Here is a 542,354-nt window from a genome sequence, read left to right as displayed (position 1 = left end):
AAGAAAAAAGGTAATGCTCATACCCTATAGAAACTCAAAGTTAATGTGAAGATGGTTAGATAAGCAGAATATCAAATTCGTAAAGTATGTCGAATCATATTGTGAAATACAGTGAAGGTCTTTTTAGAATTTAGCCAAGAGAGCCTGGCACAATGGCTCAACTGATTAATCCTCCCCTGCAAGTGCTGGGATCCCACCGGGTTCCTGTCCTAGCTGCTGCACTTCCCATTTCAGCTCCCTGCTTGTGGTCTAGGAAAGCAACGAAAAATGCGCCCCCCCCCAAAAAAAAAAAAAAAAACCTAGGGATCCTACAACCATGTGGAAGACTGGAAGAAGCTCGACTGCTGACTTCAGATAGGCTCATCTCCAGCCATTGCAGCCATTTGGGGAGAGAACCAGAGGACTGAAGATCTATGGCTCTCTCCTGTCAATCAGCCTTTTCAATAAGGATAAGCAAATCTTTTTTTTTTTTATTATTATTATTTTTTATTGGAAAGGCGGATATACAGAGAGGAGAGAGAGAGAGGAAGATCTTCCATCCGATGATTCACTCCCCAAGTGAGCCGCAACGGGCCGATACTATGCCGATCCGAAGCCAGGAGCCTCTTCCGGGTCTCCCACGCGGGTGCAGGGTCCCAAAGCTTTGGGCCGTCCTCAACTGCTTTCCCAGGCCACAGGCAGGGAGCTGGAAGGGAAGCGGGGCTGCCGGGATTATAACCAGCGCCCATATGGGATCCCGGGCGTGCAAGGCGAGGACTTAACCACTTGCGCCACCGCGCCGGGCCCAGGATAAGCAAATCTTAAATAAATAAGTAAATAAATAAATAAGAAGGGAGAAGGAAAAAAGAGGAAGGCGGGAAAGGGAAATAAAGAAAACATCATGATGCAGTGAGTAGAACACTTTACCTGCGATTCCGTGATGCAGGTCAGAATCCCAGCTGCTCCTTTTTAGATCCAGCTCCCTGCTAATGAGCCTAGGAAAAGCAATGGAGAATGGCCCAGGTGACTGCACTGCCGCACTCATGTGGGAGAGCTGGAAGAAGTTCCTGGCTCCTTGTGGAGCGCTCTCTGACCCGCAGAGAAAGACTCTCCACCGTACGTGTCCTTTTCTGTGGTCTTTTATTCTTTTTCCCATAATCCGCACAAGCTTTACAATATATATACACTTCGTGACCCAATCGGCGAAAAGGTCAATTCAGCATGCGCAGAGCGCACCAATCATAATACAGATCACATGCCATGCACGGTGAGCATGCGCTAGGGACCAATCAGGATGAAATTCCTGGTTCTGCTGGGCTCCTCCTCCCTGGCACACAGCTTAGGCGCCATCTTTATGGCTGGGCAGCCAAAGCTCCCAACAGCTTCTGGCTCCAGCATAGTTGTTTCAGCAATTTGTAGAATAAACCAGAGGATGGAAGATCTGTCTCTTTCCCTTTCTTTTTCTGTTTGTCTTTCTGTGTAACTCTACCTTTCAAAGGAATAAAATAAATATTTGAAAAAAAAAAGAAAGTCTGAAGTAAAAGAAGGCAGAACTTGAACTAACAGGAAAGAGAAATAATTTCAAATGTGGAAAATTGAAAGAATAGGAAGATTATATATATATACATATATATATTCTTTATTTGGACTCACTAACATTGCATCTTTGTTTCATTCTTTGCCTTCTTCAATGGGATTGATAAAGATATTTTGCACCTTGTACTTCCACCCCTTATTTCTTGAATATCCTAAGAATAAGAACATTCTTTTACCTAAATATAATACATGGAATTAATAACAGCAGGCAATTTAATAGCAGGCAAGGTTATAATACTTTACCATTTGTTATGGATTGAATAGATTTTGGCTACCCAAATTCATAGAGACCCTTGCACTCCAAAGCCATTTGCATTAACGGTTAATGGATTAAACTAATGATTAGGGTGGAGGCGAGATACAATTATGGAGTCTGAAGGCAGGGCCGTGTGGAAGTAATCAAATTGGATTTGGTTGCTGGAGTGGAGCCTCATAACCAGACCATGATGTTGTTATAAGGAGAAACCCTCTGGGGGCAGAAGAAGAATGGAGTCCCGGTGTCTGCCTGCTCTAGCTGGCTATGTGATGGTTCCATTGCCATCCTTCAACCTGAATCAATGGACCCACCTGGTTTTGGACTGCAAACTCCCAAACTATATGCTGAAATAAACTTTCTCCTTCCCAAAAGGCTCCTCTCAGACATTTTATTCATATGTTCCAATTGTGTCCATCAAAAAGCGCTCCTCTTGGTATCTTTTTTTCTCTTCCAACTCAAGTATCAGGTTAAGCGCTCTAGCATTGTGGTGGAGTGGGTAAAGCTGCCTCTTGGTTCACTGGCATCACATAAGAGCACAGGTTTGTGCCCTGGCTATGAAGAACCTAAGTGTTTTCTGCTTTTGTGACTTCTGACTTACTTGCGTGGCTGGGGGCTGTGTGAACTCCAAGCCTGACAGCCTACGTGTCACCTAGCAGGACACCTGGCAGCTCATGTAGGCAGACCACTCCTCAGGAAGAAGGTCGCTGGTGTTAGATAAGACCCACTGCCCTCTAGCCTATCAGTTTGTGCTTCCTGAAAGTTGCTTGCTTCAAACCCACCAATAAATAGAAGCCTGCCAACTTGCTCTTTTTAAAAGTTAACAGTTAAACTGATCGATCATGACTATCTAATTGTATGGAATTGGCTGAAATGTATAAAAACCCTGTGCTGTTGAATCTCTCTTTCTCTTTTTGGACCTTCCTCTGCCCCTTCTGTTGCAGTTTTTCCTGCTTCGGCCACCTTGGCAGCGGCTACTGCTCCCGCATCCTGCTGGGCTGGGAGCCTAGGTTAGTTTTGAATAAACCACCTTTATGTGTTTGCATTGACTTCAGACTCCTGATGATTTTCTGGGGATCGCACAGCTATGCCACTTCCCATCCAGCTCCCTGCTAATGGCCTGGAGAAAGCAGCAGAAAATGGCTTAAGTACTCGAATCCCTGCTACTCATATGGGAGACCAGGAAGAAGCTTCTGGATGGCTCCATGCTTGGCTGTACAGCAGCTGTTGCAGCCATCTAGGGAGGGGATTGAACCAGCAGATGGAAGAGCTCTCTGTTTGTCTCTTTCTTCTCTTCCTCTCTGTAACTCACTTTCAAATAAATATATAAAGGGATCTTTATATGGACTTATTTTTTATAACAGGATTTTTCCTATTTTAAATTTATCATTTATGTTTATCTCATGTTTTATTCATTACATTCAAGTTACATTCCTGGCCAAGATACTACTACAGGAGTGATGTTATGTCCTTAAGATATTACACCCAGGGTCCAGCATTGTGGCCTAGTGGCCAAAGTCCTTGCCTTGTACATTCTGGGATCCTGTACGGTTGCCAATTCTAATCCCAAATCAGCCCTGCTTCCCATCCAACTCCTTGCTTGTGGCCTGGGAAAGCAGTCAAGGATGTCCCAAAGCCTTGGGACCCTGCACCCGCGTGAGAGACCTGGAATGGGCTCCTGGCTTCAGATCGGTGCAGCATCGGCCATTGTGATCACTTGGGGAGTGAATCATTGGACAGAAGATCTTCTCTGTCTCTCCTCCTCTCTGTATATCTGACTTTGCAATAAAAATAAACAAATCGGGCCTGGCGCGGTGGCGCAGTGGTTAAGGTCCTCGCCTTGCACGCCCTGGATCCCGGCACCGGTTCTAATCCCGGCAGCCCCACTTCCCTTTCAGCTCCCTGCTTGTGGCCCGGGAAAGCAGTCAAGGACAGCCCAAGGCTTTGGGAGCCTGCACCCCTGTGGGAGACCCGGAAGAGGCTCCTGGCTTCGGATTGGTGCAGCATCGGCCGTCGCACTCACTTGGGGAGTGAATCATCGGACGGAAGATCTTCCTCTCTGTCTCTCCTTTCTGTATATCCGCCTTTCCAATAAAAGTAAAATAAATCTTTTAAAATAAATAAATAAATAAATAAACAAATCCTTAAAATAAAAAGATAAGTCACAGGGTATCTCTGCCTTGTTGATGATGCTAATTTTGATCACCTGGTCAAGGTGTTTGGTTTCTCCATAGTATAATAAGCAATTTGCACGGTATTCTGTTTCTCCCTGAGCCTGTCTCCTGTTAGTCATTCTTGCCTGTGCCACCCCTCTGTTACTTCCTATTTACTTACTTAGTTATTTCTTAGTGACATAGACTAATGGATTACAATCTCTCAATAGTTTATAATTAGCTACTGTCCTTTACTATTTTAGTGTCAGAAGTTTCCAGATTTAGTACCCTTAAAAGTTGGTTTCTGTGTCGTGTTTAGCAAAATGAGCATCTTGTCCTTTTCTTTCCCTGGCCCTACAATCAGCTCATTCTCTGAGGAGCCTTGAGTTTAGTTTTGTGTGTGAGTATGTGTATGTGTTTAGTGGAGATTTATGTTAGAAAACAAAGTCTGGGCCAGGCAGCGTGGCCTAGCAGCTAAAGTCCTCACCTTGAACGCACCGGGATCCCATATGGGCGCTGGTTCTACTCCTGGCAGCTCCACTTCCCATCCAGCTCCCTGCTTGTGGCCTGGGAAAGCAATCAAGCACAGCCCAAAGCCTTGGGACCCTGCACCCACGTGGGAGACCCGGAAGAGGCTCCTGGTTCCTGGCTTTGGATCACAGCAGCACCGGCCATTGCGGTCACTTGGGGAGTGAATCATCGGACGGAAGATCTTCCTCTTTGTCTCTCCTCCTCTCTGTATATCTGACTTTGCAATAAAAATAAATACATCTTTAAAAAAAAGAAAAAGAAAAAGAAAATAAAGTCTGGGTAGTAGGTTTGTTGTGATATCCCATCAGATGCTTCAGGCCCCTGGTCACATGAGCAGGTTCTCATTCTTCCCCACAGGGTTGCAAGGTTGAGGCATATCCAGGATTTTTTCTTTCCAAGACTCTTTAGGGTATCTTTAGCAGAGAAAACTTGCAAGTGAGATGTGGCAGACATTGCTCATTGCTTACTCAATGAACAGTTAGGTTTGAGCCAACTCCAGTAACAACTCCCTTAGCACAACTCTTGTTGTTTGTTTCTATCATCAGTCAAGAGTGAGTGGTTAAGGGTGAGGGGTTTGCTCTGCTCCATGGGGTCATTCAGGGATTCAGACGGCTTGTGTCTAGAGTCTTGCGGCTTCATCACTCCTTGGAGTCTTGGATTTCTTTTCTGGACTCTTTGTGTCTGGCCAGGGGGAAAAAGTACAAGGGAAAACATAAATGATTATGTGGGGGAGTTTTGTTTTAGTTCAGGCCTACCAAAGCAAATCTATTCAGCACACATTACATTGATGGGAATCTGGAACGCGGAGTTCTTCGCCACTAGCCACAAGGAAAAGTTAGGAGATACAATCTTGCTCTGTGCAAGGAAGAATAGGTAATTATTAAAATAAAAACTAAACCAGATTCAGTCACACTCATCCAAATGCCATTCCATTTATTTCTTCTTCCTTATTGATAGAACTCCAGTTTTGTTCAAGTGGAAGGGATGATCTTTGATCTCTAGATAGTTAAGTTCCTCCCTCAAACTCAGAATAAATCAGCACTGTCTAAACCAAACCTGCTAATTTCATTTCTCTTAGCCATCACTAAGTATAGAGATGGGGTATGTAACTATACTAACAAGTGAAATGGGAAAGGAAATCTGCTGTGGGCAATCGCCTGCTACCTGCTGGGCTAGCTCCCTCCCCATGGCCTGAGGCACGACTCCCAGGTCTACAAGTGTAGTGTGACTTCCTACATGGCTAGAAGGTCAAGGGGAATACACATGGAACATGACCTGAAGGTCAAGCGAAATAGAAGTGTCATGCAGCCAACTGTAGTGTCTTTGGTGGGCAGGGAGGTGGGGGGGTGGGATGGGCAGGAAGGTTGCTTGCCCTTCCCTTCAGTAACCTTTATAACCCTGGGATCTGCACTGAACAAACAGACATTCCTTGTCGGTTTGTCTCTGGTGGTTCTTTGGCCGAAGAATGCTGGAGAACTGATGCCCATCTGCGGAAAGGTCCCTGGCAGGGAGGAACTCTGTATAGAAACAGCAACACTTCGGGAGAGAAAAGAAAGAATGTTTTGCTTCTGCTTCTATCTTCTTCCTGAGACAAGGCATGAAGACAGGAGGCCTGGAGCTAACATGACCATCTTGTGGCCACAAATATCAGTGAAGCCTTCTGTGGTTTGGAAATGGCTTGAGCGTGTCTTCTGAATTCCCGTGTGTTGGGAGCTTAGTCTCCAGTGTGACAGGGGTGGCAGGATGAGGAAGGGGAGAGTGGCTTTACAAGATGTGAACTATTTAGAGGATTTTAAATCATTGAGGACATTACCCTCAGAAGGGATTCAAATCATTCTCATGGCAACCTGGTTAGTTTTCAGGAAAGCACTGTTGTAAAAGTACGTACGAGCCTGGCCCCTCCCTGATCTTCTTAGCTCCCCGCCTCACCACGTAACCTCTCACATGAACGCTTGCCATGACGGGATGTAGCTACAGAGCCCCTCCTCAGAGCCAACACCAAGTGGTATGGATCTCCAAAGTGGCAAGCTAAATAAGCCTCCTTTCTTGTTCATTCACCCAGCCTCAAGTACTTTGTTATAGCAGTGGACAAACAACTGACAGAAACAGCATGCTAAGGAGGAAAGGAGAACCCCACAAACCAAGCAGGGAGCCAGGAACTCCATCTTGGTCTCCTATGTGGGGAGCAGGGACAGCGATGAGGGAGCCTGGGATTAAAAGCAGGCCAGACCCAGGCCATCTCACAGCTCCTTGCCAGCACACACACTGAGAAAAACGAGCGGGAAACCCCTTGTAACAAACATTTGACATTGATGACAAGATCTAGGTTTCAGTAGAAACAAGCTAGAAAGAACTCCATGAAAACTGTCCCACCCCAGGCTGGCATGATGGCTCAGTGGCTAAGATCCGATATGGTTCATGTTTGTGTCCTGGCTGCTCCACTTCCCATCCAGATCCCTGTGTGTGGCCTAGAAAAGCTATAGAGGATGGTCCAAAGCCTTGAGATCCTGCATCCATGTGGGAGACCTGAAAAGGCTCCTGGCTCCTGGCTTTGGATCGGCGCAGCTCCAGCCATTGTGGCCACTTTGAGAAGGAATCAGTGGACAGAAGATCTTTCTCTCTGTCTTGCCTCCTCTCTGTATATCTGACTTTCCAATAAAAATAAAAATAAATCTCCCATGTGGGAGACCTGGAGGAAGTTCCTGGTTCCTGGCATCAGACCGGCACAGCACTGGCCGTTGCGCTCACTTGGGGAGTGGATCATCAGACGGAAGATCTTCCTCTCAGTATATCTGACTTCGTAATAAAAATAAAATAAATCTTAAACAAACAAACAAAAAGAACCGGTGCCCATATGGGATCTTGGTGTGTTCAAGGCGAGGACCTTAACTGCTATGCTATCATGCCAGGCCCAAGACTCTTGAATTTTGTACTGCAGTACCTGGGTTGAATTTCAGCCTTCAGCTCTTGATTATGGCTTCCAGGAATGAAAAACCTGAAAGGCTGTGGTGATGGCTCTAGTGATTGGGTTCCTGACGCCATGGAATCAAGACTGTGTTTCTGTTAGCTTCAGCTCTGGCTGCTGTGGACATTTGGGGGAGTATATCAACAAATGGAAAATCTCCTTGTCTCTTCTTGTCTGTCACTCTGCTTTCAAATGAACAGATAAATCTTTACTGCTATGAATAATAATAATAATAAAATGAAATTAGCCTGACTGAATGATTTTTCCAACAACACCTCACTGCTCCAACATGAGCAAAGAGTAGATCCAGAATTAGAATTTTTCAAAGCAAGTACCTCTCAGATGGAACCAAGGAGGGATAGTCTACCAGCAAACCATAGGATACATCGAGTCATGTCAAGATGGGAAGTGATACCCAGGGGGCTTATGAACGGTAAGCCTTTGGCAGGGAAGACTATTGAGCAAAGCTGGGATTGAAGATCTCAGACAGAGATTTCAGGTGCAGGATAACTTCTGGTAATGGCAGGATGGTGAGGTACAGGAAGAACAACGTCTTTAGAGACAACAAGTCAAGGAAACTGAATGACCAGATTGTTGAAGTCATCCAACATGATGACAGAGTTATGAGGGAGGAGAAGGCCATGAGTCAGTGGTTCAAATCTGGATAAACAAGTAGGGGAGAAGACTGTGGCTAGACAGCACGCCCTTCTAAGGATGAGAGGCTGTCGCAGGAGGGAACTGGAATAATGGTCAGGAGAAGCTAGGAAAGCAAGGAGAACATCAGCTTCTGATGCGGGAGTAAAGGCCTCTGTCAGAGATGGCTGGACGGAAAGCAGTTGCTCAGAAGACAGCCAGTGCTCAGTTCAGGCAAGATGGGCAAAGGGATCTCCCAGAAAGATTTTGAGGACCCAAGTGTTGGTTACTCAGTGACGTGTTTTTTCATGGTGCTGTAATTTGTTGTTGTTGTTGTTGTTGAGGCTGTTCTAATTCATACCAGTTGTTGATCTTCTTTCATGGCTTCTCAATTATGGAAATGTATAATGATGGAGCACTGGGGTCTACCATATCCAGATATTGGGGTATAATGCAACATGCATCCCTGCTTCCAGATGAAAGATGGATTCCCATCAAAACTGTTGGACATGCGTAGACAATGGCAATGGGATGATGGACTGTCTGACTTTGTACCAGCAATGTTGGGGTACACTTAAATAAAAGACTAATGGAATTATGATTCCTCATGAAGGATTATACCACTGTAGTAAAATGGGGGAAATCTGTTGGGGGTCGCAGTTTGGGGGGAGAAATCCCAGTCTATACAAAATTGTACTACATAATTCAAAATTTAAAAAAAAGAATTTGAGGACATGGAAATTGCAGGCCACAGAAAAAGGAACCTAGGGACTTAATGAAAGAATCAGAGGGCAAGGTGATTAAGCACTTGGTTTCTTGGTGGTTACTAGGTTTAAACAGGGCTGCAAAATATTAGAGGGATTAATTTTGCCATCTCTGTGAAGAGGATGGGTAATCAGACCTGTTTCTGTGGTCCGGGGAAGCTGACTCAGGATACTGCAGGTCCAGACCCGTGGAGCCTAAAGGTGTCTTTTGATGGCTTCATATGTTGTAAGAGCTTGAGTCATAAAGGTTTGGAACATCACTGAAGTACACAAGGAGTGTACTTGTACACAGGAGTACACAAGTAGAGGAGAACGCAGATCAAGGACATGGGGAAAGGAGCAGCATCATGGACCCCAACAGAAGCCACACTTTGTAGTGATACCAGTTACTCCTTTTCCCAGTGGTTCTGCTTTCCTTAAATTGGACTCAACTGATTCAAGAGCTAATAGTTTAAAGAGCTAGTGTGGGGTAAGAACCTACAACTGGAGCAAGTGTAAGGTCAGCCCCTTTGTTTCCCTATGACATTCTGAAATGCTCAACTAAATCTAGTCTCTGCTCTGTACATACAATCACTCTCTGGGCCTCTCTTGTATCACTTGTTCTTCTGTTGTAATTTGTCCTTGTCTTTTTTTTTTTTAATTTATTCATTTTGAACTTATTTTTATTTGCTTGAAAGGCAGAGAGAGAGAGAGATCTCCCAATAAAAAAATAAAATATATCTTTTTTTAAAAAGATTTATTTATTTATTTTTATTGGAAAGTCAGATATACAGAGAAGAGGAGAAGCAGAGAGGAAAGGAAGATCTTCTGTGCAATGGTTCACTCCCCAAGTGGCCCCAATGGCTGGGAGCTCAGCCAATCCGAAGCCAGGATCCAGGAACTTCTTCCAGGTATCCCATGCAGGTGCAGGATCCCAAGGCTTTGGGCCGTCCTCAACTGCTTTCCCAGGCCACAAGCAGGGAGCTGGATGGGAAGTGGAGCTGCCGGGATTAGAACCGGCAACCATATGGGATCCTGACTCGTTCAAGGTGAGGACTTTAGCTGCTAGGCCACCAGGCCGGGCCCTCTTTTTAAGTCTCTTGATTTTTGTCTAACTAGATTATTTCACAAGTCTGGTTGGTCTGTTTTGCTCTTGACACTCTCAACTGCATGATTTCATTGAAGTTTTCCATGCCAACATTTCTGCTTGGTTCTTGTTTCTTTCTATTGAAGTTGTCCTTCATGTCCTCTATTATTTTCCTACATCTTTAAACTGTCTATCTGGATTGTCTTGCATCTAGTTGAGTTTCCTCAGGGTCACTATTTTGAGTCCTTCTTCAGTCATTTCATAGCATTCCCTTAGATCAAGATCTATTTCTGGAGGACCACTGTGTTCTTCAGGAGGTAGCATGAGTCTTTGCTTCTTCATGTATCCTGTGTCTTTACATTGCCATCTGCATATCTGACACAACAGTTCCTTTTTTGATGGAATAAGCTTTCCTGGAAAAACCTTTTTTTGTTTAGATGGCATGTGGGATGTCACTTAGGCTTGAGTTATAATCTCTGAGTGATTTTTTTCATGTGGTAACTGGTGTCTAGACAACCACAGTTGTCTATTCTGAAATAATTTGCATAGGTAGTTGTATTACTTTGAAGTGGATCTGAGCTTCCAAAAATGTATGTCTTTAATCCACAAAGAGATGTCAGTTACTCTAGAATTCTGATGGCTGTAACCAGGTTTCCGGTGGTATGGGACACAGAGGAGCTGTCCCCTTGTCCTAAGAAGAAAGCCTGAGTGATGCTTGTGCACTAATGGCTATGACCCTTGGACTAAAAGATGTATATAAAACCTTCTTCAGGTTCTGCTGTGTGGGTGTAACTAATGTTGGGGTTTATAGCACCAATAGCTCAAGCCCCAACCTCAGGAAATGTTAAGGAGACTTTGTCTCAGTCCTTCAGGGTGAATACAGGCTATTCCTAAGGTTACACATTGGCAAATGTGGGTCTGGAGAACTCAGTTGCAGGTAGGTTCTTCCCTAGGTCCCATAAGCTCTGTTCCAATGACCTGAAGCATACAATATTACTTCTCACAGTCCTGGAGCTGCCTGAAACAGTGGGGTCCTTACCCAGGTCTCACAAGATAAATGCCAGTTATTTCAGGGATTGTCTACAGAAAGTCACCACTCCAAGGCACAGGAATATAGGCAGGGCCCTCTAGATCCTAGTGGTCAGTGCAAGTTACTCTAGGGGTTCTAGTACCAGCTGTGACAGTCCCAGAGTTGCAGGGTACAGAGGGGACTGTACCCAATGCAAGGGTGAGGCTGGAGTTTGTGTTCTCAGCCCCCAGTATCCCATGGTAAAAAGCACTAAAGGGACTTCCTTCCAGTCTGGTCCTCTGGGTTGAGGAAGGGCTGCTGTTGGTGATAAATCTCAAGAAATCATAGGGAACTTCCCTAGATGGCCCAGAGCAAGCAAATATAGCTCCAGGGTTTGTGTCCAGAATGCCCATGGCTGCACAAATCACAGGGACCTGTTCTCTGCCCTGGAAAGTGCTGTGTTATCTAGGAGGGCTTCAGGTATCAAAAAAAAAAAAAAAAAAAGCCTACTTGCTTCCTCCTAAGACAGATGGAATTTAGCAACAGCTCAAGTCTGGTGCTTTAGCAGCAAAGGGAAGCAGTGTGGGTTCCTTCTTTGGAGCAAACTAACTGCTTGAACCCAAGTCAGACCTCAAGTCAGTGAGCACTGTGGAATTCTCCTGGAGTTAGGGCTGGCCATTTGCAGTAGAATGGGGGGTCATGACATTTTTCTGGTCACCTCCTTCTGGCAAGCAGATGCTCCCTGGCAGAGAGCTGGGGAAGAAAGGGTGGACTACATCAGCAGGCATTGTGTTTTGTTCCTCTCTTTTCAGTTCTAGTATTTTACATATAAAACCCTTTTCTCAGCAACCTGGTGTCCCCTGGCCAGGGTGCTGCAGCACAAGAGCAGCAGCAGTGGCAGGCCTTGTTTTTCTCACTCTGCTGGTTTTCAGTCTACACTGTTGGTAGCTCAGATTACTTCCTCAATCTTGTGCAAATGCACTTCTGACACCTTTTCCTGTGTGAGACAGATACAAACCCTCTCTATTCAGTCGTGTTCATCTCCTGCAGCTATGAATCCTGCTGTCTTTTGACATCTGGATAAATACATCCTTGGATACTTCAGGTAATAGTCCTTCCAGCTGGACTGAACTCCAGGAAACTGCCTACCAGGAAATACATCATCAGCCAATCTCCTGGTGTACTTCTGCAGGCCTGAAAGGTAGTATTAGCCAGGGTATTCACCCACAATGTCAGCCTTTGTGTGGTAAACAGAATTCAAGGTCTGGCAAAGAGAACAGGAAAAAAAAAATCTCTAAAATGGATAGAATGCTTTTCTAAACTTTGGTCACTTTTCTTCCATGTCATTCTCCCCTAAACCCGATGATGAGTTAGACATTGTTCCCTAACAAAAAAACCAAAAAGCTAAGTAACTGGCTATACAATATACACAAAGCTAGGAAGTCACAGGTTGTCTGTTCCTTAAATTCCCATGCCTTTCCTACTATGACATACTAATCTCACAGACAGGGAAATCCTGATCACATGGACCAAAATCACATGGATCAAAAATATTCCTGTACTAGTCTGAATTCTGAGTGAAGAATAAACATACTAGGGGCTGTCAACAGTAGTATAGCGGGCTAATCCTTCACGTTGTAGCACCAGCATCCCTATGGACACCTGTTCATGTCCTGGATGCTCCACTTCTGCTTATGGCCTGGGAAAGCAGCAGAGGCTGGACCGAATCCTTGGGATCCAGCATCCATAAAGGAGACTCAGGGGAAGCTTCTAGCCCCAGGTTAAGATTAGCTCAGCTCTAGCCCTTGCAGCTATTTGGGGACTAACTCAGCAGATGAAAGACTTTTCTTTCTGTAAAAATCTTCCTTTCAAATAAAAATAATTCTTTTTTAAAAAAAGATTTATTTATTTATTGCAAAGTCAGATATACAGAGAGGAGGAGAGACAGAGGGGAAGATCTTCCGTCCGATGATTCACTCCCCAAGTGAGGGCAACGGCCGATGCTACGCTGATCCGAAGCCAGGATCCAGGAGCCTCTTCCAGGTCCCCCACACAAGTGTAGGGTCCCAAAGCATTGGGCCGTCCTTGACTGCTTTCCCGGGCCACAAGCAGGGAGCAGCATGGGAAGCGGAGCTGCCAGGAGTAGAACCGGTGCCCATATGGGATCCCGGTGTGTTCAAGGTGAGGACTTTAGCTGCTAGGCCATGCTGCCGGGCCCAATAATTCTTCTTTTTAATAAGCATCTTCTTAGTAAAGTTGTTGTTGTTGTTTCCCAACATTGAATGGGAACTTAGGAAGTAGATACTCTGAACCTGGAAGATAGGCAGGAATTTGAAGGCATAGAGCTGACCAAGATTTTATTTTCCATCTGAAGGCAGGTTTTCTCCTAACTCTTTATCACTAATTCCTTAAATACCAGGTGTCTAATCCCATCCTGATGCTTTGTCTCTGCATAGGCTGATTAGCAGGGTAAATGAGCTTGACCCAATTTTCTTAGCTCCTCAGAAGCATATGTTGAAGTGAGTACACTGAGACTAGGCTTGTAACATTGAGGAAATATTTGACCTTCCAGCAGCCTAACCTGAAAATTGAAATGGGGATCCAAGACTACTAAGATAGCTATAATTCAAGCTTTTTAGAAAGATTTATTTATTGTTACTCGAAAGGCAGATTTTTTTTTTTTTAATAATCGTACATAGTTGAGTAGGGTACAAAGGGTCAAGGGCTACAGGAAAGTGGTAAGACCATTGTTTCCATACTAATATCATCACTTTTTTTCCTGTATCTGGGGTCAGGGGAGAAAGAGAGAAGCCCCACCCAGCCGCCAACCCATCCCAGGTTCCCAATGTGAGGCATGCTAAAGCAGTTTTGATAGTTCAACAGTTGTGAATTGCTGACAATCTCTTCATTCCTAGCACAATGAAATCTCTTCAGAATCCACTGCCTGAAATTCACTTCATAGTTGGGGCTTTGAGATCAGCAGTTCAATTGGATGGATCTCCAAAGAAACTTCGTCTGAGGTGATCCCAGATCTGATTCTTGAGCGTGCTTGCCAGTAGAGGGTATGGCATAGTCTGTCGCCCCAATCAGTTTATACACATGCTGGTGGTTGCAAAGGCTGGGTCATTTCTCTTTCCAGCCCTGACTTCCACATGAGCCAACGGGTGTGGCAGTCCAGTCTGATTCTGCCCAGCACACACTCAACCCTCATGCAAACCAGTGGGAGCTGCAGCCTAGTTGGGGCGACTCCCCATAACCCCCACCAGTCCGGCCCCCTACCTTGGTTTCCATGCTTGCCAGTATGTACCGCAGACTTGTTCCTTCTGTCCCACATCCCTTTTAGCTCTCATACATGTCAATGGGCATTGAAGCCCAGTTCAACCCAACCAGCTCTACTTTCTAGCCCACACACAACAGGCATGTGCTGTTCTGTCTAGCCACCTCTGCCCCGTCCCTGTCCTGGTTTTCATTGCTGTCCAGTGGGAGTAGTAACCCAAGAGGTAGGTGCCCACTTTTTCCCTTCTATGCCAATCCCACTCCCTGATTATGCATTCTCCAGGTGGTCCTGGAGTTTAACTTGACAGATTTAGCCCCCCTGTGCCAGCCTCTGCCAGCTGATGCTGTGGCAAAGCCCAACCAACCCTCACCCACACTAATTTTTTTTTAAAGATTTATTTATTTTTATTGCAAAGTCAGATATACAGAGAGGAGGAGAGACAGAAAGGAAGATCTTCGGTCCGATGATTCATTCCCCAAGTGAGCACAATGGCCAGTGCTGTCCCAAACCGAAGCCAGGATTCAGGAACATCCTTCAGGTCTCCCACATTGGGTGCTTCTTCCCAAGGCTTTGGGCTGTCCTCAACTGCTTCCACAGACCACAAGCAGGGAGTTGGATGGGAAGTGGAGCTGCCGGGACTAGAACCGGTGCCCATAAGTGATCCCGGTGATTTCAGGGTGAGGACTTCAGCTGCTAGATCATGCCTCCAGGCCCACCCACCCTAATTTTTGCTTGACCAGTGAGGTGAGTTAAACCTGGCTTTTCCCTGATGTAGCTCACATGAGGCCCACAGGTGTTGTACCCTGCCTGGTCTGATCTGCCCCCATCCCAACTCATGCTCTCCAGTGGGTGTGGGTACAGCAGGGGAGCCCACATTCCCCCTACTGGCTTTGCCACCTCCCACACTGGTTCTCATGTGTGCTAGCTGGGCACTGTGGCCACATTGTTACAGCTCCCTCACCTTGGCATTTTATAATGTGCACTGGTTTGTGTCACGACGAAACCTGGCCCAACCCACACTCTATTCTGGTGCTTGGATTCGCCAATGGGTGATTTGAACTGATTCAGCCTGGTCTGCCCCTGACCTATGTCAAATGTATGCTGCTGGGTATCTTTCTATGGTCTGGCCTGGGTTGCTCCTTCTCATGGTTCTTGCACTCACCTGCAGGGACTGTGGCCTGACAGAGGAATTTGCCAACCTGCTCCATCAGAGCCTTTCCCAGTGCCTAATCTTGCGCATATTGGAGGGTCCAAGGGCCAGCCCTCCTTGCTGGCCTGCGATTCATTCTGGTTCTTACTGTTGAATGTTTCAGCCCAGAAAAGGCTTGTCCATACCCACATTCTGCTCACACATGGCCTAGTCCATCTTATAACTACCCAGGTTTTCCAGAGCACCAGACGGTGTTGGTGTCTAGCCCAGCTAGGTGTAACCAACCCTTGTTGGTTGAACCTTGTTCACACTTGTGCCAAAGGAGATTGTAGACATATCCAGACCAGAACGCAGCCCCCACACCAGCCCTCGCACTCTCCTATGGGAACCCCAACCCAGCAAGGGTGTACTCTCACAGCTCCCCAACCAAACCTATTCCCAGCCCTGGATTACTCACATATCAGTGATTGCTCTGACCCAGGTTGGCTTAGCCTCTAACCTGCCTCAGACTTGGCTTTCAATGTTGTGTCCTAGTGTCCCTGGCTCATGCAGACCAGTCGGTATAAGAGCCTAGTTCAGCATGACCTGTGCTCCATCCTAAATTCTGTTCTGCCTTGTGAGTTGAGGTTTGCTTAGCCCTGCCTGGTCTGCCCCCTTCCAGTTACCCACCCCACATCCTATTTTTGAATGCAAATTCAGGTGCTGCTGCCTTGACCTGCTGACTGTTGTTGGTTCCTTTACCCGTAAGTGATGGCAGGTTCCATGGTCACACCTAGCTCAGCCCATCACCACCGCAGCACGTGAGCTAACCAGTGGGGCTTATATTTCCATCGAGTTGGGCCCACACTTCCCTCACAGAGTTTATCCCCTGACCTGGTTCTCTCACATTCTGGTCTGTGTCTTGACCCTGCCAAGTATGACCTGCCCACTATTCCACCACTCAGTCTGGTACTGGTACCTAGCCTTGCCAGACAGGTCCCTGTCCATAGCTTTCGCATGGACAGGTATGTGGCAATCAGTGATGCTCTACGCTAACAGCCCATCTCAGGATTCCCATTTGGGCTGGTGAATCAGTCTGGCCCAAATAGATCTTATGGACTCTTCTCTCCAAACTACCAGGTCTCTTTCCCCATGCTTGCCAAAAAGTTCTGTGACCCCATTGCTGGGAATCACCCAGAATTCATCCCTCACCTACACTCACACTGACTTTATCCATGGGTGTCCCTAGGCAGCAATTACATATCCTAAAATCCCCAGAGCTTGCTGCCGGGCAGCCAGCAGGCAGAGCCTCATGTCCAATAGGCGCTCTGGCCACCCAAAGCCTAGGGTTTGGTCACTGTCTTTCAGTAGTGACTTTGGCTTGATTCCCCAGCCTTGGGTCCATCCTGGCTGGGCCACCCCCCACAGCCGCCACACTGCAGGGAATTGCTTTTGCCCCAACCCCACAGTTAAATCAGAAAGGCAGATTTGTAGTGTGGTAGGCAGCTAGTTCAGGGTCGTGAGCTTGGAAGCCACTCCCCCTACCACCTAGGTTTTCCATCCTGCCCGCCTATGATTCTCACCCATTATCACCTGGAGTCTGAGAGGGGGCAATATTTGTATTGTTGTCTAACTACTTCCCTCATAAGCCCCTGTAAAAGTCCTTGAGAGAAGGAGCTCTCTCTCTTGATCATGTGCCTCCATTGCTCTAGCACCCCGACTCTTGGCCTCCCCAGTACCTTCTTGCTCTCTGGCTTCCCATGGTCATACTCTGAGGACAGGTAATCCCCTGAGCATGATCCTTGTGTGTCTGTATTCCTCACCCTCCTCTGTTCACTGCTTGGGTGGGACAGTGAAGATAGCAATGCTAAGATGCTCTATATTTCCAATTTGTGTACTATCAGGAGTTCCAGGAGAGGTGAGGCCTAGCAGTGGTGGAATGTGGGCAGAGAAACCAGGGAAAGCTGAATGTCCGCAGCTTTGTAAGCGTGTCCAGGTTATTCATCGTATGTCTCCTAGGATGACTTGTATTGTTGGGAAAGCTGGGACATAGGCCTTCAGCTTAATGGATGGACTTCAGGGTAATGATCATTTGTTTTTCTTGGGGTTTTGATTCAGATTGGATTGCCACATGGAGTACTTGTGATTTTCTATTTCTAGTGGGCCCCATTATCACCAAGCTTGGTTCATAAAGACTCCTTAATAAACCCTAGACTTGTCTGGCGTGGTCTTGCTTGCACATCCACCATAGATTTACAGAGAAAGGCAAGATAAAGCTCTTCCGTCTGCTGTTTCAGTCCCCAAATGGCTGTAATGACTAGAGCTGAACTGATCTGAAGTCAGTGGCATCTTCCAGGTCTCCCATGTGGGTGCAGGGTCCTAAGGCTTTGGGCCATCCTCTGCTGCTTTCCCAGGCCATAAGCAGGGAGTTGGATGGGAAGTGAAAAAGCTGGGATACAAACCAACAATGCAACAGATTTTTTAAAGTAATAAACAAAAAATAAATAAAGGGAAAAATATGTAAATATTAATACAGGAAAGGTTAACTTCAGTCTAGCCAAAAGTTCTGTGTGATTGGAAGACAGTTGAGTAAGCTATCTATCCAGAAAAGAATTATTTCCAAGATTCAAGGAAGTTTATGTGAGTCAATGGGTTAAAGATAAGTTCAAATAAGATAAACTTAACCATGAATGAGACAGTCATGGTGGTAGGATATGGCTAAACACACTGGTCAAAATACAAACAAGCATCAGCCTTCTTAGAATCCCTCACAGGCTGCTGCAGATTCAGGTGGTTGAGAGGGAGAACTGCATCTTCCTGCAGAGGAAAGTTGGGATGCCATGGGAAAGAGAGCAGAGAAAGTCAGCTGGTGCTGGAAGTGGCTGAAAAAGATGAATGGGGGAGGCAGTTAACAAACTGCCAATTATTCACTAGTGGTTGCACCAAATATCTGTGCAACTGAGCCTCCATACAGAATTCCTCCTGCTTCAAAGCCATCATAAGAGCACATGGGGTGTTTGCAGTGCGCTTGAGACAGGGAACCCAGGTCCAAATCCCCTGTCTTGAGTAAAGAACAAGTTGACACACTCATCTCCTATTTGCCCTCATAAATGGCAAGCTGGGTCAGGAATGAGAGATTCTCAAAGCCAGCTAAGCAGATTCTTTTCTATAAAGGGACTTCAGCCTCTGCCAGTCTCCTTTTGGAAAAATACAAGTTCTCTCACAGACCAAGGAACACGAACTAAAGGACCTTGAGGGAACTTCATCTCTGATAACATCTTCCAGCCTAATTGCAAGATCTTCTACGGATTCACCCTTAGATTCTAAAAATAGTGTTAATCAGCTACTTCTAGATATATTCCATGTAGTGTTAAAATTCTTTTTGGAAGGATCAGACACCAAAAGAGAGGGACAGACAGATACACAATGCGCCCACATGCCAATCCATTCACTTAAGGTCCACTACAACCAGAGCTGGATTGGTCTGAAGCTGTGAGCTGGAAACCCAATCAACAAATCAGTGGTAGGACCACAAATACTTTAAAAATCACAGGCTGTTTCCTACGGTTCTTAGCAGGAAGCTAGCATTTGAGAGCAGAAGCTGGGATTCTAACTGAGGGTTATGGAATGTGGGTGTCCTGGCCAGCATCTAACCCACCATTCAACATTTTTACTTGAAACAGCACTGAGAAACGAAATAAGGCAACTGGCAATCTTTGGTATTAGAAGTCACATTTTGGGCCTGATGCAGTATCCCAGAGCTAATGTTCTTGTCTTGTGTGTGCTGGGATCCCATATGGGCACCGGTTCTAATCCTAGTTGCTCCACTTCCTTTCCAGCTCCCTGCTTGTGGCCTGGGAAAGCAGTGGAGGACAGCCCAAAGCCTTGGAACCTTGCACATATGTGGGACACCTGGAGGAAGCTCCCAGCTTCAGATCAACTCAATTCTGGCTGTAGCAGCCACCTAGGGAGTGAACCAGCAGGCAAAGGATCTTTCTGTCTCCTTCTCTCTGTAAATCTACCTTTCCAATAAAAAGAAAGGAATCTTAAAAAAAAAAAAAGTCATGTTTTGCTTAGAACAGTATGGAATTTTCCCATTTACAAAATATGAACACGCCATGAGCAACTGAATTCCTCAAAGCCAGTTGTTTCTGTTCCCCTGGAGAATTGACATATATCCCTCTTGAAAGAACATGTGTGACACAGCACATCCCAAGAGTGAGCAAGCTCCCTTGTGGCCAGAAGATAACCCCAGCAGGGGCCCTTGTTCTGAGAAGTTCCTTATCTCTCCCAGCCAGCTTTGGGTGTCACAGAAGTTGGAGGTCCTGAGTGAGGTCAGGCTGAGCCTTCCCCACATAGTTCAGAAAATGTTTATTGATTTAACATAAGGTGACTTTCCACACATTAGCATGTACCATTCTAGTGGCATCATTTAAACTTGATGTCTTCAGGCTATCTTAATGGTATTTTTTATGCAGAAAAGATGGTAAGGAAACTTTTCTGAAAGGCAGTTTGGCACTATTTGTGTCAAGAACTCAAGTCCCATTTCTGGTCATCTTCTCTAAGGAAATAAAACTGTTAAGTTATATGCAGAAGTATGTTCATTGTGGTGTTTACAATTTTTAAAAACGGGTCACAAAATGTGGAATAATATGGGGATGAAACCATAGTATATCTATACAGCAGGAGATTGTTTAACTATTAAAAATGACACTTTGGGGCCCAGCACAGTAACCTAGCAACTAAAGCTCTCACCTTGCACTCATGGGGATCCCATATGGGTGCCAGTTCTAATCTCAGTGCTCCTACTTCCCATCCAGCTCCCTGCTTGTGGCCTGGGAAGGCAGTCAAGCATGGTCCAAAGACTTGAGACCCTGCACCTGCATTGGAGATCCAGAGGAGGCTTTGGGCTCCTGGCTTCGGATCAGCATACCTCTGGCCGTTGTGGCTGCTTGGAGAGTAGATCAGTGGACGGAGGATCTTCCTCTCTGTCTCTCCTCCTCTCTGTATATCTGCCTTTCCAATAAAAATACATACATCTTAAAAAAAAAAAAAAGAATGACACTGGGGGCCTGGTGCAATAGACTAGTGCCTAAAGTCCTCACCTTGCATGCGCCGAAATTCCATGAGTGTCAGTTCGTGTCCAGGATGCTCTAATTCCCACCCAAGCTTCCTGCTTGTGGCCTGGGAAGGCAGTTGAGGACGGCCCAAAGGTCGGAACCCTGTACCTGCATGGGAGACCCAGGAGAAACTCCTGTCTCCTGATCAGTTCAGTTCCAGCCATTGTGGCCACTTGGGGAGTAAGCCAGCAAATAGAAGACCTTTCTTTCTGTCTCTTTGTAAATCTGACTTTCCAAATAAATAAATAAATAAATAAATAAATACATCTTAAAAAAAATTGACACTGTTGGGGTGAGGAGTGATGCGATAATGTGACATAGCAGGTCCCCTATCAGCACTGTTTCATTTTGGATTCAGCTCCCTGTAAATGGCCTGGGGAAAACAGAGGAAGATGGTCCAAGCATTTGGGCCCGTCACAAACCTGGCAAGTTTCTAGCTCCTGACTTTGCTTTGGCCCAGTGCTAGTTACTGCAGCCAGCTGAGGAGTGAACCGGTAGATACAAGATCTCCCTCCCTCCGTTGCTGTAACTCTTTCAAGATAAAATAATCTTTTTTTTTTTTTTAAATGACATTTGGGGGCAAGCATTTAGTGTATCATTTAAGATGCAGTTGGCTTCAAGTCCTGGCCCTGCACCCAAATGGAGCTTTCTGCTGGTGTATACTATAGACAGCAGGCAATGGTTCAAGTTCTCAGGTCCCTGCCATTCATGGGAGACCAGGATCAAGTTCTAGCTCCTGCCTTCAGACTGTCCAGTCCCAGCTGTGCCATATAGGGGCTCGTCGTCTATCCCCATCTGACTTTCAAATAAAGTTTAAAAAATTTCAAAGACATTTTTAAGATTTAATGACATAAAATGATTCAGATATTAACAAAGAAAAGTTCAGGCTATAAAATTATTATCCAGATTTTGAAAATATATATATGATATATTATCATCACAGAAAGACTAAAACCATAGCAACTGATGTACATGAGGGAAATAAAATATATTTTTTTGCTTACACTTGTATATATTCCCAAAACTTCTTATTTCATATAAAGAACATTATAAATAATAATAAAAAGGTAAGAGAAAAACTGAGAAACCCATCATGTGGCACACACCAAACCAGAATTTTACTATTTATTGACGCTCCATAGCAATGATGAGAAGCAGGTATCTCGTTCCTGTTTAATAGCTGTGGGCCCAAGGCTCCACCAAGCAATTTCCAGAGGGGTGCCCTGGATTCAAGCACAGCCAGGGGCCAGCTCTCCTGCTGTACTGCATGCCTCCTGTGCCACAGTTCCTGGTGGGCCCTCGGGAGGCTCACGGTGAAGGTCACTGATAAAACAGCTTAGACAGCGTGTCCAAAAGCAAGCCCTTATTTTGCCTCCTAAACTCCTCATTGCTTTCTCCTAAAGTAACAACTTCCTTCCCCTGGCTAGGAAACTGAGCCTTCTACATGGCTAAGATGGGCAGTTTCCTTCGGAAGCAGTTTTATCTACCTGCGCAGCTCCATGGATCTGTGGCCTTTCTTAAAGCCCACTCTCTCATCCTGCTTATTGGCTTGGCACTTTGTCAGGTTGGGAACAGAAGGACAGGGCAGCACTGCACACCCCATCCCTTCCAGCCAGCTGGTTCGTGGTCTCTTCCCTGGATACTAAAACAGGCTGTGTGCTCTGGCTCCTTACTCAAACCAAGCGGGTGGGGGGAGCAACAAACATCCCAGCTATGTGAACAATCAGAGCAATATCTGGCAGCACATTTGATCTTTTGTAACTTTATTTCAGCCAAATAATCAGGGCCTCCACATGGCTGGGAGTCCTGTCACGGCTGTCACACCCTAGGCCTTAATGGTCACATGGATTCCCGGTACTGCTGCCTTGAGTGGTGCCCAGCCTCCCTGCCTTCCAGCTGGCTCTGTTCCAGAAGGTTCCCTCAGCTCACTAATTGCACACCCTGATGCGGGAGACAGAGGTGGAATTTTTCACCACTGTTCCAAGCAAGCCCTCTTCATGGCTTCCTGTTCCCTCCCAGAGGCAGAGGCAGGAAGTGACTTGGATGGGGTCACAGCAAGTTCGGAACACACAGGAGAGGAACCTGCTGCTGGGGCCACCGCTTTAGCCTCTAGCACCACAGTTCATGATTAATGATTATCCTCCAGCACCTCAGTTCTCAATTAAAAACTAGAACTCCTCCTTCACTGAAGGAGGAGGTGAGGGGGCATGCTATGTGCCACCGAGCACACAAAAGAACAGTGGGAATGATGTGCTCCTTTTAAAATCAGATTCATCTCTTTCTGTACCCACGCAAGAGGACTGCATGTTCGCAAAAGCTCGGGGAATACTGGGCTAAACAGATTAAGTTACTGCAGGACCTCTAAGAACTTTTAACATGCTTCTGCCCGCGCCAAAGAGTTTACAATGAAAAGCTTTTTTTAAACAGTCATCAACACAACTAGGGATCCCATAGGTGCCAACATTCCAATAAACAAGCTCAAGCTCTGGGGATTGCTGCTCCAGGGCAAACCCATAAGGATCCAGTAAAAATACACAGACAAGCCCCAAATAAACTCCACTGTCTTTGCAACTGCAGTGTGGGGTCGAAGAGCTCTGTTATGCTGTACTCTCCTGTGTATGTTTCTGTAAGAGCTGGTGGTATTTTTCCACTTGCTGGTCAAAACTCTTGGAAGAGAACTCTGTCTGGAAAAAGTTCACTGGAGTCAGGAGATACTTCAGAGCCAGTCCCCTGAACTTGGCAGCTAGAAGAGGGGCAGCCTTGCTATGACACAGGGAAGAGTCATGGCCCACCCAAGTGCTGAGGTTTCCTGAGGTTTCTGGGCTACAGTCTCCCCTGGGTACCAGGGGCCTTAAACTGATTTCCTCCCTGGTGTCTGGAGAGATGAACTCCTCATCCACAGACCTTAACTGCACTGAACATCCCAAAGGGGCAGTCAACTCCGTCACCACTTTCTGGGATGCACAGAGCGGGACTGACCCATCCCATTCTTTGCTGCAGACATCTGCAAACAACTGCTTCTGGACTAGCAAAGGACCGTGGGAAGGCTGCTTTTCAAGGTCCCCAGGCCAGGGAGAAAGGTTCTCTTTCTTGATTTTCTTTGGGTCTCTGTTAGCTTGAGATGGATCAGCATCTTCCTCGAGGGATTCAAACACAACACCCTGGGTCCTTGGCCTCTTCAGCCTCCTTTCCAACAGCCAGGAGAATCTTGGCTTTCTAGAGGAGGAACACATGTACTGCCGCACAGAGTCTGGGATCCGCACAGAGTCTGGGATCCGAGGCAAGGAGAGCCTGGGGCTCAGGCTGTCCTGAAAGTAGTTGCCCCAGGGCTGGTGCCTGATGATGGGGACCACCTGGCATGGCCTCAGGGCTGAGACAAAGGCATGAAGCTCAGAGTAGGATGAATGGTCAGAGTATGGGACGGTGTGGATATTGGGGTGGGAGGTGGGGATTCTCCGGCTGGTGGGAAGAATAGCAATGGTAGGGTGGATCTGGTTCCAACGCAGCATGGAGGAATGGCAAATCTCTGTGTGGTCCACGGCGTGGATGCGGCCTGCCTTCTCCTCCACTGTGAACACATCTGCCAGGCCCAGCATCCGCACCAGCTCCAGGCGCTGAGGAGTCAACACCACCCAGGTCCGCAACTCCAGGGCCAGATGCTCCAACAGGGATTCCTTTCCCAGGCGATAGAGTCCTGAATAGTGCGAATGGGGTTAGGGGAAGTAAGAGGAGAAAGCTATTGGAGAATCCTAAGACATCAACCAAGTGTGTAATAAAAATACACAGAATTCATGGGACCACCAGGAAGAGGTGGCACGTGAACTGAGAAAAAAGAATACGGAGGAGGGAGGCACACAGAATCCACCTAATCATTAGGTTTAACCAAAGAAAGCATCTACCAAGCGTTAAGCCCATGAAAAGTAACAAACCAACCGAAAGAGATCTGGGCTACAGGGAGACCCGGAAGCCGTGCAGTACAGGGCAATGCTGGAGACAGGCAGACAGCCCTAGGAAAGCACAGTATTGACCGATTAACGGAGTTAGACTTTCCCGACTCAAATTCCAACCACAGTGAAAGCCACAGGATCTGTGGTCTGACCGTGTAGTCCTTGGTTGCTGAGGTCAGTGCAAGAATGGCATGCCCAGATGTACATGGGGGACATGACAATCACTTCATTAAGGCCTACAGAGGATACTACAGAACAAACTGGACAGCTCTCCTAGCCAAGCTTTAACATCAAGCGTCTGGGCAAGTGGAGGGTGTAAAGTGGACTATGTCAGCCAATAGACCTCAGAAGGATTTCTTCAACCTCGGAACAATGAACTCAACAGCATCTCAGAACTATCCAAAACCACTTCAGCAGTACTCTGGGAACCTGCTCCACTTCCGGGACCCTGGGATAACATTGAGTGGCCGTCCCACATCCCCGGGCACTGATGCAGTTAGGCTGCTGGGAGCTGCTCTTTCCCCTTCTTTCTCCACTTCCCCCAGATGTAGGAAGAAGAAAAAGAAAATTGGAAACAATGGTCTCATCCACTTTCTCCTATTCCTCAACCCTTCCCACCGTAATCAGTGGTCCACATGGGCATGCATGCTTTTCAACTATGTAAACATCATTAAAAAGAAAATAAAATCCTTTTAAAATTTTAAAACATTTAAAAAAGGATCCTTGCAAAGAAAAAAGATAAAGAACTGACAAAAAAATAGCAGTAGAGTGGTAGGTAGGGAACGCCTGTTAGATGGCCTTGTGTATACTGCTGAAAGCCTTTCATTTAACTCTGGAAGTGAAGGAGAAGAGTTGCTGAAGTCTGAACAGAAAAGCAGCTAATTCTAATCCCAGGAATCACATGATCAGGGCTTTAGAAAAAAGCATAGCAGCAATGTTGTTCAAATGAGAACAAGCTGAAAGCAGAAGTTCCAGTCGGAAGGTCCCAACAGCAGTTACACAGAAATGGAGATGTGAACTTGGGTAACAGTTACAGTAACAGATACAGGAGCTATTAATAGCTGGTTCTCATATCTTTATTGAGTGCCTATTTCTAACCCACAGCCATATGGGAACTTTTTAAAGGAACATGTTTCTCTTACCTGCTTGTCTTTAAATCTGTAATTATTCCAAAAGCAGTGAGATAGAAAAAGGATTCTCATGTGCTGGTTCACTCCTAAGTGCCAGCGATGGCTCCGATGCTGGGCCAGGCTGCAGCCAGGAGTTAAGAACATAAAGCCATTCTCTCACATGACAATGACTCAACAATTTGAGCAACCCCCTGGCACCTCCCAGCGTGGGCATTAGCAGGATCCTGCTGATGTAGTCAGCAGCAGAGATAGGACAGGAATCCGGGTGCTCCAATAAGGAATGCACGTATCCAGATTAGTATCTTCATTGCTTGGTCAAATATCTGTGCTGTAGTTCTTCTTAATCTACATTGTTCTTGATTATGATCCAAAATCTCACCCTTTGGGTACGACTCTAGCCATATCTCCACTACACATATCCCATTTTATTTCCCTTTCTAGGTCCTGCCCTGCTACACTGTAAGCTCTCAAAACCTGAGCAATATTTTATTCATGTTTATATCTCCGCTGTCTATTGGATACTTGGCCCAATGTAGAGATTTTTATACTATTCAGTATATTAATCAAGCATTACCACAGCACCCTCCTAACCAGCTCTGCCTCTGGGAAATTTTTGCTTTGAAAACCATAACTGATATTTCTTCAAGAACAGTTAAGCAATCTAACATTTCTCAATTGGTTAGTTGCCTAGGGAAGTAAATCACCTTGTCAGTACCTTTTATTTAATCTCACTTTGAAACTCCTTTTAGAATTTGGACATGTCACTTCTAAAAACGTTTATTATTTTTATTGGAAAGGTAGATATACAGAGAGGAGGAGAGATGGAGAGGAAGATCTTCCGTCCGATGATTCACTCCCCAAGTGACAACAGCTGGTGCTGCACCAATCTGAAGCCAGGGGCCCAGATTCTTTTCCAGGTCCCCGACACAAGCACAGGGTCCCAAGGCTTTGGGCCATCCTTGACTGCTTCCCCAGGCCACAAGCAGGGAGCTGGATGGGAAGTGGAGCTGCTGGGATTAGAACTGGCGCCCATATGGGATCCCGGGGCGTTCAAGGTGAAGACTTTAGCCGCTAGGCCACGCCGCTAGGCCCAATGTCTCTAATTTAAAGTACAATGCCCAAACAGCAATGTTCGAATAATTTTCATTCAATCATACAACAATTTTTTCTTAAGATTTATTTATTTTAATTGGAAAGGCAAATATACAGAGAGGAGGAGAGACAGAGAGGAAGATCTTCCATCCGATGGTTCACTCCCCAAGTGAGTGCAATGGCTGGAGCTGAACCAATCTGAAACCAGGAGCCAGGAACTATTCCAGGTCTCCCATGTGGGTGCAGGGTCCCAAAGCTTTGGGCTGTCCTTGACTGCTTTCCCAGGCCACAAGTAGGTAGCTGGATGGGAAGCAGGGCCACCGGGATTAGAACCGGCACCCATATGGGATCCCGGAGCTTCCAAGGTTTGGACTTTAACTACTATGCTATTGTGCCAGGCCCACATGACAGAATTTTTAAAAGATTCATTCATTTATTTGTTCGAAAGGCAAAGTAAAGTAATGGAGACAAATCTTCCATTCAGTGATTCATTCCCCACATGGCTGTAATGGCCAAAACTGGGACAGGCCAAAGCCAGGAGACAGGAATGTCAACTGGTTCTCTGACGGGCGCCAGAGCCCCAAGTACTTGAGCCATCTTTTGCTGTTTTCCCATGCACGGTAGCAGGAAGCTAAACTGAAAGCAGAGCAATCAGGACTCAAACCGGCGTCTGACACAGGATGCCAGCATCACAAATTGCATCTTAACCTACCACTCCCTAACAGTAGTCCCAAAAAGTATTTACTGAAGGCCTCTGGATCAGGCATCAGTTAGGCATTCAGGATATAAATCTACAATAAAACAAAGACCCCCCAAGGCACATGTTCAGCCTTGCTGCCAAGGATGGTTGAATCCTTTATTGAAAGTTCCCAGGTTGGAATCCTGGGTCCTGATTCTTTCTGCTAATGCAGACCCTGGTTGCAATGGGGATGACTCAAGCAATTATATTCTTGGGTCTGCTGCAATGGCTCAACTGGCTAATCCTCCTCCCTGCGAATGCTGGGATCCCAAATGGGCACCAGTTCCTGTCCCAGCTGTTGCATTTCCCATCCAGCCCCCTGCCAGTGGCCTGGGAAAGCTGTCAAGGATGGCCTAAAGCCTTGGGACCCTACACTCACGTGGCAAAGTCAAAAGAAACTCCTGGCTCCCGGTTCCAGATTGGCTCAGCTCTGGCCATTGTAGCCATCTGGGAAGTAAACCAATGGATGGAAGATCTTTCTCTCAGTGTCCCTGCTTCTCTCTGTAAATCTGCCATTCCAATAAAAATAAACAGATTGGAAAAAAAAAATAGGTTCCTGTCATTCACATGGGACACATAGCTCAGGCTCCCGGCTGCTGGCCTTGACCCAGTCAGCTGCCGAGGGCACTTGAGCAGTGACCCATCACCCTCTCCTCCTCAAATAAATGGAAAAAAAAAATCCTTCCACAGCTCTTTGTTGAGTTTAGGATTAGCAGAGTTCCAGGCTGCTTGCCACCCCCCTAACTGCTCCTCTAGTCCCCAAAAGCCCGTGTGTGCGCGCACACACACACACACACACACACACAACTTCTCCCCACTTCTATCCATGTTCTCAAAGCATTTACCTCTGTGTGTGGCGGTGTGTGTACTGCACACCCAGAGTAGTGAAGGACAGATAATAGGTAGCAGGCAAGAGCATAACAATAAATGCACAGAGAATATTGGGAGGTGAAAAGTGATATAATAGTAAAAGTTAAATTGGTATAGAGGACCAGGAGCTGCGAATGTATTTTTTTTAAAAAGATTCACTCCCCAAGTGGCCACAACGGCTGGTACTGAGCCAATCTGAAGTCAAGAGCCTCCTCCAGGATTCCCACACGGGTGCAGTGTTCCAAGGCCCTGTGTCATCCTCCACTGCCCTCCCAGGCCACAAGCAGGGAGCTGAATGAGAAGCAGGGCTGCCAGGATTAGAATTGGTGCCCCTAGGGGATCCTGGCACGTGCGAGGACAGCTAGGCTACCATGCTGGGCCCTGGGAATGGCCAGGGTAACCTGTCATGGAGGAAGCAAGAGCTGGTACTGCCTTGAAAGATGTGAGAACCTCCAAAGAACATAGCTGTGGCTGAGCAACGGGAAGGAATTCACTCACCAATCTTTATCATATGTTGAGGATGCTGTCGAATGAGCTGGACAATCTGCTGGGCAGCTTCTTGTCGCGTAGGAAGGACCAGGGCTGGGTTGCAATTGGTGTTGTCTAAGTATAAAACATGGATCTCTTTCCCCCGTGTCAGAGCTGGCTCCTTCAGCATAGACGGTGTAAAGCGAAAATCACCTAGAAGAATGGATATATGGGACAGAGGGCAGACGCAAGATGGGAAGAGCCTCTTCTGCTGCATCCAGATGGGTGTTTTCTCACTATTCTGTATCCTATGCAACACAGCTTCTTCACAGGAGCATCTCCATTCCACCCCTGCTTTTTATTTACAAACTCTTCACAAGGTTTAGATTATTATAAGAGTGGTATTAGGGTCAGCACTGTAGCACAGCACACCAAGCCTCTGATAGCATCCCATATGGGCAGCTCTTCTTACCATCCAGCTCTCTGCTTAAGGCCTGGGAAGCCAGAGAGGATAACCCAAGTGCCTGGGCTCTGAACTCATGTGGGAGACCTGGAAGAAACTCCTGGCTCCTGATCAGCTCAGCTCTGGCCCTTGTGGCCATCTGGGGAGTGAACCGAAGCTCTGTCCCTTCTCTCTCGGTAATTCTGCCTTTCCAGTAAAGATAAATACTTTTTAAAAATTTATTTTTAAAAATATTTATTTATTTCTATTGCAGTTAGCTATATATACAGAGAAGAGGAAAGACAGAGGAAGATCTTCCGTCTGATGATTCACTCCCCAAGTTATTGCAATGGCTGGTACTGCGCCAATCCGAAGCCAGGAGCCAGGAACTTCCTCCAGGTCTCCCACACGGGTGCAGGGTTCCAAGGCTTTGGGCCATCCTCAACTGCTTTTCCAGGTCACAAGCAGGGAGTTGGATGGGAAGCAAAGCTGCCAGGATTAGAATTGGCGCCCATATGGGATCCTGGCGCATACAAGGCAAGGACTTTAGCCTCTAGGCCACGCTGCTGGGCCCATTTTTTTTTTTTTTCTTTTAAACAGTGGAAGAAAAAAAGCATCTTTTCTTTTAAATGGGTGTGAAGGTGATAACGCTAAAGGTGTCCGGATTGCTAGTCTCTGTGCAGGTTGCTCAAGAAAAGTAATCCCCAGGCTGGGAGGACGGGCGGGAACCCCGAGGAGGCCCACCTGTGTAGAGGATGGTTCCAAAATATCCTTCAAAGAGAAACATGACTGCACCAGGGCAGTGATTGGCATCCAGGAGGGTCACGGTCATGGTCTCTCGGCCAATTTCATCCAGCGGCAGCACATGGCTCTCACCCACCTCCAGGGCGTGAATCCACTCCTTGGACACCTGGAGAGATGGCAGGTCACACAAGTGACCACAGACATGACGGTCCCCCCCACAAGCACTGGACCAGAGACTGTCCTGTACACAAACCAATGAAGCCAACACAGCCCTGAGTCACGGGGAACAGATGCTGTGATGAGGTGCCCAAGCAGCCATCATCCTCCACACTGCCCTTCGTACAACTGGAAGGAAAATATGAGATGTTTGCTGGAACAGTCACCCATTCTCAGATTTTCTCCTGATCCCAATGATCTCTTGGAGCGACTGCTAAAAAAAAAAATCCAGCCAATTTTTCAAGAGCCACACCAACTACATCTATCAGATTTGAAGGGGTGGTGTGTGAGGGGCTGGACAATCTTGTTCATTTATCCAGCACCTTCGGTGGATTCTTGTTAAGGCAAGTTTAGGAAACAATGGCCTGGCTTCTTTGGAAAGGTGGGGGGGATCTTCAGGGGGGCGGATTTCCCAAGCTTCATAGCTAGAATATCTTAAGTCGGTGAGTTGAAAGCCACACCCCCAATGTCCTGGGTTCAAGCTGCTCCTGGGCGTCCTGAGTCACCGCGGCAGTGACAGAAGGCCCCTCCCAGACGCCAAGACCAGCTGTCAGGGGCCACCTCCAGTCCCCACCAGCACCCTCATACCTGTCGGTAGCGATGCAACAGGTGGGCAGTGATTGGGGAGCAGTAGAGGGGCCGGGCCCAGGTACTGGACAGGCCCACTGTGTGGTCCGAGTGCATGTGGGACAAGAAGAAGAGCCGCGCGGAACCAGCCCTGCGCAGGCTCCAGAAGTCCACGGCAATGGGCGTGTGAGGGATCAGAAGCCCGTTCATGGTGGCGGGGCTGCAGGGGCACCACAGGGGTCTTCATGGGCACAAGATGTCCCAGCGCCAGGCTTCCACAGCAGGGCCCCACCTCCCCCTACCCCAGGTCAGAGATCCCAGGGAGGCGGGAGTCAGCTCAGCGAGGCGGGAGGTGGAAGGAAGGAAGGAAGCGGCGGTGCGGGCGCGGGGACCGGGCACCACTCCCACCACCCGCGCGCGAGCGCAGGCAGCCCCGCACTCAAAGCGCGCGCGGCGGGCGGAGACAGGCCGAGGCAGCCGAGGGCCGAGGGCCCGGCGGAGAGAAGCGGGGGAAGGGCACCCCGCAGCGGGATCCAGGCCGCGCTCGGCGCTCGGCAGGGGCCTTCGGCGAGGGGGCGGGACTTCCGCCGGCAGCGTGCGCCTGCCTATCGGGTGTGGGCCAGGGCCGGACCTCGGAGAGGAAGGGGTTGGCCGACCGGCGGCGGCTGCGGGGTTGCCAATGGGACGCGGGTTGTAAGGCCGTGGCAGCCACCTTGTGGGGTGGGGCGGTGAGCGAGCAGGTGCGGGAACAGGTTAGGGCGTGAGTCCTCCCCCGGATTGGGGTTCCGGGGCCCGATCCCGCCCCTGGTCGGTCACTGACTTGACGTTTCCTCCCCTCAGGACCCGAAGGCGCCCGCGGTTTGCCGGGCCTCCGGGCCGAGATGCCGTACCTGGGCTCCGAGGACGTGGTGAAGGAGCTGAAGAAGGCTCTGTGTAACCCTCACATTCAGGCGGATAGACTGCGCTACCGGAATGTCATCCAGCGAGTGATTAGGTACCGCCTCTGAGTGTGCGGCCCCAGCCGGGCTCCTGGTCCTCTCGCGCCGGGGAGGAAGCCAAGGCTGTTGGCACGCGCTGCAGGGAGCCCCCTCTGCCCGGTGCCAGCTCAGTATCGCTGGAGGGGCATGGCTGCCTCTCTCTCCCTCAGGCCTGATGACTCCCTCGGTTTCCTGTCCTACCCGGCTGCCTGGCTGGTGTTTACTCCAGGGTAGTTGATCAAAGTTTTATCCCTAAAGAGCTCTGACATCCTTGCCTGCTCCCCAAACTTGCTCTTCTGCTTCTGTCCCTGTGGAAGGCTGGCAACAGCCAGCCTGCTTGTTTGTGAGTCAGCTGGGCACCGGGGCCTGCTAGTGGCGATGAATTCATAATTCTCAACGTCCATCCTCTCCCTTGTTTTAATTGGCACTTGGTGCTGTTCTGGTTCAGGTCTTCGGTACCAAAGCCACCTGTGGTAGCTATCTAGTAGCAGGTCACCTTGCCTCATTTCTGTTCCAACTTTTCTCTGTCTAAATCCTGAGTTTTTTTTTTTTTTTTTTAAGAATACATATATATATTTATCCAGTCCATTGATGGGTTCTGATTTCAAAAGAAGGGCTGGAAACCAGGAATCTGTATTAAAAATACAAATATCTCAGCTGATTCCAGAAGACCAGTGGGATAAAGTGGCATCTATGGAAGGAAATCTAAACTTACTGTGGCAGAGAACATCCTGCTAATTCTGCTGCTAGCACTCTTTCCCGGGACTGAATCATCCTTGCACACGTTGTCGCATGACGTGTCTGTCGCATCTGCCTTGAATAACAGTTTCTTCAGCAAAAGCGTCACTTCTCCCTGAGGAATACCTTCTGGCTTCCTAGCTCGGGATCCCTTCAGAGCCTTGCGCTTTGCTTGTTCCCATCACTTAGCTGTGGTGCTGTAGTTAGTGGTATTCTTGCCTCCCTCCTGAATAGATTTTGAACTCCTCAAGGTCTGAGGTCATGCCTTTTTCTTCAGGATTCCCTCCCTAGAGTATATTCTTGGAGTGAACTAGGCACTGAATAAGTTAATTGAATGAGAACGTTACAGGCCCAAGGTGTAAAATACTAGATGTAGACTTGCTGGAAGAAATCATACTGTGGTTGGGTCAGGAGTCAGTAAAAGCTATCTGCTGGGTTGGGCGTTTTGTGTCTCACTTGTGCCTGCTGTGTTGTGTTACTTTCAGGCACATGACGCAGGGTTTGGATATGTCTGGTGTTTTCATGGAGATGGTCAAGGCCAGTGCCACTGTAGACATTGTTCAGAAGAAGTTGGTCTATCTGTACATGTGCACGTACGCGCCCCTGAAACCAGATCTGGCACTCCTGGCCATCAACACCCTGTGCAAAGACTGCTCGGACCCCAACCCTATGGTGCGAGGGTTGGCGCTACGGAGCATGTGCAGCCTCAGGTGAGCTGCTCCTCCCTGCTTGGTCCAAAGCAGCTGGATCTTGAAAGGACTGGGGGGGGGGTTGGTGGGGATGGGGCGGGGATGAGCTTTTGGCCTTGTGGAGGAGATGCCCGAGTCTCATACAGGAATACCTGGCTCTGGTTCCCAATCCCAGCTTCCTATTAGAGCAGACTCTGGTGGGGGTTGGGATGTGGGGGGTTGGGACATCAGGTAATGATGGCTCCAGTAGCTGGCCCTGTTGCCCACGTGCAAGAGCTAGATTGAGTTCTCAACTCGCAGCTTTAGCATGACCTAGCTCCGGCCACTGCAGGCATATGGGACGTGAACCAATGGCTGGGAGCCCTCCCTGTGTCTTAGCTCTCTGCTCTGAGAAACCAAAAGAAGGTCAGGAAGCAGATTTTTAATCAGGATAATTTATTTAGAAACCTTAAACCTAGGGAAAACACTGTTAGACCCCAGTTGAGCTCGGATTTCCAGCCATTATCACACAGTTTTGTTAACAGGATTTTTCCATTTTCGTATCTGCAAAGTAGTCCTCTGCTTTGGTTGGAGATTTTAAGTGATCATATATCTGTCATTTTTGCTGCCTGTGCAGCGTTGGTTCAAGTGAAAAGCCTAGTGATAGCCTTCTAAGTTTGCTTACAGCTTTCTCTGTCTGTTTCATGATCTGATGAAACCATGTTCAAACAGCCACTAAACTTTCTGTTAGGTACACAGGGGTTTCATTTTATCCAAGCCAGTATTTCAGAATCCAGCTAACTCCAGAATGTCCTTGTCAGGATGCCTGGTGTGCGGGAGTATATCCAACAGCCAATTCTCAACGGACTAAGGGATAAGGCTTCCTATGTCAGGAGGGTGGCAGTCCTTGGCTGTGCCAAGATGCATAATCTTCATGGAGACTCTGAAGTAGGTAAGTTCAATGTCATCCATTGTGGTTCCTGTTCATTTGTGCCTCCAGTGGATATATGATATATATTTTCTTAAATGATCTATCTTTATAGAAATTAATGTGGTTCTACTTCTGTATATGTGGCCCTGTAGGATGGAATGTAGGCTTTGGTATTTGCTGAGAGGTCCTATCTTTGGAGACCAAGTCAGATCCTTTATAAAAGCTCCTTAGGGCAGTCTGGAGATGGCCAGATTTTTTGCCTTTGTCATTTTTATTTTTAAAGATTTATTTATTTTATTGGAAAGGCAGATATACAGGGAGGAGGAGAGACAGAGAGGAAGATCTTCCATACGATGGTTCACTCCCCAAGTGAGTGCAACGGCCGATGCTATGCCTATCCGAAGCCAGGATCCAGGAACTTCTTCCGGGTATCTCACACGGGTGCAGGGTCCCAAGGCTTTGGGCTGTCCTTGACTGCTTTCCCAGGCCACAAGCAGGGAGCAGCATGGGAAGCAGGGCTGCTGGGAATAGAACTGGTGGCCATATGGAATCCCAGCACATTCAAGACGAGGACCTTAACCATTACGCTATCGTGCCGGGCCCTCCTTTGTCATTTTTTAAGCAGAGAAGGTCAGTGGTCACTGCCAGAGGCCATTACTCTGGCTGTGTCTTTGTGTCTGTGATGCCTTTGTTCTCTTCTGAGATCCTCATTCTTTTTCCTAGATGGTGCCCTGGTAAATGAGTTATACAGTTTGCTGCGTGACCAGGATCCAATTGTGGTCGTCAACTGCCTGAGGTCCCTAGAGGAGATTCTGAAACAGGAAGGAGGTGTTGTCATCAACAAGCCCATCGCCCACCATCTCTTAAATCGGTTTGGATGCCTCCGTGCTCTTCTCCGTATTGTGAGATCTGCATCCTGGTGGGACCTTGTTGATGTATTGAGTTAAGGAGAAGTCTTGAGCCACTTCTATAGAATAGAAAAGAAAGTTGACAATAATTATTACTGGTATTTCACTGAGGAGTCTTCTTGTATTTGTCTTAATTTCTCACACTAACACAGAGAGATGGCAGAAACATCCTGCCTGAACTCTCCCCTTGTTGTGGTGAGCAGCTGACTAAGACACTAGTAGCATGGAGATTGTCCTAATTTTGTTACTAAAATAGCACTTTTGTTTTCGGACAGAATGTCAAAACTGGACCAGTGGGGCCAAGCTGAAGTATTGCACTTTCTGCTGCGCTACCAGCCCCGCAGTGAGGAAGAACTGTTTGACATTCTCAACCTGTTGGACAGCTATCTCAAGAGCAGCAGTCCAGGCGTGGTCATGGGAGCCACCAAACTCTTCCTGATCTTGGCCAAAAAGTTCCCTCACGTGCAGACCGACGTGCTGGTACGCATCAAGGGACCGCTGCTGGCTGCCTGTTCCTCCGAGAGCCGTGAGCTCTGTTTTGCTGCCCTGTGTCACGTGCGCCAGATCTTGCGCAGCTTGCCAGGGCACTTTAGCAGCCACTACAAAAAGTTCTTCTGCTCCTATTCGGAGCCTCACTATATTAAGCTGCAGAAGGTGGAGGTGCTGTGTGAGCTGGTGAATGACGAGAACGTGCAGCAGGTGCTGGAGGAGCTACGAGGCTACTGCACCGATGTGTCTGCTGATTTTGCGCAGGCTGCTATCTTTGCCATAGGTAAGTGTCTACTGTTTTTTGCCTCCTGAGAGCCCAGCTCCAGCCTTCCTGCATAGCTGTGGTCAGAGGACCTGTAGAAGGCAAAAGGGAATAAACCTTGTCTCAATGTGCCATGCACCCAAGAGTCAAATCTGTGATTATAGCCATGCAGGAAGACAGATTGTGATTGTGGTGTTTGGTCAAGACTGATATTGCTAATACTTTCCAGGATATAGAATACAATCCATAAAATTCACATTAGCTTTTGTTGTCTCCCATCTAAAATGCTTTCCTATACATCATCTCACAGGAAAAGCAGAAAAAGTGAACAAATGCTATTACTTTATATCATTTTTACAACATAGGTATATATTTATTTTGAAAGTCAGGGTTGCTGAGAAAGAAAGAGTAAGTCATCTATTGGCTAACTCCCCATATGGCCACAATAGACAGGGCTAGGCCAGGCTGAAGCCAGGAGCTTCTTCTGGATCGCCCACAAGAGTGGCAGGATCCGAAGCACCTGAACCATTCTACTGCTTTTGGCAGACCACTAACAGAGATCACAATGGAGCAGCTGGGTTATGACCCGGAGCCCATAGAGGATGCTCGCATTGCAGGCTACACCTTTGTTAAGACACAGTGTGACCCCCTTAGCTTCATTTTTAAAGATGAAGAAAACATTGCACAAGGAAAGGTTAATAAACTGCCAAAAAGGTAATATAATTCCTGCAGTCGGTCTGAAACCCAGCTTTGCTAACTCCGGGACCAATTACTACCAATTCATTCGTCATTTATTGAACTTTTGCTATGTCTTGTGTTCCGTGTAAACCTGCAGATTACTTCTTGACTGTTACAGACCTTTATACTATTGTATCTGGAGTTTAGAAGATCAGAGTGATTCAAAAATGAAAGCAGCTGGGGAGCTAAGTTTTGGAGTACTTCTAGTGAATGAGGAATTTTCCCACTCATGCTTAGGAAAATTATGCATCTCTCAAGGGGCCAAAAAGAAGGAACAGAGAGGAGAGTAGAAATCCTTGGAGTTAATTAACTGCTGTTAGCTGCCCCCTGCAGCTGTCATGTTCTGTACAGGTGTGCTGAAACCAGAAGGCTGCCTCCTGCCTGACTGCCATGTAAACACCTGTTTCTGCAAGTTTGTCTAATGGAAAATTCCTCAACATGAACACTTCTCTCATGAACTTCCCAATTTCTAGCTATTAAAAAAAGTTGATTATTTAAAAATATTTATTTATCTAAAAGGCAGAGTTACAGAGGAGGAGAGAGAGAGAATCCACTTATACATTCTCCAAATGGCTACCACATCCAGGCCTTGGCCAGGCCAGAGCCAGGACTCAGGAGCTTCTTCCAGGTCTCCCACATGGGTAGCAGGGGCCCAAGCACTTGAGCCATCCTTCGCTGCTTTTCAAGGCCATCAGCAGGCACCTGAATTGGAAGTAGAGCAGCTGGGACTTGAAATGGCACCCATATGGGATGCTGGCATAGTGCAGGTAGCAGCTTACCGCACCATACCACAACTGGCCCTCACCAGGATTTTCACTGAGGTTTCCTTTATAGCAAACTTAGATTCTTTGTATTTCATCAAGTAAGGGATAATTTTTTTTCCCCCCAAAAGGTACTTCTGGTCCTCCTTATCTTTTGTAGAAAGTGATCTTAGATAAGGTGCTAGTATTTGGCTTTGTCATTTCCTAATTTTCCTTCTTTGGTAGGTAGCATTGCCAGGACTTACACGGATCAGTGTGTACAGATTCTTACAGAACTGCTGGAGCTGCGACAAGAACACATTACTACAGGTAATAGCTGTCTTTCCAGGATTGTTTCGTTCACGTGCCTGGCCTGTGGCGGGTGCTGAACAAATATTTGCTGTTGAATGAATATTGACAGAAGGATCTTGTATCGTCATTTTGGAGAAGCACATGACCTGCAGAGCTCATAGAGAAGCTTTAGGATGACTCCGTCTCTTCTGTGGATATGAAGCCCATCAGGATGGCCTTGCCTGTTATGTTCGCCATCTTTACCCCTTCTTGCTTTAGGACATAATAGAGTAGGCAGTGGCTTCCAGGACTGGAACTGTGGTGAGGCAAGCAAAGTATATAGGATGCAAACCAGAAGAAGGCATTCATTAAGGGCTCACGCAAGCGCCAGCCATACATGTCTTGGGTTTTATGCCTGAAGCGCTCTTCTTGCCTCACCACAGGTCCAATCCTCGTGGCTCCATTAATACTGTCTTCAGCGTGATCTTTTACCGGCAACACCTTTCTACAATTTACAAGAACTGTACATGCTACGAAGTGCTTTCCCACATGTTACTATATCTGTCCTCAGCCCAGTCTATTACATCCATTCCAGGTGTTCTTGCCCATTTGCCAAGTCCTCAGTGCCTCCCCTGCAGAACTGATTTCACAGAAAGCCAACAGAAGTCTGATCTGAGTGCATGACTCCTGTGGTGACTTCTTCCCACGTGGAGTTCTAACCCTGTGCTCCTGTGCCCCGGCTGTGTTGTAGTGGTGGTGCAGACCTTCCGCGACCTGGTCTGGCTGTGTCCTCAGTGTACCGAAGCCGTGTGTCGAGCCCTGCCTGGCTGTGAGCAGTACATTCAGGACAGTGAGGTAGGATGCTAGCCTCTTATTTCTGGCCAGAAGGGGAATTCGTGGGAAGCCTGCCCTCTGAAATGGATTCAACTTCTTTTTATTTATGTATTTATTTTTTTTAAGATTTATTTATTTATTTATATTGGAAAGACAGATATACAGAGAAGAGGAGAGACAGAGGAAGATCTTCCGTCTGATGATTCACTCCCCAAGTAAGTGCAACGGCCGGTGCTGCGCCGATCCAAAGCCAGGAGACAGGAACTTTCCTCTGGGTCTCCCACGCGGGTGCAGGGTCCCAAAGCTTTGGGCCATCCTCTACTGCTGTCCCAGGCCACAAGCAGGGAGCTGGATGGGAAGCAGGGCTGCTGGGATTAGAACCAATGCCCATACGGGATCCCAGCTTATGCATGGCGGGGGCTTTAATCACTACGCCAACGCACTGGGCCCCTTATTTATTTATTTTTAATCTACTTATTTTGTCAGAAGTGGAAATTCCAAGAACTGACTGCCACTTCACATTCTCTTTAGGGTGTGGATGACATATAAATTATGCAAACAGAAATAATCTGATTATTATTAGAATTCTTTATACTGTCTTTGCTCTTTAAAAAAAAAGAGACAGATTTGGGCTTGGCACAATGGCTTAATTCGCTAATCCTCCTCCTTCCAGTGCCAGGATCCCCTATGGGTACTGGTTCATGTTTCAGCTGCCCCATTTCCCATCCAGCTCCCTGCTTATGGCCTGGGAAAGCAATAGAGGATGGCTAACGTCCTTGGGACCTGCACCCTCGTGGAAGACCCAAAAGAAGTTCCTGACTCTTGGCTTTGGATCGACTCAGCTCCAGCTGTTGCAGTCATTTATGGAGTGACCCAGCAGATGGAGGACTTCCTGTCTCTTCTTCTCTCTATAAATATGCCTTTTCAATCACAATAAAAACATTTTAAAAAATTATTTAAAAATTTTTAAGAAGGATTTGTTTGTGCATTTTAAAGGCAGAGTTACAGAGAAAGAGAGCTTTACTGCTGATTCACTCTCCAAGTGGATGCAATGGCTGGTGCTGAACCAGGCTGAAGCCAGGAGCCTGGGAATGCATCCAGGATTCCCACATGAGAGACAGGAGCCCAAGCGCTTGGGCCATGTTCTACTGCTTTTCCAGGTGCTTCAGCAAAGAGCTGAATCACAAGTGGAGCAGCCAGGACACAAACTGGCACTCGTATGGGGTGCCAGTTAACAGCTTAGCTCAGTGTGCCGCAACATCAGCCACCTTCCCCCAACCTCACATTGCTTTCTTGAACAGTTCTGAGCTAGAGATTGAAACCATGCAATTTACAGATAGAATCAGAAGCAGAATAATCTGTGAAAGTTTTACAAAGATTTGACTTCACCACAAGTTGGCAGATTTAAATATTATAGCAAAGTGGACATAAAGTGCTCTTTGAAAATTTAATCTTATTTATTTGAAAATGAGAGGCATGGAGGGAAGATGAGGAAGTAAAAAAAAAAAAAAAAAGAGGAGGTAGAGAGTAAAAGAGACACAAAAACAAAAGTCTTTATTTGCTGGGTCATTCCTCAAATGTACACAATAGCTGGGGCTCGGTCAGGTTGAAGCCAGGAGCCAGGAACTCACTTGTGGTTTCCCACATGGGCAGCAGTGACCCAAGAACTCGTACTATCACCTGCTGCTTCCCAGGGTGCACGTTAGCAGGAAGCTGCAGTAAGTACAGTAAGTACAGTGAGTAAAGCCACTGCCTGTGTGATGCCAGTATCCCATACAGGTGTCGGTTCATGTCTGACCTGCTCCACTTCCAAGCTCCCGTTAATGGCCTGCAATAAACAGGAGTAGACGGCCCAAGTATTTGGGCCCCTGCACTCACATGGGAGACCAGATGAAACTCCTGGCTCCTGGCTTCATCCTGGCTTAGTCCTGGCCATTGTGGCCAACTAGGGAATGAAACAGCAGATGAAAGATCTACTGAGAGGTAGCTCTGACTTCCTACTAAATTAATCTTCAAAAAAAATAAGAAGAAACAACAGCAAAGCCAGGATTCAAACCCAGCAACCTCACTGTGGGATGCATGCATTACAGGCAGCACACCAGATGCTGCCCCCTGGAGATTTTCTTTAAATATTTGCTTATTTTTATTGGAAAGCCAGATCCACAGAGAGGAGGTACACAGAGAAAGTTCTTCCATCTGCTGGTTCATTCCCCAAGTGGCCTCATTGACCGGAGCTGAGCTGATCCAAAACCAGGATCCCGGAGCTTCTTCTGACTCTCCCATGCAGGTGCAGGGTCTCAAGGCCTTGAGCCATCCTCTGCTGCTTTCCCAGGCCGTAAGCAGGGAGCTGGACGGGAAGTGGGGTGGCCTGGACATCCTGGCACATGCAAGGTGAGGATTTAGCCACTAGGCTGTTGTGCCGGGCCTTCAAGAGAGATTTTTCAAAAAGCTTCACAGATGATTCTCAGGTGCACTTAGGTTAATAAGCTTCCATGAAACACTGAGAGAAATTCTGTCAGGAGATTCTACTGAAACACTAAGCTCCAGAATGAGCCAGAGGCCCCAAAAGCAGAGGCAGCCTATTATTGTTTAATCAACCTAGGTTGTAGAACTGTGAAGCTCCCGCTTGTGCATGAGCATTTCAAGCCTGTTTGTTGTGTAGAATACAGAAGGGGACATCCATGCAGTGCAAGCTGAAGTAAGTTGAAAGATGACACCTTTTCTTGTGGTGCCAGGGGAAAAGCAATGCCATAATGCCTTCCTGTGTCCTGCGTTTAGACAGCCACCTCCTGAGCACCTGTTGTTACTCCTTCGTTCCCAGGGGAAGCAGGCTCTGATCTGGCTCCTCGGGGTCCACGGGGAAAGGATCCCCAATGCCCCGTATGTGTTAGAGGACTTTGTGGAGAATGTGAAGTCGGAGACGTTCGCAGCTGTGAAGATGGAGCTGCTCACGGCCCTGCTGCGCCTCTTCTTCTCTCGCCCTGCCGAGTGCCAGGACATGCTGGGCCGGTTGTTCCATTACTGCATAGGTAGGCTTTGCTTTCTGGAAGAAAGCAGGACTTGCCAAGATGCCTCGTGAAATTCTCATCTTTTTTTTTCGGTTGATGAGTCATCTCTTGGACCTGAAAAAATAATAATATTCATGCTTTCTAGACTTTTTTCACTTCTCCATTTTTTTCCTCCCAAATGATTGGTATGAGGCTAAGAGGAGACTGTCCTTGGTTTTTTATTAACTCCCTCTGTTGTTTTACCCCAGAGGAAGAAAAGGACATGGCCGTGCGTGACCGAGGTCTCTTCTGTTACCGGCTCCTCTTAGTCGGCGTTGAGGAAGCTAAGCGGATCCTGTGTAGCCCTAAATCTGACCCTTCCCTTCGACTTCTGGAGGATCAGGCCGAAAGACCTGTGAACAGCTGGGCCAAAGACTTCAACACATTGGTGCCAGTGTATGGCAAGGCCCGCTGGGCAGTGATCACTAAGTGCCAGGGGGCAGAGCGCTATGGCCCGGAGCTTCCCAGCACAGCCTCGCTTGTCACATCAGGTAAAAGTGGTCCCTCCTTTACTGCTTATCATGCTAAGTCTTCACCTGTTGCACTGACTGGTAGACCATCAGACTGTTGCTTGGATTTGAAGCAAAAAAAGTTTACCCTTGGTTATTTAAGCCATTTCTCCAAAGACCAATTCACATCTGACTCTTTGAGAATTTAGATGAAACATGTAACTCTTCTAGATGAAGAACACTTCTCACACGAGCTTTCTGTTTTTAGAACCCCTGATTCCAGAAGAAGACCAAGAGAGGGCACAGGATCTTCCTGACTCTGGAGCCCTCATGCTAGTCCCCGACCGACAGCTGACTGCTGAGTGTTTTGAGAAGACTTGGCTGAGCCTCCAAGTTGCCCATCGGCAGGTGTTGCCATGGCAGGGAGCAGTCCATCCTGATACCCTGCAGATGGCTCTGCAAGTTGTCAACATCCAGACCATCGCCATGAGCAGGGCTGGGGCCCGGCCCTGGAAAGCCTACCTCAGTGCTCAGGACGATACAGGCTGTGTGTTTCTAGCAGAGCTGCTCTTAGAGCCTGCGGACTCAGAACTGCAGCTCTCGGTGAAGCAGAGTGAGGCAAGGCCAGAGAAGCTCAGCAGCTTCGTGTCTGTGTTAGAAACCGTGGTTGGAACAATCGGAGACATGAAGTCATAACAGACGCGTGCTGTTCTTCCTGAAGGAGATGAGTAGCCATCAGAGTTCCTTATCTTTCTTGTCAGAGCTGCGGGAAGTCAGATACTATCAGGGACAAAGAATGGGAAGTCTAGGGACAAAGAATGGGAAGTCTAGGAATCAGGATAGGTACTTTATTTTTTTTTTTTGTCCAAAGACAAGTGACTTAACTCTTTCCATGGCTTTGGTGAATGACCCTGTTTTTTAATGGATGATCTTATAAAGGTGAATGTGGGTAAGGGAGTTGGAATGGTGTGAGATTGGGATTGGGATCTCTTCCACCCCATTCCGGTGTAACCTGTTTTACTAATTAAAGATGGTTGATATCGGAGGAAACTGGTGGGAGTCGTTATTGGTGGGGCTCATTTTTTCTCCCCTGGGTTATAAAATTAATGTCTTGGGCCCAGCGTCGTGGCCTAGTGGCTGAAGTCCTCACCTTACACGTGCTAGGATCCCATATGGGCACCAATTCTAATCCCAGCAGCCCCGCTTCCCATCCAGTTCCCTGCTTGTGGCCTGGGAAAGCAGTCGAGAATGGCCCAAAGCCTTGGGTTCCTGCACCCACATGGGAGAGCTAGAAGAGCTTCTGGCTCCTGGCTTTGGATCGGCGCAGCACTGGCCATTGCAGTCACTTAGGGAGTGAATCATTGGATAGAAGATATTTCTGTCTCTCCTCTTCCCTATATATCTGACTTTGCAATAAAAATAAATAAAATCTTAAAAAAATTTATTATTATTTTTTTAAGATTTGTCTTATTTTCTTTTTTTTTTTTTTTTTTTTTTTTTTTTTTATTATTGTTGCTTACATTGTATTGTGTAGTACAGTTTCATAGGCGCTGGGGATTCCCCCCACCCCTCCCATACCCCTCCCCCCATGGTGGATTCCTCCACCTTGTTGCATAACCATAGTTCAAGTTCGGTTGAGATTCATTGCTTGCAGACACATGCCTAGCATAAAGTTCAGCGTCTTATTGTCCAGATAAGTTCAGTGGCCTCTTGGGGAGACCTTCTATGGTCTGAAAATAGGTCTAACAGAGTAAAGATCCAGTCAGTTAAAAGCCCCAACGAGGCCACAGTATCAATATACAACATTATGGAATTAATTGACATAGTATTGGGTAAACAATATGTTAAAAATAATGCAAGTTCCCTTCTTCGAAACATCTGGGTTGAGACAGTATCAATGACAGGTTCAAAAAAAAAAAAAAAAAAATAACAAACAACCAAACAAAAAATTACAGGTTAAATCAAGGCAAACATGTGGTATCTAATCTTTTGGGATTCGCTCATTTCCCTTAGCATTATAGTTTCCAGTTGTACCCATTTAGCCACAAAGAACTGCATTTTGTTTTTTTTAATAGCTGAGTAGTATTCCATGGAGTAGATGAACCAAAGCTTTCTTATCCAATCTTCTGCTGATGGGCATTTCGGTTGCTTCCATGTTTTTGCAATTACTGATTGTGCTGCAATGAACATAGGGATGCATGTTGGTTTGTCGTAAAACAGGTGTTTTGGATATATTCCTAGGAGTGCTATTGCTGGGTCATATGGTATGCAGATTTTGAGTTGTTTGAGTGTTCTCCAGACTGATTTCCATAAAGGCTGTACCAATTTGCAGCTCCACCAGCAGTGGAGTAGGGTTCCCTTTTCCCCGCATCCTCGCCAGCAAGCGTCGTTGGTGTTCTTGTTTATGTGGGCCAATCTTACTGGTGTTAGGTGGTACCTCATCGATGTTTTAATTTGGATTTCCCTTATTGCTAGGGAGCTGGAACATTTTTTCATATGTTTGTTTGCCATTTGGACTTGTTCCTTTGTGAAATGTTTGCCCATTTCCCGTGCCCATTTCTTGAGTGGCTTGTTTGTTTTGGTTTTTTGGTTGTTTTGAAGTTCTTTATATATCCTGGAAATTAGCCCCCTATCGCCTATATCGTGTGCAAAGATCTTCTCCCACTCTGTGGGTTGCTTTTTTACTTTGTTGATTGTTTCCCTTGCTGTACAGAAGCTTCTTAGTTTGATGAGGTCCCATTTGTTTATTCTGTTCTCAACTGCTATTGCTTTTGGTGTCCTTCTTAGAAAGTCGGGACCTACTCCTAGGTCTTGCAGGGTATTTCCTACATTTTCTTGCAAGAGTTTGAAGGTTTCTGGATGTAGGTTTAGGTCTTTTATCCATGTAGATTGGATCTTAGTGTATGGTGATAGATGTGGGTCTATTTTTTTGTTTCTACAGGCTATCAGCCAGTTGTCCCAACAACATTTACCAAAGAGGCCTTCCCACTTGCTTGAGCTGTCATTGGTCTTTTTGTCAAAGATTAATTGGCTGTATTTGTGTGGGTTCCCTTTTGGTGCTTCTATTCTATTCCATTGATCTTCCTTTCTGTCTTTGTGCCAGTACCAGGCTGTTTTGATAACCACTGCTCTATAGTATGTCCAGAGGTCCGGGATTGTGATTCCCCCTGCTGACTTCTTATTTTTCAGGATGGTTCTAGCTATTCGTGGTTTTTTGTGCTTCCAGATGAACTTTTGAATCATTGTATCCAGTTCCGTGAAGAATGTTTTGGGCAATTTGATTGGAATTGCATTGAAAATGTATATTGCTTGTGGTAGTATAGACATTTTAATGATATTGATTTTGCCTATCCAGGAGCACGGGATGTTATTCCATCTTTTGAGGTTTTGTTCAATTTCCTTTTTAAATAGTTTGTAGTTTTCTTCGAATAGGTCTCCTACGCTTTTGGTTAGATTTATTCCCAAATACTTCATACTTCTCTCTGCTATTTTGAATGGTATCCTGTTGGTTAGATCTTCTTCCATCTTGGTGTTATTTGCGTACACTATGGCTGTTGATTTTCGTTCGTTAATTTTGTACCCCGCCACTCTGCCAAACTCTCGTATAAGTTCTAGCAGTTTCTGTATTGAGTCTCCTGGTTTTTCTATGTATAGGATTATGTCATCTGCATATAGTGAAAGCTTGACTTCTTCGTTTCCTATACGTATGCCTTTGATTTCTTTTTCTTGTCTTATGGCCTCTGCAAGTACCTCTAGGACTATGTTGAATAGCAGTGGTGATAGCGGGCACCCTTGTCTTGTTCCAGATCTCAGTGGGAAGGGTTCTAGCTTTTCTCCATTCAGTATGATACTGGCGTTGGGTTTTTCATAAATTGCTTTGATTATGTTGTGGATTTTCCCATCTATGCCTACTTTGGCTAGAGTTTTTAGCATGAAGAGGTGTTGGATTTTGTCGAAAGCTTTTTCTGCATCTATTGAAACTATTATGTGGTTCTTGTTTTGCTGTTTTTGGATATGGTTTATAACATTTATGGATTTCCGAATGTTGAACCATCCCTGCATCCCAGGGATGAATCCTACTTGATCCGGATGAATGATCTGTCTGATGATTTTTTGAATTCTATTGGCTAGGATTTTGTTGAGAATTTTAGCATCAATGTTCATCAGAGAAATAGGTCTGTAGTTTTCCTTCTCTGATGGTTCTCTGTCCGGTTTTGGGATTAAGGTGATGTTGGCTTCATAGAATGAGTTTGGGAGGGTTGCTTCCTCCTCTATTGTTTTGAAGAGCTTGTAGAGGATTGGGGTTAGTTCTGTTCGGAATGTTTTGTAGAATTCTGTAGTGAAGCCGTCTGGGCCTGGGCTTTTTTTCGTTGGGAGATCCTTGATGACTGTTTCAATCTCTACCTCGGTTATGGGTTTATTTAATTCTGCAGTTGCCTCCGGACTGAGTTTTGGTAAGTGGTGGGAGTCCAAGAACTTTTCTATTTCTTGGTGGTCCTCAAATTTGTGGGAGTACAGTTCTTTGTAGTAATTTCTAATTATTTTCTTAATGATTGCAGTGTCTGTTGTTATGTTGCCTTTTTCATCTTTAATGCTATTAATTCTCACTTTCTCTTGTTTTTTTTTGGTCAATCGGGCCAGTGGAGTGTCTATTTTGTTTATTTTCTCAAAAAACCAACTTTTTGATTTGTTGATTTTATGTATAGTTTTTTTGATTTCTATTTGGTTTATCTCCTCCCTTGTTTTGATGATTTCTTGTTTCCTATTGTGCGTGGGGCTCTTCTGCTGCTGTTTTTCCAGATCCTGGAGGTGTGAGGTTAGTTCCTGTATTTGGCGTCTTTCTTGGGCCTTGACATGCGCTCCGATTGCGATGAATCTACCTCGTAGCACTGCTTTGGCGGTGTCCCACAAGTTTTGGAATGTTGTATCAGAGTTTTCATTGGTTTCCATAAATTTTTTGATCTCATCTTTGATTTCTTCTCTGACCCAATGTTCGTTTAATAGCATATTGTTCAATTTCCAAGAGTGCGTATACTTCTTGGGGAGTTTTGAGTTGTTGATTTCCAGTTTCATCCCATGGTGGTCTGAGAGGGTACATGGTATGATACTAATGTTTTGGAAGTTGTTTAGATTCGCTTTATGTCCTATCATGTGGTCGATTCTGGAGAAGGTGCCATGCACCGCTGAGAAGAATGTATAGTCTGTGGCCTTAGGATAAAAAGTTCTATATATGTCTACTAAGTCCAGTTGTTCTATTGTTTGTGTGAGCTCTGTTGTTTCTTTGTTGAGTTTTTGTTTCGTAGACCGGTCCATTGTTGTTAGAGGTGTGTTGAGATCGCCTACAAGAATTGTGCGGGTGTCTATGTCTTCCCTTAAGTCTGTAAGTAATTGCTTTACGTAACTAGGTGCATTAAGATTCGGTGCATAAACATTAATGATGGTGATTGCTTCTTGATGGATCATTCCTTTCACCAGTATAAAATGGCCTTCCCTGTCTCTTTTGATGTTAGTTAGAATGAAATCTATCTCGTCTGAAATTAGGATAGCTACCCCAGCTTTTTTTTCTCGTCCATTAGCGTGAAATATCTTTTTCCATCCCTTCACTTTCAGTTTCTTTGCATCCTTTCTGGTTAGATGCGTTTCTTGTAGGCAACAGATGGTTGGGTCTTGTTTGATGATCCATTCTATTAATCTCTGTCTTTTGATTGGTGAATTTAGACCATTTGTGTTGAGAGTTAAAATTGAGAGGTTGCAATTTTGCCCTGCCATGTGTTTGTGTTGTGTATGTGTTGTTGCCTATGTAGTTGTCTTGTTTGTGCGGCCTTTAGTTTGGAGACCTTCTTATTTGCCAACTTTGTTTGTGATTTGCCTCCTTTTTGTCCGGGACTAGCGCATTTCTAAGGAGACTTTGCAGGGCTGGTTTTGTGTAGACATATTCTTCTAGTTTTTCTTTGCTATTGAAGTATCTGATTTCGTTCTCAAATACAAATGAGATCTTTGCTGGGTAGATTATTTTTGGTTGACAGTTGTTTTGTTTCAGGACTTGGAAGATCTTTGTCCATTCTCTCCTTGCTTGTAGGGTCTCTTCGGAGAAGTCAGCAGTAATTCTGATGGGTTTTCCCCTGTATGTGATCTTTTCTCTACTTCGTACTTGTCTCAGGATTCCTTCTTTGTCTTCATTGGAGTAGAACTTGAGCACCGTGTGTCTGGGTGAAGATCTCTTTGGATCATGTCTGTTGGGAGTTCTCTGTCCATCCTGTATGCGGGGTGGATTCGTGTTCCAAGTGTTTTGGAAGTTTTCCTGTATAATTTCATCAAGCACTGCTTGCATCCCAGATTCTCTTTCTACTCCCTCGGGGAGGCCGATGATCCGAATATTCAATTTTCTAAGGTAATCCTTCATCTCTTGCATCATTTTATTAGTTTTGCTGAGGTTTGTCTCTAGCTGTTTAATTCGCTGGGCACTTTCATTTTGTGTGTCTTCTGTTTCAGAGATCCTTTCCTCTGCCGCATTTATTCTGTTGATGAGGCTTTCAATTTTATTCTCTTGGGCATCCAGTTTGGTTTTGATTTGTTGTATTTCGGTGATTATGCGGTTCTGGTAGTCTTCCAGCTTTGTGTCCACGTCTCTGAGAAATTTTAGCATTATTTTCATCAATTCCTTTGCTGGTAACACGTCCATGTCTTCATCTCGCATCGCCGATATTGATAATGGCTTTTGGCCCATGTTTGGTGGGGTGCTGGCTCTTTCATCTGGAGCACAGCTCTTTCTAGTGGTTTTTCCCATTGCGTTGGTGTATTCTGGTAAGGCAAATGGACCCGTGTGTTGAGGGGCTGTCAGGTGCTTTCCTGTAGAGATTGGAGCCTGCAAGCGTGGTGTTGCCGGGCGTGGTAATTTTCAAGGCACCGTTGGTGCGTTCTCAGGGCCCGGGGCTGTAGAGCACCACCTTGGGGGCCCAGTGGATTCCAGGCACACTCTGGGCACCTCTTCTACAGGTGTGCCACCGCAGGGCGTGGAGGGATGGAGGCGCTCTCTGGGCGCGCCCCCTGCACGGGAATCCACAGGACGTAGAAGGTTTTATGTGCTTTCTCCCTGCGTTCTCCTTGTCAGGGACTGCAGGGTTTTTCAGAGCCCGCCTGGTGTGTCTCCCACACACAAGACTGTGGTTGAGGCACTTTCTGGGCGTGGCTCTTGTGCAGTGATTCCACCACTCGTGGTGTGTGTGTGGCTCCTCCTCACAGGACCGTAGAGGAGGTGTGACCCAGGCGCCCTGTTAAAATAACTTCTCAGCGGGATCGCACAGTGCCAGTGTGGCACAGGAGATTTCAGAGCTCTCCCGGTGTGTCGCCTATACTCAGGACTGCGGGGTGGGAGGCGAGGAATGGACAGTTCACACTATGGGAGTGGCATCTGCGTGTCAGGGACACACAGCGCTACACTTCCCAGTTCAGCACCCTCCTGACTCCTGCGCTACGGAGGCGGCTGCTGCAGGCGGGACCGCCTAGCCCAGCCCGGCGCGGCGCTCAGAGTCCTCCTGGTGCTGTCGCCCACCCACAGGGTTTCAGGGTGTCGGGGATTCCAGACTCCCACCAGCAGCCTCCGCGCGCTGAGATGCACTGGCCCACTTAGCGCAGGAAGATCTGAGGCGCTTTCCCGGGACCTTTTCAGCCACCAACACGCACCGCTGTTCCCAAGGCACAGACCTGACAGTTTCAGGTTGCGCCCCTTGTGTTCTCAGAGGCTGGAGCCTCAGCAGGGGGTGGGGAATGCGGAGGCTGCCACGTTAATCCCCAGCTCACCAAAGTCCGGCTGCTGCAGTCTGCTTCTGCTGTTGTTGAAGAATTCCGCCGGCGACGATCCCTCCGATTTCCCTGTCTCCAAGCTGGCCGCGTCTCCCGTCAGGCCGCTCTCAAAGGTGACTCAGCAGGTCTGGAGTGGGATGTCGGCTTCTCTACCTTTGCCCTGCTCCGTTCTCGTTGTTCTTCCGAGTTGTGTGGAACTTTTTGGCTCCACACTGTCCCAGGGAGTTTCACGGACCTCTCCCTACGGTTTCCTGCCGCTCCTCTTCGCTGCCTCTGCAGCACTCTAACCTTCTCTCACTGAACTCTCCCTCATAGCCTTTCTCCTACGTCGGCCATCTTCCGCCCCACGATTTGTCTTATTTTCATTGCAAAGTCAGATATAGAGAGAGGAGGAGAGATAGAGAGGAAGATCTTCTATCTGATGATTCACGCCCTAAGTGAGCGCAATGGCCGGTGCTATGCCGATTCAGAGCCAGGAAGCAGGGACTTTTTTTCCAGGTCTCCCACATGAGTGCAGGGTCCCAAGGCTTTGGGATGTCCTGACTGCTTTCCCAGGCCACAAGCAGGGAGCTGGATGGGAAGTGGAGCTGCTGGGATTAGAACCGGCACCCATATGGGATCCCGCTCATTCAGGGCAAGGACTTTAGCCACTAGGCCATGGTGCCAGGCCCCCCCAAAAAAGACTTAAAATAAATAAAACAAAATTAACATCTTTCTGTCCTCATGTTTTCAGTTTTATTTTTTTTTTAAAGATTTATTTTTATTATTTTTTTATTGGAAAGGCGGATATACAGAGAGGAGAGACAGAGAGGAAGATCTTCCGTCCGATGATTCACTCCCCAAGTGAGCGCAACGGCCAATGCTATGCCGATCCGGGCCCTTCAGTTTTATTCTTGAAGCCAAACTCCAAAGTCTGGTGGCAGCTAACGTGTCTCTTTGATCTCATATCTTGCTACTCCCTTAACACCCTGTCTTCTGGCAAAAGCAGGCAACTTGGCAGCTCCCTGAATGCACCTGGCTCTCTCCTACCTCTGCGTTTCTCCCCCCCCCCAACTCTTTTATTAAATTTTATTTTATTGGAAAAGCAGATTTACAGAGAAGGAGAGACAAAGATAAAGATCTTCCATCTGCTAGATCAGAAGTGGAACATCCAGTACTCAATCTGGCACCCATATGGGAGGCAGGAGTTGCAGGCAGAAGATTAGCTTGCTAAACACCATGTTGGCACCTCCAGTTCTTAATTTCTACAAGAAAATTACATCCTTCACCTAGCTGAGGGTGTGTGTGTGTGTGTGTGTATTTTATGTATATATTTTATATATATATAAAATCTCTGGGAAGCTGGTAAAGGGTTTATATATGACTCTTTGCTTTAAGACTTCTTTATTTGTTGAAAGGCAGAGTTAGAGGGAGAGAGAGTCTTTCATCCACTGGTTCATTCCCCAAATGACTGCAAAGGCTGGAGCTGGGCTACAAAAAAGCCAGGAGACAAGACTTTCTTCTGGGCTCTTAGACCTGAGTACAGGGGTTCAGAGACTTGAACCATCTTCCACTGCTTTCTCAAGCACATTAGCAGGGAGCTGGATCAGAGATGGTGCAGCTGGTACACAAACCGGTGCCCATATGGGATGCCTAGCACCACAGGTGGTGTTTTTACCACTATGCCACAGTGCTGTCTCTATGACTCATTCTGTCAGTATTCTTCAGTAAAAGCAGAGTCTAATTTTAGCATGAGGCATAAATAAGGCATTTCTCAAGGACTTGGGATCTAGCCTTCATCATCCAGTTTAATTCCAGAACTCTTATTACCCACGTACAGACTGCATAGCCTTCAGATCATGTCTCACCCAGCACTCTCAACTAGGCTCTTCACAGAGCAGGGAACAGGTGGGTAGTTTAGACTTTTCTAGTTTTCTTAAAGGTCTCCCCATGCTGGACAGCTACGAAGGATAGCGAAAGTATTTCTTTCCTGCTGTTTCCACAGTGCCTACCTAGTGACTGAGTGGCTACAAGTTAGGTTCTGGTGGTGGTTGGGGATTGGTGTTTTGAAGGTACAGAAAATAATGGAATCCCATCTAGACAGATTTTCTTAACAATGGCAGTGTTGACATTTGGGCTAGATGATTATGTACAGCATCTCTGGCTTCCACTTGCTGGATGCCTGTCAAAACCCCAAGCATGTCAACAGATCAACAGAAAAACATCTCCAGAAACTGCCAAAAAATCCCCCTGGGTGATGAGAGCCACAGTCTTGGCTGTGGAGCCCCAGCACCGGAAGGGAGAACCAGAACAGCTTCAGAGTTGCCTTTCTGTGTTTTCATTTGTTCAGTGAGGCCCATAAATATTTACATAAGTGTAAAGAGCTGCCAATTTAAAGTGTGACAAGGGGAAAGAATACAGGCGGTGGAGATCCAGTAAATGAGCTGGCTTTTGAAAATTAAAGACCAGACTGGGAGAGTGACACCATGGTGTAACAGGGAAAGGTGTAAAGGTGCCAGTTCAAGTCCCCACTGCTGCAGTTTCCATCCAGCTCCCTTCTGAGCCTGGGAAATCAGTAGAGGATGGCCCAAGTCCTTGGGTCTTTGCACTCATGTAGGAGACCTCATCACCCTTCCTGGCTCCTGGCTTAGGACCAGTTCAGTTCTGCCATTGCAGCCATTTGTGAAGTGAATCAGCAGGTGGAAGATCTCTGTCTCTTCCTCTTACTCTGTAACTCTGACTTTCAAATCTCAAGATTATGAATATAGGGCCTGGTGCAGTGGCCTAGCAGCTAAAGTCCTCGCCTTGAACGCGCCCGGGATCCCATATGGGTGCCGGTTCTAATCCCAGCAGCTCTACTTCCCATCCAGCTTTCTGCTTCTGGCCTGGGACAGCAGTTGAGGACAGCCCAAAGCCTTGGGACCCTGCACCCACCTACATGGGAGATCTGGAGGAAGTTTCCTGGCTCCTGGCTCCTGACTTTGGATCAATGAAGCATTGGCCGTTGCACTCACTTGGGGAGTGAATCATTGGATGGAGAATCTTCCTCACTGTCTCTCCTCCTCTCTCTATATATCTGACTTCCAAATAAAAATAAATAAATCTTTTTTTAAAAAAGACTATGAATATAATTAAGAAGCCAATTTGAATAAATAAGTTATCAAAGAAATCGCAACTATTAGAACCTCAAGGTTCAATTTGATGACAGCATTGTGGCTCAGAGGGTTAAGCTGTCACTTGCAAAGCTGTCAGAGTTCTGGTTTGCATGCTGGTGCTTTTGTTTCTGATCTAGTTCCCTGACGGTGTCTCTGGGAAAGCAGCAGAGGAGGACCGCGTGCTTGATCCATTGACAACTATGTGGGAGACCAGAATGGAGTTCTAGGCTTCTGGCTCAGTCCTGACTACTGATGACATTTGGAGAGTGAACCAGCAGATGGAAGCTTTCTCTACTTCTCCCTTTCTCTCTGTGTGGGATCTTCCTTTCAAACGGTTTTTAAAAACAGAAAATGAAGTTCTACTTAATTGCTTTTTTAGAAAGTAATAGGTGTACCCAGCGGGCCAGTGTGATAGCTCAATTGGCTAATCCTTCACCTGTAAGTACTGGATCCTGTGTGGACTCTGGTTCATGTCCTGGCTGCTCTACTTTCATCCAGCTCCCTGCTGATGGGCTGGGAAGGCAGTGAAGAATGACTCAACCCCTTGGAACTCTGCACCCATGTGGGAGACCTGGAAGAAGCTCCTGGCTTTGGAATGACTCAACTCTGGCCGTTTCAGGGCATGTGGGGAGTGAACCAATGGATGGCAGATCTTCCCCTCTGTCTCTAAATTTCTCTATAAATCTGTCTTTCCAATAGAAAACCAAATCTTGAAAGAAAAAAAACCCAGAATATGAAATTGTTGCTTTTGGAAACCATGGTTTTATTTATTTTTATTTGACAAGAAAAGCAGAGAGAGAGCTCTGTGCTTATGGCCTAGGAACAGTGGAGGATGGCTCAAGTCTTTGGGCTTCTGCACCCACATGGCAGACCCAGAAGAAGCTCCTTGCTCCTGGCTTTGGATTTGTTCAGCTTAGACCACTGTGGCCATTTAGGGAATGAATCAGCAAATGGAGAATCTCTCTCTGATTCCCCACTCTGTAAATCTTTCAAATAAATAATAAAATAAATAAAACCTTAATTAAAAACCACTGGAAAAACTGAAAATGCATTCATTTTGTTTATAGAAAAAATAGTGCTAGATAACAACAAAAGAAAATGACCTTTTATTTGTATTTGCTTTTTAAGTATTCTTTTATTTATTTATTTATTTGAAAGGTGGAGTTATAGAAAGATAGGGAGAGACAGATCTTCCATCTGCCAGTTCACTACTGAAATGGCTGCAGTGACCAGGGCTACACCAGGCCAAAGCCAGAAGCTTTATCTAGGTTTGCCATGTTGGTGTGGGAGCCCAAGCATGTGGACGGTTTTCCACTGCTCTCCCAGGTACATTAGCAGAAAGCTGGATGGGAAGTGGAGCAGCTGGGACCTAAACTGGCTCGTATGTGATACTGATGCTTCAGGTGGCAGCTAGAAGTATGATGCCACAATGCCAGTCCTAAAAATGAGCATTTAGAGCTTATGTACTAGGCCCAGTGCAGTGACTTAGTGGTTAAAGTCCTCACCTTGAATGCACCGGGATCCCATATGGGTGTCGGTTTTTATCCCGGCAGCCCCACTTCCCATCCTGCTCCCTGCTTGTGGCCTGGGACAGCAGTCGAGGACGGCCCAAAGCCTTGGGACCCTGCACCCACATGGAAGACCCGGAAAGAAGTTCCTGGCTCCTGGCTTTGGATCGGCATAGCATCGGCTGTTGTGCTCACTTGGAGAGGGGATCATCGGACAGAACTGCAGCTGCTACATTATCATGCTGGGCCTGCAAATCTCTTTATACATCAATGTTCATCTCGTATGTTTCTGCGTTAAGGAGGCCATCTCATACTCAAAATTTGTTTCCCTATTATACTCTCAATTCATCATATCACAATAGGCCAAATAACTGTGTGATTTGAAATTCAATAGCAATCATTTCTGCTGTATTGTAAGCTCTAGAACAGAGTAGTTGTGCTTGTATCATTTTTTTCTGTGTTTTTTTTTAGTGTGCCCAAGCTCTTTGCACATAGCTTTTTCACAAATTATCCTTTTTTAAAAGGATTTATTTATTTTAGGGGAAAGGCAGATATACAGAGAGGAGGAGAGACAGAGAGGAAGATCTTCCGTCCATTGATTCACTTCTCAAGTGACTGCAATGGCCGGAGCTGAGCCGATCCGAAGCCAGGAGCTAAAAACTTCTTTCCAGGTCTCTCATGTGGGTGCAGGGTCCCAAAGCTTTGGGACGTCCTGACTGTTGTCCCAGGCCACAAGCAGGGAGCTGGATGGGAAGTGGAGCTGCCGGGATTAGAATTGGCACCCGTGTTGAATCCTGGCTCGGTCAAGGAGAGGATTTAGCCACTAGGCCATGGTGCCAGGCCCCACAAATAATCCTTGTATGGATATGGCAAATAAATGCCATAATCTGAAGTTGAACAGTAGTCTACTGTGATTTTAAGGACATCCTATAAATTATACTATAGATGCAATCTAACAGGAAATATTTCTTAAAGATCTAAGCATTTAGTTGAAAAGTAGAGCAACAGAGGAAGAGAGAGAAAAAGAGAAAAAGAGAAAGAGATCTTGTGGTGGATCCAGTGGTTCACTCTGCAAATGGGTATAACAGCCACGGTTGGGCCAGGCTGAAGCCACGAGCCTGGGACTCCATCTGGATCTCCCTGTGGATTTCATGAACCCAAATACTTAGTCCATTTTGCATTGCTTTCTTGAGCATGTGAGCGTGGAGCTGGATAAGAAGTGGAATAGCTGGAACTCAAATTAGTGGTCTGATAAGGGATGCCTGTGTCGCAGACTGCGGCTTCACATGCTGTGCCACAACAGGATGTATTTCTTAATGATCTTTCCAAAGAACCTCTTTCTCAACTCTATTTCTGTTTTAGACAGGATTGCAATTGTGGCAGTTACTCATTAACTGGGCAGGGTGTGATTCTGAGAAGAGGAACTGAAAGTCTTCAAGTCTCTGTCTCTGTGAATTAGGTCTTTAGACAACGAGTCCCACCTCTCTTAGCAGCTGGTTTTGAAGAGGTTTTCAAGGCTACTTGTAAAAACAAAACAAAACAAAAAACAAAACTTACCAAGATATAGATTAGCAGGATTTCTAACTTCTTGCTGGACTGAAATTGCTCGTTGTATTGTTGAACTCACTCAACAGCAAGCATCTAAAGATGAAGACCCCCAAGACATTTGAGGAGCAAACGGAAATCATCGTGAATGGTCTTCTCATGGACATGTTGGACTCCAACTCGCAGGTTGCTAACCGAGTCCTCACTGCTGGCGAAGAACCGGATGCAGGTAAGCCTCCTGCCCTGAGGAGGAAGTTAAAGGGAAATAAGAATCTGAGCATTCTGTCTTCATTTCCTCTTACATTTTCTTTTTAAAAACCTGGATGGCATATATTTTTTTTTTATGACTTGTTTAGTTTGGGATCAGTATGGTAGCCTAGTGACTAAATCCTTACCTTGCACCCGCTAGGATCCAATATGGGCACTGATTTGTGATCCAGCTGCTCCACTTCCCATCCAGCTCCCTGATTGTGGCCTGGGAAAGCGGCAGAAGACGGCCCAAAGCCTTGGGTTCCTGCACCTGCGTGGGAGACCTGGGAGAAGTTCCTGGCTCCTGGCTTCCGATCGGCTCAGCTCTGGTCATTGCAGCCACTTGGGCAGTGAACCAACAGACAGAAGATCTTCCTCTCTGTCTGTTCTTCTCTCTCTAAACCTGAATTTCCAATAAAAATAAATAAATCTTTAAAAAAATTTTTTTGCTTGTTTTATTTGAATATCAGAATTACAGAGAATGAGAGAGAGAGTGATCTTCTGTTCTGCTGCTACTCCCCGCGGATGGCTACAATGGCCAGAGCTGAGCCAGTCTGAAGCTGGGAGTCTGCAGTTTCTTCCAGGTCTCCCACATGAAGGCAAGAGCCCAAGGACTTGAGCCATCCTCCACTGCTTTCTCAGGCTGTTATCAGGGAGCTAATGATTACTGGAGCATCCAAGACTCAAACCAGCATCCACATGCTATGCCAATGCCACAGGCAGAAGATTACCATCGTGCCAGGTAACTTAAATTTCTTTTTTTATTTATTATTTTAAAATTTATTTTATTTTTATTGGAAAGTCAGATATACAGAGGAGGAGAGACAGAGAGGAAGATCTTTTGTCCTATGGTTCACTGCCCAAGTGGCCACAGTAGCCGAAGCTAAACCAATCCAAAGCCAGGAGTCAGTAGCCTCTTCTGGGTCTCTCACGGGGTACAGGGTCCCAAGGCTTTGGGCCATCCTCTACTGCCCTCCCAGACCATAAGCAGGGAGCTGGATGGTTAAGTGGGGCCTCCTGGATTAGAACTGGCATCCATATGGGATCTTGCTGGGTTCAAGGTGAGGACTTTAGCTGTGAGGCCACTACATTGGGCCAAAAATTATTTTTAAAAAATTATTTTGGGCCTAGTACAGTGGCATATCAGGCTAACCCTCCAGCTATTGCACCAGCATCCCATATGAGCAACAACTGGATTCCCTGGAAGAAGCTCCTGGCTCCCAGCTTTAGATTGGTCCAGCTCTGGCCATTGTGGCCATCTGCGGAGTGTGCTACCAGATGGAAAATCTCTCTCTCTTTCTAAGCTTGACTTTTAAGTAAAATGAATCAATCTTTTTTTTTTTTTTAAGAGTGATTTAGTCACCATTTATTTATGAGAAAAAGGCAGAGTTGCAAAGACATCTTCCATTCTCTGATTCACTCCCCAAATGGCTATAATAGCCAGGGCTGGGCCAGGTTGAAGCTAGGAACCTGGAACTCCATCAGGGTCTTTCCCAGAAATTTGGGCCTTTTGCATTGCTTTCCCAGGCCCGTAAGCAAGGAGTTGGGTCGGAGGTGGAACAGCTGGGACTCCAACTAGCACCCATATGGGATGTAGCCACAATGGAGGCTTCTTTTTTTAAATTTCAAAAAATAAACTCTAAGCTTTTGGCATACCAGAAGAGAAACAGACTTTGTAAGAGAGAGATTTTCTGTTTGTAAAAACAGTTGTTTTTCCTATTTTCATTGTTTTGATTTGAAGGGCAAGCAGAAACCGAGAGCTTCCATCTGCTAGTTCACTCCCCAGATGCCTGCAATACCTAAAGCTGAGCCAGGCTGAGACGAAAGCCAGGAAATCAATCCAGGGGCCCAAGCACGTGACCTGTCCCCTGCAGCTTCACAGTGTGTGCATTAGCAGGGAGCTGGAATGGCGAGCAGAGCCAGGGTGGCACCTGGCATGCCAAGGGAACATATGCTTCCCAAGCAATATCGACCCGTAATTGCAGCTCTAAACACCTGCCCCCAAAGGAGATTTTCATGTGCTCTTGGGAAAGGACAATGCCGAGACCGGGAACTTTTCTCCATCGCCTAGGTTTTATCCCATCAAGTGTTGTGACAAGTGTGTTTTCTGTGTCTTAGGAGACACTGACTCTTTCGACGTGGCCATCATTGTTGGTCGCCTGCGGATGTTGGGGGACCAGTTCAATGGAGAGCTGGAGGCCTCTGCCAGGAATCTCATTGAAGACACCATTCGGGGGCAGGTCAGTTTTTACTTTTTGCTGTTGCTTGCTGATTTTTCCTATCTTGAGCTTTCTTTTCTTACTACTCCTATATACTACCACAAAGAATGGATTTAGGGTTCTAGTCATTCCAGGAGGCACAGCAGGAATTGTCCAATTGTCCAATTTTGGAAACCCTAGTGATATAAATATAGAAAATTCTTGGCAGAGGCCGGTCAACCTTCAGCTTGTCTCCACTTGGTTTTCATCAGAAATATGCTCAGTGTGCAGGGAGCGTGATTGGCAGTTTATTCTTGACCAAGTGTTTCTATGCATGTTTTTGTTAGGTTTACTGACCACCCATGAAAGAAAAACACGGGCTGAATATAAACAGGTCTTTATGAAGCAAAGAGAAGTCTGTTCCTGGGCCTTTCCCCGTGCAGCGGAGGAACAAACAGGAGAAGAGAGGACTGCAAGTGAGAAAGACAAGCTGGGTAGCACAGACAAAGGTTTTATATCACTTCTGACATGGGTGTTGGCATCGGCCCTGTTTGGGTCCTGATAGGGCAAGGAATGTTGGCCTTTGTCCATCATTGGCCCATACGTGGCCTTGGCTGCCTTTGGGGCGTGCCAGATCTCTGGCTGAGGTCACTGTGGTGCCCATACACTTTTTATAACCGCAGTAATCATCAGTTTTAATATTTATTTTATTGGGTGTTGGCAATTCTTCTTCCTCCTCCTGCTCCAAGGTCCAATAGTGAGGTCTGTACAGGAAGTATAAGCAGTTTACAGGCCTGATGTGGTGACAAAGCCTTATGGAAGCCCGGGGGCTTCTCATTGCAGCAGGGATTACTGGCAGGAGAACTTGTAGTGTGTATTAGATACAAAGTTCACATGCCGGTGTTCTAGAAGATATAGCTGGTTAATATCAACAGGGACAGCTAGTAGGAGCTCACCACTTAGCATGTGCCACTGTGGTCTCATCATTCTATCCCTCCACAAACTATCAAACTGGAACAACCTGTCCCCTTCTGCACACAGCACCAGGATAGTAAGCATCTGACATTTTTACTGCATTCACAAAAACTCGAACAGTGCTGGATGCCCAGTAGGCCCCATAATAGTAAGTATTGCCAGTTACTCATTTAAGCAAATAAAGAAACCAAGGCACAGAGAACTTCAGTAGCCTGTGCTGAAGCTAGGAATGGAATTCAGACTGATAGCGTTTCTGAACACAGGCTGAGTGATGGTCTGCACTCCACTTGGGCAAAACTGGACTTTTACCCTCAGTTGCTTACTCCTTCACTATCTTCAAGCTGCTCCTATTAATTGGCACAAAATTTCAGTTTGTCCCATTACTTGTAATTGTTAAGTTACTTGTAAAGCTTTTCCACTGTAAACTTTCTCTTTTAAAAAAAGATTTATTTGGGTCGGGCGGCGTGGCCTAGTGGCTAAAGTCCTTGCCTTAAACCCACCGGGATCCCATATGGGTGTCGGTTCTAATCCCGGCAACTCCACTTCCCATCCAGCTTCCTGCTTGTGGCCTGGGAAAGCAGTCGAGGACAGCCCAAAGCCTTGGGACCCTGCACCCACCTGTGTGGGAGACCCGGAAAGAAGTTCCTGGCTCCTGGCTTTGGATCGGCATAGCATCGGCCATTGCGCTCACTTGGGGAGCTCACTTCCTCTCTGCCTCTCCTCTCTGTATATCTGACTTTCCAATAAATAAATAAATCTTTTAAAAAAGAGATTTATTTGAAAGACAGAGTTATAGAAAGGAAGGAACAGACAGAAACAGAAGGGGAAGAGAATGCGTCCATCCACCGCTTCATGCCCAGATGACCGCAAAGGCCAGGACTGGACCAGGTCCATCCATGCCTCTCCTGTGAACCAAACACTTGGGCCATCTTTCACCTCTTTCCCATATGCATTAACATGGAACTGGGTTGGAAGTGGAGCAGCCAGGACTTGAACCAGTGTCCATAGGGGATACTGATGATACAGGCAGTGACTTAATCCTCTGTGCTATACCTGTGGCCACAAGTCACCTTTTTCCTCCTGGTAACTAGTGTTTCATGGAGAGGTACTTTGAAGTTATGTAAATATCCCCTACCTTATTAAAATTTCAATCCTTTTATTCCTATATCAACATGGACCTATGCAGTTCTATTTTTTGAAGTAAAACCTGTTACTGTCATTACTTAGTTGCTCAGATTGCCTCAGATTTAGGAAACAGCAGCCCTTTCTTTTAAAAATATATGCATATATATTTTTAAAGATTTATTTATTTTTATTAGAAAGTCAGATATACAGAGAGGAGGAGAGACAGAGAGGAAGATCTTCCATCCAATGATTCACTCCCCAAGTGACCACAATGGCTGAAGCTGAGCCATTCCAAAGTCAGGAGCTTCTTCCAGGTTCCCCACACAAGTGCAGGATCCCAAGGCTTTGGGCTGTCCTCGACTGCTTTCCCAGTCTACAAGCAGGGAGCAGGATGGGAAGTGGAGCTGCCGGGATTAGAACTGGCGCCCATATGGGATCCCAGTGCTTTCAAGTTTCAAGGTGAGGACTATAGCCACTAGGCCACCATACTGGGCCCAGCAGCCTTTCGATTTAGGCTGTGTCTTTTTGATGTGTCTCTATCCTTCTTTGAGTATTTCATTTTTTTTCTTAAGATTTATTTATTTCTATTGGAAAGACAGATTTACACAGAGAAAGATCTTCCATCTGCTAATTCACTCCCCAAATGGTCTCAATGGCTGGAACTGAGCCAATTTGAAGCCAGGAGCAGAGTTTCTTCTGGGTCTCCCATGAGGATGCAGGATCCCAAGCCTTGGGGATATCTCCACTGCTTTCCCAGGCCACAAGCAGGGAGCTGGATGGAAAGTGTAGAAGCCAGGGCACAAACTGGTGCTTATGGGATCCCCATGCTTTGCAGATGGAGGATTAGCCTGCTTTGCCACTGTGCCAGCCGCAACTTTCATTTCCTTCTTTTGTTTGTTTGATCATTCATTCTTTCTTTCTTAAATACTTATCTATTTTTTTAAAAAAGATTTATTTTTATTAGAAAGTCAAATTTATAGAGAGAAGGAAAGACAGAGTTCCTTCATCCACTGGTTCTCTCCAAGTGGCCACAATGGCCAGAGCTGAGCTGATCTGAAGGCAGGAGCCAAGAGTTTCTTCTGGGTCTCATGCAGGTGCAGGGTCCCAAGGCTTTGGGCCATAACGTACTGCTTTCCCAAACCACAAGCAGGGAGCTGGATGGGAAGTGGACTGAATCAATGCCTGTATAGGATCCCAGCGAATGCAAGGCAAACATTTAATTACTGAGCCATCAAACCAGGCCCTCTAACTTCCTTCATTTCTAACAGAAGGTCATACATTTTCCATTTCCCAACCTGGAATCAGCCATTCTCCATGGAGCTCTGGTTTCTTTTCATGGAAAATGACATTCTGAAACCAACGTCTAGGTCCACTGCCACATGGGTGCCTTTTCGGTTTGTTTGGGCTTGGACTCAGTACTCCGACTGACTACTGTTGTTCTCAGTCCCTCATGCTCTGGTAGATCTTGCTTGGCCCCAGCTGATGACTTTTGGGTCAAATCATTTGGGGAGGAAGGTGGAAGAAGAAAACCAAATCACTTCTCCACACTCCCCTACCCCTGGTAGCATTTCCTAGTCATTCAAGGAATACCTTGCTATGTGAGCAGCTGTATTATCATGTATTTAATATTCTACTTTCAATACTAAGCAACAATATCTGAAATAATGCATTTCATGGGTTATTTGTATATTTTATAATATGTCGAATATATTATATTTACTTACATATATCCCTTAAAATAACAAAATGTTAGGATGAGAAGTTTGTTCATCTACTCTTTAAGATGACCTCAGCTCTACCTGCACCTGCAGCCTCTTGCACTTCCTGAGCAATCCTTCCCTGATGTACCTGTCTCTTCTCTCAGGCAGGAGCTGTACTTCAGGGTGTGGTACAATCTCTGAGCCAGACCTGGTGTGCTCAGGATTCCAACTTAGCATATGAAAAAGCCTTCCTGGCAGTGTCAGTCAAACTGGTGGAGTGTGTGATCCGCTTGGCTCCTGGAATGGTGCAACAGATGCGCGATGCCATGACGGGTATGATCAACGGGAGCAGAAACATCCGGGAGTTTATTCAGGGTCAGGGAGGTTGGGTAAGTATGTCGAGGCCCCTGGATTTGCTAGACATCTGTGCTGTTTTTGTATTCATACCTACAAGTTATGACCCTTTTTTGTAAGGTGGAAATTAAGCATGAGAACAGGCCTCCTTACTTTGCTAACAATGCTGGGTTTGTCTTACAATGGAAAGGAGGGAGCAGATAGCCGTCCAGCCTATGGGCCTGGATCACAGGGTCATGCCATCTGAAACACTGACGCCGATTGTAAAGCTAATCATTTCCCAAGATATAGCCATTTTATAAAAGTTTATTGGTTGTGCATTAGCCTGGATTCACTCTGCACCCTGGAAAATGTCTAGGTCTTTAGATACATACTGAGGAAGTTCAGATGAGTACTGAAGTGGTCTTGGCTGTTCTACTTCCCATCTGTACTAAAGTTCAGAATCCTTTTTAAAATGTTTATTGATTATTTATTTATTTGAAAGTCAGTGCAAAGAGAAAGAGGGAGAGGGTGAGACATCTCATGGATTCACTTCCAAACGGCTGCAACAGGCCATTACTGGGCAAGCGCAGAGCCAGGAGGCGGCAGAAACTCCGTGTGGGTGGCAGGGATTCAAGCACTCAAGTCATCATCGACTGCCTCCCAGGCTCAGCAGAAGGAAGCTGCATCAGAAATGGAGGTAGCACTTAATTCCAGGCACTTGGTACAAGACGTGTGCCTTTCAAACAGTGACTTAACCCTCTGAGTCACAGTACCTGCCTGCCCCAGAACCATCTTAATATAATCTTATGAAAACCAATAAATCTCCAGTGTTCTTGTGCTAGCAGTTGTAATTATTAGAACCCCGGGTGAGAGAGCACTCTCTTTTGTTTTCAGAAGTCATAGTCCCTAGCTCGTTAGGAAGTTCTTAAAGACCATCCTTTTTGACTGTAGACTTTTCACTGTTCTTCCTAGGAAAACCTGGAGAGCTGAAGAGCTGGAGCTCTCTCCGACACTGAACAACACTGCCTTTTTGATCAGGTGTTTGATTTTTGTCAATGAAAATGAATACACAGAAAACTAAATAAGAGTTCTCTATTGATTTTTTTAAAATTTTATCGTAAAGTCAGATATATAGAGACAGAGGGGAGAAAGACAGAGAGGAAGATCTTCCATCTGAAGATTCACTTCCCAGGTGACCAAAACAGCTGGTGCTGAGGAGATCCAAAACCTGGAGCCAGGAGATCTTCCAGGTCTTCCATGCAGGTGCAGGGTCCCAAGGCTTTGGGCCGTCCTCGACTGCTTTCCCTACAAGCAGGGAGCTGGATGGGAAGCGGGGCTGCCGGGACTAGAACCGGCGGCCATATGGGATCCTGGCACTTTCAAATTTCAAGGCGACGACTTTAGCTGCTAGGACATGGTGCGGATGCCTCTCTATTGATTATCTTAATTTTAATTATTAATTTATTTTTAATATTCTTATATAGTTGATTAGGGTACAAAGGGTCAAGGGCTACAGGAAAGTGGGTAAGACCATTGTTTCCATATTAATGTTATCACTTTTCCCCCTGTATCTGGGGTAAGCCCCACACAGCCTCCCAACTATCCCAAGTTCCAGATGTGAGGCATGCTCTAAGGGTCCTGATCATGCAGTTTTGACAGTTCAACTATTTTGAATTGCTGACAATCTCGCCATTTCAAGTGCAATGAAATCTCTTCAGAATCCATTGGTTGACATAGTCTTTACATGACTAGGTTTCTGAGATCAGCAGTTCAGTTGGATGGATCTCCAAAGAAACTTCATCTGAGGTGATCCCGGACCTGATTCTTGAGCGTGCTTGCCAGTAGAGGGTACAGCACAGTCCGTCACCCCAGTCAGCTTATACACATGCTGGTGGTTGCAAAGGCTGGGTCATTTCTCTTTCCAGCCCTGACTTCCACATGTGCCAACGGTGTGGCAGTCCAGTCTGATTCTGCCCAGCACACACTCAACCCTCATGCAAACCAGTGGGAGCTGCAGCCTAGTTGGGGCGACTCCCCATAACCCCCACCAGTCCAGCCCCCTACCTTGGTTTCCATGCTTGCCAGTATGTACCGCAGACTTGTTCCTTCTGTCCCACATCCCTTTTAGCTCTCATACATGTCAATGGGCATTGAAGCCTGGTTCAACCCAACCAGCTCTACTTTCTAGCCCACACACAATAGGCATGTGCTGTTCTGTCTAGCCACCTCTGTCCCGTCCCTGTCCTGGTTTTCATTGCTGTCCAGTGGGAGTAGTAACCCAAGATGGAGGCGCCCACTATTTACCTCTTAGGCCACTCCCACTCTCTGATTATACACTCTCCATGTGGTTCTGGAGTTTAATTTGACAGATTTAGCCCCCCTGTGCCAGCCCCTGCCAGCTGATGCTGTGGCAAAGCCCAACCAACCCTCACCCAACCTAAATTTTGCTTGCATCAGTTGAAACAGTCAGCCCAGTTGGCTTTTCCCGGATCTAGCTCACATGAGGCCCACAGGAGTTGTAGCCTTGCCTGGTCTGATCTGCTGTGGGGAGCAGGATGCCCGAGCCACTCCCAGGAATAGGAAGGGCCACCGCAGCATGGTGGCTGGCCCAGGGCCAGGAGGTGGGATTGATCTCGCCAGTAGTAAACAGGAAGTCATGGGGATAGGCTGATGCCCTCGCTGCCATTATGTCATTGCTACTGGCCAGTCAGGTAGCACCAAGTTGACCCAAGGGAATAAGTGATTGGAGAGCGGTATAAAAGCAGCTGCTTTTGGCAATAAGACCTATGGGAACAAAAGCCGTGGAGGGAGGGAAAAGCAGTGGAGGGAGGGATATAAAAGCAGGGAGAAAAGCTAAGACCTACAGAGAGAAAAGCAGGGAGAAAAGCTGCAGAAAGAGGGGTATGAGACCTACAGAGAGAAAAGCAGGGAGAAAAGCAGAAAAGCAGTGGAGAAAGGGTATAAAAGCAGCCGAGTTTGGCAATAAGGGATCTGGTTGCAGTTCCTGTTTTCCCAGACTCTCAAGAGTGTGCCTTGTAGGTAGTGTCGCTGCAGGTTGGCGACAGTCTGCCCCCATCCCAACTCATGCTCTCCAGTGGGTGTGGGTACAGCAGGGGAGCCCACATTCTCCCTGCTGGCTTTGCTCCCTCCCACACTAGTTCTCACATGTGCTAGCTGGGCGCTGTGGCCACATCTGTTATGGCTCACCTCACCTTGACATTTTATAATGTGCACTGGTTTGTGTCACGACCGAACCTGGCCCAACCTACACTCTATTCTGGTGCTTGGATTCGCCAATGGGTGATGTGAACTGATTCGGCCTGGTCTGCCCCTGACCTATGCCAAATGTATGCCACTGGGTATCCTGGGTTGCTCCTTATCGTGGTTCATGAGCTCACTTGCAGGGACTGTGGCCTGACAGAGGAGTTTCGTAAGCTCCTCCATCAGAACCTCTCCCTATGCCAGATCTTGCACATACCTAAACTGTATCAAATCTGCTGGTTTGATATAGTTCAAATCTGCTGGTTCACTCCTTAAATGGCCACCATGGCCTGAGCTAAGCCAATCCAAGGGCCAGCCCTGCTTAATCCACCTCCAGTCCTGGTAGGAACAGTGGCCTTTCCTTGCTTACCTGCAATCCATTCTGGTTCTTACTGTTGGGATGTTTCAGCCCAGAAAAGTCTTGTCCATATCCACACTCTGCTCACACATGGTTCAGTAGGGGCAGAGATCTAGCCTAGTCCATCTTACATCTACCCAGGATAACCAGAGCACCAGATGTTGCTGGCATCTAGCCCAGCTAGGTGTAACCAACCCCAGTTCACACTTGTGCCAAGGGAGATTGTAGACATATCCAGACCGGAACGCAGCCTCATGCCCAATAGGCGCTCTGGCCACCCAAAGCCTAGGGTTTGGTCACTGTCTTTCAGTAGTGACTTTGGCTTGATTCCCCAGCCTTGGGTCCATCCTGGCTGGGCCACCCCCCACAGCCACCACACTGCAGGGAATTGCTTTTGCCCCAACCCCACAGTTAAATCAGAAAGGCAGATTTGTAGTGTGGTAGGCAGCTAGTTCAGGGTCGTGAGCTTGGAAGCCACTCCCCTTCACCACCTAGGTTTTCCATCCTGCCCGCCTATGATTCTTACCCATCATCACCTGGAGTCTGAGAGGGGGCAATATTTGTATTGTTGTCTAACTACTTCCCTCATAAGCCCCTGTAAAAGTCCTTGAGAGAAGGAGCTCTCTCTCTTGATCATGTGCCTCCATTGCTCTAGCACCCCAACTCTTGGCCTCCCCAGTACCTTCTTGCTCTCTGGCTTCCCATGGTCATACTCTGAGGACAGGTAATCCCCTGAGCATGACCCTTGTGTGTCTGTATCCCTCACCCTCCTCTGTTCACTGCTTGGGTGGGACAGTGAAGATAGCAATGCTAAGATGCTCTGTATTTCTAATTTGTGTACTATCAGGAGTTCCAGGAGAGGTGAGGCCTAGCAGTGGTGGAATGTGGGCAGAGAAACCAGGGAAAGGTGAATATCTGCAGCTTTGTAAGCGTGTCCAGGTTATTCATTGTATGCCTCTTAGGGTAACTTTTATTGTTGGGAAAGCTGGGACATAGGCCTTCAGCTTAATGGATGGACTTCATTTGTTTTTCTTGGGGTTTTGATTCAGATTGGATTGCCACATGGAGTACTTGTGATTTTGTATTTCTAGTGGGCCCCATTATCACCAAGCTTGGTTCATAAAGACTCCTTAATAAACCCTAGACTTGTCTGGCGTGATCTCGCTTGCACCCCACAACACATCCACAGGAGGCAAGAGAGTAAGCTAAGGCACACAACCAAGGCAGCCCACAGCTCTTATCCATAAAGGGCCTTCATGAGGGCTTGAGAAGGGAGTGCTTATGCAGCAACGCTACACTGCCCCCTTCAGGTTACAGATCATGACAGGTGAGCCAGAAATGATTAGAAAGGTGGAGATGTGGCTTCCAAACTATTGATTGAATAGCAGTCTACCTAAACTATATCAAATCTGCTGGTTCACTCCCTAAATGGCCACCTTGGCCTGAGCTAAGCCAATCCAAAGCCAGGAAACTGGAGCTTCCGAGTCTCCCATTCAGTTGCAGAGTCCCATGGACCTGGGCCACCCTCCACTGCTTTCCCAGGCCACAGCCGGGGAGCTGAATGGGAAATGGAGCAGCTGGGATGTGAACTGGTACTCATATGAGATGCAGGTACTTGAAGGTGGATTAGCCTGTTGAGCAATGGCACCAACCCCCACGTGTGTTAGATGTAGGAATCCAAACATGACTGTTTGTCCTTCTCCAAGAAAGGTCAAAAAAGATAAAACTGTTACTGTGTTTTTACTACTGTTGGTTATTTTAAAAAGTTAGAGTTCTAGTTGTTATGATATTATTACATGCACAGCTAATTCCCACAACCTGGTTCTTTACCGTGAGCCAAAAACACCAGACACAACGAAGTATCTTAGGAGGTTTATTCCAGCGGGGCAGGAATGGGATGGAGGTGGTGGGAGATCAGTGGGGAAAAAGGGAAGATGGAGGCACCTGAGACCCCTTATGTCAGGTGAGCCTGCTAGGTGTGGGGGGCGGTGGGATTGGGAGGGATTGAAGGCAGGCCCCAGGGGTTTGGTGCCTGCAGGTGAATGCCTAGGAATGATTGGTGAATGCGCAGGGTTGGGAGATTGGGGGTGGGATTTTCAGGTGAAATGCCGGGTGGATGGCTAGACCGGCTCAAATATGGTGAGCTGTGGGGAAGAAGGAATGGCATCAGGCAGGGTATCAGTCTCTGTGATAACCTTCAAATTGCTCCCCACACTCCTCCCTTTGCTATATATAAAAAGAGAAGGGACACAGTTTTCTTCTATAGCTTCTTCGAGCTAAGTTTGGGCATAGTATTCTCTAATCAGTGGTCTCCTGGTGTTCGGGGAAGGAATGGGAGACTGGGAGAGGCTTGTAACCCTGCAAAAGAAACTGGTTAGCAGTGTTAACAGTTTTTTCCATTTGAGTGAGAATAAATTTTTGAAGAAAATTGATGAAACAAGGGGTTATGGCGAGTCTTGCAACAAGTGTTTTCAGAGGGGCAAGAGGAGGGGCAAGCATAGACATTAGAGGAGACTGAGCCCAGAATACCAGGAATTGCTATTAGTTTCAGACTGTTGAAGATGATCCTTGATGCCTAACAGGTGTTTAACATTTCGCTCAACTATCCCTGATTTGTTAACGTAAAAACAACATTCCTCGTGGAGGAACGTGTGCAGGTGCTTCCCTTTTCTGCTGTAAAGCTCCAAGGCCCTTCCGTTCTGGAGAGTTAACTGAGCCGAGGAGGTGAGTTGGCGCTGAAGAGAGGCTTGGGAGAGAGCATTGTTATCTAGGGCTGATGTGAGCTCCTCTGATCTGCTGAATTGAGGTGATTGAGTATCCCAGGCTGCTAATCCAAGAGAAGACAAGGAAGCAACTATGGATGCCCCCACAAGTACTGGGAGAAAAACCGCACGCTTTTGACGCTCTGATGAAGAAAGCATCCGTGAGAGTTCTCCCTCGTAAGTAAAGAGAGCTAGGGCATGATTACTAACTGGGAGGCAGGGCCGGGGAGGTGGAATTGATAGTGTTATACATAGAGCCATTACACCACATGAACGAGCCTTTAGGAGAGGAAGTAGGCTTGGTTACCTGAACTATGGTAGAGCAGGGGACACGTTTATGATAGGTCCTGGATGTGTTATGGGCTAGTGGGTCAGGTTATGGGCTAGTGGGTCCCATAGGGGAACAACGCCTAAGGGAGTAGCTGATTGGAAAGGAGTCGGGGTTTGTCTGCTGCCTGCGTTGATAATGGGTACTGCAACCAGAATGGGTCGCTATAGTGAGGTACAAAGGAAGCACTCAGTGAGGTTGGGCAAGAGATGTGGAGTTGAGCATGTGTAAAGTCATAGTTAAGATTTTAAACCAGGAGGTTAGGGCATCTGAGTTGGTATCTGATTCAATGGAATTGGAATGGGAAATCTCAGAATTAAGAATGTGGGCAACTACTGTAGTAACTTTATCAGGATTGGGGTCTAGTTGCCTATATATATATATATAATTCTGGAGGGAGAAGTGACATAGCTATGAGGGTAAAGGCAGCCTTTTGAGGGGTAGTCCATGTGCCATTCCATGGGTGTCTTATTATATACACACCCATGGAGTTATGTAAAAAAGTATAACTGGTCTCATGGGGATAATGGATTGTACATGACCAATAGGGACTTCATAGAAGTCTCCATTGCAAGGGGGAGTCTGCCTTGCCATAGTCACGCGTCTGTTCACATAGCAGGCACAAGTATGGGTTGGAAGTGGCCCAAAACTTGATTGATTGAGGCTTAATGGGTATGAAGAAAGGAGTGGAGCATCCTGTTGGGGGATAATAACCAGTCCCAATAGTTTGGGTGTCATCCTGGTAAGTTTCTGTTACATAAAACTGCCATACCAAGGCAGCAGGGGGTTGGATTGGGGCTTGGCTAAGGCTAGCTATGGGAAGGGTGACAAGCAGCCAATAGCAGAGAAGCATCCTATAGCTGGGGAAGAAGAGTGATGGAGCAGAGACTGCCTGAGAAGTAGAGTAATGGACTGAGGTAGATTAGTGAGATTTACTTATGAGAATTCTTCCTAAAAAGCAGTCTAAGTCCCTCCAGAGGCTCGCAGGAATATGTGGTCTCCAAGGATTGGTCTTGATGGGAAGCTTCAATCTCCGCAGGTGTCTCCATGATAACAGGGAGATTAACGGATGTATCTGGAGGTGGGGTAAAAAGTTTTAAATGGGAGTCATGAATCCAATAGGGCAAACTTACAACTTTGGCAGCCATGGCAGTGGTCAGTATGACCTTAACAAGGCCCTGCCATTTGGGTATAAGTGGTGAAGGGGGTGTGGAGGGGGAACAGTAGAGAACTAAGTAGAGGACTTGGGGTGGTATGGGATGTGAAGGTGCCACGGGATGTTTAAGGCTTGGTGAATACATTGGGTTACTTGGGAGGTTAACTCCGGACCATTGTCAGATTAGATGGAAGAGGGCAGGCCAAAGCGAGGTATGATCTCGTTCAACAGAATGTTTGCCACTGTGTGTGCCCTCTTGTTAGTGGTGGGGAAGGCTGCTATCCATCCTGAGAAGTTGTCAACGAACACCAGGAGGTATTTAAACCTCTTGATAGTTGGCATGTGGGTGAAATCCACTTGCCAGTCGGTGACAGGAGTATGTCCCCTAGCCTGGTGTGTGGGGAAGACAGGGGGACGAAGGTTGGATGCGGGGTTTGTCTTTTGGCAAGTAGGACAAGTTGCTGAGAGAGATTTAAGAAAGGAAATGTCTTCAGATAAAAGTGGCATGAAAGTCTGAATATGGTGAATTAGGGTAGAGTTATGGGGATGGAAAAAATTGTATAAGTACCTGAGAATCTATTGGACAGTGGGGGAATCAGGGTTTGACACTAAAGGGTGAGGATTGGAGGGAGGACAGGAAGGATGAGACAGGAGGAGGCTAGGGGTGGGGTGGGTAATCTGCTGTAACTAAAACTATGATCCTCTCTAAGGCTGCTTCCCGAGCTGCTGTATCAGCCAAATTATTTCCCTTCAAGACTAGGGAGAAATCCATTTGGTGAGCCTTGCAATGAATAATGCCAATAACTTGGGGGAGGCAGGAGACCTGAATAAGGTCAGAAACAAAGGAGGCATTGGTGATTGAGGTCCCTCATGCAGTGAGAAAACCTCTCTCCTTCCATATGGCTGAATGAAAGAGCAAAACATGGAAGGCATATTTGGAGTCAGTGTAAACATTGAGGGTCTGTCCCTGGGCCAAGCGAAAGGTTCTAGCTAGGGCCATTAATTCAGCTTGCTGGTTTGTAGTGTTTATAGGGAGGGGCACAGCCTCAGTTATATAGTTATCTGCAGTAGTAATGGCGTAGCCAGCCCTTCGTGTGCCCTCATGAATGAAGGAGCTCTTATCTGTGAACGAGGTAAGGGTCACTCGTAGGAGGGGTCCCTCGTGGATATGGGATGGGTGGGGTATTAGTTCTTCCAAGGTTTCTATGCATGAGTGGGAGGGTTGGGTACTGGCCTGAGTGGGCAGGGAGAATAAGGTAAAGGGTTAAGGGGAGGACAGCTCTGAAAGGTTAAGGTTGGGTCCTCTAGCAGTGAGACCTGGAGAGTTAAGATACGTGATGGGGGGAGAGTTTGGAGACCCTTCTAGGTAAATAACTCAGAGAGGTGAAGGGGGATAGGATAGTGATTGGGGAGCCAAAGGTGAGTTTTTTGGATTCCTGTATAAGGAGCACTGCAGCTGCCAGGGCCCGAAAGCAAGGGGCCCATCCTAGGACTGTGGGGTCTAATTCCTTAGATAGGTAAGCTAATAGAGCAAAGGATGGTCCAAGCTGGTGCCCTAAGGTTCCTAAAGCAAAGCCTGACCTCTCAGGGACATCAAGTAGGAAGGGCCTAGTAAGGTCAGGTAGATGGAGTGCTGGGGCCTGAAGAACAGCTTGCTGGAGCTTTTTAAAAAATTATCATTTTATGATACAGTTCCATAGGCTCCTGGTATTTCCCTTATCCCAGCTCCAACCCCCACCCCCTAGTCCTTCTACATAATTACTAAAGTAGAGTTCTTCATACACAGTCATATGTCCATCATTGCGGGCATGGACAATGGCAGAGAATCCAGCATCCTTTTGTCAAGATAGAGTGAACAGTTTCATTGTAAGTCCATCTTTGTCTGGAAGTAGAAATGCATACTATATTGTATCCTCACATCTAGATATATTAGTCTCCATTTCACAGCTACTGTACATCCCCTCAAATGATAAGTCATAATACAAAATCAAAAATAGGAAGAAAAGTAGAAATTTACAATGCCATGAAGTTAAATAACATGTTACTGGATATGACTGTCTCCATTACACAGCTACTATACATCCCCTTAAATGAAAAGCCACAAAATAAAATCAATATCAGGAAGAAAAGAGAAATTAACAACACCATGAAGTTAAATAACATGCTACTAAATGACTAACGTGTAGCTGAAGGAATGAAAATAAGAACCTTCTTGCAGAAAGTGATGCTACTGTATGATCTATGAGTCATTGAAGAATTTAATCAGAAGAAAGTGTTTTGAAGAGAACACAGAGAAAACATCAAAACCCATGTGATATAGTTTCTGTTGCTTTTTGTTGGTGAAGTGTGTCTCTTCTAGACAACAAATAGATGGGTTTTGTTTTTTAATCCAGTCTATTAATCTATGACGTTTGATTGAGCTTAACCATTTACATTCAGGGTTAATATGTATGGGTGGTTCTTTGGTCCTGTCATTTTAAGAATGGGTTGTTCATTGGTTTAGTCTTCTGTTGTCATTTTATTGGGATGTTCTTCACATTTGCCTTTGGTTTTGTTTGGTAGGTGCTATTCCTCTTCTCTGTCAAGAGAAAATTTTGAAGTATCATTTGTAGGGCAGGTTTGCAAGAGGCAAATTCTTGTAACTTTTGTTTACTACGGAAGAATTTTATTTCATTTTCAAAGACAAAGGAAAGTTTTGCTGGATATGTTCTCCTAGGCCAACAATTTTTTTCTTTTAGAATCTGGAACATGTCACTCCATCCTATTCTTGCCTGTAGAGTTTCCTGTGAGAGGTCTCCTGTAGAGTTTAATTGGCATTCCTTTATATGTCAATTGCTTTTTTTTCCACATGCACATTTAAGGATCTTTTCCTTATGTTCAATTGAAGAAAACTTGATTATCATATGTCGTGGTGAAGATTGCTTTTGATCAGGTCTATTGGGAATTCTGTCCCCCCCCCCCCCGATCTTGTTTCCCAATTCTTTCTCTAGGGAAATTTTTCTTTATTATTTCATTAAATATATTTGTAAAACCAGTTTCTCTTTCTGTACCTTCTGGGACTCCCATAACTCTTATGTTAGGCCTCTTAATAGTGTCTTTCAATTCTTGAATACTTTTTTTTTGGCCTGATCCAGCTCTGCTTCCAACTTTTTGTTTGCTTCGCCCTGGTGACAGGAAATACCTCTCAATTCTGAGATTCTTCTGCTTGCTTCATTCTGTTTTGGAGACTCTCCACTGTACTTTTAATTTGCTCTACTGTGTTCTTAATTTCTGATGTATCAGCCTTGATTTGCTTTATTTCTGCTATTGCTTGTGTAAAATATTCCTTAAATTCTTTAAACTCTTGTATGTGCTTCTCATTGTTGATCAGAAACTTTAAAATGAGTTTTCTGAATTCTGTGTTCCCCATTTTCTCAATGTCTTCCTCAGTTAACTCTGAGGTTGGCATAGGGTTTTGCTCCTTTGCAGGGGAGTTTCAGTAATATTCATTGTGTCTTTGTCTCTTCTTTTGCTCTTGGTCATTATACTTCTCGTTAGCAGAGTCTTCTTCTTGGGGCAGATTTCTAAGCTGTGTGACCCCCAGGTCTACAGTGCGATTTTATTTATTGCAGTTGATACACAACTTTTTGCTTGCAGCCAATTGTCCCACAACCTCCAGCGAGTTCCAGGTCTGGGTTCTTATGTTAGATTTCCACAAAGAACTTCGAAGCCCCAAATCCTGGCTCACCAATCTCCACCTCCTGTGATACCATGCTGAGGCTGCACCATTGTCTCTGCAACCTTTCTCCCACTTCTGGTTGGAGCAGGTCCCAATATTAGGGAGATACCAGGTGTCCTATATAGCTAGGTTGTTGGTGGTGCTGATCTTGTCAGAACCTGTTGGATGTTAGGCCTGGGAGCCACACAGACCTATTTTGACCTGTACGATGCCACAGGTGGTATTATTTTCCTGCAGGACCAGTGCAATCCATCGGATTTAGTGAGTTCTTGTGAGCTCAGCACATGCACAGTTCACTGTTATGCCCTGCCATCATATAGCTTTTGCCACAATGTACAAGATGGCACCTGACGTACCATTACTAGAGTTTTTTTCTTTTTAAAGATTTATTTATTGGAAAGTCAGATATACAGAGAGGAGAGGCAGAGAGGAAGATCTTCCATCCAATGATTCACTCCCCAAGTGAGTGCAATGGCCGATGCTATGCCAGTCCGAAGCCAGGATCCAGGAACTTCTTCCGGGTATCCCACACAGGTGCAGGGTCCCAAGGCTTTGGGCCGTCCTCGACTGCTTTCCCAGGCCACAAGCAGGGAGCTGGATGGGAATTGGAGCAGCCGGGATCAGAACCGGCACCCATATAGGATCCCGGTGTGTTCAAGGCGAGGATTTTAGCCGCGAGGACTTTAGCCGCTAGGCCATGCCGCCAGGCCCTATTAGAGTTCTTGATCTGCTGGTCGTCAGGTCTGAGGGCTACCCTTACCTGTTTTTGGTGGAACCTGTAGAATGCCACGTTGCTGCAGTTCACTGAGTCAGAAATGAGTTCACTCCCAGTTCTGCATATGCTCAGTCCTTTCCCTTGCCTTTGCCTCCTTATGCAAAATGGTATCCAATTCAGCTCTAGGCCCCCAGGTGCGGCTCTCTCTCTCTCCTTCCAGCTTCTCCCCTCCACCTCTTCCTCCCCTTCCTCCCCTTCCTCCCCTTCCTCCTCACCTCCCCACCACTCTGTCCAATTCCTATCCCGTTGGAATAAATCTCCTAAGATACCTCGTTGCGTCTGGTGTTTTTGATTCACGGTGAAGAACCAGGTTGTGGGAATTAGCTGTGCATAATAATATCATAACAGCTAGAACTCTAACTTTTTAAAATAACTGACAACTACCATAGGGTGCAGGAAGTACTGGCCCACATCTTAGAGAATAGTACCACCCCAGCTTAGATGAAGTAGGCTGCATGCCACAAAATTTTGGAAATCACTTGTGGATCTTATTAAACTACTTGTTCCCAGGCCCCAGTCCTAGAGAATTTGATTCTGTAGAAGTGGACTTAGACCTGGGGACCTACCTTTTTCTTTCTTGACACATGGACCATGTTCAGGAATGGAGTGGGGTGAGAGGAATCTTTCTGCCTTCTATCCTGTGTCCATGGGAACAGAGAGACCCCCCCTCCCAGGTGCCAGTCTGTAAGATCTTGGGAGGCAGGTTGGCTTCACTGCACTGTCCTAAGTCCTTAGTGAAGGATTGGGAGGGGGGATGTGTCCTGGAGGAGGGGTCATTACATTGATAGGAGATGGTATTTACAAAGAACAGGGCGGATATTGCTTTTCAATGGCCTGCCTGTCCCATTTCATTTGTCCTCAGATCTCCAATTCTTAATCTAAGCATTGATAGAGAATACAGCTTCATGACATTTTCTGCAGTTACTTTGTGATGATTAGGGATGTAAAGCTTGTCCTTCTTGGGTTTAGAACTCTGTCTCATCTAATGAATTCCTCTTGTGGCCTGGAGAACTTTGATACGGTGCCAATACCTATGCCCCTGGTGTCTTCATCATTCCTGTGTGACGCTGGCTTCTCAGCAGTGTAGGTAGTCCAGTAATGCAACGCGTACTTTGAGACCAGACCCCACAGATTCTGGTCCCTGAAACTGGAAACCCTGACATGTCTGCAGTCAACCAGAAATGAAACAATCGGCTGCTTCCCAATACCAAAGGCCATTGTCTCTCCACCCTGCAGCAGGTATTGTAATCTGGCCCTGGGGGTCTTGGAGCATCCACTAACACTTTGAGCCTCCAGCCTGGCCTACCTCCAGCCTCAGCTCTTATCTATCTATCTATCTATCTATCTATCTATCTATCTATCTATCTATCTATCTATTTATCTATCTAGATTTTAGGTCCCAGTGCGGCCAAAGTCCTTGCTTTGAATGCCAGGATCCCGTATGGGCACCAGTTTTAATCCTGGCTGCCCCAATTCCCATCCAGCTCCTTGCTTGTGGCCTGGGAAAGCGGTCAAGGATGGCCCAAAGCTTTGGGACCCTGCATCCATGTAGGAGACCTGGAAGAGGCTCCTGACTCCTGGCTTTGGATTGGCACATTGCACAAGCAGTCATTGCTGCTGCTTGGGAAGTAATCATTGGACGAAAGATCTTCCTCTCTGTATATCTGATTTACAGGGAGAAGGAGATACAGAGAAAGATATTCTGTTTGCTGGTTCACTCCCAAAATGGCCACAACAACTGCAATTGAGACAATCTGAAGCCAGGAGCCAGGAGCTTCTTCTGGTTCTCCTATGTGGGTGCAGGGTCCCAAGGCTTTGTGCTGTCCTTTACTGTTTCTCAGACCATAAGCAGGGAGCTAGAAGGGAAGTGGAGCAGGCAGGATACAAACCAGCACCATATGGGGTCCTGGCACATGCAAGGCGAGGACTTTAGCCACTAGGCGACTGCACCACACCAGACAAGTGGCTATATACTGTTGTTTACACGTTGTTGTGGTTGTTGGAGTACTACAGTGGCAAGGTTGAATGGTTATGGCAGACATCATATGGCCCATCAGACTAGCTGAACTCTTATTGGGAAAGGCTTTCTGACTCCTGTCCTACAGTTAAATAAACATATCTTGTTTAATAATTGAAGCTCGGTTGTACCCCTAACAGTTCCCTTCGATATAGCTCTAGATAGGGTTTAGCGCAAAGAAACATAGCTGTTGTTTTAGAACTTAGCTTGAGAACGTTAGTGCTAACACAGCTCACCCTTTTGAATTCACCCTTTCAAGTCTTCACCCAAAGAAGTCATTGGCTCCTTCGGGATTGAGAAAGTGCAGCTTTCCTTGGCCCCACAAGTGGCAATGATTGGAAGTAAATTTTCTGATTTCTGTTATCTGTGTATCTCAAAATGTGCTTGACCACCTAATAGCTCAGTCCGCAAGTGCAGACTGCAGAAGTCAGGTTACCTACCTGAATGTCAGCAAGTGTGTTGCTGCATCTTTATTAAACCAGGTTTACCAAGAACAGTCACTTCCCTTCCCTCAGCCAGCTATTCGGCTCCCCTAATTGCAAAGAACTAAATACATGATGCTGTTAATATTTTTTTCAAGTTATGTTTATCTTTCCTGTCTTTTTATTTTTGCATAAATGACAATGGCTCAATAATTCAGCAATGAGGGTTATTGTTTCTTTAATAGAAATCAGCGCTTTTTTTTTTTTTTTTTTTTTTTTTTTTGGCTACCAACTAAGATATTTGACATTCTGACATTCTCCTTTGTCCCTTATGGTACCAAAAACTCAATTTCATGATATTTGATCTCTTAGGGAAAATATCACTACTTTCACTTTGACTAATGGTATTCTGTTTATGAAATAAAAATTTTCTGTCTAGCATTTTAGCCAAGTGTCAGCAAGTGCATTGTAAATTAACTGTTGAAGGTCAAAACCCAGCAGCTTCCCCCTTTCATTTTCTTTCCCCTTCCTACACCAGTTCCATATTATGTTCTATGCTTTCCATAAAACATGAAACTGTGAGTTTAGTCCCAGCCATACTGCAGTATCTCAAGATTTGAAGATAAGGTTCCCCTGGGGTCATAGCAGACAAACAAATAAAAGCAGCTATGGCCTGGGCATTGTATTTGCTGCCAGGCTACCCTTTTAGGAGAGCTAAAATGACTGGGCTACAGGAAGACATCATAGCCCAGAGATTAAGAGTACATTCAGAATGCCTAATAATGTGACATTGGCACGTCACCCAATTCCCTTGCACCTCAGTTTCCACATCTGTAAAACAGAAATGATTTAGTAGCTGTATCAGGGGATTGTTACGAGGGATGAGTGAAACAATGCATGCTACAAAGGGCTTAGCCCAGTGCCTGGGATCTTTTCAGCTCTGTGCCATCAGCAGTTTGGGATTCTGAGTTTCCCACATGGCTGCAGTTCACAAGGTCGCAACTTGATGGTCTCCCTCCCATTAACTCTGTCTTCCAGACACTCTCTGAACCTTGCACCTCCATGTGGCTGATTCCTAAGTAGCATTTCCTTCCCTTTCTTCTAAATCCAGATCCACAGACTCCAGGCCCTCGGTTCTGCCTGGCTCTTGTCTCATACGCCCCTGAAACGGCCATCCAGCTACCTCAAGGCCTCAGACCAGCTCCCTGAGCAGTCTGTGTCCCGCTGCTTTTGCCTCCATGATTCTTCCTGCTGGATTTTTTTTTAAAAAAAAAGATTTATTTGTTTTTATTGGAAAGTCAGATATACAGAGAGGAGGAGAGACAGAGAGGAAGATCTTTCATCTGATGATTCACTCCCCAAGTGGCTGCAACGGCTGGAGCTGTGCCAATCCAAAGCCAGGAGCCAGGAGTCTCCCACATGGGTGCAGAGTCCTAAGGCTTTAGGCCATCCTCAACTGCTTTCTCAGGCCACAAGCAGGGAGCTTGATGGGAAGCAGGGCTGCTGGGATTAGAACCAGTATCTCTATGGGATCCTGGCGCATTCAAGGCAAGGACTTTAGCCATTAGGCCACCACTCAGTGCCCTTCCGGCTGGATTTTCTTACCATTGGCCTGAGCTATTGGTAGAGCTTCCCACCCAGGCTTTCAATGTATCATCCTGTCTGGTCTACACTCTGCCACCAAGGTGACCAAAGCTATGACTTCTTTGTCTGTTGTTTTGATTTATTTTTAGGGTTGGGGTAATTTGCTTTAAACATTTAAGCAGATGATGGGACATTTGAATAGTTCGTCAGAAAGAGTGTTTATTTTTAAAAATATCAAGAAACATGTTTCGAAAACATTGCTTTGATGAATCATTCTGTTAGATCCCCTCAACGGGACATTTGAGGTTGACTGATTATGTGTATCACTTTGATGAGCATGGATTTATTACATATATATGAAGACTGTATGCTTTGAGATAAAGTATCAGTGAAAACAAATCCTAAGGGTTTTTTTTTTAAAGATTTATGTATTATTTTTTATTGTAAAGTCAGATATACAGAGAGGAGGAGAAACAGAGGGGAAGATCTTCCATCCGATGATTCACTTCCCAAGTGACCTCAATGGCCAGTGCCGCGCAGATCCGAAACCAGGAGCCAGGAAATTTCTTCCGGGTATCCCACACGGGTGCAGGGTCCCATGGCCCTGGGCCATCCTTGACTACTTTCTCAGGCCACAAAGTAGGGAGCTGGATAGGAAGCAGGGTTGCCAGGATTAGAGCCGGAGCACCTATAGGATCCCAGCTCATTTAAGGCAAGGACTTTAGCCATCAGGCCATGGTGCCATGCCCAATCCTAAGTTTTAAAAATATTTATTTTACTTTTATTTGAAAGGCATGTTAGGCAATGTAAAGCCTCTTAGTGTAAGAAGCTGCTGTTTTGCTAAGTCAAGGCCATTAGAAAATTCCACCTAAGTCAGGCTGAGTCAGGGTTACAAGCCTTAGCTATAGAATAAACCCAGTTGCAGAAGGGCAGGGGAGCAATTCTCCAGTCCCAGGAACTAGAGGAGCCATAAAGATAAGGGTGTGAGAATGGAATGAGCCGTAAAAGATAATTAGTGTGGGAACAACAGAGTAGACTGCTTGCACCTGGGATCCATAAAAAATCTGAAGTTGCTACTTTTAAGTTAACTTGGATGTATGTTACAGCCAAGGGGGGGCCTATATAATCTCCAGTTTTTTGCTAGTTCCCGGTCTACCCCTCCTTGGCTGGCCTGTGAGCCCCAAGAACCATGGCCCCAGCATGCTGGCTCAATAAACTCTGCTTGCTTTTTGCACTCTTTGTCATTTCTGGGGGAGGGCTCAAACCCCGACCCTAACAGGAAGAGTCATTGAGGAAAAGAGAGAGATCTTTCAGCCACCATTTCACTCTCCAAATGGCCACAATGGCTAGAGCTGAGCTAGTTTGAAAAAAGGAGCCAGGGACTTGCTCTGGGTCTCCCACAAAGGTGAAAGGACCCCAAGCACTTGGGCCATCCTCTGCTGCTTTGGCAGGCCACAAAGAGGGAGGTGATTGGGCAGTGGAGCTGTCAGGACTCAAACCTCACCCTTAAGGGTTGCTGGAGCCGCAGAAAGGGATTTAGCTCACTATATTATGGCGCTGACCCCAACAAATCCCAACTTTTCAGACTGGTATTCAAATTGCCTCAAGTTCTGGGCTGAATTCTTCCTTTCTAGTTTCATCAATTGCAGTTTTCTTTTACCAACCCACCCTTCTAATAAGACTGAACCACTCACTAAAACAATCTTTCTCCTACTGTTCTCTATATGGGGAATTCAAAAAGATCATGGAAAATGTTATTCAAGGATAAAATGTATTTTGCTGCAAAAAAAATTTAAGGTTGTATGTACATGGGATCTTTAAAAAAGTTTACAGGGTCCGGTGTGATAGAGTAATGGTTAAAGTCAATGCCTTGAACGTGCCGGGATCCCATATGGACGCCGGTTCTAATCCCGGCAGCCCTGCTTCCCATCCAGCTCCCTGCTTGTGGCCCAGGAAGGCAGTCGACGACGGCCCAAAGCCTTGGGACACTGCACCCGTGTGGGAGACCCAGAAAAGCTCCAGGCTCCTGGCTTTGGATTGGCTCAGCTCTAGCAGTTGTGGCTGCTGGAGGAGTGAACTATCGGACAGAAGACCTTCCTGTCTGTCTCTCCTCCTCTCTGTATATCTGCCTTCCCAATAAAAATAAATAAATCTTTTTAAAAAAGTTAACAGAAAATGCATATGATGAAGATACCATGCACTGCTTTCAAAAAATTTTTGTACCAAAATTAACATATTTTAATTCCACTTTTATTTATTTATTTATTGCAATTTTGTATAGGCTGGGATTTCCCCCCAAACTTCCACCCCCCGCCAGATTTTTCCCATTTTGTTACATAGTGTAGTCCTTTATAAGGAATCATAATTCTATCAGTCCGTTATTTAAGTGTACCCCAACATTGTTGGTGCAGACAACGTCAGACAGTCCAGCATCCCATCATCTACACACGTCCAACAGTTTCATTGGGAACCCATCTTTCATCTGGATGCAGGGATGCATGTTCCATTGTACCCCCATGTCTGTATATGATAGACCCCAGTACTCCATCACCATACATTACCACAAGTGAGAAGCCATGAAACAAGATCAACAACTGGTATGAGTCAGAACAGTGATTCCATTTTCCAATAAACTTTTTGAAGTCCTTTTTGTGTTTCACATTGCTTTTTCTCAGACAATTCCTACAGACATCCCCAACTGAGCCATCAGGTCCTCTGTGGAAGCTAGGCAGATAAGCTGCACAAGTATCTCACCTCCTCAAACTTGCTCTTGAATGGTTTTGCTGGTTCCCATCATGAATGGCCTTAAAACTAGTAACTTGTTCTCTCATCTTTCCCACTAGCAGAAAGGATCATTAAATGATGGAATTGGACTTCCGTACCACCCCCCATTCCTTTTCCCCGTGAAGTCAATGGGGACATGATGTCACCGAGGGACTGTACCTTGGGCTGTATTTTCAACGGGTTGCCGAGTCTCGCCCAGAGTCCCAATTCTGTTGACTAGGGGGAAAAAAAAAAAGTCAGTTGCAAGTTATCACTCAGTCTTTGCTTCTGGAGGATTCTGAAAGCAAAAGCAGAGGTTGGAGGGCACGTGTGGTACTGGGGAGGCTGGCTCTGAAGTCTGTGGCAGGTGGCCTGACGGTCTGCTGCCATGTCAGGGTGCTGCAGCAGCGACAAGCAGCGGACTGCAAGTTGGGGATTCTGCTGTGGACGATGCAGCAAGCCGGCAAACGAAGCCGCCTCCTCCAAGAGCTCTCCATCAGCCTCTTCCATGTCTGTTTAGGAGAGGAGAGGCAAGTCTATGGTGGAATCAACATAGGTCATTCCTGCCACTTGGCCAGTGACCTGCAGGGAAGTGCTCTTGCCGGGGACCCCCCTGGAGGGAAGGCCCATCTGTTCCTGGCCCTGTGGCAGTGCCCTAGCCAGAGAGGAGAATCAGGAGCGGCCTGGGGAAATGACAGCACAGGCACTGAATCTGAAAATGAGAGCAGGTTGCTCCCTGGAGCCTTGCCACATCACCACTGAGCGCAGAGCCACACAGGCATGCTTGCTACCTTGTTAAGCACCGTGATTATTCCGGTCAATGGCTAGGAGACCGTCAGCCTCTTCTGAATGTACTTTAAAAACATATCCATTATTATTTTATTATTATTATTGGAAAGTTGGGTATATAAAGAAGAGGAGAGACAGAGAAGGTCCTCCAGCTGCTGATTCACTCCCCAAGTGGCTGCGATGGTTGGAACTGAGCCTATCTGAAGCCAGGAGCCAGAAGTTTCTTCTGGGTCTCTGACATGGGTGCAGAGTTCCAATGCCTTGGGCTGTCCTCCACTGTCCTCCCAGGCCACAAGCAGGGAGCTAGGTGGGAAGCATGGCGCCGAGATTAGAACCGGTGCCAATATGGGATCCCGGTGCATTCAAGGTGAGGACTTTAGCCACTAGGCTACTGTGCGGGACCCTCTGAATACACTTTTTAAAAGACTGACGGGGTGCGGTGGGCAGGGGTGGGGTGGGGAATAGCACACATGCACAGGTCTTCCATCCACTCGTTCACCTCCCGCGTCAACTAAGCCAAAGTCAGGGGTCAGGGCTCCACTGTCTTCCCAGGAGCTGAGAAGCGAGCTGCATTACGGTTGGAGTAGCTGCCACTCAAGTTGGTGCTCTGATACAGGATGATATTGTTATAAGCTGGCGGTTTAACACAGCATCACTCCCTTGAATGGACTCCTTCCTTTCCTCCCTCCCTCCCTCCCTCCCTCAATTTCTTCCTCCCTCCCTCCCTCTCTCCCTCTCTTCCTTCCTTCCTTCCTTCTTTCCTTCTTTTTCTGAAGATTTTTAAATTTTGTTTTATTGGAAAGGCAGATTTATACAGAAGAGAGACAGAGAAAGATCTTCCATCGGCTTGTTCTCTCCACAAATGAACACGATAGCCTGAGCTAAGCCAGTCCAAAGCCAGGAACCAGGAGCGTCTTTCAGGTCTCCCATGCAGGTGCAGGGTCCCAAGGCCTCGGTCTGCCCTCCCCACTGTCTTCCCAGGCCACAAGCAGGAAACTGGATGGGAAATGGGACCACCGGGACACAAAGCAGTGCCCATATGAGATCCCAGTGCTTGTAGGTAGATTAGCCAACTGAGTCATCACATTAGCCAAAGTAAAATTGTTTTTAATTATCATTTTTTAGAGATTTATTTATTTTATTGGAAAGTCTAATTTACAGGGAGGAGAGATAGAAAGATCTTCCATTCACTGGTTCACTCCCCAAGCAGCCACAATAGCCAGAGCTAAGTTGATCCAAAGCCAGGAGCCAGCAGCCTCCTCTGGATCTCCCATGTGGGTACAGGGTCCCAAGGCTTTGGGCCATCCTCAACTGCTTTCCCAGGCCACAAACAGGGAACTGGATGGGAAGTGGAGCTGCCAGGATTAGAACTGGCGCCCACATGGGATCCCGGCACGTTCAAGGTGAGGACCTTAGCTGCTAGGCTACGGCACTGGGTCCATCCCCTCATATTTTACAGTAGTATAGTTGTGAAGTAAGTCACAAGATTAACATCCTACTATTTAAGTGCATCAAGGGCATTGTGGGTACGGACAAAGGCAGAAAACACCTCTACTGCTGACTGAAAGGACCCCAGTCAAATAGTTCAATATACCTTGGCAGTATGATACGTTTTTTGGGTGGTGGTGTTGTTCTTTTCAGATAGTTGGTTAGTCCTGACTGGCTGAATCTGTGGGAACTGCAGCTGTGGGGCACCAACTGCACCTGCCGTACGAGAGAAATCTTGAAGCATGTAGAAATTTCCCAACCAAGATTCCATGAACTGAGAGAACCTCATTCAGCAATCTGGGTGATTTATTCCATAACTGACATATGTATGATTGTGATTTGCATTCCAAGCATTTAGACTGACATATTCTTTATATTTTTAAAATTATTATTTTTTATTGTATTTTTGACCATCTTTACATAGTTAGGGTAAAAAGGTTCAAGGGCTACAGGAAAGTGGGTAAGATTATTATTTTTATATTGATTGTTTCCTTCAGGTATTTGAGGTAAAGGGGGTTTTAAGGGAGAAGCCCCACCCAGGCTCTCACCCTCCCCAGGTCCCGGATGTAGGGCATGCTCTGAGATTCTTGCTCAAGTGGTTTTGATAGTTCAACAGTTATGAATCGCTGCCAATCTCACCACTCCAAGCACGATGAGGTCCTCGAAGAATCCACTGAGTGACGTAGTCCATCATAGAGTCTCCGTTTGCTGCGAGTATTTTGCTGCCAACATATAGCTGAGACGGTTGATTGACTTGTTCTGTCTTCTGTCCTTTCTTGGTTAGGGTTCTGAGTCTGGCAGTTCGATTGGGGAAATCTCAAAAGCAACTTTGTCCGAGGTGTTCTCAGACCAGATTCTTGTATGTGCTAGCAGGCACAGGGCCCGGCACATGGACTGAGATAGCCTTGATCAGGCTGCAGGTACTGTGAGTCTTTGGAACACGGCTTCTCTGAACTGGTAAGTTCGCTTTCTCCAGACTTTGACGATTTTCCCACTTCTTCCATAATTCCTCAGTGCCCTCGCCATTTTTTGGTAAGTCATGGTCTTCCGGTTACCTTTTCTTTGTCTCCAGAGTTCATCCTCTTTGTTTTTTTGACACAAATTGGAAGGTGCCTTTGCTTTCATCCACCCACTGGATACAGGATGCCATCTCGGGATTACACAGGGACTCATGACGGTCTCCAGTCGGAGCTTCTTCCTGCCTTTTGCTCCTTTTCGTGGTTGTCCCGGCTGGTTTTCCGCTGCATGCTGCAGAGTCTGGTGAAGATTCCCTTCCGGGTGGAAGTGTGCAGCATTGTTCCTCATAGTGATAGCTGTAGCAGAGTCCAGCCGAGCAGGCGCTTGTGCAGGGTGGAGATGACTCTCCCTTCTTCTGAAACACGTACTTGTGCATCGCTCCTTTTTTTTTTTTTTTTAAAGAAATGACCCAAAGGAGGTCTTCCTCTCTCTCCCTCCCTCTTTCTCTCTCTCTTAAAAGATTTTTTTTATTTTTATTGGAATGTCAGATATACAGAGAGGAGGAGAGACAGACAGGAAGGTCTTCTGTCCGATGGTTCACTCCCCAAGTGACCACAACAGCAGGGGCTGAGCTGAGCTGAAGCCAGGAGCCAGGAACCTCTTCCAGGTCTCCCACATGGGTGCAGGGTCCCAAGGTTTTGGGCTGTCCTCGACTGCTTTCCCAGGCCACAAGCAGGGAGCTGGATGGGAAGCAGGGCTGCCGGGATTAGAACTGGCGCTCACATGGGATCCCAGTGTGTTCACAGCGAGGACTTTAGCATTAGGCTCCCGTGCTGGGACCCCACTCATTCTTTTTAGAATGGAGTTTTAAAAGCTTTCATTCAGTCTTTGTTACCAGAAGATAGCAGAATGACAGGGGATTTTCCGAGAAGCCCGAGTAGTTTTGCTGTTGGTCATCCTGATAATCTGAAGTTCTCTGTAAGAGATTTTCTCATCTAATTCCTAGTACACTGTTGTTGCCCCTTACGCTGGTAGACGGCTGAGCGCCTGGCACGCCTGCCTGTTGGCCCTTTTCCTAGGACGCCAGGGGGCAGCAGTGAGCTGCGGCGTCCTCCGCATTTCCCCTTCAGGTGCAACACGCAGCTTTACTAAGCCTTTCCGAGTGTTCACATGGAATTGTTGTGTTCACGGAGGGTTTCTGCTTCACTGGCTTAAACGTTTCGGTGTAAAGTCTCCGACTCTTGTAGGTATTTTCCAACCTTTGCTGCGTTTTGTTTCCCCTCCTGTGCTCTTCATCTTCCCACACGACACAAATGAGTCAACACAATGTTCATTAAAAACCAAGAAGCTCCTTGAAGGAAGTGTGAAGAATTAAGTAAGAGCTTGGGTTTGTTAAAAACAAAACTGGGGGGGGGGGGTGTGCGTTTTGTTTTGTTTTCTCCTGTAGTTTGTTGTTTGCTTGCCTGAGTGGTCTACTCAGGAAATGGCCCTGTAGCTGACTGGGTTTTACTTACTTATTTAGAGTGGGTTTTGAGGTTTGATAGCTTTGTGCTTCTAGACCTTTGGGTTTTACAGTGGAGCAGACACGTAAGACCCAGTGCATGCCTTAAACAGAATTTATTTATTTTTATTGGAAAGTCAGACTTACAGAGAAGGAAAACCAGAAAGACTTCCCATCTGCTAGTTCAAACTCCAAATGGCCCCAACAGCCAGAGCTGAGCTGATTCAGGAACCAGAGGTCTCCTCCAGGTCTCCCATAGGGACCCAGGGACCCAGGGGCCATCCTCCACTGCTTTCCCAGGCCACAAGCAGGAGCTGGTTAGGAAATGGAGAAGATGGGACAGGAACCATGCCCATATGGGATGCTGGCGCTTGAGGGAGGAGAGTTAGACTGTTGAGCCACTGTAAAGCTTTCTTTCTGTAACTTTTTCAAAATGCAAATACTTTTTAAAAATATTTATTTAGTTTTATTGGAAAGGCAGATACACAGAGAGGAGGAGAGACAGAAAAGAAGATCTTCCATCCACTGGTTCATTTTCCAAGCAGCTGCAATGGTTGTAGCTGAGCCAAACCGAAGCCAGTAGCCTCTTCCAGGTCTCCCACATGGTTGCAGGGTGCCAAGGCTTCAGGCTGTCCTCGATTGCTTTTCTAGGCCACAATTAGGGAGCTGGATGGGAAGCAGGGCTACCGGGGATTAGAACTAGTGCCCATAAGGGATCCCAGCGTATACAAGGTGAGGACTTTAGCTGCTATGCTATTGTGCTGGGCCCCAAAAGATAAATACTTTTAAATGGAAATTATTATTTTTTAAATATAAGGTTTTCCTAAATTTCTTGGTTTAGAATAGAGAAATTAAAAATTGTATTGGGGGCCCGGCGCGGTGGCGCAAGTGGTTAAGGTCCTTGCCTTGCACGTCCGGGATCCCATATGGGCGCTGGTTCTAATCCCGGCAGCCCCGCTTCCCTTCCAGCTCCCTGCCTGTGGCCCGGGAAAGCAGTCGAGGACGGCCCAAGGCTTTGGGACCCTGCACCCGTGTGGGAGACCCGGAAGAGGCTCCTGGCTTCGGATCGGCATAGTATCGGCCCGTTGCGCTCACTTGGGGAGTGAATCATCGGACGGAAGATCTTCCTCTCTGTCTCTCCTCTCTGTATATCCGCCTTTCCAATAAAAAAAATAATAATAAAAATAAATCTTTAAAAAAAATTGTATTGGGCCTGGTGCTGTAATCTAGTGGCTAAAGTCCTCGCCTTGCATGTGCCAGGATCCCATATGGGCCAGTTTGTGTCCTGGTTGCTCCTCTTGCCTTGTAGTTCCCTGCTTGTGGCCTGGGAAAGAAGTCAAGAATAGCCTGAACCTTGGGGCCCTGCATCCGTGCGGGAGACCTGGACGTGGCTCCTGGCTCCTGGCTTCAGATCGGCTCAGCTCTGGTCATTGTGCCTACTTGGGGAGTGAACCAGCAGGCAGAAGGTCTTGATTTCTGTCTGTCCTTCTCTCTATAAATCTGACTTCCCAATAAAAATAAATAAATCTTTAAAAGATTGCATCATTTAGAGTGCCAGAAACTCTCCTTGAAAGTTACACAAGGGAGAATTGGAGGAATATTAACCTATCCCCCCTCAAAATACTGCTGAAGATTCCCAGTTTCTTTCCATTTACATGGGCCGGCATTGCAATGCTTCATTGTGAACACTGACTTCACGCCGCCTGGAATCAGGCACCTCAGTGACCTTTCTCTGCTCAGGCAACTGAAGCACTTCAGGGCTTACAAGTAAGTTGAGAATAATGATTTCCTGAAAGGAATTGGAATAATAGTAAAGGCTAAAGGGGTTGCTAATACTTAGATACATTTCCCCTTTTTCTTTAAGATTACTTTTTTTTTTTAAGATTTATTTTTATTATTTTTTTTTTATTGGAAAGGCGGATATACAGAGAGGAAGATCTTCCATCCGATGATTCACTCCCCAAGTGAGCGCAACGGCCGATACTATGCCGATCCAAAGCCAGGAGCCTCTTCCGGGTCTCCCACACGGGCGCAGGGTCCCAAAGTTTTGGGCTGTCCTCGACTGCTTTCCTGGTCCACAGGCAGGGAGCTGGAAGGGAAGCGGGGCTGCCGGGATTAGAACCAGCGCCCATATGGGATCCCGGACGTGCAAGGCAAGGACCTTAACCACTGCGCCACCGCTCCGGGCCCTAAGATTACTTTTTAAAAGATATGTTTATTTTTATTGGAAAGGCAGATTTACAGAGAGATAGAAAAACAGAGAAAAAGATCTTCCATCCACTGTTTGCCTGCGCAAGTGGCTGCAACAGCCAGAGCTGAGCCAATTGGGAGCCAAGAATTTTTTCAGGGCTCCCATGTGGGTGTAGGGTCCCAAGGTCAGGGGCCACCCTTTACTGCTTTCCGAGACCATAAGCAGAGAGCTGGATGGGATACAAACTAGCACCCGTGTAAGATCCCAGTACTTGGAGGTGGAGGATTGGTCAGTTGAGTCATCACGCCAGGCCCTAGGATTACTCTGGATAAATTTTGTTCACTTCATATTTCTTGAACTTCTGTCCTCAGCCCAATATGATGTGCCAGTTTGAATGCTTTCATCCTGAATTTGGCACTGGGGGGGATTTCGTCCCCATTGGTGAGAGATGCAGAAACCCTCTCCACAGCAGCCCACTTGGCAAGGCCCCAGGCCCCCATGCAGAGGGGAGCTTTTCCAAGATGCTGAATGCGAGGTGCCTAGAACCAGAAGGAGACACAGTTCTCAGGCTGCACCCCAGAAATGACACCACCGGCTGTCGGAAGGTGCTTGTGGTTGATTTTACTTTCTTTTTTGTGCCTTTGCCGTTTCCCAGCATTGCATTCAGAGGCTCTTGTGCTAACGGCCTGTGGTCAGGGGCCGTTCGTGGGGGCTGCTTGTTCACCTGATCCTCGGTAGACCCACGCCCTCAGTCTTTCTATCGCAACCCAAGTACAGTTCCAGGAGGTACTGGGCTCAGCCAAGCTTTCTCAGCCGAAGGCAGAGAAACGCTGGAGAGACACTGACTGTCAGAAGCAGCTGACTTTGTTTCATCCACAGGAGAACTTGAGGTGTCTGTGTGGCAGCTGGAAAAGTTCTGAATAGAAACTGATGAACAGTTCACTGCTGATTGCAGTGATAAGAAATCCCGGGGTGGGGGGCTGTCTCCGTGAAGGATGCAACTCCGAACTGCGTCTTTCTCCTCTTCTGGGCGCAAGTGCATTTGGGGTTTCCTTTGGGGACGTGAGGAATAGAGGTGTGAGCAGGTGCCTTTGCGCTCATTGCAGACCCTGAGAGAGACTTTTCTGGGAAGCAGGCCCTTAGGTAGAATCGCTGCTTCCCAGTGCTGGAGCGGGAAGTCTCCAGCTTGGCCGACCACATTTGCGTTCTGGTTAGCCTCTTGTTTGCAAGCGGCTGTCTTGGTGCAGGAGGAAGGCACTAGGGCCCCGGGAGTTGAGAAGGCGGGTAGCTCCGTGACCACAGAAGCTGCTTGTGCACTAATTTCCTCTAGAGCTTGCGATGAAGTCAGTCAACCACAGCCTGCAGCGTGCTCCGCTCGGGCGGCAGCGGCGCTTCGCAGCACTGGTGGCGTCTCGGCCATGACACACATCTGACATGCCCTCCCCCAGGCAGGTCAGCCGCTGCTTCTCTGGCTCTACAGCATGGACCAAAGAGAAGTTCTGTGCAGGTTCCTGGAGGAGGCCCAAAGCAAGAACACCCGCAAAGAGGAGTTGGCCAACGAATTTCTGGTGAGTCCTGCCGAGGCCGTTCCCGGTGGCTCCTACATGGCTCAAAGGGATGAGGTTTCCCCAACTCTCCCAAACCAATCTAAGATGGGATCGAGGGAGTGTGTCAGATCTTCTAAAAGGAGAAGAAGGCCGCTTAGATGTTTAACTTTCCTCCGTGGTTTGCGTGTGTTTTTAGGTATTCTCTCAAAAATATTCGTTTTGGTACTTGGTCATTGATTGCTTGAAGTTTGACTAGGAACCCTGCCAAACACGTACAGAGCTAAGGTGTAAGCATGGTGCTGTTCACTGAGCATTCTGAATTTCCCAGGATCTGCATTGTGGTTTGTGCTGCAATGCGCTTGCTTTCATTAAAAAAATTTTTTTAATTGTTTTTTTTGGAAAAGCAGATTTACAGAGAGAAGGAGTGACAGAAAGATCTTCCATCTGCTGGTTCAGGTTCAGTCCCCAGATCACCACAATGGCTAAAGATGAGCTGATCCAAAGGAACTGCCTCCACATCTCCCATGCAAGTGCAGGGTCCCAAGGCTTTGGGCATCCTCCATGCCTTCCCAGGCCAGAGCCAGGGAGCTGGGTGGGAAGTGGAGCAGCTAAGACATGAAATCGTGTCCATGTGGGATACTGGCGCTTGTAGGTGGAGGACTAGCCTGACTAGCCATGGCACTGGCTCCCAGAATGCTCATTTTAACCCATACTAAGAGGGAAGTGACTTGTTCACAGAGCATTCCATTTTGACCCTCTCGAGGGGATTTCATTTGGCTGATAAAAGTTTTTGAAGAGCATTCAAATTACCCCGTGCCACATTTCCTTTCTTCTTGACTTTTCTCTATGCATACACACACACACACACACACACACACACACACACATATCTCTATCATCACAACACATGGTTTTGTAGTAGATTTCTCATAACTTTTTCTGGCTGGAGAGGTATATAGCCAGTGTGGGGAGTAGAGGCAAGCAGGGGATGTGGGGCGCCATGGGGGTGCAGACAGGCGGTCTTGGGTCGGGAGTGTTTGGTTGGCAGCCGGGCAGGGAGCACAGGGCATCTGCTAACCCAGAGATTCTGGAAGAGTTTCAACTGTGTTAAAAGAGGTAGAAGACACTGAAACCTTAGCTCGCTTCACCTGTGAAGAAGTGGGGGTGGGGAAGCACGAGAATTAAATGAATCTTGTTTCTGTTGCCAACCAGGTTATTATTAATTTTTAAAAAAAGATTTATTTATTTTTATTGCCAAGTCAGATATACATAGAGGAGGAGAGACAGAGAGGAAGATCTTCCGTCCAATGATTCACTCCACAAGTGACTGCAATGGCTGGTACTGTGCTGATCCAAAGCCAGGAACCAGAACCTCTTCCGGGTCTCCCATGTGGGTGCAGGGTCCTAAGGCTTTGGGCCATTCTCAACTGCTTTCCCAGGCCACAATTAGGGAGCTGGATGAGAAGTGGAGCTGCCGGGATTAGAACCGGCACCCCTTTGGGATCCTGGCATGTTTAGGGCAAGGACTGTAGCCGCTAGGCCATGGCACCAGGCCCAAGTTATTATTGATTTGATGTGTTCTTTATTTTCCCTGAGTACTACCATTGTCTAATTCACAGATTGAGGATAATCCCGTATGCCTTAGCTATCCTTACAGGTGATTAAATACAAATAATAATCGTACTTAAATGTGGTCATTCACTCAGTAGTATTTCTCAGATCCCGGCCATGTATTGGGTTGAGTTCTAGGCATTGGGGAGACAGCAGTGAAACACAGGGACAGAACCCTTGCCCTCATGGAGGTAGCATTCTGGTACCATGCAGTAGAGATACAACCATTCTGTGATGGCTCGGGTGACAAGGGATTATGCTTAAGTGTTGCTTTATGGTAGGAAGCCCTCTTGTCAGCTTAACTTGGAAACAGCACAGTCTGTCGCAAAATGCATTCTCACTACGGCTGACCAGCAGTCCAAATCCCTTTGGCCAGATGTCCCAGAGAGCTGAGATGGAGGAAGGCCTGGTCCATGTGTCTGCTTGGACACGTGTTTGCCCTTAGACTCTAACTCCTGAACTAAATGGCTCTAAGGCCTAAGAATCAAAAGGACACCGCGGGGTAGGTAGGCTCTGTGTGTTTAACAGCAGTGATCACACATCCTTCGGTGCTTGCATTTTCTTACTCTGGACATTATCATCTGTGAGCACGTTAGAGCAGACTCCCTGCCTCCAGCCTTGGTCCACACCCAAGTGAGCGTCTAATGTCCAGACTTGGGCTTTGCTTAAAAACTCGTGTGTTTGTGTGTGTGCGTGTGTGCTTGTAAAGTCACCCAAAGTTGTGGATCTAAACACTTAGAAAATGATGTCAATGTGTGAGTACGATTCCAAAGCAGCCATCAGCACTGCTAACCCCTGGGGCAAGAGACGGCAAGCTGTGAAACAGTCATGAACAATAAGAACAAACAGGAAAGAAAGAAAGAGAGAAAGGAAGAGAGAGAGAGAAAGAGAAAGAAAGAGAGAGAGAAAGGAAAGAAAGAAAGAAAGAAAGAAAGAAAGAAAGAAAGAAAGAAAGAAAGAAAGAAAGAAAGAAAGAAAGAAAGAAAGAAAAGGAGAGGGAAAAAAAGAAGAAAAGAAACCGCACAGAATGTTGTCAGACCCCCCACACCCTGGGTAATTCCTCTCCATCCCCCGCTCCTCCTCCTCTCCTGTCTGTTGTTCCCCAGTGAGAGTCACCATGCTGACTTCTACATTAATCACTTCCTTGCTTTTCGAGCTTCTCGTATTAAGACCCTTGTTTTGGGAAGATGATTAAGTGGAATCTCGCTCTTCACTGACTCATGGCCCCAGTGGAAAAACAGTTTTGTCTTCATGCAGCCCCACCTAAAGGTGCAGCTGAGACACCAGAGAGAGAAAGAGAGAGAGAGAGAGAGAGAGAGCAATTCCGCAGGTTAGGGGAGCATTAAAACAGTGGCTAGGGCCGGATTGTGTTCTGGGACGAGGTGGTCTCAGCCATCTGATTGGAGGTCTCTCCACCTGCTGCTGTACCACATCCCACCTAAGCTCAGAAGACCCTTGCCCAGGGTTTGATGGTTATGGAGGCTGGGGATTGATGCTGCGAGCCCAAGCCAATGGCTTAGCCTGATGGGCTGGCCTTGGTGATCATCCCCAGATGACATCTCCACGTTCAACCGTGTGCCCTGTGCAACTTACTCTGTTTTTTTTCTTCCCCAAGCCCATGGTTCGAATTTCAGTCTCTCCTTCTATTTGGCTTTTTTTTTCTTTGAAGAGAGACAGTGAGAAAGAGAGGGGGGGATTTTATTTATTTAAAAGGCAGAGTTACAGAGAGGGAGAGACAGAGAGAGCTTTCATGCACTGATTCACTCCCCACTGAGGCCGCTGGGGCCGAGCCAGGCAGAAGGCAGGAGTCCCAGGAGAATGCAGGAGTTTAGGAGAATATCTAAACACTTGGGCCATCCCTGCTGCTTTTCCCGCCACAGCGCTGGCCTCCCTAGTCCCTACTTCCGTCTTGGCCAGGTACCTTTGTATGGCGCACAATATTTGTAGCTGGATACAGCAGCCCAGCCGTGATAAACCGAAGCCCAGGCTAGTCTTTTCTCTGAACCAGGACTGAATGCAATGATCCTTCCGACATTGGAGTTGCCACAGACTACTCATCTAAGAATTTAATATCCATTCAAATATTTATTGAATGCTTACTGTATGCAAAACATTGTTCTGCATTCTGGGAATGCACCATGACGTGGTGGCGCTTAGTTTTCTAAGGCATTAGAGGATGTCTTAGAGAGGCAGGCATTAAACAACTAAGCACTCTATAAAACATTTAATTACAATTGTGATATTCTGAGGGGAGATGTCAAAGCAGCACCAACATTTATTATGTTATTTACTTTTCAATAATAATAATAAACCCTTGGGGCCAGCTTCGAGGCACAGCAGGTTTAACTGCTTTGTAGGTGCTTGCTTGAGTCCTGGCAGCTGCACTTTTGATCCAGCTCCCTGTTAAAGAACTGGGGAAAGAGTAGAAGATGGCCCAAGTGGTCGGGTCCTTGCGCCCCTGTGGGAGACCTGGATGACACTCTTAGATCCAGCTTCGGCCTGGATCTGAAGCTCTGATTGGCCTGCACTCTTCCAGTGTTCTGCTTTAGAGCGGAAATTTAAGCCCAGGATGTCTTATTGCAAAGGCTTGACAATTCATGCTGCTGCAGTAGTAGTTTGCTTTAGCCAGTAATGCCGATTTCCTCAAAGCACCCAGCCTGAGAGTATGTCTCCACTTAATTCTATTTTTAAATTTTATTTTAATTTTTTAAAAGATTTTTTAAAATTGCAAAGTCAGATATACTGAGAAGAAGAGATAGAGAGGAAGATCTTCCATTTGCTGGTTCACTTCCCAAGTGACCTCAACGGCCAGTGCTGTGCCGATCCAAAGCCAGGAGGCAGGAACTTTCTCCAGGTCTCCCATGTGGGTGCAGGGTCCCAAGGCTTTGGGCCATCCTCGACTGCTTTCCCAGGTCACAAGCAGGGGGCTGGATGGGAAGTGGGGTTGTCGGGATTAGAACCGGCGCCCATACATCCTGGCTTGTTCAAGGCAGGGATTTTAGGAGCTTGGTCACTGCATCGGGCCCAAATTTTATTTTAATTTTTAAAGATTGATATATTTGTTTGAAACTCAAAGTTATGGAGAGAGAGGGAGGGAGAGATGAGAGATCTTCCATCTATTGGCTCACGTTCTAACTGGCTGCAGTGGCCAGGGCTGAATCAGGCTGAAGCCAAGGGCAAGGAGCTTCTTCCAGGTCTCCTACTGGTTCAAGTTCTTGGGCCGCCTTCTGGTGCTTTCCAGGCACATTAAAAGGAAAATGGATCAGAAATGGAGTAGCCAATATCGAACTGACACCCATAGGAGATGCTGATGTCACATAGGGTGGCTTTACCTGCTACACCACAGCCCGGGCCCCTAGCAGAGTTTCCATGTAGCAGAAATAGCAGCGTGCAACCACACCATGGAAAACTTCTTAAAGGCACTTTCAGAAGCACTTACTATTGTGACTCTGCTAACACAGCATCATTGCAAGTTAGAAGAAAATAAGTTCACCAACATTCCAACAAATAAAACTTTCTATATGCATTTTTAAAAATTTGTCCATTTATGTAACATGTTATATATTTTTATATTTATCTATGTTATATTAATAGCATAGATAAAATTTTATATTCAGTTTCTACTTTGCATTATGCCAAGACTTTTAATCATGCTGATTAAAATGTATATAAGTTTTAATGACTGATGATGTAGGCTGATATAATGAAAGAATAACAATTGTCACACCAGCAAAGACTCCTCTCCCTCTTGTAGACGCTTTCTAAATGCTCATGTCATAAGTCATTTGCTCCACTGAGGGAGGTCCTGTTATTATTTCCATTTTATAGATGAGAAACCAGGCCCTTAGAAGTTAATTGACTGGCTCAGTGTCACGCACTAAGTGGGAGAATTGAATTTCTAGCTCGGGCATTCCAGCTTTGCCATATGTTAGCCATTCCTACTCTGGATTTACACATCTTGGTTTGAATTTACTTTCTGCCCATTATTCACCATATGACCTTGAAGAAGTCACCAAAAGCAGGAAACAAACATTTACTGCAGAATTGCTGAAAAAATAATGGAATAAGTTATATAAGTTCCTAGACACTTAAATTATTTGTACATTTTTAGAGGTAAATTATTCCTAGCCCTGGAAATGAAACAGTCTGGCCTTTCAGTTCCTCATGTATTAATCCTGAAGTATCCCCCAAGTATCACTGAGCAAAATAATTTGGAGGGGTACAGACTTTAAAATAAGTTTATTTTGCTGTAAAATAACTTCCTTTTTTCTCTTCTTGTCTTTTTTTTTCTCCCTTATTCAAGTATATTTATTATTTGCCACAATGTAGTTTTGTGGGTGTAGGGAGTCTTCCCTCCATGTCCCCATCCTCTCTCCTCTTTACCCGTGAATTATCACAGTAGTATAGTCCCTTAGTAACAGTTCTAAAGTTAATTTTTTTTTGCTATTTAAATATACCATGACATAGTAGATACAGGCAAAGATAGAAAATCTAGCATCATACTGTACAGGTTTATTTACATGTTTCATTGGGAGTCCTACTTTCATTTGGGAATAGAGACACATACTGCAACATTAATTTCAAGGGTGCTAGTCTTCATTACACAGTTCCTCTATGAGATATAAATATATACTTAATTACCTATATCTATTTATTTTGTAATTTGCATAGCAACTGATTTATATTAGAGAGAACATATTATATTTGTCCTTTTGGAATTGGCTTTTTTAAAAAATTTTTTAACTTTTGATGATTTTTACATAGTTGATTAGGATGATTAGGGTCAAGGGCTACAGGAAGGTGGGTGAGATCACTATTTCCATGTTTTATTTCTTTTCTTGCTGTATCTGGGGGAAGGAGGGAGACAAGGAGAGAGACAAGGAGAGAAGCCACAACCAGCCTCCGAAATGCCTCTGCACTCTGGGATGGAGTGCAGCCACCGACACCACCCCAGGGTCCCGACGTGGGGCATACTCTGAGGGCACACTGCTCATGAGGTTTCGATAGTTCAACAGTTCTGAATTACTGCCGATCTTGCCACTCTAAGCACAATGAAATCTCTCCAGAATCCACTGGCTGACATTTTAGAGTCACTGTGCCCAGATTTTCATTTCCACTGGCAACACATGGCTGGGGTAGTTGATTGATTTGTTCTGTTCTCCGTCCTCTGTTGTGGTACCAAGTGTTCTCTGCCAGTTCTGATGGATTGCCATATCCTCCATGTGCACCTGGGTATGCTGTCCACTACTCCATCTGAGCCACTGAGGAGGCTCAGCTCTGACCCATGCACTCAATGATCAGACCATGAAACATGAAATTCTCTCCATGGTTGGAGTTCTGAGTCCAGTGGTTCAGTTGGGGTGTCTTCATAGAAACTTCATCTGAGGTGATCTCAGACCTGGTTCTTGTGTGTGCTCACTAATACAGGATCCGGCACAGTCCATCACCCCAATCAGCTTATGCATATGCTGGTAGTTGCAATTGCTGGGTCAGTTCTGTCTCCAGCCCTATCTTCTACACAAACCAATGGGTATTGCAGCTCAGCCCAATCGTGCCCACCAAAAACTCAGCCTTCACATACACCAGTGGGAGCTGCAGCCTAGTTGGAGTGACCCACTGTAACCCCCACCAGGCCTGCCCCCTGCCATGATTCCCGTGTTTGCCAGTATATACAGCAGACTGGTCCAGTCTGTCCCATATCTCATTCAACTCTCATGCATATCAATGGGCATTAAAACCTAGTTCAACCCAACCATCCCCACTATCCAGCCCACACACCTGCCAGCGAGTGCCACTCCCTATCTGGCCATGCCTGGCCCAGTCCTGGTTCTTATGCTCACCAATCAGAGTGGCAACCCACGAGGGAGGTGCCCACTACTTCCCTACTGGGCCCACGCCCACTCCCAGATCTTGCTCTCTCCAGGTGATTTTGCAGTTTAACTTCACAGAATTTGCCCCCGCTCCCCCTTGCCCCATGCCAGCATTTGCCAGCTGATGCTGAGGCAAAATTCAACTAACCCACTCTCACTCTGGCTTAGGTTTGCACCAGTAGGAACAGTCAACCCAGTCTGGCTTTCCCCTGATCCAGCCCACATGAAGCCAACAGGTGTTGTAGCCCTTCCCTGTCTGGTCTGCCCCCATTTCAACTCATGCTCTCCAGTGGAAATGTGGTCCAGCAGGGGAGCCCTCCACATTCCCCCTACCAGCTTTGCTCCCTCCCCTCCTGGGTCTCACGTGTGCTGATTGGGGCTGTGGTCCAATTTGGCATGGCCTGCCTCTCCTCAACATTTGCCAGTAGGTACTGTAGCCTGGCCAGGCCCACTCCCAATTCCAACTCACAACTGTGGGGATGGTCTAACCCAGCCCAGCCAGCCCCCAGTCCTGGCCCTCATGTGAACTGGGTTGTGCTGTGACTCAACCCGGCCAGACCTACACTCCATTCTGGCACTTGGATTCATCAGCAGATGATATGAACTGGCTCAGCTTGGTTTGCCCCAGACCTGTGCCAAATGTATGCTGGTGGGTATAGTCCCCTGGCCAGGTCTGGACTGCTCTCTATCATGGTTCTTTACGCAGGGACTATGTCCCGACAGAGGAGTTGCCTGAGCTCCTCCATCACCTCTCACAATGCCAGATCTCGCGCATACTGGTGAGTCCATGGGCCACCTGGCTGGCTTTCACTCATTCTGGTTCTTACTGTTGGGTGTTTCAGCCCAGCCAAGGCTGATTGGAACTGGCTTATTTCAGCTGGGACTATTTTGTCGCAAAGAATAGGATTTCATTCTTTTTTTAATGGATGAGTGGTAGTCTACGGAGTAGATGTACCACAATTTCCTTATCAATTCCTCTGTTGACGGACATCTGAGTTGTATCCATTTCTTCACCATTGTGAATTGCACCACTATAAATATAGGGTTACAGGATGCTCTCTCTCACGCAGATTTCCTTTCCTTTGGATATATTCCCAGGAATTGAATAGCTTGAGTCACATGGTAGATCAATTTTCTGTTGTCTGAGCGGTCTCCATACTGACTTCCATAGAGGCTGCACTACTCTGTACTCCCACCAACAGTGGAGTAGGATGCCTTTTTAACCGCGTCCTCCCTAGGGGTTGTTGTTTAGTTGACTTCTGCATATAGGCGATTGTCACTGGAGTTAAGTGGCACCTCCTCATGGCTTTTATTTTGGGCCAAAGAATATTGCCAAATAGATGCAAACTATGGGAGCTGGGCTGGTCAGAAGCTGGGAGCTAGGAGCTTTAACTGGGTATCCCATGTGAGTTCAGTGGCCTAAGTACTTGGGCCGTTTCATTGCGTTCCCAGACATATAGCAGGGAGCTGGATCGGAAGTGGGGCAGCCAGGACTGGTTATTGTGTTCACAGGGGATTCTAGCATCGACTTCCTCAGTTCAACATTATAACAACCTCAAGAGGAAAGTATGATTCTCATTTTACCCACCAAATGAAAAGCCAGGATTTGCAACCCTGGGTAAAATCACAACATAATTTTTTATAGAACATTTTTTAACATTAATTTCTTTTAACTTCTGAATCTGAACATTTGTCATAATTACATTTTTTTTATAAAAAGATGTATTTATTTTTATTGGAAAGGTAGACTTATGAGAGAAGGAGAGATAGAGTGGGAGAAAGATCTTCCATTTATTGATTCACTCCCCAGATAGCTGTAATGGCAGGAGCTGAGCCGATTCAAAGCCAGGAACCAGCAGCTTCCTCCAGATGTCCTATATGTGTGCAGGGTCCCAAGGCTTTGAGCTGTCCTCAACTGCTTTCCCAGGCCATAAATAGAGAGCTGAATGGGAAGTGGAGCAGCCAGCACTCATGGAATGTTGGCACTGCAGGCAGAGGATTAGCTAATTGAGCCGTTGTACCAGCCTCCTCCCCGCCCCCCGCCCCCATTATTACTTTCAGTCTGTATTTCCTCCTGTGGATGTTCTGTTCAACTGCTTTCCAAAGTTGCAGTAGCTCACTCTGGAACTGTGTTGCAGACTCTGGGCATCTTAGGATATCATGGGGCAGCCGCTTCAGCCGCTGCCAGCCACTACTGCATCCTCATTTGGAGCACCAAGTTGAGTTTCGGCCACTCTTTTTCTTTTGCTGCTAATGCACCCTGGGAGGCAGCAGCTGATGAATCAGGTGCTTGGGCCCCCTGCCATCCACATGGGGACCTGGAGGCATTCTGGGTTTTTAGCTTCAACCTGGTCCAACCTTGATTTTTGTGGTCACTGGAGACTGACTGTGGGTGGCACATCTCTGTTTACCTCTGTCTCTGTTGCTCTATCTTTCAAGGAAGTGAAGATAAATTAATTGATAGTTTTTAAAAGTGAGTCATGAACAGAAACCTCATTTATTTCCAACACACTTTGGATCTACTAAAAACTAATTAAACATTAAACTTAAATCACGGGCCCGGCGTGGTAGCCTGCAGTTAAAGTCCTCACTTTGAACACACCATATGGGCGCTGGTTCTAATCCCAGCAGCTCCACTTCCCATCCAGTTCCCTGCTTGTGGCCTGGGAAAAGCAGTTGAGGACGGCCCAAAGTCTTGGAACCCTCACCCTCGTGGGAGACCTGGAAGAAGCACCTGGCTCCTGGCTTTGGATTGGCTCAGCTCTAGCCATTGCAGCTGCTTGGGGAGTGAACTATTGGATGGAAGATCTTCCTCTCTGTCTCCCCTCCTCTCTGTATATCTGACTTTGCAATAAATAAATAAATAAATCTTTAAAGAAAACACTTAAATCACAAGGGGTGAACGCTGTCTAGCCTTCCAGTGTGACGTGCCATGTGCAATGTCTTGTCCTTGCCCTGGTTCCTCCACTAAGGGTCTTTGCACACCTGCTCTTGCCTCTGTCTTGCACTTCTCTCACTCTTTATATAGCTGACATTTCATTTGTTCTTCAGATCTCGGCGTGGTGGTCAACCTCAGAGCAGTTTTTCTTGATTCCAATCTCTGTTGTAAATTCTTATTAGTTCCTTCTGTTTCCTGTGGCATTTATCACAATTTCAACTTTGCTTTTCTTTGTATGATGGATTGTTCCATGCTCCATCTGACCAAAGCTTCCCGAAGGCAAGGCTGTGACTCAGTTCTGCCCATTAGCCTCATACAAGCACACTGTGAGGAGGTAATGGTCAAGACTTTTTCCTAAGTTCCAGGATTTGAAATAAAACTCTAATGTTCTAATTGCTTCTTTAGCTTATATTTTAATTCTTTTCTACTCGTCTTTCCTTTTTCTTCCCTTTCTTTCTTTCGAAAAACAAAGACAGAGATTTTTCTATTTGCTGGTTCGTTCTCCGTATTTCTGCAACAGCTGGTGGTAGGCCAGGCTGAACTGTAATCTGGATCTTGCACATGGATGCTAGGGACCCACATACTCGAGCCATCACCTGCAGCCTTCCACAGTGCTTGTTAGCAGGAGGCTGGGGTTGAAACTGGAGCTGATACTTGAATTCAGCACTCTGATATGCCACGCAGCCATCTCAAGCAGTGTCATAACGGTGGCACCAACACTTGCTCCAAGGCATATAGCTTTTGAGCCTGTGGTCTTGATCCCTTCCATCTCTGTTCTACCAACCTCCAACTTGTCTACTGATTTTAATTTTTAAAAAAGCTTTACGGCCTGGCATGATGACCTAGTGGCTAAATCCTTTGCCTTACATGTACCAGCATCCCATATGGGGGCCAGTTTATGTCCCAGCTGCTCCACTTCCCTTCCAGCTCCCTGCTTGTGGTGTGGGGAAGGCAATAGAGGATGGCCCAAAGCCTTGGACTCTGCACCCATGTGGGATACCTGGAAAAGGCTCCTGCCTTGGGATTGGCTCTGCTCCAGCTGTTGTGACCATGTGGGGAGTGAATGGAAGATCTTTCTGTCTCTCCTTCTCTCTGTAAATCTGCCTTTTCAATAGAAATAAATAGCTTTTTAAATGACTGATTTGAAAGCCAGAGTTACAGAGAGAGAGAGAAGAGAGGAAGAGACAGGCAGAGAGATCTTCCATCCACTGGCTTTCTTTGCAAATGGGTGCAACGACCAGGGATGGTCCAGGCCAAAGCCAAGAGCCTGGAGCTTCTTCTGAGTCTCTCACGAGGATGCAGTGGTGCAAACACTTGGACCATCCTCCACTGCTATCCAGGGATGTGGATTATACATGGAACAACTGAAGGACCAGTGCAGTGGTGTAGCAGGTGAATCCTCCACTATGGTGCTGGCATCCCATATGGATTCTGGTTCAAGTCCCGATTGTTACACTTCTGATCTCTGTCTCTCCTTCTCTCTCTATAACTCTGACTTTCAAGTAAAAATATGGAGTTCTTTTTTTTTTTTAAGTAAGCTTGAAATTCTTTTATTAAAAAAAAGTGGTACAGCTGGACTTGAAACCGGTACTTGCATGGAATGTCAGAATGGCTTAATCTGCCACACCAGAGCACCATCCTCTAATTTTAATTTCTTAAATGTTTGAAAATTGCAATATATAATATGTGTTTGTTGCAAACTGCTTTAAACACAGATATACAGGTTAATGCTGAGTAATAAATCAGACACCCATGTAAGCGCCCTTCAGATCAAGTCAGCGCTCCTGAAGTCCTCTGGATGTCCTTTGAGATCACAACTCCTGACACCTGCTGCAAGGCAAGAGGGAAAGAGCATCCTGGTCCTTCGTGTTTGTTCTGGCATGGCTTGGACATACCTCCCCACCCCCCCCCCAGCCACTTAGCTATCTAAATCAGCAAACAGAGGGGTTTTTTTTTTCATTTTATTTATAATTTTTAATCTTAGGACGTGTTGATTCTGCCTAGCTATGATTCAAATCACACAGCTGTTGAAATTTACTGTATTCTTTAGAAATTGTGGCTTTAACAAAACTGCTCACTTGGTTAAGGCTACATAAACCGTTGGTAGTTTCGCAAGCAAGCTACCCCTTACTGAAAAATGATTCCCCAGGATCCTTATTTCAAAAGCGGAATAACACATCGATAGAAAAGTACTCATATTTGGTTGTCAGTCCTTTGTTCCTTGTTTAGATGGGGATGGAGGCTGCCAGGGAACATACGTAAATATCAGCAGCATTAGTTATTTTTTTACAGAGATTTTTTTAAAAATCCTCTTTGAACTACAAGTATATGGTAATGAAATCATATTAACTGTTTTCTGTTTTACTTTTTTCACTCTATATTTGTAAAATTCATCAATTTTGTTGCATGCAACTGGGTTTTAATTTTTTTCCTCATCATTTTTATGAATTCTGCCAAGGTCAGTGGCTATGATTGCTGCTATGATTGCTGCTGTGACTGCAGACTGCCCAGTGTCCACTCAGGGATGTAACTCATGCGGTCACCATTGTCTCGGGTCCAGGTTTTAGCATTGCTGCTCTCAGAATTCAGCTTCATTGGTTATGTCTGGAGTTTATCAGGGTCGAACAACTGTCTCACAGTAACAAAGCACATTAATAAGTTCACTAAATACCAGAAAAATACCAAGTTATCTATTTTTTAAATGATAAGAATAGGTGTTGTCATTGACCACCAGTACATTGTTGACTTCAGGAAGGTTGAGAAGCCGACTGCAATCAGACGGTGCTGGCAGAGGGTGGTGATGCTGTGGCTGGGGCCACGATGGTGTGAAGTCTCCATTTCCTCGTTGGAAACGGTGGTCAGCTCTGTTTTTCACACAGAGCTAGTGAAACTGCAGCGAGTGCTTGCTATCTTACTTTTCTTCTTCTACATTTAATGCACATATTTATGAAACTCACTCTTCCATTTCTCAGATAGATACAATTTACTGAAGAATATCTTTTTTTTTTTTTTGTCCAGTGCCTGCAGGTGATTGTGGTGTTCTGACATGTACTTAAAATTTTTTTATTTTATTTATTTGAAAGGTGAAGCTACAGAGATAGAATGTAAGAGAGCAAGAACGAGTCTTCCATCCATCAATTCACTCCCCAAAGGGCTGGGCCAGGCTGGAGCACAATCCAGAAGCTTCTTCCAGGTCTCCCAAGTGCATACAGGGGCCCCACTACTTGCCCATCCTATGCTGCTTTCCCAGGCACATTAGTAGGGACCTGGATTGTAAGTGGAGCACCTGAGATGCAAATCAGCACCCATATGGGGTGGCAGTGTTTCAGTAAGCAGCTGCTTAACTTGCTGTGTCACAAAGCTAGCCCTCAGGGATATTTGAAATTTATGCATAATTTTTTTTTCATAGTGCCCATTTTCCATGAACTTTGTGGAGAGCCTTCATACCTGGCTTAAGGCTTGTTTGTGTAGGTTGGTTTAGGATTCTTGGGTTTAGAACTCAGATTTTTTTCTACATTTGAAGCAGCTGGAGTATCTCCATTGAGAAAGCTTCTGTAAAAGTATAAGTTGTGTATAAGACGTGAGAACTTAGCAAATATTGGGTATTGGGTTAAATCTGCATGTGTTGGTTCATGTGATGTTGTTACATGTATCTGTATGATTACAGATATATGCAGATAGTGTAATTACCACTTGCAGTGCATTTTTTCCTTTAAAAGAATATTTTGAAGTAAAGAAATTACAAAAGTTCAAATAGACAAAACACTAATTTGCCTATTAAGTGGAACCATATTTAAACATTGTAATTCTAGTGTTGGTTATAATTCAAATACATGTGACCTTATTTATTATTAGTATAACACCTTTCTGGAGTTAAAACCTGTTTAACATTTCAAATTTGGCAATATGCATACATATGAAAACCTTTTAAAATGGGCATATTCTTTGATCACTCCTAAGAATTAAGGCAGGTTGGGCTAGGTTGCAGCACCCATCAGTTTGTGTGGGAGATGCAGCTGAAGGCTGAAACAACCAGGCAGCTGCATCTACCAGTATGTGTGTTGGCTGGTGGAGGTGACAGATTGAACCTGACCCTGCACTGGTTAGCACACACGAGTCAAGTCTGAGTTCATCCCAGGCAAGGTTTCTTGGGGGACGAGACAACTAGATGGCTGGACTCAAACCCCAACCCCAGGGGAAATCAAAAGATATGTGGTCCAACCTTGGGATGCATGTGTCTGGATTGGGCCTCCTCAGTTATTGATGCCTATACAGTGGACAGCATGACCAGATGCACACAGGGATGTGACAGCCAGCTCATCTAAACCAGCAGGGGATGGTGAGCAGCTCGCCAGAATATGGAAAGCAGAACAGGTTGGAGTACTCTCCCAGCCAAGCTTTGCAACATGTTCCTGGGCCTGTGGATACATTAAGATGGACTTGGTACACCAATAAATCTTGCGAAAAAATTTCTCAACCCTGATGCAACAAAGCTGATCAGAACTCAGAACCGCTTAAAGTAACGCCGTCAGAATTCTCTTCCTTACATCGGGTCTCTAAGGTGTCATCAAATGACTGTTACCCATCCTCAGATGCTGTTGTAGTTTGACAGCAAGGAGTAGTCCCTTCCCCTTCCCTGCTGTGGACACAGGAGAGAAAAAAAAAAGGGAAACATTTGTCCCAATCACCTTCCTCCATACCTGGACCTTCCCCACCCTAATTGGAGACCCACATGTGCATGCATCCCTCTCAACTATGTAAACAATGGTAAAAAACAAAAAACAAACAAACAAACAAAAAACCCTTAAACATGTTTCTTACTCTCTAAAAAAGAAAACTCATTTGGTCAAGTTGTTATCATTGAGTCGGTCCCCACCCACTTTTTTTAACCTCTTAAGTCTCCTTACATTGACTCCTACAGATAGATCGCTTCATCTTTAAACACTTCAAGGTCAGAGACCAGCAGGAAATCTGGGAAAGTCAGTGTAGGGTCCAACTAGGAAGAGTTGTGTTGAGCATGGGAGCGATGAAGAGAACAGCATTTTAGGAAATAGTACAGAATTATGCCCAAAGAATCTGAATGGAGAAAGACAGAAACAGGATAAGACAAGGAGTAATGTGATGGTTCAAGACTTACAGGAAAAAATCCATCAGAGGTGTCCGCGGTGACCCCCTTGGAAGGACAGCTAGCAGGCGGAGATTCAACATAGGCAGTACTGGTTGGGTGAATTTATTAACTGGAGATGGAACTTGTTGGAAGGGAGAACTAAAGTGACTCTGGGTTTTTAGCATGTAGTTGAAAGGGGAAAAGATAAGGTTCCCTGGGATGTAACGCAGACATGAAGGTTTTAGTTTTAAGTATGCTGAGACTGAGGCTCTGGGAAGATTCAAGGACCTAGTTAGGAATTTAGGACTGGGATTAAGGAGTTAATTAAGTAGAGATTCAACATTTCTGCAATAGGGGCTAGAAATAGGATTTTTGATTTAGTTAGGTGAGTCACCAAGTATTGGTATGTCTTCAGTAGGAGATACAATGGGAGAAGGGAAGGAAGTACAGGATTCAACTTTGGATGGAGCCTAAGGTAATTTTCAACTAGAAGGTAGAAAATAAGAAAAGGAAGGGAAGTGGGAAGGAGAAGTCAGAGGAGAACCAAGATAACGTAGACCAGTAAGGGCCAGGAAAAGAGGAAATGTCAAGAAGGAAGTCGGGGGCCATGGCTGATTAAGCCACCACTTGTGATAATGGAAGGCGGTATGGGATCCTCACTTCAAGACCCAGCCCCCGCACTGCTGGTCCAGCTCTCTGCTAGAGCACCTGAGAGGCAGTGGATGATAACCCAAGTCCTGGGCCCCTTCCACTCACGTTGGAGACTTGGTGGAGTTCAAGGCTCCTGGACCAGCAGATGGAAACTGCTCTCTCCATCCTTGTCACTTTGCCTTTCAAATAAAATCTTTAGTTTGGTGGCTGGGCACATAATTTTTGTGTGTGTGAAGATTTGCTTTTATTGGAAAGGCAGATTTACAGAGAGAAGGAGAGACAGAAAGATTTTCTAGCCACTGGTTCACTCCCCAAATGGCCACAACAGCTGAAGCTCAGCTGATCCAAAGCCGGGAACCAAGGAAACTCTTCTGGGTTTCCCACACGTGTACAGGGTCCCAAGGCTTTGGGTCACCCTCCACTGCTTTCCCAGACAAACAAAACAAAAAATTAAAAATAGGAGTTGGCGTCATGGCTTAAACCTCCATTTGTGGTCCCAGACACAAAGGAGCTGGATGCCTGCTCCCTGCTTGTGGCCTGGGAAAACAGTCGAGAACAGCCTAAAGCCTTGGCACGGGAGACCTGGAAGAGGATTTGGGCTCCTGGCTTCAGATTGGCACAGCACTGGCCGTTGCGGTTACTTGGGGAGTGAATCATCGGACAGAAGATATTTCTCTCTGTCTCTCCTCTTCTCTATGTATCTAACTTTGCAAAAAAAAAAAAAAAAAAAGGGTTGGGGTAGCTGGATGGATAAACTTGAACCAGCACCAATATGGGATGTTGATGCTTACAGGTAGAGGATTAGTCAATTGAACTGTTGTACTGCTTCCTGGATATATAATCCTAAAATAAACATTTTTCTTAAAAAAGAAAAAAAAAAAAGGAAAGGGCCTGGTGCAATGTTTCAACGGCTAAATCCTCGCCTAACAAACACTGGGATCCCATATGGGTGCTGGTTCATATCCAAGCTTTTGCATTTCCCTTCTAGCTCCCTGCTTGTGGCCTGGGAAAATATAGAGGATAGCCCAAAGCCTTGGGACCCTGCACCAATGTAGGAGACCACAAAAGAAGCTACTGGCTTCAGATCAGCTCAGCTCCAGCCATTGTGACCATTTGGGGAGTGAACCAATGGATGGAAGATCTTTCTATTTCTCCTCTCTAAATCTGATCTGCCTTTCCAATAAAATAAATAAATCCAAAAAAAATTTAAAAATTAAAGAAAATAAAGAACATGAAGACTGGGTTGAAGCTAAGGAATCTAGCCCATAAATGGGGGATTAATGCTCATTATGTGACTAATTCACTGCTGAGTCAATAGGAAAACAAGGACAATAATGTTCTTCAGTTCAACTGAACAAATGCTTCTACTGATCATCACAAGTGCCTCTCCTCTCCATATTTCAGAAATGTGGGTAAGTTGTCATGAATCAGAGCTAGTGCTTGTGGTGTCTTTCAATGAAAAGAAGATAAACTTTGAGATTACATTGATTGCTATCAGGAAGCCTCAGAGCAGCTATCATTTCCTCTGACCCCCCAGTTTTGGTCTACAGTATAATACACAAAAATAGGAATAATTCTCAAGACTTTGTTATCTTCAGAAATTTTGGTGTCACCATCATGGCTCCACCTCTAAGCATGGCATCCCATATGGGCACCAGTTTGTGTTCTGGCTGTTCCACTTCCCTTCCAGCTCCCTGCTTATGGCCTGGGAAAGTAGTCGAGGATGGCCCAAGGCCTTGGAACCCTGCACTCGCGTGGGAGATCCAGAAAGGAAGGAAGGAAGGAAGGAAGGAAGGAAGGAAGGAAGGAAGGAAGGAAGGAAGAAAGAAAAGAAAGAAAGAAAGAAAAGGAAAGAAAGAAAGAAAGAAAGAAAGAAAGAAAGAAAGAAAGAAAGAAAGAAAGAAAGAAAGAAAGAAAGAAAGAAAGAGAAGAAAGGAAACAGAAAAGAAAGAAGGGATGAGAAAAAAGAAAAAAAAGGAAGGAAGGAGGAAGGGAAGAACAGTAGTGGAACCTAATGACTTGACTGCTGGCCATTGAACTAAATGGTAGCTGCAAAGGAAGTGAACTTTTAAATGTTTTCCATTGGGTGGAGTGTTCAGTTGATCTTTGAAGTGTGTGAGTTTCACCTCAGCTTTAGCTCTCTGTGACTCAGCTGTCGTGCAGTCTTGTGCTTCTCTGACCTCAATGAACTCTGGGCCATCTCACCCCAAGGGCTCTGTCCTCAGGGGTGTTAGCCCACCTCAAATGCTCCGAGGAGTGAGCTGAAATGTTTGGACAGAGAAGGACTCTTGGGGGAGAGCTTATCATCTCCTCTTTCTCAGAAGTGTGATTATTCTTGATTTTTTTTTTTTTCAGAAGCTGAAAAGGCAATTGACCAAGTACAAGGCAGACAAAACCTATCCCACAACTGTGGCCGAGAGGCCCCAGAATCTCAAGAAAAACAGATACAAGGATATTTTGCCCTGTAAGTGCGATCCATGTTTCCTGGGAAATTTGCCTTCTTCCAAACTCCGTCATTGCTGTCTGATTTTACTTACTGTGCCCTGGTCCCAAATCTCAGAGTAGATTTATTCTCCAGTTGTCAAGAAAAAGAATCAGTTTGGACTCTTTTTTTACTACAAAAAAAAAAAAAAAAAAGAGTATCCATTCATCCATTCATGTACTCCCCCATCAAGCGCCAGCACCTGCTGCTCGCCGGCTCAGGCGCTGACTTCTGGCACACTCCCTGACACTGTATTTCTTGTGTGTTCTAGATGATCACAGCCGAGTAGAGCTATCCCTGATAACCTCTGATGAGGACTCCGATTACATCAATGCCAGCTTCATTAAGGTACAGAGAGAGGAAATCAGGAGCCTGCCAGCACCCTCCAGATCCCTAACAGGACTAAGGGCAGGCTCTGATTCACACTCACCACCTGCCATTTCCCTTCTCTTAGGGGGTTTATGGACCCAAGGCTTACATTGCCACACAGGGTCCATTACCGGCCACACTGCTGGACTTCTGGAGGATGATCTGGGAACACAGCGTGCTGGTGAGTGCAGGGACGCCTCTTACTTATTCCCGAGGAAGGGAAGAGAGATGGTCTCAAGAGGGTGTGGCTGAGGTCTCCTATCTCTGAAAAGCAGTGTTTTTTATTTATCTTTTCAGAAAATTTTTTTTTTTTAGATTTATTTTTATTATTTTTTATTGGAAAGGCGGATATACAAAGAGGAGATACAGAGAGGAAGATCTTCCGTCCAATGATTCACTCCCCAAGTGAGCGCAACAGGCCGATACTATGCCGGTCCAAAGCCAGGAGCCTCTTCCGGGTCTCCCACACGGGTGCAGGGTCCCAAAGCTTTGGGCTGTCCTCGACTGCTTTCCCAGGCCACAGGCAGGGAGCTGGAAGGGAAGCGGGGCTGCCGGGATTAGAACCGGCGCCCATATGGGATCCCGGGCGTGCAAGGCGAGGACTTAACCACTTGCGCCACCGCGCCGGGCCCCAGAAAATTTTTTAAATATTTATTTTACTATTATTATTGTTGTTGTTGGAAAGGGAAATTTACAGAGAGAAGGAAAAATAGAAAGATCTTTGATCTGCTGATTCACTCTCCAAGTGGCCCCAGTGTCTGGGGCTGCACCAATGCAAAGCCAGGAGCTTCTTCCAGGTCTCCCACACATTTGCAGGGTCCCAAGGCTTTGTGTCGTCCTGGACTGCTTTCCCAGGCCACAAGCAGGGAGCTGGGTGGGAAGCGGAGGAGCCAGGACACGAACAAGTGCCCATGTGGGGGATTCTGGCAGTTGCAAGGCAAGGATTTAGCAACTAGGGCTTTGCTCCTGGCCCAGTGCTTTTTGATTTTTAAGTTTTTAAAGATTGACTTCTGGAGTTACAGGATTGTGGGAGGGGGCATCATTCATCAAAATGACAATGTCACGATTGTTCAAGGAAATGAAAGTTCCCACATCGGACTGGCTCATTTGGTGACAAGACTTTGTCAATTTGAATAGAGAAAGGGGAAGTGAGGCTGGAAAGAAGAAGAGGGAGCGGCAACACGTTTTAGAACTTATCAGGATTTCTTTTTTGGTTAAAAAGCAAAGCAAATTAGAACAATGATTAACCCTCTCTGGCCCTGGGACCCTGTTATCTAATTGCTCTTCTAAATTGAGTTTCTCTTTGTTTCATCCCCCAGGTAATTGTCATGGCATGTATGGAGTTTGAGATGGGAAAGGTGAGTCCTTTCTAGGACCTGCTGATCTAAAGATCAAGGAAAGAAGAAAAAGAGAGAGAGATCACGAACAAACTTTTACTTAAGCGTTTGGGAATTCCACATGACTCTAGGGTTTGGTTTGCTGTTTTTCTTTTGTTTGTATTTCTTTTTTTAAAACCCAGGTTATCTATTTCCTCAGTAGTTTCTGTGTAGTTTTTTTTTTTAAAGATTTATTTATTTTTATTGCCAAGTCAGATATACAGAGAAGAGGAGAGACAGAAAGGAAGGTCTTCCATCTGACAATACACTCCCCAAGTGGCCACAATGGCTGGAGCTACGCTGACCCAAAGCCAGGAGTCAGCAGCCTCCAGGTCTCCCATGTGGGTGCAGGTTCCCAAGGGCCTGGGTCATCCTCGACTGCTTTCCCAGGCCACACGTAGCGAGCTGGATGGGAAACAAGGCCGGCAGGACTAGAACTGATGCCCATATTGGGATCCCATTGCATTCAAAGCGAGGACCTTAGCTGCTAGGCTACTACCCCAGGCCCAAGTAGTTTCTGTGTTTTAAAGTAGAAATAAGACATGCTTAAAAATGACAACTCACTTTCCCATTTCTCGTAATGAGATAATTCGTAATTGTTAGTAATAGCTTCCAGTCCTGTGCTGGCCAGCTCAGCCCAGCCCAGCATCCACCATCCACTTTTACATATTGGCACTTAGGGATCAGAGCAGTGGCATAGCAAGCTAATCCTCTGCCTGTGACACCAGTTTGTGTCCTCACTGCCCCACTTCCCATCCAGCTCCCTGCTTATGACCTTGGAAAGCAGTGGAGAATGGCCCAAGTCCGTGGGACCCTGCACCCATGTGAGAAACTCGGAAGAAGCTTCTGGCTCCTGGCTTTGGACTGGCCAGCTCTTGCTGTTGTGACCCTATGAAGAAGTGACCAGCAGAAGGACAATCTCTCTCTCATTCTGTAATACTGGCTTTCAAGTAAAATAAAATAAATCTTTTAAAAATGTTTTTAAGAACATAGATAAGAGTGACCCAGGAATGTGTTGTCATTTCAATTCTTAAAAATTGATAATCAATTCTGATATTAGAAAGCTTCAATTATTTTGAAACGACTGGGGCATGTGAAACTTCTTTTTAAGACTGTCCTTTTGAAAGGCAGTTATAAAGAGAGACAGGGAAAGGCAGAAGAGAAAGACCTTCCACTTGCTGCTTCATCTCCAAATGCCTGTCAACAGCTGGGGCTCCTCTAGGCCCAAGGCCGGGAGCTTCAATTCCAATCAAGTCTTCTATGTGGGTGGCAGATGCCCGTGACTGATGAGACCAGCTTGCATTGCCTTCCCAGGTACATCAGCTGCAAGTTGGACTGCAAGCAGAGCAGCTGAGGCTCCAGCTGGCGTGAGGATGATACAGGATACTAGAGTTGCAGGTGGAAGAATCACTCACTATCCAATACCAGCCTCTATGGGAAACATTTTCAGCCATGAATTTTATGAAATATTCAAATGGAAATTAAAACATTTTCAATGAAAATTTAATATGGGCCCCAGGGTGATGACTCAATGGCTAAATCCTTATTTTACAAATGTTGGGATCACATTTGGGTGTCGCTGCTTGTCCCAACTACTCCACTTCCCATCCAGCTCCTTGCTTATGGCCTGGGAAAGCAGAGGAGGATGGCCCAAAGCCTCAGGAAGCTGACCTACATGGGAAAACTGGAAGAAACTCCTGTCTCCTGAATTTGGAGAGGATCAGGTCTAGCTGTTGCAGCTTCTTAGGTAGTGAACCAGCAGACAGAAGACTTTTCTCTCTGTCTCTCCTGCTTATCTAGTAAAAATAAAATTAATCTTTATGAAAAATAAAATTTAACGTCTTTTGAGATGAACTGTAAACATAAGACACTAGACTTTTGAGATTTGGTTTGAAGAATGATAAAATGTATAATAAGTGGTTTATGTTGATTAAATATTGAAATTGTTTGATATTTGTATATGAAGCTAAATATACTATTAAAGTTCATTTCCCCTTTTTCATTTTTATGTGTGACTATTAGGTAACTTTAAATTACATATGTGGCACACATTCTATTTTTACAGAACATCAATGTTCTAACTAACCTGTTGTCACTCAAAGTTGACAATTTTAATCAACACCAAGGGAATTTGGTGTTTCACTTGTGCACCTGTTTTAGTAGATGCATTATTTCTGCTGGTCCTCCTGAAATATTGAAAATAAGTCAGGGATTTTGTCTCTTTAGACCTCTGGGAAGTCTTTGTCACTTCTCTATCTGTTGATTTTGCTTTCCCATCCTTGGTGCTTCCAGGCTGAGGGCACTGGCAATGCCTTACCTAAGGTGAAGGGCTAGGGCATTAGAGCTGTTTCTGCTTCTGAGAAAGGGAACCGGGTGATTTCCATGAAGCACCTAGAGCCGTTGCAGGAGGGAAGCAGAATCATAACTGCATTATGCTTTTTCGCCACAGAAAAAGTGTGAGCGCTACTGGGCTGAGCCAGAAGGGATGCAGCTGCAGGTCGGCCCCTTCTCCATTTCCTGTGTAAGTGCCATTTTTAAGGGATGGTGCAGCCAAGGTGCCAGGAGCCATCTTCTGGAGCGCTGATCTTTGAAATGACTAATACTGTCTTCTTCTGCTTAGGAAGCTGAAAAAAGCAAATCTGACTATATCATCAGGACTCTGAAAGCCAAGTTCAATAGCGTAAGTATGGAACAGGTGTGATAAACTCAGAAGCCTTAACCTAAAGGAGGCAGATAAAAACATCGTGTGTGACTCAGGCCGGCGGGGGGGCGGGGGGGGCTTTAACTCTTTATATTCTGAAGAAACCTTATAGTGTCATCTGTGCCCCCCATCTTTTCCACACCATGGCACACATATCCAGTAGGATCTGTAGGGTGAGCAGAGGGCCTCATTTTGTTGCACAGGGCCTGGGAATCAACTTGGTGAGCTCGGATTGCCCTGAGCTCCCCCATCCTCTCTCAAAGCAAAGGGACACAGTAGCAGCATGTCTGTGATTCATTTGAGGTGCACCAACTGGGAAGGCCTAGTTTAGACTGTTCTTCTATCTAGTCTCATCTTGTGAATGAGACAGATGGGGGACAAGCCAATAGCAAGTGACCTTAGGTTACTGCTTTTTTTTTTTTTTTTTTTAAGATTTGTTGTATTTGAAAGGCAGAGTTACACAGAGTGAGAGAATGAGAGAATGATATATACGGCATGTATGTGTATATACACACACACCATTTATATACACACATATGGAGAGAGAGAGAAATTCCATCCTCTGGTTCACTCACCACGTGGTTACAGCTAGTTAGGGCTGGACCAGGTGGAGGTCAGGAGTTTATTCCAGGTTTCTCACGTGGATGGTAGACCCTAGCACCTGAGCCATCTTCTGTTAACTTTCTCCAAGTGTTAACAGGGAGCTAGATCAGAAATGGAGCAGCCAGGACTCAAACCAGTCCCATATGGAATGCTGGTATATGCAAGAAGTGACTACCTGTTATTCCACAACACTGGCCCCAAACTGCTTTTAAAGTGTAATTAAAAGGCACTTGGTTATCTGAGACCTAAAGAGAAGGAATCAAAATAAGTTGCAAAAAGGATACAGATGCCTTCGAAGATGGCAGACTCATCTTTCATAGAAGCAGGTGGAGTCCTAACCTTGAATTCTCCCTTTGGTCTGGCTTCTTATCACAGGAAATCCGAACCGTCTATCAGTTTCATTACAAGAACTGGCCAGATCATGATGTGCCTTCATCAATAGACCCTATTCTTGAGCTCATCTGGGATGTGCGTTGCTACCAAGACAGTGACAGTGTTCCCATCTGCATCCACTGCAGGTACGATGCCTGGCATAAACCACACAGCAGAGTCTGGCCTGGACTCTGCCTGTCAATGGCAGAAACAAACTGGGCTGTTCCATGTGAGCCGTACAGCTTTAGCGACCCCTGCTGGAAGGAGTTGGCAAGGACCTGTCCCGAGGCTCCCTGTAACATGAACATGGGAATGATGGGACTTAAAGCAGTTGCGTTGCTGCCAGGCTGCTTCCTCTTGAGATCTGCTGCTGGAATTTTCCAGCTCCTGCCAATGACTCTTCCTCTACTAGTACACATACCCCTGTGCTCTTTCATTTCAGTGCTGGCTGTGGAAGGACTGGCGTTATTTGTGCTATCGATTATACATGGATGTTGCTAAAAGATGGGGTGAGTTTCTCTCAATGTGAGTTTGGACTTTTGTTTGGTTTTTCAAGATACCTTATCTTCGTGATTCGTCTTTTCCAGAATATTCACTCGGAGAACCCCTCTGACAGATGAGTAATTAGTTCCTAAATTGTTGGTTCCTAAACTGTGATCTCCAGGCAGGATGCATCAGCATCACCTGAGAGCTTGGTAGAAAGTGAATCATTGTGCTGGTCTGAATCCCAGTTCTGAGGATGGAAGGTGGGGGCGGAGTCCAGAAAGCTCTTCAGGTGATGCTGATGGGTACTAAGTTTGAGAGCCACTTCCCTAAACCACACTCATGAGTCCTTAAGTGAGTGTCTACTAAGACATGGAAAGTTGAACTATGAGCTTTCCACTTGTCTGCCAACTCCCTTTCTTCTCAGGAAACTCCCATACTTGGTCTCAACTGAGCTTTGTCCCTCTTCCTTTCTTTAACTGTTAAGACATTTGATCACGGGAAATAATTCTGAGGAGTTTCTTCCATCTTTTGCAGGGAAAACGCAAGGCTCTCAGTCATGGTGCATTACAAAGGCATTTCCCCCCCTACAATCCCATGCAAGGAGAGCTGATATAATGGAAGTACAAGATTATAAGGATGAGGTAATAAGCTACTAACAAAGCATCAAAATGAATATGTTTCCTTCTTATTTGATAGATTATTCCCGACAACTTCAGCATTTTCCATTTAATCCAGGAAATGAGAACTCAGAGGCCTTCGTTAGTTCAGACTCAGGTACGGAATACAGTGGTGGATCAAACTGTGTGTCTGCATCTTGTTCTGTCTTTATGTTGAATGGAAAGACATCAGATAGAACTGACTTCCCAGGTAACCAATATTATGTTTCTTATCCCCATAGGATGTTAAAAAGGTTCAGTGAGCCTGATTTCTTAGAAATCAGATACCTGGGTCATATTAACTTAAAATCTTGTGGTAGTAAATTCATCTCTGAAACCATAGAAATTCAGTGATTCATAGTTTCTGTATCAGGAGGCAGTGTTGGAATCAGGTAAATTCAGCTTATTTTAGGAAATATTAAGAAATGAACATAAAATCAGTCATTTTCCTACCATCTATATGGGCACTGTTACTACTTTCCTATAGCTTTACCTACTCCTGGTTATATGCATACTTCACAAAAAAATCACATTCTTACTATTTTATGTATCACAATTGTTGCACCTATTCCAGATTTCCTACATCCATCCATTTCATTAGGAATGCTCTTTTTCTCTTTTTCTAGCTCAAATCTCTGGCTGCCTAAAATATTGGTTTCAATCACATTTCTTTTTAGATTTGTTAATTTACTTGAAAGGTAGAGTTGTAGATATCCACTGAATCACACCCAAAAAGCCCTCAATGGCCACGGCTAGACCAGGTTGAAACCAGGAGCCAGTGGTTTTTTCTAGGTCTTCCACATGGATTCAGGGGCCTAAACTCTTGGGCTGTCTTGCAGTGTTTTCCCAGGGAGCTGGATTGGAAATAGAGCAGCCAGACAGTGTCACGGGCAGTGACTTTACCAGTCATGTCATGGCACTGGCCCTCAACTGTTTTTCCATGTCAATAATTTAAAACCCGTTTCAGGGTCAGAGCGGTGGCATATCAGGCTAATCTACCACCTATGTCTCCTACATTTCATATGGGAGCCTGTTTGAGTCTGGTTGCTCCACTTCTGAGCCAGCTCTCTGCTAATGGCTTGGGAAAGCAGTGGGGAATGGCCCAGGTCCTTGAGCCCCTGTGTAAATGTGGGAAACCTGGAAGAAGCTCCTGGCTCCCAGCTTTGGACTCACCCAGCTCTGGCCATTGTGGCCCTTTAAGAAGTGACCAGCACGGGCCCGGCGCGGTGGCGCAAGTGGTTAAGGTCCTCGCCTTGCACGCCTGGGATCCCATATGGGCGCCGGTTCTAATCCCGGCAGCCCCGGAAGAGGCTCCTGGCTTCGGATCGGCGTAGTATCGGCACGTTGTGCTCACTTGGGGAATGAATCATTGGACGGAAGATCTTCCTCTCTGTCTCTCCTCTTTATATATCCGCCTTTCCAATAAAAAAAAATAATAAAAATAAATCTTAAAAAAAAAAAAAGAAGTGACCAGCAGATAAGAGATCTCTCTCTCTCTCTCTCTCTGTGTCTTCGTGTCCCCCTCCCTCTCTGTAAATCTAGCTTTCAAGTAAAACAAATGTTTCTATTCTAAGTGGTTTACATCTATGGAATAGAATCTGGCTTTCACCCTTTTGTTCATTCCTCATGTAATTTATTGATATTTATTTTGTAACAGGCACTTCTGAAAATTTGAATTCCTTTTTACTGTTTGGATAGCAAACCCTAAAGCGTTTAAAGCACACAAATGATCTTACTCATAGGTTTAAAGCAGCAGAATTGACAGTGTGAGTTTAGATGTTTTACTTTGGAAGCCATGAATTAAAGGGGAAATATAAAGAGCTACTGTAATACAGACCTATGTCTTCAGCCCACACAGGTTTTCCACTTACGGATTATGATGGAAAAAAATACTTTTTAATGTGTTGGGTGTAGGTGTTTTCTATATTCAACCTGTGGGGGGAAAGTTTATTTGAAATGAAAGCATTAGCTGGTTTAGTGTTGTCAGACCCTTGTAAATGCATTTTTAAAAGGCTTCAGGAAGTATACAACCTAGTTATATATGTTGTAATTCTAAATGAATAAAATCATGCCTCATTTCTGAAACATTCCATCACAGGTCTACTCAGAGTTGGAGATGTTTGAAAAAGACTTCACATCTTGGCACTCTCAATGTGTGTCTGAGCAAAGATTTTAACAGTTGTAGCTGCTTTTTCTGATACTCCTTTAACCACAAAAGGGCACTGAACCACATGCTTCCTGTTTAACTTTTCTGTCTAGAGAATATTAAAGACTGATCAATGGTCATGTGGCGGGATACAGATGTGTTGTTCTACCAAAATTATCTGTAGAAAAAGTTGTCCTTTATCTGTATAGGACTGTGTCTATTGTCAGAGAAGATCCTGGATATACCTCTAGAGGGACACAGTGCCAAACCAAGTGCCAGAGCAGGTGTAGTGGCAAAGACTGAGTAGGGAAAATCCACGCAGCCTGTAGCAGCAGGTGTCTCATTCCTGGATAGGGAATCCTTTTACCATCACGTGTTCCCAAACCTTACTTAATGGTTTGCTTTTCTTTGGTATGTTTACTAGAAGAAAATTGTAGCAATTAGATCTAATGCACTAAGTGGAGAGTCACAAGGTTCCAATTTCTAAGCTAAGTCCTGGAAATTAGTTTTGATTGATCTTGGACAAACTAGAAATGGGCACACAGGCCTAGCTACTTCACAGAGCACTTGTGCAGAAAGGATGAAAGTGCTTTTCCCTAAAAAATGCATCTAGGATGAAATAAATTTAAAAAAATATGAGCAAGGAGATGACAGAAGAAGAAGACAGAATATGAGAAATAAGATGGCAGAGGGGGAAGAAAAGTAAGAAAACAGGTTAGGGTATAAAATAAACATGCCACATTTGTTGCACATTAGCTGGAATTGTAAGCATTGTTTAGCTATCTGCCAGCATAGTGGTGAAATCTGAACTGGGTTATATGAACATGGGATGCTGCTATTAAGTTTAATAATTTATACTGATGGTCCTTTCAGGTCTGCGGTGCTAGTGTTTGATTGGTGTTCTTGTTACTGAAATCTGGTTCTGCAGTTCACCCATATCTTGTTTTTTAACTGTCCCATTTCATGACAATCCTCAGGAACAGTATGAACTGGTCTACAGTGCTGTGTTGGAACTCTTCAAGAGACACATGGACGTTATCAGAGAGAAACACCCGCAAATGGAGGTAAAGTTTGAACTGGAATTCTGTTCCCCCAGCCCTGTTTTTAAATTTTTTTTCTATGCTTGTTTTTGATCAGCGATCTCAGATTTGTCATTAAGACTTCCCTACAGCTAACCTAGAGCGTCAGGTGTGCATAGGATTGTGTTGGGAAACTGTAGCAAAGGACAACTCGTTTGAGGGTATTTAAGTTAGAGCACTGACCTTTTGGTTCACCTATTATGTACAATTTCCAGCTAAATTTAGCAACAGTCTACGTACTGTGGGGGAAGAAAAGAGCAGTGTGTGCGTTGCTCCCAATTTTTGTGCTGCATTAGAAATGAGAGTAACAGGGCCAGGTGGCATGGCCTAGCGGCTAAAGTCCTCACCTTGAACGCACCAGGATCCCATATGGGCACTGGTTCTAATCCTGGCAGCTCCACTTCCCATCCAGCTCCCTGCCTGTGGCCTGGGAAAGCAGTCGAGAACAGCCCAAAGCTTTGGGACCCTGCGCCCGCGTGGGAGACCCGGAAGAGGCTCCTGGCTTCGGATCGGCATAGTATCGGCCATTGCACTCACCTGGGGAATGAATCATTGGACGGAAGATCTTCCTCTCTGTCTCTCCTCCTATCTGTATATCTGACTTTCCAATAAATAAATAAATCCTAAAAAAAAGAAGTGAGAGTAACAAATGCAAACTGAACTCACAGCTTGGTGACTTTTCAGGCTACACTAGTCTTAATGTCATGTCACAGTAATTTTTAAATTTTAGGTTTTAAGATATTCACAAATAAAAGTATGTATATTTATGGTATACAACATGATATGGCAGAATATGGATACATTGTGGGATAACAAATGAAGCTCATTAACATTTCATATCACGTGCTTATCATACTTTATAGTGAGACCATTTAAGATCCACTCTTTGGCATTTTTCAAGTATGCAACACATTGTTCTAAACTATGTTACCATGTTGTACAATGGATTTAAAATTTTTGTGAAGATTTCTTTTTACAGAATTTTATTTATTTAAAAAATATATGTGTTTATTTATGTGCCGAAGAGTGAAAGAAAGCAGAAAAAATAGATAAAGATATTCCAACTTGTGTCCATGTTCCAGATGACCGCAACAGCCACAGCTGGGCTAGGCCAAAGCTAGGAGCCTTCCAGGGTTCCCAAATGGGTGGCAGGGGCACAAGGATTTGGGGCCTCATCTACTTCTCTCCTAGGTGCATTTACAAAAAGTTGGATTGGAAGAGGAATAGCTAATACTTGAACTAGCACTCCTATATGGAATGTTGCTGTTTTATGTGACAGCTTAACCTACATACGGGCCCTAAATCCTTGTTTCTAATTCTTTGGTATAAAACCTGAAATGGAATTGATGTGATCATATGGGATTCTGTTTACTTTTTAAGCAGTCACCATATTATTTTCTATAATAGTTGTACCATTTTATATTACCAATGATAGTACACAATTTCCAATGTCAACATTCTAGCAAACACTTAAAAATATATTTTATTTATTTGAAAATCAAAGTTAGAGAGATATCTCCCATATGCTGATGCACTTCCCAGATGGGCACAATGGTCAGGCGGGGTTAGGCTGAAACCAGGAAATAGAAGCTTATTTCAACTCTCCCACATGGGTACTTGGGAGATCTGATGCTTTTCCCAAGCCATTAGCAGGGAGCTGGATTGGAAGTTAAGCAGCTGCATATGTCCAGTGCCAATAATGGGATGCCGGTATCAGAGGGGGCAGTGGCTTTATCTACGACACAACAATGACCCCTGTTTTGTTTCAGATGGTAGCTATCCAAAAGAGAGTGAAGTGGTATCTCATTTGGTTTCTTAAAAATATTTATTTAATGGAAAGGCAGAAGGAAAGAAGGCATCTTCCATTTGCTGGTTCATTTCCCAAATGCCCAAAGAGCCAGGGGTCGGCCAGGTGGAAGGCAGCGGCTTAGAATGCAGTATGATCTCTGGTATGGATGGTAGGGACCCAGATCCTTGAACCGTCACTTGCTACTTCCTAGGGTTGGATATTAGCTGTAAGCTGGAATCAGAAGCAGAGCCGTGACTTTCATCTGGGTCCCCCACATGGGTGGCAGGGGCACTGTTTTTCACTGCTCCCAGGGCACATTAGCAGGGAACACAATCAAAAGTGGAGCAGCTGGAAATCAAACAAGAACTTATATGGTATGCTACCATTATAGGTAGTGGCTTAATCCACTATGACATAGTGGCAGCCTCCCAAATTGTTTTTATTTTGATTTTATAACCAAAAAACATAATGCAAATTCAATGTTAAAGCTTTTCCCTTATGTTTTCTTCTAAGAGTTGTATAGTTTGAGTTTTAACTTTAGATCATTGATGCATACTGAATTAATTTGTTCTACTTCCTGAAAAAATTGATTTATTTTCTTTTATTTGAAAGGCAGAGAGAGAGAGAGAATCTTCAGTCTGCTTTTTCACACCTTAATGCCCATAATGGCCAGGACTGTTGAAGTCAGGTACCTAAAACTTTATCTAGGTCTCTCTCATGGGAAGCAGTGGATCAAGTATTTAAGCCATCATTTGCTGTCTCCAAGAGTGCACATTAGCAGGAAGCTAGATTGAAAGCGGAGAGGGTCCCATCCTAATTGGAGGCTCACATGAGTCTGCAACCCCTTTACCTTTGTAATAAACATTAAAATCGTTCATAATAATAATAAAAGAAAGCGGAGAGGGTCCAATATTGTGGTACATTGGGTTAAGCCAGCACCTGCGATGCTGGCATTCCATAAGGGGCACAGTGGTCGAGTGCTGGCCACTCCCCCTTCTTATCCAGTTTTCTGTTAATGCACCTGCTAAAGCAGTGAAAGATGACCGAAGTGTTTGGGTCCCTATACCCATGTGTGGGAGACATAAATGAAGCTCCAGGCTCCTGCCTTTGGTTTAGCCCAGCCCTAGTCATTGCAGTCACCTGGGGAGCTAACCAGAGAATCCAAGCTTTCTTGCTTTCTCTCTTTCCCTTTGTAACTTTTTCAAATAAACATTTGGTCTTAAAGAAGAAGAAAGTGGAGAAGCCAGAACTCAAACCAAGCATTTTTGTATGGGATGCAGGTGCCTCAAGAAACATTTCAACTGCTATGCCAAAAGCACATAACTTAATATTTGTGCTATATAAGGGACAGGTTTCATTTTTTGGCTTGTGGGTATCTAATTTTCTCAGCAACATCTATGAAAAGATTGTTCTAGTCTCATTAAATAATTTTGGTTGTTTTGTTAAAAGTCAATTGCCCTCCAGATGTGAGGATGCATTGCAGTGTGCATCCCTGCTTTCGAAACAAAGATGAACTCCCAGGGAAACTGTTAGACGTGTCTGCACAATGGGATGCTGGACTGTAACATTGTCTGAACCAGCAATGTTACACTTAAAGGACACTTTAAGGGCACACTTAAATAACAAACTGATGGAATTATAACTCCTTATGAGGGACTGTGTTGCTGTAGTAGTATGGGGGAAACCAGTCGGGGGTGGGAATTTGGGAGCGGAATCCCAGACTCCATGGAATTGTACCATAAAATTCAAAATTAAAAATAAAAATTAAAAAAAGGTCAATTGTGCATGAGGCCAATGCTGTGACACAGGAGGTTAAGCCTTCGCCTTGGGTGCTGGCATCCTTTACACTCACTAGTACAAGTGCTGGCTGCTTCACTTCCAATCCAGCTCCCTGCTAATGTACCTGGGAAAGCAGTGAAAGATATCCACAAGGGAGACCTGGAAGAGGTTCCTGGCTTCAGTCTGGCACAACTTGCTGTTGCAGCTATTTGGGAAGTGAACCACTGGACTGAAGAGCTCTGAATATGTCTTTCCTTTTCTGTCACTCAGCCTTTCTAATTAATTACATGCAACAGCATAAATGTATCATTTAGTTTCATTTCCATGAGCTTTTAAAATTTTCTTACATATGAACATTTATTTGTAATCTCTGTTCTGTTCCATTTGTCCATAGTCTACCCTATGCCACTACCACATACACATAGAGGTAGAAAGAGAGCTCCCATCCTCTGGTTCACTCCCCTAACTCCTGCAACAGCTGGGACTTGGCCAAGTCAAAGCCAGGAGCTGGAAACGCAATCTGGATAATAGGGACACAATTACTTGAAGTATAAACACTGCCTCTCAGGGTCTGCATTAACAGGAAACTAGACTCAGAAGCCAAAGTCAGATATCAAACCCAGGTACTTGGACACAGAATGTGGGCCTCTTAACTATTGTTTTAGTTATTAGGCTAAGCATGCACTCCTGTAGCAAAAAGAAATTTTAAAGATTTTAATTTTTATCAGAAAGGCAGACTTATAGAGAGAGGGAGAGACAGAAAGGTCTACTGTCTGTTGGTTCACTCCCCAAATTGCCACAACAACTGGAGCTGAGCCAATCTGAACCAGGAGCCAGGAGTTTCTTCCAGGTCTCCTATTTAGGTCCATGGTCCCAAGATTTTAGGTCATCTTAGACTGCTTTCCCAGGCCATAAGCAGGGAGCTTGATGGATGGTGGAGTAGCTGGGACATGAGCCGGTGCCCATATGGGATCCTGGCACATGCAAGGCAAGGATTTAGCCGCTGAGCCATTATGTCCATGTAGCAAATTTTGAAACTAGGAAGTATAAGTCTTTTAACTTTGCTGTTCTTTTTAAGGTTGTTATGTCTATTCAGTATTTCTTGAGTTTCTATATGAATTTTAGAATGAATTTTTCTCTTTCTGAAAAAGAACCATTGAGCTTTTCAGAGGGATTACATTGAAACTGTAGATCACTTTGAGTGGTATTGCGTTTTATGCTTCATAAACATGGTATCCACTTATTTATGTGTAATTTCTTTTAGCAACACTTTGTAGTTTTCAGTTTACAATTCCTTTGCCTCCTAAATTTATTTCTAAGAATTTTGTGCTTTGTGTTGTCACTGTAGATAGAATTGTTTTAATTATTTTTTCAAATTATTCACTGCTTGTGTTTAGGAATGCAGCTGGTTTCTGTGTGTTGATTTTATATCTAGAAGCGTGGCTAGATTTGTTTATTATTATTATTATTATTTATTGCATTTATTTCTAAATGCAAGTATAAGATCATGTCATTGGAAAATAGGATTTTATCTCTTCTCTCTGATGTGGAAGCCTTTTATGTTTTTCTTTCCTACTCAGGCTAGAATTTTATAACTACAGAAACTTCAACCTTATGTTGAACAGAAGTGACAAATTTGGCATCCTTTGCTATTCTTGATTATAGAGGGAAATTTTGAAGTCTTTTACGATTGAGTATGATGTTAGCTATTGGCTTTCACATATGACCTCCATATTTTGAACACATTTCTTTATACCCTTAGTTTGCTAAACATTTTTATCATGATTTTTTTCCTGTATCAATAGAGATTATATGGATTTTTTCTCCTTTATCTTACCAGTGTGAGTTACGTGAGTTTTGTGTGTTAGACTATTCCCATTTGCTCATGGTATACAAAAACTCGTATTTGTGACTGAGTTTGATTTGCTGCTATTTTGTTGAGAACTTGTACATCAATACTCACAAAAGATACTGGCCTGCAGTTTTCTTTTCTTTGTGCCCACGTCTGCCTTTGCTATCAAGCAAGTGCTAGTCTCACAGGAGGGGTGAGAGTGTTTTTTCCTACTCAGTGTATTTAAAGAGTTTGTGGAGGATTGGTGTTAATTCTTCATGTGTGGCAGAATTCGCCAGTGTATACTATAGCATTTTTTTTTTCTATTTCTGGATTGTTGTTGTGAGGTTTGTCTTTTTTTTTTTTTTTCCTTTAAGATTTACTTCTGGATTAGAAAGACAAAGCAACAGAGAGAGGAGGTGAGGGAGGTGAGAGAGATATTTCCATACACTGATTCACTTCCCAGACGACCACAAATAGGTATATTTAGGCCAGGCCAACGCCAAGAATCAGCAATTGTTTCCTTGTATTTTAAGATCTTTTACTTTTTAAAAAACATTTATTTTATTAGAAAGACAGACTTTCAGAGAGGAGAGATAGAAAGATCTTTCATCTGTTGGTTCACTCCCCAAATGGCTGCAGTGGCTGGAGCTAAGCTGATCCAAAGCCAGTAGCTTCTTTATAGGTCTCCCAAATGGGTACAGGATCCCAAGGCTTTGGACCATCCTCTACTGCTTTCCAAAGCCATATGCAAGGAACTGTATGGGAAGTGGAGAAGCTGGGACATGAATTGGCACCCACATGGGATGCTGGCACTTGCAGGCAGAAGATTAGCCAATTGAGTCATCACACCAGTCCCCAAGGATCAACAATTACATACTGGCCTCCCTTAAATGAGCCATCTTCTCCTGCTTTCTATTAGAAGGTTTTATTTACTGTCTTTTGTTAGACAGCTTTAGTTACTGACTTAATCTCTTTATGATTATAGATCTATTAAGACTTTATATTTCTTCCTGTCAGTCTTGGCACTTTGTTTATCTCTAGGAATTTGTCTATGTAATGCTAAGTTGGGAATTTGTAGGCACACAATTGCTCATGGTATTCTCTTATAATTCCTTTCATTTTTTTTTTTAATTACAAAGTCAGATATACAGAAAGGAGGAGATAGAGAGGAAGATCTTCCATCTGATGATTCACTTCCCAAGTGAGTGCAACGGCTGGTGCTGTGCTGATCTGGAGCCAGGATCCAGGAACTTCTTTCCGGGTCTCCCACACAGGTGCAGGATTCCAAGGACTTGGGCTGCCCTCGACTGCTTTCCCAGGCCACAAGCAGGAAGCTGGATGGGAAGTGGGGCTGCCAGGATTAGAACAGGTGCCCATGCCGGATTCAAGGCACATTCAAGGCAAGGACTTTAGCCACTAGGCCACATTGCCGGGCCCAATTCCTTTCATTTTTATAGGATTGTTAGTAATGTCAATATTTTGATTTGATTCATTTGAGTCTTTTTTATCCTTAATTTAGCTAAATTTGTAACAATTCTGTTACTTTTTTAAAGCACATATTTCTAGATTTCTTGAATTTGAATTTTTTTTCCTAGTCTTTATCTCATTTGTCTTCACTCTAATTGTAAACATGTCATTCTTTATTCTAGTTTGGGTACAATTTGCTCTTCTTTTTTGTGTTCCTTAAAGTGCAATGTGAAGTCAATTTAGGATCTTCTTCCAGGCACACATACATGACTATAGAATTCCCTCATGGCAATACCTTCACTATTCTGAAGTTTTGGCTTCTATTTTCATTTGTTTTGGGTATTTTCTAATTTCTCTTGTGATTCCTTTTTTGACTCATTGGTTGTTGAATTGTGATTTCAGATATTTGTGAATTTCCAAGTTTTCCTATTATGAGCATGAAAGATACTGCATATGATCTCAGTCCCTTTGTTTTATTGGCTGATTCAGTGAGACAGTAAGAGCTATCTTGTGGAATATTCCATGTGTACTTGGAAAGAATGTGTATAAGAGTACTTCTAACATTGGAAAATGGCATTGAAAGCTTATTTTTAGTGCAATACTTTTTGAAATTCTTACGTAGCTTTTTCTTGCACTCTCCATGAACCACATGCAGGACCCTCATGTGCTGCTGTTTGGTGGAGTATTCTAGTACGTTTGTCAGATATGGTTGGTTCCTGGCATTCTCCAGGTCCTTTATTTCCTTATTGATCTTTCCTTTTTATACTGGCTGTTGAAAGTGGGATATGGAAGTCATTAAGGTGGTCTGTTAGCACTTCTATAACATGCATTTCAAATGAACGACATTTACACATCAGCAACTTGTTTGCTCAAAATTCTGGAGCTGGAAGTCTGAAGTCCAGGCATTGGCAGAGCCATGCTCTCTCTAATAGCTCAAAGAGAAGAAGCTTTCTTGTTTCCCTCTTTTTTTCTTTTTTCAGCAACTCCTGCTATTTATTGGGTTTTCAGCATATTATGTCAGAATCTGCTTCCATCATCACATGGCCTCCCTGCGTGTTTGTTTTCTATTTTTGTAAAGAAGCAAGTGATTGAATCAGGATCCACCTTAATCCATTCTATCTCATCTTAACTAACTACACTTGCAAGGACTCTATTTCCAAATAAGATCAAAGTCTCAGATATCAAAGTTTAGATTTCAGCTTACCTTTGTGGGAGACACCATTAATCATCAATAACAGAAGATATCTTAAAACCATACTTCATTTATATCTGAATATGTTAACATCGCTGAAATCAAGGATGTATTTTACACTCAATGGTATCCACAAACCACACTGACAAATCACATGACCTGATAGTTGCTACACAGATGATGAAGATTAACAGTGGCTGGGCAGATGTGGGAGTTTGATTTCAGGTTGGGTGGTTGGAGGTTTCCTTATGCAGAGGATAATTATATGGCGACCCAATCATGTAGATAAATTCAGCAATATAAAATATGGTGCAAGAGAGTGTAAGTCAGAAGAACAGTAGCTGTGAGCCTTGAATCGGAAAAAAGTTTAGCTTGCTAAAAGAATGACATACTTGGAATGCAGTAAGGAGGAAGCTATTAACTTTAAGGTTAAGAAGCTAAAATTTCTGAAGGTAGAACATTATTTTTTATTTTATTTGGAAGGCAAAGGGAGAGAGAACACAAAACAGATGTTCCATTTCCTAGTTCACTTCCCAAATACCCACAGCAGCCTGGAGTGAGCCAGGCTGAAGCCAGCAAACCACAATTAACCCATGTTAGTGGCAGAAACTCAAGTAATTGATCTATCACTGCTGACCCCAGGGTGTGCCTTAGCAGGAAGCTGACATTAGAGTGAAGCCAGGACTTGAGTCAGGCATTCCAAAATGGTATATGGTTATCTCCAAAGGCTTTATCATTGATTGCATGTAATATCCACCTCTGTTGGGTGCTCTTCAGACTGAAGTAAGCCCCAAGAACATTTCACAATGCCCAATTTAAAAGGTTGTTATAAACAATCCCTTCTAGTTTCTGGAACACTGACAATTCTTTATTCTGACCCTTTTCTTGTAAGTAGATGAACAAGTTCTTGCTGGGTTCAATATTTCAGAAATCTTTTATTATTTCAATCTTCATACTTCCTGAGAAATTATTTCTCATCCTTTTGAGTATTAACATATCTCATTCACTAAAAACCAACCACTGTCTTTCCTCTCTTGAAGATTCAAACGAAGTATTCAATTCCTGAGCAACATCCCACTCTACAAGCAGGTACTCATTCTCCAACTTTACCCACAGAGTGAGTAATAATTTTCATATCTACATGTTGGCTAATTATGTCTTTGTCAGAGAAATGAACCTCACCATTGTATTTGTAATTCCAATGCTAGGAAGAGGTCTTTGAAATGGGTTGTCATTACTCTTCTTGTTTCAGCACCATAAAAGAAGTAAAAATGATGAACCAGCAGAGCGAACGGAGGACAAAGGCAGAAAATACTGAAGCTTCTTCCTTTGACTTTAGGACTTCCCAAATATGTGCAGAAGAGGGGTTAGATGTATACTCCAACAAACTGAACGCTTCCTTTGACTTCTTGGAATTAAATTATGATTGCAACAGAAATGCTGACGTGACCACGAAATGGCAACCAAAGGCTTTTCCAAGAGTTGGAGAACCTCTCCAGAAGCATCAAAGTTTGGACTTCAGCTCCATTTTGCTTGGGACATCATGTCCTAATTTCAAACCTGCAGATGCAACGGGAAAACATTTTAACTCAAAGGGACTAGTGGTACGGACCAAATCAACTCCCTTTGAACTGTTACAGCAGAAAGAAACCGACAAATCAGACATTCGAGAAGATCTTTCTTCCTTGGAATCTCGACGCCACAATTCTTGCCTGGGGCATATGCAGGATCCAAAAGTAATGCATGTTTCTTCAGCAGAACTAAATTCTTCACTGTCATATGATGCTAAGCACCAAAGTTGCAATGCTTCGCCTATAAGCCAGTGTGATTCTAACTCTTTTAACATATACTCTTACATGTCTCTAGTAGAAGATCCCTATTTTTCCTCATTGCCTCCAAGTTGTGCTGGCTCTAAGATGTCTCTTGATTTTCCTGAGAAAGAAGAGGAAACTAGTTATCCTTGTTCTCTGATGCCAACATCTTCTTCAACTCTCTTCTCTTACTACAATTCTCATGATTCTTTGGCACCAAATTCTCCAGCTGGTGTTTCCCTACCACCAAACCAACCGGCCACTGTTGGTGGTAAGTTATTTCTTGAAGTTTGTATAGCATTTTATTTATTTTGTATCTATAGAAGAATTTCTTCCTACCCTCCTCTTTCTACTCCTTTTCCTTCTCTTTTTTCTTCCCTCTCCTCAAATTAATAAATCCTGAAGTGTTTTTATGATGTGGTAAGTTGAAAACAGCAATAGCATGTAACAGTCTACTTAACAGGCAGGAGTGGAGGCAGTTAGATCTGGCATATCAAGTGTGTCAAGAAAACTTCTAAAGAAGGCAAGCCTTATTCCTAGAAATATGTTTTGAAGGCCACAATTTACCCTTACCATATAGAAGCAGCTTCCCCCTGCCTCCCAAAAATAGCAGAAAAATCTGACCAACAGCATCACATGGTCAACCCAGAATTTTTGTTTTATAATTGTATGCCTATAATGAGTTGATAATATTGCCAAGAATTGAGTCTTCTTCCTGTAGGAGTCAGAGGGGAAGAACATAATTTCCTACTCTTTTGTAGTAACTTTAGTAGATAAAACTATTGTATTTAACATTTGTATCCAACTTATATGTACTTAAATGTTTTCTGTCTGAATTACACATTACTTTACCTTACTGAGTAGTTGAAGAATAGAAGTGATATCCTGTTGGAGATAATTATAAGTTGATATAGGAGAAGGGAAAGCAAAGTGTAAGTTTAACATCTTGGGCATCATCAGATAATTTATAAAGAGCATTCTAGACAGGAAATAAACCCAGACAGGAAGCAAAATAACCTTTCGCTCTATCACATTTTTATTGTTTTCCTTTGTAAAATGTTTTTACTTTTCTTTTTTGAAGTTATCTTATTTTCATTTCTTTGAAAGGCAGAGACACAGAGAAAGAGAGACCTTCTATCTGTTGGTTCACTCATCAAATGCTTGCAATAGCTAAGGCTGGCCCAGGCTAAGCAGGGCATCTCAGATACTGGCAGCAGGGACTAGCCAATTGAGCCAACACCTGCTGCTACCCAGAGTGTTCGTTAGTTTGTAACTGAATGGGAGGTGGAGCCAGGACTTAAATCAAGTCTGACATGGGATATGGGTATCCCAAGAAGTGCCTTAACTGCAGAGCTAATATCCCCACCCTGACCCCTTTTTAGTTTCTTAAATAAACACATGTAAATACAGTTTGTAGCTTTGATCTAAATCTAAGAAATCCCTTCTGTTCAGATTATATGCTTGGATCTTGCTTTAAATTTTAAAGATTCTTTTTCCTAGATAGTAACAATACCTTAGGCTTCTCAGAGCATCAACATCACTAAAAAAACAATCCTTAGTTCCAATTTATTGTAGCAACATTGACATATGTGCCATCTGGTGGTAGTTTCTTATAATAGCATTGACAATTTTCTATACAAATTCTGTTTCTATGGAAATATTGAAAGTCATTTTATACTGATTTGAAAAAGAAATCCATAGTATTGGATTCAGTGAAGAATAAAAAAGAGATTCTAAAATCTTTAGGATTCTATTTAATGTGTAATTGAGTCTTTGACATATCAAAATGCTCTATAATGCTTTATTATGTGTTGCATATAAAACAAAAGGAAAGCGTATATTTAGAAAATAATTCAAAGCATCCAAGATTAATAGAGTTTTCATATTATGTTAATCGATGCTCAGTGACTCAATCAAAATACTTAGGTGGGGCGGCACTTTGGCACAGCTTAAGCTGCCACTTGGATTGTCAGTACTCCATACCAGGATTCTAGCTTAAGTCCTGGCTGCTCCACTTCTAATCAGCTCTCTTCTGATATACCTGGGAAAAAAGCAGAAAATAGCCAACATACTAAGGCCCCTGTCATCCATGTGGCAGACAGATATGGAGCTCCTGGCTCCTCGCTTTGTCTTGGCTCAGCCCTGGCTGTTGCAGGCATTTGGGGGAATGAACCAGCAGGTGGAAGATTCTCTCTCATTCTTAACATGAGATTGGAACGGGCCTGGCGCAATGGCGCAGTGGTTAAGGTCCTCGCCTTGCACATCCGGGATCCCATATTGGACGCCCGTTCTAATTCCAGTAGCCCCACTTCCCATCCAGCTCCCTGCCTGTGGCCCGGGAAAAGCAGTCGAGGACGGCCCAAGGCTTTGGGACCCTGCACCCGCATGGGAGGCCCAGAAGAGGCTCCTGGCTTCGGATTGGCTCAGCTCGAGCCGTTGTGGCCACTTGGGGAGTGAATCATCGGACGGAAGATCTTCCTTTCTGTCTCTCCTCTCTGTATATCCACCTTTCCAATAAAAAAATAAATCTTTTTTTAAAAAAAGATGAGATTGGAACATAAGCATTGCTGTTGGCTTGTTCTCATGTCAAATTGTCGTTGTATATTTGGATACCAGCTTCTCCAGTGGTTGATGATGAAATCCCTCCTCCCCTTCCTGAGCGGACACCCGAGTCCTTCATTGTGGAGGAGAAGCCTGGTGAGTGCATTTCAGGACATGGGAAACCAAGTGTGTGTTACCTGTGGTGCCTCTCAGGTGCTTTCAGGGGTCTGTGTGCTGCTGCTGAGTGACACTGGGTTTCTGGAAGAGCAACACTCTCCCTAAGAACTGGACTGTACTCACTTTCTTCCAGGAGAATTCTCACCTGGTATTCCAAAGTGTTCGTCTTCAGCTGGGCAGGTGAACACTGCAACAGCACAGGAATGGAGTGCAACATCGGAAGCCAAGGAATTTGATGGTTCTGTAAGACAGCGGCCACGTGGGGTCAGTGACTTTTTTTTCCTAACTCTATTCATTTCGATAGTTCCGTTCCCCATGTCTTAAACACCCGCTAATCATCATAAAGTAGATAGAAAATACAAAACAAGGTGCTAGAAGATGGATGTAGGGATTTGAAGGACATAGAAAAGATGCAATTCACGACCATCACTTGTAGATGAAATCAAGGATATGGACCCACGTCTTTATTTTTGTGTCTGTTTATGGAAACAAAGCAAAAGTGAAAAAAAACAGATTTAAAATGTATGAGATCCCTTTGGACTGGAAGTGGCAGAGGGAAATTCAGTTAAAGGGGAGATAGTTGAGCTGATTCTTAAAGGATTGATGAGGCAAAAAATGAATGGTCTGTAAGTAGATAGCTTGTTCACTCAAGCCACTTCATGGGCTGCTTCATGTTAGCTGTGAAAATGCATTAAAGATAGCCATTATTGAAATGTCATTTGTGCATATTATTTCAGATAAAATTTTTGGAATAACATTTCCTGCTACTGAAATGAGAACCTACACCTTTAACAAAAGTCATCAAACAGTTGAAAGTGCTTCCAAGGAAGGGCAGTGTTTGGTTTCAGATGCTGCTTGGGATGTTTGCATCCCGTAAGGAGCACCCGGCTTAGAGTTCCAGCTCCACTTCTGATTCCAGATTTCTGCTTAACACACATCCTGGGGGGCAGCAGGTGATGGCTGAAGTCCTGGAGTCCCTGTACCCACATAGGAAACAGATTCCATTCTAAGCATCCTGGCCCAGCCCTGAGTATTATGGCATCTACCAGCAGATGAAAGACTTCTCTTTCTGTGTCTCTCTACCCTTCAAATAAATGAATGAAAACAAGAATGCCTCTAGGGACAGTCAATATGCTTAGCAATTAAGACAACATATCGCATACTTGAATATGTGGGTTCAGTACTCAGCTCTTGCATTAGCTTACAGCTAATGCAGCCTGACAGGTGGAGGTGATGGCTTCAGTTCTCTCAAAGGGAAAAACTGGATTGGAACTTGGCCTAGCCCAGGCTGTTGTGAGCATTTAAAGGGTTGAACATGGGCCCAGCGTGATAGTGTAGTGGTTAAAGTCCTCGCCTTGCACGCACTGGGATCCCATATGGTTGCCTGTTCTAGTCCTGGCGGCCCCACTTCCCATCCAGCTCCCTGCTTGTGGCTTGGGAAAGCAGTTGAGGATGGCCCAAAGCCTTGGGACCCTGCACTCGCGTGAAAGACCTGGAAGAATTCCTGGCTCCTGCCTTCGGATTGGCTCAGCTCCAGCTGTTGTGGTCACTTGGGGAGTGAACCATCGGACAGAAGATCTCCCTCTCTGTCTCTCCTCTTCTATATATTTGCCTTTCCAATAAAAAATAAATCTTTAAAAAAAGTAAATAGAGGGTTGAACCAAAGAAAGGGAGATCTGCCTCTCAAATAATATATAAACATAGTGGCTGGCACCGTGGCTTAACAGGCTAATCCTCCATCTGCAAGCACTAGCATCACATAAGGGCACTGGTTCATGTCCCAAATGCTCCACTTCTCATCCAGCTCACTGCTTGTGGCCTGGAAAGGCAGCAGATTATGGCCTAAAGCTTTGGGTTCTTTACACTGGAGGAGGCTCCTTCTTTTGGCTTCAGATTGGCTCATCTCCAGCCAATGGGGCCATTTGGGGAGTGAACCAGCAGATGGAAGATCTTTCTGTTTCTCCTCACTGCCTTTCTAATAAAAATAAAAATTTTAAAGATTTATTTACTTTTTTGGAAAGTCAGATTTACAGAGAGAAGAGAAAGACAAATCTTTGATCCACTGGTTCACCCCCCAAATGCCCAACAGCTAGAGCTGAGCTGATCCAAAGACAGGAGCCAGGAGCTTCTTCTTGTTCTCCATATGGGTGTAGGGTCCCAAGGCTTTGACCCATTGTCCACTGCTTTCCCAGGCTGTAAGCAGGGAACTGGAAAGAAAGTAAAGCAGCCAGGACACAAATCAGTGCCCATATGAGATCCCGGCATGTGCAAGGCAAGGATTTAGCCACTGGGTCACCATGCCAGGAAAAATTCATAAACATTTTTTAAAAGAAGGAAAAAAGTGCCTATATTATAATGCTGATAGGCAAAGACTCTATCCCTCTAAAATATACAATAATTTTAATGTACTGATGATTGCTATCATTATTATTACATACACTGTAGTCGTCTTTATCTCAACTCCAGAGCAAAGCACAATCACTCCTCTTCCAATGTCATTAAATAGCTTCAACTTCAACAACTTACCTCAAACTAAAATGTCAGGGAAATGTTCAAGGTGAGAAAAAACAAAAACAAAAACAAAAAGGATCAATGTGGGACTATCTTCTCTGAGGTATAAAAATCACTGAAAGAGTTAAGGATCTTTTTTATAATTCAGCACACATATCAATTACAGACATCACATTCTGCATTGTATAACTGTAGCTCTAAGAAATGTAATTGTCAGAAAGGCATTTATTGCTTCAACTTGTATAACACATACACATATAATTCATTTTCCACTTTTATTTCTTTCTTTTAGAGAGTAAAACTTCGGAGTCCCAAATCAGGTAAAAACAAAATCTTTTTTTTTTTTTTTTGGCTTTTGATACTATTTTGGATTGTGTCCTGTTAAGAATGGTTCTTATTATAAATTCTATAAATTAATATAAATTATATTTAGATTAACTCCCCTTAGGAAGCTTCATGGTTCCCATAATAGCTTGCATCATTTATTGATTTATCTGTGGCTTTCCCAGACTAGGGATTTTGTTTTGTCATAGGCAAGGAACTTTCAGATAACACTTTTAGCATTTCCATTATATGGTTTTTATATTTGTCAATAGTGTGATCCTAAAAAAAATGATTTCCAGCCACTTAGTTCTTTTCTTTGCCATTGCTTCTTCAGTAACTTTCCTGAGCTTGTTTTACGTATTGAGTAACAACAATGACTAATACTGATTCCACACTTAGAGGTGTTTTGCAAACATTGTCACAAGTGCAGCTGTCCTTGATGCATGGATTCACATTATCATCTTCTGCACACACAGGAAGTGCTAATATAATATGGAGGTTTCAAAACATGTGCTCTGGGATTAGTGGGACTCTAATTCAAATCCCCTGTGTGTCAAGAACGATCAAAATGCATAACCGTGGCTAAATTACATAATTTCTCTGCCAAATTTTCTCATTTATAAAATGGAGATAATAGAACCCCTTGGGCATTTTGTGAAGATTGAGACAGTGGGTATGAAGCTTTTACTGCAGGGCTTGTCAAACAACAAATCTTCATTAAATGTTATCTATTATAACTTCTATAATATAATCATGAAATGATAATTTACTAAGCAAGTTCTGTGAACTTTACAGTGTTCTAGATTAGCTAGGATATGTAAGAAACTACTTCATGCTTATATTCAAACTGAGTAGATACAATGACTATTCACATGGGAGCATCAAGGGTGAAATGTGCACGATACTGATTATAACCATCAGGAGCCTGGAAAGGCAGGAGGAGAGCACCAGAATGGTTAGGAGAGGCTGCACTAAGAATCTGAGGATGAGGTGCCATGCCATAGTAACCTCTGCCAGCAGCACCAGCACCCCAAATGGGTGCCAGTTTATGTCCTGGCTATTCCGCTTCTGACCCACCTGTCTGCTTTTAGCCAGAGAAAATGGGCCAAAGTCTTGGGATCCTGAACCCACGTGGGAGACCCAGAAGAAGCTCTTGGTTCCTGGCTTTGGATCAGCTCAGTTCTGGCTGTCACAGCCATTTAGGAAGTGAACCAGTAGATGGAAGCTTGCTCGCTCGCTCGCTCTCTGTATCTCCTTTTTCTCTCTGTAACTGACTTTCAAGTACAAATACATCTTAAAAAACAAAATAAAAAAATTTGAAAATAAAAAATTTGAATAGAGAAAAGGGGGATTTCTAGGAACAAGGACAAGCCTAACGATGAGTCAAAGGAAGCCATCAGCATGAAGTGTACAGAGAAGCTGAGTTGGTTATGTTGTTTGTGGAATATTTAAAGTAAATTGGGGTGGTTAAGATGTGGCAGGGGCATGTGTTGCTGTGGGCCAAGCCATGGCCTGTGACACCAGCATCCCTATATAAACACTTCAGGGCCAGCTGCTACACTTAAAGTCTGATTCTCTTGCTAATGTACCTCGAAAAGCAACAGAAAATGGTCAGGGTGCTAGGGCACCTGCCTCCCAGGTGGGACACTCAGATGAAGTTTCAGGCTGCTGGTTGCAATATGGTCCAGCCCTGGCCATTGCAGCCATTTGCAGGGTGAATTAGCAGATGGAAGGTCTTTCTTGCTCTGTATGTGTCCCTCTGCCTTTCAAATAAATTAAAGTGTTTTTTTTAAATAATAATAAAAAAAACTAGATGTGGCAATATTCTGGTCTTAAAAGCTAGTCCAATGAATTATCTAGACGAGGCAACTCCTCAAACACAGAAAACAGATTAGTGGTTGGTGGAAAGGGGGAGTAGAGAGACACCTCGTGGGTGTGGAGTTTCCTTTTGGGGGTGGCAAAAACACTCAGGAACCAGACAGGTGATGACTGCACAACACTGTGAATGTACTAAATGTCACCAGTGACAAAACTGACGTGCATTTAACACACACACACACATACAACCACACACACACAGAGGTAGGCAGAACAATTTAGATTTAATGCACTAATATGTACTATGGATTATTCATCAGGATAATATTAAGAGGAAATAGTATTTAAGAAGATATCTATTAGGATATCATTAGCTGACAGCTCTTCTTTTCTTTTCTTTTCTTTTTTTTAAAGCAGAGTTAAGACAGTGAGAGATCCTTCAACCACCAGCTCAATCTCTAAATGGCCACAATGTCCAGGGCTGGGCCAGGAGCTTCTCCTGGGTCTCCTGTGTGGGTATAGGCAGCCCAGCATTTAGGCCATCTTCTGCTGCTTTCCCGGTACATTAGCAGGAAGCTGCCAGGTCTAGAACTGGTACTCAGAAGGGATGCTAGCACTGCATGTGACGGCTCAACCTTCTGCCCTACAGTGCAAGTCCCACAAAGGCAGTCTCAATTCTTAAATATTGCCTACCAGCAAAGTAGAAGAAGACAGACTGTTTGAGAGTAGTTATCAAACATTTATTAAGTTTCTATTGTAAATTAGTTACTGTATTAGATGCTTGCTGGGAAAGTCTTATATTTTTGCATGCTACCCAATGCATAAGAAATGAGCAAAACTTTCTTAATTCTAAGAGAATAAAACCACCAATTACAAGTGAAATTCAGTACTTCACTGAATTTTCATTTTGAAAAGGTATTATTAATGTAACACATCATAGCACTGTATAAGGAAAGCTTATGCCAACAGAATGCCATCTGTATCTTTAGAAGCTTACAGTGTGGGAAAATGGCTCCATGATTTGAAATGCTTTGTTATATTGTAAATTTTAAATTTACTACAATTACCTAGTATACCAATAAATTGACTAATTTCTTCTTATGCAATATCCAGATTGTATTCAATTTTTTAAAATTGTCTCAAAAATGTTTTGTAGTTGGCTTATTTCAATGTTTTTCTTTTTTTAAGAATATTTTTCTTTTTTAAGATTTATTTTCGTTGGAAAGGTAGATTTACAGAGAGAAGGAGAGACAGAGATGATCTTCCATCCACTGGTTCACTCTCCAAATGGCCTCAAAGGCTGGGGCAGAGCTGATCTGAAGCCAGGAGCTTCTTCCGGGTCTCCCACACGGATTTATAGTCCTCTGCTGTCTTCCTAGACCATAAGCAGGGAGCTGGATGGGAAGCAAAACAGCTGAGACATGAACCGGCATTCACATGGAATGTCAGCGTTTGGAGATGGAGAATTAGCCAGTTGAGGCATCCTGCGGGGTCCCAAAGGTTTTTGTTTTTTAAACTTGTAACAGTTCGGTTTAAAAAAATTATTTCATTTATTTGAAGGGCAGTTACAGAGAGAGAAGAGGAAAGAGAAAAAAAGTACTTCCATCTGTTGGTTTACTGTACAAATGGCTGCCAGGGCCAGAGTTGGGCTAGTCTGAAGTGAGGAGCCAGAACCTTCTGCCAAGTCTCCCATGTCAGTGAATGGCCCAAGCACCTCGGCCATCTTTGGTTGCCTTCCCAAGCACATTAACAGGGCTGGATCAAAAGTGGAGCAGTCAGGACTCAAACTGCCATTCACATGGGATACCAGTACCATAGGCAGGCAGAGGCCCTGGTTTTAACTAATTGCATCCTCAAGGTTTTATTTAACACATTCCTCTATCCCCAGGATTTCCTGCAAAACAGTAGTTAGACAATGATTTAATTCAATTCCTTTGGAAGAATATATCTGTGAGTAAGCTATGACTTCTTGGTAAATATGAACACTTCTTGGTAAATATGAACACTTCTTGGTAAATATGGCAAAAGAGGTATAAAGACAAAGTTCTTGAGGCTCTGGTCATTGGTAAGGTAGTTGTAGATTAAGAATGATTAGTTAGGAAAACTGTACAAGGCAGAAAGGGCTCTAAGACCTCTAACTGATGGGCCGCTTGGCTTTGTTGCTTGCTTCTCTCACAGCAGAGCTGCCCCGGGACAGCTCTTCCTCGCCACCACCTCCACTCCCAGAGCGAACTCTGGAGTCCTTCCTCCTTGCTGATGAAGACTGTAAGTGGCAGGAGCTTCACTCCAAAAGAATTATTTAAAAAAATTAGAATGTTAAAAAAGTTGCTAAAGAAAATCCTAAATGGAAAAGGCAAAGAGTAATTACATAGCACAGAAACATGTTTTCAATGCTTAGTATATATACATCAGATAATGCCTACAGAAGTCAAGCTAAGAATTATCCAATGTAACACAAAGGTTAAGAAATTATATCACAACTCTTTTCCTTCACTGAAGGTGTGCTGGCCCAACGTACAGAAACATACTCTAGTAGCTGTCCTGAAGCCGCGGAGAATTCAACCTCTTCAAGACAGACGCTGAAGACTCCTGGGAAAGGCTTTACACGGAGTAAGGTAAAGAAGACAGGAGTTTTCAAAAACATGCAAGAAGCCTACATTCTTTTTTGTTTTTTAAGATTTATTTCATTTTTATTGGAAAGTCAGATATACAGAAAGGAGAGACAGAGAGGAAGATCTGTCCAATGATTCACTCCCCAAGTGAGCGCAATGGCCGGTGCTGTGCCAATCTGAAGCCAGGAGCCTCTTCCGGGTCTCCCACGCGGGTGCAGGGTCCCAAAGCTTTGGGCCGTCCTCAACTACTTTCCCGGGCCACAGGCAGGGAGCTGGATGGGAAGTGGAGCTGCTGGGATTAAAACCGGTGCCCATATGGAATCCCAGCACGTTCAGGGTGAGGACTTTTGCCACTAGGCCACAGCACCGGCCCCCAAAATCAATAAATCTTTTTTTAAAAAAAGAAACTTATAAAACAGAATAACTCAAATTAAAATGGGCAAAAATGTATGACAGATAGTTTAAGGAAAGTGAGTAAGTGTGGTCTTCCCTTTAACATTTGATATGTTCCACATCATTCTTTTTTTTTTTTTTTTTTTTTTTAATAATCTTAGTTTATTAGGGTACAAAGGGTCATGGGCTACAGGGTGAAAGTGGGTAATATCATTGTTTCCACACTAATATAATCATTTTGCCCTGTATCTAGGGTTAGGGGAGTAACAAAGGGGAAAGCCCCACCCTACCTCCCACCCATCCCCCATCCCCAACATGAGGCGCGCTCCAAGGGTCCTGCTCATACAGTTTTGATAGTTCATCAGTTCTGGATTGCTGCCAATCTCTCCGTCCCAACCGTAATGAAACCTATTCAGAGTCCACTGGCTGACAGTCTCTTGATGGTTGGGGTTCCAAGATCAGCAGTTCAGTTGGAGAAATATCCAAAGAAACTTCATCTGAGTTGATCCCAGATCTGATTCTTGAGTGAGTTTGCTAGTACAGACTCCAACACTGTTCGTCACACCAATCAGCTTATGCATATGCTGGTCGTTGCGATTACTGGGTCCGTTCGGCTTCCAGCCCTGTCTTCCTTGTGAACCAATGGGTGTTGTAGTCCAGCTCGATTCTACCCACTTCATACTCGGTCTTCATGCAAATCCACATCATTCTTGATAAGAGAAATACAACACTAAAATGAGTGACACAGCTTTCCATCTATCAGAATAGCAAATTCCAAAGACTTATCCACAGCCTCTGTTTGAGAAGTAGCAGGGAATAAGCATTCTCCATTGTTGATGGGAATGCATACTCCTACAACTTCTGCAGAGAACAATTTTCCTACAGGAGAATTACAAATGCAAACATTCCTTGACCCACGAGTCCCTTCTAGCAAACATGCCTGCACATACATGAGATTACATATGTACCAAGTATTTACTGCAGTAACATTGTAAGAGTAGAAGACTAAAAGCACACAAATGTCACACATAAAGGAACCAATTCCATAAGTCATTTAGAATGTCCATACAATGGAATATCATGCAGCTAAAAAATGAATGAAGATTCTCTTAATGTACCTATAGTTTATTAACTTTTGTTTTAAAAAGGGGACAATATGGGCCTGGTGCAGTAGCCTAGCAGCTAATGTATTTACCTGCATGCTCCAGGATCCCATATAGGCACCGGCTCTAATCCCGGCGGCCCAACTTCCCATCCAGCTCCCTGCTTGTGGCCTGGGAAAGCAGTCAAGGATGGCCCAAAGCCTTGGGTTCCTGCACCCGTGTGGGAGACCTGGAAGCTGCTCCTGGTTTCGGATAGGCAGTTGTGGCCACTTGGGAAGTGAATCATAGGATGGAAGATCTTCCTCTCTGTCTCTTCTGTTTTCTGTATATCTGATGTTCCAATAAAAATAAATAAATCTTTAGAAGAAGGGGGGAGAACAATATGATCTATATGTATATTTACTTTGTTTCTTTTTTATTTTTGACAATCTTTTCATAGTTAATTATGCCACAGAGGTTCAAGGGCTACAGGAAAGTGTGTAAGACTGTCATTTCTACATTTTTTTTTTCTATATCTGAGGTAAAGGGAGAAGCCCCACCCAGTCTCCCGCCCATCCCAGGTCCCCGATGTGGGGCATGCTTCATAAGTAACTCTGGGAAGATGCATAAGAAATGAATAGTGTAACAATAAGAAGAGATGAATAGTGCTTATTTACATGAGAAGGGTTAGACACTAGGTAGATGGAAGACAAAGATGGCAGCATTTTTAATCTGGAGTAAAAATCTGGAGTTTTGTTTTTTTTTTTTTAAAACTTTTGTGTCCGGTCCAACCTGGAGTTTTTGAAGGATTAAATAAATTATTTTGTCTAAAAGTTTCCCTTAGGCAATCGTGGAGTGTCTATTACATGGAAGGACACATTTTTTATTCAGTTAGGGAAACAGAAACATCACAAAGGCATCTGCATACTTCTGAAAAGAGCATGTCGTTAGTCTGTTGGAACAGAATGCCACATGAAAAACATGAAAAGCATCTAGAATAAACTAATCTGGAGCAGATGAAACCACATCCTGAGGGAAATGTGGAGTAAAGTGAGTTTGGACAAGTTTCTGAAAGAGATAAGTGGGAGGCCTCCCCACAGGAGAGGCAGAGGCCATGGGTTAGCTGAAAGGAGGGCAGGAGCTGGCCTCGGGAAGCTGAGCACAGCATGTGCCTGGCAAATCTCAACTATCACGGGCATGGCTGTGGATCAGAGCTACATTCAGAAGCAGTTGTGGGTTCAGTATTTCTAAATATGTAGTGTCATACATGTAAGGGTAGAAAAAAATGCGTAAAATTGAATGGCAGTTTGGGGTTGGGGTTGTGGCATTGTGGTATAGTGGGCAAAACCACTGCCTGTGACACTGACTTTCCATATTGGAGCCAGTACGTGCTCCTGTCTCCTCCATTTCTGATCTACTTTCCTATTAATGGCCTAGGAAAAGCACTGGAGGATGGCCCTGCTACCCGTGCAGCAGAAGCAGCTCCTGGTTTCAGCCTGGCAGTTACAGAATACAGCCACCTGGGGAGTGAACCAGTGGATGGAAGATCTCTCCCTGTCTTTCCTTCTCTCTCTGTAACTCTTTCCAATAAATCTTGAAAACAGCACTTAGAAAGTAGCAATTTTGCAGTGAATTACAAATTAGCCAGATGGAAAAATAAGTCTGTGTTTCTTAAAAGATTTTTTTTTAAACTTGGAAGTATACAGGGTTCAGCAAAAAGGAGGGACACAGGGAGATCTTCCATCCACTGGTTCACTCCTGAAATGGCCACAATGGCCAGAGCTGGGCTGGTCTGAAGCTGGGAGCCAGGAACTTATTCCAGATCTTTTGCACTCATGCACATAGGGGCCCAAGACCTTGGGACATCCTCTGATGCTCTCCCAGGCCATTAGCAGGGACCTAGATTGGAAATAGAACAGCTGGGACACTTGAATTGGTGTCCCTATGGGATACCGGTGCCATAGACTAAGAACTGGCTTGCTACGCCACTGCGCTAGCCCTTAATTGTAGATTTTCACAGCTGTTTTTTTTTTTTTTTAAGGAATTTGATTTTTTAAAAAAGAATTATTTGTTTTTATTGGAAAGACAGATATACAGAGAGGAGGAGAGACAGAAGATCTTCTGTCCAATGGTTCACTCCCCAAGTGATCACAACAGCTGTAGCTGAACCAATCTGAAGCCAGGAGGCAGGAGCTTCTTCCGGTCTCCCACGCGGGTGCAGGGCCCAAAGCTTTGGGCTGTCCTTGATTGCTTTCCTAGGCCAAAAGCAGCAAGCTGGATGGGAAGTAAAGCTGCCAGGATTAGAACTGGTGCCCATATGGGATCCTGGCAAGCTCAAGGCAAGAACTTTAACCACTACGCTATCGTGCCAGGCCTGAATTTGATGTTTTTAACTTAAGTCGATACTTCCACTTGATTATTTTATGTGACACAGGGAAAACTGACTTTTTCCTTTACTTTTGCAGAGTTTGAAAATTTTGCGAAACATGAAAAAGAGTAAGTTTCTTTGTGCTTATTTTTTTTATATATATTTTCCTTTCATGATTATATTTTTCTTTGTGTGGCTATTCCTAAAGAGGGCCTTCCCTGGATCCAGTGGATCAGAACCACCGCTGCAAGCCTTGTGTTTAGCTCGGCTCCACCATGAAGAGGCCAGGTGGGGAGCAGCAGGGGTGGAAGGCTTTCTGTTTACACATGGGATGACAGTCAGTGCAGCGTTTGGTACTCTCTACCCATACAAGACTGTTACTTAGGGTTCTCAGCAGTTTAACCTCTGATAGAGTTCCTTTGAAAATAACCACAGCAAAAACAGATTGTGAAACAAATGTGCTGATTTAATGAAATAAGCAAAGCATTGACACATTTCCATTTTTACCAAGTATTATTAACAATGGTATTGCTGACCCTTTTTGGCTATACGGTCATAAAAATGAAACCCACAGACCGCTGGATGTATGGTAAACTGTCTTAGAAATCTTTATTTACAAATTCAAAGTGTATGAAACATAGTGATACACATTTTACAAACTGAGTCTGTTTGGTTAGTCATGAAGGACTATTATAATGGTGAAACAGGGAGGGACAAAGAGCACTGAGAAAACCTAAGCAGGAAGGTTTATATAGCATTGCTGCCCTCTATTTTTCTGGTTTTATACTCTACCCGCCTCCATTAACTCAAGATTTGTGCTGGTTTTCTATCATTGCCATTGTAACTGTGATATTTGAAGTCAACTGTTTCCTACCAATGATGGCTTAACTATGGTCAGAAAATATGCCTTTTCCTTTGAAGTAAATCAAAAGAGATTTTAACTATTCCAAAAAGAAATTATGGTAGGAAACAGAGGAACTAAAGCCAAAATTGTACAGCTAGCCAAAGATTGATCTGACTAGACCAACTTATGATACACCCAATTTCTTTCCGTAGCTCCAAACACTCATTTGGGGGATATCAAGCAAAAAAACCTAACACTCAGGCTGACTTCAACTGGCACAACATTAGGGTATGGCGGGATTCTCTTAGATATTGAGTCTTAAAGAGCTCCCAGGACATTTCTCTGGATCCTCACTGCTATATTTCTACCTCAGCTACCCTGATTCTCTGGTCTTTTGCCCTGAAATGAACAATGTCCTATCCCCAAAATTGACCCTCAAGTTCTAGACTTTTCTGTCTATAACTGCATACATATCTTCTATCCCTTCCAGATGGTTCATGCCTGCGGAATTCTATAAGTTCTCCCTACAGCCAGTATCTCTTACTGGTCTGGACTTAAAGTTGGTCCTGGTTTTAATGAAATCAGGCTTTCCTTGTCTGTCTAACCAAGCATATAAGCCCAGTGTCTTTCAGGCATCCAATTATCATTTACTGAGTGCCAGCTTTGTGTCAGATATTATGGAAGGCACTCTGTGTATAAGATAGTGAGCACAACAGGCACAGATTCTTGCCTTTGTGGCATTTAGGGCTGCTGAGGGGCTGACATTAAACAAGTAAATTCACAGAAACACACATAATAATACATTGTGATCAATGCTATAAAGGAAAACACAAGAAAAATTACAAGAGGGAATAACAACGGATGGTCCTGGAAGCCCTTTCTAGGGAAGTGACAACTGCACTCGAGACAGAAGAGGCAGCCAGTCAGGCTCAGTGTTGGGAGATCCCTCTATAGAGGAAGCAGCATATACAAACTCTTCAAGGGGTGAGAATCTGTTATGGAAGAACTGAAAGGGAAGCCATTCTAGCTGCAGGGTAGCAAGAAGGAGAAGACAGGTGAGGCTGAACAAAAGGATGGAGTAGGTTCTTATGTGTCATGTTAAGTAGAATTTATTCTGCATGCAATGGGAAGCCATAAAATGGTTTTGGGCAGAGATGTTACGTGACTTGTTTTTTAAAAAGATCATTTTGGCTGCTATATGGAGAATGAATTATAGGGTGACAAGCGTGGAGGCTCTCAACTACGATACCCGATGCCAACTCTGATTGGGAAGCTAATTGCTCAGGAATCCTTCAGCTGCAAGTTTCAAAAAAAAACCCAACTTGGGCTGACTTAAACCGAAAAGGGCCAGGCATTTGGCACATTTATTGGCTTGTAACCAATAGCTCGTATGATGTAATCAGGACCTAATCTCAATCCCTGTCGCCCAGCTTTGTTTTGCCCTGTATTAGCTCATGTCTAGGCAAGTTCTGCCATGTGGTTTTGGGCTTATGATGGGGGAAAGGGAACAGTCTTTCCTGGTTGCTCATTGATGACTAGTTTTAATTGGCCTAGCTCACTTGCTCATCCCTGAATCAATTACTGCCAGTATATTTGACATTGCATCATTCAGGAAAGTGTCATACCCAATGATTAACAATTTTTACATGTGGACACTGATCACTTAGAGTGTGTTCATGCCCATCTACCAACAATGAAACAATGAGTCTGCATGTGCTGCAGGACACTGCCATGATCATAAGGGAGAATCAGCTCCACTGGAAGCATGCAAGCTAAAAACTACGCAGGATTGGTGGGCCCAGCACAGTAGTCTAGTGGCTAAATTCTTGTTTGCATCTGCTGGGATCCCATATGGGTACTAGTTTGTGACCCAGCTGCTCCACTTGCCATCCAGCTCCCTGCTTGTGGCCTGGGAAAGCTGTCAAGGGCTGCCCAGAACCTTGGGACCTTGTGTCATGTGGGAGACCTGGAGGAAGTTCCTGGCTCCTGGCTTTAGATCAGCTCAGCTCCAGTCACTGCTGCCACTTAGGAGGTGAAGCAGCAGATAGATAATCTATCACCTTCTCTCTGTATATCTGCCCTTCCAATAGGAAAAAAATCCTTAAAGAAAAAATTGGGAAGGAATGGAAAGGAATACTAGTTTTCTTACCAGGAGCCGAGAGAATGAATGTTGGGGAGGCAGCATACAAATAACGAGAAGGCAATATGCAAAATAGCAATGTCTCCAGATACAGATACCTACAGAACTGCTGTCTTCTTTGTAAAGTATTTCCCTTTCTGAGACAGCTGAGGATGTATGCAGCTCTGTCACATGCAGTATAATTACTAACATCTCTCCACCTCCTCACCATCATTGCTTCCATATTCATGCCTCAGTCCTTGATGCCTAGCCCAATGCTCACTACATAGTGGGTATTCAATAAATATGCATGGGTATTTTAAAGATTATTTACCTAGAAAACAAACAAACAAAACCCAAAATAATTGGAACAGGGCGGGGGAGGGAGAGTGAGCAAGCTTTTCTACTTGCCAGCTCTCTTCCCCAATGTCCACTAGTTAGGGTTTGGTCAGGACCAAGTCAGGAGACTGGAACACAATCCGGGTCTCCCAGGAGCCCGAGCACTGTCTCCAAGAATGCACGTTAGCAGGAGATCCGGGATGGAAGTGGAGGAGCCGAGCCTTGTCCCAGGAGGGATCAGCATTTTGACTTCGTCATCTACTACATGTTAGTACAATAAAATTACTACTGATTCATACTGAACTACCTCCAGAAACAAAAAGTGTTTCTACAATTCTGTTGGGTAGCATGGACAAGCACCTGTGTGAATTTTCATGTTGCATTATGAAAATCTTAAAAGAGAGATATCTAATAATTTCTCCTCATTTATGTGTTTAGAAAGTATATACAAACTTGAAATTTATTTTTGTTGTACTAGCACACATCAAGGATGAGGACCAAGCTTGTATTGTTTTTAAACTGGGCAGAAAGTAACACAGGATAAGGAGCTAGAAAAATATTTTTAAACTATTAGAGGCAGATTGAGGGAGAAGAGAGATAGACATTAGAGCCTGGGTTTGCATCCTGCCTCCAACTCCAAGTTCAACTTCCTAAACCCTGTAAAACAACTAGTTGGGCCCCTACCACTCCTGCAGGACAGCTGGAGTGAGTCTCCAGCACCTGACCTGGGCCTGGCCCAGCCCTGGCTGCTCTGGCCACTTAGGGCATCAATCAGCAGATGGGGTGGCCGTGTTTCTCTCTCCCTCTTTCTCCTCTGTGCCTCTTTAATCAAAATAAAAATCTGTATAGAGTATTCAAAGTACCCAACAAAGTTAAGTCTAAAGCCAAAATACGAATCCCACAAAAAGTTGGTTCATGATATCATGGATCTTAATCTTGGCAACAATCTTTAGTGGTGGCCTTTACTATACAATCTATTTGCAAAGAAAATAAACTTGAAAAAAACAAATCCGTAAAACAGTGAAATTGCAGTGTCGAGTTGTAAGTATTTAGTTTTGTTAACATTTGATAATGATATGTTATTTGGAGGTATTAATCACTTTGGAGGGAAACATTTAAGTGTCAATAATTATGCAGTCTGATCAACAGCAATCTGAGCTGGTCATCATTCTTTTCCTGGTATTTTTTTCTTCTGATTTCAGGTATCTGTAATTCTCCACCACCAAGCAAGCCAGCAGAAGCTGTTCAGTCAAACAAGTGCAGTTCCTTTCTGAATTTTGGTATGTACAGTATTTTACAGCAGAGTTAAAAAACTGTTAGCTATTCATTTACAATGTAAGAGATACAACTTTAAATAAGGTTGTGAATACAGATCTTTGTTATTCTTTGCTATGTGGTTTATATTTTTATTTTAAAATATTCCTATGAGAGGCAAAGCTGGAGATAAGAGTGTACCTTGCACTGACTCACTCCCCAGATGCCTGCGGCAACAGCAGAGGCTGGGGCAGGCTGAAGCCTGGGCTCTGGAAGTCAATCCGGAGCTTCAATGTGGGTGGCAGCGACTCAAACAGTTGAGCTATCACCCGCTGCCTCCCAGGATGCACAGTAGCTAGAAGCCAGAAGCAGCAGAGACAGGGCTCCAACCGGGCACTTTGACAGGATCCAGGCATCTCAAGGGGCATCTTAAATGCTGTGCCAAATGCCCATCTTACTATTTTTAGCTTCAGGTAACTCTTACTATCTCATATGAGGAACTTTTTTTTTTTTTAAAGATTTTATTTTTATTGGAAAGTCAGATACACAGAGAGGAAGATCCTCCATCCATTTATTCAACCCCCAAGCAGCCACAATGGTTGTAGTGGAGCCGATCCGAAGCCAGGAGATTCTTCTGGGTCTCCCACACAGGTGCAGGGTTCCAAGGCTTCGGGTTGTCCTTGACTGCTTTCCCAAGCCATAAGGAAGGAGCTGGATGGGAAGTAGGGCTGCCGGGATTAGAACCAGCACCCATATGGGATGCCAGCGCATTCAAGGTGAGGACTTTAGCCGCTAGGCTACCATGCTGGGCCCTCATATGAGGAACTTTATGATACCATGGGTTAAACTGCCACTTGCCATGAGAACAGCCCATAATAAACACTGGTTTGCTTCCCAGTTGCTCTGATTATGATCCAGCAATTTGCTAATGTATCCAGGAAAACAGCAGATGATGGCCCAAGCAGATGGGAGAGAACCCGTGGGTAGAACAAGATGTCTGTCTCTCCCTCTCTGTCATTCTGCCTTTTGAATAAAAGCTTAAAAAAATATATATTTAAGGGGCTGGTGTGGTCGAGTAGCAAACACTGGCATCCTATACGGCTGCTGGTTTGTGTCTGGCCTGCTCCACTTCTAATCTTGCTCTGTGCCTATGGCCTGGGAAAGCAGAGGATGGCTTAAGTCCTTGGATCCTTGCACCCATGTAGGAGACGCAGAAGAAGCTCCTGGCTCTCAGCTATGGATCAGCTTAGCTCTGGCCACTGCAGCCTTTTGGGGAGTGAATCAGCGGATGGAAGATCTCTTCTATCCTCTGTAAATCTGACTTTCAAATAAAAAACAATGTTAAAAAGATTTTTAAAAACTCACTTAAAACTGATGTGTTTAGCATCTGTGGACGAATTATTAGGATGCATACAGTAAATAGATAACTAGTCAAAGAACTGACTTGCTATGATGATCTAGTACGTATTTAAAGCAAAGGTATAGAAATATACAAGTATGATAAAAATAGCAGTTATTGTTGTCAAATATATAACACATCTAACAATTGGAGAAAAATATTTTAATTAACTGCTCCACGCATAATTAACTTCATAATTTCATGCTATTGTTAGTAATATTGATATTCATGATACCATGATACTACTGCAACTAGTATCATGTTTGCTATAATTTTCTGATAAGTATAGCAATTTATACATGTAAGCAAACATATACATTTATGTCTAAATACATAATTACATGTATAGTTTATTTGAAAAAAAGTAACAAAGGGAAAAGTAAGAGGGGAGAAGGAGGAGAGAGAGAGAGAAAGGAAAGTTAAAAAAAAATTTGCTTCTTCAAAGGGCAGCTATAGATAAAAAGAAGGAGAAACACAGAGAGCTTCTACCTGCTGATTCACTCCCCAAATCCTCCAAAGGCTAGGGAATGAGCCAGGCTGAGGCCAGGAGCTAAGAGCTTCTTCTGGGTCTCCCTCAAGGCCCAAGTAGTTGGGCCATCTTCTGCTACTTTCCCAGACATGTTAGCAGGGAGACAGACTGAAAGTGGGGAGCCAGGACATGAACCGGCACCCACATGGGATGCTAGTGCCTCTGATATAGCATTTGTTGGCCCCAATCTCTGAGAGAGCAAAATTAATTTCCAACTGCTGGTTCCTTCCCCAAACAGCTGCAACAGCAAGTTTGGTCCAGAGTTCTGACCAAAAGACAGCAGGCAAACTCCATCCTGTCTCCCACTGGGGTGACAGGATCCCAAGTTTCTGAACCATCTCTGGTTGACTTCCCAGGAGCATTAGTTAGTAGGAAGCTAGTTCGGAAGCAGAGAGCAGCTGGCTCTCATGTAGGTCGCTGATAGTTCCAGTGGTGGGTTAATGTGCTGGGCCAAAACACAAATCCATAAACTATGGCAATTAAATGTAGGAGATACTATAAAAAAAGTACTGTGTAACAACAAAATTAGTGTGAACTCAAAGGCCGACTTCCTCCCCTCTCTCCTCCTTCCCCCTTCCCAGAAGGACTTGTGGGGACTCCCAGGGGTATCTCTGAGAACTGCTGCTCAACAGCCCAGTTCCTATATGTATGGTCAAAATTAGGTTGCTGCACATCCAGATTCCAGGTGGCACGGAGGTGTGGCTTCCCTTCCTTCTCTTCTGGTCCTAAGGGACTGAATGGAAGTGGTTAACATAACCTCAGCTCACGGTTACTTGAAGAGAACACAGACATGGACTATAGCTAAGTGTAAGAGACTGCTAGAGGTAACACTGGTAGACAGGCACACCCGGTTGCCTAGAGTCGATTCTATTCCTGAGGCTGCAGAGTCATTATGATGGCGTGGTAGTAGCTGCTCTCATACTTTGTTTATGATCTCTGTCTCACCTTGACAAATTGTTTTAACTAGAATCTCTTTAATCATAAAATTTTGTTTGGATTTCATGATTTTGAAGATTTAATTTTTTTTTAAAGTTATTTGAAAGGCAGAGTCACAGATTGACACATACACACAAACACATAACCATATATATATTAGCAGGGAGATGGACTGAAAGTGGGGCAGCCAGGACATGAACTGGCACCCACATGGGATGCTAGTGACATATATATATGTCTTCCATATGCTAGTTCACTCCCCAAATGACATCAACAGCTGGGGATGGGCCAGGCTGAATCCAAGATCCAGAAGCTTCCTCTGGGTCTCCTACATGAATATATGGGCCTAAACACCTTAGCTAACCTTTGTTGCTTTCCCAGGTGCATTAGCAAGGAGCTGGATGGAAAGTAGAGCCGCTGAGACTAGAACTGATGTCCTGATGGGATGCTGGCTCTGCAGGCAGTGGCTATACCCACCATGCCACACACAAGTCCTCTTATTAATATTTAAAATTTTAAATGCCAGGATTTAAAAAGAAGTCCTGATTTCATTAATTCATTTAGTTAAAACATTCATGCTGAATGTTGCATAAACTATGAAAACAAGAGAAACTATTCAATTTTGCCTGAAACACAAATGTCTGCTTCCTTTTTTGGAACCCAGTAATACCACCTGAACAACTCCTGGCCCACCCACCTTTACAACAGGCATTGATCTAATATCAGCAGCTGCCTTCATAGTGCTACTTCTCAAACATGCCTGGATTCAAACATTTCACCTACTAAGAAAAGAAGCAGTTATTACTTTTTCCACTTACTTCTTTTTGAAAAGAAGGCAACAGTAACTGTGTAAGTGTCATTCAAAAGAGTATTTCAGCATGAGACACTTGTGGATGAGGTTTATTGTTCCTGAATTGTCCCACATGCAAAGAAAAAGTAGATTATTATGGTTCTAAATAGTAGAAAACCGACCAGTAAGAGAGACTGAATATAGAAATTCCTCAAGTTTTTGATATTCAGTAGTCCATCCGTGTCACAATCAAGCCATCTATGCTGATGGGATAATTTTGACTACTATGCAAAACTGTTTGACCTGAAATACTTTTCTGTTGTTTTTACCACCAAGAGGAATAAAATGTGCCTGAACTATGCCATGTACTCCTCGTCAAGTTGCCCATTTTTATTAACACCTTTTTAGTGGTTTAAAAAAGTTTTTTTTAAAGATTTACTCATTTTTCATTAAAAAGTCAGATCTACAGAGAAAAGCAGAGACAGAAAGATCCTCCATTCACTGATTTACACCCAAGTGGCCGCAAAGGCTAGAACTGAGCTGCTCTGAAGACATGAGCCAGGAGCTTCCTTTGGGTCTCCCGCGTGGGTGCAGGATCCCAAGGCCCTGGGCTTTCCCAGGCCACAAGCAGGGAGCTGGATGGGAAGTGGAGCAGCCAGGACACATCGGATCCTGGTGCATGCAAGGCAAAGACTTCAGCCACTAGACTACTGTATCAGGCCCTAAAATTTTGTTTTAAAATTAAAAACATTTGAAAATTTTGCTCCGTTCTCTACCCTGCTACTGTTTACTTCTGGTATAGTCTGTAATTCAGTTTTGAGCAACATTTGAGAAGTTGCTTCATTCCAGGCATTTTTCTAGATATCTTCTAAACAAATACCTCATTTGACCCTTGCATTAGTGCTGTATGGTAAACACATTTCTAAGATGTAAGGTACATAGTACATTTCCCAAGATGATTAAATTAAAGGCTTAGGAAAATCTTGGCATCTCCCATTCTCCGTTCTTGCTCTGTTTCAAACATTTTATGTATCAATTTCAGTTCCTAAAGTTGCTAAGTGTAAGATACCTTGAAAATATATCACCATCAAAGAAAAAGAAAAAAGGGCCCGTTGCAGCTTTGGCTGTTGTGGGCATGGATGGGGATAGAACCAGGGGATAGAAGATCTCTCTTGCTCTCTTTCAGATGGACACAAGTGAATTCTTAAAACTAGACAGATGATATTATACACTGAATTATCAAACTAGAGTTCTTCATTCAATTACTGCCATCATTACATTTCTGAGTGTTTTAAAAACTTAAAATGTTACTGCTATTCTATTGTTAGCATTTAGCTGTAATTACAATAAATGCCTTTACAAATGTGCTCTCAAATTGATCAAAGATTCTAACCTTTTGAAAATAAGCCATGTATTTGCATATATTACAATACTCTGAAACGCAAGTGTTTGTTTATATATGAAAGAATCTTTCTTTTTTTTTTTTTTGTTCCCAGGCTTTGCAAAACGTTTTTCAAAACCCAAAGGACCAAGGAACCCACCGTCAACCTGGAATATTTAATATAACTCTGCAGTAAAAGAATAGAGATTGCAAGTACATCTGTAAATAAAACCACTAGAATACTGCTAAGTGCAATAAGTGCTCTCTATTCTAAACAGCAATAATAAAGATGTGCTAAAGTGTTAACAATATTCAATATGCAAACAAGTGTCAGCAGTTTTGCATTTTCATATCACTTACATTGGATTGGAATCTGCAAATAAAAGGCTGTTACTTGAGCTTATGTAAAGAATCCTGCTGGGGGTTTGGGGGGTTGGCACTGTGGTTAAGCTGCTGTTTGTCATGCTGGCATCTCACATCAGAGTGCCAGTTCAGACCACTCTACTGCCAATCCAGCTTCCTGCTCCCTGGGAAGGGAGCTCGAGAAGGTTCTCAGGTGCCAGGCCTCTTCTACCCACCTGGGAGATTTTGACGGCGTTCCTGGCTTCAGCCTGCTTTCAGACCTTGCTGCTGTGGGCATTTGGGGAGAGACAAGTTTTTCTCTCTCTACTGCTCTGCCTTTCAAATATATAAACATTTCCTTTAAAAAAATGTTGTATGAAACTCACTGTTTTAGAATGAATTTTTCATTTGTAGAAGTTACTTTTACTTTTCTATATTAATGCAAACTTCAAGAGCCTTGTTAAAGAACCGCATTGCTTTAGTAGTTTAAAAAGGGGGTCAATGTTGTGACACATCAGATTAAGCAGCTACTTGTAGTGCTGGCATCCTATTTGAAAACTCCGGGTCTGACCCAGTATAATAGCTCAGTGGCTAAATCCTTGCCTTAATAGCACTGAGATTCCCCTGGGCACTGATTTGTGTCCCAGCCACTCCACTTCCCATCCAGCTCCCTGCTTGTGGCTTGGGAAAGCAGCTGAGGACGGCCCAGGCCCTTGGGACCCTGCACCCACGCGGGAGACCCGAAGATGCCACTGACTTCAGATCAGCTCAGCTATGGCCATTTTGGCATAAGGGGAATGAACCAGCAGATTAAAGATTTTTCTGTCTTTCCTTTTCTCTGTAAATCTACCTTTCCAACAAAAATAAATAAATCTTTTTTTTTAAAGATTTATTTTTATTATTTTTTATTGGAAAGGCGGATATACAGAGAGGAGAGACAGAGAGGAAGATCTTCCGTCCGATGATTCACTCCCCAAGTGAGCGCAACGGCCGATGCTGTGCCTGTCCGAAGCCAGGAGACTCTTCCGGGTCTCCCACGCGGGCGCAGGGTCCCAAAGCTTTAGGTCGTCCTCGACTGCTCTCCCGGGCCACGGGCAGGAAGCTGGAAGGGAAGAGGGGCTGCCGGGATAGAACCAGCGCCCATATGGGATCCCGGGCGTGAAAGGTGAGGACCTTAACCACTTGTGCCACCGCGCCGGGCCCGTGGGAATTATTTACCCAAGTGGAGTCTTTCACATCTTCTCAAATATTGTGGCAAACTAGGAAGAAAAGCAGTTACATCAAACAGATGAAAGTGTGGCAACAATGACAATAGTCATTTTTGTTTTGGTATACTAACACTGAACACATCTGGGTAAGTGTTACTCATTCTTAGTGAATCATGAATTCTAGAAAGAGTCCATGACATTGGTATCCTATGGCAACCCATTCTTCTTTTAGAAGGTCCTGCCCAAACCTGTGCAGTTTCTACCTGATCTATCAGAGGTGCTGCTAATTTAAAACATATTTCTGTAAGAATATGGATTTGTCTTAAGAAAATCTTCCATTTCAAATCTAACTTTATGTAACAAGTTAATGAATAATTGTTACAATGGATTCACAGGACAGCCCTCATGATTTAACATCCTTTTAGCTCTAAAAAAAGTTAATAAATTTACAAAAAAAATGTACCACTTAGAGCACAGCACTGTGGCTTAGTGGCTGAAGTCCTCACCTTGAATGCACCAGCATCCCATATGGGCACTGGTTCTAATCCCAGCAGTCCCGCTACCCATCCAGCTCCCTGCTTGTGGCCTGGGAAAGCAGTCAAGGACAACTCAAAGCCTTGGGACCCTGCACCCACGTGGGAGACGTGGAAGAGGCTCCTGGCTCCTGGCTTCGGATCAGCTCAGCTTTGGCCATTGTGGCCGCTTTGGGGTTGAATAAATGGACGGAGGATCTTCCTCTCTGTATTTCTGACCTGAAATTAAAATAAATTAATAAAATTTTTAAACGTATGACTTAAATATTGTTCTTCAACGAGAGGGCAAATTGAATGGAAGAGTTATCAGGAACCCAATGGGTGGTCAGTATAAACTTTGCTCCTTGCAGTAGCGTCCATTTACTTAAGCAATTCTTCAGAACCAGTGGTATGAAACCAGTGACTTTATTTGTTGAGCCTGTTACTTCCAATTCTCCATATCAGTATTAAAAAGAATCCTTGGTAAGAGCGAAAGTGATAAACTTCCTAAGGATTTCTAAGCAGCAGCAAACTTGTGTGAACAGTAACGAGTTTCAAGTGTTCTGTGGCAGACACTTTCCAAATTTTGCAATTAAGAACTTAAAAAGAAATTTTTTTTAAGGCAATGGTTCCCCATCACCAAGCAAACAGGCTGTTAGCTACCCGTCCAGAGGTCGGGAAGGGATGCGGCTCGGCGGCGCCGCCCTCGCAGCACCTGCCTCGTGGAACGCCACCACGAGTGAACCGTGTGTTTCCAACCGAGTCGCCTTCATTTTCCATATGACTACATCATTTTTTCCCCCTCTCACCCCATCGCTTGTGAAAGGTGAAAAGGCTGGCGAATTCTTTTACCTCACAAAGCTTCAGAGGAGATCACGAAACTTCAAAAGTCACCATGGAAACCGCGACCTCCTCGGGTTAAACAAACACACACACACACACACACACCAAGGAAGCGGCACAGGAAGACGAGAGCGGGAGCGCGCCGCGCCGCCACACTCGGAGCGCCATTCACATTGTTTGGGCCGTTAGGGCGGTTGGCGGTAAATCGCCGCCCAGCGGCGGTTGCGTCGCAGCCCGAAGCGTGACTCGGCGCACGCTCCCTTTCCGCTGCTCGGCTCCTCCACTCAGAGCCGGGGACGCGGCGCTCCCAGGAGGCCTTGCGCGGCCCAGGGCGCTTTACAATAGAAGCTCGGTCGGCGAGGCCTGCGGAGGAGCGCTAGGGGAACCGCCGCTTCCGGCATGTTCAGCTCCGGCCGGAGAGCCGCCGACACATGGAGGGCGGGGGAGAGACTCCAATGCCCAGAGGGCCCTGCGCGGGCGGCGCTTGCGCGATGCGCGGACGGGGGGGCGGTCGGGCCATTTAAATGTGTGTTTGTGGGTGAAATGGCTGCGCAGGTCGGAGCGGTGCGCGTAGTACGGGCGGTGGCGGCGCAGGAGGAACCGGACAAAGAGGGAAAGGAGAAACCCCACGCTGGGGTCTCGCCGCGGGGCGTGAAGCGGCAGCGGCGGGCCAGCAGCGGGGGTTCTCAGGAGAAGCGGGGGCGGCCGAGCCAGGACCCCGCTCTCGCTCCCCCTCACCGGCGGCGTCGCAGCCGCCAACATCCCGGGCCGCTGCCGCCGACCAATGCAGCAGCCCCGGCCGTCCCGGGCCCTGTGGAGCCTCTGCTCCTGCCGCCTCCGCCGCCGCCTTCGCTGGCGCCCTCCGGGCCCGCTGTCGCTGCCCCGCTCCCGGCCCCGGGCACCTCGGCCCTCTTCACCTTCTCGCCCCTGACGGTGAGCGCGGCCGGGCCCAAGCATAAGGGCCACAAGGAGCGGCACAAGCACCATCACCACCGCGGCCCCGATGGTGACCCCAGCTCCTGCGTCCCGGGCGATCTCAAACACAAGGACAAGCAGGAAAACGGCGAGAGGACCGGAGGACTGCCTCTCATCAAGGCCCCCAAGAGAGGTGAGAGCGGACGAAGCGTTCGCCCGGGCTTGGGCTCTAGGTCTCCCTCGGTGCCGTTCCCCTCCCGGCCGCCGCCCCCCCAGCCTCCCAGCCTCCCCAGTCTCCCCGAGCCCACCGCGGTGGACCGTGGATTGCAGACGGTCGGCACAGAGTGACCTACTTGAGGCTCCCGGGGCCGAGCTGTCAGTAACCCACCCCCTTTCCCAGTTCCCCGGAGCCCTCGCGACGATTGTTTTCAAATTCGGCTGCGTTTCCGCGCTGCACGGAATTAGTAGGTGGGGTGCCCAAACTGCCTCTCTGCAAGTAGTAGCCACAATTCTCTTCTTCCTGTTTGCCTTGCTTGGAAGCTTTGGTGCTTCCCCCCCCCCCCTTTTGGTTCGAAATATTCAACAGGGAATGGGTTCAGGGCTTCAATGAGTTTGAATTCTCATAGTAGCTCCACTACTAATTGCTTGACTTGGCTGCTGCAAGGTAAACTACCAAATGCAGATATCCAGAGGTTAAATTTGTCTCTTCCTTTTTTTTTTTTATTACGTGAGCAATTTTTATCCTTACAGTAGGTCCTATTTCCCATGAAATAGTGAAGGTTGTGTACGACATATGGTAGAAGCAGGAGTTGTAGTTGCATTTTGTTCTAGGACCAAGACAGATTTTTTTTTTTGTCATTCCCATCACCCGTGAGAATTTTTTTAACATGTAAACAATGTGGCATTCTCTGACCAAGTGCGGCTCTGGAGGAATGGGTTGGCTGCAAATTGGTGCCTGCATTGGCCAGTACCTGTAGCATTGCTATGTGTTCTTTGTAGAAGAAATGGGATATGCTTTCGATTATGCCTCTTGTTGGTACTTTGTATATGACGTGATCTAATGTGTTAGTTGTATCTCCTCAGGAGCATTTTAAGATGCTTGATGTTTCTTAGTCCTGGGAGGTGCAAGTGCTTAGGTAATTACATTCTAGTAAGCCTGAATTTCAATCTATCAAGTTTTGGGAATTCTTTTTGCATAGTTGGGCTTAACTTAGGGCTAACCAGCATAACCAGCATTTCATCGTGCTGCTTGCGAATCGTGCAGTTAGTTGCAGATAATTGCTGGGTAAGTATTTATTAAAATAGAAGTCAGGCAGCCTGCCCTCGACAGGTTCTAGAGCTCAGGAATGAAATTTGTGGTGGTAAGCTGGCAGGACTGCCAGGTTCCATCAAGGTGTGTGGCGGTGATCTTGCCTTTTTTTTTTCTCCCCACGTTCTCATTTCTTTTGTGTGTGTCTCTGTGTAACCATATAGAGGTAGAGGGAATCGCAGTGATCATTTGGTTTCTGTTCCTCTTGTGGAAGGGGAATCGAGGCTCCAAGCAGTGTAGAGACTTGTCGAATCAAGTCACAGCTATTAATGTGTACTAACTACAACAACAACAAAAAAACCCTTCGATGTTAAGAGCATGAGTCATGGCATAATCGTAGAACTCAGGCTCTCAAATCCCAGTTCAAGCTCCCCTCCCCAACACTGCATGATGGGGCCTTCTCTCCTTGCTGCCGAGGCTTCCTGTCCCTTTGCTTACCTTTTTCCTATACCTTGACATTAGAGTGAAAGTAGCCAACTGTAAATCAAGCATTGCTGACCTAGTCCCCTTTTATGTGAGGATGGCATTGATAACATTGAATATTATTTCCTAGTGTGCTTCTCGAAAGATTGCACTGGCCCCGTGTATTTTTTTCTTCAAGTGTCTAATCCAGCGCTGATGGGCAGTGGTTTCTCAGGTGGCAGGAACATTCTCTTGCCTGCGCCATCCAGTATGATGGCTCTACCAGGCCTTGCAAATGAGGCTTGTGTTGACTGAGAAACTGAGGTTCTCATTCTATTTAATGCCAGTTAATTTATAATAACGTATGACTTACAGCTCCCCCCACTCCCGTTGGAAAGCACAGCTCAAAACATTTGTATTTTGCCAGTAAGTGAAGATGAGAAATGGGTTAAGATCAGGTTGTTTAAACATCTTGGCTAATTGTTTATTGGTTTATACGCCCCACCTATATAACCTGGGAGGAGGAGGGTTGTCTGGTTTGGTCGGATAGGTTCAGGAAAATCTGTGTACTATAGCCTTCTAGATGGGGGACATGCATTGGCATTTTAAAAGTTCCGAAAGCCCCATCCAAAGACTAGTTTTAACTTTTTTTGATCCAGCTTTTTGCATAGTTTGACCGGCACATTTTTTCCCCCCTTTCCGTCATCTTTTATATGTTACCATGCAGGACTCATGTCTCTGGCGTTATCATGAATTTTTTCTTTTATCCCCCTCCCTTAGATTTTGTTTATTTGATATTTCTAATTTGAGAGGCAGCGAGAGGAAGAGCCTCTCCTGTTTCACAGCCTGGTCTCTCTGGTGGGTGTAGAGGCCTTCATCACTGGAGCCGTCACTGCTGCCTTCCAGAAGTGTGTGTGAAGCTGGAAGCAGTGGGGAGCCGGAAGCAGGGGGCACCTTTGGCACTGTGATGGGGAAGACAGGTGTCTTACCTGCAAGGCTAAATGCCTCTCCCAAATCTGTGTTTATATTGTACTGCATCATGCCCGTGAATGCATTATTCCAGCTCTTAATCTGAGTTTTCCTGTCTGGGCTACTGTAGCTCATGTATAGGGGTGTTGTGTGACTGACGGTGTACAGAAAACAATTGAAAAACAGCCTCTGTGGGGTTGGTGATGTGATCTAGCTGGTAAGCTGCTGCCTGCCACTGCAGCATCCCCATCAGTGCTGCATTGGGTCCTGGCTGGTCCTTCTGACTTCCTGCTGTTGTGCCTAGAACCAGCAGCAAAGATGTTGTAAGTGCTTGGGCCCCTGCCCCCACAGTGGGATAGCTGAATTAAACTGCTGGCTTCTGCCTGGCCCAGTCCTGAGCTTTGAGGCCAAATATTTGGGGGTGATGAACCTGCAGATGAGTGATCTGTCTCCCTCTTTATCTTTCCTTCTGTCTGTAACTCTTTCAAATAAATAAATCTTAAAAAAAAAATAGTGCCTAATTCATGACTGGCACTTAGTTAAAAGTGGCTTTTAATTTTTATTATGCTTGGTCCTTGAATCAGCCTTTAAGATTTATAAGATGAGTCAGTAATCTTTGCTGTTTATAGAGCTATCTTCTTTTTGTTTGCCCTTAGATTTTCATGAACAATTTTAACCTCTTATTTCGAGATAAATGTTACAGAAAATTGTAGGGGCTGGTACTGTGGTGTAGCAGGCTAGATTTATGGTACGCCTGTGGCATTGGTGTCTCATACAGGCCTGGTGTGAGTCCTGGCTGCTCCAGTTCTGATCCAACTGCTTGCTTATGGCCTGGAAAAGCAGCAGATGATGGCTCCAATCTTAGGCCCTTGCACCTATGTTGAGACCTGGAGGAAGTTCCTGGCCGCTGGCTTCAGATCAGCTTAGTTGTGGCTATTGTGGCTATTGGAGTGAACCTGCGGTTGAAAGCTCTTTACTCTCTCTTTCTTGTCTTTGTAAAGTTTAAAAAAAAAAGAAAATAGAAAATTGTAGAAATAACAGAAGTACTTAGCCCTCACCAGATTTTCTTTAGTGGTTACATCTTACATAACTATATGATTCCAGTGCCAGGAAATTGATGCCGGTACAATGTGTGTGTGTATAGTTCTGTGCACGATTAGATCAGTGTATCTGTCACTGCAGCCAGAGGCAAAGCTGTTCCATCACCAGAAGGATCCCTCTCGTGTCAGCCCTTTACGTGGCTTTGAGTATTCCCTCTACTTCCCCACTCCCCCGTCTAATCCCGGCACCTGCTAATCTGTTGTAATTTTGAAAATATTATATATATGGAATCTATTTGAGATTAGCCTATTTTCATTGAGCCTAATGTCGGGGAGGTTCGTCCACGTTGCATTTGTATGGAGTATGGCTGTACGACAGCTCCCCTGTTGACCCAGTTATTTGTTAAAGGACATTTTGATTGTATCCAGGTTTTTCCTGTTATGAATGAAAGCTTTGTGAACATCCATGTTCAGATTTTTGTGTGGATATAAGTTTTAATTTATTTGTGGAATATATTTAATGAGTCAGAATAGTAAGTGCATGTTTAATTTTATTTTAGCATCTTGCCAGACTGACTTGTATATCATTTCTGTACCATTTTACATTCATAAGTAATGTATAAGAGATCTACTTTATGTGCATTCTTGACAGTATCTGTTATTTTCATTATTTTAAAATCATTTTACCAAACACACGCTATCTCTTAATAGCCTTCATTTGCATTTCCCTAATGGATAGCGACATTGAGAACTTTTCATGTTATCTTTTGCCATCTGTACATCCTCCTGAGTAAAATGTGCCTTGCCCATCAGATTTTTCTTCATTTTGTGTTTCATCAATTTTATATTGTAGGTACAAGTCCTTGCCAGCTGTATGATTTGCAGATATTTTCTTATGGTCTTTTGCTTGCCTTGCCATCATTTAAGCAAGATCTTGCACAGAGTAAAGATAAGAATGTACGCAGCAAAAGTTTTAAATTTTGCTGTTCAATTTATTGATTTTATTTTTTCTTTAGTGAAACTTGCTTTGTTGTCTAAGGTACCAAAAATTTTCTCCCATTTGTTTTGTACAAGTTTTAAATTTTTAAACTTTAATCTGTGATCCATTTTTGTTAATTTTGTATAGGAGTAAGTTTTAAATTGAGGTTTTTTGTTTTTGAATTATTAAAAAAATCTATGGCTAGCCAATTGCTCCAGCATTTTGTTGAAAGAACTGTTTTGCATTAATTAACTTTTCAAAAAGAAACACTTTGTAAATACAATCTATGAGGTAAGAATGGTTTTTATATTTAAAATATTTTTAAATTGTTTATGTGAGAAACAGTGAGAGTGCAGGTGCAGGTTCCCAGCCGCTGGTTCTCTTCCCCTAATGCAGTAGCAATGACCTTGGCCGGGGACCAAAGCAGGGAGCTGGGAGCTCAGTCCGGGCCTCCCGGGTCTGTGTTGCTGGAATTTACAGTCCTGAGATTGCTAGGGGATTGTGGCTTCTTAACTGCTCGGCCCTGTTTTTACATTTTAAGTGGCTGGGGGGAAGAATTCCTCATAATATATGACAATGTGGGAGATTCAGATTCTGTATCTGGAAATAAAGTTTATTGAACCACAGCTCCATTCATTCACATATATGGTTTCTGATAGTCCTTCCATTGCAGGAGTATTAGGCGAGACAGAAACCATATGGCCTGTGAAATCTTACTATTTGGTTCTTCACATTAAAAATGGTCGATCTCCAGGTTCCTCTCGGAGGCATGTTCCTGCACACCAGGCTGACAGTACTCAGTCCAAAATCATGTACAGGCTAATTATAGCTTGTTATGACCCTAGACATTTGGAGTTGCTCATAAATAGTTGAAATAAAAATTTAATGTGTAAATGGTAGGGTAAACTTGTTTCATCTGTAAAATGGGAAAAAAGTAATTTTTAAGGAGGTAAAGTGACATAAAACTTCCTAGTTTTACTGGTAGGACTTTTTTTTTTTTACTCACAGTCCTGTTTGTTGTCTTTTATTTGGTTGACTCTGCATATGGAAGTTAGTAAGTTAATGTATATTAAAATTATTTTAGTTCTTGTAAGCAATAAACTTAAATCTAACTAAACTGACAGTTATCTATATCTTCTGAAATTTTTTCTGTTTATAAAATGGTGGGATAAGCACACTTCCTTTAAAAACCATTTTAAGTTATTTCTTGTTAATAAACTTAGGATTTTAATAATATCTATATTTTGTAAAGATTTATTTACTTGAAAGTCAGCATTACAGAGAAGGAGAGACAGACTTAAGCCATCTTCTCTATATTCCCAGGCTGTATTCAGGGGACTGCATCAAAAGTGGAGCAGCTGGGACAAAAACTGGTGCCTGTATGAGATAGTACCACAAGCGAAGAATTACGTGCTGTGCCACCACACTGGCCTCTGATGTAAATAAGATTGTAGTGTATTTTTAGAAAGAAGAAAGGGGAATAACCCCACAGTTCTGTTCTCTGGTGTCGTCACGTGACTAGATTGCTCTTGTTGGTGTCCTTGTGAATCATACTTCCTTTTTCATATTGTGTACACACACATGATCTTATTTATGTATACTCACACACACACATAATCTTTGACCTAACTACCAGCACGGGGAAAGTGTACCTAAGGTAGACACTTGAAGGGAATTCTCTGTGAACAGAGAGCTGTTGGCAGGAATTTGAAATCTAGAAATGTTTGAATTTATTTGGTGATAGGAATAGTGAATAAGTAAGATTTTTAAAGATAATTGAAATAAACACAATTTTTTATAATAAAGTCTGCTTGATCCTTATACTTCTTTAAAAAGATTTATTTTTATTGCAAAGTCAGATATACAGAGAGGAAAGACAGATCTTCTGTCCAATGGTTCCCTCCCCATGCAGCCACAAAGGCCGGAGCTGTGCTGATCTGAAGCCAGGAGCCCCCTCCAGGCCTCCCATGTGGGTACTGGGTCCCAAGGCTTTGGGCTGTCCTCAGCTGCTTTTTCAGGCCACAAGCAGGAAGCTAGATGAGAAGCAGGGTTGCCGGGATACCAACTGGTGCCCACATGGGATTCCGGTGAGTGCAAGGTAAGGATTTAGCAACTAGGCTACTGTGCCAGGCCCAAAGAGATACTCTTTTATATAAAGGGATTTTTTTTCCTGCCTATCAAGAGAGAGGCAAAAGTGCCATTAAGAGCATAGAAAGTTAAGCATAGTGTTAATAATGCCATCTTTGTGATTATGTAGAATTATGTATTGGATTCCGAGTATTGGCTTAGAGTGACCCCTTAATTGAAGATTCTTTAAAAACTTTTCAAATTTGTTTTAATCTTAGTTGATTGTCTGGGAGAGTATTTCAGGAAGAGGTTGCTATAGGAAACAGGAAGAGAGTGTTGTATGGTGTATTAGAAAATTAGAGTTTGGAATCAGACAAGTAAGTGTGCATTTTGACTATGGCCTAACATAAATTACATAATCTTGCTTCAGATTCTAGTTTCTTCCTTGTAAAAAAAAAAAGGATTTGTATTTCACTGGTATTTGTTTTATTTAGAGTTAAAATGAGATAGTATTTTGTTTTGTTTTCAGCAGACATTTGGTGAATGTGTTTTCTTAATTCTTTCCGAGATTTTTAATTTTCTGTGTATACAACGTTGGTATACTGATATTGGTATACAACATATATACTGCTAACTTCTGCTTTTCAAGATTTACTTACTTATTTGAAAGACAGTAATGGCGAGAGAGAGAGAGAGAGAGAGAGAGAGAGTGAGCAAGTAAGCGAGAGTGGTCTTCTACCAAGTGGTTCACTCCCAGGTGGGTGCAACAGCCAGGACTGGGCCAAGAGCCAAGAACACAGCACCCCATCCTGGTCTCCCATGAGAATGGTAGGGGCCCCTGTACTTAGGCCATCTTCTGTTCTCTTGTCTCGTGCATTAGCAGAAAACTAGATTCAGCATCCTACTAATGTATACCCTGGGCGGTAAGAGTTGGTGGCGCAAGTATCTGGATCCTTACTATGTGGAAGACTTAGAGGGAGTTCTGGGCTCCTAGCTTCAACCTGACCCAGTAATAGCTATTGCAGGAAATAATGTAGCTGGGACTTAAAGCAACACTCTGATATAGAATGATGGCATGGCAATGCAGCTTAACATACTGTACCACAGTGCTGGCTCTTTTGTTTTTTGTTTTCAAAAAATTTTTTTAAAGATTTATTTTAATTTTTATTGGAAAGGTAGATGTACAGAGAGGAGGAGACACAGAAAGGAAGATCTTCCATCCATTGATTCACTCCCCAAGTGGCCACAACAGCCAGAGCTGAGCTGTTCTGAAACCAGGAGCTTCCTCTGAGTCTCCCACGCAGGTGCAGGGTCCCAAGGCTTTGACTGTCCTCGACTTCCCAGGCCACAAGTAAGGAGCTGGATGGGAAGCAGGGCTGCTGGGATATGAACTGGTGCCTATATGGATGTACAAGACAAGGACTTTAGCCACCAAGCTACCACACTGGGCCTAGTGCTGGCTCCTGACTTTAACAAATATTTATGTATATATATTATTTTATTTATAGGACAGAGTTAACAGAGCAAGAGTGCAAGCTAGTGAGCAGCTTATATCTTTTGGTTCACCCACTAAATCATCAGCAGCACAGGCTTTACCAGGCCAAAGGCAGGAAGAGCCAGGAACTTCTGCGAGGTCTCATACTTAAGGGCTTTGGGCCCAAGTACTTGGGCCATTTTCTGCTGCCTTACCTGGCACATTAACAGGGAGCTAGATTGGAAGTGGAGCAACCAGGACACGAATTGGCTCGGATTCCAACATTGTAGGCAATAGTTTAATTCACTGCCACAGACTGCAGTGGGGCATCCCCCACCCTGCCCCAGCCATTTTACTTTTTTTTTTTTAGATTTATTTTTATTATTATTATTTTTTTATTGGAAAGGCGGATATACAGAGAGGAGGAGAGACAGAAAGGAAGATCTTCCGTCCGATGATTCACTCCCCAAGTGAGCGCAACGGGCCGATACTATGCCCATCCGAAGCCAGGAGCCTCTTGCGGGTCTCCCACGCAGGTGCAGGTTCCCAAAGCTTTGGGCCGTCTTCGACTGCTTTCCCAGGCCACAGGCAGGGAGCTGGAAGGGAAGCGGGGCTGCCGGGATTAGAACCGGCGCCCATATGGGATCCCGGGCGTGCAAGGCGAGGACCTTTAACCACTTGCGCCACCACGCCGGGCCCCCAGCCATTTTACTTTTTTTAAAAAACAGATTTATTTATTTTTATTGGAAAGGCAGATTTTACAGAGAGAAGGAAGGACAGCTCTTCCATCTGCTGGTTCACTACTCAAGTGGCCACAAAGACCAGAGCTGAGCCGATCTGAAGCCAGGAACCAGGAGCTTCTTCCAGGTCTCCTGTGTTGGGGTGCAGGGTCCCAAGGTTTTGGGCCTCTCCTCTGCTGCTTTCCCAGGCTATAAGCACGTGGCAACAAGTGAAGTGGAGTAGCTGGGACACAAACTGATGCCCATATGGGATTCCAGCACTTGCAAGGGAGGATTAACCAATTGAGCCATCTTGCTAGGCCCCATTTTACTTTTGGTAATTTGAGATTTGTTTCCTATTTCTTCTTTTAGTTTTTCAGGCAGTTACAGATCTTCTATCTAGGAATTCTCTTCTGACACCTGCAATAGCAAGTACTGAGGGAAGTTGAAGACAGGAGCCCAGAACTCTTTTTGGATCTTCCTCATAGGTGGTAGGGATTCAGATACTTGAGCCATAACCATCTGCCTTCTAGAGTGTGCATTAGCAGGAAACTGGGATTGGAGGCAGAAATTGCAATGAAACCCAGGCACACAGATAGGATGTGTGGACTTATTTTTTTTTTTAAGATTTATTTCATTTTTATTGGAAAGTCAGATATACAGAGAGGAGAGACAGAGAGGAAGATCTTCTGTCCAATGATTCACTCCCCAAGTGAGTGCAACGGCCAATGCTATGCCGATCCGAAGCCAGGAGGCAGGAACTTCTTCCAGGTCTCCCATACGGGTGCAGAGTCCCAAAGCTTTGGGCCGTCCTCGACTGCTTTCCCGGGCCACAAGCAGGGAGCTGGATGGGAAGTGGAGCTGCCAGGATTAGAACCGGCGCCCATATGGGATCCTGGTGCGTTCAAGGCGAGGACTTTAGCCGCTAGGCCACACCGCTGGGCCCCGATGTGTGGACTTATTAAGTGTAATTGTAACCACTGTGCCACTTGCTTTCCCATGATTTGCTAATTTCAAGATATATTAGCAATATTTTTTTTGTGATTACGGTCATCAGAATGACAAGGACTTAGTGATGAATCAGATAGTATAACGAGGGCCTTATATTCATTTTCTCATTCAATCCCTACAGTGACTCTGTGACATAAACACTATCATTAATGACATTTTCTGATGAGAAAATTGACACTTAAAGAGGTTTTGAGTGTGACCGAAACCTTCATAAGCACTGATTGAATATGGGACATTAACCTCGGTCTGAGTCTGAAGCAACTTCTTTTAGCTTCAGTAGTTACATTCGTCTGTCTTTAGAATTCAGCTGTGTTGGGCTAATAGTAGTCGTAAATGTGGATTGAGTATTTCTTAATCCCAAAACTATTCTAAGTTCTTAACATGTATTTTTCCATTTACTTTGTACCCTAGCTTTATGAGGCAGTGCTGCTGTTTCTTTTCATTTTATCAATGAGAAACAAGTTACAAAGATAATGACTTAGAAAAACTATCCTTCATTTGTTAGTGGGAATGCAAAATGATACAGCCACTTAAAAAAAAAAGGTTATTTAATTGGTTACTTGAAAATCAGAGTTAGGGGTGGCAGGAGGGAGAGAGAGAAATTGATTTATTGATTGCTTTCCATGTGCTGGTTCTCTCCCTGCTGGGGCTGGACTGTTTTGAAGCCAGCAGCTTAATGCATGTCTCCCACATGGGTGCAGGGGCCCAAGCACTTGGGCCGTTCTTCACTGCCTTCCCGTTACGTTATCAGAGAACTGAATTGAAAGTGGAGCAGCTGGGACTCAAACCAGCATTGTTGCGGGAGAAGGCTTAACGTGCTGCACTACAGTGGTGCAGAAGACAGTCTGTCAGTTTAGTTGTATGGAGAATAGAAAAGTGATTATTTTGGCAGTTTTAGTAGGCTGACTACATGTGTATTTTGGTATATGATCTGTTTCATTATAAGTAATGTTTGCAGATGCAAGCTTCATTTTTTTTAAAAGACATGTGTATGAAAGGAAGAATAATGAGGGAACAGACAGTTCTTTGATCCACTGGTTTACTCCCTGAATTGTTTTAATGGCTGGGACTGTGCCAAGCTGTAGCCAGGAGCCAGGAACTTCATCTAGTTTTCCATATGGGCGCAGGGACCCAAACATTTGAGTTATTTTCTGTTTCTTTCCCCAGGTGCATTAGTAGGGAGCGTATTGGAGGTGGAACAGCTTGGATTCCAACTGGCTCCATATGGGGTACTGGCGGTACAGGTGTGGCTTTAACCTATTGTGCCACAGTGCCAGCCTTCCTTTGCTTCTTAAAAGCAAATATTTAAAGCACGATGAAAGTTCTATCTATATGCTTTGAAGTCTCTGCTTTGCAATTTAAAATATTTAAATGTCTTGTAACTATTATGGTATCTGGTGATATGGACAATTTCTAGATAAAATAATGCAACTATTACAAATGTGCTTATATACAAAAGATAGTTCAAACTGTTCATAGAAAATGGAATTTAAAGATTTTTATTTTGGTGCAAAAAATTGAAGTCCTTTTGGTTTTTCATAGTATGCATTTTCTGTGAACTTTATGAACACTTTTGCCTGGATTTCAGAACTTTTGTAATATAATTAACTTGCTTTTAAACTATTTTTCTTGAACTTACAAATAATGTCCATTGTTTATACCAGATATTCTTTATAATTTGTTGAATTTATTTTACTCAGACCTAGTATTAATATTACTTGAAGTATCTTAAAGTGAATTTTTTAAGTTTTTTTTTTTTTTATTGGAAAGGCAGATTTAAAGAGAGAAGGAAAGACAGAATGATTTTCCACTTACTGGTTTACTCCCGAAATGTCCACATTGGCCTAAATTGAGCCAATCTGGAGCAGGAACCAGGAGCCAGCAGCTTCTACTGGGTCTTCCACATGGGTGCAGGGCCCCGCCCAAGGCTTTGGACTATTTTCCACTGCCTCCCTAGGCCATAAGCAAGGAGCTGGATAAGAAGCAGAGAAGCCAGGACTTGAATCAGCACCCATACGGGGTGCCAGCCTTTGCAGGTAGAGGATTAACCAGTTGAACTATTGTGCCAGTCCCAAATGAATTAATCTTAAGGTGAATTACTTGAATTATTCCAGAAGTAGAATTGGTTGGATCATTTAATGCAAAACTAGACCAAACTTAACAGTTAGAATTTTATTTGATATTTAATTCTAGAGTTCTTACAAAGTGTAATTTCTAAGTAGAAATAAGAGACTGCATTCTATCTTGGTCTTGCTAATCCATGATAATGTTTTAGAGATTGAAAGTTTTAAATTATAGGACCTGGCACGGTAGCCTAGCGGCTGAAATCCTTGTTTTGCATGTACCAGGATCCCATTTGGGCGCCGATTCTAATCCTGGCAGCTCTGATTCCCATCCAGCTCTCTGTTTGTGGCCTGGGAAAGCAGTCAGGATGGCTCAAGGTCTTGGGACCCTGCACTCATGTGGGAGACCCGGAGGAAGAACCTGGCTCCAGGCCTTGGGATTGGCTCAGCTTTGACTGTCACAGGCGCTTGGGGAGTGAACCAGTGGATGGAAGATCTTCCTCTCTGTCTCTCTTCCTCTCTGTATATCTGCCTTTCCAATAAAAATAAATCTTTTTTTTAAAGTTTCAAATTATAAGTGGGGCTTTTTTTTTGTGAGAAAGTAAACAGGACAAATGAATGCTACTACCCATAGATGCTTGATATGTATTCCTAGATATCTTTCTATGTTACATAACCAAATTTAGATCAAGCAGACTCCTTCTCTCTGGTCTTTTGCTTCACTCTCGACTATTTTACCTTAGAGCTTCAGATGCATGGATAGCTTATATTTAGGACTGTCAGTAAGTACTTCCCAACCATTTTGAGCTGTGTGCTTATCACTGGGACTTGTCCAACTAGACCACAGTGTTCAACAGAGTAGGCTTTATGTCTATCTTAGTGTGCATACTTAATATTTGAATGAATAATAATATGAAAATAGATTCACAATATGTCTGGATTAAGTTCTCTGGAAACAAACGTAAGATGCACAGCTCTGGCCTTTAGTGGCTTACAGTCTAGAGGAAAAGTAGCCCATTAACAAAGGTAGGAACAGAGTATGGTAGAGGAGTCTACTGTTGGGAGCCTGCGGCACGAGGGGCTGTCCAGGTTGGAGACAGGGGAGAAGTTGTTAGAGAAGGGTTTTTAAAAGAGTAGCAGTGTTAAGTACTTGTAACCTGTAATTGTTTTGATCTATAAAATAATTTATAGTGGATGGGGTAATATTTTATAGTGTGCAACTACTAGAGTTTAGCCTTCTGCTATTACGCATTTATGGAATTCTAAGATTTTGTTTTAAATAGCAGTGATTGTGAGAACTTTATCCATCTTTGAATATTTTCTTAGGTAACTCTCACTTGGAAGTAGAATTTCTGGGTTCTTTTAACAATTTTCAAGGCTTTTGATGCATACCTCTGAATTGCTGTCTGTCCATGGAAATTGTATCTCTTTTTACTTTCAGCAGCAGTATATGAAAATGTCCAAAAGTCCAAATATCCATGATAGGCAAGGATAGCATTTTAGGGCTTATTTTGCCTTTGCTTAATCCATGTGTATGAACTATAACAGTTTATAGACTGGTAGCAAAATATGACTAGCTTCTTTAATATAAATTTACAGTGATTGCTAAGTGAATGTTTCAAATGTTATGGCCTATGTGGAATATCTTGGTTATTTCCTCTAATTTTTATTGTATGCCTTTTTTTGTGTGTGTGTTTACCCTTGAGTCATCTACTTTTAAACATAATCTTCTATCTAGAATGCTCTTGTATTAAGAATGCTCTTGTATACAGAATGATCTTGTATATGATCTTTGTGTCAGTTTCTAAAGATACAAGTTTTAATGGCAAGTTCTGAGAAATTAAAAATAGACTGTATAATTTGAGAACGAGAACCTTAAGAAGCTTGTATGTTGACCCTAGTCCTAGCAACTAACTTGTTTTTAATTATTGTGGCCAGAAACACCAGATGAAAATGGTAAAACCCAGAGAGCTGATGATTTTGTCTTGAAGAAAATAAAGAAGAAAAAGAAAAAGAAACACCGGGAAGACATGCGAGGAAGACGTCTTAAAATGTACAATAAGGAAGTACAAACAGTCTGTGCTGGCCTGACTCGCATCAGTAAGGAAGTTCTCTCCCAAGGACAACTCGGTAGCACTTCAGGAGTTAATAAGGAATCCTTCAGGTATCTGAAAGATGAACAGCTATGCCGATTAAATTTGGGCATGCAAGAATATCGGGTACCCCAGGGAGTACAAACACCTTTTGTGACTCACCAGGAACATTCTATTCGTAGGAATTTTTTAAAAACAGGTACTAAATTTAGCAACTTTATTCATGAGGAGCACCAGTCCAATGGTGGTGCTCTTGTCCTTCATGCTTACATGGATGAACTCTCATTTTTGTCTCCAATGGAGATGGAGAGATTTTCTGAGGAGTTTCTTGCTTTGACATTCAGCGAAAATGAGAAAAATGCTGCTTACTATGCTTTAGCAATAGTGCATGGAGCGGCCGCTTATCTCCCAGACTTCTTGGACTACTTTGCTTTTAATTTTCCCAACACTCCAGTGAAAATGGAAATTCTGGGCAAGAAAGATATTGAAACAACCACGATTTCAAATTTCCACACTCAGGTAAGGTTAAAATTGTTGTTTAACTATTTAGTAAACACAGTATCTGAACAGTATTGACCTCATTCTATTGCATAGTTCATACCAGCACACTGTGATCAAAATTCATGCTGCTAAAGATGCTGCAGATAGTTTGTGTATTTGTCCCATTGCAGTCGCGCAGTTCTTTGGAGTGGGGCTTTATACATGTTATGTATCATTTGCAAGTCTCTATTGGCAAACCAGCTTGAAAACTAATAGTCTTTCATGAGTCAGGTAATGGTAGTATGGAAGATGTGGTTTAGATCTGGTAACCTCAAGGTAACTTTAAGACTTCAGTTTATTGTCATAATAAAAACATGTGAGGGTGTTGGCCTGCGTATCTTCTGGGTTTTTGCTGTTCGTTGTTTCTCTTCTTTCAGCAATTCGTTGGCAGATCTGTCCTAGAAATATACCCCATTATGTTACACGGGAGTGTCCCTGGGAAGACTGCCACAGCTGTGCTCCTTGTGCCTGTGCACTGTTGTAGGTAAAGATACTTCTGAAGCCTCGCTTGGGCAGCTAGGCTTAAGTCAGCAGGGAACCGTCTCCTTCCTAACCAGTATTTAACCAGACTTTTTTTTTTTTTTTTCATTAAAGTTGTATTAGGGCATAAAAAGAGCATGATACTGTGTCCTAGTTTTCTTTCTTGCTTGCTTTTCTCGTAAGGATTGTGGTTACGGATGGTAGGCTCTAAGTTTCTACTGTATATGTTATAAATTTTTAGTGGAGACTATTTCACTTTTTAGCGATTTATGACCATGTGTCCTGTTTTTCAGATTATGTAGTAATTTGCTGCCATTCTTTTCCCTTAAGGTTTTTTCCCCCCTTTTTTTAGGATAGACTGTTGCATAATAAGACTCTCAGCTGCTTACATTAGAGTGGTTTTATGCCACTTGGATTTATTTGAAATCTCTGACTTGAATCTTTTTAGCGAGTCTTACCATCCTTGCCTCCGGTGAGGGGAGAAGCCAGTGTAGATTTACGAGCTTCAGAATTTCTCTAATTGAAGTTCTCTCTGCAGTAGAGAGAGCAGGAGCAGCCAATCTGGAGAGGTCGCAAGATGGGCCTGCCCAAGACGATGGAACACGATGTGCAATAAAGGGCTTCGTCTTGGATTTTGGCCTTGTTACCACAATCAGGTACTGAAGTGCTGACTTTTGTAGTAGATTTTCTTTTTTCCTTTTCTTTTTTTAAAAAAGGAGTTTTACCTTTGGAAGGTTAAGGAGTCCTATTTTTATAAATACTGCAAAAGAAACAAAACGATTTTCCTTTAATTCCCCTGTGTCCCTAGTTAACAAGGAAAGATACTGCTGAGAGCAGAGGTAACATACCTTGTCACTTTTTTAGTTTAAAAAAATGCAGCAAATTTCTCTTCTGATTTGGCAGACCAGCAAGTGGATCTGAGAAATAAACCAGAAATTTGTTGGGAGAAACGTCCTGGCTTTGTAAGAGTCACATTTTAACTTTCATGTTAATAGATAAAGTTAGTATGTCAATAGACATACATCTGAACAGTTTTTTTTAAAAATAGTTTTTAAAATATCTTGAATATTCCCTGCTGATTTTTGTCCTCCAACTAATTCTTTAAATGGAGCTGAAATTTTAATGGCTGTACCAACAACTTACCTTGAGATTTACTTTGAGATTTCTAAATACCACTTTGAAAGAAATCATCAGATTGTTACTAAATTAAATATTAAATAGGACAGTCACATAAAGATATTGAGGACTAGTGGACAAGTCTTATGGTCTGGTGGTCCTGGAACTTAATTTCAATTTAGATTTTCAGTATTGTATAGAAGTGTGGTATTGATGTAGGAGGTTAAATTAGCCCCATGAAACTTTAACTTAAATTTATACCTGTAAACTCTGGGGAAATGTTGATATCTCAACTAACAGTTACTTCATATTTACTTAGTACTTCATGGATTATGGAAATGCCTTCACATTCACATATAAATATTTTAGAACAGTTGGGGGATAGATAAGCAATTTTGTCTCTGTCATTGAAGAAGCGGAGAATTACAGATGTTCATTATCCAAGGTCACATTGCTAGTAAGTAGAAGAGTGACGATGCGAGCCTAGGCACCTGAGCATTATCAAATCATTTTGCTGTGCGTGTTCCCTGCTTTAGTCATTGGAGAAGAGGTTAGTGCTTTCATGTGTTGGTGGAATTAAACGATCTCCATTTAAAACAGTATACAAAAGGCTTTGTTTCTAATGTCTTTTAACAAATGCCTTTAGATTATTAGGAATTAAGTGAATGCCTAGTGTATTTTAGACTTTTTTGTCTTGTGAAGCCTTGTACAATTTGGTAGACCTAAATAAATTTTAGAGTTACAGTTATTAAAAGTTACTTATACTTTATTGTGGACAGGGAAGTTCCTGTAAGACTCATTGATGAGATCATTTTAGCAAGATAGATGAACAAACTAGCAGATCTAGTACAGTTTAAGGACTAGAAAGAGACAGCAGGAGTCTGGGAGGGGTTACCTCACACTCAGGATTAGAAGCAGCATTTTGTTTTCAAGATTAAAAAAATTTTAAAAGCATTTTTATTGGAAAGTCAGGTATACAGAGAGGAGGAGAGACAGAAAGGAAGATCTTCTGTCCGTTGATTCACTCCCCATGCAACCATAATGGCCAGAGCTGAACCAACCCAAAGCCAGGAGCCAGGAGTCTGGAGCCTCTTCCGGGTCTCCCATGTGGGTGCACGGTCCCAAGGCTTTGGGCTGTCTTCGACTGCTTTCCCAGGCCACAAGCAGGAAACTGTATGGGAAGCAGGACAGCCAGGATTAGAACCACTAGGCTACCACGCTGGGCCCAATTTTAATGATTATTTTGAAAGTATTACAGCGAAAGAGAGAGTCTTCTATCACTAGGTCAGGCTCCTCCTCTGCTCCACCCCTGTCAAGTTGGCTACAGTGTCCAGTGTTGGGCCAGGCTAGGAGCCTGGAACCAGGAGCTTCATCCAGGTCTCCTATGTAGGTGACAGAGGCCCAAACACTTGGAGGATCCTTAAATGTTTTTCCCAGGCCACCAATAGGGAACTAGATTGCACAAACTGATAACTCATGAAGGATGATGCTGGAGCTGTAAAGAGGGAGGAGAGGAAGATACACACCACCTCCCCCTTTCCTTCACTGGTTCACTTCGTAAATGGCTACAGTGCTGGGGCTGGACCACACCAAAGCCTGTAGAAGCCTGGAACTCTAGATCTTTTGCATTGTTGATAGCACTCAGGCTGTTCTCTCTGCTGCTTTCCCAGATGTGTTGGCAGTGGTGCAAACCAGGACTTGAGATGGCTCTCATAGTGGGTGCTGGTGTCAGAGCTGGTGACTTAACTTGCTGTGTTACAATACCAGCCACTTCAGTAGAATCTTGAAGGCAGATTAATACATAACTTGATAAGGGTATTTTAAGCACAGGAGAAATACAGCCTATGCAAATTTGAGGCATGTGAGAATATTCTGTTTTCAGGGAGCAGCAAATATGCTATCATGTCTGCCTGTGGCTCATTGTTAAGGATTTCAGAGAGAGAAGGGAGTTCAGAGAGAGATTCGGAGAGGGAATTCACAGAGAGAAGGAAAATCAAAATTGTGAAGAACTTCACATGTTATACTGCAAAAAATAATAATAAAATAAGTAAATAAAAATTAGTTTTTTTTTTCCAAGTAGTAGGGAGTTACTAGTGAATATTACCAGGTAAGTATTGAGCAATTTATATTTGCCAGTGTTGCATGGTGTTATGGAAAATGTAAGCAAGTTGGGTAGAAATGAAATGAGAATGTTGGTAAAGTTACTATAGTAAACAGATCAGTAGTGATCCGTGTCCAAATTGATATTCTCTTATTATTATTAATTTTTTTTTTTTTTGGAAAAGTTTGATTTACTTGTTTGTTTATTTGAAAGGCAAAGAGAGAAAGTGTGTACCATCAAGTAATGTTGTCTGTGTGCATGGCTGCCGCAGCTGGGGCTGAGCAGGAACCAGGAAGTCCTTGTGGGTCTTCTGTGTCGGTGGTTGGAGCCCAAACACTTGAGAGAGTGCTTTTTCAAGTCTCATTAGCAACAAGATGGATCCAAAGCAGAGCAGTGGAACTTAAGTTGTATGCTGGTGTCAGAAGCAATGGCTTCACCCACTCTGCCACAATGCCTGCTCTTCAAACTGGTATTGACACTAAGATAAGAGGAAAGAGGTAGTTGGGTGATGGAGAGTAACTGGACTTGGTGAAGGACAGGAATATCATCATCTTTTGTTTTTTTTAAGATTTATTTTATTTTTTTATTGGCAAAGCAGATATACAGAGAGAAAGCTCTTCCATTCACTGGCTCCTTCCCCATAGCTGGAACGGCCAGAGCTGAGCTTACCCAAAGCCAGGAGCCAGGAGATTCTTCCAGGTTTCCCATGTGAGTGCAGGATCCCAAGGCTTTGGGTCATCCTTGACTGCTTTTTCAGACCACACACAGGGAGCTTGAAGGGAAGTGGAGCAGCCAAGACAGGAACTGGCACCCATATGGAATCCTGGCGGATGAACGATGAGGATTTAGCCACTAGGCTATCACGCCCGGCTCAAGGATAGTCTTAGGAATCGTTCTAGACAGTGGGGCGGTGGTGGTGGTCAGGCAATACAGGCTTGGAAAAGCTGGTTTCTTGCAGGTGGAAGATGTTGATGAGTTCAGTTTATGGTTTTTGTTTGTTTAAGATTTATTTATTATTTTGAAAGGCAGAAAGAGTAATGGGAGGAGAGAGATTTTCCATTGGCTGATTCACTTTTCAAATAGTTGCAACAGCTGGGCCTGGCTGAATCCAGGAGCTAGAAGCTCTATCCATGTCTTCCAAATGGGGTCAGGGGCACAGGCACTTTAGCCATAAACTGCTGCTTTCCCATGAACATTATCAGGAAACTGGATTAGAAACAGCTGGCACTTGAACTGGTTGGCACTCTGATATGAAATGCTGGCACCACAGGCAGCAGCTTAACTAGCTGCACTACAGTGTGAGCCTCCAGTTGTTTTATTATTCCCAACTTTCATTTATTTTTTTAAATTAGATTTTAATATCATTTACACAGTTGAGAAGTATGCAAGACTATGTGAGTCTCTGCTTTGGGTGGAAAGGGTTGAGGTATGAGTGGTTTTGCTAGTCCTGAGACATTGTTGGCATCATTGCATCAGTATTGAGAAAACCTACCTGGGGTCCATTGGCTCACCAGGTCTGCCCTGGTATATCCCCAGGCCCAGAAACACATTGTAAAACTTGGCCAGGAGAGTTGTCCAACCTGTTCTGCTTTCTATGTTCTGATGAGGCAGTTGACGTCTCCTACTGGCCTAGATGAGCTGTGTGCATCTGGGCATGCTGTCCTCTGCGTGGGCATCGGCAACTGAGGATGCCCTGTCTGGACACAGGTGCTCCAAGGTCACCATACATATATTGTGATTTTTCCTGTGATGGAGATTTGAGCCCAGTGGTCTGGAAGGAAGGAACTAGTATAGTGAAATGCTAGCCCCCTAGTTTTCTAGATCAGGCGCGTTCAGGGTGGTTTGGCCATAGACGACAACCCCAAGTTTTCTAAATTTTAGGAATGATGGAGTGATTATTGTATCTGTATAAGGATCACAGATGATATAGTAGAAGAGTGTTGATTAATTAGGAATTTAATTAGACACATTACTAAGATCAGTGCTTTGTGCGTGCTTAAATGTTATAAATAACATCTTTTCCTTGAAACCTTTCTGCATAAAGTGTGCTATATTTAAGAATTCAGCGCTGCCTAGGATCTTGCCAGAAACGGACTCTCTTCACCCTTGCCCAGATCTTCTCAATCAGAATCTGCATTTTGCAAATTCCCCTGGTGCTTCATATCTAGTTTGAGGTTGGAGAGGTCCTACTCATGTCATCCAGCCAGAGGAAGTAAAATGCAGGGATTGTTTTGTGCAAGAAAAATTGCGGTTTCTGTCACTTAATATAATAGCTGGCTGTAGGATCCTTTTAGCTTTTTTTTTAACATTCTATAAATTCACATTCCTGTAGCCCTTTCTATTTTTAACATTTTATAAAGGAAGTTTGTATCAGTTCACAAAAACCAAACTGATTCTTAACTTGATTACTAACTCAGCAGTTAATACAGGATAATGTGACTTAGAGTTTCTAATCTAAAAGAGACTACATCTGAACTGACACAGTTTGATGTCTTTGTAATTCTGTAGCATTATTCAGTTCTGAATACATTTTAAATAACTGGCTAAGTACTAGTTTTGACCAAAAGGTCTGAGTGTTTGTGGAATCCTTAGGTCAGTTAATAAAGAAAAGCTGAAACACACCTACAAATGTTATTTCTCCCAAACAAAATCCATGCGTCTGTTTGCACATGCATGCTTTAAGAATAAATAAAATTTATGATATTTTAAAATTAGCATAGCAATAGACTAAACTCCTCCTACAGTGCTGGTATCCTATATGTTCTGGTCCAAGTAGGTCACTTCCAGTCTGGCTCCCTGTTAGTGGCCTGGAAAGGTGGCAGAGGATGGTCCAAGGCCTTGGCCTCCTGCACCCACATAGGAGATCCGGAGGTAGCTTCTGGCTCCCAGCTTTGAACTAACCCAGCTCTGGCCATTTGCGCCATTCGGGGAGTGAATCAGTGATGGAAGATCTCTGTCTTTGTAATTTCTTGACTTTAAGTTAAATTTTGTAAGAACTATTTATTTATTTGAAACTCGGGGTTAGAAAGAGTAAGAAAGATCTGCTGTGTGCTTGTTTACTCCCTAAATGGCAAAAATGGCCAGAACTGGCCTAGATTGAAGCCAGGAGCTTCTTTCCTGTCTCCCATGTGAGTGGCAGAGACCCACGTAGCTAGGTTGTGTTCCACGGCTTTTCCCAGGCTGTTAGCAAGGGAGTGGAGCAGCACCCATATGGGGTGCTGATGTTTCAGGCAGCAACTAAAGTACTGTGCCACAATACTAGCCACCAAAGCTTTCCAATTATTTTATTTTAAAGATTTATTTTTATTGGAAATGCAGATTTATGGAGAAAGGAGGAGAGAGAGATATTGATCCTCCATCCACTGGCTCACTCCCCAAGTGTCCGCAGTGGCTAAAGCCGAACCAATTTGAAGCTAGGATTCCAAGGCTTTGGACTATCGGCTGTGGAGCGGCTGGGACACAACTGGCACCCATATGGAATCGTAGTGCTTACAAGGGGAGGATTAGCAAATTGAGCCATCATGCTGGGCCCTTAAAAGGTTTTAAAACTTCAAATTATGATTGCTTAGCAGTGAGTATGTGGCCATTGGCTTCTTCTGGATTATAACAATCTTATGATGAGCAGTCAAGACACTTGGGGTAACTTCATCTCATTTTGGAGTCTGGGTTCTTGTACCATCTTCAATTTTTAATGCGTACCTTGGAGGTAACAGGTGGTGGTCCAGATACCTGGTTGCCATGTGGGAGACTCAGGTGGAGTTCCTAGCACTTGATTTAGCCTGACCAAAGTCCAGTTTTTAAGGACATTTTGGGGAGTGAACTAAAAAATGGATGATTTCTGTGAAATAATCTTAAAATTTATGGCAGCAGATAAACTAACAGTTCAGATTTTTCTATTAATCTCTTGTGTTAGCAGGGCTTTAGTAAAGAGGAGAGCACCATCTTTAAGCCCTTGTTAGTAGATAATGAGAGGCGTATTTGATGTGGCTAAAAGCAAAATGTCTTCAGCAACAAATTGTTTTTCCTTTTTATGGTATTATCCTATGAGTTATAGCTTAGCAAAGTACAATGTGCTTGTAATTTGTTAAAGAATCTTGGTTTTTGGGCTCTTGGCTTCAGACAGGAAGGCAGATATACAGAGAGGAAGAGAGACAGAGAGGAAGACTTTTCATCCAGTGATTCATTCCCCAGGTGGCTACAATGGTCAGAATGAGCCAGTCTGAAGCCGGGAGCCAGGAACTTCCTCCAGGTCACCCACGTGAGTGCAAGGTCCCAAGGCTTTGGGCCGTCCTTGACTGCTTTCCCAGGCCACAAACGGAGCTGGATGGGAAGCAGGGCTGCCAGGACGCAAACTGGCCATCCATATGGGATGCTGGTGTGTGCAAGGCAAGGACTTTAACTGCTAGGTTACTGTACTGGGCCCCAAAAACAAAATAAATCTTTAAAAAAATTTTTTTAAAGTCTTGGTTTTTGATTTGGAAGTTCTCTGTGGCTTTATAGGCTACATTTGTAACAAACTCCCAGGTAGTGTTACACTTCATGTTAACTGGTTGAAAGTGGTTACATGAAGGAAGGCACATGATAAATGTGCTGAGAAGAGGGGGAAATGGGTAAATATGCAATTAAAATTTTCACTTATGTAGAAGGCAGACACAGAGAGCTCCATCTGCCTGTTCCCTCCTCAAGTACATGCAGTGCTTGCGGTTGGGCCTGAGTAGGAACCGTGCCAGGATCTGGAAACTCAGGCCAAATCTCCCAAGTGAATGACACCACCCAAACAGCCAGGCCATCACCTACTGTCTCGTAGGGTCTGCAGTGATGGGGAAACTGTGATTGGGAGCCAGAGCTTGGATAGGAAGCCAGATACTCCTGCAATGGTGTGAGCCTAGGCCACATGCTTGGCCCCAGTTCCATTTATTTTACATTTGGCTGGGGCGTGAGGGGAGAGAGAAAATGAGCACTCATAAGCACTAGCTCACTGAATACCTGCAGGCCCCACCATCACCCAGCCCGGAGTTGGGAGTTCAGTTCCGTCTCCCAGGCAGGAGACAGAAACCCAACTACCTGAGATGTTCATGCTGCTCAGGGTCCACAGGAGCAGGGCTGGGAGCGGGAGCCAGTGCTGAGAACTGATCACAGCTATTCCCACGTGGAAACCACTGACTTAACCTCCAAGCCATACAGCCACTCAGGTTGCATATCTCAAGTTCTCTTTCCAGAAAAAAATCATACATTTAGCCGTTAGTTAGTTAGCAGTGTGTTTTATTTTTTTTAAAATGTATTTATTTTTATTGGAAAGTCAGATATACAGAGAGGAGGAGAGACAGAGAGGAAGATCTTCCGTCTGATGATTCACTCCCCAAGTGAGCACAATGGCCAGTGCTATGCTGATCCAAAGCCAGGAGCCAGGAACTTCATTCCAGGTCTCCCACGCAGGTGCAGGGACCCAAGGCTTTGGGCTGTCTTCGACTGCTTTCCCAGGCCACAAGCAGAGAGCTGGATGGGAAGCAGAGCTGCTGGGATTAGAACCGGCGCCCATAGATCCCGGGCGTTCAAGGCGAGGACTTTAGCCGCTAGGCCATGCTGCCGGGCCCAGCAGTGTGTTTTATAAATGTTACTTTAGTTACTCTGTCAAATGGTTGTGTTCTGTACGCATGTATGCAAAAATCTGCTGTTTTTGAAAAAAAAAAAAGTTATTTCTTTATTGCATGTTGGGACCAAGCCTTAAATGGTTTTATTATGTGCTTTTAGATCTTTGATTAATATAATTAGCTTTTTGCAATGAACTGATACTAGTAATAAAAGCAGAATGTGTATATTGATGCATGGTTTGGGAAATAAGCCCTTAAGGAATTGCATAAATCAGTGTGTTATGTGAAAGGAGAAATAAACATTTTAAGGAACTGGCTTTATAAAATGTAACTACATCAATTTAAGTGGTAGATTTGATTTCTTTTTTTGTCATTCTAAGTACAGCTTATAATGAATTCACTTTGACCCATTCATACTGTTTCTTGTCACTGCATGGTTATTGCAGGAAGTGGCAGGAAGGTAGCTACCCAATCCACTAAGCAGAGGAGAAGCCTCTTAAATGATCTCTGGCCTGCAGCCTAAGTGGCTTGACTATGATGGAAAACTGTAAACCTTATAAAGTTGACTGGGTCCTTCTGCTGGAATGAGAAAGTTAAACTTGTATTCAACAAGGATGCCCAGGCAGCATGCAATTATAATTCGCTACAGTATAAAGATAAAAACAGCATGAATATTTTTATGCTTTAAAACTTTATAAATAGTTTATAGCATATATTCTGCAGATTGTTGTGCAGGCTCAGCCTTATTTTTGAGGAATTTATTGAGACATATAATTACATTGTACATACAATGCCAGTTTGTACATTTTAACCGCTATATTTCATCTCGTGTGACTCCAGCAATATTTATTCTCCTATTCTTGAATACTTGGATTGTTTACAGTTTTGTGATTTTGTTAAAGTAAATATTTGTATAAATGTTAATCCGCATGTGTGTCCTTCCATTTCTATTTGGTTTTTCTTCTGTTCTGGGATTCCATGACTACTGTTTGGATTTGATGATTCACATAAGACCTCCATGTTTCTGGAGAGTCATGTTTAGTTGGTAGTTTAGATGTGAAATTCTAGGTTGGATGTGGTTTGGATTTAGGAAGGGATTACTCCCATGTCCCTGAATTTCCCCACTTGCTCTTGAGAAACGGGGTTAGTTGTGATTCCTGATCCTTTCTGGTTGTCCCTATTTTTCTCTCTTGGATAGTTTCAAGCCTCTTTACTGTAATATTTTTTAAGACCATGAAATTTTTTAGGTAGGTGTTTTTTTCTTTTTTTGGGGGGGTAGGTGTTTTTAAGTGAAATATTTCACACATATCAAGAGGTAGAAATAATAATGAACAAGGTTGAGTGTATGACAGAGTGTTTAAGCCATTGCTGTAGCACATCTCGCATGCCCTATTGCATTGCCTGGGTTTGAGGATCAGTTCTGCTCTTATTCCAGCTGTCTATTCATGCCACACACTTGAATTCATCAAGATCCTTGGCTTCTTACCAGAACTATTGAAAAAACTTGAGCAGAATCTCGGAGCATGCTCCACATTGGGGACCATGGGATAAAATTGGGCGGCTATTTCCTGTTCCTGGGTACTGAGGTAGTTGGGAGGCTGGGTGCAGAATCTCCCCTTATCTATCCACTTTCCCCCTATCTTCAACCCTTCTCATCCTAATCAACTAGGTAAGCATCATCAAAAATAAAAATAATAACAAAAGATCCTTGGCATCAATATGGCCCTCCCCTGGCTGTTGTAGGAATTTAATAAATGACCGAGCTATGCGAGATCAGTATGCCTACACTCTGTTTCTCTAACCATCAACTAAATAAAATACTTTTAAAAAAAGCAAAATAAATAGTGTTACTTTCACCTGGCTCAAGAAATAAAATGTCACAGTACAGTTGAACTTGCCTCACTTTTCATTATGGAAGCACCTTTCCTTCCATTTGAATGAAGTTTTCTTATATTATTTGTTTGTTAATTTTCTTCCCTCGGTTTTTATTCTGTCTGGAACTCTTATTAGTTCTATATTAAGCTTTCTAATTGAACCTTTAATTTTCTTATCTCTTATCTCTTTTAGTTCTTTTTGATGAGATCTTTTTTCTTACTGTTAATTACAGCTATGTTTTCAATTTGAGAACTTATCTGTTCCCAGTTTCATAACTTTTGTTGTTTCATGAACTATCTTTTATCTTTTTCTATCAGTTTGGTTTTATTTTCACTGGAAGGCAGGCAGAGACTGAAGATCTCTTTAGGAGTAACTGAGTGGTTCATTCTCCAGATGCCCAAGCAGCCAGAGCTGTGCCAGAACAGAGCCGAGAGGCTGGGACTCCGTCCAGGCCCGCCTGGTAGGCGGGTGGGCCATCCTCTGTTGGCTTCCCCAGGAGTGTATCAGTGGGAATCTGGATTGAACTGGGCATGTTGATAGGAAGTGGATGCGTTCCAAGTGGAAAGTACCAAACATTGTCCTAATACTTGTTTGAAGTATTTTTGTGTGCTCTATGTTGTATTAGTTTTTCAAGCTGTTTTAGTCTTCTGTTTGTATTCCATGTTTTCTTCATACTTCAGCTAAGCAAAGTGAAACTGTTGAGAAACTGTAAAACATGGCTAGGATTACCAGCTGATGACTAGAGAGGGAGTCTGGCCATATCATAGAGAAAAAATATCCAAATATTAGTGCTTAGAGATCTCTGTGATTTTTAATTTTTGTAGCAAAAAAAAAATTAGCTCTTTTTTTTTTCTGGGGATAGAGTAGGTTATTCTCTTTGTACTAGAATTTTTAGGACTGAACTATAGAAGGAGATAGGTGATTTCATTGTTAAAAATACAGAATTTTACTTAACTCTTTGTGCCTGGTATTTTTGTGTCTAGTAATTTTTTTGTTAACTTTCATCAAAAGTAGATAAAGCAAAAGAGTAAATGGAAAAATCTAATGGAAACTTAAACATCTTAAACCCTCTCACTTGTCTTTATGCTTTGTTCCCAGCCTTTTCTTTTCTTTCTTTCTTTCTTTTTTTTTTTAATATTTGGTAGAATTACAGAGAGTGTGATGGAATAAAAGAGAGTGCTCTGTCTCCCGGTCACTCCTCAAATGGCTGCAGTGGCTGAGGCTGGCCAGGCTGAAGCCAGGAGTCCAGAGCTGCTTTTGGTTGTCTGTCACATATGGGTGCTGAAGTCGTCTCACTGCCTGCCCGGCGCACTGTCAGGGAGCTAAATTGAAAGTAGAGCAGCAGCTGATACTTTGTGTGGTACGCCTATGGAGATGCTGGGACTGCAGGCTGCAGTTTAAACACCCCACCTTTATTTTCTGCAATCACTTAGTCTTTTTTAAGGTTTTGTAGCACCAAACTGGCTTTTTTGAGGTATCCTCTATAATGTTCCTCAGGTATTCAAGGTTCTCACTCTGTTCATTTCTCTGTATACTTTTCAACTTCCAAAAGTGTTTTGACAACTTGGTTTTGTAGTTTTCCCTTCTGTTCTGTTAATATAAGCTAGTTTTCCATATCCTTTGGTCATTAATCTCTTAATCTACCCACAATTCATTTTTCTGTTCTCTATTTTTTTTTTTTTAAGATTTATTGGAAAGTCAGATATACATAGAGGAGAAGAGATAAAAAGGAAAATCTTCCATCCACTGATTCACCCCCCGCCCAAGCTCCTGCAATGGCTGGAGGGGCAACAATCTGAAACCAGGAGCCTGGAAGCCTCTTCCAGGTCTCCCATGCGGGTGCAGGGTCCCAAGGCTTTGGGCTGTCCACAACTGCCTTCCCAGGCCAGAGCCGGGAGCTGGATGGGAAGCAGGCCCACCAGGATTAGAACCAGCAACCATATGGGATCCCAGCTCATACAAGTCAAGGACTTTAGCCACTAGGCTACCATACCAGGCCCTCTGTTCTCTATTTTTGTTTTCTTATTGTCATTAGCTTTCTTTTAGACTTGGATAGGACAGTGAAGAGATTTTTTTTCCAGGTCTTCATTTTCATTATTATTGTTATCATTTTATGATACAGTTTCATAGGCGTTGGGATTTCCCTTACCCCCACCCCTGGTTCCCCTGATCCTCTAAGTTCCCCTGTATTATTATAGTAGTATAGTTCTTCATAAACAGTCATATGTCCATCATTGCGGGCATGGACAATGGCAGAGAGTCCAGCATCCTATTGTCAAGATATAGTTAATAGTTTCATTGGTAGTCCATCTTTGATCTGGAAATAGAGATGCACACTGCATTTTATCCTCACATCTGGACATGATACTATCCATTACATGGTTACCATATATCCCTTAAATGAAAAGCCACATACAAAATCAACAACAGGATAGTTAAATTGCTGGTGATCCCGCCATTCCAATTGCAATGAAATCTCTCCAGAATCCACTTGCTGCTATGTCCACCTTAGTGTCTCTCTCTGCCCAGATCTTCACTGCCAACACTTGGCTGGGGTAGTTGATCAATTTGTTCTGTCCTCCGTCCTCTGCCACGGTACCAGACGTCCTCTGGAGGCTCTGATGTACTGCCATATCCTCCATTTGCTTTTGGATATGCTGTCCATTGCTCCATCTGAGCCACTGAGGAGGCTCAGTTCTAACACATGTACTCCAAGGTCAGACCATGGAACCTGCAGTTCTCTCCATGGTTGGGGTCTGAGTCCAGCGGTTCAGTTGGTGGAGAACTGTCAAAGAAACCTCATCTGATGCCATCTCAGACCTGACTCTTGTGTGTATTTGCCAATACAGGGTCCGGCACAGTCCATCACCCCAGGCAGCTTAAGCATATACTGGTGGTTGCAATTGCTGGGTCAGTTCTGTCTCCAGTTCCGTGTTTTATACACACTAGTGGGTTGGAGTCCAGCCCAGTCCTGCCCACCACATAATGGCTGAAGAGATTTTTATTTCCCTTTAAATGTATTGCTTGGTTTAATGCTGTCATGAGGAATATTTTATTTCTGGATCAAGATTTCATTTCTCTCATTGTCACATGAAGGGAATCTTCAGAAAGTTCATAGAAAATGTCTTATCTCAAAGCTTTTCGTGGATTTTGATTTTTATACCAAAATAAAATTAATTTCATTTCCATAAGTTGAAATATTTTCATATTTTCATTCTGAAGACATCATAATTTATAATGAAGTGCTTTAGTTAGTGTCTGCTGCTCCCCTCCCCGTTACACACTAAGCATCAAGGGGTCAGGAACAGTTCTCTGTCTTGCAAGCAGTGTCTGGAATATAATTTACAAGACGTTCGTATTGAGTAAATGAGGCCTGCTTTCTTGTAAATCTTATTTTCTGAGGTTATGTAAATTTACTTTTCTGTAAGGTACTTAGTTTATTTTCTGTTGCTATAACAAAATATCTGATGCTGGCCACTTCAGTTTGTTTAACTCATGGTTCTGCAGGTTCAAGAGTGTGGTGCCAGCATTTGCTTGTGCCTCTTGGAAGGCCTCATCACAGTGGCACAAACCTGGGTGACATGTTTAGGAGAGGGGATTCAGGAGACATGCAAGCTCTTAACAGATTCTGCAGAAACTGTATTGGTGCTGCAAGAATGGCCTCATGTCCCGGGGCGAGGCCTGCTTGGGTACTTGGCCCCACTTCCTAAAGGTTCCTATGTTGCTCAGCATCTGTGGGGCCATGCAGTCGCTAGTGCAGCTGTGTAATTCTGCTCTTCTAATGTTAATGAGTGGGCATGACCATTCCAGCGAAACTTTGGCAGCCTGGATTTGGCCTGTATGTCGTGGTTTGCCCACTTTGTTTATCTGTTAACTTGTCAGCTTTAACCTAGTTGGTTACTAGAAATGCCTTCTGTAGTAACTGAATTAGTACATTCCTAAGCAGCATCCACTCTTCTATTTAAAGGCAATCTGAACATCACTGATCACCTTTTGAGATGTCCTTATATGAGTTTAGTTGTCTTCTTGGTTCTTATCCTTTCTTAGTTTCTCTAACTCATCTGTCTCAAATATCCACCTTTTTTCTTCAGTGTAATTTTTGGTCCTATGGTTCACTATATTTTTTCTGTCAAATTCACTTTAAAAACAGTACTTTATAAGTCATTTCTACATCTATACCTTTATTCCTCAACTTTTTTTTTAAGAGTTATTTATATTTATTGGAAAGTCAGATTTCCAGAGAGAAGGAGAGACAAAGATCTTCCATCTGCTGTTTCACTTGCCAATAGCCACAACAGTCACAAACGCATCCATATGGGATCCCAGCACATGCAAGGTGAGGATTCAGCCACTAGGTTATTGCATCAGGCCCCATTCTTTAACTTTTTTGATAAGGTACAACTCCAAATCTGGGTGAAACCTGAAAAGTTTACATTTGTCATTTTTTGGAGCGTTGAAGTCTTATTTTGAGTCCTTTTTGATCTATGTAGTCACTTGTGGATGAATAGAAGTTATAAAGGTGGATAATAGCATGTAAAAAGCTGTGAAACAGCACAAATTGTTTAGGTTGTGGACAGTGTGGCAGTTCTTTTGGAATAATAGGTCAGGAAGGACTGTGCATCAGGAAAAAGATTCTGTTTGATGCTGTAGTTAACATAGAGCCACTTGGACTAAAGGATTTAGAGCAGGGAATGTGGGGCCAGCACGATTGCTGAATTGGCTAATTCTCTGCCAGCAAGTGCCAGGATCCATGCAGACACCAGTTCTTGTCCTAGATGCTCCATTTCCTGCCCAGCTCCTTGTTTATGGCCTGACTCTGCACCCATGTGGGAGACCTGGAAGAAGCTCCTGGTTCCTGGCTTTGTATCATCTCAGCTCTGTCCCTTGCAACCATTTGGGGAGTGAACCAGATCTTTTTCTGTAAATTTTGCCTTTCCAGTAAAAATAACTAGATCTTACAAACAAAAAACAAGCAAACTGGATGAGTGACTGTAAGATGTGTTTTCATAAAGAAATCATTTGTTAGTAGTATGTAGGATGATTCTTGACAGTACAAACCCCATTGCGAGGATGCTGATTCAGGTGCTTTGTAGTCAAGTCATTAGTGCTTATGGCAGTGGTACTACAGTCTTAGAAGGGCAGATTTTTTGTGTGTGTGTTAAAAGGGATAAGGAAGAACAATCTATATATTGGCAACTGGGGAAGCAAATAGAAAAGGCAGGGGAAAAGGTTTGATGGTGAAGGGACTCTTAAAAGAAAATTGATTTCACTTTATACTTATAGCGAAGTACAGGTGGAGGTTCATCAGTAGTAAATTTACCCACAGGTAATGTGGTTGAAATGTTAATAAGAAGTGAATCAACTCTGCAGTCAGCACATTTTGGAGAGGAGGAAGCTTGGAAGGGAAGTCAAAAAAATTCATGAGTGAAGAACACACCTTAAATTTGCTTGTGAGGAAGTCACTAGGGCTGTGTTTCAGGCGAGTGGTGTGGGCAGAAGTCTGCAGTGACGTAATAGTGAATAGAAAATGAAGTGAGATGGCAGAGACAAGAAAATGCAGATGTTAGATAAGTGGGATTCTGATGTGGAAAATATTGTAAGTGGCAGGATATCCAGTTTTAAAATAGGCTTAAATGATAAAGGGAATTTATTGCCTTATGAAGTAGAGAAGTCCAGAGGTAGTACTGAGGATTAGAACGTTTCAGGCTTAGAGTTGGCAGGCAGGACTGTTGGGAAGGACCAGGATGGAGTGTGAGAGAGGGTAGAAGGAACTAAAAGGAGGAGGCTGATACTGAGAAAAACAAACAAAGGTTAAATAAAGCCAGGGATCTCATTTAGTGTAAACAAAAGACTGAAAACAGTAAAGTTGTCTAAAAAACCCTTTTTCTAGGTAGCTTAATTCAATTGCAGTGTCCCAAATAGGCCTTAAACGTGGTAGTTTTTATGTTCTGGTCCTGTTATTTTTGTAGCACACTTGTTTATTTGATGGTTCTCCCATGACATAAAAGTTGAATCTTGCTAATTCCTTTATACTTACATGGATACAGTATTGGTTCTCCCATAAAGGTGTGAACCAAGAGATCATTATGGGAAGCTTTTCTTTATGTGTAGGTGACAATAAAACGAGCAATGACAAGTTTGTCTTAGCAAAATTATGTCTTCTTAAAGTTTGCTGCCTTTGTCTTACATTCACCTCTGTTCTGTTGTCCCTTCCTGCCCTTTTGCAGGTTTATGAATCATTTCCAAATAGGAAAGGATGCTTTATATTCTTCCACATTATATAGGAGCTAACCTGGATGTTTGCATTTTTAAGTTGTCTTTCAATTCAGCACTTTAACTAGTGTTTGAATTATAGTAGTGTGATAGAATAATTCAGTCTCAATTTGTATGTAAAATTTCAAGTAATATGGATTCCTTCAAATTAATAATGCATTAAGAGTTACATAATTTAAAAGCTAGCAGACCAACTAAATTGCAGACTGCCGTATAGCAGTGTACTTTCCAGAATTGGTCCTGAGTTTCAGTAGCTTTAAATTACAGATCTCTAAGGCATTTCTCCCATAGAGCACCAGTACCCTCAGGGCTGGTGTTGTGGTGCCGTGAGTTAAACTGCCGCCCTAATGCCAGCATCGCATATGACCCCCTCTTGGCTGCTCCATTTCTGGTCTGGCTCCCAGGTAATGTGCCAGGGAAAGCAGAGAAAGATACTTCAAGTGCTTGGGTTTCTGGGAACCCATGTGGGAGGCCTGGATGGGATTCCAGGCTCCTGGCTTCAGCCTAGCCTCGCTCCAGCTCTAGCTCTAATCCCAGCCATTACAGACATTTCGGTAATGAGCCAGTAGATGGAGGATGGAGGATCAATCTTTTTCTGTTTCTGTCACTCTGCCTACTAAATAAATAAATGAGCAAATCCTTTTTTTTTTTTTAAAGCCACTGTTTTGTATAGATTAGAAGTTGTTCTTGGTAAATGATTTTCTGAGAGTTGGGACTAGTTGGGAAGGTGTTGGGGAATAACTGATTTTTCTTACTGTCCCTGATAATGTGTGATTCTTAGAAGTAGTATTGAAGGTTAAATTTGCTTCTGTTGTTTTACGGCAGTTGGTTTAGAAAAGTTAGAATAATGATTAGAATAGCTTTCCTTCATCCTTTTCCTTATCCTGGTATCCCATAATGGTCCTCTTTTCTATGATGTCCACTTCGGCTTTTCTAGTATGAGGCTCGTACAAACCTGTGCAGGATAATGCATATAGATGTGGGCAAGTTAATTCTGACTTGAGTGGTAGCCAGGTAGGGATCTCCTAGAGTGATGGTGTGGTAACGATTTGTAAGAAAGTAGGAAATCTTTGCTATTGGAGAACAAGAACTAAAAGGCTGGAGTTGTGGTGCAGTGGTTAGTGGTTACTGATGCTTGTAATACCACATTCCATATCAGAGTCAAGCTTCCTGATCTTTTTTTAGGACTTAATTTTTCTTATTAGACAGATTTATAGAGAGAAGGAGAGGGAGAGAGAGATCCATGCAACTCCCCATATGTCTACAACAGCCAGAGCGGGGTTGATCTGGAGCCAGGAGTGTCTTACAGGTCTCCCTTGTGTGTGCAGGGTCCCAAGGCTTTGGGCCATCCTCTACTGCATTCCCAGTCTATATACAGAGAGCTGCATGGGAAATGGAACACTTGGAACATAAACTGGTGCCCATTATGTGATCCCAGCAATTAAAGATTAGAGGATAAGCCTGTTGAGCCATGACATCAGCTTTGCTTCTTGCTTTTACATGTGCCTGGCAAGGAAGCAGAGGATGGCTCTAGAACTTGCCCCTTATGGAAGCCAGGGCGGAGTTACTGGCTCCTGGCTTTGGCTTGATTCACACTGGACAGCTGTAGGCATTTGAGGAGTGAACCAGCAAATGAATGCATTCCCTCTGTCTCAGTCTCAGTGTTTCTTTCTCTGTCAGTCTGTTTTTCAAATAAATATTTTTTCAAAAATAATCTAACATTTTTTTTTCTGTATATTTTTGCTTTTGGGCGATGTTAAATTGACTAAAAACTAAGTTCTAAAAAATGCTACTTAAGAACTAGTGAAGAATTGTATAAGACTGTAAACAACTGTTTTCTATTAGACAAAATAGATGAGAAATAATAACAGTTGGCTCTTAAATTTTGTATGTATAATGTAAAATAGAGGCCTAGATTATAAAGCTACAGCTGTATGTTCAGCATTTCAGTTTAATTTGTGTTTAACTGATATATATTGCTCAGTAACTGTCCTGAAGTGAAAATTCTAAATAGGAGCCACCATGTTTTTAGTCTAGACCATATTATGCAAGATTTTGTTTTCCTTTCCTTGAGAAACATTCATTTAAAATTTAAAGTTAGGGTAAGGGCCCAGTGCAGTAACCTGGCAGCTAGAGTCCTCACCTTGAGCACACCCCAGGATCTTATATGGTCACTGGTTCTAATCCCAGCAGCCATACTTCCCATCCAGCTCCTTGCTTGTGCCCTGGGGAAGCAGTCCAGGATGGCCCAAAGCCTCAGGACACTGACTCGTGTTTGAGACTGGAAGAAGTTCCTGACTCCAGACTTCGGATTGGCTCAGCTTTGGCTATTGGCAGCTGCTTGAGGACTGAGTCAGCAAACAGAACATCTTCCTTTCTGTCTCTCCTCCTATCTGTATAGGATTTTCCAATTGAAAAAAATAGATCTTAAAAAAAAAGTTAGGGTAAAATGAGACCATACTTGAAGTGGCTGGAGGAATAATGTCAGATTTTTTGGAGTCAATTAGTAGATTCCATTTGAATGCTAAATAGGATGTACTGTACAGATTTGTATAGCATATTCCTTACATTCCTGATAGGGTTGAAACAGGTTGAGCAGCCCTAGTCCAGCACTTTAAAAAATTTCAGATTTTGGAGCATTTTGGATTTTTAGATCAGTGATACTCGGCAAATAAAGTATTCCAAAATCTGAAATACTTCTCGTCCCGCATGTAAGAGATAGTCAGCTTGTTTTAGTGTTTGTACACAATTTTAGACTTCAGGAAAGGAAATATTGTGGAGGGTATCTAGGAAGATTTGTGGGAGGGCCTGGAGTGATGGCTCAGGGACTAAATCCTTGCCTTACACATGCCAAGATCCCATATGGGTCCTGGTTCATGTCCTGGCTGCTCCACTTCCCATCCAGCCCCCTGCTTATGGCCTAGAGAGCAGTGGAGGATTGCCCAAAGCCTTGGAATCTAGCATCCACATGGGAGACCCAGAGGAGGATCCTGGCTTTGGATTGGCTCAGCTTTGGCTGTTGTGGTCACTTGGGTGAATTAGTGAATGAAAGATCTTTCTGTCTCTCCGTCTCGCTGTAAATCTTTCCAATAAAAATAAGTAAATCTTAAAAAGGGGGGTGGGAGAGAAGACTTGTGGGAAAAAGGTCTTTTTAACTGATCTTCAAAAGAAGGGTAAGATATGGGTTGGCAGGAAGAGGACATTTCAAGTTAGGTAAATTAAAGAGAGAAATCATGACAGGTAGAAATACATTGAGTGTTAAGTTGGGCAGAGTAAGCAGCAGCCTGAGAGGAGGCTGTTATAGGGAGGCTGGGTTTGGCATCAGTCAACCTGGCACATGACCTGATGTAAAAATATGGGAAGATCATTTGACCATGGTTTCTTTTTTTTCCTCCTTGCCCTATCATTTTCATTGTTGTTGCTTTTTCCCTAAAGCTCATATTTTAAAAAGTTTATAAAGCCCCAAAGCCATCATTCTTAGAGTTTATTTTAATGTGTTCAGTATTTCTTTGAGTTGTTAGAACCATAGGCTGAGTTTCACATTGGAATTTCCATTTGTGGTTAATACTGTATCGTATCTCAGAGCATTTGGATTTGCTACTGTGCTTGGATGCCTCTCTGTAACTGTTGATTTCTACTCATTGAGTGTTTAGAATGTAGAGGAAATAGCAACATTAGCAGCAGTTCCTTTTTCTGATCCATTACTTGTAGCAAATTTCAGTCCTTTTTTTGCCCTTTCCTTTTACCTCAGGTCAACAGGACATACTGCTGTGGCACCTACCGAGCAGGTCCTATGCGACAAATAAGTCTTGTTGGAGCAGTAGATGAAGAAGTTGGTGATTATTTCCCAGAGTTCCTTGATATGTTAGAAGAATCTCCATTTTTAAAAGTGAGTATTTAATTCAGATGATTAGAATTCTGTTCATTAGTGATTAAGTCAATTTTGCATATTAAAACTAAAATTTAGCTGATTTTTTAATAAAAGTGTTTAAAAAACAGTGGTTCAGAGTACTTCAGCTCTCTTTTATGTAACTTGTTTGTGTAGCATTTATGTTTTATATACATATATGAAGAATACTGTTGAGAATGTGTATTTGGAGTGGGGGATTATGCTGTGGGTAGTCCTGTAAAATGTTTTTTTAATGTGACTCATGCATCTGCTTCCAGATGACTTTGCCCTGGGGTACACTTTCCAGCCTCCGGCTGCAGTGTAGGTCCCAGAGTGATGATGGGCCTATCATGTGGGTGAGGCCAGGAGAGCAGATGATCCCAACAGCAGATATGCCAAAGTCACCCTTCAAACGACGACGGTAAACCTTTGTTTTCTCAAATAAGCCGGAATACTCCCTCTCCACCCTCCCCTGCAGTTGGTTGCTTATAAAAATGCTTGTGCCCTAAGCACTGTTTGAAAACCATTTGTCTGGGTTATTTGAAGAATTCCCTTAAGTAACTCTTCCAGCTTCAATTTATTCCAGATCACTCATTACACAGACATCAGGGTGACACATTATCTGTAGAAAGAAATACAACTTTTATTTCATTTCTTAAAACCTGGGTTCTAACTCCTGAAGTGTGGTCTAGAGTAACTCCAGCATCACTGGATTCAGTTTTCAAACCGTGCTCTTTCCTTTATCTCTGCTTCTGTACTGTTCTTTTTTTGAATGACATGCCCTCCTCCCCCATCTTCCTCTAGATGTCATCTCCTCTGTGAAGTTTTGTTTGCTTTGATAATTATTCTCTTCATTAATGATCTGTTTACTTGTTTTTGGTTCTTACTCAGTTTTTAGTTCCTTAAGGATAGACTGTTTAGGTCATCTGTTTCTTCTTGACATATAGTATGTAACCAGAATTTGCTGAATTAAACCAAGAATATGTTGCAGTGCAGAGATTTTAATAATTGATGTTAATTTTTACATAAATTTCTTTTATTTTGATGATGTTTACATAGTTGAGAAGTATGCATGCCTGTGTGGGCCACCTATTAATGTAGATGGTTGAAGCATGGGGAAAAGTAGATAGAACAACTGCTTCTAGTCTCCCTTTTTCTTCCTGTATCTGGGGAAAGTAGGAAAAGAAGAGGAGAGGGCTGCTCCCAGCAGCCCCAACTGCATCAGTACCCAGGGATGGGAGAGGTATACTCTAAAACATGGAAGCTTATTTCTGTAGCTCTGTTACTGATATTTGTAGACATACCATTTCTAAATGACTGCATAGTTTTACTGAATGTATCAAGACTTAGTTAACCAATTCTTTCTTAGTGTAAATTCTTTTCTGGTTTTTCAACATAAGCAGCATTTTATGAGCTGGACAGTGGTATGCTGGAGCCAGTTTGTGTCAGCTTAGAAAGGCCACCCCTGGGGCTCATGCGATGGCTCAGCTGACTAATCCTCCACCTTTGAGCACCTGAGTAACCCATATGGGCGCCACTTTGTGTCCTGGATATTATACTTCTGGTCCAGCTGCCTGCTTATGTCCTGGAAAAGCAGTGGAGGATGACTCAAAGCCTTGGGATCCTGCACCCATGTGGGAGACCCGGAAGACGCTCCTGGTTCCTGGTTTTGAATTGGCTTAGCTCCAATTGTTGTGGCTATTTTGGGTGTGAAGCAGCAGATGGATGATCTTTCTGTCTCTCCTCTCTTTTCCAGTAAAAATACATCTTTAAAAAAATAAAAAGAAGGGCCACTCCTAGCATCCTTTAATTTCCTCATTGAATTATCTCATATTAGTAGTTATCAGCCTTACATCAGCCAGTTTACCTCCCCACCACCAGACGCTGTATCTATGGGTGGGTGTCTGTTGGTAGAAATACAAGCTATCTTTGCAAATTCATGGAAAATGTGTTCTGTGGAAAAACTACACATGGATTTCAAAAAGAAAATTTTTGTACCAAAGTAAGATTGTCTTTGAATTGCATTTTCCCACCAACTTTTAATAATCTGCATATGAATGTTTATTTTCTCAATAGAAATCCCTGAATACTTACACTGTATGCAGTTATGCTAGATGTCTGGATATGCGCTAATGTATATGACTGCTCCTGCAGCAAGACATGTCCCCTTCCCCACGCTGTTAGCATCTGACAAAGTCGGCTCAGTTTCGTTTTCTTTGAGGAGTTTGTTATTCTTTGGTGATTCTCTTTTAATTTCCTTCACCTAAACTCTGTTGGGATATTTTTCAGTTGAAAAATTCTGAATATGTTTGTTTTAAAGTTCCATGTTTCTCTTTAGTTTGCTTTTAGCATTTTTTTTCCTCTTTACTCACAGAAGTTTATGTTTATATATAGTTAGGGGTTTTTTTTTGTATCTTTTTCTCCGTAGTTTTCTCCTTTGTGGTAGAGTTAGTTCTTCTGTCATCACACTATAAAATATTCAACTCCGTCTTCTTTGTATTTCTCTGGTTTCATATTTGCATATTTAATCTTCCTGTATTTGGTCAGTGTAGAGGAAGAGATTTAACTTTTTTTCTTTTTTTTCTAATTAGGTAGCTTTACTTGGTTTATTTAATAATTATTACTCTTCCAATTGTCTGAGTTGACATATAATTTTATTTTTGTTGGTATTAAATAGTCTCAACTTAGGCATTCAAAAGCACTTTGAATTACAGTGAATTCATCAGAACATAGACACTAAAGTCAACATTTTGTCTTAAAGAGAATTTCTTATTGTTAAATATGGTGGATTTAATGTGAACAGCTTTTCTAGTTATCAGGGGTATTACTAATGAAGATCGTACTTTTAAAAAATTTTAAATAGGGCTTGTGGCGAAGAAATCTTTCCATCTTTTTCTCCCAGAAGCAAACATGTTTTTGTTAAAGATGAAAACAACAGAGGCCTGGGTCCGTGACTCAGTGGGTCAGTGGCTGAACACTTGCCTTGCCAAATGCCAGTTTGGGTGACAACATATGTCCTGGCTGCTCCACTTCCCCTCCAGCTCCCTGCTAGTGGCCTGGGAAACAACAGAGCATGACCCAAAGCCTTGGGACCTAGCACTTGTGTGGGAGACCTGGAGGAAACTCCTGGCTCCTGGTTTGAATTGGCTCAGCACTGGTCATTGGAGTTACTTGGGGAGTGAACCAAGAGATTGAAGATCTCTCTCTTTCCTTCTCTCCACAAATTTGATCAGCCTTTCCAGTTAAAAACGAACAAACAGAAAAACTTGGGGGAAAAAACCCACTTTAAAAAAAATTTATTTTTATTGGCAAGGCAGATATACAGAGAGGAGGAGAGACAGAGAGAAAGAGCTTGTGTCAATGATTCACTCCCCAAGTGGCCGCAGCGGCTGGAGCTGAACCAGTCTGAAGCCAGGGGCCTCTTCCAGGTCTCCCACACGGGTGCAGGGTCCCAAAGCCTTGGGCCATCCTCGATTGCATTCCCAGGCCGAGCTGAATGGGAAGCAGGGACGCCAGGATTAGAACTGGCGCCCATATGGGATCCTGGCGTGTTCAAGGCGAGGACTTTAACTGCTATGCTACTGCGTTGCGCCCAAAAACTTTTTTTTTAAAGTAATACTTTTTAGTTTTTGGACCGAGGGCTTTGATAGGTATGCTGTGTAGGCATGCTCTCCACTTTGTTAAGTGGCTCCCGCTTTCTGTTTTCTTGTTTGTTTCTCAAGATCAAGTGTGCTTAAACAGTGTTGAAGTTAATCCATATTCTGCTTTAGTCTTACAGGCTTTGGTAATAGATAGGAGGTCTCCCACATGGGTACAGAAGCGCAAACACTTGGGCCATCTTCCACTGATTTTCTAGGCCATTAGCAGGGAGGTGGATCAGAATTAGAATGTCCAGCACATGAACTGGTGTTGCATGTGATGGCTTAACCTGCTGTGTCTGCTTTTTTTTTTTTTTTTTTTTTTTTTGAAATATAAGATTTATTTTATCTACTTGAATGCTTCGAATGGCCACAGCAGCTTCAGGTGGGCTAACCTAAAGCTTGGAAACTGAAGCTCCATCCAGGTCTCCCATAGATGTGGCAGCGGCCCAGGCACTGGATCATTCTCTGCTGCTTTCTGAGGCACATAAACAAGGCCCTGGATTAGAAGTAGAGCAGCCAGGACTTGAACCAGCTCTCTCTGAAGTAATATTCTAGGAAAGGATATTCCAAGTTGTATGTTTAAAAATTAAGTGTAACTGGTAGTTTAACTAGAATTCAGAGGGATTTTTCATGTTGATTCATTGGCTTCTGGCATGTGATACTATATACGAGAAGTGTTCACACTGAGTAGATGTGGATCCTTTGTAGGTAACTTGGGTTTTTTTCTTGTCTGAAAGGTTATAGCATCCTCTGTTGCTGGTAGTCTGACATTTCACAGCAATAATATATTTTGGTTTGAATCTTTCCTTCTTTGTAAAAATTTTAAAATTTGTCTTCATCTACTTAAAAGACAGAGCAGCAGAAATATGCACCCCGAGTCTTTTGTTCTTATTTTTACATCATTCTTTTTAGTGGTTGCACCCTGTGGTACAATGGGTTAAATTCTGGCCTGGCCATTGCAGACATTTGAAGCTTGGGCTATCCATCCCACTTATAAGATAAGTAGATGTTGAAATCATTCATTTTGTAGAATTCTATGGTAATTTCTCTTTTCTTTATTTTTTACTAAGATTATTATTGTCTGAATAATACAGGGGACCTCCAAATACTTGATGGAAAAATGGAATTTAAAGGTGAATGTATGTAGATACAAAACATTTTTAAAATCAGTGCATTTGAGAGGTCTTACAAGATCATGAAAATAGACATATTAAAAAAACCATACAGGAATTAAAAAAAATTGCACCAAAATAAACTTATTAATTAGTACCATTTATCCAACATTTTTTTGAAGTACCCTTCTAGAACTGGTTTGATCATCCTTATTTCTTCTGGACTTAACCTTTTGCTTTTGCTTTTGCTTCTGGTACATTACTTGCCTTTGTCCCTTTGTTTCTTTTGATCTTGACATGTTCAGATATCTGATGATTTTTTTTTCTTCATATTCTGGATTGTGATGCTGGACTTTAGTAGTAGTTCTGTTTATATTTGAGTGAGGCTTGTCAACAGATGGTTTCATTGTAGGGCTGGGCCAGAGCCTGAAACTCTATCTAGGCTTCCCATGTGGGTAGCAGGTACCCAAATTCTTGGGCCTTCCTCTGCTGATTTCCTAAGTGCATTATCTGGGAACTGAACCTGAAGTGGAGCAGCCAGGAATCCAACTGACCCTCGCATGGGATGCTAGCATCTCACACTGCAGCTCAGGCCACTATGCCACAATGCTGGCTTCTGTTCTTCTCTTGCAGGAGTTGGGAAACTTGCAGAAAAACTTCTTCAGATTTTCTTTCATACTGTTAGCAACAATCAGCTCAACTCCATTCCTAAATTAATCACTGACAAAAGGAATGAACTTACAAAATTTATCCTAATTAATCAGGATCTACCTCTGGAACTTGTGAATGAGGTCACACAGAAGTTATCATCAGATACCTAATGAAAACTAGGATTTCAAAGGGGGACGAAACATGCTGGGCGGGATAGCCACAATTCACCACATTGGAGTGGGTAATGCCTATCTATCTACACTTTTACCTGCAGCGGTAGTGGTGACTGGTTTATTTGCAGGATTTCGCCTTAATTCTTTCCTCACTTCATTTTTATCTTTTCATTATTATGCTAGGCCTTTTTTCTTTTATTTTTGTATTTGGGCTTCTCAAAGTCTGTTGGGCAGATTTGCTTTCTGGCGGCCAAGCCCTTATGTAGCCTAGACCTGTGGCTTTCTGCTCAGTTTGATTAGTATGAGGTACTGATCATTTTCCAACTTGCAGAAATTTGCTTGATATTACTCATTCTTCAGTTTTCTTTGTTACCTCATGGTCATTGCTATCACCTTTAGATTGTTATGTTTAGAAAATTTGAGCATTTAAATCAGACTATAATAAACTCCCATGTGTTCACTAACAGTGTTCAATTTATTGGATTTATTCTTATATCCATTGTACCACTGTCTTCCCCCACTTTTAATATGAGTTTGAAGTCTTTCCCTTTCATTTTACTGTGTGGAGATCATAGGAATGCTCATTTTGAATTAAGATCTAATAGGGTTAGGACAAGCAATGTAGTGCAGGCAGGTGAAGCTGCCACTTGGGATACTGCATCCCATTTCGGAGTGGCTGGGATCAAGTCCTGCCTCTGCTTCTAGTCTAGCTTCTTGCTAACATGGCCAAGTGGCAGTAGATGATGGCCCAAGTACTTGGGTTCTTGTAATGCAGGTGGGAGATCCAAGATGAAGTTCTGGCTCCTTACTTTGGAAAGGCCCAGACCTGACCTATTGTGAACACTCAAGGAATGATCACTTGATGGAAAATACTTCTTTCTCTACCCCTTTCACTCTACCTTTCAAATAAGCAAGTAAATACATATATACACATACATAGGTTTTTTTTTTAAGATTATTTTTTTATTTGAAAGAGTTGGGCTATTCTCTGCTGCTTTCCCAGGCACATTATTAGGGAGCTGGATCAGAAGTGGAACAATCAGATGTGAATCTGTGTCCGTATGGGATGGCAGCATCACCAGTCCTGATAAATAAATTTCTGTAGAAAAGTCTCATAAAATATTTTGAGGAAAATAAAGATGGGTAAGAGTAAAGACACACAAAGCCCTAGCCTTTTTCTTTTTTGTCACAGGATAATGAAGTTTACATGTCCAAATACTGTATTTGAGCCTAATCAAAGGTATAGCTTCTGCTTTATTATGGCCTTCAAGGGAGGAAGGGAGGTAATCATTGACATTACAATATAGCATGTTAAATGTTAGTGGTAAATATCACTGAACCTTCAGTTCCCACCTTAAATTAAATCTGGTGTCTAATAGGATTTTATTTTCACTGCTATTAATGTTTGTCTTTTTCCCCTTTCCTTGCAACATATCAACTCTAGATCAATGAATGAAATTAAAAATCTCCAGTACCTACCTCGGACCAGTGAGCCCCGTGAAGTTCTCTTTGAAGATAGGACAAGAGCTCATGCTGATCATGTAGGTCAGGGGTTTGACTGGCAGAGTACGGCTGCTGTTGGGGTTTTGAAAGCTGTACAGTTTGGTGAATGGTAAGTTAGTGGAACTCAACTACAAGGTTCATTAATCGTGTCTAAGAAAATGTGGGCTCCATTTAAAAGGTTGATGAACAGTTTTATAAATTTGGTAAGACACACATTATGTTTGCCTCTGAACATTTGAAAATACCTATTGTAGGAGTGAGTGTTGTGGTAACACAGGTTAAATTGGTTTGGGATAGCCACAGCCCCTGTCGAAGTGCCCTAGTTTCTCTGTGCTTCTGATTGGCCTTCCTGCTAATGCACTGGTCAGGCAATACACAACAACACAGTATTTGGGCCACTGTACCCATGGGGAGACCCAGATGTAGCTCCTGGTCTCTGTCTCCCTCTTCCCTTTTTTTCTATCACTTTTCAACAAATAATCTCTTTTGAAAATGTATATACTCTAGTGTTATAATTACATTGTTGTAAAGCAGATTTCCAGAATTTTTTCATTTTATAAAACTGAAGCCCTGTACTTCCTAATTAAACAGCTCCCCTGTGCTTTTTACTCCCTGGCTCTGGTAACTGTGATTTTACTGTTTGTATGAATTTGACTACTTTAGATCTCTCATATAAGGGATACCGTACAGTATTTGTCTTTATATAACTAGCAAAATATCCATGTAATTCATATTGGCAAGTCTCAGACTTTCTTTCCTTCTTAAGGCTGAATACAGTCCTTTTTATGATGCACCCCACATTTTTGAAATCCATTTATTCATTACTAGACACTTGAGTTGTTTATATCTTTAGACTATTTGGCAATGAACATGGGTATCAAATATCCTTTGTGTACCTTTTCCAACTAGGTCTTTGGGGTATATTATCTTTTATTTTTGATGATGTTTACATAGTTGAGATAGATGTATACCCTTGTGGATCACCAATCAGGGTGGGGAAGGTCGAGGATTGGCGAAAAGTGAATGAGACACTTGCTTCCAACTTTTTTTTTCTTCTTGTTTCTGAGAGAAGAGTAGCCAACAGTCTAACCACATCAATAAGGGTTGTGTTATACTCGGTGGAATTACTGCATCATTAGCAATCTAATTTGTTTAAAATTATTATTATTTGGCAGAGAGATAGAGCATTCCAGCCCTCTGGGTAACTGTCCAAATGTCTACCACAGTTGGTGCTGGGAAAGTTTGAAGCTGAGAGCCAGGAATTCAATTCAGGTCTCCAGTGTGGGTGGTTGGGACCATCTATTTGATCCATCACCTTGTACCTCCATGGTGTATCTGGACAGGAAGCTTGAATCAGGAGTGGTGCTAGGATGTGAACCGAGGTAATTTGATAAAGGATGTAGGCATCCCAACCTGACATCCTAACCAAGAGGCCAAATGCCTATGTGCTCTAGTATTAATTTTCTGATGAGCTACCAGACTAATGTTTTCCATAGTGGGTGTACCATTTTATATTTACTTTGTGGTATTTTAATAAGCCTAAGGAAATAGAATTGCAGACTGATAAGAAAACTGAAAAGGAAGTTGGCTTAAAAGAAAGCTATTCTTTTTAGTCATTGGTATTTTAAATTTGTAACATCTGAATTTTGTAGATTTTTGTTTTATTGGTCTTCATTTTTGAGAAAATGGATTAAAGAATTCAATGTATGCTTAGTCTTAGACAATTTGCATCTTTTTCTTTGCTCTTAGTGGCATTTGCAGTGACTAGAAAACTAGAATTTTTTGTGATATTTTATTTTGAGATACTTGTTGCTAAAACTTGATTTTATCAATATTAGGAGTGACCAGCCACGCATAACCAAAGATGTGATTTGTTTTCATGCTGAGGATTTTGCTGATGTTGTACAGAGACTTCAGTTAGACCTTCATGAACCTCCAGTTTCCCAGGTAACAACTACTGCATTAATCTTGGGGCGAGAGATACTAGACATAAGTTGTTATATTGTTTTATTTTACATTTTATAGCTGGATACATTGGGTGAATTAGATATTTTTATTAAATGTTATAGGAAAGAGAAGGAAGCAGCTTGTCTAGGATGCTTGAGAGCCTTCAGTCTTAAGGAGGTCAGGTGGTTGGGATGATTCACTTGTCCTTCCTGCTCTTTTCTGGCCATGAACACTAAGGGCCATTAACTAAGAAAGGCATGGAACAAGACAAAATTTTGTCCCTATGTGTGGCAATAAACAGTGATACTTAACTGTGTTTTGAAATACTTACTTGATTCTCTAGACCATCTAACTTTTTTGTACTTTGTTAATAGAAAGGTAGTAAAAAATGTGGCAAAATTTTTTTAAGCATTACAAGATATTTTAGCAATTTTTATATCACTTAGCGTTATTTAACTTTACGTACTGTTTCCCTCTGCTAAAAAGTTGTGAAATTTGTTTTCCTGAATTATTACATACACTAAAGTCTCATGTAATTTTTTCCTTTCCTTCAGTGTGTACAGTGGGTGGATGAAGCTAAACTAAACCAAATGAGACGGGAAGGCATTCGTTATGCTAGAATTCAACTCTGTGACAATGATATCTACTTCATCCCTAGAAATGTCATTCATCAGTTCAAAACAGTGTCAGCAGTGTGCAGCCTAGCCTGGCATATAAGGCTTAAACAGTACCACCCTGTTGTGGAAGCCACTCAAAACACAGAAAGCAATTCCAAGGACTGTAGTTTACCTGGAAAGCGAGAATTAGAGGTTGACCCTCAGTGTGTGAGAATAAAAACTGAATCTGAAGAAACATGCAAAGAGATGCAGCTTTTGACCACTGCTTCGTCGTCCTTCCCACCTTCCTCAGAACTTAATCTCCAGCAAGATCAGAAGACTCAGCCTATTCCAGTTTTCAAGGTGGAAAGTAGACTGGACTCTGACCAGCCACACAAGCTGCAGGAACATTCAAGCACTCCTGTGTGATATGTACATATTCAAACACATTTTTTAACTTTTTTAAATTTTGATGTGAAGTTATAGTTTTATAACTGGCTTAAGTTAAGTTTTATTGGAGAAATCTTGCCTATAATTCTATAAAGAGAAATGACATTCCACAAATGTCAAGCATATCTTTTTTACACAGATTATGCAAAGTTAAGAGTTGTATCTTATCCTGTTAGTACAGTATGTAATAGTGGGTCTGCTGCTACTTTCTGTTTTAAGGTGTGAGGTAACAATTCAATCTCTTCTTTAAATCAAAATGAGAATTCTCTGGAATAACAGATTCTTATTTGGTAAATTATTCACTTCCCCTTAATTTTTATCTTGCCTTGTCTCTTGCCATATTTTTATCATCACATTTATGATTTAGTACTTGTGTCTTTATGGCACAAAATTCAGTTTTCCATGGTAAAAATGGCATAGGTTGCAGGAAGAGTTCCTGCATCTGTTTCATGGGCAAGTTAAGTTATTCAGTTCTAACCACAAAGAATGACTCGTTTCTAAGGAAAATCCAGTGGCTCTCTGGTTTCTTAACAAAAGAGAAAGCACAGCACTTTCTTATCCAAACTTTTATTTTTGTATCTGTTACTTTAAAGCCCAGTGGGTATTTGGATATTTCAATTAAAAAAAAAAATCTAAAGATAAATAGTCCTTGGTCATTCATTACCCATGGTCCATTAATCTTTTCTAGAATATACGGTAGCAATGGAGGATTATTTCAGGTAAAAGAGATAATGTTGACATGACACACTGTTCTGCTTCCTAGCATCCTCACATTCCGTGTGGACACTTTTACTTCCTAAATGGATCACAAGTATCAGACATGGAGATTTCAAATGATATCAGCCTTTCTGATGAGGCTGCCAAACTTAGCATCAAACTTAGAAAAAACTATTTTGGTTACTTGGCATCAACCTCTTCAATATAAATATCTGCTGTCAAGAAACTTAAGTTCAGTTTTAACTGGTGAATGCCTAGGTTTATTTACTATGACTGTGTTGCTGTTTTCTAATGAAGAATATGGCACTAGATTTCATCAGTAGCATTTCCAGTAGCCTAATGGTTAGTGCCTGAGTATTAAATTTTTTAATTTTTCCAACAGGCACAATTCATATAGCTAGTATGGTCTTTCTATTATTTTAGAATGTGAATGTGATACACATCACGCTTTCTCTTAGTTAATCATACAATGATAGGCCTTTTGTTTATTAAAGGAAGAGTACTCCCCACACCTAAGACCAGATTCTTGTATCTACCTGGTTTCAGTGCAATTTGAAGATTTTTTTTCTTGGATGGTGAGATTTGAAATAGCTACATTAACATAGGCAAAAAAGAAAAAAAAAAGAAGATGCTGCTTTATAATGTCTGTCACCATGAAAACATAGCTGCATCTTTTGAAATATCAAATATGAATTTTCTCTAAAATATTCTGAAATAGTTTAAATCTTATATAAATATTACTTTGTGCAATATTGTTGTGTAGTTAAATGCATATTAGCAAAGTATAGCGGTCACTGTGTAAACCGATAGAAGAGTAACCATCAACAAATACTGCAGTGATTAGTTAGGACCTGTATTATTCCTTATATATATATATATATATGTACGTATGTATTCTCTGTTACAAAGGGTGAAGACAAATAGGGAAACATTTTAATGTAAACCATTTATGAATTGGAAGTGATGTTGCTTTTAGTTATCTCTGTAAATAAGGTAATTAGAATGATATGAACGATAATGTGATTATTGCAGGGGTGTTTTTAAATCTTGAGTATAAATTCTAGGGTAAATTCTAGTTTATCAAGACTAGTTTTTAAGGGACCTGCCTTTGAGGGTATATTTTGTTGTTGTTTTGTGGGGAAGGAGGTTAATCACAAAGTGTGTGAGTTTGAGTTACTTCTTGTTTTTATTTTTTTCTGTCCAGAAGAATTTCATAGAGCTTTACCAGGCTGTGCAAAGTAAAATTCTTCTCAGGCAACATTTGCTTTTTAAAATAATCATGAAGAGCAAGGTTGTTAAAGCAAAAAGTGTTTATTTTTATGTTACTTGTCTTCCAAGATCCAGTTTCCCCATCTCCCACTTGCCATCCAGCAGATGCCATCTGTCATCTAAGCTGGTCATTACTGATACACAAGGATACTGTCTCCTGAGAGCCAGCACTGTGTACAATCACTCAGGAACCAGCGGATCTGCAAAGACCTACAATCAAAAGTAAAGCCCTGTTTTCCTTTTACAAAACATTTACCCTCACCTCCAATATAAACACATTAAAGGAATACTAAAAATGTTTAAAATCATGTACTAATAAATTCATTGTATGTTAGAATTGCAATAGAAAGGAGAGAAACATTTAGCTAGTAATGTATCTGGAAACACTGAATGTCCTATGTGAGTGAGTAATAGATTTTAATAGCATGCTTTAAAGACTGATTACTATAAAAGCAGTTTTGAGTTTCTTACTGCTTTCAAAACTGTATCCTAGTTTATTGATACAAGTGACTGCAACTTTTCTAAATCATTAAATTATTTGGTTTGGTAGAGTGAGGCATGGAACAATCTGGCGTCTTCTAATTTGTAAAGTAGTGATGGCAGTGAAGTTGTTAACTGAAACTTAAGCTGATCTTCCTTTTTGGTATATTATCTGTTGTGCCAACTCTTGAGATTACTTGCAGAATGTGGGTATATGTTTTAGTATTTTGTGGAGCAGAGGGATATTTTTAAAATGTGCTTATGGAAAAGACCCAATACATGAATATTCCTACCTTAAATAAAAGAATGATTTTATGGTATCCATTAAGAAGGATAAATGTCTTCCCCTGCCCTGGAAGTCATTCTATAATTACCAAGATATGCTAGGAAGGATTATGATTCAAAGAAGGATCCCAAATTCATAAAGCAATAATAATAACCTACATATTAGTTTCCCCCTTCCAAAGTTTTTAACTCTAAAATTGAATCTGTAGGCCTAATTGTACTTTTAATTTGCTTCGTGAGTACTTACAATGTGTTTTAACTTGTACTTTATTATTTGTAATTAAAGACTTTTGGCAAGTGCCTTTTCCCCTTAGAGACAGTTGGAATATCAGTTGACTAATATTACAAGCTCTTGTAGGGGGAAAAAGGAGCTGATTAAATAAAATTCTTTACTAAATCTTAGAAAAAGATGTCTTGCATCAGTCTTAACAGACATAAAAGGTCATTTTAAAGACTGAAGAGACTTTTGCTTATTGCCTTTCCCTATATAAATACTATTATCTAGAATGAAAGCTAATATAGGAACAAGACTCCAAAATCCATGAAAATCCTTACTGAATATATTCTCAATCATTAGTATTAGCCCATTATATTTTCATCTGTATTTGCCATTGAAATTTTATTTTCATTTATACTTTAGGATAATTGAGTTTGTGTTAGTCAATCTGTTGGATCATTGCTACAGGTTTCCAGAGGAGGAAACTTTCACTAGCACATGCCAGAGGTTCACGTGTGGGCTAGATTATAATATTTTCAAAACAGGTTGTAGCTCTATTTATTGGTCATGCAAGTAGAGGAAATGCACAGAACAAATGTTTCCTGTAGCACATAAGGAACGTCTCCTCATCTTGAAAGTTTGTTGCTTTAAAAGCAAGTATCTCTCCATAAATATTATGGCCTTCCATTTTTCTTCATGACATTTTTTAGGATCCACTTGTGCATGTAGTTGAGACCACTGTCTCTCAAAAATATAGCACTTTTCAATTCTCTCTAAAGAAATACTTATGTACTACTATCACACGTTGTAAATTTTCATGTAATAGTGTTTTCTGTGACTAAACTCCATTTTGATTGGCAGCTAAGACTTTTTTTTTTCCTGTGGCTTTAATTTATCTAAGAGGTCTTTGCATATAGATGAAATGTATAATTTGCCTGGCGGACTATTTGCGTTGTGTGGCCTTAGTTTGTTTTTTGACATTAACGAGTGTTTTAAAAAGGTTTTTAATGAATAGTCTTAAATCTAAATTTGTGTGAATAATAATAATCCTTTTAACACAGTGCTTTTTTGTAGCTGTCTAAGTGTGTTAAATTGTTAAGCTATTTCTTTGTAAAATAGGACAATGGAATGCATAGAGATTTTTTTTTCCTGTAAAGTATTTTTTTAATAAACAAAGTCTGATTTGTCCTTTACTGATGATTTATCACAAAGTGAATAGCACATGTAAATTCTAGATATGTGGAATCTTTCTTAATCAGAACTAATCACCCCCTCATGTTATTTAAAAATGTTTTTTAGGAAAATCTCTAAAAAAGAGGTCAATCATGCTTGGAGAAAATTCCTTCCATATTGAAGTGCAGTTAACTTTTCAGAGAATAAAAAAATCCTACTTGACACTGGGGGCAGTTACGCCTCTTGCTAGTTATATTGGTTTATATCTGCTTGTAAGAGAACTGTTTTAATTTTTATCCTGGTCGAGGAGTATAGACTTTTTGGGTTTCACTGATGTATGTCATATGACACAACCCAGTGGATCCTTTTTTTCATCACTTTTTGTTGATATGACCTCTTTGAGGTACACCTGTGCTAATCAGATTGCCGTTGGTGCTGGAGAGGAAAAACAAGGGAAGTAACATTTACTGAACAAGCACCTGACTTCAGGCACGTGGTGTGAATGAGCGGGCATCCAGCTCCTGGCAGAAAGATTCATTCCTTCCCTAACACAAGAATGACATGTTAAGTTGGCTAAATTAAGTCCACATCGGGATATGGATGCAGTGCTGACTTCCAAGCTCCTAGCTTCCCGCTGTGTCCAAGCCAGGCAGAACTGTTGTTGAGCTGTGAGGCAGGGAGTAAGCTGTCCAGGAGCGGAGGAGGAAAGACTGCCCACGACTGTCCCCAGTACCTTAGAGTTAGTTCTGCCGACCCTTGATCCACATCGACTTTCCTCTTAATTGGCGGTGACTCCGATTCAGTAGCTTCGAAGAAATAATGTCTGGCATTCTCAAAGGGTAGACAGTGTCTCAATTAGCTTTTTACCCTACTCAAACGAGACAGAACAAGTACAAAGAGGAGGAAGCGCTTTTTGCATTATTCACACGAACTTGTCCATGAGTAAATTTAGAGCGCAAGTGTTCCTCCTGGTTTTTATCGGCCTGCTTGATCCTTCTACAGTTTTCTTAGGGGCCTATAATTGCCCTTGGTGGTGTGTGTGTGTTGGGGGTATACAGAGCTTGATTGACGTCGCGAAACCGTTCCCTTGCCACCTCCCTTTTACACATGGTAGACAGCTCCAGGCCTAAGCTTTGATGTCCCCCCTCCCTTACCATTGAGCATCAGAAAACTCCAGTCCCAGAGCCGCCAAGGAGTCGGTAAGCCTTGATCCGCTGGCCCTGCCAGGCCTGCAGTCCCAGGCCAGCGTGAATTCACAAACAGCACCTCCAAGCGAGCTGGCGGAGGGCAGGTTTTAAATCGGGAATCGGGGAAAATAAAATGACACCAACCCGGAACGGGCAGCCTAGCAGGGCCGACCTCCAAAGACCTTTTCCGAGGCAGTGACTCGGGCTGAGCACCTAGGGGTAACGAGAGGGGTGCAGCTCGCGGTCAGTGGCCTTCAGCGCCTGCATCCCCCTGCGGGGCCTGAGGCTCGGCGGAAAGGTCCGGGCCAGGGGCGGAGCCACCCGGGCTGCCCGAGCCGGAAAGCGGAAGCCAAGCCGAGCCCGGCCGCACGTCGTCGGTGGCCCAGCTGTCAGCCGGCGGAATCAGCCCGGCCCGGTCCCGGAGGACGAGCGCCGCCGCCCCGCCTTCCCCAGGGCCCTGGGGGACTTTGCACCTGAGCATTCCTACCCGGCACAGGGCGTCCTGTCGTTGCCGTGCGACTGGCGAGCTAGCGATTATCCCTTCGCTTTCCCTGTACCTCATGCCCCAGTTCATTCTTGGCTTATTTTTCTGGTCAGTCCGGTGACCCGGTGGGCAGGCCTCGAAGCGCGCCTGGTCGGTGGCCACAGACTTCCCCTCCCTCAGGATGCTGCCTGGCGGTCGGCTGCCAGCGAGCTCCCGGTGGCCGCCGCGGTCTCCATGGTAACGGCCCCGCCGGCGTCTCCGCCTCGGGAGGAAGATGCGGCCTGCAGGGCCGGTCGCCTCGCCCGGGGCCTCACGGCCGGCCGGGGGCCTCTGAGGAGGACGGTCCCGGCCACCGGCCGGCGGGTCGCGGGCGTCAGGTGAGAGAGCCGGACGCCGGGCGGCGGGGAGGCGGGGAGGCCTGCTCCCGCGACGGGTGCCCTCCCCCCCTCACAGATACTGCCGAGGCTTCGGCCGCCACTGCGCCAGTATTTTTGTATTTCTCCCTGGCAAACAGCCGCTCATGGCGAGGCTGAGAGGAGTCGGGAGAGTGATCTTCGGGGACCGGCCTCACCCACGGGTTTTTCTTCATTTTCAGTGAAATCCTCCTGGCTGGAGACACAGATGGCCTCAAATGAGAGAGATGCTATATCGTGGTACCAAAAGAAGGTAACATCAATATGTTTTGTTTAAGTGTGTTTTCTGGTACTCCCTCCCCTCCAGGAGAAAAAACAAAAAGGCTTCTTTGAAGAGTATCATGTTAGTTGGCTGAAGCCGGGTATTCCTCTGTGATGTGTCAGTATCAATGGGAAAATGGATGCTTGAGGTCGTTATGCCTTTGAAGGCCAGTTTCGGGTTCTAGGATAGGATTTTTCCACGACCCCCTTGCCCAGCTTACATGCACAGCCACCAGCACGCTGGCTTATGATGAAACTTAGTGGGCTTCCAAAGAACGGGCGACGGGGGGCTGCGCGGTGGGAGCCTGGTATAGTCAACAGTCTTGCTGACTTACCCTTTTGGGGGTTCGTTTTCCTCAAAGGGGGGAAATAGCCTTGACGTGAACGTTTCACTTGAGCTTTAGGTTTTTAAGCTTAATTTTGAAGCTAACTGATATAGGGTTTTGAAGGAATCAGCCTGTGCAAGGTATTATTTTAAATCTGAGAAGCACAAACATTACCCAGTCATCATCTGGATACTTACTGGCTCCGTGACCTTTCTGGAGGCTTGCCTTAGATAGGAGCGTTTCCTCTGCGCTGTATAAATGGCCTACTCCCTGTTGCAGATTGGAGCGTATGACCAGCAGATATGGGAAAAGTCCATCGAACAGACTCAGATTAAGGTAAATAGATTTCTTTGATTCTAGTTTTGTTTCGCTGCGTTCATATGAAGGGTGGGTTATGCTATTCAAAGATTCGTGTGTATCCACCAAGTGTGGCATTATCTGTTGGAGTTTATAACAATAGCATAAGTGCAAGTGTAATGATAGAAATGGCAGTTGGCTACGGTATCAGTAGCAAGGGTTGGACTATTAAATAAAGGGCAGGTGTCCCAAAGTGATGGGGCAATGGGTAATATAGCCCTGGGCAGTTTGTCATATGGTGAGAGTATTGGGCCTGGTGTTACCAGAGTTTCAGAATTTTCAATGAAAGCTGGAAATAAAGATGTGAAATTTCCAGACTGTTAAGAGGGTGGTTTTTGTCTCTTACTTCTCCTTCTACCTCTCTTGTTCCTCATCACCATACAATTCACATTAAATCCATTTGGGGCCTAAATCCAGCCTGTGACCTCCCACTTTTTTTTTTTTTTTAGTCTTGAGTTTAGAATAGGATCTTAATCTAAGTGTTTTTTTCAGATTTTAAACTTCTTTTCTACACTGCTGTTAGAACTAAGCAGATTCTTGGGTTCTTAACCGCTAGCGAAGCAACCAGAGACTGATGTGTAATTGAGAGTGGCAGCTGAAGAATTTATACTAGGAGAGGGGAGGTTTAAGTAACCCGCTACTCCAGTAGTCAGGGCTGAGAGGTCAAGATCTGTGAGCAAAGCAAATTACTGCGAGTGGTTGCTTGGTAGCAGACGTCATGGGTAATATAGAGAAGTGTAGAAAAGCCTACAGGCAGTAATGGCTCCCAAGAGGATGTTACCTCTGTCCTGATGTTGATACTTAGAGGCTACACAATACCACTTTTTTGGAAGAGCTGGGAAATTCTTGGTCTTGGACTTCTTTTTTTAAAAAAGAGTTACTTGTTTATTTGAAATAATTATAGAAGGAGAGAGTGAGAATCTTTAATCTAACCTTTTGCTTCTCAGACAGCTGCAACAGCCAGGGTTAGGCCAGGCAGAAACTAGGAGCCAGGAGCTTTATCTGGGTTTTTCTCGTGGCTGCAGAGTTCCAAGCTGTGGGGCCATCTGCTGCTGCTTTCCCAAGTGCATTACAGGGAGCTGATGGAAAGTGGAGCAGCTGGGACTTGAACTAGCACCTGTTGCAGATGGCAGCTTTACCCAGTATGTCAAAATGCCTGCTCCTGGGCTTCCTTTGAAAAAGATTTGTTGCAAGCCTCTGGTAATAATTTAAAATATATTGGTTAATACAGCTTTAGTAGTTTATTCTGTAAGTAAGTTAGTCACACTAGTTGGAATGGGACATTTGAATCTGTTAAAGAAATTAATTTGACCAGTACTTATGTTGCATAATTTTTATGCAGACCAACCAACCAGAAAGCTGCTTAAACAACATGGTACCTTTTTGCAATATTGTATAGTCCTTGATTATTTATGTTAATGGAAATAGGAAAGGATGCATTAATCTCCCAATTTTATTGTGCAGCTCTGAATCTTAACCTGTTATTCCCTTGTGAGCATTACTGATAGTGAGTGTGGTATAGTGGAACCAGCATAGAACTCATCTTGTTTTATGATCTCTAGTCTTGTGATCTTTTTAAAAAAATTTATTGTTATTATCATTATTTGAAAGACAGAGGTGAAGGTTGGGGAGAATCTTTCACTGTTGATTAATTCCCCAAATACTCTCACCAGCCAGGCTAATGGAGATAGGAAATTCATGCAGTCTCCCACATTGGTACAAGGGCCTAAACAATTGGGCCATCTTCTACTTTTCTGAGATGCACTAGCAGTGAGCTGAATAGGAAATAGAGCAGGCTGGATTCAAACCAGTGCCTTTAAGGGATGCTGGCATTGCAGGTGGCTTAACCCACTACAACACAGACCCCTATGTATTTTTATCTACTTGAAAGCCAAAATATCAGAGAGAGAGAGAGGTCAGACACAAATTTTCCATTTGCTGGCTTTCTCCTCCAATGCCAGGGCAGGGCTAGATCGGCAGCCAGGGGCCCAGAGCTCCCTCTGAGCGGGATTGAAAGTATGCAGAGCGCAGTCAGCACTGTGACAAGGGACGTGGGTATCCTACATAGCGTCACTGCTGTGCTGCCACGCCCTTCCCCCTGTCCCTGTGGCCTCAAAGAAGTTGCTGTGGTTTGTCTGGGTTTTGGTTTCCTTATCTTTATCTGCCTCCTGCCCCTAACCAATTTACCAATGTAAAGATTTCTCGGCCATTTAATGCATACTTGTAGTATACCTATTGAAGTTATGTGTTGAGTTGTGTGTGTTCATAGGCCTCAAAGATGGGACTTGTGTTTATATCTTTTAGAATGCCTTTATGTGTACCAGGAGCGCTGGCCTGTGGTATTTAATTGATCCTAACCATCGTGCATATTTTTACTCATTGTTCTCCCAAGGGTAATCTGCCTACCAACTCCTTAATGTGGGAATGCAGAGAAGGAAAGCCGTAAAAGGTGCCTGAGCTAATGCTCACACATGTACTAGACGCTAAGAATATTGGTTTAAGGTCAGAGAAGGTTCTTGCTTTCAGGGGTTTTATGGTGTGATGGTGTTGGGAGAAAACCTAGGCTATCTCTTTGAATGTGTATAGTTAGATTAAAAAAAAAATGACCAAAGTGTAGGATACAGAAAGTATTCAATGCAATTTAAAAGTCAGTTAACAAAAGTTTAAATAATATTTGAAAGCAAATAAAAAAAAATAAGGAAAGTGGCACATGTTTGGGGCTAGTGCTAAGATGCAGATTGGGACACCTGTATCCTATATCAGCCTCCCTAGTGGGAGTCCAGGCTCTGCATCTGAGCTAGCTCCCTGCTAACTGCCTGCAAGGCATCGGATCATGGCCTTGGTATAGGGGTCCCTGTTTGTGAAGAACCAAATTAAGTTCCTGTCTTCAGCCTGCCATGGCTACGCTGTTGTGGAGGTTTGGGAGTAAAGCAGTCTGTGGAAAAACTCTTTCTCTCCATCCATCTCTTTGTGTCTGTATCATTAAAATAAAATAACTTAAAAAAAAAACTTTAAAAATAAGAGAAGAAAAAAAGGAAAAAATAATTAAAATGTTACATCAGTCTAAGCATTGCTATCTAACAAAATACATAAAAAAGGAAAAAGATGATTAAAATATTAACATCAGTCTCAGTATTATCTAATTAAAATGCATAAAATAAAATTTGGAATTATGAAACAGATTTTTTAAATCTTAACTTGCATCATGAAAAGCAGTATAATCTCTTCCACAAACATCTACTGAGCTGGTATGGGGAAGGCGTTTTGTTAGGTGCTGAACACAAGAGAAAAAGTATGACGAAACAGAGGCGTAAGAGATAAGTAGCCTGGTGTGGTGGAACCAAAGATATGGACAGAGTGATAAGCCATCGGTAATCTGAGGAGTACTTTACTGCTTTACTAAGAATTTTAGATACAGTTTTGTCGAAAACAGGAAGATTCTGATGGAATCAGGCCTCATAATATCTGTGTTTTTGAAGGAGAGAAATTAAAATGTAGACATTATAGAAAGATTTATGGAGGGTTTCTAGAGTAATAATTAATGAAATTACGTAACTCTAAATCCATGGTAATAACAGATGTTCAGGGATGGGCATTTTGTCTAGTGGTTGAGACATTAACCAGAGCACCCATGACCCATATATGGGTGTGACTCCCAGTTCCAGCTTACTGTCAACATGTACCTTGGGAAACATCAGATGATGGCTCAAGTAGTTGACTCCTAGCCACTCATATGAGAGACTGGCCTGGCCAGTCTTGACTATTGCAGGCATTTGGAGTATAAACTAGCAGGTAGGAGATCTGCATCTGTCTCTTTTGCCTGTTAAGTTTTTTTAAAATGTAGATTGATAATGAAGAGTTAGAATAAATCAAATTAATATTGAAGACTACAGAGAAATAAAGTAGGGACCAGTGTGGTGGTTCAACTGGCCAATCTTCCACCTCCAAATGCTAGGATCCCACACAGGTGCCAGTTCGTGTCCTGGCTGCTTCACTTCCGATCCAGCTTTCTACTTATGGCCTGGAAAAGCAGTGGAGGATGATCCAAAGCCTTGAGACCCTACGCCCATGTGGGAGTCCCCAGGGAAAGCTCCTGGCTCCTGGCTTTGATTTGACATACCTCTAGCTGTTATGGCTGTTTGGGGAGTGAACCAGCAGGTGGAGGATTTTTCTCTTTATCTCTCCTTTACACTATAAATCTGCCTTTCCAATAAAAATAAATGAATCTTAAAAAAAAAAAATAGTAACAAGGCAAAGTAAAGCAGGGAAGGGAATATCAAAATGATAATAAAAGGGGCCATTATATTTTCTTTATTTAGCAAATGTTTGTTGAGAACCTACTTACCATGTGTCATGCAGAGGCTAAATCTTATCTGGTGGGGAACAAGAAATGCTTAACTTCTTCTTTTTTTTTTTATTGAGTTTATGGCAAAATGGGAGAGAAACACTAAAAATCCCAGTAATGTATGTAAATTACTTTATGGACTCCATCTGTATCTAAGATTGCGTCTGCAGGGACCCATGTATTTGAGTAATTTTCCTTCCAGAGTGTGCATTTGGCAGAAAACTGGAGTTGGAAGTAGAACCTAGACACAGACACAGGGACTGCAGTGCAGGACGTAGGCATCCCAGGCAGTACTAGGCCGAAAGCCCAGCCCCACCCACCCACTCCTTTTTTTCCTTTTTAAGATTTATATATGTATGTAGGGGCTGGTGCTGTGGTGTCATGGGCAAAGCTGCCACCAGCACTGCTGCCATCCCGTATGGACACCAGTTCGAGTCCCAGCTGTTCTGGTTCTGATCCAGCTTCCTGCTAATGAGCTTGGGAATGTAGTGGAGAGTATATATAGTATAATGTAGCTTGGGCCCCTGGACCCATGTGGGAGATTAGAATAAGCTCCTGCCTCAAGGCACTGGCTCATTCTTCAAATGCCTGCAATGGTTGGGGCTGGACGAGGCTGAAACCCTTCTTCTGGGTCTCCACTTGAGAACAGGGACCCAAACACCTGAGCCGTCTTTCGTTGCTTTCCCAGGCACGTTAGCAGAGACCTGGATCAGAAGTGAAGCAGCTGGGACTCCACCTGACCCCCATGTGGGACACTGTTACCAGAGCACCAGCCCCTCTCTCTCTAATCATTTTAATTGGACATCCTATAGGCTTCCATATGCCTACAGTAAGATATAATGGGTGTGTGTTTTCTACATTTTAGTTTTGATAATTTCCTAGTGCTTGCAGAAAAGGTTTGCAAATAATCTAAACCCACTTTAAAATTGTACTGGTTTTTGGATAGATCATGTATCTTATAATGGAATTTTTCTAATTCTTCCCTCCTACTCTCTATATAACTTTTCATTCCTTTTAGCTGATAGAAGGTGAAGCAGTCCTGTTCATTGTTGATATCATCATTTTGAATAAAAATTTATCTTTTAGGTCATACAGGAATAAGGAAAGTAAATATTTCATAAATTTAGAAAAAAAGGAAAGAGAAAGAAGAAATAGCTAGTTCATGGGAATCCAAAATAAAGAAGGGTGAGGTTGAAGTTACTTTTTACTAGCCCTTGTAATATGAATATTATTTTTAATAAAAATGAGGATTTTTTTTAAAGGTTTCCTGGATACACACACACACACACACACACACACACATATTTTCTATGAATGTCTGAAGTCAGGAATATTTCTTTATTTACATTTTGAATATTGACTTTTTTTTTAAGACTTATTTTTTATTGGAAAGTCGCATATCTAGAAAGAAGAGACAGAGAGGAAGATGTTCTATCCACTGGTTCACTCCCCAAATGGCTGCAACAACTGGAACTGAGCCCATCCAAAGCCAGGAGCCCGGAGCCTCTTCCTAGTCTCTTGTGTGGGTGCAGGGTCCCAAGGCTGTCCTCAACTGCTTTCCCAGGCCACAGCCAAGGAGCTGGATGGGAAGTGGGACAGCTGGGGTAAGAATCCGGCACCCATATGAGATCCTGGCATGTGCAAGGTGAGGACTTTAGCCACTAGACTATCACATCGGGTTTGAATATTGATTTATTTCAGAGTTATAGAGAGAAAAGAGAGAGAACGTGCCTATCTACTGCTTTGCTCCCCTAGTGCCCACAGGAGCAGGACCGGAGCAGGGGGTTGGGAATTTAGTTCAGCTCTCCAGAGTGCATGGTAGGGACTCAAGAACTTAAGCATGGTCAACTGCCTGCCGATGTGCACATTTTCAGGAGGCTGGCATTAGGAGTGGAGCCATGACTGAGCCTAGGCACTCTGATCCAGGATGTGGACATTCCAAGGGATGTGTTAACCACTAGGCCAGAGACCTATCCCAGTATGGGGCATCACCTTTACACTAGAAACACGCTTTTCGGTTACTGGTACTTCTGGATTCTGTCTACTAAGTACTTTTGAGTATGAGTGCTTTTTGTTATTCATGTTTCTAGTTACCTGATCTGAACTGTTGTCTGTTTTTATCTGGTTGGCAAACTACTGTTGGTGGGCAGGTGATTTACATCTTTATCATCAATGCCTGTGTCCTGATTGCAATGGAGATGGTATAATTTGGAAAGCCTCAAATATCCCCCTATGATCTGTGGTTTCACTCCCCAGATGCCCACATGCCTTTGCCTCCTCCCAGTGTGTGCTTTGGAAAAGCTAGAATCAGGAGCCTCAGGTGTCTATCCAACCTTGGTACCCAGCTATGGGATGTGGGGATCCTAACCTAACATCTGATCCACCAGGCCATGGGCCTGATTGCTGCAGTAGGCTTTTTAGCTAATGTTATCCATCATTTATTCTCCACAGTGCTCCAGGATTTTAAACATTTTTTTTTTAATTTTTGATGATGTTTATATAGTTGATCAGGATGAGAAGAGTTCAGGATTAGGGGAAATTGGAAAAGACCATTGTTTCTGAGTTTTCTTTTTCTTCTTTCTATGTCTTAGAAAAGTGGGGAGGTAAGGGGAGAAGCCGCATCCAGCCTCCCAAAGACCTTAGCACATGCGGATGGGGAACGGTCCACTTGATGTCATCCCAGGATCCCTGATGTGCAGCATGCTCTGAGGGTTTTGCTTCTCTGGTTTTGATAGTTCTGAAATGTTGTCAGTCTTGCCAATCCAAGGATGAGAAAATCCTTCCAAGATCTGTTGACTGACATAGTCCATCTTAGAGTCTCCATTTGCCCAGATATTTGCTGTCAAATCTTGACTGGGGTAGTTGATCAACTTTTTCTGCCCTCCTTCCTCTGCTGTGATACCGGATGTCATTTGTAGGCCCCAATGGACTGCCATATCCTCCATGTGCATCTAAGCATGCCATCTACTGCTCCATCTTAGCCATTGAGTAGGTCCAGTTCTGATACGTGCACTACATGGTCAGACCACAGATCCTGCGATTCTCCCCCTGGTTGGAGTTCAGAGTTTAACAGTTTACTTGGGGGGAAATCCCCAAAGAAATCTTGCCCGAGGTGATCCCAGACTGGACCTTTATTTTTGTTTTAATACAGATTCTAATATTTAAAACTGTCCTCTGCCTTCCTGGTATTCCTAATAAAATTGTACAAATAAAATTTTACTCCTAGAAGAATGAAAATGTTCATGATAGGACTTCTGTCTGCTTCTCCAGTTTACCTTTTCCACCATACCTCGAGCCCTTTTCATTAACAATCTGTGCTTTAGTCCTTCCCTTCTTTAGTTTCTTGCCATAGTGTCTCTTGTTTCTGGGTCTCCTCATCTGTGAGAGAAAAGGAGAGACAGAGGCAGAGCGTGAGGGAGTAAGAGATATCTTCCATTTGCTGGATCACACTCCAGGTGACTACCATGGCCAAGGTGGGCTGAGGAGACATCAGCAGCCAAGACCTTCATATGCACCTCATACATGGGTGTCAGGGGTCCACAGCTTGGGCCAGCCTTGACTGCTTCTGCTGGGTCTTAACAGGGAGCTGGAGGGGAAGTAGGGCAGCTGGTACATGAACTGGGACCTTTGTGGGATGCTGGCACTGCAGACAGTGGCTTGACCTGTGGTGCCACAATTCTGGCTCACAAGAGTTTTTCTTAAAATCTTTGTATATTTCATGCCCAACTTTGAAAAATCTTAAGATGTTATTAACCATTTTTTAAATTAGAATAGATTTAAATTATTTGAAAGACACAGTGAGAGAGATCGAGGTCTTTATTTTTAACTCCAGATGGCAATAACAGCCAAATCTGGGCCTGGTCAAACCCAGGAGCCAGGTACTAAGTCCTGGTCTCCCACATGGCTGGAAGAGGCCCAAGTGCTTAGACCACATTCTGCTTTCTCAGGCACATGAGCAAGAAGCTGAATTGGAAGTGGAGCAGCTGAGATTCCAACTGACCCTCTGTCCTGTTTATTAGTGAGAGAGGTTAAGATTGGTTGATTGTTTGCTGGTTCACAGCAAAGGCTGGGCCAGGCTCAATCCAAGAACTGGGAACTCTTTTTTTTTTTTTTTTAAAGATTTATTTATTTATTGGAAAGTCAGATATACAGAGAGGAGGAGAGACAGAGAGGAAGATCTTCCGTCCAATGATTCATTCCCCAAGTGAGTGCAATGGCCGATGCTATGCCAATCCAAAGCCAGGAACCAGTAACTTCTTCCGGGTGTCCCACACAGATGCAAGGTCCCAAGGCTTTGGGCTGTCCTCGACTGCTTTCCCAGGCCACAAGCAGGGAGCTGGATGGGAAGTGGAGGAGCCGGGATTAGAACTGTCGCCCATTTGGGATCCTGGCTCGTTCAAGGTGAGGACTTTAGCCTCTAGGCTACGCCGCCGTGCCCAAGAACTGGGAACTCATTCCAGGTCTCACATATAGATGGCAGAGGATCAGATTGATGCTTCCCAGAGTCATCAGCAGGAAACTGGCATTGTGCGTATAGCTTGGACTCAAATCCAAGCACTTAGATACATGGTACAGGTGTTTTCAAAGGGGTCTAAACTGTAGGCTCATCCTCCACCTGTAGCACCAGCATCTTGTGTGGGCACTGGTTCATGCCTCAGCTGCTCCACTTCCGATCCAGCTCCCTGCTTACAGCTTGGGAGAGCATGACCCAAATCTTTGGGACCCTGCTCCCACATGGGACACCTAGGAGAACTCCTCGTTCCTGGCTTTGGACTAGCTTAGCTCTGATCATTGTGGCCATTTGAGTGCACCCGAAGATGGAAATGCTTTCCTGCTGTCTGTCCTCTGTAAATCTGTGTTTCAAATACAAATAGGTAAATCTTTAAAAAAGAAAGTGGCGGGGGTGGGGGGGAGTTCCTAACTACAGGCAAGCTTACTCCTCTTGAAGCTTATTTAGTTGGGACAGTTGTATTTCAAATGTGCACAAGACCCAGGGAGCCACTGGTTCAGTTGGAATAGCAAAGAGAATTCTGAGAGGGGGACTTGTTGGTAATTTAAAAAATCCATTGTAAACATTGATTTATAGGGTACCATGTGATATTTCTTTTTAAATTTTTATTGGAAAGGCAGATTTACAGAGAGAATGAGAGACAGAAAGATCTTCCATCTGCTGGTTCACTCCTCAAGTGGCTGCAACAGCCACAGCTGGGCCAATCTGAAGCCAGAAGCCAGAAGCTTCTTCCAGGTCTCCCACGCAGGAGCTTGGTGTCAAGGCCTTGGGCCATCCTCTACTTTAGGCCAGGGAGCTGGATAGGAAGTGGAGCAATCAGGACTGAACTAGTGCTCATCTGGGATCCTGGTGCTTACAAAGTGAGGATTTAGCCACTGAGCCATCACTTCAGGCTCACCAAGTGGTATTTCTTCCGGGAATATCTTTAAAGCAAATTCTGGCATTTACTCAAATTTGAATAATTATATGTTATTTACTTAAGTTTAGATAATTATAAATATTGTGATTAATCTCCGGATAGGTAGAATATAAAATGTAGCTTACAAGGAGCAGTATTTCATAATGTTCATAGTATAAATACTGATACTTAGTATACAAAATCAGTGTAACTTTTGTGAAGATAAGTATTTTTGATGTGTAATTTAGATGTCTGGACAGGTCTGACATTGTTTCAGAGTGGGTAAAGCCACTGCCTGCAATGCTGTCAGCCCGCATGGGTTCTTGTTCCAGTCTCAGCTGCCCCATGCTAATGTGCCTGAGAAAGCAGAGGAGTATGGCCCAGGTACTTGAGCCCCTGCATCTATATAGGAGATCTGGATGAAGTTTCTCACTCAGAACCAGATGTTGTGGCCATTTGAAGAATGAACCAGTGGATGGAAGATCTCTTGTTCTTTCTTGTAACTCTGCCTTTCCAATAATAATAATAGTAACTGTTATTATTAAAAAAAAACTTAAGGAAAGTGATAAAGTATATGCATGCATTAATTAGTGAGCCTAAAAGTGAAAATAAAATAAATGTTAATGACCAGTTCCCTTAAGGAGCCTTAGGATTATATTATTTTATTTTATTTCTATTTATTTATTTATTATTTCTCCTGCTCCCTCCCCAAATCTCCTCCGCCCCCACCAATTCCGCTATATTCCTAAGGCATAGCTCTTCATAAACAGTCACATGTCCATCATTGCGGGCATGGACAATGGCAAAGAGTCCAGCCTCCCATTGTCAAGATATAGCTAATAGTTTCATTAGTAGTCCATCTTTGATCTGGAAGTAGAGATGCACACTGAATTGCATCCTCACATCTGGACATGATGGTCTCTATTACACAGTCACCTCACATCCCTCTTAAATGAAAAGCCACAATACAAAATCAACAACAGGAAGAAAAATTTACAATACCATGAATTTCTCAAGAGGTTTTGATAGTTCAGCAGTCCTGAATTGCTGGCGAACCCACCACTCCAATCACAATGAAATCTCCCAAATCCACTGGCTGTTATAGTCCACCTTAGTGTCTCTGTCTGCCCAGATCTTCACTGCCAGCACTTGGCTGGGGTAGCTGATCAATTTGTTCTGTCCTCCGTCCTCTGCCATGGTTACCAGGTAAGGAGCCTTAGGATTATTTTAAATTCCTAGTAAAAGGATGTCAAATGTGAATAAAAGAAATATAAGTTTATCTTTTATATGTTAAAAGATTTTTTCCCTCACTTACTTCTGGTTTTGTTTTTGTTCGACTTTGTTCTAGGGTTTCAAAAACAAACCAAAAAAGATGGGTCACATAAAACCAGACTTGATCGATGTTGATTTAATCAGAGGTAAGTTCTAAAACTGATTTGTTTTTTTAGGCAAACTATCATATTATTTCATTGTGCCTACTAAAGATCATTTTTAAGTAATATGCCTGTATTTTTGGTGCACTTTAATTTCCCAGCGTAACAGCATTTTTCCTTCATTGCTTGGGAGCTAGTGTTTTTCACCTCCGCTTGTGTGGTGACTCTGAGGGTGACATGACTTTCATGAAAGTGAAAGAGGGAGCAACTAGGAAGCTTGCCGTTGGGTAATTAGGAGAGATATATTGTTCAACATTCAAGTGGGCCTTGGATTAGCTCACTGTCTTAGGACTGGGGCAAGGAGTCCTTAAATTTACCTAACAGCTAAGCTTTCTTTGTAACCAAACAGGTTATATGTGTCGGTTTTTGTTGTCGTTTGTCTTTAATGTGATAAGGCAGTTGGATATGAGTAAAGTGTTATAAATGGTTAATATTTTGTCTTACTGTATTTTTAAAGGCTCCACTTTTGCCAAAGCCAAACCTGAGATTCCATGGACCTCTTTGACTCGGAAGGGGCTTGTTCGAGTTGTATTTTTCCCATTGTTCAGCAACTGGTGGATTCAGGTTACCTCTGTAAGAATTTTTGTTTGGCTGCTACTGCTTTACCTCATGCAAGGTAACTGGAAGAGCTGGAATAAGCTAAGACTGTGGGTTTTTGTCTGTTTCTGTTTTGGGAGTTAGATGATGGAGACCTACTGTTCTTAAATTGACTTATTCAATCATGGTTTAAAATACAAAGATTGAGGACATATCATTTGGGAATCATGTTAAAAATGTTTGCTTAAAGAGAACAAATGTGCTATGTAACTTCTCTCCTCACTTGAATTTCTTTGCACTTGCCTCTGGCTGTCTTCTCTTCTGCATCACCTCTCAATTTTAGATTACTTCCAAGTTGGATCCCGTGTTCTTGTCTGTCCTTTGGGTATTCTCATCAAGGTCCATTGCTTAAATATAATTGATGCACTGGTGATTGCGTAGTTTATACCTCTAGGCCAAATCTCCGCTCATCTCAGACTTAAGTCCAGCTGCCTTCTTGACATTTTTATATAGAGGGTTAATTGATTGTTTGGACTTAATCATGTTTTAAAAGTGGAACTCTTGTGTTTTCTTTCGGGTGTCGGGTTGTGGAATGGGTGTTAATCAATTTGTTCTTTACATTTTCAAATGATACCTTTAATCACCCAGTTTTCAAGTGAAAAGTTTTGTATTCCTAACCTATCCTACCACCAGTTCTCACATTTGATCTGTCAGTGAGTCTATAAGTTCTGACTCTAAGATCTGTCAGTCTTGGTTTCTGCTGCCCCCGTTGCAGTCTGTGGCACTAATATCCCTCTGCTGGACCACTACAAAATGTCTTCTCTGAGCCTTTTTTCCACTAAATGGTCTTTTCACAGCAATTAAGAAGCCTTTTGAAAACAAAAGCCATACCATGTCGTTTTCCTGCTATAAACTGATTTATAATCCCTTCAAAGTCTGTTCCCTGCCCTCTCAGACGTCATCTCCGGTCTGCACACAGAGCTTTGCTTTTCCTCTGATCGTTGTTAAAGGTTAAACTGATTGGCTTGTTCTCATCTTGAGGACCTCAGCTCAACTGTAGCTTTCCTGAAGCAGCTAAACACTCTAAATAGTACTGCACGGAGAGACTGTCTAACAGGAGTTGGTTTGAAAAATCTGCCTTGTACATTACTACTTGATATTGTTTTGTTTTGTTTTTTTCTTCTCACTATGTGTAGGGACCCAGAATATTCTCTTTACTGCTCTTTCATAATGTGGTTAGTGCATACTGTGGCAACACATGTGAAAGGAGACATGAAATGAGAAAAATAAGAAGGTTGGATTAAGATAAACAAATTCTCAGTGATTTTTTTTAAACTCTAGGCCAATTATTGTTGTTATTATTATTTGTTTAAAATTATGGGATCTGGCGCTGTAGGTAAAACAGCCACCTGCAGTACTGGCATTTTGCGAGTCCTGGCTGCTCCACTTCTACTCCAGCTCCCTGCTGACGTGTCTGGGAAAGCAGCAGCAGATGACTCAGATGCTTGGGCCTCTGCCATCCTGGTGGGAGACCTGATGACTCTCCAGGCTGTAGACTCCTGGCTTTGGCCTGGTCCCGGACATTATACCATTGGAGGGAGTGGGCGAACAGATAGATTTCTCTCTCTTTGCCTCTCCCTCTATATATAAAAAACTCTACCTTTCAAATAAATAGTATATTATAAATATTTTAATAACATCTTTATGGAAAAATAGAATTGAAAGAGGTTTATTGGGACCAGTGCCATAGTTCAACTGGCTAATGCTCAGCCTTCAAGTGTCGGCCTCCCGTATGCGCAGTGGTTCATGTCCTATCTAGCTCCTTGTTTATGTCCTAGGAAAGCAGTGGAGGGTAGCCCATGTCCTAGGGATCTTGTACCTGGGTGGGTGCTCTGAAAGAGGCGCTTAGCTCCTGGCTTCTGGCTTCGAATCAGTGCAGTCATTACAGCCATTTGCGGAGTGAGCCAGTGGATGGAGGTGTTGGCAACGCCCGCATCACCACGTACCCCGAGCCCTGAGTCGAGCAGAGGGACTAGGGTTATGAGACAGACAAGACAGACAACACACAGACACAGTGGGTCATTCTTGTGAGGAGAATGCCGTTTATTTGAAGTCAAGCTGCATCTTTTATCGTCTGCTTGGCCCCTCCCAGGATCCTCCCAATGGTTAAGCCACACCTAAGCTCCCCTAAGGACATGCAACAATGGGAAGCAGGAAGGAGGGAAATTGCAGTCGAGCCACAGGCTAAATGTATCAGGCCATGATTGCCCTTCCTGTTACACCCTTGAGAAACAAGCTGTGCTGTGGAGTTAATCCTTGGGAGACTGGGGCCTACAGTTAGGTTAACCCTTGGCCAGGCTGGAACTAGGAGCCGGGGGCTTCATCTGCATCTCCCATGTGAGTACAGATATTTAAGCCATTTGCTTCTGTTTTATCCTATCCCCATCAGGGATAGGATAGGAAGTGGAATAGCTGGAATGTGAACTAGTACCCATATGAGATGGATGCTGGTAGCTGCAATGCAGGCCTCCAAACTTTTTCTTTATAATTTATGCATCCTTAGGTATTTTGTTGTAGTAGTAGAAAGTGAACTAATGCAACTTTATTAATTAGTAATAGTTTTTTTTAGTGCTTAATTCTCATAAATTCTAGTAGTTTTTCAGTGCTTCTCTTAGATTTTAACTACTTCAGCCTCCTGTGTCTGTGCCAAATATTCTTCTCGATGCGGAGATAGATCTGCTTTTAAGGTATCTTTCAGTTTCTAGCATAAACCCTGTGTGACTGTGGGGCAGTGTTCTTTTGCTTTGTTGTGGAGTTCACTTTGGTAGCATTTCAGTCACTTATTCAACAATTACTCAGTGCCCACTGTGTGCCAGGTACCGATCTGGCTGTCGGGGCGAGTGAAACACAAAAACCCTGAGCGTTAGGATGTTTGCTTCCTAGTGGCATATGTGTATCCATGTGCACAAGTCAGCATGGTCTGTAAACTTGTTGTTTAAACTTTTTGGGATAATTTTGAACATTTGTGCATTTCTTTCATCATTTATTATTTTGAACACTTCATATACATATACAAATAGGCAGTTTAGCACAGTAGCTAAGTGGGAGGATCTGGAGCCTGATTCCTGGGTTCAGATTTCAGCTTTGCCAGTTGCTAGTTGGGCCTGGGAAAAAAACTGCTCTGAGTAGAACAACACTGGAAAGTGTTTATCTTAAACAGCATCCAGTGTTTTTGTGGTGGAATCCTTATAGAAAACCCAAATTGTCGTGTTATCAGGCTGATTCTTCTCTGTTGTTCTTTAAATAAATTAGTTTCACTTTTACTTGAAAGGCAGAGAGAGAGAGAGAATGAATGAATGAGAGAGAAGACAGAGGAGGAGAGGAAGAGAGAGAAAGAAATCTCACTGATTCACTCCCAAAATGCCTGCAGTGGTCAGAGCTGGATTAAGCTGAAGTCAGAAGATCAGAACCCAGTCTCCGTCTCCTGAGTAGCAGGAATCCGAGTTCTTGGACCATTACCTGCTGCCTGCCAGGGTCTGCATGGGTAAGAAGCTGGAGTCAGGATCTTGCACTTGGTTGAACTCAGGTCTAGCTGTCTAAGATAGTATGGGGGCAAGTTAGCTCCTATCTGAGCTGCAGGTCCAGATGTCTGCCTCATGTATTTTTCCCCCTAAATGACAGATTTTTATAGAAGCAATTTGTAGAGTTACTAGAATTAATTTTAAAGATGAACTCTCATGTGGTCCTTTTCAGTTATCGCGATTGTGTTGTATTTAATGATGCCTATTGTGAATGTAAGTGAAGTGCTTGGACCCTTGTGCCTTATGTTACTCATGGGAACTGTCCACTGTCAAATTGTGTCTACTCAGATAGCAAGGCCATCATCAAACAACGGAAATCGGAGAAGAAGGTAGGATGAACAATCACATGTTAGGTGTGTGTTTTCTGAAAGAAGTAATATAGAGCTCTATAAAATATTCGATTAAATGTTTTTAAATTTGGAACCTGCAGTTGCTGTCATCCATTCCATTTAGGCTATGGTTTGAGTCATGGCTGCTCTACTTCTCATCCGGTTCTCTGTTATTGCATGTGGGAAAGCTGCTGAAGATGGCCCAGTTGCTTTGTCCCCTGCCACCTATGTGGGCTACCTGGGTGTAACTTCTGTCTCTGTGCTTTGATTTGGCCCAACTCTGTTATGGCTATCTGGGGAGTGAACTGAAAGATTTTTTCTCTCTCCCTCTTCCTTTCCCTCCATTTATATAATTTGGCCTTTCAAAAATAGAGCTTTAAAATGTATTCAAATTTATCTTAAAACTATTTAAATATGCTTATTATTTACCATGATGCAGTTTTGTTGGTATAGGGGTTCTGCCCTCTCCTTCCCCATTCCCCACTCCTATTCTTATTCCCTGAATTATCACAATAATCAAGTCCTTTACTAACAGTTACAAGATTCACTTTCTGCTATTTTATCACTATTTTCTGTTTTAAAACTGAAAGCTTTATTTTTCACTTTTTTTCCAGATGCTCAGAGGCCTTATGAATTACCAGTCCCTGGTGGGATTTTGTCATTGGGTATAGTTGTTTATAAGACAAACTTGTGCAGCTGGCTCCTCTGCCTATAAGTGTCGGCATCTCATATGGGCGCCAATTCTAGTCTTAGGCATTCTGTTTGAAGTTCGGTATTAATGAAAATTTGGTTAAAAAATATAAACAAGAATCTTTGAGGTAGATTTAATTTAATGCTGTCAAAGATTTTACCAGTTTTCACAATTTTTTTTTTAAAGATTTATTTTTATTATTTTTTCATTGGAAAGGCGGATATACAGAGAGGAGAAACAGAGAGGAAGATCTTCCGTCTGATGATTCACTCCCCAAGTGAGCGCAACGGGCCGATACTATGCCGATCCGAAGCCAGGAGCCTCTTCCGGGTCTCCCACGCGGGTGCAGGTTCCCAAAGCTTTGGGCCGTCCTCGACTGCTTTCCCAGGCCACAGGCAGGGAGCTGGAAGGGAAGCGGGGCTGCCGGGATTAGAACCGGCGCCCATATGGGATCCTGGGCGTGCAAGGCGAGGACCTTTAACCACTTGCGCCACTGCGCCGGGCCCCAGTTTTCACAATTTTAAAAAATGTTTAAGAATTGATTTCTGAGGCTTGTTTGATGGCTCAGTTGGCTAATTCTCTACCTGCAAGTGCTGGAATTTCATATGGATGGTGGTTCTATTCCCAGCTGGCCACTTCCCATCCAGCTTTCTGCTAATGGCCTGGGAAAGCAGCAGAGGATGGCTCAGGTCCTTGGCCCCTGCACCCATGTGTGAGACCTGGAACAAGCTCTTGGCTTTGGATCAGCCCAGCTCTGACTATTGTGGCCATTTGGGGAATGAACCAGTGAGTGGAAGATCTTTCTATCTCTTCTTCTCTCTGTAAATCTGCATTTCCAATAAAAACAAATAAATCTTTAAAAAGAGAACTTATTTCTTAGTGATCTAAAATTTGTCTTTTTTACACATTGAGTTTATGATTATTGTATTTATATTCAAATGTATTATCTTTTTTAGGATTTTGTTCTACTAAGTAATTACTGATTTTGTTTGATGCAAAAAATGATAACATGCTTTTTTTATGTTTTCTTCACAACATTTTTTTCTCCAAGAAGAATGTAATGTTTTCTAGGGAATTCTTATATACCACACCATGTCTCTTTTTGATATTTGCAGGATATGACTTTTTAACAATGTAGGATTGAAAACAATCATCAGTTGCTTCTCATTTATGTTACTCTGATTAAGAAAGGCAAAGAAGTAGTCATCTGTATTTGAAGATTTATTTACTTATTTCTATCAGGAAAGCAGGTTTATGGAGAGGAAGAAGAACAGAGATCTTGCATACACTGGTTTACTTCCCAAATGACTGCAGTGTCCAGAACTAAGCAAATCTGAAACCAGGACCAGGAGCTAAGATTTTTTGTTCTGGGTCTCCTACATGGATGCATGGGTCTCAGGATTTGAACCGTCATCTGCTGTTTTTGCAGGACATAGCAGGTAGCTGCAAATAGCCAGCTGTGACTAGATCCAATGCCCTTATGGGATGCTGGCACTGGCAGATAGAGGGTTAACCGGTTGATCTATGGCTCTGAGCCCTAGACACCATATTTAAATAAATTGCTGCTTCTGCTAGTGTTATTGAGTGTGCTTAAAAAGACTTGGTTATATAAGGACAATTTTCCTTCAAGTAATGCTTGTAGACAGCAATTAGAGCAAATAAAATGATAGCAGAGTTCTGTGGTTTGGAATCTGTCTTGTTCCTTAGGTCAAAAGTATTTTTACATGATTTATTCTCAGTATATGAAGTTAACCATTATTGTCAATATTCTTTGCTGGAGGGACATTTTGGCAGAAACAGTTAAACAGTAGTGTGAAATTATTGAATTTTTTTTGCAGAAAATTACGAAAAACTATAAACGGTGATGGAAACCGAGAAAATGGAAACAATAACTCCTCTGAAAAAATCAGAGGACTAGAAACTGTGGAATGTGCACCTGTTATTGGTGGGTTTTGGCGGTCTCTCTTTGGCAGTAGGTGAGAGTCTTTCTTACATTGGAACTTCAACTTTGTTTTATGTTCCTGTGTTTATAATGCCATGTGTCTGCAAGAGTAAGTGGATCAGGAACGTTATCTCTAAGGGCTGGAAAGGATTTATTGTTGCAAACTTTTCTTTCTTGTCACATTACCTACAAATCCAATAATCTACCATAAAAGTTTCATTTTGTTTGATTTTTTTTGATGTTGGTGTTTTTTAAATTGTATAAATGTTATTTTTGATTATTTTTACATGTTTGATTAGGATGCAAATGGTCAAGGGCTAGAGGAAAGTGGATGAGACCAGTGTTTTCACATTCTCTTTTTTTTCTTCCTGTAACTGGGGAGAGAAAAGGGGAGAAGCCTCCCAACCATCCTAGGGTCCTCGATGCGGGGCATGCTCTGAGGGTCCTGCTCAAGTGGTTTTGATAGTTCAGCAGTTCTGTATTGCTGCTGATATTGCCATTCCAAGCACAATGGCAAAAATTCTCTCTAGAATCCACTGGTCAACGTAGTCCACCTTAGAGTCTCCGTTTGCCCACGTATTCACTGCCAACTCTTTGCTGGGGTTGTTCTGTCCTCTGTTATGGTACCAGGAGTCCTCTTCAAGCTCCAATGTTGCCATATTCTCCATGTGCATCCGGATATGCTGTCCATTGCTCCACTAAGCCACTGAGGAGACTCAGCTTTGACACATGCATTGCCCAGTCAGACCATGAAACCTGCAATTTTCTTCATGGTTGGAGTTCTGAGTCCAATGGTTCAGTTGGGGTGGTTCCCAAAGAAATTTCATCTGAGGTTATCCCAGACCTGGTTCTTGTGTGTGAATGCTAGTACAGGGTCCAGCACAGTCTGTTGCCCAAATTAACCTATGCACACACTGGTAGTTGCAATTGCTGGGTCAGTTGTCTCCAGCCTTGTCTTCTACATAAACCAATAGGTGTTGCAGTCCAGCCCAATACTGCCCACCACAATTCTGTCTTCATGCAAACCAGTGGGAACTATAGCCTCCAGGTACCCCCCAACCCCTTGCCCTGGTTCCTGTGCCTGCCAGTATATACAGCAGACTGATCCAGTCTGTCCCACATTCATTCAGCTCTCATACATGTCAATGGGCATTGAAGCCTAGTTCAACCCAATCAGTCCCACTATCCAGCCCAAACACATGCCAGCAGGTACCACTCCCTGTACAGCCATGCCTGTCCCAGTCCTAGTTCTCATGCTCACTAGTTGGAGTGACAGCCCAAGAGAGAGGTGCCTACTATTTCACTACTGGGCCCACTCCCACTCCTGGATACTGCACCCTCCAGGTAGTACTGCAGTTTGACTAGACAGAGTTTCCCTCCCCCATGCCAGCATCTTCCAGCTGATGCTGTGGCAAAGCCCAACCAACCCTCACCCCCTCTGGCTGATGCATATACCAATAAGTACAGTCTTCCCAAGTCCCTGATCCAGCTTACGTGCAGGCCAACAGGTGTTGTAGCCCTACCCAGCCTGGTCTGCCCCAGTCCCAGCCCTTACACTCACCAGTGGGAATAGTGGCTCAGCAGGGGAACTCCATGCAGCCCCCCTTCTGGGTTTGCCCACTCTCCCCTGGGTCTCACATGTGCTGATTGGGCACTACAGTCAAGTCTGGTATGGCCTGCCTCATCTCGGCATTTACCAGTTGGTGCTGTAGCCTGGCCCAGCCAGGCCCACCCCCAATTCCAACTCATGCTGGTGGGGACTACAGCCTAACCAGCAAAGCTGGTCCCCGGTCCCAGCCCTAATCTGATCTGGCTGCTATTGCGGCCTTACCTGGCATGACCCACACACCATTCTGGCTCTCTGATTTGCCAGCAGGTAATATGAACTGGCCCAACCTGACTTACCCCAGACCTGAGCCAAGGGTAAGTCCTTGGGTACCATAACCTGGTCTGAACTGAGCTGCTCCCTTTCTTGCTTCTTGTGCTCATCTGCAGGGACTCTGTCCTGACAGAGGAGTTGCCAAGCTCCTCCATCAGGACCTCTCCCAATACCAGATCTCACATACACCGATGAGTCCCTGTGCCAGCCTTACTTAGTCCACCTCTTGTCATAGCAGGAACAGTGGCCTTTCCTGACTGACCCTCACTCATTCCAGTTCTTGTTGGGTGTTTCAGCCCAGCCAAGCCTGGTCCACACCCAGACACAACTCACATAAGTCTCAGCAGGAGCACCATCCTACACATACCCTGGTTCTCATGAGCACCAGTGGGTGCTGGAGTCTAACCCAGTCTTGCACACCACAGACCCAGAAAACATTTGTGCTGAGGGAGATTGCATCCATGTCCAGACCAGACTGCAGCCTCTACTCCAGTCCACGCACTCATCACTGGGACCCACAACCCAGCCAGGGCGTCTCCTTAGCTCCCCAATCATGCCTGATCCCAGCCACAGATCCTTGCACGTGCCAGTGGTTGCTCTGACCCAGCTTGACACAGTGCCTCCCCTGTCTTAATCTTTGCTTTTTGGATGCTGCAGTCTGGCGTGGTCCAACCAGCCCTCAGTCCCAACTCTTGTTGGCAGGTGCTGCAATCTGGCCCTGCTCAGTTTGCTCTCATCCCTGGCTCATGCAAACCAGAAGGTATAACAGCCTAGCTTGACTTGTACTCCCTCCTGGTTTCTGCACTTGCCAATGGGCTGTGGTTTGCTTGGCCCTGTCTGATCTGTCCCTTTCCAAAACCAACTTGCACACTTGCTGATTACCCTGTCCAGCCTGCCCAATACCCAGGCCTGGACCATGTGCTCATCAGTGGGAACTATGACCCACTAGGAGAGTTTCCCAGTTCCCCTGCTTGGGTTATTCCCATACCCAGATATCACACATGCCAACAGGTGCTTGACCCTTACCCAACATGTCCTGCCCTATCCATCCCGTTCTTATGATCTGGCACTGCCCGGTCTGCCCCACACCTTGTTTTAGGATGCTCAAGTGGGTGCTGCAGCCTGGATCTGCTCCACTTGTTCCCAGCCCCAGTACTGGTGTGTTCCAGTATCAGTGAGTTTCATGGTCACACCCAGCCCATCACCATCCCAACTCTCAAGCTAATCAATGGAACTTGTAGTTCCATAGGGTTGGGCCCATACATCCCCCTACAGAATCCAGTCCTGCACCTGGTTCTTTTGCCTGCTGATTGTGTCATGGCCCAGTCTAATGTGATCCATCCCCTGATCTGATACTCATTGTCAGTTACTGGGATCTAGCCCTGCCAGACAGGGCCCCAGGCATAGCTTGGGTGTATGCTGGTGTGTGGTGGTTAGCCATGTTCTATGCTGACAAACCCAACCCAGGGCTCCTATGTGGGCTGGTGCATCAGTCTGATGCATAATACCTTCAGTTCTCTCCCTTCCAAACCACCAGATCTCAGTCCTGTTGCTTACCTGCTAGTACAAGTGGCCCTGTTATTGGGTGTCCCCCAGGATTCATTCTTCAGCTATGTGTACAGTGGCCTTATCCATGGATGTCCCTAGGCAGTAATTCCATAGTCCCAAGACTCCAGAGCTTGTTGCTGAGTGGCCAGTGGGCAAAGGCTGGTGCCAGTTGGCACTCTGGCTGCCTGCAAGCACAGGACTCTCCTTCCAACCTTGCAGCAGAGGATGGGGAGCTAGGATCCCCAACATGAAGTCTCGGCTGGCACAGGTACTCCCAGCAGCTACCGCGTGGCTAGGGGATCCAGATACCCACGCTGCCACTCAGACTTATCTGGACTCCCGTTCTGTTTGATTTTTACTTTTTTTTTAGACCATGTATTAGACATACATACCTGTTCTGAAAGGGTGAATGTTTACATCACATCAGATAACAGGGAGAAAGAGGCTGTCTAAAGAATTTGTGTCCTTCAGTGTGAGACTGATAACTCCTTGAGAATTGGGGTGTGACATGGGAACTTGGGGTTGGTTGGCTTTGGGGGAGCTAGGAGATGGCTCATAGGCAAATCTCCCCTTATTTGGAGTTTTGCAGGTCCTGACAGCACTATTATGACTCCATGAAGTTATTTTGTCCTGTATTGATAATTCTGTCTTAGATTGTTTGAAGATGAAGAATGTGCATGCTTTTCTGAAGTTAACCTCAGCCCCCTTAGTTGACATGTTTGAGCTCTTTGTCCTGGGCATGGCGCACCCCTGTTCTCAGTGATTTTTCCATTTGGGAAGATGAGATAGCAGGGATGGTGCAGTCACAGCAATGGGAGAACCATCGACTGTGTGCTGCCTGCAGGTCCTGCAGCTCAGCACTTGAAGTGACTTTTCTGGAACAATCAGCAAGTCAGAAGGAGGTTGCTGGGCTTTGAAGGAAGGGGGAATAGTTATGGAGTTGGACAGGAGAGGGGAAGATAGTCTAAATGGTGTCAGCAGCTGGCAGTGTGTGGAAGGAGAAGTGGAGCGCATGGTGCCCTGCATACAGCATATGTTGCAGCACTGAGAGGCACACATTTCTGCTTCATGAGCTGACCAGAGTGTTTGGAGAACGGATACATGTTCTCTGTGTGTGTCTCTACGAACAGATACTGTTTCTGTCTACACCTTTAGCAAGCCAAACGCCTGAAAAATGTGATTACTGGATTTTCTTAATTTCAGAATACTATTTTGTCCTCAGCAGGAGAAAGTGATTTCATGAAACAAATTTTTTTTTAAAAAAATCCAGTTATTAATTTTTTCCCCTTTTCTAAAACTAGGATTAGAAGAGTAAGATTAATATCTAATAAAGGAACTGAAACTGACAATGACTCGAGTTGTCTCTGTCCCATGATTAAGAAGAGACAGTGTCGAACAGAGCTTAGAATGTGGCAAACCAGAGAGAAAGCAAAGTCTTCAGATGGAGAAAAGTGCCGTAAGGTGAGCATCAGAAGGGCCATCTTTCCCAAGTAAGATAATCCTGTTTTTACTTAGACTCTGCTTAGAAATATGAATGAATACTGGCAGATTTGTAAACAGATCTTGACGACTGAGCAAAACTCAGGATACGAGAAAGCAAATGCCACATGAACACTGGAGCATATTGAAATTTCTTGGTTATTGATTCTGCCTTAGCAGGGGGCTGGCAGTCAGTGTGGGCTGCTGTGGGGGTTCACAGGAAGCAGTGACAGTGGAGTCAGGACTTGCGGGGCCATTTCTTAGCTTTAGGCGGAGACGGTCTGCTCTATGATTCAAGCTGACAGTGTACTTTCACCATATAGTTTTGAAATCTTATTTGCCAGACCAGCAGTAGCTCAGTACCTGTTGAGCCATTGCTGTAACCTGGTGTCTGTGTATTGCTGATTTCTTTGTCTTTAACAACCTTCTGAGATAGGTGCTTTTACTCTTAGTTTCTATTCAGATAAGGAAACTGAGCCCCAGGGAAATTTAGTAAGCTTCCCAAGGTCACAGAGCTAGTAAGTAGACAAGCTGTGATCCGTGCTTAGAGTCTGACTTATGCCTAAACTTTTTTAACTACTGTGTCTCACTGCTTCGTCATTTATGCTGTTAATATTTTTTCTTACTGAGGTCAAGTACTCTTTAGGCTTGTCTAGTTTTGATTTCTTTTCCTGCTTGGTAGCTTTGACACGGTTTTTGTTTTTAGCTAGCAGTTCACTGAGCATTTTGGGCTGTCTGGTGTTTTCCCTGCAGGAGGCTTTCCGGCGTTTGGGTAATGGCGTTTCAGATGATCTGTCCAGTGAGGAAGATGTGGAAGCACAGACACAGATGATCCTGCTGCGTCGGAGCGTGGAAGGGGCCTCCAGTGACAATGGGTGTGAAGTTAAGAATAGAAAATCAATACTTGCAAAGCACCTCAACTCTCAGGTAATTTTTGTTTAAGTTTATGGAACGACAGGAATTAATTCCTAAGCCATTGAAGAATAAAAAGGCATTTGACAATGTTTTCCTGTTATTTGGTGGTTTCATTTTGGCAGGTAAAGAAAACCAGTACACGGTGGTGTCACATGGTGCGGGATTCAGATAGTCTCGCTGAATCAGAATTTGAGTCAGCAGCCTTCAGCCAGGTAGTGTATTCAAGGCGTATTCTCGACTGTGATAACTTCAGCCATTCATTTTGTAACAGGTTGCCCTAAAGTAGTGTTTATACTTGCCAATGCTTCCCCTGCCTCCATGATCTGTCTCTTTGTGCTGCTCCTTTTAGATGGTTATTCACCCCGAGAGAGAGAAAAAATTCTTTTTTGCTTTGACCTTAATTTTAAAAGTATCACAGGTGATGCTCAGAAAAGAGATTACTAAGTGTGGTAATTGGGATTCACAGTGAATCCCACTTAACTGGGATTAACATGAGTGGAGTCGGACAGGGTTTTGAGACAGGACCTCTTACAGATGTGAACAGTAAATCTCATTATAAAAGCTAATGAGAATATTCGTATCATTCAAGGATGAACAGTAGAGGTGGCAGTGTGGGTTTGAACACCTTAGGTGAGCAATCCTATGACTTAACAGTAAATTCTCAGAAGGAGGTTTTCTTTTTTATATGACTTATCCATTATTTGAAGAGCTATACATTTATGTGTGTGTGTATATATATTTATATATGGAGAGAGAGCGAGAAAGCGGGAGGAGCTGTCTGTGTGTATATGCTGTTGTAGATTTCTGTGGCATGAACCAGTAGTTAGCAGCTCTTTCAGCTTCCCTGCCTTTCTCTCCCTCTGCCTTTCAAGTAAATATAAATAAAAATAAATGTATTATTATATGAAACCTTATGGTGATGTGACTATGCAGTGATCAACTTATAAAAGTTCACCAGAGTTGTCATAAATAACCTGCTGTCATTTTATTTTACATATGTTATTATTTTTAAAGATGAATGAAAGATGGTTGTATTTTCCTTCCAAGGGTTCTAGATCCGGTGTGAATGGCTGTTCCCGAAGCCTCAACATGTCACGAAGAGACTCAGAAAGCACCCGCCATGACTCAGAGACGGAAGACATGCTGTGGGACGACTTGCTGCACGGCCCAGAGTGCCGCTCCTCTGTCACCAGTGACAGTGAGGGCGTCCACGGGAACACTCTCCACTTAGGGACAAAACGTGACCCGAAAGAGGATGTTTTTCAGCAGGTGTGTGAAAGTTGTTATCCCAGTAGGTAATATCTGTTGTCTACTTACAATATGTCAGGCACAATGTCTGTCACTTGAATTTACAATCATCCTATAGGGTGAATATTATTCTCCTCAATTTTGAGGGAAGCAGATTAAATAGGGTTTGGAAGTCAAGCATTTGGGATTAGAACTCTGGGAGAAATACTTTTGAGTTTCTCTAACCTGATTTTTCTTCCTAATACCTTTTCTCACTATTATTTTTTCCTAAAGACTTATTTTTAGCTACTTGAAAGGCAGAGTTACAAAGAGAGGGAGAGAGAGATACAGAAGTTCACCTGCAGGTTCTTCCCCCAAATAGCTGCACTGGCCAGGGCCGGGTCAAGGAAACCGGGAGGCAGAGGCTTCCCTGCGTCTCCCATGTGTGCACGGGCCCACGCACTTGGGTCATCTGTCACTTTCTGAGGAGATTAGCAGGAAGCTGGGTCAGAAATGGAGTACCTGAGACTCAAACTAGTGCCCATATGGATGCAGGCAGCAATTTAAACCACTATTCCACAATGCTGGCCCCTCTTGTTAGTTAGTGTGATTCTCAGTGTTCATTTTTTATGAGTAAGGTTGTTGGATTTGTACATTCATTTCATATTACATTTTTATAACCACAGTGTTACTGAATTATCAGGAAATGACAGTTTGTATAAAAATGTAAAAATCAAGCTGTGTTTTTTAACTTTAGGTTTATATTATTGTAAAATTGCAAAGCCAGGAATTAGTGATTTCTTGGAAGGATATTTGAACCTTGTAGGCAATGCAGGAATTCATTTGACATCTATAGAAATTACCATCTGTCTTGGGGTAATAGTTCCTGCTTCTCAGGTTTATTGTGAGACAGCCAATAAGGTCGCTGCAGGAATGTGTACTATACTGCAGTAATTGTGCTTCCTGAGAAAGATTATTCCATTGCTGGTGACACTGATTTAGAAATGGTTCTTTCTACTGTATTTCTACATCACCTTGTAAATAGTAGTAGATAATGGGTATACTTTTGTCTGCTTAATGACTTTTCCTGATTCTAAAACATCATTTAATTTATAATTTTATGGAAAAAAATCATTACGTATATGCAGAGTTAAAACAGCTAATCAGGAACAACATATTCACTTTTTTCAGTTTTATGTTACTATCTTCAATTTTCGTGTCAGGTTAGAATTTAATGCTCTTTAAAAAATATTTTATTTGGAAATCAAAGTTAATGGGATGGGAGATAGAAAGAGAGAGATCTTCTGTCTGCTGGTTTACTCCCTGTGGTTGCAATGGCCTTGATTGAACCAAGCCAAATCAAGGGGTCAGAAGTTTCCTCCTGCTGTCTTGCATAGGTGCAGGGGCCCAAGCACTTGGACTCGTGCTGCTTTCCCAGGAGCATATGAGATTGGAGCAGCAGGGACTCCAGCCAGTGCCCGTATGACATGCTGGCAGTGCAGGTGGTGATTAAACTTGTGTTGCAGTGCTGGCCTCTAAGGTTCTTTATATTTAGTCTGAAGATTCCACAGTTTATGTATAGCATCATGGTAATCTTGGCCTCCTTAGCACTTTGGGGATGCCCAGTGTAATTGTAAGTTACAGGTAGGAACAACTGAGTCGGGTCAACTCGAATAGTCAGATGGCAGTCCATTTTCCCAGCTTTATTCCCTATGTGTCTGAGCATATTGCTAGCACCAAGCAAGGACCTTGGAGTTCCTGTTGACCCTGCTCCCTGTACCCATCAGAAGCCCTCGTACTGTCTTACGTTCACCGCCTGGGTATTGACATCTGTCCCCCGTGTCTCCCTTTTAGGGTGGAGGCCATCGTCAGCTCTCATCCAAAACATGACAGTGGCTTCTTGAGGCTTGCCCTCCTTCCTCTCACTGAAGCCAGAGTGGTATATCTAAAATACAAACAGAAGCATGCCACTCCCTTTAAGTCCTTATTCTTCCTTCTGGATTATCTGCGTCTGTTTCTTCTTTGGCTCTAATGTGAGGTCTCGGCTTCCCTCTCCTAACTGCACACACACATGCTGGTTCCTTTGCCCGGGTGGACTTTTTCTTCTGAATTCCTTTGTATTTTTCAGACAGGTCTTGTCTTGGATAATACTTCATGCAAGAAACATTTCCTATTTTAGAATACTTCGAAAAGTTAATGAAAATGTGATTAAAGATTTATTTATTTTTATTGGAAATCCAGATACACAGAGAGGAGAGATAGAGGTGGGTCTTCCATTCGATGATTCACTCCCCAAATGACCCCAGTGGCTGGAACTGAGCTGATTTGAAATCAGGAGCCTGGACCCCTTTCCTGTCTTCCATATGGGTGCAGGATCCCAGGAGATTTTTGGACCATCCTCTACAGCTTTCCCAGGCCACAAGCAGGGAGCTGGATGGGAAGTGGAGCTGGGATACGAACCAGCACCCATATGGGATCCTGGTGTGTGCAAGGCAAGGACTTTAGCCACTAGGCTATTGTGCTTGGCCCAGAATTAACTTTTTGAAATCCATGCATTTTCTTTTCTTTTTTTTTTCCCACAATGCATGTTTTCCTTGAGCCATTTGAAGGCCACTGGTATCTTATAAAGCAGTCTTTTTTTCCTCATCACTGAGTGTATTGTAGCTTTAGTTGTAAGGAAATCTGGAAGCTGCTAGATAGCAAGGACACCTTGTTCTTTAATTGTATTCAAAGTGCCATTACACAATAGGTGCTTAATCAATATGTGTTAGATAAACCAATGAATCAATAAAGAAAATCAATAAATGCTCATAAACATTATGCTAAGCATGGCGGTAGGAAGGGATGAGCTGCTCCATTTGGTGCTTTGGTAGAAACTTGTATTTGGAGGCGTGGACAAGATTATAGAGGACATAAATGTGACATAAAAGCACCGTGTAATGACTAATTTGCCAGATACAGATTTATCAGGGTTTTCATTTCAAAGGGCAAACTTGGTGTGATTTGTGGTTGTCAAAGACCATTCGGATGGGGATCTGAGCCGAAAGGCTGCCACATGATGTGACAGCAGTCGGGTGGCTGGTGCTGCCTGTCCCCGCGTGACTCTGCTGTGCTGCCTGTGTCCTCGTCAGGGGAGAGGAGTAACCCTGCAGTTCCGTGAGTTGCGAGGCCTCCCAGCGCCTCTCCGTTGACTTCCTGCTGCCCCTGCTGTTGGCAGCCTGCTGCAGTAATCCTCCCTCCTAGCCCATCAGTGCTGGCCTTGTTCCCTTCCATACCTTCACAGAGGGGTGCAACCTTAGAATTATGGGTCTGTCCCTCCTCCTAGAAGATATTTAGCCTCTTCCAGGTAAGAAAATTGCACGGTGCAGCAAGGACAAAAGGCCTAGAAATCAGCATATCCTACGGCTTTGATGAGCCCTGTGAGGGAAAATAGATTGGTGAACTGAGAGCTGGTGAATGTGGCCTAGGAGCTTGACTAAGGGCAAGGAAACAAATGAAGGCAAGACAAAGTGGATGTAACACTGTGTTTCTCCTCAGAACCACTTATTCTGGCTTCAGAATTCAAGTCCTGCCTCTGACCGAGTCAGTGCAATAATCTGGGAAGGGAATGAGTGTAAAAAGATGGATATGTCTGTGTTGGAGATAAGTGGCATCATCATGAGCAGGGTAAGGTTAAATAAATTGTGACTGCTTAGTGATTAAGGACTATTGTATGAGAACCTATGTAGTGATTAAAACAACATGAATGCCTTTAAGAACAAATATATGTGTATATATATTTTACTACTGTGATTTTTAAAAATCTATATTTGAAAGGCAGAGTTTCAGAGAAATGTGGGGACAGAAGAAGATAGAGAAATCTTCGGTCTGCTGGTTCTCCTGCTGTCTAACTGCAAGTGCTGGGATTGGACGAGGCTGAAGGCCGGAGCCTGGCACTCCAGCCTGATCTTCCATGTGTGGCAGGAGCATTAGCAGGAAGCTGGATTGGAAATGGGGCAGCTGGAACACAAACCAGCACTTACTTGCAATGTTGACACTTAGGGCTGCTTTTATTACAGATGGCAGCTTGGATCCTGGAGCCACAGTGCCAGCCCATAATTTTGTAGTTAGAATCTTGTGGTATATCATTTTTGTTACAGATGGTCTCTGTAAGAATGATCAGTTGTTCAATTATATCCTACAAATATTATTTATCTGATCTAAACTCAGATTTTACTAAGTCATAAATTTGTATGCCCTTTTTATTTTCTTTTAAAATGTGCTTTTAGTTGGAGTTACAAAAATGCTCTTTTGTAACTCCACTTAGCTCTGCAGTAATGCTGGAACTTGTGCCTTCCCAGGTTAATGCATATCAACAAGGAGTAGGGTATCAGATGCTGGGAAACGTGGTCACCGTCGGGCTGGCATTTTTTCCTTTTGTGCATCGGCTTTTTCATGAGAAGAGCTTTGATCAACTGAAATCCATCTCAGCTGAAGAGGTCTTGACTCTGTTCTGTGGGGCACCGCCTGTTACGCCTGTCATCATTTTGTCTATAATTAATTTTTTTGAAAGATTGTGTCTGACATGGATGTTTTTTTTCATGATGTGTGTTGCAGAGAGAACATATAAACAGGTCAGTAGAAAAATAAGTATAATTTCTGGTGTCTGTTTTTGTATATGATACACAAGCTGCATTTATTCTCTTGGTTGAATATGTTCCCAAAAGCTTATATGGACAGTAAAAGATTAGTTAGTGGAACTGGTAATGGGCATTTGTTGACTCCGTGTCATTGACTAGTTATGGCTTACATGCTGTGACGTAAGACTGTGTTGTGGCCTGTGTGTAGAAGCAAGCAGCCAGTGCGTGAGCCTGGGTGACTGGGCAGCCTCTGGACCTCAGTGTGACTCTGCCACTGCTGATCCCATTGCAAATGTGCCAACTCTGTAAGTGATGCTGCTTTTGAGAAAGGTGGACACGTGAGAAATGTGTCTTTTTTTGAAATTTCGTGGAGAGTTCTTGAAAGCTGCTTGAGGACTTAGTGTTTTGCTGCTGTCATGAGAAGGGTGATTTGAACGGCAGTGTAATTTGGGGGTAGGCGTTTTCTGCTGCATACATCAGCACTTTAGCCTGTGTGTCTGGGGAGTCACAGCGCTGCTCACTCATGTGCTTTGGGAGCAACGAGGTGATGAGAGGTTCAAATCTCTTCCACTGCCAATCTTGGTGGTCGATGATGAGAATCTCATGCTTTTTATGTTTTTATATAGTTCAAATATTAGTTACATGAATACTCACCCGGAGGAACATACATACATTTCATTTTAATTTCTCTCTCTTTTAAATCTCCTCTAGAGATTTTTATTTGCAAAACTCTTCAGCCATATTACTTCTGCCAGGAAAGCTAGGAAATATGAAATACCTCATTTTAGACTTAAAAAGGTGGAGAACATTAAAATATGGCTGTCACTGCGTTCTTACCTCAAGGTGAGTTTTATTTGATTGATAGTTGAGTATATGCACAAGTGTACAGGAAACTTGTCCGCCTGAGTGAGCAGCAGTTACTCTGAGGGTGCGACGCTGGGTGTTGGATGGGTGGTATCCACTGCCTCCAGGCGGCTGGAGCCCCAAATTAGCCACACTTTGTCTGCATAGAGATAGCAGAGAAGAGCATAGGAAGAAGAAAAATGTAAACTTCATAGGACGGGATGATAGATATTTCCCCTTTCAATACACTTTGGGAACTGTTTCAGCTGAAATGTCAGTGAACCAGTCGCCCCCTCTTAATCTGGAAAGGCCTGGATTTCAGCGTTTGAAGTTGATGGTATTCACGACCCATCAGCATCCCGTCAGGCACGCCTCCCGAGCCTTGCTTCCACTGGCCGCGAAGCCATACCACACACTGGGGACTGGAGGGCAGCTGCTGGCCTCTCAGTGACACCTGCCTCTCCTTCCACAGAGACGGGGTCCCCAGCGTTCAGTTGATGTGGTCGTGTCCTCCGTCTTCCTGCTGACCCTTTCCATTGCTTTTATCTGTTGTGCCCAGGTAAAAGTTTCAGATCTTTTAATGAAAACTAGAAACTATTCTAAAATTCACACTTCCTGTTTTAAATTGTGACACTGTCATCGTGCTTTTTTTTTTTTAATGTGTCTGTTTCTTTGGCTATTGTGGATGCTTCTTAATATTTCTGTTAAAGGTAATTTTGAAGTTCTTAAGATTCTTAAGATTACTCAAATTTTAATTAGTTGTTTCTGATTATAGAAGCTATCAAATCAGAGCTGCAAAATAATGAATCTCTTAATTACATTATCTCATGTAATTTATTAGTTGCCACTTCAGAAAGGACACATTTCCTTTCCTTCCCATTCATTCACTTGTTCATTTATTGGCTTACAGTGGGATCATGTGTTCCTATTTTTTATCTAATAAATAAAAATGTATTTGTTTTGATGCCTGAAGTGTTCCAGATTTGCTCCAAATTTGGGGATCTCCTTGAAACATTTGACTGTATCCTTTTGATTAGTCCTTCTGTTTATTTATTTTTAAGATCTGTTTATTTGAAAAGCAAAATTCTGTTGTTTTAAAATGTATTATCTATTTGAGAATCAGAGAGAGAGTGAGAGAGGGCTCCCAAGTCTGATTCACTCCTCAGAAGTCCACAAAGACTGGGGCTGGGCCAGGGCCAGGAGAACCGGGTCCAGCCACCACTGCTGCTGCCCCCAGGGTCCCTGTTCACAGGAAGCTGAGTCAGGAACTGGAGGTGGGGATGTGGGTGCCTGGGAAGACAGCAGAGGGTGTTTCAAGAATTTGGGTCCTGGCCACTCATGTGGAAGACCCAGGTGGAGTTTGTGAAGCCTGGCCCAGCCCTGACTGTTGCAGTCAAGAATCCAATCATCTGGGTCCAGCATGGTGGCCTAATGACTAAAGTCCTTGCCTTGAACAAACCAGGATCCCATGTGGGCGCCAGTTCTAATCCCAGCAGCCCTGCTTCCCATCCAGCTCCCTGCTTGTGGCCTGGGAAAGCAATAGAGGACGGCCCAAAGCCTGCATCTGTGTGGGAGACCTGGAGAAGGTTCCTGGCTCCTGGCTTTGGATCGGCATAGCACTGGCCATTGGGGTCACTTAGGGAATGAATCATCGATAGGAGATCTTCCTCTCTGTATATTTGACTTTGCAATAAAAATAAATAAAATCTTAAAAAAAAAAGAATCCAATCACCTTAGCCATCGTATTTCTTCCCAGAGTCAGCATCAGCAGGAAACAGGAACCAAGTTTTGGCTGACAGATGTGGGCATCTTTCCCTCTGTGCCAGTACCTGCCCTCATTTTCTTTATCTTGGAGTTGTGTGGGTGGTTATACCTAGATTTACAATCCCTGTCTTCTTGATGGATTGACTTTTGTGTCCTTCATAGGTTTTAAGATCTGGTTCAGAACTGGCCTCTACATTCAATTGTCATGTCTTGTCCATCTCCTTTAGTCTGTCAGTGTCAAGGCTGTTTGTTTTTCATGACCTTTTATGTCTGTAGTGTTTCTGCTTATTTTGATATTCGTTCACACCTGCCATCTTTTGGTTAATTTCTGTGTGTTCTGCCCTTGTTTATCTCCTTAGAGTTTTTGTTGTCCTCATATCAGATGTTTCCCATAATCAATGTGTCCTTTTTTGGGCTGCTTGTTTCATAATCCAGCATCACAGTCTTAATGTTTTGGAGTGTCTGGGTCATTTATCCATGATTTGATCACTGTGACTACAAATATTATCTGGTATCTCATCCATCTGCTAATTTTCCTTTTGCTCTCCTGTGTTGGCATCTTTTTCCTCACCAGATAGCCTTTAAAAAAAAAACATTTATTTTTATTGGAAAGTCAGATATATAGAGAGGAGGAAAGACAGAGAGGAAGATCTTCCGTCCGATGATTCACTCGTCAAGTGACTGCAGTGGCCGGTGCTGTGCTGATCCAAAGCCAGGAGCCAGGAACTTCCTCCAGGTCTCCCACACACAGGTGCAAGTTCCCAAGGCTTTGGGCGGTCCTTGACTGCTTTCCCAGGCCACAAGCAGGGAGATGGACAAGAAGTGGAGCTGCCAGGAGTAGAACCGGCGCCCATATGGGATCCCGGGGCATTCAAGGCAAGAACTTTAGCCTCTAGGCCTCACTGCCGGGCCTGTCACCAGATATTCTTAATCTTCCATATATTCCTGTCACTATACATTCCTTTACCCTTATTTTATTGGTAATAGAGATTACAGCCTGTATCCTAATTTATAGTCTAATAAAAAGATCAGTTTGTCACTTTTTTAGTAGAGCCAAGACGCTTATACTGATGTTTTCATTTACTCCTTTACCTTTTATTGATTGTTCCCCTTCATTTTAACTTGAAATGTGTTTTAAACCCATAAGATATAATTTTATTGCTTTTAAAAATCAGTTATTCATTTATATTTACCATTCCCATTACTTTTTATTCTTTCCTGTAATTTTGTTCTCTGGGGTAATTTTCCTCCTAGCTGATAACTCTTCTGGTACTTCTTACAGTACCAGTCTCCTAGTGATTGTTTTTCCTTTGTTGAAACAGTCCCTTTGTCACCTTCATTTTGAAGAATTGTTTTTTGATGGCCAGAGCATCCTAGGTTCCCACTGCAGCCCTTGCAGGGGTCTCTTATCTTTTGATTCCTGCCATATATTTTGAGAAGTCACTTATTAGTCTTCCTGCTTCTCTTTTTAAAAGTAATGTTCTTTTTTTCTCTGGCTGATCTGGGGCTTTTCTTTGTGTTTGGTTTTGTCGTGGCTTGGCTGCGGTTTGTGAATTATCTGTTGCTGGGAAACACATATTAGCATCTTCTGAAAAGGTGGCACTGTCCCGCTACTGATTATTCCTTCCTTCCTCTCAGTTATAGATAAGGGTGACCCAGTCTTAAGTTGTACTTGTCCTGTCTTAGAAGCTTAGAATTAAAAATGTTGAGGTAAATGTTGAGGTGTCTGTGGTGGCATCGCAGACTGAATATCAGATCGGTAGAGGTCAGTGTGGCTGGAGTGGCCTGTGACAAACCGGAGCTGCGAGAAGTCAGAGTTGTTAGGGAAGTGCGATTATCTGAGGGTAGAGATGGATGCCACACGGCTTTGTTGGAAGAGCGCGGGAAAGGCAGCTGCTTGCTGACTTCCCGCCTTTCAGAGTGCCTGCATTTGCATTTAACCTTGGATTTGCTTGATTATATTTCTTTACTTTTAAAGCAGCATTTTTTTTAAGATTTGTTTATTTTTATTTGAAAGGCAGATTTTACAGAGAGAAGGAGAGACAGAGAAAAAGATCTTCCATCTGCTGGTTTACTTCCCAAGTGGTGGCAGTGACTAAAGCTGAACAGATCTGAAGCCTGGAGCCAGGAGTTTCTTATGGGTCTCTTGGGTGGGTACAGGGTCCCAAGCACTTGGGCCATCTTCTGCTATTTTCCCAGTCCAACAGCAGAGAGCTGGGTTGGAAGTGGAGCAGCTGAGACATGAACCAGAGCCTATAGGGATGCTCGCACTTGCAGGTGGAGGATTAGCTTGCTGTGCCACACTTTGCTGCCTCCCTTTCATTCCCCCCTGCCCAGTAATACACACACACACACATATATATTTAAAGATTTATTTATTTGGAAGGCAGAGTTATAGGGACAGAGAGGGAGAGATAGAGAAAGATACCTCTCATGTGCTAATTCACTCCCCAAATGGTCTTGGTAGCCTGGGTTAGGCCAGGTCAAGCCAGGAGCCTCTTCCAGGTTTCCCAGATGGCTGCAGGGACCTGAGTACATGGGCTGTCCTCTCCTGCTTCCCCTGGCCACCAGCAGGAAGTTTGATGGAAAGTGGAATAGCCAGGACTTGAACCAAATTTCAACATTCAGCCGGCCCTAGGAGAAATTAAAGAAACAAAAACTTTATAAAAAATATTGACAATACTTGGCACTCAGTAACTAGTAGCTGCTGCTACTACTGTTGTGACTTGGTTCCTAAAGTGGAGTGAAGAAGTGTTTCTTGGGGCTTTTAGGTAAGGTACCTGTGTCTCACATTGGGAAGTATCTGGGTTCAGTCATTTGCTGTGGCCCTTGGCTCCAGTGGTCCCCTAATACAAACACTGGGACACAGCAGTGCTGGCATAGGAACTGGGTGCCTGGCACTCGAGGGAGACCTGGGCACCGTCCCTGCTCCTGGCCTTAGCCCTGGCCCAGCGTGCCAGCTGCTGCAGGCATCTGTGAGGTGAAGCAACACAGGGAACCTCTTTCTCTTTCTGTGCTTCTCCAAGTGACAACAACAAAGGAAATGAACCTTAGGATTTTGTAGTCATAGCAGTGGGATGGACTATGTTTTAGGAAGCTTACTCGAAAGGTCATACTCTGTACCAGGAATGGTCTCCATGTAGTCACAAGTGGACACACTGGTGGTTAAAGTAGCTAGAAGTATGTCTGCCTTACTTTACTTTTCATATATTGTGTTTGTATATTATTTCCAAATGGTTGCTGTCTTTCATGAAAAGGAGAAAATTAGAAAAGTTGGAGAAATCTATGATTAATTAAAGAGATGGTACTTTGTAAGTGTGAAAGCTCTTCTGGATTCCTGAAAATGTGTTAAAATTGAAAAGAGAGTAACCACATGATTTTAAGACAAACAGAAGACTGAACTATTTTTTCCCCCTTTGCATAGGTTCTCCAGGGACATAAAACTTTCCTGAATGATGCATATAACTGGGAGTTGCTCATCTGGGAAACAGCTTTATTACTTTTCTTATTGCGCCTGGCCTCGCTGGGGTCAGAAACCAACAAGAAATACAGCAATGTTTCAATCTTACTCACTGAACAGGTATTGCTTGTGGGTCCCATGAGTATGATGCCATAGTTAGAGAGGGCGTCATGCATGCCCTGTGAGGTGTGGACAGAGAGTTTGGGGTTGGGGCGCTACTTGACAAGTCACTGCTGCTCCACACTAGTGTCGTCTGTGAAATGGGTGTGATGTCCACCTCGGCTGCATCCAGCAGTGTGAGAACTGAGAGCTGATGAGGTTGAAGTTCTCTGTAAACTACAAAGGTGTTTTGATTGGTTGCAGTGGAATATCCTTTTAATCTCATATTTGACATTAAGTATTATTCTTAGAATACTTCTAGTAAATAAGCTTTTTAACTTGTGTGTCAGTCATGAAATATGTTAGCTAGCCTGTGGAAGATACTTGTTTCCTGGTGTGTTACTAGGCACCACATTTGAGAAATGCTTCTTGTAAATATGTCGGAGTGCAAGATAGGTTTTAAACATTCTTGTTTTTAATTTTACATTTAACTATTTTTAAATCTCAAAAATTGATATAATTTGCTGGTTTTGTTTTGTGATTTTTACAAGCATCTTATAATTTATTTTATTTTAGAGAATGTTTACAAAGTCAACCAGAGTAGGAAGGATCAAGGGTTAGGGAAAAGTGGGTATGGTCATTGTGTCATTGTGTTTGCCTTAGAATCATAGTGGCAAATTATTTCTATAAAGGAAAAAAAAAAATAGAAAACATGAGGAATCCATAAGTAAAAAAACAGATGTCTTTGAGGCCAACTTTATGGTGTGTTGGGCTGGTCAAGCTAATGCCTGCGCATCCCATTTGAGTGCAGGTTCGTGTCCCAGCTGCTCACTTCTGATCTGGTTCCCTGCTGAGGTGCCTAAGCGGCACCCAAGAGCAGCCAGAATGCTAAGTCCCCTAACACTCACCTGGGAGACCCAGCCAGAGTCCTGGGCTCCTGGCTTCAGCCTGGCTTAGCCCAGCTCAGTCCCAGCCACTGTGGCCATCTAGGGGTGAACCAGTGGATAGATCTGTCTTTTTGTTTCCCCGTCTCTCTGTAGCTCTTGAAAATTCAAACAAGCAAATGAATAGCTATCATCCACAAATGAAGAGATTAGGGATTTTGAGGAACACTTAGATAATGAGATAAAGTTTTTGGATCAGAGGTGTTTATATGCTAATTATATTATGGCTTTTATTAAAGATTTTTCATTATTTTGGTATTTCAGTTGCTTCATTATTATTCCTCACTCGATATTTCCTTTGCTGAGGGGAGACTGATTAGGCCTGGGAACTGGGGTACATGCCACATGTTCTCTGGGGAAATGCTACTGGCATTTCAGAAATTGTTTTACTTGAAAAGATGGACCCCCAGAATCTGTCCTGTTTTATGCAGTTTATCTGTATTCTCCAACATTTACCTTAATCTCTATTCTTTCCCTTAGATCAATTTATATCTTAAAATGGAAAAGAAGCCAAATAAGAAAGAACAGCTCACTCTAGTAAACAATGTATTAAAGCTGTCCACCAAGTTGTTGAAAGTAAGCACTGTCTCATGCACTTTCAGTACATTTACATTTAATCAGCTGTCTCTGAGAAAACCCATTATGGTTGATGATGCCCCTGGGGTGGGGTCGGGAGGAGGCCAGGGAGCCATGGCCAGGCTGTGGTGTCCTGGGTGGCCAGGTGGCCTATGGCACTGGAGTGGAGTTGAAGTGATGGAACCCCCGAGGCAAGTTGAGGCTGAAAAGTGGGCTGGCTGTCTGGTCCAGGCCCCAGAGGAGAGGAAGTCTGGCTGTCCAGTCCAGGCCCTGGAAGAGAGGGAGTCTGCTGTCTGGGTCAGCACCGGAGGTGTGGGAGTCTGGCCATCTGGTCCAGGCCCCATAGGAGAGGGAGTCGGCTGTCTGGGCCAGCCCTGGAGGAGAGGGAGTCTGGCTATCTGGTGCAGGCTCGGGAGCAGAGGGACTCACCTCTTCTGCCTGTCTGCCCAACTTGTTCCTGGGGATGGCCCTCAAGGACCAAAAACTACTTGGGCAGAAGCAGACTTGTGCTTGTAGCAGGCACTCTTCAAGGTTTTTGTCACTTTGGGGTACTACTGATGGCCCTGTCTGTGTGGATGTGAGTACTCTAAGAAGGTGGCTGGGCTGGTCCATGGGGCTGTTACCGTGGCCGGCTCGCCACTGTCCCTGCATGCAGAGGCTGCCTGGGGAGCAAGATGGACATACCCAATTGCTGCCAGGCATGGTGTCCGGTTGTTGGGGCTCTGTGTTGGTGTCCTCATGGCCGTGCTTGCCACTCCTGTGCCCAGAAAGCTGCTGCTGCTGTCTACCATAGTGACACCCAGGCCCAGGGCTCCCCTGCTGCGCTGAGCAGTGTCCCCCACGCTTGCTGAGCTGCTGGCTGGCTCCAGCCCTGCGGCTGACCCGCCATGCTTCTGGGGAAGAGGAATGTGGTGGTCTTGGCCTGAAGCCTCTCACTAGTGTCTTTCTGAAGAGGAGCCAGGCTCCAGCTGTGGTTACCCTGTAGAGAAAGCAATTTAAGCTTTTAATAAATTCCACCAATAAAGTCTGGTAAAGGACCCGAGTGAAGGCTAGGCCGTACACTTTGTGATGTCCAAATGCTGATATGGTGGTTTTCACTCGAATGTGCCTAAGGATAGAATCCCAGGGGCAGGCACTGTGGCATAGCTGGTAGAGCTGCTGCTTGTGTTGCTGGCATCCTATTTGGGCATCTGTTCATGTCCTGGCTGCTCCCTTTCTGATCCAGCTCCCTGCTGGTGTAGCTGGGAGAGCAGCAGTAGAAGCCCCATGGGCTTAGGCCCCTGCCACCCATGACGGAGACCTGGCTCAAGTTCCTAGCTGTGGCCTGGCCCAGCTTTTGTTGTTATAGCCACTGGAAAACAGCCCTGTCTCTCTCCCTGTCTGCCCTGTAACTCTTTTCAGTTAAAAAAAATTTTAAAGAAATCCTAAAATCCTAGTTATTGGAAAAGTAGATGAAAAGAGCTGACCAGTTGGCTGTTGCTTGTTGGCATGCTAGTGTGAGTCCTGGCTGCTTTGAGATGCAGCTTCCTGTTGATGCCCTGGGAAGGCAGCTGAGCAGAGCCTGAGAGCGTGGGCCCCTGCACGTCTGTTGTGGGCGTTTGGGTGTAAGCCAGGAGGTGTAGCATCTCTGTCCCAACTCCCTCCCTCCATCTGTCTTGCTCTGCCTTTTAAGTAAATAAATGAATCTTACTTTTTTTTTTTTTTTTAAAGAAGTACCTTGTTCTTCTTTTTTGAAGTTTTTTTGAGAGTAGCCTTTAAGTACTGTGCAAAGGGAGCTGTAGACGCTCGTCCTTACCCAAGACTTAAAATACCAGGAAGTCACCAACCGAAACCATGTGTCTCACCGTGGTCCACTGTGTTTTCCCAGGAGCTGGACACACCATTCCGACTCTATGGACTGACCATGAATCCTCTCATCTACAACATCACGCGGGTGGTCATTCTCTCCGCCGTCTCCGGGGTCATCAGTGACCTTCTCGGCTTCAACATAAGAGTGAGTACAATGACCTTCTGTAGCAGCTTCGTCTTAGCAGTGCCTGCTTTCTGTGCCCTTCGCTGTGTGTGGACTCACTGGGGACTCACTGGTGCGGGATGGGACTGGCTCATTGCTGGTCTGCAGGCTACCCAGCCTGTGACGTAACCAGGTGACAGACTGAACTGCTGAATGGAACAAAGCATAAGGCTTGGATGTCCTGTCAGTTTAGTAGCTTGGACCAGGTGAGGGTCCGCCTGCAATGGAGCAAAGTGTGTAGGGGAGAATGGAGGACAGCCAGGGAAGAGCAGGTGTCTTTTTTTTTTTCTGGGTATGTTTACATAGTTAATCAGGATGAGAAGGGTTGAGGATTAAGGGAAATTGGGAAAGACCATTGCCTCCAAATTTTTCTTTTTCTTTTTCTTTCTTTTTTTTTTATTGTTATTAACATTGTATTATGTGATACAATTTTATAGGCACTGGGGATTCCCCCCACCCCTCCCACACCCCTCCTCCCATAGTGGATTCCTCCACCTTGCTGTATAACCACAGTTCAAGTTCAGTTGAGATTCCTTCATTGCAAGCATATACCTAGCATAAAGTCCAGTGTCTTATTGTCCAGATAAGTTCAGTGGCCTCTTGGGGAGACCTTCTCTGGTCTGAAGGTAGAGCTAACAGAGTAAAGTTCCGGTCAGTTAAAAGCCCCAACAAAACCTCAGCATCAATATACAACATTATGGAATTGACATAGTATTGAGTAAACAATATGTTAAAAATAATGCAAGTTCAATTCTTCAAAACATCTGGGTTGAGACAGTATCAATGACAGGTTCAAAAAATAACAAACAACCAAACAAAAAAAAAAATTACAGATTAAATCAAGGCAAACATGTGGTATCTAACCTTTTGGGATTCGCTCATTTCCCTTAGCATTATAGTTTCCAGTTGGGCCCATTTAGCCACAAAGAACTGCATTTTGTTTTTTTTAATAGCTGAGTAGTATTCCATGGAGTAGATGAACCAAAGCTTTCTTATCCAATCTTCTGCTGATGGGCATTTCGGTTGCTTCCATGTTTTTGCAATTACTGATTGTGCTGCTATGAACATTGGGATGCATGTTGGTTTGTCATGAAACAGGTGTTTTGGATATATTCCTAGGAGTGCTATTGCTGGGTCATATGGTATGCAGATTTTGAGTTGTTTGAGTGGGGGATGAAAGGAGATAAAGGGAGAAGCCATACCCAGCCTCCCAACCCCCTCAGTACTCGGGGATGTGGAAAGGCCATCCGTTGTCATCTCAGGGTCCCTGATGTGGAGCATGTTCTGAGGGTTCTGCTTCTGTGGTTTCGATAGTTCTGAACTGCTACTGGTTTCGCTAATCCAAGGATGAGGAAATCCTTCCACTGGCTGACATAGTCCACCTTAGTCTCCATTCGCCCAGATAGTTGCTGTAAATGCTTGGCTGGGGGAGTTGATCAATTTGTTCTGCTCTCCTTCCTCTGCTGTGGTATCACTGTCCTCTGTAGGCTCCAGTGGCCTGCCATATCCTCCATATGCGTCTGGGCATGCCATCCACTGCTCTATCTTAGCTACTGAGAAGGCCCAGTTCTGACACATGCACTCCACATTCAGTCCACAGATCTTGTGATTCTCTCCATGGTGGGAATTCTGAGTTCAATGGTTTACTTGGGGGGAATCCCCAAAGAAACCTCATCTGAGGTGATCCCAGACTTACTCTTCTGTGTGTTTGCCAGTATGGAGTCTACCTCAGTCTGTCACCCATTTCAGCCTTACACACTGGTAGTTGCAATTGCTGGATCAATTCTATCTTCAACCCTGTCTTCTGTAAACCAATGATGTTGTGGCCCAGCCCAATCCAGCCCACTACACACTCGGCCTTCATACATGCAAGAAGGAACTGCAGCTGGAGCGACTCCCAATACCCCCCACCAGGCCTGCATCCAGCCCTGGTTCCTGTGCTTGCCGATATGTGGAGTAAATTGATCCAGTCTATCCCATATCCCATTCAGCTCTCATACACATCAATGGGCACTGGAGCCTGGTTCAACTCTACCAACCCCATTATCCAGCCCGCACTCATGCTGGTGGGTGCCATCACCTGTCTAGCCATGCCTGCCCCCATCCCTGTTTCTCATGCTAACCAGTAGGAGTTGCAGCCCATCGAAGAGGTGCCCACAGTTTCCCTACTGGGCTCACTCCCAGTTCTGAAACTTACACTCTGCAGTCTAGCTTGACAGGACTTGCCCTCAGTCCCAACATTTGCGAGCTGATGCTATGGCAAAACCTGACCAGCCTGCACTTACTGTGGCTCACGCATGCACCAGTAGATACTGTTGGTTAGCCCAGCTTGGCTTTCCCTTTAACCCAGTTCACGTTGCAGGCCAACAGGTGTTGGAGTCCTGCCCATCCTGGTCTGCCCCCAGTCCCAGTTCTCATGTTCACCAGTGGGAGCAGTGGCCTAGCAGGGGAGCCCCGCTGTCCTCCTGAGTGCTATATGTGCTGGTTGGTGCTGTGGCCCAGTCTGGCATGGCCTACCTCATCTTGGCATTCACTGGTGTGTGCTGCAGCCTGATGTGGCCTGGCTAGCCCCCAATTCCAGCTCATGCTGGTGGGTGCAGTGGGCTAGCTCAGTTTAGACGGCCTCCAATCCTAGCTTCAACGTGAACTGGCTGTGTTGCAGCCCAACTTGGCCTGTCCTACACCCTATCCTGGTCTCATATTTGCCAGTGGGCGTTATGAACTAGCCAGCCTGGCCTGCCCCTAGACCTTACCCACACGTATGCTGGTGGGTACTGTAACCTGGCTTGGTCTGGGCTAATCCCAGCCTTGATTCTTGACCTCACTTGCAGTCCTGACAGAGAAGTTCCCCAAGCTCCTATATCAGGTCTCCTCCTAGTGGCAGATCTTACTCCCACCAATGGGTCTTTGGTCCAGACTGATTTAGTCCATCTCCTGTCCTGGCAGGAACAGTGGTCTTTCCGAATTGGCCCACACCCATTCTGGTTATTACTGTTGGGTGTTACAGCCCAGCCACACCTGATCCATACCCAGACACAGCTCTTGTGTGGTTCAGTGGGTGTCAACACCTTGCCCAGCCTGTCCTGTACCCACCCTGGCTCTCAGTAGGTGCTGGAATCTAGTCCAGTCTGGCACAACCCAGACCCTGTCCATACCCATGCCGAGGGACACTGCAGTCATGTCCAGTCCAGATCGCCGCCCCAACTCCAGCTCTCGCATTCCCTAATCAGGTCTATTCCTAGCCACAGGTTCTGGCACATGCCAGTGTTGCTCTGACCCAGCTTGGCATAGCCCATTCCCTGTCTTGGCTTTTGCCATTGGATGCTGCATCCTGGCCCACCCGTAGTCCCAACTCTCGCTAGTGGGTGCTACAGCCTAATCCTGTCCAGTCTGCTCCCATCCCTGGCTCATGCAAACCAGTAGATGTGATAGCCTAGCTCAGCGTGACCTGCACTTCAGCCTGGCTTCTGCACATGCCAGTGAGCAAAGATTTGGTGGCCCTTCCCGTCTGCAAACCTCCAGAACCAACCCACACTCTTACCAATGGGTAGAGTTACCTTGCCTGATCTATCCAGCACCGAAGTCTGAATTACATGTTCACCAGCAGGAGCTATGGTCTACCAGAAGTTTCCCAAGTTTCCCCACAAAGCCACTCCCAGACCCAGATCTTACATGTGCCTAGTGGCCTTTTCCTGGCATGGTCTGCCCCCTCTGTCCTGGCCTTTGTATGAGCTGGTAAATGTTGTTGCCTGGCCTGTCTTATAACCTATTCTTGTGTGTGCCCGTCGGTGCTGCAACCTAGACCAGCCCAACCTCTTCCCAGCCCCAGGACCCATAGTCATTGGGTTCATGGCCATGCCTAGCTCAGTTGTAACTACCCCCAGCTCTTAAGCAAACCAGCAGAAATGAACAGGGGTGGGTCCACATATTCCTCACAGAGTCTTCCCCCAGACCTGGTTCTCTCATGTGCTGTTTAATGTCATGGCCCAGCCTAACATTACCTATCCCGTTTCAACTCTCACTGGTGGGTACTTTGATCTAACCCTGCAAGGTAGGCCCCTAACCCTAGCTTTAGTGTGTGCCAGTGAGTGGTTGTCAGTGATGATTGATGTTAACTAGCCCAGCTCAGGTTTCCCACGTGGCCTGGTGCGTTAGTCTGACCCAGAAAGGTCTTCCAGTTTCTCTCTTCCAAACCGCTAGGACTCAGCCCCTTGCTTACCTGCAAGTACAATGGCCTTGTTGATGGAAGTCCCTTAGAAGTCATTCCTCACCTGCAACAGTGGAGCTTGTTCCTGTGCATCCTCTTACTTCCTTCCCTCGGTGATCCATAGTCTCTGCACCTGGGTGCACATGGATTCCCCAACCCAGTCTTCCGAAGCCATCTTCCGGTGGGGTGCTGTGCTGGCCCGGAACTCTGCATGCCCACTAGGATCTCAAGCTCCTGGCATGTGTACTGGCCTGGGACCTTACCCCATCACTCAAGTTCCAAGCCCATTCAAAGTCTCCCAAGCCTGATCCACCGGGACACCACATGCTTGATCCAAGGCAGTGGGGATGTGGGGGTTGGGGGAAAGAAATCTCCAGGCTTGCTCCCACAGCCTTGGTGTGAGCCTCCACTGGTGCAATCCCCCAGGCTCCCATGAGCCTGCGGGCCAGTGACAGGCGCAGTGGTGGCAGTGGCCTGTGCCTGCCGTGGACATAATGGCCAGGGTGTCACTTTTGCTCTCAGATGTTTTTGTTTTGTTTGATGTTTTGTAGTTGCTATTTGCAGAGTTGCCTTGGTTTTTTTTTTCCTGCTTAAGGGTTCTTGTTTCAGTCATGAAAATGTCCCTATGAAGCCCACATTTGTCTGAAAGCTAATTTACTTTCTTTCCTTAGCTATGGAAAATTAAATCATAAAGCCACTGCATCATATGGCTGGACTGCCTCCCCAGGCTCATCCCAGTGCTTGCCATGAAGGATGCCAGCAAGAGGAACACAGGTGCCGTGCCTCAGCTCTGCCAGGCCAGAGGAATTGTGGGTTCAGAGGAGCGAGTCCTTCTCCAGCCAGGTGTGCATGCTGCAACGCCTGCACTGCTGTGGCTTCTGCAGTGGTGTGAACAGTCAGGAGACAAGAGACTGTTGTGATGGCACAAGAACAGACGTTGAAGTCAGGGACTGTATTCTGAGCTCTGCAGTGTTCTGACGGTGCATTTCCTGGAAATAGTCTTCTGGGTATCTAGGGCAGATTGCCCCAAGCAGGAGACAAGCAAATCCAGTACTTTTCTATTACAATCTGTGGAGTCGTTGAGTTTGTTACTCTATCAAAGACAGACTGGATAAGCTATTTTAGGTTGAACCCCAAATAAAAGAACTTTACTGAGAAATTTTGATTTCTAGGCTTTTGTTGGAAAAAAAAAATCGCCTTTTAAACTGACTTTGTCAACCTGAAATTTTACTTACTTTGTGATTTGTTCAATCCTAACAAGGATCACTTGGTGGTGGTACTATGTGGTGCCACTTCCTTCAGCAGGAGGAGCAGCTGTGGGCCCGCTGCTGAGCTGTGCTGGCACGCACCCCGGCGTGCTGCTGGGTCGCATGCCTGGCGCGTCATGTGTCTGCTGTGCGCCTGGATGTGTCCGGCCCGTTGTCCAGTTTCAGGCTCTCAGTGTCTGTAGTCGTTGAAGCAGGCCCTTCTTGATGCGGGTTCTTCATCAGTGTCCCGTCACACAGACGGCCACGCATGAGCCTATCTTAAAGAAAACTCCAGTACTCGTTTTCGTGAAGTTACTTGCTTCGAAAAGTCTTTGAGGCAGACTGAAACAATGTTTTAATTATAAGATTTTGCAAATTTTTAAGCAGAAATTAGGAATTTATTTCACCTAAAGCATATATTCATTCAAAACCTCAGTGTGTTAGGCCCCCTGTCCTACACACAGGAAATGTCGGAGGGTTGCTGCAGGGCCCAGGGACTGAGGTCAGGGCTTCTGGGCTCAGCCCCGGGGCTATGCTGTTCGGTGGCATCATAATCGGGGACACCTAAGCCTCTCTGCTTCAGCTTGTCACCATTTCAGGGATGGACAGCAGCCACCCAACAGGGCTGTTACTTGCGATTTTCATGAGAGGTGTTGAGCACAGGGCATCAAGACTTAGCAAATCCATGTTGAACTACAGTCTTCCCCCAAAAGCCTCACTGAGAGCTGCCGGTGAAGTCACCAGCATAGGAAGCAAGGCTGCCGAACTAGAAGTCGGTTACCAAAACTGTGCAGCTGTTCTAAATGCTTTGTTGAGTTTGACCCTTTTTTTTTTAAGACTAGTTTTTATTTGAGAGGCAGAGTTACAACAGAGGAATGACACAGAGAGGTATTCCATACAGCCAGAACTGAGTCAGTTTGAAGCTAGGAGCCAGGAGCTTCTTCAGGGTCTCCCATGTGGGTACAGGGGCTCAAGGGCTTCAGCCATCCTCCACTCCTTTCCCAGGACACAAGCAGGGAGCTGGAAGGGAAGTGGAGCAGTGTGGACACTAACTGGCATTCATATGGAATGCTGATGCCTCATGTGGTGGCTTAGGTTATCGTGCCATGGCACTGGTAAACTCCGTTTTATTGATTGACCTTTAGAAAAAGCTCCTATGGGGAGAGTTCAGCATGTCTCCAGGTGGCTCATGGAAATCACGCTTTTACTGTGTTCCAGAAGGAATGGCAAGCGTCGGAAATCTAAGATGGAGCTCCATGCAGGTATCAGATAACAAAGCTGATGCTTGATTCTTTTTCTCCTACAAAAAAGTGCTGTTTTCTTTTTATTTGTGGAATGAATTCCCCGGTTTTAATATGTGAGTTCATACTTGCAGGTGTGAGTTCATACTTTGATGGTGTAAGTTGTTATTCATGTCGGTGAAATTGCATGGAAGTGCAGCGGATCCTGCGGGAGAGCTGGGCGTGGGCCGCGGCTGTGCCTTCCTCCCTGTGCCTCCCAGGCCGTCGGCGAGGCCTGCCCTCTGGCTCTGCTCCGTCCACTGTTCTCTGTGACCGCCACCTCTCCCCTCACCGAGGCCAACATCCTTTGTTTTCTGAGCGACTTTCTCTTCTGCTCTTAGCGTGGCTCTCTGATCCACTATGCCCGCTCCATTCCTCACAAAAATGTCTTTTCTGAGAGACATTTTAAGTCTTATCACTTAAAAAAAAATCTATTGGTAACCTAACTAATACTTTGAAGATAAAAATCCAAAATTCTTTTAGGATGATGTATACGTTCAGTCTGTTGAGAATGATTTTTTGAATATTTACATTTGAAAGATTTCTTGCGGGTATAAAATTCTAGGTTTAGAGTATGGTTATTTCACTGCCTCCTGGACATTTCATTTCTTTTTCTTTTTAAAGATTTGTTATTTGAAAGGCATAGTGACAGAAAGTAAGAGACCGATGTATCTTCCAGCAACTGATTTACTCGCCCTATTCCTGCAACACACAGGCTGGGCCAGGCTGGAGCTAGGAACTCCATCTGGATGGTCGCTGGGATGGCAGGAATCCAAGTGCTTGGGCCATGACCTGCTGCCTTGCAAATGCAGCGTACTTGGGACTCAAACCAGGCATTCTGCTGTGGAATGTGGAGTCCCAAGCAATGGGCTAGGCCACCGTGCCACACCACCTGGATCCTGTGTTTCTGGTAAGACGCCTGCTGTTAATTTTATCTTTGTTCTTCCATAAGTATTATGTGTATATATATATTTTTTGCCTGTTCCCTAAACCCTGACTGCTTTTAGAATTCTTTTACCATTGAATTTTTGTAATTATGATATACACTAGTAGTTTTCTCCAGGGCTTCTTCTTTATACACTGTTTTATATGTAATTTTACATTTTCACATAAAATTTGAAAAGATTTTGGCTAGTTTTTAAAAAGGGTCTATTTATTTTTATTGGAAAGGTGGATTTTACAGAGAGAAAGAGATTTTTTGTCTGTTGGTTCACTCCCCGAGTGGCCCAATGGCTGGAACTGAGCCAATCCGAAGCCAGGAGCCAGGAGCTTCTTCTGGGTCTCCCATGTGGGTTCAGGGTCCCAAGGCTTTGTGCTGTCCTTTACTGTTTCTCAGACCATAAGCAGGGAGCTGGATGGGAAGTAAAGCTGCCGGGACACAAACCAGCACCCATATGGGATCCTGGTGCTTGCAAGGCAAGGACTTTAGCCACTAGGCCATCAGGCCAGGCCCTTGGCTAGTTTTTAAAATAATTTTGCTATACTCAATATTGCTTGAATAATACTTGAGCCCCAAAACTAATGTGTTTTGTCTTCAGTGTCACAAGCTAGTGGTGCTGACAGGGCAGAAGCTTGATCTAATAATGGTATCTAAGAGGCAGGCCGAGTGAGAGGTCTTTAGGCCCTGGGGTGTCGTACTGAGAAAGTACTGCTCAGGGAGGGTTGGCTGTTTGAGCCTTGGTGAGCCCAGCAGTTCTCTTGCTTCCAGCCTCGCCATGTGGCCTCCCAGGACTTCCCTGTCCCCTCCCCACTGCCACGCTACAGCATTACCTGCTGGCCTAACCAGAAGGGCATGCTGTTCTTGGACCCTAATCCTCCAAAATCATGAGTCTAAATCAGCTCCCTTCCTTCATTCCCAGGTTGTTGTAACAACAATGCCTGTTGGCCTTTCAGTCTATATTTTAAATGCCAGGTCAACAGGTAGTTGTTTACTTGTGGTTTTGCTGCAGTATTGCAACTTCAAAGGAGCTTTGAAGCAATTTTTTATAGGAGTCTTGAGGGCAGTATCGGCTCTGTGTCCACATGGTGTGGACATGGCTCTGTGTGTTCAATCCATAGTATGTCGGGTTAGGGTCAGCGTCAGGGTACGACTCAAATCCTTGGGACCCTGCACCTGTGTGGGAGACCTGCAGGAAGTTCCTGGCTCCTGGCTTCGGATCCGCGCAGCACCTTCCATTGTGGCCACTTGGGGAGTGAACCATAGGACAGAAAATCTTCCTCTCTCCTCCTCTCTGTGTATCTGACTTTCTAATAAAAATAAATAAATCTTAAAAAAAATTCATTGGATGAGATTAACAGACAATTAATGCAAAAAAATAGTTCAGTTAACCTGAAGGCATGGTACAGAACCTAGCCAAAATTAAAAGACAGGAAAAAATGTATGCGCCATCACTGGCTTACAGGGGACTGGAGACCACCTATATCCGCGTGAAGTCGAGTCCCAGGAGCAGGTGGGAGATAGTGCTCGCCAACTTTCTGTTACAAAAACCTGGGACACAGGCAGAGCTGGATGGGAAGTAGGGCTGCCGTGATCAGAACTGGCGTTCATATGGGATCCTGACGTGTTTAAGGTGAGGACATTAGCCACTAGGCCACAGTGCCGGGCCCCAATGTATTGTTCATTTCTAAAAATTTTTGTTCTTATATGTTATGTCTTAATATGCTTATTATTTTCTACAGTTTGTTGAACACAGTATTTATAATAGGAACAGAAAATAAGTACCTTAGAACAGCTCTGTGTGTTGTTTCATGATTGAATTTTCTCACTTTGTCATTTTCCTGAGAGGCTTCTTTTGTTTTAATTTTCCTGAGCTTTTACAATTTTTAAATTGGATATGAATTTTGTAGTGTTATGTGTTATCTTTTATATTATCCTGTGACCTTAAATTTTTTTTAATGTAAGACTTACCTGTAAGAGTTACAGAAAAAGAAATATTTCACCTACTGGTTCACTACGCAGTTGGCTGCAGCAGGCACTGTGGAGTCCAGCACTTCCCCGGTCTCTGACATGGGTGCCAGGGTCCAAGCACTCACCTGCTCTCCAGGCCCTCAGCTGGCAGCTTAAACGGAAGTGGAGCAGCTGGCTCCACCATGTGGTGCCCATCACAAATGGTGGCTTTACCCACTTTGCCAAAAGGCCATCCCCTATTTTCATGGTCTTTTACATATTCTTTAGCTTTGGTCGAGAAGGCAGGCAAGCTCCCTGCAAACAGTTTGCTGATTTTGAAGCTTTTGTCAATGGGCCAGAGCAGTTTTAGGGGCACCTGACCGCTCCACAAGGTTTTTTTCCCTTTGGCTGTGGAAGGTGAACCACTCCCCGCTTGCTGTAGACTTCAGGAATTTTCCTGCTTAATTTTTTTGTTTTGTTTTGTTTTGATTTTCCCTCATCTTGGATATTTCCTCATGTGCCGGTGATTGTCATTCCTCAGCTGGAGACCTGACCGGGATGCTCCGCACCTCCTGGGGGCTTCACCATAGCTGGACAGACTGTGGTCCCCAAGTTCTCTGCTTCCTGGCTTCTCCAGATTCTCATTTGCCTCCCCAGTTCTGCAAGACTGCCTGGTGTGGCTTGGGTTCTCCCTTGCACAGCAGAGCCTAGGGACCCGGCAAGTCATCTGGGGTGACACCACTGTCCCATGCTGCCTCTCACCCAGACAGCCACGACCCACTCCTCATGGATGGCCCATCCATTTTCTCTGAGTTTTATGATTTACTCTGAGAGTGAATGTTTCCACCACCTTGGTCTGCTCGTGGTTCTTACCGACTTTCATGCAAATATCATAAAACAGGCACATGCCCACATAACTGCAAAATCCAGATTTTGGTTAAAGCTCTATACTGTTTTCATTCTTCATGTATTAGGAAGATTCAGAGTTTTCTATTAGATAAAATTGCAACTGTTCTTCATTCATATTCCTTTCTTACAATCTATTTTGAAAGCAGGCTTATATAGAGAGCGATCTTCTATCTACTGATTTACTCCCTACATGGCTGCAATGGCCAGAGCTGGGCTGATCTGAAGCCAGGAGCCAGGAGCTTCGTCCAGATCTCCCACATGGGTGCAGGGGTTTTCCAGGCACATTTGCTCAGAAGGGGAGCAGCTGGGACTTGAACTGGCATCGATAAAGAATGCTTAAACTGTTACACCACAATACTGGCCCCCTCTTAAGGCTACTTGAATGGCAACACTGAAAACAGCAAGTCTGAATATCTTGAGCAGGTCTGATTTAAATATAGTATCCTGCACACAAGTCTTTGCGTTGTTAAACTGCAGCTCAGGTTAGGATTGGTCATTACACTGGTTAACTCTTCTAAAAGCACAACCAGAAAGCAGCTGCCTGAGTCAGTCAGTCTGTTGCTGTTTTAAAAATGTAGTTTGCATCAGTGAAGCATGCCTCGGCAGGGACCCGCAGTGCAGGCCACCCACCTCAGCCAACCAGACCGGGCACGGCGTGTGCTCTGTCCACACAGCCATTCGAGGGTTGGGCTGATTTGAAACCACCCCGTGCTCTCTTACAACCCAACCCTCTTTAGATTAAACAGAAAATTAATTTGTCTACATGTTTAAAAGGACATCTTGCTGTAAGATATTCTCATGGAGCAATATAAAACTAATTGTGTTTCTAAGGCTAAGAAATCTCACATAGGAATTAACTGTGAAAGCAGCTGATTGGCTCCTGGGAGACAGGATTACACAGCCTAGCTTTCTAATCTTGCTGCTAAGACAATGAGAAGCATCCTCCAGTTCCCTGCCTGTTGTGACCAAGAAGAAAACATGCCCACAACAACAACAACAACAACGATTGTGCTGCCATGTTTTGTACACATTGCTGTAAGGTCCGCTGTGGGGCCTGGTTGTGGGGCCTGGCTTCAGTAGGAGCCCGGGCAACTGGCAAGTAGGAATTCACTTACCCTGATGAGCACCAGCTCCTCATGGTTTTGAAGTAAACATTAGCCAAAACTAAGTATAAATGTTATGTGATCCGTTAAAATCACGTGAATTGCCATGATGTGCTGCAATCAAATCCTGTGATCATGTGATAAAGTGACCCTGACGCACTGTGGTCCTACCAGCCAGCAGTGTGAGAGAGAGGGCTTCTTAGAAACAAAATGTTTATGCAAAATGAAATGTTTACAGTGAAAACAAGCGTGATGCTCTCTGGCGCAAATCAGTTTGCAGCTTTCCAGCTGCAGGCGGCCCTGGGGGCGGGGGTCCTGCCTGCGCCCTGGAGGGCCTGCTCTGCACCGCCCCGGAACTGGCTCCACACACAGACTGCAACAATACGCCAAGTGGACAGAACTTATTTTTTTGCTTTTTCTCTTTTTTTTAATGTCTATATAAAAAATAACGAGCGATTTACAGATCTTTCTCTAATCAGAACCTCAGTGTATATATAAAGGGACTGTACAATATATAAACATTTACAACCAGTACATCCATAGCTTGCTCAGCATTCCAAGGCCACATTGCTCCATTAGTATATGATTGGTACAGTGACAGGTTACTTAGGGAGAGCCACATCAGACTGACAACATATGACATCAAAGTTATGTCACAGTTAATGATAAAAATAGGATTTTTATCACTAATTGTGAACTACAGGGAAAAGAAATCATTTCTGTGGTACTAGATTCTCAGCAGTTACCAAGCCTCCTAGCTTTGCTCTATTCAGGTGGCAGGTGGGGAAGTGCAGTTCCAGATGAGAAGGGAATTTCACGCGGCTCACTCTGGGGCAGGCCCTTGGAGTGAGGGGCCTGGCAGTGTGTTTCACAGGATGAGCCTGGGTGATGGACGAGTGCGCTCAAATATTCCGCAACATCATTTTCTTCAGAGAACATGTCTTTATAGATGCTACTGGATGCTGCTTCAGGGGACTGCAAGGCCCGGACTATTTTACTGGAGTTTCAAACTTCCTCTGACTTCCCACGTGAAAAAGAACTCTGCAACTTGGTACAAGCTAAGCACAGGTATAACCCCTCATTTATAAATAAGGACGGGGAGACAGGCTTTAGGACTAAGCCCCTAGCACGCTCTCTACAATATCTGATTCTCCAGATATGTTTGCAGACTAATGACTTTAGGTGTGGATACAACAAACACCTCCGCAATACACAGGTGGGAGCTTTTGTTCGAAGAGCAATGAAGCAGTCTTTCCGTGTGCTTCTTTGTGGCCTCGTGATGAAACTGCTACACACAGAGGTGACCTGAGGGAACTGTGTCGGGCCGCATCACACGGCAGGAGCTCAGCTCAGGGCTTCCAGGTGCTTTCCCAGTCGGAACGCTGAGTTGTAAGGGATACAGCCAGTGATGCAAGCCATGTGGGAGGGTCAGCGTTTGACTCTATATATTTATAGTAGTGAAATCTGGAGTTTAATTTTTAAACTGGGACATCGGTAGCTGATGGAAGAGCAACTGCCATCTTTATTTAATGGTGAATTGATAAATCTTTTCTGCAAAGACCCAAGTATTTCTCTCTGTAAACATGCAACATGCTATTGAGAACAACTTCCAAGGCAAACTTCACTTGTGCATTACCGTGGGAGTGTCTGCACGAGGAATCGGACTGACACGCTATAGTAGACAACTCGGCCCACGTAGAGTGTGGTGAGCACACTGCTCCTGTCACTGCAAGTTGTTCAGCTCCTCCTGCAGGTGAGCTGGGAGCATGGCTGCTGCTTCCTGAGTGCAAGGGTAGGACAGTTTGCCGCAACCCCAGAGGCCCTCCATGCAGCCCAGGTAGTTTGATGCTCCAAATGTATTTGTTGTTTCTGAACTGGAAGGAAGAAATGTTTTGGGGGAAATGCTTTCTAGTAAGGAAAGAGTCCAACTGGTTTGCTACTGAGGGTCACACCCGCCTCTCAGTCTGAAAGTCACCAGCACTGGCGACTTGGTTTCCGCGTGGCACCTTCCAGGGCCCTGGAGTTATTGGTGGCCGTTTAGCTGGGGACCCTGGAGTTATTGCAGGCCTGGCCCTCCTGTCGGCTGCCTCTGCTTCCTGCCCCTGGTGAGCCTGGTCTCCGGGGAACCCGCCCCTCTCCCCAGGCTCCTGCCGTGGCTGCCCTTCTGACACCTGTGCGCTCTCTGCCAGTTCTGCTTGGCGAGAACTTGTCTCTCGGCTTCCTTGCCCTCTCTCCCTTGCAGCGGCGGCTCTGCCAGTGGCGGGCATGGTCTTTTTGGATGGCATGGACTTCTCCTCCCTCCGCTTGTCCTTCTTCTCTGGAGACCTTGCTCTGTGCTTCCCCTGCGTCGCCGCCTCCTTCCTGACGACCCCTGACTTTTCTTTGCCCGTGGGCATCTGCTCGGGGTGGGTGCCGGCCTGGCGCCCGATTTGTCCGCCCTTGCCCTCTAACCGCTCAGCTCCTGCCTTTGCCAGTTCCTTGCCTCCTTCCCTCGGGCTGCCAGGCCGGCCTCGGCCGCTTCCGCAGGGATCCAGTCCAGGGCCCGCCCTGCTTCTGGGCAGGGAGCTGTTACTCTCCCCTTGCCTGGGACTCGGGGATCGTTCTCTGGGTCTTCTTTTGGGGTCATTTTTTAGAGTGCTGGGAATCTTTCCCAAATGTTCCTTGGAATGTGGACTGACCGACTTTTTGGGACTAGCAGATCTCCCTCTCCGTGTAACACCATCTTCTACTTTTAATAGCTGTTTCTTGTCCCCGTGCCCATGACTGTTGGGTAGATCTCTCTTCTTCACATTTTTCTGGAGAGTGGATTGGTGCTTTAGCTCAGAGTGAGTGTCACTTAAAGTGCTTTTTGTTTCAGGCACACTGTCCTTTAATCCTTCGGCCTTTTGACCTGTTTGTGCTCTCAAACGGTCTTCAGTTACCGGCACAGGAGACTCTTCAAATACGGAAGCAGGGTGTGCAGATGGGGGATATGGTGACTGCTCGTCATAAATCACGTTTGAAGATGAAGGATTATTAATACCCCAATCGCCTGCAAAAGTGATTTGAATAGAGCATTACACTGTAGAGTTGTACATCAGCACAGTACATCTTCAACTGGAGCGGCTATCGTGCGTGCAGCTGTGGGCGTGCAGCTCCCGCGGGGCGTGTACAGCCCTGTGTGCTCACAGCCCCTGTGGACACAGCCGTGCACACACATCTGCTCACACCGGAAGGGCGGCTTGTTTACATGAGCACAATTCATTTCCAGTTATGTATAATTAGCAGGATAATATAGGAATTGTAAATTACTAGTATGGCCCAATAATGAACTTATAAGAAATAAAAACAAGACTGGACCCAACTACCTGGTCCATGTGCTTATTAATTCAGTCATTATCTTACTGATACAACAAAATGGCTAATTAATAAAGGAGACCAAACCGTGGTAGCCAGAATGAGACATATGGGCATTTGCAAATCATTTTCTTGTAGTAAACTGTCCAATTTAATGTCAAAAGGAGACTGAAAAGTGCAGAAGATAGAAATTATTTAACAGCACCATTTTTAATTAAAAAGAAAACAAAAGAAGGAAGTGATTTACAAGACATGCAAATTTACCAAGTCTGTTTAAGGAAAGACCAAGAAAAGCCCTGAAAGCCTTAATGCTGCTCAGGTTTCACGTAGGAGCACAGACCGGAAGGAGCCAGACCTGAAGGAGGAAGAGAAAAAGCCTAGGACTAGGTGAAAAAAAAATTTTCAGCGCAGTTAGCAAAGATGTCACAGGGACTGTATGTTGCCTAAGCACACGGTGGCAGATGACACAGTTGGCCAGAGATTCACAGGCCGGGGCGGGAAGGGGCTGCAGGGGCTGCCAGCTGCCTTTCTTTCTGGAATAGCGGACTCAGTAAAAAACAAGTGATTTTTTTCAGATCCTGTGATATTTCAAAATTATACGATGAAACCAAGGAAGCTTGAGATTAGTATGGTAGTGCAGATATGGTCTCGGGCCCAATTCTGTCTTGAGGTTGGACTATAGCAACATGTTCCTGACAGTGACTGGTGAGCCCCAAGTTCTTACGCTGCCCACTGAGACAGACGGATCTTACTGCACGGGGAGAAGTGACAGGCAGGGTGAGGTGTAATCAGTCAAGGAGGGAGAGCTGGGTGTCTGAAGGAGTCTTACAGTGCCCTGCGCGGGATTTACATCACCGCCTGGCATGCCCTCCTGTGCTACAGGTACATTTCTCTGCAAAAGCAACCATGTGTTTTCTGATGCAAGCAATTTAAAATATGTTCCCCCCAACCTAGCCCTGCTTGAATTCACTTGCACACTGGGTTATGCAACTCATTTCTAACCGTCTGGTTGATCACCTCTGAATTAGCTAGTTAAGAAACAACCTAGCCTCCAAGCAGACATTCCTTCTCTTTGTGCTGCCCGCCCCGACGCACAGCTCGTCAGCGGATGGCTTTACTCACCGTGGTCAGGAATCAGGCCAGTCCCCGGCCTCAGCAGCAGCAGAACCTTGTTTCCCCCGGCCTGAATCAGCTCAATCGCTCGAGTATGTGTGATGCCTTGGGTGGGCTCCCCGTTGATTTCAACAATCTGGTCACCAACCTGGACAGGGACATTTCCAGGGAAACATGAGGCTAGGCATTCTCCAGTTCTGATGCTGTCACCCCTAGAGTCACGCGGACTTGCTAAATGACTGATCTCAGATATTTAACCTGGTCACAGTGCTATTGTGTGAGAGCTGATGAGTGCACAGATGACAGCAACAGGAAGCGACAACGTCTGGTTTTACTTACTCTCTAAAAATCCCACATGGCTGTTAGTATGGCTAGTAAGTCAGGACAAGGACACCTTCAAATTAAGAACCAAATTCTACACTTTCCACCAGAAGCTGAGCAGGGAGGGAAACGCGAGGTTTAGAACTGACATTCCTACCAATCCAGACGCTCCCACAGAGCCGTCTCTGTATCAGGAGTCTTTTATTAAGCGTTTTTAAATTTTTATTCTTGTTTTCCATGAAACAGTTTTGTAGGCATGGGGATTCCCCCATCCCTTCTATTCCCCCTTCCTCCTTTCCCTCCGTTATCCCAGCAGTACAGTGCTTTAGCAACAGGTACAAGTGTAACATTTTGTGGTTTAAGTGCATCACAGCACTGTGGGTGTAGACCAAGGCAGAAAATCTAGTGTCACACAGGAAGGGTACTTTCAAACTAAAGCTGAACCTCTAATCTCTTCTCTAAAATTTGGGTAGATGTTCCCTCATCTTCGAAGTCTTTGCTGGGAGAATTGCTCATCCCTTGACACTGCCACTGTGTCCTTACGGGTATGCAGCATTGGATAAATAGCATATTTACAGATGAAAATCCTAAAAACAAGCAGGCTTAGAGAACAGAATAACCAACACTTAAAGCCAATACAATCATTTACCTGGAGTCAGAGTAGGACACCTCAACACTGTTCCTACTTCACTACAAAGGCTGCTGGTAGGACAGATATGGAAAAGTCAAATGTAACTTCTGCAAATGACATGATTTAAAATAATGGTGGTAGTGATTTAAAATCTATTTTTAGAAGACAGGCCAGCAGAAGACTGTGAGCTTCAGAACAGAACTAAATTGCAGAACACTGATAAAATCCCCAGCAGAATATTCTAAATTACTCCAAGGGCTTACTGAAATGATCTAAGTAGCTGTGCTGGGGACTCACTAATTACTCCTCAGAGGTCAGCGTCAGCCACCCGGAAAGCAAACCGTGCCAGTCCAGGGGCCAGTAGGGCTGGGCAGGCACAGGATCCGGGGCCCCTCTGGCTCTCCTTGCTAGCTGTGTGGTCTCATTTTCCTCGTTTAATAAAGGAGGATTTTTATGCCAACCTCTGGGGTTCTGAGAAGGATTTAATGAGGTGAAACAGCATTGTATACCATGTGCAAGTAAATGTTAGTTTTCAAGTTACTTTAAAGTGTGCTCTTACAACTTATTCTTCAGAACACAGAGTTTTAAGTAGTAAGCTGTGAAATAGAAAATAATGCTGTATATGGTCATACAGAAAAAAAAAGTCCCACTCTTGGAGAAATGTTAGATACATAATCAGAAGACGGATTCAATATTCTTAAGATTGGAATGTTTATCCCCGGAATGTATGTGTTGAAAATTTAATCCCTGGAGTCATGGCACTGGGGATGGGCTTTGTGGGGGTGACAGTCTCTGTCCTCCCTCACCCATCTGTGAACGACTGGCCTGGGGCTACTGTGTGCCGGGTCCCTCAGCACGCCGCCTGCACGAGTCAGCACTGCAGAGTCAAGCTGTCTCGGCGGCCCTCACTTATTTATAAGTCACCCGGTATCTGGTTGTCCATTATTATTTTTTTAAAGATCATAAAAACAGGATGGAAAAAAGCATTAATTAAAAATTATTCAGAATACACGTGTGAAACAAAAACCAACACCTTGGTTTTCCTGGGTAAGTGGAGGGAGAGCTGTTATGAAGAAATACAGAGGCGAAATCAGCATGAGGTACAGTCCTGCTGACAGCTTAGTGAACGTCAAAGAAGGTAATACCTGGGGCCTGCCTTGGGTTTATTTCTAATGAATTTCAATCTAGTTATTTCTAGTTATTTTGGGGGGAGGGATTAACTCTCTAAATCTGTGCACTTTACTTCAGTAGAATAAACTGTAAATAAAGCTTGTAATGGGATAGATTTGCCACCAGGTGTCATTTTTGTTTATAAAGACTGCGTTGGTGGAAGGCCAGGGTGTTCGGGCCGCAGACAGGAAAGCAAACAAGCTGAAGCCCTCAAGGCTGCTGGGAAAGGCAAGCGCAAGAACCCTGCGGTGTCATGTGGAAAATGTACTAAAACGGGGAACAACTTTGGATATACAGAAAAAAATAAAGGTTCAAGTTTAGTTGTTATTTAAAAATAAAATTGTGGGGAACAAAGGAAGGAAGGAAGTAAAGCAGAGAGAGATGAAAGAGGGGGGAAAGAAATAAAATAGAAGAAAAAGAAAAGTAGTTAGAACTACTAGAGAACAACAATGCCCCTGGACTTTCTCACTAAGATGCCCCACGGTGCCTCTGTGCAGGCTTACATCATCAGGGAACCTGTGAAGAAACTACACACACCATCGAGTCCCAGTGGAGCCGTGTCCAGGTGTGACGCTGTGCAGAGCCCGTGGCTGAGCTTAGAGGAGCTCACAGCAGGGCCCTGGGAGCGCTGAGGGGCTGGGCCTGCAGCAAGGGATGCAGACCCCGGGCCTCAGTTTTAAATCTGTAGATGGGGACAGTGCCACTTGCAGGGCTTCTGTGAGATTCAAGTGACAACAGGCTGCCTCGAAGACAGCCCTGCCTATTTCTGTCCAATGCTGTTCTCACTCCCTGTCTCAGGACGCCCCATGCCACTCAGACTTAAGGACCAAACCAAAACTAAATGTGCACATCCTCTCAATTCCTTTTCTTCTCTAAGTTAATATTTTCTTTTTCTTTCTTTTAAAGATTTATTTATTTTTACTGGAAAGTAAGAATTACAGAGAGGAGAGACAGAGAGGAAGATACTCCACCTGCTGGTTCACTCCCCAAATGGCCCCATCTGCTGGAGCTGAGCCGAAGCCAGGAGTTTGTGAGTCTCCCATTTGGGTGCAGGGTCCCAAGGCTTTGGGCCATCTTTTGCCGTTTTCCCGGGCCAAGAGCAGAGAGCTGGATTGCAAGTGGAGCAGCCAGGGCTCAAATTAGTGCCCATATGGGATGCTGGCGTCAAACAGCAGCTCTATGTGCAATGCCAACAACACTGGCTCCTGAACTATCTCTACGAGAGTGAACTGAGGCTACATCCAGCAGTTCTTCATTAACAGCATCCTGCCACCAGTCCCTCCACCTGTCAGACCAAGTACCCGGGCCATCCTTGTCTGTCTTCCCAGGTACAAATGAACAGGAAGCTGGACTGGAAGTGGAGGTGTGACTTGACACCAGCTACTCTGCATGGGATGGACATGCTCAGAAGTGGCGGCTTAACCCGTGGTGCCACAATACCTTCCTAGGGAATCCTCTGATTAACATCTGGAGGAGAAAAGTGTCTTTTCTTTGCAGACCTAGAAACAATTTGGTCTGCAACACCCTATTCAAAGCTACAATGTTTTGGAGTTGAAAGACCACAATTTGTAGTCTTTCAAATAATAAAGAAGGTTGGGAGAGTCACTTTTTAACCTCTGCTTACCTCTACAGATAATAAGAGAAAAAAATATAGATATATGGGCCTTTTGTTTCTTGGAAGAAACTGAGGATCTTGCTCTATCCCCGGGAAGTATTTTACCAGTTGATTCATTTGCCTGCCAGTGTTGACTGTGCAAGAAATGATATTCTCTACTGATCAGGGTCAGTATACTGCAATATAAAATAGCACACCGAGTGAAAACATGCAATCATCAGGAGGTCGAAAAAGAAACACGGCAAGGTGTGGCATGCGGTCAGGATGAGGCCCACAGCCCACACTGGGTGCGGAGTCAAGTCTCGCCTCCTTCCCTTCAGATCCAGCTTCCTGCTAACGCACACCCCGGGAGGCAGCAGGTGACAGCGCTGACATTTGGGTCCCCGCCCCGCCATGTGGGAGACCCACATCCTGGCCTCAGCCTAGCTCAGTTCTGGCAGCTGGGGGCAGTTGGGGAGTGAGCCAGCAAGCAGAAAATCTTTCTTCCTTTAAAGTATAAATAAACAGGCAAAAATTAAACAAAAAATAAACAAGTGCCAAGTATTGGGCTTTTAGGTTTTAGTACCGGATAAACCTGTTTCTTAAGGTTCTGGAAGTTTCCTTCCGCCTTCCCCATAAATGTTATTTTTAGCTGAGAAGCAGTGGTCGTGGCCAGCAGCCCACTCACATGAACGCGGCCGTCTTTGATGGCAGGCCCGTCCTCAGCAAGGCGAAGGATGAACAGCCCCATGTTGTACTCCTTCCCGCCGCGCAGGCTGAATCCGAAGCCCCGGGGCCCTCTCTCCAGCTCCACCGGGTAACAGCCAAGGCTCTGCAGACACACGGGGAAGAACAATCCTCAAGGGCTGACACATGTCGTACTGCGAGGAAGGTTAGCTTTTGTGGGAAGCCTATTTACTTTTCGTAAATGGACCTAACTACTCTGAAGATTGACATGTCTTCTCATTGGTCGATGTGTTTTGGCACAGGTAGGAATCAAACATTTAGAAGGTGCTTCCTTTAAGCAGTTTCATATTTTCCTGAAGACAAACCAATCCTACTTTGTTTAGTTAAAGCACCAATTACTTTTAAGGACTTAACTAAGGGCTCACATTTCTCCTATTTTAAGAGTAAGCTGTTTTTGTTTTTACTTCACATTCCTTCATGGAAGATAACTGAATGCCAGTTATACAGTAGGTTGACAAGAACTAAGGTTGGCAACATATTCCTGAACTGATTTGTAGAAACCCTGCATCCATATCCACACCAGAGCAACCCCCAGATCAGCTGCATTTGGGGGCGTCGGCTCACCTGGTTGTGCCGGCTGCCCACCACTGAAATGGCGCCGGTGTCAGGCTGGCCCAGGTGCTTGGGGTCACTCCAGGACTGCCTGTAGGGCGTGGAGGCATCTCTCCCCATCTCACCTTCTAGGAGACTTCTACAAGAGAGAAATCAAGTCACTCTCAGAGGAGAGAAGTGAAGAGCAGTCTAGAAGTCAAGGCCGATCAATTTCTTTTCTTTGAAAAGCTGAGCCTTGTCATTGTTCCCCGACAGGCCAGCAAAGGTGCACTGTGTCCGGAAGCAGGGCCGCTGGGGGGAGTCTGCTCACCGCCTCCTGCCTAGCTTGCACCCTGCTAAAAGCCCTGGCTTGGGAATGTCTCAGTGCAGTTCCTATCAAGGAAAACTGTACCACGGGCAGGGAGGCTGAAGTGGTCACAGTGAAAAACAGCTTTCCTGGAGCACCGGGGACCATGCAGATGCTGGATTCCAGCAAATGCAGTGCTTGCTGTACAGCTAATATTCTGAAAAGAAGAAGCGAGAAGGAGGTCTGCTCTACTTTGGAAATCTGAGACAATACGCCATGTGGAGCTGGAGTTTCCTCACCATAACCATGACAAATGAGTGCAGTGGAAGCATTGCCTGCAGTCACTTCCTTCCAGCCCTTGTGGGACTGGCCCCACAGGATAACTGCACTGGGCCTGGGAAGGGGCTGAGGACTGCGAGCCCGGGATGAAGGCACCACAGGGAAGGGGGTGGGGAGTTGCTGCAGGTGGAACGTGCCAGTATGCTCACTCTGACCTCCACAGCCGCTCTTGCACATGGTCACAGGAACAGGGAACGTGGTGAGATAAGATAATTTGGGAGAACAGCCGACGCAAGAAGGGAACCAGAGAGCAAGCTCACCTGTCGCCAAGGGTGTGGCTGGCCTGGGACTGCCCCACAGGCCTGTGCTGCAGCGCAGGGCTCTGCCGGGCTGAGTTGGTTCCTGATGGCGGACCGTGATGTTCTGTTCAAATAAGATAACAGCAGAAGTAAGAAGTGATTCCTAACAATGTGGGACCAAGAGACTGACAGTGAGAGACAGTTACGAATAGGCCTTCGTTGACCTCAGGGTGAAGCATTGCTATCAGCTGTCTGGAATTGGAGCATTCACGCCTTGCTCCCCTTGGCTTCTGGCATTAATGGCTGTATTTCAGGGGAATCAAAGTCATACTCTTACATCCCACTTTCACTTTTGTTTTTGCTCATCCATACATCACAGAAACCAGCAATGAACTCAATCCTCCTATTGATGTAGCACCCAACTCCAGGAACCACCTTGTGGCCTGCTCTGCAGTCTCCAGGCACACTCCAGGCTCGCTCGTCATGATGGGGCATCCATCCTAGGTAACAGGTGGCAGGAATGCAGCAGGGACACAGGCCGGCCGGCAGACCACACACACTGGCACACCTGTTTCCACGAGGCTCCTGCACGTTACTTGGGCTGACAGTGAACACCACAGAATTACCCTGTGCTGACAAATGTTTGCTGATTCTACTGTTTCTGGCTTTCAGGCACACAAACACAGGTGAAAGAAGTAACGTTTCTGTCTCCTTCCCTGCTGGTTCCTGCAGCACAGCACTGCTGCAAGGCTAAGTCATGGGGCCCAGCAGGAAGATGAGGTTCTAAAGTTCATCACTCTTACTCAAAATGGTCAAACTTTGACAGACACTCTTTAGGCTATCAGAGAGAAGGGGTGACAAAGGTCATGTGCTCTGATGTAGGACGGAAGAACAGGTCCAGGCCTGACCTCAGGACTGACTTGCTGTGGGTTCTGTGTGCTCCATTTTTACAAATCTGAATTTTGGGCCTGGCAAGTAGCCTAGTGGCTAAAGTCCTTGCCTTGCAACTACCAGGATCCCATGTGGGTGCTGGTTCATATCCCAGCAGCCCTGCTTCCCACCCAGCTTTCTGCTTGTGGCCTGGAAAGCAGCAGGGGAAGGCCCAAAGCCTTGGGATCCTGCACCTGTATGGGAGACCTGGAAGAAGCTTCTGGTTTCAGATCAGCTAAGCTCTGGCTGTTGTGGCTGCTTGGGGAGCGAATCAGTGGACAGAAGATCTTCCTCTCTGTCTCTCTCCTCCCCTCTGTATATCTGACTTTCTAATAAAAACAAATAAATCCAAAAAAAAAATCTGAGTTTTAAAATTTATTTTTAAATAATTAATTAATTAATTAATCTATTTGAAAGGCAGAGTTGTAGAAAGCAGGCAGGAAGGGAGGGGGAAGAGATCTCCCATCTGCTGGTTTGCTCCTCAAATGACTCCAACAGTCATGGCTAAGCTAGGCTGAAGCAAGGAGCCTGGAACTCCAGCCAGGTCTCCTCTGTGGGCAGCTCTCCCAGGTACATCAGCAGGGCGCTGAGTCAGAAGGAGGGCAGCAAGGACTAGAACTGGCGCTCAGATGGGATGCTGAAACCATAGGCAGGGATGGGTTCCAGTGCTAACACAGCCCGAAACCTTGCTTAAAACCCCCTGGGCACTGTTGCCTGCCCACTCACTTTCTGTTCAAAATGTCGGCTCCTCTGTGAAATCCTACCTAGTTCCTTCAGCACACGGTGATCTCCCCATTTCCATAGCATTTGCCACAGGATGTCAGAGCTGGCTGAGCACCTGTCTCTTCTGCCAGCCTGGGAACTTCTTGCTTACAGGACCCAAGGCTCATTGATCTTAACACTTCTGTACCTGCTGGAAATTCCCAGGAGACCTGTGACCTGGCTGGTATGCCAATTTTATTTCTAAACTTGAGAGCTCGTTAGAATTGAAGCCTTTTCTCCTCGCTGTAAACTCACGGCTGCATTCCGAGGACGGACACTGGTAAGAAGGTTATACCCACGAACAGGACGACTAGCAGATGCACCAGACGGCGTGTGGCTCACTTTTGGGCTTTTCTGTTTACTAGCTGGTTAGAGTAACGGGTGTGCAGCACCAAGGCAGGACCGCGTAACTAACTGGATCAGTGTCCTCTGCCTTTCCAAGGGCGAGACATGCCACTCCAGCCAAACGCACTACACACTGGTGCCTGCCTTTTTTGTTATATGCTTTTGCTGTTGTCTATACCTTGGCAAAGGAAAACTTCCCAACAGGGGCATTCTTTTCCTTTCCACTGCAAGCCAACTACATGGCTGCTACACTTAACTTCTGTGCTGTAAGTGGTTCTACTTTGCAAAGTTAAATATCTATCCTATGACATCCAACAAGGCTATATTCTCTTGGTTTATCTGAAATATCTTCGAACAATAAAGCAATGCGATCAATGCATCCCTCCTTCAGTGAGCCTCTGTGAGTACTTGAGAGAAAATGTATTAGCGGAGGATAAATACAAATCCAGTTAAACTACAGCAACAAACATGATGTGTTATCTTCACCAAGAGTAAATACGAACCTGAGAACATTTTAGAGTAAGCAGAGTCCTGCAATGCTCTTAGGTGCTATGAATTAATATTTACAGATTTCCATTCTACCAGGATTAATCTATATCTAACTATATACATATTCAATACATTCCAATAAAACTGGAGTTTTTCGAATGGCTTAATAATTTGCTGTAAATTTTTATATGGAAGTCTTCCATGGATATTTGATTCAGGAATTGATTCAGAAGGGGAGAGGAAGAGACAGGTATTTTCTCTGGTAGACAAATAAATACCACAAACACACAGATTACAAAACAATAAATAAAAATGTATCTCATCAGCCCAAGAACAAACACCTGGAAACTCACACACAGAAGGATGTTTACACAGAGTATCTCTCCTGGAACTATTTACAGGGTTACACAGATGAATTAAAGAATTTAACAAAACCTTGTACATCTATAAGAAGATGATACAACAGAGGAATCTGATTGTGGGATACAAAAAGACTTAATCTCAAAAGCTCAGGTTCTAAGGCAATAATCGAATAATGTGATTACATCTGAGTCAGGAATTTCTGCGTAATGAAGAGTACCATTGTCAAAATTAACATACAGATGGTAGGAAAACATAGTTGTACCTTATAAAATGAAATTGAACTAATGCCTGTATAATTAATAAAGCACTTAGCATTAATGATGAGAAAAAAAACAGAAATCCCACAAGGAAGATAAATGAAGAGTATGAACATCTATCTACAGGGGGGGAAAAAACTCAAGCACAGGAAGAGATGCTCAAATTCATGGATAACCAGAAAGATAAAGTAACAATGAGATGATGTCCTCGCTGCTTAGACTAGCAAATCTGAAAGCTGATAATGCCACTACGGGCCAGGAGGTGAAGGTGCAGGAATCCTCAGTGTTCCGTGGGTGGGAGGACAGATGGATGCAGTAGTTACAGAGTCCTGAGTCCAAGTATACCCTTGTACTCCTGGATCACGCAAGCTCACTTCCATTAATGTCTATACTAAGTTACAAGGTAGTTACACACACACACACACACCAGGACTGTGTAATATGCTGAAGTAGACAACTAATGGTACACATTATAGAAAATTATCACATGGTTAAAAGCAATCAACTATATTCACTTTACAATTTAGGTAAATATTTAAAGCATATGATATTATGACACCAAGACAAATATATATAATTAATTTCATGAGCATTATAACTTTTATGCATTGAAGGATAACATCAAGAGTAGAAGGACAACTACAGAACAGAAAATATAAACAGAAGAAGGCACTTCAAAGATTGTGCAGAGGCTAGCACTGTGGTACAGTAGGCTAAGCTACCACCTGCAGCATCAACATCCCATATGAGTGCCAGTTCGAGAACTGGCTGGCATGCTTGTGATCTAGCTCCCTGCTGATGATGTGACTGGGAAAGCAGCAGAAGATGGCCCAGGTCCTTAGGTCTCTCACCCATGCGGCAGACCCAGAAGTTCTTGGCTCCTGGCTTTGGTCTGAGCCAGCCCTGACTGTTGTGCAAATGTGGAGAGTAAACCAACAGATAAGGACCTTTCTCTCTCCACCTCTTCCTCCCTCTAACTGTGTCTCTCAAACAGATAAATAAATCTTTAAAAAAAAAAGTTTGTGGAAAAATGGAAGTAAGGGTTAGTTTTATTTTAATGCCCCAAATTCTGAAAGCTGTGAATAGTTTTTTTCACAGACAATATTTTCCATGACCTTTTTGGAGCCTACTACATCTGGAAAAAGTCTAGAATTCTGCATATGTAAGTCTTACAATTAAATAATTTAATAAGTACAGAGTTATAAATGAGCAAAGGAATTTCATTTCCACAAAGAGTAGATGCAGATGCTTAATAAGCATTTAAATGAGGTTCCAAGTGTTCAGCCTTTACGAAGATGCAAAGCAAAAGTCTAGTGAGACACACCGTGTCACATATCACATGACTAGAGTAGCAAACAAACGGGCCCTATGCACAGAAAATAAGTGTGGTCAAGGGCATGGAGCGACGGGACTCTCTCCCATTGCTGCTGGGGACTAAAACAGTACACGTGCTATAGAAAACAGCCTGGCAGCTGCTTACAGGGTTAAATGGAGTTATCAACCCAATACTCCCACTCCTGAGTGTAATATACTCAAGAAAATGAAATCACCTGTCCATACAAAAGCCCCGAATGACCACGCTCATAGCAGCATGATTCACAGCAGTAAGAAAGGCAGAAACATATGATGAGCAGGTAAGCAACATGCATGAATAAACAATGGGATATTATTCATCAGTCATAAAGAGGGATGATGTGCTTACGCATTCAACCACAGAGAAGAACTTGAAAACATTTTGCTAGCTGACAAAAGCCACACAAGAATGGTCATGTAGAGAATGATTCTATTCATACAAAAGGTTCAGCCACTGCCACACAGAGTGGAATCCTGCTTAACCGAGGTCTACGGGCATTGGAATGGGAAGTGACGTTAGTTTTTGGAGAGGAGAGTGACTTTTTTTTTTTAAAGATAGATTTATTTAGTTGAAAGGCCGAGTTAGAGAAAGAAACAGAGAAGCTTCATCTGCTGCTTCGATCCCCAAATGGCCACGAGGGCTGGAACTGGGCTGGTTCAAAGCCAGGAGTCAGGAGCTTCTTTGGGGTCTCCCATATGTGTGCAGGAGTCCAAGCCCTTGGGCCCATTTATTATCCAGGCACAACAGCTGGGAGCTGGATTGCAAATGGAGCAGCCAGGATCTAGCCTGAACTGGTGTCCATATGGGATGCAGGTGCCGACTTTACCACTCCTGCCACAGTGCCAGTCCCAGGAAGTGACTTTTCTTTTAATACTTATTTATTTTTATTGGAAAGGCAGATGTACAAAGGAGAGGAGAGACAGAGAAGATCTTCCATCCATTGATTCACTCTCCAAGTGGCCGCAACAGCCAGAGCTGAGCCAATCCAAAGCCAGGAGCCTCTTCCGGGTCTCCCACAAGGGTGCAGGGTCCCAAAGCTTTGGGCTGTCTTTGGCTGCTTTCCTAGGCCACAAGCAGGGAGCTGGATGGGAAGTGGAGCTGCCGGGATTAGAACGGGCGCCCATATGGGATCCCGGAGCATTTAAGGCAAGGACTTTTAACTGCTATGCTATCATGCTGGGGCCCCCAGGAAGCGATTTCTAATGGCTATGGGGCTCTTTCTGGGGTAGGCTGCCAGAATATTATGGAATTATTAGTGATGGTTGCATATCCTGTGACCATACTAAAAATGTTGAATTGTATAATTAGAATAATGAATTTTGTAATATATGAATCATATCTCAATTAAAGAGCAAAGAAATGACAAGGAGGAATGCAATGAGAAATCCTGGATTAGATCCAAGGAAATTAAAACAGAAAGTATTAAAAAATAATTAAAGGGACAAAGTTTTTACAAGCAAAAAACAAACAAGCCAGCATAGGAATGGACATTGAGTGTTGTAGTAGTTGGATCCCTGCCACCCACCTAAGAGAGCTGCACCGAGTTCTAGGTTCCTGGATCTTGCCTGCATAGCCTGCCTGCTGTGGGCATCTGAGGCATGAACCAGTGTACAAAAGATTCCTAGCTCTGTACCTTTCAAATAAATTTAAAAAATCAGAGAAATCAGAAAAAAAAAAAAAAAAAACTAACAAAATACTATTTCTGTAACTCGGAATACATGCCAACATATGATAAAAGCTGTGTTTTGAAAGGGCCAGTGTTGGCCGGTGGGATCACAGGAAGTCTAGGCCCAGAACCCGGAATTTCCACCCCACCTGCCACATGGCTGTGGCTGGCAGGATCACGGGCAGCCTATGATTTCTGTCCTGCCTAGGCTGGTGGGCCCTGGGCTGGACCTGGGCAAAGTCCTTGGGCTGCCCAGCATTGCACTCTGGGGAAGTGCGAGATGTGGGCTTGCATGGAGTTTGGGGGATGGCACAGATGTGGGTGAATAGTGACCCTAGGGTTCATGTCCAGGTGAGGAATGACTTCTGAGGGAACTCCATGGACAAGACCACTGTACTTGCAGGTGAGTGGGGAACAGGAGGAACCTTAACAGTCAGATTGAAGCACCGGCACACATGGGAGGCTTCACCTGGGTTAGTTAGCCTTGACCTCCGTGAACAGCACTGAGAGGCACACACTCCTGGGGCTTGGGGCCTACCTGACAGGGATAGATCACAGTACCCACCCGTGAGAGTCAGAACAGGGAATGGGTAATGTGAAGCTGGGCCATGACACCAACCAGCATGTGAGTGAATAGGATCTGGGGGCAGAATCTGTGGAGGGATATGAGGGCTCAACTCCAGTGGAACAACAATCTCCATTGGCATGTGCAAGTTCTGTGGCTGGGATCAGGCCTAGCTGGAGATCTAAGGAGAGGGCCCAGCTGGGATAGAGTTCCCACTGGTGAGTGCAAGAGCTGGAATGACACAGAGGGCTGGGCTGGACATGGATGCAGCCTCCTTTGGCATGGGTGTGGACTGGGTCTGGGAAGCACCAGACTGGGTTAGCCTCTAGCACCCACTGGTACCTGAGAGAGCCAGCGTGGTTGTAGAATGGGCTGGGATAGGAGTTGGTATCCACTGAACCACACGACAGCTGTGTTTGGTGCAGATCAGGTGTGGCTGGGCTGTAACACCCAACAGTAAGAATCAGAATGGGTGTGGACCAGTTGGGCAAGAACAGTGTTCCTGCCAGAACAAGAGGTCGATAGTCAATCTGAGCCAAAGACTCAACAGTGTGCACAGCATCTGCCACTGGGAGGAGACCTGACAGGGGAGCTTGGGAAACTCCTTTGTCAGATGTAGTCAGATGTAGCAAGAACCAAGGCAAGGAGTAGCCCAAACCACCCTGGGATACACTACCTGCTGGCATACATGTGGGTCAGTTCTAGGGATGGCAAATTGGAGAACCAAGACAGGATGCAGGAAGAGCTAGGTTGAGCCACAACACCTGCTGGTGGATGCCAAGGTGAAGTGAGCCTTGCCTGTGTGGGGGGATGGGTACTGGGTCCATGAGTCCTGGAGGTGAGGGGTCTGGAGGAGCCTGGGTTGCCTGACCCAGGATCTTGGGCCCGGCCTGTGAGAACTGGTCCTCCTCAGTGGAAAGGATGGAGTAGTAGACAGCAGGCCCTGATGCACATGGAGGATATGACAGCCCATTGAGGCCTGCAGAGAAAATCTGGTACCACAGCAGAGGAAGGAGAACAGAACAAATTGGACAACTACTCCAGTCAAGCGTTGATAGCAAATAACTGGGCAAATGGAGACGCTAAGGTCAACTGTGTCTGCCAGAGGACACTGAGAGGGCTCCCTCATCCTTGGATCGGCGAGATCAAGAGCATTTCAGAATTATCAAAACAGTACTAGACGGAAAGCCACATACCCCTCAGGGACTCACGTGCATGTGGGATTTCTAAAAACATTCTGGGGGCCGGCAAGATCGCCTAGTGGTTAAAGTCCTCACCTTGTATGTGCTGGGATCCCATATGGGCACCGGTTCTAAATCTGGCAGCCCTACTTCCCATCCAGCTCCCTGCCAGCAGCCTGGGAAAGCAGTCAAGGATGGCCCAGGGCCTTAGGATCCTGCACCCATGTGGGAGACCTGGAAGAAGCGCCTGGATCCTGTCTTCGGATCGGCTCAGCTCTGGCCATTGCAGTTGCTTGGGGAGTGATCAATGGACAAAAGATCTTCCTCTCTGTCTCTCCTCCTGTATGTATATCTGACTTTGCAATAAAAATAAGTAAATCTTTAAAAATAACTAAATAAAAGCACTCTAACCCGTATACTCGTCATGTGGTTGATAGACTTCACACCCAATTTAATGAGAAACCTGAGAGGCTTACAAATCTATGAATAAGACTTCGCATAGACAGATGGGGTCTTTCTAATTTTTCCTGAGAAACATTAAGAGATTATCAATGCTTTCATAGTTCCGTAAAAGAGTAGAGTGTAATAAACGCTGTGTGATAGCAGAAGTGTGACTTCGCGTCTCCTATGTGGTTCTATTTTAAGGTGCTCTAAGTACACATCTGCTGGGGAGTCTGCTTCCTCTCCTCCCCTGGACATGGGCTGGATTAAATAGGGAATCTTGAATCTTTCCTGAAATACCTGGACCAGAAAGTCTTAGTCAATGAAAACTGCTAAGCAAGGGGCTGGTACTATGATACAGCGATGGGTTGAGAGCTGGTTGTTTTGCTTTCTATCCAGCTCCGTGCTCATGTGCTTGGGAGAGCAGCAGAAGATGGCCTGAGTGCCTGCCCCCTGCTCCTCCAGTGGGACACCTGGAAGAAACTCCTGGCTTCTGCTTAACACAGGATGTGGCAGCCACTGGGGAAATGAATCAGGGGAGAGATTTCTCTCTCGTCTCTTCCTATCTCTCTGTAACTATGATTTTCAAATACATAAATAAATGCATGTTAACCTCTTAGAGAAAACACCATCAACAATAATTGGTAATACTGAAGAAAATACACTATAGGAAAGAAATTAACCTTTTACCCTACTAAGTTATTTCAAAGCTACTCAAGTAGGGGTCAGTCAGCAATGACATGAACAACTACTGAGAATATGCATTTATTTTTTTATTTGAAAGACAGAATTGCAAAGAGAAAGAGAGACAGAGAGAGAAAGTCTTCCATTCCTGGTCAACTCTACAAATGGCTGCAATGGCCAGGGCTGAACTGATCCAAAGCTGGCAGTCAGAGGCCTCTGGGTCTTGTACAGGACTGCAGGGCCCCATGGCCTTGGGCCATCCTTTGCTGCCTTCCCAGGCCACAAACAAGGAACTGGAAGGAAGTGAAGCAGCCAGGACATGAACCAGTGCCCATATGGGATGCTAGTGCCATAGTGTGGAGGATTGGCCTGTGTTCCCACCGTGTTGGCCCCTAGATAATATTTGAACAGCTTGGCAGAATAGCTTTGTCTTTTAGTTTTTTTTTCCTTTTATTTTATCTCAGAAAGACTGCACCAAGATGAAGCTAGGAAAAAACACACTAGTCCTTTTTTATGATGGTCTGACTGACCTATGATACTGTCGGCACCATGCCTATAGGTGTTTATGCCACTGAGTTCTTGCTGCCAGGCGTGGTGTCACATAAGTGCACTATATACCTCTTTCAGAACAATCCTGCCATGTTATTTCTAGTGGCAACTAAGGTCTGCTTTCCTCTGTGGACTATAGAACAAACGTGATGGCTAGAACTCAGGCTGCAGAGGCCATGGACTAGAAACTGAAATAAAGAAACATGGCCTAAATCACAGGGAACAGTCAAAAAATTTTTTCAATCCTTTTCTTTCAAAACCATTTTACTGAACATTTATACTTGGTGCCTAATATTGCTTTAGACCCTTGGACATGACAATGTCCACATTTCTGAATCATATTACTTTGAAATCTATCAGCTGGAGAGCTAGATACAACAGTAGTCTTAGATGTAAGTATGATGATGAAATAGTAAAGGAAGGCAAGGGATTATAGGAGCCCTGGCACTGGGGAGGGTCCGACACTACGGTTCTGAAAGGCACATCAGCTGTAACGACAGACGCTAAAGCCATGAGACCATGAATGGTTCAAGAACTGGCTCTATTGCTAACTGGTCTTGTGGTCACAGACAAATTGTCTGCTGCTCCATGACTCAGTTTCCTCAACTACAAAATGGAAAGGTCATGGTGCTAATCTAGGATGATTATGCTGTATGAGTTAACAGAGATAAAGAATTGAGGGCAGTGCCTGTGTCACAGGTTATTATTCCCTTGGCAGGAGATACTCAGTAAGACCTGAACGAGGCAGCCTGTCATGCAGGTAATATCAAATGAACCTCATGTGCACTAACAGCTATGCAGATTTTCGCCTTTAATCCCAGGTAGTTTAACAAAAATCAGGAAAAATGAGGTAAGTACCACATCATAATTTCCTGTAACTCACATATACAGAACATGAAGTGGTTCAAGCTAGCTCCTAATTAGAAATTCTTAATAATCAAAAGCAAGTCTTAAACAAGGGAAGCCACTGAAAGTATCTGTTAAACCCCAGGGCTGCCAGCTTGTTTTGCATGCCCTATCTGCCAGTTGTTCTGCCCACTTCCTTTTCTCCTGTTTATAAAGCAGCTGCCCAGAACAAAGCCCTGTCCATGGCAGGAAAGACATACTCTGGCATGGCTTGACATACAAAGCTTGACACTAACAGCGCCTTTCTTTGAATTGCTTAAAGGATTTTCTCTTACTAAAGCAGACTTAAAGATATCATTTTAAGAAAATAAAATCTGAAAAGTATTACCAATCTCCTCAGTTCTGGGTACTGGATTCTTTGGCACATAAAGAAAATGACCACCATTCACTAGCTGGCTTATTTTCTTGAGCTACTGGCAACTGTCTTTGGGGGCAGGCATTACGGTAGTGGGTTAAACTACTACCTGCAACATGGGCATCCCATACGGGCATTGGTTCAAGTCCTGGCTGTTCCGGTTCTAATCCAGCTCCCTGCTAATGTGCCTGGGAAAGCAGCGGGTGATAGCGCCAGTGTTTGGGTACCTGCCACTCACCTGACAAAAGCTGCCGGTTTCATCTGACAGGCGCTAGCCCCAGCCATTTCTTCCTGTCCCTCTCTCTCTGACTCTGACCTCTAAACTGCTAAATAAACTTTTTAGCTCCACGCTTCTCAGCTCGGAAAAGGCAGACCTCTCGGTTACTCACCTTCATCAGCAACAACTGTGAGCGTGACGGTGACGCCGGCATCTTTGATCAGCTGAACAATGTTGTCATGGGATAGCTCAATAATGGACTGCCCGTTCACTGCAGAGATATGATCTCCAACTTTGAGTTTTCCACAGTGATCAGCTGGACTTCCTTCTATGACTCGACCAATTTTATGAGGAATAACTAGGGAAATCCAAATGTTTCAATTATTTATCTAACAGGACCGAATTTACCACTATCATCATTTCAACATTTAACATAACAAAATCTTCTGCAGTACAGGAAAAAACCCAAAAACAAAACAAGCAAGCAAACAAAAAACAGCTCTCATCAGCAACCTATCCAACTATTTAACTATTTTTTCACCTCCCATTTTTGACCATAGTCACAGATAATCTTTACATAGTAGTAATCATAGCAAATAAGTTTCTCTGTTGTTTCTAACATTTACCAGAAACTTTCCCCCAGTTTCCCCGTCATCTGAATGACCCGGAGTAAGGGTTACTGATCTCAGCGACCTGCGGGCTACTGATCACTGCTGGTCATTTAGGCTGCACCAAGTTTTGAGCGATTTTAGAACCAGAACAATGAGACTGTCTCTTATGTTGGCAAGACAATTACTCCCATAAGGAATCAAACTTGAGTGTAAGGCTTAGTAGTGACTAGTCAAAATGCAGGGAATAAAATGCTCAATCATTAAAAACCAATCATATTTTGTTCCACATAAAAATTAATTTTTCTATCTGTACCTTAGGTGTTTTTAAAATTCAAAAGCCAAAAAGAACTAGAATAGTAAATATTTATGAGGATCACTTGCTCATGGATAAAATTCTAACCTGAACACATAAATCTGAGGCTAACATTTTCCAAAGATACTCAGGGCCACTTTGCTATATCCTTAGTTCATAACACTACAAGTTTTCCTATACTAATTTTTAAAAGACAATTGGCTTAAAAATATAACTTAAAATCAGTTCTTAGACATTTGGGCTCCGGCTGACCAGTGACTGATACAAATTAACATTTTTATTTTGGTTTTTTAAAGATTTATTTTATTTTTATAAGAAAGTTGGATATACAGAGAGGAGGAGCGAGAAGAGAGGAAGATCTTCTGTTTATTGATTCAGTCCCCAAGCAGCCTCAACAGCTGGAGCTACGTCAATCTGAAGCCAGGAGCCAGGAGCCAGGAGCCTCTTGCAGGTCTAACATGCAGCTGCAAGGTCCCAAGGCTTAGGGAGGTCCTCAACTGCTTTCCCAGGCCACAAGCAGGGAGCTGAATGGGAAGCAGGGCGGCCAGGATTAGAACCAGTGTCCACATGGGATTCTGGTGTGTGCAAGGCAAGGATTTTAGCCGCTAGGCACCAGGCCCACAAATTAACATTTTTAGATGATACTGTGGATTACATATAATGCCTTTACTGCTAGAGTTTCTGAATCATATTGAGGAGGACATTAAAGGCATTTTAATAGGCCTTCATTTGGACCATAAAAGTCAATCTTGACCATGATTTATGCTTCTACACTGTGTCTCAGTTCTTTCAGGATTATAGAGCAGGCTATTTACAAGTAGTAGGTTGTTTCTGTGTTGGCATTTTTTAGTAGTAACATCAAAATGGCTAAAAAAAATTACACAGACCAGCAAAGAGGTAACTTCAGAGCATTCTGTACATGGAGTAGGACACTTTTCAAGGTAGTCGCTTAGAGAACACACAGCTATAGACTAGCCCGAAGTCTTGCCTTATTTTATTGGCATACAAAGTCTATGGGCCTTTGTATAAAGCCAACTTGTGCATCTTAATTCATCTGTGGCTTGAATCAATCTCAAGGCCTGGCTGTCCAGCTGTGAGATCATGTTACTGCATTTCTTTCGAGAAAAAGAAAGCAAAGTAACTGGAAATGGCTCCTTCTCAAAGAAGTCCTTTTTTAGCAGGACTGAAAGTTGTGTCATGAGAAAGCTGTGAGGCACTGGCAAAGCCAAGACACCAGGCCTCTCCCTCATGGAGGCCTTTCTGAGGGCGGGGCCATCTGATACTGCCAGGGGTCAGGGACCCTTCCTTGCCAAGGGCCATTTGGCTATCTGGAACATCATTCGTGAGCTGCACACAGTGACCACCTTACAAACTAGCCTGCTACAGATTCACTAAATTCTGAGTCCTGCCTGTGGCTGCCACTGGTTTTGCAGACACAGCCCACTGCCTGGACATTCCTCACCCTGACTCAGGCACCCAGTGAAGGTGTGGGCTGGGGTCCCTGCTTTCCCCGGGAAGAATCACAGAACTACACAGTTGGAGAGGCTACAAGGAACTCTTTTCATGGCATACCTCACCAGAAAATAGACACAATTGAGAGAAAAGAGTCACCTGCGCTGAGCAGAGCTAAACAGCCCATGCCACGTGATCTATCCTGACAGTTTCTGGCCTTCCCACTTGCACTCACTGCTTCCTAAGCCAAGCCTTCGTTGATAGGGTTTGCAGTGCCCACTGTCTTGGCTGAGAGTCCCCCACCTACGCTCACCCCAGGATCCAATGGAGTTCCAGGGACAATGCTTACAGGGCACAGTGTCTACAGAAGTTGCTAATAAGTAGTTTAGTGAAATTATAAATTCTGGTTTTATATATGAGTGCAAATCTCAAGTACTTTACATAACATTCATCATCCACCCACGCCTAACATACCATTCATGTCGATAATTAATGAGCTGCAAACACTCATTTCCTGTCATACGTTAAGCTGCTACTTCAAACCTGCATTTTAATTGTGCTTTCTTTCCCATCTCATTATGAAGTATTGATAAACTTTTAAGCTTTCTTTTTGTTTAAAGGTCAAGAGAGTGGCAATTTTCTAATTGATGCTGATGACAACAATGGCAGTAGAAGCTATAACAAACAAAAGAAGTGAACAAAGTCTGGCTTAAACACTGCACTCGTGTGTGAAGTTGACCCTCTGAGAGGTGGAGTGTTACTAGCCTCCTTTACAGAGAAGATAGAGCTTGTGGAGGGTGAGTAATTTGTCCAAGATGAGACAGTTATTAAAAGAAATAAGAGGGGGCTGGCACAGTGGCACAGTCAGCCAATCCTCAACCAGCAGCATTCCACTTTGGCATCGGCTTGTGTCCTGGCTACTGTACTTTTGATGTAGCTCCCTGCTAACAGCCTGGGAAAGCAAAAGAATTGCTCCAGTATTTGGGACCCTGTACCCATGTGGAAGACCCAGAAGAAGCTCTAAGCTCCTAGTTTCAGATCTGCTCAGCTCCAACTGTTGCAGTCATTTGGGGAGTGAACCAGCAGATGGCAGATCTGTCTGTCCTTCTTTATAAATTTTACTTTAAAATAAAAATAAATACCCACTTGTTGCCATTATTGCACAGTGGATGGGTTTGGGGAGGGAGAGAACTTGGGATCTGGGGTTGTTGGTTGCTGGTGGGTGCCAGGCTGGGATAGTTTCCATGCCTGGAGCCCCATTCCAGCCACTGTGTAAATGCGGTGACCTGTCCTTGGGCCTGCCCAAAGTCCAGAGGCTGCTCCCTTCATGGTGAGTTCACCTAAGGAGGAAGGCTGGAGAGCTGGGTGGGCCCGGGCCTGTCCTGCTGCCATCATGGCATGGTGGATGGGATTGGGGAGGGGGCGGCCATCTATGGGGTTTTGGGGCTTTGAACTGCTGCTTAGGTAGCTCCATGTTAAGCCTACTGTACTTCCGGGATGTCAATCAATCCTAAAGACTCCCAATGACAGAGTAACTTTTCCTTTGAAGGTAAGTGAGGGTAATGAGACCTGGTAGGATTGAGGAGAGGGGCCAGATGATCTTTATGGAAACGTATGATATACCAACCTCCTATCAATCCTGTGCAGAACTTGTAATCACTGAACAAAGTTGAGCACTGATCACCAGTCCACGCAAAAGCTAAGGCTCAGGGCTTGTCTAGCATGATCATATCCTATTACCTGACATGATGATGGATCAGGAGATGGGTCTCATTAGGCAGGACCATGACATTAACTAGCACATGAGAGAACCATATCCTGGGACAGACTCTGTGGAGGATGTGTGGGCCAAATCCTATGTATAATCTAGCCCCACTGGTTATCTCAAGAATTGGGGTGGTAATGGACTAAGCTATGTGTGACCAAGGAGCCTGCCATCAATCACAGGTAAAGGAACCCCCAACCGTCTGGACTGGTCAAGGCAGCAGCACCCGAATGTGCATCCTGAGTAAGGTGTGGGGTGGGCCTGGCTGCAATGTTCACTCGCTCACACAGGCCAAATGGAAGGGCAGACTATACCGGACACTGGCCTTTTTAGGCATGTATGAGAACTGTGTCTGGGAGTGGGTCAAGTGGAGGAACTTGGGAAACTTCCCTGGTGGGTCATAGCTCCCACTGGTGAACAGGTGGTCCAGACCTGGGGGTCGGACAAGCTGGGCAAAGTAGTTCCAATGGCTGGCTAATGTGTGGGTTGGAAATGGAACGGCGTGGACAGGGCAGGACTGAGCAAACCTTAGCTCACAAGCAAAATTAGAAATCAGGATGGAGCACAGGTCATGCTGAGCTAGGATCTTGCACCTACTGGTCTGTGTGAGCCACAGCATCTAGGGCAGGGGCCGGGATAGGTGAGGGGTTGAGCCAAGCTGAGTCAGAGCAACCACTGGCATGCGTGTGATCTATGGCTGGGAACAGGCCCGGCTGGGGAGCTAAGTGGACACCCCAGCTTGAGTTGAGGTTCCCACTGAGGAGCACGGGGGCTGGAATGGGGGCTGTGTTCTGATCTGGATATGGCTGTAGTCTCCCTTGGCACAAGTGTACGCTGGGACTGGATGTACCAAGCCAGGCTAGACTCCAACACCTTCTGGTGCATCTGGAGGACCAGGGTAGATATGGGACAGACTAGGCTAGGTCTCAGCCCCTACTGAGCCATGTGTGAGCTCTATGTGGTTATGGATAGCTGTGGCTGGGCTGAAACATCCAACAGTAAGAACTGAGTAGGGCTGGCCCATGGACCCACTGGTATGCACGAAATCTGGCACTGGGAGAGGTTCTGATGGAGGAGCCTGGGCAACTCCTCTGGCAGGACACAGACCCAGCAGGCAAGCGCAAGAAGCATTATAGGAAACAGGAAACAGTCCAGAACAGGCCATGGAAAATTTCCCACTGGCATACATTTGGCATGGGTCGGGGGCAGACCAGGCTGAACCAGTTCACATCACGTGCTGGCAAATCTAAGCACCAGAACAGAGTGTGGGTCGAGCCAGGTTCGGTTGTGACAAAAACCAGTACACATCACAAAATGCCAAGGTGAGGTGAGCCATACGGGATGGGGTGACAGCACCCAACCAGCACATGTGAGCACCAGGGAGGGGGCGGAGCCAGCAGGGGGAATGTGGGGGTGTTCCCCTGCTGGACAGCTACTCTCAATGGAGAGACTGAGCTGGGATGGGGGGCAGACTAGATAGATAGGTATTGACCTGTGGGCCTCATGTGGACTAGATCAGGGAAAAGCCAGGCTGGGTTGATTATTCCTACTGGTGCAAACAAAAATTAGAATGGGTGAGGGTTGCTTGGGCATTGCCACATCATCAGCTGGCAGAAGTTGGCACTGGGGGCTAATTCTGTCAAGCTAAACTGCAGAACCACCTGGAGAATGCATAATCCAGGAGTGGGAGTGGCCTAGAAGGCAAATAGTGGGCTCCTCCCTCTTGGGGTACCACTTCCACTGAAGGGCACAAAAACCAGGACAGGGACTGGGTGGCTAGACAGAAAGGCACCCAACAACTTGTGTATGGGCTGGATAGTCGGGTTGGTTGGGTTGAACTAGGCTTTAATGCCCATTGACATGTATGAGAGCTGAATAGGATGTGGGACAGATTGGACTAGTCTGCTGCACATAATGGCAAGCATAGGAACCAGGATAGGGGGCGGGCCTGGTGGGGGTTATTATGGGTCACTCTGACTAGCCTGCTGCTCCCACTGGTTTACGTGAGGGTCGAGTGTGTGCTGGGCAGAATCAGGCTGGACTATAACACCCATTGGTTCCAGAGGAACACAGCACAAGAAACAGAACTGACCCAGCAATTGTAACCACCAGCTTATTGGAGCGATGGACTGTACCATGTCTTGTACTTGCAAGCACACACAAGCACCTGGTCTGGGTTCACCTCAGACAAAGTTTTTTTAGGGATCCCGTCAATCGAACTGCCGGACTCAGTTCCCTAACCATGAAAAGACAGAGGACAGAACAAATCAACCAACTACCTCAGCCATATGTTGGCAGTGAAAAACTGGGCAAACAGAGACTCTAAGGTGGACTATGTCAATCAGTGGAGTCTTCAGCAACCTCATTGTGTTTGGAATGGTGAGATTGGCAGCAATTTAGAACTACTGAACTACCAAAACCACTTGAGCAAGGCCCTCGAGCATGCCCCACATCAGGGACCTGGGATGGGTGGGAGAGGGTAGGGCTTCTTCCTTTATCTCCTCCTTTACCCCAGATACATGAAAAAAACAATGTGGAAATAATAGTCTTACCCACTTTCCTGTAGCCCTTGAACCTTTGTGCCCTGGTTAACTATGTAAAGATTGTTAAAAATAAAGAAAAAAATAAAATACTTGAAAATGTTTAAACATACACAAATATATCAAGAAAGGACATATTTGATATATATAAAAATTTGAAGTACAAATTCAACAATGCTCAAGCATATTTAAATGTGCAACTGATTTTGCTGAATTCTTCCTCTAAGCCACTTTCCTAATTTCTGCAATGCTAGAAAGGGAACATCTTCACTGTACAGAGTGGCTAACGACTGTTACCCTGAGGAATCATCTTTTTACAATTTTTGTTAATCTGATTATCGAGCATTATTGTAAGGTACTAGAATGACAATGTGATTATCCTGTTTTCCAATGATACAACATGAAAAACCATCAAAAAGCTGCTTTTCTTTCATTTTTCTGACACAGGCCACATAAGAATCCTCACAGCATCAGTGACATCTCCAGTTCCAAGTGTTACCATAGCAACTGCTTTTGGAAATTGGAAACTAATATTATTGAGCACTGACCTGACACTACAGCATCCATATCACTGAACCTTCTTCCTTTACATACTTGCAATAATTTTAGCAAGAGTTTTAGCAAATTAGTTTGGCAAACATCCTTTCCTCTGAATAATTCCTTTTTTCTTTACTTAGGCTTTGATGATCATTTAGTCTAAAAAGCTCTCACTACTTCAAGATAGAACCTCAGCTCCTGGGAAACAAGAGGGATATTTTCATGTGGTCAAGAATTTTTATTACTTGACTTTGAAAAATTAAGTTACCAAAGAGGTAAAATATATAAATCTCAATATTGAGTTCAATTTCATAATATTTAAGATTTTTTATTTCTTAGAAACATCCAGACAAGACAAATGCTCTATTTGCTGAATCACAATAAACTGGAACCTGCCAGATATACATCCTTCTTTGTTCAAGGAACAGACACAACTTATTCTTCCCAGATGAGAATGTCCTCTTAAGTCTGATTGAGGATATTTAGATTAGGTTTAGAAAGTCAGATAAATTTTTGACCTTTCCCTGAAACATATGTGCAAGGTAGGAATGCCACTTATTATTCAACAAGGACATCTTACAGCAGAATATAGCAAGTATTACTAAATAACATGAAAGATTTATATGACAAATCTCGTTCTAGACTTTTCTATTAATGTGTTTTGCTTTTTCTCAATTGTTTTTAGTAGGTAGTTCACTTTTACAAACACTATTTCTTCCAATTTAGAAAACCCAGGTTCAATATTTAAAATTCGGTCACTAAGTCCCTTCAATTGTGTTCCTGACACACTCACTCAGTGTGACATTTGATGGAATTTGAGATGACAGATAAACCTGACACCTGAAGGGTTTGGTTCCGATGATCTTACAGTTCCTAAATACTAAAAACAAAAAAACACACAAAAAAACCTCAAACCTCTAGGGAAATTCACAAGCTCCAGTGGGAGGCAGAGGAAGCAGAAGTTGACAGAGGGAGACCGCAGGATCTAGCATTCTTACCGCCAGGAGGGGGCTTGTTTTTGGAGGTGAGGATCACGAAGCCGAACCCTTCATTTTCTTTTCTTTGCAAGACGACATCATAGGCCTCTTGGGGAGCAGGCCTGCCGGGGACAAGGTCTGCTCTGTTCAGGCGGGGAGATCCATTCTGGGCTGAGAGGAAGGCTTGGGAGCCGTCATCCTCAGGCTGCTTCTCTGTAATAGACAGGACACCTTTTGGTCATATAGTAAACATGACATATTTTGATATTTCTGGAAAAACTGTAAGTCTAGATGAATAAGTATTTCTGTGCAAAACCTCTTACAAGAAAGTTTAGTTTCTAATGATACAAAGGATAGGAAAGCAGCCTTCTATGTGAACTAGGGGCAGTGTATGAGGACAGATACAGGTAGCAGCACACATTTAATTTTGTAAATACATAAATATATATAATTAGAAAACTCATGTGCTATTATATTATGTCATTTAAAAAAATTTATTTATTTTATTGGAAAGGTAGAGTTTCAGAGAAGACAGAGAGAGAGAGAGAAGAGAGAGCCTCCATCTACTCCCCAAATAGTTGTAATATTCAGAGCTGGTCTGGTCTGGTCTGAAGTTGGGAGAACACTGGGCCTCCCAAATACTTTACTTTAAAAAATTTATTTATTTATTTTTATTTAAAAAGCAGATTTACAGAGAGGAGAGACAGAGAGAAAGATCTTCCCCCCACTGGCTCACTCCCTAAGTTGCTGCAATGGATAGAACTGAGCCAACTTGAACTCAATAGCCAGATGCTTCTTCTGGGCCTCCTGTGTGGGTACAGGGTCCCAAAGCTTTGGGCTATCCTATACTGCTTTCCCAGGCCACAAGCAGGGAGCTGGATGGGAAGTGGAGCATGGGACATGCACTGATGCCCATTTAGGATCTTGGTGCATACAAGGTGAACATTTAACCAATGAGCTATCAAACCAGGCCCCTTATTTACTTAATTATTTTAAAAGCCTATCTTGTGCCATAATTTGGTTAACATGTCAATCATCAAAACAATTATAATATATTGAAATTGTGAAATACTTAATAATAAGGTTTCCTGGCTCAAAATTTAGACTTAAAAAATATTTTACTTATTTCAAAGGCAGAGTGAAAAGGAGAGACAGATAAAGAAATCTTCCATTCACCAGTTTACTCTCTAAATGGTCACAAAGAACTTGGCTTGAAGCTAAAGCCTGGAACTCCACCTAGGCCTTCCATGTGGGAGACAGGAGCCTGAATATTTAGGCTTTCCTATGCTGCTTTCCCAGGCACACTATCAGGGGCTGGATTAGAAGCAGCCAAGACTCGAACTAGCACGCTCCACATGAGACTGCTGCAGTTGCAGGTGAAACCTTAACCTAGCGTACCACCACATCAGCCCCCAGATGATATTTCTTTTAAAGAAGCAGTTTTATTTTTCTCAAAGTTATTCATGTATTTATTTCAATTTATTTGAAAGTCAGAAACACACACACACACACAGAAACAGAGAGAGAGAAAGAGAGACAGACAGGCACAAAGAGATCTTTCATTTCCTGGCTCAATTTTCAAATGCTGACAATAGTCAGGGAAGGGACCTGGTGCAACAGCTCATGGGTTAAAACCTCACCTTACATGCACCAGGATCCCATATGGGTTCTGGTTCGTGTCCTGGCTGCTCCATTTTCCATTCAGCTTCCTGTTTGTGGCCTGGGAAAGAGGATGGCCCAAAGTCTTGGGACCATGTACCTGGGTCCAAGAAGAAGAAGCATCTTGCTCCTGGCTCAATTCTGTGTTGTGGCCACTTGGGGAGTGAACCAGCACATAGAAAAAATCTTTCTTTCTTTCCTTCTTTCTGTAAATTTGTCTTTCCAATAAAAATAAATAAACTTCAAGAAAAGAAACACTAATCAGGGAAGAACATGGCTGAAGCCAGAAGCCTGGAACTCTATCAACGTCTCCCACATGGGTATTTGGGACCCAGTATTAGAGCCACCACCTGCTGTCTCCTAGGAGGTGCTCTGGTTGGACTGGAAGCATAGCAGGTGTTACCTGAACCACAGGATGTACGTGTCCCTAGTGGCAACTGAACTGCTGCAACAAAAACAATCACCCCACAAAATTTATATGATTTTTAAAATAAATTTCAGAATCCTAACATTATTAAAAATCAAGGATTTTTTTCATGTAATATATGGATAGAATGAATTAGCAAAGATGCCTCATCAATATCAACCATTATGAAACTTCTTCATGATGGTTTCCAGGAGAGAGACAGCTTGTAGGTTGTATAACATCACACTTTTACCGCAAGTATTTATGTCCTGGTTCTAGCACAGCCAAACTGGGGCACACTGGTCCTCATCTCTAAATGCCAGGGATTTCCTAAGACAAGAGGGCCTTTACTTTGGATGCTGCAATCACAATTACAGCATGTAATTTTTAAGAGTGATAAAAAATATCCTCCAAGTCAACAAATATTTCTTGATGTCTACTTAGCACCAGGTGCTCTTCCACATTCTGAGGACACAGCAGATAACTAGATGGACTCAAATCCATATTTTCATGCAGCTCTTATTTTTCTGCTATAGTGTTGTCTTTAAAATTTAAAGGTGGCAAAAATTCACAAATACAATTCCTGTGTAGCATTCACAAAGAAATTGATGGGAAAACTATAAGATATGCTCATATACTAATGTAATGATTTAGATCCTGGGCTCTGAAACTAAACTGAGTTTTCCTCAAGCTTTTTGTGAAATTACATAATCAGGTAATGGCAGCTTCTGCATCATGTTATGAATATGAAGTATATAATCCTTCTATCTGGGACACAGAAAAGCACTCAGTCAATATTATCTCAGGGATGGGTACTGTGGTGCAGCAGGTTAAGCTGCCACTTGGGAAGCCTGCAGTCTGTACTGTAGTGTCAGCTCAAGTCTGAGCTCCTTCACATCTTTTTTTTTTTTTTAACATTTATTTATTAAAAAGATTCATTTTATTTTCACTTGAAAGCAGAACTACAGAGAAAAAGACAGACAGAAAGAGAAGTCTCATCCCCAAATGGCTGCAAAGGCAGGAGTAGAGCCTATCTGAAGGCAGAAGCCAGGAGCTTCCTCTGGCTCTCCCATGTGGGTCAAGGGGCCCAAGGATGCGAATCATTATCTGTTGCTTTCCCAGGCATGTTAGCAAGGAGCTGGATGGGAAGTGGGGCAGCTGGGACAAGAACTGGGATGCTAAGAACTACATGGGATGCCAGCACTATGGGTGGAGGCTTAGCCTACCGCACCATGACATAAGTCACCAGCTCTTCCACTTTTGATGCAGTTTCCTAGTAATGCATTCTCAGATGCAGCAGTTGATGGCTCAGGGCTCTCCCACCCACTCAGGAAACCAGGATGGAGTTCTGGGATACTGGATTTGGCTTTGCATAGCCATGACTATTATTTTAGGGACTCACAGAGAGTGAACTAACAGAAGCTTCTCTCTTTCAAATACATGAAAAATAAACTCTAAAAATGTTATTATTCACTAAAACTTCTTAGAGTATACACATTCTACTTCACGTGACTATATGTAGTTTTTTCAGTATCTAAAGTCTTTTTGGTATTCAGGTAATGAGATACCATGATACCTTTGTATGACTAACTGCTTCTGAGTTTTAAAAACACAGATCTAAACAGTCCCCTCTCCAAACCACAGGGAAAAATCCAGTAACATGTCAATAAATAAAATATTAACACTGAGCCCCCAATTTTTTTTTTTTGGCAATACTATTTCTGGGTCCATCTGACCCCTTACAGCCTTCTACAACAAGACCTGGATCACATCAAATAGGATATCTCACACACTACTAAACATAATCAAATAGCCTGTGAAATCACACAGGAGATACACTCAGTCTTTGTGTCAGAGCAGGAACAAGTTCACGTACCTCCAAAGAAGATCTTCCTTCTGACAGTTAACAACACGTGGCCGTTGCGAGCAGCAGTTGTCATTAGGTCCAAGACCTGCTTGTGTGACTTCCCTTTCACAGGAATTCCATCAATGCACATCAGCTCATCTGCAGCACGGAGCCGGCCATCTTTCTCAGCTGCTCCCAGAGGAATAATTGCTCCAATATATATCTGATAAGGTAACAAAGTACAGCTTGGTCTACTGTGCACTAAGATTAGTTGAAGAGTAGGGGACAGCAGATATTTGCAACTCAATTATAAAAACGTATTTTTGAAAGGTGGCATCTTATGAAGTGCCCCTTCTTAAATGCATTTTAAATAACCATTCTGTATAAGGTAACCCTTCTGGATCCTTCAGAGTAGAAGAAAGGCAGAAAATGTAAATCTGTTAAATAATTTAAAAGCACAATACAACCTCTATCATTACAATGAAACAAAGCAAATTCAGAAAGGCAATTTTATGTGAGGCAACTATTACTAGTGTAAAAGGTCTGTTCAGGGTCATCAGGAAAGATCTTCTGCACACTGTTCACAGTAAGTGGAACCATTCTCACAATACTTTGATCTCACAGGGCTAACAGTGTAAGTTCAGTATGCAAATCAAACACTTCTTCCTAGGTATCAAAGGGAACAAAGTGACGAGAGGTTCTTTCGCACCTAGTTGAGATGATCTGGGTTCACTCCGCTCACCAGCAACTAGAATACTTTTATTAGGTAATCCTGGATGTTTGGACTAGTTTCAGAGCTGCCACAATTTGACATTTAAGAAGAAAGAAAGAGTTTGCCAATGTTTAAACAAACTCTCAAAATGTCTAAGTGAAAATTATGATTACTGACAAAATAGAAGTAACAAAGATACATATACCACACAAAAACAATGAAGTAACAAAAATACATATATCACACAAAAATACTAAAAACATCTTGCATTTGTCCTATAAAGGCAACATTAGATTTTATGTATCTTTAAAAAAATTATCGTAAATGCAGCTAATATGATTAATTTGAACACATTTATACTACACAAATCAAATGGATCTGTAATATTATACCAAAGGCAATGGCACGAGCATTGTTAAGCCACCATCTGCAATACTCAGTGCCAGTTTAGGTTCTGGTTGTTCCACCTCAAGCAAGCTCCTTACTAATGAGCCCAGAAAACTAGGGAAAGCCTGCCCTTCATACAAAGTATTGGGCAGAGTTCTGGGCTCCTTGCTTCAGCTAGGCCTAGACTCAGGGACTACCCTCCAGGAAGCAAAGCAGAAGACTTTCTCTCTCTAACTCTGCATTTCAAATAAATGAAGTAATAAAATAATAAAATATCTCTTTTTAAAGAAAATTCCACAAAGCACTTCATGTCTTTGTTATTTAAACAAAGGCAAAAGTTAAAACTAAACTAAACCCACTGAAACTGTTCTCTTAACTATTGTGAGAATCATGTCCAAGCAAATTTCAAGATTTTAACTTTTTAATAAATATATGTTTAAGCAGTTTTTAAAAATGCTTAACTGTGTTCATCTATTTCAAGGGCACAGGAGGGAGTAGAGATGGAAGGAGGGAAGGAGAGAGAGAGAAAACTGATTCTTCAGCTGCTGATTTGTTCTTTATATGCTCACAATCGGTGGGCCGAGTTGAAGCCTGGATCCAGAATTCCATCTGGGTGGTGGGGCCCACGCACCTGATTTGTCACCTGCTGCCTCCCAGGATGCATGCAAAGGAAGGCAGATGAAGCAGCACTTGGATACGGGATGTGGGTGTTCCAAGCAGTGGTTTAAACCATTGCACCATAACGCCTATCTAAAATTCTAGACAATGCTTTACAACTATAACCCTTACGTCTTCTGGCAGAAATACTGATTATTTTATACACCTGTAGTTTCAAATATTAACAGCCGTAAGGACATGCCAAGCACTGAGTATGAAAATGCCACCCCATTCGTAAGAACAGGTGAAGTTATACATGGGTTCAGCCAATGACACTGGAATATTCAGAAGACCCAGCATTGGCACCAATGATTGTGAAGGACAAAAAGGACTTTTAGAGAAAGAAAATGTCTTAGGATCTGTTTAACAAAGGCAAGGCAAATAATAAAGTAAAATAAGCTTTACCAACTTATACAGAAAAGCAAATACATTAATCACTGTGCAATTTACACTTCCTAGCCTCAGCGACACCACATGAACAGAGGGACAATGATATTCACAAGATGCAGCTGCTGCTCATACCAGAAAGACTACTAGAAAAATAAAACTTAAATAAAGATCAGCAGGTAACTGCCAGACTCAGAACCATGGTCTGACCATGGAGTGCAAGTGCCAGAGCTGAGCCTCCTCAGAGGCTCAGACGGAGCAGTGGACAGCATAACCAGCTGCACAAGGAGGATATGTCAGACTATCAGAACCTGAAGAGGATACCTGGCATCACAACACAGATCAGAACAAATCAATCAACTACCTCAGCCATATGTTGGCAGTGAAAAACTGGGCAAACAGAGACTCTAAGGTGGACTATGTCAATCAGAGGATTCTTCAGCAACCTCATTGTGCTTGGAATGGTGATATTGGCAGCAATTCAGAACTATTGAACTACCAAAACCACTTGAGCAAGGCCCTCGAGCATGCCCCACATCAGGGACCTGGGATGGGTGGAAGACTGGGTAGGGCTTCTTCCTTTATCTCCTCCTTTACCCCAGATACGTGAAAAAACAACGTGGAAATAATAGTTTTACCCACTTTCCTGTAGCCCTTGAACCTTTGTGTCCTGGTTAACTATGTAAAGATTGTTAAAAATAAAGAAAAAAATGAAAAAAAAATGTTTTAATCTATTTTCTGGATTAAAAAAAAATCAGCAGGCAAACAAAACAAAAATACTCCATGGTCTGCCAAATGACTACTTGTAAGTTTTAACAGAGGCAGTCATATTCCAACGTGCTAGCACTTACAGATTGGTCGGGTCCATCTCCTCCTAGCACCCTGAAGCCAAACCCTGATTCCTGTTTCCGAAGAAAGACATCCAAGTCTTTGGTGTTTGGTGCTAAGAAAAAACAGAAAACATAAATACGTAAGCTTATATTTTAGAAGAATTAGACTCTTGATCTTAGCCAAAGGTCAAGAAGCGATTACATTTTAGAAGAGTTAGAACAGAAAAAAAATTCATTGAGTAAGAAATATAATCTGAGAAAGTTTTGATATGTGAAAATTTTCATAGGAGCATAGCACACATACAATTCAACTATAAAGCCTTGTTTTGACCAATAAACAAAACTGAATCAAGATTATTTAGGAATGTTTACCGCTTCTTTCATGTACTCAATATCTCTGCCCCTAACTACTAATTTCTAATCTCCAATTTGAGTTTGTTATTTAACAAATACAAATTATCTAAGTTAACACTGGTAAAATGCATTTTAAATCCAAGTAAAAAAGAACCCATAAAGTACCTATATCAACTTTTTAATCAATATTTTTATCTGAGAGATTATCCCATGTACCTGTTTATTTATGACAGTTTTGCAAAACAATAGCAGTATAAAGGAAAATAAAAAAGAACATCTATTATCTAGAATGTGCCATTTCCTAGAGGGCTTAAGAAACTACTCCAGTCTCACATAGTAAGTAAATGATGGAGCTTAAATTTTTATTCATTTATTTTTATTATTACTTTTTTATTGGAAAAGCAGATTAACAGAGTGAAGGAAAGAGAGAAAGTTCTTCCATCAGCTGGTTCATTTCTCCAAGTAGCTGCAAATCCAGAGCTGAGTCAATCCAAAGCCAGAAGCCTGGAGCCTGTTCCAGGTCTCCCTCATGCATGCAAGATCCCAAGGTTTTTGCCCATCCTCTACTGCTTTCCCAGGCCATACAGGAAAGTAAAGCAGCCAGGACATGAACCAGCACGCATATGGGATCTGAGCACTTGCAGGGAGAGGATTAGTCAACTGAGCTATCACATTGGGCCTTGTAGCTGATATATAAACCCCGACTGATACCACAATGCAGGCTCTTAACACACAGTGTCCTGTTCCCAGAGGATAGTTTGTACACTTCAAATACCATGTCAGGAAAAGCTCTTTCACAACACAATATTATCCCTGAGAAAATATTTATGTTATTTATAAGGAACTATTTACTAAAAACAGAAAAGGAGAAACAGGTTAAGGAAATGTTTAAAAAGTTTATGAAATAACGCGACTGTAGAGTTCACAGCTACATTAAGAATGTATCAAGAGTGCCTGGTGCAGTGTGCTAGCTGCTAAAGTCCTCGCCTTGAACATGCTGGGATCCTATATGGGAACCGGTTCTAATCCTGGCAGTTCTGCTTCCCATCCAGCTCCCTGATTGTGGCCTGGGAAAGCAGGAGAGGACGGCCCAAAGCCTTGGGACCCTGCACCCACGTGGAAGACCTGGAGGAAGTTCCTGGCTCCTGATTGGTGCAATACTAGCTGTTGCAGACACTTGGGGAGGGAATCAACAGATGGAAGATCTTCCTCTCTGTTTCTTCTCCTCTTTCTCTTTGCAATACAAATAAATAAATCTTAAAAAAAAAAAAGAATATCAAACAATGAATACAAAATGTATCACAGAAAGGAATTCTACATGTAACAATTTAAATTATTTCTTTGATATGCTTACACCTGTTTTTCATCTTTATAAATATGACCTGGGCATATCAAGATAAAGAATACAACTAGTTAAATAAGTGTGAAGTAATCTACGTATAGTATTTCCATCTGCACATACCATAGTTATGAAAAACAAGTGAATTTAAAAAATTAAATATGGAAGTAATTTTACATTGGAAATATTTTTATTCTAAGTGCATTAATATGAAAATGAATGTTTTAAAAATTTGTTTTTTTTCATTAGAAAGGCAAATTTTCAGAGACAAGGAGAGAAAGATCTTTCATTCAGTGATTCACTCCCCAAATGGCTGAAACAGCTGAGTTCAATCGATCTAAAGCCAGGAGCCAGGAGCCTCTTCCAGGTCTCCCACATATGTGCAGGGCCCCAAGGACTTGAGCCACCTCCATTGCTTTTCCAGGCTACAGGGAGCTGGATGAGAAGTGGAGTAGCTGGGACACGAACCAGTACCCATATTGGTTGCTGGCACCACAGTGTAGAAGAGTAACGTGCTAAGTCATGGTGTCAACCTCTCCTCTGGCTTTGCCAGTCTGCTTAGCCAAATGAGTTCCTAGTATAACCCAAGCCTTGCAAATGCTGTTTCTTCCAATTTTTCCTTTATTTTCCCTATAAACATCTAATTTCTGAAAACTGCTAAAATGTTACTTCCTGCAAAAAGCTTTACTTACTTTCTACTACTCACACAGTTTAACTCAGTATTTCCTACTTTGGTCTCTAACTTACCCAACTCATCTTTCCATCACTGCACCTGTTGGGCTTATGTGTGCTTATTTACACTTACTGGAGTGTATATTTGTCTTTTTTCTGTTTAAATTTAGTTAGATTTTTGAGTGTAGGGCCTGTGCTGATTACCTACAATGGTGTCTAGTAAACAGCTGAACCTTTGGAAGAATGAATGTTGAATGTACACAAAAGAGGCTCAGAGTCATTAAAATGAGAATGAAGTGTGCTTGAAATTGGGAAGCTCCCAATTATAAAAATATTTCAAGTTTATATAATTACATATTCCTGAAGTATTCCACAGCCACTTACGTTTATCTTCATATAATGTCTTCGATTTCAGGTAGACCTCAGAGGGATCCAGTTTGGGGGATCCTGATCTGACAATGCTGGGTGGAAAAGGCATAGGCTGGGGAATGGGCTCATTTATGGCCTCCAAACTTCCTGAATCTTCCTTTTTATCTGTTTTCTGAAATGCACAAAAAGGTCTTACTTAGCACTTTAAATTAAAAAATCGGATGATTAATTATTTTAATTAATTTTTTTTTTTAGAAAATTTCCATTTATTGTAACATTGCTGTTTTAACTGTATTGTAACTGGGGTGAGATTGTTTTTTTTTTATTGTTAATAACATTGTATTATGTGATACAGTTTTATAGGTGCTTGGAGGGATGATTAATTTATAAAACTGTCCTCCAAGCTGGGTATGCTGGTTATTACAGCTGTGGTGGGGGCAGGGTCAAGCCACGAGGGATTTGTGGACTCACAGGGATCCGTTTTCATACCCACGTCTATTTGGTTAAAACCCATTTGAGTTAAACGAAAGAAAGTTTAAAATGATGTCCACTGAAAACTCTCAATACTTCTAAGTTCAAATACTCTAGCCTTTTCTTTACTGCCAATACACCACTTGAATCTGAGATGAAGATTCACAAAAATACAATACAAAACAACACTTCCAAGAAAAACAAGCAGGAGAGTAAGAACACCTTCATAAAATTCCCACCTCTCACTCACTGACTTAACTCCTATGAAGATGCTTAAGGTAACATTCTTTTTAGGAAAACAAGATAGGGAATTTCCTCTAACCCAAATGTCATCAGATGACAGGGAAGATAAGAGTATCCCACCTGTCTTCCCATTTGTCCTAGGATCCTAGGGCTCAGCAATCAGAAAACATTAGAGCCACCTGGCTGTGATGGCATCCGTTATGAAACGGAAATGGTGGCACAGGAGTTAGCAATTATTAGTGGAACTGGATAAATGCAGAAAAGTACAATTCAATTTACACTGACTGGACAAAAAGAATTTCTGTTTGCACCAGACATAATTAGTACCGATAGTCTTTAAGAAGCGAAGCAGGTGAATACTTCTGTCTTTGGAACATAAAATAATACATATGCAGAGGATTCCTACTTGGAGTATTAGAAAGATTAATGCATTTAATATCTGTCCTCCTCTTAATTGTCTGTAGTTTATATTAGGGGAGACCATCTTTCAATTCTGAAATGAAAGATATTAAACCAAGCAAACAACAAGCAAATGTGGATTTGTCATTGTATTGATATGTATACAGCTGTGGTATTTACAAAGCAACACATGAACACCTAGGACAACGGCTCTATTGCAACAGCTCTATTTGGTAAGGTTTTTAAAAGCTATTTTTTCTACACAAGTCCTTAAATAAGCTACTCAGTTGTTGAGAAAAATGCCAGTCAAGACGGTGTCCAGGTCTGATGCCTATCGCTCTGATAACAAACACAGGTAGCACAGAGGGTCACAGAAACTCCAGTCCCGCTTTGTCTTACACATTAGACAGTGCCTAAATGTGGGTATTTACAGGCCCATGAAATGATGTGGAGCCACCATGACTGCTCTTTAGAAACTAGCAAAATGCTATAATAGATTATCACCTGTTCTAACAATTGTTTGCTGCTGAAATAGAAGCAAAGTCAAAGGATCTTTTAAGTGAATCCACTTTTGACTACTTAGGAAGACGGGATATGGGCAGCATGGGCCTCTCCTACTGCCTTGATCTGCAAGGGCAGCCTCTCACTAGGCGGCCTAACACTTCCCTGGAGTTTTGACACAAGCCCCAGGCAGCACACCCTGACTTCTCTGAGTTGATCACCACCACAACAGCAAGAGGAGAAGGCAGCATCTTTCTCACTGAATTAGGAAGAATTTAAGAACCAAATGTATACTCACCATTTTGGCAGTTTTAGTTGGTGAAGGAGGACCTTAAAAAAAAAATGAGCCAAAACTTAACAACAGAACAAGCATTCCCAGGTCATAAATACTGTTACTATTAATAACAAAACTAGCTTCAACTTTTAGAAGATTTAATCCAAATCACTTCCTGTGTACCAGACATTATAAATACATTCTTCATTTATTTTGTAATGACAATCTTAAGGCATAAATGTTATTATCGTTTCATAGATAAGGTAAATTAAGATTCTTCCCTTTATCACAGAATCAACAAGAACAAATCAAGAAACTTACATCAATCTACTTGACATGTAATCTTGGTTTCTGCTATATCTGTTGACGTTCTAGATAACCCTCCAGCACTCAAAAAGATTTCTCCTTATTCTGAGTACAACCTACCCTATGACCTAGATCAGCATCCAAAATGGTTTAAAGAAATGACAACAAAAACTCCCCCAATGAAACCTCTCAAAATGAAAACTAAAAGTCAGAGGAAAAAAAAGAGCAAAAGGCTCAATTTTATTCTTTAAAATAGTAGTCACCCACAGGCAAGGGCTAAAGAAAGTAACTAATATGCAATGTTGTGATTAGTCATTGGTGCTGGATTTATGATGTCTAGGAGCAGTTCATGACAGCTGATGACCTTGGAAAAATCAAACATATGCTTTTCCCACATACGCATGGTGGGGTTTAATTAATATTTACGTCAAACATTAAAGCTTAAGTCAAAAACTTTATGTGCCTAAGCTGTCAGGAATGTCTGTAGAACAGGCTGACATACCACCCACATTTACTTATTCACTAAGATATTAGCTTTTTCAAAATATCTTTGGTGAACAACAGAGGTTCAAGTCAAGCAGTACTGGTTGAGGGTCAACTGATATCACTGTCATCAATACAGAAAATGAAATTAACAGGATATATCTCATTTCAAGTAGTACATGCTGGCTGTCTCTAATTGACAGAAGCATAACTCAGATTCAAAAAGTAACACTGAGGGAAAGAAATCTATAATGGATCCCAGTGAAATCACTAATAACTAAAAGAACTGATGAATAAGATATTGTTGATAGAAATAATCAGAACCTAAAGAAAATGCACGCTAGATAATTGTTAAATCTGTTGGGAATAGACATTCTAAAGGACAATGAACATACAAGAATGCTTCAGCATTAAAGACTTTTCCTCGTGCTTTTACTCACCTCCTCTTAAGATAAGCAATGGTACATCTGCACCTACTGGAAACTGCTTTAGCACTTCTACCACCTGGAGATGCGTCAAATTCTGTACATTTTGATGGTAAATTTCCTTAATTATATCCCCTTTCTCAAGGCCTGGACACCATTGGCTATCCAGTATCATTTTCACCTTCTGTCCAGTGGGGCTATCAGCAATCGCGAACCCAAAGCCTTTAGGACCCTTCATCAAAGGAATAGTCACTAGTTCAGGCTGGGAACTGCCTGATGAAGCCATGGATGCTCTCTGCTCACTTGGGTCTGATGGTCCATTAAGACGATCACTGGTCACAGCATGTCCCGATTTTCCATTTTGGTCCAGAATCCCTGTTCCTGACTTAAAATCCTGAGTATTTAGGCAAGTCTCTCCCTTGGTTAATGACTGTCCATTGATGACAGGGGTAGCAGCAACAATGTCCACAACAGGATCTTCACTGTCATCAGGAAGCGGATAACCACGACACAAAGTGAGTTTTACATACTGATTGACAGGTACTAACTGAAACATCTGGACCACATCTGCATGAGTGTGACCCAGCACACAGCTGCCATTGATATCCACAATAACATCACCTGGCAAAACACACACAAAAAAATTATAACCATCAAATAAGTTATTTTGTTCTGAGTGAACATGTGAGGTAAAAATCAATTTAGCAACTGTATTTAAATACTGGGTATATTATTGTTTACAAGTATTTCCTGCTGAAAAGATGCATGAAACACACACATTCTCCTACTTGTGATTCCCCTCTAAGAAGTATACACAAATATCTAAAATTTTAACTTTCTTAGTAGGAAGGAGCTTTGACCTCTTCAAGTGAATCATTTTAAAAATCCTTGCAAATAATTATTGTTATTATATCCTGACTCATACCAGAGCAGCCACACAAACTTTGGCAGATTGTAGTGAGTATTTAATATATAGAAGAGGAGTAAATAACTCCACACTGGTTACTGGTACACAGACTATATGCCATCTTTTTGGATTCTAAGAAGCCATGATTACAATATATTTTACAAATTCCAGTTTGTAAAGCATATAGCTGAAAAACAGAATGATGAGAATTTAAGAATGTATTTTCTTTTAACATATTTCTTTTTGCAGAGACTTTGAATTTATCATAAATAATATTTCAAGTGAAACAAGCATCCAAAATTTCCACACAGGTAAAGCACACACTATTTAAGACACTGGAAACTGAGCCAACTTAATTTTTATTAAAGTTTGCTTAGCTATCCTAATATTATAATATTATCACCATTTTGATTGTAGAATTACCACTGACATTTATCAGTTGGTCATTTTTCATGGACTTTTAAAATTTGACTTCTGTTATTCATTTTCTGCTTTAATTTCAGTAAGATTATTTGAAAGATTACCGCTAAGTGAAGGTGCTTTAATTTTTAAAAATCAACAAGAACAGTGGTATGAACAAATATTAGTCTATGTGAATTTTCATTTCAGAATTTAGGAAGACAGAGAAATTAGACTAATTAGAAACAAGAATTTTACTTTTTGTCCCTAGGGAAAGTGCCCAGAATTTTCATGGAAGAATGTATTATTCCACTATGCCAATTAGGTAACAATTTTAGGCAAATCTAAAATTTTTATTATACAATCCTGACAGCAAACAATTGCTAAGAGATGTGTTTCACAGATAAAACGCTGAAAGGCTCAAAATTGAAAACTATGTAAAATCTATTATTTAAGTATCTAGAGTTCGTTATTTTTGTAAATTAAAAATTAAATATTTTTCTCTAGAAATGAAACTTTGGACCATTCTAAGTTTTACTGTTATAAGTTTCTAGCACTTCACTGGGAAAGCAAAAAGGAGAGATCCCATATTCTAAGTGAAAATAACTTGCTGGGTCAGTGCTGGGGCTTATGAGTTAAGATACCACCCCTAGTGCCGGCGTTTCATACGGGCACCAGATTATAGAAGCCGGGCTGTTCTACTTCCAGTTCAGTTTCTTGGAAATGTACTTGGTAAAGCAGTGCTTGGAGACCTACACCCATTGATGGACCCAATGGATGGAAGAACCAATGGATGGAAGATCTGTTTCTTGCTCTCTGAAACTTTGCCTTTCAAACAAATAAGTAAAATGTAAGATCAATAGCCCTTTCAATACCATTGTGCTGAAAGTCATAGATTTTAACATTTTTGCTTTTATTTTTATTTCTTCAAAATAGCTTCTTCTTTCTTATTAAACTTGTCATTGATTCCTAGGTTATACAGGTCATCATTTTTTAAAAAAGATTTATTTATTTTTACTAGAAAGTCAGATTTACAGAGAGACACAGCAGAAGATCTTCCATCTGTTGGTTCACTTCCCAAGTAGCCACATGACCAACTGATCCAAAGCCAGGAGCCAGGAACTTCTTCCGGGTCTCCCACGCTGGTGCCGGGTCCCAAGGCTTTGGGTCATCCTCAACTGCTTTCCCAGGCCACAGGCAGGGAATCTGATGGAAGTGGAGCAGCTGGATATGAACCAGTGCCCATATGGGATTGTATAGTGATTGCAAGGTGAGGACTTTAGCCACTAGGTTATCATGTTGGGCCCAACAGTAGTTCTACTTTTTCATTTCTTGTGAGAAAGATTGGTCACTCAGTAGCAATGTTATTTAACTTCGTGGCATTGTAAATTTTTAAACTTTCTTCCTGTTGTTGATTTTGTTTTGTGGCTCTTCACTTAGGGAATATACAGTAACTATATAACAGAGACTATTATATTCAGATGTGAAGATTCAATGCAATATGTACCTCTATTTCCAAATCAAAGATGGACTCCCAATGAAACTGTTAAATATAGCTTGACAACAGGATACACTTAAATAACAAAATGATGGATATATGACTGCTTATAAATACAAGGGAACTCAGTGCTTAATGATACAAGGGAACTCAGTGTGTGTGGGGGGTGGAAAGAACATGGGAAAAGGGTAAGGGAAATCCCAGAACCTATGAAATTATATCATAAAATTAAAATAAAATTAAAAATAAATACTTTAAAAATTAAAAGAAATTGGCGTGTGTCATCAAAAGATAATAGGATGATAAACCAAAAAATATGGGTTAGTATCTACATGGCTTATCAATTAAGAGAGGATTAGAACACTTTCCCAAAAACACTGTAAGAAGCAACCTCAAGAGCCTGGCACAGTAGCCTAGTGGCTAAAGTCCTTTCACACTCCAGGCTCCCATGGGGTGCCAGTTTATATCCTGGCTGCTTCATTCCCCTTCCAACCCCCTGTGTGTGGCCTGGGAAAGTGGCACAAAGTGTTGGGCCCCTGCACCCGCATGGGAGACCCGGAAGAACTTTCTGGCTCCTAGCTTTGGATCAGCTCAGCTGGGGCCATTCTGGCCACTTGGGGAGTGAATCAGTGAATGGAAGGTCTTTCTCTGTCAATCCAACTTTCCAATAAAATTAAATAAATCTTAAAAAAAAAGCAACCTCAATATAAAACTAAAATCCTTTTTGGAAAAAATACTTAACCCCCACTAATTACTAAATTGTTTTGAACTTCCTCCAAGCTCCACAGGCACAGACACTGTCAGTTGTACTAACAATACCAATAATTACTAAGTAAAGTTTGAGGAAAAATAAAGAAAACACAAAGCTTATATACTTTTATGAAAGTTATGTTTGTGTCTACAACTCTTAACAGAAGAGTTAGATCTTATTAACAATCAGTAAAGAAGTAAAAACACTGGGGAATAAACATGGTATGTACAATTGGATATCACTGTAACCATCAAATGGACTATTTATCAAAAAGAAAATGTTGAATACATAAATGTTGAATATCTTGAAAAACACCCATACAATCCAAGAAAATCAAACAGATAGTTTTCTGGCATGGCTAATAAATGCAGGTTTATATTGTCAAATGATAATTTTAAATTATATGAAATATTTCAAAAGCATTAATAAATTCAACATTTTCTCTAATAATTTCTGCTTATCTGTAACAATGGCCCTTCTTCAAAGCTAGCACACATTTAATTTTCAAGGTAGATCATTTAAATACAGGCACTTTCTTCTTCAGATGTTTAATTTTCTCTCTATACAACTTCTCTAGTATAATTTTCTTTAAAATATCATGACTCTTTCAAGCAATTCTGAGACACTTGTTACCTGGTGCAATTTTTCCATCCTGAGCTGCAGGACCATCTTTCAGCACATTTTTGACTTGCAGGAACTCATCAGGCCTATCTCCACCAATAATGGTAAAGCCAAAACCCATTGTGCTTTTTTTCAGTGATGCTCGGACAAGGGCACCTTTAAGCTGGGACGGATCTCGTGTGAAGTGTGATTTTTCCACTTCTGTGACAAAGTAAGAAATGAGTGAGACTACAGTGAATATAGCTCTCAATTCTGATCTTCCAGATGGGCTATGTAACTTAATAGACTATTTCAGAAATAAACAATTATAAATAAAATAAATCAACAATGCTCATTTGCATACTGTTCTGAGTAGCATTATAAAATATCAAGCCATGTCATCTGGTACATTACCCATATTTTGGTCCAAAATATTTACCCTGAAATGCTACCTGATAGTCTTGGTTATCAGATCAACTGCAGTGTTATTACAATGCTTGTTTTCAGGAAACCCTTAATTTATTCAAGAGAAGCAAAAAGCATTAAGAGTAGTAATGTCGGGCAATTTTGAGATGGCAAGCCATGAAATGCTTGCTTTAAACTATTTTGACATCCAAGTTTGTCACAGGTATGTTGTACAGGAAAAAGCATGATGTATATATAGACTTTCATATTACCCATAGTTTCAGGTAATTTGGGGGGGAGTCTTGTATCCTTTGTGGCTAACAGGCAAACACTATACATTACTATAAATAACAATAAAAGTCACAATTAAAGGGCCTGGTGTAGTAGCATATCACCTAAAGTCTGCCTTGAACACGCCGGGATCCTATACAGGTGCCAGTTCTATGGGAAAGCAGTTGAGGACGGCCCAAGGCCTTGGGACCCTGTACCTATGTGGGAGACCCGGAAGAAGCTCCTGGCTCCTGGCTTCAGATGAGCTCAGCTCTGGCTGTTTCGGTCACTTGGGGAGTGAATCATCAGATGGAGGATCTTCCTCTCTCTCTTTCATCTCTATATATCTGACTGTCCGATAAAAATAAATCTTTTAAAAAATTTGTAATTCAGTGCCAAATACCACTGTAAGCATTTTATATGTAATGCTTATAACCACCTAGAGATGTAGGTAGTATGGCTATTCCTATTTCATAGAAAATAGGTACATGGAATATAACCCAGGTTACACAGCTAGGATTCAAAATTACTCCCCAGAGTGCAAGTGTAACTCTACTATTCCAGGATGGCATCTATGGCTACATCATAACAGTTTCCTAGGTCAGGCTTTGGACTCTGGAGAGCAAGATCTGTCTGACCTTCAATCATTTTTTTAATAACCAGAGCTGGAGAAGGTACTCAAAATACTTGTTAAAGTCAGATGCTAAGCCACATGTAAAGCTTCGGCAGAAGAGATTATGTCTTTGAAGAGTAGTTGTAAGAAAGAACTATGCAGGCCCAGGCCCCACCCACCATCATTGTTGTGCGGTGGATGGGATTACAAAGGGGGCGCCTTGGGGTCTGGGGGTTTAAACTTCCAGCAGCTTGTACCGGGCCCCATAGTTGCAAGCACACACAAGAACTTGGTCTGGGTTCACCTCAGACAGTTTCTTTAGGGATGCTCCCAATTGAACTGCCAGACTAAGATCCCTAACCATGAAAAGACAGAGGACAGAATAAACCAATCAACTACCCCAGCCATATGTTGGCAGTGAAAAACTGGGCAAACGGAAAATCTAAGATGCACTATGTCAATCAGAGAAATCCTCAGCAACCGCATCATGCTTGGAATGGCGAGATTGGCAGCAATTCATAACTGTTGAACTATCAAAACCACTTGAGCAAGACCCTCGGAGCATGCCCCACATCGGGGACCTGGGATGGGTGGGAGACTGGGTGGGGCTTCTTCCTTTATCTCCCCCTTTACCCCAGATACATGAAAAAAACAATGTGGAAATAATAGTCTTACCCACTTTCCTATAGCCCCTGAACCTTTGTGTCATAATTAACCATGAAAAGATTGTAAAAAATAAACTAAAAAAATGGGGGGTGGGGGTGGGGGAAGAAGAACTAGTCAAGGTGAAGAGCCTACCAGATTACCACAGTGTGACTATGAAGACTCGTAGTTACTAATGACGAATGAAGGGAAGGATATGGGGAGGGATGAACAGAATCTAAGTCAACAAAATGTCTCACATTTTACTAATGTTACTACTATTCCACCCAAGTCTTCATGATGCAGGCAGATAATCTTGTATGTATTAATTTAGTATGTACTGGCTCAGGAAAAATTACCCTTAGGTTGTTACCATGGAGAAGGACCATAAGATCAAATCATCGGATCAGCAGCTTCCATGCTAACCTGGTCTTAAGATCCAGGAAGTGACTCCATCTTAGAAACAAACCTCAACCTTAGACAAATGCTCCGCAATCCCTCCTCTCAACATTTTCATCCTAAAAATGCTTCTTTAGCTTGATTTTAAAATATTTTATGCTTTTTAATATGAGAAAAACTTCAGCATTCTCACAATGTTTAAATGTTTTATTAACATCATATCTATCTTTACAAAGATAACAGTTAGACATTTTTGTTGTATTTTTCTCCTCTCTCCTACATTTCAAAGACTTAGCAATAAAAACTTTAAATTCACTTAGCATACACATTTCATAAGCTATTCTTAGAAACAAAGATCAAGAAAAAAAGTTGTACCTGGCTTTGAAGACCCGATTTCAGTCTGTCCTGCTTGCTTTTTCCTTTTGGCTTCCTCCACTGGATTTTCAAACTGGGTTTTCTGGTTAAGATGACTGGAAAATACAGAACAATTATATCAGTTTAAGACTGAAGAGTTACATAGTTAAAATTGTCTATACCAAGTCATCAGCATAGCTTGATAAGCAAATAAGTAGAATGCAGGCTCACAAATGAAAACAGGAAAAGGCCTACAGAAGATACCTGGACAACATAGCTGAAGCTTTTTAATTTTTTATGAATTTTTTTCCCTTTTGTTTTTGGAAGGTACAGGCAGACAGAGACAGGCAGAGAAAGATGGAGAGACCTTCCATCCACTAATTTACTAGTCCGCTCCCCAAATGACTTGCAACAGCTAGGACTAGGCTTAGGCAAGGCCACAAAGCCTGCAGCCAGGATCCAGGAGCTGGATTCAGGCCTCCAATGTGAATGGCAGTTCACTCAAGCAACTTGGCCCTCATCTGCTGCCCACTCCCCTATCTCCTACCCCTCCACATTAGCAAGAAGTTGGATTGAAAGCAGGGAAGCTGGGTCTTTGAACCAGGTATCCCAATGTGAGATGCTGGCATTCCCATGGTGTCTTAATAGCTATGTTGAAGAGCTACTTAAAAGCTGAAGCTTACGGTTCATTTACTATAGCTTCCTTCATAAAACATCCTAATGTGACTGATAAAGTGTTTCTAAATTATAGCAAAAATCCTCTAATTTAGTACAGTTGGAAATGCTGGCAACTGGGTCAGTTAATTTTATTTCTTTTCATTTTAAAGATTTCTTTATTTATTTAAAGGGGAAGAAGAAAGAAATATCCTCCATCCTTGGGTTCACTCCTGCTCAATGGCTGTAATGGTTGAGAATGATAGAGCCCAGAGCTCTACCTGGGTCTCTCACACAGGCAGCACAGACTCAGACACTAGGGCCATACTAATGCTGCTCTCCCACGCACAGTAGCAGGGAGATGGATTGCAGCAGGATGCTGGATCTTGAATAAGTGCTCCAACATGCAATATCAGCATTGCAGGTAGCAGTTTAGTTTGCTTTGCCACAAAGCTGGTCCCAATTAATGACACAGCTTTAGTTGTAGTTTCTCCAAAATAAAGCAAACTACAAAAATACTTTCAGGAATTTATATACAGAATCCCTTTGGAATTAATTCATCAGCAACTAAGAAAATGATTTGCATATATCAAACTGTACTATAGAACAATTCTTTCACATTTAAAATTTTCATAATTTTGTGCTAATTAAATGAGCCACATAATTACATTATAAATCCTATTAATTTTTATGATTGGAAACATTCACAATTTATCCTAGGAATGCACAGAACTCTGTAAAGGAAAATAGGAAAATGTGAGGAAATTTAAAGGGAGTCAATTAGGCAATGAGTTTTGACATTCTATGAGAAATAATACATTTTACAGAGAGAATAGAGCATTGTAATTCTGGCAAGTCAGGTCGAGTTAAATGAGATCATCCTGAAAGCAATGATACACAATCATGTTGCTGCAGCTGGCTGAGAATGCAGCTATTACTAAAAAGATATTTAAGGACATGAATAAGCACTTCCACAGTACAAATACAGTTCTGCAAAATGATATGCATTGTCCAGTAAAATCTACCATAACAAGAAGCAAAATTAGTGAACACCAAAATTAAACATCAAATCATGAGAATGTCAGTATTACAACTTTCCTTAGGATGAATACTAGAAAATCTACATATATATGGCCACATAAATCAGATACATACTCTACCACTTCTGAATATTAATGGTGATGGTAGAGAATGAGTCCCAGGGGCAAAAATCAACCAACCAACCAACCAACCAACCAACCCTCAAGGCAAAGAATGTGAGCTTTCTCTGTGTCTTTTAGGCTTCCATGGGATGCTAGCTCTAAAACAGGTGGGTTATTTAATGTCAGAGTTCTGAAGATGGGAAGTTGTATTCAGCATTCTTTGGTACTGATTTCACTAACACTCAAGTATGCTTCTGCTTTTTGCGAAAAGGGCCTCCCATCCACTGAGTTAACTATTTAACTATTTAACCCTCTATGAAAATGAAAATCTTTGTAATTTTAAAAACATATTGACATTTTATATAGTTGGAAAAAATACCTAAAATTAGACACTCAGAAAAGAATAAAGCTGTATAGAAAGAAGCTCAGTTCATCATTTCATATGCTAGAATGACTCACTTTGCCACCCAATCATTAGAACATAAAAAGTAGTAATTTGTATTTATACCTTTTATAATGTGTGGGATAACAGAGGAGAAGCACACAAATGAGTAATCCCTTTCCTAAAAATTCACTGACAAAAGAATATAATGAGGGAAATAATTGCATCTTTTATCTTAGACTAGCTACATTAAAATGTTACCCTAGAAAACAAAACTGTGACAATAATTTTTTTCACTTAGTTATTTATATACACAATATTAGGATGTAACAGATGTTATTGTCCATATAACGAACTTTGGGAAGTAAGAGAAGAGAATATTACAGATTATCAGAAAGCTACACACAAATAGCAAGTAAGTATATTTAACTGTGGACATAACTAGTATTTAATTATTGGTTCCAATATCGGTTTTAAAAATTCATCTCTAGAACTAAAATATTCTTAAGCAAAGGGTTTGAGATGTAAAGTGGATGTCTATTTTGACATTGTCATCTCAGTGTCTATTTAATGCAAGACAATCAACATAACACTTCTAAATATATAAATTTTCTATAAAAGATACTGCCACTACATTTTTGGAAACATTTTATTTTTAAAATCAAATTAACCCAGTTTAGAGTCAAAGATTCACAAAGAAAAACTGTGAGTCTGCGTTACTGCTCCAAGGCTTCTGCCAAAAGCAATCTCTGTGCCATCAGGTTCGACAAACTAGGCGAGCCATTCAAGTAACAGTTTTTTATCTCTTTCAGTAAACGCACTCCAGACTACTTCCACAGAGATTCCAAACCTAACTCATCTAGGAATCAAGCCATACTCCAGAGCTGGGCTGACTCCACACTAACATGCATCTTGAGCCAATTTGCTTTTCCTGAGTGTAATAAATTACTCTTCTGTAAAGGAGTTCATTCTGGGAACAATCACATACACAATCCTGCTGCTGCTGCTTCTAATTTAAGCCACTGAGTGCACCTCCAAGACAACGGGGTGAAGGTCATTCAGGATTTGTCCTAAAGTTACTTCAATACTACATCTTTGCTTAATGGAAACCAGATCATTCAACTCAAGATTTTATAACAGGCAAATGACTTTCACCTCTTGACCAGGCATCCACATTCACTTGGAATGGATAATAATGAGAATCATTATCTCAGAAATGTTCAACAATGTCAATGACAAAGAATAGTTGATTGCAGTCTAATTTAAATAGATAAAGCTAGAAAGGAAGAAAAAATGATTCCACAAAACATTTTCAGTTGGCCTCCAAACATTGTTTTTTGACTTGAAAATGGTTGTTTCTTCCTTTATTTTATCTAAGCACATCTTTGGAAAAAAATAAAAAAAAAAGAGAGATATTGTATACTTCTCATTCTACATTGTATCAGTATCAATAATATACTAAGTAACACAGCAAAAAAAAAAAGCCAAAACAACTTTTGAAAGGAACCAAAATACATAACTAAAACAAACAAAAAGAACCCAGGAAAAAATAAATAAAGAAAAAAGAAGAAATCATATATCTAAGCATCACTCCACCGGAAGCTCCTCACTTCAGGGATAATTACTAGGAATTTGCATCGGTTTATGCTCAAAAATGATGGACATTGACAAGCATAAAACTAAGATTCTCTCATTTCCTGCTTTTCCATGTAATAATAGTTTGCCTTCAAATAGCCGAACAGTTCAGACTCAAGAGTCTCCAGGTAAATAATAACATATTTCATACAATTAAGTGCGTGGTACTAGGCCAGCTGTCTTTGCGCAATATCTAGACAGAAGGCAATTTCAACAGTCAAGGCAATATAGCAATTAAATAAATGAAGGAAACGAAAAACTAAATGTTGTCATCAGCTTAATTTCTCAGCCCAACACACATAGTTATTTGGTAATTCTTCTTCATACACACTTCCGTGTAGACTTGACTATACAATCTGTAGAAGAAGCAACTCTCACTTTCCCCAAAGAATATACTTTAGACCACACACTTCAAAACTTTGGACCTTTATGTTCTAGTGTTCTCAAAGCCCCTTTGTTGATCACAGAGGCATACAGCACTAGTACTGGAAATGACCAAAACAGTTTGGCTAATCCAATTTCTTCATTTTAGTTTTCTACCCCTCCACCTTTTTCTTTAGAAGCTATGGTAAATAACGACAGCATCTGCAGCTATTTGTACTCAAGGCAACTTCGCTCTCACTCTCTCTGTCTGGATATTCAGATCCAATTTCTGGGAGGCCCAAAGTCAGCGAAGGAAGTGCTCACTGCGCCTACCTTCTCATTCCCCTAGTTGAAAACTCAAAAGCTGGACTGCAGAAGCACACTGTACTGTATCCAGGATGCCCTAAAGCTGTATGCTGAAAGGAAACATGTGGGAGAGTATTAACTGAGGTAACAAACTTACTCAACATAGTATGTCCCATACTGAGGGTCCTCTATTTTCTCCCAGCCATAAGGAAGCTCTGTAAACAAAGAAAACTGAGTGAAATGCTACGTCCAAAATGAGCAGAAAAAAAATTCAAGAGTGAACTTCTTCCTTATTTAATTTATTTAATATTTGGGAGCCCTAAAGTCAAAGGTTCATTTTCAAAGAACAAACAATTCAAGTCTGAATGGCTTCCTCAATAGACAGTTATTACACCAGTAAGTAAAGAAAATCCCAGAACAAAAGCAGACACCCAAATAAGAGATACCGGACTCTTAATACATAAAAATGCTAATCATCCCAAGAAATCTCCGTATGTTCCTTTTATTGAAAAAGCTTCATAATACTGACATGAGGCATACTCAGTTATAGTCCAATACAAGAAGCAGCTACTTGTTACAATTTGTCACCATTGTATGTCACCATTTTTGTTACTCCATTTTGAACCATTTCTCCACAAATGGGGGAGTCCAGCCTTGGAGTTTCGCAATTCCAAGTGAGCACTCTAGATTTGTTTATAACCCAAGAGAGTATCTGTTCTCACTGATATTAAATCGATCTGAGTTTCTAACACTAACATCAGTATCTTAAGTAATTTTTTTTGAAGATTTATACATTTTTGCTTGAATATCAGAGTTAGAGAGAGAAAGGGAAAGACAGAGAGAGCTTCCATCTGCTGCTTCCTCCTCACATGGCTGATGAGCTGGGTCAGTTTGAAGCTGGGAGCCAGAAGTTCCTGCAGGTCTCAGCCATCCTCCGACTGGAAGCAGATAAGCAGTGCCCACACATGGGATGGCAGCGCCACAGGCTGAGGACTAGCTCACTATGCAACTGCACTGGCCCTAAGTAATTTGTTTTTGTTCACAGTTAAGAAATATCCTACATAACATTATTATACATTATTTACTTCAAATAATGGATTAATAAAATATAGCCTGAAAAACTGAAGGTAGTTAAACTTCCGATAGTTAAACGCTTTTTGAAATTTCCGACATGAACTGACTCTAGAAAAATGTTCCTTTTTCCTTCCTATTTTGTCTGCATTTTTACAAAGATAATGTTTCTGAAGAATCATCTTAGACATGGATTACAATGACTGAATGTTCCTAACAGGTGGTTGTTGTGCTATTAATTTTATATAGGAGTTTGAGCTAGAAATTTTTTAAAAATTCACAATTTACATATTATGATGACCCGTATTTTTATCTTCCATTTCTTTTAGAGCATTTTTCTCAGGCATGTGCTGGACAGCAGACTGACGCAGGATTTATCAAATACCTTACATCGTTGGACTTCAGTTAATCCTCCCTGGTTACACAACAATCATGAGTAAAAAAGATAAACTATTTTATCAGAAAGCATTAACTATGTGGATAAGATCATCAGAGGATGGATTCATAAAAAGGCAGTGGCACAACAGTATCAGAGCATTTTCATTATGGCTCTTTACTGAAAGAAATCTTTTCTTTATTATAAAATGTTCCTGAAATATCATGGGAACTGAATGGCGCTAAGCAGGCTGACTTCCACAACTTCACAAATTGAATTTATGTTTTGTCTTAAGAGAAGAGCTGCAGGAACTATAGGAACAGCTTCAACAGTGTACTTACTACCTGAATAACTCATCGAAAAAGAAGGAAAAAAAAACTCAGCAAAAATATTTCATTGTTATCTTGGACTGGTTTAGTATTTTGGCTGTGACTTACAGAATTTAGGAATTAATGGATTAAGTACAGGTTAAGATTAAGCTCTTCCTTAAAAACAAATGTGGCACAGTGTCCTAGCAGCTAAAAGTCCTCGCCTTGAACGTGTTGGGATCCCATATGGGTGCTGGTTCTAATCCCGGCAGCCCTGCTTCCCATCCAGCTCCCTGCTTGTGGCCTGGGAAAGCAGTTGAGGACCTCCCAAAGCCGTGGGACCCTGCACCTGCGTGGGAGATCCGAAAGAGCTCCTGGCTCCTGGCTTCGGATCAGTGCAGCACCGGCCATTGCAGTCACTTGGGGAGTGAACCATCAGACGGAAGATCTTTCTGTCTCTCCTCTACATATATCTGACCTTGCAATAAAAATAAAATAAATATTTAAAAATGTGGCAACTTATCTTCTAGATTACTTTCAGCAATTTTAAACTTCACTGATATCATTAACCAGTTTTTGGCAAGGCAGAACAATGCAGATAGAGAAGTGGTTATCATTTTCCCAGTTAAAATGAAGACAATAAAAGCAAGACTAAAACACCCTGCATGGGGCCTGGCGCGGTGGCGCAGTGGTTAAGGTCCTTGCCTTGCACGCCCGGGATCCCATATGGGCGCCAATTCTATCCCGGCAGCCCCGCTTCCCTTCCAGCTCCCTGCCTGTGGCCCGGGAAGGCAGTCGAGGACGGCCCAAGGCTTTGGGACCCTGCACCCGCGTGGGAGACCCGGAAGAAGCTCCTGGCTTCGGATCGGCATAGTATTGGCCTTTGCGCTCACTTGGGGAGTGAATCATCGGAGGGAAAATCTTCCTCTCTGTCTCTCCTCTCTGTATATCCAACTTTCCAATAAAAAAATAATAAAAATAAATCTTTAAAAAAAATACCCTGCATGTTTGTGCAGCGCCCATGGACTCATTTATTTACTCATTTCCTTCCTTCTGTCCCTTCCCTCTTCCTCTTCCTTATGCAGAAAGAGAAATCAAACACACCACAGCTCTTGACCTCAAAGACTTGATGTTCTAGACAGGAAGGCAGAGGATACAAATAAGACAAACAAAGCTTTCTGGGGGAGTGAAGAGGAACAACAGCAATCATCTCGCAAGAGTAACTATCCCAAAAACCTCAAAGGAAGTGATTTTTGAGTCTTAAAGGAGAAGTTAAGATTAGTGACAGAGGTCATTCCATATAAATCATGGGTATTTGGGAGTTAAGAATGGCTAACATTTTCAGAAATTACACATAATTCTGTAGACTGGAACAAAAGTTGTATACAAAAAATAAGGTGAGCCTTAAAATCAAATACCAACTCCAACATCCCAGAAGTTCCTTATTAGAGTTTGATCTTTACTTTTTTTAATATTGGACTTGATGAAACTGAACTGTGACATGAATCAATATATACTTGAAAAAGATATGGGTAGAAATAACAGGGTGAAATACTTTGGGTGGAGTGAGAATAAGGGCAGACAAAACTGATGAGAAACTGTGAAGTCAGGAACTGAAGCATTAGTAGCAGGAAGGGGAAAAAAATAATAATTACAGATGTGAAGAAATCAAAGCAACAGAACTTAATGACTACCAGTGGTATTAAAGGATGAAAAGAGACAGAAAGCTAAGACAATGCCAAGGTTTCTATCATTAAGTTGACTTTTATCATATATTTACTGAATATCTAGCATGCAAATACATATGGGAACCAATTAATTTCAAAGACAAAGGATCTAGTTTTTTTTTTAACCAAATAGAATGAAGAAGTTGTATGATAACTAGCTTTAAGCTCTGTCATGTCATTTAATAAAGGCAGAAAGAGAAGGTGTCAAATTTGAGCAGCCTGTAGGGCATGCTGGCAGAGGTATCTAATGAGTTTTTAGCAATATGAATCTAGTACTCAAAAGAGAAATATAGAAGACTGATTTGGGGGCCAATGTAATTAAAGCCATGCCAAGGAAGAAGATAATGTAGATAAATCATGAACAAAGATGTAGGCTGGAAGAACCTAACAAAAGCTAACAGTTTAAGGAGTAGATGGAGAAGTAAGAACAGAAGAAGGCAGAAGAGGAGAGAATGTGCAACACTAGCAAATGCTTTAAAGCTGTGATGGCTACAAAGTATACCAGACTTGTCACCCAAGACATTATCAGTAACCTTTAGAAAATCAGTTTCTGTGGTCTTCCTACTTTTTACTCATTGAATATTGTGATTAGTGGCAAAATAAGTCTAGAAATATGGAGTAGAGTACAAGTGAATTGCAAAATCTGACAAAGAGAACAGATGCATGAGGAGGGTTGAGAGGGAGCAGGTGAGGGAAGTGTGGCTGCCTTCTTGGAATTTCACCTAATCTGTTCCCTTTCTATTAACAAAAACAGTTAAAATAAAAATGAAAATCAGATGACAACAAAAAAGAAGTTTCAGTGAAAAGGCAAAGAGCAAACAATGGAATATTAGTCAGTAAAGAATAAAACAGGCCTTCAGACCAGGGATGGTCTCCACAAGAAGCCGTTGAACTTATCTGGACAGTAAGATGCTGGACTCTATGCTTGGTATATGCTTGCAATGAAAGAACCCCAACTGAACTTGAACGGTGGCAATGCAGCAAGGTGGAGGAATCCACCATGCGGGGAGGGCTGGGGGAGGGGGAGGGGGAATCCCAGTGCCTAAAACCAGGTCACATAATGCAATGTAATTTAAAAAAAAAAAAAAAAAAGAACAAAACAGGAGGTAGATTCCTTAAGATCACATGATTTTCAAAACTATTTTGTCTGTTTCAACAGCATATGTGAGAAGGTAGTGTACAGTCTATGGGAAGGGGCTGGCACTGCGGCACAGTGTGTGAAGCTGCCACCTGCAATGCTGGTATTCCCTATGGGCAATGATCAACTTCCAATCCAGCTCCCTGCTAATGTGTCTGGGAAAGTAGCAGATGACAGCTCCTATACCGACAGGAGACCAGAAAGAAGCTCCAGGTTGCTGCTTTGACCTGGCCTGACCCCAGCCTTTGCAGCCACTGGGGGAATGAAACAGTAGGTTAAGTTACCTATCTCTCTCCTGTCTCTCCATTCTTTTTGTAATTCTCCCTCTCAAATAAATCTATCTAAAATACATAAATGGAGAAACAAATAAATACAAACCAAAAAATCTATGGGGAAGATTAGGGCCAAAAGATATTTATTTCTGAGATAGGAAAGACCTAAATTAATCATCTTCCCCCATGTGAGAAGCCAGAGCACTCCCCCTAAAAACTGACTCAAAAGGCAGAACTATTTTTGGCATATCATGCAGCTGGCTGTTTCAAAGGGCCATGAGTTTATTCTTCTTTCTTTCCTCTTCCCAAAATAGGACTTTTCATATTTAAATGTATAAATTACAATTGCTTTCTCATGATGGAGCGTTATTCAGTAGATAATTTTCTTTTATCTTGTTCCAAGTTCCAAAATGACATTAACATTCAACACATTTGTAAGCTGCCTTTAGTAAAAATTTAATCTTTCATAAGGAAAATGGGGTGTGTTGAGAGTAAAATGAATTCTTAACATATTTCTAAGATAAGTGCTTAATGAAAACACTAATTATCTTATTTGAATGGAAGATAAATGTGTACATCAATTAAACCAGTGTAAAGAAACAGCTGGTTCTGAATATAAGAAGAATGGGGGGAAAAAGCCAAATCTTAGAAATTGTAATATCTTTTTCTAGAAGATCTTAATTTTTTGGCAGTATGCAAACATTTAAACTACATAATTCTACATTTAGAATATTATCATTATTATTAATCTTTTCACCATCTACTCAACATAGCACTATGGAAAAACCTCTGTGAGTCAGAATAGCTTCTCTAAGGGTGACGAATGCTAAGACAAAGTTGTAAAGATGGGCTGCACACAAGACAAATCCTTACCGCAGAAGTGCAGGTGTACCCAGTTGTGGGGTCTACTAGTGGGCCATATTGTACTAAAGGGGTTTTCAACATTTCTAGAATACTGAATGCACTTTCACTTATTCTATCTCTAAAAACATATATTTGAAATAATTATAGAGTATTATCTACTTAAGAATAAAAGGAACACTACTTATAATTATGCTGGTTCAGCAAAATTAAACTGGGTTATTAATCTTGGTCCAAGACACACAATCATCTCTAATACAAAGAGCATTAAGGGGACAAACTCATCTAGGAATGTGCTCATCCCAATCCTTCAAATCACAAAGGAGAGAAAAGAGCAGAAACATTTTCAGTTTTTCTAAGCTCCCTCACTTTCTTCCCCAAGGAAGACAGAGTGTCTTATCTGAATGCTCAGTTTTACACAGTGACCATGCTTGGTTCAGGGACTCTAGGATATTCTTGTTGTTTCGGATACCAGGCTAGCTGAGGGGGAACCGTCTGTTCTCTTTCACGCCAGCCTCATGGAAGGAGGCCTGTAGTTGAACACAGAGGTCAGAGGACTGCTTACCTATGCTCCCTGTAGGGGTAAAACATCAGTAATCCCATAGAAATGCAGGGCAAAACCCACATTTCTGCCGTTATTTATCTACCTCCTGTGTCTTTTTTCTCTATTGACTCCAAATCAATGAAAACAGGATTATTATTGTCTGCTGGACCTCCAGAGTCTTCTAAAGATGACAAAATATTTCAAAGAAGGGTGAACAAAGTATAGAGCACAGAATAGTTTTATTTTCCTCTTAGCCTTTCTCATCTTTATCAGCCTTCCCTCCTTCCCTCTTTCCATTTTAATCTTTACTGAAGGACTACATAGATGAATAAAAATATTGCTCTTAAAAAGAGGTTTGCGGCAAATCGACACAGATTTTCCACCCTTGGGTTCACTCTACAAATGGGCATCAATGACAAGGGCTGGACTAGATCAAAGACAGGAGTCAGGAACTCTATCCAGGCGCCTCATTAGGTGGCAGGAGTACAGGGTACTTAGGCCATCTGCTGCTGCTTTCCCAGATGCATTAGCAGGGAGCTGGACTGGAAGCGGAGCAGCCAAGACACGACCCAAATATCTGACATTGGATCCTTGTGGCTTAAGGCACTGCACCACAATGCCTGCCTAAAAAGAACAGTGTGGAATCAACTGCAGTGTCACAAGTATTTCAGAAGTATGTCATGGGTACAACAAAGCCAGGGGAGAGAACACCTAGTTTTAACTGGAAAGTGTGAGAACTAAAAATAAATCACACTTTAGATATGAGCTTAGGAAGAATAATAGGTATAGGTCAGGCAGACAGAGTAAGTTTGGTTCCAAGTAGAAGAAATAGGTATCTGACAAAGGCAAAGATAAAAATGTCAGATTCATCATATGAAGGAAGTTTTAAAAAAGAATATAAAAGGCCTTAAATATAAAAACACCTTTATATTTCACTAAAAAGTCTGGACTTTATTTTGCTGACAATGGAGAATAAGGAAGAAAGAGTCACAGACTACAAAAATTAATTTGGTGGACATTAGTCCGTGTTTCCATGGTTTTATGATCATGTCACCTTCACAGAAATTGAGCATGTACTTTCATAAGTCTATACATACTATTTTACAGTCTAGTGACAGTAAAATATCTCATAGTGGTTTTAATTTGCAAATCATTCCTTGGCTACTGAGTATATTGCAAAGTCTACGACTTTGTCTATTAATTTTCTTAGTGATGATGAATAGAAATACAAGTTTTTAAAGTAGAAAATAGCAGCTTTTCTTCTATGGTCCATATTTTTTGTGAACTAAAATCTTCTGCTAATCTAAGTAATAAAGACACACCCTAGATTTCCTTCTAAAAGCTTTATGGTTCTAGGTTTTTGTTTGCTTGTTACTTTATTTCAAGAAGCTGGAATCTTTGAGAAAGGCTGATCTCTACATCCAAAACATACTTTTTCTCAGCGGTTCCAGTTTTTAATGCTTACTTCGTTTACTCATCTTAAAATTACTTTGTGTTTAGAATGAATGTAGTTGAATTTCATTTTTCCACATGAATATACCATTTGTATTTTTTTTTTGTTATTGGTACTCTCCTTTTTTCACTAATTGATTTGAATTTTGGTTGAAGATTAAGTGTGTGCATCTAATTCTGGACCTTCTAATCTGTTCCACTTCTCTATCTGTCCATCCTTATGTCAATATTGCACTGTCTTGATTACTGTAGTTTTTTTAATTGCAAAAGCACAGCATTTGAGAAGTCATCTCTCTGCTGATTCACACTCTCCAATGTCCACAACTGCCAGTGTTGTACCAGGCTACGCTCAAGCCCCAGGAACTCCATACTGGTCTTCCACATGGATGGGAGGGATGCAAATACTTGGTTTCTTTCACTGCCTTTCCAGGCACATTAACTGGAAGCTGGGCCAGAAGTGGAGCAGCTGGGTCTCAAACTGGCACTCTGACATAGGATGCTACTGTTGCATGTACCAGTTTAACCCACTGCATCATAATCCTGGCCTCTAACTTTGTCTTCTAAAAGGTTGCTTGGCTAACTGGAACCTGTGTGTTTTAGAATGAATTTGGCATTTTTTCCCCAAATAGTTTGTATCCAGATACCAATTTAGGGTAAATGGGATCTTTAACAACACTGTGCCTTTCAATCTATGACCACAATATATCTTATCAATTATTTTAAGTCGTCATCAGCTCCTTTCAATGATGTTCTATAATATTCAGTGTTGAGAATTTCCACATCCACAGACATTATCCAAGATAGCTAATGTCTCTTAACTGTATGTAGAATTTTAAACAAGTTCATTTTCTAATTGTTCAACAGAGAAATTTTTAATAATATGATCATGCTGGACAAAAGATGTAAAAATATACCTCAAATTTTTTTGATAGTGATTTGAATGCAAATTTTATTCATTTGTACTCTGTACTCAAGAATACGTAGCAAACAGTATTGGACGGCATAACTCTACACTTACTTGTAAAATTATATTATGATTAGTTTATGATATATAAGTTAAGCATTATTGTCATTACCTGACAACCATTATAAAAATAAGTTTTCTACTAAGTGTAATAAGTTAGTTGTGTCTTATTGGCATATGGAATGCTTTGAATTTATACTTAGTTCTAAATAACTAAGGAAAGAGCCATAGATACTAGCTTATCTATGCTATTGTATATTATATTTAAGCATGTTTTTGGAAGCTTTAACATACATAAAGCTACATTGCAGCTGAGAATATATCTATTTCACTAAATATTTATTTAAACTTTCAAAAGCCTGTCTTTAGAATGCATGCCAAAAAAGGAAATTTTACTTAAGTTTTTTAAATGAAAAGTAACTGTAATAATCCAAAAGAGGCATATAGAACTTCCTGCAAAATTAGAGATAATGACATAATTATCCCAGTTGATTCTGGTCTTTGTGCATTGCTCATGTGCTTACGTACATTATAGTTTGCTTGGGGTTTTGGCAAACTGATTATCTAACCAAGAGCAAGGGAAGATCAAGAGAAGTAACAGCATAAAAGATTTCTGAATCTCTACCTCCATCTTCACAGTCTTCAGGGGCTTTGGCTTTCTTACAAAGACGAGGATCCAGCCAGGTGGTTGTCTTAGTATTGTGGCTGCAGAATAAAGATTTCAATTAGGAGCAGTAAAATAGCGAGTAAAGTACTGCAAAAGTATATGATGTTTGAACAGTTATCCTCCACATGTTCCATTTGTAAATCTCAAATTCAATAATACCATTGTTCTCACACTGCTACTTAAAACTGCAATAAAGGAAAGGTAATGCTGGAGGCACTAAATGGAAAACGAAGACTTTAAAAGAAGGGATAAAACGACAAATATAGAACAAGATACATTATAAGCAGTCAAAAAATGTTTCAAAAGATGGGGGCACACAACCACATACTGTGCATTATGGAGGCAAAAAAGCTGCATTGAAAACCTTGTTTGCTTTGCAGGCTGAATTCCTCCTTCCCTCCCTTCAAAAAAAATATCATATTCCTTGTCTATGGTGGTATTGTGCTGGGGCCAGGGAGATGGAACAGGAGTTCAAATATAGCTCCTCTTTTCACAGGGACTCTATACAATAAAATAGAAATACAAAATAGAAGTTTTAAAATGGCTGTCTCCGTAATGTACAATTGAAAGCTTAGGATTGAAAGCAATCCCATGCTACAAAAACAAAGTTCTCATCAGCATAGACCACACAGGAAATAAACTAAAACACCCCATTTTTGCACCCCTAACAATTTTGTTTATGTGAAAAGAAGAGAGAAGAGGAGGAGAAAAGGGTTGAGGGGAGCAAAAGGGAAAAGATGGAAGAGGGACGGAGTGAGGGCTGAAAAGTGAAGAGAGGAGAGGAGAACCCAGCTGATCCCCCTCAAAGTCCATTAATGGTCCAAAAGAACATGAAGCCAGCAGCCAGAAACTCAATTACATGGGCCATCATTGATGTCTCCAGGAGGCTGCATCAGCAAGAAAAGGAATCTGGAGCCAGAGCTGGGAGTTGAACCCAGATATTCCTATGTGGGATCCAGACCTCTAACTGATACCTTAACCACTAGGCTAAATATCCCTCCCTTTCAAATAAACTTACCTTTTAATTTCCTTTTCTGTAAATGCTTCTGAAGTCTCTCTCATATTTATAATCAGTAATCCACTACATATGATAAAAAGAACATGAAGCACACAAAATCTGTCTTTTAAAGGCTAGAATTCTACTCAGAACCTTAAGATGTTAACTCTATGGAAAGGATATGGAATTGGGACCATCTGAGAAAAGAGATCCAAGTCCTCACATCTAATTCACTTCTGAATATATGCAGATGTTCTTTGAGTGTAGTGCCCAGGCCTCAATATTTCAACTTTGTTATATTCTGTAACTTCAATATATTAATATCATACTTCTAAACAAATTAAATTACAGACACATAAGAATATAAAAATTGTTCATAATGAAACTGCCAATGATTAGTGGCATAATATTATTTCTTATTTTAAAATTTAGACTGATCTAATTATATGGTGTTCAGTATTTCTATTAATATTAATTGTGTTTTATGAACTTGTACCAATTACTCTGAGGACCAATGATGTTTCTTCTTAACTAATTATGTTTGCCTGAATATAGTAAATCCACATTCTAGGACTGAAAATATTTAGCTCAGATAATAAAACGCCTCCTCCCACAATGACAGTTCTTAAAATGCTTGGGGCCTGTGCTGTGGTGCAGCAAGTCAAGCCCTTGTCTGCAATACAATTAATGGCATTTGGGTGCTGGTTTGGAGTCCTGGTTGCCCTACTTTCCTTTTAAGGAAAGCAGTTTCAGACAGCCCAGGTTCTTGGGCACCTGTCACCCACGTGGAATACCGAGATGCTGGAGTTCCAGACTCCTGGCTTTGCTATGGTCTCGCCCCAGCCATTAAGGTCATTTCAGGAGTCAACTAGTACATACAAGATTCCCTTTCCCTCTCTTTCTCTGTCTCAGTAATTATAGCTTTCAAATAAATAAGTAGATACATTTTTTTAAAATCTTAAAAAAAAAAAAAAGCTCATTAAGGGGACCAGTGCTGTGATACAGTGGGTGCAATACTTGGATCCCATACTAGAATGCTGGTTCAAATTCCATCTGTTCTGTTTCCAATCTAGCCCAATCCAGCTCCCTAGTAAGGAGCCTGGGATAGCAGCAGATGGCCAACTACTTTGGTCCCTGTCTTACATGTAGGAGATCTGGATGGAGTTCCTGGCTTCTGTCTTCAACCTAGTCCAACCCTGGCTGCTGTGGCATTTGGTGAGTGAGCCAGTGAATGGAAGAGATATTTTTCTCTCTCTCTTCCATCCTTCACTCTGCCATTTAAATCTGTCAATCAAACTTTTTTTTTTTAAATGCGCACTGGTGAGCAATCTATCTAAAGGTTTTTGTTTTACTTTTTTAAGAAAATGTAAGACAAAATATCACTTATTTCTTATTTTCTTTAGCATTATGATGAAGCTGTTTTTAATCTTGTTTTTATTCAACTGCAGGTCAAATATGCTACTCTTTTATCCAAGTAAGAAAATCAGATTACAAATCAACTGTCATTAGAACAAGAAAGAATTTCAAAGAAGAAAAGTGAGAGCCTTTAGAAATAGGCACATGTCCAAAATGAGGCTAAAAGTGCTTTAGGAGATCCTCACAGTGAGCATGCCTGGAGATACAGATGTTTGCTTACTCAATGAAGTAGATCATCCCCGTGTCAGTGTAGGCCATTTCCCAGTTTTTGGGCAGTGGTTCCAGATTTTCATCTCTCGTCATATAATTTCTAAAGTCCAGGGAGCTATTCGTTTGGTTGTAACTTGGTACCGTCTTCATCCAGTCAGAGGACTCTGAATGTCTCTCTTTGTTATCTATCAGCGTCCAAAACAAAACAGCATGGAAAGTAGGTAAAGTTACACTCTTTAGCCTTCTTCATTGCTAACAAAATGCTAAAATATAAACACTTGGAGCAAATTTTCTTCTTACACCTACTTTCTGCTATAAATTTTGAGAACAGACATGTTCAACTTTTTAATTTATTAGTTCACACTAATTCTGGATAGCACCCCTGATACTGGGAAAGAAGAAAACCAAACTGCTAAGTCAATTTAATAGAAATCCCAACAGCAACAGTACAGCATCATTTATGCAGTACTTATATATGTTAAGGCCTTAACATACATTAACATATTAACGTACATATCATTTAACATATATGAACTCATAATCCCCACAAAATCTATTAATATATTTAACTCAGTCATCACACAACGACTGAATAACAATGCCAATCTTTGAATCAATATGTTCCATGCTATATCTAAGCTGACTCATATACATTTAACGTAGGCCTTTAGTAATCCTAATCCCCAAAAACAACACTCAGTAGATCTACTATTATTAAATACAACTTTGTTATTAGATTTCTTCTAATGTCATTAAGTGTGTAACATAGGTAAGACTACTAAAAATTGGTTACTGTCTAGGAAATTAACAGCTCTTGAGCTGCAAACTTGTATCGAGAGCTTAAAAGAGGTTACACAACATTATATTATAGTAACTCCAAAGTGGAGCTAACACATCAGAATCTGAGGAAAGGCCTTGGATATCTTAGGGTACCATTGTCTACATTACTTTACCCCCAAATATCCTTTACCTAGCCAAATTCTACAATCTGTTAATCCTATTACTCACTACCTTTCATAATTCCCCTCTGCCTTTATCTGGCTTAAATTCACACCACGAAAGACTATAACCAATGCCTGACCAGCACACCTTTGTCCCAACTAATAATTTAGTTTTCTTTCTAGCAACCACCACTATTTTTTCCCTCTTTTCATGAAACTCCCTTGGAAATATTTTTTGTTGTTGTTATTTTCTACTTTCACCCTTCCAAAGACTCTCAGGGTCTCACTCCAGCAATGCCTTTCAACTGCCAGCAGTTGAACTGTTCTTATCAAGATCACCAAAGCTACTACTTTGCTAAACTCGATGAGTAAGACTCAGTTTTCATCTGACTTGAGCTGTCTGTCAACACCATCTGACATGGTGGGTCACTTGAATCTTTGCACACACACATTCAAAACCTTCTAACTGCTATCCTTATTCATGTTTTCTTACTGTCTGCTTTCAATACAGGAACCAGAACGATCCTGCTAGAAGCGTTGTAAGAAGACCTACGTGACAGTGTAGCAGGTTAAGCTGTTTCTTTCAACACCAGTATTACATATGGTCAGTTTAAGATCCAACTGCTCTACTTCTAATCCAGCTCCCTGGGAAAGCAGCAGAACAGGACCCACATTTGGGTCCCTGTACCCATGTGGGAGACACAGAAAAAGTTCTAGGCTCCCAGCTTCAACCTGGCACAGCCCTGGCCATTGTGGCCATTTCCAATGAGTGGAAGATCTCCATTTTTTTTAACCTCTCCCTCTCTATATATAACTCTTTTAGATAAAAGTATTTTTAAGAAGTATTGCAAAATGTTACTCATCCACTCAAAGCCTTCTAATGGTTTCTCATTTCAAAACCAAAATAAAAACTCTTCTAATGAACTAGAAGATCCCAAATAATACACATTTTGCTCCCCACATGTTATAATAACAGATTTTACTGATTACTGCTCCATGCTAGTGCCCCTCATCATTCTGTTACAACTATATATGAGGCACAGTCTACTCTGCATCCAACCCCATTGGTTTTCTTGCTATTTGAACATACCAGCCATGTTCTCACCTCAGGGTATTTGTACTTACACTTTTTGTCTGGAATATTCTTTCCCTAGATGTCTTAAATTTGCTCACTTTTTCTCGAGGTTTTTTTTTTTTTTTTGACACTATCTAAAATGGTAAACCTTGACCACAGTTACTCATTATTCTTCTCTGCCTTATTTTTCTCTTTAGCACCTTTCACCACATTATTGTCTCTTCCACCAAGAGTCCAGTCCAGGAAGGCAAGGGTCTTTTTTTTTTTCTTCTTCTTTATTTCTAGCTTTCAGAACATCAACTAGTACTTATGTGGCCCAGCAAGTATTCAATAATTATTTATAGACCAAATGAACAAAACATATCTATTTCCACTCCCCAATAATTTTCTGATTTTCCAAGGCAGAGAGTCTAGTACCTAAAAGCAATATACAAAATGTACTTCCTGAATTTTGAAGGGCAAATTAATGACTGTGGCTACTTCTCATTCAGGAAAGATAAAAGGACTTTAGTCATGGTTTTGTTATTTTTATGATTTAAATATTCTGGGTATTTTTTTTTTGCAAAGATATACATAATCAAACAATAATGTCCTACGCTATCTGCATCCAAAACATTGACAAATGTCTTCCACACTCTCGGCTACATTCCTTTTAAGTATCAACATCAAAGTGTATGGAACATTTAGATTGCTAAGAGGCTTATGTCACAATAAATAAACTAATACATAGGTCTATCTCTAAGGAACTGTGAGGACCACTGAAAGGCTCTGCATATGAAGGAAATAAAAAGAAAAAAGAAAGTTAACTTTCTTTTTATTTCCTTCAAAGCAAAAACATATAAATTCCTGGATTCTGGGACATAATCATCTCTTAGGGTTTGACAGTTTAAAACATGAATCAATTTAATTTTGTGGGACAGTAAAGCTAACATTAACATGAAATGGCTCCATGTTGTAACAATTTCCCTTAAGAATCCCTAAAAAAGTACAGGTGAATTCACTAAAATGTTTTAAAACCAATTTTCAGTCCTGGCACTCACGTACATTCAATAACTCATTTAACAGTAAGTACATGATATAACTATATAAGGAGTTAGGAGAAACAGAATTTACATTCTTGTGGAGAATTTACACAATGAATATAACAAAGCAAAAATAATTGTAAATTTTAATGATTTGAGGGAAAAGGTCAACGTCCCTTGGGGAAAGAATATGGAAATGGGTTTTGAAAATTTAGGCATGGAATCAACATCTTGCAGTTCCTACTATATGTTAGGGCTGGTTTTGGTGCAAAGGGCACAACCATAAAAAAAAAAAAAAAAACAAGCAAAAAATCTAGTCCTTATGAAATTATTATAAGACTGCATTGACACAAGTTTGGCTGGTTTTAGATCAACTAAAACTGCCACTTCTAAAAAATATTCAAAAGAGTAAGATTCTTCATCACTAAATTTCTATTTGTTTTGCATTTAATATAAAATATAGGAGTCATACTTGGAGATTTTCCTTGAATGGATCTAGAATTTAAATTCAAAATACTATTAACAAATCTTTCAGATATTTTGACTGGCTTATCTTCAAATACACAGACTTATGCTTGGGCTAAAAACAATATTCTCAAACATTTACATATTTTTTTCTTGTTTGTAAAGCAGGACTCAGACCAACAAGAATCCCATATTCCAGCATCACAGACAAATCTCAAATATTTTTAAGCAGCAGAATATTAGAGCAATTTTTGTTTTGATTATGATAGCTTATTATTGATTTTGCATAACTGGAACAACACATTTTAATTTGTAGTATACAGAGAAACTGTACTCCATATATAGCATTTTCAAAAAGTCCAAATCCTGTTACTTTTATCTACAAGCTTCATGAGAAACTTTACTACTACCAATTCAATGTTACAGTAAAATCAACCTAGAAAACCAATCTTCACTGTTCATCTATTTACAAACCTGCATTTCCACTGCCATTAATAGCTTCCTTGTCTTCATCCTCTTCCTCTTCAGGAAGAGAGCTGTCCATTCTTTCCATCTTGCTGACAGATGTTGTTCGCTTTCTTTGGGATTCAGTGTCAAACTCATTATCAAAGAGGACCTGATCAACCGGATCTGGCTGGAAAGGGCTGGGTTTTGCTGGAGGCTTGGGAGTTCCATAGAAATTTCCTTAAGTAGACAAAACAAGAATAGCTGAAACTACCAACATTGAACAGAGAGCCAAAACAACAAGCTCTAGAACATGTCTCTGTTTTTTACACTAAATGTTTTGAATATTTAAATGCCCAAGAGACCAAAGCACTCCTTGGGAAGGGAGGAAGAAATAAGGAAAAGAAAGCTTTTCAAGTACTCTCCACCATATAATACCAAGCATCTTTTACCATTTATACTAAGGCCATGAAATTGACTACATGTAGAGTGATTATTCCTACAGGGTTTGCTGTAGGTAGGATATGAATCAGCATCTAATTTGTGAATGTAAGTTTATTTATTGGAAAGGGAATCAAAATTGGGACGGAGAGAAAATCTACTCACTGGTTCACTCCCAAATGCTGTCAAATTAAACAGTTTGGATAAACTTTATATTTATATAAGGTAACTTTAAAAATGTTTTTTGGGGGGGCATCCTATTGTTTTATTGAAAAATTGCTGAACAAATAGAGAATTTACTAACTCAATATTGGCTTATTCTCAGGAAAACAAATATTTCAATCTTTAGGATTTTTTTTTTAAAATAAAGATTTACTTATTTACTGCAAAGCAGAAGAGAGTAGAAGGAGAGACAAAGATATTCCATTTACTTATTCTCTCTATGTGGCCAAAACAGCTAAGGCTAGGCTCAGGACGAAGCCAGGAGCTAAGAACCAGATCTCCTACTTGAACTGAACTGAACTGAACTGGAAGCATAGTAGGACAGTAGAAGTAAAATGTTTTGCAGTAGAAGTAAAATGTTCCGTAATACAAAGAAAAAATTAACAAAACCAGAATCTTTTCTCAATTTGCCATACAGTTCCTAGTGGCAGGCAAATGCAGTAAGTGAACACTCCACAGGTCTTTAGTAAGAGTTGTACCTGTCTTCATTTTGCTCTATTTGAAAAGAAAAAATAAATATGGTAAAACAGCAAAATACTCATGCTTTATTTTTAAAATCCCCTTCTATTCACACCCTCTGGTTCCTAAGGAAGAAAACAAGATGCACACTCATGCAGAGCAAAGTGATGTGGCAGACAGGTGAGTCTCCACCTCCATTTTTTTTTCTTTTGCTCTTAAGAAAAAAATAATAACACTGAGATAAATCTAGAAATAAGCTTAACTTAAATAGAGCATGTTTTGAGGGGGGAATGCATTCAGATGAATTCTTTGTAAGTTTGACTTTGAGCGTTGTCATTAAAACCAAGACAAAATTAAATCAAATTAAAAAACTTTTGCATTACATTCTACCTATCCCCTCTCATCTTAAATCCTAGCCCATGCTGGAAACAGGTTGTTTTTATCATACTGGAATATGCAAAGATTTGTTTTAAAGCAGATTATATTTTCTGGAAACTTTCTGGTCCACAAGAAAGGAAAGGTAAGAACCAATTAAAAAGCTAGTTCGCACTTCTCTGAAGAAGCAGGTACAGCAATATCCTAAGAAAGAGGTTTGGAGAAAAGGATGAACTAGGATCTCAATTTATTTTCTGCCTAATGCCTGCAAATCAAATTACCAAGAAACTTGAATATACCAGGACAAACAAAAAGTCTACTTTTCTAAATCAAGATTCTGGATAATGTAAGGTATAAAATTCCAGTATTTATTTATCCCTTTTTACTTTAACAGAATTATCTACTATTAATATTACAGCTAATTATAGTTATTGTATAAGCATAATATTCAAGGAGCCAGTGCTGTGGCACAGTAAGCTCAGCCTCTGCCTATGGCATCAGCATCTCACATGGGTGACAGTTTGTGGACTAGCTGCTCCATGTCCAATTCTCTGATTGTGGCCTGGGGAAGCAGCAGAACATGGCCCAAAGCCTTGGGAAGTTCCTGGCTTTTGGCACCAGATTGGCACACGGTGAAGTTCCTGGATTTTGGCACCAGATCGGGTCAGCTCAGACTGTATTGGCCATTTGAGGAGCGAATCAGCAGTTGGAATACCTCTCTTTTATCTCTCCTGCTCTCTGTAACTCTGCCTTTCAAATGAAAACAAAAGAAATCTTGAAAAAAATGGTATCAGAAATGTATATCCTATATAAGTACTAATAATATTTAATTTTTCCTTTTTTCTTTCAGTGCACACGTAAACATAAATTATTATTTTTTCTATAAAGTGTCACCAAGTGGGAGCCAGCATTGCGGTATGGCAGGTTAAACCACTAGTAACACTGGCATCCCTTTTTTGAGTGCTGCTTAAATCCCTGCTGCACTGCTTCCAATCCAGCTGCTTTTTCATGTCTCTGGAAATACAGTGGAAGATAGCTCAAGAATTTGGCCCAGTGCCAACCATTTATGAGACTCAGATGGAATTCCTGGCTGTTGGTTTCAGTCTGGCACAGACCTGGCTGTTGCAGCCATATGTAGAGTGAATTAATGGATGGAAAGTCTCTCTCTCTCTCTCTCTCTTTCACTTTGTCTTTCAATTAAACAGATTAGTTTTTTTTTAAGTTTCATAAAGTGCTTTCAAAAGGTTTCATGTACTTTTTCATAAATTAAATACTGTGCATATACTCTTGTAATCTTTTACTATAATTATGGCTCTAAGATGTATTCATGTTGGTACACATAAATCTAGTTCATTCACTTGCTGCATAATAGTCCATTTTATAAATAAATTAAAATTAAAATATTTTATCTATTCTACTAAGACAGTGGTTTTCATTTTGTTATTATTTCAAACAGTACTGCAAGGACATTGTAGTTTATGTCTACATTAGTACACAAGCAATAGTTTTTCTAGAGTAGATGTGTAGAACACCTATAAAAATCTGCAAGGTGCTTCAAAGGGAGTGTTTCATTTCATATTCTTGTGAGCAGGATATGGCAGTTTCCATCTCTTGAGATTACTGGATTTAATTTTTTACCAATCTGATGAGTGTAACATGATGTATGACTGTTGTGTTAATCAGCATTTCCTTTGAACTGAACATGCAGTAACTGATAGTATGTGAGATTTTGTGACATATCATGCTCTTATGCAAAAAAAAAAAAACGTAGGATAGCTCTGATTTATGGGCTGAGGACTTCTCAAACATCAAAGCTATAAATAATAATGAATACAGTGATAAAAATTGTATAAAGAATTAAGGATTTCTGTTTAATGAAAAATAGAACAGATGGCAAAATGGAAGAAAACATTTATAGTTTACATGACAATAGTATCTAAGTAGCTAAGGAATGTCTACAGATGGGAATGTGATTAGGATCTTAAATTACAAAAAACAAAGCAAATGAATGCACAATTTTCAGAAGCCCAAACGACTATAGAAAATCTAAGAATATCACTTCTACAGTCATTACATTGACAAAAATCATAAAACTGGACACTTTCAAGCATTGGGCAAGGGTGTGAAGGCTTGTGTATGTGTAGCTGGTCCAGCAACCCTCATGCACTGCTTAGAGGAACAGACACTTCAGAGCCAGCCAAAGTGATCTTATGTAAAGTAAGCAATTCTGCTCTTGGGTATGTATGCCTCAGACATTCTCACATATCTAGAAGACGTGATAATAATGTGTGTGGCAGCTTTAGCTGTTGTGATGCAGAGCTGGGGAGCCAACCTGGGAGACCATCACTAAGAGTATGCGTAAGTACAATGCTTTGAAACGTAGTCAAGCTAACCAGTACTGCGCAGTAACATGGATGAACCTACCATAGTAATTGATAACAGTAAAAAACACTGAAATAGAAAACAGTTTAGACATAAATAGCAAATACATTCATACAAGACACAACTTACAGAAACACATAAAAATAAGAGTCATATATTAAACACAACAAAGTGCATAACAATACGAAGGGAAGATTTTTGCATAAAAATAAAGACATACAAGTCGACATTTCCCCTGAGACGTCTTTACTGGATGCCTCATCTAAAAAAGCAATTCTTGTTACTTTCTTTAAATTCCTTTATTTTTTGACTGCCTTCCCCACTAACATGTAGGCTGTATTAGGGATCTATCTTCAGGCCCTGTTACTGTAGTCAATATGTGGTAGGTATGTAATAATAGACAATTGCTGAAAGAACAAAATGGGATCAATGGGTGAATAAATGAATCATGGAGGCTAAGCCTAGGAAGGGATACTTGGTCAAATTTAGCAGGTGAAAGGTAATCACTAGACGTGAATAGGACTTGATTAGAGGTATGCTTGAAGATCAGCTTGGTAGCAATAGGAAGGATGCATGGAACACAAGGCAGAATCTGAAACAGAAGACTAAGCTTTGATAACCCAGACATGAGCTCATAAAGTGGGTCTGCAATGACACAGTGACAGCGAGAGGAAGAACACTGTGAAACTGTCTGCAAAGGAAGGAAGGACTAGCCTTGCTACCTGAAGTATGTAAAATGTAAGAAATGTAAGAAAAGGTGGGCAGGGGAAGCTAATGATTCTGAGGTTTGGGGCTCACCAATGTTGCTGCACAGAGGAACTAAAGAATTACTTCTTTTAGAAAGCACATACATGCATATTTGAGGGTACATTGAATCCAAGGTTACATATTTATTGAGTATCATCTCTAGGCACTGAAGACAGTATCAGATAAGAAAGACAATCCTTATTATCACAGAGCAGGTGAAATAAACAATTATAATAGCTTGATAAAGTTTTGATGAAAAAGTATAGTTGAAGCTGATCTCAAATCTGTACTTTCTAGAATCAAGTAGTTAGAGGAAAACAGAGATAAGAAAATCAATGATTGTTTTTGTTGCTTTTTCTCCTATCCATGTTACTCCTTTTTTCTCTCCAAGAAAAGTGAGGTTTTAAAAAAAAGTTTATAGATTTTGCATTTGGAACCACAAATAAAGAGCAATCATTCGCTGTTGAGTTCATGATGAAGGCGAATTACTATAATATGTGCAAACAAGCCAGTCTTTTAGTATGTTCAATCAGCTTTATAACGATTTAATATTTTTGTTTATGGTTACTCCAGCTTAAGTAGTAAATGACAAACCTCCTAATGAAAACAGAATTTTCCCAAAATCAAAGAGGAAAGACAAAAATCAAACAAAAAGGTATTTCACAGATCGAATTCCCTTTTGAAATAATTCACAGTTGCTCAGTTTCCTGTGGCTAGTATTTGGGGACATACCATCATACGTTCCACTTTCCAACAATGCTCCACTCTCTTCCAGTGCTTTGAATTGTTCAACAGAAATGAAATTATAGTCCACCCCTGGAACTTCCCCATCCCTGGGGGCCCTTGTAGTGCCTATGAAGAAAAAAGAAAGAAAAAATCGTAGTGTTTTTAAAGTTACAAAATATCCAAGTGATGGGAAGTTCAGTCTATAGAAACAGACTATTGAATACATTATACCTTGTCAGCATGAGAATCAAAAAATGTTAGGTGACACAACATTATTAGTTGAAAGCGGCACAATAAGGAGTGATATTTTAATAAAATCAGAGAGCCAAGACACTCCCAACCACAAAACTTAAAAATAAATTTAGTGCCAAAGGAGGCTTAACTCCAAAACAAAGCAGTTAATTCTCTTAAAATCTCAATTATCATTACTTAACAGCAAAAATAAAGAAAAAATTAACCAATAAGTCCCACCTTTCTTTTATTGTTGAGTAATTAATAAATAAAAATTGTAATTATGATGGCATACTACATTTTTACATTCATATACATTATGAGTACAATGATACATGAATACATTATAAAAGACAGACTTCATTAAGTAGTTACCCTACGTTTTCTTCCCTAGCATAAATCTAAACATTCTAATTATTACAGAAAAATAAAAACAAAATTAATTTTTAACAGCTCTTCCAATAAACTTTAAAATGTGTCAGTTTAATAATATTGTTTATAGAAATGATCACTAAATTTCTAAATATGAAAGAATTTATGCTGAAGTAGAATCTTCCTTTAAAATCCAAGGTTCTAATTCAGGTCATGGTAGGCATTGCTGCATTTCATTTAACCTTACTAAAGAAGAACAAATCATTTGTATGAACTAATATTAGAAATCCTGTTTCAACTGCAGAACACAGACATGTAGGTTTTCAGCTGGGAACATAGAGTAAGATACAGCAGTGAGTGCCATGTAAGACCACGTAACCAAACCTGCTTCACCACTTGGGTCCTGTCCAGTAATGATACTTCATCTGTCACCTTAGGTTCCTCCCTTTATTCCATTCCCAGGTTCCAAACCCAGCTGATACTTCTTCATCTCCACTAACCATCTAATTCACACCATTACCTGTGGCGGGCACTATTGGTCCCCCATGTCAGCCTTCCCTGACTACAGCTCTCACCCCAAGTGCAATCAGTGACCTTACTAAAGTAAGCAAGAGAAAAACACTTTGTCTAAATTCATTAATGATTTCCCATGACCCTCAGCAAAAGATCTAGACTTTAAAACACTCACCAGAGCCCTTTTGTAAGGTGGCGCCTGGCTCCTTCTTGCTTTACCCCTTTTACATTCTAGGCTTTAGTCACAAATGTTTCGTTTTGTTTTGTTTTTCTGATATTTTCATGTTCCCTCCATTCACATACCTATAAAGTCTTTGTTCTTCCACAAAAAACTTCCCACTGTTTTGCTGTTACCTTAGCTAACTCCTACTCACTCTTCAGGTCCACATTTAGAGTTTCTTCAGAGAACCCTCCCAGATTCCCACTGCAGCATGCAGAAACTGTAACAGCGCCAGGACCTGTGGTGTCTTATCCTGGTAGGTGCTCAATCTACACAGTTGTCAGTGAAAATTTCAACAAATGCAAATCATACAATGTCTAGCAATATGTCAGTACTATAAACTAATCCTTAGAAAATTCTTAACTGCTCCTACTTTAGTAGCTGAATTACATATATCTTATAACACACAAAAAGGTGCTAACTCATTACTGAAAATAATCTGAGAAAACACTCTAAGAATTGACAACTGAATTTTTCCTCTAATTTTTTTTTTACTGTTATCTAAAAATAACTATTTGTTTCATCTGACAAGGTAAGAAAACCAAAAATATATTTTTCTTAGCATATTTTTCCATTTTTAAATTCTAAAACTACAACTAATTTTCTAAATCAAAAATTTTCAGCTCCAGAGCAGACAAAAAATTAGCAGTAGAAAATAAGTTAGTGATGGTTACAAGAATTCTTAAAAGATGGAAAAATTATTGCCACAATATTTTACATCTCTTGTAATAAACAGATGGGGTCTGTCGCTCAACTCCTTGAATTTGGACTGGATTTCTGACTTAGGTTTCTCACCAGGAGTAGAGGTCTAGACTACTGAACGAAGTGAGTGCTCCCACCTGCAAGCAAGCAGCACCAAAGCCCCCAACATAAAAGTGAGGTCATCTTAGCCACTTCAGCCCCAGGTGAGCTACCAAACATTACAGTCACGTGAGTGTTCCTAGCTGAGCCTAGTCAACACAAACAACTTTGAATCATAACACGTGATGGTTATATTGTATTACCCAAGCTTAAAGGTGGTCTATTACACACAAAAACTAATTGAGGTATTATCTAAATAAGCTTTAGATAATAACTACATAAAACCCAATTTAACAGTAAAACATATTACAGGTAACATAATGAAAAGTATCAACCCTTTTGGAGCAAGTACCTAACTTCTGATTCCATTTTCTCTCTGCAAAGTGGTGTCATGATTGCTTCTATTAGTGGATATGATTCTAACATTTATATTACTAAGACTTAAAGAACAGCATGAATGTTAATTCTCTTTACAAAATATCATAAATTTTCACTTCCTCTTCATCCCAAAAACCATATAATCAAGATTTATTTATTTTAAAGGTAGAGACAACATACACACAGAGACAGAGACAGAAAGAGATAGCTAAAAGGAGATCTTCCGTCTGCTGGTTCACTTCCCAGATGGCATATTACAATAGCTGGTTGGGCCAGGAGTCAGGAACATCTTTTGTCTCTTCCATGTGGGTGCAAGGGCCCAAGCACTAGGGCCATCCTCCATTGCTTTCCCAGGTGCATTTGCAGGGAGCTGGATCAGAAGTGGAATATCTGGGACTTGAACAGGCACCTACAGGGGATGCCAGCACTGCAGGTAACGGCTTTATGCACTAGCCCACAGTTTGGCCCCTAGAACATAGATCTTTACATACTCTGATACTCTGCATGTCTTACATAAAGCTTTACATACTCCTCCTTTCCTTAGTTGCCATTACATGTCTGTTTTACGTAACAATTTTTCCAAAGAGGTGTGTTTATTCAGTGTCCAATTCCTCTCCTCTGTTTCTCTTCAACTTACTGCAATCACAGCATTGCTGTAACTATTCACTGAGACAGTCTGTTCTGTTTGAAAGTTGTTGATCTGTTCAAACCAATGGTCAAGTCTTAGCTCCCACTATTTATTACTTGCCCTGTGGACAATATTTGACATAACTGTTCATTCTCCCTTTTTATTTGGAAATAGAAACATACACAATGTAGGTCTTTAAAATTTTACAACAAATAAAAGTAAATCCATCCAGGTTGAAGAAACGGAGATACACCAGGACCGCAAAAGCCTCCCTGTGTGTCTCTGATCACATCGCTTTCCCTCCAGCCTCCAAAGTGATCAGCACTTTAACACTTGTGACAATTTCCTTCACTTTTATTTATTTTTTTAATGACCATAACACATTTCTAAGCAACACAGCTTATTTATGCCTGGTTTTCACGTTCATATGAATGGAATCACACAATAAATGCCCTGTGTCCATACCAATACTTGTTAAAACCTGTAACAATTGTTGAATGTATAAAAGTACTTGACTGTGTATCTAATGTGCACTCGCTTTATCAGATTAAATACTCTTAAATATCAAGTAGCTACTCTGGTTTGAACTCCGATGCGTCTCCACTGACATTAAAGTTGAGGCTTGGCCTCCAACAGAACAATAGTGAGAGTTGGTGGAACCTTTAGGATGTAATTAGGTCACATGGCCTCCACCCTCAAGAAGGAATTAGTGTAGTTCTTGCAAGAGCAAAATTGTTATCTGCAGAGCAGGTTGTTAAAAAGGGAGTGCCTCACGTCTGTGTACTGGGCATACGTGCATCTCTTTTGGATACAATTGCTTGCATTTCCTTCTGCTATGACGTCCTCACCAGAAGCCACACAGGTGCTGCTGCCATGGTCCTGGATTTCAGATGTGTGGGCCAAATGAGCCTTATCTTTATAAACCACTGAGGCTCAGGAATTTTGAAACAGAACAGAAAATAGACTAAGACACTAGCCATAAAAACTTATGTTGAGCAGTGTCCAAGATCCCTCCTCCTCCAATCTCTGCTGGATTATTTGTCTTTTTAAAGAACTGATGCATAGTTCTTTATACTAGGGGCACCACAACACAAATCAAATATCAAGTTTCTAAAATATAATATAATTCCATCCTCAAGAAAGGCAGAGTAACACCCAATCCCAACTATTACAATGGTAAGATTTCACCTGCTGTATGAAGCATCACAATCTAGGAGATGCTGCATACGAAAAACCACGTGTTGCCAAAGGATTTCTGGGAATAAGAGTTTGTGAAACACTGACTTCTGAAAGATTGCATACCTGAGATATGAAGAAAGCACTATCAGGGTTGACCTTTCAGAATGTACTGTAACTCTGTAATCAGAAAACTCACAAAGTCACTAACAGCTAAAAGTTAAAAGTGATTTACATAACTACATATCTTCTCCTGCTCTGTGATTTTCCTTTCACCCTCTTAAACAAGGAGGCTTCTGACGACAGAAGTACTTGATTGGGCCCCTTGCAATGGCTCAATTGGTTACTCCTCCCTTTAAAATCGCCAGGAAAGCATTGGAGGATGGGATCCTGCATCTGTGGGGGAGACCTGAAGAAACTCGCTCTTAATTGGCTCAGCTCTGTCTGCTGCAGCTATTTGGGCAGTGAACCAATGCACAGAAGACCTTTCTCTCCATCTCTCCTTATTATTATTTTTGATTTATTAATTTTTATTGCAAAGTCACATATACATAGAGGAGAAGAGACAGAGAGGAAGATCTTCCATCTGTTGATTCACTCCCCAGGTGAGTGCAACGGCTGATGCTATGCTGATCCGAAGCCAGGAACCAGGAACTTCTTCCAGGTCTCCCATGTGTATGCAAGGTTCCAAAGCATTGGGCCATCCTCGACTGCTTTCCCAGACCACAAGCAGGGAGCTGGATAGGAAGTGGGACTGCCGGGATTAGAACCGGTGCCTATATAGGATCCCGACACATTCAAGGCGAGGACTTTAGCTGCTAGGCCACCACACTATACCCATCATCTCTCCTTCTTTATTTGAATCTGCCTTTCAAATAAAAATGAATGAATGAAGAAAATAAGTTCTTGATTTTACTAACTCAGCTAACAGAGCTTGCGTCTAAGTGAAGAGATCCTTCCTAAGGACATGGTGATACTCATATACAGTTTTTGAAAGCATTTCACATTGGTCTTTAATACACCTAACAATATGTTGGGGAATAATAATAACCTAACATAATTTACTGAACAATCAATTATTTCCCACTCCAATCAAGCACAGCATTCTTGTCACAGAAAAATCTACACAAGATTTTATTATCTATTACTGGACTTCAAATTCTATTTACTTATTAACCATTCCTGTAACACTGTTGCAGTGTTGATAACTGCATTGTCAAGACAGTAATGTATAATGCAGCAAAACTACCTTTTTAAAAAAACTATCCATAGCCTTCCCATATGAATTTTAGAATGAGACAGAGTTTAAAAGGCTGGAATTTCTGATCAATTCTTTTTTATTAAGCAATTTGAAGAGAACTGCTATTTTTACTACATGGAGTCTATAATCCATGAACAAGAACACTGCATTGTCCATATATTTACATTTTCTTAGGTGCCCCCCTTAATGTTATCCAACAGAGAGCCTACATTTCCTAACATGTAATTTCTCAGTATTTTCAATATTCATATGCTATCTTTGTATTTATATGGCATCCTTATTTCTGAATTTTGACTTTTGTAATTGCTCACTGTATCAAAACACACAATCATGGAGGTTTATTCAGTCACTTAAAAAAAGATTTATTTTACTTTTATTGGAAAGTTAGATCACTTTTAAGAGATATTATTTACCTACAATGCAATTACATTAATTTGAATAGTACAGCTTTATGAGTTTTTGAAACCATCACTCCAAAAGTTTCCTTAAGCCCTCTTCAGTCTGTCACCCTGTGGCAACTACTGGCCTACAATAATTACCTTTAGTAGGCTCTCAAAGGAATTATGCTAATTTGAAACCAGCAGTCATGTGTATGACTTCTCTTTTTAAAAAAAACACTTCTCTTGGGCCCGGCAGCGTGGCCTAGTGGCTAAAGTTCTCGCCTTGAATGCACCGGGATCCCATATGGGCGCCAGTTCTAATCCCAGCAGCTCCACTTCCCATCCAGCTCCCTGCTTGTGGCCTAGGAAAGCAGTCAAGGATGGCCCAAAGCTTTGGGACCCTGCACCCGTGTGGGAGACCTGGCAGCACTGGCCGTCGCGGTCACTTGGGGGAGTGAATCATCAGACGGAAGATCTGCCTCTCTGTATATCTGATTTTGTAATAAAAATAAACAACAACAAAAAAACCTACTTTTCTAACCTAGCCTGATGCTTTGCAATTCATCCATGTTGGTCAATTTGTTTTTACATGCCTGAGTCCCAGCTGCTCCACACTTCAGCTCCAGCTCCCTGCCGACAATGTGTCTGGGAAAGCAGTGGAAGATGGCCTAAGCGTTTGGGCTCCTGTCATGTACATGGGAGTCCTAGATGGAGTTCCAGTTGCCTTGCTTCCAGTGGGCCCAACCCCAACAACTGCAAACATTTGGGCAATGAAATCAAAGGATGGAGTATTTTTGTCTTTCTCTCCCTCTCTTGGTAACTCTGCCCTTCAAACAAATAAAACCTTTAAAAGCTCTTGTTCTTTCCCTACTGAATAAGCTAGCTGTCGATTTTTCATATATAGCTTTCACGATGTTGAAGAAGCATATATGAAGGATCTTCAAAAAGTTTATGAAAATGTGTATCATAAAATAAATATGCATAATTTTAACAATGTTTGTGCCAGAGCAAACACTGCTGAAACCCTGTTTTCTGAAATATTCTGAAGTATCCTTGAATTCTTAGTGTACTGAATGTTTTTATAATGAAAGGATACCTCTTCTGCATCAATTAAGATGCTAATATGGTGGATCATAACAGAGAAAGAGAACTGCAGACCAATGTCCCTGATGAACACAGACACAAAAATCCTCAACAAAATACTAGCCAACAGGATCTAATAATACCCTGGACAGATTATTCTCCCAGACCAGGTGGGATTTATCCCTGGCATGCAGGGATGGTTTATTTTGTGAATGTAAGTTTTTTTTTTTAAAGTCTATTTGTTTTTATTTGAAAGTCAGAGTTACAGAGAAAGTGAAAGATCGTCCATCTGCTGGATGATTTCCCCAAATGGCCTCAATGGCTAGAAGTGCGCTAACTCAAAGCCAGGATCCAGGAGCTTCCTCTTGGTCTCTCACATGGGAGCAGTGGGCCATCCTCCACTGCTTTCTCACGCCACAAGCAAAAACTGGATTGCAAGTGGAGCAGCCAGGGCTCTCTCCAGTACCCACACTGGATGTCGGCTCTGCAGACAAGATAGCTTACTATGCCACTCTACCAGTCCTGAGGTTTTTTGTTTTAAATTAAGTACTGCTGCTATTAACTTTCCTCACAGTTCTACTTTCAAACATCCAATATCTATATGTTCTATCTTCATTTTTTAAAATATTTATTTTTACTGGAAAGTCAGATTTATCGAGACAAGGAGAGATGGAGAAAAAGATCCTTTTCTCACTGGTTCACTCCCCAAGTAGCCACAACAGCCAGAGCTGAGCCGATCCGAAGCCAAGAGCCAGGAACTTCTGGGTCTCCCATTCAGATGCAGGATCCCAAGGTTTTTGGGCCATCCTCTCCTGCTTTCCCAGGCCACAAGTGAAGCAGCAGGGACACAAACTGGCGCCCATAACGGATTCTAGCACATGCAAGGCAAGAACTTCAGCTTCTAGTCTACCATACCAGGCCTCTATCTTCAGTTTTACATTTGATTTTAGCCAAAAGGCTAAGAAGCGATCTCTATCTTCATTTTTATTGTGTCTACATATTTTACAAATTTCCTTGTGATTTCTTTTAACCCACTTGTTGTCTCTGAATGCACACTTAATTAGTAAATTGTATTCATAGATCTTCCATTATTGTCAGAGAAGATACACCATATCATTTAAATCTTAAACTTGTCATGATTTCTTTTTTATTTATATAAAGTGAACAAATTCCATGACAGATTTAGGAGCATACCGAAAAGGACTCTACATAGACACTGCGGCACGTGCGCTTGGCATGAACGTACGTTCTGTCTCACTAAGCGAGATGCTCTGTGTCACGCTCAGGTCCATCTGGCCTGGAGGATTGTTCAAGTTCTCTTTTTCCTCACTGATCTTTTACCTTAATCTATTCAGTTTCACTTACTGTTGAGTGGTATGTAATTGTATACATGTGCAAATATCAAAATTTTTATCATCCATTCATCATTGATGGAAGTTTGGTTGTAGAAATAAAGCTGCTAGAAGTTCTGAGTCTCTGGACAGACATACATTAATTTTTCCATTAACTAAGACAACAAGCCTGTGGGACAGTGGTCATCAGAATCTCTCAGTCCTAGGAGCAACTGCTCTCTTCTACAGGAGGGCTCACGGTCCTAGCTGCTAGAGCCAGGTCTTTCACATTTGGGTATTACACTTCACCTAATTTCCCTGAATGTTAGGCAAAGCAATTTCAACAACGGATCCAGTGGAATGCTTTAACTTTGCCACAAAATATAAACAAATGTCAAATTATTTGAATGCTATTCAATAATATTCTCCTTAAATATGAGGATATTTGAAGATTTTCATGGAAAAGTAGTTATAAGACAGGTTTATTTTGGTAATTTTAAAAAAAATTTACGCAGTTCTCTTTTATAACGTATATTTTTCTTCTATAATGTTGACTTACCTATCTTCATCTACTTGAAAGGGAGGGAGAGATTTTCTATCTTCTGATTCACTCACCAAACTTTTACAATAGTCAGATCAAAGCTAAAAGTCCAGTACATACAGGCTTCAGAATTTTTTGCATCACACTAATTTTAAAATTCCATTTTCCATTAACTTTTTGCAGTGATTTTCTATTTGCTACAAAAGCTTTTGTGCTTTGTAAAAAGCAATGTAAAGAGAGAAAATGAATGTTGCAGAACATTCAAACTTGAGAGCAAAACTGAGCTAAAATATAAAGTAACAAGGTTCAATAGCAAAACCTAAATCAGAAAAAAACCCCATACCCAATATATTCATAATTAAAAAAGAAAACATATGATGCCACATACATTCCAACATCCAATTGGATGTTGCTTTTGGACATTAATAATAAAAAATAAAATTTTTTCTATATCTGGAATATTAATCACCAAAGCTCAAGACCATCAGATAATGCAATTGACAATTTGTGTGCTTTATAGTTAAAACTAAGACCCAGCATGGTAGCCTAGTGGCTAAAGTCCTCGCCTTGCATGTGCCGAGATCCCATATGGGCACTGATTCTAATCCTGGCAGCCCCTCTTCCCATCCAGCTCCCTACTTGCAGCCTGGGAAGGCAGTCGAGAACAGTCGAAGTCTTAGCTCCCTGCACCTGTGTGAGCAACTGGGATGAGACTCCAGGCTCCTGGCTTCAGATCGGCTCAGCTCCAGCCATTGTGGCCGCTTGGGTATTGAGTCAACAGAAGGAAGATCTTCTTCTCTCTCCTCCTGTCTGTATGTCTGACTTTGCAACAGAAATTGATAAATCTTTTAATTAGAATTTAAAAATTCAAACTAAATATCTATTTTATTTGGTATTTATGCTGGTAATACTAAGGTTTATTTATGTTAATACTAAGGTTTTGTCCTTAACATTTTATTTATTCTCATTTTATCTGCAAGGTAGGGAGTCAGACACATTCCATATGTTGGTTTCCTCCCAAAGTTTCCAGATTAGCTGGTACTGCAACAGGCAGGAGTCAGAGGCTGAAATTCAATCCAGGTCACCCACAGGGCGGCAGAGATCCAGCTACCTGCACCATCACCTGAGGCCTCAATCAGCACCTATTAGCAAGAAGTTGGAATCAGCAGCTGATCCAAGATTCAAATTCAAGTTACCTGCTATGCAACATGCATATTCCAAGTGGCAAGCAGCTCTGCGTACTGAATCAAATAGCCACTTCCCTTTAGAAAATGCCTGTTTCATGTAGAGATCATTTAAAAATGCTTAAAATCATAACAGTTCACCATAACAACAATAACACATCATTTAATTTTATCTTGTTACTTTTCCTTTTGTAAGTACATGGCACTCGGGTGAATTCATAGGATTTGTATTACTGTCACACAAGTCAAGGCCGTCAGTCACTGGGGCTCTCTAGGCACTGGGTTCATTTGGAACTTTAAACAACCAACCTTCGGGGAGGGGGGTGGGAACTTGTGGAGGGGGAAGGAAAATCCCAGGGCTTATGGAACTGTATCATAAAAAGATAATATTAATTAAAAAAAAGAAAAGAAAACAACCTTAAGTGAAAATTGTGATTAAACTGTGAAATTATGTCTTGTCATGAATTGAAAGCATCCTACTTCCCATTGGAAGGAATTCAGTACTTCAATCATGTCCAGAACACAACTAAAACAAATCCTGGAGTGGGCAGAACACTGACATGATACAACTGTATCTCATTCTGGAATGCCTGGGCCTGAGTCCCAGCTCCTTTTCTGATTCCAAGCTTCCCACTAATAGGTAGGGAGGCTTCAAGAACATGAATCCCTGCATCTCCCATGAGAGCTCTGGAGTTCTGGGCTATAGGCTTTGGTCAGGTCCAGTGCTGGCTGCTGCAGGCATTTGGGGAATAAACCAGTAGATACAAGATCTTCTCACACTTTCCCTGCATTTTAAGTAAATAAAATTTAAAAACTAGGACCCTACATACAAAAATAAGTAAATAAATACAGGCAACCTCAAAACCCCTCATTTAAGATCCAGATAGGAGATAGCACATGGTAATTTGAACAGAAAACCTTTAATATAAAGAATTATTAACTACTTATGGGGAATTAACCGAGAATAAAACATAAGGGAAAAACTCAATTAGGGATTCTGACCTCATTGAAGAGAGTGTGGTGACAGCCCAGTGAGTAATGAGATGGTTTCACGGAGTTGTCCCAGAGTGGAGCTGGTTCACAGATGGTAGGTCAAGGAAGGCACACTGGAACTGCCTGGGGTACTAATGATACTCCCCAGCAAGCTGCTGGTGGTGAAGGGTGCAAGAGAAGGGGAGTGTTTTTAGCTTAATAGAAACCAGCTGGGATATTGTCTGAACTTGGCAGAAACCTACCAGAAAACTGCTTGCAAGGGGAAGCTGCTAAAAATCTGGAGAGTCAGCTGGGGTATCCACAGAACTCACCAGGAAACTGTTAGTCAATTAGGAACAGTGGTGGAACATACAGAATTCCCCAACCCAGGAGAGTTTTGCTGAACTCACCACTGGGAAGCCTCTTACAGGTGCACCTCGGAACTCACCACCTGGATGCGAACTCTTAAGAGTGTTGCTGAAATTTGCTGGATGTCTTCCAGAATGAGGACAAGCAGCCACTTCTTTCTCCAGCATCCCTCCTGCGCCCTCTACTGACAAAGCTTAACATTGTGCCATTGGGCGGGAAAGATTTCACAAGCAAAGAACAGACATAAAGCCAAGGAGCCATGAATAATAAAAAGCAGGCTAGTTTTGAGAGATTCTACAGTGAACGGGAGATGAACTGTATCAAATAATTTTTATTCATCTACTGAAAAGATGGTATATTTTCCATTATATTTCCGTTATGATAGCTTTCAAATTTCTACCAATTGTACATTTCTGGCACAAGTCCCACTGGGTCATAATGCATTATCATTTTATATGTTGATTTATATCGATTTACTAAAATAGTAATAATGCGTCTATGTTAATAGAAAATTTCAAACATTTTCTATTAATGTTTTGATTGGTACTATATTTAAATCACAGAATGGTTCCAGAAGGGGTCATAGAGTGTGTATAGAAACCTAACATTCAGAAAAATTTACCAGTTGTATCCAGGCCAGAAATTTTCTTTATGAGAAAATTACAAACAGTCAAGTTCAGTATCTTTAATAGATAAAATGTTGCTGAGTCATTTAATACTTCTTGAGTGAGCAGTGGTAGTTTTTGCCCTCTAAGAAATCTGTCCATTTCATTTAGATTGTTCAATTCCTTGAAACAATATTGTGCAGAATATTCCTTCTCCTAAATAATGTCATTTTCTCATCCCTAATATTAATCTGTGCTCTTTTTCCTTAAGCAGTCTTATTAAATATTTCAATTGTATTGATTAAGAACCAGCTTTGGGGACTGGCACTGTGGTGCAGCAGGTAAAGTAGCCACTTGCAAGAATGTCAGCATTGCATATGGGTGCTGGTTCATGTTGCCACTGTTCCACTTCCAATCCAATCCTTGCTAACACACTCTAAAAATAGTAGAAGATGACCCAAATGCTCGAGCCGCTGCCAACAACCTGGGAGACCAAGACGAGGTTCCTGGTTCCTAGCTTCTGCCTGGACCATCCCTGAGCTGTTGTGATGATCTGGGGAATTAACCCATGGTTGGAAGATGTGTCTCTCCCTCTCTTTCCATAACTCTTTCAAATAGATAAATACATGTTAAAAATAATAAACCAATTTTGAGTTTCACTGATTTCCTCTATTTCTATTGAACTGCTTAATTTGGCTTTCCTTTGGTCTTTTTTGAAATACAAAATTTTTTTTGCTATCTTCCACCCCTGGTTTACTTCTCCAGGTAATTACCATGGCCAAGGGTGGGGACTGGGCCAAAGTCAGGAGCTTGGGAAAATCATCCAGATTTTCCAGGAGGGTGATAGGGGCCCAAGTACAAGAGCCTGCTTTTCCAGGAAGCAGGAAGTTGCAGTGAAAGTGGAGCCAACAGGACTCAAACTGGTGTATAGGATGATGGTAACTCAGGCAGCAACGTTATTAACTGTGCAACAAGGTTGGCCCTAGATTTTTTTCCTTTTACTTTTTAAAAAATTAATGTTATTTGAAAGGCAGATTTGCAGAGAGAGGGGTGACAGAGAAAAGAGACAGTCCCTCTGCTGGTTTACTCCCCAGATAGCTGCAATAACTGGAGTTGGACCATTCGAAAGCCAGAAGCTTCCTCTAGGTCTCCCACATGGCCCAAGCACACGGCCATCTTTCACTGTTTTCCCAAGTACATTATTAGGGAGCAGCACTGGGAGTGGAGCAGCTAGACTAGAGCAGGCACTCATATGGGATGCTGGTCCTGCAAGCAGAGGCTCAACGTATTACAGTGCAGCACTAGCCCCATGTTTTTACAGATTCTTTCCCCCCCATCAAGGGTAGAGGTTTAGATCAGTGAGCTGAGAGTTTTATTATTTTCTAACATAAGTATTTTATGTAATTTGACATGTACAAAATACCACTCTAGATACAACCTACACATTTTGATATATTGCTTCATATGTCTTGATATGTGAGATATTTTGTGATTTCTGTTGCAGTGTATTCTTTTTGATGGATGAGTTATTTAGTAGTGCACATATTTAAACTCCAAGTATTTGGAGAGTCTCCAAATAATTCTGTTAACAATCCATTATAGTCAGACAACAATTATCTTAAATGATTTAAATCCTCTTAAAATTTGATTCTTCTGATTTTAATTAGCTTTAAATAGATTCAATATGATTTATAAATGTAATTCTAAGCACATTTGATATTCCTTTCCTCTCACCCTCTGTCTTTCAACCCCCATCCCTTTTGGCTTTTGATATAACATGTTTTAAAAGTTTGTATTACTGTAAAGCGGCTTAGCATTTCACCAAATAAGAAGTTTACCAAGTACAAAGCAAGAAGAGCTTAGTTTAGTGGAATACCTACAATGGCTATAAACAATAACTGAATGGAAAAATAGCCATTTCAGCCCAGCACAGTAAATTCTAAAATAACTACAACTCATTAAAACTATAACAGTTTAACCACTTTTCGTTATAGTTTTACAAAGCTATATTTGTTGCCATAGTGATGCACACAAACAATTCTATTTTTGGTTTTGTTTTTAAAATTTTAGCTCCCACAAATTAGGCATTTGCCTTTCTGGGTCTGCTTTATTTTACTCATTATCATGTTCTTCAGTTGGGCCCATTTCACTTGCAAATGGTAGAATTTCATTTTTTTTTTTTTCAGCTAAATAGCTACTCATCTCCTGATGTGACTGATTCCAAATTTTGTCCTATAAACATGGGAGTGCAGGTATCTCCGGCTAATTGTGTTCAAGTCTTTTGGTATACGCCCAGTAGAGCGACTGCTGGGTCATATGACAAATCTATTTCTAGCTTTTCAAAGAAATTTCCAGACTGTTTTCCACAGTTGTTGCATTTACATTCCTATAAAATTTAACCACATCCTCCCTACCATTTCTCTGAGTTTTGGATATAAGCCGTTCTGTCAAGGGTGGGGTGATATCTCACTATGATTTGTATTTCCCTAATGGCTAGTGATACTGAGCATTTTTCCACATATTTGTTGGCCATTTGAATTTCTTCTTTTGAGAACTGTCTATTGAAATTCTTTGTCTATCTGTCAACTGAATTGGTTGTGTTTTTGTTGTTTTGAATATTTTTAAGTTGCTGATACATTGGAATATTAATCCCTTGAAGGCAGAAGTGTATTTTTCATTTCTGTGTTTTAGTTTGATCTTTTCTCATCTGTGTTTCTAATTACTACTAAGCCCACCCAATTAGTTTGAGTGTTTTTACACACATCCCATTTCTCTTCATAACATTTATACATTTTTTAATACATATAATATCAAAAAAATCCTAGTAGAATAAACCCATCATCTGTATCAATGTCATTCTTACTTCTTTTCTTCTATCAGGTGATTTTTCTTTTGATTTTTCTGCATGCCTAGTAATTTTTCTTTAGCTGCTGGATATTGTGACTATAGCATATTACTTAGTATCCATTGTTAACGTCTTGCCTCTCTGTTAATCACACCCACACCCCCATGATTGTGTAGGGAGTCTGCCTAACTGAACTTTGCTAAAGTGTGTCTAAAGGAGTTTAATCTATAGCTATATTAGCCCTACTTAGCAGGGCAGAAGTGTATGGGATTTCTCTATTCCTTCATACTGTTACAATTCAGAAGTCTCCTGGCCTTGCATAAAGCTCTGGGAAATGTTGACCTTAGAGCTACTGAAGAGTTCTCTGACCTTGCATGCTCTTGTCTTATACATCTTTTTTAGATTAGTATTCAGCTAGAGATTCAATAAGGCACTTTGTGGACTATTGGAGCTTCTTCTCTTCTTAGGACTCTCTTCTCTGATACTCTGTCCTACAAATTCCAGGTATTTCAGATTTTGGTAAAACTCAGATTTCTGATCCCTCAATGCAACGCCCACTGTACTCTTTTGGGCTCTCCCTCTCTGAAGTGGGATTCAGAAAGAACCATAAAGGAAAAAGTTAAAATCATAAGACCCCTTTGTGGAGAATCTCCTTTCGCCTTCTATTGGAGATGATGGTCTTTTCTACCTACATGGTCTTGTGCAAGAGTAGAAGTCCCCCCCCCGCCCACCCTCTGCTCTTCTTGCTCAAGCTATCTCAGTTTTTGTCAGTGAGGATCTCTTAAGTGGCTTCTATGTCCTTATGATATGTGCCTAAAATTGTTTAAGTATTTATATGCTCTGGTACAACTAGATTTTCTAGCTTTATTTTGTACTTTTCTTGCCCCATATCTAGAATTAAACTTTCCTCTACCAAGACTCAGGATATTTCAGTAAGGAACGGAAGACTAGATGTGATCATTTGATATGCTAACTGCTACTGATTGCTTCTAGCTTCCTACAGGGGGTTTGTATACACTTCAATTTCCAAGTTCAATGTCCTGTTAAGATCTGAATGCAGCACAGCTGCTTGCATCATACGACCGAAAACTAAATAAACTGCAGTTCCTTTCTAGGACAAAACCTCACACTGAGAAGTTACAAACTGTGACAACAAAAGCAAATTGTAAAGATCCAAGTCCAAATAGCAGAGCACCATAATGGAGCCACAGTTTACAAAGTACAAAAATGAATTTTTATTACCTTGTTTTATCAAGAGAAGAGGATAGTCCAGAACTAAGAAATTAAAAATGTTATTCTGAGTTACCCCCCATGAAATGCCAATTCACTTTTTAGCAGAATGAAAATTTCATTGTTATCAGACTTTGTAAAAACAGTGCTCCATGCCAGAAAACAATTAAGAAAACTCACAAATATCCATCCAAACATCAAAGTATAAAGAGTACAGAAAAACTACTAAGATGATCCTGCAAGGCTTTCCTGGAAAATATCACAGAGAACAAGCTTTGGACAACCAGAAGGACTCAAAAAGCAACAGGATGAGGGGCTGTGGTTCTATTAAGTGTGCATTTAATCACACAGAATGCAATGACCGTTTACTGTGCCAGTGAAAATGCAGCTCAGCTCTCAGAAACGGAGTATGAGGAAAGCACACTCAGAGTAGACCAGCTCACTGACTACTTTGTATTTGCTGGGAGTAAAAAAATAATACTTTAGGAGAGATGATTGAGAGAGGGAGGGAAACAAGAAGAGATGACTGGACAATTTAAAGTTATTCCTAGCAAGGCCAAAGTCAATATTAAATCAATATAAAAGAGGGAAGAGGAGAAAAGAGTAGTAAACAAAGGCCAAAAGACAACCATTCAAATATGATACAGACCTTTCTGAAAAGGGACAGCAAATATAATGGACTTCAGAGTGGAATGCATAAAAGACTTATGTGACAATATAGAATATGGCAAAACTGAGGCTGAAGACACTGATTGCATCAATATACGTTAAGTTTTGCATTTGCTATTGAGCAAAGTCCAGAACTTTTTATAAAAAAAAAAATTCAGAAACTTTAAGAGTGAAAAGACAAATACTTATCAGGTAAATACAAATAAAATAGAAAGCAGGAGTTGCTGCAATTTTGAAATTGGGCATGGGAGATTTATTGGAGAAAACTACAGACGTGGGAAAAGATTTAAAAACAAACAAAAAAAAAATTTTATACAATTCTTAGAACTCTTTGAAGGATCAACTGAAGATGGGCAAGTTCCAATACTGTACTGAAGTAACATGAAGGGGAGGAGATCCACTGGAATGGGAAGGGGATAAGCACTGACTTCATGCCAACTCCAGACCCAGAGCTGCCACACAGCTTCTCATCTTAATTCCAATAACAAATATATGAGGTAAGTCTGGCTTTTTCTCATTTTATACATAGAGATTCTGGAGCCACTAGGAATCTGAAGCAGCTGGAATAAGATTCCAAATTCAGATTTAACTATCTCTTTGCTACTACCTAATACTATTTGCTATTAAAAAAAAAAATAGTCCAAGGAAAAAATAAAGGTCTAAGGAAGTTAAGAAGGATGGAGTTTTAGAAGGATAATTAGGCAGGCTTAATCACAAATGAGACATTATATAAGATTAAACAAGAAGAAACAAAAACCAAGAATTCTGGCACTATTATGAAAGCTAATATCCACAATGAGTTACAAACAGACTGGAAAGGGAAAGAAAGCAGAATGTCTTTACATGGCTTTTATTTAAAACTGCTTTTTATTCTTCCAAGATCTGTACTAACTAAAATAACCTCAATATATATGATTTCTAATTACACATTTAAAATATAACATTACAATAACAACCAGGTCTTCTGAAAGCTATTATGAGTGGAGTACTAGTCAACATTTAGGTGAAAATTCAAAATGGCAAAGAATGCTTCCTCCTTTTCTTCATTTTCCTAATTTGGCAGACGGCAGATTTTAAAACTAGAAACATTTTAAGAAAGTGTTCATTTTCAGTAGATAAGGTATTGAGAGCCTAAAGGTCTTCTGACTATATGGTCTTCAGAAATCGATTGCTAAGAACAAACCTAGCTAGCAACACATAAACATATATTCTTCAATTCTGATCATCACCTTTTAAACCCTCTGAAGGTCTCTGAAAATCTTTCTCTTTATCTACCTTTTATTTCATTCTGTCTCCAACTTAGTCTTCATAATTTCACCTGAATTCTCCTGGGTTATTTCTAGGTGTCCAATTAGGAAAGAATAGTTCTGCCTTATTGCTTGTATCCCATCAGATACTCACATGGAATGGTTCTCAAGTAGAGATTATCTCTGATCACTTGCTGTAGTTTGTGATCAATCGATCCTTTCTGGAACTGAAGACTCAGGTAATGTCGCAAATCTTTATTAATGACTTTGCCTGCAAAACAAAAACACAAACACAGAGAATAAGCACATAATTGCCAGATATCTATCTACATACAGAATTGAGTGAATGAACACTCTCAAATCACTTCACCACAAACAAATAACAACAACAACAAAACCCCAGAATATTGGGCCTGGCGCTATAGCCTAGCAGCTAGGGTCCTCGCCTTGCAAGCACAGGGATCCCATATGGGTGCTGGTTTTATTCCTGGCCCCCTCTTCCCATCCAGCTCCCTGCTTGTGGCCTGGAAAAGCTGTTGAGGACGCTCCCAAAACCTCGGGAGCCTGCACCCCCATGGGAGACCCAGAGGAGGCTCCTGGCTCCTGGCTTTGGATCGGCTCAGCTCCAGCGTATGTGGCTGCTTGGGGAGTGAATCAATGGACAGAAGATCCTTCTCTCTGTCTCTCATCTCTGTATATTTGCCTTTCCAATAAAATAAATCATCTTTTAAAAAATCAGAATATTTAACTCAAAAGAAGAGAACAGCAAAGTATAATAGGCACTACAATTAAAACATGTACTTACAATATAATATGTATAAAATTTTACATATAGGAGGAGAATGGAAAAGAGTGTGACAAATGTCCTACATGAATTCACCTAGTCTATAACTTTAATTTTCAGCAATAAACTGACCACTTCCAAATTTGTCTAATGTCTGCATCCTTGTCTTATCTTTATCCAGCTCTAAACCCATCAAACTCATTGTTGCATAGTGGAGATGTATTTGGAATTAAATAAGCACCTGAAATTTCAGATAGCAAAATAAAATAAATACTAAAACAAACCCCCTTAGTTTCATTTTCTTCCAGCATTTTCCTCTCCCCCAGTGTTCTGAGCTTAGAAACGCCAGCATTCACCCAGAGAATCACCTCCACCTACAGGCGTCTTCCTTGAGTTCTTTACACTTCTATTCCCCAGATGCAAATCCGTCAGCAACTTTCGGCAGCTCCTCCTCTGAAATCACTCTACTCCTCCCCATAGCAAAGCCACAGCGCCCCGCCCCCCATCTTTTCCCCTGTGGAATCCTGTAACAATTTTCAGCGAGCCTCCCTGCATCTGATCTGGCCTCTTCCCTGACCCTAACGTGCACACAGCTGCCGCGGTGAAGTTTCAGAGTTCTAGCTCTCACCAGATTGAACTTGAACCTTCAGTCTACATAACTGATTCCTACATATAGTGTAAAAAAGCAAGAGGTTAGATGATACCGTATTACTTGTGAAAAAACGGTAAATGATTAGGGGAATATCAGGAATCTCAAAAAATGGTAATCAGAAAGACACAGGACTGCAGAAGTGTTACACAAGGAATTTGTAATGAGGATTGGATTTAAAACAATAACCAAAACAATCCAAACACTGTTCACTAGATCAAACTTTGGATAATGAGAAAAAGTTAAAGGAAACATTTATTTTACGAATCAGATTATTAACAGATTTTCTTACTGAATAAAAAATGACTGATGAAAGTATATTCTTCAGTTTATTTGGAACAACATATGCATGATAAGCTTAGGTACACTAAAAGACCATCTTATTAACTATCATGCCGTGTTATATTTCCAATCTCTTTGCCTCTTTTCTCACACATATTAAAATTCAAAAGGTTTGCAGGAAGGTGGAATTACAAGAAAAGTTTCTGATAGTACAAGAATGGATCTTCCATAAAGTTTTGAAAGGTCTCTCATGTAAACAAACAACGTGTGTGTGGGTGTAAATATAAGCAGAAAATAAGGATGTTTCTGAAGCTCAGAGATAACGTTCAGATCTGGAACTAATAAACAAAATCAATGAGGAAGTGGGAGAGCCTTTATGGTTAGAGGAAATAAACAGGAAAGATATTTACAGGAATGGATACAGAAAGACCCTATTCCTATAGCTTTTTTCTTTCAGGCATGTAGGGGTCGCATAAACTCAAGTCTAATACAGATGGCATCACTATTTCTTTATTATTACAATGGTTATTCATTACCAAGTAAAAAACTAATTTATAATTAATAATATATATTATTGCTTCTTAAACAAAAATATACCCAACAATAAGTTCCTTAAGAATCTGAAAATTAGGTAAGAGGTGTTAGGTTGGGTAGATTGTCATATAAGTGCTTAAAAGTTTTTGTGATATTTGCAGAATCATTATAGTTTTCTAATGGAGATTACACTGGGCTTTTTTTTCCCACTTAAAATAGCACTATTCTAGTATAATAATATAATATTCAATATGTTTCAGGAAAATGTGTAATTTGAACTAAAAATAGAAGATAGTCTGAAGCAACAGCTTATCAATTCAATATTTTTAACTTATTTTTTAACTTATTTTTTAATTTATTTTTTATACCTTGGAGATATGTAAAAATTCAGATAAGATTTCAGTGTATAGATATAATAATCATGAAATAAGATGTAACTAAAGAACAACATCATAGTAAAATTATTAACTACAAATGTTAGGATGATGCATTTGGGAAGATGAGATTGAAAAATTCAATTCTTATTTTAACAGTCTAAGAAATCTAGATTTGCAGATCTGAGGCCTAACAGATCTACAGGTATATCAGACTGAAACTGCACTTGGTTTCACACTAAGCATGTATGAGAATCCTGACAAGGATGAGGAAGAACTGTTATTAATGTGGTGTCAGGCTGTTTGTGAATGACTGCTTTCTATTTTAGGAATAGCTCACAGAAATTTGACGTTTCACAGTACGAAGCAAATCTACCTGGAGTTGATATAGTTGTTTTCAAACAAATAAAAGATCCTTTATAATTTTAGCTTTTTTACCTCACCAGCTTTAAATTTACACTTGGCTTCTAAGTGATTTGTAAGTCAGAGTGATTTATGAAACTTACAAAGAGATCTTTTATGAAAAGATTCTAATAAAGTACAATATACAGAGAGGAGGAGAAACAGAGGGGAAGATCTTCTGTCCATTGATTTACTCCCCAAGTGGCTGCAAGGGCCGGAGCTGCGCTGATCCGAAGCCGGGAACCAGGAGCCTCTTCTAGGACTCCTAAACAGGTTCAGGATCCCAAGGCTTTGGGCTATTCTCCACTGCTCTCCCAGGCTACAAGCAGGGAGCTGGAAGGAAAGCAGGATAGCCAAGATTAAAACCGGTGCCCATATGGGATCCTGGCATGTGCAAGGTGAGGACTTTCGTCACTAGGATACCACGCCGGATCCACAAAAACATCTTATAAACACAGCTCAAATGGGAAAACACCTACAACTAAAATCTCACCCAGCCTCTGAAGTTTCAACCTAAATGTCCACAAACAAAATTCCAAACCAATAATTTGACTATATGAAAATTAGTATTTACCATTCATATGTTGAATAATCAACATATAAAATTACTTGCTCTTATTTAGATAAACACGGGCATTCCAGAATGAGTATGGCCAGGCAAACAGCTGAAAATCATCTAATTAGCAACACTGAATCATTTCTCTAAAAGGACAGTTCTCAAGTGTGAGAAGCATTAAATATTTTGGAATTTCAACCACTAGATTTTTTTAAGTGCTTCTTTAAAGTGCTTTTTAAAAGTACTTCTTATTTATTTGAAAGAGTTAAACATACAGAGAAAGAGACAGAGAGAAGTCTTCCATCTACTGATGCACTCTCCTTTTTAAAAAGATTTATTTTATTCTTATTACAGTCAGATATACAGAGAGGAGGAGAGACAGAGAGGAAGATCTTCCGTCCAATGATTCACTCCCCAAATGACCGCAACGGCCAATGCTATGCCGGTCCAAAGCCAGGACCCAGGTCTCACACACGGGTGCAGGGTCCCAAGTCTTTGGGCCATCCTCGACTGCTTTCCCAAGCCACAAGCAGGGAGCTGGATGGGAAGTGGAGCTGTCAGGATTAGAACCAGCGATCATATGGGATCCCGGGGCGTTCAAGGCGAGGACTTTAGCCACTAGACCCCAGCGTTGGGCCCTACTAATGCACTCTTAAAGTGGCTGCAACAGCCAGGGCTGGGCCAGGCTGAAGCCATAGCCAGCAGCTTCATCTGGGTTTCCTACATTGGCACAGGAGCCCAAATGCTTGGTCCATCTTTCACTGCTTTCCCCAGGTTGTAAGCAGGGAGCTGGACAGGTAGTGGAACAGCAGTAGCACAAACTGGCACTCATACGGAATCACAAGTGATGGCTTTACTTACTATGCCACAATGATTGAAATTCTGAATAATCACTCAGTTTTCAATACTCTTCTCAAGTCATAATTTGAAGCAGTCAAGCAATAAGTTATCTTCTGCAGAGCACTGCAGCCACATCACTAGTCAGAACAAAGTCCACTGCTAACAGAGTTACATCTTTTTGGTATTAGAAATCATGGCACTAGCACGCATTAAGGTGGGAGCACCAAGGTGTCATAGGTTCTTGATAATAATTGCTATGCTGAGTTCATCTATCACCCTGGATATTCCATCACCAGTACTTTAAGACCAAGCCTACTGCTGAATTCCTCCTGGTTTTCCCCCCATGCAGCTCTAGGAAGATGTTCTCTTCTCTATAGTCTTCCTTTCCTTCCATCTTGTCCTCTCCTCTCTACCTCCCTATATTCAGATAATGTGTAAATAAAGTCCAGCAACATGTTGTAACTTTTCTTTCAGATTTTTAGTTTTTGCTTAAATAAAGCCCATATTTCCATGTATGATGCATTTACAAATAATGATTTCTCCAATAGGCTTTCTAAGTTGTGAAATAAAAGAGTTGGTACTACTAGGCCTGGCGCTGTAGCCCAATGGCTAAAGACTTTGCCTTGCATGCATTGGGATCCTATATGGGCTCCTATATAGGCCTGCCAAGGTAGCCTAGTGCCTAAAGTCCTTTCACTAATAGTCTACTGGCTCAGGTCTTTGCCTTGCATGCCCCTGGATCCCATATAGGTACCGGGTCATGTACTAGCTGCTCCATTTCCCATCCAGCTCCCTGCTCGTGGCCTGAGAAAGCCATTGAGGATGGTCCAAAGCCTGGGGACTCTGCACGTGTGTGGCAGACCTGGCTCCTGGGTCCTGGCTTTAGATTGACTCAACTCCAGCTGTTGTGGCCACTTGGGGAGTGAGCCAGAGGATGAAAGATCTTTCTGTATCTCCTCGCTATAAATCTGACTTTCCAATAAAAATAAATAAATCTTAAAAAAAAAAAGAGTTGGTGCTACCAAGGGAATATGCCATGTATGTTTTCACTTTTTCACTTTTGAAGTAATTACACTAGTCCTATATTACCCTTCCCCACCTTCCCCTCACTACACTCAACTGCCTCCACTATGGGTTTCTGGTTTGTGTCCACTCTACCTGGGGTCCTGTCAGAGCAAAGGCCTTCTTCCCAACTCTTTGTCCACTTATAGGTCAAAGCCAGACCCAGGCAGAATTCTGGAGCTCACTTTAAGAAAGCTCTGCTTTCATCTCTGTCCTAGTTCTTACCACACATCAGTAGGGTGTGGGTCTGCCTTGCTCGCTGGATCGTAAGCACATAAGTCAAAAAGTATGTTGTGCTCATCTCTGTCCTTCAAGATTGCTAGCTCAAGAGTGAATAAATGATTATCTTTAAAAACAAAACACTTTCAATAAAGGGATTGCTATGCTGATGGTTTTTTGTTGCATTTATCTTAGAAAAATATTCTTACTGTAGTTTCAAAAGTTACTGAAATCCTTTAACTAAACAGCATCATAAAAGTAATGCTTTAATATACAATAAAATAGTTACATGATCATGGAAACATTTAAATTTAAAAAAACCCAGCAAGTTACAAATATGATATTCAATGTGAATCCAAAATGAAACCATTCTGAGTATACACACATACAATGTAAGAGACAATATAAAATAAACACTGACTGAATATTTGAAGTATTGTCACAGCTTGTAAGTACTATGTGATGTTTTTGAAACTTTTTCTTCCGCTTTTGTACTATACTAAGAAAAAAAATTACAAACTAGAAGGAACATTTTCAAGCGTTCTGTCCTCTGAAGGTCATTAATGGCAAGGGGAGCCTGACCTAATGGACTGTCATGACAAAATATTTGCAAACATTCTCTTTAATAACAGAGACATTTGTGAAGGTTTCCCTTTAGTCATGTCTTTAAGATAAGTATTATTACAACATATATATTACATTTCAAATATTTTGCTTTTAATGTCAACTATTAAACTACAAAACTAAATCTGTAGGAAAAGCAAGATAAAAAAGATCATTCTAAATAACATAACAAAATTACTAAATTTTTCCAATAAAGAACCATAATGTTGGGAGAAGAAAACCTTCCTTGAAAAACAGCGTGGGAAAAATAAGGAATAAATAGTGAAAATAGGCCTTATCCTTTTCACAAACTTTTGATAGGATTATGTATACTTAGTTCTTAAAGGCAAATGTATTTTTAAAGTGCCATCCTAAGGCTATTTACAATTTTTTTCCTTTGTGACACTCTTGTCAAGAATCATCAGCAAACCTGTCATAACGCCAGATAACCAATGCCTGGTTGGCACAACAATAACCAAGTCATAGTATTAATGCTTCATGCTTTTGACAGGCGGGTACAAAGCCATCTATTGTGCTCTGTCATTTTCCCTGAAAAAGAGTAACTGGGTTCAACAGTCTTTCCATAACAAAGTTATGTGTTTCAATAGACTGTCCAGAACTTGAGGTACAAGATCTATTTGCTAATGCTTTATTCATTACAAAACTCTTACAGTGGAAAGAGAATAGACACTTGACCAGAAATCTAACACAAAACAGTGACCATTAGAGAATTCATACTGTATTTGAAGAGGCTTCATTACACAAAAACTCTCAACTCTCAACTCTGAGTTCTGGCAATCAGCTGATAAAATTAAACATCATTAAAGGAAACACAATAGTGCCTTTTCCTTAGTACATTCTAAAAGTGAATTTATACTAAGCCTTAGGTATTTTCTAAAGCAGATGATCAAATGTCCTAAAAACCATAACAGAAATCAAAAGTAGTCTGGCTCTAGAAAGGCCTAACATTCATTCAACAAAGTAATTTAAACTTTTTCATTTAAAATATGGGGGAAAAAGATGTAATTATTTAAAAGGCAGAGTGACAAAGCTCAGGAATGGCAAAGAGAGAAAGATTTCCATCTTCTGGTTCACTCCCCAAATGCTTGCAATAACAGGGCCCAAGTGTTTTGAAGCCAGAAGCCAGGAACTACATTTGGGTTCCCAACATGAGTGGCAGGGACCCAAGAGAACAGCCGGACCGGCACTCTGGTATAAGATGCTGGTGTTGCAAGTTATAGCTTAGTACGTTATGACACAATGCACATCCCCAACTCCATCTTTATTTCTAATCTGTGTGTTTAATCAACAACATATTTAAAAGGGTTTTTAAGTTACCCTTATAAACTATTGTTATATTAAAATGACAGTTTAAGTTCCTGCATGGTAGTCTAGTGGCTAAAGTCCTCTCCTTGCACACACCAGGATCCTATATGGGCACCAGTTCATCTCCCGGCTGCTCCACTTCCCTTCTAGCCTCCTGCTGTGAACTGGGAAAGCAGTAGAGGGTGGCCCAAAAAAGCCTTGGGACCCTGCACTGATGTGGAGACTCACAAGAAGCTCCTGGCTCCTGGCTTCAGATGAGATCAGCTCTGTCTCGCCTTCCCTCTGTAAATCTGACTTTCCAATCAAAAAGAAGTATGTATTTTTTTTAAAAAAAGTTAAGATTCATTTGCCTAGACAAAAGGATATTATTTTAAAATGCACCTTTGGCAAACTGTGGTATAATTTAAGAAGAGGATTTCCTCAAATTTGGATATACCTGGCATTGTGGCTAGAATTCCTATGTCTTGGTGATATATTAAGCTGGAAGACTCAAGGAAAAAGAGCACACACACCCCCATCACACTCACCCACCCCCCAAAAAATCACTCCAGGTTTCTAATTTGAGAATTACGTAAATAAGTTCCATTGAGCAAAAGAAATAGGAACAGGTTTGGCAAATAAAGCAGGAAATCAGTTTATGGTATGAGGTGTGTTGTTTTACGATGGTGAGAGAGTCATTGTGAAAATGTCAAGTAGGTTGCTGGGTATAAGAGTTCTGAATTTAGATTTGTTAATTGGGAGTCTTTAGTTCTCTGGGAAACTGACAAAAATCTAGCCTTGGCAGAGATTTGGAGCATCAAGTAGTTTCATGCATTATGGTGATACAAGCAGGCACATCCTTTATGAATGGCATTGCAATAAAATTCTGATCAATAGCATATATTTCCATATCCTCTGAAAAAGAGGTCTATGAAGGAAATATTCACACACACAAAAGGTAAAAGATATTTATCATAGCATCACTTACAATGAGTTTAACTGCTAACTATAGAAAACCGGTGAGTAAATTAAAACCAATAAAACACATCTTCAATTACTCATGCATATCGATATCTAAACACATTCCTAAGCAGAAAAAGAGGAAGCTGCAAAATAGCATCAGAGCACAAAGCATTTACAAAATGGGTACGCACATTTCTGAAGTATGTCACAAACATATGCTAAAATGTTAATTTGAGTGGCAAGATACTGGAGAACTTTAATTCTCATCTTGGGAAACCTTTGGAAGACCTAGTGACCATTTAAAAATAAAGTCTTCAACGGTAAAGAAATAACTCCCAAATTCTATAAAGTGACATAACACGGAAAAATGATATTCTTGCTTTTTTGTTCAATGAAAAGTATTTCCTTTTTTTTAAATGTTGAAGAGGCAGGGCACAATGTGATACTGGAAGTAAGCATTAAAGAAGGAGGTGAACACCAAGCTAAGTACAGTTCACTTGGACATTTTAGAGTGCAGTAACTAGGAACACGGTCAGAGCTGAGCACCACTCCCAGCTTAGGACTAAACAACTGGGCTGAAGGAGTCAGTCCTGCCTGACCCAAGTCCACATTTTGCTTATGAAATGCACACTGACTGGACCTCTAACAAGACACTCGAAATCGTTGGTTCTTGACCTGTGACCCAGGGATTGAGTATAACAGAGTGATATAGGGCAAGTTATCCTCAGATCACACTTAAAGGTTTAGTAAGCCATGTGGAAGAAAACACAGAGATGAAGAAAATACCAATTCCCATAAAAATACTATCCATAGACAGAAAAGAAGAAAAAACGTGCATGACAGATGTCAACCTCTCCCTCAAGGTTAAATAAAAGCAAAACTGGAGGATATCAAAACAAAGCAGCAGGCAGTGTGCTAGGTGTTTGGAATAACATATATATACATAGTATCCTTTGTCAGTGTCCTAGTGCTACTGCTGGGATTACAGTATTATAGAGAAGTAGATACAAATAACCACAAGAAACAGTTTCGAAGTATGTACAAGACAACAGGAGTATGCACCCAAGAGAAAACAGTCTGGCAGGGGAAGCCAGGAAATGTAGGCTAGAAGCATGTAAGGGGAGAATGCTTGAGGAAGCACAATGACCCTCTAGGCAGGGGACAAGCACTGTAAGTGAGGGCACAAGCAGAGGTAAGCAGGAAGCCCAGAAAGCAGGTGGTCAATCACATTAAAGGTTAGAGCATCATTCTGTAGTCAAGTCACTACAGCTTTTGCCTGGGAAACGATATAGCTGACATGTGGTTTGTTTTATTTAATTATTTTTAATTAATTCATCTATTTATACAGAAACAGAACAAGATAGTAAACCAAAGGAGAGGGGGAAGGCTCCTATCTGCTGATTCACTCTCCAAATACAACAGCCAGAGCCAGGAGCTAAGAACTCAATCCAGTACTCCCATGAGTGACAGGGACCCAAGCACTTGAGCTAGCACCACTGTCTCCCAAGGGCCACATTAGCAGGAAATGGAAATTATAAGCTGGCTCCAGGCACCAACCCATGTACTCTGATGGGGTCCAGGGAGTTCTACTCAGTAGCTTAACTGCTAGGACAAATACTTGTTCTCTGATTTAGATGGACCATTCTGACAACAGTGGAAGCTATGCAGACAACAAGAACACCATGAGAGATCAGAAAAAAATCAGTATAGCACACATTTAGTCACAATCCAATTAAATTCTGGCAGGTTCAGAAACAGTAGGCAGGGGCAAGAAACACACTGAATGCAAGAAATTAATCACAGAAATCACAAAATGTAAGAAATTAATCACAGATATTCATAGACAGTGCTGTGATTCAAATTTCAAATTAAAAGTGTTCTTGACAGAAAGAAGAAAATGCATGCACTAAACCATAAAAAAAGGAGTATAACTGAAGAAATTTAGATAAATTAAAAAGAAATGGGGTTGGAAATGGGAAGTTCACCATGTCCAAGAAAAAGAGAAATAACAACAGCATAAAGACACAAAATTTATCAGTTTGAGGGGGAACTATTGTTAATATCCTATTGTGTACTAAGGTTCCCTTAGTAAGCATGGTCAACCAGTTAAAAATAATAATGACAAAGGTGCTATGCTGTTTATCTCCCAACACAACTTCTGTTTCAATATAAATATAGATCTGTTCTCTCACAGATTAAAAAAAAAAAAAAGATGCAAAGCCATGAGGGGGGAAAAAGAAGAAAAGAAAAAAGCAAACAAGGCAATTTGCAAAAAAATAAATATAATCACATTTAAACTTACAAAAGAAATTATGTGTTCACTCATAAGATAAATGCTAATTAAAACAACAGTGAGATGTCATTTCCCACTCTTCAGACTAACAAAATATTCCATCCTCGTGCGATTAGGAAGAAATGGCATTCCTATACAGTGCCTTTGGGTATGGAGGTGTACTGTCCACAGAAAACCTTAATATTAAGTCTAAAAGTTAACAGGCTTTTGATTATCCCTGTGCTGGCAAGTCTAAACATGCCAGTGATGACAATCGCTCCAGCGGGGGGAGACTTTCTTTCTAAATTTTACATAATTAAAAAATAAACAAACTCTACATAATTATTGCAATGACCATTGGTTGAGTTTTAGTAATGTATATGTAGATTCCACATTAACAAATTTTTATGATTTTGCTTCTCAATAACTACTCAATTTCTATGAAGTTACCTTGGAGAACTCTTTGTCTGAAACATGTGAGCTTAGTTCCACACAGTCATTTTTTTATTATTATTAATTACATTGCATTATGTGACACAGTTTCATGGGCTCTGGGATTTCCCAAACCCCTTCCCGTACCCTGGTGGATTCCTCCATCTTGTTGCTGTATTACATTTTAAATTCAGTCAAGATTCTTTCATTGCAAGTGTATACCAAGCATAGCAGCATCTTATTGTCCAGATAAATTCAACAGTTTCTTGGGGAGACCACCTCTGGTCTGAAGGTAGAGCCAGCAGAATATCATCCCGATCAATTTAAAGCCACAACATAACATCAACAACAATTTACAACATTATGGAATTAGTTGACATATTGAGTAATCAATATGTTAAAAAAAATTCAAATTCTTAACCACATCCTGTGACTACTTCATCAACATTTCAATTTTAGTTTATATACTACCGGCTTCTATATACCTTAAAATGGCTATAGGGTACTACTCAGCTGTCTCGTGTCTATTTTCATTTTAGTATTTAGCAGTTTATAGTGTTGAAGCATAATTTTGCTGAATTGGCAAATTTTAGGATAGTCAAAAAACTCTAACAAAGCATATGTCAACAGCTGAAGTGCAGAACAGTTTTAGGAAGGGTGTGCAGAGAAATCTTCAACACCTTAGTGAGGAGTAACTAATCTTTGTGTCCTACCTAGTAAGGTATGTGTGAGTCCACGCTGACCATTTCCTGTCTGGCGCTAAGCTTTCCTTGTTGTTTTCTGTCTGTCTATTCTTTTTTTTTTTTTTAAAGATTTATTTTTATTATTATTTTTTTATTGGAAAGGCAGATATACACAGAGGAGAGACAGAGAGGAAGATCTTCCGTCCGATGATTCACTCCCCAAGTGAGTGCAACGGCCAATGCTATGCCGGTCCGAAGCCAGGAGCCTCTTCCGGGTCTCCTACGCGGGTGCAGGGTCCCAAAGCTTTGGGCCATCCTCGACTGCTTTCCCAGGCCACAGGCAGGGAGCTGGAAGGGAGGCGGGGGCTGCTGGGATAGAACCGGCGCCCATATGGGATCCCGGGCGTGTGCAAGGCGAGGACCTTAACCATTTGCGCCACTGCGCTGGGGCCCCTGTCTGTCTATTCTAGAGAGAGAGAGAGAGAGAGAGAGAGAGAGGGAGAGAGAGAGAGAGAGAGTGTGTGTGTGTGTGTGTGTGTGTTTTGCGGGAAGGAGGGGGTCCGGAGCTACCCTGATGGTCATGGCAAGAGAGGGTGGCGATCTAAAGTTGGAACTAAGTAAGGACCAGAGAAAGCTCCTCTCCCTAGTCCACAGTCATTTTTAAAGTAAATTTTTGTAACATTTTGAAATACTTTCTGTGACACTGTATATTCCCACTCTTAAACAACATATTTCAAATAAATGTAACTATAAAAATAACTAGTTATATGCTATTTCAAGCCTTTCTTTTTTTCTGGTAAAAAGTTTTAGAGGAGTTATCACACAGAAAAATATTTGCAGACAGCCAGAATTAGCCCTGAACAATGAACAGTAAAACACAAACCTTTAAAACTGGTCTTTAAAAAACAGTGCATGGAAACTATGGTTAAATACACAACAATACAATTTAAGGAAGTGAATGTTTATACAGAATAAAATATTTTTTTAAATGCCAGAAGATAACAACAAAACATGCTGCTCATACATTAGATGAAACCAAAAAGGATTTTGCAGAAATTTTGAGCCAAATACAGAAATTTAAGATAAGTTTTCTGATGAAGATGATTTAGTGAACATTTTCTTTAATGTACTTTTCAAAACTTTATTTGGCTTGGTATGGCTATATATTCAACATTAAATAAATGATTTTAGTGTTTACATCTCATTTCTCTATCCACTATTTCATTTCATGGCTACTACAGAATTTAACCTTGTCGCATGGATGAATGTATTAGACAATCCTCTGCTCCAGGCATCAAGTACGCTAGATCTGTCCCTGTCAATTTAAAATTATACAACCAGTCACACAATTACTACAAGAAATTATTCTGAAATTTTATTCTGAAAATTTTATTCTGAAATCTAAGCCCAGTGTGACGGTATTGTGAGATCATGAGAGAAGACGAGGTTAGTACCTTTATAGAGACCCTGGCTCCCAGCGCCAGCCTGGCCAAGTCCTAGCCGCTAAAGGCATCTGAAGGAATGAGTCAGGGATGGGAGCTCTCCGTTTCTCTCTCTCAAATAAACAATACATATGTAAAAACAATTAGAAATAAACATACATCCTAATTAGAACCATGAGAAGTAATGACATGTCAGTAGCAATAAAAACCCTTAATATCCAGATCTTGTTTTCTAAAATCTCTCTCCATTGAAAGAAATCAGAGTTCCTTGGAAAAAAAATTACTGGTTCTGAGTCTGGGACAAAATGTAGGTGAGCCTACGTCATGATGTTTTCCTGGAAAGAAAATAAATATTGAAAGAATAATTGAGGGTAGTTCAAAGAGTACCAGAGGCAGCTTTGAGAGGCTCTCATAAGCCACGGGAAAGAATTTAAACATCAAAAAGAATGATTGTAATCGATTGCAATAAACTGAGTACATAAAAAGCCAAAAGACTATAATGATACTCTTAATAGAGGCAAAAAACAGAGCTCATCTGTAACCAGTGGAGGTGATTATAATAACAAAATCCTGTCCTCAAAACTTCTAATTAAAAGAACTGAGCATCTCTTCTGCCTTTAAGGGGAAATAACTATTACTGACTTCTAGCTGAAGAGAACCGTTCTCCTTACCTAAAATGCCAGCTAACAAGGTGAAAGGAGTAACAGAATTAGCAACCCCCATTGAAATAAGTCAATTCAGGCGAGACTCATCCAGGGAAATGATGCTATGGCATTTAGTATGAAATTATTCCCCCAGGTTTGCTTGTTAATTTCTATTAATAAGGGAAACATCAAACCTAGCTTAGCAAATGGCAGGGCACTCGGACGAGCTCCTCATAATAAAGCAATATACTGTACATGGCACCTTTAAGCATATTGTTTTGGCCAGGAATACCTCATTTGAGTAGTATCAGGCCTCAAAATTTACCACCTGGAACAGGATAAATGATATCATCCAGGAAACTTTGGGATTTAGAACATCTGGTTTCATTTTAAGTTTATTTATTCAGGTCTGGCACAATTGGCCAACTCTCCACCTGCAAGCGCCAGCATCCCATATAGGTGATAGCTTGTGTCCCAGCTGTTGCATTTCCCATCCAGCTCCATGACTGTGGCTTGGGAAAGCAGTGAAGGATGATGGCCCAAGTGTTTGGGACTCTGCACTCATGTGGGAGACCTGCAAGAGGCTCCTGGCTCCTAGCTTCAGATCAGCTCATCTCCAGCTGTTGCAGGCATTTAGGGAGTGACTCAGATCTTGGAAGATCTTTTCCTCTGTCCCTCTCTCTCTCTGAGAGTCTGCCTTTGCAATGAAAACAATTTTTTTTTTAAGTTTACTCATTTATCTGATATGCAAAGCAAGGAATGGGGCTGGAGAAAGAGAGAGCAAGAGAGAGGAGAGAAATCTTCCATCTATTGTTTCACTCTCTAAATGGTCTCACATTCAGGTCTGAAATCAGGGTGAAGCCAGGAGCCAGGAACTCTTGCCTAGTCTCCTGCACATGGGGGAAGGGAACCCCGTGTTTGTGCTTTTCCATTGCTATTCCAGGAATGTTAGTTGGAAGCTGGATCACAGTGGCAAGAACTGGCATCCCAATAGGGATTTCAGCACTACAGGCGTCAGCCTAACCTGCTGCGTCACAAAGCCAACCCCCATTTCTTAAAAAAGTTTCTACTCCCCTCAAAAATTGTGTGTGTGTGTGTGTGAAAATGTTCTAGAGCAAAGGAGATGAATCTCTCTGTAACTCTGATTTTCCAATAAAAATATATAAACCTTTAAAAAAATAAAACACATTTTAAAGCTAACTGGGGACTGGGTAATTGGTAATATTAAAAGATTACTGGGCCCGGCGCGGTGGCGCAGTGGTTAAAGGTCCTCGCCTTGCACACGCCCGGGATCCCATATGGGCGCCGGTTCTAATCCCTGCAGCCCCGCTTCCCTTCCAGCTCCCTGCCTGTGGCCTGGGAAAGCAGTCAAGGACGGCCCAAAGCTTTGGGAACCTGCACCCAAGTGGGAGACCCGGAAGAGGCTCCTGGCTTCGGACCGGCATAGTATCGGCCCGTTGCGCTCACTTGGGGAGTGAATCATCGGACGGAAGATCTTCCTCTCTGTCTCTCCTCTCTGTATATCCGCCTTTCCAATGAAAAAATAATAAAAATAAATCTTTAAAAAAAAAAAAAAGATTACTGTAGGCTTTCTTAGGTGTAATGTGGTTTCACCTAGTACAGATGCCTATGTCCACACTGGAGCACCTGCATTCAGGTCCAGCTCCAGTTCCTAACCTCAGCTTCCTGCCCAGGCAGGCCGCTCACAGGGGAGACCTGCACTGCACCCCCAGCTCCTGGCTCTGACCATAGCTCCCGCAAGCAGGTAGGGAATGAACTACAGAGGGTAGCGCTCACTGTGTCTCTGTCTCAAACATAAAGAAAATAAAATTTAAAAATGTTTTAGATGTACGTGTCATGAAATGCGCAAATTTCTTTGGAATGGTTTCGCCAAACACACACATACTTGGAGTCTCACAGGTATGTGGTACCTACCCCTAGCAGTGTCCTATTCTTTGAACTTTTTTGCATACTAAATGTTTCCATTGTTATGGGGTGCAGCCAGTGACAGCCAGCACCCCTTGACAGTTGGCAAATGAAATCTGGCTGTGTCCCCTATCCTCTGTCCTGAAGGTTGGTCCTAACAGCAATGGAACGATAATTCCATCCTCAACCACTCCCCATGTCCTAATTTAGCCAGGATATTGGATGCAGACAAGTCCAATTAGTCTAGGCATTTTTAGCTACAAGCCCAGTTCCTGTTCCTGCCCATCCCTAGGAGCACTAATCAACTCCTTAGCCCACAAAACTTAGGTATTCGCTCCTGCCCACCTGTGACTCACCTATCAACTGAGAGGGGACAGTATTGCCTTGTCTGCGTTGTTGTGTAACCACTCCCCCTCACAAGCCCCTTTAAAAGGCCCAAGAGGTAGGGGCTCTCACTCTCTTTCTGGCCAGGTGCTTCCAAGAGTCTGGCACCTTGACTCTTAGCTGACCCAGGACAGGTAATCGCCTGAGCATGATCCCTGTGTACTGCCTAGATGGAGCAATGGTTATAATTATGTTGTTTCTGGTTTGTGTGCTGTTAGGAGTTCCAAGAGGGGTGAGGCCTAGCAGTAGTAGAATGTGGGCAGAGAAGCTAGGAAAAGGTGAATGTCTGCAGCTCTGTGGAAGTGTGTCCAGGTTCTTTGTGAGTGTGTCCAGGTTCTTTGTGTGTCCAGGTTCTTTGTTGCATGTCTCTTAGGATAACTTATATTGTTGGAGAAGCTGGGACATAGGTCTTCAGCTTAGTGGATGGACTTAAGGATAATGACCATTTGTTCCTCTTGGGGCTATGATTGATTGGATTATGATTGGTTCGACTGTTGTATGGGCTTGTGATTTGCTATTGTGTTCTATTATCACCAAGCTTGGTTAATAAAGACTCCTTAATAAATCTTAGTCATGTCTGGTGTGATCTCGCTCGCACCCCACAACACCATGAGTTAAAAAAATCCTTTAGCAAGCATAGTATTACCTAGTACTAGTAACGAGTGCTAAAGTAAAATACTCAGTTTACCAAAGAACTCATTCTCCATTCTCTATCATTTGCCAATTAGGAAACCCGTTTTATATCTTTTATTTCCCGTTTTATATCTTTTATTTCCCTCAGTCAAAAACACAACAGAGTTAAGTGGTCAGAAGCATCTCTATGCGAGCAAAATAACTTTTCTAAGACTGTAGGTTTTCTCCAGAGGCAAGAATGTACTTCACCTGACTGCTCAACCACAGCACCATATCCTTTGAAGCCCAACTAATGTAAATTAAGTTGTATTAAATGTTGAAGGTCTTCTATGTCCTTCACTCGGCACCAAGCTTTATCCTTTTTTGACATATGTAGCACATTCTTAAAGATAATACAGTCTGTTATATCTTTTTCTCCCTATTTAACTTGTTCTTCATTTGGATATTCTGGCAACTCACAACTTTAGTTGTCAAGTATATCCTAATATTTTGTTCGTTCATGGATGGCGAAACTAAAAGCTAGGTTCATTTTGATGTAAAATAATTCTGAAATCCACACATAAATCTTCATAACACGGAATTCCCATGAACTTTTATTTTCTCTACTGTTTCCTCCTCAGGCATCAAATATGGTTGATATTACCTTTTTCACACTCATTCAGTTCTATTCCAACAACTACCCTTATCCAAGTCACCATCATTTTGCCTGGCAAAGGCAGTAGCTTCCTATTTCAAAGCCTTGTCACCAGCCCTTATTTCTAGCCTGGGAAATTTTCCCAAAAAAAACCAAATATGATCATTCATACTTCTGCTTTTGTACATAACTTTCCAATAGCTTCCAACAGAATTAAACATTGTACTCAAATCTCTTTACGTGCTTTTCAATTTTAAATTATGTGAAAGCCAGGGACCAAGAGACAGAGAGTCTCCTATCTGCTGATTCACTTCCTCTAAATACTCCCAACAGCCACAGCTGGGCCAGGACACGCAAGAGCAAGCAGCACAATCCAGGTTTTCCAAAGGGGTGGCAGGTTCTTCTCAAGCTACCTCGCACAGTGCACGTTAGGAGGAAGCGGATCAAAAGAGAGTTAAGCTGGGACTTACACCAGGCACTCAGAGCAGGATGCAGGCATCCCAAGTCGCAATTTAAAAACTGTGCCACAGCCTTACCCATTTAAAGTGTTTGATGAGGCCTCTTTAGCTTTCTTCTTCCACACTTGCCCTTCCTCTTCAAATCCCATGCCCACAGTCCACATTCCTCAAACACCAGGTTTTCTCCTGTTCATAAGGTTTTCAATGTTACACTGCTTTCCTCTGGAGCATCCTTCTCCACCAAGCTGCCTGGCTGTTTCATGCACTATTCACAAATACCACCACAACACAACTCTCAATTCTGCGAGGAAAGCCAAGTGAGGCAAGCTGGGACACTGGGCCCATGTCTGTCCATGGATGCTGCTTCTCTGAAGAACACTTCCTGTCCCAGCAACTCAAAGTTGGCCAGTTCTTTAATTTGCTCCCTTAGGATTTGAAAAGCCCATATCACAATGCATGCCTTACAATACTGTACACCGTACTACTCATCGGAGTCTCTGCAATGCACCCATTAGAACAGGCACAAATTAGCAGGTGCTCAAAAAACACTGACAAAATCCAACACAAAATCAAAGCTTTCGTCAAGTCAAACAACCTTTTTATTCTATTTTACATTATAACCTCATCTTGTTTTCTGTAATATCCTACTCAAAACATTTATTTTTAATGATATTCCACATTATCCAAATTATCTACATTATTCACCAAAATTTGAGTTTTAATACACGAGGACTACAGAGAGAAAAATAGGTTAACAAAGTCTGTTACCTTTTAATCTCTACATGCAGTTTTTAAAAGAACATTTTACAAAGCAGTTACTTTTCTCTTCAAAATGTCAAACTCCTAAAAAGACCAAAAAAAAGGACCGGTCTAAATTAATATTAACACACAAAAGAGTACAACTAGAAACAAATGTGTTGATTTTATTATTATTAATGTTAATATTATTAATCCTAGCTCTTTAAAAATAAAAAAGTTATAAAGAACATTTGGGTGGGGCACAACTGGAAGAACTCTGAGTGTAGCCGTGTAGTGATTACTTCTACTGACCCATTCCTTCACAGGCACTAAAATAGCCTAGTGGTTATATAGAAAAGTAGTAGTTTACTAATCACATACATACCAAAGAGATAAGAAAATTTAGCACAGGTTAAAAATCAACTTAAGCAAAGGGTATGTTGATAGTCATTTGCTGTGTAATGGAGACTCTCATATCTAGTAGCTTGTTATTTTACTTCATGGCATTGTAGATTTCTATTTTTCTGCCTATTGTTGATTTTGTTTTGTGGCTTTTCATTTAAGGGGATGTACAGTAACTGTGAAATGGAGACTATATATCCAGATGTGAGGATACAATGCAGTATGCATCTCTACTTCCAAACAAAGATGGACTTACAAGGAAACTGTTTACTACATCTTGACAACAGGATGCTGGACTCTCTGCCATTGTCCATGCCCTCAATATGGAAACATGACTGTGTATGAAGAACAACACTTTAGTAATGATATAGGGGAACTCAGTGGGCGTGGGAATTGGGGAGGGGATAAGGGAAATCCCAGGGGCCTATGTAACTGTATCATAGCATGATAATAAATAAAATATTTTTAATAAAATAATTTTTTAAAAGTCTGTTTGCAAGGCTGGCTATCAGAAAGCCTGGATTTCAGGTGAGTTTTCATCATTCACTGACAAGTCTACTCACTGTGCCTAAAAAGTGCAAGAACTTTGTGTGTGTGTGTCTGTGTGATTATGTGTGTGTGTGTGTGTGGTTTTACTTTTCCTCTGATGGTCTGGAATTTTGCCACATGCCAAGTTAAGGGCACATAGGTGACTAACTTTGTTAGAATGTGGGCCACTTTCTAACAAGCTACCCTAACATGTAATGTTTCACAAGTTTTATCACAACACAAGCACAAGAAGTTCTGTAGGACCCCACGGGCTGGCAGTACAAGCCTGGTGTGCACCATGTACCTTTTCCTTTCTGCTGTGAGGACTGTTTTCCAAGTCCTCCAAGTCTTTTCCAGCAAGTCACTGCACCTGGAAGTGGTCTTATAGGCCTCTAAAACAGCATGCTGTACAAGACAGCAGCACCGTAAGTCAAGGAAAAATGAAAACTATCAAACAGTTAGCAAATTTCCCTAAGAAGTCATACCAAAAGGACATGCGAGGAGAATCATCAGGATTCTGATTTAGGACTGTGTTTTGCAATAGCTACTTTTATCCAATGGCTAATGTGGATTTTTCTCTTAGGACAAAGAAGCAAAAGAGATAATTAATTATGAGAAATTAAATAATACTTTAAGCTATGAACTAGGTCTTAGCCTCAAAATCAATGGAATTATTCTTAAGAACTCTCATTTCTACCTACACCTTCCTGAGTTCATATAAATCTCAATATAGACCTCCTGAGCAGGTTCCTAGGGAACAAAGTTTGCATTCTACGAACCCAAACTCCTCAAACTTTTTTCTGTCACAGACAAGATTGGAGTGATGTCAGAAAGCACCAGTACCCTTCTTTGCTCCCCTCCTAAAATGATACAGAACTCACAATAATGGGGTCAACAAAGTATTATTTGTTACTCTGAAGAAATAAAAACTTATAGACAGTAAACATGCAAAACTTGCTTAGCTGCTTCCAAGCAGTATATTTCCATCTATAAATAAACACAACAAATCAATGACATTCACTGCCTTAAAATAAGCATATAGGCATTTTATAAAAATATTAAACAACATTCTAAATAAATTAAATCACTTTTTCAATTCATCTAATGAGAGTTAAGATCCCTTTGGAAACAAAATACAATACATATTTTTATCACAGGAAAACCTAGCAAGTTCCATTGCACTTTCACTTTGAAACAATTCTGTTAGCAACAGAAAGAATCAGCAACTGATTAACAGACAGATTAGATGCATTGTCCAAATTTTAAATTCCAATCTGAATGGAAGCAAGTAATAAATGGGGATGGAGGCCAGGGTGGGAGATGTGCTATTCTAATTTTGGAAGAAATGTCTCAATATTTAATTCTTACACAAAAATAATCACATTTTTCTGAGGAAAAAATGCAGACAGGTTTCTTTCTAATATAATTTAAAATATAAATATAAATTGGAATTAAGTTTGAAGCTAATCATAATGTTCAACGGAAAGTCATTGCTCAACTAAAAATCACCTGATCACTATTATTAAATTTACAAAGCTATACTCTAAGAAATATTAATACAGCAACAACAGCAATAAACCAATCCAGTCAATCATACTGAATAAAAGCTATAGCCATAAACCAATAACTTCATTACTCAATTAGTTACAACACTAAGGAAAGATACATGGAAGTAAGAAGATCAGCCATGAGAGTGGTACACTATTTGTTATTGGTTTAGGGGCACAACAGAAAATGTGGTTTAAAGGTACTAAGGGATACGACAGTAAAGAATATTCCCCACATGCAATCAGGAGGCACCTGAAGGGGTACGTGGAAAGATGTTAAAAGGATCAAGTTTCTGCTTTAGATTCACCCTTGACAGCAAAATGGAAGATACACTTGGAGGAACGTTATACAACCATCCACTTGTGGTAAAGGGAATTGAGCTTGATTTCCACACAACCGAGCAGGAGGAAAGACAGAAACACAGGGAAAAGGGGACTTTGTAACTGAACTGCTTAACAGTTTGAGTTTAACAAACTATGAGACACATGCCCACTATTAGACAGATGCCCACTCTATAGCTAGAAGTAAGCTTCATGGTCTCAAGGCTAAAGATTTTGTATTGGTAGTGTCAACATACGAGACGTATTTTGTAAGGCTATTTTGAGAGTTAAATAAGATAATTATGTTAAAGCTGACACACTAGCCCAGAATTTTAAAGTGTCAGTCATTTTCAAAAAGATCTATTTATTTACTCATTTTATTTGAAAGGCAGATTTTACAGACAGTGAGGAGATAAAGAGAGGGGTCTTCCCTCCTTGATTCCCTCCCCAAATGGCTGCAACATGTAGCATTGGCCTTATCTGAAACCAGAAGCCAGAAGCTTCTTTCCGTGTCTCCCTTGGACGTGAAGGTGCTCAAGGACTTGGGCCATCCTCTGCTCTTTTCCAAGTCATTAAGTAGGGAGTTGGATGGGAAGTGGAGCAGCCAGGACATGAATGAGAGCTCATATGGGTTATGATGCTGCTGGCAGAGGATCAGCAAGCTAAGCCACCACAGAAGTCCCATGTCAGATCATTTTTGAAAATCTCACTAAATGGAAGTTAAATTAAGCTGTTAAACTTAGTTGCTGTTAAGCTACTAAATTTAACCGATTAAGTTAAATTGTTGGATTTAAATTTTAAAGCTTTAAAATTTAAGTGATTTTTAATGTAGTAAAGGACTAGACTAATCTTAGACATTCATTTGGGAAGTAATAACAAAAATTCATTTTCCAGTCTTTATTGCTACTCCTTTAATCAAAACTCCACATCATGCCAACTGCTATTGCTTTAAGTCAGATTCCAATACAACAAGTGTTAAATCACAGACACTGAATAGTCCCAAACATAATTTGTATTAATCAATATTACAACAAAATAATAAACACCAATGGCCTTTGGGAGGGTTGCGATGAGATCATAAATTTTTGCCATTTTTACTAAAGGAGAGGTTTTCTTTTTCCCATACTTTCTTTTACCACTGTGAAACTGGAGCAGAAAAGACCCAATGAGATACTAAAATCAGTATTTATTTGAAAAAAAATATATTGTGGTTTCACACTTTAACCTAGTGGCTAAAGTCCTTGCCTTGCATATGCTGGGATCCCATATGCACGTTGGTTCATGTCCCGGCTGCTCCACTTCCCTTCCAACTCCTTCCCTGTGGCCTGGCAGAGCAATAGAAGATGGCTCAAAGCCTTGGGACCCTGAAGCCACGTGCGAGATCTAGAAGCTCCTGGCTCCTGGCTCCACTGCGGCCACCTGGGGAGCAAACCAGCGGATGGGAGATATTCCTGTATCTCCTTTTCTGTATAATTCTGACTTTCTAATTAAAAAAAAAAAAAAGAATAAATCTTAAAAAAAAACCCATGAATATTGTATTCACATCAGATTTACTTACACAGATCGATGATGTATCTTTTAAAATATTCAGTGAAAGCTGGCCATTAGGGAAGGAAACTGAAACAACTACATTTCCAAAGTCATTACGGTATTAAATGTCGTCTTCACATTCTATACTTTGGTGTTACTCTGTGTCCAGGAGACTTGTGCTGCATTCAGATTCTGGTTTAAGGAGGCCAGGAGAGCAAGAACACCTGGCACAACCAGGAAATAGGCTGTTCTGAAGAGGACTGAATGAAAGGAACAGGTTCTAAAAATTGTTCCTCCAAAAGTGTATCTTCATTTCTCTTCCTAACAAGTACCAACAACTTTTTCTGAGAAAAAAAATATGAAGGATGCAAAGAACTTGTACATTTTGGAAGCAAGTAGTTCTCCCTGGCTAACTGTCAAACAGAATGCTCCAAAATATTTTGACCTTTAAGTGTTTGCTGCATTAGTAAAGTTAATTATGCTGTCCTCAAGGCCTGCAATTTACAATTAAAGCCAAATAAAAAGAGGCATTAGCATTTAATCTTTAAGCCTTTTAGTTATATCAGATTAATATGGTTCAACATCTGCAAATGAAATGTGATTTAAATTCTAAGATTTAATGTTAGACACACAGGAAAATGTTTCTTTTCACGACAACTTCCTTAGGCCTCCAAACATATATGAACCCTTTTTACCTACTGTGTCTTGGCATAAGAATAATTTATTGATTTTTTTTTAAAAGCTTTATTTATTTTTATTGAAAAGGCGAATATACAGAGAGGAGGAGAGACAGAGAGGAAGATCTTCCATGTGATGGTTCACTCCCCAAGTGACCACAACGGCCGGAGCTGAGCCAATCCGAAGCCAGGAGCCAGGAGCTCTTCCGGGCCTCCCACACAGGTGCAGGGTCCCAAGGCTTTTTGGGCTGTCCTCAACTGCTTTCCCAGACCACAAGCAGGGAGCTGGATGGGAAGCTGGGTCACTGGGATTAGAACAGGCGCCCATAGGGGACCCCGACGTGTGCAAGGCGAGGACCTTAACCATTACAGTATTGTGCTGGGCCCTTATTGACTTTAAATATCAAGGTTTCTATGGTGTTTAATGTTTCAAGGTAAAGTTACTATACATTTCCACTTTAAAGAACTAAATGACCTCCAAATCTAAAGAAAAACAAAGTTTAAGGGAAATTTTGTTATCGTTTTTTTTTAAAATCACAAACTAGGTAAGGTCTGATTCTACAGGCCAGGATATTCAGCAGAAAGGCAAAAAAAAAAAAAAAAAAAAAAAAAAAAAAAAAAAGGAAGGAAGAAAGAAAGAAAGAAAGAAAAGAATCACATGCTGCTATTACCACTTTAAAAGTTACACACTAGTGCTGGTGCCGTGGTTAAGGCGCTACCTAGGATACCTGCCTTCAAATTACAAGTGTCCACATTCCAGTCCTTGCTAAGCTCCTGTTTCCAACTTCCTGGAATATGTATGTGACGAGGCAGCAGTTATGGCTCAGGTGTCTGTGTCCTGCCCAACCAGTGGGGTGTCTAGATTGAATTCCCAGCTCTTGGTTTTGGCCATCACTCAGCTCTGGCTATTGGAGGCATTTGGATAATGAGCCAGCAAATAAAAGCTCTTTCTCTTTTTCTTTCAAAACTAAAATAAACAAACAGATTTTAAAGTCCCACTTATACTTTCTCCATTCACTTGAATTCTTTTAATCATCTACTATGTGTAACTGATAAATTAGCATGTAGCATGGTAACTTACACTTAACTGTAATACCCCTACAGCTCCAATGTGTTGCTTTATGAGAGCAATCCTCCTGAAAGGTGACTTTTCCCTCAACTAATTTAGCCTTCATTGCATCAAAACCATTTAAGTTACAGATCAATAAATATCTGTTCCAATGAATTTACTGACATTTCTTATAAATTAAGTTTCATACAACCATTGTCTATGTGGTCCCTTGTAACTAACCTATAAGAAATCTTCCAGATTATCTGATCTGATCCTTTGCACAGAAACAGAAAAGTTGAAGGGTCTGCCCAAGGTTGTGTGGTAATCATTTTCACTTTTCCTATCACTAACGAATACAAAGTACAAACTAAGGTCTAGAGGCCTAAAATAAAATAAAAATAATAAAAATCAGGGGCTCAGCGCAATAGCGTAGCATAGCGGTTAAAGTCCTTGCACCGGGATCCCGTACGGGCGCCTGTGCTAATCCCAGCAGCCCTGCTTCCCATCCAGCTCCCTGCTTGTGGTCTGGGAAAGCAGTCGAGGATGGCTCAAAGCCTTGAGACCCTGCACCCACATGGAGGCCCGGAAGAGCTCCTGGCTCCTGGCTTCAGATTGGCTCAGCTCCAGCTGTTGCGGTGGCCATTTGCAGAGTGAACCATTGGATGGAAGATATTCCTCTCTCTCTCTCTTCTTCTCTCTGTATATCTGCCTTTCCAATAAAAGTAAATAAATCTTTTTTTTTAAAAAAATTAATGAAAAAATCGAAGCAAAACAAGAAACAAAGCAATGCTACCCTAATTGACTTCAGACAACATTCATTTAATTTTAGCAAAAGCAAGGTATACAGTAGTTCGTAGTAGTCATTGTTGCTAATAAAGCCATCTACACATTGTTACCACATGCTGAATGCTTAGCCTGTGCCAGCCACTGTGACAGATGCTACAGACTAGCTCTCATGTCCATGGCAAATGGTAATGCAACTTCTGGGAGTTCTCCTCAACATTACCATGCTATGGCTTCCCTTTCCCTTTAATACCATTTGCAACATTAGGTTAGATTTAATTTTTCTTAGATAAAGATGTTTTGGTCTTTCTTTAAAATGTTTTTGGTGGGTGAGGTTGGAGAAATATTTGTCTCACGAATGCAATGATCAACACAGTGATAAGGCCAAGTGCTTATGAAGATAGACAAACTTATTTAGATGACACAGAAAATGTAGTTAACCTGCAATCACCCTATGAAGGCACATAAGACATCTGCCATTCCATGAATTAAATCTTCTAAACCTGGAGGCATAAAAAGCATACACCTGTGATATCTGCACAGCAAGAACTACAATTTAGTCATACATTTAAACCTTTGTTGCTTGAGTAAAAGAAGAGAAACAACAATCCAGAAAACTGAATTGTTTCCATTCTAATCATAGACACACACCAACTGCTTCAAAGGATAAGCTTCCAAGTAATCAACATTTAGTACTTCCACATTTTCTATTCAAGCAAAAAAAAAGGAAGAAGGGATACACTCTATCTAAATTTGTGCTTAAGAGTTAGAACAATTATTATTATTTTTTTAATTTGAAGGTTGGAGAGAGAGAAACATCTTTCATCTGTTGGTTCACTCCCCAGATGGACACCATGACCAGGTTTGTACCTGAACTCTAGATCTCTCCAGTGGGTTGGCAGGGCCCAACACTTGGACTACCTCCTATAAAATACCCAGCAAGGAGCGGACAAAAGGTGAAGCACACAGGGCTCAAGCCAGCATGCTCATATTGATGCCAGCATTGCAGTAGTGGCTTAAACCTCTGTGCTGCAATACCAGACCCATCCTTCTTTCTCAACTTGCGTTAGTACGTGCTCTTTTGGATTCCTTAACACCAGTTTAAATATTCACTGTCGAGCAAATTCTAAAAAGGTTTTATGGTTTATATTCTAAGGTACCTTTCCTTATCTGCAACTAAATTAAAAGAATATCCTGAACAGATCCTACTTTAGAAGAATGTGATGGAAAAAGGATGTCACATTCCTTAGACTTTGATATTACTTTTTTTCCCCAGTCTGTATGGGGGCAGGGGAGTGCTCGAGCCTGCATCTGTATTCAATTCAGCTGTCTAAAGGCATAATGAATACTCAGCACAAGGCACAGTAGGCACAGAGCGAGGAACTGGCACAAATAGTGACTAGTCTCCACCTTTGAGGGGTCCCTAGGCCAGTGACAAAGTGGAAAGAATACAGAATCCTAGACAAGTCAAAAACATCACTTGAGCAGCAAAGTAAAGATACTCAAGGCAAGGAGTACATGTGAAGACGTAACATGAAGCATGGTTTCCCAATGAAACTGTTGAATTTATCTGGACAATAAGATGCTGGACTCTCTGCATGGTCCATGCCCGCAATGAAGGAATCATGGCTGATTATGATCTGTACTACTGTAACAATGTGGAGGAATTCAATGTGGGGGGAGGGTTTGGGGAGGGGCTGGGGGAATCCCAGAGCCTATGAAACTGTCATAAAATGAAATAAATGTAGTTTAAAAAAGAAGAAAAAAAGAAAACATGAAGCACTTCAGTTTGACTTGATGATGTGGTGGTGGGAGAGGGTCATATGGCATACTGTAAATGTACTAAGTTGGCTTGAGGCCATGTTGGTGAGAGGCTCTAAGCTCATGACAGAGTTTGGGATTTTTCCCTTATGCAAGGCAAGATACTGGAGATCAATAAGGAGGAATGTGGTATGATCAAGACTCTATGCTTAGAAAGATAATTTGGCAATCGTATGAAATAGTCTGAAGTGTAAAAGCTTTATAGAGAGACCTCAATAATCAGTTCACTTTTAGTCTTGGTTATTAGCCAAAAGAATATACTTAACAATAATACTAAAAAATAATGCTAAAAAACCCTGAAGTTATTTAATGATCTAAATCATACACATGTTTACACAATTTTCATGTGAAATGTCATGGCAGTAGGTAAGATTTTTCCAAATGTAAAATTCAAATCCCAGGAGTACTTTATGTTTTATCTGTTTAAAATAAACAGATTATATATATTATATGTATAATTATATATAATCATTATAATCTATTAATATATAATGTATTAATATATAATATATCAATATACAATACATAATTATTATAATATATTATATATTATATATATATTATATATACATAATCTGTTTATTTTAAAAGGTTATTGTTCTTGGGCCCAGCGCAATAGTGTAGTGGTTAAGGTCCTCACCTTGCACATGCCGGGATCCCATATGGATGCCAGTTGTAATCCCGGCAGCCCCGCTTCCCATCCAGCTCCCTGCTTGTGGTCTGGGAAATCAATCGAGGACAGCCCAAAACCTTGGGACCCTGCACCTGCGTGGAAGTTCCCGGAAGAGCTCCTGGCTCCTGGCTTCGGACTGGCTCAGCTCCGGCTGTTGTGGTCACTTGAGGAGTGAACCATCACATGGAAGATCTTCCTCTCTGTCTCTCCTCCTCTCTGTATATTTACCTTTCCAATAGAAATAAAATAAAGCTTATAAAAAAAAAGTTATTTTTCTTGTTTAGTAGAAGCATCTTATCAAATATTTAGTAATTTCCAGTGCCTTAATTGGCACTGACACTTCCAGAAGGATTTTGGTTTATAGATATCTGATTGAAGGAACACTTAACAGCTGCATTTTTAAAAGCACATTTGTCACTGGTTAACATCCTGACCAACTCAAACTTCTATTTCAAGCATCTAAAAGAACTTTACATGCCCCAAAGCTGTCTTTTTCAGCTTTCCAGCCACATTCTAGGAAGAGATAACTGGTCCACACCCTTTGCATGAGAAATAAATAATAGGTTAGCAAGAATCTAAAGGTCACCCTTGACTTCACTTCAACACTAAGAGCTTTGCTTCTGGAATAGCTTAAGCCTTGTTATCCTAACACTAGCATGCACACTGTGTTGGAGCAAGTTCCTGAACTGCACCTTTGTATACTTGTAGCATCCCTTCCTGTTATGACAAGAACCTCCTCTTGTACAAATTCATTTTCCCTTTAAATAAACGATTCCCAGTTCTCCTTACTGGTTTAATTGTGGCTTTAAAAATGATTCCTCATGATTTCCCAATTTGCTACAAATTAATTACTTTGTATGACCATTCATTCTGGTATGTTCCTTAGAACTTTCCAGAAAGTGGGCCTGCATTTTGAGTAATTAGCAAACATACTTACGAGAAACAGTATTACTTTTACAAAGGTATACCCATTCTCACAGTAACACAATTTATAAGAAAGAATAACTGAATAGTATCAACTTGTTTTTGATAAATTGAAACAATCTGATTTCAGTTGAGGAAATTCATAATAAAAAGGCAAAAATGACAAGCCAGGAAGACATTTTAGGATTAACAATGAAGTTTACAAAACAATGATTGTCTCTTAAGTGTATATAGTATTTCCTTTTTGTTTGAAACTGGAAAACATTTTCCAGATCTCAAAATGGTAATTTCAGAACAAAATAACCTTTGTATCAAAGAGTTTTTTATAAACAGGTAAACAACATTATCAGTAAATTCCTCCTAAAATTCTCTTGCTTAAAGTTAGGGTTGCTGAAGCAAGACTGGAATTACTTCTAAACAATACCATCATTTATTCACTTTGTGTAGTTTCTTTCCATCCAATTTTAGAGAGAGAAAAAAAATCAAGAAAAAATGCTTTCTCCACATAATTTATGCATAATGGATTTCCTATTTAGAACCAGCAAAGGCAACAAAAGCTTCTTCTGGAATTTAGAAAAAAAAATCATTTTCACAGCAAGGAACAGCTGGGAGGAGCCATGCAGGATAAACACTGATCAATAAAGCTTAAATGTTTCCTTTTGCTCTGACCTCATTCTTCCATTAGAGAATACATCCAGCACACACTTAATGTAGGTACCTTTAAGGAACAAGGACTAGCAAGCATTAGATGTCTGCCAGTGACAGAGCTGGGAAAACACACCAGCACTCCTGCCTCTCCTATTTCCCAAAACGTTCTCTACACAATTCTTTTCTTTCTCACATTTCCCATCTTTAGCAGGAACAAACTTGGCTGACTTAAGTGCTGTGATAACTGCCCCCAACCAAGTTCAGTTAAACAAGGTGAGTTATAACTTCAAAGTAGATTTATTTGCCCTTCAATGGACCACTGAGTCTGTGAGGAAAAAGGTGGAAAAATCAGGTAGGCGTGGAAAACCATCTGCACTGCAGCCCTTCGGCCACAGGGATTAAGATGCAGATATGCAAACTTGAAGAGAGGCACTTATTCTTAAATTTTCTACACTTCACTCACTTCCACAGCATCTGTTCCTAGCTTGCCTCTTAATACACACAGTAAGTTGCACACACACACTGCTTTTCCTTCTAACTTGTACTTCCTCATAAATTAGCACCAGGTAAAAGACTTGCTTGAAACATTAAACACTAATTTTGATGTCAGACAACTACAGCTGCCATTCTAACTTGCTTGAGCTCCCATTCCTATGTTTTAGTAATGGATACTGCCTCCATAGTCATCAAAAAGGAAAACTTAATGTAAGTGTGGTAAGTCGTATTAAGCAGGAAGGCAGACACCAGCCTATATGTGAGAAGTAATTAACAAGTGTGGGAAACAAGTGTGGGATCTAGCTGTTTTAAAGGCAACCTGACATTTAACCAAAGGTCTCACCTGAAACTATGGTTGGAGATCCAGTGCCAGGGAATTTCTGTGTAAACACTCCAGGGGCAAAGGACATGGCACTCCCCCTCACATAGTGGACATTCCAAGAGGATCTACATTTTGATTGCTATAGAATGTTTCTGTCTGACAACACTTAATCAAAGCCAAGAAGACTTGTCACCTGGTAATAAGCCAGGAGAAGAGTGAGGGAGACAAAACAGCAGGAACAAGTTTACCTGGTTCCTATGAAAACGCCAGTCTAACCACAGATAGCATAGTTGATTTTTTTGCAGAGTCGCCAACCTGGCCTGTCACAGATACTACTTCTCCATTAAACTTTGCTAAGTTGTCAACTTAGTCACTTGTGTACACAAGGACCTTTCTTCCAGGCTCATCACTGGGAGGGAAAAATATCTGAAAAAGGCTATGCTTCAACCTCCGGTCACAGTGGCAACAATGATGTCTCATTTCGGGGTCAGTAGTGATTAGTTCAAAGGGCAAGAACATAACTCCAAAGGACCAGAGATTTTCACGGAGTGAAGCTTCCTTTAGTAGAAAAAAATGAGGTAATATTACAAAGAGATACAACTCTCTCTAATATTCACTAACTGAATGAATGTGCCAAGAATGAAATCAAAACACTATTCAAGTATCCCTAAAAGTAAAGGGAAGATCTCATCAGGACCCAGTTTCCCCAGGGTTTCCTAGCCCTTTCTTTGGAATCGGTAAAGGCATTCACTGAACTGAGAGAGTGGTACAGTTAGTCTTAAGAGATTCTAATCACCATACTCAAGGAAGCACTTCTCTATCACACACACACAAAAAAAGACTCTGAAGAGAATGGCATTATTGACCAAAGGTCATGAGCAACACTAACCAGGAACTTGGACACAACCTAATGTGCATCACTTTCTACCAGTAAGAATCTTGACCTGTAAAGCCTCAGAGAGCCCAGGGATTAAGCAACAGCAGCCCAGCTCCTTGCTTCGTACCATGCAAATACATACCTATACCTACTTTCTTCCACCAACCTGATGTCAGTGACTGGCTTTTTCTGTGAGAGACTTTACGTTTGGAGATTGTCTAGCAACCCCTGCCACAATTTGGGAGTGGGTTGTTCTACTTTAAGTAGTGTGCTCATCACTGGGCAAAGAGAGACAAAGAATATGGTGAGCCATATTTCACGAATCAAAATTAAAAATCCAGACATTAGGGCTGGCACTGTGGCACAGTGGATAAAGCCACTGTCTTTGGTGCAGGTATCGTATATGGGCACTAGTTCAGGTTCCACATGCTCTACTTCCAATCTAGCTTCCTGCTAAGTACCTGGGAAAACAATGGAGGGATGGGATGGCTCAAGTCGTTGGGCCCCTGCACCCATGTGGAAGACCCAAAAGAAGCTCTTGGCTCCCAGCTTTGGATCAGCTCAGGTCTGACCATTGTAGCCATGTGGGGAGTGAGCCAGCAGATGGAAGATAGCTGTTTCTTTGTCCCTCTCTTTCTCTATCATTCTCTTTGTAATTCTGCCTATCAAAGAAATACATCTGTAAATACAGCTTAACCTGTGGAACCAAAAAGATCGCCCCTCAAAATAAAAATTTTGGAAATTAAAAAAAAACACACTTTTAGAATCAAAAACTTGGTTATTTTTCAAGGTGTGAGTTATACAAGAAAAAAATTAACAGGATATTATTCAAAGAGGGAAGTCCAACAGAAAAGGCCAAATTCAGCTGATATAAGGTATCACAGTTAAGTTCCAATCACCACCTTTTAAGTGATCTCTTTTGCTTTTTCACACCATAAATTTAAAAGGATCTACATAGTTAACATGAAGGACACATTTTAAAGATGTTTATTTTGCATCACTTCGAAATGGATCGAAGTCCAGTAGTATTTTTCCTAAGATCTTCATGCTCAGTCCTTGTCCTTCAAAAAAGCAATCTGAGCCTTTTCTCACTGCTTCCATTACTGTCACACTAATGCAGTCACCATCATCTCTTACCTTCTCTGGAGCAACAGCCTTCCTTGCTTCTCCTTATTTCCTACAGTCAATTTTCCACAGAACAGCCATAATGAGCTTTGCTAAACCCAACAGGAACAGCCTCTGAAGTCTCATAACCAGGATTTCAGAACTCCATCTGGGTCTCCCATATGGATGGCAGAAGCCCACATCCTCGAGACTCCTGTGCTGCCTTCCCAGAATAAACTGACCGGGAGCTGTATTGGAAGTGAAATAGCTAAGACTCGAACCAGTACTCCCAGATGACATGTGGCCACAACTCCCAGCCCAGGGCCCAATCTCTACATGAGGTATAAAGCCCTACAAGACTGGACCTATCCACTTCCCCAAAAATCATCTATTCAAACTCTCTGTTTCAGTCCCTGTGCTTTAAGTCTCTGTAATCCTCCAATTTTTAGAGTTAAGTGCCAGGAATTTCTTGTTCTACTTGACAGAAAAGTTCTCCTGTCTGGGTTTATACATGAGTATATATGTTTATATAATAGTAGAAGCATGTAACAATATACAAAAATGCATGTACAAAGTTGAAGGCTTATTTTTTACTTGTTTAAGTCTACGCTGGGGGAAATTTCTGAACACTGGGAAATCCTATTTCACACCATCATGCAGGGACCTTGTTGCTTTTAACTTGTTTGTTCTACCATCTTGTAAGATAATCTACAGAGAAGAATCTGAGTCAGCACCGTCACACTTGCATATTAGTTTGTAGGAAATAGGAAAAATATAATGGAAGGCAAATAACTTTTTTTTCTAAGTATATGGCGTGAGCAGAACTGATTAGCTCTATGTAGTCATTTACCTAGAAAATGTAGGTGTCGGGCTGAGGCTGTTGTGGATAATTCAGCTGTCTGTGCTGCTAGTATCCCATATGGATACTGGTTCCAGTCTAGGCTGCTGCACCGCTACCCTGCTGCACTGCTATCCGCTGCACTGCTACCCGCTGCACTGCTACCCGCTAATGCAGGTAACCAGTGGAAGATGACTCAAGAACGTGAGCTCCAATGCCCATGTAGAAAATGCCACATGGCAGTGGTGGCTGGGGCTAGAGCCCCAAGCATTGAGTCCAACCTGGCTCAGGTGCCCCCAGTAGCTGCCATGTTCCTGAGAGGTCCATCCACCCAAACCCTTTGGTTGAACTCACCTGGGCTCCTCCCACCAAGATTACATTTAAATTATCCTCAGTAGCAATAGCCAGATTTGAAGGTGCTCAGCAGCTACTTAAAGATAATGGCCACTGATTTTTATGGATCGCTGTAGATCTAGAGAGATTTCAACTTGATTTAGATAATTTCTATACTGCAAATATCTGCCAAATATATGTTAAGAAGTAAGAATGTAAGTCTGCCCAAGGGAGCCAGATTATAGACAAGGTAATCTTTCCACCGAAATGGAAAGAGTAAGTAGGAAGTTGCCCGTCAGACAAGTTGGGAAAGAAATCACAGGTAAAAAGAACAAAATCAGGGAAAACAACCAGGAGTTTCATAAAGTTTATTAGGAAAACTAAGTAGCTCAGGAACCCTAAAGACTTAAATCTGGCCAAGGTTTGGCAGGAACTTAATCTTTAAATGTACCCATGACGTAACATTGCAGGATACTAGAGGTTTATTGAAGACGAAGTCTTTTCTCTCTGTAATGGTGGTGAAACTAAAAAGTAAGTAAGTGTTGAAGTGGGAGGGGGCTGTAAATCGAAGAAACTACATCATCAAGAGGCTGAAGAAATTCTAAAATACAGAATTAAGCAACATAAGTATGTGAAACAATGGTTGGCAAACACCTTAACCACTTTATCATCATCAAAATAACTTAATTTTTTAACTTTAGAAAGCTGAGGTTTTGTTTCCTTTAAATTTTTTAGAAATTAGGTTTGGAAATTCTATCCGGAGGGACTTTTGACAATGACAATAAATAATTTCTGCATCCAACAATCTCATTTAGTGGAAGCCAACCATGAAAATTTCAAGAGCCAAAAGACATCTGTATCGTATAAATGCCATTGAATTCCAGGAATAGTGCTTAAGATTTATTCCAAAAAGTCTTATTGCCTAAGATGGTTTACATTATTGAGCTATCACATCTAGCACAGAATGATTACAATTTTTAGTACAAAATAAAATAAAACAGAAGATAAGACTGTAAATAAGATACTTTGATTCCTTAAATTATTTCACAACCCATTAAAAACCTTATTCCAAATCTAAATAAGTATTTAAATCTTCAGAAACGACTTGTGTCAACCTCCCTGAATATAGTGCTTACCCTAGTGGTTTTTGATAAGCTAAGTTCCAGAGAAGCATTTTCATGACTTCTATTTCAATTTGATTTGCTTTAAAAAAAAATTATTTTCATTAAAAAGGCAGATTTACAGAGAGACAGAAAGATCTTCCATCTGCTGGTTCACTCCTTAAATGGCTGCAACAGCTGCAGTGAGTCAATCCAAAGACAGGAGCTCAGAGTGTCTCCAGGTCTCCCAGGTGAGTGCAGGATTCCAAGCAATAGGGAGATGGAGCAGCTAGGACTCAAACTGGCACCCATATGGGATGCCAGCTCTTCTAGGTGGAGGATTAGACTGTTGAGTCACAGTACCAGTCCCTTCAATTTTATTTGTAGCTCTCAAAACACACAGTACCATTCAAAACATTTGTTTTTCATAATCCTAGCAGCACCCACAGAGTAAAAAGATATGCTAAATTCAAATTCCACATAATTCTAAATTAAATGTTATTCCAGTTCATCCTATCATTGAGATAGCAATTATCACATTACATAAAAAGCCAGAGAGATAGGGAAACTGGAGTGAAACTGTGGTACAGCACATTAAATTGTTGCCTGTCATGCTGACACCCCCATACGGATGGTGGCCAGGACCCTGGCTGCTCTGCTTTTCATTCAGCCCTGCTGATGCACATGGAAAAGCAGTGGAAGATGGCCTAAGTGCTTGGGCCCCAGAAACAATTGTGGGAGACTCAGATGAGGTTCCTGGCTCCTAACTTCAGCTTGGTTCAACCCCAGGCCAGCCACTGTGGCTGTGGGTGAAGCTCTCTCTTTCTCTTTCTCTCTCTCTTTTTTTCTCCCTGTAAATATGCTTTTTGAATCAATAAATGAATCTTTTAAAAAATAAACAAACAAGGAAATCTAGCTAACAGGTATATTTCACTGGGCATTAACTGTTTGCCAGAAAACAGGCATTTGTTTAGCAAAGATGCCAGTTTCTTCCTTGCTGATTTCATCATGATAGCCAGGCCAGTATTCAGTATTTTACATTCTTGAAAGGCAAAAGGTAACAAAAGTTCCTAGCAGAATTCTTTAACATCTTAAAAGAGAATGAAGAGGAGGGGCGCAAGAAGAGATATAGTAGGCTCTATTCTGCTTCCTCACAGACAATACTTTAAGCAACAATATCATTCCTGGCTTATATCTTCAATTCCAAGCACTCCACCAATTTCTCTTAATGCCTAGAGGTAGGTAAGTAACTACCATTTTCTGATCCTCCTTCATCACAGAAATCTATCCAAAAAAGTTGCCTTAATTGCTTATCCTCTCTTCCACCAGGTTTTGGCCTCATCACTGCAGTAAGCAGTAAGAGCGTACTTCTCAAGGTCATCAAAGATCTTCAGTTTTTAAAAACCTAATGGTCACTTCACTGATGATTTCTTTAAAAATTCTCTCTCTCTCAGCATCCTTTGACCTAATTGACTGCTCTCCTTAGAACATTCTGCTCTATCGCTACATCATGGGCTGCACCCTCTCTTTTGTCTTCTTTTCCTGTTTCTTACTTCTAAAGCCTGTAATGCCATGGGATGCTATTCTTGGCTCTTTCTTTTTTTTTTTTTTTTTTTTTCAAATTATATTGTCTTACTCCATGGTGCCATCTAGACCCACAGTAACAAAGACTGCAAACTGCAGTCTCCAACCTAAACTTCTTGGCCTAGTTCCGGAGTCCTAGAGACAACCACTACTGCACTAGGGCAACTCAGCATTTGGAATTAACCCTTGGCAACCCCAAGTGAGGCCACAGGACTGGAATTTTGGTTTGTAATGTTTTTCAGGGCAGTTTATTTGTAAAAATTGATACTTCAGGGGTTGGGGGCATCTGCCGCTCCCTGCAGTGTGGCGACTGTGGGGGGTGCCCCTGCTGGGTCAGACCCAATGCTGGGGACTCTTGCCAAAGATACTGCCAGAAGGCAGTGAGCAAGACCTCGGCCTCCCCCAGGGTGGCCAGTGCACCAACTGATGCCAGGCTTTGCCTGCTGGCCGCCCAGCAGTGAACTCTGGGGTTTTTAAGATATGTAGTTGCTGGGTCCTCCAGCCGCTGCATGGTGGCTGGGGGACCCCGGGATGTGCCGTTTCATGCCTGGTAACCACACAGCAGCTCCCACGCCCACATGGGAAGGATTTGGGCTTCTTCCATCCTGTGTAGTAGGTCCAAAAGGCGGGGAGGGATGTCCTCTGAGTTCTCGGCCTCCGAAGGCATTCCAGTTCCCCGTAGTCTCCTTGGCAGTTGTGATGTAGTCCTTGGTGCCCATAATGATAGTCCTTGGTGGGAATCCGGGAGTCTCTAGGGTTGGGATACATCCCTCCCCCTTTTGGACCTACTATATGGGATGGAAGAAGCCCGAATCCTTCCTCATAGGATTCAAGGTCATTGGAACAATAGCCAGGAACCCTGAGTAGTTCTCAGAATCAGAAGAACAGTAAACTTCCTTTGGAACAAGGGAGAGGAGCTTTTATTTTGTGTTAAAAATTGTAATCATTCTGTGCTAAGCTTCCTTCGGACAAGGGAGAGGAGCTTTCTCTGGTCCTTACATAGTTCCAACTCTGGGTCCCCACCCTCTGCAATGACCATCAGGGTCGCTCCAGAGCTCCCCCCAAAACACACACACTCTCACATACACACACAAATTGGAATAGATAAGCAGAGAACAACAAGAAAAGATTGGTCAGCATGGACTCAAACATAACTTACTAGGTAGAACACAAAGAACAAGTACTCCTCACCAAGGTATGAAAGACTTCTCAGCATACACCCCTAAAACTGTTTGCACCTCAATTGTTAAAATGTCACTGAAATAGTCACAGGATGTTGTTAAGAACTTGCGTGTAATTTTAACATATTGTTTACTCAACACTATGTCAATTATTTCCATAACGTTATATATTGTTGCTGATGGGGCTTTTAATTGATCGGGATTTTACTCTTTTGGCCCTACCTTCAGACCAGAGAAGGTCTCCCCAAGAAGCCGTTGAACTTCTCTGGACAATAAGATGCTGGACTCTATGCTTGGTATATGCTTACAATGAAGGAATCTCAACTAAACTTGAACTGTGGTTACACAACAAGGTGGAGGAATCCACCATAGGGGGAAGGTTAGGGGAGGGGTGGGGGGAATCCCAGTGCCTATAGAACTATGTCTCATAATACAATGTAATCAATAAAGAAAAAAAATTGATACTTCATGGGTTTTATTCTCTCTCTTTTACAGCCCTTCCAAATAGCAAACATATATTTCTACATTATATATCCTATGTGATAAATATATAAATTTGTAAGAAGAAAAACTCAGAATTACCAGATGGATCCATTATACTATCTTTTAAATCTCAGATATAATCTGAGGCCTCAGTGATGGTATTTTTTACATCTTGCAAATTTTTCCTACTCTTCATTCTAAAAACCAGTTCATCATTATTTAAAAACTATTCCCAATTAAAGAACAACCTAAATTAATGCAAATGGAATAATGAAATTGCTTCTACATCTGTATCATACCTTCCGTTCTACTTATTTATTTATTAACATTACCCACAGCATTGCCTCATCTTCTGAAGAGAAGTCAGGAGATCCCATCCTTGTATTCACAAGGGTATCAGTGAAAATAGCTGAGAATTCAGAATATTCTATTTTCCACTCATGCTGGCAGAATGAAAATAAAACAGAAAAGGATGTTTTGATGCTTCACAATTTAAATGAATATAAACAGGCAGAAAAAAGGAAACACTTAGATAGAGAATTTGACCTGCTAGATAACATCTTTTAAACATGTACAATACGATTTTTTAAGGATAAAATGGGAACATGGTGCTCTTATTCTGTTAAGAGTCTACCCAACAGGGAACTTGAGCATGCAGTATTTTATGAGAGCCTAGATCATTTAGCTAAAAATATTTGTAATAATATTCTTTCAGGTTTTTATATTTGTGCACTATAAAGTATACGTGAGAAAGTCCATAGATAGAAAAGAGCGGAAGACAGAGAGCCAAGCAACAATGTGTAAAAGGAAACTGAAACAAAGGTGAAAAAAAAAAATCGACTGTGTTGCTCATACTAACTGGAGTTTAGAAATCCCCTGAAATAAATAAATATATGCTTTCAACTGAAAATGGCCATTATTGCTATAAAAAAAAATTATAAGTAACAGCTGTATCACTGGCAGCATTACTTAACTTACCACTTACACTGCACTACCTGCACCCCAAAGTCCACTACTGCAGTCCCACTTTTGACACTCACAGTCCATACTGGAATGCCTGATTTACGTCCTGATCACATGGCTTCCCATCTAGCTTCCTGGTAAGGTGCAGCCCGGCACACAGCAGATGATGGCTCAAGTATTTGGGTCACTGTTACTTTTGTGGGAGGCCCAGACTGAGTTCCAGGCTCTAGGCTTCAGCCTGGCCCAGCCCAGATTGGGAGCTCCATCTCTTCTCTTTCTCTCTCTTTCAAATAAGATAAATATAAAATAAAAAAATATTAAGTAGCAGCAGTTAAAAAAAATTAGTCATTGACAATATTTTATCTGGAAATCACTATTAATGCAGTTCTTGTGTTCCAGGTTTGTATATAGCCACTGAAGAACAATTAATTATATTCAAGACTTCTTTCTCAGTTTGAATATGGGTATGCATTTAAAATACAGAATAAAAAGCAATTTGTTATATATAAACTCTTATTAAAAATTCTAATAAAGTCATTTTAACTTTTCCTATTTATTTCTATAAATTATTTATAAATAAAAACGCAAAATATATAAAATTTAAAGTAAAAAGTATACAATTGGGGCTGTTGCTGTGGCATAGCAAGCTAAGCTTCCACTGTGGTGCTGGTATCCCATATCGGTACCAGTTTGTGTCCCAGCTGCTCCACTTTCAATCCAGCTACCTGCTTATGGCCAGGGAAAGCAACAGAGGATGGCCCAAATCCTTGGGTTCCTGTACTTGTGTGGGAGACCCAGAGTAGGATCCTGGTTCCTGGCTTTGGATCGGCCCAGTTCTAGTTACTGAGTCAATCAGCAGATGAAAGCAATTGGGAAGTAAACCCTCTTTCTGTAATTCTGCCTTTCCAATAAAAATAAATATATCTTTTTTTAAAATAAATAACTGTACTACCAGAAAAACAACTTGCTGATTCTGAGTGAGCTCATACTACTATTATTAACTTTAAAATTTTTAATAGCTTTGTTATTTCAAATATTTAGATTTTTAAATTAAATGACACTGGTACACAGAAAACATCTAAAACATCTCTTCTTCTGAACTCCTAAAATCAGAGCAAAATAATCCTATGAAGCATATTCATAGAGAGTAATGAGCTAATCAAAACTCATCAAGGACATCAGTACTTTGTCTTCCAAAATTAGTGAAAGAACTGATAAGCATGTGAAACTAGTTATATATCCTTAAAAGTTCAGATGAAACTCACAATATATCTCTAATGCAGCTGCTTAACAGCTTGCTGAATTTTAAAACCAAGAACTTTGTTTTACATGATAGGAACAATTTACTTTTTCCTCTTCACTTTTCAGAAAAGCACACTTTAAGTAAGATAAGACACAAAAACAAGACCCATTCATTTGCACAGTTTTTGTTTTTTGATACCAGCAAAAACTTTTTAAAAACCCATCTATATACAGAACTAAAATATTGATGTCTATAGAATATGGTGCATCAAATTCCACCTGCTCTCCTGGATTCATATTTACAGTTTAAAACCAATTTCAGAGACATGAGCTCCAATACATTCCTTCATCAGCAGATAAGAGAAATGTATGCCCAAATTCTTACTCAGGTTATATCTTGCCCATACACAGTCACTTGGAATATCCCGTCCCCCACCTCACCCCAGTCTATCAGCTGGGATAAACTCTTGAGCTGTCCTTTCTCCTGTATTAACTGCTTCCTTGCCAAGCTCTGAGTTGCAGATATGACTTTTAAAAATGAACAAGGACCAATGAAAATTTAAGCCCTCATATGTCCCTTTATAAATTAAGGGGGAATATTTCAGTGCCCTCAAACTACAAATGTTCAAATATAAAAAGTCACACACTTCAAAAACCAAAAGCAATTTTGGTGATCATCCTACCGACCATATTTTAGAAACGAAGAAAATGATATCAGATTAATTCCCCACTTTAACAGGTCCTTAATATTTTTTTTATATTTAAGAAAGAATATACATAAAACAATGCAATGAACAAAAATTTTGCACTAACTTATTTCCAGGCCAGTGTTGCACGACAGGATGCAGAGAATGACTCCTGCCACACTGTCCCCCCACATGATCACTGGTTGCTGTACTTCTGAGTCAGCTCCCTTCTGATGCACTTAGGAAAGCAGAGCAAGATGCTCCAAATGCTTGGGCCCCTGCCACCTTCGTGGGAGCCCAGGGTGAGGTTCCAGGCTCTGGTTTTGGCCTGGCCCAGCCTTTAAGACCATTTAGAGAGTAAGTCTGTGAATGGAAAATCTCTGTATGTCTCTCTGTAACTGCCTTTCAAATAAAAGAACGTTGACTCAAAAAAAAAAATAACCTGCTTGAAAAGCACATCTCTTCCATTCAGAGTTTGATTTCAATGAAGCACAAGTCAAAGTATTTCCATTCATTCTACAAATGTATATGGAATAACTTTTATGTTCCACACACTATGAAAACTGTTAGAGTAGGAGGAGGTATAAAAGTCCATGTCCTCTTTGAGCTAACGTGTTAGGGAAGAGAGAAAAAAGAAAAAAAAAAAAAAAACATAAGCAAAACACAATATCCCGGCTGGTGGATAAGCATTGTAGGGAAAAACAATGCAGGAAAGGAAGGGAGCATAAGATAGGGTAGAGGCAGGGAGTAATTTATATGCATGGATGTGCTTTTACTGGGAAGGCAAACAGAGACAAAGTGAGATCTTCCATTCACTGGTACACATTCCAAATCCCATAACAGGTGGGCTGGACCTGATGGAAGCCAGGAGTCAAGAACTCATTCCAAATCTCCCATGTTTGTAGCAGGGACACAACTGCTGAGGCATCATCTTCAGCTTCCAAGGATGGCTGTGATGTTAAGTAAGCAAGTCACAGAAGCCCCCTCTGAAAAGGTAGTACCTAGGCAAAGATGTGAAGCAGGTGGGGGGGACAACCATGCAATATCTGGAAAAAAAATATTTCAGAGAAGACAACGTAGCAAGCCGGAATGTTCTAGGAAAACCGAGTACACACAGTTGCAGTGTATGAAATGGGGAGCTGTAAGAAATGAGGTCAGAGAGGTATTAGGAAGCCAGATCCCTTAAGAGCTGGTAGTCCATTTTAAGAACTCCGGGATTTATTCTATGATGGGCATGATATAAGGTGTTCAGCAAAAGAGTGATATGATCTGACCTTTGCTATAATATGACCACTCCAGTTACTGATAAACTAAAGCACACACAGCATCACAAGACCAGTTGAATTCTAAAGCAATTATCCTAATACAATGGTGATGACTTAAGACCAGAATTTTGGTATTGCAGATAATGAAATGTAACCAAATTCTGGTTCCATTCTGAAAGTGCAGCCAACAGAATGTGCTGACAAAATGGATGTATTTTCTGAAAGAAATGCAGAAACGTACATATATACAGCGTAAGTATGTATTTTTAGTACCATTCTAAGAGGTGTGACTTAAGCACACAATATTACCACAGACAAAAGAACATTTCTTTGATACACCAAAACACCTCAAATCCCTTTTCAGTTGTCAGTAAAACACTGCCTCTCTGTCACTACATATTAGCCTGGAAAACATGGAATTTTATATTGTGACAACATTTGGCACAGGGACCCAAACTCATTCTATTAAGATTTGGGAAGTTAATCCACAAACAAATTTTTGTTAGAACCTAAGGATAAAGATATTAATTATTCAAATTGATGTAACAGCACTCCGGGCAAAACAACAGAACACTGCAAAGATCTTGGTACAAAAGAAAACAGCGTTTATGAGATGGTCAGAAGATGATTATGATGGTAGACATGCAGAAGATAAAGGAGACAGGCACAAGGCTAGCTGGTGGTGAAACATCAGCTTACAGGGGACTGAATAACACACTGCACATTGCTCTCTTCATCTTGAGAACATAAGAAAAATCAGACTCTTCTACTTCTGCAATCACTTCAATGTTATCAGAAGTCTCAGATTTCATCAAGATTTTCAAATACATTACCAAAGATGTGCACAGCAATCTCAAACTTTTTAAAAAAAAATTCACTTAGTTGAAAAGCAGAGGACACCCACAAGCACCTATAAACACAGAGTAAGCGAAAGAGAGAGACAGACTTTTCATTAATCCTCAAATGGCATCAACCGTGCGGGCTGCAAAACCAGGAACCTAGAACTCCACTGAGGTCTTCCCCAGTACTAGGACCATGTTCTGCTACTTTCCTAGCTGGATCACAGTGGGAACAGTTGGAGAACTAGAACTGGTGACCATGTGGGATGCTGGCCTGAGAGGTGGCAGCTTAACTGTAAACCACAATGCCAACCCCAATCTCTCAAACCCAACTTTCAAATGATCTACTCCCCATTCTTAACACTCTTCTTTAACTTTTTTTTTTAAAGATTTATTTATTTGTATTACAAAGTCAGATATACAGAGAGGAGGAGAGACAGAGCGGAAGATCTTCCATCCAATGATTCACTCCCCAAGTGACCACAACGGCCGGAGTTGAGCCAAACCGAAGCCAGGAGCAAGGAGCCTCTTCTTTGTCTCCCACGCAGGTGCAGGGTCCCAAGTCTTTGCACGGTCCTCAACTGCTTTCCCAGGCCACAAGCAGGGAGCTGGATGGGAAGCAAGGAGGCGATGGGATCCCAGCATGTTCAAGGCAATGACTTTAGCTGCTAGGCCACAGTGGCGCCGGGCCCTGTTCACCATTTCTTTATTATCCACTTGCTGTACCATAGACTAGAGTGATGTGCTAGTGATTCCCATGAATGATAGAACATGTAGTTCAGTGCACAAGCTCAGAAAGCAGAGGCCTACTGCTTGATTCTCACACTGATAACGTAATGTACAATTAGTTCCATAACAACTTGTCTCACAAAATATTATCAGTAAAGATCTAAGCCATAAAGGTAAACTAAATGTTCCACTAGCAATATGCCTTCACATTCTGTTTTTCTAAGTAAAAATATATGTTTGTGTTTCATTGCCATTGCATTTTTATGCAAGCTTGTGATTATGAAATTTAATACTAATTTTGTGAAATATGAGCACACAAGAGTGTTTCTATAAAAACTAAGACAAATGTTAGTTTTAGAAAAAGTTTCCGTAAATCTCTAAGCATTAAAATATATAAAAGTGGGCCCGGCGCAGTGGCACAAGTGGTTAAGGTCCTCGCCTTGCACGCCCGGGATCCCATATGGGTCCCAGTTCTATCCCAGCAGCCCCGCTTCCCTTCCAGCTCCCTGCCTGTGGCCTGGGAAAGCAGTTGAGGACGGCCCAAAGCTTTGGGAACCTGCACCCGCATGGGAGACCCAGAAGAGGCTCCTGGCTTCGGATCGGCATAGCATCGGCCGTTGCGCTCACTTGGGGAGTGAATCATCGGACGGAAGATCTTCCTCTCTGTCTCTCCTCTCTGTATATCCACCTTTCCAATTTAAAAAAAAAATAAATAAATCTTTAAAAATATATAAAAGGAATTATTTTTAAAATGTAAAATTCAAACAGGATTACATATTCTGTTTGCTTTGCAAATGTTTAAGCTCTTATGCTACTTAATAGAAGTAAGAAAAAGATTAGCATTATCTGTTGGTTATGCAGGAAAAAAATGAAGATTATCTTGAATCAGTATTTACATATTTTAAACTGACAACCAATTATTCATAGAATGTAAGTACATCAAATTTAAAATCCTCTACCTTCACTAGTATTATCAATTCGTTGGTCAGGTCAATGACTGCCTCAATTTACATTCTATACAAATAAGAAAGCACTGAGTAATAATGAAAATAAGCTGGGCTGGTCTGCCTTTCCATAAAAATCTATAACTTATGTTTACATATGTTCAATAATTACCATTTATAACATATAATTGCCTAGGTTTAAGAACCTGACTTTTGCCTGTAATGTGGAGTGTATTGATTTGTTGGTCAACAATTGCTATTACTTTTACTTGCCTGACAAATAAAATGAATCACAAAACTTCCTGCCACATTGTTTTGCTCAATATTTCTACCCTTGGATTTTGCTTTCTGTTTCTCTTGTTTGTCCTTTATTCCAATTAACATACCACCTTGCTGAACAGACAGATCACCCCAGAGATTGCTTAATTCTATCCAAATCAACAGAGGAAAACATATACTGTGCTGTGACTTTTTTCTCACCATAAAATTATCAAAGCAGTCAATTCTAAGAAACAATTTTCAACCACCAGTCACCACAAAAGACTCTGCATTCTTCAAAGCTAACAAATGAGAATACCATTATGGTTAGTGTAGGCTTACAGTATTGTGTTGCCAGTGCAATACACCCTGGCACTTGGATAAGTCTGCTGCCCTTCTAAATAGTTATACAGAGATCCTACAGAAAATTCATGAATCTTCACAACTGATTCCAGATTAAAACTTTGCAGTCATTTGGTGTAAACCTCCAAATATAAATTTTAATGTTGAAATATTTCACTGCATTTTAATTCTCAAACAGAATATCTTATAACTACATTAGCCTAAATTTCTAGGGCAAGCCCCTTGGCTGTAATTCCTGCACTGGTTCATTGGCCTTCCCATTTCTTGCCTTATACTTTCTGAAGGAGAAAGCTGACAAAAACAAGGTCTTCTCTTTAGAAGATATTCCTCTTTGGAATAATCTATATAGTGTATAGTTTTGTTGCCCAGGAAAGAAAAACACCAGGCGCTTTCACTCACTCTCCCCTCCCCTCTGCCCCATCCCCACTCCCACTCCATGGCTCCTCTTCTTTCTAACAAGTAGACTAATCGCCCAGAGTAAATTTGGACCTTCTGGCATGCCTGTAATTGGCATCTATAATGGGATACTTCAAAAATCCCTACTGAGAGGAACTAATCATGAGGGAACATTTATTATCCAAAGAGCCTCATTTGCTTAACTAATTGAGGGACTATCGAGTTGGGTAGACAACCACACACACAAAAAAATCTAATATGTATGGACACACTGTTGTGGCAATTAAGAACAGGTTTATTTCTACTAATTTTCTCAGTTAAAAAAAGGAGGGCAAATGACTCAGAAATAAAGAAAAATGCTACAGAATAAGCAACTAGCCACAACCCCACCATTAAGAGGAAACTATTAACTGTTGGAATCACTTTTTCCTTTTCATAGTATATTTCCCAAGGGGAGTATATCTGTTTGACCATAGTAGTCCACTTTGAAAAAAGGAAGAAGGAAAGTAAGAAAAAAAAGAAATAAAGAAGAAAAAAAATCCTCCACACTGATGTGTATATCTCCTCACGAGCAATAAAAACTCAGGTGTAACCTTGTTCCAGCACTGCCCTTTATTATGACATTTTCAGGAACACTTAATATCAAAAAGTGAGTCTCGTGGGTAATAATAAGTGAGAAGAGCTATATAACTACATATTTGAAATTTTTCATGTGCATAATATTGTGTATAATTTCATATTAAAGACTTAAATCTACACATTTCAATATTTTCTAGAAAAATACAAATTCTAAGACTAATCCAAGAAGATGACAAATCTCTGAAAAAAAATCTAAAATCAGCAACATATCTTTTTTTTTTTTTTTAAAGATTTATTTTTATTATTTTTTGATTGGAAAGGCGGATATACAGAGAGGAGAGACAGAGAGGAAGATCTTCCGTCCGATGATTCACTCCCCAAGTGAGCGCAACGGGCCGATACTATGCCGATCCGAAGCCAGGAGCCTCTTCCGGGTCTCCCACGCGGGTGCAGGTTCCCAAAGCCTTGGGCTGTCCTCTGCTGCTTTCCCAGGCCACAGGCAGGGAGCTGGAAGGGAAGCGGGGCTGCCGGGATTAGAACCGGCGCCCATATGGGATCCCGGGCGTGCAAGGCGAGGACTTTTAACCACTTGCGCCACCGCGCCGGGCCCAGCAACATATCTTTAGAGTCATTTAGCACAGAATCATTTTTGGAAGTTAAAGCCTAAAATAGCACATAAACTTTATAGGAAGTATATCAGCTCATTCTACAAATCAGCATAATTCTGATGTCATAGGAACAAAAATAGCTTCTTTAAACACAAATGATTGACCAATATCATTTATGCAGATACACTAAAAAAATTTTTTAAAATCAGTAGATTGAATATTAACTAAACTGAATTTATTGAAAATTAATACCTTTACAATACTTTACCCAGAATTTCCAAGATCTCATCTCTTTTGGATGGATGTGCTTTCAAAGTTTACAATTTTTATATTTACCATTAGTATTTCCAATTAGAACAGGACATACTCTTTTACAGTTTGCACTCTTTTTAGTTATTTAATCTTTCACTTTTCACTAATGTAGTTCTAACAAAACATAAGATGGAAATGGAAGACTTAGACTGTCATTCAAATTAATTTCTAATGTAGAATTAATATTAACATACTGAATATTGTTCTTTTATAGTAAAAAAAAATTTGATCAGTAAAATAAATATCAGAGTCCTGATTAGGCTCTGCTTGTTCAGCTTCCTTCCAATCTAGCTTCCTGCTAACACTCCTGGAAAGGCAGTAGATGATGGAATTCCAGTCTCCTGGCTTCATTCTGGCTGTTGCAGCCATTAGTGTTGTGAACCAGTGATGAAAATAGGCACATATTTAAATCTGTGCAAAAAAAAATTTAAGTCAAAATTCTAAAATAACTAATACATTTGAATGGAAAGGATTAAAAGTAAGCTTAAGTAAAGGAACAACAGAAAACCTGTTTCACATACAAATGCAAGGAGATAACATAAAATATTTAAGTTTGTGTACAATATATTTTTTAAACATTTATTTATTTTATTGGAAAGACAGAGAGGAGGAGAGATAAAGATCTTCCACCTTCAGCTGTTGCTGAGCTGATCTGAAGCCAGGAGCTTCTTCCAGGTCTCCCACACTATGCAGGGTCCCAAGGCCTTGGGCCATCCTTGTGCTTTCCCAGGGCACAAGAAGGGAGCTGGATGGGAAGCAGGGCTGCTGGGACATGAACCAGTACCCCATATGGAATCCTGGCATATTCAAAACGATCTCCTTAGCCAATAGGCTACCATGTTGAGCCCTGTGCAATTTATTTTAATGAAATTACTTTTTCAGTACATAAAAGTGCCAAAACAAAATGTAGAAGTAAAAAATAGAAGACTCTGATGAGTAAACGTTTTTCTTAAAGTAACCCTGCTATGACTTACCCACAATAAAATCAACGTTTCAGTAACACAGATGGTAGGCCACACACTGCCAATGTCTTAGGCTTACAAAACACTTGCAATTTTTGAAAATTTCCCCATGCTGTGTTTACTGTTGTACATATGTCTCTGACTGCCAAAGAATTGTTAAACTAATCGACATGAGATTCATTTTGTTAGTACACAGCTGGGTACTTTGTCATTCAACATCTGCTTCTCAACACATCTTCTGCCTTTTCTTCATCTATCTCAAAGCAGTCTCTAAAAATTGCCCATTATAAAACATATATGCTTCTTCCCACAATTTGAAAGCTGAACTGGATCATCATCATCATGGTTTTTTATTAGTATACAGCATTATTAGCAATTTCTTAAAAAGTTGAATCTAGAGGTCTGGAAAATCTGGTATTAACATCAATTTGTAGAACCACCTAGCTGGTGTGTCAGATGAGCATCTGGTATAATGGGATACCTTCACCCCCATGGCAGAGGACCTGCATCCAGCTCTGTTTCTGCTTCTAGCTTCCTGCTAATGCAAACCTGGAAACAGTGAAGGCTCAGGCAGTTGGGCTCTCCCACCCACTGAGACCAGACTGAGCTCCTGGATCTTGGCTGGCTTCAAGCTGGTCCAACCCAGGCTCTTGCAGAAATCTGGGGAGTAAATCAGCCTATGGAAAACTTCTTTGTAATAAATAAATATTTTTAATTAAATGTGTTAATTTCTAAAATATATAGTTATGTCAAAGAATGAAATCCAGTAAAAGTAATGCAATAATCAGATGTTTACATATATGAGATCTCTGAGCAATATGAGACTTGAAACTTCTGTATTTTTTTTAAATATGAAGCACCCATAAAAAAGAACATCCTTCATTCTGTAGTTACTATTCAGAATGCTTATTCTTCACTTTTTATCATATAGGGACTTATTCAATTGGCCAATGAATTATCCACGACCTTAGCTTGTTTTTTTCATTTTGGACAAGTGTATGTTGTTCCTCCAGCTCACCATCAAACACAAAGGCGAAATACAAACAGAGGTCATTCGTCTCATGCTATATTCTATTCCAAATGTTTCTTTTCAAATTCTTTGACAGTAATAAAGTATTTTCCAATAGGAATAATGCGTTAGTGCAGATCTCAATTTTCCAAAGATCAACATGAACTAGAACATTAGTAATAGCACATAACGCAAACATCCTTCAGACCATTGTTTCCACGGCATAATTCATTCCAGAAGTCAAATGTGTATTTGAAAGGCAAATCCTCCCAATCACAATCTGGTAAAGCAGCAAGATCTCCACAGTTCAAGTTCTCTTTCTCTCCAAAACAGTTAAAAATCAACAAGTTAGGAGCATACCATGTGATAGCTTTCAGTGCTATCATCACAGCATCATCACCACCACCACTGTAGAGACACTTCTCAAACTTTCTAAGAGGAAGCAATATGTTCATACCTGAGAGAACAAAGGTTGTTGGTCTAATCATAACCACTGTGATCTCTATTTTCCAAATCTTTTTAATAGAGTAAAATGATGGCAATACTAAGAGTTGGAAAACGGGTAAGCTATAACAGGATTCCATGCAACCAATGAAATGTAAAGGGAACATATCATAAAGGTTTTTGTCATCCAATAAAAGGCAAGGATGTGGCTAGTACCATTTCCTCCTCCTCACTTTCTGTGGCTTTAGATGTGGCATCTGCAACTCTACAGATATCCTACAGATAATCTATGACTGTAGGAAAGAGAAAAAAACCACATGGTCATTGTTGACTGTTTACTGTTAAACGTTTAATACATGAAGCCATTAAGACATTTTTTTTTGCTTAATCCAGTGTTAAGTCAGCTTTCCTGTTGCTTGTAGTCATGTACACTCTTACTTGATACAAGTAGCATCTATAAACCACACAAAATGTGGCCAGCACAGCACAGTTAACACTCTAAATTCAATGTTTCATTTAATTGTTTGAGCAATTCTCCAAAGTGAATAAGACTTTTGCTGACATTTTTAAGAAGAAAAAAGAGATTTATAAAAATTAAGACACTTACTATTAACTATTAATATAGAATTCAAGCCCAGACCTGTTTGATGCGCAAATTCAGATACTTTATAATACATCATATCTCATTATCAGTTACTACACTTGTCTGATTAAGGAAATAGAACAGTGAGATGAAATAACCATAGACTGTGGAGTGGAAACATGCCTGGTTTCAAGTCTTGGGTTCAGTATTTAACAGCCAAGCACATTACTTTCTATTTTAAACAATAAAATGGAGATGATAACAATAAATAATATGATAATATGTTCCTGCAAAATCATTGCAACAATGGCATTTATTCAATGTACCTGAAACTAAATACATTCCCTAGAACATAAGAGACATTGAAACTTCAATTTCTTTTCCTCTTTCTATTTTAGCATTTGAACGTTCTCTCGAAAGCACAAAGAGACCAAAAAAAAAAAAAAGATTCTATTTGGGGTATCACAGAATTTATAGTTAAGTGGGGTATTAGAGCATACAGTATAGTAATCTTAGAAGCTTTCATAGGATGACTCTACAGAGGCAAAGAAAAAGAATTATGATGAAATGACTACAGAAAATGACCTGTGAATAGGCATATGGCATATGATTTAGTTGTCACATGGGCTACTCACACATATCCCCTGCCAGAGTGCCTGGGTTCCAAGCCAGGCTCTGCTTCTGAATCCAGCTTCTGCTGATACATATCTGGAAGCTTTTGAATGGCCCAAATGGTTGGCCCCTATTACCTAAGTAAGAAATCCAAACTGAATTCCCAGTTTTTGACACCTGGCGTCAACTAGGGCCAGTACCAGCTGTCGAGAGTATTTCAGAAGTGGATCCATGGATAGAGGCATGCTCTATTTCTGCCTAAATAGAAAACATTTGAGAGAGAGAGAGAGAGAGAGAGAGAGAGCAAGAGAGCGAGAGAGAAAGTGTGTGTGTGTGTGTTTAAAGAGCTTGGGAAGTGATAAGGGAGAAGACAACAGAAGAAAAAAAAATGTTTGAGGTCCAAGAACAGTAAGTACAAAGATACAAAAGGATGAAAAAACTGAATGCATTTCTGGAATTACAAGTAATTCAGCATAATTGAAACTAATAATGAGTGACAAAGGAAAGAAGTGGGGTTAGATAAGCAACATATTATAAGTCATTCTTTTTAAAAGAATGATTGCCAGTGAAGATCACAGAGGTACACTGGAATATTGTAAACAAACAGTCAATAATTCAAATTGAACAAAAAACATCAGTCTGAACTTCTGAACTAAAATTATAGTGCCCAACATGTTCTAAGTTAAAAAAAATTCCATATGCTTTTGGATTGAAAGAGTAAATAGTTTAAATGTATTATTCAATATATACAAAGGTAAAACAGAAATATCTCTGCCAGTGGCAAAATAACTAAACAATAAATAAATGAATGAAAAATCATTAAGTAATCGTTATTTATGTTCTACTTCCTTTCCCTTTCTATTATCTACAAGGAACACAACTAAAGAGAAAATTAATCACAAGCTAATGAGACAAGAGAAAGAAAGATGAAAGCAAGAAAAATCAGAACATCCAATTAATTCCATGTGATTGAAATAATAATCAGTTTAAGACAACATACACTTGCTTGAATTCCATCATTAACAGATTCATGGATACAGCTGAGTTTAGGCCTGATCCTGTTTTAGACAAAAGTGGAAAAGACTGCAAGGTAGCACTAAGATTTAAGCAATGGTAACATTAACTGTTTATTTTTTCTTCTATTTTAAAAGCAGAGTTACAAAGAGAGACTCATCAACAGAGGACTTTCATGTGCTGGTTTATTTCCTACGAAAGCCAGGATCTGGCCTCCAACAGGTTTCAGGTCATCATTAGCCGCTCTCCAGGGCACACTGGCGGGACACCAGGACAGAAGCAAAGAAGCCAAAACTGGAATGAGCATTCTGTTATCCCAAGTGATAGCTTAACCCATTATAAAAAACAATGCACACCCTTGATCAAAATTAATGCTAAGCAAACATCTCTAAAATTGTGCTTAATTCATTTTTAAAAAAGATTTATTTTATTTTTATTGGAAAGTCAGATATACACAGAGAGGAGGAGAGACAAAGAGGAAGAGCTTCGTCCGATAATTCACTCCCCAAATGGCCATAAAGGCCAGAGCTGCCTTTTCAAATTCAGGAGTTCAGAGTCTATTCTGGGACTCCCAAGCAGGTACAGGACCCAAGGCTTTGGGCTGTCCTCAATTGCATTCCCAGGTCACATGCAGGAAGCCGGAAGGGAAGTGGGGCCCCAGAGACATGGACAGGTTCCTATGTGGGATCCCAGCACGTGCCACGGAGAACATTAGCCACTAGGCTAACATGCCAAGCTCTAATTAATTCATTTTTAAAACCTTCTAAAAACACTTGGCACAGCATTGACTTTATTCAGATTTGATGTCTTCTCTACTTCAAAAGTTCAATTACCAATTAATTGATTTAAAAGGCAGGGTGAGATGGAAAGGAAATGATTGGGAGATTATCTGAAACCAATTAACTCTCCCAAATACGCAGGACAGCCAGGACTAGGACAGACAAGAGCCAGGAGCCAGTGATTTCAACTGGCTCTCCCAGATGAAAAGGAGGAACCCAAGTACTCAGGTCATCATTTTCTGCCTCTGAGGCATATTAGCAGGAAGTTGGACCAGAAGCAGCAGAGGTGCTCCATTCCAGGCAAGTAACAACCAGGCGTACTACGCACAATACACTCCAACATTTCCTCAATGTCATGCTCAAACAACTCTACAAACAAAAAGCTGGAATATTTTTAGAGAGAGAAAAGAGGAATTATTCTCTTTTCTTCACATACATAATAAATAGACACACAAATTCAAAAACACACAGATAGAAAAGACCAAATAAACATAGAATTTTGTTTATCCAGCCAAAATAAATTAAAAAACTACATGCACACAATTACTGCCTTTCCACAGAAAAATTTTTGAATCCAGAAATTCCTACAGCACAAAATACAAATGACTTTTAGAACATTTTGATAGATTATTTTTTAAATAAAAATTTCAATACATCAGAGTTTTAAGAATAACTCTATTGAAATAGTTGTATGGCTACATTCATTCTATTTTCCAAGATGCTTCAAATATATATAAACCAGCTTGCTGATCTTGGGGGCTGGTTGGGAGAACTTCCACCAGCCTGTTGGTCAGACTTGATGCTCAGGGTCCTGGCTCCAGCCATTGCAAACACCCAGTGAGCTGTCCCCAGGTGGCCACTGTGCCAGTTGGCACCAGTTTCCACCTGCAGGCTGCCCAATGGCAAACTCTGAGGTTTTGGGGGTATGGAATTGCTGCCTAGGTATGACCATGTTAAGCCCACTGTGATTATGTGCTGCGAATCAATCCTGAAGGAATCCCAACAACAGAGTAACTTTTCCTTGAACATAAGCGAGGATACAGAGACTTAGTGGTTTGGAGTAGAGAGACAGTGCAAGGAGCAGGGTGCCAGCAGGTAAACAGGAACTCATAGGGATAGGCTGTTGCCCTTGCTGCGATTATGTCATTGTTACTGGCCCATTAGGTAGCGCCAAGTGGACCACAGGGAGAAGTGATTGGTGGAGAGATATAAAAGCAGCTGCTAAAAGCTAAGGACAGGGAGAGGAACGAGGGCCGGAGTGAGAGGAGCGGGATGAGAATGGGGCAGCAGAGAGGGGTGAAAAAGCTAAGGCATACTGAACGGGACGAGAAGAAGGATGGGGAAAAGAATGGGGAAAAGTGGCGGGGGGGCGGGGTACAAAAGCAGCAAGGCCTACAGAGAGAAAAGTACGAGGACAAGAACGGGGAAAAGTGGCAGAGAGGGGTACAAAAGCAATGCAGACCTACGAGGAGAGGAATGGGAAGGGTGGCAGAGAGAGGGCTGGAGAAGCAGGGAGGAAAGCTAAGTCCAATGGGGAAAGGGGGAGCGGAGAGAAGGGTTTAAACGTGGCCACTTTTGGCAGTGAGGGGTCCGGTTGCAGTTCCAGCTTTTCCCAGACCCTCAAGAGTGTGCCTTGTAGGTAGTGTTGCTGCTAGTCGACGACAAGACCGGACAATCTTTATGGGTCACATTAATATACCAGCCTCATTTGAGTCCTGTGTAGCAATTGTTATCACTGAACAATGCTGACCACCACACACCAGTCCATGTGAAAGCTAAGGATGGGGGTTGTCTAGCAGGGCCAGATCCTAGTGCATGACAGAATGTTGGATTAGGGTAGGGGTCACATTTGGCAGGGCCATGACATTATCCAGCACACGAGAGAACTCTCCGGGGGTAGATTCTGTGGGGGATGTGTGGATCAAACCCTGTGGAAATACAAGTCCCGCTGGCTAGCTCAAGAGTTGGGATGGTGATGGCTGAGCTAGGTGTGACCATGGAACCTGCCATCACTTACGGGTAAAGGAACCCACAACAGTCTGAGCAGGTCAAGGCAGCAGCACCCAAATGTGCATCCTAAAACAGGATGTGGGGTGGGCAGAGCTGAAGCTGGAAGGGGGCGGACCAGATATGGCCGAACAAACCTCAACTCACAAGCAAAAATAGAAATCAGGATGGAGCACAGGTCATGCCAAGCTAGACTCTTACACCGACTAGTTTGCAAGAGCCAGGGATATTAGGCCACAGCATCGAAGGCAAAGACTGAGACAGGTGAGGGGCTAAGGCAACTGGGTCAGAGCAACCACTGGTACGTGCGTAATCTAGGGCTGGGTATAGGCTCAGTTGGGGAGCTGTGACAGTACACCCTTGCTGGGTTGGGGTTCTCCTGGTGAGTGCAGGGGACAGAGCGGGGGCTGCTTTCTGGTCTGGATATGGCTGCAATCTACTTTGGCACAAGCATGAACTGGGATTGGGCATACCTAACCAGGCTAGACTCCAGCACCATCTGGTGGGCTGGGCTGCAACATTCACCAGCTAATAAAAAGCCAAAATGGAAGGCCAGACTATTCCGGGCACTGACCTAACACCCACTGGCATATATATATATATATATGACATCTGGGTCCTGGAATAGGTCAAGTGGAGGAAATTGGGAAACTCCCCTGGTGGGTTACAACTCTCACTGACAATCACATGCTCTAGGCCTGGGGATTGGACAATCTGGGCAAAGTAGCTCCAATGACTGGCTAATGCACGGGATAGACTCCAGCACTATCTGTTGCTCATGAGGAACAGGGTAGATGGAGAACGGACTAGGCTAGATCTCTGCCCCTACTGAGCCATGTATGAGCTGTGTCTGGGTATGGATGAGTCTTGGGTGGACTGAAATATCCAACAGTAAGAACTATACTGGGTTAAAGGCCAGTCAGGAAAGGCCACTGTTACTGCCAGGACAGGAGGTGGACTAAGCAGGGCTGGCTCATGGACCCACTAGTATGCACAAGATCTCGCAGCGGGAGAGGTTCTAATGGAGGAGTCTGGGAAACTACTCTGTCAGAACAAGTCCCTGCAGGTGAGCGCAAGAACCATGATAGGGAGAAGGCCAGACAAGGCCAGGGAAAGGTAACTATCAGCATACATTTGGCATAGGTCGTGGATAGACGAGGCTGAACCAGTTCATATTACCTGCTGGTGAATACAAGCACCAGAACAGAGTGTGGGTCAGGCCAGGTTTAGATGCAACACATACCACTACACATTACAGCTGGGATTGGGTGCCTGCTGGGCTGTGCTAGATTGTAACATTCACCAGCGTCAGCTGGAAGTGGGGGTGTGCTGGGCCGGGTCAGGATATAACACCCACTGGCAAATGCTGAGGCGAGGGGGGGCCATGCCAGACCGGACCAAAACACCCAACCAGCACATGTAGGAACCAGGGAGGGAGGAGGCAAAGCCATAGGGGGAATGTGGAGGGCTCCTCTGCTCTGGACCACTACTCCCATTGGTAAGTGTGAGTTGAGTTGGGATGGGGGCAGACCAGACCAGACCAGACCAGACCAGACCGGGTAGGGCTACAACACCTGTAGGCCTCATGTGAGCTAGATCAGGAAAGAGCCAGGCTTGGTTGACTGTCCCTACTGGTCCACACATAAATCAGAATGGGTAAGGTTTGGTTGGGCTTTGCCGCAGCATCAGCTGGCAGATGCTGGCACTGGGGGCTGACTCTGTCAAGTTAAACTGCAGAACCACCTGGAGAGTTTTTAATCTGGGAGTGGTAGTGGCCTAGGAGGGAAATAGTGGGCACCTCCCTCTTGGGATATCACTCCCACTGGACAGCATGAAAACTAGGACTGGGGGCAGATCTGGCTGGACAGAACGGTACCCATCCGTATGCTCATGGGCTGGATGGTGGGCCTGTTCAGTTGAACTAAGCTTCAATGCCCACTGAAATTTAGGAGAGCAGAATAGGATGTGGGACAGACTGAACAAATCTGTAGAACATAGTGGCAAGCACGGGGACCAGGGCAGGAGGTATGCCTGGTGGGGATTATTGGGAGTCACCCAACTGGGCTGCAGCTCCCACTGGTTTGCGTAAGGACCAGATGTGAAGTGGACAGAATCAGGCCGGACTGCTACACCCATTGGTTTACGTGGAAGACAGAGCTGGAAACAGAACTGACCCAGCAATTGCAACCATCAATATGTGCATAAGCTGAATGGGATGACAGACGGTGCCAGGTCCTGCACTGGCAAAGCACACACAAGAATCTGGTCTGGGATCACCTCAGACAAAGTTTCTTTGGGGATCCCTCCAACCTAACTGCTGATCTCAGAACCCCAACCATGAAGAGAAATGAAGGCTCCATAGTCTGACCAGGAGTGCAAGTGTCAAAGCTGAGCCTCTTCAGAGGCTCAGATGGAGCAGTGGACAGCATACCCAAGTGCACATGGAAAGATGGCAGTCCACTGGAACCTGCAGAGGACACCTGGTACCGCAACAGAGGACAGAGTAAATCAATCAACTATCCCAGCCATGTATTGGCAGTGAAAATCTGGGCAGAGACTCTAAGGTGGACTATGTCAATCAGTGGATTCTGCAATGATTTCATCGGGCTTGGAATGACAAGACTGGCAGCAATTCAGAACTGTTGAATTATTAAAACCACTTGAGCAGAATCCTTGGAGCATGTCCCACATCTGGAACCTGAGATGGGTGGGAGGCTGGGTGGGGCTTCTCGCTTTATCTCTCCATTTACCCCAGATACAGAAAATTTTTAAAAAGCAATAATGTGGAAAAAATAGTCTTACCCACTTTCCTGTAGCCTTTGACCCTTTGTTCTCTAATCAGCTATGTAAAGATTGTCAAAATAAAGCAATTATAAAAGAAAAAGCAGCTTGCTCATGAAAAGAGTACAAAAGTAAAATAACCTTTTCATTTTAACCAAATGAAAAAACGAAACTACTCAAATGATCTATCTTTTCATCTCTAAATATTTTAAGCCTTCTTGTTAATCTATACCATAACTCATTACTCTTGCTTTAATAAAGCAATATAATAAATATCATCAAGGCTTATAATGTGAGTCACTATTTATCTTCAGCATTCTTATAAAACAACCAATCAGAGATCAAGATGGCAGAATAGGGTAAGGACATGTTTAAACAGATGGAGAATCATTAGCTAGGGTGAAGCAGAAAGGGTAATTCCAGAAAATAGGAAAGGACATACCATTGGCAGAGGGGCACCTGGAGACTGACAGACACAGGAAAGCAGTAGAGAAAAAGGTGTGATGTTGCCATGACCAGACACCCCAGTAGCAGTCAGCAAGCAATAATCTTGTGCTCCACTGATAGCCAGAGTGCCATCAGTGACCAGGTAGGAGGGGAGTTCACTAGGAGCTAAGGAGGTAAACCCAGGTAAAAAGCTACCCATTCTGCTGATGCGACCAGGAGCAGAGAGCAGTAGATCCCAAACAGGTTGTGTAGGAACGGGGTGAATTTCACAGCTCAAACCCCGTACCGAAGCCGCACTAGGTGCCATCTGCGTAAGAAGGCAAAGGCTGAGAGACTGTATGGTGCATGTACTGAGCTGGGAGTGAACTCAATTCTGGCCCATTGCATTGCACTGATGTGACATCCTATAGGTTCCACCCCAAATAGGTCTGGGTAGCCCCCAGATCTAATGGCAAGCAAATCAAGAACTCCATGAATAGCCCACCAGGTGCTATTATGTATAGTGTGCCAAAGGCTGTGGGACTGGAGTGATAACAGTGATCTGCACATGTGCTGAGCTGGGAGTAAGCTGACCCCCAATTCAGTGCATTGCACTGGTCACACACAAAAAATAAGACTGACTTTTGCATCCTACGGGTCAAAATAGGTCTGGGTAGTCCCTCAAATGTACTGTCCAGCAGGTTCCTGCAAGATGACCACCAACAACAAACTAGCTATATAAAATACCTGGTGTCTCCCCAATCCTGGGACCTGCTCGAACTGGAAATGGGAGAAAGTTTGTACAGACAAGGGAGCAGCTTTCCAAACACAGAATCACAGGAGGTGGAGACTGGAGAGCCAGCAGCTAGGGCTATGGAGACCATGATGGAAGTCAAACATAAGAGCCCAGACCTGGAACTTACTAGAGGGAGTAGCACAAGTGACTGCAAAGCAAGAGCCATGTACCAACCACAATAAGTAAACTCGAACTGTGGACTTGTGGGTGACAGTTTAGAAACCTGCCCCAAGGAGAAGAATCTGATAACCAGAAGTACAATGACCAAGAGCAAAAGAAGAGACAAAGGCACAATGAATATTACTGAAGACTCCCCTGCAAAGGAGCAAAATCCTTTGCCCACCGCAGAGTTAACTGAGGAAGATATTGAGGAAATGGGGAATTCAGAATTCAAAACACATGTTATAAAGCACATGCAGGAGATCAAGGAATTTAAGGAATATGTCACACAGCAAATAACACTAAAAACAAAATCAAGCCGAATTATTGAAAGTGAAGAATGCAATAAAGCAAATTAAAAATTCAGTGGAAAGTCTCAATAATAGAATGAATGAGGCAGAGGAAAGAATCGCATAATTGGAATATAATTCTTTTTTTTTTAATGGGGGAACATATTTCTTGTCACAATGGGGAAACAATCAAAAAGCTGGGAGCAAAGCTGGGTCAATTAAAAACAAAGTACTCAAGAATTAAGAGATACTATTAAAAGACCATATATAAAAATTATGAAGTTCCAGAAGGTGCAGAAAGAGAAGCTGAGTTTAAAATGTATTCAATGAAATAATAAAGAAAAACCTCCCTTATCTGGAGAAAGAATTGGGGAACAACATTCAGGAGGTGCACAGAACTCCCAACAGGAATGACCAAAAGTCATTTTCATCACGACACATAATAATCAAAAGATCCTTAAATGTGCACATGAAAAAAATCAACTGACATATGAAGAAATGGCAATCAGACTCAGAGTGACTTCTCACAGGAAACTCCACAGGCCAGAAGAGAATAGAGCAACACATTCCAGATTCTAAGAGGAAAAATTTGTCAGCCCAGGCTAACGTGCCCAGAAAAGCTTTTCTTTGTCTTTGAAAATGAAATGAAATTCTTCCACAAAGAAAAGCTCAAATAACAAACCTCTTCTAGAACAGCCCTACAAAGGTTACTTAAAGATGTTCTCTTGACATAGAAGAGGAATAGTACCCACCAAAACTGAAGGCAAATCGGAAGAACATTCCAGTAAAACAACAACTGAAGACTAAATCAAACAACGAACAACGCATTGCCAAAATTACAGGACCAAATTACCACCTATTCATACTAACCCTGATTGTAAACTGTTTAAACTCATCAACAAATGTCATAGATTAGTAGACTGGATTTTTAAAAACCCATTTACCTGTTTCCTACAGGAAACATCTCACCAACAAAGATCAGTGAAAACTACATCTCATAAATTTTGATGTTTTTATTTTCATTTATTCAAAATAGTTTTTTTTCTCACTGAATTCTTCACTGATTCACAGGTCATACAGTGGCATCATTTTCTTCAAGAAGGCTCTTGATTGTCCTTTTCATTTCTTCAGTGACATATTAGTCATTCAGTAGCATGTTGTTTAACTTCATGGTGTTGTTAATTTCCATTTTTCTCCCTTTTTGTGATTTTTGCTTTTTGGTTTTTCACTTAAGGGGATGTATAGTAACTGTGTAATAGAGATTATCATATCCAGATGTGAGAATTTAATGCAGTACACACCTCTATTTCCAGACCAAAGATGGACTCCCAACAAAACTGTTAACTCTATCTTGACAATAGGATGTGGACTGTCAGCCAATATTCACACCCACAATGATGGACTTACAACTGTTTATAAAGAACTACTGTATTGTAATAATATAGGGGAAGTCAGTGGGTGGGGGAAGAGACCTGGAGAGATGGTAAGAGAAATCTCAGAGTCTATGGAACTATATCATAAAATAACAATAATAATAAAATGGAAAAAGAAAACAGTCATTAGAGAAAATTTTTTTTTATCTCACTAGCATTTTAATATCTAAAAATGGCCCTCTACACATTAAAATATATAATATAGAAGGAAATTATATACAGTCAAGTGTGTATCTTACACCACAATGAAATCATTGAGATTAAGGAGAATGGTTGTTATTCAGTCACTTTGTTATTAAGCTATAACTTCTCTAAATCTGCAATCAAAATTTATATGATTTTCATTTATATCATTTTGGACTGCTCAAATACTATTAAGTAATTCATCTGACAAAACTTTCATTGGATTCGTGTATTCTTGAATACATTTTCAAAAACCATTATCCCAACATTGAATTAAATCCTCACAAATTAAATACAATTCTAAGATTACAGTAATTACAAGATATTACTAGCATCTCCAAAAATCTTTCATTTATCAGAGATTTACAGCTTTATGTTTTCAATCCAAAAGATGAGAGTATCATTTTCTACATTTTTTCAAACTGGCCAAATGCGATGCTTAAAAGTTTAAAATCCTTGCCAGTCTCCTTTGCTCTCCCATTTGCTTTTTCCATTAGACAAATGCCTTTATGACATTTAAGCCTTAAAAACTTGAATATAATAAAAAGCATTCCTCCATATATCAATTATGCTAATTTTTCTTAGTAACACCAGAATTTGCTACATATTAATAGCAGGGGGGAAAAACTGCTTACTAAACGGATGTCTGTACCAAGAATGAAGAAACAAACCAAATATGACTATCTAGCAAGAGTAAAAAAAAAACTCGTATTATTCATTGTTTTAAAGTAATAAATCACTTCTCTAAATTGCTTTCAGCTTCATTTTTGTAGGTATCAATTCATAAAACTCATGCATATTTTTAAAACATTTCAAGTATGTTAGCAATTTTAAAATAGACACTTCCAAATTTATACCTTAATATTTAAGAGAAAAATAAACCAGAAGAGAAAAAATAATTATCAATGCATTACTGAACAAAAGCTATTACACTGAGGATAAAGATTTAAAAAGGAGAGGATCTGTTGCACAACAGGTTAAACTATCCTTTGTGACACACACATGTCCATATTAGGAGTGCTGGTTCAAGTCCTAGCTCCTCCAGTTCTGTCCAGCTTTCTGTAAATGCACCCTGGAAGGCAGCAGATGCCCCAACTGCTTGGACCCTTATCTCCCATGGGTTTTTAAAACCCAGTTCGGGTTCTATGTTCCTGGTTCCTGCTTTCAACCTGGCCCAACCCTGGCTGCTTCAAGTATTCGAGGAATGGACCAGCAGAGCCTTAACTCTGAATTCTAAAATATGTAACACATTGTCCTAGAGACAGCATACCCAAGGGAAAGAAAAACTGAATAACAAAGAAAAAACTGAACTACTAAGCACAATAACATATGCATAAATATAAAATCTAGTATGCTTAGTTTGCAAAATACATATTATATAACAAAGGATATAACTATAGAAATTTAAAATGATAGAGAAAATCTTGCAAGGCTAGAACACAAGACAAATAAATGAAAATGGCTTGGGTTTATGGTGGGCATCAGGCACAGAAGCTGAGTCCCACCTAAGATAACTTTATCGTGTACTGGAGCTCTGACTTGATTCTTGGAGCTATTTGCCTTCTGATCCAGCTTTCTGCCAGTGCATATTCTATGCACCAGGACCTGTGTACATGCTGTCTACACAGGAGACTTGGATTGAATTCTGGACTCCTAACTTCAGACTGCCGCAGTTCTGGATACTCAAAAGTTTCGGGGGGTAAATCAACAGATGGAAGACATCTTGCTAATCAAAATTAAGTAATTAATTAATCAGCAAAAAATTTATTTGAGACCTAAATGCAAAAACAAAATCTAGAGGTTGAACCCCTGCAAGAAGCTCCTGGCTTCAGACTTCAACCTGGCATAGCCCCTGCTGTTGTGGCCATTTGGGGAGTGAATCAGCAGTTGGAAGCGCTCTCCCTCTCTTTGCTTCTCTTTCTCTCTGCCTTTCAAATAAATTAAAAAAAAAAAAAAAAAAAAAAAAAAAGCTTTGCATGCTTCTTCTCAGAAGCCTGTGCAGGCTACTGGATAATCAGAGACGCATCCCAGTCAATCCAGTCAATTACCATTCTGCTGAGACAGGGATAAGCCAACATATTCTCCAAAGAAGCAGAGAGCTAAAACTTTAAGTTTTGGAGACCATATATGATTTTAAGGTATATTCTTCTTTAGATTTTTATTATTACTCTTCAAATGTAAATAAAACTCTTAACTTGGGAGCTATAAATAACAGGGCATAGACTGCCAATCCATGCCCTAGAGAATAAACAACCCCAGAGCAGAATCCTGATCACAAACACACGAATGAGTTCTATCAAAATCAAGAGGTATCCACTGAATGTAGAACAAATGATCAACCTACAGAACCATGAACTGGAATAAATGATCATTATTCTCATTACATTTTGGGGTGGTAACTTAGTCATCAAAAGTTTAGGGATATAGCATTTCAGTGTCTACCTCAACACTGTGATTTAATTGGCACTCACTAAATCTCTGGTGATTTAAGTAATGAATGCCAGGAATTGCAGGAACTACAACATCTTTTGTCAGTGTTTGAAGGCTCAAGGGGCCAGACAAGTAAAGCCATCAATGAAGTGATGGAAAAAAATCCACACCAGAGACCAGAAAAACACCTCGGAGGCTACCCAGGATCCTAGTAAGCCGAGGCAGTGGGAGCACCAACAGAAAACAGGATCACAGACAGAGATGCGAAAAAGAATGAAAGGATCTTAGGCAGTGACTGTCAGACCAGAGAGAACTACAAAATCCAGGTACAAGTTGCCTGCAAGGAAAACACTTTAAATATTCACCAAATGGTGCTGGGACAATGGCATACTGAAATAGGCCACAGAACTAAAAGTAATCTTTAATTTATAAAACCCTTAGAAGAAAATACAAGTTAGAAGTAAATCATTGTAAAGAAATCATTTTTCATTACACCAAAACACAAGATTAAAAAAGAATTGATGTTCTGAACTTAATGAAAATTTAAGACTTTGTTTGAAAAGATACCACAAGAAAATAGAAAGGTAGACTAGGCAAATCTCTTGAGATAGAAAGAGATAAGTGACTGCCAAGAGTTGGTGGAGTGAGGAATGGTAGTGCCTACTAATGGATATAGTTTGTTTCAGGGTGCTGAAAATGGCCTGGAATTAAACAGTTGTGATGGCTGCACAATTTCGCAAATATGCGGAAAACCACTAAGCTGCACACTTTAAACTGAATTAAAATAAAAGGACAAAGTCAGAGTAAAACCAGATAAACTAGAACATTCACCCATTGCAGGTGTGGAAAGGTAAAATGGCACAACCACTTTGGAAAACAGTCACTTTGCTTCAGGGACAGATTTATCACATGACCCAGGAATTCCATTCTCGGGTATCTACTTAAGGGAACTGAAAATACATCTACAAAAACCTTGTACATGAAGGTTTGTAACTGAAAATATCACCATTATCCGTTAGTTGGTGAACAGATTAGAAAAATGTGAGATGAGTATATTCCTACAATGAAAACTACAACAACCAAAAGGAACAAAGTACTGACACATCTCACAGCACAGTTGAACCTCAGTGAAAACCCAGACAGGACACATACTGCATGACCCACCTTATGTGACATACTCAAAAAGCAACTATACAGAAACAAAACAAAACAAAACAAAACAAACAAACAAACAAATTAGATAGCAGTTGCCTAGAGCTGGGCTAAGAATGGGACATGATTCTCCATGAGTTCAGGAAATATTACTAAATTAGATTTGTGGTGACAGCTGTACAACTCTAAATATGTACTATAAAATTCGCTGAATTAGACAAGTCAAACAAGTGAAGCTTACAGTGTATACATCACACTTTTACAAAGCTATTAAAAATAATTAGCAAAGGATTTGGTCAATAATTGTGGTAAAAGAATGGTAGGAATTCAAGAAAATATCTAGACTTTGGCTTTTCCGAGGTGAACATGGGAAAACTCAACTAAAAAGAGAAGGTAAGAGCAATGAAACTAAGTGTATGGGGAAGCATCTTGAATTTAAATTTGAAGCACATCAAGTATTATGCATTGATAAAAGGGCATTTAACTTAGGATATCCAGAAAAGCAATACAAACAAGCTTTTAGATAATTCATTCATTAGACTGGTGATCATGTATCGGCAATTGCCTTCGGTCCTGAAAATATATAGCAGATGATCAGGAAATTCTCTTTTCTTTTACGGAGTTCATATTTAATAGAGTGAAAATGTGAAAGATTTCTTTTACAATATACATTATACAATAGAGAAGAGTCAACTTGGAAGGGCCAGTTTAGTCTGGTGTGATTTAATTCACCAAGAATGAAGAAAATAAAAAGGCAGAAACAAGCCAAGGACTTTGACACAGAATTATGAGACTATGTAGAGAAAACATGCCAATGAAAGAAACAGAAGACCAATCAAAGATAACAGGAAGTAAGGCAAAAGTTCAAGAAACAGGGAGCAGAAGCTGGCATTGTGGCGCAGTGAATAAAGCTCCCCCTATGGTGTCAGTATCCCAAGTGGGCACCGGCTCCGGTCCTGACTGCTCTGCCTCAGATTCAACTCCCTGATCATGTCTGAGAAAGGCAGTGGGAGATGGCCCTAGTTTTTGGACCCCTGACACCCATGTGGGAGACAAAAAAAAACTCCAGTTTCAGTCTGGCCCAGCGCTGGCCATTGATCTAGGGAGCGAACCAGCAGATGGAAGATTCCCTGTGTTTCCCTCTCTTGATATAACTCTTTCAAATAAACAAATATTTTTAAAAGGAGCAGTGAAACCTACAAAGCCCAGTAAAATGAAGAGGGAAATTTGCATCCCAACAGATTTGATTTACTACTTCCTAGTTCAAAAATCATTTAAATACCTTTTCCATGATACGTAACTTTGATCTGTGTTTTAAGTGAAATGCAGGAGTTATTGCAGAACTCTAAAGAGAGAAATGACATGATTTCACATTGTTACAGCATCATTCAGGGTACAGTTCTAACATTAAGGACAGACAGGGAATAGAAACTCACAGGCCACTTAAGGGATCCTTACATTAAAATGAGCAAGGGAGCATGGTGACAGCAGTGTTCAAAGGTCAGGTTCCAAGGAAATTGTAAAAGTATGAAAAAAAAGGGGGGAAAAGAAAAACAGGACTTGGTGTGAACTGTGAGATAAACAAATTACAGATTACTGTAAGTTGTTACCTAGAGAAGAGAAACTGGCAGCAAACGAAATGAGGACATCTACAAATGAACAATGTGAAGAAGGCACAGATCCGGAGTTCCTTTATGGTTGAGACATCTAGGAGGGCTCTGAGTGAAGAAATCTAATAATTACTTGGAAACAAGCAAGGACAACAAGAAGACAAGGAAGAGGAATCAGCATAGCAGAAGGAAAAGGAGTAATAAATAAAAAGGAAGAAAACCAAGAGAGGCGACTATCTCCAAAATCCAAAGAAGAAAACAATTGTTTTCCACAACTACAGTTCTCAAACTTGGGTGATTTTTGTCCCCTTAAGGAACTTGTGGCAATGCCCAGTGATTTTTGGTCATTATGACTTGGCAAAGTAGAATACAGCAACAGCATCTAGTGAGAGGGGTCAGGTATGGTGACAAACATGTGACAGATACACAGCACAGTCCTCCTCTACCACCAGCTGCAGTGCACCTTCTTTGGAGAGCGTGTAGTTTTAGCCCTCTGGATGGCAGAAGTGCTGCAGTTTGAACTAGCAAGCAAGAATCCATCCACAGGGTTACCAGCAAAATTCACCAGCAAGCTGCCTGTGGAAGTGATGCTGCAGCCCACCAAGGAGGGGGCAGGGGGCTTCACTGCCTCTCTCCCTTGGCTGCTTGAAAACCAAACTGCAAGAGGGAATGTATGCCATGTTTGGAAAGAAAATCCGCCCTCCATCCTGTTTCTCCAGCACCCTCTCCTCACAAAATCTAACACTGTGCCAAAGGGCAGAGAAAAAGTATTTCAGGGTAGAGAGCTCCAGTATCAAAAACTAGAACAATGTCTGGTAGATTTGGAGCACACAGGCAAAAGCTTGATAGCTGGCACACACTCCCATTTCACTTATCAAGGATTTCAAATGGTCAAAATTTTTACATACAAATCATACCTAAGAAATAGTTATTAAAGAAGGAGCAAAAATTTTCACTCAATTTCTGTGTGCTTAAACATCTAATTTTGATTATTTGTGGGGTTCCTTTACTTGGAATAAGAAGTTAAAGCTCTTTTTTTAAAGTGGGAACTTTATTTTCAACCTGCATTCAAAATAAAGATGGCAAAAGAATATATGGTGTCAATTCACAGGTTTCTAAATGACTTAGCATTACCTATATGTTTATATTTTCAAAATTCATTTCACATAAGGAGTAATTATTTTTAAAATTAGGGATATTTAAACATTTTTTTGAGTGACCAATAAATATCAATGCATGGGATTAAAGCTGGGTAGCCTCTTATGTAACAGGATTCTGAATTCCTTTGAAAGCAAATACATTAGAAGGAAATCACTTCTGCAAAGTAAATCCTGAAGTTTTAGGTTATTTCCTAATAGCTGTGGATTTAGAGAGAATAAACCAAATGTTAATCCTTTCAAATGTTATGATCCATAGAAGCAAATTCACAGTGTTCTATTTAATAATTCAGGCAGGAGTACAACTCTAAATGAAGATAAACAAATGAAAAATCTCCTGGAAATAAAATATCAGCAAGGGCAGCAGATCTGATGGTATTTGTTTCTCTAGTAAAATGTACAGGCCCAGGAGCGCCTTGAGGTAGAATCACATCACGCACTCTTGAGCACTCGATGGGGTCCTATTCCTAAGGTTATTAACAGAAAACAATGCAACACTCATTAAAACTCAAGGAACAGAGCTTGGCACAGTGGCTTAGTGGCTGAAGCCCTCACTTTGAAAGTGCCAGGATCCCATATGGACACCGGTTCTAATCCTGGCAGCCCCGCTTCCCATCCAGTTCCCTGCCTGTGGCCTGGGAAAGCAGATGAGGATGGCCCAAAACCCTGGGACCCTGCGCCTGCATGGGAGACCTGGCTCCTGGCTCCTGGCTTCGGATTGGTGCAACGCCAGCCACTGTGATCACTTGGGGAGTAAATCATCAGATGAAAGATATTTCTCTCTGTCTCTCCTCCTCTCTATATATTTCTGACTTTGCAATAAAAAGAAATAAATCCTTAAAAAAAATCAAGGAACACATATTAAAAACAAAAATAAGTGAATACCATTTTATGAGTTCCTTTCAGAAGAATTTTTTAAGGATGCACTTACCTGAAAGAAATAGACAGAGAAAAAACAAGAGCAACATCTTCCATCTTTTGGTTCACTGACTAAGCGACAAGAACTGGTGAGCCAAGTCAAAGCCAGGAGCTAGTAACTTCATCTAGGTCTTGTAAAAAGGTGGCAGAGACCTGTGTACTGGGCCATCCATTGTTGTCCTCTCAGCACATTAGCAGGAAGCCAGGTAAGCGGCATGGCAGCAGAATCAAACCAGACTCCAATTACCAATGAAAAGCAGAGGAAAGTAACCGCAATAAAGGATGCAAATCAGTAAAAATTCACACCTCCATGATATAGTAGGCCTCTTTATATTTACGGTTACAATTCTTATCAGAAATGCTACACATATTTTCTCACAATTTCTTTTTCTTTTTTTTAAGATCCTTTAATTTTTATTGGAAAGGCAGATCTACAAAGAAGGAAAGACAGGGAAAAAGCTCTTCCACTGGTTTACTTCCCAATTGGCCATAATGGCTGAAGCTGAGCCAGTCAAAAACCAGGAACCAGCATTTTTTTTTGTGGGTCTCCCACATGGTACAGAGTCCCAAGGCTTTGGGGCCATCCTTTACAGCTGTCCCAGACCACAAGGGGGGAGACATGAACCAGTGCCCATATGGGATCCTGGTGCTTGCAAGGTAAGGATTTATCCATTTAGCCATTATTTATGCCCCCTCTTTTAAGACTTATTTATTTATCTGAAAGGCAGACTTATGGAGTAGCTATGGGGTGGGGGTGTGAGTGAGTGAGAGACAAGTCTTCCATCCACTGGTTCACTTCCCAGATGGTCGCAGGCAGGAGCCTGAAGCTCCCACTGGAATATCCCCAACAAGTACAGGGGCCCAAAGACTTGGGGGTCATCTTCTCAAACCGGCATTCATATTGGAAGCCAGCACTACAGGAAGCAGCCCAAGAAGATGCAACATAACACCAGCCCCTATGGAATCTTTTATTAAGCAGAGGTTCTTGAAGCTATTCAAACTTATTGATATTTCTCCCCACTTACAATAAGCATCAAAATCTTTCCCTTACAAACAATAAGTGCTTTCCTAGTTTAAGGTCATAAAAACTCCTAACATCAAAAATTTCCTTAAAGATGTATTTATTTTATTTGGAAAGCAGATTATAGAGAGAAGGAAAGAAAGCTCTTCAATCACTGGTTCACTCCCTAAACAGTCACAACAGCTATAGCTCAATCAGAAGCCAGGAGCCTGGAGCTCCTACAGTTGCCCATGTGGATGCAGGACTCCAAGCACTTCAGCCATCCTCCACTGCTTTCCTAGGCAGGGAGCTGAATCAGAAGTGGAGCAGGTGGGATGAGAACCCACATCCACATGGGGTGCGGGCGCTGCACAACTGGCCTACTGAGTCACGGTGCCAACCCCCGCTGAAAACTTCTGAGTCAGGCTCAGCATAGTGGCTAAGAGCATGAACATGGAACCAAACTGCCTGAGTTCAAATAGAACTCTACAACTGTGAACCTGGGCAACTGACTTGACTTCTCTGTTTGCCCTGGCTTGCTCATGCAAAAGCTGAAGACAGCTGACATAAATAAAGAAGTAAATGTATGCGAAATGCTAGGATAAAGTCAAGTATTTAATAATGACAACTACTACATAAAGGATATCAGGCTTCAGCCTTTAATATGCCTGCAACTAATTTTTATACAGAATTTAGACATGTCATTGCATGTCTGTCATTTAACTAACTTACGGAGTACTCACAAAGCTAATATTTTGCCATACATTATATATACTCTGACAATATGGTCACTACACAAGAAATACTTTTGCCAGTGCTAAATATTGTCACGGTGTGACAAGTGAAGTGCATGATGCCAGCATCCCATATCCAAGTGCTGGGTTGAGTCACAGTTACTCTGCTTCTGATCTAGCTTCCTGCTGAAATGCTGGGTAGGCAGGACACCTATATGGGAAACGCAGATGGAGTTTCTGGTTCATGGCTTTGATCTGCCTATTTTAGCCATTAGGGGAGATCATGTACATCTCTTATCTCACTCCCTGTTGCTCTACCTGTCAAATAAATAAATCTTTCCAAAAAATAAATTTTGTTAGTATTTGTCGGTTTTCTCCATACTTTCAACCTTCTTTTCTATGCTAACCTTCAGGTATTCTCTTATAAATACCACATGGCTAGCTTTAATTTACCTTTTTCCGTATGAGCTTTGACCTTTAACTTAAGAATACAATCCACTAATTTTTTTTTAAAGATTTATTTATTTATTGGAAAGTCAGAGAGCAAGAGAGACAGAGAGGAACATCTTCCGTCCGATGATTCACTCCCCAAGTGACTGCAACAGCCGATGCTATGCCAGTCCGAAGCCAGGAGCCAGGAACTTCTTTCGGATATCCCACACAGGTGCAGGATCCCAAAGCTTTGGGCCGTCCTCAACTGCTTTCCCCAGGCCACAAGCAGGGAGCTGGATGGGAAGTGGAGCTGCCAGGATGAGAACCGGCACCCTTATGGGGTCCCAAGGCGTTCAAGGCGAGGACTTCAGTTGCTAGGCCAAGCCGCCGGGCCCCCAATCCACTAATTATTAATACTTGGATTTATTTCTATCACATATAAAATAGGCCTAAACAACCCACCAAAAAACACAAACAATCAAATAATCCACCCGCCCACAAAACACACCATACCTCAAAACAACCACACCACTAAAACAATATCCGCAACCTCAAACAATAAACCCCAAACCCCACAACCCCCCCACCTCAAATAATTGCGAACAACCCCCCCACCACCCCACATCTTGAAAAACACCACATTAACACAACCCCCAACCCCCCCCCCGCCCACCCCCCCAGACAAATCAAACCCGACGCAACTAAAACACCAGAACAATGTTAAAAAACCCCCACCCCCCCAACCCGAAAAAAACAACACACACAGCGCCTAAAAACTTACGAAAACATTCCCCCCACACCAAATCACACAAACACACAAAACCGGCTCCACAAAACAACATATCCCTCATCATGTGTTATGCATACAGTATGCCTACATATCAAAACCGAAGCAAACAGTAAAACTTGACAATCTAAAACCAAACTCTCCTTAAAGTAAAGTACATAAACAGATACCAAGTAAAATCCAAATATCAACAGCTAATTGATTATTCCACAGTCTTCAGGTTTCTGTTTTAATATTTCTGTCTATGTCCCACACTTCAACTACCAGGTGTGGATTTCTTTGTATTTATTTGCTGGACTTTGAGAATATGAACACTTCAATCTTTTGTCTACAAATTTTGCAGCCACTGATTACTTTACATGTCGCCTCCTCCCCTGGGCGGACACTGAGCACAGCAGTTAAGCCAAGGCAGCAGTAGAAACGCGACAAGCCGAGCTGACACCTGAACCCAGATGCTCAGACACAGGATCAGGCATGTGGAGAGTGAACCAGAAATCAGACATCTCTCACAATCTTTGTGTCTGTTTTTCAAATAAATAATTAAAGATATATCCTTCCCCTTCTTCTGGCATCATCTTTTCAAATGTATCCATAGTATCTCAGTCTTTTTACCACAATTTCCATGCCTATGCTTCTGGGTTATAGCTTCAAAATCTTCAGATAACGTGCTATTTAAACTTTTCGCTGATTTTTAAAATGTTTTCTAGTTTGCAAATCTACGACCTGTTTTTGGTTCATTTTCAAAATTGACCACTTATTCCTTACACATATTTTCAACTTTTCCTTTTATCCCTCCAACTATTAAAACACTCATTTCATAATTTGTATTCATTACTCTGTTAACTGAAGTTTGGGGAATTGTTTCCTCAGTAAACTACTTACTGACCCTTGTTATGACAGTAGTTCCTGATTATGAACATCTCTGAATATGAACACCTATTTTATAGAACTGGCAATTCTCTAACAGCGGGGGTGAAGATGTTTTGCACCAGGTAGAGTCTGTGTTTAGTTCTACTGGGCCCTTGCTTGGAACATTCAAGACCAAGATCCATGTTAATTATAATTCTTGGTTTAGGCTTTATCAGATAATGCAAACAGTATTAATTAAGAACCCAAAATACATGAGGAAAAATGAGTTGTCATAAAGTCTTTTTTTAGAACCTTTCTTAGAACTCAGAAACTTTTTCTCCTTCTTAACCTGTAACTCAAATCCAAGGTCACATAGAAAAGTTTTGGGGTTTGGTTTGGTTTGGGTTGGGTTTTTTTTGCCTACTTCTGCAGAGTGAGTGTTTATTTCCCCTCGCTGCTTGCTCCCCTTCCTGAAGGTGGTGTCCAGCCAGGCTGCCCACCCCGTGGAGGCCCTTATCTTAGCCCCAGTAGCTCTGTGCTCTACAGTTCCTGGTCCTATATGCCTGTATACACCCCCAGGTACTCAGTGGCTTCAAAGTCATCCCTGCTCTGCTGGTTCTTTTTTTTTTTTTTTCATTAATTAAAAATGATTTTTTGTTGTCAAGTTTCTTTTTTTAATCTAGCATGTTTTACAAATGAAAATTTCAATCAGCCATGCTGTCAGAGAAGCAAACCCAATGAATCCTTCCTTCACTGCTCAAGCTAGTAACATAAACCTACTGAATTTCTAGACCTTTTCTCTCCTAAAGGCGCTATTGCAGAAATTACTTTAAGATACTTTATTCCAACTGGAAAACTCCTTCAAATAAGATCTTAATAGGGCCCGGCGGCGTGGCCTAGAGGCTAAAATCCTCACCTTGAATGCGCCAGGATCCCATATGGGCGTTGGTTCTAATCCCGGCAGCTCCACTTCCCATCCAGCTCCCTGCTTGCGGCCTGGGAAAGCAGTTGAGGACGGCCCAAAGCTTTGGGATCCTGCATCCGTGTGGGAGACCCGGAAGAAGTTCCTGGCTCCTGGCTTCGGACTGGCATAGCATCGGCCATTGCGCTCACTTGGGGAGTGACTCATCGGACAGAAGATGTTCCTCTCTGTCTCTCCTCCTCTCTGTATATCTGACTTTCCAATAAATAAATAAATCTTAAAAAAAAAAGATTTTAATAAGGCAATTCACTTGGGTGGTGATGAAATCACCATGACATTTAAACTTGGCAATGTTTGTATTAGAATACTTAACTAGATAACTGATCTAGTGTGACTACAAATTGGTAACTATTTTTAAAAACATGAGACGGGTTTACTTCAATAGTGTTCTATTTAAATCAGTGCAGTTTATTTTTTAGTCATATATCCATGCATTCTGAGTTATACCAATCACACAGCAAATTCTATTGTACTTATAGCTCCTAACACCTCTTTTTGGATAGTAAAGAAATGTTACAAAGCCAAATCTCACATATGACTATCTATGTTATTCAGGCACTTCAACCAAATAATGTCAGTTTATAGTTAACAGAGGACCTCACTTATAAACTCTCATGGTTCCATATCTCACCAAGAATAATGCTCCTATTTAAATATTTGAATATTTACTATGCACCAGGTCATGTTACAAGTACTATACAAAGGGGCAGGTGTTTGGCACAGTGGCTAAGACAGCAACTAGGATATTCACATCCCATTCTAGAATGTCTGGGTTTGAGTCTATCCCTCTCTCAGCTCCAGCTTCCCATTCACACACACACTGCAGCACAAGTGATGCCTCGAGTACATAAGCCCCTGGCACCCACAGGATGGACCCGGATACAGTTCCAGGCTCTTGCGCTTCAGCCTGATCCAGCCCTACCTAGTTGGGGTATTTACAGAATGAACCAGGAAATGTAAGATCTCTATCTACAATGCAATCCAGGTCTCCCATGCGGTGGGGGGGGGGGGGGGGTGTGGGGGAGGCAGGAACCCAATTACTTACACCACCACTCCTGCTTCTTAGGATCTGCACTAGCAGGAAGCTAGTGCCAGGAGCCTGGGCTGGGAACCCAAACTCAGGTACTCTGATATAGAGGCAGGCACATTGAATACTAGGCTAAACAACCACTGATTATTAGAAAATTTTTTAAACTATGAGTTACAGTGCCTTATGACTCTACTCTTGTAGTTGGTGCAATTTTTAATATCTAAATAGAGATTAGATATTTCTAACGCAGATGCTAAGTATAAACTGAGATGTTGTACCTGTAAAATATATGTCCAATTTCAAAAGAAATATTACAAAAAATAATGTAAATTATCTCATCAAAGTAAGTCAATATAGTATTTTGAATATTTGAAGTTAATTATCAAACTAAATTTCCTTATGCTTTTTATTTTAAAAATATGGCTACTAAATGATCTAAAGTGAGTCACGTGGCTCAAACCTGTGGCTTATGTTGTATTTCTTTTTTTTTTTTAAGATTTATTTTTATTAGAAAGTTAGATTTACAGAAAAAGGGAGAGACAGAGAGAAAAATCTGCCCACTGGTTCACTGCCAAAGTGGCCACAATGGCCAGAGCTGAGCTGATCTAAAGCTAGAAGCCAGGAGCTTCTTCCTGCTCTCCCACATGGATACAGGGTCCAAAGGCTTTGGGCCCTCGTGGACTGCTATTCCAGGCCACAAGCAGGGAGCCTGGTGGGAAGTAAAGCAGCACCCATATGGGATCTCAGTGCATGCCCATTAGGCTACCACACTGGACCCCTGTGTTGTATTTCTATTGGATAGTCCTGGTATAGTCAGTCCAGAAACAGTACTACACATTTATATATAACTCATAAGAAAGCTGATGTTAGACGTGTGGAGAGTAAAGGATGGGCTTTTTAATAAATGGAGCTGGCTCAACTTGCTAATTCTCTACCCTTTAGCACCAGAATCCCATATAGGTGCCGGTTCATGTCCCAGCAGCTCCACTTCCCATCCAGCTTTTTGCTTGTGGCCTAGGAGAGTGGATGGCCCAAAGTCTTGGAATCCTGAATCTGTGTGGGATATCTGGAAGAAGCTCCTAGCTCCTGGCTTCACACTAACTCAGCTCCAGTCACTTGGGATCATTAGGGAAGTGAACCAGTGGATCTTTAACTGTCCCTCTTTCTCTGTGTAAATTTGCCTTTTCAGTAAAAATAAATAAATCTTAAAATAAATTAAATGGAGCTGAGTGAACTGAATATTCATATGGGATAAAAAATGAATCCTGGGCCCTCATACAATAAATAAAAATCAATTCCAGATGGACTGTTTGCCTAAACGTGAAAGCCTAATGTGAATAAAGTTGTTAGAAGAAAACTAAGTATCCTCAAATGATCAACTAGACTACACTTAAAATTAATAACTTCTGTTCATCAAAAGACATGACTAAGAAGGACAAGCAAGTATGGAAAAAGAATCCTCAGACCTGGGTAGATACATGGAAGAGAATATGACACACACACAGCCTGAAAGGGCACAACCACTATATAAACAGAAATGCTGCAGTATCTGACCACTGATTTCCTGTTAACATGTTCCAAAGAAGCTAAATTTTAAGAAACTAAAGTTTACACATTTAAGAAACAAAATCTAACTTAGCCAATCTTGATTTACTTTAGAAAAACTTACTACATATGCCTGATTATTAAAGATAATGTACACAAATTCAGTCTTTACAAGACTACACATGGTCACTGTTAGAGTTAGGATACAATATGTCCATTAAAAAAAAAAAAGGTGGGCCCGGCGCGGTGGCACAAGTGGTTAAAGGTCCTCGCCTCGCACGCCCGGGATCCCATATGGGCGCTGGTTCTAATCCCGGCGGCCCCGCTTCCCTTCCAGCTCCCTGCCTGTGGCCTGGGAAAGCAGTCGAGGACGGCCCAAGGCTTTGGGAACCTGCACCCACGTGGGAGACCCGGAAGAGGCTCCTGGCTTTGGATCGGCATAGTATCGGCCCATTGCGCTCACTTGGGGAGTGAATCATCGGACGGAAGATCTTCCTCTCTGTCTCTCCTCTCTGTATATCCGCCTTTCCAATGAAAAAATAATAAAAATAAATCTTTAAAAAAAAAAAAAGGTATCCTTGGAAAGTTACCCTCAAGTGAAAATTAAGGAATATTTTTAAACATTTAGTCCATATAATATGGCATTGACTGCTTTCCCTTAATCTTTCACTCCGAGTATACCTATAAATCTTACAAATATGTAAGACAAATGGTAGAGGCCCAGCTAAATCCTTGCCTTATATACTCTGGGTTTCCATATAGGCATCGTTTTGTGTCTCGGCTGCCCCACTTCCCATCTAGCTCCCTGCCTGTGGTCTAGGAAAGCGGTAGAGAATGGTCCAGGGCCTTGGAACGTTGCACCTGCACTCCTAGTTCCTGGCTTTGGATCGGCTTGGCTTTGACCACTGTGGCCACTTGAGGAGTGAACCAGCAGACAGAAGATCTTTCTCTCTGTATCTCCTTCTCCCAATAAAAAATAAATAAATAAATCTTCAGGAAAAAAAAGAGAGAGAGAGCATGCGCACGAGAGAGAGGTAGAAATGGTAAAAAGAAGACAAACTGTTTTGTGACCCCAAGACAAGAGCAACACAAAAGCAGGGCATCTTAACAGCCTTCCATTCAACAGAAGGAAGGCAAACTGCCGCAGGAACTGCTCCCAGCCTAGCAGGGAAGACAGGCCAGGCAGGCTCACTCCTCCAGGACCAAAAGGAATCTCTATCATACCACCAGGTAAATCTGAAACAAGAGCCTGCCAGGGGACCCAAATGGCACCAGCCAAGAGGGATTCCTCCCTAAATTCCCAATTTGGGGGTCATCCTTGGCCTACAGGCTTGAATCTCCCTTCCCACAATCAGAAGCATGAGGTGGCCCAGCCTGGGAAAAGCCGTTCTACCTCCAAAGGTGACAACACAGATCAGTGGGAACCCCAGGGACACTAAAGTAACCTTACAGATCAAAGTAACATCACAAGTTAAATATTGATTGGAATCACAGGCCACAAAGAGAAGCAGGGTGTCAAGCTAAAATTAAACAAGATCATTACATGTGATGAGTTGTATAAGTATGTATATATGTTTTAAGTGCATTATATGCACACATACATAAAATATAAAATGAGAAAACATCACATATGAAGTTACACATAAATAATCATTTATACAGAAAAAAACAAGATGGCAGACTTAAGGTCTAACTTCTTAGTAATTATCTTACATGTAAATAGTCCAAATACAATGAGAATTGAGAGGCTAGCACAGCGGGTTAAGCATACACAATGCCAACATGGTATATGAGCACTGTTTCAAATCCCAGCTTGCTCCACTTCCAACACAGCTCCCTGCTAATAATGCCTGGAAAACAGCAAAAGGTGGCCACTGTGCTTGGGTTCCTGCCACCCTAGTGGGAGACACTGATGGGAGTTACAGGCTTTGTTCTGGTCCAGTCTTGGCCACTGCAGCCACTTAGAGCCAATCAGTAGATGACTTTCTCTCAATCTGTAACTCTTTCAAATACAGAAATCTTTTTTTAAAAAATCAGTCTGGCAGTATTCACACAAAAAAACATGACCTAGGCCTGGCTCAATAGCCTAGGAGCTAAATCCATGCCTTGCATGCACCAGGTTCCCATATGACCACCAGTTCACATCCCAGCTGCTCCACTTCCTATCCAGCTCCTGCTTGTGGCAAGGGAAAGCAGTCGAGGATGGCCCAAAGCCTTGGGACCCTGCACCCACATGTGAGTCAGAGAAGATGACTCTGGCTCCTGGCTTCAGATTGACTGTTGCAGCCATTGCAACCACCTGGGGAGTGAACCAGCAGACAGAAGATCTTTCTCTCTGTCTCTCCTTCTCTTTGTAAATCTGTTTTCCCAATCACAGCAAATAAATCTTTATTTTAAAAAGACCCAGCTGGGCCCAGCGCGATGGCGCAGTGGTTAAAGGTCCTCACCTTGCACATGCCCGGGATCCCATATGTGCCCCGGTTCCAATCCTGGCGGCCCCACTTCCCATCTAGCTCCCTGCCTGTGGCCTGGGAAAGCAGTTGAGGACGGCCCAAAGCTTTGGGACCCTGCACCCATGTGGGAGACCCAGAAGAGGGTCCTGGCTTCAGACCGGCATAGCATAGCACCGGCCGTTGCGCTCACTTGGGGAGTGAATCATCGGATGGAAGATCTTCCTCTCTGTCTCTCCTCTCTGTATATCCGCCTTTCCAATAAATATCAAATAAATCTTAAAAACAAAAAAAAGGCCCAACTATATATTATCTAAAAAACACAATATAAATTCAACACTAAGTAAGATGAATGTAAAATATATTATGAAAATATTAATTTTAAAACCTATGAATAGTTACATCAGTATCCGATAAAGTTTATTATAGACCAAACAAAATTCGGAGACAGAGCTATTCCATAAGGCTAAAAGGACTAATCCAGCAAGAAAACATGATCCTAAGTATTTTACTTACCGAGTAACAGAGACTCAAAATACATTAAACAAAACCTGACAGATACAAAAGAAGAAATAGACAAGGCTACAAGTATAGGGGTTTCAACAACCTCTTCTTCTCAAAATAGAACTACTAACAAGGCAATCAGCATAGATACAGATGTGAACAACAAAATTAAGCAACAGGATCTAAAGGACACAACCTCTCCCAACTCATCCCACCTAACAGAATACACATCGGCAAACTCACCAAGACAGACCACACACACGCCCCAGTTAATACAAACCTCAGCAATATTTTGTAAACAGAAACAGTGCGTTTTCTGAACAGAACAGAATCAAACTACAAATCAGTAACAGAAAGACAGCAGAATAACCTCTGAAACAGATGCAAATTCAGCAACACACTTGTAAATAATCTACTTGTCTTAAATTTTCCAGGGGCCAGCACTGTGGTACACTGGGGTTAAGCCTGCACTGCAATGCTGCATTGCTAATGAGCACCAGTTTGATTCCCAGCTCTTCCACTTCAAGTCCAGCTCCCTGCTAAGACACCCGGGAAGTTAGCAGAGGGACAGCCTAATACTTGGGTCACATGGAAGATCCAGATGGAGTCCCAGGCTTCTAGCTTCCTGCTGCCCCAGCTGCCACTTTGGAGAGTCAATCAAAAGGTGAAAAATCTCTCTGTTCTCTGTAACTCTGCCTTTCAAATAAATACAGTCTTTTAAAAAAAGAAGTTTAGAAAACTGAATGAAAATGAAAATACACAATAGTATTAGTTTCCTTTCTGTTAGAAAATTGGTTACTTCCCATTGGCTGTAGAAAACATAAAGTCAATTTTATTATAAACTATGTATCATATTAAGAAAAAGGGCAAATTATAAAAGTTTTATATATAACATTCACTACAGAACAGACGAAAGGGAGGAAATAATGAATGAATAAGTTCAACAAACTTTTAACCCATTCCTACAAATTGTGCAGGATACTTGAGAGGCACTGGAGCCTAGACTGTAGGAAATCTTGGTTTAGATTTTGCATTTTGAGGAGTCTGCCCTGGAGAATTAGGTTATTGGCTTCCTTGGAGCAAGAGGAAAATACGAAAACTTTATCAAGTCCTTTCTAAAATACTATTATTTAGTGAAGCCACTGGTCAAGCCTGCTTAATAAGATTCTTTTTTTTTCCCACTGTCAGATGTCATGGCAGAGAAGTTTTAACTGAACAAGCCACTTAAGCATACCTGCCAAGTGAGACAAGTTATAAATACAAGGAATAAGCTGGACAAACTATGGGAAGTTTTTATGTTATTAGCAAAGGCATGTTTAAGTAGAAAACATGAGATATAACAGGCTCAGAACAAGAAGTTGAGTGCCCAGACTGCTTAGCAAGTATACTCAATTTAGCTGTTTCAGTAAAAATAAGAAATAAGTAGCCTACATAATAGATTATAAGATATCAAAAAGTCCATAAACTTTATTAGGTCTCCCATTGCAATCTTTATTGATTATCAGCACAAAATCAACATCTTCTGTTCAGATCTTTCAGCTGGATTCACTAGATAGCTTTTAAGGCATCCCTAAAACAGAACTACTGAGCAGAGACATCTTTCAAGTGAAACCACTATCACCTTATGGATGAAACCATCTATGGCTACTATATTCCTCACCCAAAGCCTTTCCCATCAGCCTAGTACATTAAATATCCATCCTTCAGTAGGGAGATAGTGGGCACCTCCCTCGTGGCTAACTACTCCCACTAGAGAGCACGAAAACCAGGATAGGGGCTGGGGTTGCTAAACAGAAAGGCACCTGCCAGTGTGTGTGTGGACTGGACAGTAGGCTTGTTGGGTCGAACTAGGCTTCAATGCCCATTGACAAGTACCAGAGCTTAATGGGAGCTGGGACAGACTGAACAAGCCTGCGGTACATACTTTCATGCATGGGAACTAGGGAAAGGAGCAGGCCTGGTGAGGGTTATGGGGAGACGCCCCAACTAGGCTGCAGCTCCCACTGGTTTGCATGAGGATCGAGTGTGAAGTAGGTAGGATAGAGCTAGACCACAATACCCATTCGTCCAAGTGGATGACAGAGCTGGAAACAAAACTGACCCAGTGGAGACCGGTCACATTAGGCAGGGCCATGGCATTAACAAACACGCTAGAGAACCATATCCGGGGGAAGATTCTGTGGGGGATGTGTGGGCCAAACCCTATGTATAATCTAGCCCCACAGGTTACTTCAAGGGATGGAATGGTGATGAACTAAACTAGGTGTGACCAAGAAGCCTGCCATCAATCACAGATTAAAGAACCGATAACAGACTGGACTGGTCAAGGCAGCAGCACCTGAATGTGCATCCTGTATAGGGTGTGGGGTGGGCCGGGCTGCTACGTTCACCAGCTCATGCAAGGCCAAAAGGAAGGCCAGACCACCAGGCACTGGCCTAAAACCCAATAGCATGTATGAGAACTAGTTCTGGGAAGGTGTCAAGGGGAGAAACTTGGGAAACTTCCCTAGCGAGTCATAGCTCCCGCTGGTGAACAGGTGGTCCAGACCTGGGGGTCGGACAAGCTGGGCAAAGTAGCTCCAACTGCTCATCACTGTATGAAAAGGTGATGGAACTGGCACACCGGGCAGTACTGAGCAAACCTTCACCCACAAGTAAAATTAGAAACCAGGATGGAGCACAAGACATGCCCAGCTAGGTTCTTGCACCAACTGGTCTGCGTGAGCCACGGATGCTGGGCCACAGTGTCTAAGGCAGGGGTCGCGACAGGTGATGGGCTGTGCCAAGCTGAGTCAGAGCAACCACTGGCATGCTGAACACTGGCTGGGAACAGGCCCGATGGGGAACTAAGGGGACACCCTACCTGGATGGAGGTTCCACTAAGGGGTGCACGAGCTAGAATAGGGTTGTGTTCTGATCAGGTTACAGTTGTAGTATCCATTGGCACAAGTGTGGACAGGGACTTGATGCACCAACCCAGGTCAGACTGCAATACCTTCTGGTGTTCTGGAAGACCAGGGTAGATGTGGGACAGACTAGGCTAGGTCTCAACCCCAACTGAGCCATGTATGAGCTATGTATGGGTATGGATGAGCCATGGCTGGGCTGAAATATCCAACAGCAAGAATCAGAATAGGTTGAAGGCCAGTTAAGAAAAGCCACTGTTCCTGCTAGGACAGGAGGTGAACTGAGTAGGGCTGACCCATGGACCCACTGGTATGCACGAAATCTGACATTGGGAGAGGTTCTGATGGAGGAGCCTGGGCAATTCCTCTGACAGGACACAGACCCTGCAAGTAAGCGCAAGAAGCAGGTGATGGAAAGTGTCCCACTGGCATATATTTGGCATGGGTTGGGGGCAGACCAGGCTGAATCAGTTCACGTCATCCACTGGCAAATCCGAAGGCCAAAACAGAGTGTGGGTCGAGCCAGGTTCGGTCGCAACAAAAGCAGTACACAATACAGAATGCCAAGCTGAGGTTGCCTGTGCCAGATGTGACCAGAGCACCCATCCAGCACATGTGAGAATCAGGAAGGGAGGGGCAGAGCTGGCAGGGGAATAAGGGGTGGTTGGTTTCCTTGCTGAACAGTTACTCCCACTGGAGAGCATGAGTTGGGATGGAGACAGACCAGACTAGGCAGGGCTACAGCACCTGTTCATCTCATGTGGACCAGATCAGGGAAAAACTAGGCTGGGCTGATTATTCCTACTGGTGCAATATAAAGTTGGAGTGGGTGAGGGTTGTTGGGGCTTAGCTGCAGCATCAGCTGGCAGAAGCTGGCACTGGGGGCTAGTTCTGTCAAGTTAAACCACAGAACTATCTGGAGAGTGCATAATCTGGGAGTGGGAGAGGCCTGGGAGGGAAATAGTGGGCTCCTCCCTCTGGGGTTACCACTGCCCCCCCGCAACGGGAGGGCATGAAAACTAGGACAGGGCTGGGGTGATTAGACAGACAGACTCCCAACAACATCCGTAAAGGCTGGATAGTTGAACTGGTTAGATGGAACAAGGTTTTAATACCCACTGACATGTATGAGAGCAGAAGGGGATATGGGACAGACTGGACTAGTCTGCCAAACATATGGCACACCAGGGCAGGGGGCGGGCCTGGTGGGGGTTATTGTGGGTTGCTCTGACTAGGCTGAGGCCCAGATTGGTTTGTGTGAGGGCTTTGTATGTGCTGTGCAGAACCAGGCTGGACTGCAACACCCACTGGTTCCAGCGGAAGACAGAACCAACTCAGCAATTGTAACCACCAGCTGATCGGGACAATGGACTGTGCCTGGCCCTGTGCTTGCTAGTACATACAAGAATCTGGTCTGGGAACACCTCACAGTTTCTTTGGGGATCTCCCCAATCGAGCTTCCAGACTCAGAACCCTAACCATCAAAAGACAGAAGACAGAACAAGTCAATCAACCATCTCAGCCATATGTTGGCAGTGAAAAACTGGGCAAACGGAGACTCTATGATGGACTATGTCAATCAGTGGATTCTTCAACGACCTCATCGTGCTTGGAGTGGTGAGAGTGGCAGCAATTCATCACTGTTGAACTATCAAAACCACTTGAGCAAGACCCTTGGTGCATGCCCCACATCAGGGACCTGGGGTGGGTGGGAGACTGGGTGGGGCTTCTCCCCTAAAATCCCCTTTTACATCAGATATATTAAGGAAACAATACGAAACTGTCTTGCCCATCTTCCTGTAGCACTTGAACCTTTTTACCCTAATTATGTCAAGATTGTTAAAAAATAAATATCCATCCATCTCCTATCTGGAAATGGTCATGCTCTTTTCCACATGCTCTTTAGGAACATCATTTATTCTTTCAAAAACTCTGATTTTTTTTTATGTGAAAGAAAGAATCTGAACCACTGAAAAATAATTAAAGAGGATGCTCCAAAAAGTTAATGAAAAATGAAACTAAAAGGTTAAGTTAATTTTGGCACACATGTTTTTGGGTCTATGCATATGGTCCTCAAAATGTTTATAGAAATGCATATTATGAAAAATTACAATGAATTCAAACTTTTACAATCAAAATAATTTAACTTTGAAGTCCCTCCTATACTGACTTCTCAACACAAGTGGGTCATTGCCTTAGGTAGTGGGTTCCAAAATACATAGCTCTTTCCCCAGTCTCTCTTTAAGACTTTGTGCTTGCCGCAGTAATGAAGAGGGGACAATAAAGCAGCTAATAGAGCCCAGTTGAATACCTTAAGGCAGGAGCTATGGCTCCTTAGCAAGAGATAACAGCATGGGCTGCGCCGAGAAGGGCTCCACTTTTGGGATGGTAAATGCCTAAAGTTCATGCAGCCCCGGCAATGCTTAGATGCAATCCACAGCAACGCCACTAACAGGACTTTCCTCCTATTTAACAGTGCCAGCGGCTGGGACATGCTGCTACTTTCTGAGACTGCCCACTCCATCCTCACAGCTCTGACTGTGAGAAAGTTCTCTCAGAAAATGAGTACAAATCTGTCTCTGCAGTAATTTCCACCCACAGGTTCTAATTCTGTCCTTAGGACCACACAGAAAAGGCCAAATCCTTCTTCAATCTTCCATATGCTGGCCTTTCCTTCAACCACTCGAAGATAACTATCAAGTTTTTCATAATTATTATAGTAGACTGAATAATAGCTCCCCAAAGATGCTCATTCCCCAATCCCCAGAACCAGGGAATATTTACCTTACAGGGAAAAATGGACTTTGAGCATACAATTGAGGATTCTGAGGTGAGGAGATTGCTCTGGGTAAGTCTCATAGCCCAGCAAAACCACAAGGGGCCGTGTAAGAGAGGATCAGAGTGAGTGACAGGAAATATGACAGGGACAAGCATTGTGGTATATAGCATGTAAACCGCTGCCTCTAACACCAGCATCCTACAGGCACACCAGTTTGTGTCCTGGCTGCTCCACTTCTGATCTGGCTTCCTGCATATGGTATGGGAAAGCAGCAGAGGATGGCCCAAAGCTTTGGGACTCTAGGGACCCAATGCCTTGGGACTAGTTCTCCCCAACAAATCTGGAAGAAGCTCCTGGCTCCTGCCTTTGATCAGCTCAGCTTGGCTATTGTGGCCATCTGGGGAGTGAAGCAACAGATGGAAGATCTTTCTCTTTCTGTAAATCTGTCTTTTCAAAGAAAAATAAACCTTAGAAAAGTACAATCAAAGAAATTGAAAGTGGGATTGACTTGGGTTAAGGCATAACAGAAATCAAAAAGATAATATTGGAATAGCTATTTAACACATCTGAATGCAAGAATGTAAAAGAGATTCCGAGAAAGTAAGCAGCCAAATTAGACACTGTAAGAATTTTAAGTAGGGGAGTAGAAAAAGATGACTGGAAATGTGGGTAGGAAACAAATAGAACCTATCATAATATGTTACATGTACCAAACACCCAAACTTATGAAATAAATAACAAAGATCTTAAATGCTAAACAAATAAACTTCTGTCTTTTATGGTACATAGCAAGGAACCATTGAGTTCTTTGTATAAGAAAATGATTTATGGGGCCAGTGCAGTGGCATAGAATGCTACACCTCCACCTGCAACACCTACATCCCATGAGTGCAGGTTCAAGTCCCATCTGGTCCACTTCAATTCAGCTTCCTCCTAGTGGCCTAGGAAAACAGCAGAGGATAGTGCAAGTGATTGCATCCCTGCACCCACGCAGAAGACATGAAAGAATCTGGCCCCTGGCTTCGGACTGGCCCAGCTGCAGCTGGTGTGTGCAGCCATTTGGGGAGTAAACCAGAGGGTGGATGATATCTCTCTCCATCTCCTTCTTTCTGCCCCTTCCCATTTGCCCTCTTTATCTATAACTGTCTTTCAAATAAAAAGACAAATCTTTAAATAAAAACAACTTTTTTGAAAAAAAAAAAAGAAGAAATTTCTACAAACTTGACTTACCACTAATGCATAGGGTAAAAGAAAAGAATGAAACCAAGGAACTTCAGCTTTAAGGTTGAAAAAACCCTGGCAAAGAAGTAGACCTGAAAGTAGATGGTGATATAAATACACACGTGCGTGCGCATACACACACACACACTGCAAAGAAATGACTTGATTTTTTTTCAGGAGTCTTTGTTTTTTTTTAGTCTAATACTATTCTAAAAGACTTGAATATGGATTATAAGACATATTCAAAAAATATTTACTGAAAAAAGACTGCCAATCCCTAAGGTAACAGGGATAAAATAATGATCAAAATAACTATCTCAATGAGATTTATGGACTAAGAGGACACAGACTGCAACTATCAGCTCTTAAGACATGACAAATGCTATGAATAGGGAAAGGAAAGTCCACAGGAAGAACATAGAGCCCAGACTGACATTAGGAAGGAAATCCGATGGAGAACAATTGTGGGGAGTCAGAGAGAGAACAGTAAAAGCGTATATAAGACCTTGGGTCTCAAAATCAAGATGGTGGAATAGGGGAACATACAGTAACTGTAATGGAAACTCTCATGTCCAGATGGGAGGGTAGAATGCAGTAGGCATTTCTACTTCCAGATCAAAGGTGGACTCCCAATGAAGCTGTTTAATTTATCTTGACAATAGGATGCTGGACATTCTGCCATTGTCCATGCCTGCAATGACGGACTTATGATTGTTTATGAAGAACTATACTATTATAACATAGGGGAACTAAGTGGGGGAGAGGGGGAGAAGCCTGGGGAGGGAATAAGGGAAATCCCAAGGTCTATGAAACTGTATCATAAAATGATGATAATAATAAAAAATGAAGAGAAAAATTTAAAAAAAGGACTTTAGGTCTCTCTTGTGAATGAATCAAGTTAAACAAAGGGAATTCAAATTACATGATCAGAAATAAATGTAATCATTAATTAACTCAACCACTAAATAACCACTTACATAATTTGCTTGAAATTAAAAATAAAAATACATTACAAGGTGAAACTGCATTCTGTAATTGAAAAAAGGAACACCAGACAATTTCATGAATGATGGAAATATTCTGTATTTCTATTATGGCAGTGATTATACAACCCTATATGTTCACCAAAAACAACATAACTACACACTCAAAATGAATGAATTTTACAGTATGTTATTATACCTCAATAAATCTGACATTTTTTTAAAAAGATAATTTACACCTTACCAATTGCTACATTCAATGGCCAATAGCCAAAGATAATTCAATAGTTACTTGATGTTATATTAGACACAAGGTACAGGCCAATATCACTTTTTTTACAGTGATCTATTAATAACCATTCCCATACTTCTTTAAAGATTTATTTATTTGTATTGGAAAGTCAGATCTACAGAGAGAAGGACAGACAGACAGACAAAGATCTTCCATCTACTGGGTACACTCCCCAAGTGGCCACACGGCCGGAGTTGAGCCAATAAAAAGCTGCAGTACCCACTCATGCCAAGGCAGGAAGTGGGCCACATCAGACTGAGCCACAGCACCCACCAGAATGTAAGCTAACCAGATCTGGAGAGTCTGTAGGGAACTTGTGGGCTTGCCTCTATGGGACTGCAGTCCTCTCCAGTTTGCGAGAAAGTTGGAGTTGATCCAACCCAGCTGAGCCAGGTTTGATCAAAGAATTCACCTAACATTCCAGGAGCTGGGGCCGGGATGGAACAGGACAGGGCCGGGCTGTAGCACCACCACCACATGCAAAGGCCTTGACTGAGAGCAGACCATGCCAAGCAGGGCTGCTGCATCTGCCAGCAGACGTGAGACTCAGGGCTGAGGGCAGGACTATTAGGGAAACTTGGTAAACTCCCCTGCTAGGCTGCAGCTCCCACCAGTGAGCATGAGAGCCGGACCAGAAGCAGGCCAGCTCAGGCTAGGCTGCAGAACCCTTGACATACATGTAAGCCAAGTCCGGGGGCAAGCCGGAAACAAGGCACAGTACACACTGGCCTGAGTGAAAGACAGGATGGGGTGCAGGCCAGTTTAGACTACAATATCTGCCAGTTCACATGGGCATACATCCCTAACAACTAGTAAGCAATATTTAAAAGAAAATTAAACATATATATTTATACTTAAAGTGTATCACTTCAAGATACTTAGTGGTAAGAATAAATTATCTGGGCAGTAATCAGTTACAGTAATTCTCAGTAAATCAGAATATGCACTTATAGACAAATCAGCCTTCTGATAAAAGACTCAGCCTAAACAGACTGTCAGAAGTAGTACAAAAGGCTTACAAACAAGAATCTAAAAATGAGGCATTTCAGGCCAGCATTGTAGCATAACGTGTTAAGTTGCTGTCCGCAAGGCCAGCATCCCATATCAGAACAATGGAGTTCCTGTGTCCAGCCCTGGCTATTGGACATATTTGAGAAGTAAACCAATAAACAGAAGATCAATCTCTCTCTCTCTCTTTTTGTCTCTCTCTCTGGCTGCTGTGACCATCTGGGGAGTGAACCAGCAGATCAAAGATCTCTCTCTGTTTCTCCTTCTCTTGCTGTAACTCTACCTTTCCAACGAAAAGAAATAGATCTTTAAAATAATAATAAAAGGCTTGTGTAAGTGCTGATTTAACAATATGTTTTCTATTCTATTAAGGTCAGAGTATCCAAATAGTTTAAATTTCAAAATACTGCCACTCACGAATAGATTTCAGTAACTGAGAAAACTTCATAAGAGTACATTAGCATTTTATATTTATCAAGTTAATTGTTTTAAATACTTGGTTCCAATCCAGTTCCTTGCTAATGTGCCTGACAAAGTAGTGGAAGACGGCCCAAGTGCCTGGGACCCTACAACCAACATGGGAAACTCCAATGGAGTGGACCAGCCTTATTGAGCTCTATTGCATAGAGTCCTACTGCAGCTCTACGGAGTACAGGTCAATGGATGGAAGATCTCATTATCTGTATCTCTTCCTATCATCCTAACATTCAAATAAATAAAATGTCTAATAATAATAAATAAATAACTTTTGTTAACTTATGAGTATTTCACCCAAGGTTTGCTTTCGTTTGTTTTTAACTTACTTACTGACTCAAAATTCAGACTAACTCAACCTTCTTTCTTAAGATTTATTTATTTTTATTACAAAGTCAGACATACAGAGGGGAGGAGAGACAGAGAGGAAGAACTTCCGTACGATGATTCACTCCCCAAGTGACTGCAACGGCCAGTGCTGTGTCGATTCAAAGCCAGGAGCCAGGAACTTTCTCCAGGTCTCCCCCACGGGTGCAGGGTCCCAAGGTTTTGGGCCATCCTCAACTGCTTTCCCAGGCCACAAGCAGGGAGCTGGATGGGAAGTGGAGCTGCCGGGATGAGAACCGGCGCCCATATGGGATCCCGGGGCGTTCAAGGCAAGGACTTTAGCCGCTAGGCCACCGTGCTGGGCCCAGACTAATTCAACGTTTTAAAATGAAAATATCAACAGTTCCAGCTGGATAAGCGTGATTACTTCTCCATTTATACAAGATTCAATCCAGCTGATTAAAGGAGGGCAGCAGCCAGTCGGTGAGGAGTTAACTTCCAGAGATGCACACTGGAGAAGATGTTTACACACAGAGTAAGAGGACCATATCCTGTGTTGATCACAGCAGCTACCCATGGCAAATCTTCAGGTGTACAAAACAAAGCCCAAGGAACCACCAGTAAATACCAGGCATCCTCACTGGACGATTTAGCTACTTAAGCAGGGCTAACAACCCGGGGTATCAGGATCATTTATCAACATGACAGCTGGTGCTATGAGGTGAAGGCTGAAGGTTTCCCGTATAGTTAGCAATTTAGTAAATAACTCAAAATAATGGATGGCTTTGGAACCAGAAGAGAATCTCTTCAACTAAAATAATCTACACCATCTCAAATAATAAATAAAACTCCAAATGACCCAATGCAGTATGATGAAAATCTATGCACTACATAGAGAGATAATGTAAGTTATCAAGATTACGAAAAATGTGCTTATTTTTGATGATATAGTTACATGTTTATGAATGTCATAGTCAAAATAATTTAAAGTTATAAAAAAGAAAACTATTATGATAACTTCTGGGTGGTGAATTGTTGGTGAGTCTTTGCTCCAATTCTTCAAACTTTGGAAACTTTTGAACTCAAAATCAGGGCAAGACAAAGACTCAAATTTAGGAATAACAATCAAAAACCTAGCCCTAGGTCTCCTCATAACATAAAAGGTTTTCCAACTTCCTTGAAGAACTGTCACCCAGAAAAGAGTCAACACATATTTCAGTCTTTACAAAGAATCTCAAAAAACACAACACCCCTCAATTTATAATTGAACAATAAAATACAGTATTGTTATTACAAAAAGAAATCAGGTAAAAAGAGAAAAGTAAGCCTCAGGGAGAAGTGGCACTGCCAAGAACTACGGTGATGAAGACAGGGCTAGCAGCCACATACATCTTCATATACTTCCCAGGATTCGTTGCTTCAGTCAACATAAATTTAATGATGGGACCTAAAGAAAGTTCTTAAAGCACAACTTGAAATTTTGTTATTTTGGGTAACAGAGATTGAAAGTTAATATGAAATAAGAAAGTACACCTGGAGCAGTTTGAGCAGTGCTCACGCTTCACATTAGTGATGGCCATTTGTTATGTTATAGTGTTGTACTGTAAACAGAATGTTACAAAATATGCTATATAGTAGAGTATACAGAATGTTATATAGTACATTATTATATAATAGAGTTAATGTTAGAATATGCTAGTATAGAATAAAATAGAATAACATATAGAATATGTTCATCATATAACTTTCTTACCTCTTTTATAATGAAAAAAATGTCAAGGGCTGATGAATGCCAACTAGGTAAAAGGGAACAGAAACCAAACATCAACACACAGTACATGAACACCGTGACCTGGAGAACTGGCAATCCCATATGGGCCCGGCTGCTCCTCTCCTGATCCAGCTCCCTGTTAACACGCCTGGGAAAGCAGCAGCAGAAGCTGGCCCAAGTGCTTGGACCCCTGCATCCATGCAGGACATCTGGAAGAAACTCATGGCTCTGGCCTGGCCCAGTCATGGGTGTTGAAACCAGTTCAAGAGTGAATCAACAAATCAAAGATTGCTCGCTCTGTCTATAACTCTACCTTTCAATAAATAAGTCAATAAATAAATCTTAAGAGAATACATGTGCACATGCAAAGAAAAATATTTATTAAAAGGTGAAAATATGGATGAATTAGGAAAAAATAAGGAGATGCCAATATTAATTTCACATTACAATCTGACCTATACATAGCCTTAAGTCCTATCTCCCTTTAATGACTCAAATGTGGTCATTAAGTCATCTCAGACATGTTATTGTTAAGTACAAAAATTTCAGGAATATGAGGCCAACACAGTGGCTCAAAAGACTAATTGCCCCAAGAACCAGCATCCCATACGGGCACTAGTTTGTATCCCAACTGCTCCATTTTGATCCAGCTCCCTGCATAAGACTTGGGATAGCAGTGGAGTACAGCTCGGGACCCTGCACTCATGTAGGAGACCTAGAAGAAGTTCCTGATTTCTGGCTTCAAATCAGCTCAGCTCCGGCCATTGTGGCCATTTGGGGAGTGAATCAGCGCACAGAAATCTTTTTTCTTTTTCGCTCTATCACGCTGCCTTTTAAACAAAATAAATCTTAAAAAAAAAAAAAAACACTTTTTTTCAGGAACATTTTACCAAGATAAGTTGGACATCCCCCCCCCAAAAAAGTTGACACATGATCACTTACAAATCTATGCACAAATTCAGTTTTATGGGAAACTGTTTAGATAACAATGTCACAGCTCTTCCTTACTTGACTTGATTTGTCAGCTATATATTTAAAAAACAATTCAGCTGGGTAAAGTAATTCTATATTCTATATTTGTGTTACATTTTTAAAAAGATTTTTAAAGTCAACTTCTACCTAAAACACATATCCCCAAGAAATACAACTGGTCACCAATTTTATTTTCTTTCCCTTCTATATTTTTCAAATTCTAATGACAAGAAATTAAATTCCACTTATTTCTCATTTTCCTTGTTTAATCTGATAGAGGAAATTGGAGGGGTGGGGGAAATGAACCTGTTATGGTCTGGATAGGATTTGGCTCCTGAACTAATGCAGACATTTATTTATTTTGTTTATTTATTTATTTTTATTGGAAAAAATGGATATACAGTCTCATAAAGAAGCCTCACTGGATCCGACAACTCTCCTTCCTGCCTATGTGATCCGCCATCTGCCTCTATATTCAACCATTACCATCCTCTTCAGAGGACAGACCAACAGGGCCCATCAATGATGGACTAGAACTTCCAAGTTAAATAAATCTTTTCTCTTTATAAAGTTTGTTTTCTCAGGTATTTTACAATAGCAACAAACAATTTGACTAAGACAAAATTCCTTTTCAATCTATGTGTATTTATCTTCAAACTTTCCAATCAATGTGAGGATCTTCAAAGATAAGACTTATCTTCTAATGTAGAAAATGTTTAGGACTGACCAATTCTATCCTCACAGTCCGGTATGTGGAGTCTAAAGCTAAAAATATATAATGACAAAATGTAAAACTATTGTGAGTATACATTCAATGTACAAATACATTTTAGCAGATTAATCCTTAGAAATGTCTGAAGGAAATAAGTGTAGGGCTAAATTTTCAGGAACTGTAACAAGTATACTGTATAACAATGTATCCATCTTGGATACTAACGAGAAATGAGTCTGGGAAGATAAGAGCAAACAAAGTTACTAGAGGATATGAATATAAGAACAGAGAATAATCAAAGCAAGGAACAAATACAATGCTCTTTTAACTAATTTCCTAAAATATAAATGTTTATAGGAAGGCATAAAAATAACATCAATATAAAGCAAGTAGCTTTGACTTTTAAAGCCAAACATGTTTCATGTTTCTGTACTAGCTTAAATCACTATTAATTTCCAGGTTAGGGCCCAGCACAGTGGCTTAGCAGCTAAAGTCCTCACCTTGAATGAACCAGGATTCCCATATGGGCGCCAGTTCTAATCCCGGCAACTCCACTTCCCGTCCAGCTCCCTGCTTGGGCCTGGGAAGACAGTTGAGGACGGCCCAAAGCTTTGGGCCCCTGTACCCGTGTGGAGACCTGGAGGAAGTACCAGGCTCCTGGCTTTGAATCGACACAGCACTGGCTGTTGCGATCACTTGGGGAATGAATCATTGGACAGAAGCTCTTTCTCTCTAGTCTCTCCTCCTCTCTGTATATCTGACTTTGTAATAAAAATAAATAAATCTTTTAAAAAAATTTCCAGGTTAGATATGAACTTAATTGATATCTGATGTAATTAACTAACCAAGTTATAAACTGAAATAGTGTATTCTCATTCCCTAGAAAAAAAGGTGCTAATACAAACAGAATCTACTTCCCTATTTATACTACTAGAAACTGATTCAATCCCAGCTTGTTATTATGGATATAATTTTACCATAGACTGAAGTTTTATATAAGTTGGATAAGCTTTTCTATTGAATTTCAGCTTTTATTATATTTTTCAGCAAATATATACAACAAAAGATGAAGCCGAATTTGAGAAAGGTTGAATCCCTTCGAAACACAGAACTTGAATCATTCCCCTTTTGTATCTCTATGGCTTACACAGAGATAGTGCACAGCAGGCATGCAAGGGACCTTTGCTAATTAAATGCAAAGACCTTGCCAACAAGAGGACTAATGTTTGGAAGAATCCCAAGCTACTTTCCTAAACTAAATACCTGAAACTGTTCACAATTTTACTACATTATAAAGCACTTTCTTCTAACATGTCCTAAGTGCCATGCTAATCCATCAAATACAAACACTAGCTATTCATCCTTTACATTTGGTTCACTTTTTATGATTACTTCTAAGTCAAAATGTAATCAGCTTAGAGTCCTGAGCTAATAAAAACATGCACATCAGAGTGCCCGATCCACCAGTAACTAGCTACATGACTTTGCACTCCAAGCCTCATCTGCGAAACGAGAAAAACATGTATGTAAAAACCTGCCTAGAGAAAGTGTTTCAATGGTTGCAATTAATTGTGAAATAAAAATGAATACAGGGATAAATTAATACATTATAAAGCAAACCAGGAAAAAATGGTGATGCTGTGGAACAGCAGGGTATCCCCCTTTTGTGACATCTGTACCTTCTAGGAGTGTGTCTGCGACCGAGTTGAGTCCTACTTCTGCTTCCAATCTAGTTTCCTGCTAACGCACCTAGGAGGCAACCGTTAATTGGCAGAGGACTTGTTTTCTTGTCAATCAACTGAGAAATCTAGATGGAATTCCTAGTTCCTTACTACAGGTCGGCCCGGCCCTGACTGGTGCGGGCACTTTGGAGAGCAAACTAGTGGAAGGATGACACCTCCATGGGGGTGTATCTCTGTCTTTCAAATACATATACACATAAACAGTTTTAAGAAAAAAAAAATAACACCATCAAGGTGGTAGATCACAAAATGAACAAATAAATAAAACATGTGATCATTCCATCATTCCATCATCTCTGGAGATGGTACCACTACCCCATTCAGTTGTTCAAAGCATAAACCTAAATGTTATCCTCAACCCTCTTCCTTTTGTAACAAATGGTATTCATTTTGTTTCATTGCCTCTGCCCCTGTAAGTTTCAAGTAAACTAAAAGGTTTCCTTTCTTTCATACTTACTCTTCCTTCTAAATCAAGGGAAAAACATTTTTTTTAGAAACACATACCATTCTCCCATTGACAAAAATTAGATTCCAACTCCTCACTGGGCCTTAGAGTGCTTCCCACCTTCCCCTTCCTGCTCCGCCCCACCATGCTGGTCTCGGTCTACTCCATTGATTCCGTCCCTATCACTCTCATCCTCTCACTTACTAAGTGCCACCCACACTGGACTTTGTGTTTCTCTAAGATACCAGACTGACACTGAGCTCTTCACACTATGCAACTTCTTCTGAAAGAAAGCTTTCATATAACAAACTCCTTCTTCCAAGCCAACTTAAGGCTTCAGGCAGCTTCTTCAGGCAGGCCCTCCACAAACAAGTTAATCAAGCTCAACATGAGGAGTGCTGAGGAACCGGTCATTTTCAGCCTTACACTTCAATAGTGGATTCATGCCACAATTAGATCATTTTATTCTTCATGTAGTAAGAAATCACCCTAAAAATGATTCATTGACGCTTCATCAAAGATCCATTCCAAATCATTGTTTCTTGCATAATACAACTTTTGAAAAGACAGGATTTAGTCCAATTTGAACCTCTAAAACAAGAGTACCAAATAAAAAGTAAAACCCATTCAAAATCATTATTTCTTTTGTAATACAACTTTTGAAAAGACAGAATTTGGTCCAATTTGAACCTCTAAAACAAGGGTATCAAATAAAAAGTGAAATATTACCTATCTTGAAACCAAGCATCTGAAATATTTCCAGATCCAGAAAGAAATACACAGACAGGTAGGTAGGTTGGGGTAAAAAGCAGCTCCGAATATCTAAACAAGAGCAAACAGAGAGGGAGAGGAACAACAGCCTCGGTTGCACCTGATAGCCTGAGATCGGACAATCCCTGACTGGTTGGCAGGATCCATACTCCATAAGGTCAGTTTTTTTCTTTAGAAAACAGAGAAGTGTGGGAAAAGCAGTAAGAGTAAAGCGAAAACTGAAAAGCAGAGATGAACAGAGAGCAGCAGAGAGGCTGAGGCTGAGCATAACTGGCTGATCAGTCTCCACCTTAGCAGCTCTTAAAAGCACAGGCAAGAGACAGATATCACCCAGGCGTGTCTAGCACTTCAGGTTCAGAGCACTGATACAGTAATATGCTACTCTCTGTACAAGCAACTACAACAGTCTGCATATTTGTATACTAAACATATCCCAAAATAAAACAGTATGACAAGCATGTATCCCTCAACAGAGACCTCAATCTTATTGTTTTAAAGATGTGGACCACATACTTAAAAGCTACAAATGGTCTTCCTCACTTCCTTTACCTACAGTTCTCTCCAGAAAATATGAACCTAACTTTGAATACACTGTCTTCTCTTCAGGAGAAGGCAAATAAGCATAAATAAGTAAATAAAAATAAAATCACAAGAGTGTTTTACTATGACAAGAACAGGAAATAAGAGAAGGCTAAATGCCTAGCAGACTACAGGGGCAGGTGAGCTAGAATGACTCTGAATCTTCAGATCACTCTGTAGCCCTTCCCTCCAATTCTGCACTGGTAATACCACTCAGCACTACTTAACATACCAGCTTCTTTCGCACACTCTCAGGCTCTTCTCCTTTCCAATCCAGCCTTGACTCTATCCCCACCCCTATAATCAGTATTGCATTATACAGCAGTTAACAACTACTACCAGTCAACTTGAAGCAATAGAAACAGAGCTGGGAAAATAAATGCAGAAGTAAATTATCAGACATCATAATACAGCTATAATAACTAAGAAACATATGAACATAGAAAGTAGTAAAATAATTAGAAAATAATTGAGCTTTCATCATCTTTGCTGATTTAATTGTGATTTTGTGCAGCCTGATTTCTAATAATGTCTGTGCTTGACAATTGGGGTATTTGATGCTTTTATTACTTTTGACAAATTATAGGGTATACAATGTGATGTTTTGATTTATGCATACAATACAGAATTATAGCAAATTAACCTCAACATATCCATTATGTTGCCTACTTGTCATTGTTTACAATGATAGACCCCCTTTGTCCACCTGAAACTTCACACCCTTTGATCTTCAAAAAATTAACAATTGCACTTGTGAAAGAATGTATTCACTGCAAAACGAAGCTTCCACCTCTACTTCAAATGGAAATATTTTCCTTTTTGCCTTAGTTCAAACCCTCAAGAAACATTATTACTGATTGCTCTCACCTTTGCAAGCCACAGAAGTCACAGATTGCTGACCAGTTTCTATGTTTCGATTTGGGTCTCCCTCCTTGCTCTGTATGCCTGTGGCTTGTAGAGAAGGCCAAGATCAAATGATATGGACCATCAAGGGTTCAGCAACAGATATGACAGCATGATAGACACGAGCCAACCTAGCATAAAAGGTCACTGCAAATGTGACAAGCCCATTAGCACTACTATCATTCCAACTACAGGCTATTTCAAAAAGACAGGTTCAACGACATGGCAATGAGTTATCAAGAACTGACTAACCTGGGATTAAGACACCATAACATTTAACAAAGATAAGTATGTGGGAAAGAATCTACTAACACCAGCCTCCACCTCTTCATTTCATGCCTTCCTGAATGCAGAAAGAGAAAAACTAAAAAACACTTTCTCTACTCCTTTCCAGCTAGTATTCCAGATACAAGACACAAGCAACAAATGGAAGGCAAAAGCAAAGCAGAGCCCAAACAGCCTATAGTTTTTAGTTGCTTTAGTTGTGGACATTTCATTGTCTAGACTTCACCTTTGAACTAACACAAAAAGAAATTCTTATTAGGACTAGCAGCTTCAACTGAAAGGTTTTAACACAGTAAAACTGGAGTTGATCATATTCCTTCCTGAGATAAAATATTAAATTTTAAGGATTCTTATAAGTCATTGCTAAACACTCATTATTAGGAATCAAGTTGCATAAAATCACAATGAACTATTTAAACAACAAAGGTCATAAAAATACAAAGGCTACCATGTCCTGATGATTTTATGGACAGTGGCAGAGGCAGCAGTCCTTAGCAGGACTCAGACATTTCACTCCAGACTTGTAGTGGTTAGGATGGCAACAACCAATGGTCCTTGACCACAGCTATAGGGCAACTTTCAGTGGTGACGTCTTGTTTGCCACTGTCCTGAAAGCGGCAGAGCTAGCAACTCCCGCAGTGTATTGTTCCAAGGTGCCTTGGAAGTCATCCTCAGAGGCCTGGCCAACAGCCCAACCTTCCAGTCCTTTCAAAAATGCCCTAAGCAACTAACTGCCTGTGTTGTAGCCCATGCTTTCTTGCACTGGATCATAACTGACACCGCAAAGGGAATATGTGATTGACTATAAACATAATTTTTTTCATGTCTTCACAATGTGATTTCCTCAAGACACAAAGAACCAGCTTATCTCCCCAGAAATCCCACCTTAATTCTCATTCTTCACTTTGGCCTTCTCCTCTGTTGAGCCAGCCATATGTGGCCATCCTGCACCTACCTATCCTGCAACCAGCAACAGCACAGTCCCTCCTGCCTGTTTTGTCAGCTGGCTCTTAGAATACCTGACAAATTTCAGGGCTCTGAGCCAAAAGCAACCTTTACAGTACTTCTACCACATCCCTGAGCACTTCTTATTCCTAAAACTTACCTTTCTTCATTGCATTTCCTGGACAGCCAAGAAAAAATAAAAGTATAGCTTACTGTAATTCAGACTTATAGCAACACCCCCACAGACAAGGGCAAGAAACAGCACTAGCAATTCATAATACAGCTGCAACTACCAGAATGATTCTACTATGAACATTAAGAATCTGATAGAATAAAACTAAAACAAGAACACATACTTAAATATTAGTTGTTATACTGCTGATTATTTTATGACTTTTTAAATCTAAACCATAAGCTATATCATTATGTAAGGGTGAAAATGCCCTGAAAAATCTATGGAATATAATGATTAAAATTCTTATTCCTCCAACTTCTGGATTACCACTGACTCTAACCACACTCACGAATACTGATGGCCTAACAAACTGAGTTTAGCACATTACACTTAATTCCAAAGGAATGTAGATTGCATAAAGAATATGCTTAACAGTTTTTGTTTGTTTGATCAATTTTCTACATAAATGCTTGTGCCAGAAACCAAAACAATAAAAGGAACCAGATGATTCAAGTCTTAGTGTCTGTTTGCCAGGTTCATGCTGACTCTTGCCATCGCTAAGCCTCAATTTCTTCATAGACTAAAGGGTACTGATTGGCCTGCTATGACTCCTTCCAGTTGAGTGACTGACTTTAAGCCTAAACAGGAAATATAACAGCACAAACACTTAAAGAATAAGAGTGCCAACACTCTACAACCCGCCTCTTCAAAAGAATCCATCTTAGTGTGCAGTGCTTGAAGTCTGCAAATAGAGAGCTCTACTTGACTGCAGTGAGTTACTAGCTTGACTAAATTTTACTTACCAAAATATGCCTTGAAAATAGTCTGCATACTTATAAAAAAATTCCTAATTCCAGTGTATTCATTCCTATATTTACCCAGAACACTATCTAAGCTACCTATCTCAAGATAAGTGTGCTAACAAACACCTTCCTGGTGAGTGAATTGCAGAGTAAGTGGACAGGAAACATGAGAACAAGGTATCACTCCAATCTCAAATACAGAATTCTCCCAGTTACGTTTATCCTAAAGTATCTAAGTTTTTAATATATGCATATAAAACTGCTGAAAACACTCTCATGCAAGAATTAATACTAACTTCCCATTCATTGGTAATTCTTGGTAATAGTTATCATGCAGCTTAGATGTATAGATTAAATGGCACCACCACAACTTCACTGAGAAACAGAACAAAGCACTAAGGCTTTTAAATCACCTAAAGAAATGTCTTACTACACTTGATACTAAGACAACTCATAATTGTAGAGTTTTCCCTTTTACTGGAAAAAGGAAATCAAGCATATTTTTCATATACAATGAACTAATTTCTAGCCAGAAAAGGAAGCAAACTCCATATTGTTTGTGGTAATAGTCCTGCCTGTATGAACACTGATGTGGTAATCTCTGTTTCTTAGTTTTCTCGTGTGTAAAGGGATAGGACACCACTGGTTCATTACTTTGCAGGAAGATGTAGATGCCAGCAGGTAAATCCTCATAAGCCAAATGAAATGGGTATATAATGCGCTGACACAAGGTTTTTATTCATTAAATGGCAACCAGATTACCATGACAAGTCCCCAAGTCTGAACACTGCTAATTAGATAAGAGCAAGGTAGAGTTTAAATTCACAGATGCCACCAGAGGGAGGTTAAAGTGTTATTTCATCCATCAGTATTACATTGTGAGACAGCACCAGGTAGTAAATCCATCTCTACTAGGAAGAAATTTAAATTTTCATTAGCATGGACATTCCAACGTCAACAACAATACGAATGAATAGAATCCTTAGCTAAAACTGAAAAATATTTTGACAAAGTAGTCTACTAAAAGCTACTAAGATGGATTAAGATACAATTCTGTAAGCAGAGTTAAGAAAGACTGAGATTTTCAAAAGATTTTATGGCTTAATTAATCAACATACAGAATTAATGTTGGAGAACTCTACATTGCAGATTTTCACAATTGAAGTAGTAATTTTCCAAATATGGCTGAAAGACATCCCAAGGGTGCACAGCTTTCCAAAAATAGAAAGTCCCTGCTAGGATTCTTACTGGTAAATCACAGCCAATTCCATGAACGCTTATTTGCATGTGCAATACATATTTACTTTTTCAAAAAATTACCAACATTTAATATGCACTAAAGTTTCATCTATAAAACAACACACAGTAAAACTGTGAAACTCCCACCGTGTCACACATAAAACTAAGCTAGTGTTTTTTGTTGTTTGTTTTTTAAGATTTGTTTATTTTCATTGGAAAGGCAGAGAAGAAAAGACAGTGAAAAAAATCTTTCATCTGTTGGTTCCTGTGGGCAATTGGAGAGTAAGCCATCAGATGGAAGATCTCTCTATCTCTCTGCCTTTCACTTCAATGAAAATAAATTTTTTAATGGTTAATATAAAAATAATATGAAATGATACCTACATCACCCAAGCCTCTCTTTTCTACAAGAACCCTCTGTTCCCCCAGCGGAGACAGGAAAAAGCTTCACAAAAGGGGTCAGATTTTATCCTTCAACATCAAATAACTTTTTTGCTAATTAAACTGGTACCACATTATGCCACATTTCAAAGTTAAGAGTCAATGTAGTAGTTTGGGTAACTTCTACAAGATCATGGTTTAAGGGACTGGCACTACAGCATAGCAGGAAAAGCCACACAGTCTGTAACACGAGCATCCCATTCAGACACCAGTTTCCGTCCTGGCTGTCCTGCTTATAATTCAGCTGAGCAATTAAGCTAATGGCCTGGGAAAAGCAGCAGAAGACGGCTCAGTGTCTGAGTTCCTACTACACATGTGGGAGACTGAGATAAAGTTCCCGGCTCCAGCCCGGCCTGGAGCTGATCATTGGCAGCCATATGGGAAGCGATCTAGCAGGCAGATCTTCCTCTTTCTCTTTAACTCTTTCAAATTAAATAACTCTTTAAAAAAAAAATGTTAAAAGGTGTTACTAGGAAGTCCTCATAAATAATACATTGATAGGCCTGGTACAGTAGCCTAGTGACTAAAGTCCTCGCATTGCATGCACCAGGATCCCATACAGACACTGGTTCGTGTCCCGGCAGTTCCACAACCCATTCAGCTTCTTGCTTGTGGCCTGGGAAAACAGTAGGGGACAGTCCAAGGCCTACATGGGAGACCCGGAGGAGGATCCTGGCTCCTGGCATCAGATCAACTCAGCTCCAGCTGTTGCAGCCACTATCAGCTGACAGAACATCTTCCTCTCTGTATATCTGACTTTCCAATAAATAAATTTAACAAAATTTTAATAATATATTCATGACACTATTAAGACAATTCATCTTTTTTTTTTTTTTTGAGACAACTCATCTTTTAAAAGGCCATTGTTCGGTCAAGCGCATTAGCCTAAAGGCTAAAGTCCTCGCCTTGCACACACCGGGATCCCATATGGGTGCCAGTTCTAATCCTGGCGGCCCTGTTTCCCATCCAGTTCCTTGTGCCTTGGGAAAGCCTGGGACAGCCCAAGGCCTTGGGATCCTGCACCCACATGGGAGACCTGGAAGAGGCTCCAGGCTCCTGGCTTCGGATCGGTACAGCTCGGGTCAATAGGGCCATTTGGAGAATGAATCAATGGATGGAAGATCTTCCTCTCTCTCTTTCCTCCTCTCTGCAAATCAGATTTTCCAATAAAAATTTAAAAACTAAATCTTAAAAACAGGTCATTGTTTTAAAAGCAAAACACCGTGTGCAGTAATTCAAAGTGTAAAATAAGTGTGAAAAGCTTCATTATTTTAACTAGACCAGTAGTCATTTTCTCAATGTAAAAAATAACTAAATGATCCTTTAAAGTATTCTAAGAATAAGAATCACTGATTTAGAGAATCTTAATATTTTTAATAAGGAAAAGTAAGCACTTTCAAATTATATAAAGTACCAATACCTCAGTTTAAGAAATTGCTTTCAAACAAAAAACACCTTTTAAATTAGAAACATCAAATATAGTATTTGTGTAAAATCTATGTCTCAGTTTTGGTCTGCAGTCAATATATATATTTTTTTTAATAAATGGCAATTTGTATATCAACTATGTACCACTGTTGGCTTCAAAGCAGGAGATTTTGCAAAAGAAAGGAGATCATTTCTGGTACTGTTACCTCCATAGCATCCCATCCTTCAAAGGATGGCCTCCTTCATTAGTCCTACACAGTCCTGCTGCAGTTAATAACAACATATGCTAGCCACACCCCTTGTAAGAATGGATATATCATCCAGGCTTGCCCAAGCATGCCACCCCATTGCCCTCTTTTCACAGTAAGTGGGGGCCCGGCGCGGTGGCGCAAGTGGTTAAAGGTCCTCACCTTGCACGCCCGGGATCCCATATGGGCGCTGGTTCTAATCCCGGCAGCCCCGCTTCCCTTCCAGCTCCCTGCCTGTGGCCTGGGAAAGCAGTCGAGGACGGCCCAAAGCTTTGGGAACCTGCACCCAAGTGGGAGACCCGCAAGAGGCTCCTGGCTTCGGATCGGCATAGTATCGGCCCGTTGCGCTCACTTGCGGAGTGAATCATCGGACGGAAGATCTTCCTCTCTGTCTCTCCTCTCTGTATATCCGCCTTTCCAATGAAAAAATAATAAAAATAAATCTTTAAACACAGTAAGTGGTCCAAGACACAGGCACAGGACCTTGTACAAGCCTTGCATGATATATGTCTTTGGATTCAGATACACACACAAGGATGAGAAGAGCTTTGTGGATCCTCTGCAACCGGAGCATTCCATTACCTCCCTGCTCTTTTCTGAGGAATGTGCCAACTGGAAGCAAAGCAAGCCAAGTAGTAGTTCAGATGAGCATCACTTGAGAACATTAATTTCACTGTTACTGAACTATGCCTGGAGTTTTCATGCATTTAAGTAAATAAATTCTTGGCCTAAATTAACCTCTTCTGCCTGCTACACAATTCTAACACAGAGAGAAACCAGAATGCGACCTCATGTGACTTTCCTCCCTTTTCCTGATGAAAGCAAAGCTATACATCACAAAACATTTATTGCAAACTAAATAACTACATCCAAAGAGTAATGTCATCTCCAGGATTAATCCATTAAAGTAGATATTTTTATGTCATCCTATTGAAGGAAAACACAGAGTCAAGTTTAACTCTATTTGATTAAATTCAGAAAATTTTATTTATTTATTTATTTTTAGGATTTATTTTATTTTTCAAAAGCCAATCGTGCACAGGGAGGAAGAGCAATCACACACTCATTAATTCTCCAAATGGTCGCAAAACCCAGGCCTGCACCAGGCCAAAGCCAGAAGCCAGGAGCTTCACCCAGGTCTGCATGTGGATGCTGGGCTTGAGCCACCTCCTGCTGCTCTCCCAGGCACGTTGGCAGGGAGCTGAATCAGAAGTGAAGTAGCTGGGATTTCAACTGGTGCTCATTGGGGTTGCTGGTATTATAGGTAGAAGCTTAATCCATTATACTACACATTTCATCCCAGAGAACAAAGTATTTATTAATAAATATTTCCATTTTTCTGCTTCTGGGATACTTTTATTTCATAAAACTACTTCCTTTAAATGTCATCGTGGGGGCCTGGCGCAATGGCGCAAGTGGTTAAGGTCCTCGCCTTGCACGCCCCGGAGTTTCCCATATGGGCACTGGTTCTAATCCCAGCAGCCCTGTTTCCCATCCAGCTTCCTGCCTGTGGCCCAGGAAGGCAGTCAAGGATGGCCCAAAGCTTTGGGACCCTGCACCGCATGGGAGACCCGGAAGAGGCTCTTGGCTTCGGATTGGCTCAGCTCCAGCCATTGTGGCCGCCTGGGGATCTTCCTCTCTGTCTCTCCTTTCTGTATATCCGCCTTTCCAACAAAAATAAAATAAATCTTTAAAAAAAAATGTCACCATGCATAGTAAAATTCCACTCACTGTCCTGTGTAACTCCCAATCAGGACAAGATACAGTACAGCTTTTCACAAACATTTCTGAAGCAAGAAAAATAATAATATGCTTTAAATTCTCTACAAAGACATAACAGCAGCAAAGATGCCAGGAAGTTTCAAGTATATCAATCACTGTGTATACGCACAACCTTATAATAAGGAAAGCCATTAAACAAAAGATCCTGTTAGTAAGTTTGAATCAAAATTTATTTCCCATTCCTATCCTATATTTCTCAAATAAGTCATGGGAGAAAAAAAAGTTTAGCCCTTTATATCGCTTACTGAGTCTCTAAGACAATGTTTATTATGCATTAATAGAACACCTATGCGTACAGTCTCTCCTTTCTCAGACATTTAGAAATGTCAGAAGCCAAATTATCGTCCTCAAAGGGCAGCCCAGGCTGCGCTGGCCATACTGGAATGACAGATAAAGTGGGGGAAATTGCTCCTTGGAACTGTTGCCATGCATCTGAATGGCTGCGTCAGGATAAAACTGCTGGAGTTGGAGGTGGGGGTCTAAGAGGGAATGGAGATACTAGGACATCACTTTTTTCACTGGAAATCAATCATCCGTGACCACAAAAAGCAGGCAGGATTCAGGTGCAAAGCTTTTTGGAGATCCTTTTTAACTACAATAGCAAATTGTGTTTTCCCAGAAAACTGGCTGGATTTCCAAAGCAACCCAAATACACCTGTTTATCATAAAGAGTACTATTAACGGTTATATTACAGCTAATGTTATAGCTTAAATAAACACATATCCGGTATTACATCAAAAGTTGAATAATGCTGAAGGCAGAAACAGTATTAAGCATCTTACCAAGATTTTTTTCTATGAGAAAACATGTTTCAAGTTCCAATTAAAAAAAAATGACACAGTTCATAGTGGAATTACCTACACATTTAAATAATTAATATGACTTTCATTTTCTAATTATTTTATAATGTACATTTGGATCAAAATAAAATTTTATATGCAAACACACACAGTTCAGAGGAACCACACAGCAGATTTTTCTGTGCTGAATTTTCTTGCCCTGTGTTTTTTCCTCCTCTGCTTCTTACCTACTACTCAAAAGGTTCTAATTCCATTCAAGCAAAACCTGTCCATCTTTCACAGCCAGAACAAGGTCAGAATTCTTCACCATGTCCTCCCCAACAGCACAAGTCACAAAATAAGGGCAGATGACAAGGCCCATTTCAAGACATTAAAAAAAAAAAAGATACATTTCACGTTTTCACAGATGCTGTATGATCACCAAGATGAGGGCAATTCCTAAGAATTCAAAGATATATTTTATGGGAATAAAACATTTCTTTATTGCAAGCAAATTGCTTGATTTGGTGTTCAATCAAAATATAACCAGTTTCAAGATGAGTGAAAAAGTGGCCTGTGAGACCTATCCCAAAAATGAGACAGTATGGTATTTTATGGGCAATTTAAGGAATTTTCCCAAAGACAATACAGTTTATATTTTATTTCTGTGTGTGTGTGTCTGTGTGTGTGTGTGTGTGTGTGTGTATTAGAGATTCTTGGGATCCCAAAACCTTTCCAAGATACAACCCCACAATCATTTTTTAGAACACAGTACATATCCAATTAAGCAGTCTAGTTTTCACCCCAATTCTCGCTAAAACTTACCTGAAGAGTTTAAATATTGGGATAAAAGTGAAATCCTTACCACAAGCATTCCTCACCAATGAGTCATTGAGCTCCCACTACATTGTCACACTCGTGATAAGAGACCATTTCTGACTCCTTTTTACATTGCCAGCCAGCTCAGCACTCCACATGGGGGTGCAGCACTAAGAGTTGGTGCAGGGAATGAATGCTTACCACTAACAGAGCTTGTTGTTTTGCTTTATAAATCAAAGTAAGCAGCTCTCCTTGGAAAACATGCTGGATAATATTTACTCTTCAAGGAGAAGAGCAATGAATGGATCCACAAACAAGTCTGTCAACCCCTGACTCCCATCTACTGGAACTCCTGCCCTTGATAGCAGATTAAAAATTCAGGACATGCATTCTCTACACAATGTAGTATTTCAAAGAAATTACTCCTCAAAATCTCAGAAGAGAAGCAAAACATAACTAAAGGTGACAGTTTTGTAGTTTTCAATAACAAAACATTTATCCTTTGTTAAATCACAAAGAATCAAACAATGACTTTGAAATTGGTGTGGTTTAAAACAGGTAGATACAGTGGTTCAAAAACAGAAGCTCTCCTACAACACACTCCCTAGATGTTAAGAGCCCAGAAAACTTATAAAGCACTTGAAGGTCACAGAACAAGGACTTTATATGAGCTATTATCCTGGGAAAGTCAGACACTGACATCACAACAAATATAGAGATCACCAAATATTAATGAACTTTGTCTCATAACAAAAGGTTTTACACAGTACTTCTCAGGATCTCAGGGGAAATAATAATTCATAAAGTCACTCAAAAAAATTTTTATAGACTAAATTGTAAGATCTTGGAGCGGGCGTGGCATGGTAGCCTAATGGCTAAAGTCCTTGCCTTGCATGTGCCAAGATCCCATATGGGCACCGGTTAATGTCCCAGCAGCTCCACTTCCCAACCAGCTCCCTGCTTGTGGCCTGGGAGAGCAGCAGAGGATTGGCCATAGCCTTAGGACCTTGCACCTGCATGGGAGACCCAGAAGAGGCTCCTGGCTCTGGGTCAGCTCTGCTCTGGCCTTATGGCCATTTGAGAAGTGAACTACTGTACAGTAGATCTTTCCTTCAATCTCTCCTTCTGACTGTAGATCTGATTTTCCAATGAAAATAAATAAATCCATTAAAAATAAAGATATCTAAGAATAAGAGCAGAACCAACAAAGCAACCAGCAAAAAATGACATACTAAAAGAATGAATAAAATTAAATGTAACTGAGATGTTTGGATACTGTACTCCCACAAAATGATGGGTAGAGATGACAATGACGTAGTAGGAGCCATTACATCACTGAGTTTGCCACTCTGGTATAAACTCATCACTCGCGTGAAAAGAAGGCATCAGTGAACAGAATCTGCAACCTGAATCCTTTTGTTATGACCAACAGAACAAAAAGAAATTGCTAGCAAAATATAAAGGGGGGGGGGCTTTGTCAAATTTACATGTATCAAAATGTGATACCTCCCCCCCCCAAAAGGCTTATTTCACCCAATCTCTAGTTTTTATTACTTAATATAAGGTACTGAAGAATTTTTCCCATTGTAAACCTAGGAGGTTGGCACTTGCTTTCTTTTACCATTGTCTTCTTCAAACACTACAACCGTCTAAGAAAAACTCACAGAAGTCCCAAATAATCCGCCAGGACCTCCTCTACCAAAGCAAACAAAACAGTGCAAAAGGATCCAAGGGCCGAGAAGAAAGACACTAAGTTTTTTTCCATTAATTACATAATATAAATATGCCTTATTTAAAAGCCCCTAGTCATGTTTCTTCACCATGAGGAAGTGATTTCCAGGAATCAGCACATTTTGGCAAAATTCCCTTATAAATTAGTATCCCCAAGAGTCAAAGCTTTTTACCTATATTTCACTGACATTACACAAGATGCTTCAAATTAGTTTTTCTGAAACAAACTGTAACATTGTTCCCCTGATTTCACCTTTAGCTATAGAGGGTGATGACAGTAAGTTCCTTAAAAATCAGTTCACAAGGACATCAGGCTCTGACTGTGTTAACACTTCATCTCCAGAATAAAAATGCACATATTTACATGCTTAAATACATGTTACAGGTACATGGAAAAGTAACTTTATAAATTCCATAAAATCCTGTACACTCAAAGTTAGGGGAATTTTAGAACTAAATTAACCACCTGTATCATTAATCAAACTAGAACATGTTAAGAACATATTCTGAAGTGAAATCAAATAAGTTAATTCTGATCATAGCATGACTATCACGAAAACAATTTCCTCTGAGTTCCAAAGTTCAGCTTCCTTTACTGCTAGGAAAATAACAAAGTTCAAATTCAAGTGACAACTTCTTTCTGCAGAAAAATAAACAGAGTCATAATTAACAAATAGATAACTAGTTGGGCTAAGTAATGGTAGAACCAGGAAGTGTTAAAACTACCGAAAGCTAAATACGATGTTAATACTAAGCTGTAGTAGAAAATTCCTTCATTGTCTCAGAAAAGCTTCAGGGACCAGAGCTACTTTCCATTATCCACTAGAGATTACCAAATAAATAAATAAATAATAAATAAATCTCCAAATCAAAGCTGTAGTCAGTCACTGCCGGAGAAACACATGAAGTCATTTGATGGATGGTGCTGGCTGTGGCTGGTCTCCCTCAGCACCCAGTAGAAGAGGAGAAGGGAGGCAGGGAGTAATGAGTGGTATGGCAGCCACAGCCCACAAGCCAGCTCAGCTGTACCCCGCACTCAGTCAGTCCCCACTAGTGTTACAGCTGAGAGATATGCCTACATCCTCTATTTTATTCTTATACTTGCTAATTTCTAAATGACGTGTTATGGACACAGCTTAGCAGTCACTAGTCAAGACAAGACAAAGAAAGCTAAGTACACTTTACAGCACCTCATTAAGTTGAAAAATTCATTTCACAAAGTTCAGATAAAAGGGAAAGCTGGCAGGGCAACCTTCTTTTCCCCTGACTGTGTTTTAACCTCTTCTAAATCAGCCACAGCAGCAGAAGCTCCTTGCCTCCTCTGGAGATGACATTTATCCTGGTTTTAGCCAAATCCAAAATTCTACAAATAATCTCAAGCTCTTAACTTTCAATATTTAAAACTCTTGTGTTTACTGTGCAAAAATCTTTGGCTATTTTATAACAAACACTGCTTTTTTAAAAAAGCGATTCAATAAAGTCATTTAACATAAAACCTAACGCAAGACTAAGATAGCAGGGTTAGTGTTTTTTAAAGACATGAAGACTTCTATACTCAATTTGCTTAGAAACAATAATATTAATCTCAAGTGGCACGAACATAACAATGTCCACCAGGAATTATCAATATAAAGTACATAAACAAGTAAATAAACAGAGTATTTAGACCTTATACTAATTATTATACACTGTATTGCAATCAATGCTATTCTCTTTACCATGACTAAATACCTAAAACAAGACAGTGTCTTCAAATACCATGAGGGCAAAGTTTTCTTACTATAAAAACAACATTCAGAGGCATAAGATGTTTATTTAACACAGAGATGAGTATTATGAGTATTATGAAACACACTCTAAACCTTGAATTATCTTCTTAACTTCGATATACAGACTGAGGAACTGCATCATATGTAGACAGACTGATGTTCATTAAAGAGCTATTTCCCTAGTTTTCCCAAAGCATCACAATTACTTCTAATGCATTCGTTTCATCAATCTAAACACAGTAAGGCAGTTTTTCTTTAAATAACAGTTATACTCTCATTTATGCCTCAACTAATCAAAACAAAACACAAAGTGATGCCTCAGATGCTCTCACTGCCCAGTGCCTCCTGGGACGGGAGCCAAACGGCACCTAGCCACAGCAAGGCTGTCCGTCTACGAGGTGGCCAAAATCAACAAAGAAAAATTCACATAAACCCATAAATACAAAACGATGATGATGATGATAATGGAATAGAAAACACCCTGTGTATACACTGCACCACAAACCATCAGTTCCCATTAAGCACAACAATCTACCAGAGATGTTTCCAAAGTGAGCTGCTGAGAAAAAAAAAGGAGGTAGACAAATTTTTCTCCAGAATTTTCTAGCATTCTGTAGTGAAGAGATGGAATGATAGCTAGACCAGATCACAATTAAGCAGTACCATATACTCAGTAGAGCACATTTAGACAAAAAGAAAAAAAAAAGATTTCTAACAATATTATAATCCTAATTCCCTCTCCTACAAGCATCACAGAAGACAGAACAACATCCCACCCGTGCTAAAAGAATCGACGTTACAGTGGACAACAATCCATCAGGACTACTACACACCAGCAGCTCTCACTGTACGCAAGATCAATGCTTTGAAACTGGCAAGTATGCCTTAAACGTAATGTGCTTTGCAGCAGATTTTACTAGCATGAAATATACCAGGGCAACGGGTCCTCTTTGCACCTACCACTTCAACAGAATTCCGTGAAAAATCAAAGCTCTACAAAATCCTTTTACTCAGCTAGGGTACCTGGCTCTTCCTTCAAAACCCAGCCTCTATTCAACAGCTCCTTGCAAGAACTCCCGCTGGAGGCAGATATCACATATCCTACCGTCCTCCACACCCAGACACCTGAACCACCTGGCCTTGGAGTTAGCCTGTTTGTCAGTTCCGAGGGAGACGTCTGCTGGTGTGCAGGAAAGCCAGAAGCAGCTAAGCTGCACCGCACCGCCAACACCAGGTGGGAACCCTGACACCAAGCGTACCAATAGTAAAAACCGTATTCCCTTTTAAAAGGTGCTTAAGGCCGTGCCCAAGAAAATGCTACAAATCCTGAGGACCTTCTCCACAAAGCAACACAGGAACCGGCTGGCCTTCCCTCCAGTCAAAAACTCTGCTTGTGGTGGGAGACGGAGCCATACATTAAGGAAAAACCCAGCGTCTCTGATCGCAGTTTTGTGTGACAGGGCAGTCACACCAAATCCAGAAACTCAGTTTTCCAATCTGCAAAATGGGACTCGGCACCGCCTTCCCACCCCATCACCACTTCTCCCGGGGGAGTCAGGCACATCCTAGAAATCGGAGGGGGCAGATGCCGACGCCCCAGGACGCCCACCGCGGACCGCCCGGACCCCTCTCCCCACCACCAGCATCACAGAAACGCGGTACCTGGCTTCACGGTCTTGAGACGGATGGGCTCGCGGAAGTGGCGCATGACAGCCACGGTGTCCCGGTTGGTGAGCCCGCTGACCGGCGTCCCGTTCACCTCCAGCAGCACATCCCCCGGGCTGGGCGCCTGGCCCGACACGACGTAGCAGGTGCTCCCGCCGGGCTCCTCGCGGAGCCGCCCCAGGTAGGGGAACTCGCCGCGCTCCGCGCCGCCCCGGATCTCGGCGCTCAAGTCGCCCGGGGGCCCGGCCCAGGACACCGAGCACTCCTGCACCTTGCTGAGCCAGTGCTTCTTCTTCTTCAGCGTCTTCGACATCCCGAACCCCGCTGCACCATGGGGGAGACCCCGCGCGGGCGGCCGGGGCGCCGCTCCCGCCCCCCTCTCAGCCGGGGCACCCCGGGCGGCCCGCCGTAACCCGGCTCAGGGGTGGGGGGCCTCGCCGCTGCCGGGGGGCCCCCCCAACGCCCACCACCACAGCCCGCCGGGGGTCGGCCCCTGTGCGAGCCCCAAGACGCCCCTCAGACGCCCCTCCCGGCTGCGCTCTCCGGAGCTGACCGGGCTCCGCGAGAGCCACCGCGGGTTCGGCTGAAGAAAGGGAAAGGGAATTTGTCCCCGGGCGGTTCCAGAAGGGGTTCCGGGCGGGGTCACTGCCGACGGCTGGCCCCCGGGCTCCGCGCCCGAGCGGCGGGAAAGGCTGAGGCCGGGGGGCGGGGAGGCGAGGGGAGGTGGTGGTGGTGGTGGTGGTGGAAGGGGGGGACGGGAAGAGCCGGATCGGGCGTAAAAAAATAATAATAATAATAATCCGTCGGGGGCGCGCAGAGGCGCGTGTAGACCCGTCGCCGGCTCGATCGTGGCCGCTGCGGAGCTGGAGCGCGGAGACCGACGCCTGGCCCAGGCTGCCAGGAAACTGCCGCTTTCAAACCCGCCGCAACCTCCTCCTCCTTCTCCCCCCTTCCCTTCCCCCCGCCCGGCCCTCAGCCACGGCCCCGCCCCCTCCCGCCGCGCGGCGCCCGGCGCGCTGCCGTCACAGGCCGGCGCTTGGGAACGAGCCCGGCTCTCGGCTCTCGCGCCGGGGATTGGGCCCCGGCAGGCAAGGGGCGGGCCCTCGGCGAGAATGAGGGCGGGTGATTGGCGGATGGGAGTGGAGGAGGCGGGTACTAGAATGACTGAAGTTCAAGAGAGGGTTGGAAAAAAAAAAAGTTTGGAGAGTGAGCTGGAGGCCCAAAGGGAGGGGCGGGGAAGTGGAGCGGACTGCGGGTCGCCCGGCTGGGAGAGGCTGTCCGGGGCGGCGACGGGAGCCAGAGAAAACTCGGATCCGAGGAGTGCCCGAACTCCCCGAGGTGGGGGCGTGTCCGGCGAGCCAGGCGGGGCCGAGGGCGGAGCTGCCGCGGGGCGCGGCGAGGAGCCGAGGTGGTTAGACTGGTCGGCCGCGCACCCCGAGTCCCCGAGTGGCCTGCTGCAGCTGGACCTGGAGTCCACTGTTCCCTTGGTGCAACAGATGGTTCCTGAACGGCCGCCGGAGCTCCGCAGGGCTCCGGAGTCCTGTGCGTGGAAGGTGGCAGACAAGCCCTGCTCTTTAACTGCGCCGTGAGCGCAGGCACAGGAGACCATCTCTCTGAACCGCTGCAGCCTTGGCTGAAAGGTGGAGATGATTATACGCACCCGGCCGGGTTGTTGGTGAAGACTGTGTGAGATACGCGTGAGAGAGCTGCGTGGTGCCTGCCAGAAAAGGAGTGCGGCTTAGTGTTCCAGCAGCAGTTGATGCTGAATTTGTGGCTCGGAGCAATTGGGCTCCTGAAGGGGTGACTAAAACAGAGGTCCTGCTCTCCCGGAGGTTGCATTGTAGGGCGAACGCCTCCTGCCTGGGACAAGATGTGTGGAGTGCGTGCTGGTGGAAGGTGCGTTGGTAACTCACCTCGTAGCCACCATGCTTACTGGCTGTGTGACCTTGGCCAAATGGACACCCCAACGTCTTTCCAACACTTACTTTATTATTTATTTGGGTTTTTTTGTTGTTGTTGTTGTTGTTGTTGTTGAGAAACTCCTGAGCTTTCCTCCCTGGCTTCATTTGCCTTCCCTGTCTTTGAAGTACCCTTCGTTCCGTGTCTTTGAAAAAATTATATCCTTTCTCATCCCGACTGCCATTTCTTTTAAGAATTTTTTCGTTTTCATTGGAAAGGCAGATTTACAGGGAGGAGACAGAAAGATCTTCCATCTGCCGGTTTACTCCCCAAGTGACCACAACAGCTGTAGTCAAGCTGATCCACAGCCAGGTGTCAGGAGCTTCTTCTGGGTCTCCCACGCAGGTGCAGAGTCCCAAGGCTTTAGACTGCCCTCCACTGCTTTCCCAGGCCACAGGCAGGGAGCTGAATCAGAAGTGGAGTCGCCCCAACATGAACCAGCGCCTATATGGGATCCCAGCGCTTGGAGGTGGAGGACTAGCAAGCTGAGCCAATGCCAGGTAGCCTTCTCTGATTTCTTGTCCTCTGTGCTCTGACACTTTGATTTTGCTTTTGCTCTCCTTTTAGTGGCAGAAGAAAGCCAGTATTTAGACTGAGAATAACTCACCCAGAATCTCAGCACATCTCAGATAGACTGAACCAAGCAGGGACAGTGGCTGTGATTTCATTCCCACCAATGCATCAGGCAGCGTTCTGGCAGAAAACAAATGACATGCATAGAGGTGTGGGAAACCACAAGGGAGGTGTGGAACCCTGGGGCTCCAAGCTCCTAGATCTAAGAAGGCAGGAGAAGGAACCGTTACTAAAGCACAGGGCCAGAGAGGACAGTTTGATCAGAACCTGTGACCTGCAGTGGGCAGAGGCACTTCTGCTTCATCACCAGAAAGAAGCTGGAGCCCAACATCCCATCTTCTCTGTCCTGGGCTAAATCCCACTGGAAGCCAGGAGAGCCTTTGGATGTGGTCCATCCTCAGCCAGTTTCCCAGAGAAGAGAAACTGTGTATCAGCAGCTGGGAGGGAAATACCCAGCATGCATACCTGAGATAAAACTACTACCTGGACTGATGGATTCCTGGATGGAGTGTTGACTAAACTCAGAAAAACTCTCCCCGCCTAGATCCCATCTGTTTAGCATGCCTCTGGCCATAAGGAACAATAGCCCAAAGCTTGAGGGCATGTATTGCATCTTTAACAAGAATTGCAACTATTGGTCATTTCAAGGTTAGTCTTGGAGTCGAATTCTTGGGTTTGCTCAATGCCATGACAAGCCATGTTGGCTTTTGTCACCTCTTATTTGCAATATAGCTGCCACAGCTCTAGACATTATATCCTCAGAGGTCACTGTCCAATCATCATCTCCTGGAAGCAGGAAGGGAGGGTAAAGGAGCACTTACCAGCCACTTTTATGAGGAAGAGAAGTCTTTGCCAGACTGCCTCCCACATGGTCACCTGCTCACCTCCCACGTGGTCACCTGCCTACCTCAGATCAGTCACTCGGTAAATAGGATTGCCACCATTCATTAAGTTGACCATGAGTCACTTCCAAACAAAGAGGGAAGTTTGAAAGGAAAAAGAAGGAACTAGTGTTAAAAAGACACCCCCAACAGTGTCTGCCACACACCTCAATCAGGATTAAGTTACACTGATTCCTGGGCACAGAACTACAGTGATCAGGGGCTTGGAAATCCCAGCTAATCAGCTTACTAGTTTTATGATCTTGAGCAAGGTATTTAACTTCATCTAACTTCCATTTCCTCATCTATAAAATGGGCATATCACTTTTCTAACTGGCATGTAACACTAGGCAAAGCTATTTGAGTTAAGCACCAAATAGGGTGTGACCAATAAAGAATATTAAAATCATTTTCATTTGGGCTAAACTGTAATATTTATGACAAATCCAAATCCATTGCTAATCACCTTTAACCTGTTAACTTTTCAATTCACCATCTTAGAGTAAGCTTAGACTCAATTTTTTAAAATATTCTAGAAGTAAGCTGCCTACTCTGTTGATTAATTCATGTAAGATACTAGTCTGGAAATTATTACATGGTTAACAGGATCATATTATAAGCTTCTGTCTCTAAAATACCACCTAATTAATCAGATTGCACCTATGTTTATCAGTGGCTCCCAAACTTAATGGTGGACTTCATAGTTGTGATTCTCACTGGGGAATATTAATAAACCAAAAACATAAATGAGACAGTTGAGCTTAATGAGCTCCAGGATTTCTTTGGGCCATCTGTAACCTCTAGAGAGGTTGCAGCAGCTCCAAGCATCATGTTCTCAAACAATGATGTCCCAAAGAAGGGAGGGAGATAACTCCTTTCTTCTTTACAGATCAAGGGACACTTCTGCAGAAGGCCTGTAGTTCATTAGCCACAGTTGCCCAAATGTCCTTTAGTAACCAGTCTTCGCCAAGGTTAATGAAATGCCACTCATGATCATGTAGTTTCATCGTTGAGGTGCCAAAAGAGCCGAGCCTCTTGCAATCAGCATGGCTACGCAGTATCTAAACAAAAGTGACAAGAAGGGGGGGTGGTCTTATGTGAAGAGAGGATGATGGCTTTTGGATAAACAATTCATAGTGCCACAAATACACTGCAATGATTTAACTCTATTTTTTTTTTTTTAGCCAAGTGGAAAGTTGATTTCCTGATATTGTGCCAAGTGTTCCTAATGAGAGTTAAATAAGCCTACCTGTTTAAGTAGGAAAGCTCCCAAATGGAAAGTAGAGGTTCCAATTTTTCTGAAGTGGTTCATGCTTAGTTACTTGTCTACACTCATGGTAGGTGGTTCAGAGTCTATGGGAGCAGCACCCCTGAGATCGTACACAAGTCTGTGCCAGAGCCGGACAAGTGCAGAGGGATGTTATGTTTTGTTTATATTTTCACTATTTTTTTTCCCTGGATGTCTAGTCACAGGTTATTAAGCCATCAGATTTTTAGAGGAGGCCATTCTCAAGTATGAAGTTGTCAACAAGTAGAAAAGAGCTGGAGGGAACAGAGACGCAGTTGTCTCTATGCAATGTACAAAGAAATTTATCCTGGTTTCTTCTCATAGAATAGTATAATGAAATGATTTTGAATTTTAATATTTTGATCCACTAAGGAATGTTTGTTGCACAGAAGTTTAGTTGTTGCTTTGGACATCCATAGTTCATATCCGAGTGCCTGGTTTGAGTTTCAGCTCATCTGATTCTGATCTAGCTTCCTGCCAATGCACATTTTGGGAGGCAGCAGGTGATGGCTCAAGTACTTGGAATGCTGCCATCCACATGGGATGGAGTTCTGTGTTCTTGGTTTCAGCCTGGCCAGCCCTGGCTGTTGTAGGCATCTGGGGAGTGAAGCTTTAGATGAAAGAGATTTCTCTGCCTGACTTTCTCTCTGCCTTTCAAATAAAATGGAAACAAAAATTATAAAAGATGCTTAAATTCTGATTCATGACATCTTTCACTGACCTAGATAATGTTCATATTTACCTATATAATGAAAGTGATATATGCAATGTAGCCCAACATTAAGTCTAACCAAATTCAGTATTACTATCCACTTGTATCTCTACATTTTATTAGCATTTTTATTTGCCTAGGCCTGTGGACTAATTTGTATGCTAATGTGAAAAAATGCTCAATTACAAAAGCAATAACACGGAAAATTTTTATTTCAATTAAACAAACTAATATATTGGTTAAAAACAGTATTCCTATGTGTCATGCATAAACATGTATTTTTTTTTTCCCGTATGTGCACTTACCTGAAAATGATCAAATGAATTCAGCCTAAATTCACAGCACAGATTCATTAAAAGTCAACTACAGATCTAACATGCTTTGGAAAAGAGAGTTAAATAATCAGATGTCAAGTTTGTTTAACAAAATAGGACAAAGAGAACACTGAGTGAGACAGAAAATGCCAAAATGCCTTTTTGTGGCCTTCCAGCTTAAAAACCCCGTGTTCAAGGCTGGCTTTGCTTTCTCACAGATGGATGTAATCTCTTCCTTCTCCACAACCAAGAGCGCGCTGTGTTTTATGCTGTTCTGTAGATCTCAGACTCCCTTTCTGGTTCATTTATGTATCTCCCAATGGACTGAGCGCTTTGTCTGTGCATAGTTAGCATAGTCAACATCACTCTAAAATGACACAGATGAGCAGGCATCATTTTACATGCTGGTTTATATGATTGGCCCTCCTTTCATGAAGAAGAAGATAGTCAATAAGTGAAAAAGTAATTTCAGTTAGTACTGTACTAGGATGGTGTACTGCACCACTAAACTGCACCACAGGCCACACGAAAAAACACGGCTTAGAGACCTCCCTGGGAAGGTGACATTTGAGTTGAAACCTGAAGAAAGATTACTGAACAATGTGAAAACAGAAATCCAAAACATTTTAGGACAGCATGAAAACCCTCAGGAGACCAGTTAGCGTGTCTAACTGTGAAGAACAGAGTGGATTATGCTTGGGGAAGATAGAGTGGTAGGAAATGAAGTCAAGAGAGGTGGCTGGAGGCAAGATCATAAAACCTGTAGACTAACACAAGGAATTTGGATTTTATTCAGTGTGGCATTTTAAGGGGGAAGAACAGCATAATCTAACATGATTGTTATGATTCTGGTGGCTCTGTTGGAAAGGATGGCAGGAGGAAGGTGACAGCTGATTAACAGGCAAACCAAATGGAAACCTAGAGTAGGAACCCAGTGAGAGATGCCCATGGCTTGGGCCAGAATGGATACAATGAAGATGACTGTTTGTTGAATGCACTGTGGAAATGAAAAGGAATTACAGCTTTAATTGCCTTGGGCTGATCACAGTTAAAGAAATATAAATTATAATTGCCTTTAATAAGAATTTTTGTGGAATGTAATTGCTTTGTTGAAATGTCCCTTTCCAGTTAGATAAGGAGGAAGATATTATAAAATAAAAAAGTGAGGAAAGCTTTTTTAATTAAGTTTAAATTTATAGAAGGTCTTTCCTTTATTGTATTTATTGAGACGAACTTCCAAAGGGATATAATGTTAATTTTATGGTTTTTGTTTAAGCTCTTAAGAAGATAATATCCAATAAATCTTTAAAAACAAAATAATATTCACTCCAAGCGTAAGATGACCTTAAGGTTTGTGATGCGTGTATTATTCTACAGAACATTGTTGTACAAGTGGAATTTGTTTCTTAAATTATAAAGGAACACATGACTCCTGTTTTAAAAGAGCTGTACCACCACATAAAATCTTTTAGATTCTTCTGTTAGAAAACTGCAAACTCTTGAATCTTATTTTATCCTTAAATGCTGGGAGAAAACCATTAGTAAATTCCATTACAAAGCACAATGTGAGATCTCTTTTGTCGACAAAAGGAAAATTCTCATTTACTTGATAAACTTAGATCAAGTAGTTCCAAAGGTACACTCCCAAATTTCACTGTAAAATGAAATGATTGGAAACATATCATATCAAGTTAAACACATTCTAAACATAGGGGATTTTGGCCTTTCTTATCCTAAGGGTTATCAAATAGAATTTCTATTTGCCTTCATTCAAAAGGGCTGGTATTCCAAAATAAGATATAGACAAGAGGTATATGAACAGATGTTCAACATCATTAATCTTCAGGAAAATGCAAATTTAAATCCCAGCAAGATATCACATAATATCTATCAGAATGGCTACTATCAAAAAGATGAAAGATAACCTGCGTTAGCCAGGATGTGGAGAAAAAGGAATTTTGTACACTGTTAGTAGAAATGAGAATTATTAGAGCCATTATGGAAAGCTGTATGGAGATTTCTGTACAAACCATAAATAGAATGACCACAGAATTTGAAAATTACACTTCTGGGCATATTTCCAAAGTGTTTTTCTAAGATTTATTATTTATTTGAAAGGCAGAGTTCAGAGAGAGAGATCTTGACTCCCTGAATGACCACAACATCCAGAGCTAAGGCTGGCTGAAGCCAGGAGCCAGGATTTCCATCATGGTCTCCCACATGAGTGGCATAGGTCCCAGCACTTGAGCCATCATCCGTATCCTTCCCAGGCACATCAACAGGGAGCTAGATCAGGAACAGCTGGAACTTGAACTAGAACTTCAATGTGAGATGCCAGAGTTGTAAGCAGCAGCTTAACGCACAGCACCACCTTGTTGGCTTCCTATCCATAAGATTTCAAAAACAATTTCTCTAAGAGATTTCTGTACTTCTGTATCAAAACATTATTCATTACAGCCACATTGTGGAATTAGCATACAAGATAATGAATGGGTAAAGATAACCTGGCATATGTACACAAATGAATATTATTCACCCGTTAAAAAGAAGGGAAATTCTGTCATTCATGACAGCATAGATCAGCTTAGTGAACATCACACTGCAAACACAGGAAAACAAATGCTGCATATTCTCACACGTGAAATCTGAAACTCAACAGAAGCCAAGAACAGAATGGTAATTACCAAAAGTAAGTGGGAGGGAAGTGAGATGTTGATCAAAGGATACAATGTTGCAGACAGGGGAAACAGATGATAAGTTGTGGAGACTGTAAATACATAAATTAGCTTGATTCAGTGATCATTGGTACCTCATTCCTGTATACGGTTGCAACATGACATCATTCAATAAGATCTTAATAAATAAATAATGGAGAGTGATCCTGCTAAATTGAGATGAAGGAAAAAAGTCACTGGTTATCAGCCAGTCCAGAAGCAGGGCAGAACTCCAGGTCCTGTGGGCTCTGATGAGGAGTGCCCATGCTTGGCATCTGAATCTAATCTTGGCATGTCCAAATGTATTGGGATTGTCCATTTACAGTTTGAAAGGCATAACCAGGGACAAAGTGAGCAACTGGTTTAATCAACAGCCAGTCTGCGGGACCACTAATACAAACAACACATGGATGCTTTTTAAGGTTAGTTTCTCAGCCCTGTTGTGTTTGAGAATGCTTTAAAAAAAAAAAAAGTGGAGAGTTTCAATCTACACCTTGCTAGGGACTGGATCAAATTTATGAGTCAACGCCTTGCTCTCAACAATGTAGCTGTCTTTAGAAGATAATGAAGGTTACATGAGGCTATATACTGGGTTTCTTACTTTCCATTCCCCTTCCTTTTATTTTATTTTATTATTGAAAAGGCAGATACGCAGAGAGAAGGAGATACGGAGAGATAAAGATCTTCAGTCTGCTAGTTTACTGCCCAAGCTGCTGCAATAGCTGAAGCTGAGCTGATCCGAAGCCAGGAGCTTCTTCTGGGTTTCCCATGTGGGTGCAGGATCCCAAGGCTTGGGTCGTCTTCAACTTCTTTCCCAGGCCACAAGCAGGAAGCTGGATGGGAAGTGGGGCAACCGGGACACAAACCGCTGCCCATATGGGATTCTGGTGGAAGCCAAGGAGAGGGTTTGGCCACTAGGCTATCACGCTAGGTCTCCTCTCCCTCTTCTTTTTCTACTATGAAAAAGGCACCTGCCTGCAAGCCAGGAAGAAAACCCTCACCAGCATCTGAGTACTGACACTTGATTTTGAGCTTTAACTCTTCAGAACCATGACAAGATAAACTACTTTGTTATGGCAGCCTGTAATGACCAACAGGCCCTTTGTGTTATAAACCATTCTTACTCTTCTCTACTACCACTGTCCCCAGTGACCTCTGACGTCATCTGTGACTGTCCCTTATCCTCCCACTCCATGACTCCGTTCCAGCTACATTGGCCTTCTAGCTATTCATTCAACATGGCAATCATACTTCTGCTTAAGTCTTGCCTCCACCCTGAAGGCTCTTCCCTGGATGTCTGCATGGCTCATCTGCTCACCTCCAAATCTGTGCTCACAGACCTCTTCATGGGATCCGTCCTCGCCTTCCTGTTTCAAAACATGCCATCCTCCCAACCCTTAACCCTCCTTGCCCTGATATACATTTTCTTTTCTTTGTCTATCGCTTTCTAACTTGCTAAAAAATTTTACTTATCATTGTCTATTTTTTTTTCTGACTCTAGCCTAAAAACACAAGTCCCGGGGGGATAATGATCTTTGCTTTGATCACTACTTTATCCGCAATGCCTGGAAGAGAACTTAGCTCATGGCTGGGTTTCAGGAAATAGTTTTTGCCAAATGTTTTCCTTTCAAATGTCTTTCACATATAATAACTCTACCATGTAATTTAACCTCCATCCATGATTTTTACATAATTCAGCCTATTATAATTCCGTGAGGTGGCTGTCATCATATTCCTATTTGTAGCAGATACTATGGTTAAAATAGTCCACTCACAGGTAACATTAAAGGTTGAGTCCACTTGCACTCAGATATTTTTACCCCACATAGTGCTTCCTTTAGTGTGCCATGCTAGTCATTCTAAGACATTTTCTTAGTGAAGCCAAACATCAAAGTGTTCAGGTTAAGAAACAGTGGTCTCTACTGCAACTGCATTGGAATAGTTAAAATTAAAAGGACTGACCCAGTTGAATGTTAGGAAAAAAAAAAAAAGATGTAGGCTGCTGGGAATGCTTGCACATTACAAGAGAATTTAAGTTGGTTCTCTTTGGTAAACTGGCAGTTTCCACAAAAGTTGGCAGCTGTGTATTCAATTCTACTCTTGGGTATATATATGTAACAGAAATGAATATTTATGTCTTACTAAAGATCTTTTGAAGAATTATCCCTGATAGCCTGAAACTAGAAACAATTCAAATTTTCCTTAAAGTTGGAAAGATTACATCGGTTTTAGGATAGTCTTATAATAAACTAATACACTGCAATGTGAGGGGAAAAAACCTAATTAGCACACAACACAATGAATGAATCTCAAACTGTAATTTTAAGCAAAAAAAGAAATACCAGACACAGAGGTGCTTGCTGAGTGAATTCCATTGATGTGAATTTCAAGAATAGGAACACTTGATGTATATGGTGATTAAGGTCAGATTGATAATTACCTTTATTTATAAAATAATTTTATTATTTTAATTTGGAAGAGTTACAGAGAGAAGGAGAAATAGATCTTTAATCTGCTGATGAACTCTCCCCCAACATACCACCCAATGGTCACAATAGATCAAATTGAGCCGGTCCAAAGCCAGGAGCCAGGGGCTTCTTCCAGGTCTCCCATTTGAACACAGATGTCCAATAGCTTAAGCTATCCTCCACTACTTTCTCAGGCCACAGTCAGGGAGCTGGATTGCAAGTGAAGCAGCTGGAAGAAGCTGGAAGCAGCTGGGACTCAAACCGGCACCCATATGGAATGCTGTCTCTGCAGGTGGAAGCTTAGCTTGTGGTATACCACAGCAGCGGCCCCTCCAATGACTAGCTTGGAAAGGATATCAACTGGATGGCCCTTCTGGATCCTGACAGTGTGAGATGTCTTCATCTGTATAGTATTTTACAAAGGTATAAGCCTAAGTGGAAATAAACCTGGCTGTACAATAAGATAATGTAACTCACTATGTAAGAAATTTATATGAGGTTGCCCAAAGGAGTAATTCTTTTTTTAAAAAAAAACGATTTACTTATATTTTTATTGGAAAGTCAGATTTACAGAGAGGAGGAGAGACAGAAAGATTTTCCACCCACTGGTTTACCCTCCAATGGCCACAATGGCCAGATTCCTGAACTGATTCGAAGCCAGGAGCTTCTTACAGGTGCAGGGTCCCAAGGCTTTGGACCATTCTCGACTGCTTTCCCAGGCCACAAGCAGGGAGCTGGATGAGAAGTGGAGCAGCTGGGACACAAACCAGTACCTATATGGGATCCAAGGGCATACAAGGCAAGGACTTTAGCCAATAGACTGCTAATGAAAGGACTTCAGCCACCAGGCTCCCACAGCAGGCCCACCCAAAAGAGTAATTGTATGGAAAATTGAATTAAAGAGTTTATTTTTAAAAGAACACCATGAATATTATTTCACTTTGTATTTATACCATATATCCCTTTAAAAAAAGATTTACTAATTTTTATTTGCAAGGCAGATTTACAGAGAGGAGAGACAGAAAGATCTTCCATCTACTGGTTCACTCCCCAAGTGGCTACAACAGCCAGAGCTGAGCCTCTCCAAAGCCAGGAGCCAGGAACCTCTTCCAGGCCTTAACGTGGATGCAAGGGTCCAAGGACTTGGCCATCCTCCAGTGCCCTTCCAGGCGATAAACAGAGAGCTGAATCAGAAGTGGAGCACCCAGAACACATAAATTGGTGCCTGTACCACTGTGCTGACCCCAGGGTGGTTTTCTTTGTTTTGTTTTGTTTTGTTTTGTTTTTAGCAAAAATTTCCAAAATTCTTGCATAGTTTTTTCATGCTACACATTTTCTCTGAACTTTCTGAAGACCACTCAAAAGAAAAAATGTGGTTTCTTTTAAATGAATGGTTTTATTCAATGAGGAAATGATGCATTAAATGGTTATAGACCACCTGGTTAGTCATCTGAAAACAAAATATATTCTAAATTTCAGATGATTAAATATTTAGGCATAAAAAAAATTCCGAGTACTGGATGAGCCTGGAAGACAGCAGATGCAGGTCAAGTGCACAGTTACCTGTAATCCACGTGGTAGACTCAGGCACTCCTGGCTCCAGACCCTGGCTTGACCCAGCCCCAGCTGTGGGCATTTGTGCAGAAAGCCAGTAGATGAAGGATATCTGTATTTCTGTCCCTCAGCCTTTCAAATAGTAAACAAACATTTTAAAAATCATAAATATTGGGCCCAGTGGCGTGGCCTAGTGGCTAAAGTCCTCACCTTGAACGCACTGGGAACCCATAGGGGCGTTGGTTCTAATCCCCACAGCTCCACTTCCCATCCAGCTCCCTGCTTGTGGCCTGGGAAAGCAATGGATGGTCCAAGGCTTTGGGATCCTGCACTCATGTGGGATACCCAGAAGTTCCTGGCTCCTGGCCTTGGATTGGCATAGCACCGGCCGTTGCGCTCACTTGGGGAGTGAGTCATTGGACGGAAGATGTTCTTCTCTGTCTCCTCCTCTCTGTATATCTGACTTTCCAATAAACAAATAAATCTTTAAAAAATAAATAAATAAAAATAAAAATCATAAATATTACCTTACAATATTGGGGGAAAAGGAAGTCTTTCTGGTTAAGATATAAAAGAAGATAATCATAAAGAAAAGATTAACTTTGCAAATATTTAAATATATATACCACAAAACAATCAGTATAAACCAACCTTGAAAATAACTGACTATATTGATATATATTTGTTGACAAAGGCAATTTTCCTTCTTATACAAGGAGCTCTTATACATAAATGAATATGCAAAACAAGGCAAAATAAATTATCTGGTGAAAAGACAAGCTAAGCTCTATTATTGAAAAAAAATGACTTTAAATATGTGGAAAGAAAGTCAGTCAACCTCATTTTAAAATTTAAAATTAGTAACAATATACTGCTGAGACAGAACTACAAATTGCTATACTATTTTAGTGGTCAGTATATCACATCAAAAGTTTTAAATTTTCCAACACACAGTTTCTGCCAGTGAAAGAGATGAAAGACATGGTGTACACACTGCAGCATTTGCTGTACAAAACACTGGCTAGCTATCACTATGGTGCAGGATGAGGTAGAGCTTTGTTTAATGATGTGCAAAGATCCCTAAGATAAAATTTAAAGATCCCGAAGCATTTGCTCCTATTCAGAGGAAATATCGGATATACACAGCAGTAGAACCAGATATGCATATATTGTTCTGGAAGGTATACAAGAACTGATTGACTGTAGTCACCCTGGGCAATGACTGGGAAGACAGAAGGGAGAAATGCTTTTGTCAAATTCTGTTTGTACTATGAATTCCTTTTGTTATTTCTTTTTAAATCCAAGCACCTGCATTACATGAAAAAGAAGACATGAAAATAAAAACATCGTGTTTAAGAATGAAGAGGAAGGGGGATAAAGGAGAGTAGAGTAGCGGACAAAGAGCGTGGGAGGAGCAGAGCTAAAAATAATCAAAAGCTCTGCTTCTGCATGTCCTGCAGTCACCAAGTCTGACGTAGAGTATGATGAATAAATAAAACTCCCAAACTGTGACTTCTCCTACCAATCTTTTTTTTTCCCCAGTGGTTATTACACAGAAGGATGATCATAGTTAACCAATATCATACTGAACATTTCAAAATAGCTAGAGAAGATTTTATTTTGTGTTTGTGTCTTTTATTCTTTTTATTAATATTATTATTATCATCATTATTTTATGATACAGTTCCATAGGCTCCTGACATTTCCCTTATCCCAGCCATAATTCCCCACACCTAGGACCTCTATATCATTACTAAAGTATAGTTCTTCATGCACACAGTCATATGCCCATCATTGTGGGCATGGACAATGATAGAGAGTCCAGCATCCATTGTCAAGATATAGTACACAGTTCCATTGTAAGTCCATCTTTGGAAGTAGAAATGCATACTACATTGTATCCTCACATCTAGATATGTTAGTCTCCATTTCACAGCTACTGTACATCCCCTCAATGAAAAGTCATAATACAAAATCAACAATAGAAAGAAAAATAGAAATTTACAATGACATGAAGCAAAATAACATGTTACTAGATGTGACTGTCTCCATTACAAAGCTACTATACATTCCCTTAAATTAAAAGCCACAAAACAAAATCAACATCAGAAAGAGAAAAGAAATTAACAACACCATGAAGTTAAATAACATGCTACTAAATGACTAACGTGTAGCTGAAGGAATGAAAATAAGAACCTTCTTACAGAAAGTGATGCTACTGTATGATCTATGAGTCATCGAAGAATTTAATCAAAAGTGTTTTGAAGAGGTGAAACTAACAGAAAACATCAAAACCCATTTGATATAGTTTCCACTGATTTTTGTTGGTGAAGTGTGTCTCTTCTAGACAACAAATAGATGGGTTTTGTTTTTTAATCCAGTCTATTAATCTATGACGTTTGATTGAACTTAACCATTTACATACAGGGTTAATATAAATGGGTGGTAATTTGGTCATGTCATTTTAAGAATGGGTTGTTCATTGGTTTGTCATTTTATTGGGATGTTCTTCACATTTGCCTTTGGTTTTTGGTGGGTGCTATTCCTCTTTGTCAAGAAAACATCTTGAAGTATCATTTGTAGGGCAGGTTTGAAAGAGGCAAATTCTCTTAGCTTTTAATTCTTTTAAACTTTCTTTACTGTGGAAGAATTTTATTTCGTTTTCAAAGACGAAAGAAAGCTTTGCTGGGTATGTTATACTAGGCCGACAATTTTTTTCTTTTAGAATCTGGAATATGTTGCTCCATTCTCTTCTGGCCTGAGGAGTTTCCTGTGAGAGGTCTCCTGTGAGTTTAATTGGCATTCCTTAATATGTCAGTTGATTTTTTTCATGTGCACATTTAAGGATCTTTTTCTCATCTTCAATTGAAGAGAGCTTGATGATCACGTGTCTTGATGAAGATCACTTTTAATCAGGCTTGTTGGGAGTTCTGTGCCCCTCCTACATGTTGTTCCACAATTCTTTCTCCAGATTAGGGAAATTTTCCTTTATTCTTTCATTAAATACATTTGCAAACTCAGCTTCTCTTTCTGTAGCTTCTGGGACTCCCATAACTCTTATATATTTGGCCTCTTAATGATGTCTTTCAATTCTTGAATACTTTTTTTGGCCTGATCCAGGTCTGCTCTCAGCTTTTTGTTTGCTTCCCCCTAATGACAGGAAATATCTTCCAATTTTGAGATTCTTTCTTCTGCTTGCTTCATTCTATTTTGGAGACTCTCCACTGTACTTTTAATTTGTTCTACTGTGTTCTTAATTTCTGATGAACCAACCTTGATTTGCTTTATTGCTGCTGTTGCTTGTGTAAAGTATTCCTTAACTTCTTTGAACTCTTGCAAGTGCTTCTCATTGTTGATAAGAAGCTTTAAAATGAGTTTTATGAATTCTGTGTCCCCCATTTCCTCAATATCTTCCTCAGTTAACTCTGCGGTAGGCAAAGATTTTGCTCCTTTGCAGGGGAGTCTTCAGTAATATTCATTGTGCCTTTGTCTCTTCTTTTGCTCTTTGTCATTTTACTTCTAGTTATCAGATTCTTCTCCTTGGGGCAGGTTTCTAAGCTATGTCACCCACAGATCTACAGTTCGATTTTCCTTACTGTGGTTAGTACACGGCTCTTTGCTTGCGGCCAGTTGCGCTACTCCCTCTAGCGAGTTCCAGGTCTGGGTTCTCATTTTTTTTTTTAAGATTTATTTTATTTTTATTGGAAAGGCGGATATACAGAGAGGAGGAGAGACAGAGAGGAAGATCTGCCGTCCGATGATTCATTCCCCAAGTGAGTGCAGCGGCCAGTGCTATGCCTATGCCAGTCCGAAACCAGGAGCCTCTTCTGGGTCTCCCACGCGGGTGCAGGGTCCCAAAGCTTTGGGCCATCCTCGACTGCTTTCCCAGGCCACAGGCAGGGAGCTGGATGGGAAGCAGGGCTGCCGGGACTAGAACTGGCGCCCATATGGGATCCTGGGCATTCAAGGTGAGGACCTTAACCACTGTGCCATCGCTCCGGGCCCAAGGTCTGGGTTCTTATATCAGATTCCCACCAAGAACTCCATAGCCCCAACTCCTGGCTCACCAATCTCCACTTCCTGTGATACCGTGCTGAGGTTGCACCATTGTCTGTACAACCTTTCTCCCACTTCCTGTTAGAGGAGGCCCCAGGATTAGGGAGATACCAGGTGTCCAATAAAGCTAGGTTTTTGGTGATGCTGATCTTGCTGGAACCTATTGGACAAATTAGGTCTGGGTGCCACATGGACCTTTTTGACTCATATGATGCCAAAGTTGGTATTATTTTCCTGCGGGACCAGTGCAATGCACTGAGCTCAGTAAGTCCCAGCTCAGCACATGTGCAGCTCACTGTTGTCCCTCCAGTTTTAAACCCTTTGGCACACTGTATAAAATGGTGCCTGACATACCACTACTAGAGTTCTTGATCTGCTGGCCATTAGGTCTAAGGGCTACCCAGACCTGTCTTGGGTGGAACCTGTAGAATGCCACATGGATGCAGTTCACTGAGTCAGAAATGATTTCACTCCCAGCTCAGCGTATGTTCAGTCCCTTCCCTTGCTTTTGCCTCCTTATGCAAATTGGTGCCCAGTTCGGCTCTAGGAGACTGACTGGGCTGTGAAATCTACCTTGTTCTGGCACTGTCTGTCTGGGATCTGCTGCACTGTCTCTGCTCCTAGTCAAATTAAATGGACCAGCAGGACGGGTAGTTCTTTGGGTTTACCTCCCAAGCTCCCATTGAAAGTCTCCTCCTACCTGGTTGCTGGTGGAGTTCCAGCTGCCGGTGGAGTTCAGATCGCTGTCATCTGAATGCTGCTGGCATATCAGTCACTGCAACATCACAGTGTTGTGTCCGCTGCTTTCCTGTGTCTGTCAGTCTCCAGGTATCCCTCTGCTGTTGTTCTGTCCTTTCCTATTTCCTGGAATGTGTCCTCTCTGCTTCACCTTGATTAAATGTTTTTCCATCCAGTTAAACATGTCCTTACCCTATTCCGCCAATATTTTTAACTCACATCAACCTGTGAAAATCAGACAATCTGGGACATGAGGTGCTCAGTCTAGGGAGGGTCTTGCAGTAGTCCTTGTGAGACAGAAATTCAAGTTTATTCAGCGCTTGCTATCTTAAATGAGTCAAAGAGCAAATCAACATCGGTGGGAAAAAAACACTAACATGCCCAAGCAGCATGCTACCTATCTAAAGCGAAGGATGAATTTACGTTACTAGGGTAACATCTATTATAGCAGAAATCAAAATAGATTTTTTGGTAAAATTTGGGGTTGGTTTCACAGGGGTTCTAGTCCATGTTTATCCTGTGCTGGCTGGCTGATATTATCAAAATCAGGTTGTTTTGAAAATGAATCTAAACAAAATTTTACACAGTACTGGTAGAGTAGCAGCCAACGTACACAGGCAATAAGACAGGAAATTATTGGGAATTCCACTCTGAATGTATTAGTGTCAAATTGGCTGGTTCTGAAAGACTGGTTAAAAATAAATACCAAAGGAAATATTCATCATCTGTCATGAGTAAAATACTTTCCAGTTGTAAAAATATCTAATTAGCAAAATAATTGGCATTCAGGATTCTTAACGTTTAGAAAAACAATGCAGTGATGCTTTTTTTTTCAGTCATATCAACAACCACTCCTCGTTGCAGAAACAGAGTGCCTGGAAACAGTATAGTGTAGGACAAAGCTAAGGTTCTTCAAGGGTTCACAATCCCCCATTATTCTGAAGAGTACAACGCCCTGAGCTTTAGAAACGCTCAGGGCCCCTGCGCTCAGCTAAACAAAAAGCATGCTCTTCCTGCTTCCATCACCGCAAGCACAGAAACAAATATTGCAAGAATATTGTGACCTGTGAAGGGAGGTCCTCCCACTTTTTTTTTTTTTTTCCAGTTTTCAAGTCATTCCTCGCAGGCTGAAATGCATTCTCTTGGTTTCTTTTCATGGACCTCGGTAAAATGCTTATGTAATAGCTTGGCCTTTTCACAAAAATTAGGCTCTGTGCTGGGACAAGTTGCTAGCTCTATCAAGAATTCTAAACTTTGAAATCCCCAACTACATTATTTGAAAGGTCTTGTGTGTTTGTTCGGGTTACAGATTATGACATTTAGACAGAAAACAATCTGGATTGGCTCTTTGGGTGCCCAGAGTGGCTGAAGCAGAGAGGCTTGTGAAGATGCAAAGTAGTAGAGAGAAACAGGGAAAGAATTTTGGAAGGAAGCCAGATTCTGGTAATTATGGAAAGCCTTAGTGGATTACAGCGCAGTGTAATAACATAATCCAAGTAGTGTTGTTAGGCCATGGAAGATATGAGTAGTTGAAGGAGAAGAAATCTTTTTTTTTTTTTTCCAAAATTGCATATGCAGTGAAGAATGTCAAGGAAGCATTACAAGTTGTTAGCATCGGTTGAGTAATTAGCTCCGGTAGAATTCACAATGCTTTGTGTTTGACTTATCTGTGTTGTCTAATTTTCTCGAGGCTGTGTGGATGTGTGTTGCCTTGTGTTAAAGGAGGCTTACACTGTGTAAATGTTTATTATACAAAGAAAAATTCAAATTTAAAGAGAAAATGATAAAATGAATCAACAGCTAAGAAGCTTTGTCATCTTTCCATTACTGCTCCTTTTTTTCTCTTTCTTTTCCTTTGCTTCCCCTTGTCTCATCCTTGTTGTTCCTGCATGCTTCTGACCTGACTTCTTAGTCCTTGATCATTTCCTTGCTTCCCAGCACAGCAAGATGCCTCAGACGCCTCTTAATTTCCTGCCAGAGGCCAGGAGCCAGTCCATCTTTCAAGGGGCTCTGTTCCCTTTCAGTAGGTTTTAAATTGCTTTAAGAAACAAAGCTATAAGCAAACAACAATTTTATACTGAGGTGGTCCCTGGACAAGTATAAGTGTTACAATCCTGATAGCTGTGGACAAAAATACAATAAAAGTAGAATTATACAAAACAAACAAACTGGGTTTTGGTAACTCCTTCTCCTGAGCTGCTTTCATCAATGTGGGAATTCTTTAGCTTCTTTGTGATTTTTAAAACAAAATTTTTGAAGTAGCCCTCACTGGATAGAACCGAACTCATTGTCATAAATGTCAGCAAAATGCTCAGTAAACTCTAACACTTTCTTTTTTCAGTTTAGGGAAGTTTAATCCTCCACTATGGCTTAAATCGACAAAAATACAGTCACTGGCTAATGCCCCATTAGCTCAAAATTTTTTATTGTGACTCATTTCTCTTTTAACAGTTTATTTTAATTTCATTTGAAATGGTGAGAGAAAGAAAAATTTTTAAAAAAAATAGAGATTTTTTTCAGCCTCTGAACCACTTTCTCAATGCCTGTAGGAGCCAGAGTTGGGCCAGGGTGAAGCCAGGTACCCAGAACTGCATCTAGGTCTCCTACATGGGGGACTAAGCTGCTGAACCACCAGCCACTGTCTGCAAAAAGGCACGTTAGCAGGAAGCTGGGTCAAAAGCAAGGGAGCTGGGACTCCAAGTGGGCCCTCTAGTCTAGGAGGGTGGCCTTTCAAACAACAGCTGTAATTGCTAGGACACAGAAGCCATCCCTACTGTGCTTCACTTTCCTTTCATGCCCCTAAAAACACCTGAGGTTCCCCAAAGTTGTCTTTCATGTTTCTAGTCACATTCCAGGGAGTGATGCTACCAGCCAGCCTGGGCTGTTCCAGCCCCACCTATTGCAAAAGCAACCCCTACACAGATGGGTCAGAAAGCATCCAAAGGTCACCCTTCCCTTTATTTTAATACTGCATCAGGAGAAACTTAAGGCTTATTACTATAATATGCAACCTATGTTGGAGCGTGTTTCTATTGTGTACCTGTGTGGACTTATTCTGATCCCTACAAGTGAGAACAAGAACTTCCCCTTGGGGGCCAGATGTTGTGGCACAGCAAATTAAGCCTCTGTGTGGAATGCACACATACCCCAAGACAGTGCCTGGGAGGCAGCAGATAGTGATTCAAGTACTTGAGTCCCTGACCCGGATAGAATTCCTGGCTTCAGCCTGGCCAAGTCCTGGCTAGTGCAGGCATTTGAGGAATGAACCAATAGGTGGAAGATCTGTCTGTCCCTTTCTGTCTCTTTTGGTCATCTTAAACCCAATGATACTAACTTTTTTCCCCTACCAAATGTAAGGATGACTAAAGACCCTTTAGTCATAGCGATATTCAACTTCACGGATTATCAAGGTGTGGAGGAAAGAAACATACTCCTTTAAGAACATGCTCTCCCTGGGATTCTAATTTGGGAAAGTAGGGCAGGGAAGTTGAGACACACATAATAAGGGGCTTGCATGAACACAGGTGTTGTACATATTAAGGAATGAAGGCTTATCATATGTCAAAGACTAACCCCCAGTGTGAAACTATTTGGAGGTTAAGCGTTTGGAAGATAAGAAGGTCAGGAGGATGGTGCCTTCATGAAGGCATGGGATTAGTGCCCTTTTAAAAGAGACACAAAGTGGTAGGAACCTTGGGGGAGGTGGAGAACTACGTCCCAAGAGGGAAGTGTTTACAGGGCCAGTAGGAACACATCTGCCCCCGGCAAGAGGCAGAAGCTGAACTTGTATGAGAAGATCATCCTGGGCCTCTCTGAAGAGAATGATGATTTGATAAGTAGAGAAAGTTGTATGAACACTGACCACTCTGACACACTTGCAAATATGCCAAATGCACCTGTGAAGAAAAATTGGGAAAAGGGAAGATGGAAGTCGAAGGAATGTAAGTATTCTTCCTAAGGCGTAAAGAATCTTCAGGAAGATCATAACCAAAAATTGTTAACTGGAACAGTAAAGGAGGCAATCTGTTAGGGAAGCAGCAGAGTTATGCCTTATGAATGCCACTCACAAGGAGAAATCCGATTGTTGTAATCTTGTAAAAGTGATGAAAACTTTCACACATGTGCATGGACCTGTATTATAGCAGCACAAGCCATCCTCTGCTGGCTGTTGCTGGATCTACAGACATAATTAGGATAATTAATCCCCTAACTGTGCAGTGATGTTGGCCACAGAAATGATATCAACGAGCTGAAATTCCACCTTAACGTCCAGACCTTCTCCTATCCATAAGATCATGCTTTACGATTATGGAATATCCAAATGGACACTCTCATGGCACCTTTTGGAGGCATAGAAGGACATAAAAATGAAATTCTAAGTGCCGATTGTGACCTTTTGAGTGGAGGGAAAAAAAAACAATGTCTTGTGGTGTGGAATACTCTCTTAAACTGTGGAGGATCAATTCAAAGAGTATTATGAATGCCATTAAAAAATGTTATGATTATTAGCCAGATAAAACTAACAGCCCATTTGTTTAGCAGAAAATCCGTTTTCCTGACTTTCCTACCAGAGACATATAAAGCAATTATGTTGATCATGTGCAGTGGTTAGCAATTTGATACTTTTCAAGTCTTGGGAAAATGCCATTGTGTGCTGGAAGCCTGGCAAAATGGAAGATGATATAGATAAAATTAAACCTAGTGAGTTGAATGTGACTATTCCTGTGTGATATGATTACAGCCAATGTGACATTTGGTACATGAGGTTTTCTATGGCTTTCTGGAAAAATATGCTTGCATTGGGCAATCAGGTTGGCAAATTTTATGTTTGGGAATCAGAAGATCCTCTTAAAGCAAAATGTGCAACCCTGACTCATCCTAAATGTGGTGCTGCTATTGGACAAGCCAGTTTTAGCAGTGGCAGCATTCTGATAGCTGTTTGCAATGATGCCAGTATTTGGTGCTGGGATCAACTTCGATGAAAGTTCCTAATCAAAATTAGAAGGTGTTGTGTGTGTGAAACAGAATTAATCTATCGGGGCCGGCGCGGTGGCGCAGTGGTTAGGGTCCTCACCTTGCACGCCCAGGATCCCATATGGGCGCCGGTTCTGTCCTGGCAGCCCCGCTTCCCACCCAGCTCCCTGCCTGTGTCCTAGGAAAGCAGTCGAGGACGGCCCAAACTTTGGGACCCTGCACCCGCGTGGGGGACCCGGAAGGGGCTCCTGGTTCACTCACTTGGGGAGTGAATCATCGGACGGAGGATCTTCCTCTCTGTCTCTCCTCCTCTCTGTATATCCACCTTTCCAGTAAAAAAATAATAAAAATAAATCTTAAAAAAAAAAAAGAATTAATCTATCTTGCTAGTAAGGACTTGTAGAGCACTTAGAGTTCTAGTACAGCATTCAATCAGGCTGAGTTGCATGTAGTGATTCCTGTTCAGACTCCACTGCTTTTAATTCTGTAAAGAGAGAGAACCCATAGATCTCTACAGCTAGCTGTAAACCAAGGGGAGGGTCCTCACCAAAGTCCTCTGCCCCTGATCTTGCATTTCCTACCACCTGAACTGTAAGAAAGAAATGTTCAATGTTTACCCATCTGGCTTATGATATTTTATGATCCTAGCTTGAGTGGTCTAGACAATGTAGAAATATTTGTGTTTAAGTAACAACAGTTGAAATGGAGGAGTGTTCACTATGTGCTAGGCATCTTAAAACCTTTACGTGCTTGAACCCTTTTAATTCTGGGGAAAATCCTATAAACAGACACTGCTTACCTTTATTTTTGTGGGTGAGGATAATGATGAACAGAAGGAGCCCAGGAACATTCAGCTATGCCATGACAAAGCGTGGATTTCAATCCAAGCAAACTGACATCAAACTTACTCAGGGCCTTTTTTCTTGGACCTCAACCGCAGATCTCAAAATGACAGCTGGAGAGAAATCACTCGGTTTAGGAGCAAAACACCATTATATTAATTCTGCCTAACCAAATAATAATATGGTCATTTGACAGTGGTATAGTCATTACTTGAGAAATAGCAAAAATGTGGTTAAGTCTCCAGGAACACTATTTATTTGAAAAGTGGAGTTACTGAGAGAAGAGAGAGAGAGAGATTTTTTTCATCCTGTTAGGTCACTCCTGGCAGAAACCAGAAACCAGGACCTAAATCTAAGTTCTCCTACATGGATGCAGGGCCCAAGCACTTGGACCATCCTCTGCTGTTTTCCCAGGCATGTTAGCAGGAAACTGGATTGGAATTGGAATTGGAGCAGTCAGGACTTAAACTAGTGCTCATATAGTAGGCAGGGACTTAACCGACTATGCCACAATACTGATCCTCTTGGGACATTTTCATGTTGCATTGGGTAAGCCTCTCACAGGCAGGGATAGTATCATAATCTTTTTTTTTTTAAAGATTTTTTTTTAATTGGAAAGGAAGATTCACAGAGAGAAGGAGAAACAGAAAGAAAGATCTTCCATTCAGTGGTACACTTCCCACATGGCTATAATAGCTGGAGCTGAGCCAATTTGAAGTCAAGAACGAGGAGCTTCTGGGTCTCCCATATGGGTGTGAGTCCCAAGGCTTTGGGTCACCCTCCACTGCTTTCCCAGGTCACAAACAGGGAGCTGGATGGGAAGTGGAGCAGCCAGGATACAAACCAACACCCATATTTGATCCTGGCACATTCAGGGCAAGGGTATAGCCACTATATCACTATGTCATTGTGTCCATATCTTTGTATCTCAAACAATCATTCCTGGTATATAGGATGCCAACTTGATAGAACATAAGTAACTTCAGAATTGAATTGGAGTTGGTATAAGGTCTGGAGTTTTAAAAAATGCATATGCAATCACAGCATGAAGATGCAGGTGAACACACATTTTCTAAATGTAGATACTTTTAGAAGTGAAAGGGGATGCTAACACTAATTGCACAAACCCTTCCACTGTGGTTTGCATATGGCTTCAATGTGTCCCCATCATTCCTAGCTGGAGGTTAGTCCCTAGTGTGGTAACCTTGAGAGGTGGGAGAACCTGCACAGGGTGGGGCCTAGTCATTGGCAGGGGCTAAGGAAGGGAGTTCTCAAGTGATCCTGGAGCTGTCATGAGGATGAGTTGACCTAAGAGGAAGTTCAACTCCTGAGTGGCTCTCTGGCTTTCAGTTCTGAAATGGGATCTGTTCCTCCTGCCCTGGTGACACCTGTAGATTGTCACCAGAGGCCACCTCATTGAGGCTGCCAAGTTTGGGTCTTTTAGCCTCCATAACTGTGAGCTACATAAACCCCTTTCCTTCCAAAGTAGGCTGTCTCAGGTGTTTAATATTGGGAATGAAAACTGAGTTGTACATTTTCTGATTTGAGCAGGTTTGCTGTATAAACCAGAACTAGCCAAAACAACTGGTTCTCAAAGCAAGGTGATTGATGTAGGTGCTATGCTGCCACATTCTAGAAGAGCAAATGCTGCCTTATAGTACCACGCCAGCAGCTCTTTTCTCTTAACCTGTATTTATGATCCATTAGTGATAACCTTTCATGCCATTTTTAAGTCCCTATTTGTTCTGCTGTTGTATTCTTTACAATGTATCTGCAGATACCTGAACATATATTTTCTATTCTTAAATTTTAAAATAAGCTGTAAATACTATGCAATATTGTCAGACTCTATACAAGTGGTTTTGTGCTTAATTTCTGTTTTGAGATTTTCTAAACTTTGAAATCATCTATGAATTTTAGGGGTGTCAAAACTTTGTAGGCAAGCCAAAGAAGTATTTATTATTCCTAGTAAAACAACAGTGCTTGATCTTTCAGTATTTATGATTGCTAGGAAGTCCTTTATTTCCTCCCTAGCATCTTGGGGAGAGTGGTGTAGGTAAAAATTTGGTTGTTTACATCCGTCTAAATGATTTAGCTTTCCTGTTTTGTCAACTCAGTGTTTTAAGTCTCCTGTGAGCCAAAGCAAGGATATAATATCACTCAGAGTGTTATTTGCAAACATAAAAGGAAATGACTGTGTGTGGCTCACAGATACCACTTACATTCTATTGTAGACAAGGAAGCAGGAAGCATAAGCACAGTAGTTATAGATTTAAATGGTTTGCCTGTTGTTCCATAAAACACTTGTTTCATTTACTCCTCCAAGTCTGAGCAATTCGGCCCAGCTCCTGTGAAGCAGAAAATATTATCAATTAAAGGTACCAAGTATTGGTCCTGAATCACAGAGCTTCAGTGCCCTGGTGTGTTATGACACCCAAAGCTCTACCCTGCTCCCTGCCCTAGCATACACATCACAGCATGATGGGATGTGTTCAAAGGCTGTATGTGCATTGAAAATTAATAGAAAAACTAAGAAGGCAAAGAGTGGAGAAACAAAAATTTCTTATTGGGTAAAAATCTGGAAGCCCATAACAATAGGAATAGGTTGATAGGTGACCCACAAATCTTATTTCTTGCACAACGGTAAACCTAAATCACTAAATTGGCAAAATGGAGAAGGACTAATGGATCAATTAGGCCTTCATATCAACTTGATCTAAAACTGAACTTTCCTTCTTTCTCTCATCCCATTCCAAGTTCTTGGTCAATGGCAAGACCTCCCACAAACTCTGGAAACAAGAGTTATTACGTGAAAGGCAAGTCTCTTTCTTCCCGAGGACAGTCAGTCTACAAGTGCAATGCATGAATTTTGCCTGAAAGTATTTCTTACATCCAACGTTAGTTCCTTGTTTTCTGCCTTGTTCTACTCCAGGCCTTTGCTGACCTGCTCATGGACTATTAAAACAGGTTTTCACCTCATCTCTCCAGCAGCACAAAGTCTTCCATTTCCTGTCTATCCTACACACTTTTGAGTGGCAAATCAATCTTCCCCATTTCCATTTTCTTTCTTTCTCTTTTTATTTTTGACGATGTTTACATAGTTGATCAGGGTAGAAAGGATTGAGGGTTAGAGAAAAGTGAATGTGATCACTATTTCTAAATTTTCTATTCCTTCCTGCATCTGGGAAAAGGGGAAAGATAAAGGGAGAAGCCATACTTAGTCCTCTGGCCACCCCAGTACTCAGGATTGGGGAATTGTCACCCAATATTAACCCGGGGTTTCGATGTGGCACACGTTCTGAGGGTTCTGCCCAAGTGGTTTAGATAGTTCTGAAATACTATCAATTTCGCTGATCCATAATGAGGAAACCCTCCCAATGTCCATTGGCTGACGTAGTTGATCTAGTTGCCCAAATTTTTGCTGTCACTATATGGCTAGGAAGTTGTCCAATTTGTTCTGTTCTCCTTCCTTTGCTATGGTAGCAGATATCCTCCGCAGGTCCCAATGGGCTGCCATATTCTCCATGTGCATCAGAGCCTGCCATCCACTGCTCCGTCTTTTCCATTGAAGAGGAGCTGTTCTCACAGGATGGGCCCAATGACCCAGGTCATGCAACCTGGGCCCTGCCAGATCCTCCACCCCTGGGTCTTGGAGACCCAGTACCCACTGCTCCCAGACTGGTATAACTCACCTCACCTTGGCATCCACCAGTGTGTTGTACAACCTGGCTCAGTCCAGCCTGCCCCCATTCTGACCCTAATGTTAACTGGCTGGTATTGTGGCCTTTCCTTGCCGCTCCTGAACCCTGTCCTGGTTCTCAGATCTGCCAGTGAATGTTATGAACTAGCCCAGCTTAGTCTGCCCCTAGACCTGATCCACATGTATGCCAGTGGGTACTGTAACCTGGCCTGGTCTGGGCTGCTCCTTGCCTTGGTTCTTGTGTTCACCTGAAGGGACTGAATCCTGACAAAGGAGTTTCTAAAGTTCCTCTGTCAGACCTCCTCCCAGTGGCAAATGTCGCACACACCAGTGGGTCCTTGGGCCAGGCTGATTTTGTCCACTTCTTATTCTGGCAAGAGCAGTGTCCTTGCCCAACTGGCCCACACCCATTCTGGTTCTTACTGTTCGATATTACAGCCCAGCCACATCTGGTCTATATTCTCACATGGTTCAGCATGATTTATGAGTACCACTGGGTGCTAGAGTCTAGCTCAGTCTGGCGTTTCTCAGACCCAGTCCACACCCATACCAAGGGAGGCTGCGGCTATGTCCAGCCCAGCCTCCTGCCCCCATTCCAGCTCTCACATTCACCAGTGGGAACACAAACCCAGCTGGGGCATCCCCTAAACACCCCAACCAAGCCTGTTCCCAGCCATGGCTCTTGCACATGCCAATGGAGATTGCTGTTCCACAGTGGTGAGCCCACATACTCCCACAGATTCTGCCACCAGACCTGATTCTCTCACATGCTGGTATTGTCATGGCCCAGCTTAACATAACTGGTCCTCTGTTTTGACTCTCACTGGTGGGTACTATGAGCTAGCCCAGCCAGATAGGCTCCCAGCCCTAGCTCTGGTGTACGCCAGTGAGTGGTATTCAGTGATGGTCAATACTAACTACCCCACTCCAAGTCTCTCATGTGTGCTGGCACTTCAGTCTGACACTTAAAGGTCCTCTTGTTCCCACCTCCAAACAACTCGGTCCCAGCCTCCTCACTTACCTCTTTGTTTATGGAAGTCCCTCAGTAGTAATTCCTCACCTGGACATGAGCCCACAGGTGCCTGCTGGCCTCCCCCTGTGCCATCCCCTAGGCCCCCTATAATCTCACTCCCCCAAGTCCCCAGAGTGCACTACCGGATGGCCCAAGGGCTTCACCTGCTACCATTGGTCCCCAGCCAGGCCCAATGTTGGGGCCACTTGACTGATGGAGAGACATCCTTCATCAGGTGTGATGCATGGGCCACCAGAGGCAGCTGCCTAAAGGATGGGGAGAGGCCTCTGGCTGCCCCGACATAGGAGCTGCCCTCCCCAACTTTAATTTTCTTCTGTAGAGGTTGAACAACTACATCAGCCAAGGTCTGCCTTCCGGGTTCCCTCCATCATCCTTGGTTGTATCCCTTTTGGTTCTGAATACTTTATATTCTCTGATTTGGTCAAGGCCTTCTCACAATCCCACAAACAAGGCAGCATCACTTCCAGCTGCTCCATCAGCCTTCCATCAGGCATGCTGCCTGCCCCACCTTTTAAAATTCAGCCAGTTCAAACTCTAGTTTCTACTCTCACTTTCTCTGAATTATATTGTTTGATACTATTTGACTTCCCCTTCCCCCTTTTTTTCAATAAGCAAAGCATTGTGCTATCACTAGGAATGGTGAACTCAACCTTGAACAAGGGAGGGGGAGGGTCACAGTGCTTTAGACTGGCCTCCCGCATCAGATGTTTTCTCTTTCTCTCTCTTTAAGATTTATTTGTATTTGAAAGGCAGATTTACAGAAAGAAGGAGAGTCAGAGAGAGAGAGAGATCCTCCATCTGCTGGTTCACTTTCCAAATGGCTGCATCAACCAGAACTGAGCTGACCTGAAGCCAGGAGCCTCTAGGTCTCCCATAGGGATACAGGTCCCCAAGGACTTAGACCATCCTCTACAGCTTTCCCAGGCGATAAGAAGGGAGCTGGATCAGGAGTGGAGTAGCCAGGAAACGAACTGGCATGCATATGGGATGTTGGGCAGAGGCTTAGCCTATTCAGCCACCACACCAGTTGCCAGAAGTACTTTTTAAAGAACATGATGCTGGGTTAGTTGTTTAATCTCTCTTACCCTCAATTTATTGATCTGTAGTATGAGAATGTAAAAAGACTTACTCATGGAGGTATAGAGAGATGGTGAGATAGTGCAAATGAACTCATCAGAACTATACTTGATATGGAAAATGCTCCCAAATCTTATTATGCTTGAATTCATGAGACATTTGCTGGGTTCAGGCTCATGGTCTCTGTCTCCAAGAGTTTACATCCAATGGAAGAGTGAGATAGAAGGAATGTGTGTGCATATAGACACAAAGCAAGGAAGGGGAAATGGAGCTGAGGATGACAGTGAGAAATGGTGTCACTGTTTACTAATATAACTAAGGAGCCAAAACTCACATGGGAAGGCCACAGGCTGTGTTTCAAGTGCCAGTGGGGCAGCAGCAGTCATGCTTGGCACATATATTTGGTTGGCTACTCCCAATTTGCTTTCAGTCCTTCTCCATTGTGCCCAAAGCAACCTCCTTTCCACATTTTCTCTCCTTCTAGATTTCTCTCCTTCTGGTTATCTTACTTCCCTCATCCTTTTGGATTTAGGACTGGTAATGGCTCAGCTCCTACCAGCTCTTGGCGATTTCCCTATACTTTGTAAATGAACCCTCTTCACAACATCCCAGTTTGGATGTGCCTTCTGGTCCCCATTGAAGCTCTGAGGGATATACCATGTTGATCTGATGCTGGGGTTTTCAGCTCTAGAATTTGGAAGAGGGTTTGGCAGTGGAGATGTAGATCAGAGAGGACAAGGAAGTGAAGGAAATGGTTGACTGAGAGGAAGTAGATGGAAAAAGAGAATCAAAAGCAGGGCTTTGCGGGATTTCCATCTATTCCCCTCTATTCCACCTATTCTGAGAGACAGAGAATATATCATCTTTGAGAGTGAAAGTGATAACTCTTCCCTGGTGATGCTGCTGTGCCAACAATGTCCTTGAGAAGGGTAGAGAAAGGTAATTATTTTATTGACAGGAAGTCATTGTGTTCTTTCCCCCCAATAAAGTCTTTAAATTTTACTTATGCCTAACTTTACAAATAATATGCATGTACACCGTGTTAATTGACTAATTATTTAAAAGTACAAACTACCCAAACATGCCTTTTGGTTACATCCATGGCTACATTGAAACCTTTAGAATTACTGAGCAAATGAGATGTTCAGAAAGGAAGGTAAATAATGTCGTTTTCCAATTTGTTCAGTCTTTATCACTTGCTACTCCCTTAAAAGTCACTCACAGAAAAAGGCTCATCTTTCTTGCACAGCACTAATGCAAATATTCGGACCCTCCCCCTAAAGAGATCTCCACCTTGAACCAGGAAGTCATTTTCAAACATCAGCAGGGGGCCTGACAACTTGCACTTGACTTGGAAACAGATTCTGAATTTGTTATGTAAACATATTTGTATAGGAACTGCACCTTTCAAATTTTGTTTTGAAAAGGCAATGCATTCATGTGATTCAAAAGTCAAAAAGTATGGGATTAATGTTGTGTTGTGGTAAATAAAGCCACTGCCTATGACACTGGCATCCCATATGGATGCTGGTGTGTATCCTGGTGGCTCCACTTCCCATCCGGCTCACGTCTAATGGCCTGGCAAAGCAGCAGAAGAGGGCACAAGCGTTTAGGTCCCTGCTTACATGGGAGAATCCAACTGAAGCTTAACTTTTGACTTGGCTCCACTCTGGCTGTTGTGGCTTTATAGGGAGTGAAGCAGGAGATGGAAGAGCTTTCTCTTTCTCTCTCTTTCTCTGTGTGTGTCTCACTCTCTCTGTATCTCTGCTTCCCAACTCAATCACTCAATCAATCTTAAAAAAAATATTACAAAGTAGAAATGAAACAAAAAAAGCATCTATTGAATCTTTCCCATTTCTGTCCCATTTGCTCTATTTCTATAATCTCTCTCTACATATATATATACCTAAGTATATATTTATATATATAAAATCAGTGGCTTGTATAATTTCTCCATGTGTCCTTATGTACATTCAATCTAATGTATTCCTATTTTCTTACACAAAACATAGTGGACTGGCTGTACTACTCCTTGTTCTTCCAGTTAATATTGAGAGGGTACTTACAAATTTTAAATTTAGTGAAAAGTGGAATAAAAAGATCAGCTTGTTTGGACACAAAAGATTTTGATAGCCATGCAGAGTTTCTCCATAACAAGCATTTTCCACAAATTTTCGAAGATATCTCATGGGCATGGATATCAATATTTTTTGCACTTGAGCAAATTTATCTTCTAATTCCATTTCCCACAAAGCTCCTGAAGTACTCTTGTCTACGCTGGAGAATATTCTGTCTTCCCCTAGAGGGCTTCTTTGTGTGTGTTTTTTTGATAACTGCATAGAATACCATGGGGGGAAGGCATAATGGGGTGTGTGTGTGTGCATGTGCGTGTGTGTGTGTGTTTACCAGGTGGTAGAGAAGCTCTGAGATTGCTGCCTATCAACCACAGGTCCCTCAGCTCTCTGTTCTCCATCTCCCTCCACTCCCAGGTCTGTCTCCCTCTCAGCAGAGAAAAATTGAGGCCTTCAGACAAAGCGCACCCAAACTCTGGTCATCAAATAGAAAAGCCACCTACATCTGCATCGTCCCTTGTCTGGTATTGGAGACTTGTTCGCTCCCATGAAATGTCAGTGCTTTCAGCTCAGTGTTGGGTTCCAACTCCTTTCAGTCCTACCAGGACCTCATACTACCAATGATTCCGTTTTCTCTTCTGTATGAAACCGTCCCCTTCACAACTGGACCTTACAAAAAGTCCAACTCTCTCTCATTCCTGGCCCCCTTCCTCCCAAGACTATATAACCTCTCTGGCTACCACCACCTGTCACTTTTCCTCTCTAAGTCAGACTTTTTCTTTTAAGATTTATTTACTTTTATTGGAAAGGCGGATATACAGAGAGAAAAGAAACAGACAGGAAGATCTTCCATCCGATGATTTATTCCTCAAGTGACCACAATGGCTGGAGCTGCACCGATCTGAAGCCAGGAGCCAGGAACTTCCTCCAGATCTCCCACGTGGGTGCAGGGCCGTAAGGCTTCGGTCCGTCCTCGACTGCTTTCCCAGGCCACAGCAGGGAGCTGGATGGGAAGTAGAGCTGCTGGCGCCCATATGGGATCCCGGCTTGTGTAAGACGAGGACTTTAGCTGTTAGGCCATGCCGCCAGGCCCTTTAAACCAGATTTTTTTAAGACTTGTCTGTAGTCAATGTTTTCATTTCCTATCTTGCCATTGCATATGTTTCAGCCCAGTTCTTCCCCTACTTCCCCATTCAGAATTTTCACACTACGCTTCCCATGACCTTCGAGACATACAACAAATGTACATTTCCATCTAATTTTAGGCGATGTCTCAGCAACAATTCATACTCAGGATACTCTCCCTTTTGGAGAGCATCTCTTTGCTGACCCTAGGCCCTCTTAGATTTCCTGTTACCTCTCTGGTTACTTGTTCATAATAGTGGGCACAATTCCAAGTGCCTGCTTATGTGTTGAAAACACAGGGCCACAATTGGATTAATCTAATCGGACTAACCATTCGTCTTACATGTAACATTTACCAAGGCACAAAAACGTTAGTAAACAAAATAAAGGAGCTCTACCTGAGGGCTCTGTAGTTTAAGTCATCATCTGTGATGTCAGCATCCCAAATGAACACTGGCTCAAGTCCCTGCTGCTCTACTTCTGATCTAGCTCCCTGCTAATGCTGCTGGGAAGACTGCGGAAGAAGGCGCAGGTGTGCGGGTTCCCGTCAGGACCGTGGAGCCTCTCACGGAGTTCCTGGTTTCAGCCTGGCACAGCTCCAGTTGCTATGGCCATTTGAGAAGTGAACCAGCAGATGGAAGATCTCTTTCTTCTGTCTCTTTTCCTAATACTGTCTTTCAAACAAATAGATGTTTATAAAAAACAAGATTTGTGTGTTTATTTGGAAGTCAGCCTTACAGAGAGAGAAGAGAGATTCCATCTGCTGGTTCACCGCTCAAATGGCCACAACAGCTTGAGTTGGGCCAGGTTGAAGCCAGGAGCTTCATCTTGGTCTCTCATACGGGTAACAGAGGCTCAAAGATGTGACTATCTTCTGTTGCTTTTCCCAGGCCATTAACAGGTAGCTGGATCAGAAGTGGAACAGCCAGGACAGGAACCGTACTCATATGGGGTGCTAGTGTTTGGGGTAGATGCTTTACTCTGACAAATCTACTTTACTCTGATTATTTTGTTTTGTTTTATTAAAAAAAAAAAAACTCCACTACTACAAAAAATGCTGTTTAAACAAAATATCAAAACCTTAAATGAACCAGTATAGTACTGATTCCAACTGAAATCTAAGGTAAAAGGAAAAATATGTGCCTGTATATTCATATGCATGTTTTAATATATTTTAGTGGTTAATTTATTAGCATAGTTGTGAAAAATTAAAAAGTTGATGTTATAAATGCATTGTTTTAAGTGTCTTTGTTATATCTAAAAAGGAAAATTTATTATTTCATTTCAAATTAATTGAACACTTATGCAATCATTTGGTCAAGAGAAGTTTCAAAACAGAGCAATATCGCCTCTGTTGGAAAATGGAGTCATCAAAGAAATAAATCTGAAATGTTATTGATGAATTTGCTCCCGCGAAAGCCTGGGGCACATTTGTCCTGTTCAGATATCAATATGGTCCATCATAGAACTGTCAAGAATCGTTGCATTTTATTCTATTTGTAAATCAAAATGCAAGCTTCTTTGCCACTGCCCCAATCGCCTGGCGAGAGGCGTAAGCACAGTTCTTTCTAAGCTTTTCCTCCCAGAGCTGGACAGAGATCTAAAAGCCAGACTATCACCACAGTAGTGGGAACAGTGCCTGCAGAGCCTGATCTACCACCTCTGATCATTGGCTGTAGCTTCTCATCAGCTGCAGATCAAGCTTACCCAGGTCTGCCCGGGGCTTTCAGGCCCAGAGGTTCTGTAGCCCTTCGGTCCTCTGCCAAGGGCTGGGCTGCTCACATGGGGAGTGTGAGCCATGCTTGGGCCTGTACAGGTTAAAACTCTTCAAGCCTTCTTTCTCAGCCTTGTGACTTTTCTTTGGTTTTTGAACACTTACCAGAAACCAAGATTTCTAAAATCAGGGAGGGGGGGGAAAGCCTATCAGCTTAATGTACAAAGAAAGGGGAAAGAAGGAATGAGAAAAAAACAAAAATTAATGTTTCCATAGATGATCCTGCCACATCAGCCTCTTCTACAGGTTCCTCTTTTGTTCCCTCAGTCACCTGGAATAGAGGTTCCCAAGATCTCATTCCATATTCTTTCCCAGCCAATCTTTCACTTGCCTGGCCTGCTTGCTGTCCACACCCTGTGTCTCCCTGAGTGGTTTCTCTGGCCCAGACCTCTGCACTGAGTCCTAGAGCAATATGTCCAATTGCTCCAGATTGCCACTTGGATGTCTCTCAGTGACATTAAGCTAAATATGCCCAGTGCCACACACACAGCCTTCTGCCTCCAATCCAGTCCTTTCACAGGGCAGTCAGTGAGGTCATTCTGTACTCCTCCCACTCCCTTGCCAAATGCATCCCCGAATCCTGTTGACTTTCTACCTTAAATAGTTCTTAAATTCTAAACAGCTCCAATGACCACTGCCACTACTCTAGTCTTAACTACCATAACCTTTCCTTTAATTGCTCTTTCTGTTGCATCTGGCCCTTGTTTAATCCAAAACACAAATATGAACAGGTTGTGTTTGGCTTCAACTTGTCAAAGGCTTTGTGTTGCTGCTGGGAAGAGAACAAGGTATGTGGTGCCCTGCTTCATCTGGTCTCCGTCCACGTCTTGCATCCATCTCTTACCTTGTGCCATCTTTCTCCTCTTGGCTGCCTCAGCACCAGTCGCCTTCAGCACCCATTTCTCATGTTGTCATTGTGTACTACTTGTTTGTGTGATGCACAATCAGTGTCTGTCTCTGTCTCTAGCTGGAGTGTTCCTACGGCCTCTCACAGAAAGTGTGATGCTGTAGATTTCCTTTTTTTTTTTTTTCCATTGCTGTATTGAGGTACCTGAGATGTCTTTCTAAACAGATATAACTCATAGTTTTGGAGGCTGAGGGTTCAAACAGCACAGCCTTGGTTCTTATGAGGACCTCGTAACAGATGGTCAAGGCAGGCACAGGGGGGAGAGTTCCCATCTCCAAACAGGAAGCCATAGACAGACTGGAGTCCCACAAGCCTTTCCTAGAGACCTTTCAATAGACCTCACCTGTTAAAGGTCTCCCCACTTCCCAGACTGTCTCACTGGGACCAAGTTTCCAATGCATAAAGCTTTGGCGGCAAGAGCCATGTCTAAAGCCCAGCAGATGTCATGACAAAGATTTGTGAAAAATAACTACCAATCATGAGCTTCACTGAGAGATAATCCTTTCTAAAGTTCAGAAGTACACTTAGGAGGAATTTTCCTCTTTCAATAAGTTAGTAGCAGTTTTACGAGTGTTTCAGACATTTTTCTTAAGGTGCTTTACGTGGATTAATGCAGATTAATTCTCACTATATCCTAGGAGGTAAATGTTATTATGATTCTCATTTTTAAAGGTGCTGAAGCTGAAGTGTGAAGGTCAGAAAACAAGTGTTCACAGTGTCACAGCTGACGAGTGATCACAGGAGGACTCTAACCCAAACACTCTATTCTGGGCCTCTGTTAATTTGGCAAGCATGCACTGAGCACAGTGTAAGCGCTGTAAGAGAAATAGGTTCAAACACCTTCAAAGCAGGAAAGCGTAAAACAGTTGACTTATGTCTGTTAAAGTCTAACTGGGCCTGGCACGATAGCATAACAGTTTAAGTCCTTGCCTTGCACGTGCTGGGATCCCATATAGGCGCCGGTTCTAATCCCGGCAGCTCCACTTCCCATCCAGCTCCCTGCTTGTGGCCTGGGAAAGCAGTTGAGGACGGCCCAAAGCCTTGGGACCCTGCACCCGCATGGGAGACCTGGAAAGAAGTTCCTGGCTCCTGGCTTCATTAGGCACAGCACTGGCTGTTGCCATTTGGGGAGTGAATCATTGGATGGAAGCTCTTCCTCTCTGTCTCTCCTCCTCTCTGTATATCTGCCTTTCCAATGTAAGTAAATAAATCTTAAAAAAATGTCTAACAGATACTAGGTGTAGTGCTAATCTTATTGAATCCTCTCAAAATGGGAATGAGATGGATATTATGATGATGGGTAGGTATTAGGAAGATAAAGAAGCTGAGACTGACAGAGTTGACATAATTGGTTGAAGATCACATAAGCAGTATAAGGCATAGCTGGAATTCAAACTGGGTCAGTATGACCCCAAAGGCATTGATTTTCTGCTGTATGAAGCTGCCTCCAGAGAAAACCTTATGGAGTGATTACCTTGCAATCAGAAATTCATCAACTGGTCTACCTACTGGTTCAGTGGGCATTAAGATCATCTGGAAAGATCATTAACAGCAGAGAATCCTGGGTTTCATCCTTAGAGAGGTGGGCATGCAGTAGGGTCCTTTATCTGCAGGGTTACACCAGTCCCGCCCCACCAGATGATTCTGGATGATATGATATTTAAACCTGATGGTTCCAGAACTTAGCTAGTCTGCCTAGGGGAGTTGATGAGCCATGAGCTGTTGGGCTTTCCCCTAGAGTGTCTGGTTCCGAAGGCATGGAATCTTAGTGTTCTAATCATTTCCAGCTTTTGAAATAATACTGATTATACTAGAACAAGATACTGACTAAGTCATCCCTGGTTCTTTAATTCATTCTTAATGATTTGACCACTTTTGAAACTTCGTGCAAAATGGACGTGCTTCCACTGTTCCACCTCTGCATGTCTTTCTCTTTCACAATTGTGGAAACAGCAATTTGGGGGAACCTGGGGAACACTAGTTTTGGGGTAAAGTCCTTCGGCAGCTTGAGATAGAGTATCTCCTGCTTTGAAAATGATGCAGTATTTGTATAAAACATTAACATATTACAAATCTCCAAGTAGATTTGCACTATGTCTTGACCTTAGACAAGAAAAAGCAAGATCAGCATTTTTGTTTCTTAATATTTTTTTGCAAGGGGAATCTTTGTCCTGCTTTAAGATTTAAAATTCAGCGATTAACTTTTGTCATATGTTTGTGACCATATATGTGTGTATATGTACACACACATAAATGCATGTGTGATTATATTCAATAAAATACAATTTGCATTTAAGAGTCTTGGGAGACAAAGTGTTAGGCATATTTATTATGGAACTATTTTAAATTAAAACAGGGTGTAAAAATTACACTCTTATACTGTTAATCTGGAAAAATGATTTTGCCTTAGGTACCCTAACACTGCCTGACACACAGATAATTAAAGTCTGTGTATATACGTGTGTGTGTGTGTGTATGTGTGTGTGTGTGTGTGTGTGTGTGTGTTTGTATTAGACTGGCTTGAGTTCACGGTCTGAACTCAGTAAAGCATAAATGATGAGGATCCTATGACTCAGAGCTCCTTCATGTGATGAATTTCTGAGATGTGTTAGATAATCTTTTCAGCATTTGTGATCTATGAAGATATTTTTCCATGAAGGTATTTGGCAAATGAGTTTTTGACAAAATGTGCTTCTAGGCTTCGGTGTCTTCAGAACTAATTTGATCCTTTCAGATTTTAGAATTAAATATAAGATTGATGTTTCTTATAGGCATCCATGAGGAGAGCTACCAACATTTCATTTTGAGAAACCTTTAAATGATCAATATCTCCATACAGGCGTCTCCCTGGTCAGTGCCTGCCTCCCAGGAATGATCCCTGAATTCCATTTTGCTGCCGTAATGATCAGCCATCTGACTTACCTTCCTAATTCTTGTCTATGCTTTATGGATTGAACAGCAGCTCAGCTTCATTTACTTTTCCGTTCTCTTTGTACTGCTGTCAGCTTAAACACAAATAAAGAACTCTTCTTCCCTACAGCTATCCACAGGAAGTGAGTGATTTCAAATTACCAAATCAAATGTCTTGGTGTGGAGGGAATTACGTTTTGTAGACTCCTGATGAGGAAGGCTTGTGAGAATGTCAGTAGACATTCTTTTGCTTCCCCCTCTAACCCCTCACCGGCTTTTAAAGTAGACCCATTACAGGCAAGTTTAAGATGTGTGGCATAGAGATAGTCGATAAGGGTAAGGTCTTCCCATGGAGGAAGTGGTGCAACACACACCTGCCAGGTATGTGGATGCTGGAGCCAAACAACTGACTTCAGTTCTGGTTCCCACAGTTAGCTGCCATTTGACCCTGTGCAAGTTACTGTTTAACTTTCTTATCCCATCTGTAAAGGAGACTGCAACAGGACCTATTCCAGAGAGTTCATCTGAGGGTTGTACATAAACCTGGAACAATGCTTTGAACACAAGAAATGCTTAATACATCTGAGTTGTGGTTGTGTTGTTAGAATTATTATTAAAAACCCATAATGCGGGCAATGGTGATGTTGGTTTAGAAGCTACCACCTGCAATTTTGGCATCTCATATGAGCACTAGTTCAAGTTCCAGTTGCTCCACTTCCAACCCAGCTCTGGATATTGTTGTACTTGGGAGGCAGTGAGAGATGGCTTCACTGTTTAGGCCCCTGCCACTTATGTGGGAGACCTGGCAGGAGTTCCAGGCTCCTGGCGTTGGCCTGGCCCAGCCCTGTTGTCAAGGCCTTTTGGGAGAGAGAATCAAATAATCTATCCCTCTGCATGTGTGTATAACTCTGCCTTTTAAATAAATGAATGAATGAATAACTTTTTTTCCCATTTTTAAAATTATATTTTGGACAATCTTAACATAGTTAATTAGGGTAAAGAGGTTCAAGGGCTACAGGAAAGTGGGTAAGACTATTATTTCCACATTGTTTCCTTCATGTATCTGAGGTAAAGGGGGATTTTAGGGGAAAAGCTCTACCCAGTCTCCCACCCACCCCAGGTCCCTGATGTGGGGCATGCTCCAAGGGTCTTGCTCAAGTGGTTTTGATAGTTCAACAGTTATGAATTGCTGCCACTCTCTCCATTCTAAGCACAATGAGGTCATTGAAGAATCCACTGATTGACATGGTCCATCTTAGACTCTCTGTTTGCCCAGTTTTTTACTGCCAACATATGGCTGAGGTGATTGATTGACTTGTTCTGTCCTCTGTGTTTTGATGGTTAGGGTTCTGAATCCGGCAGAATAAATAACTTTAAAAATGCTGTATTACAGGCCCAGCGCGGTGGCATAGTGGTTAGGGTCCTCACCTTGCACGCACCGGGATCCCATGTGGTCGCCGGTTCTAGTCCCGGCTGCCCTGCTTCCCATCCAGCTCCCTGCTTGTGGCCTGGGAAAGCAGTCAAGGATGGTCCAAGTCCTTGGGACTCTGCACCCATGTGGGAGACCCGGAGGAGCTCCTGGCTCCTGGCTTCGGATTGGATCAGCTCCGGCCGTTATGGTCACTTGGGGAGTGAATCATTGGATGGAGGATCTTCCTCTCTGTCTCTCCTCCTCTCTGTATGTCCACCTTCCCAATAAAAATAAATAAATTTTAAAAAGTAAGTAATTTGATTCTAAATGATCAGTATTTATAACAGTTTGGTTATGACAAATGTTATTAATACTCACTTCAGGGAAAATACACTAGTTATTAGTTTATCTGATCCCAAGTTAGAAAGTTCCTTTCTGTAGAAAACTATTGCTGTGACTAAAACTATTACAAATGTGTATTACAACACAAGATAGCTTGAAAATATCCCTTTAAAAACCTGAGATTTTAGTTATAAACAGAAGGCATTACATTACTACCTTGAGACATTTGCTGAGAGGGAAGCACATTTATATAGTCAAGCATAATGAATACATATTCATTTCTTTATACTGTAACTTATTCTGGCAAAAGAATGTAGGCTGCTACAGTGAGTGAGTCTTCAGAGCCACACAAAGGAATCGTCTAGTGTAGTGGGCTAGCTCTTAGTAATAACATTTCAAAAAATGGTGCGAAAAATATTAGAATCAAGATGCTCCTTCTACATTTCTATTACTGGCACAACATTTCCTATCTTAAAATAATCACAGTCTTGAGTCTTTCATACCCCTCATCCCATATTCCATCAGGAAGTTCTGATCCACCAGTTTCACCTCTGCAGGATTTCCACCTTTTTGCTTCATTCCTGCTGCCAATAACCGTGCATTTTACATTACCTTTTGAAAATTAAGAGCTTCCTATTCATCTCTTTGGCCTGTGTCTCTTCCCTCTCGTTGCTCTTTCTCTTCTCTGCTGTATTAAACCAGCCAATACAGAGCTACTGTGTAAAGTATGTCTCCAGGGTTGTCACTTGTCTGCATAAAACCCTTTGGCAGCTTCTTACTGCTTTCTATTTGTGACACATTTTATTTGTGCCTTTTGGAAGCCAATGCTTTTACTTTATAATATGATAGAATTTTCACACATTTCAGCCACACAGCATCTAGCACATTATCTTGAGATGCCAATGAGTGTTGAAAAAAAAATAGATAAAACCTCACAAGAAAATGCTGTCATGTTGATATGCATTTCTAACTACTACAACTGTATCTTCAGGATGACATAATTTGGTAAGGACAAAGGGAGAGATAAGCCATCTTATTAGGAAAATGTAACTATTTCAAATGCCCATAATTTCCTCATATTGAAAAAAAAACCAAGTTTATCTTAAGGCCAATTTGGTGGTGTAACAAACTAATCCTACTGTATTTGCATCCCATATGAGCTCCAGTTTGTATCCTGGCCGCTGCATTTCTGATCCAGCTCCCTGCTTATGGCCTGGAAATGTTGCAGAGGACGGTTCAAGTCCTTGGGACCCTGTATCTACATGGGAGACCTGTAAGAAGCTCCTGGTTCCCAGCTTTGTTCTGGCCCTGTTCTGTTGTTGAAGCCAATTGGAAAGTGATAGATGGAAGATTTCTCACTCTGTCCTGCCTGCTCTCTGTAAGTATGACTTTCCAAGTAAAATAAATTAATCTTAAAAATTTTTTTTAAATCCATCTTGTTATCTGCTATTGAAGTTGTATCAACTAAAATATTAATCAAAGTTGAAGGAAAGAGAGTAGATTAAAAAAAACTACTGATTGAAATGACATATAAAATGTCTTATAGGTTAGATGAGAATCAAGATGGTGGAATAGGGTAAGGACATATATAAACACATGGAGAAACATTAACCAGTGTGAAGCAGAGAGGGCACATTCCAGAAAATAAGAGAGGACAGAACAACAGGAATCATAGCAGAGGGGCACCTGGAGACTGACAGACACAGGAAAGCAGTGGACACAACGGTGTGGTGTTGCAGTGACTGATACACCAGCGGCATTCAGCAAGCAGCCATCTGAACTCCAGTGGTGGCTGGAATTCCACCAGCAACCAGGTGGGAAGGGGAGTTCACTGGGAGTGCAGGAGGTGAACCCAGACAAAGAACTGCTCATCCTGCTAGTTTGTTTGATTTGACTAGGAGCAAATACAGAGTGGTGGGTCCCAGATGAGGTGTGAGAAGAGGGTGTATTTTGAGCCCAGATTTCCACTGGAGCTGAATCGAGTGCCATTTTGTATAGAGAGGCAAAGGCTATGGGACAGGACTGTGCATGTACTAACCTGGGATTGGACTTGTTTCTGGCATTACAACAACATGATATCCTATAGGTTCCACCTAAAATAGGTCTAGGTAGAACCTAGACCTGATGGCCAGCAGATCAAGAACTCTAGTAGTGGTATGTCAGATACCATTTTACACAGTGTACCAAAGGGTTTAAAACTGGAGGGACAACAGTGAGCTGCACATGTGCTGAGCTAGGACTTACTGAGCTCAGTGCATTGCACTGGTCCCGCAGGAAAATAATACCAACTTTGGCATCATATGGGTCAAAATAGGTCTGTGTTGCCCTCAGACCTAACGGCCAACAGGTTCCAGCAAGATCAGCACCACCAACAAACTAGCTATATAGGACACCTGGTGTCTCCCCAATCCTGGTACCTGCTCTAACAGGAAGTGGGAGAAAGGTTGTACAGACAATAGTGCAACCTCAGCATGGTGTCACAGGAGGTGGAGACTGGTGAGCCAGGAGTTGGGGCTACAGAGTTCTTGGCGGGAATCTAACATAAGAGTCAAGATCTGGAACTCGCTAGAGGGAGTAGTGCAAGTGACTTCAAACAAAGAGCTATGTAACAACTGCAATTAGTAAAATCGAACTTTCGACCTGTGGATGACACAGCTGAGAAACCTACCCCAAGGATAAGAATCTGATAACTAGAAGTAAAATGACCAAGAGCAAAAGAAGAGACAAAGGCACAATGAATATTACTGAAGACTCCCCTGCAAAGGAGCAAAACCCTATGCCAACCTGAGAGTTAACTGAGGAAGACATCGAGAAAATGAGGGATAGATTTCAAAACACTTGTGATAAAACTTCTTAACAATGAGAAGCACATGATGCAGGAGTACAAGGAATTTAAGGAATATGTCACATAGGAAATGGATCAAATGAAAGCTAATCTAACAGAAATTAAGAATACAGTAGAGCAAATTATAAGTACAGTGAAGTCTCCAAAATAGAATGAAGCAAGCAGAAGAAAGAATCTCAGAATTGGAAGATATTTCCTGTCATCAGGGGGAAGCAAACAAAAAGCTGAGAGCAGACCTGGATCAGGCCAAAAAAAGTATTCAAGAATTGAAAGACATCATTAAGAGGCCAAATATAAGAGTTATGGGAGTCCCAGAAGCTACAGAAAGAGAAGCTGGTATTAAAGGTGAAATCAATAAATAATAAAGGAAAATTTCCCTAATCTGGAGAAAGAATTGTGGAACAACATGCAGGAGGGGCACAGAACTCCCAACAGGCCTGATCAAAATGATCTTCACCAAGACACATGATCATCAAGCTCTCTTCAATTGAAGATGAGAAAAAGATCCTTAAATGTGCACATGAAAAAAATCAACTGACATATAAAGGAATGCCAATTAAACTCACAGGAGACCTCTCACAGGAAACTCTTTAGGCCAGAAGAGAATGGAGCAACATATTCCAGATTCTAAAAGAAAAAAATCTTTGGCTCAGGATAACATACCCAGCAAAGCTTTCTTTCATCTTTGAAAATGAAATAAAATTCTTCCACAAAGAAAAGCTCGAAGAATATGCCTCTTTCAAACCTGCCCTACAAATGATACTTCAAGATGTTTTCTTGACAGAGAAGAGGAATAGCACCCACCAAAACCAAAGGCAAATGTGAAGAACATCCCAGTAAAATAACAACAGAAGACTAACTCAATGAACAGCCCATTCCTAAAATGACAGGACCAAATTACCACCTATACATATTAACCCTGAATGTAAATGGCTTAAACTCATCAATCAAACATTATAGATTAGTAGACTGGATTAAAAAAACAAAACCAACCTATTTGTTGCACATGGAGACATATCACCAACAAAGATCAAAAGAAATTATATCTCATAGACTTTGATGTTTTCTGTTAGTTTCACCTCTTCAAAACACATTCTTTCCCATTAAATTCTTCAGTGACTCATAGATCATACAGTACATCATTTTCTTCAGAAAGGTTCTTGATTTTCTTTTACATTTCTTCAGCGACACGTTAGTCATTCAGTAGCATGTTACTTAACTTCATGGTGTTGTACATTTCTATTTTTCTTCTTGTTGATTTTGTATTATGGCTTTTCATTTAAGGGGATGTATAGTAACTGTGTAATGGAGACTGTCATGTTCAGATGTGAGGATATAATACAATATGCATCTCTACTTCCAAACAAAGATGGACTCCCGATGAAACTGTTTACTGTATCTTGACATTAGGATGCTGGACTGTCATTGTCCATGCCTGCAGTGATATGACTCTTTATGAACAATCGTGCTATAGTGATCATACCTAGGAACTCATTTGAGAGGGAGGGGGTTTGGAGAAGGGGTAAGGGAAATCCCAGGGCCTACGGAACTGTATCATAAAATGATAATAATAATAATAAAAGAAGTAAAAAACGTTTTTGAGTAGAAAAAAAGAAAATGTTTTATAAAAACATGAGAGTCTAATGAAAATGATTAAACAAATGCCTTTACACACAATATAGTAAGCTTTTTTGTAAGTTGGATGCCTTTGAGAAAATGTATAAATATGTGAACATAGAAAGAGTGATTCATCTGTGCATTTATGATTCTGCAGAAGAATAGTATTCTTGGCAATGTGCATTTAAATGTTGTGTGACCCCAGAGTACAGTTATATGAAGATGAATTTTAAGCTTGTGTACAATTTGCATTGTAGCAAGTTCCGTGTCAGAAGAAAATTCATATAAGTATTCCATCAGATGTTAAAAAGAGCTTAGAAAAATAAGCAACAATTTTAATAACAACCCAGGTAAGGCAAAGGTAACGATTAGTGTCTTTAATCCTTGCAAACATTAAAGTCTGCATCTTTCCAAGTGATGCTCACACCTATAGCTGCTTCTCATGATTACAATTGTTGCTATATAATCTCCAACATACTTTTTTACAAGATTTATTTTTATTATTATTATTTTTTTTATTGGAAAGGCAAATATACACAGAGGAGAGACAGAGAGGAAGATCTTCCGTCCGATGATTCACTCCCCAAGTGAGCCGCAACGGCCGATGCTATGCCAATCCGAAATCTCCCACGTGGGTGCAGGGTCCCAAAGCCTTTGGGCCGTCCTCTGCTGCTTTCCTGGGCCACAGGCAGGGAGCTGGAAGGGAAGTGGGGCTGCCAGGATAGAACCGGCGTCCATATGGGATCCTGGCGTGCAAGGGGAGGACCTTAACCACTTGCGCCACTGCGGCGGGCCCCAAGATATTTCTGTTTACGGGAACCTAGAAGTTTACAGAATTGAATCTGAAAGAAAGACAAGACCTTTATTACACCTTTAACACGTTGCATACTGGGTATTTCAAAAGCAGGCCACTCCTTCCACTGCTTGGATGCAGCTCAGCCTAATAATGTCTATCCAAAATGCAGAGGTGGCCATTAGAATTTTTCAAGGAAACACATCAACATGGAAACTGGTTAAGAATGGGAACCATTTGTGTTTAACTATGTTTGGTTCTTTATAAGATATTTAAAAACAGCTAAAGTGCATAATTCTTAACAATTTGACAAAGATTTAAAGCAAAATTTGACAAAACATTGTGTTGTAGCAAAACCAATATGCACAGGCAATTTCTTTCGTCAGTTCTCTGACTTAAAAAAAAAAATAAGACTCAGCACAATGGTTCAATGGCTAAATCCTCATCTTCAAATTGCAGGGAATCCCCACAGGGTTGCTGGCTCGTGTTCCAATGCTTCACTTCCCATCCAGCTCTCTGCTGGTGGCCTGGGAAAGGAGTAGACAATGGCCTAAGCCTTGGACCCCCCGCATCCACCCGGAAGAAGTTCTTGGCTCCTGAATTCATATCGGCTTAGTTCTGCCCCTTTTGCCCATTTGTAGAGTGACCCAGTTGATGGATGATCTTTCTCTTTGTCAGTGTGATCTGCCTTTCCAACATGAACAAATCAATCTAAAACACTTACCTCCCACATATAAAGAGCATTCAATATTTGCTTTTCTCTGTTGAGCTTATTTCACTTAATATGGTATCCTCAAGTTCCACCCACTTCAATGCAAATGATAGAATTTCATTCTTTTTTTGAATCTGAATAATATTCCATTTGTTTGTGTGTGTCACATTTTCTTTATCCATTCATCTGATGATGACCACCTTGGTTGATTACATATTTTGCCTATTGTGAATAATGCTACCATTAACATAATGATGCAGGTAGTTCTTCGATACAGTGCGTGTTTTGGGTATCCAGTGGCAGGATTGCTGGATTATATGGCACATCTACTTTCACTTTTTTTTTTTTTTAAGATTTGTTTATTTTTACTTGAAAGTCAGATTTACAGAGAGAAGGAGAGACAAGGAAAGATCCTTCATCCGCTGGCTGTGACAGTTAGAACTGAGTTGATCCAAAATCAAGAGCATCTTCTGGAACTTCCACATGGGTGCAGGGTCCCAAAACTTCAGACTGTCGTCCATTGCTTTTCCAGGCCACAAACAAGGAGCTGGAAGGGAAATGGAGCAAGCAGGACACAAACTTGTGCCCACATAGTATCCCAGTGGATGCAAGGTGGCGACTTTAACCACTAGGTGACCATGCTGGACTCTATCTCTACTTTAAAAAAGAAATTTCCATACAGTTTTCCACAGTGGCTGCACTACTTATTCATATTTGTATCTCCATTGGCCATCTTAGTGCTTGAAAGATAGAGTACTTTTGATTCCTGTTATTTAAAACATGCAGAACATCGTCCTCCTATCTCCCTCTTCCTCTCGGCATGCAGGCTTACAGCTTGGACATCTGTGTGGTGTCAAGGGTGCTGTATCAGTGGCAGGCTCTGGGGAGATGTGAGCAAGCTTAGGAAATTTCTTTCCTGCTGGCCTGACATGAGTTCTAATAAATGATCCAATTCGACACCAAATATTTATTCCCTCTTTGTGTTTGTTATCCACTGGCCTATTTTTCTTCAGGTCACTTCTTTGATAACTTTTCATTTTGCTGCAGTGTTTGGTGGCTGTTATTTCTGACTTCATTTGCAGGAACAGTAAAACAACCTGGGAAACCCCAGCAGCCTTTAGAGAGTGGAAAGAAGTTACATTCATGTATGAAATGAGAACTCTGACGTTGGGGATCCAATGATGATAGGACTCAAACCAGCCGATCTTGTGTCACTCCTACCGCTCACCTCCAGGAAGGAACTGTGTACATACACAAGAGCCAGTTGCAATCTTAAGGTTGATCAGTTGCTAATTCTTCAATTAAGTGAAGTCCACAGGAATTGTACATATTATGAGTGTCCCAGGCCCATGTAAATGTTTGAACAATCTCAGCTTTCATAATCAGACTCTACCAGTAAGGAATTCAGCCATTCCTCACTTGCTTAAGATTTTTTTTGGTGCCTCTTTTTATTTAAAGGGCTGATTTACATTGAGAAGGAGAGACAGAGAAATCTTCCATCCTCTGATTCACTTCCCAACTGACTGCAAGAGCCAGGGCTGAACTGATCTGAAGCCAGGAGCCTCTTCTGAGTCTCACGGAGCAGAGCGCCAAGGCTTTGAGCCATCCTCGACTGCTTTCCTAGGCCGTAAGCAGGGAGCTGGATGAGAGGTGGAGCAGCAGGACATGAACTGGCTCTCATATGGGATGCCAGCACTGCAGATGGATGACTAGCTTGCTATGCCACTGTGCTAGTTTACCATTTGCTACTTTTACCTGCTGTTACCAAACTGTCCATTCTCTCTGCACCATGACCTCTGTACTCGCCTTATTCTCCTTCACCATTCCCTCTCCCATATCTTTTCACTATTTTTTAAAATTTTTGATTAGTATGATTTTGTGGGAAAATCTTGCACTGTTCAAGGACTCTCTTTGCCATTTTCTCGGATACTGTTTTTCTTCTGCCTTTCTTGATAATTCTTCATCCCATTGGCATTCACAAATTTCTACTTTACTTTTTATTTTTATTTTATTTGAAAGGCAGAGAGGCAGAGATGCACACCAACTCAGAGAGGAATCTTCCTTGCATCCACTGACTCACTCTGTAAATGCCTGACCCACTCCAGGAACCGGGAACTCAGTCCAGGCAGTCCACGTGGGTGTCAGGGACACAAGAACTTGAGCATCACCTGCTGTTGTCTAGTGTGCATCTTAGCAGGAAACTGGAGTCAGCAGGAGAGTTGGAACATGAACTTGGGCCGCAGACATCACAAGGGATGTCAACTACTGCACTAAATGCCCACCCCTAAATTCCTATAATTGGCCCTGTCACACTTAGCATTTCATAGCCTCCAAACCAATCATTTTCAGTATCACCTCATACTTAAAGGCCTTTATAGAGTTCATGGAAAATGTATATTATGAAAAACTATGCAAGGATTTGAATTTTTTTCTTTATACCAAAATAAGTATATGTTTTAATTCCATTTCCCATGACCTTTTTGACATTCTTCAGTATTACAGCCCTATAGCTCATGTCTTTTCTGGAGTGCCACCAAAAGCACTCCAAAAATTCTACACCCAATTTATTTTCATGACATTCCAACTAATTGCCTATTAAATTTGTTGCCCATCCCACCTACTGATTAGTTAATCTGGAAAGTCAGTTCTAATCCAGTTAAAAATGAAAGATTTCTTTGTGTATTGAATAAAACACCAACTCCTCAGTTGGATTCTTACAGTATAGTTCCAACATTTAATTCCAGCCTTACTTTTCAATGTTCTCCTCTTCATCTCTGCTATACTATGTAATTTCCCTGCTGTGGGATTTCCTGCTTTTAATGATGGCAGTAACTCATGCAGTTTATAAAATGCTATGTCCCAGGTTTTACATTAAATAATTAACATTTAATCAACTCCACAACTGTGCAAGGTAGGAACTACAAGCCCATTTTAACAGATGCAAAAGTGGTTAAGAGAGTTTCAGAGTTCTGAAAACACATGGTTAGAATTGGCAAGCTCAGCTTTTTTTTAAAAAAAGATTTATTTTATTCTTATTGCAAAGTCAGATATACAGAGAGGAGGAGAGATAAAGAGGAAGCTCTTCCATCCGCTGATTCACTCCCCAAGTGACCCCAATGGACAGAGCTAAGCCAATCCAAGGCCAGGAGCCTGGAGCCTCTTCCAGGTCTCCCACACAGGTGCAGGGCCCCAAGCTTTGGACCATCGTCTACTGTTTACCTAGGCCACAAGCAGGGAGCTGAATGGGAAGTGGAGCAGCCGGGATATGAACCAACACCCATATGGGATTCCAGCGTTTATTAGACAAGAATTAGCCAATTGAGCCATCACACCAGGCTCTCCTATTTTTTTTTTTTTAATTTAGCTCATTGATTTTAAAGGTACAGATAGAGATATAGAAATGACATAGAGATAGAGACAGCTTCTATTTCCTGGCATACTCCTCAAACAACCACAGCAATGGACATTGGGCCAGTTTGGTGCCAAGAGCCAAGGACTCAATTCAGGTCTCCCATGTGGGTAGCAGCAACTCAAGTAGTCAAGCAATCATCTGCTCTCTACCAAGGTTCATGTTACAGGAAGTTGGAACTTGAACCCAAGCATTCTAATGTGGGATATGGGATATTGGGCATCCTAGGAGATGTCTTAGTTGCTGTTCCAAACACCCACCTCAAATTTCAGCCATATTCATCTATCTCCCTGTTCCTTTGAAAAGTCCTATTCATGCAGCAAAATTACTCTATCTACCCAAAAAGGGATTGCTCTTTCTCTATATCTTCACAGTACTATAGATCCCTTGCTCAGCTTTTTTGAAAAGCCCAACTAACAGCAGTACGTGGTTGTAACCCTTCCGGACCCTATGTGCCTTTTATATTTTTGTCTGAATGCAGCAGGCATTTGGTACATGGTCATTGCACTGAATCTGCCTGTCTATCACACTGGGCTATTTGTGTGGAGAAGTCTAGCAAAATGTATCACAAACCATCTTGTTCAGAATGCTATAGCCACAACAGCAACTTGAACCTCATTCTTACTGATCTCGTGGGAGTTAAAAAAAAAAAAAGTGCATGCTCTAGACTCAATTTTTTTTTTCAATTAAAGTAACTAACTATGTATTTCTCTTTCTCTATATGATCAAAGGCTCCAGGTCATCAATGATTTTTTAAAAATCCCACTTCTGTCAGACTCTGATGTGACGTTAACTCCTGTTCCTTTTGCAGTAGCACTGGGGAAGGAGCAGGCTTGAGGCATGGGAGGACATAGTGACACTAAGTGTTTAAATCTAGTGTATTTGACACAGATATCATGATTTTTTTTTACCAGTACGCTTACTCTGTATGACAGAGCAGCTGCCTAAACACTTCTGTGGCTTCCAATACAGTCATGCTATTTTGAGAATATATTCTGGCCACAGGAATAAAATGGATGCTTTCTAAAAGCATTTTAGTCGTGTATGGGAACTTAAGATGGAAGTTCTTTGTATTTTTATGGTGGTTGAGCAAATGTCCAACATGCATGAAAGGAGAGGCTCTGAACTGTGCTTCTGGTTCTACTCCTCTTGAGAATTCATGCCACGAGCCGATGGTCCTGTCATTGCCCTCCTTATTACAATTCAGAAGGAAGCTCAAACTTGGAGGTTACCAAGCTTGAAGGGTTGCTGTCATCACTGTTCTATCTTCTTGTACACATTCATATAAAACTTAAGTCTAACTTAAAGGATGAAGATAATATTTAACCACCTCCATATTCTGCCTTTAAGAAACAAACCTAGTCTGCAAGCCAGTAGAACACGAGGGGGAAAAGCTACATTTGCTTTTTTTTTTTTTTTTTCCAATGCGAAATCTACTAAAATAGACCTTTCAGTAAGTCTTACAGGGCTTTTAGAATAGCATGCACATTTTATCATAAGACACGTGCAGGTCTTCACAGCCCAATCCCTCCTTCCGTGCCAGCCTCTTGTCTCACCATTATCTCTCACTTCTTTTGGATCTGCTGAACTTGTCCGAGGTTGTCTAGCCATTGCTGCTTTTCCTTTCCTGTGGAACTCTGCCCATGTTGATCTTCACTTCTGTAACCTGACCTACCTAAACTCTAGCAGTCTTTTAGGACCGAACTCACGCTGCACCTCCTTCTTGGTTCCCAGGCTCTTCCAATGTCAACAGCCCCTTTCATGTTTATCCTACTTATTTCTCACTGACAGCCCTCATGCTGTTCTGCAAACGCTTGCCTTCACAATAAGCTTATGAACTTCCTCAGGCCAGGGACTGTGTGTTATTCAAGGTTCAGACCTTGGATGATAATTTAGATCACAGCAGCTGTAGCCATAACTTTTTTTTTTTCTGGATAAATAAATAGATGAAAAATTTAATCCCAGTGCGGTAGCCTAGTGGCTAAAGTCCTCACCTTGTATGCAGACCGGCATGGTATGTTAATCCTCCACCTAAAATGTCAGCATCCCATATGGGCTGCTGTACGGGCCGGGTTGCTCCACTTCTGATGCACTTCCCTGCTTGTGACCTGGGAAAGTGTTGGAGGATGGTCCAAGTTCTTGGGGCCTTTCACCCCTGTGCAAGACCCAGAAGTTCCTAACTCCTGGCTTTAGCTCCAGCCTTTATGGTCATTTAGGGAGTGAACTAACAGGCAGAAGATTCTCTGTCTCTCTCGTTCTCTCTCTCCTCTGTAAATATTTCTAGCAAGTAAGCAAAAAATAAATTTTATAATTTAAATTAAAAAATATTTCAGAGGAGAGAGAGAGAAAAACAGCGAGTAAGTACTCCCATCTGGTAGTTCATTCCTGAAATGCTTGGACAGTTGGGACTGGGCCAGTTCCTGGGGTCAGGAACTCAGTCCAGGTCTCTCACCTGGATAGCATGAGCCCAGTTATTTGAGGCATGACTGCTACCTCCCATGATCTGTGCTATTATCAGCAATCTGGAGTTGGGAGTCAGAGTCATCTATTAAACCCAGTTACCAATGAGGGATTTAGGTGTTTTAATAGGTAGACCAAATGCCCACACCTAGACATTCAGCTTTTTATCTTCTAGGACCAAATATGGTTCCTCATAATTTTCCTTTTCCCTGAGATCTTTAAAAGTCTGAATTACAGGTTAGTAGTATCCAAATTATTAAAATATTTGGGCAGCTGCCAGATTTCTTTCTATCATTTACTTCCTTTGCATCTGGATGTTTTATTTGCATAGGGACTGATTATTCATCTGGGAAATGAGGTAGGCAAGCATTCCTAGTGAGCACACCTTCAAAAGAGATGGATCAGGCTAAATTAACCTGAGAACTAAATATAACTGAGTGGAAAAGAAATAATGCTTACAGTTATTAAGAGGGAAAGCACACACTATGTATTTTTCTGTAATCAATTGCGAATTTACATTTGATAACTCTGGTTGTTGTTTAATCAAAAATGATTATCTTCCTTGATTAAGAGTATTTTTTAAGGAAAAGGAATTGCTAATTAGTTTGCTATCACTCTGTTGAAGGTGTTTGCAATTAAATTGAGGAGGTAAAGAAAGCTCACATATTCCAAGTGCTGAAACATAGTTACTCAGTAATGAGAGTATCTCTTTCTAACGATGTGAAGTTCTAAAATTATTTTTAGAAATAACCTTGTTATTGGGGTAGGCACATTGGCTTAGCAGTCTAATAATTCTCTGCCCGTGGCACTGGCATCCCATTTGGGTGGCAGTTCTTGTTCCAGCTGCTCCACTTTTGATCCAGCTCCCTGCTTATGGCCTAGGAAAAGCAGTGGAGGCTGGCCCAAGTCTTTGAGTCCCTGTATTCGTGTGGGAGACCCAGAAAAAGCTCCTGGTTCTTGGCTGCAGATCAGCTCAGTTCTGGCTATTGCAATCATTTGGGGAGTAAACTAGTGGATGGAAGAGCTCTCTCCCTCCTTCTAAAAATCTCCCTTTCAAATATAAATATGAAAAAGTCCCTGTTTCCTAAAATGCTGTTTTACAGAATGAAAAGTAGAACTGAGGTGCTTGTTGTGTGACTTGATAAATTTATCTTTAAAAAGTCATTGAATTTGACATTTTAAACTATTCAACACATGAGATATGAAACTTTCCTCAATAACATTTTATGAAAATAAATTATCTAAATATATTTTATTGAAAAATATTTTATTTCAAAGGATGTTCTCTCCTTACTGTTTCCTCTCCAGAAATCAACAGCTTTACCCCAATTCATGCGGAAATGCAAAGACGTAGACTGGCCAGAACCATCTTAAAAAGGAAGAACAAAGTTAAATATTGACATTTCCAAAGTTGTAATAATCAAGCTAGTGTTGTGATTCAGGCACAAAAACAGATGTATTGATTAACGGCTAGAACTGAGAGTGAAGAAATAAGCCTTGTACTTATAGGCAATTGATTTTTGCCAAAAGTACCTAGAAAATTCTTGGAAAATGAACTGTGTTGCCAACAGTTAATGCTAGGACAAGTGGGTACACACATGTACAAAATGAAACAAAACCCTTTGGCCACCTACCTCATAAAAGTTAGTTCAAAATGGCCCCAAAGAATCCCAACTAAATTTAAGAAACAAAAGTATAAAACTCTTAGAAGAAAACATAGCAATAACTATTTGAGAGCTTGTATTTGGCAAAGAAAGAAAGAAAAAAAAAACCTTATAAACTGGATGTAACCAAAATGAAAAAGGAAGTGAAACCCACAGAATTAGATAAAATATTTGTAAGCTACATATTGAATATAGGAGTTGTAGCCAGAATATGCAAAAAAAAAAGTCTTCCAATTCATTGATAAAAAGGCAAATACACAGATTTTTAAATGGGCAAAAAGATTTTAGTAGACGTTTCTCCAAGAAGATATACAAGCACTTGAAAATACAGACAGTTACAACTATTTTGGAAGATAATTGTAATTTCTGAACATGTTAAAGGATCACCACCATTTACCCAACAGTTTTATTCTTTAGCATCTGCCAAGGAGAGATAAAAACAAAGAATGGTGTGCAAATGTTCATAACAGCATTATTCACAAGGGTGAAAAAGGAAAAAACAAGTCCATCCATGGTGAGTGTTGTAAGTAAATGGGACAAAGGAATAGTATTCACCAAGAGCAGACTCAAGTACCGATAGATGCTCAATGTGGATGATCCTACAACATGAATAAATCCCCAAACACATCATGTTCACTGAAAGAAGTCAGATACAAAAGAACATGTGTTGTAGGATGCCATTTATGTGAAATGCAGCAAAAAATAAACATACAGACAGAAGTAGGTTAGCGTTTGCTAAGGGCTAGAGATTGGAATGGGAAGTGAGTTTAGGTGGGTGCAAGCTTTCTTTCCAGGATGATGGAAATGTTCCAAAATCATGTTGTGGGGATTGTTGCACCATATTATAAAGGCCTTTAATTTTATGTTGATAGCAAGTCAATTCTATAGTATGCGAAGGTGTGGAAAGATTGAAACCTTTATGCATTCCCATTAGGAATGGTTCATGGTGCCGTTGCTGTTGCAAACAGTGTGGAGGATCATCAGAAATTTAGAAGCAGAATTACCATTTGATCTAGCAGTGTTAACTTTGGACACATGCCTTAAAGAATTGACAGTAAAATCTCCAAGAGATGCTTGCATATCCATGTTTATTGCTGTAGTTTTCACTACAGCCCAAAGAGAAACAACTTGAATATGGTGAAGATATGGTGTATACATATAACAAAGTTCTGTCATGTGCTCCTATGTGGATGAATCTTGACATTCTATTAAGAGAAATCATCCAGTCAGAAAAAGAAATATTGCATGACTCCACTTTTAGCAGATAATATTCATTCAAACTCTCAGAAAGAGATAGCAGAAAGGTAGGATCCAGGTATGTTAGGGAAAGTGAGAGTCACTCAGTAGCTATAGAGTTCTAGTTTTGCATGGTGAAAATGGTTTAGGGGACCTGGTGTGACGGGTCTAATGAATAATCCTCCCCTTGCAACGCTGGAATCCCGTAAGGGTGCCAGCTTGTGTCTTGATTGCTCCACTTCTCGTCCAGCTCCCTGCTTATGCCTGGGAAAGCAGTGGAGAATGGCCCAAAGCGTTCAGATCCTGTACCTACATGAGAGACCCGGGAGAAGCTAGTGGCTCCTGGCTTCAGATCAACTCAGCTTTGGCTGTTGCAGCCACTTGGGGAGTGACCAAGCGGCTGGAAGAACTCTCTCTATGGCTCTCCTTCTCTCTGAAATTTTCCTTTCCAATACAAATAAATACTAAAAAGAAAGAAAGATATTTGTTTGCTAGTTTCTGTGTATTTGTCTGAGTCACTGAAAACAGGACCCAGCCAAGGTTAAGGTCCATTGATACCATTCTTTAAGCGCTTTATTTGTTCACTTATGTTTTTTAGTTGAAACTTTTTTTTTAAGTTTTATGGTACAATTCTATAGGGTCTGGGATTTCCTCCTCACCCCCAAATTCTCACCCCCTGAATGATTTTCCCCATATTATTACAATAGTATAGTCCATCACAAGCAGTCATAAGTCCATCATCTGTTATTTAAGCATGCCCCGACAATGCTGGTACAATGTCAGACAATTCAACTGTCCAACAGTTTCATTGAGAGTCCAGTTTTGCTTTGAAAGTAGGGGTGCATATTGCATTGCATCTTCACATCTGAATATGATAGTCTCTGTTACGCCATCACTATACATTGCCTTAAATGAGAAGTCACGAAACAAACTCAACAAGGTATGAAGTTAAAACAAAAAATGTATAGCACCATGGAGTCAAAAAATGCACCACTGAATAACCAAAGCATGGTTGAAGAAAAGAAAACACAGAAGCCTCGTAAATAAAATAATGCCACCATGTGATCCATGAGCGGGCGATGAATTCAACAAGAGAAAAGAAACTATTTGAAAGAAATGAAAGTGAAAACAAAAATATCAAAACACATGGGATGCAGCAAAAACAGTATGGAAAGGGTTATTGATCTTATAGTTTGCATGAAGGCTGCCTTATATCAGAGAGAACAAATGGTATTTGTCCTTTGGGGATTGACTTATTTCACTGAGCATAATGATCTCTATGCTCTTTTGTTTTTAATACATCTTTTTAACCAACCCAGGTGTTGATTCAACAAATTTTATTTTTTGTCTGCCGTATAGCTGGCACTAGGCATCGTGCTCAGGATATGAATGTGAACACACACACACTGTCTTTACTTTTTCCTTCTTCAATGCCTGCACATATAAAAAAAATTGTAAAAATATTTCACTGAAATCCAGAAACGCCTACCATAACATCAGATATACAAAATGACGACTGTGCAGAAATGGTAATGTGTATTTTCACTTTGAAGCCAGATTAATTAACTTTTTTTTTTGCAAAGTTCAATTTCTATTACCAAATGCATCTAAATACATTTCACTTGACATGTTTGTAGCCCAGCTGTCCCTTTTAATTGAAAAAATGTCTAACCAATTATTAAACCATTTTTATACTGAACTTAAATGTTCAGTAAAGATTCCATTGGTTTGAATATGTATTCATTAAACCCTTGGTTTTCATTACAGAATTATTCAGAAGACTAATTATCTCCAAGTAATCAGAGTATGCAGCAATTTAAATGTCAGTCCCAGCACAGGTTAGAAGCAAATTTACTTATTAAATTATAAATGTTTTACTTTATACTGGTCACTGAATAATTTTAAAAAATGAACATGACACTTAATTTCCAAGATGTATATAAAAAAAAAATGACAGTGACGGTAGCTCTGTTCCAACACAGAACATCCTGATATGGGTTTCTTTTCTTATGAACTTTGAAAGGCTCCGTTACACAGAGACAGACTCTCCCTTGGGTCTTGATTATTTTGGAATCATAGTTTTCTTTTTTCATTGTTGTTGTTTTTTAAAGATTTATTTATTTATTTATTTATTTATTTATTTATTTATTTTGGAAAGTCAGATATACAGAGAGGAGGAGAGACAGAGAGGAAGATCTTCCGTCCAACGTTTCACTCCCCAAGTGAGCGCAACGGCCGATGATATGCCAGTCCGAAGCCAGGAGCCAGGAGCTTCTTCCAGGTATCCCACATGGGTGCAGGGTCCCAAGGCTTTGTGTTGTCCTCATCTGCTTTTCCAAACCACAAGCAGAGAGTTGGATGGGAAGTGGAGCTGCCGGGATTAGAACCAACACCCATATGGGATCCTGGCGCATTCAAGGTGAGGACTTTAGGCGCTAGGCCACACCTCTGGGCCCAGGAATCATAGTTTTCTGATGTAGTCTTCAAGCTACTTATTTCACTAATGACTTTCAAAAAGTTAGTCCACATTTTGAAGCACCAGGGACATTTTAGAAGTTACTGAGTTTTATTCTAAGGGTAGATACATTTTAATGGTTGGACAATGATGATACAGAGCTGGATTAGCACACATATTACGAGTTTTGTAGTTCTTCAGCTCTGTGGTTAAAATACTGGTTAAGATGTTTGCATCTTGCACTTGGGTTCTGGCTCCTGACTTCAGCTTCCTTCTACTAGAGACCCTTGGAGGTAACGGTGATGGCTCAAGTAATTGGAGCCTGACCACCCACAAGGGAGGTTTGGATTGAGTTCCTGGCTCCCCGCGTTGGCGTGGCTCAGTCCTAGCTGTCACAGGTATTGGATAAGCTTCCCTCTCCCAATCTGTCTGTCTCTCAGATTAAATAAATACAGTTTTAAAAGTTGAAATTAAGAAAAATGTTATTTTGGGGGTTGTTGTTGTGACATAAAAAAAGCTGCTGCCTGTGCACCTGCACTGTGAGTGAATGCTGATTCAAGTCTCAGTCACTCCATTTCCAATCCATCTGCTTGCTAACGTGCCTGCGAAAGCAGCAGAAGATGGTCCAGGAGATGGGCTTTGGCCCATGTACTCACAAGGGACACCCGGACTCCAGGCTCCTAACTTCAGTCTGGAACAACCCGGGCAATGTGAGGCCACTGGGCAGTGAGCCAGCAGATGGAAGATCTCTTTTTATTGCTCTCTCTCTGTAACTGAGCCTTTCAAATAAATAAAAATAAATATTGAAAAAAGATTCAGCTTTATACCATTCAAACTGATGAATATACTCAGCACATAAGCCTTTGATAATAAAAAGCAATTTTTAAAAATTGTAAAAAGAATTGAAAATATGAGATTTAGAAACTAAGAAAATCTATAAGCTCACCAAATATAAATCTGTTAATTATTTCTCTACACACTCTTGCCGTTGTTTCCTCATGCATATTTTCATGTGGTATAGTCAAAGCAAACATTACTGCTTGTATATATAAGATTTAAAACTTTGCACTACTTGTAATTTTCAATTTGTGATGTGATCTTTATAACTTTAAATAAGGTTCTAATCCATCAGTTGAATGTATTTACTTAATTCCATACAGCTGAACCTTTAGGTACTCTTCATTTTTTGATATTTCAAATGAAGTTTTGATGATCAGATTCAGAACTGCTGAGAAGAAGCTGGCAATATATTTATATTAATACCATTAAAACAATTTGCGTTTCTGTATTTTTCCACTGTTTGGATTTAATTAATTAAGTAAATCATGATGGATGCCCTTAGTAGTTGAGAGTTAGAAGGCAGTTCCATAAGTTTTCTTTGTAATTTACCATTACCATCATAAACTGATTTCTTTTATAGTCATTAATTTGTAATGACAACATAATAATTTTCAGAGCTCACATTCTACTGCCAGTCTTTCTGCAAGCTTGTAATTAAAGTGTCGGAATTCATTCCTGTCCTTGAAAATAATTTTTTTGCTTGTGATGATTGATTCAAAGCTCTGTTGTATAGATCTGAATTCTCACATCTTTTATTTCAGTAGCAAGACAAATCCTCAATGGAAGAAGCAAAGTAACAATCTAAATTTTCAAACTTGTTCTTATTAGCTTGACATAAACAACAGGGTGAGATGTTGTTACTCTTATCTTTTTAAAAAAGTTTTATTTTATTTTTATAAGAAAGTCAGATATACAGAGAGAGGAAGAGAGACAGAGAGGAAGATCTTCCATCCGCTAACTCACTCCTCAAGTGACCCCCAGTGGCTGGAGCTGCGCTGATCCAAAGCTAGGAGCCAGGAATTTCCTCCAAGTCTCCCACGCAGGTACAGGGTCCCAAAGCTTTGGGCTGTCCTTGACTGCTTTCCCAGGCCACAGGTAGGGAACTTGATGGGAAGCAGGACTGCCAGGATTAAAACCAACGCCCATATGGAATCCTGGCAATGCAAGGTGGGAATGTTAGCTACTGGGCTGCCATGCTGGGTCCTGTTACTCTTATGTTTTTTTTTTTTTTTTGTCTTCATATACTTAAATGTAAAAACATAAATTGTTAGGTAGCCAAGAGTTTAACCTTGTCTACCAGCTCTTTGATAAATTATAGCATATGCATTTTTTATGCACTTTATAAAGAGATTGTTGTATTCATGCTTAACTTGGATTCATACATCTTCTTGCTCCTGACTCAGATTTTACTTTCTTATTTATAAGAGTGGAAAATACAGTGAAACTTCAGATCTTCATCAGTGTAACCAATTATCCATTTGGCTTTTGCCTCCTTAGCGCTAATCGGCTGGTGTACTCATACTTAAGATTCATTTGAAAAAGTTTTTCTATTTATTGCACCTACAAGGAGCTGTAACAACAAATAATAGGAAGTGGGTAATATACAAAGCTTTTTGTTTTGATTATTTAATCAAGAACAGGTAGATGTTGAAATACATGGCGTCATCTCTCACTTCCTCTCTTTAATCATTCTTGAGGCTGATCCTGAATGGTCGGCAATTCCTATAGACTTCCCAAGGACACATGATGTAGCAGAGAATGATCCATTTCATTGAGAACGAGTTAATCTACTCTTTTCCCACCAGCGTTTACATCATTTACTTATTATACAAGAGGAAGACACTAAATGTGTCATCTACACGCGTGCTGTATCTTTGGAGAGTAAAGCCGAAGCCTTAGTTTGCACATTCTTGCTAATCGAAAGAATGGCTAAAGTCTTCCAAAAACCCATCTTGCGGCTGAGAATGTTTTTGTTCGCAGTTATACAACCTTATGAAAAAGCATGGTCTGCTCCAAATTGGATATACTGTAAATTGAAGACATTAGTCATAACTGGTATTTTTTTCTTCCCATTTGAGAAACACACTTTAATATTTTTCTTAAGATCAGATCTTAAGAGGTATAATGAAATACTGGAGAAGAAATACTATATGTGAAAAAGAGACAAACATATTGGACAGATAATATTTTAGAAAGCAATCTACATCAGGAGGAGTAAAAGCAACACCATTTTCTCACATTTCAACCACCAGGCATACCCTTGTAATTTAACAAAAATCCAACATAATGTAGCACTTATTCCTGTTCTCAGCGTGCAATTATGAGTATTAACACCTGCCATTGGTGTCACACTGTCATCATCTCTGTGGGGGACACAAAGGAAGAGGAGGAGACCCCATGTGGCCCCTCAAGAGCTTCTAGCACCTTTGGAGAGTTAAATCAGGCGCAGGAAGTTTTTAGTAGCAGTGTGGGGTATGAATCTGTGACATGGATGAGAGTGTTCCTGGAACACATGAAGGAATGGTCTGGGGAAGGCTGTGCGGAAGAATGGTGCTTAAGCTGGCCCTCCAGGATAAGTAGGATTCAGTGGATTGGGGAGGACAATATCTATACAGGACTGGGTAACCTGTTGGGGAGTGACAGCTTGTAGTAGTAGAAATCTTAGGCAAAGTGCAGCATCGCTGCCATGGAACATTACATCGCAACTAGACATGGAGGTGGTGAGAGTCAGGGAAGGTTACCTAGTACCCCCTAGACGCCAGGCCCTTTATTTATCATGTTGAATACGTTCAGAAACTCTATTATTTCCTAGGTTTATAGATAAGGACACAGAGGTACAGATTATGTGATCTCAGGGCACAGGCAGCTTGCTGGCAGCATCAGGACTGAGCGGCAAGTCTCAGCATATACTGATTTTTCCCTCTCTCCTAGTTCTTTAAGTGCCTCGCAGAAGGACTTGAACTTGGTTCTCTGTGAAATAGAGAACTAAAAATTATTTTATACCAAGATTTAAGTAACTTATTTTCAGGGTGTGTCAGCATGTGGTAAGGATTAGAAGGACTTAAGGGTGAGAGCTGTTTTGGAAATCATTTTTTTTTTAAAGACAGCCTTTTCAACACTTGATATTCCCTTGGAAACCAGTGCAAAGTTTTGCACATCACTGTAGCTCAATAAATATGGTAGAGAAAGAAAGATCCCTGAACTAAGATCCAAAATATGCACATTCTACTTTGGCACCAATGAGTTTTGTGAGGATGAACAATGGAATAATAACTGTTTGACCTTGAACAGTTGCCTTGACCTCTGCAAAATTCACTTTCCATATCTGTAAACATGGGTGTCACAGATTTGATATGAGTTCTACACAGAAACACTCTATTAATTAAACAGTGCTGCTCCAATATACCTTGGTTATTATCATTCTTAAGGGAGAAATCCCTGAGTTATTTTATTGAGTATATTAAACTTAATGGAATAAAGTTTCCCATATTACAATTACCTCTAGCACATGGATTTTGGTAGTTAAAACTTCCTAAAGTAGGCAGGTTGAAGGGAGGAGATGGGAATAAAAATGATCTTGAGTTTTGGGGTCCTAGGCACACTGGCTTGAACATTCCCAGGTTGTCGGCACCAAGCTAGTGTGAACACAGAACCAAAGAAAACCCAGGCCTGATGATTAGTCCTTATCTGTTTTTTATTTCTCGTAGCTAAACCAAGATCAAATAAACACTATTCCCAAATACCCTAAGCTCCTTAGAAGACTAAGGTCACGGTTCTTGATGTTTGAGAGGGTAGGAAAGTTGTACCAGAGTTTGGGATGTTTGGGTCTTGCATGTTATGCAATCGCACACTAGCAGTTTAGTTTTCTGGAACAGTGGCTTGTTTGAATCCTATTATGAAGAAATTCCAGGTCTTTTATGAAATTGTATCACTTAACACTTTGCATCAAGTCTTCCAGAGAAAGATGGATAATTTTTTTCCTGGTCATCATATTTACAGGCATCACCTGGTCTTAGTGGTAGACCACGGTCTTCTGTAGGTTCATTTCTTTTCTAGCTAAAAATAAAATAAACCCACAACAGCTGACTCTGTACTATAAAAAGACAACAGGAACCCCCTGCTCGACTATAGTGCTTTCCTATTGTCCCTTCATTGATGTGTATCATGACAGCTGCGGTACAATGCACATTAAAAGGACCCTGTGGTGGTTAAGTATTCATGGCCATTTGCTACTCAGTGTGTGTTTCTATTATTTTTAGCAAACAGCACACTATCTAATGATTCGTTTAACCCAGTTCATGAACTTCCACTATCTCATTTTTAATCTACCATTGATAAACTTCTGTTCTTTCTTAAAAAGAACACATCAGCCTTGCTTTTAGGTGTCCCCCCAGCTTTCCAGAAAAGTCCATGTGAGGACTGCCTTATACTTATCTTGTAGGATTTCAGGTCTATTAGTTGATGACGTGCAGTTCCTTTAAGACCAACGTGACTGTGGAAGCAGAAGCTCTCCTCCTGGGAGAAGCATCACCTCTCAGATTCAAATGAGCTAGCCAGGATAAAGAGGTCAGAGACAGACGTCCATTCAGCTTATTGATTGACTTCTGAAACAGATGGACATTTTCACAGATTTTTTCCTTCACAAAACAAAGGAAAGAGGGATTAATGGGTTTCCAGAGGTTTCCAGAGGTGGATGGGCCTCCCATTTGGGTTAGTGCTCTACTGGCTGCCTAAAATGTGTTTGTGGTTTTTGAAACAGAGGCCTTGCTTTTTCTTTTAACACCAGATTCACAAATCTGATGGCTGTTCCCACACCTTAGTGAGACAGATGAGGAAAAATGAAGTTCATTTTCCTAAAGGAAAAGCCTTATGATCAGGCTGGTCAGAGAAGGGAGGCAGCACCGTAAGGAAACGAGGTCAAAGGAAGAGGAAAGGTGGGAAACATTTCCGTGGTAATGGCCATCTCTACAAGGCTTACTATGACCCATGCACAACGTACTGTCAAGGACTAAAAGAGAAATGTGATTGGAAATAGAGTTTTAAGTATCTGAGACTTCTTCCCTCGTGGTTATACAACAACTGTATGTATTTTAATACATTCCACACAACCCATTTTGGAATGCTTAGGTTCAAGTCCCAGCTCTGCTTCAGATCCAGCTTCTTTCTGATGCTCGCCCTAGGAGGTAACAGGTGATGGCTCAGATAATTGGGTTCCTGCCACCCACAGAGAAGAGCTAGACTGAGTTCTGGAATCCTGGTTCCAACATGACTAAACCCAGCTGTTGTGGGCACTTGAGAAATAAGAAAGATCTCTTTTTGCCCCCCTTTCTCTCTCTTTCTGCCTGCCTTTCAAATAAAAAGAGACTGAAAATAATTTTTTTAAATGTTAGCCGAAGTCTACCTTGCTTTTCTACACCATCCCTGTACCTACTTTGCCCTATGCTAGCTGTCATTTGAACAGCCTGTGGCTTGGGTTCTATAATCCACAATTGTCACTAATCTTAGAGGTCAAGTATTTAAGGCTGATATGTTTACAACCAAGATTCCTGCCTTATCTCCATAATAATAAGCAGTTCTTCATTTCTTTCTCAAGCATGGAAATACTCATCGGCCAACCAAATGAGAAAGGCAAAAGCCATTCGTTTTGAACTTGCTGTGGCCAGGGAGCCAGCCACCATTTGTGTCTTAGCAAACCCAAGGGCAGGCAGGGGAGTGGGCAGGCTTCCGCTGCACCTGGAGTGGAGGCAGTGGCACTGGGAAAGCCAGGGCAGGCAAACCAGAATGAGGACATCTTGTATGGTTTGTGAGGGGTGCATATTTTGTGAAGAGTGATTCGAACATCCCATCTTAGACCTGGCACCACTTGTGCTTCCCTTTTCCCACAGCTTGCTAAATTCGCACCAATCCAGTTATCCACCAATGAAATGTAATCTCATAGCATCTTACCTGAGAACCCCACCCCCCATCTTTCACAGTGTCCCCACCCACCTACCTGTGGCTCAGAAAATCTCAGTCACCAGTCCCTTGGGGCCTGCCCACAGCCTCTCACAGCCAGTCCCCCACACCTTGCAGGCTCAGCTGGGTCGTATAATTGAGCCTCGACGTGTGGCCCTTTCTCTTCCCTCCCGTTCCCTTTTACCTGGCTCTCTAGCCTCCATCTTGCCCCCTTCCCCTGCCCTGGCAGCCCCCCATCCTGCCACCACAGCAGAATAGTTCCACCCCGTCCCTCCTCTCCCTCCCCCCATTCCTACCCTGCTGAATTAAAGGACCTCCTAAGCACCTCGCTGTGTCTGACATTTTGACTTGTGGGAAACTAATCGTGAAGTGGGGACTTGGCTGCGGGAATTAGCTGCGCATAAGAACTTAAGTGCATTTCAGACCTCTCTCCAATTGGTTCAATGTTCAAAGTGGGACAGAAACGAGGGAAGCTGTCAGTTCCTCATCAGGTCCTGGACATTTTGGGCTGTAACATTGTTATAGAGGTTATTGTTTGGCTTCCTAGATGGCCATTAGAGATAGCAGATTGACTTCCTGTAAGTCTGACTTAGAGCAAGCTGGCTTCCTGGGTTGTTTATCGTAGATAAGGAGCTGGCTTCCTGGGCAAGTTGTGGATCAGAGTGCTATTTTCACCTGGCCCTAAGGTCTGGCCTTTGTCTATCCGTATATCCTCTCTCCCATGATACCCCTTAGTAACAGGGCTTTGCTGATCTGATTACGACGAATTCCCTGTTTCACATGATCCCTGTATGCAGGTATTCTTCTCTGCTAGTCTAGATACCAATCATTTTTTTCATACTAAATGTATCAGATAATCTAGTGCTTCAGGTTTACTGAGGAGGAGTTTACATGTAGAGAGGAAAACTTAATTTAAGCCACGCTTTTCACATTTGTTTTGTTCTGCTTCAATGAAAACAATACGTAGCCTTCAGGTTCTGTTTGTTGGTTTGTTGTTGTTGTTGGTAATCTAAACTGCAGGCCTATCTAAATGTCCATGGAATCATTTCCATCCTTCAGGAAGGAAAGGAGATAGAGGCAAAGGTATGTAGGGAATGCAGTGCTTTTAGCCATTAATTCCTAGCGGATAACTGGGCATCGTTTTCTCTTTTCTTGGACCTTGTGTGCCAAGAAAGTTGCATCCCTCAGTGCCGTTACACCATGATTCTGCCTGACAGGCACAGATTTCCAGTTGACAGCTCTCACAACTGTATCTGACAAGTTTTAAAGTCTTAACTGCATTAGGAAAGATTCCCCTTCTCCTATCAGGCTAGGAAGTATCCATCATTCATATGAATTCCATCAGCAACATCGGTTAAAAATGCAAGACCTACACCATGAAATATAGTAGACATCATTGTCACACGGAAACTTATGGACTAACGCAAATAAAATATGAAAATGCCTTATGAAACAGATACATCCTGTGAGTCTACCGTTTGGCAAGCCTCCTTGGAGAGAGAGGTTCTTTCCATTTTCATATCAAGGTTGTCGCAACAGCCCCTTCCCTACCTTTCTCCCAGGGTTACTACACAGCTTCCAAGAGAGTCCCTCTGCACATCCTTGTTATTACATCATCTGTGACTCAGTGGCACCAGAAGCATAATGAAGGTATGCAGTCACTTTTTAAAAACATTTATTTATTTTAAAATTTATTCTGGAGAGGTAGATTTACAAAGAGAAAGAGAGAGAAAGATCTTCTGTCTGCTGGTTCACTTTTCAAATAGTTGTAGTGGGCAGAGCTGAGCTGTCCAAAGCTAGGAGCCAGGAGCTTCATCCAGGTCTCCCATGGAGGTGCAGAGTTCCAAGTCCTCTACTGCCTTCCCAAGCCACAAGCAGAGAGATGGATGGGAAATGGAGCAGCTGGGGCATGAACTGGCACCCACTGTGCCACCCATATGAGATGCCAGCACTTGAAGGGGGAGAATCGGAGGATTTAACCAATTGAGCCATTGTGCCAGGCTCATGTGATCACTTGTTATGTACCAGGTGCTGTGTTACAGCCCCAGCAGCAATAGCAGATAAATTCTAACCTTGCTCAAGATCCCACTGCCGAAGAAGGCATTGCCCAATGACTGACTTCACAGCCCAACCTCTTCTCTTAACCAGTAGATTCTTTCCTATAGTAGAAGGGCATAGACATTAGCATCAGAATGGTCATGGTTATTAACTTCGTGGCTTCCTGGTTGCACAGCCCTGGGTAACGTGACCATCATGGGTCTTAGTGTAATGGGGCACCGCCATTGATGGCACACACCACTTGTCAGGTTAATTGACAGCGGGTAAGGCATGGAAACAGTTTCCGTACCCCATCCGTCCTACCTCCTCTCGCGCCATTAAAGTTAATTGAAGGCATGAAAAGTGCACCCTGCCCCTCCTGCCTTTGGCTCCATTCAGAACAACTGACAGTGCAGAAATTACTCCACACCTGCACTCTCCTGCCTCCTGTTGTCTGTGTTAGGTTAGTTAACTATAGGAAACTGGGCTCTGGTAACTCTCTGCCTTAAACTGTACTGCATGGCTTTCAATCTGATTGGAGGACGAGAGCTTAAAAACCCCTGACTTTTGATGCTCAATGCAGTGGCTCCTGGGATGTAGCAGGAACTGCTGTCACCAAACTTGGGAAATAAAGACTCCTCTTAACATCTTACACTTGGTTCCATTGTGAGCTCGCTCGCACTCTGCAACATTAGTTTCCTCATACATACAATATGAATGTTGTGAGGATTGGATAATAAGCGTAAAAATTACAGATTGTGCTTGTGCTAAGTGTACTGTTCTAGGATGTGTTAACCACAACTGTATGAACTAGTGACTTTATTAGTCCCATTTTATGGATGAGAAACTACAGCATGAAAGAGTTACCCAGAGGCACACACTGAACAGCAGAGCTGGGACTCAAACCAGGACCTAGCTCTGGAATCTGGTCTCTTTACCACTATGTAAGACAATTTGTATTTACAGCCTGGCACAGATTCTGAAACAGATTAAATACTTGATTAATGATTGTAAACTAGGTAAATCAAGCTTCCCCATCAGCTAGATTCCCCTTGTCCCTGCAATTCTTCTATCTAGGCTCACCTCTCTAATAACAGCTGAAAGAAGAACACTGCCTTAGGAGTCAGGACACCTGGGGACCAGTCCTGGCTCCACTCTATTTGAGCCACATGCCTATGACCAAGTATATTGCCTTTGAATATTACCCTTCTTACCCAAAAAATGAGGCTTATGTCTTTTCTATTTGACAGGGATATTATGAAGCTCAGGTGTGTTATTACATATACAAGTACTTTGAAGACCTAAGAGGTATTGATTTGTTTGCATTGGGGAAGCAATTTTGAAACTCTCCATCAAAGTGTGTGTACTGGGGTGGGGGGTGGGATCCATCCAGCCTGGTGGGTCAGAGAAGTCTCCCTGGGGGGCTTGGAAAGGACAGTTAGCTGATGAGGAAGGTTCTGGATTAAAGCCATGGTATTAAGATGGCCAAGGAGGTGTCAAAAGCAGAGAACATCAAGGATAACTTTTTCTTCTTTAAATATTTATTTATTTTTGTTGGAAAGGCAGATCAGATTTAGAGAGAAGGAGAGACAGAGAGAAAGATCTTCTATCTACTGGTTCATTCCCTAAATGGTTGCAATGGCTGGAGCTGAGCCAATCTGAAACCAGGAGCCAGGAGCTTCTTCCTGGTCTCCCATATGGATGCAGGGGGTCCAAGAGTTTGGGCCATCTTCTATTGCTTTCCCAGGCGATAAGTAGGGAGCTGGATGGGAAGTGGAATAGCCAGGAGATGAACAGATTCCCATGTGGGATTCCTGTACTGGCAGGGTGAGGATTTATCCATTGAGCCAGAGCACCAGGCCCAAGGTTAACTGCTACGGACAATGTATATATCCATGGAATGACACTGAAACGGAGAGAGAGAAACAGGGGTCAGATCAGGAGGGCCTTGTTGTGCCCAGATTTTGCGATCCCCAGAAAATCATCAGGATCTGAAATCAACACCAACGCATAAAGGCAACTTATTCAGGCTAACCTAGGCTCCCAACCGCCACTCGCGCCCAGCAGGACAGTAACAGCCAAGTCAGCATCAACAGCAAAAAAGGGCAGAAGAAGAGCCAGAAGAAAAAAAGGGCTGAGGTTCAACAGCGCAGGGTTTTTATACATTTCAGGCCAACTCCATATAATTCTAAGTTGTGATGGGTCAGTTTAACAGTTAACTTTTAAAAAGAGCAAGTTGGCAGGCCTCTATTGGTGGGTTTGAAGCAAACAGCTTTCAAAAAGTACAAACTGATTGGGCTATAGGGCAGTGAGCAACTTATCTAACAAGCACACCAGGGATCTCCTGCCTGAGGAGTGCTCTGCTGATGTGACCTGCTAGGCGTCACATAGACTGTCAGGCCTGGAGTTCACACAGCTCCCAGCCAAGCAAGCAAGGCAGAAATCACAAAAACAGAAAACACCTAGGGTCTTCAGCCTCATGGGCTCACCAAGCTTTTGAACTCATGGCTCTGGAACAATTACAGCCATGGAGGGGTTTAGGTGAGTGAATGATGTGGTAGAGCATAGCTGAGTGGAGAATGGAATGGAGGGAGCCATGGATGAAGCTGATAGTGTGGTCTGTACAGAGTCCTTATAGGCAGCCAGGGGTAATGGGGAGGAGAGATGATGGCAACCAAGAGAAGACAAAATTAATAGTCCTGGGTCATAAATAACTAGTGTCTTTGGATGGTAAACATTGACAAGTTTGTTGATTTTCCCTTGGCAAATGCTATAGTCAATTTTTAAAAATGATAGGTGAATATTTACTTAGAAATTAATGTGGTAGATTAATTTAGCATCCAAACAAGTTGACTATGAACACATCATGCTAAAAGTGACTAATTTCCTTTACAGAATAGGCTTTTTTAAATTATAAAGTAACAAATGCTTATTTTATGAAACTTGGAAAACACACAGAGCTGGGGTAGGGAAGGTTCTACTACTCACTCACTAGCAGCACTTTGCTGTATTTTTCTAAGGATATCTTTTAATATGGTTGCGGTCATCCTGCCCATTTTGACTTATAATATGGCTTTTGTTTTTGTTTTTGTTTTGCTCTTAATATTATGTCTTAAACATATTCATTTTGCAATAGCATCTTTTTAAATATCACTTTGAATATTGGAATAATGTTAATTATCTGGGGATGTAGTTTAATATATTTTTGAATTTTTCCATTATTGGGACATTTTGTAATTTCATTGATTACACATCCATTCATAAATAATTATTGATCTGTTATGTGCCCAATCCTACTCTAGGATGCTTGGGACACATGACCGAACAAAGCAAAGACCCTTGAACCCCCTTAGAGCTTGTGTTCCAGCACAGCAAACATAATATCTGTTGAAGTAACTCATCCAGTAAGCTAGAAGGTTTGCACCAGGTGCATGAGAACTTTTGCCTTTGGTGCCTCAGAAACAGAGTCAGTGGCTGCCCTCGTCACCATGTCACCAGGATGCAGCGTGGACAGCTGCTGCTTCCTACCATTACTGTATCTGCTGCCAAGTTCAGGGTGAGAGGGTCTGACTGGTGAAGCCCAGGACATGTGACTACATGGTTGCTGCAAGAGTACCTGGGAAGGGGCATGTATAGGTAATTTTCTGATTCTCTGGCTCATAAGACAGGGCTGCCTCAAACACAGAAAGTGATTAAGATTTGGAGCAGCTGAAAGAAATGGCCAACACCCACATGCTGGGTGTTGGGCTCCCTTTCACAAGTGCCTGTGAGAAGCACAGGGAACAAAGGGTCCCCAAAACCAAACTGACCCTGGGAAAGTGGGTACCCAGAGTGGCCTGGGGGTATGGGTTATGGGATGGGCACATGGAAGTAGGAACCAAGATCAAAACCTCAGGAACATGATCAGTCATTGGGCCTGAGGAAATATTACAAAACCCCACAAATGTGAGAACCACTTATCCCAACACTGGGAGGTTTATGGGAGGTTTACCTTCATGTAAAGAAGGATTGTAAGCACAGAATTTTCCGGAAGATGTAGAGGGTAGAGCCACATTCATCTTTTTTTTTTTTAAAGATTTATTTTTTATTACGTTTATATTGGAAAGGAGGATATACAGAGAGGAGAGACAGAGAGGAAGATCTTCTGTCCGATGATTCACTCCCCAAGTGAGCACAACGGCTAATGCTATGCCGATCCAAAGCCAGGAGCCTCTTCCGGGTCTCCCATGTGGGTGCAGGGTCCCAAAGCTCTGGGCCGTCCTCGACTGCTTTCCCAGGCCACAGGCAGGGAGCTGGAAGGGAAGCGGGGCAGCCGGGATTAGAACCGGTGCCCATATGGGATCCCGGGCGTGCAAGGCGAGGACCTTAACCACTGCGCCATTGTGCCGGGCCAGAGCCACATTCATCTTGTAGCCCACACTTAGCAACTGCCTGATAGAAACCTGATAAATTCTCTAAGCTTTGGAAGTGTAATAGTAAACAAGGCACAGGAATTCCTACTGATATAAAACTGGCAGGCTTTACAGGAGTAACATAAAAAAGTTATGTGCATATTTTTAGAAGATAACATAGTGTAAGATGATATGAAGCAAAATAGAGCAGAGCAAAACATACAATAAAGAATGGAGTGTGACCGATAAGGCAGTTGGCAAGACCCAAATCAAGAAAGAAAGAGAAAGATCCAAGCAAAAATCAAAAGCAGCACAGAGGCCCCTGGGATGGCAGATCACATAACGTGTTAGGGAAACACTGAGAAGCCGGGGCAGAGGTTAGGAGTGTGTGTGTGTGTGTGTGTGTGTGTGTGTGTGTGTGTGTGTGTGTGTGTGTGAGTGTGTGTGTGTGTGTGAGTGTGTGTGTGTGTGTGTGTGCGGAGAGCTGTGAGCAGAAGGAACTGCGATTGGAGAAAGGGCTGTAAACCAGGCCTTTAATGTCTTAGAGGTCAAGGTGAAGCTTGTTGATTTGTTCTATGTTGAGTTATTTAAATGTCATGGGAAATCGTCAGAGGACCTTGAGCTGCAGGATGACGTGATTTGGCTTACATTTGATAAGAACTATTCGAGGGCCTGTTGTACAGGGAATGATTGTAGGAAAGCCAGGGAGAGCAGTTAGTTGGCTATGCCCATGGTCTAGGTCCAAGGTGGAAGTGCTTAGTTACAGCGGAGAAACATGGCATAACCATGGGTAAGCAAATCCTCCAGGTATGAGAATCATCCAAATGCAAAATTATGGGTTGCTACAGAAATTTTTGCATTGGGAAGAGTTGGATCTAGAAGAGAGATAACAATCTACTGCCCAAAGACAACCTGGTTTCACACAAAAAAATTTAGGGTCTGGAATATTGGCTCAGTTGACTAATCCTCTACCTGCAAGTTCCAGTATCCAATATGGGCATTGGTTCATGTCACAGCTGCTCCACTTGCATTCAGCTCCCTGCTTGGAAAATCAGTAGAGGATGGCCCAAAGGGCCTGGAAAATCAGTAGAGGATGGCCCAAAGCCTTGGGATTCTGCACCTGTGTGGGAGACCCAGAAAAAGCTCCTATCTTCTGGCTTCGGATTGGCTCAACTCTGGCTCTTGTATCTACTTGGGCAGTGACAGATCTTTCTGTCTCTCCTTCTACCTTTGTAAATCTTTCTGTAAATCTTCCTTTCTAATAAAACGTATTGAGATGAAATCAAGTTCATTATTGTCTGGGGCTGCTTTTGCATTGCCTCAGCAGAGTTGAGTAGTTGCAACAAAAATCTTGTGGCCTATAAAGTCTGCATTACTTATTGTCTGGACCTTGAGGGAAGAATTTTGTGTTCTTTGATCTAAACGCCTGCTGGAGTCTTCTTCCCTTCCAGAGTTACTATGATTCCATATGTAACAGTTCACCTGATGCTTTTAGGTTGTCTTTGTGCCGTAGGGTTATCATGGGTGTGTAACTCATTTTCTGCTTCTCAGATATGTCTTTTTATTGCCTAATTATAAATATTCCATGTCTTTAAAATATAATCTTCTTTGAGAGATCAAATGCAGAGGGCATTATCACTGTGTGAAGAGAAATCCATTTGTTCCAAGGTGCTGAGTATATGTTACCGATATTTTCCAAGAGAAAAAAATGTCTAAGCCATTGGCAAGACCCGGGAGGCATCTTGGTAGCTGCTTACTAAAGCCATCCTAGTAACTCAACCATCAAGGGTTTGAAGGCCAAAGACTGAGATCCCATGCCTCATAATATAACTTTGGTCAAGGGCAATGGCAACAAGTTACTTAGCAGCCAAGAGAGGGTGGGCCAGCTCCCTTGCTTCTCCTGAAGAGACAAACGGGTCATACACTTGGAGAACTGAAGAAATTCATGCCTGCACAGCGAATTCCATTTTGTAAATGAATAAGAAGGACGTTTGTACCAGATGTGAACCAGGGTTAATTTTTCAACCACAGGCAGCAAGGACTTCATTGCTGTCACAGAGACCCCTGGGGTTTGAAATACAAGTTATCTTCCTTTTCCCCTAGGATGACTCAAACATTGGGAAGACAAAAGAGCTGAACAAATGAGGAAATCCTTCACAGAAATCCTAGTAAATCCTAATAAAAGGTGTATGGGAGGAGGGAGTCTAAAGGTCAGGTCCAACACCTGGTGAGAGCAGAGCAAAGGGAGCCAGGCGGGGGCCGCTGTACTTGCCAAGAGCCAATGTGGATGCTGCTGGCTTTCAGCAAGTGGGCTTTCCTTCTTTTATGATTTTTCTTTTTTAGATTTCTATTTTTATTTTTCATGATGCAGCTCCATAAGCTCAGGAATTTCTCCTTCCACCTGCCCTGTTCCTCCTCCCCGCACCCCAAGTAAACTTTTCCTTTTTCCTCTACCTCTCTTGACAACAAGAGATAGACTTTGATCTTGAAAAATGCTAGCATCAGGATCAATAATGAGGAATGAATTACTAAAAATGGAAAATTTTCAAATGTATTTCTTTGAAAGGCAGAGTTAAAGAGAGGGGGAGAGAGAGAGAGAAAGGGAGAGGGAGATCTTCCATCCACTGGTTCACTTCTCAAATGGCCTCCAAGCCTGTGGCTGGGCCAGGCAGAAGCCAGGAGCCTGGGACTCCATTCATGTCTCCCATATGGTGGCAGAGGCCCAAGCTCTTAACTTGCTGCACCGCAGCACTGGTCCCCAAATGGAAATTCTTTCTATCGTGTCCACCTCTGCATCTATCTACACAACAAGAAGTAGTTCAGAGGCAATTATTCAAACAAGTCAAACAAACAAAAATTCTCCCTCCAACTTTTGTTTGTGGAAGTCGAGCTCCTTTCACCATCAAGACTGAGCTTATCTTCCAGGAAACTTCTCTATTTCTGTTGGGTGTATGTTATTGACTCTTAGGAATTCCTCAAAGGCTGCTCACTGTATGTGTCTTGGGGTTGTCTGGACCCATCATTTGGAAACTGCTAGTTTCCTCCAGATTTTTAGGGATATGTGACAGTGACCAAATCCATTTTAAATGGTTTTATAAATTATTAATAGGACTACTGCATAAAAACCTTTTCTTCTGGAGCTTAGCTTTTAAAATTCTTTCTTAGAGTACTCTTCTTCAGACATATCCAGGCTAAAAGCTGTTTGGTATGTAGCTACTCATTTATGCATACACACCCATGTTTACTCAGTGCTGGTGACTCACTCAGGACAGATCCATCTCCCATTCCTGGGTGCACAGCATGCAAGCATGCGAATGGCACCTTGCTGTTCTACCAAGGAGTGTCAGAGCACTGGGGAAGGAGCAACTCAGGATAAGCCACAGGACATCTCTGAACTTCTGCTTTTTTCCACCTCAAAATTATAATATGTATATACTTGTAGATGCCCTGCTAGACCAAATTATTTTAAGATTGCACTTGTGAATGGACTGATAATGAATAACTAGCACAAGTATAGTTATTTCACTATAGAACACAGAGTCTGGTATTGGCTTCCAAACCTCCTTAGAGCAGTTCCATCCAAAGAGAGATGTGGATATTGGCCAGAAATACCTTGATAAGAAAACACTAAAAGTTAATAGTTAAGATGAACAAAGTTCTATTGTTAAAGTAAAAGAGCCCATTGTAGATCATAGGCATTTTCTCAAGATGGTTTACATTCTCCAGACTCCTCAGATTATCCCCTTTTTAAAAGTTGAGTTACCAGGGATGGCCCTATGGCTTATCAGACTAAGCCTATATCTGCAGGCCTGACATCTCATATAGGCACCAGCTTTAGTTTCAGTAGCTATACTTCCAGTCCAGCTTCTTGCTAGTGGCCTGTGAAAGTGGTGGAGGATGACCAAGACCCAAGGCTGGAGTGCCTGCATCCATATGGAAAACCCACAGGAGGCTCTTGGCTCTTTTGTTCCAGCTGATGTGGCCATTTGGAGTGTGAAACAATGAATGGAAGATCTCTCTCTCTCTTTCTCTCTGTGTCTCTGTTTCTCTCCACATTTCAAATAAAAATAAACATTTTTTTTTAAAAGTTGAGATTCCAAGACCGCATTTTTCAAACACTCAGTGAGGATATATAATTTTACCTGAGATTTTTTTGTCCTTTGATTGCATCTGCACTATTTTGTGAGATGTGCATGAGATACCAAATGACTAGATCTCTGTGACTTTTTTCCCCATGGAAAAGTATCAAAATATTTGAAACCTAGAGGTAGGGATGCAGAAAGAGAGAAAAGGAGGGAGACAGAGCTCATGCTCCCATTCACTGGTTCACTCCCCAAATGTGAAACCAAGGTCGTGCAAGGTTGTGAAACCAAGCTCCTGAGGCCAGGAGCTGCGAACCTAGCTAATTAATTAATGCCCATGATTCTGATGACAGCTCCCAAATGCCCAATTTTCAGAAATAAGTACAATTTCTGATGCAGAAAAATGATCTGTCACTTGGTTGTTAGTGAGAAAACTTAAATTTTAATGTGGCAAATGTCCTTCCTTTTAAAATGAGAAAAAGAACGCAGCAAAGCCACACATCTATTCATCTCAGAGATTACCTTCAAGTTCCCCTTCTGAATCCTTTGACCTAGGGAAGACACGGCTCTCTCTTCTGAATTTTTGTAGTCAAAAAAGAAATCAAAGGTAGGAGATGTGGAGATGATAAGGTAGGAGTTGTGGAAAGACAAAAAGCCTGTACTGCAAACTCCACAGACTAACTGTTAAGAACATTTCACGTGGATGGTTAACCATTGGTTCTCATTTATTTGTCATAAACTTAGTGTACTTTGGCTATGAGTAGCTTTGACCTATCAGACTTAGTTGAAATAAAAGAAGGAAAGAGATGTGAAAATTGTATTTTAGCAAAAGCCAGAAAATACTAGTGTTTACTCTCAACATTTAGCTTCCTAGTAACCAAGGCAAAGATCATGGGCTCTGGAAGTAACTTGAGTCAGAAGTTTTTGATAAAGGATCTTGAGCAATTCAATGGGTGATATTTTCCAGTTAGTAGGTTTTACATCTGCATATGCTCTGAGCTGTTAGAGAAATACTCTTTAATGCATTATAGGAAAGACAGAATTCCCATCCCTGATCCGTACCAATACAACGCATTCCTACTCAGGCACACACACCCTTCAAGGAGTACGTGTCCCAGTTGGGGCATGGCCATTGGGAAATCACAGCAACAACATTATTTCTCATGACTCCTATTGTAAAGTCGTGGGGGGTTACTCCCTTGGAAGTTGGCACAGCTCTTCTTCCCATTCTAGAAGCCTACCATGTTGGTAAAAGGAAAGAAGTTGACCTCAAACTGTGAGCCTGAGGGAGCAGGGAAATAAGAATGGAGGCATGGATAGAAGGAAACAGGAGGCTTGCAGGGCCCTTGGTGGTATCCAACATGACATAGTCCCAGAAGGAAAGAGAGGGATAGCACCCAGTCACAGTTCTAGCAGTGCTACCTTCAGTGCTTATTAAAGGCCTATCAAAACAAACCTGAGCAGGCCACTAAGTGGTGCTTTGGTGGATTAACACGGGGCTGGATCTTACATTCTGCGATTTCAAAGTCCCTTTGAAGTTCGCATATTAGGAAATCACTTGCCAAGTCACAGGACTGCAAGCTTCAGATGTTGTCTAATAGCTCTGTGATGGGAGAAGGTTTGACTAATGCTTTAAGATTTAACAAGGGGGTGAGAAAAATGCTTTTCCTGACAGACACACAAAAAACTGATATCCCAAAAGCAATGAAAGACGTGGGCATTTTTCCAAAAGGTCTTTTCTCTTAAAGTTTCTACTCCCTGCAAAAATTTGGAAGAGTTCTGGTCCCTTAAGGTGGTCCTACACTTTGAGAATCTTAAAATGAGTAATTCTTTTAAATAGGAAGGATTTAAGTAGCTACCAAAGTAGCCACTCTCAGCCTTGGTTTTGAGAAGATTGCCTTCGTGACCTTTGAGTCTGAGGAACTTGAAGCTCTTGGCAGGAGGATTGAGCCAGGTACTTCCTCAGAGGCTCCCTCAGGTTCAATGGCGCTCAGGCTGTGAGAGAAGGCAGGGTTGTGTCCCACAGGGATTCAGGCTCACTGTCTATACCCCGGAAGGTACTGGCTTTGCAGGCGTTCACCGCAGTGAGGCACGCGTATACACACAGTGCCTGGCGGAGCCGGCACACCATCATGGCTTCTTAGGAAAGCCGCAAACAGTTCACACACAAACAAAGCCAGACAAACATTCACGCTCCTTAGGAAGAGTATGCAATGACAAACGCACGGCTATTTTAAGGTAGCTGAAGCATTTGGATGGGAGACTAATGACTTTCCTGTTACCACATCTGTGTGTATTTATAAACCCGGCGCAGAAACACACGTCACAAGCGATCCCTTGAAAGCAGTGGAGGGTCTGGTGTGGGGGACGAATGTGAACGTTAACTGCAAGATGAAACGGCTTCAAAGGTCAGCGGGGTGGAGAGCAGCCATTGTTGCAGCTGAGCAGCTCCGACAACGCATGTTTGGTGCACTAATTATGGTGATTAGTTTCATCAGCCAAAGCTCTCTTGGCACTACACGTATTTATTTTCCCCTTTTCTCCTTAAAAAGTATCTCAGGTTTTGGAGGAATTCCATATGTCTTCCACCTATACACAGGAAGTATGATCTCATATATTTCCACAAACAGTAAACTACCTTCCTTCCAACTGTGCTTGTGTCTGCAGCACGCTATTCACTCTGCTTTGTCTCTGCACCGAAAGCTGAAGGAGACAGCACCTGAGCGGATAATGTCTTTCCCCCTGACTTTCTGAGCGCTCTTGTCAACTAGCTATGCCTACAGCCAGTAGCTAAGAACCTAAGCTGACATGTAATGGGCTGGCACGTTGCTTCCAGTGAGGGAAGCAGTAACTGTAGAAACCGGTTTAAAAAATGTTAGCTTTAATCCTTGAAAAAAGTATTGACTACAGTTTTATGTCAAATACGACCCTTTGACCGGGCATTGATCCACAGGAGTTGCAAAAGAGACTCATTGGTGCTTACACCCACTTGGCAGAAGAATGAGGTGAGCAGGGTTAGAGATGACACATAGACTCTTCAAAAACCCATGAAAACACATATCCTGGAAAAAATATGTGTGGATCTCAAAATTCCATGAGCCTTTGGAGGTACCCACATATATTACTTATAATTCTTTTGATTCCTATAATTCCTTATGCTTTTCCAAGAGTGCTCTCTCTCCCTCTCTCTCTTTCTCACATATACACACACACACTCAGACACACCTACCTTGTTTGTTCTTTGTGTGGTGAGGGGTGGCTCATGGACTTAAACCAAAAGAACACAGCTGGAAAGTGTGTTGCTCCAGATGTGACCTGTGAAGGACTGTCCAGTTTTCCAAATATTAAGTCATTTTTTAAAATACTTATTTCGTTTGTATTTGAAAGGCAGACTTACAGAGGGAAGGACACACACGTAGAGAGAAAGAGAGAGAAAATCTTCAATCTGCTGGTATACTCCTCGAATGGCCACAACAGCTAGAGCTGAGCCAATCCAAAGCCAGGAGCCAGGAGTCTTCGGGGTCTCTCGTGTGGGTGCAGGGTCCCAAGGACTTGGGTCATCCTTTGCTGCTTTCCCAGATTGCAAGCAGGGAGCTGGATAAAAAAGTAGAGCAAGCCAGGACAAGAATCACTGCCTATGCTGGTGCCACAAACTGATGACTAGCTTGCTATGCTATGGTGCCAACCCCAAATTTTAAGTAATTTTAAGCCATAAAAACAAGCACCTACAAAAGGTCTTTGGGTGAAATTGAAGTAGAAATTTGGGGCCATATTAACCAGATTATTGTATTTTGTCTCCATTTCTTTCCAAGAATGTTATGAAGCAGAGAAAGAATCTTGGCTTCTGTGTGCTGTTGTTGTTGAATTCATCTGTTTTGTTTGCATTTATGATATAATTGGCAGCTGTTTGCTCAGACAACGATGTGGTTAATTTGATTTTTCAGTCTTTGAACAAAGTCATTGGCAGTTTAAAATGCCTGATGAATTGAAAGATATTGGAACTCCTCTGTTCACATGAATGAATTATTTCTCAGAATTCTACCCAGGAATCCAACTTTGATTTTCTAGAGCCAGTTTAAGCAAATCTAGCCAGTACAGTTTTATTTAGTCTACAACTTTAAAATTCAGAATACCAGAATTGTATAACACTGGGACAAGGCTAGAAATTAGTAACAGAGCCGTTTTTTGATATCAATCGGGTCCATTAAACAAAAGTATGGGAAACTTGTAAGTTTGATTTAAAATGGCATTGCACCTGCTAAAATGTCTCTGTCTTTACTCAAAACAGTTTCCCTTGTACTCAAATTATGACTATTTAAGACTTAACAAATTGTAGCTTTAAATGTCTTCAGCCTTATCTAGAGATGTAATAAGAATCTGTCATTAGGAGTTTTTTCTTTCAGGCATTTTGGAAACAATCCAAAAATAGGCTCCTCATCTTTGCATAGCATCTCTTGATGGAATAGCTCTAATGATAATTATTCAGACTCATTGTATTTGCCTTAAAGATGCCTTAAATACATATTTCACATTTCATTACTCCGTGTCATAAGGCAGCCTCATAAAGCCAAATACCGAACTTACAGCATAAGTACCAAATGTGTGTGCCAATGGTTTAAATTGCGCTTTCTGAAGAACCCATTTGTCTATACCTCTCTAGGTATGGCCTCTCACAGCTCCATTCTTCCCCATTTGCACACTAATTGGCTTTTCATAAAATCTTCAGGGTGAGATCCCTTCAGGGCATCTTCCTAAGGATCCTTCGGCTTCAGCAGGAACAAGCTTGGCACACCGCAGCTTCAGCAGGGAGGAGCTGCAGGGGCTCCGGACTTCCTGCTCAGCCAACGGTCTTTGTCTTCGTGATCATAAGATGGCTGCTGCACCGCAGGCCTTCAAGTGCATTCCAGGAAAAGAGAGGGTTAGAGGTGAAGGGCAACTGCCAAGAGGCCTCTTCTCTTTTGCAGCTGACCTATAATTCACATACCGTATCCACCGCCTTTTAAAGTGCATAAGCCAGTGGGTTTTTTCTTCTGCCCACAGTGGTTTTTGGTGATTCACAAGGGCAATCATCATGACTGTATAATTCCAGAAGATTTCCATCACCCTCAAGAGCAATATGTACCTATTAGCATTGTTCTCCCTTCCCCCACACCCTGCCTCCCTGCCCGCAGCAGCCACTGTCTACTT

The 542,354-nt window shown here is 42.2% G+C and overlaps 7 protein-coding genes and 2 pseudogenes across 15 annotated transcripts; 6 read left to right on the top strand and 3 right to left on the bottom strand.

Annotated features, from left to right (window-relative positions):
• Positions 1–15,991: 15,991 nt before the first annotated feature.
• Positions 15,992–42,805, top strand: AP4B1 (adaptor related protein complex 4 subunit beta 1). 4 transcript variants are annotated; one of them, XM_040999338.1, is made up of 13 exons: positions 15,992–15,996; positions 23,068–23,071; positions 25,398–25,404; positions 31,572–31,684; positions 32,891–33,115; positions 33,895–34,025; positions 34,728–34,875; positions 35,188–35,684; positions 37,388–37,471; positions 38,184–38,287; positions 41,088–41,295; positions 41,523–41,804; positions 42,031–42,805. In XM_040999338.1, the coding sequence occupies exons 4-13, from the start codon at positions 31,572–31,574 to the stop codon at positions 42,456–42,458; spliced, it is 2,220 nt and encodes a 739-aa protein (XP_040855272.1). In that variant the 5' UTR covers positions 15,992–15,996; positions 23,068–23,071; positions 25,398–25,404; the 3' UTR covers positions 42,459–42,805. The 4 variants fall into 4 exon arrangements, with proteins under 4 accessions (XP_040855272.1, XP_040855270.1, XP_040855269.1 ...); XM_040999336.1 differs by lacking the exons at positions 15,992–15,996; positions 23,068–23,071; positions 25,398–25,404 and adding an exon at positions 31,285–31,302 and having other exon boundaries at positions 31,531–31,684; XM_040999335.1 differs by lacking the exons at positions 15,992–15,996; positions 23,068–23,071; positions 25,398–25,404 and adding an exon at positions 31,348–31,430 and having other exon boundaries at positions 31,531–31,684.
• Positions 21,304–31,238, bottom strand: DCLRE1B (DNA cross-link repair 1B). Its single transcript, XM_040999340.1, has 4 exons — positions 30,712–31,238; positions 29,908–30,073; positions 28,752–28,934; positions 21,304–24,169 (listed from the first exon to the last, which is right to left on the bottom strand). Exons 1-4 carry the CDS (start codon positions 30,898–30,900, stop codon positions 23,073–23,075), a joined length of 1,635 nt encoding a protein of 544 aa, XP_040855274.1. The 5' UTR covers positions 30,901–31,238; the 3' UTR covers positions 21,304–23,072.
• A 12,552-nt stretch (positions 42,806–55,357) lies between the features above and the next one.
• Positions 55,358–63,422, top strand: BCL2L15 (BCL2 like 15). Its single transcript, XM_040998685.1, has 4 exons — positions 55,358–55,981; positions 58,120–58,241; positions 62,164–62,388; positions 63,308–63,422. The coding sequence occupies exons 1-4, from the start codon at positions 55,855–55,857 to the stop codon at positions 63,323–63,325; spliced, it is 492 nt and encodes a 163-aa protein (XP_040854619.1). The 5' UTR covers positions 55,358–55,854; the 3' UTR covers positions 63,326–63,422.
• Positions 63,423–84,045: 20,623 nt separating this feature from the next.
• LOC121168727 lies at positions 84,046–85,061 on the bottom strand (annotated as a pseudogene).
• Positions 85,062–89,746: 4,685 nt separating this feature from the next.
• PTPN22 (protein tyrosine phosphatase non-receptor type 22) lies at positions 89,747–151,958 on the top strand. 3 transcript variants are annotated; one of them, XM_040998303.1, is made up of 21 exons: positions 89,747–89,973; positions 108,485–108,593; positions 108,883–108,959; positions 109,066–109,161; positions 110,300–110,338; positions 112,806–112,877; positions 112,977–113,036; positions 114,036–114,178; positions 114,475–114,541; positions 115,215–115,292; positions 118,298–118,384; positions 127,501–127,577; positions 127,800–128,542; positions 130,888–130,968; positions 131,123–131,253; positions 133,793–133,820; positions 137,821–137,907; positions 138,142–138,257; positions 142,195–142,225; positions 146,602–146,679; positions 151,804–151,958. In XM_040998303.1, exons 1-21 carry the CDS (start codon positions 89,887–89,889, stop codon positions 151,866–151,868), a joined length of 2,352 nt encoding a protein of 783 aa, XP_040854237.1. In that variant the 5' UTR covers positions 89,747–89,886; the 3' UTR covers positions 151,869–151,958. The 3 variants fall into 3 exon arrangements, with proteins under 3 accessions (XP_040854237.1, XP_040854236.1, XP_040854235.1); XM_040998302.1 differs by having other exon boundaries at positions 89,748–89,973; positions 127,713–128,542; positions 137,824–137,907; XM_040998301.1 differs by having other exon boundaries at positions 89,748–89,973; positions 127,713–128,542.
• A 2,782-nt stretch (positions 151,959–154,740) lies between these two features.
• Positions 154,741–205,733, top strand: RSBN1 (round spermatid basic protein 1). Of its 2 annotated transcripts, XM_040998962.1 has the most exons (8): positions 154,741–155,701; positions 169,480–170,153; positions 191,362–191,499; positions 191,778–191,920; positions 198,521–198,688; positions 200,418–200,526; positions 201,081–201,554; positions 203,628–205,733. In XM_040998962.1, exons 1-7 carry the CDS (start codon positions 154,993–154,995, stop codon positions 201,549–201,551), a joined length of 2,412 nt encoding a protein of 803 aa, XP_040854896.1. In that variant the 5' UTR covers positions 154,741–154,992; the 3' UTR covers positions 201,552–201,554; positions 203,628–205,733. The 2 variants fall into 2 exon arrangements, with proteins under 2 accessions (XP_040854896.1, XP_040854895.1); XM_040998961.1 differs by having other exon boundaries at positions 201,081–205,733.
• A 2,158-nt stretch (positions 205,734–207,891) lies between these two features.
• On the top strand, positions 207,892–253,737 carry PHTF1 (putative homeodomain transcription factor 1). Of its 2 annotated transcripts, XM_040998960.1 has the most exons (18): positions 207,892–208,050; positions 208,664–208,720; positions 219,843–219,912; positions 220,385–220,543; positions 224,218–224,374; positions 226,904–227,041; positions 231,736–231,895; positions 232,667–232,840; positions 232,951–233,040; positions 233,876–234,097; positions 237,593–237,721; positions 238,396–238,668; positions 239,386–239,517; positions 239,990–240,076; positions 244,706–244,861; positions 246,265–246,360; positions 248,228–248,353; positions 253,250–253,737. In XM_040998960.1, the coding sequence occupies exons 1-18, from the start codon at positions 208,006–208,008 to the stop codon at positions 253,268–253,270; spliced, it is 2,292 nt and encodes a 763-aa protein (XP_040854894.1). In that variant the 5' UTR covers positions 207,892–208,005; the 3' UTR covers positions 253,271–253,737. The 2 variants fall into 2 exon arrangements, with proteins under 2 accessions (XP_040854894.1, XP_040854893.1); XM_040998959.1 differs by lacking the exon at positions 253,250–253,737 and having other exon boundaries at positions 248,228–248,756.
• A 7,909-nt stretch (positions 253,738–261,646) lies between these two features.
• On the bottom strand, positions 261,647–463,648 carry MAGI3 (membrane associated guanylate kinase, WW and PDZ domain containing 3). 2 transcript variants are annotated; one of them, XM_040998529.1, is made up of 21 exons: positions 463,245–463,647; positions 353,124–353,240; positions 334,940–335,059; positions 329,612–329,821; positions 325,645–325,819; positions 322,970–323,049; positions 313,789–313,846; positions 309,171–309,265; positions 306,500–306,688; positions 302,327–302,932; positions 301,122–301,153; positions 299,225–299,381; positions 296,497–296,588; positions 293,533–293,725; positions 289,613–289,804; positions 281,569–281,754; positions 270,354–270,456; positions 269,481–269,607; positions 268,858–269,001; positions 264,463–264,601; positions 261,647–263,035 (listed from the first exon to the last, which is right to left on the bottom strand). In XM_040998529.1, exons 1-21 carry the CDS (start codon positions 463,558–463,560, stop codon positions 261,951–261,953), a joined length of 4,416 nt encoding a protein of 1,471 aa, XP_040854463.1. In that variant the 5' UTR covers positions 463,561–463,647; the 3' UTR covers positions 261,647–261,950. The 2 variants fall into 2 exon arrangements, with proteins under 2 accessions (XP_040854463.1, XP_040854464.1); XM_040998530.1 differs by lacking the exon at positions 261,647–263,035 and adding an exon at positions 263,525–263,695 and having other exon boundaries at positions 463,245–463,648.
• A 20,214-nt stretch (positions 463,649–483,862) lies between these two features.
• Positions 483,863–485,486, top strand: LOC121168726 (annotated as a pseudogene).
• The last annotated feature ends 56,868 nt before the right edge of the window (positions 485,487–542,354 follow it).

This window comes from Ochotona curzoniae, unplaced genomic scaffold (genome assembly GCF_017591425.1).
Source record: "Ochotona curzoniae isolate NIBS_2020 unplaced genomic scaffold, NIBS_Ocur_1.0 scaffold_1037, whole genome shotgun sequence".
NCBI lineage: Eukaryota > Metazoa > Chordata > Mammalia > Lagomorpha > Ochotonidae > Ochotona > Ochotona curzoniae.
The sequence above is the reverse complement of the archived record's forward strand: the minus strand, read 5'-3'. Positions and strand labels throughout refer to the sequence as shown.

Bases quoted from the DNA above. Each gene is read 5' to 3' on its own strand.
- DCLRE1B (XM_040999340.1), bottom strand. From the start codon at position 30,900: ATGAACGGGCTTCTGATCCCTCACACGCCCATTGCCGTGGACTTCTGG. The intron at 28,935-29,907 runs GTGGGCCTCCTC...CCATTCTTCTAG, and splicing joins TGGAACCATCCTCTACACAG to GTGATTTTCGCTTTACACCG. The intron at 24,170-28,751 runs GTGAGTGAATTC...CGCACTATTCAG, and splicing joins TCAACATATGATAAAGATTG to GACTCTATCGCCTGGGAAAG.
- AP4B1 (XM_040999338.1), top strand. From the start codon at position 31,572: ATGCCGTACCTGGGCTCCGAGGACGTGGTGAAGGAGCTGAAGAAGGCT. The intron at 33,116-33,894 runs GTGAGCTGCTCC...TGTCCTTGTCAG, and splicing joins CGGAGCATGTGCAGCCTCAG to GATGCCTGGTGTGCGGGAGT. The intron at 38,288-41,087 runs GTAGGATGCTAG...CTTCGTTCCCAG, and splicing joins AGTACATTCAGGACAGTGAG to GGGAAGCAGGCTCTGATCTG.
- BCL2L15 (XM_040998685.1), top strand. From the start codon at position 55,855: ATGAAGACCCCCAAGACATTTGAGGAGCAAACGGAAATCATCGTGAAT. The intron at 55,982-58,119 runs GTAAGCCTCCTG...TCTGTGTCTTAG, and splicing joins TGGCGAAGAACCGGATGCAG to GAGACACTGACTCTTTCGAC. The intron at 58,242-62,163 runs GTCAGTTTTTAC...CTCTTCTCTCAG, and splicing joins AAGACACCATTCGGGGGCAG to GCAGGAGCTGTACTTCAGGG.
- PTPN22 (XM_040998301.1), top strand. From the start codon at position 89,887: ATGGACCAAAGAGAAGTTCTGTGCAGGTTCCTGGAGGAGGCCCAAAGC. The intron at 131,254-133,792 runs GTCAGTGACTTT...TCTTTCTTTTAG, and splicing joins TAAGACAGCGGCCACGTGGG to AGAGTAAAACTTCGGAGTCC. The intron at 146,680-151,803 runs GTATGTACAGTA...TTTTGTTCCCAG, and splicing joins CAGTTCCTTTCTGAATTTTG to GCTTTGCAAAACGTTTTTCA.
- RSBN1 (XM_040998962.1), top strand. From the start codon at position 154,993: ATGTTCAGCTCCGGCCGGAGAGCCGCCGACACATGGAGGGCGGGGGAG. The intron at 155,702-169,479 runs GTGAGAGCGGAC...TATTGTGGCCAG, and splicing joins CATCAAGGCCCCCAAGAGAG to AAACACCAGATGAAAATGGT. The intron at 200,527-201,080 runs GTAACAACTACT...CCTTTCCTTCAG, and splicing joins ATGAACCTCCAGTTTCCCAG to TGTGTACAGTGGGTGGATGA.
- PHTF1 (XM_040998959.1), top strand. From the start codon at position 208,006: ATGGCCTCAAATGAGAGAGATGCTATATCGTGGTACCAAAAGAAG. The intron at 220,544-224,217 runs GTAACTGGAAGA...GGTCCTTTTCAG, and splicing joins ACTGCTTTACCTCATGCAAG to TTATCGCGATTGTGTTGTAT. The intron at 244,862-246,264 runs GTATTGCTTGTG...TCTTTCCCTTAG, and splicing joins CAATCTTACTCACTGAACAG to ATCAATTTATATCTTAAAAT.
- MAGI3 (XM_040998529.1), bottom strand. From the start codon at position 463,560: ATGTCGAAGACGCTGAAGAAGAAGAAGCACTGGCTCAGCAAGGTGCAG. The intron at 323,050-325,644 runs GTAAGCAAACAT...TTTATTCTGCAG, and splicing joins GGGATGATCTACTTCATTGA to CCACAATACTAAGACAACCA. The intron at 313,847-322,969 runs GTAGAGATTCAG...CTTTGTTTACAG, and splicing joins TGAAGACTGTGAAGATGGAG to AGCTTCCTTATGGCTGGGAG.